The sequence below is a fragment of the Leuciscus leuciscus genome, assembly GCF_965113295.1.
Source record: "Leuciscus leuciscus genome assembly, chromosome: 3".
NCBI classification, from domain to species: domain Eukaryota; kingdom Metazoa; phylum Chordata; class Actinopteri; order Cypriniformes; family Leuciscidae; genus Leuciscus; species Leuciscus leuciscus.
In genome coordinates, this window is record NC_138727.1 from 66,711,278 (window position 1) to 67,271,277 (window position 560,000).

At 41.5% G+C, this 560,000-nt stretch overlaps 8 protein-coding genes, 4 long non-coding RNA genes and 1 pseudogene across 22 annotated transcripts in view; 5 read left to right on the plus strand and 8 right to left on the minus strand.

Moving 5' to 3' along the window:
• gtf3c1 (general transcription factor IIIC subunit 1) overlaps positions 1-33,823 on the plus strand; it is a 54,356-nt gene extending 20,533 nt beyond the window's left edge. Inside the window, exons 17-37 of the mRNA XM_082164329.1 lie at positions 9,834-9,931; positions 10,236-10,332; positions 10,421-10,601; positions 10,980-11,079; positions 11,167-11,302; positions 11,384-11,471; positions 12,884-13,036; positions 13,113-13,258; positions 14,306-14,448; positions 14,574-14,655; positions 15,092-15,204; positions 15,643-15,699; positions 16,000-16,093; positions 16,209-16,381; positions 17,555-17,863; positions 18,345-18,583; positions 30,797-31,077; positions 31,153-31,885; positions 31,966-31,999; positions 32,088-32,277; positions 33,499-33,823. Of these exons, the coding sequence (XP_082020455.1) occupies positions 9,834-9,931; positions 10,236-10,332; positions 10,421-10,601; positions 10,980-11,079; positions 11,167-11,302; positions 11,384-11,471; positions 12,884-13,036; positions 13,113-13,258; positions 14,306-14,448; positions 14,574-14,655; positions 15,092-15,204; positions 15,643-15,699; positions 16,000-16,093; positions 16,209-16,381; positions 17,555-17,863; positions 18,345-18,583; positions 30,797-31,077; positions 31,153-31,885; positions 31,966-31,999; positions 32,088-32,277; positions 33,499-33,729 (3,678 nt within the window). The 3' untranslated portion in view covers positions 33,730-33,823. The remainder of the gene's footprint in view (positions 1-9,833; positions 9,932-10,235; positions 10,333-10,420; positions 10,602-10,979; positions 11,080-11,166; positions 11,303-11,383; positions 11,472-12,883; positions 13,037-13,112; positions 13,259-14,305; positions 14,449-14,573; positions 14,656-15,091; positions 15,205-15,642; positions 15,700-15,999; positions 16,094-16,208; positions 16,382-17,554; positions 17,864-18,344; positions 18,584-30,796; positions 31,078-31,152; positions 31,886-31,965; positions 32,000-32,087; positions 32,278-33,498) is intronic.
• Positions 33,824-42,433: 8,610 nt separating this feature from the next.
• cyp3a65 (cytochrome P450, family 3, subfamily A, polypeptide 65) lies at positions 42,434-63,453 on the minus strand. The gene is made up of 14 exons (XM_082163310.1): positions 62,650-63,453; positions 62,438-62,533; positions 61,598-61,691; positions 60,436-60,488; positions 60,051-60,150; positions 56,172-56,285; positions 55,801-55,889; positions 55,420-55,568; positions 49,783-49,913; positions 49,601-49,682; positions 49,357-49,517; positions 49,055-49,281; positions 42,948-43,110; positions 42,434-42,863 (listed from the first exon to the last, which is right to left on the minus strand). The coding sequence occupies exons 2-14, from the start codon at positions 62,506-62,508 to the stop codon at positions 42,756-42,758; spliced, it is 1,542 nt and encodes a 513-aa protein (XP_082019436.1). The 5' UTR covers positions 62,509-62,533; positions 62,650-63,453; the 3' UTR covers positions 42,434-42,755.
• A 13,811-nt stretch (positions 63,454-77,264) lies between these two features.
• On the minus strand, positions 77,265-129,938 carry LOC309495562 (annotated as a pseudogene). Its single transcript, XR_014211777.1, has 25 exons — positions 129,785-129,938; positions 128,932-129,025; positions 128,660-128,712; positions 128,278-128,377; positions 106,416-106,529; positions 106,102-106,190; positions 105,729-105,877; positions 104,948-105,078; positions 103,948-104,029; positions 103,704-103,864; positions 103,402-103,628; positions 97,974-98,136; positions 97,787-97,890; positions 92,974-93,300; positions 92,304-92,399; positions 91,907-92,006; positions 82,335-82,448; positions 81,312-81,412; positions 79,411-79,559; positions 78,912-79,043; positions 78,759-78,840; positions 78,515-78,675; positions 78,213-78,439; positions 77,504-77,678; positions 77,265-77,432 (listed from the first exon to the last, which is right to left on the minus strand). The product of XR_014211777.1 is annotated as an uncharacterized misc_RNA (transcript).
• A 3,038-nt stretch (positions 129,939-132,976) lies between these two features.
• Positions 132,977-165,629, minus strand: LOC309494099 (cytochrome P450 3A30-like). The gene is made up of 13 exons (XM_082163309.1): positions 165,474-165,629; positions 164,503-164,596; positions 164,274-164,326; positions 163,891-163,990; positions 154,375-154,488; positions 154,008-154,096; positions 137,005-137,153; positions 136,675-136,805; positions 135,062-135,143; positions 134,818-134,978; positions 134,516-134,742; positions 133,493-133,655; positions 132,977-133,409 (listed from the first exon to the last, which is right to left on the minus strand). The coding sequence occupies exons 1-13, from the start codon at positions 165,542-165,544 to the stop codon at positions 133,302-133,304; spliced, it is 1,542 nt and encodes a 513-aa protein (XP_082019435.1). The 5' UTR covers positions 165,545-165,629; the 3' UTR covers positions 132,977-133,301.
• Positions 165,630-167,321: 1,692 nt separating this feature from the next.
• Positions 167,322-176,019, minus strand: LOC309494098 (cytochrome P450 3A30-like). 3 transcript variants are annotated; one of them, XM_082163307.1, is made up of 14 exons: positions 175,802-176,019; positions 175,527-175,622; positions 174,632-174,725; positions 174,329-174,381; positions 173,944-174,043; positions 170,567-170,680; positions 170,200-170,288; positions 169,840-169,988; positions 169,499-169,629; positions 169,348-169,429; positions 169,104-169,264; positions 168,802-169,028; positions 167,822-167,984; positions 167,322-167,738 (listed from the first exon to the last, which is right to left on the minus strand). In XM_082163307.1, exons 2-14 carry the CDS (start codon positions 175,595-175,597, stop codon positions 167,631-167,633), a joined length of 1,542 nt encoding a protein of 513 aa, XP_082019433.1. In that variant the 5' UTR covers positions 175,598-175,622; positions 175,802-176,019; the 3' UTR covers positions 167,322-167,630. The 3 variants fall into 3 exon arrangements, with proteins under 3 accessions (XP_082019433.1, XP_082019432.1, XP_082019434.1); XM_082163306.1 differs by lacking the exon at positions 175,802-176,019 and having other exon boundaries at positions 175,527-175,743; XM_082163308.1 differs by lacking the exons at positions 173,944-174,043; positions 174,329-174,381; positions 174,632-174,725; positions 175,527-175,622; positions 175,802-176,019 and adding an exon at positions 173,115-173,237.
• Positions 176,020-181,528: 5,509 nt separating this feature from the next.
• On the plus strand, positions 181,529-187,389 carry LOC309494174 (uncharacterized protein). The gene is made up of 3 exons (XM_082163424.1): positions 181,529-181,635; positions 182,766-182,832; positions 185,873-187,389. Exon 3 carries the CDS (start codon positions 185,880-185,882, stop codon positions 187,194-187,196), a length of 1,317 nt encoding a protein of 438 aa, XP_082019550.1. The 5' UTR covers positions 181,529-181,635; positions 182,766-182,832; positions 185,873-185,879; the 3' UTR covers positions 187,197-187,389.
• A 151-nt stretch (positions 187,390-187,540) lies between these two features.
• On the plus strand, positions 187,541-194,160 carry LOC309494172 (uncharacterized protein). Its single transcript, XM_082163422.1, has 3 exons — positions 187,541-188,084; positions 188,162-188,489; positions 192,746-194,160. The coding sequence occupies exons 1-3, from the start codon at positions 187,938-187,940 to the stop codon at positions 193,945-193,947; spliced, it is 1,677 nt and encodes a 558-aa protein (XP_082019548.1). The 5' UTR covers positions 187,541-187,937; the 3' UTR covers positions 193,948-194,160.
• Positions 194,161-194,369: 209 nt separating this feature from the next.
• On the plus strand, positions 194,370-461,105 carry LOC309494163 (NACHT, LRR and PYD domains-containing protein 1 homolog). Of its 8 annotated transcripts, XM_082163403.1 has the most exons (20): positions 194,370-194,875; positions 198,025-198,152; positions 198,790-198,912; positions 199,027-199,149; positions 229,092-229,145; positions 254,777-256,753; positions 291,418-291,591; positions 291,682-291,855; positions 291,946-292,119; positions 359,274-359,447; positions 363,178-363,351; positions 442,242-442,415; positions 442,508-442,681; positions 442,774-442,947; positions 443,770-443,934; positions 445,670-445,716; positions 445,797-446,373; positions 454,497-455,407; positions 457,801-458,076; positions 458,243-461,104. In XM_082163403.1, the coding sequence occupies exons 2-20, from the start codon at positions 198,043-198,045 to the stop codon at positions 458,281-458,283; spliced, it is 5,796 nt and encodes a 1,931-aa protein (XP_082019529.1). In that variant the 5' UTR covers positions 194,370-194,875; positions 198,025-198,042; the 3' UTR covers positions 458,284-461,104. The 8 variants fall into 8 exon arrangements, with proteins under 8 accessions (XP_082019529.1, XP_082019527.1, XP_082019528.1 ...); XM_082163401.1 differs by lacking the exons at positions 194,370-194,875; positions 198,025-198,152; positions 198,790-198,912; ... (5 more) ...; positions 442,774-442,947; positions 443,770-443,934 and adding exons at positions 214,663-214,731; positions 292,908-293,072; positions 306,198-306,244; ... (2 more) ...; positions 317,013-317,288; positions 373,218-373,278 and having other exon boundaries at positions 228,949-229,145; positions 254,780-256,753; positions 458,243-461,089; XM_082163402.1 differs by lacking the exons at positions 194,370-194,875; positions 198,025-198,152; positions 198,790-198,912; ... (5 more) ...; positions 442,774-442,947; positions 443,770-443,934 and adding exons at positions 214,663-214,731; positions 292,908-293,072; positions 306,198-306,244; ... (2 more) ...; positions 317,013-317,288; positions 373,218-373,278 and having other exon boundaries at positions 228,949-229,145; positions 254,789-256,753; positions 458,243-461,089.
• Positions 198,816-339,109, minus strand: LOC309494186. Its single transcript, XR_014204251.1, has 3 exons — positions 338,990-339,109; positions 229,073-229,133; positions 198,816-198,869 (listed from the first exon to the last, which is right to left on the minus strand). It is a non-coding gene; the product is annotated as an uncharacterized lncRNA (long non-coding RNA).
• On the minus strand, positions 322,375-324,449 carry LOC309494182. Its single transcript, XR_014204247.1, has 2 exons — positions 324,113-324,449; positions 322,375-323,154 (listed from the first exon to the last, which is right to left on the minus strand). It is a non-coding gene; the product is annotated as an uncharacterized lncRNA (long non-coding RNA).
• LOC309494183 lies at positions 356,359-359,278 on the minus strand. The gene is made up of 2 exons (XR_014204248.1): positions 358,827-359,278; positions 356,359-356,765 (listed from the first exon to the last, which is right to left on the minus strand). It is a non-coding gene; the product is annotated as an uncharacterized lncRNA (long non-coding RNA).
• On the minus strand, positions 387,257-388,402 carry LOC309494181. The gene is made up of 3 exons (XR_014204246.1): positions 388,231-388,402; positions 388,014-388,125; positions 387,257-387,375 (listed from the first exon to the last, which is right to left on the minus strand). It is a non-coding gene; the product is annotated as an uncharacterized lncRNA (long non-coding RNA).
• Positions 461,106-544,412: 83,307 nt separating the features above from the next.
• LOC309495563 (uncharacterized protein) overlaps positions 544,413-560,000 on the plus strand; it is a gene marked incomplete at both ends in the record, with an annotated part of 25,995 nt that continues 10,407 nt past the window's right edge. The window contains 5 exons of the mRNA XM_082165342.1: positions 544,413-544,498; positions 544,697-544,921; positions 546,235-546,747; positions 547,050-547,201; positions 547,570-549,010. Of these exons, the coding sequence (XP_082021468.1) occupies positions 544,413-544,498; positions 544,697-544,921; positions 546,235-546,747; positions 547,050-547,201; positions 547,570-549,010 (2,417 nt within the window). The remainder of the gene's footprint in view (positions 544,499-544,696; positions 544,922-546,234; positions 546,748-547,049; positions 547,202-547,569; positions 549,011-560,000) is intronic.

A 560,000-nucleotide genomic window follows, 5' to 3' on the forward strand; every position in this document is an offset into this window, starting at 1 on the left:
TTCATTTTGGAAAATGGGGGGGAAATCCCCCCTTAGGTGATTCTTATGGGGGGGAATTTTTTATTTGAGGGGAGTTTAGACTTTTTTTTTTAATTACATTTATTTCGCCTAAATGTATGCTCACTCATCGCATTTTTACAATGGGGTAATTTTGTTCTTAAGAATTTACACAACACAAGGAATTCTTGATTTCAATCTTGGAAATAAATTGAAAAAAGTAGCACAAATAAATACAATAGAATAAAGATACCAATAAAGAGAAATAAAGAGAGAAGTTTTTGCTTAGGTCTAACACGAGTATTCAGAAATACAGAGACTGAATAAAGTAATCAAATGTAAAATAACACTGGGTAGTATTTTAGTCCTGACTAAATTAAATACATAGGCTATTAATCCTGATTCCTTAAAATGAAAGCTATGTTTTGTTGTTTTGACAACCAAATTAATGACAGACACATATGGCTGCTGTCCCTTTAAGAGCTAGTGCACGGATTCTGTTCTCTTACGAGAGGTCTCTCACGAGAGGTCTCTCGTACTTGCGTAAGATATCTTACGCTAGGGGAAAACCTCTTTTCCTCGAGATATTGAAGCCAAAAATTATCCTTAATTTTGCAATAATGTAAAACGCATTGCAGCAGCATGCAGACATGGGCGAGACAGCTCGCCCGCCCATTGGCTGCTCTGCGGCAACTGCACCAGCCTATCGATAGAGGCTCCTCATGACGTCAGAACCAATGAGGGCGCTTCGCGCCCATTACGTCATGTCCCGCCGAAATCGGGTGGGGCCAGGGCTATAAATACGGCCCAGAGAGGCTGGTTTGGTCAGTTTTTCATCTCTTCAGCGGGCTCACGCATCGCTGGATCCTGAGAGGAAGCCGCGCCGTCTGATTGCAAGCACCCAGCGGGATTAGTCTGCATCTGAAGCTGCCGGTCGACAACTCGCCGCCTTCAGTCGCCGTTCCTGCTGACGCTTTCCGGCGTACATATCCTTTTCTCTGTTACTGTGTTTTGTGTATGTGTGTGTGTTCGCCGCCGCGACACACACTCTCATTGCACTAAAAGAGCCGGGCGTCTTTTTCAAGACGCCCCTTCCCCCCCAACCCGCAAAGCCCGCCGGTGCGCCCGCTTGCCTTGCCTGCTTGAAGGATGATACCTGCTCTCCCTCTGTTCGAGCCGCGCAAACCGCGCCGTTCACAGGGGATGTCAGGAGCGGACGGTCACGGGGTTAGCTTTCTCTCTCCCTCTGTTCGAGCCGCGCAAAATGCGCCGTTCACAGGGGAGGCTGGAAGCGGACGGTCGGGGTTAGTTTTTCTTTACGTACAAGAAAGCTACCCTGCCTCTGCGCCCCATTCACGCGTCAATCACCAGCGAAAGGAGAAAATAGCGTTTTAGTCCCGCCGAGGCTGGACTGACCTGAATTTTCTCACACATTTCTCAGTTCCCTGATCAGGCGACTGGAAATATAAATATTGCAGCGCCGGCAAGCAAACGCCTGAAGAAATGTTGACGCTCTTATATGCTCGTGCATCTGAAAGCCTTTGTGTTCCCCCCTGTGGCTCAGTGGCGGAATCTTTGGTTTTTCACACGAGAGACCGGTGTTCGAATCTCGGTCTAACGGCAGATTAATTATGCCTCCAATGCTTCGCTCTGTCAGTTCCCTGAAAGGCGACTGCAGATGTGCATTTTGCAGCCAACGAGCGCGTTGTACAACCCGCTCGCCTGCACCCAAACACCGTTTCTATGGTTCCCGTGCGTCACTGGCGAAAGGAGAAAAGAGTGATAATGTCCCGCTGCGGCCGGGCCGAATTCTATTTCTCACACATTTCTCATTCCCCTCTGAAGTTCAGGCGACTGGAAATGTCATACTGCAGTGAGCGAGCCTGTTGTAAGGCACGCACGCCTGCAAACAAACGCCAGCATGTTGACGCTCTCTGTTTCTATGGCAACTTCTCGCTCGTTCAGTTCCAGTAAATGCGACTGTTCCAGTGTATTCTGTAGTAAACAAGTCGGCGACACAGCCCGCTTGCCTGCACACAAACGCCGCTTTACGGCTACCCAGATAAATCCCATAGAGTGTATTTTCTGGTGTTCCGGCCACGGCCGATGGTGTTATGAGTGTAGACAAAATGCCCACTGCCCAGTGCTCATTCCTACACAGAAACACAGCCCGTCGCACAGGGCTCGCGCACATGAAATCGACCCAGATCGATTGCGCATTAAATGTGGTAAATGTGCCCACTGCCCAGTGTCCACAAACACTACGTTCTGCATGTCTCAAGGTTTCTGTAAAACGAAACCAACATGCATTCGCTCTGCTCAGGCAGACAATGCTCTCAGTGTTGTAAATGTGCCCGCTATCCCACACCCACATTCACACATAGACATGACAGGTCTTACGGGACTCGCCCAGCCCTCCCCCTCTCGGTTGACCACCGCAGAGGAGTCGAGCGCGGGCAATCTGCCCGCTGTTATCAGCGCGCCCCCTGCCTCAAATGTCATAAGCGCGACGCTTATGTTGCAGCACACTGAAGCCCCTCTGTCGCTGAGCGACCAGAGCGCGCTTCGCATTCAACCCCTAGCCATTCGTGCAAACGCATGGGCAAGGCTACCCGGGGTTTCGAAGTGGGTGCTAGACATTATAGGAAGAGGCTATTCGCTACAGTTCGGTCGACGCCCGCAACGCAAAGCGGCGCGAATCGATACTACGGTGAAAAAGGAAGTAGCACACCTACTTCGGGCTGAAATAGCGAAGTTACTGAGCAAAGGGGCTATAGAACCCCTATCACAAGCTCAGAGCGAAGGGGGCATGTACAGCAGATATTTTCTGGTACCCAAAAAAGACGGAGGTCTCAGACCCATTTTAGATCTAAGACGACTAAACAAAGCACTTCTGAAACGACGGTTCAGAAGGCTCACGACCAAGAAAATCCTCTCGCAAATTTGCCAAGGGGACTGGTTCATGTCGATAGATCTGAAAGACGCTTATTTTCAAATACAAATAGCGTCACGTCACAGGCGATTTTTGAGATTCGCCTTCGAGGGCCAGGCATATCAGTACACAGTCCTGCCATTTGGCCTATCCCTGGCACCTCGCGTATTCACGATGTGCATGGATGCAGCACTCGCACCCCTCAGGCTCCGAGGCATACGAGTGCTGAATTATTTGGACGATTGGCTGGTTCTAGCTCGATCACAGTCGGAGCTCATAGAACACAGGACCATATTACTCGATCACCTCGAGAATTTAGGTCTCACAGTCAATTGGGCAAAGAGTTCACTGTCTCCCAGTCAGAAAATATCTTTTCTGGGCACAGATCTGGACTCGCTGTCTATGACAGCACAGCTGTCGCCGCAGCGCAGACTAAGTATTCAGCGCATGACAGAGATTTTTCGCCACGGCGCTTTAGTCCCGCTCAAAAAGTTTCAAAGGATGCTGGGTCTCATGGCTTCAGCATCCTCAGTGCTTCAGCTGGGTCTGCTTCGCATGCGCCCGCTGCAGTATTGGTTGAAAGCGCGCGCCGCGCAGAGCTTGGACCTCCGGTCTCGCGCGCCTCAAGGTCGATCAGAAATGCGTCGCAGCTCTGAAACCTTGGACAGTGACCGACTGGTACCGGTCAGGTGTAAGCCTGGGGACTTCCTCGAGTGTGAAGGTGGTGCCTACGGACGCCTCAACCTCGGGATGGGGAGCGCTGCTCGAGGGCAGACCGTTATTCGGCCAGTGGTCGGAACGGGAAAAGCTTCTGCATATAAACTGCCTGGAAATGATGGCAGTCGACAACGCGCTGAGGCGCTTTTGTCCCCAGATAAAAAGACACCACGTCTTGGTCCGTTCGGACAACATGTCAGTGGTGGCTTATATAAATCACCAAGGAGGTATCAGATCCAGAATCCTTCACAGGCTGACGGAACGCCTCCTGGTCTGGGCTCAGCACAATCTGCGCTCGCTCAGGGCAGCGCATGTGCCCGGCCATCTGAATGTGGGATCAGACAGACTGTCCAGAAACAATCTGCCGACAGGAGAATGGTCTTTACATCCACAGACAGTCAAAATGCTATGGAGGACATTTGGCAGAGCGGAAATAGACCTATTTGCGTCTCAAGAGAACGCTCATTGTCAGGAATTCTTCTCCAAGAGCAGGGATGCGCTGGCTCACGTCCCGCTCTATGCGTTTCCCCCTGTCACGCTCCTACCCCAGGTGTTAGAGCGAATCAGGGAGAGCGGATGCCCAGTGCTACTCGTCGCCCCATTTTGGACAAACCAAGTCTGGTTTCCAGTCCTGATGCAGCTGACGAGTACCGCCCCGTGGCCGATACCGGTGAGAAGGGTTCTCCTCTCGCAGGCGAACGGCTCGATCTGGCATCCTCGCCCGGAGCTTTGGTCCCTACATGTGTGGGCCATCAACGGGTACCCGTTAACCTCCCAGCGGGAGTGTTAAACACGATCACGCAGGCTAGAGCTCCATCTAAGAGGCGGCTCTATTCCTCAAAATGGTCTGTGTTCACTAGCTGGTGTACAGCGAGAGGCACTTCACCCTCACGCTGTGGGGTGCCGGAGGTTCTCTCCTTTTTACAAGAGCTTCTGGATAAGGGCAGAACCCCATCCACGCTCAAAGTTTATGTGGCGGCCATAGCAGCGTTCGCTGAACCACCGCTTGGCCAGTCATTAGGAAGGAACGATCTGGTCATTCGCTTCCTTAGAGGAGCTAAGAGGCTGAACCCTCCCAGACCACCCTCATTTCCCGTTTGGGACCTTTCCACGGTTCTGGAAGCCATGAAAGGTGCCCCATTCGAGCCAATACAGTCAATAGACCTGAAACTCTTGTCTTTCAAAACAGTGTTTCTTCTGGCTCTCGCTTCAGTGAAGCGCATAGGGGATTTGCAAGCGCTCTCAGTGAGCGCGACGTGTATGGAGTTTGGGCCGAATGACTCGAGAGTCATACTCAAACCAAAGCACGGATATGTTCCTAAATCCCTCAACACACCGTTTAGGGCACAGGTTATCTCCCTGTCGGCCCTGCCGGTATCTGAGGAGGAAGGGGACGCAGGCTTCCTTTGCCCGGTCAGGGCGTTAAGAGCCTATGTGTCTCGCTCATCTGTTTTCAGACAAACGGAGCAGCTCTTTGTTTTGTTCAGCGGACGTTCTAAGGGACTAGCTGCGTCAAAACAGAGTCTATCCAGATGGATAGTTGATGCTATAGCGCTAGCTTACACATCCAAGGGCCTGCAATGCCCGATAGGTGTCAAAGCGCACTCCACAAGAGGCATGGCCTCGTCGTGGGCTTGGTCCAGTGGGATTGCCTTGCAAGATATCTGTATGGCGGCAGGCTGGGCCTCCCCGTCTACATTTATAAGGTTTTATAACCTCGAGGTTCCCGCTTTACAAGCTAGGTTGCTCTCGGTTTAAATTTTCAGTATTGCCCGCCCGAATCCTATCGGCTCAGGATGCTGAAACCGCTAGAGCGTCGATCACTGATCGTATATATACTTCTGTGGGCAGTGCGTAAGTCCCCCATATCTATCAGTCCAGGCCGTGTTCGCCCTGGCTGTGTGGAACACTTGATATAATATGCTCTTATCAGAGCTCTATATTACAGGAATGATGCTATTCTAGCCCCTCTTCCCGGATTCTCTGTGAGTCCCTTGTGATTAGGCAGTGTATGAGCCCCGGGCACCTGCCCTTGGGACTTTAGTGTTGTGTCTCAAGCACGCACGGCGTTTTACATTGTGTTCCCCTAGCGTAAGATATCTTACGCAAGTACGAGAGACCTCTCGTAAGAGAACGTACTCGGTTACTACCGTAACCTCGGTTCTCTCTAGAAGAGGGAACGAGTACTTGCGTATCTTGCCGTGCATGCGTCATGTTCTGATTCGCTTCAGCGATGAAAAACTGACCAAACCAGCCTCTCTGGGCCGTATTTATAGCCCTGGCCCCACCCGATTTCGGCGGGACATGACGTAATGGGCGCGAAGCGCCCTCATTGGTTCTGACGTCATGAGCCTCTATCGATAGGCTGGTGCAGTTGCCGCAGAGCAGCCAATGGGCGCGCGAGCTGTCTCGCCCATGTCTGCATGCTGCTGCAATGCGTTTTACATTATTGCAAAATTAAGGATAATTTTTGGCTTCAATATCTCGAGGAAAAGAGGTTTTCCCCTAGCGTAAGATATCTTACGCAAGTACTCGTTCCCTCTTCTAGAGAGAACCGAGGTTACGTTAGTAACCGAGTACGTTTTCATTATACGGTCACGTGCGATTTATGCTTAATACATAACGACTGTGTTTAGAGGATACTCACCAAGACCGAAATTGACATAATTTTCGCATGTTTTTGACTGTTAAAGCGATATAATCCACGAAAAATAACTTTGGTTACCCGCGAGCTGTGTGTGAGGCGGCTTTACTCTATGTATGTGTGCAGAGAAACATCTCTCAGACAGCGCGCACGTATCGAAGAGTTTAAAATCACGTGAATGCTTAAACTGGTAATACTTAAAAAGACGTGCAAATGGTAAACTTTAGTTACTCATGATGCAATGCTGGCCCGATTATGCAAGTGACAACTCCGTCCATCCTGACTCCCGAAACGTGGGAGTGTATTATCGCCTGCAGCTCTTAACGAGCTGATAGAAGACGCAGCACCACTGAATCACTCGCGCGGTTTGAGAAATTGCGTCTCGCAGACAGTTTTAAAATGACTGATTTGATTTTATAATCTGTGTGGATTAATTTACTAATACAACCTACAGGCTAAAGTGAATCAATGTTTGCGGGAATTTCCCGCATTATAAGTGGGAGACCTGCGGGAATTATTAAAATTATGCGCAATACCCGCATTCCCGCGCCGAAATTCAAGCCCTGGGCTCAAATATACAGAGTTTCCCGCTGTTTGTGCATAATAACCATTCTCCTACAGTTCTTTATTTGTTTTAAACAGAAGACTTAATATTTATCTATTTCTGGTCATAATTTGGAGATAATGAGCGTATGAGCTGTTGTGCCACTGCTTATCTTGATTTACACACAGTAAAAATGCCCAAAACCAGTCGTGTGTGGATGAGAGTCTGAAGCAAGCACTGGTGGGCCGTTGTGAAGCACACGTACATCCGCAAAGCCCTGACAGGGCAAACAGCGCTCTGAGTGTCAGCAGATAAGGCGGGCAGGGAAACAACCTGTGCTCTGAGCGGTGTATCGAGTGACTTCGGAACGTAGCCTGGTCTCGCCTGGAGAGTGACGCTGCAGTCGCCAGGTCCGAAACAGATGCAATCGTCGTTCACCGAGAACGCGTGTAAGTCTCCAATGCGCTTCGCTGAGAGCAAGAGGTGCTTACCGATCCATTGCCTGTCAACCGGGGAACGAAAAGCAGCAATAGCGGCCACATACATCTTGGCAAACTCCTGCTATCCATTCTGTGCTGTAGAAAGCGTGGAACAGATCCCCATTTTGTAAAAACTCCCCATCTCAGAGCGCAGAGGCGCCTGGTAGAAGGTCAAGTACACCAGAATTACTTGAATCTTTGGCTGTACTGAAAAATACAGTATTGACCCTGGTCTTCCGCCTTGTCCCTTTAGACACGTGCGCGCGGTTTTACCATGTGCAGCCTGGCGGCGGCTCAACTGGAGATACTAGACTTACTTCCTTTTTACCAGAGCCTTTCGCGTCGAGTCCAGCGCGTCCGTGAAAAGGCGACGGCACAGGACTGTGGCCCCAGGCCTCGTCGTCACGGTCGTTCCTGGGTGGGGGAGGGCCCACCAGCGGCTCTCTGGCGGCAGTGGGCCTCGACCCCGTAATAGCAAGAACCCTCTCGAGTGCACACCGGCAGTGGGCCAGGCCCAGGCAGGCGGCGCAGTTTTACTCGTAGGTGTGGGGCGGGTCGATGGAGCCCGCACAAATCCTGCAAAGGTTAAAGGGATAGTTCACTTTGAAATAAATTTTTGGTATGTTTTAGCTTACCTCAAAGGCATCCAAGATGTAGGTGTCTTTTTTTCCGGAGTAGTTTCAATTTTGATATTTTTAGGTCAAACCGTTCTTGTCTGTCAGTCATATAATGCAGGTCTATGGTCACTGTCTCAAAACAGCATGCACAAAGTCCAAATTAAACAATTCCCCATCGTCCAAATTAAACAATTCCCCATCGTAAGTACACATTGATGGCTTAAGACACGAAACGAGCGGTTTGTGTGAGAAAACGAACAGTATTTATATAGTTTTTGTCCTCTTGTAAACACACACACCCAAATGATCAGAGGACGCGGGTGCTTCGGTCTGCGCAAGCGCCGGAAAGCGACGGAAAAGGTCAGAGGGCGCGGGCGCTTCGATCTGCGCAAGCGCCGGAAATAATCTCTCGCGCGTGTACGTCACTCATTGTTTACACAGAACAGAGATTGTAGGTAAGACGGCTAATCGAAATGGTTCTAATTTGCGCTTATCCAGGATGTTTAAACCGACGTAAAAGAAAACAATTTCGTATGCTCGCGCAAACTCATCCGGGAGTGGTGAGTTTTCACGAATTCCCAATTTATAATCCTTCCCTCTTGAAGTTATGGTTGATCGCTCTTCGGCTGGATATCAACACACCCATAAACGTACTAAAGTTGAGGAGGGTCTGCAGCGATCATTTTTCCCCTGATGATTTTATAAACCAAGGAGAGGATCGCATAGTACTGACATCATCAGCTGTGCCTATGGTGTTTTCTCATCCAACGGAGGTATGTGAACAACGTCTTTGTATGTGTCCTTTGTATTTGTAAAGCTGGCATTACATGAAATGAGCAATAAAATGTATTTCTGCACCATATATTTGGTAAGAATGGTTTTACATGAGAGAGTTATAAGATATGTTATAAGAAGAGAAGATATGTGTAGCCTATACTAAGCAGCTGCTAGTCAAACCAATGTGAAACTATGTGTACTACTCATAAGGGTGCAGTCAATGATACTACTACTACTACTAGCCTAATAATAATAATAATAGTAATAGACAGTGTGGATTCACGAGAGATAATTTCCGGCGCTTGCGCAGATCGAAGCGCCCGCGCCCTCTGACCTTTTCCGGCGCTTTCCGGCGCTTGCGCAGACCGAAGCACCCGCGTCCTCTGATCATTTGGGTGTGTGTGTTTACAAGAGGACAAAAACTATATAAATACTGTTCGTTTTCTCACACAAACCGCTCGTTTCGTGTCTTAAGCCATCAATGTGTACTTACGATGGGGAATTGTTTAATTTGGACGATGGGGAATTGTTTAATTTGGACTTTGTGCATGCTGTTTTGAGACAGTGACCATAGACCTGCATTATATGACTGACAGACAAGAACGGTTTGACCTAAAAATATCAAAATTGAAACTACTCCGAAAAAAAAGACACCTACATCTTGGATGCCTTTGAGGTAAGCTAAAACATACCAAAAATTAATTTCAAAGTGAACTATCCCTTTAACTAGTCCTCAGGTGCAGCTTCATCAATGACAGCGTGAAGAAAGAGATTCTGACGTAATTGCCCATGTGTTTTATACTGCCCACGAACCTGTCAGTTTTTGCATGCTTCGCTTCAATTGGCCAGCTGTCCCCAGCTGGTGTTAGCCCACCAGATTTCAGCAAAAGTGGAGAAGGGAGTGGTTCCCGTATACGTCACGCTGACGTTATGTTGAAGTTACCGCCTCGAAAGGGAACCTGCTCTAGTAGAGCCTGAAAACAACATCAAGACTATCAGAAGAAAAGCTTTAGGGCTTCCTGTCATTGTCGTTTTTATTTTACAGTACAATAGTGATATGTGTCTAAAAAATTTTGTTTGATTTTTATCATTTGAATATGATAAATATGATATGATACGTGTTCAGGTTGCAGGTTTGGAGGAGTACCTGAATGATCCAGTGAAGAAACATTATCTGATCAGATTCCTCCCTGCTGATATAAAGAGACAACTGCTGCACAAGAGGCACACACACACACACACACACACACACACACACACACACACACACACACACACACACACACACACACACACACACACACACACAATCACTCTCACACTATCTCTCTCTCTCTCTCTCTCACACACACACACACACACACACACACACACACACACACACAATCACTCTCACACTATCTCTCTCACACTATCTCTCTCTCTCTCTCTCTCTCTCTCTCTCTCTCACACACACACACACACACACACACACACACACTCAGATGCTGATTAAAGTGTTGTGATGATGATGATGTCCCTCACACAGGAAGTACATCTTCAGTTTCCACGAGAGTCTCCAGAGGTTGTGTTTTATGGGTTTGCTGCAGTTCGGGCCCACGGAGAAGTTCATGGATAAAGATCAGGTGAGCAGGAGGCCACAGTCACATGATCACTTCATAGGTAATGTTTATTGTGTGTATTATATCAATAATACATTCATGTTTGTATTAGGTGTTTGTCTTCCTGAAGACCAAGGCTAAAATCGTGGACACGACGGTGTGTGACCCGCACTATAACAGGGCCATCGAGACAATGCGTGCGTTTGAGCGGAGACACTATGTGTTCAGCAGTGCTCAGGACGTGGAGAACTACTGGTTCGACCTGCTGTGTGTGTGTCTCAACACACCTCTAGGTACAGACACACAACGTGCTGTATCATTCATGGGTGTGAAGTCAGAGTTTGGTTGGTTGGTTCATTCAGCTGCTATGAAAGCTGGGAATAGCCTAAATGCAACACAGCCGCAACAGTACCGCAACATTACTGCGCTAAACCCTCAACCTAAATACAACAGTACCGCAACATTACTGCGCCAAACCCTCAACCTAAATACAACAGTACCGCAACATTACTGCGCTAAACCCTCAACCTAAATACAACAGTACCGCAACATTACTGCGCTAAACCCTCAACCTAAAAAACAACACAACTGCAACATTACCGCAACATTACTGTGCCAAACCCTCAGCCTGAATAGAACAACCGTACTGTAACCACAAATGTGTGTTTCAGGTGTAATCCGACCGCGTCCTGGAGACAGTAACGCTGAGGGGGCGGAGTCTGATGTCACCGTGACAATGGAGAACAACACCAGGCTGCTGTACACGCTACAGTGAGTCAGCCGTTCTGATTGGCTCAGGCTGGATAGTCTGTCAGCTGATTGGCTGATGTCATATTCGCTTGTGTTTCCTTTTGCTAGGGGCAGTTGTGTTGTGGTGGATGATGGCGTTACCCCAGGCGACGGGCAGGGTGCTGGCGGACTGGACTCATGCTTTTTCAGCCACCTGAAACGCAACTGGACGTGGACCAGTCACCTGATCAACCAAAACAGACAGGTATACACACACATACACACACACACGTGTGTGATGTCAGCACTGTTGCGCTGTGTGTTAATGAGTTTGTGATGTTGTCAGAGCACTGAAGATTCAGGAACGCATCATACCGTCAGACTGAGGAACCTGCTGTCCAAACACCCTCCGCCCAAACCGGCTACGCTCACCGGTAACACACACACACTCACACACACACACGTTCAGAACTGTTGCCGTGCTGTAAATAGGGGCTTTTGCACCGGAGGAACCTCTTCATAGTTCCTAGAGATTATAGGAACGCCTTTTGGAGGAACTAATTTCGCTCCTGCTTCAGAGTCAGACTAAACCAGCACTATAGGAGCTATCCGTGATGGAACTATGATTGGCCAAACGCACGCAAAACACTGGCACCTGCCATTTTTAAAAAGGCTGTGTAAACACACAGATTATAGCCTACATATTTACTTCGGAAACTAACTCTACGAACATGTAAAACAGTGATAGATGGACCTCTCAACTGTTACACTGAGGAGAAAATCCAACGCACCTTTGAGGAGACCAAGAGAAACATGATTATGTATTTCTGCTCAGCAACACTGGACATCAACCACACGGCATACGCTAATAACTCTTCATCACTGTCTACTTTATATGTATAACAGTTCTATCTAATAACGTATTAGACAGGACTGTCAGACAGATCGTAAACTAATGAACAGAGAATGAGAATGCGAGCACTGTGAGCTCAGTCGTTCTCAGCGCCGTCAAAATAAAAGTCACAGCAACAAGCGTGTCTTACGTCACTTCAGAGTTCCTACTGGCGGTGCGAATGCAACCAGGAAAACGTTCCTATGGGAACCACTAGTTCTCGCGAAACCACCCTGGTGGCGAGTTCCTAGAACAGAGTTCCTAGAACTATCCGGTGCGAAAGCCCCTATTGGTCAATCAAAGCATTAAGACGCCTGAGCTGTGCTGTGTTCGAAAACGCCCCCTATACCCTCATTCACTATTTTCTACATTAGTCCACTAATTTAGTCCACTGAAGGAGTGAATGAAAACGAGTGAGTGAATTCGGACACAGAGTGCGCCGGAAGCCCTGCAGCTTTTCCATAGTTTGTACTGCTTAATAATCATTTAAAATGTAGCAAACTGGCAGATCCAGTAGTAATGCAGAGATTTATCTTGAACTCTGTCATAGAAACTAGCATAAATAAACCGTGATTAAACGATCTAATAATCAATTAAAAAGGAATTTATACCTGTATGATATAATGCTGTAGCCACATTGGACCAGCGGTTTGGAAAATTGATGGATGATTCAGCGCCATCTTCTGGTCAGACGCGGGAATTCATTCAGCGCGCGACTCTCACAGTGCATTATGGGTATTCTCTAGCCATTGAGCATACATCAGAGAGCATACACACTCGTTATTGCGGTGTATTGTGGGATTGAATGAGTGCACTCAGGAATGTCCACTACGGTTTCGGACACCACTACAAATGGCTGTCCCCTCAAAAAGTGGCCTATTTAAGGGTATAGGGGGCGATTTCAGACGCAGCCCTTGTGTTATATCCGAATATGAGTCTCTGTGTGGTGGTCAGGGGTGAAGGTGGCGCCCCCTGCTGTCCTGGAGGAGGAGGTGCGTCTGAGCTCGCAGCCGGCCAGCAGAAACCAGGAGGTGTGTGGAGGACGAAACCTCAAACGCAAGAGACCCAAGACGGACGGCAGCAAACCGGCACGCAAGAAGAAGAAAGGTACTGGCGCTGACAGAACGTTGATGTGTTAAACGGTGGTGATGTCATGTAGCTCATCAGGAAGTGTGTGTGTCAGTGCGAGCGAGCAGGCAGAGTCAGGCCCAGGACGAGACGGACCAGCGTGCTCTTCTACAGATGACCAGGCAGAGAGTGGCGTGGACACACATGGAGGACAGTCTGCTGATGCTGTGTCGCGTCGCCAGCCACTTCCTCAACCGCAAGGTACTTGCGCACTCACACACACAAAACTATGACGAAAAATGTTTGTTGATTACCTGTTTTCTGTGACAACATCATTAAACACTAACTATCTCAATATGAAAGTGGAAACGCGACTGGCCCTGGCACACACTAGCACGCCCTCTTTTGGCCCGACAGTGGAAACCCAGCTATGGATGATGAACCTAAATGAATGGAGAAGTTGTGCCGAAGTGTTAGGTTGATCGAGACCACGAGCAGTTCTGTCTTCACAAGGTTTAGTTGAATGTGATGGTCCTTCACCCAGAAAGAAATGTCTGTCAGGCAGGTCAAGATGCGAGCAGCTCCTGTCAGATCCTCTGGCTGGAATGAGAGGTAGAGTTGTGTGTTGTCAGCATAGCAGTGATGGGAAAAGCCATGTTTCTGAATGACAGATCCTAGTGATGACATGTAGATGGAGAAGAGAAGTGGTCCCAGCACTGAGCCCTGAGGCACTCCAGTAGATAGATGATAACAGTGATAGGATAAACCATGTTTCTGAATGACAGATCCTAGTGATGACATGTAGATGGAGAAGAGAAGCGGCCCCAGCACTGAGCCCTGAGGCACTCCAGTAGCTAGATGATAACAGTGATAGGAAAAACCATGTTTCTGAAGGACAGATTCCAGTGATGACATGTAGATGGAGAAGAGAAGCGGTCCCAGCACTGAGCCCTGAGGCACTCCAGTAGCTAGATGATAACAGTGATAGGATAAACCATGTTTCTGAATGACAGATCCTAGTGATGACATGTAGGTGGAGAAGAGAAGCGGTCCCAGCACTGAGCCCTGAGGCACTCCAGTAGCTAGATGATAACAGTGATAGGAAAAGCCATGTTTCTGAATGACAGATTCCAGTGATTACATGTAGATGGAGAAGAGAAGCGGACCCAGCACTGAGCCCTGAGGCACTCCAGTAGCTAGATGATAAAACCATATTCCTGATAAAATTAACACACACACACACAAGCTGCGTTAATAAACTAGAAGCTCATGGGTGTATTTATATGATGTGTGTGTGTGTGTGTGTAGCTGAAGAGGCCGTTCGTGCCCTGGACAGTGGTTCGTGACGTGCTGCATGCTGAGTTTGAGTTATCGCTGGATAAAACATCTCTGTCTGTCAGCCGACGCTCACGCTACATCATGAAGAACCCGCAGACCTGCCTGAACTACAGGTGTGTGTACAAATACACTCTCTCACACACTCACACTGCTCTTTATAATGACTGCAGACTGACAAATAACGCTGTCTGACTTTAGAGTAATGAAACTCAGTGTAAATCTGATGGCTGTTTTGTAGGATTTGTCTGGCTGAGATGTATCAGGATAAAGAGCTGATGGCCAAATTCCTGAACCGAACTGACGACTACAACGATGTGAAGGTGAGACTCGATTCTTCAATGATTCTGAATCAATTCTGCGTTTACTTTTTTACTATTTTTAATGTTTTTTTCTTCTTGCTGCCAAACAAAACCTTTAAATTGTATTTAAATGTCCACAAAAACTGATACTTGTGAAAAGTGTTTTACCGGTATTAATCTGAATTCGTTTTTCGATTTTTTTGAAAAAATGGGTCTCAGAAATCTTCAGTTTCTACACTGTAAAACTGCAATCGTGGTCAGAAAAATAATCTTGTTTTCCCTTTGAATAAAGAGTATTTTTCTGACTCCTTTGACAGATATTTGTTTTTGTTTTAAGCACAAACTCAGTTCATTTTGACACATTTGTCTGAAAACCTTTAATGTCTTTAATATCAGTCATTTCGCTTAGATTGTGTGGTTTGCTTGTTTATCGTGTGTGTGTGTGTGTGTGTTACAGGTGTGTGCTGAGGAGTATAAGGAGTTTGTACGCTCTCTGAGGTCAAAGTTCAGCTCCAGCTACGGCTCCAGTGATGTCATCATACCAGACACGCGAGATGAACTCTTTCACAAGTACACACACACACACACCCATGTTCTTTTAGTATTACAGTTTTTAGTCATATTCTAAATTAGCTTTTATTTTGTAATTTTGAGTTTTCATTTAAATTTTGTAATTTTGTTAGTGCTTTTATCTTTATTAGGCTCTTTAATGTATGCTTCTATTTAGCTTTATTTTTGTTTGTTTTAGTAGTTTTATTACATAAATCAGTTAGTTGCAATACAACATTTCTAATTTTCATCATGTTTTTTAAAATAATTTTTTTTAATATTTATATATTTTTATTTCCTTTTTTTATAGATAATTTTTATTTCAATTACTTTATTTTTATAGTTTTAGTTAACAATAAGAACACTGAATCTTATTCTCTGCAAATGAGTCTTTCAGTCTTACGTGTGTGTGTGTGTGTGTGTGTGTGTGTGTGTGTGTGTGTGTGTGTGTTTCCTCAGGTTTAAGGTGTACACAATTGACGAATCACTTGAGCGCACTATAGACAGCTTGAAGAGGTATGTGTGTGTAATAACGTCGCACTATTCATTTTAATAAACAAACTGACACAATTTTATGTTTAAATCCTGTTTTTATTTAATTAAGTTTTGCTTATCAAGTGCTTTGAGCTCTGGAAGACACTATTCATTAAACACTATTCTTATTACCCTTATTAATCTTATTAAAAATGCAAAGTAATGCAAGAAAGTTCCAGGAGAGTGAAAACGCATCAGTTTCTGTTTAAACATTGTTTGATGTTTTCGTCAGTGGAGCTTTGAACTGTTTGAATGTTGGACTGTAATGACTGTGTGTTTCAGGAAGGAGGACATTGATGTTCTGGTGCTGTTTAATTTAATTCAGAGCACGCTAGTGCTCACCAACGCTCAGATGAAGAACTACAGACCCTTCCAGGTACACACACACACACACACACACACACACACACACACACGTGCACACAGGTGTTTATACTGTGTTCATGTATGAGTGACGTGTCAGTGATCGTGTGTGTGTGTGTGTGTTCTAGACGTTCTGTCTGTACACGCGCTACAGCGAAGAGGTTTTGTCCCAGGCCTTCCAGACGTGTCGTAACCGGGCGCTAGTGAACCGGCGGCGGCCCATCACCAAAGCCCACCTGAAGAAGTGCCACTCGCTGCCCTTCCTGCCCATGTCCTACCAGTTGTCCCAGCACTACTACAGGTCTCACACACACACACACACACACACACACACACACACACACACACACACACACACACACACACACACACACACACACACACACACACACACACACCTACCTACCCATGTCCTACCAGCTGTCCCAGCACTACTACAGGTCACACACACACACACACACACACACACACACACACACACACACACACACACACACACCTACCCATGTCCTACCAGCTGTCCCAGCACTACTACAGGTCTCACTCTCACACACACACACACACACACACACACACACACACACACACACACACACACACACACACACACACACACACACACACACACACACACACACACACACACACACACACACACACACACACACCTACCCATGTCCTACCAGCTGTCCCAGCACTACTACAGGTCTCACACACACACACACACACACACACACACACACACACACACACACACACACACACACACCTACCCATGTCCTACCAGCTGTCCCAGCACTACTACAGGTCACACACACACACACACACACACACACACACACACACACCTACCCATGGCCTACCAGCTGTCCCAGCACTACTACAGGTCACACACACACACACACACACACACACACACACACACACACACACACACACACACACACACACACACACACCTGCCCATGTCCTACCAGGTGTCCCAGCACTACTACAGGTCACACACACACACACACACACCACACACACACACACACACACACACACACACACACACACACACACACACACACACACACACACACACACACCTGCCCATGTCCTACCAGCTGTCCCAGCACTACTACAGGTCACACACACACACACACACACACACACACACACACACACACACACACACCTGCCCATGTCCTACCAGCTGTCCGAGCACTACTACAGGTCACACACACATAAAAACACACACACCTACCCATGTCCTACCAGCTGTCCCAGCACTACTACAGTGCTGACAAGTGTGTTCAAGTGGTTCAAGTGTGACAAAAGTCATGGGGTCTTGGACCCCTCCGATGAACACTCAATTTAAAATAAATAAATACATTTCTGGGTCAAAATGACTGAGGGAAGGATGAGGGCTGTTATTGTGCTCGTATTCCACACTGATGCTCTCCAGTTACGGTCGGTCCGTGTGCTGCAGGTTCTTCACGTGGCGTTTCCCGAGCCTCACCTTTAACGAGGCGTTCGATCTGATGACGGGTTTATACGAGGGCGACCGCAGTGACAGACCCAACAGCTTCCACTTCCAGAAGGACCCCGAGGGCCCGGGAGCCGAGGAGCACGAGGCCCACACGCAGGGCATGCTGCAGTTCCCCATGGACGCTCCAGGGGGCGCCAGCGCCTGCTGCCTGACCCTCATGACCCTGGGCCTGCTGAGCCTGGACCTCAGTGTCCCGCAGCAGATCGTGGTGGTGGACAGTTCGCTGGTGGACAACGAGGTGGTCAAGAGGTGCTGCGCTCAGATACACTCACAGATACACACACTAATGACCTGTTCAACACAGCACACCATAACTGTAACACAACAGACCATAACTGTAACTATAACTAATCATAGTTATAATGATAACTGTAATGATAATTATAACGATAACTATATTAGCATCCAGACCAGTGCATGAAATTGTTTATTATAAGCGTTTTATCATCTGTATAACTTATAAAACTGTTTACAAGTTTCATCATCTGGATGCAGGAAGCAGGATGATTGGCTGTCAATGTTTTTATCGTTCATCAGCTGGAAAAACATCACTCTGAAAGTGACTCCAGCGATATCGTTAATCTGTCGTTATTGTTATAGTTGAGTCGTGGACTCTGCTATTCTCTTAGAGTTAGAGCGATCATTAAAACTTTAGTGATAGTTATCGTCCCTGGTGTGAACGGGCCTCAGCACTCTCACAGCTGACTGTGTGTGTGTGTGTGTGTTTCAGCCTCACTAAAGCGCTGGAGGAGGAAGAGGAGGAGGACGAGAGGAAGAGGAGGCCGGAGGTCAAGCCCACACAGGCGTCTCACACCAACTACCTGCTGATGAGGGGATATTACGCTCCCGGGATCCTGCGCTCGCAGAACACACACAACTCCAACAGCACCGACAACATCATGGTCAACGCCTGCACCGTCCACCTGCAGCTGAGACGCACACCCCAACACACACTCTTCACTGCAGAGGGTGCGCTTACACACACACACACACACACACACACACACACACACACACACACACACACACACTCACTCTTCACTGCAGACGGTTTTACAGATGCTAGAAACGTGGCTTTCAAAAATGTTAGACAGTATTCTAGCTTACTACGTGCAGAGGTTTTTTTGTCCCATAATTAGAATCTTTTTTAAAATTTTTATTAAGTAGTAGGAAATTACTAATCATCCAAATGTTTATATCAGCTATGCATTCCGTTAATTTCTTGAATTGGCAAGTTTCGTCGGAGCGCGAAGAGATATCATCATGAGGATCATCAGCATAACAGTGAAAACTAATGCCATGCTTCCTAATGATATCTCCCAAGGGTAGCATGTACAGAGTGTGTGTGTGTGTGTGTGTGTGTGTGTGTGTGTGTGTGTGTGTGTGTGTGTGTGTGTGTGTGTGTGTGTGTGTGTGTGTGTGTGTGTGTGTGTGTGTGTGTGTGTGTGTGTGTGTGTGTGTGTGTGTGTGTGTGTGTGTGTGTGTGTGTGTGTGTGTAGCATGTACAGAGTGAACAGCAACGGTCCTAGTACTGAGCCTTGTGGTACGCCATACTGAACTTGTGATCGATGAGACATCTCTTCATTTACTGCTACAAACTGATAACGGTCAGATAAGGATGATTTAAACCATGCTAGTGCAATTCCACTAATGCCAACATAATTTGCGAGTCTATTTAAAAGAATGTTGTGGTCGATGGACTGCTTGCACTGAGCCTCGTGACGCACTTCGGCTTTATAGTAATACATATCACTTATTTCCGGTATGACCGGCGCCATTGTTTCTCAATCCAGACGAGCCGTGTAAAATGTGCGCAAAACAAACCGTTTTTAGATTTCAGAAACAGCAGAAGAAAACCACTGAATTTTGCTGTGTTCCACTATGTACTGCTTGTTCAAAGTTCAACACAACTTTAAGTTTTCACAGCTTACCTGTCGATGTCGACCTTAGAAAACGGTGGCTCGTGAACATGCGCCGAGCGATCAGCTTATTGAACCTCAGACAACAAATGGTAAGAGAAGGTTACCTGGTTAAGAGAAGTACCAAGTGTCACAACAAATGGTTAAGAGAAGCACCTGTCATAGCGTTGAAAACTTTGGAACCTTAGGTTTTTTTCTTACCCTCGTTACCGTATATATACGAGGCGGCATACAATTTAAAACCTTTCTCCAGCTTGCTTGATGGGGCTTTGCTTGTTTTAAAAAAAAACGATGAACATCATTAACGCTGATCTTCGGAAGATCCTGGAGACAGCGAGTGTAATAAGTAGCCATGGTAGCCATATAACCGGAAACGAGTGATATGTAATAAGTAGAACACTGAAGTAGTTGTGCAAGTAGCGCATAGTATCTGTGAGCGCAGCAAGCTGACTCACTAGCTTAGGACTTCAAAGTTCTTTTGTACTCAACACGAAACGTCAAATAAAAGTCTTGAATCCAGAGTTCTTCGTTTGACGGTTTAATTATGAATCTCAAAAACATAAAAAATTAAAACTTAGGATATTTACTTTTCTTACAAATTAAATGTACAATTACGTGTAGGTCAAAAGACTGTGTTGCTCCAAAGTCCAGTGGCTTCTGACTGTTTCGCGGGTACTATTTCTTTCATACTAAATCTAACAGCCAATCAAATTACATTATACTAAATCACTGGTTAACTGTTTACATTCCAATTTCTACGTTTTATTTGCAACACAGGTTTTCTCAGGTTTTACAAAATAAACTAAAATATTTTTACTTCCATAGAAATGGCTTCAACATATCCCGGTCCCTAATTGACTAGGCCTTAACATATCAATTATCAACTTAAACTTAAACTGAAGTCATTTAAACTCTTACATTCAACACTTTCTTTAATTCCTTTTTGCAAGAATCTTCTTTTCTTCATAGGCAAGTATTTAAGGTAAACGTTAACTGGAAAGTATTAACATACTTGACAACTAAATACTTTTCATAGACTATTCAAATGGTAATTTGTACTCTATTCAAGTCTTTCTCTTCTATCTTCAGTCTTCTCCCTGCAACAGACAAAGTTTAGTTATTGGTCTTTGAATGATACTGATCTTCGTCCGAACCTCAGCACTTCTGACAACGCCTTTGGAGTCAGGTATCACTCTTATGACTCTGCCTAACATCCAGGAGTTTCTTGGCAGAAACGAATCTGCGACGAGAACGACATCTCCAACCTTGAAACTTCTACTTAAGCCGAGCCATTTTTGCCGTTCTTGCAGAAGCGGCAAGTATTCGTGAGTCCACCTTCGCCAGAACAGATCCACCATATATTGTATTTGTCTCCAGCGTCGGCGGGCGTAGACATCATCCTTAGTAAACACACCAGGTGGAAAACTAGGCTGTGTTTTCAACGCAAGCAGATGATTGGGCGTCAGCGGCTCAAGGTCGTTTGGGTGATCTGTGTTCGTGGTTAAGGGTCTCCCATTGATGATGCTCTCAACTTCACATAGGAGAGTGTGTAGTCCTTCATCTTCTAAGAGCTGTTGCTTCACAACAGAGCTCAGCACTTTTCTCACGGTGCGAATTTGTCGCTCCCAGATACCGCCGTGGTGAGACGCAGCAGGCGGGTTGAAAATCCATTGCACACCCTTTTTCATCATTACTTCATTGATACGAGACTGATCCAGCTCTGCCAATGCCTCACGCAGCTCTCGTTCAGCGCCGACAAAGTTCGTGCCATTGTCAGAACGAATAATTGACACTTGACCTCTTCTGGCTTGAAAACGCCGTATGGCATTAATACATGAATCGGTGTCAAGAGAATGGGCTACTTCTATATGCACTGCCCTGACAGTTAAACATGTAGAGAGCACTCCATAACGCTTAACCTTTGCACGTCCTCTTCTGACCTCGAAAGGTCCAAAATAATCCACACCCGTGTTGGTGAAGGGTGGTTTGTCAGGGAGCAGACGGTCTTGTGGCAGATCCGCCATTTTCTGCTCTCCTACCTTTGCATGCAGTCTTCTGCAGAGGTTGCACTCTGAAATCACTTTTCTTGCTGCTGCATTGGCTCTTGGTATCCAATACCGTTGTCGCAATATGGCTAAGACATGGTTCCTACCTCCATGTCCACACTCTTGATGGATGTGGTGGAGAATGAGGTGAGCTATTCTGTGCTGTTTATGCAGAATGGCAGGATGCTTGGCCTCCTCAGGCATCGCCGATCTGTTCAAACGTCCTCCTACTCTCAACACATCATCTTGCAAATATGGATCCAGTTTGAAGATAGAACTGTTCTTTTTCACACGGGAACTTGCCGACTGCAAGGCTTGTATCTCCTCTGTGTAAGCTTGTTTCTGACTGTATTTAACCAGTTCAATTTCAGCTCTGGATAGATCTTCCACGGTGAGTTTTCTTTTTTCCAGGTTCTTCTTGCACATCACCATTTGCTGTTCAACTATAGATCTACATTTCTCTGGATCATTCTCATTTTGCTGTATGTTCTGCTCAAACTCTTTTCTTTTCTCGCTCAGGTGTCGTAACATCCTTCTCAAGAGCAAAATCCAGGCTGCCGCCTTTTTCAGCTTATGCCAACTGGAGTAATACTCAACGAGCTGGTTCAGTGGATCTGTGCACTCGTTTGAGTTTGTGCATGACACTGCAGCGGACGTCTTCACCTCAACATCATCTTCAGTCAGGTAAGGACACTGTTCAGGTTGTTCCGGCCATTCAACACCCTTTCGCAGGAAACTAGGCCCCTGAAACCAGCTCTTACTTTCTATGAAGCTCTGGATCTTCAAACCTCTTGAAGCCTGATCTGCTGGATTTTGTGAGGTATTGACATACTTCCACTGAGAAGATGTAGTCGCTTCTCTAATGAAAGAGACACGGTTTGCCACAAACGTCTTGAAACGAAGGGCATCGTTTTCGATGTACTTCAGTACTGTTGTACTATCCGTCCAGAAGACTGACTCCATCAGGGGAAGTTCAAGTTCTTCTTTCAACATCTGATCGATCTTGACTGCAACAGTCGCTGCTGTCAACTCCATTCTCGGGATCGTAATCTGTTTGAGTGGAGTGACTCTGGACTTTCCCATCAAGAATGATACATGTTTCTCACCCCGGTCATTTGTCAACAAGAGATACGACACAACGCCATACCCATCTTGACTAGCGTCTGAGAAATTGTGGATTTGAGCAGTGTTTGTGGGCCCAAATGCAGAGGGTTTGAAACATCTGTTCAGACTGAGTTCTGAAAGCTTGTCTAAGTCTGTCAGCCACTTCATCCATGTCCGGCATGATTTTTCGTTGATCTCTTCATCCCAACCTTTCTTCTCTTGGCAGAGATCTCTTAAAATTAGCTTGATAGGTAGTAGGAGTGGTGCCAAAGAACCCATTGGGTCATACACTGAACTGACTACAGATAAAATGCCCCGTCTGGTGCATGGCTTGTCCGGCAGATATATTTTGAACCTGAAGCTGTCAGAACTTGTGCACCACTGTACGCCTAATGCCCGTTCCACTGGCAACTCATCATACTCCAAATCGAGATCTTTGACTTCAGCCGCTCGTTCGTGGTCAGGAATAGATCCCAACAGGGCTCTGCTGTTGCTGACCCACTTAGTCAAATGGAAACCACCACTGGCACACAACGTCATCAGCTCTCTCGCAAGAGCAACGGCTTTGTCTTCTGTGGCTACTGACTTCAAACAGTCATCCACATAGAAGTTCTTGAGGACTGTCTGGGTGGCTTCAGGGGTACTCTTTGATGCTGCATCTTCTGCTGTTCTTCTTAATGCATATGACGCACAACTAGGGGATGATGTAGCACCGAACAGATGCACACACATTCTGTACTCTTCTGCTTCCACATTCAGATTACCATCTGGCCACCAGAGAAAGCGTAGCATATCTGTGTCCGTGTCTGGAATCCACACCTGGTAAAACATGGACTCGATATCTGCCATCATGGCGACATGCTCCTGTCTGAATCTCAGCAACACTCCGATGAGGGTGTTAGTTAGGTCAGGCCCTTGCAACAACTGGTCATTTAGCGATACACCTTGGTAAGTTGCTGCACAGTCAAAGACGACTCTGAGTTTCTTCTTTTTTGGATGGTACACCCCATGGTGTGGAATGAACCATACTCTTCCATCACTGCGAATCAACTGTTCTTCTGGAATCCTTACTGCATAGCCTTTTTCCAGTATGTTGTCCATAAAAGCCTTGTACTCTTGAAAGAAATCTGCATTCCTATTGAACTTCCTTTTCAAAGAGTTAAGCCTCTGTTCAGCAATACCACGGTTGCACGGCATCTTCACCTTGTCATCCTTCAAAGGCAACTTGATGCGGAAGTGACCATTCACGAGCTGGGCTGATGTTGTCACTGTATGCATGAACTTCTTATCATGTTGCGACTGTTCTCGTCTGTCGTCACATCTTCTTTCTGGAAAATCTGCATTGTAGTGCTTTATCAGCATGTCATCAACGCTAATCAAAGAAATACGGTTGACAAGGAAACTTTGTCTTTTGCCATCATCTGATTCCTTCTCTTGGCATCTGCTGATTGGCCCATTGACAACCCAGCCTAGAGCTGTCTTCACAGCATATGGTCCGTCGTTCTGGCTATTAATGATCTCCCATGGCTCCATGGCTTTGTACGCGTTGACACCGATGAGCAGACCAACTTCTGCTTCAAGTTTTGGGAGATGGACTCGACTCAGGTAAGACCACTTCTCCAAATCTTTCTTCTGTGGGATGTTGGCCTTTTTTGCAGGTATATCTGGCTGAGTATACACATTGGGAAGCTGAATGTAATCTTGCTCCTCTAAGCCACACACCTCCAAATCAGTAAGTTCATAGCTATTCACTTTCTGTTCTTGCGTTATAGTACGAAGCAGGAACTCTGTCTTTCTACCTCGCATATTCAACTTCTTTGCCAATTCTTCAGTGCAGAAAGTCGCTGTACTTCCTTGATCCAGGAAAGCATAGGTCTTGATTATCTTTGTGTCTTTCTTGTGTTTTATCTGCACAGGTACGATGGGAAGAATACACTCACTACTCCCGGCCCCAGTATGGTCACCTCTTCTGCACCCTGCAGACACGAGAGCACTTGTGACTTCACTTGTACTTTGTGAGCTGTCATCTGCACTGTTGTTCTTTGATGAAGCATCTTCTTTAACAATGTGCAAGATAGCTGGGTGCTTGAATGAACAATCTGGACAAGAGGCCCTTTTTTTACAGTCCTTGGACATATGACCTGCCGTCAGACACCCAAAACAAAGACCGTTCGTTTTCAAGAACTGAATTCTTTCTTTCAATGGCTGTTCTCGAATCTTGTTGCACACATTTAGTGCATGGTTCTTCTGGCATTAAAGACAGGGACTTTGAAAGACACTTGCTGACTTGACTGCAAAAGGTTTCTTTTCAGGTTGGCTTTTACTGACATTATTTTCAGTAGCAGACACATTCACAGCAAAGCTGCTTCTTTTAGACTCACTTTTTCTAATGCTTGGTTGCTTTTTTGAGTTGTTCTGATTACTTGAAGTGGAGTCCAGGATGTCTCCAAACAGCGGGTCATTGGCAACCTTTGCTTGACGGTGCACATATTCCACTAAATCAGGAAATCTGGCTCTTTTTCTTGTTCTTTCTTGAATGTCATAAGCGTAACTTCTCCATCTTTCTTTCAGTTTGAATGGAAGTTTGGATAAAATGGACTTCATGTTGGTAGGATTGTTCATTTCGTCCATAGTCCACATCATTCACTGTGTTACAACATCCTACTAAGAACAAAGCAAAAGCATTCAATCCTTTTCTATCTTCTGGCCTTATCTGAGGCCATTCCATAGCCTTCTTGATATAAGCTGTAGCGATGGCCATTTCATCTCCATAGTGACGATCAAGCAGTTCTCTGGCTTCTTTATAAGCTCTGTCAGGTCTCATGTGCTCACAGCTCCGAACGAGGTCAAGTGGCTCTCCACTCGTGAACTGCTCAAGATAGTACAGCCGGTCTTGATGACTGTCTGTTTTACTGTCAATAGCATGCTCGAATGCCCTTATGAAAGATCTGTAAGTCATAGGATCTCCTGTAAATGTGGGTATGTCTCTTTGAGGCAGTTGAGACAAACTCTGTTGTTTAATGAGCATCTTGGTGACTTCATTTTGACGCTGTAGCACTTCGTGCAGGCTATCTGTAGAAGAATCAGTGTGATCATGAGGATTAAGATGTGGCGTGCTGCTGACAACATCAAACCTTGACAACGACTTTCTTCTCTCTGAAGCACCAACTTGAGTGGCTGGCTTTGGATTGAATGTAAGGAATGTCTTATCAGCTGATACACTGTTCTTTTCTTGTCTACGCATGGGTTCAAATCTGGGTCCTAAAGGTGGCTCTAATAAATCATATTTAGATTCCTGAGCATCTTCAAAATCTTCGTACACCTTTAGTTTGGCATCTAAAGCAGCAAGCTCAGTTTCAAGCTCTAATTCCTCTTTTCTAATTCTCAAGCGAATTTCTTCCTGCTCTATTGCTTCTCTCTTTTTTATTGCTGCAGCTCTTGCCAACAGTGCTTCACGTTCAGCTTTAATTCTCAGCATTGCAGAATTAGTACTGGAAGTGTGGCTTACCACGGAGTTAGCTCTAGACACACTATCATGTGGCTTAATAGCATCTTCTTCATCTTTTAAGACATCTGCAATCCATTTGTTTGTGTTTTCTATTAACTGCTGAAATTCCGAATATCTGTTCTTGAAAGCATCTTGATCCGCTTTCTTATCATCTTCATCTATTAACTCACACAATTCTTCATTAATCCGTTCATACTCTCTTACGCATCTTTCAAACCTTAGCAATGTTTCATCTTTAATGAGATTAACATTGTGTTCATTTTCCTTCAATTTGGCTAAATCATTCTTCTGTTTGGTTATTTGTGCCAACTTTCCCTTGCGTTCTCCTTTCAGCCTTTGTAGTTTCTCCTCTACAGCCTTTAATGTGGGCTTTGGCGCCCTCTTTTGATCAACACATGCAGCTGCGCTTTCATCTGCCATGTCATGTCACTTTAAAATCTTCACACAGAAAACTGTCACAATTCCTATTGTACAGCTTCTAATCTTCTTATAAACACTCAGTCACTGATGTGCAAGATTTCTTTATGTAAAGCTCTATGACTTTCAGAACGAAATATCCAGAGAGTACTTACTGTCACTTTTAGACGATGAAGAAAATATCAGACCTGTTCCAGGGAAAGTTTCATTCAGCCGACTCACAATGCAGGTAGGCTACCTCTGACTTTCTTTCTGTCTTTTTTGAGCTGCAATGTAGTTTTCGTCCGTATTGGTCTGTTATCTTTATCATCCGCTAGCGAGTTTCCCTCAGATAAGCCAGAGAATGTCGACCCAGTCGATTAGGTCGCCGTCATCACGCGCGAGCGCATCTTTTTTTTTTTTTTTTTTGCGATCTTCTCACGCGGCTCGTCTTTCGGATTCGTCGAGCAATCTTCTTTCACTCGATATTTTAACTATGTCGAGCAGTCTTTTGACTTGATTGTGAGCGCAGCAAGCTGACTCACTAGCTTAGGACTTCAAAGTTCTTTTGTACTCAACACGAAACGTCAAATAAAAGTCTTGAATCCAGAGTTCTTCGTTTGACGGTTTAATTATGAATCTCAAAAACATAAAAAATTAAAACTTAGGATATTTACTTTTCTTACAAATTAAATGTACAATTACGTGTAGGTCAAAAGACTGTGTTGCTCCAAAGTCCAGTGGCTTCTGACTGTTTCGCGGGTACTATTTCTTTCATACTAAATCTAACAGCCAATCAAATTACATTATACTAAATCACTGGTTAACTGTTTACATTCCAATTTCTACGTTTTATTTGCAACACAGGTTTTCTCAGGTTTTACAAAATAAACTAAAATATTTTTACTTCCATAGAAATGGCTTCAACAGTATCAAATGCAGCACTAAGATCGAGTAACACTAATAGAGAGATACAACCACGATCAGATGATAAGAGAAAATCATTTGTAACTCTAATGAGAGCCGTCTCAGTACTATGGTACGGTCTAAATCCTGACTGGAAATCCTCACAGATATAATTTCTTTCTAAAAAGGAACATAGTTGTGAGGATACTGCCTTTTCTAGTATCTTTGACAGAAAGGGTAGATTCGAGATCGGCCTGTAATTGACTAATTCTGTAGGATCAAGTTGCGTTTTTTTAACAAGTGGTTTAATCATAGCCAGCTTAAAGTTTTCGGTACATATCCTAGAGACAAAGATTAATTAATGATATTAAGAAGAGGATCTATGACCTCTGGAAGTACCTCTTTCAGTAGCTTAGTTGGTATAGGGTCTAACATACATTGATTTAACGAGTTTAGTAAATTCTTCCTCTCCTATTGCAATAAATAAATCACATTTTTCCTCAGGGACACTACAATGCACTCCCTGATGCGATACTGTAGTAGACGATTGCATAGTTATAATTTTCTCCCTAATATTATCAATCTTGTAAGTAAAGGAGTTCATAAAGCCATTACTGCTGTGCTGCTTGGAAACTTCAGAAGTTAAAGCTTTATTTATTGTTAATTTAGCCACTGTATCAAATAAATACCTAGGGTTGTGTTTGTTTTCTTCTAAGAGCAAAGAAAAATAAGCAGATCTAGCAGTTTTTAAGGTCCTTCTGTACGCAATAATGCTCTCTTTCCAAGAAATGCGAAAACCCCCTAGTTTTTTTTTTCTTTGCTCGTTGTACCACGGCGTTGGACTATTTTCTTTAATCTTCTTTAAGCGCAAAGGAGCAACTGTGTCTAAAGTCAAGTCAAGTCAAGTTTATTTGTATAGCGCTTTTCACAATACAGATTGCATCAAAGCAGCTTCACAGTATTAAATTTAAATAATACAACAAAGTTTGTTTCAAGAGGAATTTATTGATTGATAAAATTAAATTAAATATCCCCAAAATATCCCCAACTGAGCAAGCCAAAGGCAACAGTGGCAAGGAACCGAAAAACTCCATCAAGTGACCTAATGGTGTCCTAAAACTCCATCAGGTGCCTTAATGGAGAAAAAAAAAAAAACCTTGGGAGAACCCAGGCTCAGTCGGGGGCCAGTTCTCCTCTGGCATTGGATAGAGGCCGGATTGTAGTTTGAACTGTAGGATTATATGAATGCCTGGCTGAAGAGATGCGACTTTAATCTAGTTTTAAACTGGGAGAGCGAGTCTGAGCAACGAACAGTATCAGGAAGACTATTCCAGAGTTTTGGAGCCAAATGTGAAAATGCTCTCCCTCCTTTGGTGGTTCTGGATATCCTAGGTATGACCAAAAGCCTTGAATTTAGTGATCTCAAAGAGCGCGATGGATTATAGGGCGATAGAAGATCCGTTAAATAGACTGGAGCTAAGCCGTTTAGGGCTTTATAAGTCAGTAGCAATACCTTGTAATTAATACGGAACTTTATAGGTAACCAATGCAGTGATGATAAAATCGGTGTTATATGATCATATTTTCTTGATCTCGTAAGAACTCTAGCGGCGGCATTTTGGACTAACTGTAGCTTGTTTATTGAGGATGCAGGACAACCAGCTAATAAAGCATTACAGTAATCCAGTCTCGAGGTCATGAATGCATGAACTAACTTTTCTGCATCAGATACTGATAGCATATTACGTAGCTTAGCAATGTTTCTAAGGTGGAAAAAGGCTGTTTTTGTAACATAAGAAATATGATTTTCAAAAGACAGGTTGCAATCGAGTATAACACCCAGGTCTTTTACTGTAGAGGATAAAGTAACAGGACATCCTATGATGTTAAAGTTGTATTGTGCGAGGTTTTGTGGGCGGTTTTTTGAACCGATAAGTATTACCTCTGTCTTGTCTGGATTTAATAAAAGAAAATTACGCGTCATCCAATCTTTTATATCTTTAACACACTCTGTCAATTTGGAAAATGTAGCGTTTTCATCCGGCCGTGATGAAATATATATTTGAGTGTCATCAGCATAACAATGGAAACTAATTCCATGTTTCCTTATAATATTTCCAAGTGGCATCATATATATTGAAAATAACAGAGGGCCTAATACAGATCCCTGCGGCACTCCATAGTTTACTGGAGTTATGATCGATTTTTCTCCATTTAAATAGACAAAATGGTAGCGGTCAGATAGGTATGATTTGAACCAGCTTAGTGCTTGTCCTTGAACACCAGTATAATTTTGTAGTCGATCTAAGAGTATTGTGTGATCTATAGTATCGAACGCAGCACTAAGATCAAGTAAAACTAGTATTGAGATACAGCCTTGGTCAGAAGCTAAAAGTAAATCATTTGTGATTTTAACGAGCGCAGTTTCAGTGCTATGATGCGGTCTGAATCCAGACTGAAACTTTTCATAGATATCATTTTGTTGCAAGAAAGAGCCCAGTTGAGCGGACACCACTTTTTCTAATATTTTAGACATAAATGGAAGATTTGAAATGGGTCTATAATTTGCTAGATTATTATGATCTAATTGTGGTTTCTTAATGAGAGGTTTTATAACTGCCAGTTTAAATGTTCTTGGAACATGACCTAAAGATAAAGACGAGTTAATAATATTGAGGAGAGGCTCTTCCACTACAGATAACACTTCTTTCAGTAGTTTAGTTGGTATAGGATCTAATAAACATGTTGTTGTTTTAGATGAAGTGATAAGTTTATTTAACTCTTTTTGTTCTATAGTTGTAAAGCACTGTAATTGTTCTTGCGGGGTGATAATTGAAGCTGAATTGTAAGGCGCGATTGAAGATTGAACGTTTATAATTGTGGTTCTGATGCTTTCTATTTTCTCAGTGAAGAAGTTCATGAAATCATTACTACTGAACTGTAACGGGATATTTTGTTCGGGTGACGTCTGGAAAAGAGAGAGTTAAAAGTTTCTGTCGCAGTATCGAGTTCTTCTAAGCTATCCAGGATGCTGAGATGATGAAACTGATCAGGAAGATTATTGATAAAGAAATCTTTAGTGGCAGAAGTGATAGGTCTAACATATTTCTAACACAGAGTTGGTTAAATGGAGGCTCTTTGCAGCCTTGGTTAAATGGAGTATACACGAGACTAGATAATGATCTGAGATCACACACCCCAACACACTCTTCACTGCAGACGGTTCGCGCACACACTCACACACATACATTATCCATTATTCAAACATTATCGTTTCTCATTCCTCACTCTGTGTCACCTGTAGCTGACGGTGTGTCAGCTCTGTCTCCGTCCACTCCTCCGTCTCTCCCGCTGTCGTTCACGCGTGTGTATCGCTCGGCAGCCGTCGATCCGCACACCTTCCTGGACCGGTGTGTGAGCGAGTCGGGATACGGAGCGCAGGACGTGCAGGCGGTGACGGAGATCAGAGACGGCGTGGGGGAGGGGGCGGAGTTTGGCATTGACAGACAGGACCTCCTTGAGCGCTTTATACACCTGGAGAGACCTGAGAATGGGCGGAGCCGAACTCTCCAGCAGTACATACAGGTGAGAGAGAGAGAAATAATGAGTGAGAGTTCACTGCGTTCACTGCAGGTTCACTTGAGTTGAGTGTGTGTGTAGGATCTGGTGGATGGAGAGCAGCTGGTGGAGGTGGGCGCTCTCTCTCAGAGGCTGGTGTGTGCAGAGGCTTCGTCTCATTGGCTGTTGAAGAGCGTGTGTGATGGTGTGCAGATGCAGCAGCCGTTCCTGAAGAGAGGCCCCGCCCATGACTCCGCCCACACCACACCCCCACCTACCAAGAGGCAGGCCAAGGAATCTGATTTCCAGGAAACTGTTGCCATGGAAGGAGCCTCCACAAGTACAGCTGTCAATCAGCCTGTTGCCATGGATCCCGTCTCCACGAGCACAGCTGTCAATCAGCCTGTTGCCATGGATCCCGTCTCCACAAGCACAGCTGTCAATCAGCCTGTTGCCATGGATCCCGTCTCCACGAGCACAGCTGTCAATCAGCCTGTTGTCATGGATCCCGTCTCCACAAGCACAGCTGTCAATCAGCCTGTTGCCATGGATCCCGTCTCCACAAGCACAGCTTTCAATCAGCCTGTTGCCATGGATCCCGTCTCCACGAGCACAGCTGTCAATCAGCCTGTTGCCATGGATCCTGACTCCACAAGCACAGCTGTCAATCAGACGGTCGCCATGGATCCTGTCTCCACGGATACACCACCAAATCAGTCTGTTACTATGGAGACTGATGCTGAGAAGACGGATGCTGTGGAGGAGGCGAATGTTCGTATGAAAGATGTCGAAGGGGTGGGGCTTAATAAAAACTCCGCCCCCTCTCAGATCAGAGGTGTGTGTGTGGACTGTTCAGAGTTTTGATTTGTTGTCATGTTGTTTGAGTGTTGATCAGTGTGTTGATTGTGGTTTCAGATGGTGCTGAAGGAGCTGCTGATCCGGATGAACAGTGAGTGAATCACGTGACTCTCTGATGTAGTTTAATGCAGTCATGAGTGGAACTGCTATAATGCCTGTTACTTCCCTCTGTCCGTCAGCTGGGAGTCGGTGCGGTTCGTCAGCCGGCCGTGGCGTGTAGTGGACGGCTCGCTGAACCGGCCGGTGTGTAAAGGCATGCTGGAGTCGCTGCTGCTGCACGTGATGTCGAGCCCGGCGCTGCGCGAGTCTGTGCTGCTGCAGCACTACAGTCAGGTGTTACAGCCCGTGGTGATCCTGGACCTGCTGCAGGTGAAGCCCGTACAAACCTCACAGCATGAGGATGACAAACAAGGCATGCACCGGAATTTCGGCTGCTGAAAATTATCGGCCGAAAATGGCGTTTTCGGTTTTTTGTCCGAAAGAGAAAAAAGACAGAAAATGATGCCTTACAATAGGACTACTTTATTTTGATAATCGGTCAAAAAAGAAATCTGTTCAATCTGATCCTGCTGCGTAGAGCTGAATGAAGAATAATATATTGATATTAAAATATTGATATTTAATATTTTAATATAGGCCTATTTTCCGTCCAATTTTTGTGTTACTTGAAATAAAAGTGTGGTTATTTTTATTTTATTGGCTTGATTTATTTATTTTTAATTCAGATTCATTAAATTATTGAATTTAATTAAAAAGTTGAATAATTATACAATTATAAAAAAAATTAAAAAACGAATTTAAAATAAGAGATTAATAACAAAATTAAATAATTAAAGTCATTTTCGGTTTCGGTTTTCGGCCGAGTGCATCCAGAAGTTTCGGTTTCGGCCCAGAATTTTCATTTCGGTGCATTCCAACTAAAAACCCTTTACCTACTGTGGCGTTCCAGGTAAAAAATGACCCGTCTTTTTCAATCGCTTATAAATCTCTCATTATGCTAAATTATAAACACATATTGGATTCAATCTTTTTGTCAACTTGTTTTGTTGTCTACCTAAGTTTTTAAATGAAAAAAGTACACTTACACTTAAACACTGAGGAGCTTGAGTTCAGATCATTCAGTGACAAAAAGAAACACAAACCTGCGCTAACTCAAAGAAAACAAGTTGATAAATAGATTTAATCCAATATTTGTTCATAATATTGCATAACAAGATTATTTATAAAAAAAAAATTCATAGACGGGTCATTTTTTACCCGAAACACCTCAAGTGAAACGAGGTAAAAAAAAAAAAAAGTACCAATATTTTTCCAAAACATGAGTTGTTATACCCTGTTTGAGCACATGACGCAAGTTTTAGTCTAAATGCGATAACATTAACTAGAATTTTTGGGAAAAGAAAATCCCTTCTGGGTCAAGATGACTGGAACATTCAAACTTTACAGGCACAAACGTTGTTACGGTTGAGTTTGATTCATTTCTGTGAGTCTTTTCAAACTCAGTTTAAAGTGAACTGGTTCGGTGATTCACTTGCACCTGTTTTGAACAGTATTGTGTTGATTCTGATAGGCATGTGTTGGTGTTGTCAGGTGCTGATTGATCTCGGCTGCGTGAGGAAGCGCTTCACCGTCCAGCCGCCCAAACCGTCGCTCTTCTCTAAGCCCGGGGTGCCGCAGGTCAAAGGTCAGGCCGAGGTCAGCCTGAAGGATGCTGGGACGGCGTTCTACGAGCCCACGGTGGACTGTATACTGAGGCTGGCACGAGTCTTTCCTCACGAGCTCAACTGGAACAAATGGGTTCAGCTGTGTCTCCGCGCCTGAGTGCATCAGACGGACAGTCAGTGTTCCTGTTTGCTTATTACTTGTTTTAATATGACCTGCTTCTGTTGCACAAAATAAAGAGTTTTTTCCATCACATGGCTTTTCTTTGTCAACTTTTTTTGTCCTGTGCCATATAATGGCAGTGAATCCATCTAAATCATCTGAATCCATCCAATCACAGTTATGATTTTTAAGTCATAATTTTCACTTAGGATAAAAAGTCGAACTTGACATGCCAAGTTATGATATCCAAGTCATAATAATGAGGAAAAGGTCAAAATTGACATACTAAATAAATTATGAGATTAAAAGTCATGATTTCTACTTTTTATGTCATAATGTTGACTTTTCATTTCATAATTATGACAGTCCCCTGGTTTCACAGACCAAGCCTAAGCTAGTCCTGTTTTAACTGTTTTAAGCAAGCTCCCAGCTTACACAGTACGTTGTGACGACGTCGTCAGTTAGTCGTTATTTGGTCAGCGTGACATTACTTTATGACAACGTTGTGAGGATGTCGTGGTAAAGTTCCATTATTTATAATCTTGGCTAACGTTCCAGAAACGTTGGCACGTCCTCAAAAGACGTCGCTAGTTTATCCCATGGAGAACGTTGTAGCGACGTGGTCCACTGGTCACCAGATAACTTTTAAGAAAATTGCATTATCCTAGTGATATATGCCATTTGGATATTATATGGAACATTTACTCAATTCATCAAATATTTTAAGTTATCTGGTGACCACCAGGTCTCTACAACGTTCTCCTTGGGATAAACTAGCGACGTCTTTTGAGGACGTGCCCACGACGTTTCTGGAACGTCAACGTTAGCTAAGATTATAAAAAATGGAACTTTACCACGACATCCTCACAACAAGCCGTGTGTGTGTATATGTATGTGTATATATATATATATATATATATATATAAAATATTATTATTATTATTATTATTAGGTTGAGTGTTCGTAAAAACAAAATTTATTATAAAAGTGCCACTTCACGTGGAGGAGTGGCATTTTGCACATATGAGCGGGTCGAAGAACTTCAAAATGAGTTTTAAATTCATGAGATTTTTATTCATTTAGCCTAATATGTTAATTCTAGATGTTTATTTATGTAAATGTACTTGACTGACTCTATGGGCGTGCGTTGAACATTCGAGTAGCTTTCAAACCCTGGAGCGGCGCAGAGTTGCCATGGAAACGGCGAAGCAAACACAACTGACAAACAGCAAACTCACTCTCTCGCTGTAGTTTTCACTGCTTTCAGGTGAGTTTAGTCTCTAAAATCACACAAATAATACACACAACTGTTCCTGACACTTTTCTTACGTGTTATTGACACACATCTGTTGAATATTTACTTAATAGAAATAGTTTAGTGTCTTCGAAAAAGTCCGTTAGCATCTCACCCATTTTCAGAAGAGGTAACGTTAACTGTTAGGCTAACCTAAACTCTTGTTTATACAAGTTTGGGCTTTTAGTTAATTAAGTCTTTATGTATAGACGAGAATTTTTTTTTTTTGTAAAGGTTTTGCTGTCAGTTGAATGGGTGATTGGAAGTTGGCTAATTTATTTAACAAACTGATATTTAACATAAATGTATGTGCTGTTAATCGTTGACGTCACTTACACGGTTCTATGCGGATTGGTTATGGATCAAGCACATCTTTATTCCCAGGACTAAAGGTGAGAAGTGTATTAAAAATATATGCGGACGTGGTATTTTGGTTGTTAGGATGTACCTACCACGCTCCAGCAACCTACAGTTATAACGCCACAACGAATACAGGAATCACAAAGTTATGTTGCTGTAACGTTATTTGGTACGTCGCTACGACTAATATGGTCCTTTGATGTTACGTCCTCGCAACATGCCAGTTTGGTCATTGGGACGTACTCGTTACGTTCTTGCGACATACCACTATAACGTCGCCACTACGATTATGGGAATCACACAGTTACGTCGCTGGAACGTTATGTGCTACGTCGCTACGACGAATATGGTCCGGTCCGGTTACGTCTTCACAACGTAACTGTGTTAGCTGGGCTGTTTCAACTGAAAGCATATCTTAAAATATTGTCAGTGCCATTGTTTTGTCTCAAGATGAACACCAGTAATGTTTTTTTCTAAGACACATTTATAAAAGATACCCAAATATCCCAATTGAACTGTGAAGCCATTGTCATAATTTTGACTTTGTGATAATGATTTACAAAAGCATTTTTTTTCTTATGTGGCAGACATGGGTTTCCATGATAAGATAAGATAAGATACTTTATTGTCTGTCACACAAGGGTTACAGAAAATTTTCTTTGACAAGGCTTCAGTCACAAAGACATTCACACGGACATATAAAATTAACACAGACATGTTCATTTTGTGCTGTTCAGTATGGCTATTGCAGAGGGGATGAAGGATTGGAAGGAGTGATGGAGGGGGTGAGAGGGGTCCTCTGTGATCAGGTTGGCTTTCCTGATTACTGAGCGGCTGTACAGCTCAGTTAGGGAGGGATGGGGGAGCCAGTTATTTTGGCAGCGTGATTCACAATACGTGAGAGTCTTGTTTTGTGTTTGATGGTGAGTTGGTTGTACCAGGAAGAGATATTGAAAGTGAGAACTGATTCAATGAGGGAGCGGTATACCAAAGTTAACACGTCCTTGCTGATCTGAAAAGTTCTGAGTTTTCTGAGCAGGTGGAGACGTTGTTGTGCTTTTTTGTATTGTATCTGTGTGTTGTCAAGTCAAGTCAAGTCAAGTTTATTTGTATAGCGCTTTTCACAATACAGATTGTATCAAAGCAGCTTCACAGTATTAAATTAAAATAATACAACAAAGTTTGTTTCAAGAGGAATTTATTGATTAATAAAATTAGATTAAATATCCCCAAAATATCCCCAACTGAGCAAGCCAAAGGCAACAGTGGCAAGGAACCGAAAAACTCCATCAAGTGACCTAATGGTGTCCTAAAACTCCATCAGGTGACCTAATGGAGAAAAAAAACCTTGGGAGAACCCAGGCTCAGTCGGGGGCCAGTTCTCCTCTGGCATTTATGAGCTAGAGGCCGGATTGTAGTTTGATCTGTAGGATTATATGAATGCCTGGCTGAAGAGATGCGACTTTAATCTAGTTTTAAACTGGGAGAGCGAGTCTGAGCAACGAACAGTATCAGGAAGACTATTCCAGAGTTTTGGAGCCAAATGTGAAAATGCTCTCCCTCCTTTGGTGGTTCTGGATATCCTAGGTATGACCAAAAGCCTTGAATTTAGTGATCTTAAAGAGCGCGATGGATTATAGGGCGATAGAAGATCCGTTAAATAGACTGGAGCTAAGCCGTTTAGGGCTTTATAAGTCAGTAGCAATACCTTGTAATTAATACGGAACTTTATAGGTAACCAATGCATGATAAAATCGGTGTTATATGATCATATTTTCTTGATCTCGTAAGAACTCTAGCGGCGGCATTTTGGACTAACTGTAGCTTGTTTATTGAGGATGCAGGACAACCAGCTAATAAAGCATTACAGTAATCCAGTCTCGAGGTCATGAATGCATGAACTAACTTTTCTGCATCAGAAACTGATAGCATATTACGTAGCTTAGCAATGTTTCTAAGGTGGAAAAAGGCTGTTTTTGTAACATATGAAATATGATTTTCAAAAGACAGGTTGCAATCGAGTATAACACCCAGGTCTTTTACTGTAGAGGATAAAGTAACAGGACATCCTATGATGTTAAAGTTGTATTGTGCGAGGTTTTGTGGGCGGTTTTTTGAACCGATAAGTATTACCTCTGTCTTGTCTGGATTTAATAAAAGAAAATTACGCGTCATCCAATCTTTTATATCTTTAACACACTCTGTTTCCTTATAATATTTCCAAGTGGCATCATATGAGAATAACAGAGGGCCTAACACAGATCCCTGCGGCACTCCATAGTTTACTGGAGTTATGATCGATTTTTCTCCATTTAAATAGACAAAATGGTAGCGGTCAGATAGGTATGATTTGAACCAGCTTAGTGCTTGTCCTTGAACACCAGTATAATTTTGTAGTCGATCTAAGAGTAATGTATGATCTATAGTATCGAACGCAGCACTAAGATCAAGTAAAACTAGTATTGAGATACAGCCTTGGTCAGAAGCTAAAAGTAAATCATTTGTGATTTTAACGAGCGCAGTTTCAGTGCTATGATGCGGTCTGAATCCAGACTGAAACTTTTCATAGATATCATTTTGTTGCAAGAAAGAGCCCAGTTGAGCAGACACCACTTTTTCTAATATTTTAGACATAGCCTAAATGGAAGATTTGAAATGGGTCTATAATTTGCTAGATTATTATTATCTAATTGTGGTTTCTTAATGAGAGGTTTTATAACTGCCAGTTTAAATGTTCTTGGAACATGACCTAAAGATAAAGACGAGTTAATAATATTGAGGAGAGGCTCTTCCACTACAGGTAACACTTCTTTCAGTAGTTTAGTTGGTATAGGATCTAATAAACATGTTGTTGTTTTAGATGAAGTGATAAGTTTATTTAACTCTTTTTGTTCTATAGTTGTAAAGCACTGTAATTGTTCTTGCGGGGTGATAATTGAAGCTGAATTATAAGGCACGATTGAAGATTGAACGTTTACAATTGTGGTTCTGATGCTTTCTATTTTCTCAGTGAAGAAGTTCATGAAATCATTACTACTGAACTGTAACGGGATATTTTGTTCGGGTGACGTCTGTTTATTTGTTAGTCTAGCCACGGTGTTAAATAAAAACCTTGGATTGTTTTGGTTGTTTTCTATTAGTTTGCGGAGGTGCTCAGCCCTGGCCGCTTTTAGGGCCTTTTTATAACGTGACATACTGTCTTTCCACGCGATTCTAAAGACCTCTAAATTAGTTTGTTTCCATTTACGCTCTAAAATACGGGTTTCTCTCTTTAAAACATGCGTAGTATTGTTATACCATGGTGCTTTATTTTTCTCTCTGACCTTTTTTAATTTAATAGGTGCAACCACATCCAATGTTCTAGAGAGAATGGTGCTCATAGTGCTAGTTAGTTCTTCTAGTTCATCTGTTTGTTTGGGTTCAGGCAGCAGCTGAGACAGATTAGATAAGCAATTTGAGAAATTATCTATGGTGGATGGGAGGATTGTTCTGCCTGGTTGATAACGCGGCGCCGCATGACATATTACAGCAGTACGTAATATGCAAGTTACCATGTAGTGGTCAGTGACATCATCACTTTGTGGAATGATATCTATATCGGTTGGCTCGGTTCCATGTGATATAATTAAATCGAGTGTATGATTAAGACGATGTGTTGGTCCGGTGACGTTTTGCTTGACCCCAAATGAATTTAATAAATCTGTAAACGCAGCTCCTAACGCATCATTTGGATTATCTACGTGTATGTTAAAATCTCCAACAATTAATGCTTTATCGACATTGACTAATAGGTCTGAGAGAAAATCTGCAAACTCTTTTAGGAAATCAGCGTAAGGCCCTGGCGGTCTATAAACGGTAGCCAAGGCTAGAGATAATAGGGATGTTTTTCTAACATCTAAGAGCGTAACATTTAGTACAAGTACTTCAAATGAAATAAACGTATAACCCGTTTTCTGAGTAACATTTAGAATATCTTTATAAATGGTTGCAACACCTCCGCCACGACCAATCAGACGGGGCTCATGCTTATAACAGTATCCAGGAGGAGTAGACTCATTAATACCGAAATAATCATTTGGTTTAAGCCAGGTTTCAGTAAGGCAAAGTACATCGAAGCTATTATCTGTGACTATTTCATTTACAATAACTGCCTTAGGTGTGAGTGATCTAATGTTTAGAAGACCTAGCTTTAGAAATAGTTTTTGTTTACCAATAGCAACATTTTCTGTTTTAATAACAATTAGATTTTTCCTAGATCCTGCAGTAGATTTATTATTTGATCTCACTAAACGAGGAATAGACACGGTTTCTATGCAATGTTCTACACTAGTATTTATATCTGTTAAATTGGTGCAGCAGAGACTTTGATTTGGACTTTTGGTTACTAGTCAAAGGGTGTTGTGAGAAGGATAGGGAAGTGTCTATTTCTGTGCCCAGGTACCTGAATGCCTTCACTTGTTCCACTGGCTGACCCTGGATGCTAAGTGGCTGGAACAGAGGTGATGCCTTGTCTCTGCCCCCACAGCATAGCTCCTTCGTTTTTGTAATGTTGAGCTCCAAGGAGAGCTCAACAAAAGTTTGGGACAGATTATTTACTACCTGCTGGTAGCGAGTTAGGGCATCAATGTTAGACGTGTGCAACCAAAGCAATGTCATCAGCATATTTAAAAAGTGCCATACCTTCACTGTTACACAAGATGTTGTTAGTGTACACAGAGAAGAGGATTGGGGATAAAACACAGCCTTGGGGGAGTCCACACAGTAAATTTGAAATCCGGAAATCAACACCAATAGAGTTAATTTCAACACTTTAAAAGTGTATATGAGAACCACCCACAAAGTGTTAGTTCAACACTTTCAAAAGTGTTGCCTCTCGCAACACTGACACAGTGTTACAATATGAACACTAAGAGAGTAAAATATTAACACCAATGCAGAGATCAACAACACTGTTACAGAGCTGGGTGCAGTTAAAATTCTACACTGTTCTGGTGTTGACCTAACACTTAAAAAAATGGAAATCACAATCTTCTCAACCTTATAGGAGTCAAATATTACACCATCCTGGTGTTGATAAAACACATTTTTACAAATAAAAACACTAAGGGAGTTACCAGTTTTTCTTATTAGTGTTCTGCATCTGCCACTTTAAAGAACTGTAAAATAAACTCACAAATAATTTAATCTGAAAAGAATAAATTCAATTTGAAATAAACAAATTTCAAACAGAGAGAGGTATGTATCAACTCGTCTTAGTTAAGGGAATAACATAGTTTAATATGAAAAAACGGTGGAGTATCCCTTTAAATAACGACTGAAAACAGGATTTTCACCAAACACATTAACAATAGGCCTAAGTGCTTTTGAAGAAAGGGATTGAATATACCCAAGCTTTATCATTTGTTTATCTGTTTTTTATTTGTTAAACATCAATTAAATTTTTACTATTAAAAGGGTTCGAGAGTTTTGTGTATTTCCTAATTCGGGGAACAGACATAGTCTCTGTATGATATCTAGGTGAAAGAGGCTCTATGTGATGGGATTTATCTGACCTCAGTGACGTGAGGCCGCTAGCAGACGGTCGGTTTAGCCAGTCTGTCTGCTTCCTGACCTGAGCCCCAGATTGTCATGTTTGAGCTCTAAGACTATGTGCCATATTACTAGAGAGAAGAGCAGCACCATCCCAGGAGGGATGAATACCATCTCTTTTCAACAGGTCAGGTCTGCCCCAAAAACTTTTCCAATTGTAATTGAATTTTATTTTATTTTGCGGACACCACTTAGACAGCCAGCCATTGAGTGAACACAATCTACTAACTATCTCATCACTCCTGCAAACAGGAAGGGGGCCAGAGCAAATTACAGTGCCTGACATCGTACTTGCGAGTTCACACACCTCTTTAATGTTAATTTTGGTGATCTCCGACTGGCGGAGTCGAACATCATTAGTGCCGACGTGAATAATAATCTTAGAGAATTTACGATTAGCATTAGCCAGCACTTTTAAATTTGCTTTGATGTCAGGCGCTCTTGCTCCCGGCAAACATGTGACTATGGTGGCTGGTGTCTCTATTTTCACATTCCGTGTAATAGAATCGCCAATAACTAGGGCACATTCAACAGGATTCTCAGTGGGTGTTTCAATGAGTGGGGAGAACCTGTTTGATGTTGTAATCAGAACGGAAGAGCGGTGTTTTGTCCCGCGACTACAGCGCCTCACCGTCACCCAGTTGCCCTGCTGCACGGGCTCTACAGCTGGAACCGAACAATGCACAGAGTTCACTAAGCTAGTCGCATCCAAAGCAGTATCTAAAGCCCTTGCACTGTTACTGTCCTCGATTAAAGTTTGGATGCATGTGTGTATTTCTGAAATCTTCTCCGTTAGCCTGACTATCTCCCTGCATTTATCACATGTTATGCCCTCAGCGCTGACAGAGGAGGCTATGCTATACATGTGACAGCTATACATTGCTCCGAGTCTTCAGGAAAAAGTTGATCAATAGGGTTTGGATAGGGAAGGGAAGTAAAAGAGATCAGATTCTTGCGTTTGAGATCACGTACCTGTAGATATCAACAAAAGAAAAAAGAAAAATGGCCTTTATGTATTTTAAATTGAGATTCTAATTGCACAAAAGACTAGAAGCAACCATCAGTAAAAAGATCTTCAAATGTTAAGAGACATTTTTCTTGCCATAGCAAGAATGACAGGTCATTTAAATGCTGAGTGAATCTATGATTTCTGGCAACTGGGGTGCAGATTGAACCCCTCTGCCATCTAAATAATTGTGAATTTGTGAGTTCCATACCATAGGGTGCAACTTGTGAGAGTCTAGACTCAGTGGTAAGGGTGAGAATAGGAGGGCTGAGAGTGAGAAAAGAAGGCAGGCTGAGGATTCTATCTGGACCCAGTCTGGACAGTAATTTATGAAATGTGCACCTTCTTAGTCAGACCTCTTAGGTTACAAGCCCAATAATACAATTGAAAATTTGGGAGAGCCAAAAAATCATCTAAAGTGTTTTTAACAGACATGACATGCACACATCAGATACATTTCTGCAGACTTTATTTCTTTGATAAACTTGATCATTTCCATGTAATTTCTTAACAGTTTAATCTAATTTCTGCCGTTTTCTCAATCATCAAAGTAAAACCCTTAAACACGAGTCTCAGGGAACAACAGAATTAATCTGACATTCACTACTGAAGTAAAGTTACTAAACCTCTCAGTCTAAGTCCGAAAGGCACTGAGAACCTCAGAGTCGAATCCTCCTCTTCACTGAAGACTAGAGACTACGCCTATACTTTTATTTTAAAAGACCCATCAAACCTTCTCGGACTGAAAGAGAAGTGTGCAGCGGACGAGCTGCGTTACGATTTGTTGTTTTTACAAATGTCTGAAGCTGTCCGAGGCTTGAGTTTGAGCTTGATGGGGTCTTTGGGAGCCAGAAAACCGCTTACGCCGAGCTCTAGAGGAACCTATGAAGAGCAAGAGAAGGTCTTGTGTGAGCGAACGAATGAACAAACATCCTGCTGTTAACAGAGACCAACCCGTCTGCTCACCTGTGTCTCCGCACACACTGAGACATCAAACCTCTGCAGGATCTCCACGATCGCCAGCTTCATTGTCACCTGAGCAAATCGCATCCCGATGCAGTTCCTGGGACCGAGGCCGAAGGGCATGTACATGTAGGGGTCAATGGTCTCCTTGTTTCCTTTAGTGAACCTGTTAATAAGGCAGTAAAGAGTCACGTTGGGTTGAAGTATTTATACAGACAATTACTCTAAAGAACCAACCTTGGGTTCCTAGTGCAACAGTGCCGATTACTTTTTCAGCAGCCTTGGTTCCGGAAGTATTTTTTCCATAGTGATTTTACAGATATTTTCTAGAGAGTTATAATCCATGAACCAAGCCAACCAGCTATCAGAGAATGTTCTCAGATGTTCTCTCAAAGTAATGAACAAACGTTCTTCCAGTAACATTAATTAAACATTTTCTGGTCTTTAATAACGCTCTCAAAATGTTAGTACAAAAACATTATTTATACATTGTTCATGAAGCAGTTTTCCTGAAATATTTTAGTTGGATGTTTGTCTAACGTATTTTAAATGTAACTACTTCAAGAACTTTTAAAAGTTAGGAAACTGGACGTTAAAAGAGTTCTCTAAGTGCAGTTTTATTGTTTTGATTCCCTGATTGGTGGAGATACAGTGGGTACGGAAAGTATTCAGACCCCCTTAAAATTTTCACTCTTTGTTATATTGCAGCCATTTGCTAAAATCATTTGTTCATTTCTTTTCCTCATTATTGTACACACATCACCCCATATTGACAGAAAAACACAGAATTGTTGACATTTTTGCACATTTATTAAAAAAGAAAAACTGAAATATCACATGGTCCTAAGTATTCAGACCCTTTGCTGTGACACTCATATATTTAACTCAGGTGCTGTCCATTTCTTCTGATCATCCTTGAGATGGTTCTACACCTTCATTTGAGTCCAGCTGTGTTTACTGATTGGACTTGATTAGGAAAGCCACACACCTGTCTATATAAGACCTTACAGCTCACAGTGCATGTCAGAGCAAATGAGAATCATGAGGTCAAAGGAACTGCCTGAAGAGCTCAGAGACAGAATTGTGGCAAGGCACAGATCTGGCCAAGGTTACAAAAAAAATTATGCTGCACTTAAGGTTCCTAAGAGCACAGTGGCCTCCATAATCCTTAAATGGAAGATGTTTGGGACGACCAGAACCCTTCCTAGAGCTGGCCGTCCGGCCAAACTGAGCTATCGGGGGAGAAGAGCCTTGGTAAGAGAGGTAAAGAAGAACCCAAAGATCACTGTGGCCGAGCTCCAGAGAATAGGGGTGGAACGGTACATGTATTCGTATTGAACCGAATCGGTACGGGCGTCACGGTTCGGTGCATGAATTTACACGGAGAATACACGGTATAAAAATAAATAAAACTCGCATGCAAATTAATTAATGTAACGCGGAAATACTGTTAGATACGCGGGTTCTTTAGGGACACCTAATCTGTAGCCCTGCCTTAAGCTAGGTTTGTTTATACTTTCGCCTGCCTCCGCAGCGCGAGCCTCCGCTGGCCGCGCGCGCGCCTCCCCAAATGGACGAGGCATTTATACTTCGCGCTTGCTGGTGTGACAAACGGGGCACTAATTTTTCTTTTGCTCAATATGTTCAATGTTAATAAAAGGTATCCAAGCAAAAAGTTCTCCACGCATTATCCTGCAGTTAATGAGAAATTGTAATTTATTGGCGCACTATATTGACTGCGTATTGAGACATGTAAAACGGTTGAGCTAGATTTTCAACCAATCAGCATCGAAAATGTAAGTAGGTCACAGCCGAAATCAAGCCAATATCACTACGCACATGTAAACATGGAGGAGGACGTAAGCAGCGCATCTTCATCTGATAGCGGCGATCAAGCTCGATTAACACCCGTAAAGTGTATTCTTCATGTCGGAAAAGATGGTGGGAAAGGTCCGCAGCCCTTTACTGAAGTCCGATGGGAAAAAATCAAGCATAGGAATGGCTCAAAACATCGGACACTACGGAGCTAACGTTAGCTATTGCTAATAAACATGTTGCCCTCCTGGACAAACCGGTCTCTGATGTCCCAACAACTACGGGTTTCACCCGGCCTGCTATCGGCGTTTTATAGACGCTTGACTTGTGTGTATGTGTGTGATGGGTAGGTTTAGGGGTCGGGTTAGTGTGTGTGTGTGTGTGTGTGTGTGTGTGAGAGAGAGAGAGGTGGGTAGGTATTCTAGGTAAATAAATAAATCAAAATTAAATCTTGTTTACAATAATCATTCCTGTGAATATATGTAGTGCAGTTACTGCTCGTGTATGCAAATTAACAATTCACCATTAAATGTGTTATTTTTAAAAGTGTTTTTTTTTTTTGTATACTTTTTGTAATTTTTTTTACAAATTTCACGATTTCAATTCAATTCTTGTGATTTGATTTAATATTGACTCATTTTAATAAATATTAGGTACACAAGATAGGCGTTAATTTTTCTCAAGAGAAAAAAAATAAATATATATAGGCTACATACAGACAGCCCTATCAGCTGGTAGTATTATTTAAGGTAAAAAAGAACTCAGATTAAATATAATGCGTTTTTTATTATAATAACAACTTTATTTAATGATATAAGTACAAATATAATAAATATGTAATATAGTACACATATTTAGCAAAATACTTTTTCTAGCCAACTAACGTGCCTATATTATGGTCATTAAATGGCTTTCCTGAGGTAAATGTTATGTGACATAATTGTTCTCCAGCTGTTTTATTGACCCCTTTGTTTGATTGATTGATCGATATTATGTATGAAGAATATACATTTCGGTAAGCTGTACTGTTTCTTTCAATATTGTTCATTCGTGTTTATTTACTATTAGCTAGTAGAGATGATCGGGTCACGTGCCGCTTGGGATCAATTACAAACACCAAAACGGTATTTATTGTTTGAATTTCGTAATAAAATTGACAGAGTCTGAGAGCTGAGATTCTTTTATATCATAACTAACCTGCTCTGTCTAGTCTGTCGGTCTCCGTGTCCTCTTTGCTTCGCGATTTTTCTGTGCGTGAGAAAATGGGTGTGTGACGTGAGAGCGTGTGAAAAGTGTCAATTGCGTGAGTCTCACGGTGAATGCGTGAGAGTTGGCAGCTCTGTTATTATATTTTGACTTAATTCTATTTGTTATTCAGATTTTACCTCAAATATTACCTTTGAATTGGAACATGAGAAGTAATTGGGATGTTAATGCTACAGTAGAAGTTTTCTTGATAATCTTATCATGTTTACTGTCCCTAGATAGCAACTTCAGGTATCACACATTTCAAACTGGTTTATTTTGTACTTCAAGTGGTAATTCGGCATTTTTGGGTTTATATGATAAACAGGTTTGAAAGTGCAAAATTCCCTATGTTTTCCCTTTTTTTTTTTAAATGGGCACCTTTAGCATAATTTTTATCAAAAACTGCAAGGTTGTGTGTGGAGAACTTTTTCCTAAGGAATCTCTATATATTTCTGATGTTAAAAAAGTAGGTAGTGCCCCACTTGGTGGGACGAAACCCTAGGCCTCTTTTAGGCTACCGACAGCGGTCTCTCTCTCGGCTCTCTCTCTCTCTCTCTCTCTCTCTCTCTCTCTCGGTCTCTCTCTCTCTCTCTCTCTCTCTCTCTCTCTCTCTCTCTCTCTCTCTCACACACTAACCCGACCCCCTAAACCTACCCATCACACACATACACACAAGTCAAGCGTCTATAAAACGCCGATAGCAGGGCGGGTGAAACCCGTAGTTGTTGGGACATCAGAGACCGGTTTGTCCAAGAGGGCAACATGTTTATTAACAATAGCTAACGTTAGCTCCGTAGTGTCCGACGTTTTGAGCCATTCCTATGCTTGATTTTTTCCCATCGGACTTCAGTAAAGGGCTGCGGACCTTTCCCACCATCTTTTCCGACATGAAGAATACACTTTACGGGTGTTAATCGAGCTTGATCGCCGCTATCAGATGAAGATGCGCTGCTTACGTCCTCCTCCATGTTTACATGTGCGTAGTGATATTGGCTTGATTTCGGCTGTGACCTACTTACATTTTCGATGCTGATTGGTTGAAAATCTAGCTCAACCGTTTTACATGTCTCAATACGCAGTCAATATAGTGCGCCAATAAATTACAATTTCTCATTAACTGCAGGATAATGCGTGGAGAACTTTTTGCTTGGATACCTTTTATTAACGTTGAACATATTGAGCAAAAGAAAAATTAGTGCCCCGTTTGTCGGAACGAAACCCTATTTCTAGGCCTCTTTTAGGCGCGCACCCTCGCGCTCGTGCGTCCGCACATAAATAAGAGATGCTTTATTTTCAGTTTTATAGCTGATTGTCTTATTTTGTTTACATCTTACTTTACACACTTCAGGGCAGGCTGTTAGAGATGCGCGGTTGGCGGTTCCGCGGATAAACCATGGATCGGGCGGATGATGTGACGAAAAATAATATTTTAATTAAATTCGGGCGGGTGAACCAAGTCATCAGCAGCACCTTGCATCACCCAATCAGCGGATGGCGGGCGGGTGCGGTTTTGAAAATTGGTCAAAAACGTTGGTGCGGATGGATGGCGGACGGATGATGAGTTTTGTGATGCAGTTGCGGATGAAATAATAGCCCATCCGCGCATCTCTACAGGCTGTTGCAGCTAGATGAGGGGAGAGACTGTATGACACTAGGTGGTACAGCCTGAGACATGCACAATAAAAAAAATTGCCTTCTGCATTTTTGTTTTGCTTTTCCCTCCATTGTACCGAACTCGTACCGAACCGTGATGTCTGAACCGAACCGTGACTTCTGTGTACCATTCCACCCCTACCAGAGATGCAGTCGGGAGATGGGAGAAAGTTGTAGTAAGTCAACCATCACTGCAGCCATCCACCAGTCGGGGCTTTATGGCAGAGTGGCCCGACGGAAGCCTCTCCTCAGTGCAAGACACATGAAAGCACACCTGAAGGACTCCAAGATGGTGATAAATAAGATTCTCTGGTCTGATGAGACCAAGATAGAACTTTTTGCCCTTAATTCTAAGCGGTATGTGTGGAGAAAACCAGGCACTGCTCATCACCTGTCCAATACAGTCTCAACAGTGAAGCATGGTGGTGGCAGCATCATGCTGTGGGGGTGTTTTTCAGCTGCAGGGACAGGACGACTGGTTGCAATCGAGGGAAAGCTGAATGCGGCCAAGTACAGGGATATCCTGGACGAAAACCTTCTCCAGAGTGCTTTGGGCCGAAGGATCACCTTCCAACAAGACAATGACCCTAAGCACACAGCTAAAATAACGAAGGAGTGGCTTCACAACAACTCCGTGACTGTTCTTGAATGGCCCAGCCAGAGCCCTGACTTAAACCCAATTGAGCATCTCTGGAGAGACCTGAAAATGACTGTCCACCAACGTTTACCATCCAACCTGACAGAACTGGAGAGGATCTGCAAGGAGGAATGGCAGAGGATACCCAAATCCAGGTGTGAAAAACTTGTTGCATCTTTCCCAAAAAGACTCATGGCTGTATTAGATCAAAAGGGTGCTTCTACTAAATACTGAGCAAAGGGTCTGAATACTTAGGACCATTTGATATTTCAGTTTTTCTTTTTTAATAAATGTGCAAAAATGTCAACAATTCTGTGTTTTTCTGTCAATATGGGGTGCTGTGTGTACAATAATGAGGAAAAAAAATTAACTTAAATGATTTTAGCAAATGGCTGCAATATAACGAAGAGTGAAAAATTTAAGGGGGTCTGAATACTTTCCGTACCCACTGTATATTTGGGTTTTATGGGTAATGTAGTAGGATTCTCTTAAACAATTGATAAACAATTTTTTGAAAAAGTAATTTAAAATAATGTGTAATGATGGCTTTATCAAAAGCAGAGACCATAGATGAACAACCTTGTAGTAAGGTACGGTAAGTAAGGTCTGTCTTTAATGTTTTATAAGTTATCATTAAAAATCAATTCCCCTATTTGAAAAATGACTGGGATTTTCAATTCCAGACCCGACTGTTGTGCTCTATTGTAGCTGGTGGAGCTTGACTGTATGATGAGAAGCAGGAGAAACTCGTCCTGACCTCTCTGGTTTGAAGGTCTCGGGGTCGCTCCAGTATTCCGGGTCTCTGTGGAGGGCGAAGGTCGGGATCATGACGACCATATCTTTAGGGATGATGACGCCATTGATTTCCACCGTTTTCTTGCAGACCCGTTCGAGTCGAGCTGCAACAGGGAACAGCCGAAGGGACTCGTTCAGCGCGGCGTCCAGATAGTCCATGTTCATGACGGCTTCGTAGTCCACTGGGGCCTTCAACACACAATCAATGGTTAAAGTCTCAAACTCATCACGCCGATCCCAGCAAGTGTTTCAATGGAGTACTACCTTATTTGGGAAGGTCTCGTCGATCTCCTCCTGCAGTTTCTTCATGGCCTCTGGGTTGGTTGCGAGATTGTAGAATAAGAACGACAGAGTGCTGCTGCTGGTCTCGTAACCGGCGAAGATGAAGATCATGGCTTGCGATAAGATCTCGTGGTCGCTCAGACCTGCACAGGACACGGTTTGAGGTATGTGTCTTCATATATGGAAGAAAGATCTTTCTTATGGTTAACCATCTGAGATGCTTCACCTTTCTCTGTGTGTTCCTCGCCATGCTGAGTTTTCCCTGCCGTCTGAGAATCGACCATCAGCTGCAGGAAGTCAACTCTCTTCTGCAGGAATTGAGAAGAGTGGTTTATCATAGAGTGGAGTGGTTTATCAAGAGTGGAGAATCATAACTTTATAGTTGTTCATGTTGAGTATTTGTTGTACCTTCTTGTGGTCTTTGGCCACTCTTTCAGACTTGATCTTCTGTAAGGCAGCGTAGAAGAAATCAGTCACAGATGTTGGAAAAAATGCTAAATCCATTTTTTCCAGGACAGGGATGACGAAAGGAAACAAAGCTACAGAAGAAATTGTAAAATCTCTTAAAAGGGAACAATCTCAGGACTTTGGCTAATGTTCTGGCAAGATTCTCTCAAAGTTATGAACAAATGTTCTTCCATTAACATACATGAAATGTTCGTTCAAAGTTTTCTGGTCTTTAATAATGTTCTCAAATGTTAGCACAAATCATTATTTATACATCATTCATGGAGTGTTTTTTCCTGAAACATTTTTGTTGGACGTTCATCTATCATTTTTTTTTAAATGTTACTACTTGTTTCAGAACATTCAAAATTTACATTCCCACAGTGGCGTAACTTTGTTTTAAAAAGTGGGTGGGACGGGGGGTGGGCGTTGCTAACACAATGCTAAATCATAAATCAGATGTACACTCACGTAAAGGATTATTAGGAACACCATACTAATACTGTGTTTGACCCCCTTTCGCCTTCAGAACTGCCTTAATTCTACGTGGCATTGATTCAACAAGGTGCTGAAAGCATTCTTTAGAAATGTTGGCCCATATTGATAGGATAGCATCTTGCAGTTGATGGAGATTTGTGGGATGCACATCCAGGGCACGAAGCTCCCGTTCCACCACATCCCAAAGATGCTCTATTGGGTTGAGATCTGGTGACTGTGGGGGCCATTTTAGTACAGTGAATTCATTGTCATGTTCAAGAAACCAATTTGAAATGATTCGAGCTTTGTGACATGGTGCATTATCCTGCTGGAAGTAGCCATCAGAGGATGGGTACATGGTGGTCATAAAGGGATGGACATGGTCAGAAACAATGCTCAGGTAGTCTGTGGCATTTAAACGATGCCCAATTGGCACTAAGGGGCCTAAAGTGTGCCAAGAAAACATCCCCCACACCATTACACCACCACCACCAGCCTGCACAGTGGTAACAAGGCATGATGGATCCATGTTCTCATTCTGTTTACGCCAAATTCTGACTCTACCATCTGAATGTCTCAACAGAAATCGAGACTCATCAGACCAGGCAACATTTTTCCAGTCTTCAACTGTCCAATTTTGGTGAGCTTGTTCAAATTGTAGCCTCTTTTTCCTATTTGTAGTGGAGATGAGTGGTACCCGGTGGGGTCTTCTGCTGTTGTAGCCCATCCGCCTCAAGGTTGTGCGTGTTGTGGCTTCACAAATGCTTTGCTGCATACCTTGGTTGTAACGAGTGGTTATTTCAGTCAAAGTTGCTCTTCTATCAGCTTGAATCAGTCGGCCCATTCTCCTCTGACCTCTAGCATCAACAAGGCATTTTCACCCACAGGACTGCCGCATACTGGATGTTTTTCCCTTTTCACACCATTCTTTGTAAACCCTAGAAATGGTTGTGCGTGAAAATCCCAGTAACTGAGCAGATTGTGAAATACTCAGACTGGCCCGACTGGCACCAACAACAATACCACGCTCAAAATTGCTTAAATCACCTTTCTTTCCCATTCTGACATTCAGTTTGGAGTTCAGGAGATTGTCTTGACCAGGACCACACCCCTAAATGCATTGAAGCAACTGCCATGTGATTGGTTGATTAGATAATTGCATTAATGAGAAATTGAACAGGTGTTCCTAATAATCCTTTAGGTGAGTGTATACAATAACATTACGATGTCCAGCAATCGATATAAATAGTACATTGGGATTAATTTGTCGTTTAATGAGGTCTAATATGTGACCCGATCTGGCGAAATGAGTCGGAAGTCGCAACGTTCCATTTTAAGATATGGGCCGTTTATGTGGAAAAACAATTAAATAATAGATTTTTTTTTATTATTATTTTTTGCTAAATTTCAAAGAACAGACATTCAAAAATAATCTCCTAAAGTTTCGTAGTCCAGATAATTGAGTAAAGGTATTTAAATGACTATTAAAGTTTACAAAGTTTTACTAAATTCGCTGGAAATGAATATTGCTTTTCTCAACTCCTCTAGTCACCTCTGAGCATTTCCCGGGAATCCCCTCAAACTCTCTGCTCTCCAAATATGGTGTTACACGTTGTATAGAACCAATCAAAAAGCTTAGAAATGTACACAATTGCTGATCATTTCAATGGGAAGCCCCATTTCGACTGACCGGCACGCGATTGGTCCAGCCATCCTCCTATCAGACTCGTAGCGCTATGTGTAAACAAGCTAGCAGATCTCCTCAGAAAGATTAAATATTATTAATTTGAGAAATGTCGCTGTCAAAAGAGAGCAAAGTCGCCAAAAAGTCGCCAAAACAGTTGAACTCACTGGAGGCTTCTAACCTAAGCTCTGCTGCAGGTCATCAAGAGTGGCTAAGGCTAGTCAGTGATTTTTTTTTGGATCTGGAGATGTGTCATCCTCTGATGACAGTGGCAGCGAAAGTGACAGCCCTGTGGTATTTATCGTGTATGGATGTGAGTGAGTGCAATTATTCTGTGAGTGTATTTATCTTCAAGGAGAATCCATTACAATGTGTTTGATTTATTTTAACCCAATATTTAAACGTACAGTATGGAATTTTTTTTTCTCCACTAGGGGTCGCTAACGTCTTACAATAACAAAGGCGTAATTTGATGACGCAACACATGCTAAAATTATGGATCTTGTCGTCAACGTCAAGCCGACCGATCTAATAATGTTTATGGATGACTGAATACATCGATGCTTTTATCATGACTGTGATATGAAGCAGTTCGGGATTGCTAAGAGACAGCTATCAGCTCCACACGCGACGCGAGTCCCGAGGATATAAAAGGAATATGGACATCTCATTCTACCGAACTACACGAGTGCAGAATTACTACTCACAGGTCAGTTTATTAGACAAATTAAACTTGTGAGGTAATGCAGCGCTGTTTCACTTGTTAATCAGTCGGAAAAGGGTGGTTTGCCCGCCTCAGGTTGGTGGAGAGTTCCTGCCTCAAGTGGAGGAGTTCAAGTATCTTGGGGTCTTGTTCACGAGTGAGGGAAGGATGGAACGGGAGATTGACAGACGGATCGGTGCAGCTTCTGCAGTAATGCGGTCGCTGTACCGGTCTGTCGTGGTGAAGAAGGAGCTGAGCCGTAAGGCGAAGCTCTCGATTTACCGGTCAATCTACGTTCCTACTCTCACCTATGGTCATGAGCTGTGGGTTATGACCGAAAGGACAAGATCCCGGATACAGGCGGCCGAAATGAGCTTTCTCCGCAGGGTGGCTGGGCGATCCCTTAGAGATAGGGTGAGAAGCTCAGTCACTCGGGAGGAGCTCAGAGTAGAGCCGCTGCTCCTCCACATCGAGAGGGGCCAGCTGAGGTGGCTCGGGCATCTTTTCCGGATGCCTCCTGGACGCCTTTCCGGGAAGGTGTTCCGGGCATGTCCCACCGGGAAGAGACCCCGGGGAAGACCTAGGACACGCTGGAGGGACTATGTCTCCCGGCTGGCCTGGGAACGCCTCGGGGTCCCCCCGGAAGAGCTGGAGGAAGTGTCTAGGGAGAGGGAAGTCTGGGCATCCCTGCTTAGACTGCTGCCCCCGCGACCCGGCCCCGGATAAGCGGAAGAAGATGGATGGATGGATGGACACTAAACTGCTTTTCAATGTGTTGAAATGTATGTGTTAGTTTGTTGTTCATCTGTATGAGACTAGCAGTAAGCTAGATCAACATTAGAATAACATACAGATCATATTATAACATTTTATCATTGTTGAACTATATAACATTGATTAGTTTTATGTAAATGTGCTCACCTGTTTAATAAAGTACATGTAGGAGCGGTCGAAGTCTCGGACGTGGAGCTCTCGTTTATATACTGTCTATGGGAGCTCTAGGCATCTCGAAAACACCGCGCTGATATTGATTCTCGTTTTAGTTCTCATTTTTTATCCAAAGTCTGCTTGCCATGGTCCATAATGTTTGAACGAAACAACAACAGCGTGCAAATAGACATTGCGAACTACATTGTCCACGTCTGTCGCCTTGGTTACTATCAGAGGGCTCTGGTTCATAGCTCTGGTTACCATGGCAGTACGAGCGGAAACCAGAGACAACGCGGATATGACGCCATTGACTGCGACAAAGCGGAAATAAAGAAACGTGCCATGTCTAAAAATTTAATACAAATTTCTCCTGGTTTGAAAGTTGTTGGAAACAGTCGGGATAATGTAAGTACACAACTAAAAAAAAATATATATAACATAGATATAGTGATTTTTGCTATTTTTAAAGCAAAAAAAACAAAACATATTGTGCCTTTAACTGTTGGTATCTCCGTTATGAATTTGTTATACTGTTATTGTCAACTAGCCTACACAAAGATATGATTGCATAGGCTAACATTATTTGTTCTCTGTTTCCTTGTCTCTCTGCCTCTCTCACTTTCTCTCTCTCTCTCATACACACACACACAGACACACACACACACACACACACACACACACACACAGAGAGAGAGACACACACACACCCTCTCTCAAGGAAAACTGTAGCACCTCTGTTCAATCTTTCTGATTTTAGTAAATGTTTGTAAAAGTGCCTTTTAAATTATTTATTCAAATAAAAACTTTAAAATAATTTGAGCTTCAGCCTGGTTTAATAGCATATGTTAATGTCTTTGGTCAAATTAAGCTGTACAATAAATAGTTCATCCCTTTAAATGCAATGGATTTTGAAAGATATCAACAAAAAACTGGCAAAAAACTTTAAAAGCGATTTTCTCAGGTTTTCAATTGGAAAAAGAGGACAGACGACCAGAATTCAAATGTGTATATCTTTACAACCATTCAAGGTATGACTTTGACTAGGATATCATTTGAAAGCTTATGGTCTCCTCTTTCCATTAATACCAAAATCTCAATTTTGAAATTTGGGTCACTGTGACTCATTTTGCTGGATCAGGTCACATATATGTTGTTAGTGGTGAGAATTTTCACGTGAATAAATGCATAGATCCGACTATTTAAGCGTGATTTAAATGGTCCAGTGGCAGAACTTTTGCCAAGCGTGTCAGAGGTTCTGGGTTCTAAATCCTCATTCGTATAGGTTTTTTTTTTCTCATCAAAACCGATTATGTTTATTAGGCAGGGACACGTTTGTGTGCATTTTGTTTTGTAATTTCACCGGAACGAATAGAGAGTCTCCACAACGGATTGAAGCGCGCGTCTGAGTGAAGACTGTGCGCGAGCCACAAGAGAACACAGTATCCGCGCCACTGATCGCAGCGGCAACGAGTACTTTGATCACTTGATTTCAAAAACAACACATTTCAGCGCTAGATCGCCTCTTATTTAACAAACAAACTAAATGAATGCTCTGCTAGTTAACTGGAGATGTTTTATTTATTTGTATTAGTACATTCGTGCCGCAAGATATTTCAAAAATTGTGGGGACAATATCGACCTTAGCAAAAAGTGGTGGGGACATGTCCCACCCGTCCCACCCGCAAATTACGCCTATGCATTCCCATAATGTTTGTAAAATGAGAAAATGGAATGTAAACATTTGCATAACCAAGAAAAGAGCTTTTGAAGTGTGTTATCTGACAGGCCTAGTTGAGTTCTTTACCACAAATCAGGAACAGAGGGTTCAGGAAGTCAAACTTCAACATTTTCTTTATGTTGGTCACAAATGGATCTTTGGGGTTGTTGAGGGAGTCGATGTCCACGCTGAACGCTGTGCTGGTCACCACATCCATACTGTACGCGCCGAAGAACCTGAACACATGCAGTCAAGAGAAAGCCATTATTATTCTCACCTGACAAACATACTGCCTATATACTGTACTCTATATGTAGTGAATGTTTCCACTGTCCGGGAGGTTATTAAAGGTGATTGGTGAGGAAATTGAACACCTTTGCTCTGTTAATTATAGTGATATTATTGCAGCTCCGTTCTTATCTCTTCAGATAACTAAAAGTGTTTGTGATATTATGCAATATGTCTCACTCTTTAATATCCACGTTTTCTCCTCGTGTTGCTGATTTCCCCAGATTCTCAACTAGAATTTTAGAGTGTGTCTTCATGATGCCAAACATCTAGAGTGAGAAGCAGAAGTACATCATCATCATAACATCTTCATCACACACAGGTAATGTTTGATATTTATTATGAAGAGAATCAAACACACACACATCCTCCTCAGCATGAATGATGCTGTAGTTCAGTTCAAATTAGTCATTCATCTCAAACTGGATTCTTGTTTGTTTGTATTGTAGCACAATAGTACTGCCTTCACGTAACGCTTCAGATAAGTGATGTAATAAATACTGCTGTAAAACTTGTTTGCGTGAGAACGATCCAGATAAAGACTCACGGACCTCCTTTAACCTCCCGCTGGTGAAAGAAGGCGAGAGGACGCTGCGTATTCTCCTCCAGTCGTCGTCTTCAACGATGGACACGGCGTCGTACAGCGGCCCGTTCAGACGGAAGTTCTACCAGATCAGAGGACAAATGTGGACACAGTGAAGATAAAATTACAACACAAGCACAGTCTCTGGCCTGAAAACATTCTAATGATTGTACCTTTATATTTTATCTTTAGATATAAGATGGGAGTAAAAACGATATTTCTATGAATCTGCGTTCTCTCCGAAATCTTTTGCGTTCCCAGAGAAACTTTGCGTTCTCTCCCAAATCTTTTGCGTTCCCAGAGAAACTGCATTCTCTCACAAATCTTTTACGTTCCTAAGAGAAACTTTGCGTTCTCTCACAAATCTTTTGTGATTTCAAGAGAAACTTTGTGTTCCCTCACAAATCTTTTGCATTCCTAAGAGAAACTTTGTGTTCTCTCACAAATCTTTTGCGTTCCCAAGAGAAACTTTGCGTTCTCTCACAAATCTTTTGTGATTCCAAGAGAAACTTTGCGTTCTCTCACAAATCTTTTGTGTTCCCTGAGAAACTTTGCGTTCTCTCCCAAATCTTTTGCTTTCCTAAGAGAAACTTTGCGTTCTCTCCCAAATCTTTTGCGTTCCCAAGAGAAACTTTGCGTTCTCTCACAAATCTTTTGCTTTCCCAAGAGAAACTTTGCGTTCTCTCACAAATCTTTTGCTTTCCTAAGAGAAACTTTGCGTTCTCACAAATCTTTTGTGTTCCCCGAGAAAAGTTGCGTTTTCTTACAAATCTTTTGTGTTCCCTGAGAAAAGTTGCGTTTTCTTACAAATCTTTTGCATTCCCTGAGAAACTTTGCGTTCTCATGCAAATCTTTTGCGTAAACAAAGAATCTTTGCATTCTCTCACAAATCATGTTCCCAAAAAAACGTTGCGTTTTCTCTGAAATGAGTGTTCCCCGAGAAACTCTGCATTCTCTCACAAATCTTTTGCGTTTCCAAGAGAAACTCTGCATTCTTTCCCAAATTTTTTTGCGTTCCCTGAGAAACTTTGCGTTTTCTCCCAAATCTTTTGCATTCTCAAGAGAAATTTTGCATTCTCTCACAAATTTTTTGCGTTCCCAGAGAAACTTTGCGTTCTCTCACAAATCTTTTGCGTTCCTAAGAGAAACTTTGCGTTCTCTCACAAATCTTTTGCGTTCCTAAGAGAAACTTTGCGTATTCTTGCAAATCTTTTGCGTTCCCAAGAGAAACTTTGCGTTCTCTCCCAAATCTTTTGCGTTCCCAGAGAAACTTTGCATTCTCTCACAAATCTTTTGCGTTCCTAAGAGAAACTTTGCGTTCTCTCACAAATCTTTTGCGTTCCAAAGAGAAATTTTGCATTCTCTCACAAATTTTTTGCGTTCCCAGAGAAACTTTGCGTTCTCTCACAAATCTTTTGCGTTCCTAAGAGAAACTTTGCGTTCTCTCACAAATCTTTTGCGTTCCTAAGAGAAACTTTGCGTATTCTTGCAAATCTTTTGCGTTCCCAAGAGAAACTTTGCGTTCTCTCCCAAATCTTTTGCGTTCCCAGAGAAACTTTGCATTCTCTCACAAATCTTTTGCGTTCCCTGAGAAACTTTGCGTTCTCTCCCAAATCTTTTGCGTTCCCAAGAGAAACTTTGCGTTCTCTTGCAAGTCTTTTGCGTTTCCAAGAGAAACTTTACGTTCCCTCACAAATCTTGTGCTTTTCCAAGAGAAACTTTGCATTCTCTCCCAAAAATTTTGCGTTTCCAAGAGAAACTTTGCGTTCTTTCCCAAATCTTTTGCGTTCCCTGAGAACCTTCGCGTTCTATCCGAAATCTTTTGCGTTCCCAAGAGAAACTTTGCGTTCTCTCACAATTTATTTGCGTTTCTAAGAGAAACTTTGCGTTCTCTCACAAATCTTTTGCGTTCCTAAGAGAAACTTTGCGTTCTCTCACAAATCTTTTGTGTTTCCAAGAGAAACTTTGCGTTCTTTCCCAAATCTTTTGCGTTTCCAAGAGAAACTTTGCGTTCTCTCACAAATCTTTTGCGTTTCCAAGAGAAACTTTGCGTTCTCTCACAAATCTTTTGCGTTCCCTGAGAAACTTTGCGTTCTCTCCCAAATCTTTTGCGTTCCTCAGAGAAACTTTGCGTTCTCTCCCAAATCTTTTGCGTTCCCAAGAGAAACTTTGCGTTCTCTTGCAAATCTTTTGCGTTCCCAAGAGAAACTTTGCGTTCTCTCACAATTTTTTTGCGTTCCTAAGAGAAACTTTGCGTTCTCTCACAAATCTTTTGCGTTCCTAAGAGAAACTTTGCGTTCTCTCACAAATCTTTTGCGTTCCCAAGAGAAACTTTGCGTTCTCTTGCAAATCTTTTGCGTTCCCAAGAGAAACTTTGCATTCTCTCACAAATCTTTTGCGTTCCCTGAGAAACTTTGCGTTCTCTCCCAAATCTTTTGCGTTCCCAAGAGAAACTTTGCGTTCTCTTGCAAATCTTTTGCGTTTTCAAGAGAAACTTTACGTTCCCTCACAAATCTTTTGCTTTTCCAAGAGAAACTTTGCGTTCTTTCCCAAATCTTTTGCGTTCCCTGAGAAACTTTGCGTTCTCTTTGAAATCTTTTGCGTTCCAAAGAGAAACTTTGCGTTCTCTCACAATTTATTTGCGTTTCCAAGAGAAACTTTGCGTTCTCTCACAAATCTTTTGCGTTCCTAAGAGAAACTTTGCGTTCTCTCACAAATCTTTTGCGTTTCCAAGAGAAACTTTGCGTTCTTTCCCAAATCTTTTGCGTTTCCAAGAGAAACTTTCCGTTCTCTCACAAATCTTTTGCGTTCCCTGAGAAACTTTGCGTTCTCTCCCAAATCTTTTGCGTTTCCAAGAGAAACTTTGCGTTCTTTCCCAAATCTTTTGCGTTTCCAAGAGAAACTTTGTGTTCTTTCCCAAATCTTTTGCGTTTCCAAGAGAAACTTTGCGTTCTCTCACAAATCTTTTGTGTTTCCTGAGAAACTTTGCGTTCTCTCACAAATCTTTTGCGTTTCCAAGAGAAACTTTGCATTCTTTCCCAAATCTTTTGTGTTCCCAGAGAAACTTTGCGTTCTCTCACAAATCTTTTGTGTTCCCAGAGAAACTTTGCGTTCTCTCACAAATCTTTTGCGTTTCCAAGAGAAACTTTGCGTTCTTTCCCAAATCTTTTGCGTTTCCAAGAGAAACTTTGCGTTCTTTCCTAAATCTTTTGTGTTCCCAGAGAAACTTTGCCTTCTCTCATAAATCTTTTGTGTTCCCCGAGAAAAGTTGCGTTTTCTTACAAATCTTTTGCATTCCCTGAGAAACTTGCATTCTCTTTCAAATCTTTTGCATTCCCTGAGAAACTTTGCGTTGTCATGCAAATCTTTTGCGTAAACAAAGAATCTTTGCATTCTCTCACAAATCATGTTCCCAAAAAAACGTTGCATTTTCTCTGAAATGAGTGTTCCCCGAGAAACTCTGCATTCTCTCAAATGCTCACAAATCTTTGGTGTTTCCAAGTGAAACTTTGCGTTCTCTCACAAATATTTTGCCTTCCCAAAGAAACTTTGCGTTGTCTTTGAAATATTTTGAGTTCCCTGAGAAACTTTGAGTTCCCAGAGAAACTTTGTGTTCTCACAAATCTTTTGTGTTACCCAGACAAACTTTGTGTTTGCTCACAAATCTTTTGTGACATCTCACAAATGTCTGTTAGCCATCGTGATTGACGATGGTATCGTCTATCGGGGTCCAACCCTACATATATCATTTTACCTCCCATCTCTCTTTTTTATCTTGACTGTGTCCTTCAAGGGCTCTGTAGTATTACAACACTATTTCATTTCAGAATGATGATGGTGATTTTACCCTTCTGTTGGTGAAGAGAGAGTAACATTCTTTAATCAAGATGGTTTTGATGATGGATTGATCCATGATGCACAGAACGGGCTGCCTCGCATCGTAGATACTGTGAGAAACCCAAACAATTCAGAAAAAAACATTACATTCAGAAGAATCATTCAGTTCACTATTATAGTACGATTGATTCACTGTCATTATCATGGTCTCATAATGACCATCTTCCTCGGATCTTCATTACAGATCTTACTGATCTCATAATGTTGAACGTTCAAACATGTTTGTCATTTCATCTTAAACTGAGTCATTTCTGTTTCAGATGTTCTGAAATGATTCTTTCAGATGATTCATTGAGATTGATCAGTGAAGTATCATCCATTATTCTCACACTCACCCCCAGACTCGTCCAAACTTCTTGAAACACTCGAGATCGAAATTATGAAACCCCTGAAAGCACAGCGACAGACGAGTTCACATTCAGACACGTTCAGAAGAGTCATAAGATAAACACTGAGAGAAGACTATAGTATCATCCGTGTGTTTGACACAGACAGGTTCACGTTAGATTCGCATGGATCATTAAAGAACCTGCGATGGACTGACGGAGAACCAGTAGATCATCAAGATCCAGATGTGACCAATGGTCAGTTAAACACAATGGACCCTATTTTAACGATCTAAAACGCAAGTGTCAAGCGCAAGTAACTTTGTGGGCGGGTCTTGGGCGCTGTTGCTATTTTCCCGGTGGGATAAATGACTCTTGCGCCCGGCGCAAATCTAAAAGAGGTTGGTCTGAAGTAGCTTCATTATTCATAGGTGTGGTTTGGGCGTAACATGAAATAAACCAATCAGGGCGTCATCTCACATTCCCTTTAAGAGCAGGTGCGCTTGTTCTAAAGCGGATTCCTATTATAACGGCGGATTTGCCAGACGCACGACAGGAGCGGTTCACAGCCGAGGAGACCGACGTTCTCGTCAGGGCCGTAAAACACAGAGAAGTGACATTGGGGATGGAGAAACACACCCAAATTAACTTCGGTTAAACAGGCGTATGATAATTTGGGTAAATGTGTAAGCTAGATGTATGCTTTTATAATAAATTGTCTATCTATCTATCTATCTATCGTAATAATGTATGATTTGCAAAAATGAAAACTGCTGCTTAGATGAGAGAATCAAAGTGTATGCGCGTTGTGCACACTACATTGATTATGGCCAAGCATGCGCCCTTAAAATAGCATAATGAACAACGCGCAACGCGCCACTGACTTTAGACTAGGTTTTTTTCTGGTCAGTGGCGCAATTGTTTTATGGAACAGCAAAATAGCAAAAGGGATTGTTTGCGCCGGAACACGCCTCCTTTTTTGCACTGAACCGCCCAGGGAGCGCAAGTTCATTCCCTAGTTTAGCGACGTGCTTCTGTGGAGGGAAAAGCGCGCTTTGCGCGGGTGCAAAATAGGAATGATACATGCGTCGGTGTACAAAGTCAATTGCGCTGGGTGCAAGATAGGGCCCAATATCAGACTCATGCTGTATTTGCTTTATAATAAACTCACCTCTCTATATCTCAGCATCGTTCCTAAGAACGGAATGGGTTTGGGACCCGGTATTCCCAACTTCTTGAACTGACTGTGAGGCCAGTATCCATATCTGGAAGTCACATTAAAACCATTTAAATCACAATCCCAGCTGACAAAAATATGTTCTGATAATGTTTTGCTAATGTTTTTATTACGTTCAAAAAATCCTTTTTTTCTTTTTCTTTTCTTGGTTATGCGAACATTAAGGGAACATTCCATTTTATCATTCCACAAACATCATGGGAGTGTTACTTTTGAATGTTCTCTGAATGTTCTGAAACAAGTAGTTAAATATATATTTTTTTTGTTAGATGAATGTCCAAAAGAAAAGAAAAAAAAATTCATGAGTGATGTAAATAATGTTTTTGTGCTAACGACTTGAGAACATATTTTGAGAACATAAATAGTTTGAGTCCATATAACTTTGATTAATGATACTAGAAGAATGTTTGTTCATAACTTTGAGAGAACCTTGACAGAACGTTCGCTGTTAGCTGGGATTTTAGACAGATATTACGACACATACAGCATTAGATTTTTGAAAAGGTTAAAGTCAAGTCACCTTTATTTATACAGCGCTTTTTACAATACAGAGTGTTTCAAACCAGCATTACAGTGATAACAGGAAAATAATGCAACAAACTGTTTAACTGTTAGAATATCAGCTGATACAGTGACTGTAATAATCAGCTCTGTCATAACCATCTCTACATGCACTCAAATTACTTACTTGTTTTAGTAAGATTCTATGAGTCTAAATGAGTCTAGAACTAAAGATTTAAAGATTTTAGACAAGTAGAGTCATGAATCACTCACATAACTAGAAGTGCCACAAACAGCATGAGCAGAGCCCATGTTTCAGCTGAGAAGAACAGACCGTAGCTCATGGTTCCTGATCCCGAGACACTCAGACTAGAAACACACGGCGAGGAGCAGGAGCTTTATTCTGATCTCGGATTACACATTAACCAATGCAGAACACGTAAACAGGAAGAACCTCTGCACACACTAACAAACACACGGCTCACCTCTGACCAGACTATTCATCAAACTACTGCAATAATCACATGTTCTGCTCCAGTTTCACACGCTTGTGTTTGTTTTCTGTTTCTCCTATTGTTTTGTCTCTTTGCCTCGGATATCACAGGCTCTGTTTGTTGAACGTTTCTCAGAGATGAAGTCATAAATCCCAGAGGAAAGAGAAATCACATGATCTCCTTGAATAATGGTTTGCTCTGGGCGGCACTGAGATCGAGTGGAGAGCAAATGCCTCTCAGATGTGTCTCGTCTGTAGTCTTAATGTACTGACTCTTTTCTCTTTAGTTTCAGATAGCTAAATGAAACTATAGCAAAAAGAGCACAATCTGATCAGTAGTATTTTCTATATTGACAGAGCTGAAGTTGACTATCTGATGATTCTTCTGTTTGGTTCTAGATCAAGATATTCTAGAGTCTGTTATGTCAGTGTAAATCTCCAGACGAGGACGTGCTGCTTATTTCATCTCTTTCAGTGCTCGAAGTGGCACCGACAATTATTTTAAGTTGTAGAGTTTAAACCTCATATGAAAATGGTGGCAGGCTTCGGCTCCTCCTCGTCTTTTAGTCAGCATTATTCAGCATATTCTTCAGGGCGCAGCGCCAGAGGCAGAGGCAGAGAAACAAGGTGTGTCACAGTTTGTCATAAATGCCGTTTACATAATGTGATGTAGGAGCGATACGAGAGTTTCCCATCCAGTGTAAAGTATTCGCTGCGTTCACCCATTATCACACTATTGATTTCCTCCAGCGAAAACATAACGTGAAGACACTTCAGAAAATGTTATTTTCATTTGAAAAATAAATTTTCATATTAAAACATATTATATGTCATTAGATTAACTTCATGCACAGAGATTATTAAAAACACAATCACACTGTAAAAAATATTTGTTGGCTTAACTTAAAGTAGCCTAACCTTTTCAACAGAAACTCAAACTATGAAGTCTTCTGAACAACGTTTGTGAACCTAAGCTGATTTGGCAAAAATTTGTGATAAATAATGAAAATATATATATATTTTCAGTGTAGTAACAGACAGCACTCAGTCAATGCACTGATTTGAACTGCTGATAAGAGTGAAATACAGAAACAGAGAAACATCATGTAGTTTTTCGTTCTACAAAATAATGACCCAGCAGCTGATTGTGACATTTATGGCCTTAAAGGCATTTGAGGTCTTTGATGTCACTTTGAATTATAGAAGTGGTACAAACCAAGCTGACAAAAATATGTTCTAAGAACGTTTTGTTAACGTTCCTATTAAGTTATGAAAACATTATTTCTGAATGTTCTCTGATATGGAATGCCAGGCCTGACATATTAATAAATAAATAAATATACAAAGAAATGTAAAAAAATATATATATCTAAAAAATACATAAATAAATATACAAAGAAATGTAAAAAAATATATAAAAAGATACATAAATAAATATACAAAGAAATGTAAAAATAAAAAAAATGAGTATTTATACTTTTATTTCCTTATTTATGTATAATTGTATTTTTTTCCACATTTGTTAGTTTTTTTTTCATTTATTTATTTATGCATTTATTTATTTCCACTTTTATTTATTTTCACATTTATGTATATGTGACCCCGCCTGTGAAACCCCGGCTAAAGTCGCAGAATCGAATTATGAGTTAACGAGCGTCCATGCAGAGGTGCTGACTCCTGCTCCACCCCACACCCGTGGTGTTGGAAGACCAAAAAAGAGCCCACATGGTCTTGCCAAAAAAGTTAAACTGGCTTAGCTTAATTGACTGTAGTCTCTGTTGAGCTGCTTATGTACTTAATATTCATTTTTGACTTTTTAATAACAAAATGAAATACTTTTGTGAATAGAATCCATGATATTATCAAATATTTTGCATCTAGACAATTTTAGAATGTGTACAAAGTTTGAGACTGACCTGTTAAAGGGATAGTTCACCCAAAAATGATATACTCATACTCACCCTCATGTTATTCCAATCCTGTATAAGTTTCTTGCTTCTGTTTAACAAAAAATAAGATATTTTAAAGAATGTTGGTAACCAGACAGTTGGCGTGCGGCACCTATGGAAGTCAATGGGTGCCGTCAACTGTCTGGTTACTAACATTCTTTAAAATATCTTATTTTGTGTTCAGCAGAAGAAAGAAACTCATACAGGTTTGGAACAACATCAGGGTGAGTAAATGATGACAGAATTGTAGTTTTTGGGTGAACTATCCCTTGAAATTGTATTTATTTATTTATTACTCCAGATTTACTCAATGTTACACCGTGGGCCAGTAAGAGAATGATAATTTCAGAGAATGAGAAATGTTATGTTATTTAATTGATATATTATTGACATTTCACTGATATTACATTTTACTAATAAAGTTATACAAATCATTCCACTGAATTGACATGGTAATTGTTGCTGTGATCAAGCTCTTGTGGTTCCCCCATTCGTTTCAATGTGTTTATGCTTTTAGCTTTTTGGACATGCACATCATAATAAATAGACCTGTTTTACAAAACTTTACAAATTTTTCCACTGATGTGTCATATATCACTAAAAAGGGGAGAATCTCAGCTTTAATGTGTTATATGGCACATATGCAGGATAACTATGGATCAAATGTGTTGCAGTTTTAACAAATAACCTATTTTTAAATTGGAATTTCTCAAAAATATGATTTTCTGAGCCCGAATTTTAGCAAATCTTTGACATGGCCTTACTCAGTCAATATTAAAGATAAAGGTTATATTTTCACAGAATGTTCTTTACATTGTGTTGGATGATTTTATGTAGAAAACATTGAATCACAAAAAAATGACTTTAGCTGGGTTTTCACAGGCAGGGTCACATATATGTATTTATGTCTACATTTATGTATTTCCACATTTATTTATTTATACATTTCTTCCTCTGTATGCTAATGAGGGGGGCGTGTTTTACCTCAGACATAGCAATCGAGCTCAGAGTGGCAGTGCTGAAGCTTTGAGGCCACAGTGACACCTTGTGGTGTGATCAAACGAAACGCAAGAGGTTTGTGGACGTGCCTGTACAGGTCATGCAGGGAATTAATGACTTAGAGATGGGCAATATGGCCAAATTCTTATATCACGGTTTATGTCCTTTAATATCACCCTAACTGTATGTATATAGGTTTACCATACATAAGCCTACTACTCTTTATTCTGGACATGGCCGTAAAACATCAGCCGGTTGGGATTTCTACAATGGCTTGGCACACATGAACAGAAGCCGCTGATAACAGACACTTTGACACGGAAGCACGTGAAATTACGCACTTTTAATCACATTTCATGTAAATGTGCTGGATGAGGCTGATAAGAGCTTGTGTTTATTGTCGATGAGACTCACACACCAGCTCAGAACGAGGAGAGAAACCAGCGAACATTTTTACTGAAGTCTACGCAAGCATATTGATCAATGCGTTCGAAACGCGACTGCAAATTCAGTTCACATTCACATTCACGTTTCTTAATTTTGCATTCACAACAAGTGACAATTTAAATGCTTAAAAATGTAACGCATATTCCAAAGATGCTGCTCTTAGATACTGATTAATCACACGATTTAGGTTAAATCATCAACTTGACTTTACTGGACTTTTCATTCCTAACCACATCTCTGCCCTCTCTGTCATTCCTTCTTTACTGTATGTAAAACTGTGGGAACCTTTTCTGCTATCTAGCAAAGAATATGGATGGGTGATATGACCAAAATCTCAATTTTACTTCACAGTAACAATATCATGGTTTCACCATTCTCAATATCAGTTTTGATTCCACAGCATAAACTGAATTTCAAACATTTTTTGCAGTAGTCCAATGCTTTTAAAGTAATTTTATGTTTATTTTATGTAAAGTTTATTTGTTTCTATAAGTTTATTAAAATTAGAAAGTGTATCTAAAATTTGAATTAATTTAGATTCATTTGACACTATTTACCCATTTTTGATTATTATTATGTACAATAAAACTAAAAGCTGAAGATGTTTGTGATGGATCATTCATCAGTGCTTCTTTTTCCACTCCAACGTTCCCGTAATTCCTGCCCACTAAAAGCTGCACGGATATTCACTCACCCCACAAATAGGCCCATCTATGAAAACCATTTAGAAAAAGTTCCATCAATTCAAACTTTATATCATCGCTATGATATGTAGTGTCATATCACCCAGCCCTAACATGCAGTGATGCTTTAAACACATTTGACAAGCTAGTTGATAAAAATCAACAACCGGTCAAGACTGATTGGCTTACGCTATTTTCCCACTTGTCTGTGCTCTTTTATTCTTTCACGTTAACTGAAGTGAATAATGCACTATTTTAACTTTAATCAACAAGTAGAATTGATCATGACATTCTCACCTTATAAAAAAAAATAAGAAAAAATCTCTGATCCAGTGCTGAGCTAGTGAATGTCTGAACTAGTTGATGCACAAAATCAATACCCTGATAAAGAGGTTCACTGGCAAAAAGTATTTTATGTATTTTGAAAAAACGTATTTTAAAGCTGCAGTCCGCAGTTTTTCCTCTTTATCGCCATCTCTGTTCGAAATCTGCAATTGCAGTTATTCGCGGAATTATCAACTTTACGTGCGTTGAGCCTCGGCACAGCACGGATGAATCCAATGTTTTGAGGAGAATGTGCGGCTGCCAGTCACCGCGCCGGTGTGGATCCTGGCATTCGGAATCACAGATTCTACTTTTTGGAAGTATGACCAACATAAGAGTTTTCACCGGAAAATGCCGTCTGAGCAAGTAAGTAACATCCACTTTTGTTCTGACCAACTAATGTTAAGGGGAAAAAAAGCATTGGAGTAAATCTCACGATCGCTTATCATATCACGTCAAACCGTGCAAATTATACTTTGTTCTCAAATTGTTAATGTTAACAACATCAACATTACGTGACTACATGTAATGCCCTCCCGATATTTATCCTTGTTTTCGCATGGGCCGGTGTCAGTCTCTTTATTTCCCCCGAAGTCTTTCCCGTTTTACAACGGGTGAATCTCCAGTTGTCACTGGCGATTGTCGTTTGAACCTTTCTGGATCCGCCATCAAATTGACAAGTTTAATTATATCAAGTGCTGTGAGAAAAGGCTATAAATCTCCACCTCCAACATCCTCACACTCATAGCCGACTAGCTGAGACTTTTCTTTATGTGGACAGATGTGACGTTATGACGTAAAGACATGCTCGAATTTCCCGCGGAAATCCACCAGTACCACTGGAATTAAATACATTATTACAAGCTTACCATTTTGAATCGAGCTCAGGCAAGCAGAGGGTTCTGAACACTGGCTGGTTATGTACTTGCTCAAACATTTATTTTGGATAATTTTTAACCCAAAAAAGCTATGGACTGCAGCTTTAAATACATGTATCTGAAATACTGCCCATCCCTGCGGGCGGAGTGTCTCACATCTCTCGCTGCTGGTAAAGTCGCATCAATAATTGCTGCGTCATAAAAACTGAGTTTAGATTGTTTTCAAGTGCAAGGTTGAACTTTTATATTACACACAAGTTTACTTCATTTGTATTTCAGTTCCTAGTTCTGTCAGTCGAGTCAGTATGTGTTATTGGTGTAATGATAGTTTCAGAATCTGTTAGGTTATATATGGTAATATATAGAGCAACTTATACCTGTTTGTGGTATGCGTAGACAGTGAGTCAAGACGGTGTGTGTTCATGCTGTTACATGTGGCGCAGTTGTAAAATAAAGAACAGAAACGGAGCAACACTTGTATCGCTTCATTTATACATGATCCTAACATTACATGGTGTCAGAAGTCAACGTGATGACATGGCAAAGTTTTCTCCACCCGAAACATGGATGAGATAATCATCTATGGGGAAACGCCAGAGGTTCACGATTGTCGTTTAAGGAGAGCCTTGAAGACACTTTCTGATACGGGATTGAAACTCAATGATGACAAATGTCTGTTGAGGCAAACGCAGATACAGTTTCTGAGTCATATCATTGATGCTCGTGGAGTCAGACCAGATGAGAAAAAGGTTGAGGCCACAATCAATATTCAACCTCCAAAGAACATGACAGAAGTAAAGAGGATTTTGGGAATGGTTCATTATCTAGGTCGATACCTACCTGGATTGGCTGAAATAACCCGCCCACTTAATGATCTCCTTAAAGCTGATACAGTTTGGACTTGGAGTCATGCACAGGAACGTATTTATTTACATATTTATTAATATGTTCAAAACGTTCAAAAAGTCCAGAATTGTATGTTTTAAAAACGTTTTTTTCTGGGAACATTCCACTTTATCATTCTTCAAACATCATGGGCACTTTACTTTTGAATGTTCTCTGAAAAATCTGAAATAAGATGTTAGAGGAATGTCCAACTTTAAAGCCACACCGTGGACTTTGTGACCTAAAGAGTTGACGCATACAAGTTATTTTAAATGATTCCTCAGGCCAATATACAGCGTTTGACACTATTAATGCTCCGAGCGGGGCTGCCCTCTTGAAATACCGCCTATGTAAGTTTGGAGAAGACGGACCGTCGTTGGCCAGGTCATGTGACCTGGAGAACGTATCGCTTTACGGCCATCACGTGACCATAGGCTCTGATATACTCATGGAGCAGACTTTTGCGACAGTGCTGCGGCGCTTGTGGCCTCTAGGGGCGCTAGACGTGAAAGTTACAGGTCTAGCGCCCCTAGCGCCCGCAAAAGTTCCGCGGTGTGGCTTTAAAGGAACCGTATGTAAGATTGTGGCCAAAACTGGTACTGCAATCACTTTCAAATTACTGTAGAGCGGTGTATCCCCTCCCCCTCCCCCCTGACTCGAGGTTGCCAGTTAGGCTGCAGGATCCAGCAGGAACGTAGGCTGCTACAAGGAGCTTCCAATGGCAAGTGACGAGTCCTACACAGTACGTTTTTTTTCTGTTAATTATGTTTATGCTTCATGAGAGATGTTTTGTGAAGTAATTATGTATCGCAAAAATGTACTAATGGCGATTAGCCAAATATAATTGTAAAGATGTACGCTCGTATGTGACAGTACATTGTTATAACAGTAGCTGTTAGTCTAACTTGTAACGGTAGGTATCTGTCATTAACGTAAGTACAAGCACAAGCCTAAGTTCATAACGAGGTCTTTTAGGTTTCGTAACTTTAGACATTTTTTATCCGACACGTTTGTAGCTACAGCTGTGGTAACTAGAGCAGATCTGGCAACCCGGATGCCGAAACACTACTGACTTCGTGATTGGTAGATAGGTGGAGGGTGGAGCATCAGGCCAAAACACAACATGACAACATCAGTTGAGGGCTGCAACTTCACTTTTAAACGACAATATCCTGGCGGGACTACTGTTGTCAGTGATATAAGTATTTGAAATGAACATGATTTCTTAATGTCTAGTGACATACCAGGGCCACTTTATGGGTAATTTAAATACATTTCTTACTTACGGTTCCTTTAACTTGTCGCAAACATTGTTACAGTTGGTGAGTTTGATTCATTTAGAGTCTTTTCAAACTCTATTAAAGGTGAATTGGAATTTTTTTTAATAGACATGACACACACACAAGTCAGATACATTTCTGCAGACTTTATTTCTTTGATAAACTCTCATTTCCATATAATTTCTTAACAAGTTAATCTCATTTCTGGCGTTTTCTCAATCATCAAAGTAAAACCCTTAAACACGAGTCTCAGGGAACAACAGAATTCGTCTGACATTCACTACTGAAGTAAAGTTACTAAACCTCTCAGTCCGAGTCCGAAAGGCCCTGAGAACCTCAGAGTCTAATCCTCCTCTTCACTGAAGACTAGAGACTACATCTATTCATTTATTTTAAAAAGACTATGACAAGCCGTTTTAACATTTAATCCTTAAAACCTACTATCTATTTCCATGCTAGTACTTATTTTTTAGATTCTAGTATCTATTCCATTAAGTACTAGCTCATTCTTTAGGTACTAGTGCCTTTTTAAAAGATACTAGTAGTTATTCATTAGATACTAGTTATTATTGTTTTAGATACTGGTACTCATTCATTAGATACTAGTACCTATTACGTTTAAATTTATTTATTTAGCAGACGCTTTTATCCAAAGCGACTTAGAAATGAGAACTGTAACGACAATGACTATGACATGCGGTCACATGCTGTTCAAATTAGTAAATCCTGATCTCCAAGTCTGCTTGAACGGTCAAAATTGCATCTTTGTGGCTCCCCCGAGGGACATTTGAGTCACATAAGGAAACCCTGTTTTCTTAAGATCCCCTCTAAAACCCCCATTTCAGCTCTGGACTCCCTGTGACTTTTACAACCTCACAGACTCGTGACATTCCAGAACACACACACACGTACACACACACACGTACACACACACACACACACCAACATCCTTTTGTGTTTAACTTAAAATGTGTGTAACTCAGACTGGTATCTGAATTTCCTGTATGTATGTGTGATTAATGTTGTTGTGATCATACAGTTATGATCTTCGAGTGTTTGGGTCTGAAATGTATTTTTGAAGAATGTTCTCCCAGTAGAATCGCATCCCGTAACCCGAGCTCATTGGCAGGTCATAAAATTTGACCACAGAGCTATCCAGCCCTATGCATGAGATAACAGGGCAACATTCCAACACACACACACATACAAACACACTCTGGACTGTGAAACAGAAACCCCCTACAGAAAAGGACTTTTACCCATAAAGTCACTCCTAAAGGTACTTAATATATAAATTTGTGTGTTAAGAGGTGTGTGTAACCCATAGGAAAGCATATGTCCTATTTGTGACCTTAATAGAACTGCTATTGCCTATACAAATGCATAATAATGTATCGTTGCATGGCTACAACGCCTAGATTCTATTTTTGATATCTCTGTAATCCTCTCCAGCTAACGGAGTTGAATTCCAATAACAGAATTCAGTGATGCGCATTGTTTTATAAGTTCATATGTCTGGAGAAAATCCTCTCCAGTTAAAGTCAATCATGACTCATTCGAGTGGGCGTGTCTAACCGGACAAAGGAATCTTCCCGCTCGAAAAATCTCGACAGCTGATTCGTCCTACACGAAGGAGGGGACGGCACCTGGGACACTGATAAAAGTCCAAAACCCTCTCTCATCCCTCTCTCAACTCATCCAACTTCTCTTGATCCTCTCCCCGGCGCAGCGCTTCTCCAAGGAACATCTGAAGGAGGCCCTGGCCTTCTCCATCGAACGAACCCATGTTCGAGTCGTAGCTGCCGGTCTTTGCAACTAAGATTTCCAGCCTCTCCCCTCCCGGGAGACGAATCTGAACTTTTCCGGTAACGTTAAATTCAAGTGAGCCTTTACATCGTTTTTCGAAACGACCCAGAAGAAGAAGCTAGACGCAAACCAGCCGGACACGCGCACGCGCGTCCCCTTTTCAGCATCACACTGAAAGAGTACCACATCTCGCAAGTATATTGATTCCTATAAAAGCTGTTCCAGGTGTCTAGGTCTTAGGTCTGTGATTTAAGTTACCCTCTATCTTCCCTCTATATCTTTCTTTCTTTCATTCCATTTTCATTCTGATCACGCTATGTTTATGTTTTTGTTCGGTTAAATGTTTATTCGTTTGTTTGCATTTTTACGTACGTTTATGTTTGTAGTTTATATAATCTCTAGTGTGTGCCATTTTATTAATAAACCCATTTATACTTTTAACTGGCTCTGTGTTTGAAAACCCACTTTTTATAAAGTCAATGAAACAAAAGATCTATAAAGCTACAGGCTCTATATTATAAAACTACTTTGAATAGTTTTTATTAATAAACCCAAGGAGGTTTTGTCTTCGTGGCCAGAGGACAAAATTTCTTGGAGTTTTGTAAACAGGAATACTTCTTAACTGTAATGATCAGACAGTACAGAACGAGGCATTTCCTATAATTGATAAAGTAAATGCATATGCGATTTATGAATTATGACCATGCGTTATAAATATTAATATTGCCAAAATTCCCTATATTCTTGAGCTAATTCGCATTAACCCAGAGGCATTTACGCTACAGAACAATAGAAGCAGTTAAACTAACAGTAGGATAACAATATGCAAGTGCTATGACCCTTCTCAGTTTAATCTAACACAGTACTTGTTAATAAAAAAAAAATGTAATTTTTTTTTTTATATATAGAACAGAAGAGAAGAGAACAGAAGTGTTAGTATTACTGGATCAAGTGCTGTCGAAAAAGAAGCGTCTTCAGCTGTTTCTTGAACGTGGCTATGGACTCAGCAGCTCTGGAACAGTCATGGTAAAGGTCCGAGAAAGAGATTTTGTGCCTCTTTGAGATGGCACCACAAGACGTTGTTCGCTTGCAGAGCGCAAGTTTCTGGATGGCACATAAGTCCGAAGTAAAGAGTTAAAGTAAAAGGGAGCAGAGCCAGTGGTTGTTCTGTGGGCAAATGTCAGTGACTTGAATTTGATGCGAGCGGCAACTGGCAACCAGAGCATATGAGCGGAGTGGAGCGGTGAGAATCTCCGCTCATCGCTCACGGAACTGTTCACCCCTCCGCTCCCCCGCTCAAAGCTACATCAGGCCGCTCCGCTCATTTTCGCTCAGCGCTCAACGCAGTTTGCTTCGCGCTCCACTCAAATCGCCCCCCGCTCGCTCCAAAAAAGGAAAAAAATCTACATGTATATATCACTTGTAGCGGTCCCCAACCTTTTTTGCGTCACGGACCGGTTTAATATCAGACAATATTTTCACGGACCGGCCAAGGTGTGGCGGATAAATACAACAAAATAAAATGATACGAACGGCATAAAAAATGGGGTATTTTTTTTAAATAGCCTATAATAATAAACGTGAATCCAATATGTGTAGGCCATACTAGCAATTTTATTAGCAGCGTCCTCTAACATCGCGCCTAAAGACAACTGAGAAAGTCTGAACACAAACAAAATGCCCCCAAAAGAAAAAAAATCTCCATGTTTTCGGTGCTGATGCGTTCATGTAACATGTAAGGGTGGCGTTGCCAATAACGCACCTAAAAGCTGTCACAACGAACCGGCAAAATTAATGATTATGTATATGTAAAATATAGCAGGAGATATTTTAATTGTTTACTAATAAACCATTTTTTTTTATGTCTGTGTCGGCTGGAAAGATGCTGACTCGCGATCTTCGCAGTATTGAACGCCCCAGAGAGAAATGCACATTTATACGGATTACATAAGAGAGCAGTCTGTTTTCTTTCGTTTTGAATTGTTCTGTTTAAAAGTAGACATTTCAGGCTTTATATATATGTCTCAGGTCTGTCAGGCAAGTAGGCTATACGCTGAGTTTCGGTTCATTTATGAGACAAACTCCAGGTTCACCCGCCGGCGCCTTCGTGTAGTGATTATCTATTTTCTAATATATTTACTTATTTATTAAATCCAGAAAATTGGTTGATGAAACACTGATCAAAATTAAGATACAATTAATACAAAACGAAATTAAATTTAAAGACAGCCTTTGTGCTTTCTGTTTGAGGTCTCAGTGAAAGTTTTAAAGCAGTCTTTTAGTGCCGCTGTCAGAGCGCTCACGTCCGTAACGGAGAACTGTCCCATCTGTAACATTTTTTTTGTTTTTTTTTTGTGTGAAATACATTTCTAAATAAATGCGACTTATAGTCCAGTGCGACTTAGGCTATGCATGCCTATATATGTTTTTTCTTCTTCATGGCGCATTTTTTGACTGATGCGTGGCGTGAGCGGAGCGGAATTGGAGCGGGAAATAGGGCGACGCTCCGTCCTTTTGAAATTGCCGCTCTGCGCTCTGTCCAAGATCCGCCCGCTCGCTCCCGCTCCACTCCGCTCACATGCTCTGCTGGCAACCAGTGCAATTTTGTGAGGAGAGGAGTGACATGTGCTCTCTTCGGCTCGCTAAAGACCACTCTAGCTGCGGCATTCTGGATCAGTTGCAGAGGTTTGGCCATGCAAGCTGGAAGGCCAGCCAGGAGAGTGTTGCAATAGTCCAATCTGGATAAAACTAGCGCTTGGACAAGGAGTTGTGTAGCATGTTCTGATAAGAAGGGCCTGATCCTCCTAATGTTGTTCAACATTTACATTTACATTTACATTTAGTCATTTAGCAGACGCCCTTATCCAAAGCGACTTACAAAGTAGGACTAAGTTCAGCGAGTCATCATAAAGAGGCAAAAGCAACAACAACGCAGGAAGTGCTCAAAATACGAAGTTCAGGTATTATTCAGAGTAGCATAAGCCTGATAAGTGATGTTTCAAAGGGAAAGGATTTTTTTTTTTTTTTTTTTTTTTTTTTCTATAAGGTTAAGTGCTCGCGGAAGAGATTGGTTTTCAGCTGTTTTTTGAATGTTGTCAGGGATTCTGCATTCCGGATGAGGGTGGGGAGAGCGTTCCACCAGCATGGAACTGTAAATGAGAATGTTCTGGAAAGTGATTTTGTGGCTTTCTGTGATGGAACCACGAGACGTCGCTCGTTGACCGATCGTAGGTGTCTGGTAGGGATGTAGACTCGTAGGAGTGAGTGAAAGTAGGAGGGAGCTGAGCCTGTGATAGTTCTGTAAGCAAGCGTCAGTGCCTTGAACTTGATGCGAGCAGCTAGAGGTAGCCAGTGCAGAGAGATGAACAGAGGAGTGACGTGGGCCCTCTTGGGCTCGTTGAAGACAAGACGAGCTGCAGCATTCTGGATCATCTGTAGGGGTTTGGTCGCACATGCTGGGAGTCCAGCCAGAAGGGCATTGCAGTAGTCGAGCCTAGAGATGACCAGGGCCTGGACGATAAGTTGTGTTGCATGCTCAGTTAGGAAAGGCCTGATCTTCCTGATGTTGTGCAGTGCAAACCTGCATGATCGAGCTGTCTTTGAAATGTGATCTGTGAAGGTCAGCTGGTCATCAAACGTTACTCCAAGATTTCTGACCGATCTTGATGGGGTGATTAATGATGACTCTAGCTGGATGGTGAAGTCGTGCTGTAGAGACGGATTGGCAGGGAGGACGAGAAGCTCAGTCTTTGCCAGGTTGAGCTGCAGGTGGTGTTCCTTCATCCATGTGGAGATGTCCGCCAGACAGCTTGAGACCCGTGCAGCTACTGTGGGATCATCTGGTTGAAAGGAGAGGAAGAGCTGTGTGTCATCAGCATAGCAGTGGTAGGAAAAACCGTGTGCCTGTATGATGTGTCCCAGTGATGTGGTGTAGATGGAGAAGAGGAGGGGACCAAGAACTGAACCCTGGGGAACCCCTGTGGTCAGCTGATGTGCTCTGGATACCTCGCCTCTCCATGCGACCTTGAAGGACCTACCTGTGAGATAGGACTCAAACCAGTGGAGTGAAGTTCCTGTGATGCCCAGTGATGAGAGGGTGGACAGAAGGATCTGATGATTCACTGTGTCGAAGGCAGCAGACAGATCCAGGAGAATGAGGACTGAAGATTTGGAAGCAGCTTTTGCGATCCGTAGGGCTTCTGTGACTGACAGTAATGCAGTCTCAGTTGAATGTCCTTTCTTGAAGCCAGATTGGTTGACATCCAGCTGGTTGTTTAGAGACAAGAAGGATGTTAGTTGGTTTAAGACAGCTCTTTCAAGTGTCTTCACAATGAATGGTAGGAGAGAGGCAAATCTACATGACCAGGCAGTTCTAGCAATGTGATCTGTGAAGTTCAATTGATCATCAATTACCACACCAAGGTTCCTGGCTGACCTTGATGGAGTTATGGATGACGAGCCTAGCTGAATGGTGAAGTTGTGATGAAGTGTTGGGTTGGCCGGGACCACGAGTAGCTCTGTCTTCGCAAGGTTTAGTTGAAGGTGGTGGTCCTTCATCCAGCAGTAAATGTCTGTCAGGCTGAGATACGATCAGCTACCGTCGGATCGTCAGGCTGGAATGAGAGGTAGAGCTGTGTGTCATCAGCGTAGCAGTGATAGGAAAAGCCATGTTTCTGAATCACAGATCCTAGTGATGTCATGTAGATGGAGAAGAGACATGGTCCAAGCACTGAGCCCTGAGGCACTCCAGTAGCTAGATGTTGGGTCTTAGACACCACGCCCCTCCATGACACCCTGAAGGACCTACCTGAGAGGTAAGACTTCAACCATTGGAGTGCGGTTCCCGAGATGCCCTTCGTCTTTAGGATTGACAGGAGGATCTGGTGGTTAACTGTGTCAAAGGCAGCAGACAGATCCAGCAGGATGAGAACTGAAGATTTGGAAGCTGATCTTGCCAGTCTCAGAGCTTCAGTTACTGAGAGCAGGGCAGTCTCAGTTGAGTGTCCGCTTTTGAAACCAGACTGATTGCTGTCCAAGAGGTTCTGTGTAAGGAAGGAAGAGATCTGGTTGAAAACAACTCGTTCAAGTGTTTTCGCAACGAATGGAAGGAGAGATACCGGTCTGTAATTTTCCAGATGTGCTGGATTTAGAGTGGGTTTCTTAAGCAGTGGGGTTACACTAGCCTGCTTAAATGCTGTGGGAAAGGTACCAGTGTGAAGAGAGGTGTTTATGATGTGTGTGAGTGCGGGTACAACTGAGGATGAAATGGCTTGAAGTAGGTTAGTGGGAATAGGATCAAGCATTAAGTAACATACTAGTAGGTTTTAAGGATTAAATGTTAAAACGGTTTGCCATAAAAAGACCCATCAAACCTTCTCCTCGGACTGAAAGAGAAGTGTGCAGCGGACAAGCTGCGTTACTATTTGTTGTTGTTACAAACGTCTGAAGCGGTCCGAGGCTTGAGTTTGAGCTTGATGGGGTCTTTGGGAATCAGTAGACCGTTGAAGCCGAGGTCTAGAGGAACCTGTGAAGAGCAAGAGAAGGTCAGTGTGAGCGAACGAATGAACAAACGTCCTCCTGTTACCAGACACCAACCCGTCTGCTCACCTGTGTCTCCGCACACACTGAGACGTCGAACCTCTGCAGGATCTCCACGATCACCAGCTTCATGGTCACCTGAGCAAATCGCATCCCGATGCAGTTCCTGGGACCGAGGCCGAAGGGCATGTACATGTAGGGGTCAATGGTCTCCTTGTTTCCTTTAGTGAACCTGTTAATAAGGCAGGAAAGAGTCATGTTGGGTTGAAATATTTATACAGACAATTACTCTAAAGAACCAACCTTGGGTTCCTAGTGCAACAGGTAAAAAGTAACATTCACATAATGTTTAAAGAATGGAACGTTCGCATAACCAATAAGAAAAATTTGGTTTTCATTTTTTTTTAACTGGACGTTAAAAAAGTCTAAGTGCAATTTGATTGTTTTGATTCCATGATTGGTGGAGATTTATTTGGCTTTTATGGGTAATGTAGTTTCTCACCAGGATTCCTGCTGATAAACAGTCCTTTGAAAAAGTAATTTAAAATAATGTGGAATGATGGCTTCATCAAAAGCAGAGACCATAGATGAACAACCTTGTAGCTTATAGTAAGGTCTGTCTTTAATTTTTTACAAGTTATCATTAAAAATCAATTCCCTTATTTGAAAATGAATGGGATTTTCACGTCCAGACCCGACTGTTGCACTCTATTGTAGCTGGTGGAGCTTGACTGTATGATGAGAAACAGGAGAAACCTGTCCTGACCTCTCTGGTTTGAAGCTCTCGGGGTCGCTCTAGTAATCCGGGTCTCTGTGGAGGGCGAAGGTCGGGATCATGACGACCATATCTTTAGGGATGATGACGCCGTTGATTTCCACCATTTTCTTGCAGACCCGTTCGAGTCGAGCTATGACAGGGAACAGCCGGAGAGACTCGTTCAGCGCGGCGTCCAGATAGTCCATGTTCATGACGACTTCGTAGTCCACCGGGGCCTTCAACACACAATCAATGGTTAAAGTCTCAAACTCATCACGCCAATCCCAACGAGTGTTTCAATGGAGTACTACCTTATTTGGGAAGGTCTCGTCGATCTCCTCCTGCAGTTTCTTCATGGCCTCTGGGTTGGTTGCGAGATTGTAGAATAAGAACGACAGAGTGCTGCTGCTGGTCTCGTAACCGGCGAAGATGAAGGTCATGGCCTGCGATAAGATCTCGTGGTCGCTCAGACCTGCACAGGACACAGTTTAAGGTATGTGTCTTCACATATGGAAGAAAGATCTTTCTTATGGTTAACCATCTGAGATGCTTCACCTTTCTCTGTGTGTTCCTCGCCATGCTGAGTTTTCCCTGCCGTCTGAGAATCGACCATCAGCTGCAGGAAGTCAACTCTCTTCTGCAGGAATTCAGAAGAGTGGTTTAAAACATCATAACTTTAGAGTTCTTCAGATTAAGTGTTTGTTGTACCGTCTTTTGGTCATAGGATGCTCTTTCAGACTTGATCTTCTGTAAGGCAGCGTAGAAGAAATCGGTCACAGATGTTTGGAAAAATGAAAAATTCATTTTTTTCCAGGATGGGGATGACGAAAGGAAACAAAGCTACAGAAGAAATTGTAAAATCTCTTAACAGGGAACAATCTCAGGACTTTGGCTAATGTTCTGGCAAAATTTTCTCAAAGTTATGAACAAATGTTCTTCCATAAAAATTCATGGAATGTTCATTCAAAGTTTTCTGGTCTTTAATAATTATTTATGCATCGTTCATGGAGTGTTTTTTCCTGAAATATTTTTGTTGTACGTTCGTCTATCATTTTTTTAAATGTTACTACTTGTTTCAGAACATTCAAAAGTTACATTCCCATAATGTTTGCAAAATGAGAAAATGGAATGTTCCTTTAAAATTTGCATAACCAAGAAAAGAGCTTTTGAAGTGTGCTTATCTGACAGGCCTAGTTGAGTTATTTACCGCTGATTAGGAACAGAGGGTTCAGGAAGTTAAACTTCAGCATTTTCTTTATGTTGGTCACAAATGGATCTTTGGGGTTGTTGAGGGAGTCGATGTCCACGCTGAACGCTGTGCTGGTCACCACATCCATACTGTACGCGCCGAAGAACCTGAACACATGCAGTCAAGAGAAAGCCATTATTATTATCTGATAAACATACAGCCTATTTACTGTACTCTATATGTAGTGAATGTTTCCACTGTCCGGGAGGTTATTAAAGGTGATTGGTGAGGTGTAATGTCTAGTTTTGGTTTTTGGTACATGTTTCATGTCACAGTCATGTTTCTTGTCTTGTCACGTGATTCCCTTGCCCTTATGTGATCATGCCATGTGCCTCCTAAAACCAGCTGTTCCGGCCTTCAGAGACTGCATGACGTTCGAAACTTCAAACACCATCAATTACATGGTATTGTCGAATCGATACAGGCATCGGTACAGTGTGTAATACGATAGTGCCTTGAAAACGGAGCTCCGGTATCAACCGTCCCATCACTAGTTTCATGTCATGCCAAGTCAAGTCTTTGTTCTGGATTATCAATAAACTGCTCATGGGTTCTGCAAATTTGCCTCCAGTGGACTGATGTTACAGAATACAAGACCAACCATGAACCCAGCAGATTGTTTGCTTCACCTCCGACAAGGGGATCAATGAATAGATGATTATGTGGATGAATTCTGTGGACTTTGTGACAAGGTTGAATTTAATGATATTGCCTTAAAATAAATTTTTCGTCATGGATTAATTGAACCCATTCGTTCTCGACTGCCTGGGGGGAAAATTCACTTTTCCCTAGCACAATATATGGACTACATCCTTCTGTTGATCGGCTCTTCATTTACTTTGGGTTTTGTGGATGAGGAGCTCTGCAATCCCACAGAACCCTCCAAGCCAGAGACTGTTCACGTCATGCCTGTCAAGCCAGAGACTCTTCACGTCATGCCTGCCAAGCCAGAGACTTTTCACGTCATGCCTGCCAAGCCAGAGTCTCTTCACGTCATGCCTGCCATGCCTGTGCCTCTTCACACCATGCCTGCCAAGGCAGAGCCTCTTCACTTCATGCCTGCCAAGCCAGAGACTCTTCACGTCATGCCTGCCAAGCCCAGAAACTCTTCACGTCATGCCTGCCAAGCCAGAGACTCTTCACGTCATGCCTGCCAAGTCAGAGACACTTCAGGTCATGCCTGCCAAGCCTGAGACTCTTCATGTTATGCCTGCCAAGCCCAGAGACTCTTCACGTCATGCCTGCCAAGCCAGAGACTCTTCACGTCATGCCTGCCAAGCCTGAGTCTCTTCACGTCATGCCTGCAAAGCCAGAGACTCTTCATGTCATGCCTGCCAAGCCTGTCTCTTCACGTCATGCCTGCCAAGACAGAGACTCTTCACGTCATGCCTGCCAAGCCCAGAGACTCTTCACGTCATGCCTGCCAAGCCAGAGACTCTTCACGTCATGCCTGCCAAGCCAGAACTTGTTCATGTCATGACCACCACGCCTGAGCCCCCGGCCAAGGCTGCCGCCACGCCTGAGCCTCCACCCGCTATAGGTCCCTTGTTAAGGCCACGGAGGCCGCGCCTCTCTGGTACTATCTCCTTGGCAACTGCTTGCACTTCCATGGCTTCCTGAACTGCCCCCTCTTAGCCTGCCAGCATCACCCATGCTTCACGGTCCAAGGCCTGTCCCCCATCACGGGCCTGGCCCACCATCCCTCCCCCAAGACTCTCTTATGTCTAGTTTTGGTTTTATGTTGGGCGTCGGGAGACGCCCATAGAGGGGGGGGGGGGGGATCTGTAATTATCTATTAGCTCCGTTCTTATTTCTTCAGATATCGAGAAGCATTTGTGATATTATGCAATATGTCTCACTCTTTAATATCCACGTTTTCTCCTCGTGTTGCTGATTTCCCCAGATTCTCAAGATTGCCTGTCACTAGAATTTTAGAGTGTGTCTTCATGATGCCAAACATCTAGAGTGAGAAGCAGATCGTACATCATCATCATAACATCTTCATCACACACAGGTAATGTTTGATATTTATTATGAAAAGAATCAAACACACACACACATCCTCCTCAGCATGAATGATGCTGTAGTTCAGTTCAAATTAGTCATTCATCTCAAACTGAATTCTTGTTTGTTTTTATTGTAGCGCAATAGTACTGCCTTCAAGTAACGCTTCAGATAAGCGATGTACTGTATTGTTCCAAATATAAGACTGTAAATGCTGGTAAAATGTACCAACAATCACATTTAAAAAGAAACCCTTTATGGCATACCATAAAAATTACCTGAAGTTCTCATTTATTAGATTTCACTATGACTGTTTTCTTAGCTTTTTTATGTACAGTGACAGATGCTGGCATGTCAAAAAACAGGTGTTTGATCTGCATTACCTATCTGATCCAGGGGTTATTATTTTTTTTTTTCTTTAGGTTGATCAATAGCGCATTAAAAGACAGCAGTTTCTCCCTGAAGTCGGAGGGCTCATTTCTTTTTTCGGCTACGTACTGACACACTTGCCTGTCAGTTTCTTTGAAGTGTCCGCTTTTAGGACCGCGGTAAGCTTTTCTTTTTGGGCTCGCCATCTTCTAACATTACACTCTGACACACCGTATTTCTTGACTGCTTAATGAGAGAGTTGTTTGATGACCAGTCCAGCATTTATCAGTCCTGGGGGAAACACTTGTTTTACATGTATTTGGCGATCCCTATTGTTGCGGCTTTATTATTGACATGTAAAAGTTTAGACTCCGAATATAAGATGACCCCATTTTTTTTTTATGTATTTCCAAGAAAAAAAAAACAGTTTTATATTCGGTACAATACAGTAATATCTACTGCTGTAACACTTGTTAGCATGAAAATGATCCAGATAAAGACTCACGGACCTCCTTTACCCTCCCGCTGGTGAAAGAAGGCGAGAGGATGCTGCGGATTCTCCTCCAGTCGTCGTCTTCAACGATGGACACGCCGTCGTACAGCTGCCCATTCAGACGGAAGTTCTGCCAGATCAGAGGACAAATGTGGATAAAATGACAACACAAGCACAATCTCTAACACATATTGTTCCACTGACCTGAAAATATTAAAATGTTTTCATATTTTTTAACTGAAGTCTTTAGCAAAACTTTTCTATTCCCAGAGAAACTTTGCATTCTCTAAAAAATTTTTGCATTCCCAGAGAAACTTTGCCTTCACTCGCAAATCTTTTTTCACGAGTTCACACTTGCATGTAATTAGATAGGGTAAAGGTATTTGGCATGCTGTCCGGGGGAGGGCTCCAAGCTCGGATATTTGGCCCAAACCCAGAGCACTCCCCCCGTTGTGGTTGGAGTTGTTAGAACTAGAAGTGAGGAGATGGGGTGGTGGAGGGATGCTGATAAACTGTCAACAAACAGAGGTAAGTCTGCTGTATATACCTCTTATGTTGTTAATTGAGTTGATTAACTGAATGCGCTCCTCTCGTGTTGATTAGGTTAATTATCTGAACGTGCTCCTCCCAAACTTTGTTAATAAAACATCATGCATTCCCAGAGAAACTTTGCATTCCCTCACAAATCCTTTGTGTTCCCAGAGAAACTTTGCATTCTTTCAAAAATATTTTGCGTTCCCAAAGAAACTGTTCTTTCACAAATCTTTAGCATCCTCTCACAAATATTTTGTGTTCCCAAAAAAACGTTGAATTCTCTCTTAAATATTCTGCGTTCCCAAAAAAACCTTTGCATTTTCTCTTAATTCTCTTGCGTTCCCAGATAAACTTTGCGTTCTGTCACAAATCTTTTGTGTTCCTAGAGAAGCTTTGCATTCTCTCTTAAATCTTCTGCGTTCCCAAAAAAACTTTGCAGAGAAACTTTTTGCGTTTGCTCGCTAAATATTTTGCATTCCCTGAGAAACTGTGTTCTTTCACAAATCTTTTGCATTCTCTCACAAATCTTTTGTTCCCAAAGAAACTTTGCATTCTTTCACAAATCTTTTGCATTCCCTGAGAAACTTTGCGTTCTCACAAATCTTTTGCATTCCCAAAAAAACTTTGCGTTCTTTTACAAATCTTTTGCATTCCCTGAGAAACTTTGCGTTCTCTCACAAATTTTTTGCGTTCTCTCATAAATATTTTGTGTTCCTAGAGTAACTTTGCATCCTTTCACAAATCTTTTGCATTCCCTGAGAAACTTTGAGCTCTCTCACAAATCTTCTGCATTCCCAGGAAAACTTTGCGTTCTCTCACAAATATTTTGCGCTCTCTCACAAATCTTCTGCGTTCCCAGGGAAACTTTACGTTCTCTCACAAATCTTTTGCGTTCTCAGAGTAGCTTTGCCTTCACTCGCAAATCTATTTTCACGAGTTCACACTTGCATGTAATTTGATAGGGTAAAGGTATTTGGCATGCTGTCCAGGGGGAGGGCTCCGAGCTCGGATATTTGGCCCAAACCCAGAGCACTTCCCCCGTTGTGGTAGGAGTTGTTAGAACTAGAAGTGAGGAGATGGGGTGGTGGAGGGATGCTGATAAACTGTCAACAAACAGAGGTAAGTCTGCTGTATATACCTCTTATGTTGTTAATTGAGTTGATTAACTGAATGCGTTCCTCTCGTGTTGATTAGGTTAATTATCTGAACGTGCTCCTCCCGAACTTTGTTTATAAAACATCATGCATTCCCAGAGAAACTTTGCATTCGCTCGCAAATCTTTTGCGTTCCCAGAGAAACTTTGCTTCTTCAACAAAATGTTTGCATTCCAAAGAAACGTTGTGTTCTCTCACAAATCTTTTGCGTTCCCAGAGAAACTTTGCATTCCCTCACAAATCTTCTGCGTTCCCAGAGAAACTTTGCTTCTTCAACAAAATGTTTGCATTCCAAATTAACTTTGCGTTCTCTCACAAATCTTTTACGTTCTCAGAGAAACTTTGCATTCTCTCACAAATCTTTTGCGTTCCCAGAGAAACTATGCGTTCTCACAAATCTTTTGCGTTCCCAGAGTAACTTTGCGTTCTCTCACAAACCTTTTGCATTCCCAGAGAAACTTTGCGTTCCCTCACAAATCTTCTGCGTTCCCAGAGAAACTTTGCTTCTTCAACAAAATGTTTGCATTCCAAAGAAACGTTGCGTTCTCTCACAAATCTTGTGTTCCCAGAGTAACTTTGCGTTCTCTCACAAATCTTTTGCGTTCTCAGAGAAACTTTGCATTCTCTCAAATCTTTTGAGTTCCCAGAGAAACTATGCGTTCTCTCACAAATCTTTTGCGTTCTGTGAGGGACCAAGAAGCCAAGCACAAGGAACACAAGCTTTGCAAAACAAATGGGTCTTTATTTGAACCCAAGAAAAAATAATAACTTTACAAACTCATAAATTTCTTACAACAAAAATAAATAAACAGAAAATGAGATCAAGATAATTAGACAAAAACCAAACAAACAAACTAAAACTACTGACCTCCTCAAATGAACAAAGCAACAGCTTATAAAGGAAAGGATGGGCCCATTACAAATTAAGAGGGGAAACAATTCAACTTTACATTCAACATATAACCATAAGTACATCAAAATCAAATCAAACAAAGATATATGGTAAATAAAGATAAGGAAAGCTAAATGTAATCAAATATCATAAATGTACAACTAAATAAATCAATTAACAACAACATTAACGTTTCTTCCTCCCCTGGGCAATTCCAGCAAATGGTATGTCCGGGCGGAACCAATAATGCATAAATTCTCTGTTCCTGCCCGGACTCCAATCCTTGTTACGCCAGGATGCGGCTGCAGCGGACCATGTCTGAAGTTCATCACGGTAAACTTAAACTCAAAATAGAAACAAATATAAATAACATATACAACGTAACTAATTTGTGTGCACTTCAAATCAGTAACAATGTATATAAAATGTGCTGTAAAAGTAAACATATGAAAACCTAACAATAAAGAAATAATTAATATTGCTTGTTTTGTGTGGTTATTGTGATCCATCATTATACTGAAACAAATGAATATGAATAACAAAATAAGTTTAAATAAAGAGTTCTTAAATGTATATCCTTTGTGTAAATGTATGCATGTTGGTGTGTGTGTGCATGTGTGTGCGCGTGTATGCATCCACATTACCGCTCTTGTGCGGCCACCACTCGGGCCGTCACATTTCCCCCCCCTTCAGAAATCTCGCCAGTAGAGCGGGAGAGATAGTCAGCAGTAGCGTTGACTTTACCAGAAACGTGTTGTATCTTGAATCTGAAGGGCTGCATGGCGAGATACCATCTTGTAATCCTTCCATTAGAATCTTTCATTTTCTCCAACCACTGCAATGCTTTATGATCAGTCTCCAGGGTAAACTCACGGCCTAATAGATAGTATCGTAAGGAATCCAACGCCCACTTTATGGCTAAACACTCCTTTTCCACCGTGGAATAACGTACTTCTCTCGGAAACAGTTTACGACTGATGTAAGCCACTGGCTGTCGGCTCTCTGGTGGTCCTTGCAATAGGACGGCTCCTACTCCCCTCTCAGAGGCATCGGACTGTACAATGAAAGGACGACTAAAATCAGGATTGTGTAGCACAGCACTTGTTGTCAAAGCTCCCTGGATGTCCCGGAAGGCTTTCAATCTCTCCTCAGTCCACTGTAATTGGTTTGGGCAACGTGCCCCCACCATGTCAGTTAATGGAGCAGCCCTGCTGGAAAAGTTAGGGACAAAGCGATGGTAAAATCCAGCCATACCCAAAAATGATCGCAGGTCCTTACGTGTCTGGGGTACTGCACACTTCTCCAAAGCTTGAACTTTCTTCACCTGCGGTCGCACAACACCCCGGCCAATGACATATCCCAGGTATTCAGTCTCCTGTTTAGCTATAGCACACTTGGTGGGGTTGACAGTTAGACCGGCCTTCTGAAGACGCTGCAAGACTTCTCGGAGATGCTGCACATGTTCCTCCCACGTGTTACTGTAAATGACAATATCGTCAAGATATGCAGCAGCAAAAGGTAAGCCACGTAATACTTGGTCAATTAACCTCTGAAACGTTGCCACGGCCCCATGAAGGCCAAAAGGTAACACCTTAAAATGGAAAAGGCCCCTTGGTGTTCTGAATGCAGTCAAGGGCCGCGAGGATGGAGTCAGTGGAATTTGCCAATAGCCTTTGGAAAGGTCCATTGTTGTGAGATATTTGGATTGGCCCAAACGATCAATTAGGTCACTTATGCGAGGAGTAGGGTAGGAATCAAACTGTGATACTGAGTTGAGATATCGGAAATCAATACAGAACCTTATACTCCCGTCTTTTTTCGGCACAAGAACTATGGGGTGACACCACTCACTGTTCGAAGGCTCAATAATACCCAAGCGGAGCATAAGGTCTACCTCTTCCTGCAAGGTCCCCTGCAATCTTTCAGGTGTCCTATAGCTCTGGCGTTTCACGACAGCATCAGGCTTCAGTATTACACCATGTTCGATCAAATTGGTAAACCCAGGATATTCAGAAAATACCTTTGAATTGAAGAGAACTTGTACCTGTGACCGCTGGGAAGCTGTTAGATGATCTAACCCAATGTCCCCAGGAACTGGCTGCGGCAGATATTGCTCATCGGATTCTTCCTCTTCAATACAGCGAATCATCAGTGACTGTGACTTTTCAGGACGAGGAACCCACTCCTTCAACAGGTTGACGTGCAAGACCCGTTTAGATCGATCTTGACCCGGCATACTGATTTCATAAGTCGTAGGACCCAGGCGTTTCTTGATCTCGTAAGGACCCTGCCATTTTGCTAGCAGTTTACTCTCTCGACTAGGCAACATGACAAGTACCTTTTTACCGACCTCCAGATCTCTTTCTCGAGCCAGAGGGTCATACCAGGTCTTCTGCTTTCCGCTGGCTTCCGCCAAGTGATTCTGAGCCAAACCGGTCATCTTCTGCAACCGTTCCCTCATTTGCAGAACATAGGAGACAACACTGGTGGGCTCTTTCTTTTCAGGACTCCCTTCCCACATCTCCTGGAGCAGAGCCAATGGGCCCCTGACATCACGGCCATACAACAGCTCGAAAGGAGAAAAGCCTGTGGAAGCTTGAGGGACTTCCCGATAAGCGAATAGAAGATAGGGCAACCATTGATCCCAGTCTTGACCAGTCTCACTGACAAACTTCCTTAACATCTGCTTCAAAGTCTGGTTAAATCGCTCAGTCAACCCATCCGTTTGGGGATGATAGGGAGTAGTACGCAGACTCTTAATTCCTAAGAGCTGGTAGACCTGCTTCAACAAGGTAGACATGAAATTAGTGCCCTGGTCGGTTAGAATTTCTGCAGGAAATCCGACCCTGGAAAATAACTGGACCAAGGAAGTAGCTACAGGTTTCGCCTTCACAGATCTTAACGGAAATACCTCGGGGTATCTGGTGGAGTAATCCGTTATTACCAGCATGAAACGGTTCCCTGAGCGACTCCTCTCCACTGGACCAACGACATCCACTCCAAGCCTCTCAAAAGGAGTACCAATAATAGGAAGTGGTTGTAGTGGTGCTCTTGACGGACGTCTGAGGGAAACCTTCTGGCAAACAGGACAGCTTTTACAAAATTGGGCCACATCTACTTTCAAACCGGGCCAGAAAAAACACTTTTTGATTCTTGCAGTAGTCTTGTTTTTCCCCAGGTGGCCAGCCCAAGGAATCGAGTGACTTAGATGTAACACCATCTCTCGAACACACTGTGGAACCACAAGTTGTTTCTGGACCCCGATCTCTCGGTAGAGTATTCCCTTCGTTATCACGTATCTGGCTGTACTGTCATCTAGAGGCTTCTCTCCTACCTCTGCAGCTCTAGCAAAGCACTCTGTGAGAGTAGCATCTTCCTGCTGCATCTGAACGATGTTGGTGGGCACCTGGAAGTTCACAGGTAAGTCACAGGCCATATTTTCAGACACTGTATGAGCAGCATATTTTACCTTTTCCTGTCTTTTTTCTCTTCTAGTCTTTCTCCTCTTCGACACCCCGGTCTCAATCTCTGCATTGAAGAAAGGTAAAGTACTTAGTTGGTGCTCAATCCCCTCTGACTGGTTGGCCTTTGCTCTGGTCACCACCACGTTACACTGTCGAGTCGGGTGCAACAACTCCAACAGCACTGGTATATCTCGGCCCAGAATCACAGGAAAAGACAAGTTATCAGCAACCCCCACCTTCACCAGGTAAGTCTGCTCTTCTATTTTGACATAAACATTGGCGGTAGGTAACAGTCTCTCATCTCCATGTACACAGCAAATAGGTAATTTGTTGACTGTGCTGATCAAAGAGGGTGATATGAACTTTCTTCTTACCAGAGTCTGATCACTGCCGGTGTCAATCAAAGCAGTCAATTTCTCACCATTTATCTCCACATTTGTAGTTCTCAAAGAGCTTGGGGATTTGGTCACATCCCTCCTTGGTACAAAACATAGCTGTGTAAGCTGAGCTGAGATCTTTGGACAGTTTGGTTTAGTGTGCCCTTCTTGACCACACAGGTAACATATGGGAGGTCGTTTAGGAGCAAAATTTAATTTGGCTGAAGTAGGATTCCTCACGTAGGGCTTACCAGACCCCTCCGACTTCCTTTGCTGAAAGTGAGGCATGTCGAGAGAACGGCGGTCATTGACAGGTTTCCAAGCCCACGGCTTACTCTTTCCTCTGGCTGCAACAAACACATCCGCCAAAGATGCTGCTTCCGCTGCGGTTCTAGGATCTCTCTCTCGAATCCACACCTGGAGTTCAGGGGACAGCATTCTAAGATATTGCTCCAGAATGATGATTTCACTCACCTCCTCCACTTGTTTCCTCTTAGGCTGGATCCACTTTCCAAAGAGTTCTTTGAGCGGGTTATAAAGCTCTATGGGACTCTCCGATGGATCTACGGATAAGGAACGGAACTTTTGTCGATAAGTTTCAGCATTGACATCATATTTCTTTAATATAGCATCTTTCACTTTATCATAGTCAGTAGACTCGTTCACATCCATATTGACATAAGCTGCTCTTGCTTTACCCGTCAGCAAAGGGATTAAATGCCAAACCCAATCAGTTTTAGTCCACCTACAAGCAACAGCAATCCTTTCAAAAGTCACAAGGAAGTGTTCTACATCATCAGTGTCACTCAGCTTCTCCAATCGAGGGATCTGAGATAATGGTGGGCCTATGTTGTTCCCAACCTGATCAAAACTCTGCTGATGAGCTGAAGCCACAGAGTTTCCATCAGAATCTAAAGGATCCGCATTAGGCCTTTCCCGGGACTCCCGGTCAACATCAGATAAGTGAAGATTCGGAGAGGTGCGTGCTTGGACTTCTATTTGCAAAAGCCCGAACTGGTGCTGGAGAGCCTTAAACCGTCGCTCCTGATCAGCCTGCTCCTGCTGTCTCACAGTCTCCCGGCCTTCCGTCCTGGCCATATGGGCTCGAAGCAGATTTGCCATCTCAGTCACCGAAACTTCTCTGTCTCCCATTGCTTCACCTCCTTCAGCTCCTTCTACCATGTCCTGGTCCTCCTCACCCCTTTCTTCCTCTTGCTGCAAGGGAGGAGCCTTAGGCCCACCTCTCTTTGAGGTACGACTCATATTAACAGGGGGGAAAAAAACAGCCTCGAGGGGCAGAAAAGAACAAAACACAGCTTTGTGTCCTTGACTGACTGAAATATCCCACCGCTGCCACCATATGTGAGGGACCAAGAAGCCAAGCACAAGGAACACAAGCTTTGCAAAACAAATGGGTCTTTATTTGAACCCAAGAAAAAATAATAACTTTACAAACTCATAAATTTCTTACAACAAAAATAAATAAACAGAAAATGAGATCAAGATAATTAGACAAAAACCAAACAAACAAACTAAAACTACTGACCTCCTCAAATGAACAAAGCAACAGCTTATAAAGGAAAGGATGGGCCCATTACAAATTAAGAGGGGAAACAATTCAACTTTACATTCAACATATAACCATAAGTACATCAAAATCAAATCAAACAAAGATATATGGTAAATAAAGATAAGGAAAGCTAAATGTAATCAAATATCATAAATGTACAACTAAATAAATCAATTAACAACAACATTAACGTTTCTTCCTCCCCTGGGCAATTCCAGCAAATGGTATGTCCGGGCGGAACCAATAATGCATAAATTCTCTGTTCCTGCCCGGACTCCAATCCTTGTTACGCCAGGATGCGGCTGCAGCGGACCATGTCTGAAGTTCATCACGGTAAACTTAAACTCAAAATAGAAACAAATATAAATAACATATACAACGTAACTAATTTGTGTGCACTTCAAATCAGTAACAATGTATATAAAATGTGCTGTAAAAGTAAACATATGAAAACCTAACAATAAGGAAATAATTAATATTGCTTGTTTTGTGTGGTTATTGTGATCCATCATTATACTGAAACAAATGAATATGAATAACAAAATAAGTTTAAATAAAGAGTTCTTAAATGTATATCCTTTGTGTAAATGTATGCATGTTGGTGTGTGTGTGCATGTGTGTGCGCGTGTATGCATCCACATTACCGCTCTTGTGCGGCCACCACTCGGGCCGTCACACGTTCCCAGAGTAACTTTGCGTTCTCTCACAAATCTTTTGCGTTCCCAGAGAAACTTTGCGTTCCCTCACAAATCTTCTGCGTTCCCAGAGAAACTTTGCTTCTTCAACAAAATGTTTGCATTCCAAAGAAACGTTGCGTTCTCTCACAAATCTTGTGTTCCCAGAGTAACTTTGCGTTCTCTCACAAATCTTTTGCGTTCCCAGAGTAACTTTGCATTCTCTCACAAATCTTTTGCGTTCCCAGAGAAACTTTGCGTTCCCTCACAAATCTTCTGCGTTCCCAGAGAAACTTTGCTTCTTCAACAAAATGTTTGCATTCCAAAGAAACGTTGCGTTCTCTCACAAATCTTTTGCGTTCCCAGAGAACCTTTGCGTTCTCTCACAAATCTTTTGCGTTCTCAGAGAAACTTTGCATTCTCTCACAAATCTTTTGCGTTCCCTGAAAAACTTTGCGTTCTCTCACAAATCTTCTGCGTTCCCGGGGAAACTTTGCATTCTCTCACAAATCTTTTGCGTTCCCAGAGAAACTTTGCGTTCTCTCACAAATCTTTTGCGTTCTCAGAGAAACTTTGCATTCTCTCACAAATCTTTTGCGTTCCCAGAGAAACTATGCATTCTCTCACAAATCTTTTGCGTTCTCTCACAAATCTTCTGCATTCCCAGGGAAACTTTGCGTTCTCTCACATATCTTCTGCGTTCCCGGGGAAACTTTGCTTCTCCAACTAAATTTTTTCATTCCAAAGAAACGTTGCATTCTCTCACAAATCTTTTGTGTTCCCAGATCAACTTTTTGCGTTTGCTCATTAAATATTTTACGCTCCCTGAGATTCTTTGCGTTCTCTCACAAATATTTTGTGTTCCCAGAGAAACCATGCGTTCTCTCGCAAAACCTGAATGATGACGATGATGGTGATTTTACCCTTCTGTTGGTGAAGAGAGAGTAACATTCTTTAATCAAGATGGTTTTGATGATGGATTGATCCATGATGCACAGAACGGGCTGCCTCGCATCGTAGATACTATGAGAAACTCAAACAATTCAGAAAAACACTACATTCAGAAGAAACATTAAGTTTTACAGTGAAAACCAGCTTTACAGTGATAACAGGAAAATAATGCAACAAACTGTTTAACTGTTAGAATATCAGCTGATACAGTAACTGTAATAATCAGCCCTGTCATAACCATCTCTACATGCACTCAAATTACTTACTTGTTTTTAGTAAGATTCTATGAGTCTAAATGACTCATTTTTATTGAGATTTTATAAATAAAGATTTAAAGATTTTAGACAAGAAGAGTCATGAATCACTCACATAACCAGAAGTGCCACAAACAGCATGAGCAGAGCCCATGTTTCAGCTGAGAAGAACAGACCGTAGCTCATGGTTCCTGATCCCGAGACGCTCAGACTAGAAACACACGGCGAGGAGCAGGAGCTTTATTCTGATCTCGGATTACACATTAACCAATGCAGAACACGCAAACAGGAAGAACCGGAGCAGCAACCTCTGCACACATTGACAAACACACGGCTCACCTCTGACCAGACTATTCATCAAACTACTGCAACAATCACATATTTGTTTTCTATTTCTCTTACTGCTTTGTTTCTCTTTCCCTCGGATATCACAGTCTTAAGTTTGTTTGTTGAAAGGTTGTTGTTTTCGCTTCTGAACGCTTCTCAGAGCTGAAGTCATAAATCCCAGAGGAAAGAGAAAAAAACACATGATCTCCTTGAATAATGGTTTGCTCTGGGCGGCACTGTGGAGAGCATCATTCTTCAAACATCATGGAAACGTTACTTTTGAATGTTCTCTGAACATTCAGAAAAAAGATGTTAGAGGAATGTCCAACTTTAATGTTTCAGAAAAAACAATCCATGAAAGATGTATAAATGTTTTTGTGCTAGTTTTGAGAACATTATCAAAGACCAGATAACTTTGAATAAACGTTCAATTTATGTTACTGGAAGAACGTTTGAACCTTGCTCCCCACTCAGTCAGACCGTCGCCATGGATCCTGTCTCCACAAGCACAGATGTCAATCAGACCGGTGCCATGGATCCTGTCTCCACGAGCACAGATGTCAATCAGACCGTCGCCACGGATCATTCCTCCACAAGCACAGATGTCAATCAGACCAGCGCCATGGATCCTGTCTCCACGAGCACAGCTGTCAATCAGACCGTCGCCATGGATCCTGTCTCCACGAGCACAGATGTCAATCAGACCGTCGCCATGGATCATGCCTCCACAAGCACAGCTGTCAATCAGACTGTTGCCATGGAGACTGATGCTGAGGAGACGGATGCTGTGGAGGAAGCGGTGGTTCGTAAAGTTGACGGGAACTCAGAACAGCGTATGTCAGATGACAAAGGGGTGGGGCTTAATAAAGACTCCACCCCCTCTCAGATCAAAGGTGTGTGTTTTCTGCTGTTGCTACAGTCAGGTGCTGCAGCCCGTCGTGATCCTGGTCTCCAAGTCCTGCTGCAGTTGAAGCGCCATCCGTCCAACATCAGCATGTGTTACAGCACAAATCAGACAACTGGAGGAGGAGTGTTTTAACCCTTGTGTTGTGCAGAAAACCCTTTACCTACTGTGGCATTCCAGGTCAAAAATAACCCATCTTTTTCAATTGCTTATAAATCTCTCATTATGTTAAATTATTTACATATATTGAATTAAATCTTTTTGCCCTACGATCATTCAGTGACAAAAAGAAACACAAAACCTGCGCTAAATCAAAGAAAACAAGTTGATAAATACAGTGGTGTGAAAAAGTGTTTGCCCCCTTCCTGATTTCTTATTTTCTTTCATGTTCGTCACACTTAAATGTTTCAGATCATCAAACAAGTTTACATATTAGTCAAAGATAACACAAGTAAACACAAAATGCAGTTTTTAAATGAAGGCAGGGCCGGCGCGTCCATATAGGCGAACTAGGCAATTGCCTAGAGCGGCACTTTTGTAAGGGCGGCAAAATGTGTGCCAACCGGGATGAACAATTCACAAAATAGGCTATATAATTCGCTGAGCTGCCGCTGCCCCGCCCCGCCCCCTGCTCTCACGAGTCATGACTGAGTGATGGGAAGTTCAGATCATTTTACTGACTCTCTTTTACGATCTCGTTCATCAAAATGAACGAATCTTTATTTGAGTAATTTCGTGGCTTAATTTCGTGGCGTAATTTAAGTGGCTTTAAATGTTACTTTTAACAGCCAAATTCCCCGATCACATATCCACCTACGCAATGTTGATCATATTCTGAATTAAGAAAATCATTATAATGCAATCAAAAATAATTTACAGGGAACATAATAATTACTTAACCTTCCGAGTCTTTCCATTTGTCACCTGACATACGCAATGAACGGATCGTTCATGAATCGAGACTTTTGAAGGAGAAAGCACACCAACAACAGAGGGGTTCGTTGTTAAAATATATTGATCCAGGGAGTATTTAGTATTTGCAAGGATGACACGCCGTCAAGTCCACCAAAGAACCAAGAGGCCGCTAGCACAGCTACTGGAATTTCTATAAAAAACATTTTTTACACTCCTGGCATCCCTCTCGAAACGGTTCTCATTCGCGCTTGAATATGTTCACACTATAATTTTTTTTTTTTTTTTTACAATTATCTTATATAGCCTATAGCCATTTTAATAGGATGGACAGTTGAAGGAACCCAACCTAATATATTTGCTTCCTCTTGGCCTACTAAAGTGTTCATACAACGGGAGTAGGCTATTCTCTGGCTAGAGCAGAACAGCGGAGTGTGTGTGGACAGAAGTGCCTGAGCTTGTGTTTTGGGTTAAGCTGCGTTGCTTTGACATTGTGGAAAATAGAATAACAGAAACAAAATGTATTAGCCTTTTTACCCGTTATTATCAATCTAAATTAATCTCGTTTTTAATTTAACTTAATTTCGTTTTTCTTTATTGAAATTTAGTTTTTTCTTTATTTAAATTTCGTTTTTTCTTTATTTAAATTCGTTTTTTCTTCATTTAAATTTCGTTTTTCAAATTTCGTTTTTTCTTTATTTCAATTTCGTTTTTTCTTTATTTCAATTTTGTTTTTCTTTATTTCAATTTCGTTTTTTCTTTATTTAAATTTAGTTTTTCTTTATTTAAATTTTGTTTTTCTTTATTTAAATCTACCCTTTACTGTGTCAGTAATTTTTTAATCAGAAAAATATTAGACTACCTTAAAAGTAGCCTATTGCTTAAGTTAACAGACCTGTGAGTGTGCGTTTAATAAGCAAATAAGCCCTGCCCGCATGAGGTGCGCCGCTTCCCGCTCGCGCTGTTCTGTATACAAAGTTTATAAATTCTGAACGTGTTGCGTCTCGTGTGTCCATCTATATTGCACCAAATGCGATACTGCACTCCCTTGTGAAGTCGATTGGATGAACGGTTCTCCAAATAATCAAAATGCAAACAGAAAGACAGACATATAGAGATTTCTGCCTTTATTAGAGAGAAGAATATGTTCAGCTCCCTCTGCCCGAAGCTTCAAATATTCGATGTTCATTACTACCGAAGCTTCGAAGCTCAAAAATGGTATTCGGACCAGCCCTAGGGCGGCACAATTGTTTTTCGCCTAGAGCGGCAGAAGTGCACCCGCCGGCCCTGAATGAAGGTTGTTATTATTAAGGGAAAACAAAATCCAAACCTACATGGCCCTGTGTGAAAAAGTGATTGCCCCCTAAACCTAATAACTGGTTGGGCCACCCTTAGCAGCAACAACTGCAATCAAGCGTTTGTGATAACTTGCAATGAGTCTTTTACAGCACCGTGGAGAAATTTTGGCCCACTCATCTCTGCAGAATTGTTGTAATTCAGCCACATTGGAGGGTTTTCAAGCACCTTTTTAAGGTCATGCCACAGCATCTCAATAGGATTCAGGTCAGGTCTTTGACTAGGCCACTCCAAAGTATTCATTTTGTTTTTCTTCAGCCATTCAGAGGTGGACTTGCTGGTGTGTTTTGGATCATTGTCTTGCTGCAGAACCCAAGTTCGCTTCAGCTTGAGGTCACACGAACAGATGGCCGGACATTCTCCTTCAGGATTTTTTTGGTAGACAGCAGAATTCATGGTTCCATTTATCACAGCAAGTCTTCCAGGTCCTGAAGCAGCAAAACAGCCCCAGATCATCACACTACCACCACCATATTTTACTGTTGGTATGATGTTCTTTTTCTGAAATGCGGTGTTACTTTTACGCCAGATGTAATGGGACACGCACCTTCCAGAAAGTTCAACTTTTGTCTCGTCAGTCCACAGAACATTTTCCCAAAAGTCTTGGGGATCATCAAGATGTTTTCTGGCAAAAATGAGACAAGCCTTAATGTTCTTTTTGCTTAGCAGTGGTTTTTGTCTTGGAACTCTGATCATTTTTGCCCAGTCTCTTTCTTATGGTGGAGTCATGAACACTGACCTTAACTGAAGCAAGTGAGGCCTGCAGTTCTTTGGATGTTGTTGTGGGGTCTTTTGTGACCTCTTGGATGAGTCGTCGCTGCGCTCTCGGGGTAATTTTGGTCGGCCGGCCGGCCACTCCTGGGAAGGTTCACTACTGTTCCATGTTTTCGCCATTTGTAGATAATGGCTCTCACTGTGGTTCACTGGAGTCCCAAAGCTTTAGAAATGGCTTTATAACCTTTTCCAGACTGATAGATCTCAATTACTTTCTTTCTCATTTGTTCCTGAATTTCTTTGTATCTCAGCATGATGTCTAGCTTTTGAAGATCTTTTGGTCTACTCCACTTTGTCAGGCAGGTCCTATTTAAGTGATTTCTTGATTGAGAACAGGTGTGGCAGTAATCAGGCCTGGGTGTGGCTAGAGAAATTGAACTCAGGTGTGATAAACCACTGTTAAGTTATGTTTTAACAGCTGGGGCAAACACTTTTTCACACAGGGCCATGTAGGTTGGGATTTTGTTTTCCCTTAATAATAAAAACCTTCATTTAAAAACTGCATTTTGTGTTTACTTGTGTTATCTTTGACTAATATTTAAACTTGTTTGATGATCTGAAACATTTAAGTGTGACAAACATGCAAAAAAAAAAAGAAATCAGGAAGGGGGCAAACACTTTTTCACACCACTGTATATGTAATCTAATATTTGTTGATAATATTGCATAACAAGATATTTATAATAATTTTTTCATAGACGGGTCATTTTTGACCCGAAACAACAAGTGTAACAAGGTGGAAAAACCCCCAGACATGAGTTGTTATACCCTGTGTGAGCACATGAAGTAAGTTTTAGTCCAAATGTGATATCATTAAGAAACATTTTTGGGAAAAAGAGAATCCCCTCCGGATCAAGATGACCGGAACACAACATTCAAACTTTACAGGCACAAACATTGTTACAGTTGGTGAGTTTGATTCATTTCTGTGAGTCTTTTCAAACTCTGTTTAAAGTGAACTGGTTCAGTGATTGTTTTTAATAGACACGACACACACATCAGATACATTTCTGCAGACTTTATTTCTTTGATAAACTCATTTCCATATAATTTCTTAACAGGTTAATCTCATTTCTTGCTTTTTCTCAATCATCAAAGTAAAACCCTTAAACACGAGTCTCAGGGAACAACAGAATTCGTCTGACATTCACTACTGAATTAAAGTTACTAAACCTCTCAGTCCGAGTCCGAAAGGCCCTGAGAACCTAAGAGCTGAATCCTCCTCTTCACTGAAGTCTAGAGACTACGCCTGTTCTTTTATTTTAAAAGACCCATCAAACCTTCTTGGACTGAAAGAGAAGTGTGCAGCGGATGAGCTGCGTTACGATTTGTTGTTGTTACAAATGTCTGAAGCTGTCCGAGGCTTGAGTTTGAGCTTGATGGGGTCTTTGGGAATCAGTAGACCGCTTAGGCCGAGCTCCAGAGGAACCTGTGAAGAGCAAGAGAAGGTCAGTGTGAGCGAATGAATGAACGAGCGTCCTCCTGTTACCAGACACCAACCCGTCTGCTCACCTTTGTCTCCGCACACACAGAGACGTCAAACCTCTGCAGGATCTCCACGATCGCCAGCTTCATGGTCACCTGAGCAAATCGCATCCCGATGCAGTTCCTGGGACCGAGGCCGAAGGGCATGTACATGTAGGGGTCAATGGTCTCCTTGTTTCCTTTAGTGAACCTGTTAATAAGGCAGGAAAGAGACATGTTGGGTTGAAGTATTTATACAGACAATTACTCTTGTAGGATTGAAAATAATCCAAGATATTTTAAACTAACAAAGACATTTGCTTTACTGTTTTACACCCCCTTTTTCTACCACAAGGACCATTTGGAAACCTCAAGTGATAGTAATTTTTTGGAAACCCTTTTAAAGAAAAAAGCTTAACTTAATTACTGTTAGAGCATAAAGCACAAGGAGCATTAGTTTGTGCTCATTCTTTAAATATTGATCAAATGGATGCACCTTCCAAATATTTCTTTAGTCATGAGAAGAAAAATGGGCAAAAACATTTAATCCAGGCTCTAGGTTTGGAGGATGGTACTTTGTTATCTAATCCCAGGCAGATGCGTGAGGTAACAAGGAGGTTTTATCAGTCCCTGTACAAAAGTGAACTTGAACCGGAAAAGGGGGAAAAATCTCCTTTCTTAAAGGGGTCATATAATGGTACATGCACTTTTACAAGTTGGTTGTACTGAAATGTGTGTTGGCAGTGCCTGTACACAACTATCATAAAATGATAATAATCCATCCAGTGTTTTTAAAAAAATCTTCTTATATGTTTTCCCCGTCTCAAATCAAGCCGTTCGACCTTGTGACATCCCACGGTCGGACGCCCCTCCCACGATTGTTAATTGACAGCAGCGTTTCAACAAAGACCCACCCTCGCTCGTGGGCGAGCTGTCATCATAGTTCGCATTGTTGATACGCTGGAGCACTGTCTATGAGCAGAATGGCGTCTAAGTGATTGTGGTGTTCTGTTCTTGGGTGTAATAATGAACACAGCAGTCATTTTGATGTTCCTAAATCCGAACCGCTGAAGACGTGTAGCTGGTTTAAAAAAATTGTAACATGTAATGAAGATTGTTAGTGAACTTCATCAAAACTTAATTATTTTTTTTGTGTGTGTTTTTATTTGTGTGCTGAGTTGTAATCCGGCACAATGTACATAATTCTAGTGGGAACCATTAATGCAGAATATTGTTTTATATGAGGCACATATTGGTGACGCAAATGATACCTCGTGCGATGTGCGAACAGCGCCATCTTTAGAAGCACATTTGCCACTGACAGGGTCGGGTGTGCTCTCTCTCGCTCATCTGACGAGCGTGCTGGTAAGGACATTTTGAAGTGTATTAAACAATGTAATCGATTTATTTCATGAGATAAACGATGGTTAAGTGAAATGAAAAGCTGTGATGTCATGAAATTGAATGCATTTAATTGCTTTTTGAGTGTTTTACTGAGACTGGTTTTGCATACTAGCTTGCTCCGTGCTGTATGAGCAGACTGAAGGGGAGAGACGTGTATCCCAAAAAAATTAATTGTGCTCTGTATTTCTGCAGAATAAAGATCCTGAGACCTCTTTCATCAGCGTCGTCTTCACTTAATAGAGAACAAACACAACCAGAGTAAAACTGTTACAGACGCAGTGGCTGAGTTTTGTTTTCGAAGGGAATATTCCCCACGATCAACGTCAATGCTTTCATGTTTGCGCGAATCATTTCACCAGACTGGTTTATAAAGAGAGAACATTGAAAAAGGTATTAGCTCCTGTCTGAGTATGTGCTGTTTATGTGCCTAATGACTGTCATAGTCTCACAGACTGGTTATTTTTTAAACAGATCAGTAAAATTGTAGTGCTTCAGCCCTGACAGTTGTACCTAACACTGCATAGATAACGTTACGCATTACGGACAAGCCTACATTTACCAAAAAAATAGTTTTTCATGACCATTAGCTGTAACATCAGTCTGTCAATGAACTAACGTATACATCAGTAAACACATAGCGTTCTTATCTCACTACTCTACCCTGCCAGTACACACAAAGATAGATCAAAGATACATTACGTTAACCAACCATTCAGAAACGTCCTGTTTTCCGACTCCGGTTCATACGGTTGCACAGTGTCCTCAGAGACTCCCGGGAAAACTCCTGTTTTCTTACAATACTAATGAGAATTTTTAATTAAAGTATATTACAAACTTTTAATTTAGACCCTAAAGAATCATATTAGCTTGTACAAAAATGGCATTATATGACCCCTTTAAAGGATCTACCCAAGATCTCTGAAGAGTCCAATGAAGAACTGGAATGTGGCCTAACTCTGTGAGAGCTCAATAAAGCACTCCAATATTTGGAGTCTGGGAAAGCTCCGGGTGTGGATGGGCTTCCAGTGTATTTTCTGAAAGCTTTTTGGTCAGAGATGGGAGTTGTCCTGCTGGAGGTGTTCAATGACAGCCTGCCGAAGGGTGGGCTGCCGTTGAGCTGCCGAAGGGCAGTGGTTACTCTTCTTCCGAAAAAAGGAGATCTCACTGAGATTAAGAACTGGAGGCCGGTATCACTTCTGTGCAGTGATTATAAATTACTTTCTAAAACTTTAGCTAATAGATTGACTAAAGTAATAGAACAGGTGATCCATCTAGATCAATCTTATTGTGTACCAAACAGGTCAATTTTGGACAATATTTCTTTAATTCGAGATATTATACAGGTTTCCAAATTATTTAATATCAATTGTGGTTTGCTGTCTTTAGACCGAGAGAAGGCTTTCGATCGGGTTGAGCATGCTTATTTATGGGACGTTTTAGAGGCTTTTGGTTTTAATGAAAAGTTTTCAAACATGATTAAAATTCTTTACAGTGACATTGAGAGTGTTATTAAGTTTAATGGTGGCTTATGTGCTCCATTCGAGGTCAGTAGAGGTATTAGACAAGGTTGTTCATTATCAGGAATGTAATATTCTCTTGTTATTGAACCATTTCTACAAACAATCAGGAAGAATTTAGATGGTTTTAGGGTACCACTTTGTGATGCTAAGTTTTGCATATCAGCTTATGCAGACGACCTTATAATAATGATTAATAAACAAAGTGACTTACATGTTTTATCTAGATTGATAGAGGACTTTGGAAAATGGTCTTCAGCAAAAGTAAATTGGAAAAAAAGTGAGGCGTTTTTATTAGGGGATTGGAAGGAAGGGAAACCAATTCTTCCTGAAGGTCTGTATTGGAATAGGTGGGGTTTGAAATATCTTGGAGTTTTATTAGGAGATGATAATGTCTTACAAAAAAATTGGGATAGTTTATTACAAAAAGTGAAAGGTCGTTTAGACAAATGGAAGTGGATTCTACCCAACCTGTCTTATAGGGGAAGAACACTTATTGTAAATAATTTGGTCGCTTCACTCTTATGGCACAGACTGGTTTGTATTGATCCTCTAGTGAAATTGATGGCCGAGATTCAAGCGGTCTTTGTTTACTTTTTTTTGGGACAAGCTTCATTGAGTTCCTCAGAGTATTTTATTTTTGCCAAAAGAAGAAGGGGGCCAAGGATTGGTTCATCTCCAGAGCAGGATTGCAGCTTTCCAGCTGCATTTTTTACAAAGACTTCTTGATGGACCTATGAATGTCAGTTGGAGGGCGATCAGTTGTGTTTTACTAAGGACTGTTGGAAACCTTGGTATAGATAAATCTCTTTTTTAATGGACCCTAAGTGCTTGGATCTTTAGAAATTGTCGAGTTTGTTTCATATTCAAAGGACTGAAAATTTTCTTTCTATTTTTTTGGTTGCTGAATGAATCCTTGATTTTTAATGCAAGACTGGATCTTTCTGCGTTCATTTTTTATTTATTTTTTACCAGGATTCAATAAGACATTACAAAACTCAGGAATTTTTGTTTTAAAACAATTACTGGGCTTAACTGGACCTCATTTAAAAAATGTAGAGGCTGCTACTGTAAAATTGGGCATCAGATCTGTTCGTTCAGTGACTCGTTCTGTGACTTAGTTAAAAGAAGTTTTTACGGATGAAGAAACAATGATGTTAGAGGACTTCTGTTTAGGGACTAATGTCCCTGACATTGAAGATCCTTTTCCATGTTTGTTGATTCAACCAAATGTTGAAGAGTATTCAGGGTGTTTCTTTCAACAAAATACGTTTTTGTCTGTTGATTTTTTTCATGTGTGGGGAAAGAGTTGTATAAAATGTGCGTGCTCATTCTCAACAAAAAGACACTTGATAAGAGAGTCGATACCACTTGGCATTCTGTTTTAAAAGTAGGTGATGAGGTAAGACCCGTATGGAGAGTTTTGTACAAGCCACAATTATCAAAAAGAACAGGGGACTTGCAGTGGAGAATCCTTCATGGGGCTATTGCGGTGAATTCTTTTGTTTCAATTTTGGATTCTAAGAATAACTCAGGTTGTCCGTTTTGTTCTCAAAAAGAGACTGTGTTTCATGCTTTTATGCAATGCCTCAGACTTAACACTTTGTTTGTAATGGTGAAATAATTGTGTAATAAGTTTAATGAGTGTTTTTGTCCTGAAACTTTTATTTTTGGATTTAAATATGTACAAAAAAAGCGTGTTATGTTTCAATTGTTGAATTTTATTCTTGGGCAGGCAAAAATGGCGATCTACATGAGTAGAAAGAGCAAAATAGAACAAAAAAGCAATGTTGATGTTATTGTTGTTTTTAAGTCTCTACTTAGAGCAAGAATTTTGATTGATTTTAGATTTTTTAAAAGATATGTGTGATCTTGCTACGTTTGAATTGAAATGGTGTAGTCGTGATGTTTTGTGTACAATTGTTGATGATTAATTATTTTTAGTTTTTTACTCCATTTTGTAAGAAAAAAAGAAAAAAAAGAAAAAAAGAATTGATGTAATTTTGTAAAACTTAGACTTTTTCAAAATAAAAATCTCTTTCTCTCTCTCTCTCTCTCTCTCTCTCTCTCTAAAGAACCAACCTTGGGTTCCTAGTGCAACAGTGCTGCTTACTTTTTCAGTGGCCATGGTTCCTGAAGTATTTTTTCCATAGGGATTTTACAAATATTTTCTATAGAGAGTGAACCAAGCCAACCAGCTAACAAGTTGTTCTCTGAAAGTTATGAACAAATGTTCTTCCAGTAACATTAATGGAATGTTCGTTCAAAGTTATCTGGTCTTTAATAATGTTCTCAAAGCGTCAGCACAAAAACATTATTTAGTCATCATTCATGGAGCAGTTTTCCTTAAATATTTTCGTTGGACGTTTGTCTAACGTATTTTAAATGTAACTACTTCTTTCAGATAATTCAAAAGTAACTTTCCCATAATGTTTGAAGAATGGAATATTCGCATAACCAATAAAAAAGTTTTTTAACAAATAATAATAAAAAAAGGATGTTAAAAGAGTTCTCTAAGTGCAGTTTGATTTTTTTCAGGAGAAACCTGTCCTGACCTCTCTGGTTTGAAGCTCTCGGGGTCGCTCCAGTAATCCGGGTCTCTGTGGAGGGCAAAGGTCGGGATCATGACGACTGTATCTTTAGGGATAATGACGCCGTTGATTTCCACCGTTTTCCTGCAGACCCGATCGAATCGAGCTGCGACAGGGAACAGCCGGAGGGACTCGTTCAGCGCGGCGTCCAGATAGTCCATGTTCATGACAGCTTCGTAGTCCACCGGGGCCTTCAACACACAATCAATGGTTAAAGTCTCAAACTCATCACGCCAATCCCAACGAGTGTTTCAATGGAGTACTACCTTATTTGGGAAGGTCTCGTCGATCTCCTCCTGCAGTTTCTTCATGGCCTCTGGGTTGGTTGCGAGATTGTAGAATAAGAACGACAGAGTGCTGCTGCTGGTCTCGTAACCGGCGAAGATGAAGATCATGGCTTGCGATAAGATCTCGTGGTCGCTCAGACCTGCACAGGACACGGTTTAAGGTATGTGTCTTCACATATAGAAGAAAGATCTTTCTTATGGTTAACCATCTGAGATGCTTCACCTTTCTCTGTGAGTTCCTCGCCATGCTGAGTTTTCCCTGCCGTCTGAGAATCGACCATCAGCTGCAGGAAGTCAACTCTCTTCTGCAGGAATTCAGAAGAGTGGTTTAAAACATCATGGGCCCTATCTTGCACCCAGCGTAATTGACTTTGTACACCGACGCATGTATAATTCCTATTTTGCACCCGCGCACAGTGGACTTTTCCCTCCACAGACGCACGTCGGTAAATTAGGGAATGAACTTGCGCTCCCGGGGGCGGTTCAGCGAAAAGAGGAGGCGTGTTCCGGCGCAAACGTTCCCTGGTGCTATTTTGCAGGTTTAGAAAACAATTCTGTCACTGACCAGGAAAAACCTAGTCTAAAGTCAGTGGCGCGTTATTCAGAGGCTATTTTAAGGACGCATGCTTGGCCATAATGTAGCGTGTGCACAACGTGCACAAACTTTGATTCTCTCATCTACACAGAAGCAGCAGTTTTCATTTTTGCTAATCATACATTATTACAAGGAAAAATATTAACACACAAGGGAAATCATTATTGTGTCCATGAAGATGTGAAAAAATAGGCATAAATCTAGCTTACACAGTTACCCAAATTATTATACGCCTGTTTAACCGAAGCTAATTTGGGTGGGTTTCTCCATCCCCATACAATGTCACTTCTCTGTGTTTTACGGCCCTGATGAGAACGTCGGTCTCCTCGGCTGTGAACCGCTCCTGGCGTGCGTCTGGCCAATCCACCGTTATAATAGCATCTGCCATGGAACAAGCGTGCCTGCTCTTAAAGGGAATCTGAGATGTGATTGGTTTATTTCACTTTACGCCCAACCCATTTTAGGTTTGCGTCGGGTGCAAGAGTAATTTATCCCGCCGGTATAATAGCAACAGCACCCGGGATCCATCCACAAAATTACTTGCGTTTCGCGTTTGATACTTGTGTTTCAGATCATTAAAATAGGGCCCCATGACTGTATAGTTGTTCATGTTGAGTATTTGTTTTACCTTCTTGTGGTCGTTGGCCACTCTTTCAGACTTAATCTTCTGTAAGGCAGCGTAGAAGAAATCGGTCACAGATATTGGGAAAAATGCTAAATCCATTTTTTCCAGGATGGGGATGATGAAAGGAAACATAGCTACAGAAGAAATTGTAAAATCTCTTAACAGGGAACATTCTCAGGACTTTGGCTAATGTTCTGGCAAGATTCTCCCAAAGTTATGAACAAATGTTCTTCCATTAACATTCATGGAATGTTCGTTCAAAGTTTTCTGGTCTTTAATGAAGTTCTCAAACGTTAGCACATAAACATTATTTATATCATTCATGGAGTGTTTTTTCCTGAAACATTTTTGTTGTTTTTGTTGCTGAAACATTTTTTAAATGTTACTACCGTACTTGTTTCAGAACAATCGAAAATTACCTTCCCATAATGTTCGTAAAATGAGAAAATGGAATGTTCCTTTAACATTTCGTGAGCTTAGAATTATAAGGTTCTATCTCCACTTTTGGTCGAAATTTTGTTTTTGACATAATCTGATCCATTAGGTGTTTATTAATGCCTGTGTGGTGTTATTTTTGTAAAAAAATATTTTGCTAGTAGTTATTAATAAAATAAAAAGGTTCCATCTCTCCATTGCCAGCTGGGATGTAAAAACTTTGATGCTCAATATCTCAGAACTACCCTAAACGGAGATAGAACCTTATAATTCTAAGCTCACGATTTGCATAACCAAGAAAAGAGCTTTTGAAGTGTGCTTATCTGACAGGCCTAGGTGAGTTCTTTACCGCTAATTAGCAACATAGGGTTTAGGACGTCAAACTTCAGCATTTTCTTTATGTTGGTCACAAATGGATCTGTGGGGTTGTTGAGGGAGTCGATGTCCACGCTGAACGCTGTGCTGCTCACCACATCCATACTGTACGCACCGAAGAACCTGAACACATGCAGTCAAGAGAAAGCCATTATTATTCTCATCTGATAAACATAAAGCCTATATACCCAATATGTAGTGAATGTTTCCTCTGTTCGGGAGGTTATTAAAGGTGATTGGTGAGAAAATTGAACATTGCTCTGTTAATTATAGTGATATTATTGCAGCTCCGTTCTTATCTCTTCAGATAACTAAAAGCGTTTGTGCTATTATGCAATATGTCTCACTCTTTAATATCCACGTTTTCTCCTCGTGTTGCTGATTTCCCCAGATTCTCAACTAGAATTTGAGAGTGTGTCTTCATGATGCCAAACATCTAGAGTGAGAAGCAGAAGTACATCATCATCATAACATCTTCATCACACACAGGTAATGTTTGATATTTATTATGAAAAAAATCAAACACACACACATCCTCCTCAGCATGAGTGATTCTGTAGTTCAGTTCAAATTAGTCATTCATCTCAAACTGAATTCTTGTTTGTTTTTATTGTAGCGCAATAGTACTGCCTGAGAATGATCCAGATAAAACCTCACGGACCTCCTTTAACCTCCCACTGGTGAAAGAAGGCGAGAGGACGCTGCGTATTCTTCTCCAATCGTCGTCTTCAGCGATGGACACGGCGTCGTACAGCGGCCCATTCAGACGGAAGTTCTGCCAGATCAGAGGACAAATGTGGACACAGTGAAGATAAAATGACAACACAGGCACAATCTCTGGCCTGAAAAAATTCTAATGATTAATAAAAAGAATTCATATTTGTTACCTGAAGTACATTTATATTTTACAGAGAAAAAAGTGATATTAAAAATGATATTTCGATGAATCTGCATTCTCTCTTAAATCTTTTGCGTTCCCAAGAGAAACTTTGCGTTCTCTCACAAAACCTTTGCGTTCTCTCAAAAATCGTTCATGTTCCCAGAGAAACTTTACGTTCCCTCACAAATCTTTTCTATTCCCAAAGAAACTTTGCGTTCTCTCACAAATCTTTTCTATTCACAAAGAAACTTTGCGTTCTCTCACAAATCTTTTGCGTTCCCAAAGAAACTTTGCGTTCTCTCACAAATCTTTTCTATTCCCAAAGAAACTTTGCGTTCTCTCAAATATCTTTTGTATTCCCAAAGAAACTTTGCGTTCTCTCAAAAATCTTTTCTATTCCCAAAGAAACTTTGCGTTCTCTCACAAATCTTTGGAGACATGGAAATAAGCGTCTTTTAGATCTATCGTGATAAACCAGTCCTCGGATCTGATTTGATTCACAATGATGGGGATAGTGATCATCTTGAACCTGAACCTCCTCAGAGAACGATTCAAGTGCCTCAGATCTAAAATCGGTCTTAACCCTCCATTCTTTTTTGGAACTATAAAGTAACGGCTGTAAAACCCGGGCTCCCTCCGAGATCCTACCACCCCGGTTAGGACCTCTTTCCCGAAGCCCTTTTCGCCTGAAGGACGTCCCTCAGGTCGCCCTTCTGGTTAGAGGACTTCGAGTGAGAGCATTTCCTCTTTTGCCAAGCTCCCAAGGGAGGGGCTCTAGAGGCAACGCTCTCTTTCTGTTCTTGCCGGTAAGAGGAGCTCGTTGACGGCTGCGGCTGGCCGCTCTGGCCAGCCTTCCTGGATTTGGATTTTGAGCGGCGAGGGAGATATTGCTGAAATGCCGCAGATTGTTTCCTCGCCTCCTGAAACCTGTCGATGACAGTTGTAACTGCGTCACCGAACAGGCCAGAAGGCAAGAGCGGCGCATCCAGGAGAAAGGTCTTATCCTTTTCTTTTATGCCTGACAAATTCAGTGTGCAGTGGCCATAGTGTGCAAACATGAACCAGCCCGACCTGCCGCCATGTAAGCCCTGCCCACCAATGCAGAGGTATCTCTGCATGGTTTGCTGTGCAGCGCCGGGGCTTTTTAGGGATGATGCCGCTTCAGGAGAGAGGTAGCTGGCGAGAGCCTCCTCCATCTGCGGCATCTTCCCATACCCCAACTCTCTCTACCACGTAGCTATAATCCACAGCAGATGGATAGGAGACGCGAGATGAGTGGGGTTTTTCCCATGATTTAGATATTTCGCTATGCAAATCTGGGAAAAATGGTAAGCCCAGGCACTGAGGTTGCAAGCGGTGCTGCAGGAAGCTCTCATCTAGCTTGCTTTTTTTTCGCTTCCTGCTTATCAAGTGGCCAATTGATGTTGAATCTGGCCACTGCACGCGTCACAACCTCTACGAGCTCCTCATAAGCGGGAACGTGAACCGGCGAGTCTAGTTCACGTTCATCCGCCTCGATGCTGAGTACATCCACTTAGAAGCAGACAACTCAAGCATCGGCCCCTCATCACGGGCAGAAGAAGCCGCAGCGCGAGCTAACGCGTGTGTGTGCCGGCGTCATTTTATACTTCCGGGTATGCCGTCACATATTACGTCATGACGCAACACCAATCAGGATTGGAATAGTTTCATTCATACTTCAGAGGCGCGCGCTCAGGGAGCGTCCCCAAAGAGTCATTTTTACGACGCAGTGCGAGTTCCCTCAAAAGGGAACTTTGCTTTCCCTCACAAATCTTTTGTGTTCCCAGAGAAACTTTGCGTTCTCTAACAAATGTTTTGTGTTCCCAAAGAAACTTTGTGTTCTCTAACAAATCTTTTGCGTTCCCAAAGAAACTTTGCATTCTCTCAAAAATCTTTTGTGCTCCCAAAGAAACTTTGCTTTCCCTCCCAAATCTTTTGCGTTCCCAAAGAAACTTTGCATTCTCTCAAAAATCTTTTGTGCTCCCAAAGAAACTTTGCTTTCCCTCCCAAATCTTTTGCGGTCCCAAAGAAACTTTTACGTTCTGTCAAAAATCTTTTGTGTTCCCAGATTGCATTCTCCACAGTAAATATGTTTTTTTTTTAAAGCGCTTGATTTGGGGAAGCGGTTGGGACGGGGTGGGGGTATGTACTTTGTGTTTATGGTTGTTTATCTTTGTTCACCCTTCATTCTATCTGTGCTATTCTATTTATGCTGTTGAATTAGTGCTTACTGTAAAATGTCACCTAGCATGATTTCATCACAGGGAGGCGATATTACACTAGCTAGCTGGAATGTGCGCGGCTTGAACAGTCAGGTGAAGTGAGCTAAAGTGTTTTCGTATTTACGCTCCATTACGGCTGAAATAATTTTCCTACAAGAGACGCACATTAAACATGGTGAACAGAAACGCTTAAAGTGTAATTGGATTTCCTAGGTATTTCAATCCACTTTTTCATGCAGAGCCAGAGGGGTATCAATATTATTTCGTAATTCAGTTTGGTTTAAACATATATCCACATTAACAGACCCTAACAGCCGTTATGTTCTTGTCACTGGCTTAATTGGTCTCAACATTTTACTTTTTAAAATCTCTATGCCCCTAATTATGATGACCCGGCTTTTTTTCGTAAAGTATTTAATTTTCTACCTTCTCAAACCGATACTCACTTTATAGTTGGTGGCGATTTTAACTGTATATTGGACCCTGTTTTGGACAAATTTCCTGTTCGTTCAGATCCTTCTCTCAATTCTACCTCAGTCATTAAACATCTTACTGAGTCACTGGATATTGTTGATATTTGGAGGCTACATCATCCGGCTTATAAGGAGTACTCATTCTTTTCCCATGTTCACAAATCATATTCAAGAATAGATTTTTTTTTTATATAGACTCTAAATTATTATCCAGTGTCTCTACATCCATGTATCATAATATACTGATCTTTGATCATTTTGCTGTTTCGGTATCTTTAGATTTTGGCTGGGCAAAGCCAAGTTATAATTGGAGATTTAATACTTGTCTCCTTTTAGATGAGACATTTTGCCAGCATATTTTGGATTCCTTGACAGAGTTTATAGAGATCAACAATAAAGGAGATGTTCCTGATTTGGTGTTATGGGAAACTTTAAAAGTTGTGATGAGGGGACACATAATTCCCTACGAGTCAGCAGTAAAGAAACTCAGACAGAAACGCTTGGTGGAGATAGATGCTCGTCTTGCCCAATTGGAAAAACTATATAGGGATAGCACAGACTCTTGTGTTCTAAATGGCATTATGTCACTTAAATATGAATATAATAAGATAACGTCAGACCAGGTGAATAAGATGTTATTAAAAATTAAGCAGAAACATTTCGAGATTGGGGAATAAACCAGATAAATTATTAGCTCACCAGTTAAGGGGTTCCTATTTATGGAATTTTATGCAGACTTGTACGAATCCAAGAGGTCTGTATCATCTGAGGTAATTTTAGACTTTCTTCATTCACTTTCCCTCCCAAAATGAAGTGAAGCTGGAAATCTTGAATGCTGATATTACTATTCAAGAGATAATGGACACAATTAATGCCTTTCCTAACGGAAAGACCCCTGGCCCTGATGGCTTTTGTATCAAATTTTATAAGAAATATGCAGATAAAATTGTACCCTTTATGTTACGGATGTTCAATCATTCCTTCAGTAAGCAGAAATTTCCCTCCTCTCTATACTCCACCAATATTTCTTTACTTCTTAAGAAAGGCAAGGATGAGACTGATGTTTCTTCTTTTCGTCCAATTTCTCTTCTCAATACGAATTTAAAAGTGTTCACAAAAAATTTGGCAACAAGATTAAACAAATGTATTTCAACAATTATTCATCCTGACCAAGTTGGCTTTATCCCTAAAAGATTTTCTTTTTTTAATGTTAGACGTTTCCTAAATATAATCTATTCAAAGCTAAGTTCCCACAAATGGGCAATTATCGCATTAAATGCAGAAAAAGCTTTTGATCAAGTTGAATGGAATTACATATTAACCACTATTAAAGAATTTAATTTAGGAGATTTAATTTAGGTTTTCTTCCTGAGTCAGCATGTTGTATCACCATCCCTGCGTGTCAGTGTTAACTAATCTCGATAGATCACCGCAATTTGAGTTGCATAGGGGTACACAACAGGGGTGTCCATTTTCACCCCTGTTGTTTCCCATTGCCATAGAACCTTTGGCAATAGCCATTACGGGGAATTTCCACCAACTGCAGAACGGCCGTGGATCCGCTCCGGAACAGCAGCGGAGTCAATAGGTTTCCATTAAAGTCAATGTGTTTATTTTCACTGACTGCGGAACGGCTGCGTTCCAACACCGTCCCAGCTCCGGCGATCCGCAGCCCTCCGGAGCAGATACGCAGAGCTTCTATTTTTGCTGGATCCTGGAGAGCTCCGCAGCAATTCAGCACAGGGCAGATTGTGCGGGACAGGAAGTTGAGCACAGAATTTAATTTTCTAAGTAAAATACACCATGCTCACGGTGGATCATATTTCCCTGCACTACACCTTGAAAACGTCATAATGGGCGGAGACAGGCCTGATGGACTACTCCTCTGGATGGAAACAAACTGTTGCTGGTTTTGTGGTTCTGTTTATAGTAACTACATCCTGTTATATCGCACAATCATACGTGAATTCCCAAGATCTCGTGGGTCCTCGTGACTTCAGCTGTCAGTCATGGCCGCAGCCGTTCCGCAACAAATCTGGACCTGGTGGGTATTGAAGGATGGCGGAGCACGAAGCCGACACACAGCGGAGCCGATCCACAGCCGTTCCGCAGTTGGTGGAAATCTGGGGTTAGACACCATCCACAGATTCTACCCCTAAGTTTAGGTCAGGTAGATCATATCATATCTCTTTATGCTGATGATGTTCTTTTGTACCTTTCAGATCCTGAGCGCTCTCTTTCCCCTCTGTTGGATTTATTAAACTCATTTAGTAGCTTTTCTGGTTATTCTGTTAACTGGCAAAAAAGTGAACTTGTGCCCGTCAGCGACAATATAGATCCAGTTTTTTTTTTGTTTACTAGACAAACTGAAGCAGGACATAGAAAGATGGAGATCACTCCCTATATCAATGATCGGCCGCATTAATGCAATTAAAATGGTGATCCTTCCTAGAATTTTATATCTCTTTCTAAATTTGCCCTTTTTTTACCCAAATCATTCTTCAGAACTCTTGATTCCATTAATATGCCTTTCATCTGGGGTTTTAAAGTTCGCTCGTATATCCAAAACTCGTGTGTAGAAACCCAAATACTTGGGGGGTTTGGGTTTGCCCAACTTTCGTCATTATTAATGGGCAGCGAACTGCAGAACATTAATGTATTGGCGGGATTCTTTTCTGGGCATTGTTCAAGTAGACACCCCCTCCTGTTCTAGCGATAGAACAAAATACCATCCACTCATCTCTTTCTGCTCTGCTTTTTTCAGCACCTTTGCCTATCAAAGAGGTTCCCAAAAATAATTGAATCCTTAAAAACTCCATCAAAATATGGTACCAGATCAGAAAGGTAATTAAGTTACCAAGTACTTCGCTGTTTACTCCTATCTGTTATAATCATGCGTTCAAACCCTCACTTACAGATAACGTTTTTTAGGGAATGGCAAGGTAAAGGAATTCTCAGTATGAAAGATTTGTATATTAATAATGCATTTCCCTCCTTTTCTCAACTCAACTCAACTCAACTCATAAATATTACACACTTTGAAATTTTGCCTTTAGAATGTAAAATATTTGATTTATTTTCTAACTCTCCTTATGCCAAGGGCCGAACATCCCTATTTGTAAATGCTTTTAAAGATAATACCGACTTTTCTACATTTCATTTGAAAAATGCTTGGGAAGAAGATTTAGGGATTCAGGTTTCTGAGACTGTTTGGGACAAATGCCTTTTATCTGTTTATTCTTGTTCTATAAATTCAAGACACCAACTTATTCAGCACAAGGTATTACATAGACTTCACTATTCTAAAATGTCTCCCCTATATGTGATAAGTGTAAAGCTGCCGAAGGTACCCTAGCACATCTTTTTTGGTTGTGCACACAAATTCAAATTCAGAGTCTATAACTGTGTTCCTGACCCAGTGATAGCAATTCTTGGTTGGTCAGACTCATTATTGTGATTACACTTTGTAGCAGAGGTTGGCTTTGTATATCGCCATCCTTTTTTGTATTATCATCCTTTCACCATTTCAATCCGGTTTTAGATCTAATCATTCGACAACTACTGCTCTTTTAAAACCTACTAATGATTACGGGTGTAAATCGGACAGTTCATCACGATACGATACGATATCGATTCTCTCAGCCAGCGATACGATATTTGCCGATACTTCAAAAAATTCTACGATACGATTCGATTCGATTCAGGGCTATATCGATCGATTAATCGATATTTAGATATTATGTTCACAGAACCAGTTACGTTTTTATTAACTCACAAATGCAACCAAAATATATAACATGAATGTTTAATTAAACTCTTTGAAAATTGCACACCCTCTCCCAATTGGGACATTTACAACAGAAGAGGTCATTTGCAAGTACTCCGTTCTTGTTCATTTTCATAAATCATGTTTTTTATTATTATTATTGTGCATTCCAAGTAATATCAATCAAACTGCAGCTGGGTTGTTTTGATTAATAATAATAATAACTTAAATACAGGTAAATTACAAAATCAAAGTTAATTGAAAGTATGCTTTAATATGTTAAATTTTTTTTAATTTTTTTAATTTTTTTTTGCAGAGCAGATTCACATTTCTCTGAGTCAAACAAAATCAAGTAATTGCTATTATAAATAATACAACACTCGGTTAATCTTCGTAACGTTAATCTCCTCAGCTGACATAGACGCCTGACAAACTTTGTTGTTGTGATAACGTACTCGGTTACTAACGTAACCTCGGTTCTCTCTAGAAGAGGGAACGAGTACTGCGTTTTGTAAAAACGCTACGGGAAAAGTCTCTTTTCACGAAATACTGAAGCAAAAAATTATCCTTAATTTTCATACATGTAAAGCGCGTTGCGGCAGTGCTTAGCTATGGCGAGACGGCTCGCTCGCTCATTGGCTGCTCTGCAGCAACTGCATAAGCCTATCGAGCGAGGCCTGAGGTGACGTCAGGCCAATGAGGACGCTTCGCGCCCTCCTAGCCATTTCCCGCCGAGACGGGCGTGGCTAGCCTCTATATAAGGAGCTCGAGAAGGCTGATTCACTCGATTTTCATCGCCGAAGCGAACCAGAGTGAACCGTACGCACGGCAGAGAACGCAGTACTCGTTCCCTCTTCTAGAGAGAACCGAGGTTACGTTAGTAACCGAGTACGTTCTCTTACGAGAGTCCTCTCGTACTGCGTTTTGCAAAAACGCTACGGGAACCCCTTGTAAAACGCCGTGCGTGCAGGGATAAGGACACCGATCACTGGAGCAAACCAGGTGTACAGTGCATAATCACCAGATAGACTCACAAAGAGCCTGGGATTACATAATTCCCTATATTGTAACGTCCGCGGACGTAAAACATGACCTCACAGAGAGAGTCTAGAGACAAGAGGGGATTCCTCTGTCCTTATAAGGTTGCGTCAGCAGACGCGAATATGACATAGCATAGACAGGGTGGGGAAACCTGTAGCTAATGTGGGAAATGTGGGTCTTACACAGTTCTGCCCATAAGACAGTCGGCAGCGCGTTGCGCATGCGATTTCAGTGTTCTAGTTAGACAGCTGAATCGGCTACACCGATAGTAGCTTAGCCTGCAAGGCGGGAACCTCTAGGTTGTAAAACCTAATGAATGTAGACGGCGAGGCCCAGCCCGCCGCCGTACATATATCCTGTAAGGAAATCCCGCTGGACCAAGCCCACGAGGAGGCAACACCCCTCGTGGAGTGCGCTCTAACTCCCAACGGGCACTGGAGGCCCTTGGCAGTATAAGCCAGCGCTATGGCGTCAACTATCCATCTGGATAAGCTTTGTTTCGAAACGGCCATTCCCTTGGAACGTCCACTGAACGAGACAAAGAGCTGCTCAGTCTGTCTGAAGACAGCAGAGTGGGACACGTAAGCTCTTAAAGCCCTAATGGGGCAAAGAAAACTTGAGTCCCCTTCCTCACTTGATCTCGGCAGGGCAGACAGGGAGATAACCTGAGCCCGAAATGGTGTGTTGAGGGATTTTGGCACATAGCCATGCTTAGGTTTGAGTATGACTTTAGAGTCGTTAGGTCCAAACTCTAAGCACGCTGGGCTCACAGAGAGCGCGTGCAGGTCGCCTATGCGCTTCACTGAAGCGAGAGCCATCAAAAACACTGTTTTGAAAGACAAATGTTTGAGGCTAATAGATTGGATAGGCTCGAAAGGGGCACCTTTCATGGCCGCCAAAACCGTAGAAAGGTCCCACATAGGGACTGAAGGAGGTCTGGGAGGATTCAGCCTCCTAGCTCGCCTGAGGAAGCGGATGACTAAATCGTTCCTTCCTAGAGACTGCCCCAGCGTTGTTCCAGAAAACGCTGTAATAGCCGCCACATAAACTTTGAGCGTGGAAGGGGATCTGCCCTTATCCAACAGCTCCTGTAGGAAGGAGAGAACCTCCGTCACCTCACAATCGAGAGGTGATATGCTCCGAGCTGTACACCAGCCGGAGAAAACCGACCACTTCGAGGCATAAAGCCGCCGTGTTGACGGCGCTCTGGCCTGAGTGATGGTATTTATCACTCCCTCTGCGAGGTTAACGGATAACCGTTGAGCGCCCACACGTGAAGCGACCACAGCTCCGGGTGCGGGTGCCAAATCGAGCCCCCGGCCTGCGAGAGGAGATCTCTCCTCAATGGCACTGGCCATGGAGCGATGTCTGCTAGCTGCATCAGGACTGGGAACCATGCTTGGTTCTTCCAGAACGGTGCTACAAGCAGCATTGAGCATTTCGTTTCCTTGACCCGCTCTAACACCTGAGGCAGGAGGGAGACGGGGGGAAAGGCATAAAGCGGGCAGCGCGGCCACATGTGGGACAGCGCGCTGTCGTTCTTGGAAAAGAATACGGGGCAATGAGCGTTTTCGCGGGACGCGAATAGGTCCACCTCCGCTCTGCCGAATCTCTCCCACAACAGCCGGACTGTTTGTGGGTGTAGAGACCATTCGCCCAGGGGAATGTTGTTCCTGGACAGTCTGTCTGGGCCCACATTCTGGAGCCCAGGCACATGCACTGCTCTCAGCGAGCGCAAATTGTGCTGAGCCCATGTTAGGAGGCGTTTCGCCAGCCTGTACAGGGATGTGGATCTCAGACCGCCCTGGCGATTTATATAGGATACCACGGCCGTGTTGTCCGAACGGACTACGACGTGTTGGTCCTTGATTTGGGGATAAAAGCGCGTTAGCGCATTGTGCACTGCCAGCATTTCCAGGCAGTTGATGTGTTGGAGCTTTTCTCGTTTCGACCACAGGCCGAAGAACGGTCTGCCCTCGAGCAGCGCTCCCCATCCCGAGGTGGATGCGTCGGTCGACACCATCCTCACTCCCGAGGAAGTCCCCAGGCTTACACCTGATCGGTACCAGTCGTCGGCCAACCAGGGTATCAGGGCTGTGACACAGCTCTGATTGACCTTGAGACGTAACCGGCCGGACACCCACGCTCCGCGCGGTACTCGCACTTTCAACCAGAACTGCAGAGGGCGCATGCGGAGCAAGCCCAGCTGGAGAACCGGTGATGCTGAGGCCATGAGACCTAGCATCCTTTGAAACGTGCTGAGCGGGGTAGACGCGCCGCAGCGGAAAGATCTCGCCACGCGCTGAATGTGCAGCACGCGCTGTGGCGACAGCCGCGCTGTCATAGACTGTGAGTCCAGAATGGTACCCAGAAACGAAATCGTTTGACTGGGGTTCAGTGAACTCTTCGTCCAATTGACCGTGATACCAAGATTCTCGAGGTGATCGAGTAAAATGGTTCTGTGCTCCACGAGCTGTGATCGTGATTGAGCTAGGATCAGCCAGTCGTCCAAATAGTTCAGCACTCGCATGCCTCTGAGTCTGAGAGGAGCGAGCGCCGCGTCCATGCATTTCGTAAATGTACGAGGTGCCAGGGACAAGCCGAACGGAAGGACTGTATACTGGTATATCTGACCCTCGAAGGCGAATCTCAAGTATCGCCTGTGGTGTGACGCTATCTGTATTTGAAAATACGCGTCCTTCAGATCTATTGACATGAACCAGTCTCCTCGGCGAACCTGCGCGAGGATTTTCCTGGTCGTGAGCATTTTGAAACTGCGTTTCACTAATGCTTTGTTCAGCCGTCTTAGATCCAGTATGGGTCTGATACCACCGTCCTTTTTGGGGACTAGAAAGTATCTGCTGTATAGCCCCCCTTCGCTTTGAGCTAGGGGTACATGCTCTATCGCCCCTTTGCATATCAGTTTTGATATTTCGGCGCGAAGTAGGTGTGCTACTTCTAAATTCACCGTAGTCTCGACGCGCGCTGTGAAGCGGGGAGGGCGTCGACAAAACTGTAGCGAGAAGCCTCTCTTTATAATGCTTAGCACCCAGTCCGAAACCCCTGGAAGCGCTGCCCATGCTTCTGCATGGCTGGCTAAGGGCTGGATGCGAAGCGCGCTCTGTTCGCCGTGCGACAGAGGTGCTTCGAGGTGCGATAACATAGGCGTTATGCCTGTGGCATTCGAGGCGGGGGGCGCGCTTAATACAGCGGGCAGAGCGCTCGTCCTCAGCCTTACTACAGTGCTTAACTGAGTGAGGGAGGGCTGAGCGAGCCCCGTGGGACTCATGTCTGCGAGTAAATGTGGGCGGGGAGCGGGCACATTCACTGCTTTGGACGCGCTGCCTGCCTGAGCAGAGCGAGCGCGCACAGGTCTCGTTTTTACAGAGAGCCTGTGGTCTGTGAGACATAGTGTATGTGGGCACTGGGAAGTGGGCACTTTCACTATATTGGAAGCGCAATCGACCTGAGTCGATTTTATGTGCGCGAGCCCTAAGTGTAGGGCTGTGCTTGTGTGTAGGGATGGGCACTGAGGAGTGGGCATCGACACTACATTTATAGCACCATCGGCCGTGGCCGGGACACCAGAAAATACACTCTTTTCGGGATATATCTGGGTAGCCGTGAAAACGGCTTTTGTGTGCAGGCGAGCGGGCAACTGTGCAGGCTTGCGTCTTGCAGAAAACGCTGGAACAGTCGCAAGTCTTGGGACTGAAACAGCGGTGCGCTTGGGTGAGAGACCGGGCGCAGCGGGACTCACACACCTGCGCTTCCCTAGGAGTGCTAGGACTTCTTCGGGGGTTCCGGCTTCACCACAATCCTCGGCCGTGACCCGCGCTGAGCGGGGCGTCGGCTGGTAGAGCGAGAGCGGGACCTAGAGCTGTGCTGCTGTCGCTGCTGTCGCTGTTGTGAGGATGTGGCGGAAGGCGGGGGCTGATGCTGAGAGCTCCGCGGAGTCTGTTTTTCGCGACTCGCTGTAGCACTGGAGCGCTTAGGCAGGAAGTGCTTGAAGGCTTGAGACGCTTTCTGGGCCTCGGTAAATCTCTCCACGAACTCGGAGAGAGAAGAACCGAAAAGGCCAGCGGAAGACAGCGGGGCGTCGAGAAACGCGTTGCGCTCGGAATCAGCCATCTCCGTGAGCGTAAGCCATAGATGCCTCTCAGCAACGGTGGCGGAAGCCATACATCTCCCCATGGCCTGTGCAGCAGACTTGGTAGCGCGGAGTGTTAGATCCGAAGCGCTCCTTAGATCCGCGATGCAGATAGCTTCCGGTCCCATCTCGTCCAACTTACGGAGGAGATCACCTTGGAATATCTGCAGCGTAGCCATGGTGTGTAGCGCTGACGCAGCCTGCCCAGCGGCGGAGAAGATTCGCGCGAGCAGCGTCGACGTCATGCGGCAGGCTTTGGAAGGCAACACCGGTTTAGTCCGCCGTCCAGCAGAGGGCGGGCAAAGGTGGGTCGCTATCGCCTGTTCCACCGGCGGAAGTGAAAGGTAGCCTCGGTCTCTCGCATTATCCAGAGAGGAAAATGCTGGCGACACAGACGAGCGCGTTCGCGCAGAGTAGGGCGCATTCCAAGCCTTCGCCACTTCTTCATGAAGCTCAGGAAGAAAGGGGGCGGGCTTAGATTCCGGAGAAGTGCGCTCACCGGGGAGGAAGCTACCATCCAGCCGGGTACGAGAGGGGAGTTCTGGTGCAGACCACTCGAGGCCGAGGCTCGCCGCGGCCAGCGCGAGTACTCGCATGAGCTCCTTCTCAATGTTGGCTCTCGTGGTGGGCTTGCGGGCAGGAGGCGCGAGGTCCTCAGAGCTCGCCCAGTCCTCGCTGCCTGAAGCTAGCAGAGAGCAGGAATCCTTCTCTCCCGACACGGCCTCGGAAACGACTTCCTCTGATGAAGCGGCGGCAGACTGCGGGCGCTGAGCATCAGGAAGTGAAACAGGAGAAGCCGGTGAAGCAGGCGGGCAAACCGGCGAGCTTGGTCGGGCTGGAGCGGGTTCCGGGGCCCGCTGCGAGCGGCGCTTCTTACGGCGCGGCAGCGCAGCGGGGAATGCAGACTCTGAGAAGGATGCCAGGCGAGTCCGCAGAGTCACCATCGGCAAAAGGTCGCAGTGAGGGCAGCCGCCGTCAGCGAGCGCGAGTGCTGCATGGCTCTCACCCAAACAGGAAACGCAGATGACATGTTGGTCTCCCTGGGCGAGTGGGGCTCGGCACGAGCCACATGAAGGCATCTTGAAAAAGACGCAGCTCTTTTAGGGGGTGAGTGTCGCGGAGGCGAACACACACACACACACATACAAGAACAGAGTAGTAAAAGGATATAGCGCCGGAAAGCGCAGCAGGTACGGCTGTAGAAGGCGGCGTTGCCAACAGCTTCGAGTGGCTCGTCCCGCTGAAGTGCTTGCCTCAAACGACGCTTGCTTCCTCGTGATCCAGCGATGCGTGAGCTTCGCTGAAGAGATGAAAATCGAGTGAATCAGCCTTCTCGAGCTCCTTATATAGAGGCTAGCCACGCCCGTCTCGGCGGGAAATGGCTAGGAGGGCGCGAAGCGTCCTCATTGGCCTGACGTCACCTCAGGCCTCGCTCGATAGGCTTATGCAGTTGCTGCAGAGCAGCCAATGAGCGAGCGAGCCGTCTCGCCATAGCTAAGCACTGCCGCAACGCGCTTTACATGTATGAAAATTAAGGATAATTTTTTGCTTCAGTATTTCGTGAAAAGAGACTTTTCCCGTAGCGTTTTTACAAAACGCAGTACGAGAGGACTCTCGTAAGAGAACGTACACGCAGTACAGAGAGCTTTTCTCTCACCACTAAACGAACTGCTTTAGTAAGGTTCTGTGAAAATGTTTCCGGTTTTATTTTCCTTTTACGCCCTGAAGAAGATATCACGAGTTCATTGAAATTATCCACCCTCGATCAGCTTTGACGAAACTCCTCTTAGCCAGCGCGTCTTTTCAAAGTGACATCTGACCTGAATACTGCGCGTTGAGTAGCTAAAACGGACTCGCGTTCACCAACAAGGGTGCGAGTGCTTGTCTCTGCTCTGTAAAACATGAACTCGCGATGCCTTGACAGCGGACAACCGGCTTTTGTGAAAAAACTTAGGGTTTAGTCAGTCTTGTCAGGCGTCTATTTCAGATGAGGAGATTAACGTTATAAAGACACACCGGCAGGCGGTTGGTGAGTAAACGAAAATGTGCGCTTTGGCGGAAGGATGTTACGTGAGAATGTGGAGTGTCAAAATAAAGGTGTAACGTATATCGATATTTTAAGAGTGGAATCGATGCATCGTATCGTTAGACGTTATATCGATGCATCGATCCATATCGATCGTTACACCCCTACTAATGATGTGTTTTCAGCATCTGATACTGGTTATCTTACAGCGGCTATTTTATTGATCTCAAAAAAGCTTTTGATTTGGTGGATCACTATCTACTTTTAGATAAGATGTATGCAAATGGTTTATCTCAAAATGCATTATTATGGTTTAGTTCGTATCTACATAATAGAAAACAATGTGTTGTTCTTAAAGGGAGTAGATCTGATTTATTTGTTCAACAAAGAGGTGTACCCCAAGGTTCGACGCTGGGTCCACTTCTTTTCTCTATTTTTATTAATGATCTGCCTTTAATCTGCTCTAATTCCTATGTTCAACTATATGCAGATGATACTGTCAATTATACGTCTAAACCGCATTTATTTTCACTCTTCCGGTGGCGCTGCTCTGCTGGCGACACGGACTCATGTGCTTTGGCCAGTTGCTGTCTGCGTATTGTTATTAAGTGTTTGTCCCAAGTTAATGTGTCAAGTTTTAGTCTAAGTTATTTAATCAATCAATCATAATGAGGACAATTCTGGCACAGTTCTTGCTGCTAGTATTGATTGGAGGAGAGATTTTCGCTTTGGATCGGGAAACAAACCACCACTGCCGTCCATGATTTTGAGCAACGTGCGGTCTTTAAGGAACAAAATAGAGGAGCTACGCATAAACTCAAGGTTTTGCCATGAATATCGTGACTCTTGTTTGATGGTGTTTACAGAGACCTGGCTCCACCGTCATGTCCCTAGCTCAATGGTTGATCTTGAGGGGTTCTCCCTTGTTCGAGCAGACAGGGATGAAAACTCGGGGAAGACGAGAGGTGGTGGCATTTGTGTCTACATTAGGGATGGGTGGTGCGGCCAGTATACGGTGAGAGAGACATTGTGCAATTCTGATGTGGAAATATTGTGTTTATCACTGAGGCCTTTCTACCTTCCACGAGAATTTGGAAACATTGTTATTTGTGCAGCGTATGTTCCACCGAGCGGGAATGCCGTTAAAGCTGCCAGCTGCATAACGGATTGTGTTAACAAGCAATTAAAGCGCACTCCTGCAGCTCCGATTTTTATTCTTGGTGACTTTAATCACTGCAGATTGGAATTTTCACTTCCGGGATATGAGCAGTATATTAAGTGTGAAACCCGAGGTAATAAGATTTTAGATAAATGTTTTGGAAATGTGAAGGATGCATACGTTGCAAAGTCTAAACCCCCTTTATCAAATTGTGATCATAACACAATTCACTTGATGCCAACTTATAGAACACTTTTAAAAAGGACTAAGCCACAGACAAAGATGGTTTCTGTGTGGTCCGAGGACAGCATTGAGAAATTAAAGGGCTGTTTTGCTTCTACTGATTGGGAACTTTTTCATTCGGAGATGGACATTGAGGTGGCCACAGAGACTATAACTGATTATGTTAACTTTTGTGTGGACACAGTTGTAGAGAAGAAAATTGTAACTGTCTTTCCTAATAACAAAGGTTATATAACAAAAGAAATCAAGGAGTGTTTAAACAAAAAGAAATGGGCTTTTATTAATCAAGACAAAATTGAACAAAAATTAGTCCAAAAGGAATTAAATTTGTTACTGAAGGAGGCAAGGAAAAAACATAGAGATACTATAGAACAAAACTTTAATTCAGGGAACTCCAAAAAATTGTGGGACGCTATGAAAGTCGTAACTAATATGGCACCTCCTCGAAATAGGCTTGTAACTAGCAATGACCAACAAAGAGCAAATGACTTGAATGATTATTTTCTTAGGTTTGAGTCACCGGTGGATCAATTGTGTACTCTGGACCATATTATATGTAATTCAGGTCATAGGCTAGAGATAGCACCAAAAAGAGTAAGCTCGCAATTTAGAGGTATATCTACTAAAAGATCCACGGGTCCTGATGGAATTTCAGGTTTTTTGCTAAAGATCTGCGCAAATGAACTTACTCCAGCATTTTGCCCTATCTTTCAGAAATCTATGGACTCACATATTATCCCATCTTTGTGGAAGAAATCTATAATTATACCTGTTCCTAAGAAAACTTGCCCATTTGGAAATTGTGATTTTAGACCTGTGGCTTTGACCTCAAATGTTATGAAATGCTTTGAGAGACTTGTTGTAACTGTCTTAAAGGATCAGGTTAAATCATCTCTTGATCCATTTCAGTTTGCATATAAGGTCGGACGGGGCACTGATGATGCTATTAACTGCATCACTCATTTGGTGAATAGCCATTTAGAAGATTCTCAAGCATATGCTCGTTTACTTTTTATTGATTTTAGTTCAGCATTTAATACACTTCAACCCAATATACTGCTGAAGAAGTTGGTAGAGCTTGAAGTGAACCCATTCTGCATTAAGTGGTTTTATTCTTTTTTAACTAATCGTACACAACAAGTCAGAGTTAATAATTTCTATTCTGAGATGAAAACTACCAATATAGGGGCCCCGCAGGGTTGTGTTAGCTCTCCCTTTTTATTTTCACTATACACTAATGAGTGTGTCTCGAGTCAGGATGATACATACTTCATCAAATTTTCTGATGATACAGCAATATTGAGCTTACTGAATAAGAAAACAAATCCCTTGCAGTATTTCTCTGATGTTGACAGATTTGTTAGCTGGTGCGACACTAATTCCTTGGTTTTAAATGAAAGGAAGACTGTTGAAATGATTTTTGATCCTAGATCTGTGGGAGACCATAGCCCTGTAAAAATACATGGTAACATCATTGAACAGGTTTTTTCATATAAATATTTGGGAGTTTATATGGACAACTTACTATGCTGGTCTTTGCACATCGATACTCTCTGTTCTAGACTGCAGCAAAGGCTATACTTCCTGCGAAGGTTAAAAATGTTTGGAGTGAACCAGAGGATTTTGTTTTTGTTTTATCAGTCTGTCTTTGAGAGTGTAATTAGATATGGTATCACTGCATGGTATGGAAATCTGACCGTTCGAACAAAATCAAAACTAGCACGATTGGTGCATACAGCTCAAAAAATTATAGGGCGGGAGGAAAAACTAACCATATTACAAGAGCTGTATGAGGTATCCATTTTAAGGCAAGCGAAAAAAATTGTCTCTGATGACACACATGTTTTACATATGTATTTTAATTTGTTACCATCGGGGAGACGATTCAGGGTCTTGATGTGCAAGTTCAATCGTTATAAAAACTCTTTTGTCCCAACTGCGGTTAAAATTTTAAATAGAGATTTTTTTTTTTTTTAATTGATATAGGATGCTGCTAGTTTTTAAATAATCCATCGAAAAGTTGCTATTCTCTTATCATTGTATGTTATTGTATGTACTGTGTTGTGTGTGATCGAAGTTGTGTACTGGCCATGTCATGCTGTCCAAGACAAATTTCCCAGAAATGGGACAATAAAGTATAAAGTAAAAAGTTATTGCAAATTCAGACTGCTCTTCAATTGGATTTTAATACCTTACAGAAATGGCTGTTATCTAATAAACTACTGCTCAATAAAAATAAATCTTACACCATGGTCTTTGGAACAAGACAAACTCTTAAAACAAAATCTAATTATTACTAATTATAATTTTTTATAATTATACAAAATCTAATTATAACGTGCAATGACGGTACTTCTCTGCATGAGCTTGATAAAGTTAAATACTTTACTTTGTCCCCTTTTCAAACCTCACATTGACCACCTTCTTAACAAAATTTATTTTGCAACCTGTGTTTTATTTTGATCCAGAAACTTTTTTACACTTAGTGTCCAAAAAAAAAACTTGCCACACAACTGATATTGCTACGTTTTGACTATGCCGATGTTGTTTATCAAAATGCATCTAAAACTAGCCTTCTACCCCTTAATACAGCATACAGTAATCTCTGTAGATTTTCTCTTGGATATTCCTATAATACTCATCATCACTGTGTAATGTATAATTCACTTAAATGGCCCTCACTCAATATAAGAAGACCCATACATTGGCTGCAACTCATATTTAAATGTGTACATTTTAGCTATCCTCAATATCTACAACAGCTTCTGGTGCCGTATTCTTCAATTCATAACCTTAGGCATTCTACACAATATTTTTTTTTTTTCACTCCTATAGTCAAAAAAGCATGTTTTTATCTATGTTATGTTTTTGTTGTCAAGTATTTGTTCACAGCCTCTGTGTGGCTATCAAGTGGTTGTATTCACCTAAATACTTATCTTTTTGATGTTTTTTTTTTTGTTTTGTTTTTTGTTGTTGTTGTTGTAGTGTGTTGATTGTGGTATCGTTTATGTCTTATTATTCTATTGTAATGTGTTTGATTTGTCCCTTGTTCTGTATTGTATTGTAAATTAGGACCCCCTCAAAAACGAGATGGTTCATCTGAAGGGGTTTATCCTATTCAATATACTTATATATATATATATATATATATACATTCAATTTTTGTTTCATTTGACATATTGCACAGATTTTTGTTATATGAAGGGTCTCTTTGTCTGTTATTGTCTGTTTTTGATGTTTGAAAACCATAATAAAAATAATATACATACAAACTCTCACAAATCTTTAGAATTCCAAGAGAAACTTTTGCGTTCCCTCACAAATCTTTTGTGTTCCCAAAGAAACTTTGCGTTCTAAATACAAATCTTTTGCGTTCCCAGAGAAACTATGCATTTTCTCAAAAATCTTTTGTGTTCCCAGAGAAACTTTGCGTTCCCTCACAAATCTTTTGTTTTCCCAGAGAAACTTTGTGTTCCCTCACAAATCTTTTGTTTTCCCAGATTAACTTTGCGTTCTCTCACAAATCTTTTGCTTTCCCAGAGAAACTTTGTGTTCCTTCACAAATCTTTTGCGTTCCCAGAGAAACTTTGCGTTCCCTCACAAATCTTTTGTTTTCCCAGAGAAACTTTCCGTTCCCTCACAAATCTTTTGTTTTCCCAGAGAAACTTTGCGTTCCCTCACAAATCTTTTGTTTTCCCAGATTAACTTTGCGTTCTCTCAAAAATCTTTTGTGTTACCAGAGAAACTTTGCATTCCTTCACAAATCTTTTGCGTTCCCAGATAAATTTTGCGTTCCCTCACAAATCTTTTGCGTTCCCAGATAAACTTTGCGTTCCCTCACTAATCTTTTGCGTTCCCAGAGAAAGTTGCGTTCTCTTGCAAATCTTTTTCGTTCCCAGAGAAAGTTGTGTTCTCTTGCATATCTTTTGCGTTCCCAAGAGAAACTTTGCGTTCTCTCAAAAATCGTATGTGTTCCGAAAGAAACTTTGCGTTCTCTCAAAAATATCTTGTGTTCCCAGAGAAACTTTGCGTTTCTCCAAAGTCAAAGAGAAACTCAACCGGATGGAGAAGATTGGGGTCATAGCCCGTGTTGAAGAACCGACTGAATGGTATGCGGGTATGGTCCTTATAGTGAAAACGTCAGGGAAAATTCATTTGCGCGGACTTAACCCATCTGAACTAGAGCGTCATCAGAGAGAGACACATCTTACCAGCAGTGGATGAGACACTGGCCAAGCTGGAAGGAACCAGAGTCTTCACAAAGCTCGACGTGATATCAGGCTTCTGGCAGGTACCACTCCACAAAGACTCAATGCTGTTGACCACGTTCATCACACCAGAGGGCCGCTACTACTTCAAAAGGTTCCAGAACACTTCCAAAAGAGGATTTCTCAGCTGATTGATGGCGTTGACGGAGTCCTATGTCACGCTGATGATGTCCTGGTTATAGGAAGAGACCGGGCAGATTATGACGACAGGCTGCACAGGGTGCTACAGAAATTCAGAGAGGCTGGGCTCACTCTGAATGAGAAATGCCAGTTTGCCCTGACAGAGATCTGTTTCCTGGGTCATGTCATAAATTCTCAGGGCATCAGAGCAGACCCGGGTAAAATAAAGGCAGTCCTGGAGATGCCAGAGCCAAAGGATGTGGCGGATGTTCGCTGTTTCATGGGCATGATGAACTTTGTAGGCAAATTTTCGCCATGCCTGCCAGATCTGACAAAACCCCTTCGTGACCTGTTGAAGACAGAGAACAGCTGGACATGGGGAGCACCCAACAGAAAGCGTTCCTGGAGACAAAAAAAGAATTGGGATCAGAGACTGTCTTAGCCCAGAACAGCCCAAATCACGAAAACTATGGTATCAGCGGATGCTTCTTCATAAGGACTCATATGGAAAAACAGAGAGATGGATAGTGGAGACCTGTCGTCTTCATTTCTAGAAGTCTGAACAAAGCCGAATCAAAATATGCCCAGATAGAAAAGGAGGCTTTGGCTGTGACTTGGGCATGTGAGCGCTTGGCGAGAATACTTGAGTGGACTGGACTTTACCATAAGAACTGATCACAAGCCATTCATAACACTCCTGAAGTCTGAATTATCAGATTCAGGCTGCTCAGATTCAACTTCGACATCATCCATGTCCCAGGTAAAAATCTGATAACAGCTGACACCCTGTCCAGAGCGCCTCTTGCACCAGGGACATCAAGGTATTAACAAATGCCTAGCAAGGGCCAGAGAATCAGTCTGGTGGCCAGGCGTCACGTCTTCTGTAAAGCAAATGGTCGAGAGATGTGAGATTTGCGCTCGCGAAGCTCAAACACCAGTCGAGCCTCTGCTCACAACAGAACTCCCAAGCAGACCATGGCAGAGGGTTACAGCTGATCTCTTCCAGTGGCAGAATGGGAACTATTTAGTCATGATAGACTACTTCTCTCGCTATATTGAAGTTTGCTCCCTACCTGGCAGCACATCAGCAAAACAGACTATTGCAAGACTTAAAGCTGTGTTTGCCAGATATGGATGCCCAGAAGTGCTTGTCACGGACAATGGTCCACAATTCTCCTGTCATGAATTCGCTCAGTTTGCACGGGATTATACCTTTGCCGATGTGACAAACAGCCCCCGTTATCCCCGCAGCAATGGGGAGGCTGAACGGGCCGTCAGAACTGTTAAGTCCCTTTTAGTGAAAGAGGGAGATTTCCACAAAGCTCTGCTGGCCTACAGGGCCACTCCATTGGCGCACGGCAGCTCCCCAGCACAACTACTGATGGGGAGGAGAATCAGAACACCGGTCCCCTTGTCACCGGAGCAGTTACAACCACAGTGGCCCGATCTTGAGAGGTTAAGAGAAAAAGACACGGTGTTGAAACTGCAACAGCAACAAACGTTCAACCGGAGACACCGTACTCAAACCTTACCACCTCTCCAGCCTGGACAGCACGTGTGGATCAAACCCACATGCACAAGAGGGACTGTTTTTAGTCCGGCACCTACACCACGCTCATACAAGGTAGAGACCCCAGAGGGAGGACGTCTGCGACGCAACCATTCACACCTCAGGGAAGTTCCAGTGCCTCCAACATCAGGTGACATGACAATGACTAGGTCAGGGAGACTATCTAAGGCTCCTGAGAGACTGGACATTTGAACATGAAACACACACATACATCACAGAGGATTAGAAAAAAAAAGGGTCATAATTTTCTGTTTGAAAGTGAAATGTTTATTAGAAAAGCCAAGTTCTGATTTATTTAATCTTGCAGTTACTTCAAGATAAAGTCTACAAAAGGTCTACCGTGAAGTAAAACGTCTTCTGTTAATTGCTCTGTTTACACTTTTAAGTTTGAAAAGGATTTGAAGAAATTCGTAAAGTTATAAATTAAGTGAGTGAAATAACTAAGTAGCCAGACTGTTGAATGTATTTCATTATTTTAAGGAGGAACAATACAATAGAGGAACAATACAATCATCACCGTGTCCTTCAAGGGTTCTGTAGTATTTCAAAACTATTTCATTTCAGAATGATGATGGTGATTTTACCCTTCTGTTGGTGAAGAGAGAGTAACATTCTTTAATCAAGATGGTTTTGATGATGGATTGATCCATGATGCACAGAACGGGCTGCCTCGCATCGTAGATACTGTGAGAAAAAAACAATTCAGAATGAAACACTACATTCAGAAGAATCATTCAGTTCACTATAATTCTACGATTGATTCACTGTCATTATCATGGTCTCATAATGACCGTCTTCCTCGGCTCTTCATTACAGATCTTACTGATCTCATAATGTTGAACGTTCAAACATGTTTGTCATTTCATCTTAACTGAGTCATTTCTGTTTCAGATGTTCTGAAATAATTCTTTCAGATGATTCATTGAGATTGATCAGTGAAGTGTCATCTGTTATTCTCACACTCACCCCCAGACTCGTCCATACTTCTTGAAACACTCAAGATCGAAATTATAAAACCCCTGAAAGCACAGCGACAGACGAGTTCACATTCAGACACGTTCAGAAGAGTCATAAGATAAACACTGAGAGAAGACTACAGTATCATCCGTGTGATTGACACAGACAGGTTCACGTTAGATTCGACGGAGAACCAGTAGATCATCGAGATCCAGATGTGACCAAAGGTCAGTTAAACACAATATCAGACTCATGCTGTATTTGCTTTATAATAAACTCACCTCTCTATATCTCAGCATCGTTCCGAAGAACGGAATGGGTTTGGGACCCGGTATTCCCAACTTCTTGAACTGACTGTGAGGCCAGTATCCATATCTGGAAGTGACATCAAAACCATTTAAATCACAACAATCCCAGCTGACAAAAATATGTTCTGAGAATGTTTTGCTAATGTTCTTATTACATTATGAAAATGTTGTTTCTGAATGTTCTCACTTTTTTTTTTTTTCTTGTTTATATAAACCTTAAGGAAACATTCCATTTTATCATTTGTCAAACATTATGGAGACTTTTAAAGTTTCTCTGTTCTTTTAAAGAAACATTTAAAGAAATGTTCTCTGAACGTTCTGAAATTGGTTTAAATGATTTAAAAGATTAGTTTAAATATGAACGTCCAAATGAAAAAAAAATGCTCCATGAATGATGTATAAATAATGTTTTTGTGCTTACGTTTTGAGAACATTATTAAAGACCAGATCATTTTGATCTAATGTTCTATTAATGTTACTGGAAGAGTGTTTGTTCATAACTTTGAGAGGACGTTCCCCGTTAGCTGTGATTTTAGACAGATCTTACGACACATACAGCATTAGATTTTTGAAATGGTTAAAGTCAAGTCACCTTTATTTATACAGCGCTTTTTACAATACAGAGTGTTTCAAACCAGCTTTACAGTGATAACAGAAAAATAATGCAACAAACTGTTTAACTGTTAGAATATCAGCTGATACAGTAACTGTAATAATCAGCCCTGCATCTCTACATGAGTCAAATTAGTTACTAATTGACTCATTTTTATTAAGATTCTAGAACTAGAACTAATTATTCAGTTTAGTAGAGTCATGAATCACTCACATAACCAGAAGTGCCACAAACAGCATGAGCAGAGCCCATATTTCAGCTGAGAAGAACAGACCGTAGCTCATGGTTCCTGATCCCGAGACGCTCAGACTAGAAACACACGGCGAGGAGCAGGAGCTTTATTCTGCTCTCGGATTACACATTAACCCTCTGGGGTCGGCAGTCACGCCGGCGTGATCTGCTCGCTTTTTTTCTTATCAGTGCAAAAGAAATACTTGAAATACTCTGTCGATTTTGATCTTACATACAAGTGTTAAACATCATTTGATCCTGTTAAGTGTCTATTTTTTTTTGTGTATACTCACAATAAAAACGAAGTGTTGTGCTTTTTGCCAAATAAAGAAAAATAAACATGATGCGAGTTCTGCCTTCTCTCTGCCAGTGAAGTCCATTCTGAAACGCGCCTGAAAATGAACTGTAACTCAGCGAATACTCAGTCAAACAGGCATACAGACACACAGACATGAAGCTTGAATTATCTTCTTTTAAATGAAGTAATTTATATAAAAAACAAATATTCTCAGTTTATGTAATCTGTATGAAGAGAGAGAGATGTCAGTCGTTCTCATCTCAGCTCATTAAGTTTTAATGTGACCCAGCCCACGGAGAGCGCGCGCTATTCAAACGCAAATGATCTGAGGCAATCCATGCAAACGTGTCAACGCCCACCTCAGCTGGATAAAACACATCAAATTTAATCAGACTCATGCACTTTATGTCGTCTTGCTTCGCTGTGAGGAATAATCCTTAGGAATAATTTCAACACGATCTCATGAAAGTGCGTATCTATAGCACGAATGATATTTCTCGTATAATTTATACGCCAAAAAGAGTTTTTGCGTTCAAATGATACGCACTGTAAACCCCTTGGGTAGGATTAGGGGTGAGGAGTGCGTGCGTATTACACGGCATAAAGTGCGTATCATATGTACGCGAAAACTCTTTTTGCCGTATAAATGATACGAGAAATCTAATTTGTGCTATAGATACACACTTTCATGAGATCAGGCTCATAATTTAGTTTCACATTGAGGAGCAACGGATCCAGCTATTCAGAGGACTGTAGTACGTTTTTTATTCTTAAGTGCTTTGTTCTAATCGCGATATGCAATAGTGTCGGTATATGCAAAAAGACTGTTTGTACAGTATGAGATTTAATTAATTAATTACGTAAACTACATTAACTGTGTAGTTACTAGAAATGTTTACCTTGGATATTATGCAATTTGCATGCATACAAAATCAGTCCTCACATTCTTTACTTGTGGTACTCTCAGTGATACACCTGAATGAAAGGCTCATTATGAAGCTCATTATGCGGGTCATTGTCTTCTCAGGAGTGAATCAGAGCATTATTCATGATCATTCACGCCCCCACGCATATTGCCTTTCCAAACAAAATGTGTCTTACAAAGTTTAAATCAATGTATTGTTTTATGTGAATGATTAGGCAGGATGATTTTCAGATCATTTTGAACAAAAACTCTAGGCAACAACATCCATTATTCAGAAGTCCTGTGGACACATATTTAGTATGTGTTTTGTGGCCTTATTTCAGAAACTTTCATTTTTAGTTTTTTCAATAACCATGCATAAACTTTATTCTCTCAAAAATACAAACATGTATATACATGTTGCTCACATATTATGGTAGCCCTGTTTGTGCTAAATAGAGTGTAATTATACCTTTGCCATTAATATGTTTATAAACAACTGAAAAAAGCACAAATATCAGGGCATGTCAAAACATCTCAAGGACCCCAAAAACACCTTAGACCCCAGAGGGTTAACCAATGCAGAACACGCAAACAGGAAGAACCTCTGCACACACTGACAAACACACGGCTCACCTCTGACCAAACTATTCATCAAACTACTGCAATAATCTCATGTTTCTTTTCTATTTCTCTTATTCTTTTGTGTCTTTTTGCCTCGGATATGTTAATGGTTCTCAGAGCTGAAGTCATAAATCCCAGAGGAAAGAGAAATCACATGATCTCCTTGAATAATGGTTTGCTCTGGGCGGCACTGAGATCGAGTGGAGATCAAATGCCTCTTAGATGTGTCTCGTCTGTTGTCTTACTGTACTGACTCTTTTCTCTTTAGTTTCAGATAGCTAAATGAAACTATAGCAAACCGAGCAAAATCTGATCAATAGTATTTTCTATATTGACAGAGCTGAAGTTGAGTATCTGATGATTCTTCTGTTTTGTTCTAGATCAAGATATTCTAGAGTCTGTTATGTCAGTGTGAATCTCCAGAAGAGGACGTGCTGCTTATTTCATCTCTTTCAGTGCTCGAAGTGGCACCGGCACTTTTATATTTTAAGCTGTAGCGTACCCTCACTTTTTCTTGAGTACCGGCACTTCTCACATGTTGCCGGCTCTTTTTCTACTCAGCACCAAAACCAACCAAAGCCCCACCCCCCACCAAAAGAATTTGTGATCGCCTCAGTCCCCTTTGAACCTCAAATGAAAATGGTGGCAGGCTTCGGCTCCTCCTCGTCTTTTAGTCAGCATTATTCAGCATGTTCTTCAAGGCGTAGCGCCAGAGGCAGAGGGACAAAGTGTGTGTCTATCGATAGACTGTCATGATATCACAGTTTAAAGAGTTTCCCATCCAGTGTAAAGTATTCGCTGCGTTCACCCATCATCACACTATTGATTTCCTCCAGCGAAAACATAACGTGAAGACACTTTAGAAAATGTTATTTTCATTTGAAAATGTTATTTTTATATTAAAACGTATTATTGTGGATATGGCATTAGATTAACATCATGCACAGAAATGATTAAAAACACAATCACACTTTAAAAATTATTTGTTGGTTTAACTTAAAGTAGCATGTAGTTCGGAGTAAAATCAGCCTAGGGTCCTTTGCACCATGACCTCGAGCCAAACCCCCCCCAACCCCCCCAACCTTTTGTGAACCTAAGCTGATTTGGTAAAAGTTTGTGAAAAGTTGTGATATAATGAAAATATTTTTTTACAGTGAAGTGACAGACAGCACTCAGTCAATGCACTGATTTGAACTGCTGATCAGAGTGAAATACAGAAACAAAGAAACATCATGTAGTTTTTCGTTCTACAAAATAATGACCCAGCAGCTGATTGTGACATTTATACTGTCTTTTTAAACTCTGTTTAAAGTGAACTGGTTCAGTGACACGACACACACAAGTCAGATACATTTCTGCAGAGTTTATTTCTTTGATAAACTTGAACATTTTCATGTAATTTCTTAACAGGTTAATCTCATTTCTGCCGTTTTCTCAATCATCAAAGTAAAACCCTTAAACACAAGTCTCAGGGAACAACAGAATTCGTCTGACATTCACTACTGAAGTAAAGTTACTAAACCTCTCAGTCTAAGTCCGAAAGGCACTGAGAACCTCAGAGTCGAATCCTCCTCTTCACTGAAGACTAGAGACTACGTCTATTCTTTTATTTTAAAAGACCCTTCAAACCTTCTCCTCGGACTGAAAGAGAAGTGTGCAGCGGATGAGCTGCGTTACGATTTGTTGTTGTTACAAACATCTGAAGCTGTCCGAGGCTTGAGTTTGAGCTTGATGGGGTCTTTGGGAGCCAGAAGACCATTTAGGCCGAGCTCTAGAGGAACCTATGAAGAGCAAGAGAAGGTCAGTGTGAGCGAACGAATGAACGAACGTCCTCCTGTTACCAGAGACCAACCCGTCTGCTCACCTGTGTCTCCGCACACACTGAGACATCGAACCTCTGCAGGATCTCCACGATCGCCAGCTTCATGGTCACCTGAGCAAATCGCATCCCGATGCAGTTCCTGGGACCGAGGCCGAAGGGCATGTACATGTAGGGGTCAATGGTCTCCTTGTTTCCTTTAATGAACCTGTTAATAAGGCAGGAAAGAGTCACGTTGGGTTGAAGTATTTATACAGACAATTACTCTAAAGAACCAACCTTGGGTTCCTAGTGCAACAGTGCAGCTTACTTTTTCAGCAGCCTTGGTTCTGGAAGTATTTTTTCCATAGTGATTTTACAGATATTTTTTTTATAGAGTTATAATCCATGAACCAAGCCAACCAGCTATCAGAGAATGTTCTCAGATGTTCTCTCAAAGTTATGAAGAAACGTTCTTCCAATAACATTAATGGAACGTTCGTTCAAAGTTATCTGCTCTTTAATAATGTTCTCAAAATGTTAGCACAAAAACAGTATTTATACATCATTCATGAAGCAGTCCGGCTGAAACATTATAGTTGGAAGTTCATCTATAGTTTTTTTAAATGTTACTACTCGTTTGAGAACATTCAAAAGTAACGTTCCCATAATGTTTGAAGAATGGAACGTTCGCATAACCAATACAAATTGGATTAAATAAAAAAACTGGACTTTTAAAACGTTAAAAGAGTTCTCTAAGTGGAGTTTTATAGTTTTGATTCCCTGATATGTAGAGATTTATTTGGGTTTTATGGGTAATGCAGTTTCTCACCAGGATTCCTGCTGATAACACAATTCTTTGAAAAAATAAGTTTAAATAATGTGCAGATACCATAGATGAGCAACCTTGTAGCTCACAATAAGGTCTGTCTTTAAAGTTTTATAAGTTATCATTAAAAATGAATTGTGGATTTGAATGGGATTTTCCACGTCCAGGACAGACTGTTGGGCTTTATTGTATTTGCTAAAGCTTGACTGTAGCTTCACCGGACTCGTATAATGAGTGAAACAGAAGAAACCCGTCCTGACCTCTCTGGTTTGAAGCTCTCGGGGTCGCTCCAGTAATCCGGGTCTCTGTGGAGGGCGAAGGTCGGGATCATGACGACCATATCTTTAGGGATGATGACGCCGTTGATTTCCACCGTTTTCTTGCAGACCCGTTCAAGTCGAGCTACGACAGGGAACAGCCGGAGGGACTCGTTCAGCGCGGCGTCCAGATAGTCCATGTTCATGACGGCTTCGTAGTCCACCGGAGCCTTCAACACACAATCAATGGTTAAAGTCTCAAACTCATCACGCCAATCCCAACGAGTGTTTCAATGGAGTACTACCTTATTTGGGAAGGTCTCGTCGATCTCCTCCTGCAGTTTCTTCATGGCCTCTGGGTTGGTTGCGAGGTTGTAGAAGAAGAACGACAGAGTGCTGCTGCTGGTCTCGTAACCGCCGAAGATGAAGATCATGGCTTGCGATAAGATCTCGTGGTCGCTCAGACCTGCACAGGACACGGTTTAAGGTATGTGTCTTCACATATGGAAGAAAGATCTTTCTCATGGTTAACCATCTGAGATGCTTCACCTTTCTCTGTGTGTTCCTCGCCATGCTGAGTTTTCCCTGCCGTCTGAGAATCGACCATCAGCTGCAGGAAGTCAACTCTCCTCTGCAGGAATTCAGAAGAGGGGTTTAAAACATCATGACTATTTAGTTGTTGTAGCAAATTGGCTCAAAATAAATATTAAATATTAAAAATCAATCATAACTTGTAATAATTATATATGAATATTTGGATCAGTTAATAGAATTAATTTAATGTAGTAAAATTACAATCAATCAACCTGTTTGTCCCGTGAACAATTGTCTGTAGTCACAGTCTAAATCGTAAAGTAAACTTTGTTGCAAGCAGAGAATCAGAACCAAATACGTACTGTGCACAAGTTTTATTAACTAAAATCACAAACATAACTAATCTAAACACACAACATGCAATCACACAAACTTGGGTAAAATGGGAAGTGACAAAATGAAACCGGAAGCAGGAAATGGAACTATGGGAAAGATACATTTAACTATGAAAAGAACCATCATCTTATTATTTTCAGGGCACCTCATTAAATGTATACTTGCATGGCCTTTGCATTGAAAGCATTTCGTGAAGTTTCTGAAAAAGGATTTTGATGGTCCCTTTAGTCTCAATCGATTTCTTCTGCCTTGAATGAAGAAATGGTGATGAACTTGCATGGTTTGTTTGACTCTGTTCTGGTTGAAATTTCTCTCTCTTTCCATGAGCACATGGCTGGAGCGCAGATTGTGCTCCCTGGGCTGGAGAGGCCAGGAGAAGGGAGGAAGTCGGAAGAGTTGATGGTTGGAGTTGCATGGTTGGAGAATGAATCAATTGTGCCAAACTCCTGATGTTGTCCTTGTTCTGTTATGTTCTGTCCTCTCTCTCCTGAATGAGCTCATGGTTTGTTGTGAGTCAAGGCCTGCTAGCTTGGGGCCTGGGGCCTGGTGCGGCCCCGCAGGATAGCAACCCGAATGTACAAGAGAAGGCCAAGAGAGGGAAGGGCTTGTGTAGAGGCCATTTAAAGCCTGAGAATAAGAAAGTAGAAAGGGGGAAATTCCAAGCGGGAAATTCCTCTGTTGGGAGGATTTGTGACTCTGTTTCAAGTGTGGGCCTTGCCATTTGTGTCCATTTATACTCAGATAGATATCACAAACACACACACTGCATTCTATGAGAAGGCGATGTGAGTCATTAAATGAGGATTAATTAGACAGGAGACACGATATAGGTGGGGTTACATTAACTAGAAGTTCTCTCATAAAGCATGCATGAAATAAATAGAAATGCAAGAGACAGTATACAAGACATAACATTATCACACACAATGTCCTGGGATGCTTGTTCATTTATAGATCAGTTTGTCTATAATTTAATGCAGGAAAGTCTGTTTTAAGGGCTGTAGGTCTTTCCTATGGCCTCTGTCTTATCACGACCACATTTTTCAGAACAATAAAACCATCTTATCTGATGGTCCCCCTGCTGACTGAGGCCTTTTCTGCTCTCTTGCCTCTTTTGGGGAGATATTTCATTCCTAAAAGTGGGTTTTAAAGCTTATTTGTTAAATGTAACAAATAGTTATGTGTCTGATTGTCTCAGTCGTTACATTGTTCATGTTAAGTGTTTGTTGTACCTTCTTGTGGTCGTTGGCCACTCTTTCAGACTTGATCTTCTGTAAGGCAGCGTAGAAGAAATCAGTCACAGATGACGGGAAAAAGCTGAAATCCATTTTTTCCAGGATGGGTGTGATGAAAGGAAACAAAGCTACAGAAGAAATTAGAAAAGGTCTTAACAGGGGATGTTCTGGCAAAGTTCTCTCAAAGTTATGAACAAACCTTCTTCCAGTAACATTAATAGAATGTTCGTTCAAAGTTATTTGGAGTTCTGTAAAGACTTTGTTCACAGAGTTTCCTACATTAGCTTTTGAAGTGTGCTTATCTGACAGGCCTAGTTGATTCTTTACCGCTGATCAGGAACACAGGGTTTAGTAAGTCAAACTTCAGCATTTTCTTTATGTTGGTCACAAATGGATCTTTGGGGTTGTTAAGGGAGTCGATGTCCACGCTGAACGCTGTGCTGGTCACCACATCCATACTGTACGCACCGAAGAACCTGAACACATGCAGTCAAGAGAAAGCCATTATTATTCTCATCTGACAAATATACAGCCTATATACTGTATATGTAGTGAATGTTTCCACTGTCCAGGAGGTTATTAAAGGTGATTGGTGAGGAAATTGAACACCTATTATATTTATAGTGATATTATCACTATAATCCTGTCTGCCTGCTGCTGCTTGAGTTGGTTTGCGTCTGAAAGCTTCGTATATCTTTCTGTCTTGAATCATTATTTACTATCATTCCCTGTTGTTTATATGCTGCTAAATATAACTTACTCAACATCAAATATTAACCTAACATCGCTAGCTTCAATCTAAATCGTTGCAACACGCTAGTAATTCACTAGCCTGTTAGCGTGCCATTCGTGCACTCTTTATTTATTTCTTTATTTCACTCGCGCCTTTTCCAAATCCATCAAACAACTGTGGTGAGTATCAGTCAGTCAACAAACACGGTGAGTTATGTAATTTTCTCCTCTTATTGTCACTTGCACTTCATGCAACATGTTTAGCATATCCTTCTCTGTCAGCACAGGATTTACATGTGATAAATGCAGGGAGATAGTCAGGATGACAGAGAAGATTTCAGAACTAGAGACATGCATCCAAACTTTAATTGAGGTTAATTGTAAGAGTGCAAAGGCTTTAGATACTGATTTGAGTGTGACTAGCTTAGTGAACTCTGTACAATGTACGGTTCCAGCTGAAGTAGAGCCCATGCAGCAGAGCAACTGGGTGACGGTGAGACGCTGTAGTCGTGGGACAAAACACCGCTCTTCCGTTCCGATTACAATAACAAATAGATTCTCCACACTCAGTGAAACACCCACTGTGAATCCTGTTGAATGTTCCCTAGTTATTGGTGATTCTATTACACGGAACTTGAAAATAGAGACACCAGCCACCATAGTCACATGTTTGCCGGGAGTCAGAGCGCCTGACATCAAAGCAAATTTAAAAGTGCTGGCTAATGCTAATCGTAAATTCTCTAAGATTATTATTCACTCTGGCCCCCTTCCTGTTTGCAGGAGTGATGAGATACTTAGTAGATTGTCCTCACTAAATGGCTGGTTGTCTAAGTGGTGTCCACAAAATAATATAGAATTCATAGACAATTGGCAGACCTGACCTGTTGAAAAGGGATGGTATTCATCCCTCCAGGGATGGTGCTGCTCTTCTCTCTAGTAATATGGCACATAGTCTTAGAGCTCAAACATGACAATCTAAGGCTCGGGTCAGGAAGCAGACAGACTGGCTAAACCGACCGTCTGCTAGCTGTCTCACGTCGCCAAGGTCAGATAAATCCCATCATATAGAGCCTCTTTCACTTAGATATCATCATATAGAGACTATGTCTGTTCCCTGAATTAGGAAATACAAAAAAACGTTTCAACCCATCTAAGGGTAAAAGTTTTATTGATGTTCAACAAATAAAAAACAGATATAATACAGATGAGCAAATGATAAAGCTTGGGTTGCTGAATATTCAATCACTTACTTCAAAAGCTCTTATTGTTAATGATATGATTACAGACCTAGATGTGCTGTGTTTGACAGAAACCTGACTAAAACCAAACGATTACATTACTTTAAATGAGTCCACCCCGCAAGATTACTGTTATAAACATGAACCTCGTCAGAAAGGGAAAGGGGGAGGTGTTGCTGTAATTTATAGTAATATTTTCAGAATTACTAAGAAGTCTAGATAAAATAAAGATAAAATCATAATTGTTGGTAATTTTAATTTTCATGTAGATAACGCAAAAGATGCATTGGAATTGACATTTAAAGACATTCTGAACTCTATTGGAGTTAGACAACACGTGTCAGGACCTACTCATTGTCGTAATCATACTCTAGGTCTAATATTATCACATGGAATAAATGTTGATGCCGTTGAAATTCTGCAGCAGAGTGCAGATCATTATCTAGTTTCGTGTAAACTTAATTTAGCCAAGGCTGCAAAGCAGACTCCGTGTTACAAATATGTTAGACCTATCACTTCTGCCACTAAAGATTGCTTTATTAATAATCTTCCTAATCAGTTTCATCATCTCAGCATCCCAGATAGCTTATAGTTGGGGGCCTTAAGCACATTTTCGCGCAAATTCATCTAAAAGCGCCAAATTTGGCACAGATGTAGCTCAGGTCATACCGAAATGATTTAGCTAGGGCGCCGGAGCCAGCGACCCTCAGGGGCCAAGATGGCGGCCAAATCCAATATGGCCGCTGCCCGAAAAGGGTTCCTGTCACGGTTCATAGATCCAATGTCTCTCTCTCGTCTCGTGCTTTGTTTGTTTACATGTGTGTGAGCGCGTGAGTGGGTGTGTCCGGCTTGTTATCACTGATCAGCGATCCAGCTGCAATCACTCATCATCAGCTGCAGCCCATCTCATCACAATAAATAAACTCACCACTTTCTCATCTCCCCTGTCAGATCGTTGTATGAAGTCCTTGTGTTGTGTCTGATCCCGTTCCCGTTCTGTTCATCATCTCCGTCCTGAGTTCCTGTGTTCCGGTCTCCGTCTTGTGGATTCGTTTGATGTCAGGATTTTGTCGGCACTTCAGAGCACCCTGCACTTCTGTCTTCACCGCGTCTGGCCATCGAAGTCCCTGCGCCACAGCCTGCATCATCTTGGACTTTCATCATCATCATCATCATCACTACTTCATTCTAAATAAAAGAGCTTTTACTTGCACATTGTTTCCTCGTTTCTGTCGTAACAGTTCCGGCTTTAACTTTTGAACCACATGAGTTACAAATACAAACTTGATATGTTTTTCAGCTTAATTGATCATGAGAAACACATAGAAATGTTTATATTTATGACCCAGTATATCTGGACCCCTTGATCCTCCAATTCCAATATGGCCACTGTCCAAAAAAGCAGTTTGGGCTGTAGTATGGGGCCTTACACCCCATTGTTCGCGCAAATTCATCTACAAGCACCAAATTTGGCACAGATGTAACTGAGGGGATACTGAAATGATTTAGCCAGGACGCCCAAGCCAATGGTCCCTGAGACCAAGATGGTGGCCAAATCCAATATGGCCGCCGCCTGAAAGGGATTCGGCTATAGCTTTTGAGCCAGATGAGATACAAATACAAACTTGATGTCTATTTTAACTTCTTTGACCATGGGAAACCCATAGGAATACTTACATTTATGATTGGGTATATCAGGACCACCCAAATTCCCTAAATTCAATATGGCCGCTGTCCGAAAAATGGTTAACGGGTTTGTGAGGTCACACATGAGCTATGAATCTGTCACGCGATTGGATATTGCGTTTGATACATATCCAGAGGAGAACCTCAAAACACAAACTCACCAATGCAGAGGAACCGGATCAAGAACTAAAGTAGATGGGAGAACTCCAATTCCAAAACGTAACTGGAACAGTGACTTCCTGAAAAATGAGGACAACAAGGATGAACTATTTGGATATATCAGTGAAGAGATAACCAAGCATGGCATGTCAGGTAAACTCCTCCTTTCCACCAAGAAAGATGCTGTACTCTCCAACAGACCAGGGTATGACATGTCTGCCCTTCAGCCTTGTAATCATCCAGAAGCAGATACAATAATAATCCTGCATCTTGCACATGCTGGGGCCAATGGCCATAAAAAGGCATTTGTCCGGACTGTCGACAGCGATGTTGTCATCCTTGCCATCCGCTTCTTCAACTCACTCGGCCTCACAGAGCTCTGGATCGGCTTTGCAGGTGGAAAAAACTATAGGGACATTCCTGCTCATGAAATCAGCAAGGATCTTGGTCCCCAGAAGTCACTAGCCTTACCACTCTTCCACGCTTTAACAGGCTGTGACACAACCTCAGCCTTCCTGGGCCATGGGAAAAAGAGTGCATGGGCAGCTTGGGAGGCAACACCAGATCTCACAGAATCCCTGGTTACCCTCACCTTGGAGCCTGAACAGATCAACAATGACGTCCATGTCCAAAGACTGGAGCGTATGGTCGTCATCATGTACATCAAGAGCTGTGGTTCCAGCCGTGTAGATGAAGCTAGACATCACCTTTTCTTGAATGGTACCAAGTCTCTCGAGAACCTGCCACCCACCCAAGCTGCGCTGATTCAGCACATCAAAAGAGCACTGCTGCAGGCCAGCTTCTACTGGAATCAGGCAACCGCTGTCCAGCAAGATATCCCAGAGTTCAATGCATGGGGATGGTATCGGGACTCTACGAGCAAGACTTGGGAACCTTACTGGACTAATCTCGGAGACGCCAGTAAAGCCTGCACCATTCTCCTCCACTGTGGCTGCAAGACAGCATTTAGAGGGCACTGTAAGTGCTGTAAAGCCGGAGTTCGTTGCACTTCTACAGTGGGGAGAACAAGTATTTGATACACTGCCGATTTTGCAGGTTTTCCCACTTACAAAGCATGTAGAAGTCTGTAATTTTTATCATAGGTACTCTTCAACTGTGAATAACGGAATCTAAAACAAAAATCCAGAAAATCACATTGTATGATTTTTAAGTAATTAATTTGCATTTTATTGCATGACATAAGTATTTGATACATCAGAAAAGCGGCTTCACCTGGCTAAGTGTTTCGGGTCGTTGTCATGCTGGAAGACCCAGCCACCACCCATCTTCAATGCTCTTACTGAGGGAAGGAGGTTGTTGGCCAAGATCTCGTGATACATGGCCCCATCCATCCTCACCTTAATATGGTGCAGTAGTCCTGTCCCCTTTGCAGAAAAGCATCCCAAAGAATGATGTTTCCACCTCCATGCTTCACGGTTGGGATGGTGTTCTTGGGGTTGTACTCATCCTTCTTCTTCCTCCAAACACGGCAAGTGGAGTTTAGACCAAAAAGCTCTATTTTTGTCTCATCAGACCACATGACCTTCTCCCATTCCTCCTCTGCATCATCCAGTTGGTCATTAGCAAACTTCAGACGGGCCTGGACATGCACTGGCTTGAGCAGGGGGACCTTGTGTGCGCTGCAGGATTTTAATCTATGACGGCATAGTGTGTTACTAATGGTTTTCTTTGAGACTGTGGTCCCAGCTCTCTTCAGGTCATTGACCAGGTCCTGCCGTGTAGTTCTGGGCTGATCCCTCACCTTCCTCATGATCATTGATGCCCCATGAGGTGAGATCTTGCATGGTGCCCCAGACCGAGGGAGATTGACCGTCATCTTGAACTTCTTCCGTTTTCTAATAATTGCGTCAACAGTTGTTGCCTTCTCACCAAGCTGCTTGCCTATTGTCCTGTAGCCCATCCCAGCCTTGGGCAGGTCTACAATTTTATCCCTGATGTCCTTACACAGCTCTCTGGTCTTGGCCATTGTGGAGAGGTTGGAGTCTGTTTGATTGAGTGTGTGGACAGGTGTCTTTTATACAGGTAACGAGTTGAGAATAGGAGGGCTTTTAAAAAAAAATTAACAGGTCTGTGAGAGCCGTAATTCTTACTGGTTGGTAGGTGATCAAATACTTATGTCATGCAATAAAATGCTAATTAACTAGATGTACCGCATCGCGGTACAAAATATGACCGCCGCTCAGGCCTGCACTGGCTTTCCACAAAAATAAATGACGTGGAGTAATTTGGCTGTATTGCGTGTTTATGTATATACCTAAAAAAAGTAATAGTATGTGCATGTCTGTCTGTGTGTGTGTGTGTGTGTGTGTGTGTGTGTATGTGTGTGTGTTTGTGTATGTGTGTGTCTGTGTGTGTGTGTGTGTGTGTGTCTGTGCGTGTATGTATGTGTGCGTACATGTGTGCGCGTGTGTGTTTGTGTGTATGTGTCTGTGCATGTGGATTTGTATGTGTGTGTATGGGTGTGTGTCTGTGCGTGTGGATGTCAGTGTGTGTGCATGCTTGCGTTTGTTTGTATTCCTGCATGTGTGTGTGTGGCAGTATCATCCTAAACCAGCAACCCTTCGCTCAACAGCACCATCTACAGGCCGATGAGTGTACAGTCACTAAATGTGCACATAAATGAATTTATTTTATACCCCCCCATGGATGAAATTCTACAAAACTTAGCAGAGGATACCCCCAGAGGTTGTCAAGTTAATCATACACATGAAATATGGTGCAGTTCTGAACATCTCCACTGAAGATAGGGGCGATTAAAGCAGAATAATATTGCATTTTCATTTTTTATGGGAGGGGCGCAAATCACAAATGAGTGATTATGGGCTAGGTTGATGTGGGCCCTTAAGAGCAACATACCATAAAAATTTCTTCATCCTAGGTGCCACGGTTCAGGTACTTATTTAGGAAAAACTGCATTTTTTTGGGTTTGGGGGGGCCCAGCGCGGGGGAGGGGGGGGGGGTGGCCCCCGGGGACCAAACGAAATTTTTCCGTAGAAGTCTAGTGGGGCTACATGCCCACCAAATTTCATGTTCCCCGGTGTTTCGGTGTCCCTGGTATCGTTGACGAAAAATTTACGGGGGCCCCAGCGCAGGGGGGGGAAGTGGCCCCCGGGGACCAAACGAAATTTTTCCGTAAAAGTCTAGTAGACCAACATACCATAAAAATTTCTTCATCCTCGGTGCCACGGTTCAGGTAGTTATTTAGGAAAAACTGAATTTTTTGGGTTTGGGGGGGCCCAGCGCGGGGGGGGAGTGGCCCCCGGGGACCAAACGAAATTTTTCCGTAGAAGTGTAGTGGGGCTACATGCCCACCAAATTTCATGTTCCCCGGTGCTTCGGTGTCCCTGGTATCGTTGAGGAAAAATTTACGGGGGCCCCAGCGCGGGGGGGAAGTGGCCCCCGGGGACCAAACGAAATTTTTCCGTAAAAGTCTAGTAGACCAACATACCATAAAAATTTCTTCATCCTCGGTGCCACGGTTCAGGTAGTTATTTAGGAAAAACTGCATTTTTTTGGTTTTGGGGGGGCCCAGCGCGGGGGGGGGAGTGGCCCCCGGGGACCAAACGAAATTTTTCCGTAGAAGTCTAGTGGGGCTACATGCCCACCAAATTTCATGTTCCCCGGTGCTTCGGTGTCCCTGGTATCGTTGACGGAAAATTTACGGGGGCCCCAGCGCGGGGGGGGAAGTGGCCCCCGGGGACCAAACGAAATTTTTCCGTAAAAGTCTAGTAGACCAACATACCATAAAAATTTCTTCATCCTCGGTGCCACGGTTCAGGTAGTTATTTAGGAAAAACGGCATTTTTTTGGGTTTGGGGGGGCCCAGCGCGGGGGGGGAGTGGCCCCCGGGGACCAAACGAAATTTTTCCTTAGAAGTCTAGTGGGGCTACATGCCCACCAAATTTCATGTTCCCCGGTGTTTCGGTGTCCCTGGTATGGTTGACGAAAAATTTACGGGGGCCCCAGCGCGGGGGGGGGAAGTGGCCCCCGGGGACCAAATTAAATTTTTCCGTAAAAGTCTAGTAGACCAACATACCACAAAAATGTCTTCATCCTCGGTGCCACGGTTCAGGTAGTTATTTAGGAAAAACTGCATTTTTTGGGGTTTGGGGGGGCCCAGCGCGGGGGGGAGTGGCCCCCGAGGACCAAACGAAATTTTTCCTTAGAAGTCTAGTGGGGCTACATGCCCACCAAATTTCATGTTCCCCGGTGTTTCGGTGTCCCTGGTATCGTTGACGAAAAATTTACGGGGGCCCCAGCGCGGGGGGGGAAGTGGCCCCCGGGGACCAAACGAAATTTTTCCGTAAAAGTCTAGTAGACCAACATACCATAAAAATGTCTTCATCCTCGGTGCCACGGTTCAGGTAGTTATTTAGGAAAAACGGCATTTTTTGGGGTTTGGGGGGCCCAGCGCGGGGGGGGAGTGGCCCCCGGGGACCAAACGAAATTTTTCCTTAGAAGTCTAGTGGGGCTACATGCCCACCAAATTTCATGTTCCCCGGTGTTTCGGTGTCCCTGGTATCGTTGACGAAAAATTTACGGGGGCCCCAGCGCGGGGGGGGAAGTGGCCCCCGCGGACCAAACGAAATTTTTCCGTAAAAGTCTAGTAGACGAACATACCATAAAAATTTCTTCATCCTCGGTGCCACGGTTCAGGTAGTTATTTAGGAAAAACTGCATTTTTTTGGGTTTGGGGGGGCCCAGCACGGGGGGGGAGTGGCCCCCGGGGACCAAACGAAATTTTTCCTTAGAAGTCTAGTGGGGCTACATGCCCACCAAATTTCATGTTCCCCGGTGTTTCGGTGTCCCTGGTATCGTTGACGAAAAATTTAAGGGGGCCCCAGCGCGGGGGGGGAAGTGGCCCCCGGGGACCAAACGAAATTTTTCCGTAAAAGTCTAGTAGACCAACATACGATAAAAATTTCTTCATCCTCGGTGCCACGGTTCAGGTAGTTATTTAGGAAAAACTGCATTTTTGGGGGTTTGGGGGGGACCAGCGCGGGGGGGGAGTGGCCCCCGGGGACCAAACGAAATTTTTCCGTAGAAGTCTAGTGGGGCTACATGCCCACCAAATTTCATGTTCCCCGGTGCTTCGGTGTCCCTGGTATCGTTGACGGAAAATTTACGGGGGCCCCAGCGCGGGGGGGGAAGTGGCCCCCGGGGACCAAACGAAATTTTTCCGTAAAAGTCTAGTAGACCAACATACCATAAAAATTTCTTCATCCTCGGTGCCACGGTTCAGGTACTTATTTAGGAAAAACGGCATTTTTTTGGGTTTGGGGGGGCCCAGCGCGGGGGGGGAGTGGCCCCCGGGGACCAAACGAAATGTTTCCTTAGAAGTCTAGTGGGGCTACATGCCCACCAAATTTCATGTTCCCCGGTGTTTCGGTGTCCCTGGTATGGTTGACGAAATATTTACGGGGGCCCCAGCGCGGGGGGGGGGACGTGGCCCCCGGGGACCAAACGAAATTTTTCCGTAAAAGTCTAGTAGACCAACATACCATAAAAATTTCTTCATCCTCGGTGCCACGGTTCAGGTAGTTATTTAGGAAAAACTGAATTTTTTTGGGTTTGGGGGGCCCAGCGCGGGGGGGGAGTGGCCCCCGGGGACCAAACGAAATGTTTCCTTAGAAGTCTAGTGGGGCTACATGCCCACCAAATTTCATGTTCCCCGGTGTTTCGGTGTCCCTGGTATCGTTGACGAAAAATTTACGGGGGCCCCAGCGCGGGGGGGGAAGTGGCCCCCGCGGACCAAACGAAATTTTTCCGTAAAAGTCTAGTAGACCAACATACCATAAAAATTTCTTCATCCTCGGTGCCACGGTTCAGGTAGTTATTTAGGAAAAACTGCATTTTTTTGGGTTTGGGGGGGCCCAGCGCGGGGGGGGGGAGTGGCCCCCGGGGACCAAACGAAATTTTTCCTTAGAAGTCTAGTGGGGCTACATGCCCACCAAATTTCATGTTCCCCGGTGTTTCGGTGTCCCTGGTATGGTTGACGAAAAATTTACGGGGGCCCCAGCGCGGGGGGGGGGGAAGTGGCCCCCGGGGACCAAATGAAATTTTTCCGTAAAAGTCTAGTAGACCAACATACCACAAAAATTTCTTCATCCTCGGTGCCACGGTTCAGGTAGTTATTTAGGAAAAACTGCATTTTTTTGGGTTTGGGGGGGCCCAGCGCGGGGGGGGAGTGGCCCCCGGGGACCAAACGAAATTTTTCCTTAGAAGTCTAGTGGGGCTACATGCCCACCAAATTTCATGTTCCCCGGTGTTTCGGTGTCCCTGGTATCGTTGACGAAAAATTTACGGGGGCCCCAGCGCGGGGGGGGAAGTGGCCCCCGCGGACCAAACGAAATTTTTCCGTAAAAGTCTAGTAGACCAACATACCACAAAAATTTCTTCATCCTCGGTGCCACGGTTCAGGTAGTTATTTAGAAAAAACTGCATTTTTTGGGGTTTGGGGGGGCCCAGCGCGGGGGGGGAGTGGCCCCCGGGGACCAAACGAAATTTTTCCTTAGAAGTCTAGTGGGGCTACATGCCCACCAAATTTCATGTTCCCCGGTGTTTCGGTGTCCCTGGTATCGTTGACGAAAAATTTAAGGGGGCCCCAGCGCGGGGGGGGAAGTGGCCCCCGGGGACCAAACGAAATTTTTCCGTAAAAGTCTAGTAGACCAACATACCATAAAAATTTCTTCATCCTCGGTGCCACGGTTCAGGTAGTTATTTAGGAAAAACGGCATTTTTTGGGGTTTGGGGGGCCCAGCGCGGGGGGGGAGTGGCCCCCGGGGACCAAACGAAATTTTTCCTTAGAAGTCTAGTGGGGCTACATGCCCACCAAATTTCATGTTCCCCGGTGTTTCGGTGTCCCTGGTATCGTTGACGAAAAATTTACGGGGGCCCCAGCGCGGGGGGGGGAAGTGGCCCCCGGGGACCAAACGAAATTTTTCCGTAAAAGTCTAGTAGACCAACATACCATAAAAATTTCTTCATCCTCGGTGCCACGGTTCAGGTAGTTATTTAGGAAAAACGGCATTTTTGGGGGTTTGGGGGGCCCAGCGCGGGGGGGGAGTGGCCCCCGGGGACCAAACGAAATTTTTCCTTAGAAGTCTAGTGGGGCTACATGCCCACCAAATTTCATGTTCCCCGGTGTTTCGGTGTCCCTGGTATCGTTGACGAAAAATTTACGGGGGCCCCAGCGCGGGGGGGGAAGTGGCCCCCGCGGACCAAACGAAATTTTTCCGTAAAAGTCTAGTAGACGAACATACCATAAAAATTTCTTCATCCTCGGTGCCACGGTTCAGGTAGTTATTTAGGAAAAACTGCATTTTTTTGGGTTTGGGGGGGCCCAGCGCGGGGGGGGAGTGGCCCCCGGGGACCAAACGAAATTTTTCCTTAGAAGTCTAGTGGGGCTACATGCCCACCAAATTTCATGTTCCCCGGTGTTTCGGTGTCCCTGGTATCGTTGACGAAAAATTTAAGGGGGCCCCAGCGCGGGGGGGGAAGTGGCCCCCGGGGACCAAACGAAATTTTTCCGTAAAAGTCTAGTAGACCAACATACGATAAAAATTTCTTCATCCTCGGTGCCACGGTTCAGGTAGTTATTTAGGAAAAACTGCATTTTTGGGGGTTTGGGGGGGCCCAGCGCGGGGGGGGAGTGGCCCCCGGGGACCAAACGAAATTTTTCCTTAGAAGTCTAGTGGGGCTACATGCCCACCAAATTTCATGTTCCCCCGTGCTTCGGTGTCCCTGGTATCGTTGACGAAAAATTCAGTAAGGTGACGAAAAAAAAACAAAAAAAAAACCTTTGACAATCCCTATATGACCGGCTAGCTACGCTAGCGGCGGTCATAATTATTCAAAAATCATACAATGTGATTGTCTGGATTTTTGTTTTAGATTCCGTCTCTCACAGTTGAAGTGTACCTATGATAAAAAATTAAGGACCTCTACATGCTTTGTAAGTAGGGAAACCTGCAAAATCGGCAGTGTATGAAATACTTGTTCTCCCCACTGTATATGTGCATGTGAGGGTGCTTGTACAAACAATGATGGTGGAGACAATGAGAGATCCGGTGATTGTGAGTGATAATGATAATTCATGTGAGAGATGAGAATTCACTGTTGTTTTTTTTTGCTGTTTTTTTGTTATGCTAAGCAAACCTTTAAGAGTTTTGGAAAAATTTACTATATTATTATTTTAACAATTTGACATAAATATTGCCTTGCAATAATAATTGTCTTATTCTTTCTTATATGATTACACTTTGAAATGTATTCACCTGTGGTACACTGAAAACCATTTCACTTTTATAAGGAAATGAATCAACACTGAGAATAACCTAAAAGTTGTGGTAAAAAAAAAAGTATTTTCAACCACAGTCTTGAAAAGAATACAGGTTCCAGACTTACACAAGCATAAATATAAATATGCCAATGGACTTCCTGTAGTCAATAAACATAAAATAGACACCACATCCTCATTTGTAGCGCATTTGGTTCAACATTTTTTGCCAAAACTGTTTTTTGGACAGCGGCCATATTGAATTTAGGGAATTTGGGTGGTCCTGATATACCCAATCATAAATGTAACTATTCCTATGGGTTTCCCATGGTCAAAGAAGGTAAAATAGACATCAAGTTTGTATTTGTATCTCATCTGGCTCAAAAGCTATAGCCGAATCCCTTTCAGGTGGCGGCCATATTGGATTTGGCCGCCATCTTGGTCTCAGGGACCATTGGCTCGGGCGTCCTGGCTAAATCATTTCAGTATCCCCTCAGTTACATCTGTGCCAAATTTGGTGCTTGTAGATGAATTTGCGCGAACAATGGGGTGTAAGGCCCCATACCACAGCCCAAACTGCTTTTTTGGACAGCGGCCATATTGGAATTGGAGGATCAAGGGGTCCAGATATACTGGGTCATAAATATAAACATTCCTATGTGTTTCTCATGATCAATTAAGCTGAAAAACATATCAAGTTTGTATTTGTAACTCATGTGGTTCAAAAGTTAAAGCCGGAAACCTTTTCGGGCAGCGGCCATATTGGATTTGGCCGCCATCTTGGCCCTGAGGGTCGCTGGCTCCGGTGCCCTAGCTAAATCATTTCGGTATGACCTGAGCTACATCTGTGCCAAATTTGGCGATTTTAGATGAATTTGCGCGAAATTACCTATTTATGTGCTTAAGGCCCCCAACTATTAGAAGAACTCGATATTGCGACAGAAACTTTTAACTCTCTCTTTTCCAGCACTTTAGACACAGTTGCTCCTTTGCGCTTAAAGAAGATTAAAGAAAATAGTCCAACGCCGTGGTACAACGAGCACACTCGGGTCCTTAAAGGGATACTTCACCTCTGGAAAGATGAATGTGTATTTAAAATAGGTCATTTATGTAGAAGAAATGTGAAGACATTTTTTAATTTGGAGCTTTCTAGACTGAGAAAAGCCAGAAAATGTATTTTTGGCTTATGTGGATGAAAGACAACAACTCCCAGAATGCACTTGCTTCGCTGCCCTAGGAGGCCACGCCTACCGGTAAGAGAGCGCAATTGAAAACAACAAGAAGGTTAGGCTACCAGTGAGTCTCCGTGACGAGTCTGCCTGGGATTTCGGGATCGCCCAAAATGTCTGGGATTCGGCTTTTGCGTTCTACAGTCGCCATTCATGATGTTTACTGTGGCGAGCAGGACGAGGCTGAGGGGCGCGGGAGAACGGCGTGAGGCCGGTGGCGTCATTACTGAGACGCGCCGGTCTCGCATCTCTCACGGAGGTGCGGGAATTTTCTTAGCAATGTTAAAACGCACATCAACCGATCACTTGTTTAGCGTTCATGTAAACACTACATTCAGATTCCCCGATCGGAATGAATTCAGTTAGATTGAAACAAGAGGTGTGCATGTAAACAATGAATGGCGACTGCAGAAAGCAAAACCTGAATCCCGGACATTTTGAACGATCTCGCCCGCCAGACAAGTCCGGGAAAAGGAGGATGGTAACCCCTACTACTCAGCTTTCTCCTACTATTCAGCTTTCTCCACAGAACAAGAGCCTGTTAGCTTAGCTTCCAAAGAAAGACGGCTGACTGTGTGTACATTCTGTGAGTGAGATCCCACCCTCTATGGGCAGGTTGAAAACATGCGGAACAGCCCCTCCTACTGGCTGTAGTCTTTAGCCTCTGGCCAGAAAATACTACAGGTTTTCTACTAATACAAAGCTTAATGCTAAATCCTGAAGTATCCCTTTAAGAGAGCAGCCAGAAAAATGGAGCGCAACTGGAAGATAACAAAACTAGAGGTATTTCGAATTTAATGGAAAGAGAGCACGATTGCATACAGAGAGGCCTTAAAAGCTGCTAGATCTGCTTATATTTTTCAAACCTATTAGAAGAAAATAAACAAAACCCTAGGTATTTATTTGAAACAGTGGCTAAACTAACGAAAAATAAAGCTTCAAGCCCAGATGTTTCCAAGCAGCACAGCAGTAATGACTTTATGAACTTCTTCACTTATAAGATTGATAATATCAGGGAGAAAACTATGCAACCATCTACTACAGTATCGCATCAGACAGTGCATTGTAGTCTCCCTAAGGAAAAATTCAATTCATTCATTGCTATAGGAGAGGATGAATTTACTAAACTCGTTAAATCACCTAAATCGACAACATGTATGTTAGACCCTATACCAACTAAGCTACTGAAAGAGATGCTTCCAGAGGTCATAGATCCTCTTCTTACTATCATCAATTAATCTTTGTCTCTAGGATACGTACCAAAAACTTTTAAGCTGGCTATGATTCTTGATCTATGAACTTGATCCTACAAAATTAGTCAATTACAGGCCGATCTTGAATCTACCTTTTCTGTCAAAGATACTCGAAAAGGCATATACAAATATGTTCCTTTTTAGAAAGAAATTATATCTGTGAGGATTTTCAGTCAGGATTTAGACCGTACCATAGTACTGAGACAGCTCTCATTAGAGTCACAAATTATTTGCTCTTATCATCCGATCGTGGTTGTATCTCTCTATTAGTGTTACTCTATCTTAGTGCCACATTTGACACTATCGACCACAACATTCTTTTAAATAGACTCGAAAATTATGTTGGCATTAGTGGAATTGCATTAGCATGGTTTAAATCACACTTATCTGACCATTATCAGTTTGTAGAAGTAAATGAAGACATTTACATTTAAATTTATGCATTTGGCAGACGCTTTTATCCAAAACGATTTACATTGCATTTCAAGGTACACATTTACATTCTTATCAGTTCTTGCTTTCCCTGGGAATTGAACCCATGACCTTGGCGTTGCAAGAGCCAACTCTCTACTGTTTGAGCTACAGGAGCTTGTTGTTCACTGTGTACATGCTACCCTTGGGAGATATCATTAGGAAGCATGGCATTATTTTCACTGTTATGCTGACGATACTCAGCTCTATATTTCTTCACACCCTAACGAAACTTACCAATCCACAAAATTAACACAATGCATAGCTGATATAAAAAACTGGATGACTAGCAATTTCCTACTACTTAATTCTGAAAAAACAGAGTTTCTAATTATTGGACAAAAAACTTCCTCACATAATAACCTAAAATACTCTCTAACACTTGATGGCTGCTCTGTCAAGTCTTCGTCATCGGTTAGGAACCTGGGTGTGCTCTTTGATACCAATCTTTCATTTTAAAGTCACGTGTCCAGTATCTGTAAAACCAAATTTTTTCATCTTAAAAACACATCTAAATTACGTCATATGCTCTCAATTAAAAATGCAGAACAATTAGTTCATGTATTCATGACCTCAAGGCTAGATTATTGTAATGCTTTACTGGGTGGTTGCCCTGCACGCTTAATAAATAAACTACAGCTGGTCCAAAATGCAGCCGCTAGAGTTCTTACCAGAACAAGGAAGTATGACCATATTAGCCCCATTTTGTCAACACTGCATTGGCTCCCTATTAAACATCGTATATATTTAAAAATACTACTGATTACTTACAAAGCACTAAATGGTTTAGCTCCCCAATACTTGAGCGAGGTCTTAACGCATTATAGTCCTCCACGTCTATTGCGTTTTCAAAATTCCGGCCAGTTGATAATACCTAGAATATCAAAATTGACTGCTGGCGGTAGATCCTTTTCCTATTTAGCACCAAAAATTTGGAACAATCTTCCTAACATTGTCCGGGAAGCAGAAACACTCTGTCAGTTCAAAGCCGGATTAAAGACACATCTCTTTGACCTAGCATTCACATAATACATTATAGACTTCTATAATTCAATGTTAGGCTGCATAGTTTAGATCAGCCGGAACCGGGAACACTTCCCATAAATCCTTATGTACTCGTTACATCATATGAAGAATGGCGTCTATGCTAATATTAGGCTCTCTGTTTATCCCGAGGTTTTCGCTGGATCCAGGCCGTATCCAGATCTGATGAAGGACCTGCTCCTGGGTGCGACGACAACGTAGTCCTGAAGTGTCAACTAGTCTCTCCCCTGTGAAAGCCTCCCTCCCTTCCCTTTATCTCAGTACAGATAAAACGTTCTTGGGATAAATCCGGTTCGCGTGGCTATGCAGACACGACAAATTTCTGTATTATACATTTTTAAGGCCATACAAGTAGTTTGTTGAGGGTTGATTTGTGAAGGACTACACGCCTGCGCACATATATATTCAAACACGCATACCTATGGACTGAACACGTGATACGCATGTGCCGGCTGTCACTGTTTTGTGCGGATGAGCGGCCGGAGCGCGTTAAGAGTTTTTCTGTTAGAACGATGTCGTGTAAGCGGCCACTAAGTTAATAACTAATGATCTTCGCACCGGAAGTGAATAAATCAAAACTAAATTTAGCTGGATAAAAACTTTATCCTAATGCTGTTGTACAGCCTAAACAATCTGTTACGGTAATTTCTATTATAACTGTAAAACTGCTTTGAAACAATCCATACTGTTAAAAGCGCTTTATAAATGAAGGTGACTTGACTTGACTTGACTATTGCGGCTCCATTCTTATCTCTTCAGATATCGAGAAGCATTTGTGATTGTGGAAAGGGGGCCGTGGTTCCGCGAGGTCTGTACAGGAGAGAGAGAAAGGAGACAAGTGGTGCGTAAGTAGGTCAAGTGCAAATGACGAACACCTGTGTCTTGTTGCAGTAATTGGCATGGAGAGACCGGATATAAGCCGCTGTGGAGTGAGAGACGAGAGAGAAGGACTAAGGACTCGTACGCCGCCAGCCAGTGGAAAGGCTGATCAAGAAAGTGGAAAGAGTCAGAGCTGATATAGCGGAAAGATTTAGTGTTAATGTGAAATTGTTTTGTGTTGTAGCGTTGACTACGGTGAATGCGCAGTGTGCGCGCCTTTTGTTTTGATTGTTTTCCTCTTTTTTTGTCAATAAACATTCGAGTCCAAGTCACGCCGACCCTGTCTTCTTCCTTCCAAACCCTGAACCTCATCACAGTGATATTATGCAATATGTCTCACTCTTTAATATCCACGTTTTCTCCTCGTGTTGCTGATTTCCCCAGATTCTGAACTAGAATTTGAGAGTGTGTCTTCATGATGCCAAACATCTAGAGTGAGAAGCAGAAGTACATCATCATCATAACATCTTCATCACACACAGGTAATGTTTGATATTTATTAGGAAGAGAATCAAACACACACACATCCTCCTCAGCATGAATGATGATGTAGTTCAGTTCAAATTAGTCATTCATCTCAAACTGAATTCTTGTTTGTATTGTAGCACAATAGTACTGCCTTCAAGTAACGCTTCAGATAAGCGATGTAGTAAATACTGCTATAAAACTTGTTTGCGTGAGAATGATCCAGATAAAGACTCACGGACCTCCTTTAACCTCCCGCTGGTGAAAGAAGGCGAGAGGACGCTGCGTATTCTCCTCCAGTCATCGTCTTCAACGATGGACACGGCGTCGTACAGCTGACCGTTCAGACGGAAGTTCTGCCAGATCAGAGGAAAAATGTGTATTCAGTGAAGATAAAATGACAACACAAGCACAATCTCTGGCCTGAAAAAATTCTAATGATTAATAAAAATAGTTCATATTTATTACCTGAAGTACCTTTATATTTTACAGTGATAAAAGATGGGAGGAAAAACTATATTTCAATGAATCTGTATTCTCTCGTAAAACTTTTGCATCCACAGAGAAACTCAAATCTTTTGTTCCCAAAGAAACTTTGCGTTCTCTCACAACATGATACTGCATGGGTTGGCTGACCGTATTCAGAAGGAGATCTTTACGCTGGAACTTCCTAAGGATCTAAATGGACTTATCGATCTGGCATTACGAGTGGACGCACAGTTACAGCGACTGGCGAGGCGAACTCACCAGGCGATGGTTTCCGAGAACCCGGAGTATTCCAGAGCCAGCGATAAGAATACGGTCAGCCCGGCTTTAGATCATGAACCCATGCAGGTGGGTAGAGCTCGGCTTTCCCGGGAGGAGAGAGAAGGATGAGGGGCCTCTGCATGTACTGCGGGGAGGTCGGGCACTTTTTAAGAGACTGTCCAGTAAAAGATCTAGTCCGGCAGTGGGGTTGAGGTTGCTGTCGGGTGGACTCTCCGTGGAGAAATCCTCATCAACACTCCTCCCGGTAAGACTGCAATGGGCAACCAAGTTTCACCAATGCCAGGCCTTATTGGACTCGGGAGCTGAAGGTAATTTTCTGGATAGAACTTTGGCACTTAACCTTCAGCTTCCTATCATTCTCCTCACTCACAAGATTTCCGTCAGTACACTTAATGGACAGAAACTTCCAGACATCTCATCCACCACCGACATCATCACTCTCATCACGTCAGGGAACCATACGGAGAGGATAACCTTTATGATCAAGGACTCTCCGCTGGTTCCCGTAGTCCTTTGTCATCCCTGGTTGGTGCGACACAACCCCAGGGTTGACTGGAGTCACAGCTCCATCTCTGAGTGGAGTAATCAGTGCTATGCCTCTTGTCTTGTGTCTGCCTGTTCGTCTGTCTCTAGTTCTGTGTTGCAGGATGAGCCAGTGAATTTGTCAAACGTGCCCCAGGAGTACCTTGACCTGAAGGAAGTGTTCAGTTAGTCCCGGGCTGCTTCTCTACCACCGCATCGTTCCTATGACTGTGCTATAGAGTTACTGCCAGGTACGCCTCCGCCTAAGTGCAAGTTATACTTGGAGAAATAAATGTATGATTCTCTAGCAACCGGGTTCATCTGCCATTCTTCTTCTCCAGCGGGGGCGGGGTTCTTTTTTGTGGGTAAGAAGGATGGTTCTCTGCGACCTTGTATTGATTACCGAGGGTTGAACAACATCACGGTAAAGAATACTTATCCTTTGCCATTGATGTCTTCAGCCTTCAGAGGTTGCAGGGTGCATCCGTCTTCACAAAATTGGATTTACGTAATGCTTATCATTTGGTTCGCATAAGAGAGGGGGATGAGTGGAAGACGGCGATTAACAGCCCCAGGGGGCATTTTGAATATTTGGTCATACCTTTTGGGCTTCCTTTTCCAACTCCCCTGCGGTCTTCCAAGCACTCGTCAACGACGTGTTGAGAGACATGGTAGATCAGTTCATTTATGTCTACCTGGACGACATACTGATATTTTCTTCGTCTCTCCAGGAGCATGTTCAGCACGTCAGACGAGTGCTCCTAAGGTTGTTAGAGAATGGGCTTTTTGTCAAGGCAGAGAAATGTGAATTTCATGCACAGTCTGTTCCTTTCCTAGGGTATATCATCTCATCCAAGGGAATGCACATGGATCCTGACAAGGTTAAGGCTGTAGTGGATTGGCCAAGTCCAGATTCCTGTAAGGCCCTACAGAGGTTTCTGGGGTTCGCCAATTTTTACCGACGTTTCATTCGTAACTTCAGCCAACTAGCTGCTCCTCTGACAGCCTTGACCTCCCTGTAACGACGATCAGGTGGTCTGGTGTAGCCGAAGCTGCATTTTTCAAACTCAAGAGCCGCTTTGTTTCGGCTCCCATTCTGATTACCCCTGATCCTTCACGTCAGTTTGTGGTGGAGGTCGATGCGTCAGAGGTGGGGGTAGGTGCGGTTCTCTCCCAGTGCTCTTCTTCGGATGACAAGATGCATCCTTGCACGTTTTTCTCCCATCACTTATCTAATAGAAAACAACCAAAACAATCCAAGATTTTTATTTAACACCGTGGCTTGACTAACAAATAAACAGACGTCACCCGAACAAAATATCCCGTTACAGTTCAGTAGTAATGATTTCATGAACTTCTTCACTGAGAAAATAGAAAGCATCAGAACCACAATTGTAAACGTTCAATCTTCAATCGCGCCTTATAATTCAGCTTCAATTATCACCCCGCAAGAACAATTACAGTGCTTTACAACTATAGAACAAAAAGAGTTAAATAAACTTATCACTTCATCTAAAACAACAACATGTTTATTAGATCCTATACCAACTAAACTACTGAAAGAAGTGTTACCTGTAGTGGAAGAGCCTCTCCTCAATATTATTAACTCGTCTTTATCTTTAGGTCATGTTCCAAGAACATTTAAACTGGCAGTTATAAAACCTCTCATTAAGAAACCACAATTAGATCATAATAACCTAGCAAATTATAGACCCATTTCAAATCTTCCATTTATGTCTAAAATATTAGAAAAAGTGGTGTCCGCTCAACTAGGCTCTTTCTTGCAACAAAATGATATCTATGAAAAGTTTCAGTCTGGATTCAGACCGCATCATAGCACTGAAACTGCGCTCGTTAAAATCACAAATGATTTACTTTTAGCTTCTGACCAAGGCTGTATCTCAATACTAGTTTTACTTGATCTTAGTGCTGCGTTCGATACTATAGATCATACATTACTCTTAGATCGACTACAAAATTATACTGGTGTTCAAGGACAAGCACTAAGCTGGTTCAAATCATACCTATCTGATCGCTACCATTTTGTCTATTTAAATGGAGAAAAATCGATCATAACTCCAGTAAACTATGGAGTGCCGCAGGGATCTGTATTAGGCCACTTGGAAATATTATAAGGAAACATGGAATTAGTTTCCATTGTTATGCTGATGACACTCAATTATATATTTCATCACGGCCGGATGAAAACGCTAAATTTTCCAAATTGACAGAGTGTGTTAAAGATATAAAAGATTGGATGACGCTTAATTTTCTTTTATTAAATCCAGACAAGACAGAGGTAATACTTATCGGTTCAAAAAACCGCCCACAAAACCTCGCACAATACAACTTTAACATCATAGGATGTCCTGTTACTTTATCCTCTACAGTAAAAGACCTGGGTGTTATACTCGATTGCAACCTGTCTTTTGAAAATCATATTTCATATGTTACAAAAACAGCCTTTTTCCACCTTAGAAACATTGCTAAGCTACGTAATATGCTATCAGTTTCTGATGCAGAAAAGTTAGTTCATGCATTCATGACCTCGAGACTGGATTACTGTAATGCTTTATTAGCTGGTTGTCCTGCATCCTCAATAAACAAGCTACAGTTAGTCCAAAATGCCGCCGCTAGAGTTCTTACGAGATCAAGAAAATATGATCATATAACACCGATTTTATCATCACTGCATTGGTTACCTATAAAGCTCCGTATTAATTATAAGATATTGCTACTGACTTATAAAGCCCTAAACGGCTTAGCTCCAGTCTATTTAACGGATCTTCTATCACCCTATAATCCATCGCGCTCTTTAAGATCACTAAATTCAAGGCTTTTGGTCATACCTAGGATATCCAGAACCACCAAAGGAGGGAGAGCATTTTCACATTTGGCTCCAAAACTCTGGAATAGTCTTCCTGATACTGTTCGTTGCTCAGACTCGCTCTCCCAGTTTAAAACTAGATTAAAGTCGCATCTCTTCAGCCAGGCATTCATATAATCCTACAGTTCAAACTACAATCCGGCCTCTAGCTCATAAATGCCAGAGGAGAACTGAGCCTGGGTTCTCCCAAGGTTTTTTTCTCTCCATTAGGTCACCTGATGGAGTTTTAGGACACCATTAGGTCACTTGATGGAGTTTTTCGGTTCCTTGCCACTGTTGCCTTTGGCTTGCTCAGTTGGGGATATTTAATTTAATTTAATTTAATCAATCAATAAATTCCTCTTGAAACAAACTTTGTTGTATTATTTTAATTTAATACTGTGAAGCTGCTTTGATACAATCTGTATTGTGAAAAGCGCTATACAAATAAACTTGACTTGACTTGACTTGACTTGACTTATCGCCAGCTGAACGTAACTACGACATTGGTAACAGAGAATTGGTGGTGGTCAAGTTAGCATTGGAAGAGTGGCGTCATTGGTTAGAAGGGTCGGGGGTACCTTTTATCGTCTGGACCGATCATAAGAATTTGGAATATATCAGATCCGCCAAAAGACTCAACTCCAGGCAAGCTCGTGGGCTCTTTTTTTTTCGGTTGTTTTGATTTTTCTCTTTCGTACCGCCCGGGTTCTAAAAACATCAAACCCGATGCTTTGTCTCGTGTTTTTGACCGATCTGAACGCCCATCCACTCCTGAGTGCATTTTACCTGAGAGACTCATTGTCTCCACACTCACATGGGAGATCGAGTCGAAGGTCAAGTCGGCCTTAGAAGGGGTAACGCCTCCGCCTGGTGGCCCACCAAGTCGGTTATTCGTGCCGGAGGGATTACGGTCCAACGTAATTCAATGGGGTCATTGTTCCAATGTAGCATGTCATCCAGGAGTTAATCGTACCAGTTTTTTGGTTAAGCAACGATTCTGGTGGCTGGGGATGGCTCGTGACATTGAGAGTTTTGTTTTGGCCTGTTCGGTTTGTGCTTGTGGTAAGACTTCCAATCGAGCTCCAGATGGGTAACTGCAACCGCTGTCTGTCCCTTCGAGACCCTGGTCCCACATTGCGCTCGATTTTGTCACCGCCCTCTCAGGGCAAGACGGTTGTTTTGACCGTAGTGGACCGGTTCTCGAAGGCGCCTCATTTTATTCCCTTGCTCAAATGACCCTCTGCCAAGGAGACAGCGGTGGCTGTTATAGATCACGTCTTTCATATACATGGCCTCCCGATGGACGTGGTCTCTGACACTGGGCCCCAATTTATGTCCAAATTTTGGAGGGAGTTTTGTAGATTACTGGGGGCGAATGTAAGTCTGTCTTCGGGTTTTCATCCCCAGAGCAATGGCCAAACCGAGCGGGCCAACCAAGACTTAGAGAGAGTGTTGCGATGTTTGGTTTCCAAGAATCCTTCCTCCTGGAGCCAGCAACTTTCATGGGTTGAGTATGCACATAAATCGTTACCAGTGTCGTCTACGGGTCTCTCTCCGTTTGAATGAAGCTTAGGTTACCAGCCACCAATTTTAACTAGTCTGGAATCCGAAGTCGCGGTCCCCTCTGCTCACGCCTTCGTCCAGAGGTGCTGCCACACTTGGAGTAGAGCCTGTGAGACTCTCCTCCAGGTGGGAGCGCGCACCAAGGCTCAGGCTGATCGCCACCGGTCGAAGCCTCCCGTCTACGTCGTTGGTCAAAAAGTGTGGCTTTCTTCCAAGAACATTCCAATCCATTCCGTTTATAACAAGCTCGCTCCCAAATTCATTGGCCCGTTCCCTGTCACCAAGATCCTTAGTCCGGTGGCAGTCCACCTCAAACTGCCTCATGCGTACAGGAGGATTCATCCCGTTTTTCATGTGTCCAAATTGAAACCCGTATTTCGTTCACATATTAATCGGCCTGCCCCGGTTCCCCCACCACCGCGACTCGTAGATGGGGAACCAACTTATACGGTCAATCGTATTCTGGACACGAGACGGAGGGGACACGGATTTCAGTACTTGGTGGACTGGGAGGGTTACGGTCCGGAGGAGAGAAGTTGGGTTCATGCGAGGGACATTCTGGATAACTCCCTTATCGATGATTACAATCAACGGGTAAGTTCTCCTGGGAGCGCCTGGAGGCGCTCCTAAGGGGAGGGGTGCTGTCACGGTTCATGAATTCACTGTCTCATTCTCTCTCTCTCTGTGTGTGTGTGTGTGTGTGTGTGTGTGTGTGTGTGTTGTAGGCGTGGCCACTGATTGCTGCTGATCCGATGATCAGCGCCAGCTGCTGCTGATTTGATTGTCTATTTAATGCCATGCCATCCACCTTGTGTTTGTCAGATCATTTTGGAGTTTCCTGTGTTCATGTCCTGGTCCTGGTTGTCTCAGTGTTCCTTCGTCTTGTATCTGGATCCAGTGTTTGTTTTCCTGATCGTCTGGTTCCTCGTGTTCCCTGGAAGGCTGGTTGCCCATTTGCGTCCCTGCGCTGCCAAGGAGGGACTTCCGTGCACCTTGTTTCATCCGACCCACTGCTACTACTCTTGTTGGACGTTTTCTAATAAATATACTGTTTATTCACATTTGCAACTGAATCCTGCTTTATGAAACCTGACAACTTTGCGTTCTCTCACAAATCTTTTGCATTCCCCGAGCAACTTTACGTTCTCTCACAAATATTTTGTGTTCCCCAGAGAAACTTTGCGTTCTCCCACAAATCTTTTACGTAAAAGGCTCTTTACGTTCTCTCGCAAATCTTTTGTGTTCCCAAGAGAAACTTTGTGTTCCCCCGCAAATCTTTTGCGTTCCTAAGAGAAACTTTGTCATCCCTCATGATTGTTTTGCATTCGAAGAGAAACTTTGCATTCACTCACAAATCTTTTGCGTTCCCAGAGAAACTTTCATTCTGTCACAAATCTTTTGCATTCCCAGAGAAACTTTGCGTTCTCTTGCAAATCTTTTGCATTCCCAGAGAAAATGTATGTTCTCTCGCAAATATTTTGCGTCCCCAGATAAACTTTGTGGTCCCTCAAAAATCTTTTGCATTCCCTGAGAAACTTTGCTTTCACTTACAAATCTTTTGCGTTACCAAAGAAACTTTGCGTTCTCTTACAAATCTTTTGTGTTCCCAAAGAAACTGCGTTTTCTAACAAATATTTTGTGTTCCCAGAGAAACTTTGCATTCTCTCACAAATCTTTTGCGTTCCCAAATAAACTGCGTTTTCGAACAAATTTTTTGTGTTCCCAGAGAAACTTTGCGTTCTCTCACAAATCTTTTCCGTTCCCAAACAATTTTTTTGTGTTCCCCAAAGAAACTTTGAATTCACTCACAAATCTTTTGCGTTCCCAAAGAAACTTTGCGTTCCCTCACAAACTTTGGCATTCCCAGAGAGACTTTACGTTCTCTCACGAAACTTTGGGTTCCCTCAAAAATCATTTGCGTTCTCAGATAAATTTGCCTTCTCTCACAAATCTTTTGCGTTCCCAGAGAAACTTTGCGTTCCCTCACAAATCTTTTGCGTTCCCAGAGAAACTTTGCGTTCCCTCACAAATCTTTTGCGTTCCCTCACAAATCTTTTGCGTTCTCAGATAAATTTGCCTTCTCTCACAATCTTTTGTATTCCCAGAGAGGCTTTACGTTCTCTCACGAAACTTTACGTTCCCTCACAAATCTTTTGCATTCCCAGGGAAACTTTGCATTCCCTCACAAATCTTTTGCGTTCTCAGATAAATGTGCCTTCTCTCACAAATCTTTTGCGTTCCCAGAGAAACTTTGCGTTCCCTCACAAATCTTTTGCGTTCCCAGAGAAACTTTGCGTTCCCTCACAAATCTTTTGCGTTCCCAGAGAAACTTTGCGTTCCCTCACAAATCTTTTGCGCTCTCAGAGAAACTTTGCGTTCCCTGACAAATATTTTCCGTTCCCTGACAAACTTTACATTCCCTCACAAAACTTTTGCATTTCCAAAAGAAACTTTGCGTTCCCTCACAAATCTTTTGCATTTCCAAGAGAAACTTTGCGTTCCCTCATAAATGTTTTGCGTTCCCTGACAAACTTTGCATTCCCTCACAAATCTTTTGCATTTCCAAGAGAAACTTTGTGTTCCCTCATAAATATTTTGCGTTCCCTGACACACTTTACGTTCCCTCACAAAACTCACAACACGTTCCCAGAGAAACTTTGCGTTCTTTCACAAAAATTGTATTTGCGTTCCCATGAGAAACTTTGTGTCCTCTCGCAATAGCATTGAAATATAATTTTTCCTCCCATCTCTCTTTTTTTTATTATCACCATGTCCTATAATGCCGGGGACAGACTTAACGGATAGCTGTAACATTCTAATACTGAACTGAACACACTTACAGACTCTTTCCAATGACTGGAGCAGATTTTACACACCGACTGAACGCAACTGTCTCTGACTCGGCACATTTGGGCATGATGAGTCTTAAAGGGTTGGTTGATTACGATTTCACTTTTCTAACTTTAGTTAGCGTGTGATGTTGCTGTTTGAGCATAAACAACATCTGCAAAGTTCCAACGCTCAAAGTTCAAAGCAAAGAAAGATATTTGCTTTTAAAGAAACTGTTTTTTAAGGACAACAACAAACGGCTGGTAGGGACTACATGAGCTTCCTCCCGGGTTAGTGACATCACTAGCCCTAACATTTACATAAACCCCGCCCCCGGGAACGCGATTTATAGATTATCATGACAGAATATGCTAATAAATGACTAGAAGATAACTACACATCAGCTGCATACATTCATCAACTAACCGTTCAGAAATGTCCTGTTGCTTCTACATGTTGTCACTTCTTGAATCTCTCCATTATTGTCTGACTCCGGTTTGAACATAAAAGGCTAAAAGTTTAGAAATTTTCAGTGCATGTCTGTGTGAGGTTAAAGGACACAAGCTCTTGAAGCTTCGCCTTCTGTGACGGAAGCACAAGCTCATTTGCATTTAAAGGGACAGACACAAAAATGGTGCGTTTTTGCTCACCCTCAAAAAGTGAAAATTTTAAAGGTGCTCTAAGTGATGCTAGCTAGACCCTCCCTCCTCTTCATCAAGCACTAACACCCCAAACCCCACCCCAAATCCTTCTTGTCAGTTATTGGCTGGAACAGTTTGTTATGTTTCGTGGTCCAGGCTGGGCCAGTTTGTTTTTCTTGCCGTTTGAGGAGCCTGGGCTGTCTGCAGAGACCGTGTTTTTTTTACAGTGTGTTCAGGGGACAGGCAGCTAGCGGATTGTGAGGAGATGTTTGCTGTATGTGACAAAAAAATGTTTTGGCCTAAAAAACGCGTGACATCGCTTAGAGCACCTTTAACTTGATATAAAAAATATCTGTGGGGTTTTTTGAGCTAAAACTTCACATACACACTCTAGGGACATCAAAGACTTATTTTACATCTTGTGAAAAGGGCAAGATGTAAAACCACCCCTTTAAGAATCAAATTATATTCATAATCAGCCTTACAGTCGTTAAGTTTGTCCCCGGCTTTAGGGCTCTGTAGTATTTCAAAACTATTACATTTCAGAATGATGATGGTGATTTTACCCTTCTGTTGGTGAAGAGAGAGTAACATTCTTTAATCAGGATGGTTTTGATGATGGATTGATCCATGATGCACAAAACGGGCTGCCTTGCATCGTAGATACTGTGAGAAACACAAACTATTCAGAAAAACACTACATTCAGAAGATTCATTCAGTTCATTATAACTGTACGATTGATTCTCTGTGATTATCATGGTCTCATTATGATCGTCATCCTCGGCTCTTCATTACAGATCTTACTGATCTCATAATGTTGAACATTCAAACATGTTTGTCATTTCATCTTAAACTGAGTCATTTCTGTTTCAGGTGTTCTGAAATGATTCTTTCAGATGATTCATTGAGATTGATCAGTGAAGTGTCATCCATTAGTCTCATACTCACCCCCAGACTCGTCCATAGTTCTTGAAACACTCGAGGTCGAATTTATGAAACCCCTGAAAGCACAGCGACAGACGAGTTCACATTCAGACACGTTCAGAAGAGTCATAAGATAAACACTGAGAGAAGACTATAGTATCATCCGTGTGATTGACACAGACAGGTTCATGTTAGATTCGCATGGATCATTAAAGAACCTGCGATGGACCGACATGCTTTATTATAAACTCACCTCTCTATATCTCAGTATCGTTCCGAAGAACGGAATGGGTTTGGGACCCGGTATTCCCAACTTCTTGAACTGACTGTGAGGCCAGTATCCATATCTGGAAGTGACATCAAAACCATTTAAAGGAATCGACTCGAGTTGAAGTGCTCCCAAGTGCTATTCCGCCATACATTATAGTTATCCTTTTTACCCACTTAGAAAAGCGCCACATTTTATTTTTTGTCACCATACTTGGTCGTGTAACTACACGTGTAACTGTATTTTAAATAGGGAAAACGTGGAGGTGTTTGGTCGCTTCTAACTTCATCTCTGTTTGGTCCCTAATGAATGAACTGGGCTAAGCTAAGTGCTATCAAAGTGTCGCTGCGCGCCAGAGCGATTGAGTGCACGCACTGAGGAGAGAGGGGTATGTATTAACTCGTCTTAGTTAAGGGAATAACATAGTTTAATATGAAAAAACGGTGGAGTGTTCCTTTAAATCAAAACAATCCCAGCTGACAAAAATATGTTCTGAGAACATTTTGCTAATGTTCTTATTACGTTATGAATTTTTTTTTTCTGAATTGTGTCTGAACGTTCAAAACGGTTTTTTTCTTGGTTATATGAACCTTAAGGAAGCATTCAATTTTTAGCATTTGTCAGACATTATGACAAATGTTTATTATTACATTAAAACATTATTACATTAAAATGTTACTTTTAAATGTTTGTTCATAACTTTGAGGGAACCTTGACAGAACGTTTCCTGTAAGCTGTGATTTTAGACAGATCTTATGACACATACAGCATTAGATTTTTGAAATGGAAAAACTGTTAGACCTTCAGACAGAAGAATATCACCTGATACAGTGACTGTAATCGGCCCTGCATCTACATATGAGTCAAATGAGGTACTTATTGGCTCATTTTTATTAAGATTCTAGAACTAGAATTATAACTAATTATTCAGTTTAGTTGAGTCATGAATCACTCACATAACCAGAAGTGCCACAAACAGCATGAGCAGAGCCCATGTTTCAGCTGAGAAGAACAGACCGTAGCTCATGGTTCCTGATCCCGAGACGCTCAGACTAGAAACACACAGCGAGGAGCAGGAGCTTTATTCTGATCTCGGATTACACATTAACCAATGCAGAACACGTAAACACGAAGAACCTCTGCACACACTGACAAACAAACGGCTCACCTCTGACCAGACTATTCATCAAACTACTGCAATAATCACGTTTGTTTTCTATTTCTCTTACTGTTTTGTGTCTCTTTCCCTCGGATATCACAGGCTCTGTTTGTTGTTTTCGCTTCTGAACGCTTCTCAGAGCTGAAGTCATAAATCCCAGAGGAAAGAAAAATCACATAATCTCCCTGAATAATGGTTCGCTCTGGGTGGCACTGAGATCGAATGGAGAGCATCATTCTTCAAACATCATTCTTCAAACATCATGGAAATGTTACTTTTGAATGTTCTCTGAACGTTCAGAAAAAAGATGTTACAGGAATGTCCAACTTTAATGTTTCAGAAAAAACAGTCCATGAAAGATGTTTTTGTGCTAACGTTTTGAGAACATTATCAAAGACCAGATTACTTTGAATACGTTTTGAACCTTGCCCCCCACTCAGTCAGATGACTGGATCATGCCTCCACAAGCACAGATGTCAATCAGACCGGCGCCATGGATCCTGTCTCCACAAGCACAGCTGTCAATCAGACCGTCACCATGGATCCTGTCTCCACGAGCACAGATGCCAATCAGACCGTCGCCATGGATCATGCCTCCACAAGCACAGCTGTCAATCAGACTGTTGCCATGGAGACTGATGCTGAGGAGACGGATGCTGTGGAGGAAGCGGTGGTTCGTAAAGTTGACGGGAACTCAGAACAGCGTATGTCAGATGACAAAGGGGTGGGGCTTAATAAAGACTCCACCCCCTCTCAGATCAAGGGTGTGTGTTTGCTGCTGTTGCTACAGTCAGGTGCTGCAGCCCGTCGTGATCCTGGTCTCCTAGTCCTGCTGCAGTTGAAGCGCCATCCGTCCAACATCAGCATGTGTTACAGCACAAATCAGACAACTGGAGGAGGAGTGTTTTAACCCTTGTGTTGTGCAGAAAACCCTTTACCTACTGTGGCGTTCCAGTTCAAAAATGACCCGACTTTTTCAATCGCTTATAAATCTCTCATTATGCTAAATTATTAACATATATTGGATTAAAACTTGATTTGTTTCAATTAGCACAGGCTTTGTATTTCTTTGATTGATCGTAGGTCTCATTGATCTGAACTGATGCACCTCAGTTTTTAAATGAAAAAAGTACAGTTGAACCTCAAAAACACTGAGGAGCTTGAGTTCAGATCAATGAGCCCTACGATCATTCAGAGACAAAAAGAAACACAAAACCTGCGCTATTTCAAAGAAAACAAGTTGATAAAAATATGTAATCAAATATTTGGTGATAATATTGCATAACGAGATATTTATAATATTTTTTTCATAGGCGGGTCATTTTTGACCCGAAACACCACAAGTGTAACAAGGTGGAAAAAACCCCCAGAAAAATTACTAATATTTTTTCAAAACAAAAGTTGTTATACCCTGTTTTAACACATGAAGTAAGTTTTAGTCCAAATGTGATATCATTAACAAAAATTTTGGGGGAAAAGAGAATCCCCTCCGGGTCAAGATGACCGGAACACAACATTCAAACTTTACAGGCACAAACATTGTTACAGTTGGTGAGTTTGATTAATTTCTGTGAGTCTTTTCAAACTCTGTTTAAAGTGAATTGGTTCAGTGATTGTTTTTAATAGACACGACACACACATCAAATACATTTCTGCAGACTTTATTTCTTTGATAAACTCTCATATCCATATAATTTCTTAACAAGTTAATCTAATTTCTGGCGTTTTCTCAATCATCAAAGTAAAACCCTTAAACACGAGTCTCAGGGAACAACAGGATCGGTCTGACATTCACTACTGAAGTAAAGTTACTAAACCTCTCAGTCTAAGTCCGAAAGGCACTGAGAACCTCCTCTTCACTGAAGACTAGAGACTACGTCTATTCTTTTATTTTAAAAGACCCATCAAACCTTCTCCTCGGACTGAAAGAGAAGTGTGCAGCGGATGAGCTGCGTTACAATTTGTTGTTGTTACAAACATCTGAAGCTGTCCGAGGCTTGAGTTTGAGCTTGATGGGGTCTTTGGGAGCCAGTAGACCGCTTACGCCGAGCTCTAGAGGAACCTGTGAAGAGCAAGAGAAGGTCAGTGTGAGCGAACGAAGGAACGAACTTCCTCCTGTTACCAGACACCAATCTGTCTGCTCACCTGTGTCTCCGCACACACAGAGACATCAAATCTCTGCAGGATCTCCACGATCGCCAGCTTCATGGTCACCTGAGCAAATCGCATCCCGATGCAGTTCCTGGGACCGAGGCCGAAGGGCATGTACATGTAGGGGTCAATGGTCTCCTTGTTTCCTTTAGTGAACCTGTTAATAAGGCAGGGAAGAGTCACGTTGGGTTGAAGTATTTATACAGACAATTACTCTAAAGAACCAACCTTGGGTTCCTAGTGCAAGTATTTTTTCCTTAGTGATTTTACAGATATTTTCTAAAGAAAGTTATAATCCATGAACCAAGCTAACCAGCTAACAGAGAATGTTCTGAACAATGTTTATGAACAAATGTTCTTCAGTAACATTAATGGAACGTTCGTTCAAAGTTATCTGGTCTTTAATAACGTTCTCAAAATGTTAGTACAAAAACATTATTTATACATCATTCATGAAGCAGTTTGGCTGAAATATTTTAGTTGGATGTTCGTGTGACGTTTTTTTAAAATGTTACTAAATTAAGAACATTCAAAAGTAACGTTCCCATAATGTTTGAAGAATGGAACATTCGCATAACCAATAAAAGTTTAACTCATTTTTTTTAAAACTGGACGTTAAAAGAATTCTCTAAGTGCAGTTTGATTGTTTCGATTCCCTGATTCATGGAGATTTATTTGGGTTTTATGGGTAATGTAGTTTCTCACCAGGATTCCTGCTGATAAAAACAATTCTTTGAAAAAGTAATTTAAAATAATGTGGAATGATGGCTTTATCAAAAGCAGAGACCATAGATGAACAACCTTGTAGCTCACAGTAAGGTCTTTCTTTAACATTTTATAAGTTATCATTAAAAATCAATTCCCCTATGTGGAAAATGAATGGGATTTTCAATTCCAGACCCGACTGTTGCGCTCTATTGTAGCTGGTGGAGCTTGACTGCATGATGAGTGAAACAGGAGAAACCTGTCCTGACCTCTCTGGTTTGAAGCTCTCGGGGTCGCTCCAGTAATCCGGGTCTCTGTGGAGGGCGAAGGTCGGGATCATGACGACCGTATCTTTAGGGATGATGACACCGTTGATTTCCACCGTTTTCTTGCAGACCCGTTCGAGTCGAGCTGCGACAGGGAACAGCCGAAGGGACTCGTTCAGTGCGGCGTCCAGATAGTCCATGTTCATGACGGCTTCGTAGTCCACCGGGGCCTTCAACACACAATCAATGGTTAAAGTCTCAAACTCATCACACCGATCCCAACGAGTGTTTCAATGGAGTACTACCTTATTTGGGAAGGTCTCGTCGATCTCCTCCTGCAGTTTCTTCATGGCCTCTGGGTTGGTTGCGAGATTGTAGAATAAGAACGACAGAGTGCTGCTGCTGGTCTCGTAACCGGCGAAGATGAAGATCATGGCTTGCGATAAGATCTCGTGGTCGCTCAGACCTGCACAGGACACGGTTTAAGGTATGTGTCTTCATATATAGAAGAAAGATCTTTCTCATGGTTAACCATCTGAGATGCTTCACCTTTCTCTGTGTGTTCCTCGCCATGCTGAGTTTTCCCTGCCGTCTGAGAATCGACCATCAGCTGCAGGAAGTCAACTCTCTTCTGCAGGAATTCAGAAGAGTGGTTTAAAACATCATGACTTTAGTTATTCCTGTTGAGGATTTGTTGTACCTTCTTGTGGTCATTGGCCACTCTTTCAGACTTGATCTTCTGTAAGGCAGCGTAGAAGAAATCAGTCACAGATATTGGGAAAAAGCCAAAATCCATTTTGTCCAGAAGGGTGGTGGTGAAAGGAAATAAAGCTACAGAAGAAATTATAAAAGGTTTTAACAGTGAATATTCTCAGAACGTTCTGGCAAGGTTCTCTCAAAGTAATGAACAAACGTTCTTCCAGTAACATTAATAGAATGTTCGGTCAAAATGATCTGTAGTTCTGTAAAAACTTTGTTCACAGAGTTTCCTACGTTAGCTTTTGAAGTGTGTTATCTGACAGGCCTAGTTGAGTTCTTTACCGCTGATTAGGAACACAGGGTTCAGGAAGTCAAACTTCAGCATTTTCTTTATGTTGGTCACAAATGGATCTTTAGGGTTGTTAAGGGAGTCGATGTCCACGCTGAACGCCGTACTGGTCACAACATCCATACTGTACGGACCGAAGAACCTGAACACATGCAGTCAAGAGAAAGCCATTATTCTCATCTGATTAACATAAAGCCTATATACTGTACTCTATATGTAGTGAATGTTTCCACTGTCCGGGAGGTTATTAAAGGTGATTGGTGAGGAAATCGAACACCTTTGCTCTGTTGATATTATTGCGGTGAGATATTATTGATAATGAGAAGCATTTGTAATATAATGCAATGTCTCACTCTTTAATATCCACGTTTTCTCCTCGTGTTGCTGATTTCCCCAGATTCTCAACTAGAATTTGAGAGTGTGTCTTCATGATGCCAAACATCTAAAGTGAGAAACAGAAGTAAATCATCATCATAACATCTTCATCACACACAGTTAATGTTTGATATTATGAAGAGAATCAAACACACACACATCCTCCTCAGCATGAATGATTCTGTAGTTCAGTTCAAATGAGACATTTATCTCAAACTGGATTCTTGTTTGTTTGTATTGTAGCACAATAGTACTGCCTTCACATAACGCTTCAGATAAGCAATGCAATAAATACTGCTGTAACACTTGTTTGCATGAGAATGATCCAGATAAAGACTCACAGACCTCCTTTAACTTCCCGCTGGTGAAAGAAGGCGAGAGGACGCTGCGTATTCTTCTCCAATCGTCGTCTTCAACGATGGACACGGCGTCGTACAGCGGCCCATTCAGACGGAAGTTCTGCCAGATCAGAGGACAAATGTGGATGCAGTGAAGATAAAATGACAACACAAGCACAATCTCTGGCCTGAAAACATTCAAATGATTAATAAAAAAAAATCATATTTGTTATCTGAAGTACCTTTATATTTTACAGAGATAAAAGATGGGAGGAAAAATTATATTTCAATGAATCTGCATTCTCTCGTAAATCTTTTGCGTTCCCAAGAGAAATTTTAAGTTCTCTCACAAATCTTTTGCGTTCTTAAAGACACTTTGCGTTCTCTCACAAGTCTTTTGAGTTTCCAGGGAAACTTTGTGTTCTTTCACAAATCTGTTGCGTTCCCAGAGAAACTTTGCATTCTCTCACAAATCTTTTGCGTTCCCAGATAAACTTTGCCTTCTTTCACAAATCTTTTGCGTTCCCAGAGAAACTTTGCATTCTCTCACAAATCTTTTGCGTTCCCAGATAAACTTTGCCTTCTTTCACAAATCTTTTGCGTTCCCAGAGAAACTTTGCGTTCTCTCACAAATCTTTTGCGTTTCCAGAGAAAGTTGTGTTCTCTTGCAAATCTTTCGCGTTCCCAAAGCAACTATAAGTTCTCTTGCAAATCTTTTGCGTTGCCAGAGAAACTTTGCATTCTCTCACAAATCTTTTGCGTTCCCAGATAAACTTTACCTTCTTTCACAAATCTTTTATATTCCCAAAGAAACTTTGTGTTCTCTCACAAATCTTTTGCGTTCCCAAGAGAAACTTTGTGTTCTTTCACAAATCTTTTATATTCCCAAAGAAACTTTGCGTTCTCTCACAAATCTTTTGCGTTCCCAGAGAAACTTTGCGTTCTCTCACAAATCTTTTGCATTACCAAGAGAAACTTTGCATTCTCTGATTTCTCTCACAAATCTTTTGCATTCCCAGAGAAACTTTGCGTTCTCTCAAAAATCTTTTGCGTTCCCAGAGAAACTTGGTTTTCTCTTGCAAATCTTTTGCGTTCCCACAGAAACTTTGCGTTCTCTAACAAATATTTTGCGTTACCAAGAGAAACTTTGCATTCTCTTACAAATCTTTTGCGTTCCCAGAGAAACTTTGCGTTCTCTAACAAATCTTTTGCGTTCCCAGAGAAACTTTGTTTTCTCTTGCAAATCTTTTGCGTTCCCACAGAAACTTTGCGTTCTCTTACAAATCTTTTGTGTGTTCTCCCAGATAAACTTTGTTTTCTCTTGCAAATCATTTGCATTCCCAAAGAAACTTTGCATTCCCTCACTCATCATTAATCATGCCACGAGCCTCGCGCCGCTCTCTCACGGCCCTCGGCCTTATCCTGCTTGCCACAGCGTTCTCTAACAAACCTTTTAATTTCCCAGAGAACCTTTTGCGTTCTCACATAAATCTTTTGCGTTCCCAGAGAAACTTTGCATTCCCTCACAAATCTTTTGTGTTCCCAGAGAAATGTTGTGTTCCCTCACAAATCTTTTGCATTCCCAAAGAAACTTTGCATTCTCTAGCAAATCTTTTGCGTTCCCAGAGAAACTTTGCATTCCCTCACAAATATTTTGTGTTCCCAGAGAAATTTTGTGTTCCCTCACAAATATTTTGCATTCCCAAAGAAACTTTGCGTTCTCTAGCAAATCTTTTGCGTTCCCAGAGAAACTTTGCATTCTCAATACAAATCTTTTGCGTTCCCTGACAAAACTTTGCGTTCTCTTGCAAATCTTTTACGTTCCCAGAGAAACTTTGTGTTCTCTAGCAAATCTTTTGTGTTCCCAGAGAAACTTTGCATTCCCTCACAAATATTTTGTGTTCCCAGAGAAATTGTGTGTTCCCTCACAAATCTTTTGCATTCCCAAAGAAACTTTGCGTTCTCTAGCAAATCTTTTGCGTTCCCAGAGAAACTTTGCATTCTCAATACAAATCTTTTGCGTTCCCTGAGAAACTTTGCGTTCTCTCACAAATCTTTTGTGTTCCCAGAGAAACTTTGCGTTCTCTCACAAACTTTTGCGTTCCCAGAGAAACTTTGCATTCTCTCACAAATCTTTTGTGTTCCCAGAGAAACTTTGCATTCTCTCACAAATCTTTTGTGTTCCCAGAGAAACTTTGCATTTCCTCACAAATCTTGTTTGTTCCCAGAGAAACTTTGCATTCTCTCACAAATCTTTTGTGTTCCCAGAGAAACTTTGCATTCCCTCACAAATCTTGTTTGTTCCCAGAGAAACTTTGCATTCTCTCACAAATTTTTTGCGTTCCCAGAGAAACTTTGCATTCCCTCACAAAATTTTTCTGTTCCCTGAGAAACGTTGTGTTTGCTCGCAAATCTTTTGCCTTTTTTTTCCTCTAAAAAAAAACATTGAAATATAATTTTTCCTCCCATCTCTCTTTTTTATCATCATCGTGTCCTACAAGGGTTCTGTATTATTACAACACTATTTCATTTCAGAATGATGATGGTGATTTTACCCTTCTGTTGGTGAAGAGAGAGTAACATTCTTTAATCAAGATGGTTTTGATGATGGATTGATCCATGATGCACTTTTGCGTTTCCAGAGAAAGTTGCTTTCTCTTGCAAATCTTTTGCGTTCCCCCACAAATCTTTTGCGTTCCCAGAGAAACTTTGCATTCTCTCACAAATCTTTTGCGTTCCCAGAGAAACTTTGCGTTCTCTTACAAATCTTTTGCGTTCCCAAGAGAAACTTTGCGTTCCCTCACAAATCTTTTGCGTTCCCAGAGAAAATTGCGTTCTCAAGCAAATCTTTTGCGTTCCCACAGAAACTTTGCATTCCCTCACTCATCATTAATCACGCCACGGGCCTCACGCCGCTCTCTCACAGCCCTCTGCCTTATCCTGCTTGCCACTTATCCTTTTCTAGCAAATCTTTTGCGTTCCCAGAGAAACTTTGTGTTCTCTTGCAAATCTTTTGAATTCCTTGAGGAACTTTGCGTTCTCTCACAAATCTTTTATGATCCCAGAGAAACTTTGCGTTCTCTTGCAAATCTTTTGTTTTCCCAGAGAAACTTTGCATTGCCTCACAAATCTTTTGCGTTCCCAGAGAAACTTTGCGTTCCCTCACAAATCTTTGTTGTTCCCAGAAAAACTTTGCGTTCTCTCACAAATCTTTTTTGTTCCCAGAGGAACTTTGGGTTCTCAAAACAAAACAAATTCCCTCTAAATATAATTTTTCCTCCCATCTCTCTCTTTTTTATCATCACCATGTCCTACAAGGGTTCTGTAATATTACAACACTATTTCATTTCAGAATGATGATGAAGATGATGATGGTGATTTTACCCTTCTGTTGGTGAAGAGAGAGTAACATTCTTTAATCAAGATGGTTTTGATGATGGATTGATCCATGATACACAGAACGGGCTGCCTTGCATCGTAGATACTGTGAGAAACACAAACAAAACAAAGAAACACTACATTCAGAAGAATCATTCAGTTCACTATAATTGTATACGATTGATTCTCTGTGATTATCATGGTCTCATAATGACCGTCTTCCTCGGCTCTTCATTACAGATCTTACTGATCTCATAATGTTGAATGTTCAAACATGTTTGTCATTTCATCTTAAACTGAGTCATTTCTGTTTCAGGTGTTCTGAAATAATTCTTTCAGATGATTCATTGAGATTGATCAGTGAAGTGTCATCCATTATTCTCACACTCACCCCCAGACTCGTCCATACTTCTTGAAACACTCGAGGTCGAAATTATAAAACCCCTGAAAGCACAGCGACAGACGAGTTCACATTCAGTCACGTTCAGAAGAGTCATAAGATAAACACTGAGAGAAGACTCTAGTATCATCCGTGTGATTGACACAGATAGGTTCACGTTAGATTTGAATGGATCATTAAAGAACCTGCGATGGACTGACGGAGAACCAGTAGATCATCGAGATCCAGATGTGACCAATGATCAGTTAAACACAATATCAGACTCATGCTGTATTTGCTTTATAATAAACTCACCTCTCTATATCTCAGCATCGTTCCGAAGAACGGAATGGGTTTGGGACCCGGTATTCCCAACTTCTTGAACTGACTGTGAGGCCAGTATCCATATCTGGAAGTGACATCAAAACCATTTAAATCACAACAATCCCAGCTGACAAAAATATGTTCTGAGAATGTTTTGCTAATGTTCTTATTACATTATGAAAAAAAACATTTCTGAATGTTCTCACATTTTTTTTCTTGGTTATATGAACCTTAAGGAAACATTCCATTTTTATCATTTGTCAGACATTATGGAAACTTTTAAAGTTTCTCTGTTCTTTTAAAGAAATATTTAAAGAAATGTTCCCTGAACGTTCTGGAACTGGTTTAAATTGTTTAAAAGATTCGTTTAAAAGATGAACGTCCAAATAAAAAAAATAAAAAAACGCTCCATGAACGATGTATAAATAATGTTTTTGTGCTAAAGTTTTGAGAACATTATTAAAGACCAGATCATTTTGATCTAACGTTCTATGAATGTTACTGGAAGAACGTTTGTTCATAACTTTGAGAGGACGTTCCCCGTTAGCTGTGATTTTAGACAGATATTACGACACATACAGCACTAGATTTTTGAAATGGTAAAGTCAAGTCACCTTTATTTATACAGCGCTTTTTACAATACAGAGTGTTTCAAATCAGCTTTACAGTGATAACAGGAAAATAATGCAACAAACTGTTTAACTGTTAGAATATCAGCTGATACAGTAACTGTAATAATCAGCCCTGCATCTCTACATGAGTCAAATGAGTTACTAATTGACAAATTTTTATTAAGATTCTAGAACTAGAACTAATTATTCAGTTTAGTAGAGTCATGAACTAAAGATTTAAATATTTTAGACAAGAAGAGTCTTGAATCACTCACATAACCAGAAGTGCCACAAACAGCATGAGCAGAGCCCATGTTTCAGCTGAGAAGAACAGACCGTAGCTCATGGTTCCTGATCCCGAGACGCTCAGACTAGAAACACACGGCGAGGAGCAGGAGCTTTATTCTGCTCTCGGATTACACATTAACCAATGCAGAACACACAAACAGGAAGAACCTCTGCACACACTAACAAACACACGGCTCACCTCTGACCAGACTATTCATCAAACTACTGCAATAATCACATGTTTGTTTTCTATTTCTCTTACTGCTTTGTGTCTCTTTGTTCCTCGGATCGAGTATTTGATGATTCTTCTGTTTGGTTCTAGATCCAGATCTTCTAGAGTCTGTTATCTCCGTGTGAATCTCCAGATGAAGACGTACTGCTAGGATGAAATGTTAATGTCATCTCTTTAACCTGAAGTTTGCCATGTGCATGAACCAGAATGTGGCGTATTCAGCGTGTTTTCAGCGTGCAACTCTTTGGCTCAAAGTAGTGTGTGTTTAATACTGGTGATCGCCTCTTATTTTATGGTTCGTCTTTCCTAGAAAATCATGTTTTCATCTTCCACCAGTCAGTCACTGAAGTTCACATGACATCATCGGGTTGTAATTACTGTATAGGTGGAGTAGCTCGATTAGATCAGCATGTGTACATTAATTACTGCCGCTTCATGGCTCATTTGATTTGGCAGTATGGAAACATGACATCTGCCAGTCCCTGGACTGGGAATGAGATGGTCAAACTCTGGTAGTGTAGTGATTTCACCAAAATACAGGTGTTTTTTTCACCCAGAACTGCATATGATTGTGCAACAGGTACTGTGACACCAGCCCACATTTCTTGTGTTTCCCACTTAATCCGGGAACAAAGGAGGAGGAGGAGGAGGATTGTGTTTCACAGCTGATTGTGATTCACTGAGGCAGGTCTGGGCATGTTCTCCTGGGATTGTGGGAAACCGGTCACACATATGAAACCTGTCAGACGGTACGGGTGAAGTTACTCCTGCACCAGCTGCGGTTTGAGCGAAATAAAAAAGAAGTTTTCAAACAATAAAGGTACAATAATCAGACAGAAATACCTGATTTTAGGGTACTTATTAGTCTAAATATACAGTAGTCAGCATTTGAAGTGGATCAAAACCTTTCATCAAATTTATACATGCATTTTGAATAATACCTGTTCTTGTCTTAGGACAAACTTTGATCCACTTCAAATGTTGACTACTGTATTTACATAACAGTTTTTGCACATAATGATCAGTGAATCTGTGGAAAATAAAAACAAAAAACACTACTGTTTTATTATTAATGAACAACATTGAAATCATTTGAAATCATATTATATATTTGTTGTATAAAGTGAAAGGTATCAAAGTATTATGTTGTTGTTTTTTGTAATTATAATGGAGAGGGGTGTAACTATGCGCTCATCTCACAATACAATATTAAGACATATGGTACAAGGTTAACAAATGAACAGGCTTGGACTTGGTGCTGGAAACCCAAAGCACAGGACAATAGAGACACCAGAATAACAATATTCATGATTCTGAAGCTGAAAACAGAATTATTTTAGACGAATATGCTTGATCTTGAGAGGAAAATGGCCGCTGGTGGGGCAGGCATGGTAACAGCCCTCCTACTATGCACTTTCATTGTGGGTTTCATACCATCTAAAGTTGATTTAGACCTCAAACATGCTGACAACAAGCAACAATGTACAGAATGTAAACAGAAAACGGCTAAATCCAGGGATTGCAAAGAACAGGAAGTTTTGTCATTAGAAACCTTACCAAAAAATGTTTCCATCCTTGCACTAGAGATAAAAAAGAAACTATTACAATCCCTAAAAGTAAATATCAAAACTTTGTAGCTGCAGTTAACCAAATTCAGTGGGATGACATTTTACCTTAGTTGACTATGAAAAAGATTATTTCCAAATATTTCTAAAAACACTTGAGAGAACTATCAAAGAATTCACACAAATATATCAAGCACAAACAACACAAAAACACTGTACCCTGGATAAATCCAGACATCATAAAAATCATGAAAGAACGAGATCAAGCCCTAAAACTAATCAAACTAAATCAACTCATGACAGAGGACGTTTCACCATCTGGAGAAATATAGTTATAAGATCACTAAGAAAAGCAAAGGCAGATTTCTTTCTCACTATAATTGAAAAATCAAATGGAAATTCTAAAATAATATGGAACCAGCTGAGAAAAATGACAGGTGATCGCCCCAAAGAACAAAACACTCCAGAAATGAAAATAAATGAACAACTGAACAATCTTCCAGTTGTAGCAGAGGCATTCAATCACTATTTTATTGATTCTGTGGCTATCAAGCTGTTTCACACCTGAGAACGTATACACTCCGTCAATAGACACAAATCAATCAGTTTTCAGTTTAATTACCATCACAGAATCAGAGGTATCACAGACCATTAAATCACTCAGACCATCCAGATGTAAAGATATTTATGATATGGATATGGTGATGCTCAAGGCGCTAAGTACATCAATCTTTCATTGTCCAATATTACACAAATATAGATTACTCAGCTGGGAAACCATGGTCAAATATTCACATCTATGTATTCTGTATAAAATGATTCATGGTTTATCATCCCCTCCTCTAACATCCGAACAGCTGATCACATCAGACCCAGAGGTGCGGCGAGGGGAGATCGTATCATTCCCTTTAGGAAAAGTGTATTTGGCCAAACTGAGTGGAACCATCACCCCCATAACCATCAGAAATCTAAACACATATAGTGCATTTAAGATCCAGTTAAAGAAATGGTTATTATCAGAGCTGTCAACATTAACTTACCTAGAGACCTGCTCTCGCTGCCCACTGCTGGCTTCTTGCCACGTGTGTGTGTGTGTGTGTGTGTGTGTGTGTGTGTGTGTGTGTGTGTGTGTGTGTGTGTGTGTGTGTGTGTGTGTGTGTGTGTGTGTGTCGTGTTTTTGTCTGATGTTCGTTTGATTGTTGGTTTGCTGTGTTTCGATTGTATATTTTAACATAATAGTAATTCTTACTAAATGTATTGTAATTTTTATATTGTTAAGTAAATATGTAATTTGACTCCCTTTTAGGGTGACTTTTGTGACCATCTGTCTAGGGGCTGCAGATGAAAAATAGCCTTTTGGCTAATTCTGGCATATTGACAGAAACGTTTATTAATATGCATTGTCCCTGTAATAAAAATAAATAAATAAAATAAAATAAATCTCTGTAACTGAGATATATTTACAATAATGTAGGCCACTTTTTACTGGTAACATCAGACATTTGGCATTATCAGGACCCACAAATATTCCCCTATTGCATTATTATACATGATATTCAACATTATATATTGTAGTTTAATGTAATTTTAACACTAAACTCTGTATACTTAAAAACAGTCATTTTAATTTTGGGTGAATAATACACAATAAATATTGCCATTATCCATGATACATATTGCTGCATTTTTGTATTGCGATATATTATGACAAGATCTATTGTTGCACCCCTAATAATGGGATATTCCATCAACGGTGGGAATGTTTATGGTGAGCTATGGAGGGAGCGACACTAATGATCTCTGATAAGAGGCCGATTGCTTGACTTTTGCACACACGCACAGCACTGGAATGCAGATGCATGAGATATGACAACACATATTTCACAAGTCAGCACGTCAGCTTATTTTAATATAAGATACTTCCATAGCTGCCAACTTTTGAGTTTTGCTTGGAGTGAGATTTAGGAGGGGGAGGGAGGGGGAGGGGGATGTAAAAAAAATATCTTGCATCACAATAAGTGTATTGTGATTGTCAAAATATTTTAGTAACTAAACTGAATTGTATTAGGTTTAGTGACATGTTACAATGTTTACATGGTACAATTTCTTTTTTTATTATTGACACAAATTTCACGATTTCAGTTCAATTCAATTCTTGTGATTTGATTTAATATTGACTCATTTGGATAAATATTAGGTAGGCCTACACAAGATAGGCGTTCATTTTTCTCAAATAAATTAAAATAAATCTCACCTAGTGCTGTAAACATACAGAGAGCCCTGTCAGCTGGTAGTGTTATTTAAGGTTAAAAATAACTCAAATTAAATATATATATTTTTAAATTATTATAATAACAACTTTATTTAATGATATAAGTAAAAATATAATAAATAAATACTCTCAATAGCTCTTTTTTTTCTAGTCAACTAATGCTCATTAAATGGCTTTCCTGAGGTAGGCTAAATGTTATGTGACATAATTGTTCTCCAGCAGTTTTACCTCTTTCCGCGGATGAAAAACACTGATTGATCGATATTCGGTAAGTTTTACTGTATCTTTCAACATTGTTCGAGTTTATTTACTATTAACGTCAGCTAGTAGAGATGATCGGGTCACGCACATTTAGCGCCAAAACGGTATTTATTGTTTGAATTTCGTAATAAAATGGACAGAATCTGAGAGCTGATTTTTTTAATCATAAGTTCTGCTCCCTCTGTAGTCTGTCGGTCCATGTCCTCTTTGCTGCGATTCTTCTGTGCGTGAGGAAGTGGATGTGTGTCGTGAGAGTGTGTGGAAATCGCGTGAGTCTCAGGGAGAACGCGGGAGAGTTGGCAGAGCTGTACTTTTATTATTATTCCCATTTTAACTGATATCGCCGGTGGGAGATAAACAATAAGAGGGAGAGCCGAAAGCATCGCAGTAAACCCGTGAGAGGGAATGTGAGTTCACTGCAGTGAAGAGCAACATGTTGATCACAGAAATCTGCGTCACGTGTTGTGTTTATGATCGTCATCATAATCATGTTCATAGGGCAGCAGCCTCAGTGATTCCAGAGTGCGCTGTTCTCGTCCATGAAGTTGACTTGGACATTCGATATTCGCATTAGGATCTATTTTTCCCCAGAGTATTTATTGTCTTGTATATTTACTGTCATGAGGTTATTATTTTTTTTTAAAACAACAACAACAAAAAAAACCCATTTATTGTGTATCTGCACTTATGAAGTCTTGCGTAATGTTCCGTGTTGCACCAGTCCTGACTCCTGACTCCTGAAGAAACGCCATCTCGTCCCGATGTTATACAGAGGAATAAGTGCACTTGACTTCTCACGCGTTTCTAACTTCAACAGCATTTGAAGAGAATGAATTACAGTCACAAACCCACTGTTGTGTTCAGGTGTCACGATGCACACCGTTAAGATTTTTTTTTATATTTAACCCTAAATGCATGAACCAAAATATAAAAAAATTGGTTTTCTTCACACACAAAAAATAGATGTCCTATTAATGAAACAATTAAAGGAACTGATGATACACAAATGTTTTAATATATGAAACACGTTTATCTGTTTTCTGCATCTTATTTCTGTCAGAGAACTATGGGAAAATGGAAGCTTGTTCTGTCACAGAATAAAAAAAAATGAAAAAGATCATTTAAAATTATCTCACAATCCTGACAATACTTTATATCACAAAAAAGGTCAGAATTGTGAGATCTCAATTATCTGTTTTTTTTTTATTCCATGGTCGAAACAAGTATGAGGTGCCTTGTTGACTTTTTTGGAGATTTAGTGTGTGTTTTTTTTTGTTTTTTTGCCTAAATTGCTGTCAGTGTCAATGTTTACATATGATTTGACAGTTTATTTTAATAAATATTTTTAAAAAATCAGTGCATCGTACCTGGCACCTACATGAACACTTTTCAGTTGGTTTTATGAATATAAGTCATTCTCTTCAAATGCTATTGAGCTTTATATTTTGCATGAGTGAAAATAAGTCTTTAAATGCTCAAGTTAGAAACGTTACTTTAAAACAATGTCGAATGCAACTTTAGAGACGCTCCCTAAATGAGCATACAGCGGTCTCCCTCCACAGCCATTGTTTTGGCAAAAACTCCCATTGTCCCATTGCAGATGCAGACTTCGGAAGTCTTGAAGGGATTAGAGACTGGGTGAGATCAGGGAATCAGGGAATAATGGGAATGAGCGGTGAGTTTCGGTTCCTCCAGGGCAGCAGAGGGCGCTGTGACCTCATGACCCCCGCGGAAGACCGAGTCCTCGCGGCTGCAACGCTCCGCTGGTGCGTGTTTACTCTATTTATCTGTTTATTATCTCCTAATATGATTGATGTTTTTACCACTTTAGTGCTTTAATGACCGCAAACGAAGCGCTTCATGCACGCTTCTCGCTGTTATTGTACCGGACTGTTTCATTCACAGTTTCAGGAGAAGTCTGGGAGTATCACGTTTAATTTCTCACACATATTAACTTATTAAATCCAGCGACTGAACATAAATGTGTTAAATGAACGAGGCGGTACTGTAGAAGAGACCGGGGCTAGTTGTCACGGACAGATATGAGGATTAAGTCAAAATTAACTTTAGTCCGAATGAATGCGCTTTTGTATTTGTGTGTGCAGTGAATGAGTCTGTTGATGTTTGCACAGTTGCATGTGTTGGGTAATAAGTGAACTTATAACACACTGACATACATTTAGACCAGACTCATTTATGTAACGAAGGTAAATTTTTTACAGAAAGTTTGAACTTTGTTTCTTATGGTAACGTTAAGGGTATTTCCCCCCTAAAAAGTCACGTGACAACCCCAGCTAACAGGGAACGTTTCTAACTACGTTCTGTAAATGCTATGTTAAGATGAAATGTTCTAAAAAATAACATTCTTACAACATTACTGATGTTCTTGTGATTAAGAGAAACCATTCTCAGAACAAAGTATGATGTTTTTACTTGAAAACGTTCTCATAACGTTGAGAGAACTCTTATGTTCTTTGTGGTTGATGAACGTTCTCATAATTTAGACAAAGTTGTTGTTATTGATATTTGCTGTTAACGTTAATTTGCTTAGAATATTACAAATACATGTTCAAAGAATGTTATGTGGGTAAAAAATAAGGGAATGAGGATGTTGTTAACATTATAAACGTAACCTTTTTAAAGAATATTCTAACAGTTTGGAAACATTGCACATCAATGTTGCCACAATTATTTTTTATTTTAGCTGGGATTTAACTTGTAAGTTAATATTCACTAATATTTGACATCTCTTTTTGCAGATGTAATCATGTAAATGTACTTGGCATTATGGTACTTGTCTTTACCCCTGCTGTGGACTAGCATAGCTAGCGCTAGTTAGTGGCAGGTTAAGTCCTCTGCGGACTGGGTTGAACTGGTTTTCGTTGTGTCTGTTAAGTGGCGGCAGGACCGGGGTCACGTGACGACGCTGAAGACTGACGGACACAGAAGCTGCTCACCCGAAGGTCAGACATCTGCACTATTATTATTGTTATTGCACAGAAGAAACAGCACTGCTATCGAAGTCTGCACAAATCATAACCACGATTATTACTGGTCATTATTGTAATTACGATTATTCAACGCGCTTATTGGTGGGTGATATGATATCTAGAGGTCGACCGATATGGGTTTTTTTCAGGCCGATGCCGATGCCGATCTTTTGAAATCCGGGTCGGCCGATGGCCGATTAATGCTGCCGATTTATTTTGGCCGATATTTGGCCGATTATGTGCTTGTTTTTAACCTCTATTTGAAAGATAAAATGTAACACAAATAATTACTTAAGATAGACAAGATTTCTCAACAAAAACATTTAGTGAACACTTGACCAATCTGCACTTGTTGTGACCTTGAGATATGTTTGGTGATTGTACCTGAATGAATTGAAAATTAATTTGCTACATTTCAGATTAATATATTTGTTTTCCTTAATTTTAATTAACAGTAACTTAAACACTTTGCAGTTTGAATGATGTCTTGTATAAAAAAAATGACGGAGTATGTTTTTATGTTTCCACTGTTCGATCGCATCTGCGCCTCACACACACACACACACACACACACACACACATATATAAGTAAACACTTTGCGACTTTAAACACAAGCGACTTTTCGATCGCGCCCACGCCCCTCTCTCCCTCTCCCGAGTCTCCCTCTCCCTCTCTCTCACACACACCATATTCCAGCATTGCAATCTTTACATCGCAGCCTGCTTCAGAGCTAAGGCGGGGCTACAGATTAGGTGTCCCCAAAGAACCCGCGTATCTAACAGGAGTTTCGCATTACATTCATTAATTTGCACGCGAGTTTTATTTATTTTTATACCATGTATTCTCCGTGTAAATTTATACACCGAACCGTGACGCCGTACCGTTTCGGTTCAATACGAATACATGTACCGTTCCCCTAGTCTACAGTGAAATTCAGTCACACATTACACTGTTTGGCCAGCATTTTAAACGCTAAAGTTAACTGCTGACTAGCGTCACGTTTCTAACGTCCGTTTTCAGAGCATCCAAGAGAAGCACAGGCATAACAGTAGCACCGAAATGAAGCACAGAAATCCGCATTGATATTCGGTCCGGTAAATAACGGTCGTTAAGGCACCAGTGCCGTATTAGCACCGGGTCTGTCTGTAGCTACCCAACCCTAGCGACAACGCTAGCAAAGCCAGTCCTTCACTAACCTATGGCCACTTTTTTATTACTTATTTCTCTGCATTGAGTGACAACCCTTTCAAATATAAGACACTCAAACAGAACAAATAAAAGTATCAGATTCTCTGTCTGTAATTGCAAAATTCTTGCTTACTTATTGTGACATGATAGCAACCCTTCTGCTGTGCTAATGCAACCTCAACTACGCTATCAATATCCAAAGTAGCCGAACGTCATGTCGCCTATTCATATTTTCCTCGAAGTTGGCAGTAACATATCAAAAGGTTTTAATTAAATATAAAGGAGTTTTCTCCAAGGAACTTAGCTCCTTCCTTAGGCACTGGATGAGGTCTGCTCACTCTGCTGGAGAATGACTCTAGGCGCAGCGTGCGTCGAACACGTGTTCCACAACAACAACAACACTAGGCTGCCCACAGATGCGCCCGCCTAATAATCGGCTTGATATACTGGATATTGGCTGATGCCGATTGTGTTAAAAAATGCAAAAGAACAGGCGATTAATCATCCGACCGATTAATCGGTCGACCCCTAATGAAATCATATATGATAAGTCTTATTTCATGATAAAAAGGTTAACTAATGTAAGAAAAGGTCCTTAAAATGCAATAAGACAAGTAAACTTTCAGCAATACAATAAGAACAAAGCAACTAATTACAAATCAATACAACGAAATGAAAATATAAATATAGGGTTTTAAGTTTTTCAGGAGATGTGCTAACAGTGGTATTCAGATACAACAAAAACTTTAATCACATGTAAAACAACACTGCATAGTCTTACTGTACACATTACATATATATTAATATTATTATTAATATATTAAAATTAAGTGAGTGATGTTCATTCGTCATGTGTTGTTTAGTTATGATTAATGACGGACGGCAGCAGGTTTATTAGGCTGCTGTCCCTTTAAGAGCTAATGCACAGATCCAATATACTGACACACCAGACATAACTGACTGTTTACTCGAATACTCTCCAAAAATACATTTTGTGTGTACGTGTTTAATGGCGCTTTTCCACTACACAGTACCAGCTCGCCTCGCCTCGCCTCGACTCGGCTCTGTTTGGTTTTCCACTGTGTAAAAATTGTACCTGTACCTGCTTCCAGGTACTTTTTTTCGTACCACCTCCGGCGAGGTTCTGAGCGAGCTGAGGTGATACTAAAATGTGACGTGAAAACACGGCAGACTGCTGATTGGTCAGAGAGAATCGTCACTATTCACTGCGTCATCATTGCACGCGCCAGACGGAGTATCCTGAATAAAAAACAGCAAAAACAAAAACATCCAAAAACAGCATACACTCGATTTCCTCCATTGTCCTGTGTGTGTGGGTAGCGGGTGTGTCTCGCGCGTCTCGCGTAAAAGATTAAGTCACGGCAGTTTCCATAGCGTCGCTATGACGACCAGGTACTATTGTGGAGGTACTATCTGCAATGGAAAATGGAGCGAAAAGCGAGCCGAGCCGAGTAGAGCTGGTACTGGTAATGGAAAAGCGCCATAAGTCAGGTCACCTTTATAAAGCCGCCTGGGGAACAACGTCTCTTTTGCGGCTAAATGCGCTTTTAATAATGCTGTGAAGGAAAAGTGGCACAATAATCACTTTATCTCGATTATCTTGTTTTCATAATCGTCGGAAGCCGAAATCGAAAATCATATACGATTAATCGCACAGCCCTATGTCTTACTCGGATAAAGTCACTATGTAAGGAATTATGAAGTAGTTTTTAAACTTTTTTTTTTTTTAAAGTCGAGTATATTTAATTTGTAATTTGTTATTAATTAATCCCCAAAATGTATTTGTGTTTGTTCCTTTTCCAGCACTATCATGGTGAGAACGTATAAAAGGAAGACGACCCGAGCGAGTACGGCGCCGGAGACCATGCTGAAGGCCGTCCGGCAGGTGCTGGTGTTCAAGAAGACCATCCGAGGAGCCGCGGAGGAGTTCGGGATCAACTACCGCACGCTTGCCCGCTACTGCACCAAGATCCCGCGCGAGGAGGTGGAGGGAAGCGCGGAGCATCCCAGCTGCCCCGTGGGCTTCATCGGCGCCAGACAGGTCTTCAGCGCGGAGCTGGAGGCGGAGCTGGTCTCCTACGTGCTAATGGCGTCCGACGTTTATCACTCGCTCCCGCCGAAGGCCATCCGGAAGCTCGCGTACCAGCTCGCTAAAGGCCAGCAGCTGCAAACGCCCCCGTCGTGGCGGGAGAACAAACAGGCCAGCGCTGACTGGTTCGCCGCGTTTATAAAGCGGCACCCGCTGCTGTCCATCAGGACGCCGGAGCCGGCGAGTCTAGCGGGCGTCTTTAACAAAGAGATGTTTTACGTGAAGCTGAAGGTGCTGATGGAGCGCCACTGCTTCAAGCCCGAGGACATCTGGGTGATGGAGGAAACGGGGATCACGACGGCTCCGAGGCCGGATCGAGTGGTGTCCCGGAGGCAGACGGGATCATCCGTGACGTGTCCCGACCGCGGGCCCCTCGTGAGCGTGGCCGGCACCGTCTCTGCCAGCGGCGCCGTGATCCCGCCCTACTTCGTCTTCCCCCGGGTGCAGTTTCGGGAGCACTTCCTCACAGGCTCGCCCTCGGGGAGCTCCGGCGGCGCGCACATCAGCGGGTGGATGCGGGAGGAGCAGTTCCTACACTTCTTGCAGCATTTGGTGCGGCAGACCGGATGCTCCCCGGATAAACCCTGCCTCCTGCTCATGGACGTCCACGTGTCGCACCTGTCCATCGACGCCCTCAACTTCGCTAAAGCTAACGGCGTGGTCGCGCTGTCCTTCCCGCCGCACCTCGAACGCTCGGTTTGCGGCCCGTTCCAGAAGTGCATCAACGCGGCCATCGACAGCTGGATGCTGGGAAGCCCGGGCAGGAGCGTCACGATCCATCACATCCCGGGGATCGTGGCGACGGCGCTGCCACAGGCCGCCACTGCGGACAACATCACGGCGGGGTTCAAAGCCTGTGGGATTTTCCCGCTCAACTCGAACGCTTCCGGACAGCAGGACTTCGTTACGGACTGTCCGGCCGCTCCGGCGTCCAATGGCTCGGATTCGACCCGGGATCCTCCCGATCCCTCGTGTCCGTCAGCTAAACCCGCACTGGAGACGGACGGCTGTCGACTCGACTGGCTTGCCTGCGATTAGTCCTCGGATTAAAGACAGAAGCGGGACCTTGATCTCGAACATTAACTCCACTTCTCACACACTCTGCCGTCTTTTTATACCGTTTCCTTCAATCCTTTTTGTTACTTTTCCTGTTTCATGAACTGCTCTTGATTCTCTGCTGTATTACGGTGTAAATTATTGCTGATAGGAATTAAATGACAGATTTTACATGCATACATTGTGGAAGATTACTTTCTTGTTACTCTAGATAGTGTTCTTCTCTAGTTAGCTGCGGTTGTGACAACATGCCCCACTGTAGGTCAGACGTTTGGAATGATTAAGATTTGTTAATGTTTCTGAGAGAGTCTCTTCTGCTCATTTATTTGATCAGAAATACAGTAAAACAGTGTAATATTATTCTGTGATATTTTCTATGTGAATATATAGTGAAGTGTAATTTATTCCTGTGATCAAAGCTGAATGTTCAGCATCATTACTCCAGTCTTCAGTGTCACATGATCCTTCACAAATCATTCTAATATGATGAGTTGATGCTCAAGAAGCATTTATAGAATTTTTATTATCAGTGTTGAAAACAGTTCATATTTTTGTGGAAACGGTGATGCATTTTATTTTTCACGATTCTTCATAGAATAGAAAGTTCAAAAGTACAGCATTTATTTGAAATATAAAGTCATTTTATTTATTATCAGATCATTTCTGCTCTCATTTTGAGTTTGTGTGTTGTAATGATGATGATGTTTGTCTTCAGATGTGCAGATGGATGTGATCTGCTGTAAATCAGTAGGGACGGATCTGTCCATGCTGGACATTGAGGACCTCATCACTGAGATCTGTCAGCTGAAGAAAGAGGTGTCGTCACTGGAGGCGAAGCTGAGAGACAGAGGAGAACACCCCAGCGGAGAGGTTTGAGCAGCTCAGTCTTAACCCTTAATATCAGCAGGTCGTTGTTTATCTGTGTTGATCTATGATGTGTTTGTCAGCATCTGGAGGAGGTTTCAGTGTGTGTGACTGATGGGACAGAAGCTCAGGATTCAGTCTGGAGATCCAGAGACACACAGGACTCAGAGCTCAGCCTCACTTTACTGTGTTACACTGATGCTCAGGATCATGGGTCCGCTGATCAAACCTCTGACTGTAACGCTGGAGAACAGCAGATGAAGATGTGCTCCGTCAAACTGGAGGACTGCAGGAACATGATCCAGAGACGAGGAGGAGAAGCCACAGCAGAGGAACAACAGCAGAGCCAGGAGGAGGAGGAGGAGGAGGAGGATGAGGATGAGGAGGATGATGATGAGTTTCCTCCTGCTGGTGTGTTTCTTCCTTTCTTTCTACCTTTTGTTGCTTTTCCTGACACTTGAATGCCCTTCGTTGGACGTGGAGCTGAACCTCTGTTAGTGATGGGATTAGTGAATAATTTTGAACAAATCTTTAATTTGACTCATACAGTGCTTAGCATAAGTGAACACACCCATGCTAAAGGGCAACTGGAAATTGACCTAAATGCCATAATCCGTAATGAATAATGTTTCGTAAATAAATAAATGTTCTTCCTTAACATACAAGGGTGCATTAGTCAGGACACCCCTATGTTGAGACAGGCAGATTTTTATTTTTAAAGGCCAGTTATTTCATGGATCCAGGATACTATGCATCCGGATAAAGTTCTTTTGGCCTTTGGAATTAAAATATCCCCACATCATCACATTCAGGGGTTTTCCTGGCTCAAAACCAGGCGGAGGTGGTAAAAGCCCCATCAAATTAGTATTTTTCGTAGACCATCATATAGCCGACTGTGTTTCCCACAGTATTTTAGTGGGTGGACCTCGGTACCTTTCGGGGGGTCGGGGGTCATGCACCCCCGGAAGGACATTTAGTACATTTTAAAGATATATTCATTAATCTGGTGCACTTTGAGTCTGGTTACTAACCTGACTTAAATAATGAAAACATTAAGAAAACTTTTCAAAACTTCACAGCTAACTAAGAAAATGACCTTTCATGTAGTGTGCCTTTTTATATATATAATGACCACTAGAAGGAGCTCTAGGCATGTTTTCCTTGATTGCTTTTCCCTGAAGAGAAATGCGTTGTTGAAAACGACAGTAAGAATGGCGCTCGCTCGTTGAGTTTCACTGTGAAACGAGAGTTCAGTATCAACTACACAGTGCACAACCAGAAGCAGAACATCTCAGCCTCCGGTTTCTCATCTTATAAAACCTCTTCATGCATTCTCTGTAGTCCGAGGCCTCCTGATCTGGTCCATCGATGGCAACTGTGCAACACACATCCCAGTGCCTCTTCTTTAGTCTGTTGTGTCTTTTAACCTTAAAAAAAAAAAAAACCCATTAGAACATTAAGAAACTTAGTGTTTATCTTGACAAATCAACACATGATTTGTCATACATGGGATTTTGTGAGACTGTGTTTGGTGGACGTTATCAAATACATCTTAAGATAAATGTATTAATCTGGTGCGTTGTGAGAGTTGAACACTAAGATCTCCATCTCATGTTCAGTGTGCAAATTAAACACAGAAAAGTGCACTGACTTTACCTGAACTCTAGAGGAAACTAAACCCTCTCTTTAGTTATGATTTAGTGTTTTAGTCTACATTACATTCACACTGGTGTTTTAGGAAGTAGAAAATAATAATAATAATTTAATATTATTATTCCTATGTCAATAATAGCCATATATTGTAAAACAAATGCACTGTAAAATAAATGAAAATTACTTTTTCATAGGTATATTATCTAATGCTACAGTAGGGAAATTACAATACTTTTGCCCTACTGTGAACCCCTGCAAGAGATAAACCCTTGAGCTTTTGACGGAAACCAGTTGAGTGTTTTATTTTGGGGGAAAATGTCCATTTCTGTGAATAGCTCTAATAATAAAAGTCCTGGAGCCGCGTTCCGACTCCAGTTTTTCTCCCTAAAGGAATTAAAAATGATCACTTTAACAATCTCATCAAATACCTAAACTAAAGGTAAAAGCAAAAGAGGCAACTCACCAATCATCACTGCGGCTCCGTCACTGGAGTACGAGGCTAGCTCGTTGGCCCCAAAAAACTATATGAAAACTATATTTTCAGTCCAAGTAATTTTAATTAGAATATTCACATCAATTTTATTTAATTGTATGAAGTAATCATGTTATTCATAACATCAGTAACGTGAATTATTACTTTGTAACTGCTTGTAATCCTCAGCTTGTGTCTGCACCTGCACTCATTCTTATCCTCCTCGCTTAAAGTAATCGCTGATTCTACCAGAAGCCATATCTGCAAAGCTGAAAACATCAAACTAATGGGTTGTAACATTAATTTAGGGAACCTTTTTAAGAAATTAAACATACTTGGATGGAAAATAAACAGTTTACCTGAAAGTTCCCCAATTCACAAAAAGACAATGTCCTTTAGCATTCACTATTGTTTTGGTAATCTGTCTCTGCTATCAGTAACTGTAATGTGATTACTGATGAAATTATACTATAATTTTTACATTTTCATTGATGAAATAAAGCAAAAATAGTCTAAATTGACTATTGTGCCTAAATATTCCACACAAGTGGGTCTCGGAGTGTGCAGTCAAAGAAACAACAACAAATTCTGTTTTTCTGATGCAAGACTTTTATTTTGAAGGATGTGCGTAAAAGCGGTTGAGTTTTCTGTCAGAGGCCACTCTTTAGGAGCCGACCCCTCATCACTCTGAGAGTCTTACTGTCTGCTGTCAGATGAGATGCTGTCAGGCTACGTCAGTGTCATTATGCTAACGTTATTCAACTTTCCTGTCCTGTCAGACGTCACTGTGCTCGTAGACACACCCTGTTTATCACTTGAATGTAAATAAAGCGCAAAAGAAACTACGATCACGCAGCGTACATTAGTAAGCCATGAAGTTACAAAACAGTACTAGTAAATTACGTGACTGCTACTTGTGATAGCATTATTCATTCACAAAGAAAACTGGTGTCCTTAAAGGTTGGAGTTTTCCTCATTTTTTTAATTAAGGCATTAAGATCAATTTCCAAAAGATGATTGTTTTATTCCTCTTTTTAGTCCACTTTAGCATGGGTGTGTTCTCTTATGCTAAGCACTGTAGGTTCAGTACCGGAGAGAGAAATCATAAGCTCATCGAGTCTTCGGGTCTGAGTCTTTTGTCATGTGACGTGATGTGACAGCGCTGGAGTCTGGACACATAAATGAGTTAATAATTCCCAAACGTTCTCATAAACAAGTGCGTAGTCAGTTATTTTAACAGTTGCATGCTGCGTTTTTGGTCTCAAATTATAGCTTTTTTATTTCTCTCAATTTATAATTTTTTGAATTTCTGTCATGATGGTTGTTTTCCATATGAATGTATGAATGTGATACTGTATGAGTTGGTAATGCTTTAAACTTTATCTATGATCACTTTGATAAGGATACCTATATATAGCCTAATAACAACATGCAGTTACGTGACATAAAACCGAGCGACTCGAACCCGAAGACCCTGGAGATGAACTAATCACGTCTGTATCCGGCACTACAGACTGCAGTTCATGAGGATCACGGGATGAACGAACGACTCCGATCGGGAGGCGAGACCCAGAGAAATGAATTAGTCGTTTCTGTTTCTCATAATTTGGCCCTTTTCCTTGCATTGCAATATTTTGTTATTCTAAATGCGATCCACATTTGATGTGTTTGGGGAATTTGGCTGTTTTAAATACATTCTGCTAAAATGAACGAAATGACCCGGAAAAAGATTCGTTCATTTTGATGAACGAGATTCAAAGATCCGAGTCAGTAAAATGATCCGAACTTCCCATCAGCATAACCCGATCTTTAAGAGCTCCAGGTTTGCTGTCCCTGTTTGTAGGACTGCATGATTTGGCCAAAAATAGATTATTAATAATAAAATAGATTATTTTCATATATTATGGTAATGAATATTGGTAACACTTTAAAACAAGAACTCGTTTGTTAAGGAATAAACATGAACTAACAAGAAGCAATATATTTTTACAACATTTATTAACCTTTTGTTAATGTAAAAATTTTAATAAATAAAAAAAATGTATCTTTAAATTAGCATAAATAAAAGCTGTATAAATTATAGTTCATGTTAACTATTGTAGTTAACTAATGTTAACAAATGCAACCGAATTGGAAAGTGCTACTGTATTATTAAGTCATGACATATTTAGCGGTTGTAATAATGCTATAAAAGTACATTATAAATGTGGTGAAATAGGTGGCATGTGCCGGCATGAGTCCGTTTAATTAACTTACAGGCTTTACAATTAATAATATCACGATCGATACCCACAGATTAAGAGTTCATACCCTTGTTTTAGTAAATCATGGCCATTTTGTAATCATGTTTCCATTGTTTTTTAGACAGTGTGTCCACAGTTTACCAAAACAAGGGAACAAATTACGTCATGGGAATGAATTCTTAATTCATGGCCACAATATATAGTTTTTTAGCCTAAAATATACAGAATTTATATGTGATTCCTGGCGGATACATTATATTTTAAAGTTTGAAATTGTATTGCCATGTTATTCCCTTCAGATGAGAATGGAGGTTCATCTTCTGAATCGAGAGATCAGCCGACGGACAAGAGTTTCTCCTGCGGGAAAACCATGAGCTCACGGGGACATCTAGCGAGACAGGAGAGAAGACACGCCGAACTGAAGGACTGTACGAGACGCAGCTGTCCCTCCTCAGAGGAGCGGAGGCTCCGTGTTAAACAGCACCAGGAGTTTCGCTGCCAGCCGTGTGGGAAGCTGTTTCCCGTCCCTTCAGGTCTGAAAGTTCACATGAAGACGCACACCGGAGAGAGGCCGTTCCACTGCGGCGAGTGCGACAAGTGTTTCAGATCCAAAGGGAATCTTGATGCTCACAGGCGAATCCACACGGGGGAAAAGCCATATCAGTGCCCTCACTGCGAGAAGAGCTTCCGTCACAAACCCCATCTGATGAAGCATGTGCGCGTGCACACCGGGGAGAGGCCGTTCCAGTGCAGCGAGTGTGGGAAAACCTTCACCAACTCCAGCTGTCTGCAGACACACCACAGAACACACACCGAGGAGAGGCCGTTCCACTGCGGCGAGTGCGACAAGTGTTTCAGATCCAAAGGGAATCTTGATGCTCACAAGCGAATCCACACGGGGGAAAAGCCGTATCAGTGCCCTCACTGCGGGAAGAGCTTCCGTCACAAGCCCCATCTGATGAAGCATGTGCGCACACACACCGGGGAGAGGCCGTTCCAGTGCAGCGAGTGTGGGAAAACCTTCACCAACTCCAGCTGTCTGCAGACACACCACAGAACACACACCGAGGAGAGGCCGTTCCAGTGCACACACTGCGAGAAGAGCTTCCGACAGCGCTCTCATCTGACGTGCCATGAGCGGATTCACACCGGAGAGAGGCCGTACCTGTGCTCCTCCTGCGGGAAGAGCTTCTCCGACCCGCGCCATTACCGGATCCACCAGCAGCTGCACACGGGGGAAAAGCCTCACGACTGCTGCGTCTGCGGGAAGAGCTTCAGCCAGAGCTCACACTTACTGAAGCACCAGAGGATCCACACGGGAGAGAGACCGTACAAGTGCTGTCTCTGCGAGAAGAGCTTCGCTCGATCCGATGTGCTGAAGGTCCACAAGCGAGTCCACACGGGAGAGAGACCCTACCAGTGCTCCGTCTGCGGAGAGAGCTTCGCTTATTTAGGGGTTTTCCAGAGCCATCAGAAGAAACACGCTGAAGAGCTTCCCTGAAATCAGCTTCTACAAACTCACTGTTTATCCGGCTATCAACATCCGGCATGCTGGGAATCAGGCTCGTTCAGCCCTGAGGATTTGAAGTTGATGTTTTAATGACTAACATTGTTGTTTTAGTTTTCTGAATGTAACTTTACTAAGCAACATGGAAACACACAGTTAATTAAAATATACTATCATACACTAAAAAAAGCAAGACTTTGAAATGAATATACTTCTGTCAGCCCAGTTATTCCTTTAAAAACACCTTGTAAATGTTTATTGTTGGTAGATCCTCATGTTAAGGAAAATGTTAAAATGTTATTTTTTTCTCAGTTTTCTCCCAGGGATGACGAATAATAAAATATTATGTTTGATTTGTTTTAATGCACTCGCTAACATTAAAAACACAAGTTTTTAATATAAGTTTTTATAAGTTTAACTATTTTATAATGTAATCATTTCACAGTTAATCTCCAAATTAATGTAGAAATAACTTAAAGACGGTATATTTTAAATACTTGGATGAAGGCCAGGATCACTGATACTAATAGAGCTACTGTCTTGATTAATCCCCCCTCCCATTTTAAACATTATAGTCATTCAGTATTACAGTGTAATTGAAAGCTATCAGGTTTTTTGACATTTATTATGCTTCAACAATATAACAACTTTTAATTTAAGTGAACTTAAAACAATCCTCACATAAACCCAAAATAAATGTCATATAACTTAAAATTAATTTGCATAGTTACAAAATTAATTGATTGGGATTTATTGAGTCATTTGCATAGAATTAAGGCGACAAATCTAGTGAATGTGTGTTTTCTAATCGGGCACTGAATAGAGTCCCTCATTAAAGGTCCTTCAGCGGCTCTGCAGCTCAGAGTTCAACTTCTAGGTGTGTTCTGATAAGACGTTAAAGAAGAGAGGATAATATATCACGGTAAGTTCAGTCAGTCGTTTAATATCGTGTCATGTTGTTATATGTGTTTATAAGATCATATGAAACGCTACTATCAATCTGAAATGAACAAAAACGTTAACCCCCATAAAAAGAATTGGATAGTGAAAGTCAAAAGTGAAAATAAAAGGATCAATTTGATATCCGTCTCTGTTGATCTATGAACATCTGAAAAAAGTCATTAAAGAGACGTTATAAAGTGATATTCCATCTCTCTGAAACATGATTTGACATCAGAATGTCAGGGATTTTCTAATCGAAATTATGTAGCCTAAAAGTTACAAAACCGTTATGTAGCCTATTTCCAGTGGGGATTTCTTTAAGACTGCAAGGGAAGCTCGGCTTCCCGTATAATGTCAAAAAATTAATGGTCAAATATGTAGCCTACTTTTGTATTAACATTTTATTGACTGAAAATGCTTTAAGAAAAACGTTCATCTCAAAGACGAGTTCGTTCAGAATCAGTTACATAAAGCAGGTCGGCTGACTCGATCTCCTTCTCATTGACGCAGCGTCAGTTCATTTCCCTGTTGAAGCCTAGCGTCAGTGACTTCAGTGGAGCTGCTCTGAACAGTTTCTTTCTGTGCTTCGAAACTCATTAGTCATTAATGCAAAATGACCTGTCAGTCCGCATCTGTAGCAGGATTTGTTTGAATCAGCACTACCTTTTACTACATTGCATTCGTTTTCTCTGATCTCTCACTCCTTTTCTGGACAGTGGACACCAGACTCACGGTCTCTTTCACTTCCGTCTCTGGAGAAATGTGCAACAGTTCAACACGTTCGCACTGCGCTGCGATTTCTAGAGTGCGAGCAAGTGTCAAAGCCGTTCCTTCCTCCAGCAATTTTCTACGCACATACTCAGAACAGCATCCCTTATTTGATTGTCTTTATCAGCTCCAAAATCACTATCTTTTGCCGCTTGCCTTTAAACACGTGGTAAACTGTTGCACGGTCTCCCGGTTTCTGCTTTAGCTGATAAAACGTCTGTCTTGCAAACGCCATTTTTACCTGAGGCACAAAGTATGCGTTCAGTGTTGGCCCTCCTCTGTCACCGAGTGAATGTTGTTACTAGTAGAAATCTAATTCCTGATATCAATAACTACCATTTTAACTAGTGAAAATTGAATTGTTGATATCAAGGATTCATATCCTGGAAATGAATAAAAGTCAGTCAGGATCAAACCCTTTCCATCGGCAAAAAGTTCAAATGCATTTAACCGTCTTGTCCACCGCGGACCCAACGTGGCTGGATCACTGTAGCAGTCGAACTTGGCAACAGTACCGTCCATCTTTAACGCGCGCCGCCTATCTCCACTTTTCAGTTAACTGAGATAAAATAGTCTTGTGACGCACATCTAACTCTCTTTCAGATTTAACTAACGAGTGAGTCCTTGTTCCAACATCCTCGTCGCCAATGTTGTAACCTTTCTAGATATTTCGGATCGAACCACACAGACACCAGATTTAACTTCATCCGTCCTTTATCTCCACTTTGTACGTAATGACGTTGATGACGTCACCTCAATACACAACAACACCCATTCCTGTGTGCACACTTGCCACAATAGCAGGGATCTGGCAAACCTTCAGATTTTGAGATTACAATCTCAGGGACTAATAAACTGTCCTTTCTTACAAAACCATCAGCATCTACATTTAAGATGGAGGTGGCGTCTGTAAATGGTGCTTGGACCCAGAGCTTCTGTTGATAATAGGCTCTTTATATATGTTTTCTTGCATTAGTTGAGGTGCAAGCGGTCTTCTCAAAGTCCATCTTAAGGGCATTACTATCGAACGCAGCAATGCGCAGGTCGTCAAATGTCTCCATGTCCGTTGATGGTTTGAGACATTTGACCAAGAATGTTTCCGCCATTTGTATTGCACAACTAAAAGTTGCAAACAAAAGTTGCCTTAAGGATGGCATGTCACTTTTCAATTTTTTTAACCCCCATAATCCACAGATAAATTGAAATTAATTAATTAAAGCTTATCTCACCATGTTTCCCGCTGTAGCCCAGTCCAATGAAGTAATATCTATGTGACACTGGATGGATAAGTTGTTCTCTCACTCTCTCCCGATCTTTTGAAATTTTGTAAGATAAGGTTTCAAATATGAGTAATTGGTACCAACTTATCTGTTCTTTGTGAGGTATAACTTCATGACATGAAGACACTGTAACTTCATCAACTTGTCTGAGACTATGTGATCTACATAGTTGTGATGTACTGGTGATGACATTTTCCCCATTAAAAAAAAAAAAAAAAAACCAAAACATTAGCAGCTAGCTAGCTAACAAACTGTAGTTAGATAGATACAATACACACCAAATTAAATATTAAACCGATACAAATGACCTGCATACAAATCTTACCCAGGACCTCTACTACATTGGATAAATGCTGCGATTATGTCCCGCCCGCGGATGCTCGGCGTCTCTGGAGTGAATGAGGAGTGGGCTGGCCTGGACTCCGGCTTCTGCGTGATGATTGGAGGATCTGTCGAAAGGCTGCGTCTCCTTTTGATTGACAGCGATTTCATACAATAAAAAGTCGCTGCCGCGGAATCTGTTCGAGCTCAGTCCCATCGCGGATATTGAAAGTATAGTCGAAAGACAAACTGCTGCAACCTATTTCTTGGTATTTGCTTGTCGAAATTGCTAGCCAATTTTCATAATACATTTCACACAATTATACATTTATACCTTTATTATATTAGTACATTTATACAATTATACCTAGCTCTGCTGGCCATTGAGAGGACACTGGTCAAGTCACTGGAAAAGACGCCTAGTTGTACAACAGGGTCACAGAGCATTTTCTTGAAAAGGAACGTAGAATTTACGTATAAATAAATGGAAAATTTTTGTGATGTAGGCCGAAAATGAGCTTGCCCTCTTTGAAAGACCAGCAGCCGCCACTGATTTCCACTAAGGCTATGTTTAGGTGAACTAACTAGTCTGTTAAATTAGAAGATAAATATAATTGAGTCCATTTATGATTTAAATGATCAATTCGTTGTGTTATTTATGTTAGCAGGGAACATGTGCTGAAATGAACAGCTTGAATCCACTGTAAATCACTTCAAATTAAAGCATCTGCTAAATGTAATATTAATGTAATTCTCTCAGTGTTTCCATAAAGGGAAGATGTCAGTCAGATCTTCATCTCCAGAACCCAGCTGTGTGTCTATGAAGAGCAATCAATCCATGGATCCTCCTCTTAAATTCAGCGATGAACCAGTGACCTCTGACCCCAGGTGAGACACCGTCTAGTACTGGAAACAATACACAGACTTATACAACATCACAGATCATCTGAAATAATTATTTACTTATGGCGCTTTTCCACTGCATGGTACGATACGGTACGGCTCGCTTTAAATGGTACCTGGTCTGTTGAGGTTCCAAACGTACCGTACCGATACTAAAATGTGATGTGAAAACACTGCAGATCATTGATTGGTCAGACAGAATCGTCACTACCAGCGTCATTGTATTTACGACACGAGACACTAAACCCGCTAGATTTAAATAGCCACATTTAAAAACATCCACATGCCGAGAATCAGGAACACCATCCACTCGATAGGCTCCATTGTTCCTGTGTTGTGCGTTTGAAATGTGGCACGTTTATGATGATGTCTTGGCAGTAGAGGCGGCGCAACTATAACGATCAGTCCCACACACTTTGAAGCGGTACTAACTGCAGTGGAAAAGCAAACGAGCTAAAGCGAACCGAACCGAACCGTGCCGTACCAATTCGAGTCGTACCACGCAGTGGAAAAGCGAAGCGAGCCAAACCATTCCGCGCCGAGTCGAACCGTACCGAGCCGTACCATGCAGTGGAAAAGCGCCATTACAGTGTAAAGATGTATACAAATTATTATATCTTAGTAACTCCAGCAGAGGGAGTCAGAGATCTTCATCTCCAGAACCCAGCTGTGTGTCTATGAAGAGCAATCAATCCATGGATCCTCCTCTTAAATTCAGTGATGAACCAGTGACCTCTGACCCCAGGTGAGACACCGTCCAGTACTGGAAACAATACACAGACTTATACAACATCACAGATCATCTGAAATAATGATCTTACTTACAGTGTAAAGATGTATACAAATTATTATATCTTAGTATCTCCAGCAGAGGGAGTCAGAGATCTTCATCTCCAGAACCCAGCTGTGTGTCGATGAAGAGCAATCAATCCATGGATCCTCCTCTTAAATTCAGCGATGAACCAGTGACCTCTGACCCCAGGTGAGGATAAATGTGGGTGATTAAACTGCTCTATGAGAGTAAAAAAAAACCCCACTGAATGCAGACAGATAGTAATCATTTTATTACTCCAGGGCCCAGTTTTTCAAAAGTAATCCAGTGGGATTTCGGATCACGGATTGGATCAAATCTTGGAAATGGGTTTTACAAAAACAAAAGAGGGATTCTGAACTAAGATCAGAGCATGTAATCCGATCTTACATTTGATCTGGATCAAACCTGCCCTTTGGGTTTTTCAAAACTTTGAACTCTGTTTGGGATCTATTTGATCTAAAAAAAAAACAGGATTATCCTGATCCCATCAGAAGGGTGGAATCAGTTGTGGTTTTTCGAACCAAATAAATCAGAGAGTTTTTTTTTTAAGTGATTGATCACAAAATTAATGTTTACTGATGATAAATACATTTCTTCATATTTGAAGCATATATGAAGCATGTCACATCTAATGAGATATGGTAAACAAAACAAACAAAAAAAAATCATCCGATTTATCCTTATCATATGATCGTGGTTGTATCTCTCTATTAGTGTTACTCGATCTTAGTGCTGCATTTGATACTATTGACCACAACATTCTTTTAAATAGACTCGAAAATTATGTTGACATTAGTGGAACTGCATTAGCATGGTTTAAATCATACTTATCTCTGACCATTATCAGTTTGTAGCAGTAAATGAAGAGATTCATTGCTTTCAATGAAAAATGCGCAACAGTTAGTTAATGCATTCATGACCTCAAGGCTAGATTATTGTAATGCTATCATGGGTGGTTGCCCTGCACGCTTAATAAACAAACTACAGCTGGTCCAAAACGCAGCAGCTCGACTTCGTACCAGAACCAGGTAGTATGACCATATTAGCCTCGTTCTGTCAACACTGCATTGGCTCTAGGGCTGTCACTTTTTATTCGATATTCGAATATGCCTTCGAACATGACGTGAAATATCCGAAATCAAATTATAAATAAACTATCCGGTTTTTAAAGTGCCATGTTTTGCGCATTTTTTACAGTCTATGATTAGATCGTTTGTTTTTTATTTTATTGTTTGACATCTCATCCATTAGCAGGCGCTCTAAACGTATTGTAGCGTAGGCCCATGACCAAATCAAGCGAATAATAGCCAAATAAAATATGCGAATAAAAGCGAATAGATGCGTGTCAGGATGGAGTTCTCTTTCGGGCTTGAACAAACCATAACATAAATTATGCCAAATGTCCGTTTTGTCGAGTGTCCTCATAAGAGCAGTCTTAAATTATTTAAATAAAGTCTTAAATGAATGTAGAGATTTGTGAGATAATGGGACGTGTGTCAGATCGCGTCTCTGTCCGTAGCGGCTAGTAGGGCTGGGCTGGGCGATATGGCCTAAAAAAAAAATCCCCGATTTTTTCACAAAAAATTCGATTTACGATTTAAATCGATTTATTTTTCTTCCCTTAGCCTACTTAAAATCAATCTGCAGATGACAAAGAAATTGTTCAAAACAAGTTTTAACTTTATTTTGTTTTGATTTTCCCTTCTGGGATTTGATCTGGATTTCCCCCTTGGGGTTAAAGTTCAATCAGAAACAACAAGCCAAAAAGACATGATGGCAGGCCCTGCCTTTGTAAACAGTGAAAATGTAACATAACATAACGTAACATAACATGAAATGGGTGGATTGGGATTGGGGTGGAACGTAAAAAAAAAAAAAAGTACATCACAATAAAGTGTATTGTGATTGTCAAAACATTTGGTAACTAAACAGAATTTTTAGTGTTTAGTGACAACACAATGTTTACATGGTACAATGACTGGTATGCTACTGTTTTTATTATTGCTTTCACAATTTTAATTAAATTCTTGTGATTTGATTCTGATCTTGATTCAATATTGATTCCTTTGGATAAATACTAGGTACAGTAGATACACGTTAATTTAAAGCCCTGTCAGATGGTATTATTATTAAAGGTTAAAAATAACATCTCAAATAAAAAATAATGCGTTTTTTTATAACAGCATTATAATATTTTAATGATATAGGTAAAAATATAATAAATATGTAATATAGGCTAGTTATCATATTTGGCGAAAAACTCCTCTCTACAGCAATTATTTTAAATGTCCAACTAACGTGCTATGGTCATTAAATGGCTTTCCAGAGGTAAATGTAGGCTAATGTTACGTGACATATTGTTCTCCAGCTGTTATTATAGACCTCTTTCCGCCGTTGAAAAACACTGATCGATCGATCGATTTTATTTCATTTCGGTAATTTGAACTGTAACGTTATCTTTCAAATTACCTACTGATCATTCGTGTTTATTTAGCCTATAATTAACTAGTAAGTTAGTAAAGAGTAACAGATGATCGGTTCACGTGTTTGAACTCTGTCAGCGATCTGTCAAGCGCCAAAACGGTGTTTATTGTTTGAATTTCGTAATTAAATCGACAGAATCTGAGAGCTGAGAATTTGTTTCATTGCAATAGTAACCTACTTCTCGGTCTTGTCTGTCGGGGTCAGTGTCCTCTTTGCTTCGCGATTTTTCTCTGCGTGAGAAAATGGATGTGTGAAGTAGTGAGAGAGCGTGTAAAAAGTGACGATTGCGTGAGTCTCACGGTGAATTCGGAGAGTTTTTTGGCGGGTGTGCTTGTGCTGCCGCGGTCTAGTTCATTTGCCATATTGTTTGTATCTCTATGGCAAACGCGCGGGGGGAGGAATGAGCCCGTTCGGAGCTGCGGGAGCCCAGAGGGGAGCGTCGGCAAATGTTAAAGAGAAAACCGATTTTCATTAAAAAAAAATCGACGTAAGCTACACATTCGAATTAATCGATAAAATCGATTTATCGCCCAGCCCTAGCGGCTAGTCTTAAAGGTCCCATTCCATGGATAATTTTATTATTTTATAATGTTTCCTGGGGTGCCCTTATAATGTTAGTATGTTTTTTAGATCAATTTTTTTTTATAATTTAGAAATAAAAGGCATTTTTCCTAGCCTGATTTCATCACCTGATTTGAACACTCTGTTTGAAGGGGCGTGTCTGCTGTGAGACTTCAATGTAAACGCCCTCTGCTGTGATTGGCTGACATGCTTGCATATGAAATGTCTGGCATTACATGTGGAACTATCTGGAAAGCTTTTACTATTACAGCTATTATACGTTTTTACTATTACAGCTATCTGGATTAACGAATCGTGAGAAGTTTTTTAAGCATTTAGATCTATTCCCATCACATAAAAGGTTGCAGTGATGAGCATTGAGCAGATGACAGTCTGTTGATCGCGTGAAAAAAGATCTTATCATTGCAACGCAGTTTCTGCACTCACTAATGATTTCACCAATGCAAACATGAGGTATATAAATACAGTAACTGTGCGTTCACACCGCCGCCGACTTGAGCTTCCAAAGTTACCGGAAGTCATTCATTTTCAATGGAAGCTGGCTTCTCTCAGCTGCAAGGAGCGTCAAATCCATCGGCGTCGCGTTTTGGGCGTTTTGAGCGTTTTGAGCGTCAACCAGAAAGTTGAAAGTATCTCAACTTTATGGTAATGAGCTATGACGCGTTTCAGCGGCAAGCAGCGGCAAACGCCAGCAACCAATCGGAATATAGACGTCCTTCGCGCTGGCTGATTCCGGAGAAACATACGATGTAAACTTTCGTTCCTACCAAAACATTAGTTCCGAGAAAATGGAGGAGAAACTGATAATCGTTGTTGCTGGGTTTCCTATCATTTATGATATGACGTTATTTTCATATAGGGACCAGTTACAAAACAGAGAGAGCCCCGGCCGCGCGCGCGCACTCACCTTCACCGTCTTCAAACAATACGTCTTGCTCTCTCTCCCTCGCGCATATTAATCAAAATATTTTTTTTCCCGACCAAATCGGTTATAAAAATGCTGTCATTATAAAAGGTTCCTAGTATCAATGTATTGCTTGTTTTTTTTTCTTTTTACATTTCATGGTGTGACACAGACTTCAGAGCGGCCAAAGCGTCAACAAGCTTCCCCGTACTTTTTTGACAAGCGTCCTTGACTGGGCGGCCAGAGCTTCTTTGCAGCTCAAGTCGGCGGCGGTGTGAACGTACAGTAAGAGATTCGTTGTGCAGTGTAACAGCGTCATTGATTTCATAACGAGTTTTGGCAAGTGTCCAGATAAACTCGCGCTGTGTGATTGACAGCTTGGGCGATTGGAAAGGGATTGTTCTTTGATCGCTATCTGTATATTAATCACAGTTTAAGTAAGATTATTTTCATCCTACTAAGAGAAACGATGTGAAGTTGATCGCTACTTCCATAGTAAATCACTACTTACCGCTTGCTGGAATATAGCTGAAATTGCCCCCTTCGTCAGTATGAAACGCTGAGAGAAGTCTGCTTGATATTATCCCAGGTTAGAAAAACAGTCCGTGGTGAAATGGACAGAGCAAACTAACAACTTCGAATTAAACTTTTGCGGTATCCGATTATAGATAAACATCAACCACGTCTGTCGTTCGCCATCAATACGCCTGTATTCCTGTGGGCGGAGGTTAGTCAAAAAACGGTTCTAGTGATGTCATTAAAGAAGGAAGTAGAGGGGTGTAGTCCAATCCAGCCGTTTTTTGTAGGCGACTTCTGTTAAATAAAATATCTCGCTTGGCATTGAACTTTGAGCTTTATAATTTTACAGATACTGTATTATTTATACTCTAACAACAACTTTACACACTAACTAAAGTTTGAAACATGGGATCACGAAGAATGGGACCTTTAAAGTGTCATTAATGTTAATCAAAGAACAAAGGTAAGAGAGTAAATTACTAACTTAGACCTGGCGCCAAGAGGATTATTATACCGGTAGCCTAATCATGAATGCACTCCGCTATCTTTTAACACATCTCTGGCGAACGGCTTTTTCAGCCGATCAGATGGTGGACCTGCACCTAGACACGACCACAACTCATGATGTAGTCATCCGGGCCGTATCCAGATCAGATCGAGGACCTGCGCCTAGACACGACCACAGCGCATGATGTAGTCAGCCAGATCCGGACCGTATCCAGATCAGATGGTGGACCTGCGCCTTGACACGACCACAACACATGATGTAGTCAGCCGTATCCGGGCCGTATCCAGATCAGATGGAGGACCTGCGCCTAGACACGACCACAACACATGATGTAGTCAGCCGGATCCGGGCCGTATCCAGATCAGATGGTGGACCTGCACCTAGACACGACCACAACTCATGATGTAGTCAGCCGGATCCGGGCCGTATCCAGATCAGAGGGTGGACCTGCACCTTGACACAACCACAACTCATGATGTAGTCAGCCGGATCCGGGCCGTATCCAGATCAGAGGGTGGACCTACGCCTTGACACAACCACAACACATGATGTAGTCAGCCGGATCCGGGCCGTATCCAGATCAGATGGTGGACCTGAACCTAGACACGACCACAACTCATGATGTAGTCAGCCGGATCCGGGCCGTATCCAGATCAGATGGAGGACCTGCGCCTAAACACGACCACAACACATGATGTAGTCAGCCGGATCCAGGCCGTATCCAGATCAGATGGAGGACCTGCTCCTAGACACGACCACAACGCATTATGTAGTCAGCCGGATCCGGGCCGGATCCAGATTAGATGGTGGACCTGCACCTAGACACGACCACAACTCATGATGTAGTCAGCCAGATCCGGGCCGTATCCAGATCAGAGGGTGGACCTGCGCCTAGACACAACCACAACACATCATTGAAGTAACAGCAGAGATTGTGCCAACTAGACTCTCCCCTGTGAAGGCCTCATCAACACGACAGCCAGTGGCACTGATCCTCAACAAACCAGTCTCCATACCGGCATGATGACTCCGATCTTCAACCAGATGGAACTAGATAAAATATTTTGAATATTCCGATCCCAATCTGACTTCTGACCTGTGATGCTTCCTGAATCATAATCATACAGTGTTTGTTTGTTTGGCCTGAGGAGAACTGACCCCCCTACTGAGCCTGGTTTCTCCCAAGGTTTTTTTTCTCTATTCTGTCACCGATGGAGTTTTGGTTCCTTGCCACTGTCACCTCTGACTTGCTTAGTTGGGGACATTTAATATTCAACAATATTATTTATCTGACTGCATTGACACCATTGTATGAGTACTGAACTGAGCTGGACAATGACATTACTGTTTTCTCACAGCTGCTATAAAGCTACCAGCTGCCATATTACTCTGTAGCCCAAGACTGGTTGCCCACTGAAGTACCTGGATTGGGAGACCTGGGAAAACCAGGTTGCTGCTGGAAGATTTGTTAGTGAGGTCAGTAGGGGGTGCTCACCCTGTGGTCCGTGTGGGTCCTAACTCCCCTGTAAAGTGATGGGGACACTATGCTGTCAAAGAGCACCGTCCTTTGGATGAGACGTTAAACCAAGGTCCTGACTCTTGTGGTCATTAAAACAATCCCAGGATGTCCTCCGGAAAAAGGGAAAAATCCTGACCAAATTTGCCCAGTGGCCTCTGTCCATCATGGGCTCCTAATCATCCCCATATACTGATTGGCTTCATCACTCTGTCTCCTCTCCACCAATAAGCTGGTGTGTGGTGGGCGTTTTGGCGCAATATGGCTGCCGTCGTATCATCCAGGTGGATGCTGCACATTGGTGGTGGTTGAGGAGATTCCCCCTTCCATATGTAAAGTGCTTTAAGTACCTAGAAAAGCGCTATATAAATGTAACGTATTATTATTATTATTAGATAAATGAACTATTATTTTTCATTTTATTGCCATTACTCTCCTGTATGACTGTAAAGTTGTGTTAAAACTATCTGTATTCTAAAAAGCGCTATATAACTAAAGGTGACTTGACTTGACTTTGTGAACAACTCTAGACGAGCTTGATCGATGTTGAGTTGGCTGCTGGTGCGATCGTAGAGGAGAACTCTGAAGGGCTCCTCTATACAAAATGACCTCCTTTGGAATGCTTAGTACTTAGCAACAGCAGCTTTTTAAATCCTTTTCTTGCAGCATCTGTGCAACTTGAACTTGTTTTTTCCATCCACTCCAGAGTTTGTTCCTCTTCAGAGCGGCTGTGATGGGTTTTGTTCCCTGTGTCCTCTCTGCAACAAAGAGTTTGTACCGCTTTTGGCCCATCCTCTCTGCAACCTAAATAGCATCCACAATAGCTTGGTCTGCTAATTCTCTTGAGTCCAGCTTCTGAAGGTTGTTGCTGTCCTCTGTGAAGGGGTTTTCCATTTCCTCAATCACTTCAACCAATGCACTCACAACCAATGCACTCACATGTCTTAAGAATTTCAGCTAGTCACTTTTGGCCTGTTAATGATGTCTGTTTTCAGAGACACCTTTACTGCTGAACTCCATGGCATTCTCAAACTAATGAATTAGATGAGACGCTTCTGGTCCAGTGACAGTGAGGGAATCCTGGTTTTGTATCAGACCAACTGTTCCTCCATCTCCCTTCACATGAACATTGTTTTGCTGATGCTCTTGATCTATAGCCATTGTTGAAAACCCTTTTTTTCTTTTTTCCTTTGCCACACCTGGGTTGGTTTTAGATAGACCCACCATGTCTTTAACATGAACAGGCAACCAGCGTGCATAATTTGTGTGGTCAAGGCTGAAGCACCATGGGACAAGCTTTGTCATGCTATCAACAGAGAGACTGAAGTTAGCCTCACGCAGGGATCTTACAAATGACTAGACAATGATCTCCATCTACAGGGCACTGTGCCAAAACAGAAACTGAGGACTTTCTTGCTGTCTCGTGGTACACCAGTTGTCAATGGTGACAAGCAGACCAGCAGATAGTCTTGATTCAGTGTACTGGTTGTAGGATTTTGACATCAGGATGTGGAGATTACTGGCAGTTGCTTGATGTGCACACATTGTCCGTGTGACATGGGATGCTTTCCGGAAGGACTCTGCAACTCCATGGGTAGCTATATTGGCTTGACCAAAGGCTTCCACCCAACCACTACCTTCTAGCCAGTCTCCTAGTATCTTGAGACCCGCCACCTCAAAATGCAGTCTTCCTAAGACACTGACAAAATTATCTTCTCCATGTGTAAAGGGCCAACTCAACTGTATTTGTTTGGCTATGCTGTACCGAGGCTGGTTCACAGGGACAATGGTTAGCCTACTTGTTCTGTATTTACCCTCTGTACTGCTTGATTGATGACATTCATTGCATGATGATTCATGGCCACTGATTTGGAGTTATCAGAATATTGGGGAAGTTGAGCTAAGATTGCAGGAGGGAGCTCCTTTCGTTGCAGCCGATTGGCATGAAAGGCTGGCCAGGAAATGTGTTCTACTGGTCAATCTTACAGGACACAGTTAGATACTGCGATTTCATTGTAATCCTTCTCCTTTCATTGTAATCCTTACCCTCCTTCTCTCTACTTTCAGAGGCAGAAGTCTCCAATCTCCTCCTTTCCAAACGCCCTACCACCTGTCCGCTTGATCCTATTCCCAACTAACCTGCTTCAAGCTATTTCATCCTTGGTTGTACCCACACTCACACACATCATAAACACCTCTATTCACACTGGTACCTTTCCCACAGCATTTAAGCAAGCTCGTATAACCCCACTGCTTAAGAAACCCACTCTAAATCCAGCACATCTGGAGAATTACAGACCGGTATCTCTCCTTCCATTCGTCGCGAAAACATTTGAACGAGTTGTTTTCAACCAGATCTCTTCCTTCCTTACACAGAACAACCTCTTGGACAACAATCAGTCTGGTTTTAAAAGCGGACACTCAACTGAGACTGCCCTGCTCTCAGTAATTGGAGTTCTGAGACTGGCAAGAGCAGCTTCCAAATCCTCAGTTCTCATCCTGCTGGATCTGTCTGCTGCCTTTGACACAGTTAACCACCAGATCCTCCTGTCAACCCTAAAGATGAAGGGCATCTCGGGAACCGCACTCCAATGGTTCAAGTCTTACCTCTCAGGTGGGTCCTTTAGGGTATCGTGGAGGGGCGTGGTGTCTGAGACCCAACATCTAGCTACTGGAGTGCCTCAGGGCTCAGTGCTTGGACCACTTCTCTTCTCCATCTACATGACATCACTCGGATCTGTGATTCAGACACATGGCTTTTCCTATCACTGCTACGCTGATGACACACAACTCTACCTCTCATTCCAGCCCGACGATCTGACGGTAGCCGATCGTATCTCAGCCTGCCTGACAGACATTTCTGGCTGGAAGAAGGACCATCACCTTCAACTAAACCTTGCGAAGACAGAGCTACTCGTGGTCCCGGCCAACCCAACACTTCACCACAACTTCACCATTCAGCTAGACTCTATACATCTATAACTCCATCTAGGTCAGCCAGGAACCTTGGTGTGGTAATTGATGATCAATTGAACTTCACAGACCACATTGCTAGAACTGCCCGGTCATGTAGATTTGCCTTGTACAACATTAGGAGGATCAGGCCGCTTCCTATCAGAACATGCTACTCAACTCCTTGTCCAAGCGTTAGTTTTATCCAGACTTGACTATTGTAACGCTCTCCTGGCTGGTCTTCCAGCATGCAGGGTCAAACCTCTGCAACTGATCCAGAACGCCGCAGCTAGAGTGGTCTTTAACGAGCCGAAAAGGGCACATGTCACTCCTCTCCTCAAAAAATTGCACTGGTTGCCAGTTGCCGCTTGCATCAAATTCAAGTCACTGACGTTTGCCTACAGAACAACCACTGGTTCTGCTCCCTTTTACTTTAACTCTTTACTTCAGACTTATGTGCCATCCAGGAACTTGCGCTCTGCAAGTGAACGACGTCTTGTGGTGCCATCTCAAAGAGGCACAAAATCACATTATCTGACCTTCACCTGGACTGTTCCCTGCTGGAGGATTGATCTGCCTAACTCAACCAGAGCTGCTGAGTCCATAGCCACTTTCAAGAAATGGCTGAAGACACTTCTTTTTCGACAGCACTTGATCCAGTAATGCTAACATTATTAAAGAACCGCTATAAAGCCAAAACAATCTCTGTTACCTTAAATTATACGTTTATCTCTGTGAAGCTGCTTTGAAACAATCTACATTGTTAAAAGCGCTATATAAATGAAGATGACTTGACTTGACTAACACTTTCTCTACTACTCTATTCTATTCTGGTCTATAACATACATTTAAAAAAAAAAAAATCTGCGTTAGATTATTCTGAGAAGGGTCATAGCACTTGCATATTGTTGTGCTATTGTTGTACTGTTAGTTTAACTGCTTCTATTGTTCTCATTTGTAAGTCGCTTTGGATAAAAGCGTCTGCTAAATGAATAAATGTAAATGTCTCACAACGCCACTGAATTAAAAATTAACTGTTCACCTGAACAGTTTATGATGTTTTATATGTAATTATCATTGTAATCCTTGACCATCAAATAATAGGGGCAGACATTTTCCATGTTATCATGTTTGGTTCAGGAGATATAATACATCAAAATACATAATTTGGTTATGGCATAAAGCAAAATGGCCACCATTTCCGCCACAAGGGTTTTTTTGTGATGGCTCCATTTCTGAAAATGGTCAGGGCCCCAAACTGTTTACCAGTTTACCAAGTTTCATGCTTTAATAATAAAGTGCCGATTTTCACATATTACCTGGACTGTGTAATTTTTGATTTCAACTTAAATCTATGGACCAACTGAAATGTAAGACAATTATTCAGAAAATACAAGCTTGACATCTGTTTGATTTACTATATTATTTACATTTTGATTTAATTCATACATTAAATCCTTCATTTTTTTTTTATTGTTTCAGCAGTGTGTATAGAGATGATCAGACTGGAGACCAGGATTTTCCTCAACCAGTGAAGGATGAACTACAGAGAGTCAAACACAGACACAAAGCCAGCATGAAGAACAAGTATGAGAGATTATTTGAGGGACTGAAACTCCAAGGGAATGAAACCCTCCTGAACAGGATCTACACACAGCTCTACATCACAGAGGGAGAGAGAGAAGGAGTGAATGAAGCACATGAGGTTTTACAGATGGAGACAAAAGACAGATTGCAACTCTCACAAGCCCCTCCAATCTACTGCAATGACATCTTTAAAGCCTCTCCTGAACCAGGACGCGAGGAGAAAGAGCAGATCAAGACTGTTCTCACTAAAGGCATCGCTGGAATCGGGAAAACCGTCTCTGTGCAGAAGTTCATTCTGGACTGGGCCGAGGGAAAAGACAATCAGGATGTAGATTTCATGTTTGTGCTTCCATTTCGAGAGCTGAACTTGATCCGAGATCATCAGTACAGTCTTCACAGACTTCTGCTGGACTTTCATCCTGAACTTCAAGATCTGGACTCAAAGATTTATGAGGAGTGTAAAGTTGTGTTCATCTTTGATGGTCTGGATGAAAGCAGAATCACACTGATGTTTTCAGACGCTCAGGAAGTTTCTGATGTGACTGAGACTTCATCAGTGGGTGTGTTGATGTCAAAGCTCATGAAAGGAGATCTGCTTCCCTCGGCTCTCATCTGGATCACCTCCAGACCAGCAGCAGCCAATCAGATCCCCTCCGAATACATCCACCGTCTGACAGAGATTCAGGGATTCAATGAGCCTCAGAAGGAGGAATATTTCAGGAAGAGAATCAGTGACGAGCATCAAGCCAGCAGAATCATCTCACACATCAGAAGAACAGAAAGCCTCCACATCATGTGCCGCGTACCCGCCTTCTGCTGGATCTCCTCCACTGTGCTTCAGAAGCTCCTGGAAGAAGATCTGAGTGCAGAAATCCCTCAAACTCTGACTGAAATGTACATCCACTTCCTGCTGATTCAGATCAACATGAGGAATCAGAAGTATGAAGAGAGAGATCCAGAGAAACTCCTGCAGTCCAACAGAGAAATGATTGTGAAACTTGCTGAAGTGGCTTTCCATCAGCTGATGAAGGGCAATGTGATGTTCAATGAGGAGGACCTGATTGAGAGCGGCATAGACGTCACTGACGCCTCAGTGCATTCTGGGATTTGCACTGAGATCTTTAAGGAGGAATCTGTGATTCATCAGAGGAAAGTCTACAGCTTCATTCATCTGAGCGTTCAGGAGTTTCTCGCTGCTTTCTATGTGTTTTACTGCTATTTAATGAAGAACAAGGAACCACTGCGGCTTCTGGGTGAATTCAGGTCTGATGAAGTCTCTCTGTATGATCTACTAACATCAGCAGTAGATAAAGCCCGCTGGACTAAGAATGGACAGCTGGGTCTGTTCCTGCGGTTCCTGCTGGGCGTCTCACTGGAGTCCAATCAGAGACTCTTACAGTATCTACTGACACACACAGAGAACAGCTCAGAGAGCATCAGAGAAACCACACAGTACATTAAACAGAAGATCAAAGATCCAGATGGTTATAATAATATGTTTCATCTCTTCCATCAATCCATCAGTCTGTTCCTCTGTCTGCTGGAAGTGAAAGATCAGACTCTGGGCAGAGACACTGATGAGTTTATAAAATCAGACAAACACTGCTCAAAAGTCATGCGCAACATTGTCAGTACAGCAGTCTTTTGGAGTATAAAAAAGGAGTTTGATAGGTTGCGTTGCACCAAGAAGGATTCATCTTAAATCTAGATTAAATCAATGATTATGTAATAATTCTGTTGCACCAAACTTTAAACCTTGTTTAAAAATAAGCAAGTTTATATTTAGGATGGATTAACTTTAGTCCTGTTGCTCCATAACTTTAAATTTATATATAAATATTAATTTGGGATTAATTTTAAATTTACAGGGAATAAAATGTAAATAAAATAAAGTGCACCTACGATAAAATATGTGGCTGATTGAACAAAGACAGAAACAATAAGTGTGTTGTCAGGTATCAGGTGTTTATTACAGATAAAAATGAAAAATAAAGTGCATTGATCCGGCTTGTGTGAGGGCCTGCTATCAAGTCCGGGACGAGGATCCGTCACTCATCTCACCTCGATGTTAGACAAAGAAAAGAAGAGAGGAATACATTTATTATTTAATGGCAGTGGTGATGAGGTGAGCGTCCGTTATCCCTGTCTCTTGATAATTTTTCCAGCCCTGCTCCACATACTGGGTGGCACTCAAACGGACAGGGCGGCGCTGTCAAGAGAGGAGATAATTGATTAATTTATACTATTCATACCTTTAAATTAAACTTAAAATATATTTCCAGGCTTATGAAATATGCACATGCTGCCGCAATGTTTGCTTGATCAGTAATGGTCTCTCTATGTAGCAGTTTATAACGACAGCTGATATTTTACGTCATTTTACATTTAAGTTTATTTCCTTTATCGGCAAGAGCTACTTATGTCAGAGAGAGAGTTTCTGGTGGACAATAAAGAAGGAATTTAAAGCTGTTTAATTAAAATGGCGAATCCATCGTGGCAGAGAAAATTCAGCATTCATTTGATTTGTGGATTAATTTCAAGTTTAACCGCCATAGACTGAAAGTTTTTAATTTGCACATGTTTTGTCTTGCTAGTTTACACATTCAATCAGTTTTAAACCATTCCAGCGCTAGAAGAGGCAAAAGAGAATTAAATTCGGTACTCGCACACTGTTTTCAGAAGGGTAGCAGAGCAGTCATTTGGGAATCTGTATCCAGAAAAGCCCAACACAGTGCTGTCTTGAGTTTCTGCACTCAGAAAACTTACACCCCTGTGTGTCTCTGGCATTTCTTACTCTTACTCTTACTCTTACTCGACGTGTGTAATTGGCATGATACATTTTTACCTAACAAATAAAATGTTATATTTGATATCTGTCTATCATTGACTTGGCAGGTTGTATGGAAGTGGCTTAGTAAACTACACTTTTTTTGTACAAATGAGCAGTAGGCAACTGTCTAAAGAGGTATTAGCTAACTCTACACCCTCTGACCAAAATCAGACTGGCACGATTGTGTCTGTGAGATCCACGTAACCCGGGGCGTGTGACTCTGTGCGGCATTGGGTGCCGAATGAACGGATAATTGAAAGTATGGGATACCCAGAATAATTAAATATCTAAATTAATCAATAACCAATATATATTATTAGTTCCTAATTAGAAACACGATCCAAATTTGATAATTATATAAAATTGGAGTCAGATTAAGTGCGGAGCTTAAGTACTATTGAAACTAAATTCTAATACATTAAGTGAACTTCACTGAAGCGCTGAAAAGACATACACGCACTATCCCTTCGCCCACACCGTTGGATCCGCAGTTGGGCTGACGGGTGGTCCTGACATCACTCGCCTGTCTCATCTGAGAGAGAGCAAACCCCTGATGCTGAACACCCACATGCCTCCAGTGGCTCCCATTCCTGATACTCAGACTGTGCTCCGATAGAAGAAGAAATCAGGGCAGATTAATCCAGCAATGCATGCTTAGAAGTAGCACCCCCTCCTCACAGTCTTGCTCATCATCCCCTTGCCCTGATAACCTTGACCGTCAACCAGGAGTATCAGCACAAGTCCGTCAGACTACAGGTGACCATCGGCCCCCTCCTCTTCCCCCTTAGCAGCAGCTATTTAAAAAGTGCGACCCCCCCCTCCCTCCTCTTCCCCCTTAGCAGCAGCTATTTAAAAAGTTTTTAACATTATAGCCATTCAGCATTACACTGTAATTGAAAGCTATCAATCTTTTAACATTTATTATGCTTCAACAATATAACTTTTAATTTAAGTGAACTTAAAACAATCCTCACATAAACCCAAAATAAATGTAATATAACTTAAAATTAATTTGCATAGTTAAAACATATTAATTGATTGAGATTTATTGAGTCATTTGCATAAAATTAAGGCGACAAATGTAGTGAATGTGTGTGTTTTCTCATCGGGCACTGAACAGAGTCCCTCATTAAGAGGCTAAAAGCAGGTTTAAAACTTGCCCCATTGAAGTCAACAGGGTGCAAATTTTAAAAAGAGGATAACTCGGTCTAGGCAACACCGATTTTTGTCGTTGTTCTCTATATTGACAGCACTCCAAATTTACAAAAAAATGAGCTCAATGTTAAAATTGACCGGAGTTCTCCTTTAAGTCCGAATCTCGCGATAATTAGTACGTCACCCAGGTAATTCTCGCCTACTCTTTTGGATTCGTAGGTGTTGTGTTTGTCTAACACAAATTAGAGTCGAGACAACGATGGGTAATTCTTCTTTTCTTTACTGTGCAATATCAGAATGAACAACTTTTGTGAACACATGTGTTTCTTCTTTCTTTAGACAATTCACTGGCCAACCAGAATCTAACCCTGAGTAAATCTAGATTGGCCAAGCAGTGCTTATTCCTGAGTTTACTCTTGGTGCATTCTACTCAATACACTACAGTAGGCTACATACTTTTTCGCTCGCCTACTCTTTTTCCCATACTAAATAGTAGGTAAGTATGCGGTTTCGAACGTAGCCGTGTAGAAACTCTTCAATTCGCCTCAGGGTTTTCATGTTTCAGGTCAGGTGAGCTCTGATGCACAGGAGCAGGTGGAACAGGTGTGACGACTCTCTCCTTCAGGAAACAGATCGTCAAAAACAAGTTAAAACACTTGATGGATGAGGAGAAGACGCCATTTCGGAGACTCTCACAAATGTCACACTTTACGGTCAGTTATTTGCTTCTGATTTGATGTGTAGGCCTACATATTATCAGAGATGGGGGACTCGAGTCACATGACTTGACTCGAGTCAGACTCGAGTCGCAAAATTAAGGACTTGAGACTTGCTTGACTAAATAAAGAAAATGACTCGACTTGACTTTGACTTGAGATCCAATGACTCGAGACTTGACTTGACTTGAACTGTATGACTCGAGAATGACTTGATATACATTTTTATATAAATCATCACAACATCAATTGATGAACAAAATGAAAGCAACGGAACCATTGACGCCAGTCATCAGATTCTGCGCGATTGCGTGACGCTGCACAAGCCCTGAAAAAACAAACATCGCGGTGAGCGCGGCAGCGCGCTAAATACAAAAACATCTCCCAGCATCGTTTCTTGTTGGATATAAAGACTAAAATTTACCATATTCATACAAGAAGATTTGCTGTACGCATAATAACTGGCAAGGGATATCGGACGACCATCACAAGCTCGAACAGTCGAACTTCATTCACCACGTCTAAAAGTAAGCTATGGCTTGTTTAACCTGTTTGTTAATTTGACTTTCTTTAAAACTAAATCTTTAAAACTAGAGAGAATATTGGTCAAAACAGCATGCCTCTTTATACACAATTATGTTTTCAAATGTAGCTTAATGTTGTCAATATTCAAATGATAATTAATGATGGCATATGTTTTGTATAACATTTGCCACATTTCTTTAGAATCATGCTTTAAAGCCAAATATATTGTTCTTTCCAATGACAAAAAACAACATAGAAAACATAGTCGTGTTTTATGTTTCTCTTAAAGCAGGGTTAGATGTTATCAGGGGGTTGGGGGCAAAATGCCAGCAGAATAAATATGCACCCAAAATTCAAAATGTGGTGGAAAAATTGCCCTAGTATGAGTTATTTTTATAATTAGCCTAGGCGGATTTAACTTCATATTTAAAAATATATAACTTATATAAAGGGGATGCCAGTTTGAAGAATGCCATTTGGTGGCATAGGAACCATTATACTTTTTGTGAATTGTTTAAATACCTTTTAATGGTCTTCTGCAATGTTTGAGGCATATTTTTTTTTTCATGATTTAATGTTGGCCTAATTTCAGTTACATTTACATTTTAGGCTATGTAGTTTGAAATTTTTTTTTATTTTTATTTTTTTTATTTTTATTGTAGTAATCACTCAGCTGTATGTGGAAATGCATATTTTAAAAAAAAATGTTGCAAATAAAACCATAGTCCACAACTTCTGTAGTTTTAACTTATTTTAATATATAAATTCAGTGAAATCATCAAACGTGTGTATGACTTGCCAGTGACTTGTGACCCAAGCTATGACTTGACTTGACTTGCTTGACATAAAGCAGTGACTTGACTTGACTTGACTTGCTTTTCGCAAAATTGACTTGGACTTGCTTGATACTTGAAGGTTAAAGACTTGAGACTTGCTTGTGACTTGCACATGTGTGACTTACTCCCACCTCTGCATATTATTATCACACGTGCGTCGTTAGATCTGTGTGTCTGTAACTCGTTTGTTGGCTCAGTTTATGCAGAACAGAATAGCCTCTAAACCGCCTTTCTTTTTTCTGTTTCATGTCAGAAATAAAGCTTGATTTCTTATTCTCCCATTCATGTATACGAAATGAGTTCATGATGTTTAAGTTTATTTGTCATGTGCATAAAGTTAGTGAGAGATTGTACATTGAAACGCTTGTATTCTACAACAGTACAATTATACCTGCCGTGATTATTGATTAATCGTCTGCTCGCTGTTATTCTATATAATCTCAGTTATTTGAGAGAACCACAATAAGTTTTCAGTTTACATTTGAGTCGCCTTTTGCCAAAGAATTAAAAACCAGCTTTCTGAAGTACACAAAGATTGTCAGAAAGACCCTTAATATGAAATGAAGGGTTGTGGGTTTGATCAAACTGCATTAATTTATTATAATTTTCGCAGCGTCTAAGTACATAATATGGGCTTTTTTTATTATAATTTTATTATGATTCCAAGTTAAAAAAATTAAGTTTTTCAGTTGTATTGGTGTTTATTCTGTTTAGCATATGAAGTATTTCACTGATCATTCTGATTCAATTTCAGTGAGTGAGGAACAAAATTATACTCGCATGCATATTAGGTGTATTGGGTGTAGCTGCTCAGTTCATTGACTTTTGAAAATCAAGTTATTTTTTACCAGGAAAGTGGTTTGATGTACAACTTTGTTTTTATTGTTTCTTATAACAAAAACCTTTTTTTTTTTTAAACCCTTGAAAATGCAGGTCCTGTTGTAAATAATAGAGAGAAATCACTTTTTAAAACTGTTGTTGCATTATTAACCCTTAGCAGATTTCGACTCATATATCAAATAGTCAGTATATATTAGTTTGTATAGTATTGTATGTGTGTGAAGTGACATAGATGTTCTGACTGTAAACATTGCTATTGCTGTAAACGTCACAGAGGAATATGTGCACAACACTGTAAAACATAATGAATTCAGCATAATTATTTATTATAGTTGGTCAGGCCTGACAAGCCCATATCTAGTGAAACTTCATCTTCTCGTCTTCATTCTCGTCTTCATAGTCTTTAACACGTCCAGTGTTGTGAGAAGAACAACAGCACATGAGCTTCTAAACAGAAATGTGTCTTGATGGGCAGTTTAAGGTGTAAAAGACCAAAGAGATGTTTCCCTTCACATCCTGAAGTTATCAAGCCTATCAAGTTGTTTTTTGCTGTATTAACTATTTATAAACTGCTTATTAATGTCTCAAGTCTTAACCTTCAAGTCTCAAGCAAGTCCAAGTCAATTTTGTGAAAAGCAAGTCAAGTCAAGTCAAGTCAAGTCAAGTCACTGTTTTATGTCAAGCAAGTCAAGTCAAGTCAAGTCGTAGCTTGGGTCACAAGTCATTGGCAAGTCATACAAACGTTTGATGATTTCAATGAATTTATATATTAAAATAAGTTAAAACTACAGAAGTTGTGGACTATGGTTTTATTTGCAACATTTTTTTTTAAATATGCATTTCCACATACAGCTCAGTGGTTACTACAATAAAAATCTATAAAATAAATAAAATTTCAAACTACATAGCCTAAAATGTAAATGTAACTGAAATTAGGCCAACATTAAAGCATGAAAAATAAATATGCCTCAAACATTGCAGAAGACCATTAAAAGGTATTAAACAATTCACAATTCATGTATAATGGTTCCTATGACACCAAATGGCATTCTTCAAACTGGCATCCCCTTTATATAAGTTATATATTTTTAATTATGAAGTTAAAATCGCCAATAGGTGGCGCCAAATCACCGTCTTAATGTACGAGTCATAGAAGCATTCATTCAACTGATTTGTTCAAAACGGCAGATTCGTTCTGGAACTAAGCAACTAGGCCACTGAATCACAAATACGCATAACTCTTTCTGTGGCTTGTTTGGAACTATTGTCATTGGAGAAATAGAGCAAAAACAGATAATATTTGGAATATTATGTCTAAAATGTCACATCACAATATTCACTCTTTGTTTACTAAACTGTTTTTATAAAACCATTATCACATTTGCAATCGCGCCAATATTCTGAAAATATTTTTTAATATCATATGTTGTAGGCTAATTATAAAAATAACTCATACTAGGGCAATTTTTCCACCACATTTTGAATTTTGGGTGCATATTAATTCTGCTGGCATTTTGCCCTCAACCCCCTGATAACATCTAACCCTGCTTTAAGAGAAACATAAAACACGACAAAACATTAACAGTCTTCTATGTTGTTTTTTGTCATTGGAAAGAACGACATATTTGGCTTTAAAGCATAATTTGAAAGAAATGTGGCAAATGTTGTATGTATGTTTTATGTATGATGTATGTTTTTTCTGGGCTTGTGCAGCGTCACGCAAACGCGCAGAATCTGATGACTGGCGTCAATGGTTCCGTTGCTTTCATTTTGTTCATCAATTGATGTTGCGATGATTTATATAAAAATGTATATCAAGTCATTCTCAAGTCATACAGTTCAAGTCAAGTCAAGTCTCGAGTCATTGGATCTCAAGTCAAAGTCAAGTCGAGTCATTTTCTTTATTTAGTCAAGCAAGTCTCAAGTCCTTAAATTTGCGACTCGAGTCTGACTCGAGTCAAGTTGTAATTGTCGCAACATTATAATAATGTATACTTTGTTTTCAACCAATGTCATAATTTAGAATTATAAATCGCATTTAGTATTATTTAGTGATTTTATTTGGTAAAAGTAAAGTGCTTTTATTTTGAAGTTTCCGCGCAAGGTCTTTTGGGACGCTCGTGAGTGAGAGAGTCGACAAGCTAACAGCAAGTGAAGCACGGACAATTTAATGCTCTGATAAAAGTGTTAAGGTTGTTATAGTGGATGTCAGCGATCAGAAACCTTTATTCCCTTGTGTACAGCATGCAGCCAACGAGGTATGCTGTTTTGTGTCTGTATTTTACTTTGGTGAACGTTATTTTACATGCTGCGCATGTCATTGTATGTTCATATTAAGCTAATGCGGTCTTTATTTTCTCGTTATACTGTATGTTTAGTTTTCACGGTGGACATGGAGAATAAGCTTCAAATAAACCTGTATCAAGAAAACCACTTGTGTCTGCCAGTGCTTCGAGGGAATTACAGTCAAAACTCGGACTGTTCATCAACGCGAGTGGACATTAATCGACGGCGCGCAAGTTCAAAGGATCAGCATCAGTCGGTAGCGCGCAGAGCTGTCATCAAACGACTGAAGCCGAAAACATTCACGCACGCAGACAGAAGTAAGAGGACGCACAGATCTTCAAAGCCATAAAGAACTTGAACACTAATAAGTCAAGAGTGATCTAAGAAGAGGACTTCTGTTAAGGTTTGCCAAAAAGATTTTTGCGTCAATATAGCATCTGTAGTGTGTGTAGTAAATGTTTTGACTTATGTGACCATGTAATATATATTGAAGCTTGCCATTTGTAGACACACAGTGCCAGAGTTAAAAGGAAATTATATTCAAGTTTAAATAGTGTGTTAGGAAATAAGTGAAGGTTATTGGCCATTTCATATTTAAGTGTCTAAGTTTATAAACTCTGCAGAGTTCATGCATAATGAGCACATTTTGAAAGGTAATATCCAAAGTTGAGTTTAGCTGGGGGTTTTTTTGTTGCACATTTTCAATTTTCTAAGCACATTTGAACCTCATTGAAAACTTGTATTTGAAAACCCTTAAGTCATTTAAGCTTACAAGTAACAATATGTAAGTGACATTTACATTTGAGTAAGTGTTAAAGGCAAACATAACAATTTAATACACCCTTTATTTAGAAAAGTGGGTCAATTTAAAGGATTAGACAATGTCAGAGTCAAGTGAGCCTACAACCCAGGTTAGGGAAAGCATAGAAGATCAAGTTGGTGTTGCTGAAGTCCAGCAAGAGGAAGCGCAGTGGCCAAGACGAAGTCAAAGAGTCAGAACTCTAACCGATAAAGGTAAAGAATTGCAAGATGAAAAAATTAAAGCGCTTCAGCAAAGGTTCAATTACATTTACGACAAATAGAGAACCCAAGTTAAATCTTCAAAGAAGTCATTATCACAGTCAACAGAGCCCTTACCTGATGATCTGCTTAATGACATCATCGGTTGCGTCACGGGTCTTTCTGCAGACGTTCAGCGTGTTTATGATGAACTACTTGACGTCTCAATTCCAGAGCAAGACACACGTCGAAGTCAGTGTGTAGAGATTTCCAAATTCATTGTATCCAGAGCCTTAAGTCGACTGGATGGAAAGATTCCAGAAGGAGAAAGGCAAGATTGGCCTGAAGCAGGCTCTCTCTTCAACTCAAGTACATACAAATCGGGTTCTGTCACTTCTCTCTTGAAAAGCAACTCAGTGCATTCAAGTAGGTCTTCTGTTAAACGACAAGAAGCTGCCGCTGAAGCTGCTGCAAGCCAAGCTGTTCTGAAAGTGTTACAAGAACAAGAGAGAGAACAATTGGAAATACAGCGCCTAGAAGCAGAAGCTAAAAGGAAGATAGCTGATCAAGAAGCAGCAGCAGTAAGGCGTCGTTTAGAACAAGAAGCAGAGGAAGTGAAACGAAGACTACAGAGAGAGGAAGACGAATCTAAAATTAAGGCTCAACTGGAAGAAGTTTGGAGCTCTACAGAAGACTCTGGAAGAAAAACGGAGGAAGATACAGCATTTGGAGGCAGTAAAAGGTCTTAATGCAGCACGAGCGAGAATGCAGGTATATGATCATAGAAGAAGAAGAACGGGAAGACATACTAGAGCATGAGCTGGTAGTAGATAACAAAGTCCCGGCTCCTTCAAGTCCTCAGTCTCTACGTATGACCTCCATCCCACAAGCTATGACCACCTCAAATGAAAGTACATCAGAGCTCATTAAGGTGCTTGTAGGCGCTTTAAGTGCCAACAGAATTCCAGTTCCTGAACCTTCAGTTTTCAGTGGGGATCCATTGCAATACCACGATTGGAAACTCTCCTTTGAAACACTGATCGACCAGAAGAACCTTCAAGACAAAGAAAAGATATACTACCTTCGAAGATATGTGAGTGGACAAGCTTAGAAAGCCCTAGATGGTTATTTTCTTCTCGGAACTGAGTCTGCCTATGTTGCTGCATGGGAGATTTTGGAAGAGAGATACGGAAACCCATTCATAATTGCAAAAGCATACAGAGACAAGCTCCAAGCATGGCCCAAGATGGGATCTAAGGACAGCCTTGAGCTCAGGGAGTTCAGTGATTTTCTCCGTAGTTGTGAGGCTGCCATGGTTTACATCAAGGCATTGGAAATCTTAAATGACTGTAATGAAAACAGGAAAATTCTCTCCAAGTTACCTGATTGGCTAACGGCAAGATGGAAACGGAAGGTTATCAAAGTAGAAGAAGAGAGAAACCAATTTCCCTCCTTTAGCCAATTTGTCAAATTTCTGGCAAGGGAGGCCAAAATTGCCTGCAATTCTGTCACATCATTGCAGTCACTAAAACAAGGTGAAGCTGAAAACCCAAAAGTCCAAAAACATCAAAGCTTCAGAGCAAAGACACTGACCACAAGTTCCAGCGAACAGACTTTTACTACATGCACTTTCTGTAAGAAAACTGGGCATACTTTGCACAAATGCAGGAAGTTCATGGAGAAAGCAGTTTCAGACAGAATCAAATTCATTCGAGTTGAAAGTCTATGCTTTGGGTGTCTCAGATCTGGTCACCAGTCAAAGAGCTGCAACAGTAGGAGTGTCTGTGACATTTGCAACAAGCGGCATCCTACCTGTCTGCATGAGGAGCGAGACAAAAAAGAACAAAGACCGCCACAAGCCAAGCAAAATCCAAGTCAAGAAAGATACAGAGAAATACCTCAATCATCCCAACATGAAAAAACCACAGCCGCTACTTCCAATAGAGTGATACTTGGTGAAGCTAATGCACAAACAGCTGCAGTAATTCCTGTCTGGCTTTCATCCTTAACTCAACCAGAACAAGAAGTCCTTGTATATGCTCCAGAGGTGGGAGTAAGTCACACATGTGCAAGTCACAAGCAAGTCTCAAGTCTTCAACCTTCAAGTCTCAAGCAAGTCCAAGTCAATTTTGAGAAAAGCAAGTCAAGTCAAGTCAAGTCACTGCTTTATGTCAAGCAAGTCAAGTCAAGTCGTAGCTTGGGTCACAAGTCACTGGCAAGTGTAATGGAAATTTTTATTCTAGCCAGCTAATACCATACATGGTGTTAAAGAAACTGCAAGTTGCATATCATCTTCCTTACTGCTGAAGAACAAGGTCAAAATGATATTTACAGAAAGGACAGTTTGTTCTTTCTAAATACAGATAAGCTCGCTTGCACTAAGAGCAAAGGTGTTGCATTGGAAAAGATATACTCAATTGTTTTTAATGACATATGTGTGTAAGTGTGTGCGCATAAAGGGGTGTTAGAATAAGTGTGATAGGTTTTCTGTATATAAGCTGGGCAAAAAGGAGAAGTCGGCGCGCTTCTCTTATCAGACTCTGACTGATGGGTGAACAGCCTTTCTTGCAAGAAATAAAAGATCTTTTATAACTTTTGAAATTTCCAGCTGTCTTCCAATTATTATTTAAAGTCGTGAAAGTAATTTCCACGACAAACTGGCGACGAGGACGGGGATCGCAAAACTGATGACCTCCGTGGACGAAGCAATTGACTGATCATCCCAAAGACAAGAAGTCTCTGGCTCCGATACCCCAACGCTAAACTGCAAGGGACGGGAGAATTGTGGACGTCACGGCAGGCCTAGGTGGACGCGATCCTGATTAAAAGAAACCAAGCTGCAAAAGCACGGTGAGAAACATTTTTGCACTAATAAAATATCCCAAAAGGGTCAGTGAGAAGAAGATTTCCCAAAAGGGTCAGTGAGACGAGTTCTCAAAGGTAAAGACCAGTAGTGACGATTGCTGGCAGGGTGCGGTGACTGCACGGGAAAATTCTCAAAGGTAAAGACCAGTAGTGACGGATTACTGGCAGGGTGCGGTGACCGCACGGGGATTTTCAGACGGTAATCTGAAAAAAGGTAATTAGTGCAAAAATGGGTAATGTTAATAAAAAAGAGTTGGAGACAGTGGATTTCTCAAAAGGGAATTATTGTTCCATGACCAAGAAAAATGGAACGGGGTGGCATCATAGGATACCACAGTTAATTAAATTGTACGGATTTAATGTGTGTTTAATGTCTGAGTGTAAGCCATCTGCAAAAGACAAAGGAAAATTGGACAAAAAACAAGTCCAAAAAGAAAAGAACCATATAAAGATAATTATGACTTTGATGGTCGAATTATAGATGTATGGTTAAATGAGGCAATTACCAGACAAAGAAAACAGATAAATGCAGCATTAGCAACCATTAGAGAGTGCAAATAGTAGAGAGACAAAGGCAGAGGAAGCCAGAAAAAAAACTTTACTAAACTCTGTTTCTAATTCTTCCGAGGAAATGAGATGCATGAAAACCCGCCTGGCTGAGGACGACCGCTGTCCGGCTCCCTACTCCCCCTACCAACCACCACCAGCAGTGGCCCTACACGAACCACAAAGACAACCAGGAGCGACGGGAGGTCAAGATCCTGAGGAAGACAAAGAAGAAGAGGGAACGAGTCTGCAAGCAAGACCACCAAGACACCCTGAACATCGAAGCTTGCTAGGTTTGACTACCCTGCCCTCTGCTCCTCCAGACTACACTCCTCCATCTCCAAAATTCGTAAATGTTCACCAACCCAAAGAGAAGCACAGGCCAGACAATCAAAGATAAGTACGTATGAAGAATATCTGAAAACTGTTTTTTCTGGACGGTCTGGACCCTGAAATAGGGAAAAAGGTCAAAACAGCTTGTGTGGGGTACCACCAAGCACGTATGAAGAAACCCGGCGACACGCAACGCATCAACAACAGCTGCTGAGAGACCAAGCCAAGAACAAACAGAAAAAGACTGACAAAGACACTCAACTGGCTCTGCTGAAGATGGGCTCAAGAAGAAGAGGAGGAGGAAGAGGTGGCAGAAGAGGACGAGGCAGAGGAGGAAGAGGACATGGAATGGGTGACCGACCCGCAATGGACCCTGAAGTTTGTTATAATTGTGGGCGAAAAGGACACTGGAGAAATGACTGTCCGGATCCTCCAAAGAAGAGAGGATTCCAACAGCCACCAGAGCCACAAGGAGATTGAAAGAAGGAGGGGGAGGGGAGCGACGGTGAAGGGTCTGACTCCCAGGTGGTAAATATGTCTAATCTTATCTCTTTTTCTGCTCCTTGCAATGAAGAAAATATGCTTGCTGTTTCTTGCAATGAAGAAAATTCGCTTGCCGACACTGAACTTTTGGTATAAAGCATTTGCAAAATTACCAATGATTGACATTAGTGTCGAGGGAAAGAAAATTAAGTTCTAAATTGACGGAGGAGTGAAGAACTCAGTAATTAAAAATGAACAATTGCCTGATTTAATTGTATTATCTGGAAAATGGACAACCTCCAGAAGTGCCACAGGGCATCTGGTAAAGGAACCATATACAGCAGATTTGTCTTGTCAGATTGGTGATCACTCATTTTCTCATGCTTTTCTTGTGACTAATACCTGTCCTTGTAATCTTCTGGGAAGATATTTGATGTGTAAACTGAAGCTGAACTTGTATTGTGATGACAGTGGCCTCACTGCTGATATGAATATGGTGCGAATGCCAACTGAAACATTATATGTTTTTGAATGGAGCACTCCTCAGTGTGGTCTGCAAAACAAAGCCACAGATAGGATGCCTCCTGACCATGATTTCATGGAAGAAAGTGATTTGCATTGCACATGTCATGTTAGCAGTGAGCCAGATGAAATTTTTGCTGAAAAATGGTCTGAACTAGAGATTGAGGAACTGAAAACCTCAGAGTTAGTTTGGTCAGATAAATGGTGTGCTGTGAAGGTTGAATTGACTGATAGCCAAGCATCACTGTATGATGTTGAGGGGGCCGTCCCTCACATCTCTTTAGCTAAACCACAGACTGCAGAGTGGAGAGAATTGGGGCTTTTTGTGAAACAATGTGACTCACTAAAAGATTGGTGGCTGACAAAATGTGTGGCCATCTGAGAGCACAGGGTTTTACAAACAGTCACTACTATAAGAGAAAATATTAAGGGAATCAGAAGTGATGAATAAATAGTACTATATGAATTGCACGTGTTTAAATATTATACTTTTTATATGAAGGCGTCTAGAATTTGTATCCCGTTATCCCTGGGAGACAGTGTGGAAAAATGGTTTTGATCTATGAGATTCTAAGAGTCAATGGCTTACTGTATGTTTAACTAAGATAATTTTTGTGCATTGTGCATATGGGAATGAGATTGGGTGACCAACTTTAAATATAAATTGTGATTTGACAAAAATATTGGTCACTCCATTTCATTTAAAAGGTAATTTTCTACATTCAATAGAAACAATGTTTTCTAATTATAACCATTTGAAATCACATGCTGTCATCATCAGCGAGATAGAAATGTTTTTTATTTTTGTCCATGGATCAAAGATTGTGTGAAGATTTCTAAATCTTCTTTTAAAATAGCTTATGAGCAACAACAAAAAGTTGGAAAATTGAAATTGTGCAAAGAATGACAAATTGCATTTGAGAAATTAAAACGGATTCTCTCAACTGCAATTGTAGGTCTATACGATTTCCAACAGTGAGAAAGTGATGGCAACCATCCCAGAAGAAGAACGTGCCACAATCAAAGATCTAGACATGGCCTTGAGTTCACCGCACATGGATAGAGCTCTAGGAGTAGAGTGGTGCATCACATCAGACTCATTCAAATTCAGAGTTCAAGTAAAACCTAATCCGCTAACAAGAAGAGGTGTGCTCTCTACTGTAGCCTCTGTGTATGATCCCCTGGGGTTCATGGCACCCTTTGTCCTTTTGGGGAAACAAATACTCCAGCAAATGTGCAGAGAGAAGATTGGCTGGGATGAGGAACTGCCAGAAAACCTAAGACCCAAGTGGGAGTCCTGGATCAAAGACCTACCCAATCTGGCTGAAATGCAAATCAAAAGATGTTTTTTACCTTCAAATTTCGGCAACGTGAAAGGATATGAACTTCACCACTTTGCGGATGCAAGCGTCTCCGGCTACGGTGAATGTACCTACCTGCGAGCCATGTCCGACGAAGTTCATTGCTGTCTGGTAATGGGCAAGTCAAGAGTGTCACCAACCAAGGTCACAACTATTCTGAGACTTGAGCTCTCTGCGGCAGTTGTTGCAGTTCGAACTAGTGACATGCTTCAAAGGGAATTAGAAATCCAAGATCTGCAAGAGTTCTTTTGGACGCCTAAGTCAAGCCACGTTACACCCACACGTTAAGCATCCTGCAATACTCCCAAAGAACAGCCACATGTCAGCTTTACTTATTAAGCATTTTCACGAAAAGGTACATCATCAAGGCCGTGGAATGACAATAAACGAACTGAGAGCTAATGGATGGTGGATCCTGGGGTGCAGCAGTGTAGTCTCATCACACATCTTCAAATGTGTCAAATGCAGAAAGTATAGAAGACCTGCAGAAGAACAAAAAATGGGTGATTTACCGCAAGATAGAATGGAATCATCTCCACCATTCACTTACGTCGGTATTGACTGTTTTGGTCCAATATATGTCAAAGAAGGAAGGAAGGAACTCAAGAGATATGGTCTTTTACTCACTTGTCTATGTTCAAGGGCAATACACATAGAGATGATTGATGACATGACAACTGACTCATTTATTAACGCTTTAAGAGCATTCATTGCCATAAGAGGAAATGTGCGTCTACTGAGATGTGACCAAGGAACCAATTTTGTTGGAGCAAGGAGAGAGTTTGCAGAACTCATGAAAGGAATGGATCAAGAAAGAGTGAAGGTTCTCGGATGTGAATTTCTTATGAACCCTCCAGCAGCAAGTCATATGGGTGGTGTCTGGGAGAGACAAATAAGAACCATACGAAGTGTTCTTACCGCTATTCTTGACAAGTCAGCACAAAGGCTTGACAGTTCCTCCTTAAGGACATTCCTGTACGAGGTTATGGCCATCGTTAACAGCAGACCACTCACCACTGAACATTTGAATGACCCATCCGGACCTGAACCTTTAACTCCGAACCATATCCTAACAATGAAGTCCACAATCATTCTGCCCCCACCTCGACAATTTACAAGAGAAGATCTGTATCTTCGAAAGAGGTGGTGCAGAGTACAGTTTTTGGCTAATGAATTCTGGACTCGATGGAAGAAAGAATATCTTTTGAACTTACAGCCAAGACAAAAGTGGCACAAGAACAGAAGAAACGTAAAGATCAATGATATTGTCCTCTTACAAGATGATCTGGCATCACGGAATAAATGGAAGCTGGCCAGAATCACAGAAGTCTACCCAGGGTCAGATGGTAGGGTGAGAAAATTAAGATTGCTAGTAGGTGACACCACATTTGATAAAAAAGGGAAACCCACAACTAAAACTGTGTTCCTTGAAAGGCCTGTACAGAAGGTTGTTACTTTGCGTGAGACAGATTAAGGAGTATAATGTTTTCTTGAACTTAAAATAACTCATTGAAAAGTTGAAGTGGATACCAGTAACACCCATTATGTGTAGAGAAATCCACATTAATGTTTGTGTGATTTGGTGGGAGTGTAATTGTCGCAACATTATAATAATGTATACTTTGTTTTCAACCAATGTCATAATTTAGAATTATAAATCGCATTTAGTATTATTTAGTGATTTTATTTGGATTTTTATTGGCTTTTATTTTGAAGTTTCCGCACAAGGTCTTTTGGGACGATCGTGAGTGAGAGAGTCGACAAGCTAACAGCAAGTGAAGCACGGACAATTTAATGCTCTGATAAAAGTGTTAAGGTTGTTATAGTGGATGTCAGCGATCGGAAACCTTTATTCCCTTGTGTACAGCATGCAGCCAACGAGGTATGCTGTTTTGTGTCTGTATTTTACTTTGGTGAACGTTATTTTACATGCTGCGCATGTCATTGTATGTTCATATTAAGCTAATGCGGTCTTTATTTTCTCGTTATACTGTATGTTTAGTATTCACGGTGGACATGGAGAATAAGCTTCAAATAAACCTGTATCAAGAAAACCACTTGTGTCTGCCAGTGCTTCGAGGGAATTACACAAGTCATGTGACTCGAGTCCCCCATCTCTGGTGTTTATGCAAGAATTGTTTTCAGATTTAGATTCTGCCCTCATGAGAAACAATCAATGGTGAAACATTTATCTCACGCACAATAAACTTATGAATGTTTGTTTCTTTTCTATGTAAATGTGGACTGTCATATATGTGTATGTATTGTGTGGCCATTGGGCATCCGCTGTAGTCACGTGCAACGAGAGTGAGGAGGACAATACAAAGTGACTGGCATCTGAGCAACAGTTCCGAGTCCTCTCATCAATATAAAACTAGGCATGGACGAGGTGAAGAACACAAGCTACTGCAGTCTGACTCTCTTTAAACTCATCTATTTTCTTTTTCTCTCTTAGAGTTTTACTAGTAAAGCCTTGACTAAAACATATGAACTTTTCACATGGTGGTTGAAGAGAAAGGGTAATTTATTATTATTTTAATTGGTTCAATTATCTTTTGCACATTTATAAAGAAGAAATTATGGATATATTGTCTTGTTTTCTGTGTTTCTATATCCAGGACAGGTGTCAGTTCCTCATTATGGAGAAAAGAGAGAGAGTTTCATCTGAAATGATGCAGGAGACACAGAGATCTTCATCTCCAGATCCCAGCTGTGTGTCTCTGAAGAGCAATGAATCCTTACATCATCCTCCTTACCTCAGTGATAAACCAGTGACCTCTGACCTCAGTGATGAACCAGTGACCTCTGACCCAATGTGAGTGTGAACCACTGATCTATATAGAATGATTGGATAGCTCATGACGTCATAAACAGTGAAGCCACCGCGCCGCCATATTGGTATTCCCTAGTGATCTCATGTAGTTCTATTGAATCAATTGGAAATTTTATGATTTGAATGAGAAAACACTGCCTAACGAGACACCGTTTTAAATCTAAAGTCTCCCTGTACATTCTTACAACGCAAATATCCTAAGCATTTAAATGAGTATTTGTTTAAAGTCTGAAATTGTTCCTGTTTAATAAAACGGCAATGTCTTCACTGAAGAGCTATCTTCACAGGTAAGAAAAACAGTTTGATACTATTGATTAAGTAGTGAATGCTAAAGACCTATATTTTTTGTGAATTGATGAATATTCAGGTGAATATTGTTTCGTGGCCACAAATGAATAATACCTCAGCACGTTTTACTAATTTGTTCCCTCATTTTACTATATTGTGGTCACATTGTAATTCGTTAAATCAAAGTGAGGGAGGGAATTGGTTAAAATTGTCCATGATTTATTAAAACGAGGGAACAAATAAGTCGTCGTAACGCCGAATTATTTAGATTATTTAGATCAGATTATTTAGACAGGGCGCATATAAGAACGAGTAGAGAGAAAGAGAGAGAGAGCACTCTCATCCTCACCGTCTTCAGACAACATGAGCGCTGTATCTCTCTCCCGGCCGGCCTCGCGCATATCAACATCAATTGACATGATAGTAAAGGGTCGTAAGACCGATTGTGTTTTATAGATTGGTAGTTTGTTCAAATAAAGTGTTTGATTAGTTAGCAAGTACATGATCAGGAAATGCATAATACTAATTATATGGGGTAACGGTAAACGCACTCTACACAAAGCTCTTTTGAAGCTGTCAAATGGTGTCTCTATTGGACACTTAATTGACCTATGGCTAAGCCACGCCCCCTCCACTCACTCGGACAAACAGTCAACATTCGTTAACAGGCGCTATGGCAGCTGTCACAATAGGAGACATTTCACAGGAGGAAATTGATGATTTTTGGAGACAGAAAGATTATATATAATCTCAAAGTCACCAAAAGGGCCTTAACTATGCATTGGAGGGTTATATTAATCATTTTATTTTGAGAAGGTCGATGAAAAGCTTCAGCTCCAGATAGGGCTGCACGATTAATCGCAATAAAATCGCACACGATTTGGCAAAGGCTGTGATTATTTTGTGCGCAGCTTATCAGTGGAGTGCGGCTGATCGGTAGTAGATACTGCTCCATCTGAACGCCAGAGGGCGCTCTCACGCAAACACGCTAAATATGCCGGCGCCCTGAACGCAACTAAACGCAACTAAAACAAAAGTAAACCGATCTGCTTCCCAGTTATCTACTATTACAACTTACATCAACTTAAACACCAGAACTGGATCAAGAGACAACGTGGAAACCTTGGAAAAGTTTATAGATCATTACTTCAACAATTTGACCATCATGCCACAACCACAAAAGAAACAGCCGCGACGGGAATACTCAGCAGAGTCCCAGGATGAATCCACTACAACAATAGAGGTGGGTCTTCTAGAATCCATAAACAATAAACTGGCAATTCTTGAACTACTCCATCAAGATATCAAGGATCTTAAAACCAGCCTCGAATTCAGTCAATCCCAGATAGAGTCGTTGCAAAAAGCCAACAACGAAATGCAAACAAAAATATCAGAAATCACAACAACAATAGAATGTCTCTCAAACGAAAATAAACTATTGAAAGAATCCTTATTAGACATCCAATGCCGCAACATGCGAGACAACCTGATCTTTTCGGGTATACCAGAACAAATCCAAGATAACCCGGAACAAGCGATCAAAGATTTCATGCATTCTTCTCTCAAACTCCCAAAAGAGACTGTCAACAATATTACCTTCCACCGCGTACACCGCCTCGGATCTAACAACAAAAACGCCGACACTAAACGTCCCCGTCCCATCATTGCAAAATTTGAGCATTATAAACAGAAAGAACTGGTCAAGAGCAAGGGCAAAGAACTGCGTGGAACTACCTTTGGACTTAACGATCAATTCCCACGGGAGATTCAGGACAGACGGAGAATATTGGTTCCATTCATGAAATAAATTTCGCCAAAAATGGAAGGAAAGCCGTTCTCACGGTAGACAGACTATGTTGATGGCCATCTTTACAGGAACGACACTGTGTACTGGTTATAATCCACCGCGAAAGGAAGATCGGAGAAAAAAAAAAAAAAAAAAAACATGTCGCCAATGAACGCAATATAAGATCAGTTATAATCACCTACTTCATGTATTTAAAATGTTAACTGTATATTCATTGGAAAAAAAGTGTTCTCATTGTTGCATTATGTTTTCTTTTCTCATTATTTTTTTGTCTGTCATTGATTATGTATTGCATGTATGTTTTATATTCACATCATATAATAGGGTACAGATACTAAATATCGAACAAAACTATATAGTAGTATCATAAAACAGAATGTCACACCTAAAACTAGTAAGCTGGAATGTACGAGGCATTAACTCAGCAGTTAAATTTTAAACCACATTAAAAAACTCAAGGCAGATATATGTTTATTGCAAGAAACACATCTTTCAGAATCAGAACACAAGAAATTAACAAATACACAACTAACACAAATATACTTGGCATCCTACAACTCAAAGAAAAGAGTTGTAGCTATATTAATCAATAAAAACATAACAGTTATCAATCAATCAACTATATGTGATCCAGAAGGACGATATGTTATTATCAATATAACCTTTAACAATAAAATACTGACCATTGCTAATATTTACGGACCAAACATAGATGACCCCCAATTTTTCCATAATTTTTTTTTCTTCAATAGCCAACGTTCCCCAATCAGCCATCATAATCGGAGGAGATTTTAATACAGTTATTGATCCAACTCAAGACAAATCGAATACACCATCACACTTTAAACCATGGCAATCTACAGAAACCATTAAACAATACATGACTGACCTTGGTCTTGGCGATAGCTGGAGACTTACAAACCCAAACTCAAGAGAATACAGTTATTTTTCAGCAGTTCATAAATCATATTCACGTATTGATTATTTTCTAACAAGCAATTCCCTCATCCCTGACATTTTAAATACAACAATACACCCTATTATTATTTCTGACCATGCACCAATTACTATAACTATTAACAACAGGAATGATACTAAAAAGTCATTTAGATGGAGGATGAATACTTCATTACTTCAAGATAATGAGTTTAATGAATACTTTAAAAAAGAATGGGCATTCTTCATGGAAACAAACGACACACCAGACATATCTGCTGCAACTCTCTGGGAAACCGCTAAAGTTGTACTAAGAGGAAAGATCATATCATACTCTACATATAAATACAAAAAGGAACAAAGTCGAGAAAAAGAATTAGAAAATAAAATACATTCATGTAGCGAATATGCATCTGGGTAAATATGAATTAGCTCAAGAATATGGGGAATCTTGGGATATTAATATCTATGACTCATGGTCATAATTCATAAGTCGCATGTACATTTATTTATTTTTTTATTATAGGAAATGCCTCGTTCTGTAACTGGTCTGACCAACCTTTAACTCGGCCAGCGAGTAGATGTAAGGTCAGTACAGTTAAAAAAAGGGGTATTCACAAACTCCACTAAAGTTTAGGTTCTGGCCAAGAACATTAAACTTTATTGAGTTTATTAATTAAAACTACTGAATGTAGTCTAATATTATAGAGCCTGTAGCTTTATAGATCTTTTGTTTCATTGACTTTATAAAAAGTGGGTTTTCAAACACAGAGACAGTTAAAAGTATAAATGGGTTTATTAATAAAATGGCACACGCTAGAGATTATAAGCTACAAATATAAACGTACGTAAAAATGCAAACAAACACATAAACATTTAAACAAACATGACGTGATCGGAATGAAAATGGAATGAAAGAAAGAAAGATATTGAGGGAAGATAGAGGGTAACTTAAATCACAGACCTAAGACCTAGACACCTGGAACAGCTTTTATAGGAATCAATATACTTGCGAGATGTGGTACTCTTTCAGTGTGATGCTGAAAAGGGGACGCGCGTGCGCGTGCGCGTGTCCGGCTGGTTTGCGTCTAGCTTCTTCTTCTGGGTCGTTTCGAAAAACGATGTAAAGGCTCACTTGAATTTAACGTTACCGGAAAAGTTCAGATTCGTCTCCCGGGATGGGAGAGGCTGGAAATCTTAGTTGCAACGAACGGCAGCTACGACTCGAACATGTGTTGGTCCGAGGAGAAGGCCAGGGCCTCCTTCAGATGTTCCTTGGAGAAACGCTGCGCCGAGGAAGAGGGTCCAGAGAAGTTGGATGAGTTGAGTTGGAAGAGAGGAGAGAGAAGAGAGCGAGATGAGGGGGCTTCTGACGTTTTATCAGACCTCTGTTTACGCCCCCTCTTGGAACGACAGCGAATCAGATTGTCTTTTCTGAAGCGGGAAAATTCTCTTTGTGTGAAGAAGAAAACGCCTACTTTCACCATATGTCTTATGAGAGAAAGAATTCATATTTCTTCTTAAGATTGTACACCTGGAACAATACATCTTACTGTAATACTATGTGCGGGACTGGCTGAATTAAAACAGGACGGTCAGACAGATACCAAGAATTACAGGTAGATATTGGACACACATAACATTACGTTCATATGCCTCATTACACACAAATAAAGCTTGATTAAACACATAATAAAATTGTCAGTGTTTCCGTTATGGCAAATGACGACACTTTGAGAAACATAGGAATACATATCAAACATTTAGTGGCTTGTTATGTGGAAGAATATCTGTTTCCAAAGTTCCAGAGTGTGTGTGTGTGTGTGTGTGTGTGTGTGTGTGTGTGTGTGTGTGTGTGTGTGTGTTCTGGAATGCCTTTGAGGCTTGGGTCGTAAAGTTTTATGGTCTGAGTTAGGGTTACAACAAGACACGACTGAGGAATTCCCTTCAATGAACATTTAGAATTCAAAACTATACTCTAGCAAACCAAACCTCTATCACACGTGCATATAGGAAGGTACACACATTATAAAGGAAAATAACAGATATTTCTCTTATTCTCAGTTATACACAAAAGGGTGTTTGTGTGTGTGTGCGGAATGCCATGAGGCCGTAAAGTTGGGGGATACGAGTCACATGGGCGCTGGTAAATGGGTCCTCGTGGGGCAATTATTAACCAGCAAGGACACAAGACGATGTGTCTTCCCATATGATCACTTAACGCGAGAAGCAGATGTCGTTGTGGCTACATTCATTACACAATATTTACTCTCATACTCCCAATGAACAGATCCTAAAGGAAATAAATAAAACAAAAGATGAACATAAAGACATAATACATAAAAAGATAGAATTCCAAAAACAATGCCTAAGACATACACACTTTGAACATAATGACAAATCAGGTAAATATCTTGCTAATCTACTCAAACGTAATAGAGAAAAGACACTTATCCCGGTGATCAATAATCCAGAAGGAAAGACACTTCATACCTTACAAGACATCAATGATACTTTTCGTACATTTTATAAACATCTATACAGTAATGCAAAAGAACCAAAAATTAATGACACTAAATAATTTCTTAACAATGTATTTTTACCCAGTCTAACCACAGCACAAAGAGAATCATTAGAAGAATCTATATCAGCAACTGAATATAAACAAGCTCTTGAATCTCTATCAAACAATAAAGCCCCAGGTTTAGATGGATACCCACCAGAATATTACAAACATTTCTGGTCAACTATATCACCATTATTCTTGCGAATGACGGCAGAAATTAAAAACACTTCTTTTATTCCACCTCACATGAACACAGCACTAATTTCAGTCTTACTTAAACCAAACAAAGATCCAACTTTATGCTCTAGTTATCGCCCATTATCTCTTTTAAATACTGACTTAAAAAGTATTAGTAGAGCTTTGGCTACACGACTCGAATCAGTCATATCATCCCTCATCCATCCAGACCAAACGGGTTTTATCAAAGGACGCCAGTCATCAAATAATACCAGACGATTATTCAACATTATGAACCTATGTAATCAAAACCAAAAAAAAACCATAATCGTATCATTAGACGCAGAAAAAGCTTTTGATAAAGTTAGTTGGCACTTTACATGACACTTAAAAAATGTGGGTTTGGAGACTGCTTTATTCACTGGATTAAAACGCTATATAATACCCCACTAGCATCTGTTATAACGAATGGCATAATATCATCACCATTCCAACTTCAACGAGGTACTCGCCAAGGATGCCCCTTATCAGCACTACTTTTCGCCTTATTTTTAGAACCTCTTGCTGCTGCAATAAGACAGAATGATAAAATCATCGGAGTTCTATCAATTAACACTAATCATAAAATTTCATTATACGCAGACGACATACTACTATTTTCAGAGGTGGACGAAGTACACAACTTCCTTACTTGAGTGAAAGTACAGATACTACTGGTCAAATATTACTCCGTTACAAGTAAAAGTTGTAAAGACCTATTTTTACTTAAGTAAAAGTACAGAAGTACTCGTTTTTAAAAATACTTAAGTATCAAAAGTAAAAAGTAAATGTCAATGCATTGTTTTATTATTGTTGCATTGTTGTATGTAATACTTAAAGTACCGTATGCCTCTGAATCTTTGCCTGCCTTCCCTCATATCAATATCACATTTATTTCTAGAACACAGTTCCAGTAATGGGATTGAATGTGAGATTGAATAAGTGCACTCAATAACGTCCACAATGGTTTTGGACACCCAAATGGCTGTTCCCTCAAATATTGCCCTATTTAAAGTTTTTTGGCTTTTAGTATGAATATGTTCGCCTTACTGTTATCTATAAGCTAGTGTGCAAAAAAGTGACAAAATTCGCATTTAGAAAATCAAACCCAACGTTGAAAATGAAAATCAGGTTTATGTCAGAATCCAATGTCAGATTGATGTTGATCTCCAACGTTGGACAGACATTGTATTGTGGTTGAAAATGAAATGTATAACGTCAGAAACCAACATCAGTCGGGTTCTGACGTCAACCCTACTTTTATTTTCAATCAATATCCAACGTCAATCTGTCGTCGGGTTCTGATGTCAATCAGATGCAGGGTTCTGACGTAAACCCGACTTTCATTTCCAACCAAAATGCAACCCCTGCAACCAAAGTCATCCACTGACTGATGTTACTTTCTACTCAAGGACCTTGACAGAATTGTAGTGGAGTAAAAAGTACGATATTTGTCTTTCAAATGTAGTGAAGTTAAAGTAAAAAGTTTCCAGAAAAAATAATACTCAAGTAAAGTACAGATACTCAAAAAGTGTACTTAAGTACAGTACTCAAGTAAATGTACTTTGTTACTGTCCACCTCTGACTATTTTTACAAAATCCTAAAACATCACTTACAGAAATAATTAAACTCATCAATGAATATTCTATCATATCAGACTACTCCATAAATTGGACGAAATCAACAATTTTACCCCTGAACATGAAATCGCATGACAGGAGCATACAAGACACACCGTTTAAAATTAATAATATTACATACTTAGGAATAAACATATCCCAGAACCTCTCGGAATTGTTTAGCCTCAATTTCAATCCACTGTTGAAAACGATAGAAGATGATTTAACTCGATGGATGAACCTACCGCTTTCCATTATAGGTCGTATTGCAACAGTAAAAATGTGTATTCTACCAAAACTTCTTTATCTATTCACCATGACTCCGGTACAACCAACTAAGAAATGGTTTACATCATTAAATCAAATAATCAACAAATTCTACTGGAAAAAAAAGAATCCTAAAATTAGTTTACAAACACTTCAAAAAAATAAAGCTCAAGGTGGTCTAGCAGCACCAAATTTTCAGCACTATTATTTAGCATCCCAACTACAATACTTTTGCAAATGGATCAAAGGGGACAATCCCCAAAACCCATGGCTAGAGTTAGAACAAACAGAATGCAAAGAAATAACCATATCTGACCTCCCATCCGTCACAAAAAAAATCAAACAGAACAATCTTTGTAAGAACGTAATGATTAAAACAACTCTCACTGCTTGGTGGCAAATTAATACACTGACAAAACATGAACTGATACCACACATCAACTCACCTATATGGCATAATCCTGATTTTACTATCAACAAAATTCCGCTTAACAATATTAAATGGAAAGAGAAAGGTATCACACATCTACATCACCTGTTTACTGGCAACACCTTCGCTACATTTGTAGAACTAACACAGAAATTTAACTTAGGAAAAGAACAGTATTACTATTACTTACAAATCAGGAATTCTATTAAAACCACAATTGGAAACAAAGACATTGCACAACCTCCCCCAATTCTAAAACATATCACCACAATTAGTAATTCATCAAAAACACTTAGTAAATTATACACCCTAATATCATCTATAGACTCTAAAACAATAGTAGCACCAGTTAAACAATGGGAAAAAGATCTCAATATCAACACAAATGACGAATTCTGGAAAACAATTTGCAGAAACACTTTTATCATAAGTACAAACATAAACATCCAGTTAATTCAGTATAAAATTATACACAGAACACACATAACACAGCATAAGATGTTTAAAATGGGACTAGTAACTTCCGATAGATGTACTAACTGCAGTGTAAATACACCAGACACTTTCCTTCATGCATTCTGGCTATGCCCACCAGTTCATCAGTTCTGGATAGATGTCGCTAATAAATTATCGAATTTCTTTAAAATTACAATTACTGCACTCCCATTATTATGTCTTTTAGGTGACACATCTCAAATTAACCCTCCCTTTGAACATTCAAAACCTCTGCTCATATCTCTAGCTATCGCCAAAAAAACAATACTACTCAATTGGAAAAATAAATACCAAATATCAACGACACAATGGCTACATCTATTAAGGGACCATATTATTAAAGAGAAACAAACGTTAGCAAATAAAAATTATCTAGACAAATTTTATAACATTTTCAGTCCACTCCTTTCATCCTTAAATATTGATTACAACTAGCTAGGTAGTCGATGCCTCAACTCAAATCTTTGGTATACTAAATGGATTAATAATAAGGAATCGCAATATGCATAATTACAAATTATTTCTATACTAAATAATCTCTGAGTATTATTAAATACATCAGTCGTGTATACATATATATGTGTGGGTTTATATTGTGTTCTATAAGCTATACTTTTCGTTTTACATGTAAAAGCTGCATATTTTTATTATTTATTTATTGTTGTTGGTAGGGGTGGTAGTAGGGATGGTGGTATTGGTATTGATATTATAAAACCATTTGTATTCTTTTTTTAATCTGGGTCGGGCGACTATTCTGGGTGCTGTCGGTGGGTATGACTAGCACAACCTGTCGGCATATTCATTAGTAACTCAGTTCATGGATTTACTGGCCTCTCATTTTTACCGCCTTTGCCCCAATTCCAGGCTTCTGATATGCAAAATAAATGTGTTGGACGGATATCTGGGCTGGATGTGGTGTCTCTGGCTAGGGAGCTAACCAGTACACGCTAGGGTCCAAGCCATAGATCACCAAAAAAATGTAAAAAAATAAAAAAATAAAAAAATAATTGGGACTTTGGTCCTGTCAGGTCACAGCCAGACTAGGTGAGCCGGGTCTGGAGGTGCCTGTAATGGTGCCATAGCATATTCTGCAGAGGAAGACTCAGCGAAACATAGAAGCTTAACTGCTGGGGTTGGGTGTCACTAGCCGCGTTTCCACTGTCGGGCCAGGGCTTTAAACGGGCCGTGCCGGGCTGATAGCCTCGGGCTAATAGCACCAGGCCTGCGTTTCCACTGTCGTGCCAGAAGCTCCACAGCGCTTCACTAAAACACGCCCGTAACACGCCTCTCTGGAACAACGTCACACTAACCCATTCACCAACAAATGGAAGTTTTATCAGAAAACTAATCAGAAATCACTGGAAACAGCGTTGGAAACAAACATGATAAAAGCGGCCGTTTGCTGGCATTTTTGTTGTTTACTTGAATATTTAAAACCCAAGCATCGATGTTTTACCACAGGTTTACAATAAAAAGTGATACATTGATCATAATGAATTAATTTATGTCAAAACTGCACATTAGTCACTCAGAAATAAATTACCGTTAGGTCTATTTCACAAAAGAAAGAGGACACACTTACTTCTTCAGTCGCGTCTGTTACTGTTTATCTGGTAGTTACAGGACATATTTACATCACATTTAGAAAGAATGATCATTTCTACAAATAGCCTATATGCCACCAAAAATACGACCTGAGGAGCTTTAGCACTCTCTCGACTCCCATACAGATATTTTCCGTCAGAGAAACAGAGGAAGCTCCCGAAAAAAAAGTTGCTTTATTTTATGATAGTCCGGTATAATGAGACGAGACGTAGGCTACTGGCAGATAAAATAAAAACATGATTGTGATAGCCTTTATGATTGGTCTGATTTCTTCAAGCGTATGTTTTTTTTTTACTATGCGTATCTTCAAGCGTTTACTATGTTTACTATGGTAATGGTTAGCGCGCATAGTCTTTTGCATCACAAACACAAGGCATTCAAACATGAACGCGAGTTAAATTATTTTAAAAGTCTTTAATGCTGACAGAATCATCCGGCGCTGCCGTCTCCTGACTCAGGTGAACTCTGCCTCTGTTCGTAACCACTCCTCTAGCCCGCTCTGGCCCGCTCTGGCCCAAGGTATTCGACGGGCCAGAAATCCTGGCCGCTGGCCCCGAGTAAGCCCCGATCAAGCCCCGGAAGTGACAGTGGAAACGCGACTGGCCCTGGCACGCACTAGCACGGCCCGGCCCTGGCCCGACAGTGGAAACGCGGCTACTGATGGTGGTGGTGGGAGGGGCCAGGTGGATCGGTGAATCTGAGGGAGGTGTCTTTGTTGGGGGGGTCTGTTGTTCGTGCTCACTGGCAGTAGTAGAGTGGCCCCCAGGCCTAGAGAATAATGTGTATCTATAATGATTGTATTGAATGGCCTAAAATATGGTATTAGTATTATTATTGTAATTACAGTACTGACACTACTACTACCCCTACTATTATTATCATGAATATGAGTGTTACCATTACTACCACTACTATTGCTACTACTATTATTATTTTTGTTCTAATTATTATTATTATTATTATTATTATTAATAGTAGTATGAATACTACTATTAATACTACTATTAATAGTAGTATGAATACTATTTTACTACAAACTCTGTCACAATTATTATGATCTCTTAAAATTGCCTCTATCTATATCACTAAAATATCTCATTGCTTAAACTTACCAATGTACCTGCATACTTCACTATATTGATATTTATATTTAGTTGTTTTCTTTTCTTTTCTTTCTCTCTTTTTTTTTGGGGGTGTTATGTATGTTCCTCTCTCTTCTGTATGTGTATATATGACATTGATCTTTTACCTTGTATAAGCTACAATGTTTTAACTTGCAATAAAAAAAAAATTTAAAAAATTAAAAAAAATTAAAAAAATAAATAAATGGGACATACCTTTATCTGCACGGAGGGAGGGTGTTCCCGAAATTTAAAAAAAAAAAAAAAAAAAAAAAAAATATGCCCCGCCGCAGAAGTACAGTAATGCGCATCATTCCAGGAAACCCCTATCGCTGTGGCTGAATAAACAGAAGATTGAAACGCTTTGATTAAACATGACTTGTAAACACACGACTGCCTTATTCTGTGTAAGAAGCACATCATCTCACAGAAGGAGGAGCTCAGCTGTCGTTATGAAGTGAGTTTGGAGTAAATGCATGTTACTAAATGTTGCATGTTATTAAAACAGGGTTCCCACGGGTCCTTGAAATCCTTGAAAGTTTGTGAATCTGAAAAAATGTTTTCAAGGCCCTGGAAAGTTTTTGAAAATAAACATACATAGAGACAGGTCCTTGAAAGTGCTTGAATTTATTTTGTGCAATACGTTTTCTGGAAAAAATTCCATATTCCAGGCATGAAAACTCCTCACCTTTCGGCGAAATTTGCCGTTTTAAAACCAAAATGGGTCACCTACGTGATTTGTGCAGATCCGATGAGAAAATATTTATGGGGTGGGAGGGGGGGTCGTGGTCGTGGCCAGCATTTACCCGCTATATCTCTATAGTTACCATAAACTTAGCAGCTTTAAAAAACCAATCATCATTCCTAATGCCGAAACCTGACAGCCAATCCGAGTCAGAGTAGGGCAGAATTGTTTTCAAAGTCTTTAACACCGCGAGTCTGATGACACACTGCCGAACAAAGAACCGCACGTCGGAAAGCAAGCCTGAGGTAAGTTAGCTTACAATGTTAACTGTCCTGTCAGATACAGACAGCGACGTTGCCAATTTCATTATTTTTAATTTTGACATAGAAGAGGGCGGGATAATATCGCGAGCGGGCGCGGGCGCCGTGAGCGCTGAGCGAGCAGGAACGAGTAACGTTAGTGAGTTGTCGTCGAAAAAGATGGATAACGCAAAAAAGCTGTCGGGGGCTAAACATAGAAAAAGAAAGAGAGGAAAGGAGATGGCATGTCAACTGATGCGACATCAGCTAAATAAGTGGATGGTGAAAGGCTACAGGTAGGATTTTGTTTTGTGTGACGTCCAGGCATGTAGGCTAATGCCATCGGGACTACCGGGAGATTCCCGGTTAGCCGACGAGCTTTTTGGGCCGATACATCTCATACTTTTTTGTTTCGTTTTTTGTCTTAACGGCCCATAAAACTCGTACATCGGCGGCCCATTCGTTTTGTTTTGCTTAATTGGCGGCGCTGGGTTAGTGCGTAATTAGTGTGTAATGCATTGGTCAATAAAAAGTCAGCGTTAGTTTTTTTTTTTTCTGACACCCCATGTAACACGTAGATCAGCGGCCCATTTGTTCTTTTCTTGATTGACACTGGGCTAGCCCAATCACACCTTTAATGTGAAGTATAGAAATATACTCTTTCAAGTATAGAAATTAGTACAAAACTAATTATGAAAGTTTTCAGTGCATTTGTTTTACAATATATGGCTATTACTATCATGGGATTAATATTATAACTATTATTATGTAGGCCTAGTAGTAATGTAGACAGACACTGTAACTAAAATAATTTTTCTTTGTTTAATTTTCACCAGATTGATGAATTTAACATTAAAAAGCACTATATATATATATATATATATATATATATATATATATATATATATATATATAAGTTGATTGGATTGGATTTTTTGCTGCCGCATCCTTCTCACCTTTTTTACCCCTGACCTGTTTTCATGCCTGATATTCACTCCGGTCCCCTAATGTGTTATTTCGCCAACACTCCATGGCCTATGCATACTAGCTTGCTTGATTTACACTAGTGAAGCGCATTTACGCGTTACGTTATCAGGGTTTTTCCTGCATAGAGAATTATGAGGCGGCCGCCTCCGTCAAATTTCGTGCCGCCTCCGGCTCTCGACAATCAAAAATAACTAGAGAATCACCGAAAACGTGAGGATGATTCTGTTTTATTTCATTTAATGTAAGTGGTGATTGATAGCCTATAGTTGATAATAATATAGGCCTACCTAATGTAGGGGAGCGCGGGGCACAACGTAACACGGGGCTAGTTGTAACACGCTTGTTTTAAATACTTCCGCACATGCTTGGATGATGAAACTTTGTGTATTTACTAGTTGCCATATCAACACTATATAGAAAAAAAAATTCCGCCAAATTTTAATTTTTTTGGGAAGATATCCATAGACATTTATTAAACCATAGCAAAAGTAAATTTCTTAAGTTAATTTTTCATCTCTATTTTTTGTGTTTATTTAAAATAAGACAAATCTGATATTATTTTAATCTCCAAGATGTTATTTAACAGTTGAGATAGTTATTTAATGCTTCGCTAACTAGCAGAAGACACTAGCAGGGTTTAAATCCCAGTTGTGCAGGCGAGGAATGTTGTAACACTGCGTTACAATGTGCCCCTATTAGAAATATGCTATTATATTCTATACTTTTATTAATTTTATTGAGAAAACGTGAGAAAAAGGTGAATAAAGACTGAGAGTCAATGTTCAGAAATGACTAATTATTTATTTGTTTTTGAACTATGTTGTATAGCTGTGTTTTCATGTGTTCGTAGTCAAAACTCAAAAATGAGTTTATATTTAATTATTAAAAACTGCCATTATTTTATATGAAAAAGTTTTTTTTATTGTATTTTATTTAGAAAATATTTCTTATAAAAAAATGTTATGTTACAATGTGCCCCTCACATGTTACAATGTACCCCACCTATGGGGTATGTTGTCACATTTCACTTCCATTCTTTCGGGGTATGTCAAGAAAAAAGTATATACTGTATTAATAAAACAAAAACACATAATTGTACTAGACATGTGGGAAAAAAAAAATACTCTGAACCATAAGTAGATTTACACAAACTGAGAAAGTCAAAAAGCGTTACTTTGTGCCCCGCTCTCCCCTACTGACGGTAACAATGTTGCGCTGTTGAGGCTTGCGCAGTTATTTATAACATAAAATAGTTAAGAAACAATATATAGCCTTGGCTACACACGACCAGAGAGCTGTTTTCCTGAATGGCATCAAGATTGAAACCGAGACTGATTTCATAACAGTTCAATAAACAAATAGTTAAAATTAAGTAACTTACATTTTAGACTGTTTTTGTTCTGTTTCAGCAGCGAAAATAGTTCCAAACAAAGATCACAGCAGAACCATAGCGCATCTCACAGCAACACTTGCTGCATTACTGAATGATTCAGCGTTTTGAACGAATCGGTTGAGTCAAAGATTCAATTACCCATTCTTAAAGTGCCTCATTCTGAATAAATCAGCCGTTTGAATGAATCGTTTGAATGAATGACTCAATGACTCGCTCATTAAGACGGTCACCCGCCGCCTCCTACTGGGGGATAGTTATTTATTTATTTATTTAAAATTATTTATTTTTAACAGTGGATTCGGGTGACTCAAAGTGCACCAGATGAATGAATTTATCTTTAAAATGTACAACATTTTCTTACGGGGGGGCATGCCCCCGGACCCCCCTAGAGGTACCAAGCTCCACCCACAAAAACAATGTGGGAAACACATAAGGCTATATGATGATCTACAAAAAATACAAATTGAATTATCTTAATATTAAAATACATTATTAGGATTTTACCACATCCGCCTCATTTTGAGCCAGGAAAAACCCTGGTTACGTTAAGTGTTTCCCGCATGAGGTACTTTGTGTTGTACGTTGCCATGACGTTCACGTGCGCATGAAACTACCATTGTACCTCATCGTTTGTTGTTGGCCACAACAAATGTGTCCCCACATTAAGTCCTTGAATTTGAGGGTATTGGACCTGGAAAGTCCTTGAAAGGTCCTTGAATTTGAAGTTAACCAAGGTGTGGGAACCCTGTTAAAAAGAGGTTCATAAAAGCTTCTCATGTTTTGGAAAGATGTTTGACACGTGTTGTTTTTTTCAAATGCACGTTATAAGCGACTCAAACTCACAGTGCTTTCAGATAGAGCAGCGTTTACTGAGCCGATCATCACTGACACACTGCGCATAAAAAATAATCGCAGCCTTTGCGATTTTAAAATCGCGATAAGCGATCTCGATTTAAGTGCGATTACATGTAAATTGCGATTAATCGTGCAGCCCTAGCTCCAGACAAAGATTTAACGTTACAGGTCAGTGTGTAAACGTTATATTTTGGTGCTATTTCGCTTTAAACGCTCGCTTTATATGCGCGTCCTATTCGCTTTGGAGGCGCGAATGGATTCAAAATGTTCAAGGGTCGAAGTAGACGTGATACGTGCGAATTTGACGCTCTATTCGCGTTTGGTGTGAACGCAGCATAATGAACAGGCTGCGATGTCAAGATTGCAATGCTGGAATGTGTGTGTCAGAGAGAGAGAGGCACGGGCGCGATCGAACAGTGGAAACATAAAAACATAAGTACTCCATTTTGTTCATACAGGACATCATTAAAACTGCAAAGTGTTTAGCCATATTTGTGTAAAACACAACATTGTGCTTTTGTCAAACTGTACTCTTGTCAAACTGCAACACAGCTAGAAGCTAGGCTAACGTTAGGCTAACGTTACATGAGAGATGTTAAAGATAACGTTCAAATACATTGTTGACTTACCTTAAAACAGATGTAGACATCCTTGTTTAAAGGCCATGTTGCAGGTTAACCACCACTGTTGATCAATGGGTACATTAATCACTCAAGATATGTATACCATTTTTAAAATGTCTCAAAAATGGTCTTAAAGACCAGTTTTTTACGTTTTTGGTATGAACGTTTTTTTTTACGCAATTCGGTGATGACGTCACGTTGGGGAGAAGCGGAGGAAAGCTAGCCTCAGCCAATACAGTTTGTATTAGAACTATGGCGACTGACTGGGAAAAATGAGTGAAAAATCAACGTTTTCTTTATATCTAGTGGCAGTGATCATGACATTAGTTCAGATAAGTACCGGTAAACTTTGTCTTCATCTAGAAATAGAAGGCATCATGCTAGCTATGGGCTAATTTGCCAGTCCCACCTGTTATCCACCCCCTCCAGATAATCCCTAATTAAGTCTTTCCCCCAACGAGGTAAACACATTAATGATTAGTTATCCCACGTTTTGATGGTAGCCTACTAGCTCCAGTAAAAGCATCATTGCCAAGTGTTTCTAAGCGTTTACCTCTTCCTCCGGTGAAAATGTTGCAAACGCAGCCGCCGCGTGTCTGTCGCTGTTTGGCAGGTGCTTGTGTAGGCGCCGGCGGTGCCGTCCCATGGAAACTGCGTTGGAAAGCTTGTGCTGTAAGTGAGTGCGTTTTGGTCGCTGGTCGAGGAGCTCACCCCGCGACCAGATGTGACGTGCCTCACTCAGCATCCAGGATTTGCATGCTGCCTGAAGGCCTCATTATACTTCTGCGTCGGACCTACGCCGGAGCCTCTACGCCGTAGGCAACGTGTTGGTTTTAATTTATACTTCTGTGTCGTTGTCCGCGTTGACGCGTACCTAGGGAGCGTGTGAAACCCCGAGGGAGGGGTTCTGGCAGACCAATCACAGCGCTTGTGTCCGCGTAGAATTGACGCGTTGTTACATTTTTGGAGAGGTGCACGTCAGGGTACGCCGTAGGGTACGCGCGCTACACACAGCCTACGACGTAGCTACGGCGGCAGTTCGACGCAGAAGCATAAAACAGGCTTGAATCCGTTTGTGCTGAAGATAGCATAAACCCATTTCACGCAGGATCATGGTCCCCTTCAAGCCGGCACGCACGAGTATGTTAATTGTTTGTTTACTTTACCATTCTTTTTACACAAAGTCTTATGAACCAGCTTAAACAGTTATAGGTGACTAGCAGTGGCGGCTGGTGCTAAAAAAATTTGGCGGGGCGCAACAAACTGAATTATTAATCCAGGACTGAATGTAGGCTAATTGTTAAATAACAATTTAACAGTGATAATGTAGCTATCATTAGCCTAAAGTTTAGCTAAAACTTCAGCCGGTAGGGTTGGGAAATAGCCAATTGCCAAATAAATCTGAATTTTTGGGCTAAATGGCGATGTATGGTATAATCTGAGTATTTAATTATTATTTTTCTATTTGAATAAAAAAAAAAAAAAACTGTATTTAATTTTTTTTTTTTTATATTTAATATCCTGATCAATATTGTCCTACAAACAATGTTCATATTGAAGGTTATAAAAACAAACATAGTGAAACCTTGCTGTCTATCTGCAGTCTATCCAAAAAAGGGGTCAAATCACATTACATTCTAACATTGCAACATTACTCAAAAAAAAAAAAACCTGCAACATGGCCTTTAATTTATCCACGTTTAGTTGGTGTTGTGGTCTAAATTACCGCATAAATTAATCCAGAGCAGACACTTATCTCGGTTGAGATGTGGCTTGGGAAAGGGTAAAAAATACAACTTAGGTAAAGTTGGTTTTATATTCGCATATTCGCACATTCGCGGACTTCCGCGTTCAATAACTAACTAACTAAACGTTGTTGCTACAGAAAACACCTATCACATATAACTACAGATTAAACACCAGAAGCTATAACATAATTTTCCTCAAAACGATCTTTCCTTCGCACTGGACAAAATACATTGATCTCTATGCGCAGGCTGCTAAGAAGGGACCATCTGCAAAGTGCAAACCCGAAGGAAAGCTCGTTTTAAGAAGAAGATTTAAATATTAAAACAATGTTATTTGTGTAGTAACAATATTCAGCTCACGAGATATTGAACGCGGAACTCCGCGAATATGCGAATATAAAATCAACTTTACCCAAGTTGCAGACTTGATCATTTAGGACCTTCAGGACCACATACGTGGACAGCACCATGAACATAATCAAGTAAAAAAAAATAAAAAATAAAGTTGCCAACCAGGGTAGAAATAGTTTCAGGTTTGATATTTGCTGCATATTCACCTAGACTGTTTTAGTGTACTTTTGTGTAGGCTACTGTACAGTACGCAAATATGTTTTATGTAAAAGTTACAGTAATTCACCAAAGGGATTTTTTTCATGTTCCAAAGGTTGTAGTATGGTCCTACTGACCAGACTGACTTACTACATGTGAAATCTTGACAATACCTCCCTTACTGTATGTTCAGTATACAAATATTAATTTAAAAAAAATTACAGCAATTCACCTAAAGTATTTTTTCCTGTTCCAAAGGCTGTAGTGCTTTCCTAGTGACCACACTGACTTACTACAGGTGGAATTTTGACAATATCTCCTTTACTGTACATACAATAAACAAATAAGTTTAAGAAAAAATTACAGTAATTCCCCTAAAGTATTTTTTCATGTTCCAAAGGCTGTAGTGCTTTCCTAGTGACCAGACTGACTTACTCCAGGTGGAATTTTGACAATACCTCCTTTACTGTACGTACAATAAACAAATACGTTTATGAAAAAATTACAGTAATTCCCCTAAAGTATTTTTTTCATGTCCCAAAGGCTGTAGTGCTTTCCTAGTGACCACACTGACTTACTCCAGGTGGAATTTTGACAATACCTCCTTTACTGTACGTACAATAAACAAATAAGTTTAAGAAAAAAATACAGTAATTCACCTAAAGTATTTTTTCCTGTTCCAAAGGCTGTAGTGCTTTCCTAGTGACCACACTGACTTACTACAGGTGGAATTTTGACAATACCTCCCTTACTGTACGTTCAGTATACAAATATTAATTAAAAATAAATTACAGTAATTCACCTATAGTGTTTTTTAGATATTCCAAAGGTTGTAGTGCTTTCATAGTGATCAGACTGACTTACTACATGTTAAATACTGCCAATACCTTACTGTAAGTATAGTACAAACATATTATTATTAAAAAGTTACTGTAATTTCTCCTTTTTTCATGTTCCAAAGGTTATAGTATGTTCCCAGTGATCGCTCTACTCAATTAACTTTGATAAATGTATTAGGTAAAAGTATGTATTAGAACTGCTAGTTCCTTGTACAACACAATTCTTTCATTGATTAAAAATAGCAGATATTTTAGGTTAGTAATATTTTCAATGTTATAAATAAGCAACACTCTTATTGTAATTATTCAAGTTAAGTTTTTGTTATGAAATCCTGAAGAAGTGGATTCTGGAACACGCTGCTGCTTCAATGTATATCTAATGAGTGATTATAATCAAGGTATTAATCAATAGTTGTCCTTCTATATATCAAATGAGTTGAATGACTTCTCTAGGCTTATGAGATTTTACTTTGTTATAGAAATTATCAGTGTGATTATCGAAAATGTTATTTCATGTATCCTTTAAATGTCTGTATTTGATATCTGAGGTGTAACGTAAGGGTCTGGCCCATGCCAGGAATGCAGTAACAGTGCTTGCTCATTTAGCCTGGCTTCCAGAGATGAAATATGGACTTCTTTAACAGGTGTCACTACATCCATCTGCTTTTCTAGGCTACCCTGATAGCAATGGTCTCAGGAGTCATTGAAACCTATAGTTGAGAGACCATTTCTTAGTTAAAGTCTTTACTTTACAGTTAGATTTAAAGTATCCTCTCCTTGAGATAAATAACATGTTATATTAATGTTTTGAGAAGACTCTCCTTCTCACCAAATCCAATCTTGAAGAAACTGTGTCTGTGTGTGTTAGTATTTTGGTTACATGTTAAGGAACAAGTGGAAATATAGCTGCAAGCAGCGATACGGGGCCAAGCCCCTGAAGCAGCAGCAAGAGCAGGAATAGTAAAAACAGCAGAAATTGAAGAAAAAAGAGCTGGTTTAGAAGTATAGGTGAAAATGAACTCAAAATGAACAGAAGTTCAGATGAGAATGAACATATAATGAACAAGATATACATTAATCCAAGAGGAAGAAAGATTAGTACAACGTTGAATAATAAAGGAATCGACATGACACACAATTTCTTTTAAATCATCCCACGCGGGGCTCGAACCCATTATCTCTGGGTCAGATACCTGTCACTCATATCATTGCGCCACTGGGAAGTTGCGTTTTTGGCAAGATGAAGAAGGTCCAGTAGTTCAAGTGAGAAGCAATTCAAAATGAATAATTTTTGTATAAATTCGCTGCATGTTGTATTTATTGAGTTCGCTCACATATAGACACCATGTCTGGAACAGAAGCAACTTTTACACCACTTAAGGCCACAATACCTCTTGCGGTCTGGGAATGTGCCACACAGGATTCAAACCCACAACCGGAATGGTTCAGGGCTCGTGGCATGTGGTTTAGCAGCTTGCGCCACTCAGTTGACGCTGTCTTACCAAGCTGCCGAGGAGAGGCTTAAGTGTAAGAACGAACACACAAAGGCATGTTAACCAGATTAGTTAAGTTAGCAAGTTAAGTTAGCTTAATGCTAATGTAGTTTATGGTTAGCCTGATAGCTGAAGAGCCACATTAGAAAGAATGGCATCAGGTTAGCATGCTAACCAATTAGCATGCTAAGCTAACTACCATAAGGCAACAAATACAGGTCAAATTTGGAGAAAAGTATATCAGGAACGATAGCAAAAATAAAAAATCTGTTCAGTCACTTCTGTGTGGCTTGGTCCAAAGATCATCTGAGCCAATTTTTGTAAAAATTGAACAAAATTTGAACGAGGAGTAGCATAAAAAATTGAACACTGTACTTTTCAAAATGGCCACTACTGTAATGGGCAGAGTCTTAATGTAAGATATTGATTGTGATCACCATAATGAGTGGAATCAGGTGTACTAAGTTTCATTTTACATCTATTTACATTCACATCCAGATCAAAGGGTTCAAAAGCTATAATCCTTTTAATGTTGAATTTTTGAACTGGTGGTGGCGCTATAGAGTTGGTCCTAGACTGGAGACTCAAAAATTGGTCCAATTACTATTCATTACAATCACTACAAGTGTGGAAGGTCACGAAGTGCCTAAATTCAGGGTCCGAATGTCAGCCGCATAATTGATGGAGATATGCTTCAGTCTATCTATGTGTAGAAAATGTGTGATTATTTATTACCCAATCAGAATCATTCAACCTGAAGCAATGACAAAGCTTAGGGGAAGCGGCCTACTTTTGATCACTGGTTCTGATTCTTGACTTCTGCCTGATGAAACTGCAAACATTCTTCAGTAAAATTTCCTTTAATTTATTATAATTCTGACTCTTGTCTTAAACACTTCTAACTCCTGGTCTTAATAAATCATATCTGGTCCTTGGGTCTTTAACTGTAAGTCCCAAAATACAGATATACAATGGTAATCCATATTGCAACAAGGACAATAAAGCAGAAGTTTCAGCAGATATTCTTTAATGATGTTCCACTGTTTAAGGTACACAGTGAGCACAACCATTGGGCATTTTTTTCAGGTAGCTTGTCTGGTGATAGTCCAATGCAGCATACATTGGGTACCATCTTTGGCACTGTTCACGTTGGTAAACATGACAAGGATTAATTATGTAACAAACCACTAACAGTTAAAATTATGTGTGTTAACCAATTACATAATGCAATGAATAAATATTAAATAACATGTTCAATTGCTTAAATATTTTTGTTTACCCAAAGTAGCCCTGACTGGAAACATTTGAAAAAATTTTATTCAAACACACACATTTGTTTTACTTAAACTTTAACGTCACTTCACTAAAAGAAAATATAGTAAAGTAAAAAGTACTTGACAAAACAATCAGTTAAAGGGTTTATGATAATATAAGAACAACTTAAACCAAGAGAGGATCAACAACAGCAAAATTTTAAAGAGGTGATATTGAAATTTTACTCTAACCACAAGGAATTAATTACAACTTTTATGTATAATCTCAGTGGAACAATTAGAAAGATAATAGAAATAAAACAGTGCACTGTACAGTATCTTGAATGCCTCCATGATCTTGCTGTTCATTATCTGTCAGATTTGCTGCACCAATGCGTACAGGTTCAGTCACTACTGTTAATAATAATGTAGCCCCTATTAGTGAATTATAGTTATTATATATATTATTATGTAAAACAGTATTATTAGGTATTGTCAAAATTTCACCTGGAGTAAGTCAGTGTGGTCACTAGGAAAGCACTACAATCTTTGGAATATATATATAAAAAACACTATAGGTGAATTACAGTTTATTACATAAACATATGTAATAAACACATGTAATAATGTTTATTACATAAAAATATTTGATAATTGTACAGTAAAGGAGGTATTGTAAAAATTTCACCTGTAGTAAGTCAGTCAGGTCACTAGGAAAGTACTACAGCCTTTGGAACGCGGAAAAATAGTTACGGTCAATTACAGTAAATTTTTCATAAACATATTTGATAATAGTATATACAGTAAGGGAGTTATTGTCAAAATTTCACCTGTAGTAAGTCAGTCAGGTCACTAGGAAAGTACTACACCCTTTGGAACGCGGAGAAATAGTTACGGTCAATTAGTTAATTTTTCATAAACATATTTGATATATTGTAAGGGAGTTATTGTCAAAATTTCACCTGTAGTAAGTCAGTCAGGTCACCAGGAAAGTACTACACCCTTTGGAACATGAAAAGAATACTTTAGGGGAATTACAGTAATTTTTTCATAAACATAATTGACAATAGTACGTACAGTAAGGGAGATATTGTCAAAATTTCACCTGGAGTAAGTCACACTGGTCATTAGGAAAGCACTACGCCCTTTGGAACACGAAAAAATACTTTAGGTGAATTACAGTAATTTTTTCATAAACATAATTGACAATAATACGTACAGTAAGGGAGATATTGTCAAAATTTCACCTGTAGTACTTCAGTCAGGTCACTAGGAAAGTACTACACCCTTTGAAACATGAAAATAATACTTTAGGGGAATTACAGTAATTTTTTTCATAAACATAATTGACAATAGTACATACAGTAAGGGAGATATTGTCAAAATTTCACCTGTAGTAAGTCAGTGTGGTCACTAGGAAAGCACTACAGCCTTTGGAACAGGAAAAAATACTTTAGGGGAATAACAGTCATTTTTTCATAAACATATTTGATTATTGTACACAGTAAAGGAGGTATTGTCAAAAATTCACGTGTAGTAACTCAGTCTGGTCTCTAGGAAAGCACTACAGCCTTTGGAACATGAAAAAATACTTTAGGTGAATTACAGTAATTTTTTATAAACATATTTGATTATTGTATGTACAGTAAAGGAGGTATTGTCAAAATTTCACCTGTAGTAAGTCAGTCTGGTCATTAGGAAAGCACTACAGCCTTTGGAACATGAACAAATACTTTAGGTGAATTACAGTCATTTTTTCATAAACTTATTTGATAATTGTACGTACAGTAAGGGAGTTATAGTCAAAATTTCACCTGTAGTCAGTCAGTCTGGTCTGTAGGAAAGTACTACAACCTTTGGGATATATATAAAAAACACTATAGGTGATTTACAGTTTATTTCATAAACATGTAATAAACATATGTAATAATATGCTCATTACATAAACATATTTGATAATTGTACACTATTGTCAAAATTTCACCTGTAGTAAGTCGGTGTGGTCACTAGGAAAGCACTACACCCTTTGGAACACGAAAAAATACTTAGGGTGAATTACAGTAATTTAAAACAAAAACATATTTGTCAACTGTACGTACAGTAAGGGACTTTTTGTCCAAATTTCACCTGTAGTAAGTCAGTCTGGTCTGTAGGAAAACACTACAGCCTTTGGAACACGAAAAAATACTTAGGGTGAATCACAGTAATTTTTTTTAAAAAACATATTTGTCAACTCTATGTACAGTAAGGGACTTTTTGTCAAAATTTCACCTGTAGTAAGTCAGTGTGGTCACTAGGAATATGCTACAACCTTCGGATAGTAAAAAATCCCTTTGGTGAATTAATGTAATTTTATTCTAAAAATATTTATGTACATTATGTAAAGTGAGGCAGGTTTCCTAAATACAATCATAATAATGCAATTTTTGTTGTTGCTAAAGTACAATCAATAGCATTAGAACACATAATGTGAGAGAGATTTGCTGGTACATCTGTACTTTGCAAAAATGTAGTTGTCTGTTTGCACACAATGGAAAAAAAATAGACATTTTTAGACGGTCCCTAATCTTCTTTACCACACACATTGAATGTTCAGTGAACAGTCGCAACTTTGTATGCCATTAAAACAATATTTGCCCATTTTGATCGATTGTGGAGAGTGTTGTAGTTCACCATCTTTGTCCTAAAGATCATGTAGCTGCTTTTATTTTGCAAAAATGTGCTTTATTGCGCTTGTTATTGAGACAGTTTTTAAGCAAAAAAGTGCGAATGTGCGAATATAAAACCAACTTTACCTAAGTCCGTCGCCCAGCCTCTCAGGATACATAGTGTTGGAGTTGAATGTACCCCATGCACACCGTTTGACCATTTTAAACTTAAAATGACAAGAAAAAACAGATAAAAACGAATGAAAACTGACTAACTGCAATGCATTTCAATGGATGTGGAAGCAGAGAATGTCCGAGTGTATTGGGTTAGCTATGCGCACTGTGATTGGCTCATCGCGTTTGGGGGCGTGGCTTAGCCATAGGTCAATTGTGATTATTGCTGCTCTGAGGTTTCTCGGAGGAATAGCGACAATTGTGCATATAAATTACTACTTACAGGGCTTGAATTACAACCTGTGGGCAGTTTTTCTACATCCTTTTGTGAATGTCGTTTTACACTTGTATGCTGCACAGCGGGTCATCTTAAAAGTGTCGTCGGAGCTTCCAATCTCTGGAATCGTAAGATGGCCGCTCGAACACTTCGGTGGCTTCACTGCCTGCTGCCAGTTTAGAACGTCATGAGATATCCAGTCATTATATAGATCAGTGGTGTGAACATGTTGCTAGTTGGTGATTTAACTATAACTAGTGAGTGAAACTAGGAGATGACAGTTCATGTGAGAGCAAAAACAGTGGATGCACGCTGTGAGATGAGTTTTTATTTTTCACTTTACTTCAAATCAATGGGCAAAATTTCAGTGATGAAAAACTTTGCCATCTGTACTTATTTCCTTTATTTTATCATATTTTTTCATCTGTTTTCTTCTCAGCAGTGTGTATAGAGATGATCAGACTGGAGACCAGGATTCTCCTCAGCCAGTGAATGATGAACTACAGAGAGTCAAACACAGACACAAAGCCAGCATGAAGAACAAGTATGAGAGATTATTTGAGGGACTGAAACTCCAAGAGAATGAAACCCTCCTGAACAGGATCTACACACAGCTCTACATCATAGAGGGAGAGAGTGAAGGAGTGAATAAACAACATGAGGTTTTACAGATGGAGAAAACAGCCAGAACACAACACTCACAAGACACTCCAATCTACTGCAATGACATCTTTAAAGCCTCTCCTGAACCAGGACGCCAGGAGAAAGAGCAGATCAAGACTGTTCTCACTAAAGGCATCGCTGGAATCGGGAAAACCGTCTCTGTGCAGAAGTTCATTCTGGACTGGGCAGAGGGAAAAGACAATCAGGATGTAGATTTCATGTTTGTGCTTCCATTTCGAGAGCTGAACTTGATCCGAGATCATCAGTACAGTCTTCACAGACTTCTGCTGGACTTTCATCCTGAACTTCAAGATCTGGACTCAAAGATTTATGAGGAGAGTAAAGTTGTGTTCATCTTTGATGGTCTGGATGAAAGCAGAATCACACTGAGGTTTTCAGACGCTCAGGAAGTTTCTGATGTGACTGAGACTTCATCAGTGGGTGTGTTGATGTCAAAGCTCATGAAAGGAGATCTGCTTCCCTCGGCTCTCATCTGGATCACCTCCAGACCAGCAGCAGCCAATCAGATCCCCTCCAAATACATCCACCGTCTGACAGAGATTCAGGGATTCAATGATCCTCAGAAGGAGGAATATTTCAGGAAGAGAATCAGTGACGAGCATCAAGCCAGCAGAATCATCTCACACATCAGAAGAGCAAGAAGCCTCCACATCATGTGCCACATACCCGTCTTCTGCTGGATCTCCTCCACTGTGCTTCAGAAGCTCCTGGAAGAAGATCTGAGTGCAGAAATCCCTCAAACTCTGACTGAAATGTACATCCACTTCCTGCTGATTCAGATCAACATGAGGAATCAGAAGTATGAAGAGAGAGATCCAGAGAAACTCCTGCAGTCCAACAGAGAAGTGATTATGAAACTTGCTGAAGTGGCTTTCCATCAGCTGATGAAGGGCAATGTGATGTTCTATGAGGAGGACCTGATTGAGAGCGGCATAGACGTCACTGACGCCTCAGTGCATTCTGGGATTTGCACTGAGATCTTTAAGCAGGAATCTGTGATTCATCAGAGGAAAGTCTACAGCTTCATTCATCTGAGCGTTCAGGAGTTTCTCGCTGCTTTCTATGTGTTTTACTGCTATTTAATGAAGAACAAGAAACCACTGCAGCTTCTGGATGTATTCAGGTCTGATGAAGTCTCTCTGCAGCTTCTGGGTGAATTCAGGTCTGATGAAGTCTCTCTGCAGCTTCTGGATGAATTCAGGTCTGATGAAGACTCTCTGCAGCTTCTGGATGAATTCAGGTCTGATGAACTCTCTCTGTATGATCTACTAATATCAGCAGTAAATAAAGCCCTCAGGAGTGAGAATGGACGGCTGGATCTGTTCCTGCGGTTCCTGCTGGGCGTCTCACTGGAGTCCAATCAGAGACTCTTACAGGATCTACTGACACACACAGAGAACAGCTCAGAGAGCATCAGAGAAAACACACAGTACATTAAAGACAAGATCAAAGATACAGATGATTTTAATCCTCTCTCAGCTGATCAATCCATCAATCTGTTCCTCTGTCTGCTGGAAGTGAAAGATCAGACTCTGTCCAGAGAGATTCAGGAGTTTGTGAAATCAGACAAACACTCAGAGGAGAAACTCTCTCCGTCTCACTGCTCAACAATCTCCTACATGCTTCAGATCTCAGAGGAGGCGCTGGATGAGCTGAACCCCATGAAATACAACACATCAGCTGAGGGGAGAAGACGACTGGTACCAGCTGTGGTCAACTGCAGAAAAGCTCTGTGAGTGTTTAATCATTAATAGCTAAAGAATCCTTTTAATAACACATCTTTCATCTTTACAGGGGTCATGACATGGAGTTTTTACATTGTTTTATTATATTTGCTGAGGTTCACTTATACTAGGGGAGCCAAACTCAGTTCCCTAGAGCACAGGTTTCCAAACTCTGGGTCGCCAGGATGATTTAAGGAGAATGGAGTTACATTTAAAATAAAATACAAATAATAATTTGTTTTCATAAAGTCATAGTCTATAGGCCTGTATAAAAGGAATAAATATGCTAAGTATATTAAACTTAAATAATTAACAGATTAACAAAAGAAAAGAAAAAGCTGTGTGACAGTATTCTGCTGAGTTTATTTCTGTGAAGCGCTCCACAAACTAGTTGACGGGAAGGAAACCGAGACGACAGAAAACACATCCTGTTTGTTTTATTTATTTTACAAAGCCACAGTGTTCTGGTTTATTGTGAGTGTACACAAATAAAATGAAATACTTAGCAGTTTCGAATAGAGATGCGCCGATCCGATACTCACTATCGGCTCCAATACTGCCTTTCTTTGCCGGATCGGGAATCGGTCAGACGAGATCCAAATCTGATATTGTGCGTATACTATTGTGTGTTATTGTTAAGCCTCACAAAAGCCAAAAAAAACATTATAAAGAACCGTCAACTTTTCGTGCCCTATATTATAAGTGTTCTAAAGCCACTCCACAGTTTAATGTGATAAAGTGATTTAATGATTAATATTGAAGTCGTTAAACTCAAGTAAGTGCTTCCCTCTGCTGCGGCTGTCAGTCATTCTCCATCCAGCACTCAAACAGCGCGCCGCGTTCGGCTACGGCAGTCAACATGATGAAACTCTCTCCAAGATGAGTCAATGTTACTATTGTTATACTTGATCTGTAGAGAAAGGTCTATGGTTTCGCATTAAAGGGATAGTTCACCCAAAAATGAAAATTCTGTCATCATTTACTCTCCCTCAAGTTGTTCCAAACCTGTATGATTTCCTTTCTTCTGCTGAACACAAAAGAAGATATTTTAAAGAAGGTTGGTAATTAAACAGTTGCTGGTCCCCATTGACATCCATAGTATTTTTTTTTCCTACTATGGAAGTCAATGGGGTCCATTAGTCGTTTGGTTACCGACTTTCTTTAAAATATCTTCTTTTGTGTTCAGCAGAAGAAAGAAAGTCATACAGGTTTGGATCAACTTGACGGAGAGTAAATGATGACAGAATTTTTGGGTGAACTATCCATTTAATATGTTTATAAGCAACTGGAAAAAGCACAAATGTCAGGGCATGTCAGAACATCTCAAGGACCCCAAAAACACCTCAGACCCCAGAGGGTTAAAACAAGAATGTTTCCAATAGCAACCAGATAGCCTTAAGAACAAGTGTTTCAATAACAAGATAGCCTTAGAGCAAGCAAATTTCCAACCAGTGTTAAAGTCCGCGTGAACCGGAAGTTGCAAACGACTTTTCTCCAGTGCTGTGACGTATTTCCCAGTGAAAAGGAATATTGAACAGAGGGCAGGGTTTTCCTCTAGCGCTCCTCCTCTCCATCTCTCGCTCATTACAGACTAACGATTTGAGGGGAGTGGTTAAGCGTTTCCCAAACCAAGCCGTCAAACCTACGTCATCAGAGAAGGTCCTCCAAGGCAGAGGGGAGGGGCATTTTCAGATTTTGATTAAAGATTACGAAGCCAAATTTTTTTTTTCTGTGTATTAACTTGCACGGATTAATTGTTCACCACAAGACTAGTAATATGCGCTAACAAAGTAAATAGGGTCCATTTTGATTTCATGCCGACTTTAATGTCGTTAACCAAAACTATGACGAAAAATGTTCGTTGACGACCTTTTTTTCCCTGACTAAGACAAGACGATGAGAGGCGACACCCTATGGAAGGCATTTTCTGCCAAATTTAAATAAATAAATTAAATGATTAAAATGAAAATTAAAACCAGATTAACGATTTCATTACAGAAATCTGTACGCAAAATATGTGACAAAATTGAGAATTAAAATTAAATTATTTCATTTTCACGGTGACAGTGCATCATCCCTGTCAAATTGAAAAATAAAATGCAATTGGTGATTTCACATTTCACTTTCACTGCAGTCTCGAGGCAAGACTGCCAATATTAAAATGAAAAGCCAAACGTGAAAAAGAAACTACAAATACAGTTTTTACAAAGCTCTTTATTAATGCTCACACAATAATAGTGGCACAATTCAAATTCAAATGTAAATTTTCGTTTTCATTTTAATTCCTCTTTTATTTCAGTTTTCATTTTCGTTTTCATTTTCAAAGCCAAACTGCATGCAAATTCAATGTTAATGAGTGGGTGTGGCTTGTAACGGCGCTAGAGGCACGCCTTCTGTAAAGCGAAGTCGCCGACGTCCCTGTTGCTGCATGAGTTGAATGTGTGAAACGAAATTATTTAAATGTGATTATATTGTAATCGAGACGACGAGATATGGCTAAATCTGTTAGTGAGCTTTTGCAGGAAGCTGCCGTAGCATTAGTGGAAACAACCAGCCGGACCAGCATACTTCAAACCCTCGGTCCACTGCAGTTCGCACTGAGTCGCGGGCATCTTCAGATGCCAGAGAAACTGTTAGTCAATTTTATTTTATTTTTCAATTTGACAGGGATGATGCACTGTCACCGTGAAAATGAAATCATTTAATTTTAATTCTCAATTTTGTCACATATTTTGCATACAGATTTCTGTAATGAAATCGTTAATCTGGTTTTTATTTTCATTTTAATCATTTAATTTATTTATTTAAATTTGGCAGAAAATGCCTTCCATAACACCCACGTCATTAAACGATAACTATGACTTTATCAACACATGCATAATCGTTGACGAAAAAAGACAAGACTGAAATGTTTAATTTTTTTTTTAACTTGAGCAAAACCACTTGTTTGTTTCAAATAAAGGACGACAATACATCGACTGTTTTTACGAGCGTTCAGGCTTACGGTTGCCAGATTTCAATAATTTAACCCCCCAGTCAGAGCTTTTCTGTTAAAAGAACACGTTTTCTACCCGGTCTTTTAGTATCTGGCAACCATGCGCGCGCGCTCTCTACACTGCTGAAGAAACCCGAGCGATCTTCATTTGAGAGTTTCTATCAAAATTAAAGTGTCATTCTGTCGGTCTGTGTTCTGTCACGAGCCGCGCTGTTTGTACGACTAAATCTGCGATCAAAATGCAGGCTGATATCCAGCAGTGTTTTTAATGTTGATCATATTATACGAGCAAGAATGCAATGTTTCCCGAATATCTACACGATTTCAAATGTGACATTGATTTTATACAACAGTTCAACAAACAGAAGGGTAACATTAAGAGATGTACTACATTTAAAACAGTATTGTCATTAGGGTTATTGCTCTATTTTGCAACGAAAGCCATAGCAGAACTGCTGCACACAGCGGTGAATCATGAACGAATCTGTGACTTTGAACGAATCGTGAGATTCAATGACCCGTTCATAAATATAGCAACTTGCTTCGTTACTGAATGAATGAATGACTCCATAAAAGTATCACTTTGTTTTTACCATCATTGCATATTTATTGGTTTATTGTACCATATATTTATTTATTGTTCAATTTAAAGCATTATTTATTTTATAAAGGTACTTATAAAGGTAAAAAAAAATGAACTGGAAGAATCGATTAAAGGAGGCAAATATTGTCCCTTAATGGAAAAGGTGTGACTGCAGTCTAGGTGGAAGAGAGGGGGTACCAGGGGGGTACATCACTCTAAAAAACGTCTCAGGTTACGTATGTAACCCTGGTTCCCTGAGAGGGAACGAGACGGTGCGTCGAGACACGGTGGGAACGCCCTGCGTGATTGCGTCGTGAAGCACGTGTATAATCAGTCCAATGGAAAGACGAGACGTCATAGGCGGGTGACGTCATCGACCAGTAAGCTATAAACCAGCGCTGAAAACAGACCGCGACAGCTTCTGAAAAGCCGAAGCAAGTCGATCACAGGCATGCAGGGAGTATGGCAGGGCGACGCAGCGTCTCGTTCCCTCTCAGGGAACCAGGGTTACATACGTAACCTGAGACGATCCCTTTCAAGGGAACTCGAGCTGCGTCGAGACACGGTGGGAACCCTATACCCACGACGCCATATGACAAATGCCTGTTCTGTATGAAGACCATGCGCACACTAGGAACAAGCACTCTAGACCCTGGAGTGGAGCCTAGGACCAAGTCATAAAATCTAACAAATGTATGCGGTGAGGACCAGCCTGCCGCATTACAGATGTCATAGAGTGAAACTCCTGATAATAAAGCCTTAGAGGCAGCCATACTCCTGGTAGAATGGGCCGGGACAGCCAAAGGTGAAGGCTGTCCGGCCACTTCTAAAGCAAGTGAGATAGCCTCAACTACTCACTTGCTCATTATCTGTTTAGATGCAGGGCAACCTATCTTACATGTAGGTAACCCGAAGCAGACGAATAATTGCTTTTATATATACGCCACAGGGCAGCTGTGTGGACATAAGCATCCAAAGCCCGGACAGGGCATAACAGATTAAGTTCTTCCTGATCTGGGGTATAAAGGTGGAGGACAGAAGGCCTGCAGCACAAATGACCCGCAAATTTAGTAGGGACCTAGGAATACAACCCGGCAAGGGGTGAAGAAAGACTATCACCATACCAGGTGCAAATCCAAGTACGTGCAGGCCTTAGCCTCTATGTACCACGGAGAAGACGAAATAAGGATCTCTCCTCAGAGATAACCCAGCAAAGAAACATTCATTGCAGAAATCAAGTACTGTACCATAGGGCAGATAACAAGATTTAGAAGGCGTTCTCCGCACCAGGCCGAGAAAAGTTTCCATTTCAGTTCATATTCAGTCTTCTCGTGAAGGGAGCTCTAGACTGGAGTATGGTCTCCACGACCTCAGTCGAGAGACCTGAATCTATGAGCTGGGCCCCCTCAGAGGCCGAGCCCACAATATCCATAACTTCGGATGAGAGTAACTCCCAGGAGCAAAGATATCGAGAAATGCGTACAGGTGTAGCCTCAACCACACCTCATACGTTGCATCCAGTTCAAGCAGAGCTGGATGCGTCAGGGAGAAATCACATAGGGCAATGTGTTGTATAAACGATGCGAAAGATAGACTTGAGTCTTGACCGAAGTTCTCCCAAAGGAGCTCCACCACCTCGGGGTGAAATCTCCATTCCCCAGGCCTCAGCCCCTGCCTCAACAGGATATCTGATCTGATATACGAGACCATCAGTGTGTTGTCCGGAAGGACAAGCACATGGTGACCTCTCAGGTCTGGAAGGAAGTATTTGAGAGCTCGAAATACCGCCATAATTTCTAGCCGATTTATATGCCAGAACGTTAATGGTCCTGCCAAAGACCTTTCGCCGAGCGGCCATTCATGACCGCCCGCCATCCCGTGAGGGAAGCATCCGTTGAAAGCGTTACGCGTCGACAAGAAGCCCCCAGCACTGGGCCCTGGGTGAGGAACCAAGGTTTCTTCCACATGACCAAGGCACGAAGGCATCGCCGCCTGACCTTGATCGTGCAAAATGGATTTCCCCTCGGAGAAAACCCCTTGGTCCTGAGCCACCACTGCAGAGGTCTCATGTACAGAAGGCCAAAAGTAATTGCGTTGGACGCAGCTGCCATGAGCCCCAACAGTCTGAAACTGTTCCACAGTGAGTGACTGGCCTAGTTTTACCCCAGTTACGGCAAAGCCGCAACCCCAACATCTTTAAATGAGACAGAACGACATCTCGATGCCGAACTGCCATCTGCTCAGATTGAGCTAGGATCAACCAATCATCGATAAAGTATAATACGCGAATACCCTGGAGTCTCAGAGGAGCCAGAGCTGCATTCACGCATATTGTAAAGGTGCGGTGTGATAAAAAGGCCGAATGGAAGAACCCGATACTGGTATGCTTTGCCCCCGAAAGCAAACCTCAGGAACCTCCTGTGATGAGGATGGATAGATAAGTAAGCGTCCTTCAAGTCTATTGTGACAAACCAGTCCTCGGACTGAATCTGTGACACAATCATATTAGCTTAACCCTCTGGGGTCTGAGCTGTTTTCTGGGCCCTGGAGGTGTTCTGACATGCTCTGACATTTGTGCTTATTTCTGTTACTTGTGACATTTTCGTGGCTAAAGTCTAATTAGACTGTATTCAGCACAAACTCTGCTACAATAATATATCAGCAGCATGTATGTAAAAGTTTGTAGTTTTGAGATAATGACATTTATGCGTGGTTTGTGAAAATACAAAAAAAAATTCTTACTGAAATAAGGTCATGAAACCCATACTGATTATTTCTTCACAAGACTTTTGAAAATTGTATGACGTAGCCTAGAATATTTGCTCTAAAACGATGTGAAAATCACCCTGACTGCTCATTCAGATAAGACAATATATTGATTTAAAATTTTTACGACGTGTTTTGTGCCACAAAGCTTTATGCGGGAGCTCATTAATATGTAAGCTTTTCTCACCTGAGTAAGACAAAGACCCTCCCCTAACGGCCCTATTAGGAGCTATCAGGCCCCTATCATTCTGAGCAACCTTGCACAAAGAATGAGGAGATTTAAAAAAGAATGGCTTTTAGATTGTTTGATTTATGTACAACACAACATAATCCAAAGATAACCAATGATCCAAAGACAGAGGCCTTTGTGCCATTACTAAAAACTTTGTACAAACCTTTCATTTCCAAGGTGTTTGATTTTCACTTTACCATGTTCATGTACAGAGACTCTGTGAAAGTTGAAGTCAGCAGGACTCAGTGGCATCTGGGCCCTGAAAAAAAAGAAAAAAAAGTGAACATACTGATATCAAGAGAAAGGCCTGCACGATTTGGGGAATACATTTTAGATTTTTCTGGTTAAAATTGCTTTTTAAAATTCACAGAATACACACACAAGTCAAGTCAAGTCAAGTCATTTTCATTTATATAGCGCTTTTAACAATGTAGATTGTCTCAAAGCAGCTTTACAGAGATAAATGTATAATTTAACGTAAGATTGTTTTGGCTTTATAGCGGTTCTTTAATAAAGTTATTTTCCAGCTAAAGTTAGTTTTGATTGATTCGCTTCCGTCGCAACGATCATTTGTTTTTAAATTAGGGCCGCCAAGACGACACCATTCTCTCTACACAGACTTTAAACGCGAACCTGTGAGAAACGCTGATGGCGTTCAGATGCGCATTAAGAACGGGTTCTATAGTTATGTGCGTTTGAATATATGTGTGCAGGTTTGGAATTCCCTGCAAACCAAGCCTAAACAAATTACTGGTGTTTCCTTATAGTTTTGATTCAGAATTTTATTTTATTTTATCAATTCGGGGTAGATACGCAAATTGAGTTTTCCCGACGACGCGTTATCTGTAGAGTGGGAAAGGGATCCTCCATAGGGAGAGACTAGTTGGCACTTCAGCACTGCGTTGACATCGGGTCCAGGCGAAGGTCCTTCATCAGATCTGGAAACGGCCTGGATCCGGCAGGCTGCGGGAAAACCTTGGGATAAACAAAGACACTAAAATTAGCGTAGATGCCATTCTTCTCATGATGTAACAAGTACATCAGGATTTATGGGAAGTGTTCCCGGTTCCAGCTGACCTAATCTATGCAGCCTAATATTGAATTATAGAAGTCTATAATGTATTATGTGAACGCTATGTCAAAGAGATGTGTCTTCAATCTAGATTTGAACTGACAGAGTGTGTCTGCTTCCCGGACAATGGTAGGAAGGCTGTTCCAAAGTTTTGGTGCTAAATAGGAAAAGGATCTACCGCCAGCAGTCGATTTAGATATTCTAGGTATTATCAACTGGCCGGAATTTTGAGATCGCAATAGACGTGAAGGAGTATAATGCGTTAAGAGCTCGCTCAAGTACTGCGGAGCTAAACCATTTAGTGCTTTGTAAGTAATCAGCAATATTTTAAAATTGATGCGATGTTTAATAGGGAGCCAGTGCAGTTTTGACAGAACCGGGCTAATATGGTCATACTTCCTGGTTCTGGTAAGAACTCGAGCTGCTGCGTTTTGAACTAGCTGTAGTTTGTTTATTAAGCCTGCAGGGCAACCACCCAGTAGAGCATTACAATAATCTAGCCTTGAGGTCATGAACGCATGGACTAATTGTTCCGCATTTGTCAATGAGAGCATATGACGTAATTTAGATATATTTTTAAGATGGAAAAATGCGGTTTTACAGATACTAGACACGTGACTTTCAAATGAAAGATTGGAATCAAAGAGCACACCCAGGTTCCTAACCGACGACGAAGACTTAACAGAGCAGCCATCAAGTGTTAGACAGTATTCTAGGTTATTACGTGAGGAAGTTTTTTGTCCAATAATTAGAATCTCTGTTTTTTCAGAATTTAGAAGTAGGAAATTACGAGTTAATTTAGTGAATTGGTAAGTTTCGTTTTGAAGAAATATAGAGCTGAGTATCGTCGGCATAACAGTGGAAGCTAATTCCATGTTTCCTAATGATATCTCCTAATGGTAGCATGTACAGAGTGAACAGCAGCGGTCCTAGTACTGAGCCCTGTGGTACGCCATACTGAACTTGTGATTGACAAGACATCTCTTCATTTACTGCTACAAACTGATAACGGTCAGATAAGTATGATTTAAACCATGCTAGTGCAATTCCACTAATGCCAACATAGTTTTCTAGTCTATTTAAAAGAATGTTGTGGTCAATGGTGTCAAACGCAGCACTAAGATCGAGTAACACTAATAGAGAGACACAACCACGATCGGATGATAAGAGCAAATCATTTGTTACTCTAACGAGAGCAGTCTCAGTACTATGGTATGGTCTAAATCCGGACTGAAAATCCTCGCAGATATCATTTCTTTCTAGAAAGGAACATAGTTGTGAAGATACTGCCTTTTCTAGTATCTTTGACAGAAAAGGTAGATTCGAGATCGGCCTGTAATTGACTAATTCTGAAGGATCAAGTTGCATTTTTTTAACAAGCGGTTTAATCATAGCCAGCTTAAAATTTTTTGGTACGTATCCTAGAGACAAAGATGAATTAATGATATTAAGAAGAGGATCTATGACCTCTGGAAGCATCTCTTTCATTAGCTTAGTCGGTATAGGGTCTAACATACATGTTGTAGATTTAGATGATTTAACGAGTTTAGTAAATTCTTCCTCTCCTATAGCAATGAATGAATCAAATTTTTCCTCAGGGAGACTACAATGCACTGCCTGATGCGATACTGTAGTAGACAGTTGCATAGTTATAATTTTATCCCTGATATTATCAATCTTATAAGTGAAGAAGTTCATAAAGTCATTACTGCTGTGCTGCTTGGAACCTTCTGTGTTTGAAGCTTTCTTTTTCGTTAGTTTAGCCACTGTTTCAAATAAATACCTAGGATTATGTTTATTTTCTTCTAATAGGTTTGAAAAATAAGCAGATCTAGCAGCTTTTAAAGCCTCTCTGTAAGCAATCGAGCTCTCTTTCCATGAAATGCGAAATACCTCTAATTTTGTTTTCTTCCAGTTGCGCTCCATTTTTCTGGCTGCTCTCTTAAGGGCCTGAGTGTGTTCGTTGTACCACGGCGTTGGATTATTTTCTTTAATCTTCTTTAAGCGCAAAGGAGCAACTGTGTCTAAAGTGCTGGAAAAGAGAGAGTTAAAAGTTTCTGTTGCAATATCAAGTTTTTCTAAGTTATCCGGGATGCTAAAATGATGAAACTGATCAGGAAGATTATTAATAAAGCAATCTTTAGTAGCAGAAGTGATAGGTCTAACATATTTGTAACACGGAGTCGGCTTTGCAGCCTTGGCTAAATGTAATTTACACGAGACTAGATAATGATCTGAGATGTCATCGCTCTGCTGCAGAATTTCAACGGCATCAACATCTATTCCATGTGATAATATTAGATCTAGAGTATGATTACGACGATGAGTAGGTCCTGACACGTGTTGTCTAACTCCAATTGAGTTTACAATGTCTTTAAATGCCAAACCCAATGCATCTTTTTCATTATCGATGTGTATATTAAAATCACCAACAATTAGTACTTTATCTGCAGCCAATACTAACTCTGATAGAAAGTCCGCAAATTCTTTGATAAAGTCTGTATGGTGCCCTGGTGGCCTGTATACAGTAGCCAGCACAAATCTCAAACGTGATTTATCATTTATACTATATATTTTTACATTAAGCACTAACACTTCAAAAGAATTATATTCGAAACTTGATTTCTTAGTGGTTTTGAAAATATTACTATAAATTACAGCAACACCACCCCCTTTGCGTTTAAGACGAGGTTCATGTTTATAACAGTAGTCTTGCGGGGTGGACTCATTTAAAGTAATGTAATCGCTTGGTTTTAGCCAGGTTTCTGTCAAACACAGCACATCTAGGTTATTATCTGAAATCATATCATTAACAATGAGTGCTTTTGAAGTAAGCGATCGAATATTCAGCAACCCAAGCTTTAGCATTTGCTCATCTGTATTATAGCTGTTTTTTATTTGTTGAACATCAATTAAATTTTTAACCTTAGATAGGTTTAAACATTTTTTGGATTTCCAAAATCGGGGAACAGACACAGTCTCTATATGATGATAGCTAGGTGAAAGAGGCTCTATGTGATGGGATTTATCTGACCTGGGTGACGCGAGGCCGCTAGCAGACGGTTGGTTTAGCCAGTCTGTCTGCTTCCTGACCTGGTGCCCAATTTGTCATGTTTGAGCTCTAAGACTATGAGCCATATTACTAGATAGAAGAGCAGCACCATCCCAGGAGGGATGAATACCATCTCTTTTCAACAGGTCAGGTTTGCCCCAAAAACTTTTCCAATTGTCTATGAATTCTATATTATTACACGGACACCACTCAGACAGCCAGCGATTCAGTGAACACAATCTACTAACTATCTCATCACTCCTGCGAACAGGAAGGGGGCCAGAGCAAATTACAGTGCCTGACATCGTACTTGCAAGTTCACACACCTCTTTAATATTAATTTTGGTGATCTCCGACTGGCGGAGTCGAACATCATTAGTGCCGACATGAATAATGATCTTAGAGAATTTACGATTAGCATTAGCCAGCACTTTTAAATTTGCTTTGATGTCAGGCGCTCTGGCTCCCGGCAAACATGTGACTATGTTCGCTGGTGTCTCTATTTTCACGTTCCGTGTGATCGAATCACCAATTACTAGGGCACAATCAACAGAATTCTCAGTGGGTGTTTCACTGAGCGGGGCAAATCGATTTGTTGTGGTAATCGGAACGGAAGAGTGGTTTTTTGATCCGCGACTAGAGCGATTCCTCACTGTCACCCATTTGCCCGGCTGCACAGGCTCTACTTCAGCTGGAACCGAATCATGTAAAGAGTTCACTTTGCTATGCGCATCCAAAATAGTATCTAAAGCTCTAGCACTCTTACTATCCTCAATTAAAGTTTGGATGCGTGTCTCTAATTCTGAAATCTTCTCTGTCAGCCTAACTGTCTCCTTACATTTATCACATATAAATCCTACATTGCCAACAGAGAAGTCTATGCTAAACATGTGACATGAAGTGCAGGTGACAATAACAGGACAAGACATTACTCACCGTGTTTGTTGAGTGATTCTTACTCACCTGAGCTTTTATGAACTCAAAGGCGCGAGCGCGCGAGAGAAAAATAAATAAATAAAACAGCTGAGCGCACGGGTGGCGCGTTAACAGGCTAGCAGTAGCGAATTAGCGTGTTGTGCTAGTAGTAATGGAAGCTAGCGATGTCAATCTGAGATGTTGGGTAAGCTGTATTTAGTATAAACAACTACAAATTGTAGTAAATGATGGTTCAAAACAAAGAAATACGAGGCTAAGACGGAGCTTACAGCACCGAAGCAAACACACTCACAGCAGGCAGCGAGGCAGACAGGAGCAATCGATCAGCGATCCAACCCAGTACACACACACACACAAATGTTTCCAACAATAATATAATGAACACCAGGTTTGTTGTGCCTTGTAAGCATAGGCTATGTGCAGTGCTGCATAAAATAATAATAACAATAACCATAGCAGCCTATAAATCTTCCAAAATATTTCAGTAACAACTAAGCTAGAGAAAAATATATTGATTATCATGTTACTTCAAATGTTTCCATTCGTTATGATGATATGAAATGAGATAATAGTAAAAACATGAAGCCGTTTGGTGCGTTTTGCTTTTCGAATGTATCAAATAGGATACATTCAAACGCGATCGCGCTCAAATATAAAACATTATGGTTACCATATACATATCTACGTTTGAGCAGATATCCACAAACACAGTAACAGTAAACACGGGTCTAAATATTACAATATTCACCATATATCTAGCAACAGTTCAACTGCAATGTGAAATTTATGCAACAATAACAAACTAATATGTAAGAATTTCTTACCTTACACCTTTCTTGTCTTCAAATCGCGTTCTTCTTCTTCTGAGGTAGCCTAAATCCAATGTAAGCTCCAAACGTGCGCCTTTCAAACTCGACGAAAAGCAGAGACTTGTGAGGTGCTTTGGTGTTTTGTTGTTGAGGTAATGAGCGCGTTCGCGTTCCATGTGGAGATTTGCATGTGAATGTCTTTTGCGCGAGTGGGCGTGTTCAAATTAAAAGTAATTAGGAAGCGTTTGAGAAGATGGACATCTTGTTGGTTTTATACAAATTACTTAAACAGAGAATATTTGTTTTCAGTTTGAATCCGATCATTTAAAAGTACACATTTAAATGTTTATAAAGGTATATGGCTCATAAATGTGTGACAAGTATTCGCTGAGTTTTGTTTCAGTTTATAGACGTGCTCAAGAAAAAAAAGTTCACCGCGACGGAGAGGCAGAACGCACACCCTGTTTATTTTCTTTATTTTACAAAAGCACAATGTTTTGATTTGATTGTAAGTGGACACATACAAAAGTAGAAATATCACAGATTCTTTTTTTATATTTCTTTTTTCTGTATGACCATAAATGACGCGGGCGCGTTTGCCGACCTCAGAGGGTTAAGCATACTTTGAACTTGAGATTCTGAAACCTGCTGTTTAATTGACGCAGGTCTAGAATAGGACGCAACCCCTCATCCCCTTTCGGAACAATGAAGTAACGGCTGTAAAACCCTGACTGTCTGCTGGGAGGAGGAACCCCTTCTATAGCTCCTTTTGCAGAAGTGTCAGTACTTCCTGCTCCATAAGCAGAGCCTGCTCAGGGTCCACCACTGTAGGGAGGACCCCTAGAAATCTGGGCGGACGAGAACCGAACTGAATTCTGAAACCCTTTTCTATAGTGTGCAGGACCCACTGAGAAATATGTGGCAGTAGTTTCCACGCTGCCAGAAATTCTACTAAGGGAACCAGTCTCTCGAGACTGGCCTCTGGATTTGGTTGAACAGTCACTTAGGTGCCCTGAAACGGCGAACCGGCAGGGAACAACCGAACTGACCGTTCTATGCCCCTCCTCGGAGGATCGTATGGGGACGCTGACACCTCGGTGCCCTGAACGGAGAACCGGCAGGGAACAACCGAACTGGCAGCGCTGCGACCCTCCTCAGAGAGTCGCACCCCAGAAGGTGCCGAGGAGAAACGATTTCTCAAAACCGTCCCTGCCCCGGAGGAACCTTCAGAAGCCTGATAGCCCCAGTGTCAGGACTTCTTATTTAAGTTTTATTAGAGATAACGACAGTCCTCAGATCTTGCCTACCTCTAACTAGCTTTGTTCCTACGACCCTCCTCAGAGGATCGTTAGAAAAAGCAGGCACCTCAGCGCCCTGAAACGGCGAACCGGCAGGGAAACCGAACTGACTGCTCTACGACCCTCCTCGGAGGATCGTTTGGGGATGCTGACACCTCGGTGTCCTGAAACGGCGAACCGGCAGGAAAACCGAACTGGCAGCATTGCGACCCTCCTCAGAGAGTCACACCCCAGAGGGGCTCAAAACCATCCCTACCCCGGAGGGGACCACCCTCAGAAGCCTGCAGCCTCAGCGTCAGGGCTTCTTACAATTTTGCTATTTTAGAGATAAAACAGTCCTCAGATCTTGAATATCCCTAACTGGCTAGACTGCGACCGCCACCCAGGTCCGATTGTGGATGAGCCTGAATGGCGAATCTCTGTTTTGCCGCACTCTATGCTGCGAGGAGCTTAGTAGGCTGAGACTGCTCCCGCCCAGCAGTCTCAGGAACATTAGATCGGTGAGGGAGAAACCTCTGGAACGCCCCTGAAGAGTTTATTTCTTCGTCTCTTGAAAGCAGAGCGTCCAGAAGAACAGACATATTTTATTATCTTTATTTTTCTTTACATCAGAAAAACTATATATATACATATATATAAATATATATCACTCCGTGGCCACCAGCAGGAAACAACCGAACTGGCAGCGCTGCGACCCTCCTCAGAGAGTCGCCCCCCAGAGGACGCCGAGGAGAAACGATTTCTCGAAACTGTCCCTCCCCGGTATAGTTTATCTGTTGCGCAACGCAATTCTTGAATAGCGTCAGTGCTGATATCCTCACATTCATCCATGTTCTTATATACTTTACCCACCAGTGCTGCCTAATAATATTTATCTATTATTTTATGATGGCTGGTGGGTAACGTCGGGGTTATGATGACTCCTACCCGGGAGAGATAGCTCGCAAGCGTCTCTTTAACCCGAGGCACTGTCATACCAAGATACTGAATACCCATAGCATTACAATAGTAAAAGTTTAGGGATTAAACACATAAATAGAAACCGGTTCATTCCACGATCTCGACACCTCAGTGTGGAGATAGGGAAAAACGGCACTCCCCGACGAGGAGGCTTGAAATATAGGCAAGGCAAGGCAAGTTTATTTATATAGCACATTTCATACACAATGGCAATTCAAAGTGCTTTACATAGAAGAAATTAAAATAATTAAATAAATAATTAAAACAGTTTAGAAAAATAAAATACAGTACAGTACAAACAGTCGGAGTAGAGTATATAAAACTATAGAGTTTTCCTTATATTTTCACTCTCATATATGTTCGGCTGGCCAGTAATATTTTACTTGGCAACAGCACTAGATAAAACCTCCTTTTATAAGCTCCTCTTTATTCAACAGAGTTATGAGCTGACTTTATTTATTTATTGAAAACTCATAAACATCTGCTTTATTTTTCTTTTATTTATTTTTTTATTTTTTAAACAAAAACACTAACGATACCAATTCCTCGGAACTGGAAATCGCAGGATGAATGCCTCATCCCGGGGAGGAGAAACCGCAGAGCGTGCTTCTCCCCGAGATAAAGCACTGGATCCAACAGGTGTTTGTTAGAACCATTTGCGATCCCCAAGATGCGCGTCGACGCCGTGCCTCGGCAGCAGCGGGACCCGCGCCTCGGGGGGCGCGCACCGAACCGTCCTCCTCGAAGAACGGCCGGCGGGAGCGGAGCGTCCTCACGGACAGCTTCTCGCAATGCTCACAGTCAATCCCCTCGAGAACTGACTGTTGGCATGCTCCACTCCCAAACAAGCAACACAAAGCTTTTTACTCTGGAGTGTGTGTCCCCACCCGTGATATAACGTGGGCAGGGAACAACACAACGCTTGCTTGCTCTCCTTTTTTGCCATAATATATATATATTTTGCAACTTGACAGACAACAATAAATATGACAAGGACAGAATACACAGATCGCTTGCTGAAGGCACAGAAGCTGTCGCGGTCTGTTTTCAGCGCTGGTTTATAGCTTCCTGGTCGATGACGTCACCCGCCTATGACGTCTCGTCTTTCCATTGGACTGATTATACACGTGCTTCACGACGCAATCACGCAGGGCGTTCCCACCGCGTCTCGACGCAGCTCAAGTTCCCTTGATAGGGAACACTGAACCGCTGAACTAAGGAAAAGGGGTATGTGGAAGTGCTGCTGCTAAAGAGTGCAACGTCAATACAGCCTGTTAAATTTCTCATAAGCTTAATTGAATTTGCCTAGAGAGAAAAAATTTTAATGACATTTTTTGTCTGAAGACTACATATAAATAGCTACCAAAATTAATGTTGGTAACTGCAGTTTGACTAAAAGTTGACAAAAAATGCAATGACTTTTCGTCAACTAAAACTAGACTAAAACTATGAAAGACAAAATGACTAAAATGTGACTAAGACTAATAAGTATTTTTGTCTGAAAATGAAGACTAAAATGGCTGCCAAAATTAACACTGTTTCCAACACACTGTAGCTTTAAGAACGGCATGTTTCCAAGAACTAGAAACACCAAGCGTGTCCGATACCCGACAGAATAATTTATAATCAAATTTTTTTCAAAAATCTTGATATCCTTCTTCATGTGGTGAGTGCAGATCTAATCTGAACTTGTTCTTGAGTCAGTATAACTTCAGTGAGTCCTGTGTCAATAATGCAGCAATGCGAGAAGCAATGCAAACTGAGGTCACTTCCAAATCAGGCAGCTTAAGATCAATGCGGCGAATTCGCGTTTTCAACTTTCATGAACTTGAATGAATCTGAGGTGAAATTCCTCTCGCTAAATTCCCGATTCCTTGTGAGATGATGCAGTTTGCCTGCCGAATTTCGCCATTTAGTGCTGATAATACTGAAGGAGCTTATACTGTATATGTATACAGTGATAGGCGTCGTATTCCTATAGGTAGATGTGGATCAGCTGAGAGTCACTGATGCGAGCTTGACTAACGTTACCTGCCAGAACTGAAGCTACGTTTGATTTTTGTAGTGCAATGATGTAAAACTATTTGTTGATGTCTTGCTCTAGAGGCAGTCATATGCAAATGTGTTTTAATATGTAGACAGAACTGATGCTACACTTGATTTTTGATGCTGGAGCCTTTCTGGAGTCTTTACAGAGACACAAACGAGCTGTTTAAACAGGACGCGTCAAAGTGACTGATCGCCAGTGGGCCTATAGTGCAATGATGTAAAACTATTTGTTGATGTGTTGCTCTAGAGGCAGTCATATGCAAATGTGTTTGCCCATGTGATGTCACACCTAACGAGGATACATTTTCTTTTTTTGTTCTTTTTTTCTTTTTTTGTTCTGAGGACATTTTAAGCTGTGAAACTTGCAGGATGTTTCAATGGTACAAAGACCTCTTATATGTCAAAAGAATTAGGAAAACTTGATGTCTCATGTCATGACCTCTTAAAAATGATTTCTTTATGAGAGAGAAAAGATTTAGCCTACTTCTAAACTATGAGATAGATTATAAAGAACTTCCTCTGATAACGTCTCGGTTACATATGGTAACCCTCGTTCCCTGAGGGAGGGAACGGAGACGTACATCGTGGTGAACGACGAATAGGAATCTCGCTAGAGAGGCCAATCTACTTCGAGTGAAACTAAACGGGCCAATGCATATTGGCGTGCAATCATTTGCATCAGCTGTGCAGCCTCGCAGCGCGGGTATTTAACGAGCAGCTGGTGCGATTGCACTTCAGTTTTTTGCTGAGGAGCCGAGCCAGTGAGCTGGCTGCCCCGGCGGGTCGCAGCAGATGTGGCGACGGGACGTACGTCTCCGTTCCCTCCCTCAGGGAACGAGGGTTACCATATGTAACCGAGACGTTCCCTATCGTTCGGTCACTACGACGTACGTCGTGGTGAACGACGAATAGGAATCCCTACCAAAGTGCCACAGCTGCTGCACCCCATCCAGCGCCCTGAGCAAGCCTCTACACCTTCTTGCCTGGAAGGACGATAGGAGAGGGCTTACACCGAGAGTATCCGTCACTGTTGTTCCGTGATAACCCATACAGTGAGATTATTGGATAACACTGGGAAAGCGTGCCCGATCAGAGGGAGGGGAACGCTGTGGGAGCCACATTCTTAAGAAGAGTTATGTGGGAATAAACATATGGACTAACCCAAGGGTTGTACTGCATATGAATAGTGGGTGACTTAGCCCAAGGGAAGACACGGGCTTCTGTTTAGGAGCAGCCGTGGAAGATATACACATATGGGATCCCCGTAGGGTCACACATATGGGACCCAGCCTAGACCCGGTTCTCAAGGATTCAGCGGGTAAAGGCCTGGCACTGGACGCTCCGCCACGTCCGGGCCGAGGGTGTTTGGAGGACTCGACAGGTTTTGACTCTGGAGCAATAAGGGTGCACAGTAGGATGCAGCAAGCCGACAGAGCCGGTACTCACAGTGCTTCTACCCGTTTAGGGTGAGAACACAGGAGGACACCGGCTCTACACGTAGGCTATAGTATCTAGCGAATGTGTTAGGTGTCGCCCAGCCCGCAGCTCTACAGATATCTGTTAGCGAGGAGCCACGTGCCAGCGCCCAGGAGGATGCAACGCCTCTCGTGGAGTGTGCATGCAACCTGAGCGGGCAGGGCACGCCTTGAGCTTGGTAAGCCAAGGCCATGGCATCCACTATCCAGTGGGCCATCCTCTGCTTGGAGACAGCCTTTCCCTTCTGCTGGCCTCCGTAACAGACAAAGAGCTGGTCTGGGGTCCTGACGCTTTGAGTTCTGTCCACGTACATACGCAGAGCGCGAACAGGACAGAGCAAAGCCAGGGCTGGGTCTGCCGCCTCCAGGGGCAGCGCTTGCAGGTTCACTACCTGATCTCTAAAGGGAGTGGTAGGAACCTTGGGCACATAGCCAGGCCGGGGTCTCAGTACAACATGGTTGTCACCCGGCCCAAACTCTAGGCACGATTCGTCGACCGAAAATGCTTGCAGGTCCCCTACCCTCTTGATCGAGGTCAGTGCAATCAGCAGCAAAGTCTTCAAGGAGAGAAGCTTTAAGTCTGCTGACTGCAAAGGCTCAAAGGGAGCATCCTGAAGTGCTCGGATCACCAGGGAAAGGTCCCAAGAGGGTATAGAGGGGGGACGAGGAGGATTTAATCGTCTCGCCCCCCTAAGGAACCTGATGACCAGGACGTGCTTTCCAACTGTTTTGCCATCTATGTGGTCATGATAAGCTGAAATAGCAGCAGCGTGTACTTTGAGGGTGGAGGGAGACAGCCTTTGCTCCAACCCTTGCTGCAATAAGGAAAGCACTGACCCTATCGAACATCTTCGGGGGTCCTCTCTGCGAGAGGAACACCACTCGACGAACAGGTTCCACTTCAAGGCGTACACACGTCTTGTAGACGGCGCTCGCGCGGAAGTGATGGTGTTAAGTACCTCTGAGGGTAAGTCACCTAGAACCTCCGCGTCCCACCAGGGACCAGACATGGAGTTTCCAGAGGTCCGGACGCGGGTGCCATAGGGTGCCCCGTCTCTGAGTCAGAAGATCCTTCCTCAGAGGAATGGGCCAGGGAGGGACTGTTATGAGGAGCATGAGTTCTGAGGAGCATGAGTTCTGGGAACCAAGTCCGGGTGGGCCAATAGGGAGCCACCAGAAGGACCTGCTCCTCGTCCTCCCTGACTTTGCACGGAGTCTGTGCAAGTAGGCTCACTGGAAAAAACGCATTTTTGCGAAGGCCCCGGGGCCAGCTGAGAGCCAGTGCGTCCGTGCCGAGTGTTCCCTCGGTCAGGGAGTAAAACAGCTGGCAGTGGGAGGTCTCTGAGGAGGCAAACAGGTCTACCTGAGCCTCCCCGAACTCTCTCCAAATCAGCTGAACCACCTGGGGGTGGAGTCGCCATTCTCCCGGGGGCACAGCTTGTGATAGCTCGTCGGCCACACGGTTGAGCACCCCGGGGACATACATGGCTCGAAGCGACCTCAGATGCTTCTGACTCCAAAGGAGGAGATGGCGGGCGAGTTGCGACATGCGACGGGAGTGTAGACCACCTTGACGGTTGATGTACGCAACGGTCGCAGTGTTGTCCGTACGGACCAGCACGTCTCTGCCCTGTAGCGGCCTTTTCAGGTGGCTCAGAGCGAGACGTACTGCTAGCAACTCGAGGCAGTTGATGTGCCACTGCAGTTGGGGGCCCGTCTACACCTCTGACACTGCATGCCCGTTGTACGTGGCACCCCAGCCGGTGGCAGAGGCATCTGTGAAAACCACAGCATGCCTGGAACCCTGTTCCAAGGGGACTCCTGCCCGGAGGAATGAAGGGTCTGACCACGGACTGAAGGTCTGGCGGCACTCCGGTGTGATTGCCACCCGGTGAGTGCCGTGATGCCACGCCCATCTCGGGACTCGGCCGTGAAGCCAGTGCTGAAGCGGTCTCATATGGAGCAGGCCGAGCGGAGTTACCGCTGCTGCTGCTGCCATATGCCCCAGGAGCCTCTGAAAGAATTTCAGTGGGACCGCTGTCCTGCTTTTGAACGTGTTCAAGCACCGACTGAGCGCGCTGCTCTGTGAGGCGCGCTGTCTGAACGACCGAATCCAACTCCATACCGAGAAAAGAGATCCTCTGCACGGGGGCGAGTTTGCTCTTTTCCCAGTTGACCTGAAGGCCCAGCTGGCTGAGGTGCCTGAGCACGAGGTCCCTGTGTTCGCATAACTAATCTCGAGAGTGTGCCAATATGAGCCAGTCGTCGAGATAGTTGAGGGAGCGAACGCCCTGTTCTCTCATGGGAACAAGGGCCCCCTCTGTGACTTTCGTGAAGACACGGGTAGACAGGGACAGGCCGAAGGGCAGGACCTTGTACTGAATGCTCGACCCTCGAACGCAAAGTGCAGAAACGGCCTGTGTCGAGGAAGAATCGAGACATGAAAGTACGAGTCCATCAGGTCGATTGCTGCAAACCAATCTCGGGGACGGCTGCATTCGAAAATGCGTTTCTGCTTGAGCATTTTGAACGGTAGCTTGTGAAGGCTCCAATTCAAAACTCACTGGTCCAAGATCGGTCGTAACCCACCACCTTTCTTGGGTACAATGAAGTAGGGACTGTAGTGCCCTGACCTCATATCGGCTGGAGGGACCGGCTCTATCGCGTCCTTCGCCAGTAGGACTGCGATCTCCGCGCACAAGACATGGGCATCGGCTGCTCTCACTGTAGTGGAGTGGATGGCCCGAAACTTGGGGGGACGCCGGGCGAACTGAATCGCATAGCCGAGCCTGATGGTCCGAATGAGCCAGCGAGACGGACTGGGGAGCGCTAGCCAGGCTCGCAGAGACCGTACAAGCAGGACCAAAGGGACCGTAGGCGTACCCGGAGTGGGGCAGCGAGGTGGAACACAGGGGCTCGGCTTGGAAGGCTCTCTCTGGGAGGTGGCCCATAGCGGAGTCTGAGTGTGCTGTGCAACACTTACCTGGTTCCACGAGGCAGGAGGTGCAGGAGGTGGCTTGGTTGCGTTCTCGAACCGCACACTGTTGCCTGCTGGCGATAGAAGAGGCGGATGAGAGTGGTGAGGATTCTCTCCTCCCACTGCTCTCCTGGCCCTCTTCAGACCCAGGGATAGAAGAACTGCTCTTTTTTTTTTTTTTTTTTTTTTTTTTTTGGGTACCTCTGTGACTCCAGTGGTGGAACACTCAAAAGATTCATTCCCCGGCCCTCCACCGGAAGAGAGCAGCTCCACCCATCTCCGGGTCACCCATCTCAGGGGTGATTGTTTCACCGACCACTTAAACAGTGGCTGAGACGGGCGGTGTCATCCTCCTGCAGCGGACACAGTAGAGCAGGCTGTGTCGGAGTGTTTTTTTTGTTTTTTTTTTGCAGGGGATGACACCCTTGGCGACGAGTAGACTGAGGGGCAGCCCACGAGGCACTCTGGTGGTACGTCGGGGAAGCGCTTCAGTCTGCTGCTGACTGCGGAGAACTGCTGGGCCAATTCTCAACAGTGTCGCCGAAAAGGCCACCTTGTGAGATGGGAGCATCGAGAAAGCGTACTTTGACGACGTCTCGCACCTCTGCAAGGACAGCCAGGGGTGCTTCTGGACCAGCAAGGTGGACATCGTCTGGCCGAGGGCCTGCGCTGTGACTTGAACACGGTCAGTCAAGAAGTGCTGCTCAACTCCGGCTCAGAACTACCCTCGTGCAATAAGAGTGCCTTGGCCTCGCATGCAGGGCAGAGGTGGCTCGCCAGAGGCACAGCCACCCCACCATCGAGGGTAGCGAGAGAGGTGAAAACTTAACAGAATTTGGCACTTTTGGCGTTCCATATTTTGGCACCAACATAGCCCCATACTCCTAAGTTTTCAATGCACATCCGAGAAAGACCCGAGAAAGCATGGCTGTCAGTTCTGAATCTGATTCAGCATAAGCACACACACTATTACAGTGGGAACTCAGCCTACCCTCATTTCCAGAACAAACAGGCCCTCTCTCCGATGCAGCAATCGACATCTGCTCTCAGCTGGAGCCCTGAATGAAACGCTAGGTTCCTCCAATTTTGAAGGACCAGCAATCCCATCCAGAAGCTATGCGTTATGGAAGCGTTATGAAAGCGGCACTAAAAGACTGCTTTAACCCTGTAAGACCCAAATATAGAAAGAAATGAGCAACATTTTTTTGGACCTCCCAGATATTGTTTTAGGAGGCCTATGATGTAGAAATGAAAGAGTTTTCAGATTTTTTACGTTTTAGTAAGTTTTTAGGAAAATGTTGTAAATTTGCAACATTGGGCATTGTTGGGAGCAGAACTTCTGTGTTTGTACTCACTTTGTCTGAACAGATATACAGAACATTTAAGCATTCATTTGCAGAGTTGATTGCTTACTTAGCCCCATAACAGTATATATCATGAGTAATAACCACACAACAATCATAGTTTTATGAATAAGCATTTATTAATAAAAAATATTGGAAAAAAATATTTACGGTATTGGGACTGATAAAATCCTTTTTCAGCCAGCGAAACCTGTCCCGGGGCACAGTGTGTTTAATTGGTTGGGGCTTGATTTCCACATCATCATTGGCTGGGCAGTCAATGGGTTGGTGTTTTCTTTGTCCATTTCACCTGCATCTTCATTCTCGGAGTCACTTGCATCAGTGTCGTCTGAGTCCATTTCAAAATCGCTCTCTCCATTTTGGACTGAAGCAATCACATCCTGCACACTGAATAAAATACCTTTCTGTGCTGGTGGCATTCTGAAATGGAAAAAGTAAAAAATAATGAAGTTAAATATGTGAATAATACATATGGGTCTTACATTGTAGTAGATAAACTGAAATAATAGACAGGGTGGTAGACCATGTGGGTAGAAATCTAAGTATTCCCATTAGCATGCCCATAAGTATTATAATTTCAGTGAAGTGATAATCAACATTTCACTACATTCAAACAATACTGTCTATTGCAGCCTATTATGCTCTCTACTTATCATACTAAAGGAACACATGCATCCCCCCAGGAAGAGTGGTAATCACTCTTTATATAATTATAATTTCAATGAAGTGATAATCAACATTTCACTACATTCAAACAATACTGTCTATTGCAGCCTATTATGCTCTCTACTTATCATACTAAAGGAACACATGCATCCCCCAGGAAGAGTGGTAATCACTCTTTTATATAATTATAATTTCAATGAAGTGATAATCAACATTTCACTACATTCAAACAATACTGTCTATTGCAGCCTATTATGCTCTCTACTTATCATACTAAAAGAACACATGCATCCCCCCAGAGCACTTACAGGTTCACATTCAAGACCATTTGCACCTGTCCCTGGACAATGCAACAGGCATCCCAAGAATACCAGAACATTCAGAATCTGTTTTTCTATCTCCTAATGCTACTAACTGCTGCTTGGGCTACACTGAGAAAAAATGGCTCAGGATCATTTAGAAGTTAAAAAACAAACAAAAAAACTACAAAGATACAGGGAGTTTCAAATACTGCTATAGATGCTGAAGTTTCAAATATCCCATACAATTTATTCATGTGTTTAATAATGGTCTAAGCTAAACTAAGTAAAAAATTAACAGAAAAACACATTTAGAGCTTAGTTACAATGAATCATGTAACACTACATTTCTACTACATTTTTTTTTTTCAATTTGTGATCATTTGAAAAGTGCAGTGTCCTTATGTAATGTGTAAGGTGCACAGGCTATTTTGACTACCACTCTGGACCAACGTTGTAGAATTACAACATAGACATAACAAGCTCTAAATCAAATTTGATGAAAGTTTTCCAAAATAACTAAATATGTACATGTTCTAGACATTGTAATAAACACCCCCAAAAATATTTAAGCAATTTTACTTACTTTAATCCTGACAAATCCAGTCATGCAAAAAAAGGAGATGAGCTCAGCGGGAGTTTGCAGGTAGAGTGAGTTCATAGCCAGATGACCGGACCTATAAACACTTCTTCTATCCAATAGCATTGTGAGGACAAACAATAGGACCCAATGACTATGTAAATGTGGTAAAAAAAATAAATAAAAAAAACAGATTGTTTTTAAGGATGGTTAAATGTAACGTTGTAATTTTACAACAAGGGGTGTTACAGGGTTAAAGGTCCCGTTGCATGCGATTCCATGTTTCAAAGTTTAGTTAGTGTGTAATGTTGTTGTTAGAGTATAAATAATATCTGTCAAATTATAACGCTCAAAGTTCAATGCCAAGCGAGATATTTTATTTAACAGAAGTTGACTACAAAAAACGGCTGGATTGGACTACACCCCTCTACTTCCTTCATTAGTGACATCACCAGAACCGTGTTTAGACTAAACTCCGCCCACAGGAACACAGGCGTATTGATGGCGAAATGTCAACAGACGGTTGATGTTTATCTATAATCGGATACCGCAAAAGTTTAATTCGAAGTTGTTAGTTTGCTCTGTCCATTTCACCACGGACTGTTTTTCTAACCTGGGATAATATCAAGCAGGCTTCTCTCAGCGTTTCATACTGACGAAGGGGGCAATTTCAACTATATTCCAGCAGGCGGTAAGTACAAGTAGTGATTTAATATGGAAGTAGCGATCAACTTCACATCGTTTCTCTTAGTAGGATGAAAATAATCTTACTTAAACTGTGATTAATATACAGAAAGCGATCACAGAACAATCCCTTTCCAAACGGCCAAGCTGTGACACACAGCGCGAGTTTATATGGACACTTGCCAAAACTCGTTATGAAATCAATGACGCTGTTACACTGCACAACGAAGCTCTTACTGTATTTATATGCCTCATGTTTGCATTGGTGAAATCATTAGTGAGTGCAGAAACTGCGTTGCAATGATAAGATCTTTCACGCGATCAACAGGCTGTCATCTGCTCAATGCTCATCATCACTGCAATTTTCTATGTGATTGAAATAGATCTAAATACTTAAAAAACTTCTCATGATTCGTTAATCCCGATAGCTGTAATAGTAAAAACGTATAATAGCTGTAATAGTAAAAGTTTTCCAGATAGTTCCACATGTAATGCCAGATATTTCATATGCAAGCATGTCAGCCAATCACAGCAGAGGGCGTTTACACTGAAGTCTCACAGCAGACACGCCCCTTCAAACAGATACCCACTGTATTAATTGTATCTTAATTTTAATCAGTATTTCATTATCCAATTTCCTGGATTTAATAAATAGCCTAAAAATTAAATATAGCAGCCAGCGCCTGAACTAGAGATTAAGCTATCATCCATGAACCGAAACTCAGCATAAAAGGTAGCCTACTCGCCTCACACACCGAAAAATAACAATAATAATAAAAAAAAAATAGAAATATAACTATTATCTACAGAAGAACCATTAAAAAAATAAAAAATTAATCTGTATGAAAAGTGCATTTCTCCCGATCACTGCTGCGAAGATCGCGAGTCAGTAGGCTATTGTCAACTTCATCTTTACAGAAAACACTTGTTTATTAATAAACAATTAAAATGTTTCATTATAATATTTTACATACTATTAATCATTACTTTTGCTGGTTCTAGGTGCCGTTTACATGAACGCGTCACTGAATCAGCATAGAAAACATAATTTTTCGGGTCCTAGAACCTGAAGAACGTTAGGTCCTGTGTAGAACGTTCACCGAATTCTGAGAGAAATATGTTTCTGGAATAAAATATTAAGTGGCCTTTTTGTCACTTGTAATGAAGCTTGCTTATTAGTGAAATTATTAATAACATGGAATGGTAATTATTGACTTTAGCCTGGATTGATGGCTCGCAATATCGCGATATATATCGTTGGGAAAAAAAATATCGCAATGTAATTTTTTTTCCAATATCGTGCAGCCCTAGTATTTATAACAAAAAAGTAAATATATATATATATATATATATATATATATATATATATATATATATATATATATATATATATATATATATATATATATACACAGGTCCTTCTCAATAAATTAGCATATTGTGATAAAGTTCATTATTTTCCCTAATGTAATGATAAAAATTAAACTTTCATATATTTTAGATTCATTGCACACCAACTGAAATATTTCAGGTCTTTTATTGTTTTAATACTGATGATTTTGGCATACAGCTCATGAAAACCCAAAATGCCTGTCTCAATAAATTAGCATATTTCATCCGACCAATAAAAGAAAAGTGTTTTTAATACAAAAAAAGTCAACCTTCAAATAATTATGTTCAGTTATGCACTCAATACTTGGTCGGGAATCCTTTTTGCAGAAATGACTGCTTCAATGCGGCGTGGCATGGCCGTAATCAGCCTGTGGCACTGCTGAGGTGTTATGGAGGCCCAGGATGCTTCGATAGCGGCCTTAAGCTCATCCAGAGTGTTGGGTCTTGCGTCTCTCAACTTTCTCTTCACAATATCCCACAGATTCTCTATGGGGTTCAGGTCAGAAGAGTTGGCAGGCCAATTGAGCACAGTAATACCATGGTCAGTAAACCATTTACCAGTGGTTTTGGCACTGTGAGCAGGTGCCAGGTCATGCTGAAGAATGAAATCTTCATCTCCATAAAGCTTTTCAGCAGATGGAAGCATGGAGTGCTCCAAAATCTCCTGATAGCTAGCTGCATTGACCCTGCCCTTGATAAAACACAGTGGACCAACACCAGCAGCTGACATGGCACCCCAGACCATCACTGACTGTGGGTACTTGACACTGGACTTCAGGCATTTTGGCATTTCCTTCTCCCCAGTCTTCCTCCAGACTCTGGCACCTTGATTTCCGAATGACATGCAAAATTTGAGCAACCACTGAGCAACAGTCCAGTGCTGCTTCTCTGTAGCCCAGGTCAGGCGCTTCTGCCACTGTTTCTGGTTCAAAAGTGGCTTGACCTTGGGAATGCGGCACCTGTAGCCCATTTCCTGCACACGCCTGTGCACGGTGGCTCTGGATGTTTCTACTCCAGACTCAGTCCACTGCTTCCGCAGGTCCCCCAAGGTCTGGAATCGGTCCTTCTCCACAATCTTCCTCAGGGTCAGGTCACCTCTTCTCGTTGTGCAGCGTTTTTTGCCACACTTTTTCCTTCCCACAGACTTCCCACTGAGGTGCCTTGATACAGCACTCTGGGAACAGCCTATTCGTTCAGAAATTTCTTTCTGTGTCTTACCCTCTTGCTTGAGGGTGTCAATGATGGCATTCTGGTCAGCAGTCTTACCCATGATTGCGGTTTTGAGATATGAACCAGGCTGGGAGTTTTTAAAAGCCTCAGGAATCTTTTGCAGGTGTTTAGAGGTAATTAGTTGTTTCAGATGATTAGGTTAATAGCTCGTTTAGTGAACCTTTTCATGATATGCTAATTTTTTGAGACAGGAATTTTGGGTTTTCATGAGCTGTATGCCAAAATCATCAGTATTAAAACAATAAAAGACCTGAAATATTTCAGTTGGTGTGCAATGAATCTAAAATATATGAAAGTTTAATTTTTATCATTACATTATGGAAAATAATGAACTTTATCACAATATGCTAATTTATTGAGAAGGACCTGTATATATAAAACTAAATTTCAAGTAGATTAAGGATTGCCAAGATATAATGTAGAATTAATCTGTTTCACATGGAGTTGGGCCGTGAGGTCAAAGACTGTCACTTTCGGCTCTGGCCACATCCCCAGGTGAAGTCACAGGTCCATCATCCCCAGAGGCCTCCAACTTCAACCCCTAGATGGGGTCAACTCAGAGTAACATTATATGAGAGACTGAATTATAACATTCATAAAGTAATCCTATTTTAGTCAGAATACACTACAGTATTGTCCTACAGTGGTCAAATAGAAAAAGCCACAATTTAAAAATAACATTTATATTTCAAAACGATCTCAGTCCACACTTGCGGTTTCCAAAAATTGTCTGTCTACACTAAATCATCTAAAATGCTTAAACCTTTTACAGCACCAGCATAAAACAACATAAAAGCTCAATAATATGGTGCCAGATCAAAATGCAAATTATTACCATATTTCCTGCCCTACAAGATATTTTTCAACATGGAAGAGCATGGAAGAGCAACACTTGGAAGAGCATCTTCAAAAAGCTGTTTTTCCTGAACAAAAACACAGTCTCAGTGTGGAGTAGAAACATTTGTTTTGAAATGTATACAGATTAATACGGTCGCAGCCTAAAACTGAGTAAACAAGTCATCCACTCTTCGAGGCGTGGGTTTGTCTACAAAAACAAAGCTGTAAAAGGAGTGATCAATTCCTTGCCTCCAGATATGATTTATTTTGTTGTGCCAGCAGCTGTGGCGAAAAATGGTACCGGAAACAGGCACACAGTTGTCATGGCAACAACTACAGTTCAGTGCAATATGAAAACTGCCACAAAACAGTTTGTGCACACTAAATGCAATCTAGTTCCTTTTGCTGAAATGCAAGTTTAAAACAGAGGTTAACTTGCATTGCAATGAACTCTGATCTGGAAATGAACCACATTGAAGATCGCCCCCTACTGCGGTTCCTTTGGCGTGATCTGAAAGTGGATGAGCCTCCTAAAGTCTTTGAATGGCAGGTGTTACCCTTCGGCACTACATGCAGTCCATGCTGTGCCACTTATGCTCTGCAGCACCATGTGATCGAGCACAGTATTGCCGATGAGTCCCTCAGGTTCTCAGTGGAGAAATGTTTTTATGTGGACAACTGCCTTCAGAGTCTATCTACCCCTGAGGCTGCCAGGCACTTGGTCGACAGACTGAGGGAGATGCTTTCCAAAGCTGAATTTGAGATACGCCAATGGGCCAGCAATGTTCCCAGTGTTCTGAGTCACTTACCCCCAGAAGCTCGAGCTGAGAGCTTGGAACTTTGGTTGGCTCAAGACAAGGCTGACATACTAGAGTCAACCTTAGGCCTAAGCTGGAACTGGCAGACTGATACCCTGGCATACAAGCACCGACCTGTTGTTTATGAGACTCCTACCCTCAGGAATATTTACAAGGTCCTAGCCACTCAGTACGACCCTTTGGGACTTCTTTTGCCCTACACCACTCGAGCAAAGATCATTATTAGGCAGCTATGGAGCAAACAGCGGGGTTGGGACGACCCGAACCTACCACCTGAGCTACTGCAGTCATGGCGTGTCTGGGAGAATGAACTTCAGTACCTACCAAACATCATTCTCCCTAGGACTTATGTCCCTCCTGAGGTCAAGGATGGTACCACACATGAAGTCCACATATTTTCAGATGCTTCAGAGCAGGCATATGGAGCTGTGGCATACTTAAGGACCACTGACGAGAGAGGCCAAGTGTACCTGTCTTTTGTGGTGGCTCGATCTCGAGTGGCCCCCAAACGTTCTCTTTCAATTCCTCGATTGGAGCTTTGTGGAGCCCTGGTGGCTTCTCAGTTAGCTAGATTGCTCAAGAAGGAACTGACCTTGCGAATAAAGACCACAGTGTTGTGGACGGACTCCTCTACAGTTCTTACCTGGCTGAACTCTGATTCCTGCCACTACAAAGTCTTTGTTGGCAACAGAGTCGCCGAAATCCAAGAGCTAACAGAGAAGTGTTCCTGGCGTTATGTGGATTCAGCCAGCAATCCTGCAGACGACCTCACTAGAGGCAAACCTTTGAATGTCCTTACAGAGATGAACAGATGGTTCTCCCTTCTTACTCCAGGTCCTCCCTTCTTACTCCAAGATCCAGTTACCTGGCCAGAATTGCCTAGAACAGACCTGAAAGATGATCACACAGAGCTACGGAAGTCTGTCTTCTGCGGACACACTGCAGTGCTACCCCAATCAGTCATCCCCAATGTCTGGAACCACAATACTTGGCAGGAACTCATGGATGCCACTGTAAAGGAAACTCCGGTAAACCCTACTCCTGAATTCTTTCCCGATGCAGAAGACTATCGTCAGGCTGAGAACCTTATTCTTAAGCGGGTTCAGCAGGAGTCCTTTCCCAATGACTATCAGCGTTTGGTTACTGGGAAATCAGTGTCCTCAGACAGTCGCCTTCTTACCTTAGCTCCTGAATTGGACGGATTCAGTGGTTTAATCCGAGTGGGAGGTCGATTGAGGAGAGCGGAGTCCATGGAAGAATCTACCTTACACCCCATTGTGTTGGACGCTCATCACCCAGTCACCCGACTACTGATTAAACATTATGATTGCAAGCTGCATCATCCAGGGCCTGAGCGAGTCTTTGCCGAAATCCGGCGTTATTATTGGATCATCCGTGGACGTGAAGCCATTCGTCGGCATCAGCATGGGTGTCTAGACTGTCAGCGTTGGAGGGCAACGCCAACTGTTCCGAAGATGGCAGACTTGCCTTCTGCCCGTCTCCGTCTCCACAAACCTGCTTTTTACTCATGTGGAGTAGACTGCTTTGGACCCATGCTTATTAAGATTGGGAGACGCACAGAAAAACGCTGGGGTATAATCTTCAAGTGTCTAACAACTAGAGCGGTGCACTTGGACCTCCTCAGTACCATGACTTCTGATTCCTTCTTGATGGCCCTTAGGCGGTTTGTTGCACGGCGGGGAACACCTGCGGAGCTGTGGTCAGACCAGGGAACGAACTTCAAAGGGGGGGAAAGAGAGCTTAGAGAAGCCTTTGCTGAAATGGCTCCTGACTTACAGAAACAGCTTGCTCGTCAAAAGATCCAATTTCACTTCAATCCCCCAGCAGCCCCACATTTCGGAGGGGTGTGGGAGAGAGAAGTACGATCGGTAAAGTCAGCCCTTTATACCACAGTGGGAGCTCAATCAGTTCCTGAAGAAGTCCTGCTCACAGTCCTTCTAGAGGTGGAAGCTATTCTTAACTCAAAGCCTTTAGGGTATGTGTCCTCTGATGTTGCAGACATTGACCCAGTGACACCGAACGGTTTGCTAATGGGGCGGCCAGATGGTTCCTTGCCTCAGGTAATCTACCCTGCATCTGAGTTGTTGAGTCGCAGACACTGGAGGCACTCACAGGTCCTATCAGATAACTTCTGGACAAGATTCATCCGAAACTACCTCCCAGGCCTCCAGACCCGGCAAAAGTGGCAGTCCTCTCCCCCAGACCTAACTGAGAAAATGGTTGTCATGGTTGTAGATCCACAGATGCCTAGGGCCCTCTGGCCTGTTGGACATGTCATCAAGACACATCGCAGTCCGGATGGACATGTCAGGACTGCTGATGTAGAAATAAAGGGGCAGGTATACACTCGACCAGTAGCACGCCTGGTGATCCTACCAGCTTTGCCAGATGACGGAAACAGTTCTGCAAACTCGTCTTAATTCAAGTCGCCTTTTAGTAGGAGCAAAGTTGCCTAGCATCTTTGGGGGCGGCTGTATAAAAGGCTCCTGGAGAAAGAAACCTTCTATTGTGGGACTTTTATTTTGATAGTTATTTTTTGAGTGCGATTCCCGATGCTTCCAGTAGGAGGCATTATTGTTATTGTTTGCTGCCTGCTGCGTCAATATAGATTCCTGAGAGAACGGCTGCTGCTCACCTAGAAGTTATTCCTGCCTGTTGTTTGGATGTTTGTTGGCGTTTTGGTGTTAAAAGTATTAGTACATGACCATAAAGTAAGTTTTCTCTGTTTTCTCTATGTTTTAATTGTGTTTCAGTGGATATTGAGCTTTGTGCATTTCAATGTGCATGCCCGGACATGTACCGATTCATGTGCGATCGTCTGACAGAAAACTAATATGTGATTTCTCCTAAATATAGTCAAATGGGACAGTTTAAGTTATATGTCTGTAATCTGTTAACTAATTATTCTGCAGAAGAATGATCCAGTATTATTTCCTTTTGATTATACTAATTTTGGAAATTAGATTGTTTGGTGATGCAACTGGATTCATTAATATGTTAATGACAAAGCTATTTTGTTACCAGACCAATAGTTTTATTGTCTTCAATTGCTCATCCTATGCATATTGTGAGATTTAACTGTGATTTAGAGGTAATACTGAATATGTTAGTATTCTTAATTAAGAAGTGACTGATTCATCTGTGAAATGTACACATTTATACTTTTACTAATGTAATATGTTTTTTGTGTTATTTTAGACTAATATTCAATACACTTTGAAAAGAAGCACCAGTCTCCTCATTCTTTGTGTCCTGACCGACACCCAGGGGTGTATACTGCTAACAAGTAGAACTAGAGCCTAGCAGTATCCTTTCCTCTTCAACAGGTATTTAACGAGCAGCTGGTGCGATTGCACTTCAGCTTTTTGCTTCGGAGCCGAGCATTTCGATGCTGTTTAATCTACTGAGTGATCAAACAACGAGCAAGCTCTTCAAGATGATCTCTCGTGTCTGGTGCGGGCGATACAGCGCAGCAGCGGGGTCGACTTTCTTTTTCTCTCTCTTTTGTTTTTGTGTTACTAACTGTGTTACTAAAAAAGCTGTTTTCACAGCTGGTAACGGTGCGCCAAGGGCACTGAATAACTGTTCTTATGGCTGGTAAGACCGCCGTGAAGAGAGACCGCGCACGACAGGTTGCATATTCTGTCTGTGTCCGCTGCGACCGTTCCCCTGCGTGCTTCAGTACCAAGGAGAGTATTTCCCTGAAAGAGCTTACATGGGTGTGAGTTGCGTCTTTCTAAAGATGACATTCCACCCGTGTGTTTCTGGTTGCGGTCGTTTCCTGTCCTCACTGACGGCCACGATTAGGGCTGCACGATATTGGAAAAAAAATTACATTGCGATATTTTTTTCCCAACGATATATATCGCGATATTGCGAGCCATCAATCCAGGCTAAAGTCAATAATTACCATTCCATGTTATTAATAATTTCACTAATAAGCAAGCTTCATTACAAGTGACAAAAAGGCCACTTAATATTTTATTCCAGAAACATATTTCTCTCAGAATTCGGTGAACGTTCTACACAGGACCTAACGTTCTTCAGGTTCTAGGACCCGAAAAATTATGTTTTCTATGCTGATTCAGTGACGCGTTCATGTAAACGGCACCTAGAACCAGCAAAAGTAATGATTAATAGTATGTAAAATATTATAATGAAACATTTTAATTGTTTATTAATAAACAAGTGTTTTACATTTACATTTTACATTTAGCTGACGCTTTTATCCAAAGCGACTTACAATTGCTATATATGTCAGAGGTCACACGCCTCTGGAGCAACTAGGGGTTAAGTGTCTTGCTCAGGGACACATTGGTGTCTCACAGTGGATTCGAACCCGGGTCTCTCACACCAAAGGCATGTGTCTTATCCATTGCGCCACACCACCCCCTATATAAAGTTTTCTATAAAGATGAAGTTGACAATAGCCTACTGACTCGCGATCTTCGCAGCAGTGATCGGGAGAAATGCACTTTTCATACAGATTAATTTTTAATTTTTTTAATGGTTCTTCTGTAGATAATAGTTATATTTCTATTTTTTTATTATTATTATTGTTATTTTTCGGTGTGTGAGGCAAGTAGGCTACCTTTTATGCTGAGTTTCGGTTCATGGATGATAGCTTAATCTCTAGTTCAGGCGCTGGCTGCTATATTTAATTTTTAGGCTATTTATTAAATCCAGGAAATTGGATAATGAAATACTGATTAAAATTAAGATACAATTAATACAAAACGAAATTCGTTTTAAAGAAAGGCTTTGTGCTTTCTGTTTGAGGTCTCTGTGAAAGTTTTAAAGCAGTCTTTTAGTGCCGCTTTCATAACGGCCGCGTGACGAGTCCGTAATGTCACGTAACATTGTTTTTTTCCTCATAAATGCAAACACGAAACAACTTTTTTTTAAAAGACAACCATCCACAACTTTATAACACTCCAGCAAAGTAGCCTACCTCTTTTTGGTCAACATCCTCCTTTTTGTAGACGAAATAGGCTAGTCCCAAATAGCTGATTTTGACTTTTTTGCGGCGGATCCTCTTCGTCGCGCATTTTTAGCTATAGGATTGCCAGTGAATGTTGGCTGTGAGCGCGTTCCTGTCAGATCCTCACTGTGCAGGCACGCGGAACGCGTATGTCACCCCAGCAAAAAGCCATACAACAAACTTGTGTTTACTGTGTGCTACCCTGGTGCTACCGTTCTCTTAAACTATGGGTGCTACTAACGTAATGTTACCCTTCACATCGCATGTTCCGGCGATGTGACTATCGCTCATTCGCACATCGCGATGTCGATGTTAAAACAGAATATCGTTCAGCCCTAATAAATACTACTTCAGTTTGGAATAACTAGGCTTTGCTATGGACAAGGGAACCCTATGGTCAGTGTCAAGCTGTTCATCCACCAATGTGGACTACTTCTCCACAACGACCACATATTTCACAATATTTGACTTTATTTTATCTTTGTATTGGCAATTATTTATCTAGTTTTTTTCTAGTTTTTAAGCTGCTACTGCTGCCCGTTTAAAGAAAAGCACCCTGAACCCCAACTTATTGTGCTGTATTTACTCTTTTCTAGTTTTGTTGGCTGTAATCTCACTGGTCAGGATTGTGAAATTGTGTCATCAGCTCTACAATCCTCAAACTGTGTCCTGAGAGAGCTGGGTCTGAGTAACAATGCCCTGCAGGATTCAGGAGTGAAGATTAATTCTGATGGACTGAAAAGCCCACACTGTCAGCTGCAGATACTGAGGTATTTATGAACAAATAAGAGATAATTTACAGTCTGCCGGTCATAATGTTGATGTGTGTTTGTAGATGGTCTGACTGTGTGTGTCTGTAGGTTGTCTGGCTGTATGGTGACAGAGGAAGGCTGTGGTTATGTGTCTTCAGCTCTGAGTTCAAACCCCTCACACCTGAGAGAGCTGGACCTGAGTAGCAATGACCTGCAGGATTCAGGAGTGAAGATTATTTCTGATGGACTGAAAAGCCCACACTGTCAGCTGCAGATTCTGAGGTATTTAAGAATATATAAGATATAATTTACAGTCTGCCGGTCATAATGTTGATGTGTGTTTGTAGATGGTCTGACTGTGTATGTCTGTAGGTTGTCTGGCTGTATGGTGACAGAGGAAGGCTGTGGTTATGTGTCTTCAGCTCTGAGTTCAAACCCCTCACACCTGAGAGAGCTGGATCTGAGTAACAATGACCTGCAGGATTCAGGAGTGAAGATTATTTCTGAAGGACTGAAGAGGCCAAATTGTAAGCTGCGGATTCTGAGGTATTTAAGAATTTATAAGAGATTTACCACATCAACACAGAAAAGATACAAAGGGACAAGTGCTAGCTGTTGGAGATTATGTGGGAAAAGGGAATCTAACCATTATCATATTTTGGTGAGTGCCAGAATTGAACCCAGTTTTGGCAAGGGATTGAAGGAAATTTGGAAGCTGTTTTTGAGGTGATGATTCCTTTCAAGTGTGAATGTTTATATCTGGCTAATATTTCTTTTGATGGGTGGAATAACATTGATAAGAAACTGATGTTAATTCTTCTGGCAGCCAGTAAAAAAGTAATTACAAAGAAATGGCTAAAACCAGAGCCACTTACAGTTGATGATTGGATTGACATATTACACTATGTAATGGAAAAGCTAACCCAGATAGAATAAATTTGTTAAATATCAAAAAAAATTACTGATTATATAAAACCAATGCGCCAATTTTCTTGAAGCATAAATGGTCTGTAAGGTAATGTTTTTTTTTAAGAATTATAAGTAATAGCTCCCCTTGTTCTTGTACATAGTTGCTGTCAAAATGAGGAAAACACAAACCATCTGTATAAGCTTGAGTTTTGAATTTCCATGACCATTGGCAGACATGATGGGTTATAATGCTGTCTCTGTATTGATGTATATGTTTTTGTTTTATTGTAAAGAAGAATTTCTGCCTTGATAAATGTATATATTTGTCCGCTGAAATTGAAATAAGCACATATAAGAGATTATTTACAGTCTGCCGGTCATACTGTTGATGTGTGTTTGTAGATGATCTGACTGTGTGTCTGTAGGTTGTCTGGCTGTATGGTGACAGAGGAAGGCTGTGGTTATTTGTCTTCAGCTCTGAGTTCAAACCCATCACACCTGAGAGAGCTGGACCTGAGCTACAATCACCCAGGAGTCAAGCTGCTCTCTGGCAAACTGAAGGATCCAAACTGCTCATTGCAGATACTCAAGTATGTGGGACAAGCAAGCCTAGTTTACACTGCAGGTCTTGATGCCCAATTCTGATTTGTTGCCTATATCCTATTTTTTTTTTTTACCGTCCGTTTACACGTTCTTTCAATTGTGACCCATATCCGATTCATGTGTTTACATGTCAAGTCAAGTCATATTCATTTATATAGCGCTTTTAACAATGTAGATTGTTTCAAAGCAGCTTTACAGAGATAAACGTATAATTTATGGTAACAGAGATTGTTTTGGCTTTATAGCGGTTCTTTAGTAAAGTTATTTTCCAGCTAAGGTTAGTTATGATTGATTCGCTTCCATCGCAACAATCATTTGTTATTAAATTAGGGGCCACTAAGACGACACAATTCTCTCTACACAAACTTTAAACGCGAACCTGTGAGAAACGCTGATGGCGTTCACATGCGCATTAAGAATTGGTTCTATAGTTATGTGCATTTGAATATATGTACGCAGGTTTGTAATTCCCTACAAACCAAGCCTAAACAAAGTACTGGTGTTTCCTTATAATTTTTGATACAGAATTTTATTTTATTTTATCAATTCGGGGTAGATGCGCGAATTGAGTTTCCCGACAACGCTTTATCTGTAGAGTGGTAAAGGGATCCTCCATAGGGAGAGACTAGTTGGCACTTCAGCACTGCGTTGTCATCGGGTCCAGGCGAAGGGCCTTCATCAGATCTGGATACGGCCTGGATCCGGCAGGCTGCGGGAAAACCTCGGGATAAACAAAGACACTAAAATTAGCGTAGATGCCATTCTTCTTATGATGTAACGAGTACATCAGGATTTATGGGAAGTGTTCCCGGTTCCAGCTGACCTTATCTATGCAGCCTAACATTGAATTATAGAAGTCTATAATGTATTATGTGAACGCTAGGTCAAAGAGATGTGTTTTTAGTCTAGCTTTGAACTGACAGAGTGTGTCTGCTTCCCGGACAATGGTAGGAAGGCTGTTCCAAAGTTTTGGTGCTAAATAGGAGAAGGATCTACCGCCAGCAGTCGATTTTGATATTCTAGGTATTATCAACTGGCCGGAATTTTGAGATCACAATAGACGTGAAGGACTATAATGCGTTAAGAGCTCGCTCAAGTACTGCAGAGCTATCCCATTTAGTGCTTTGTAAGTAATCAGCAATATTTTAAAATTGATGCGATGTTTAATAGGGAGCCAGTGCAGTTTTGACAGAACCGGGCTAATATGGTCATACTTCCTGGTTCTGGTAAGAACTCGAGCTGCTGCGTTTTGAACCAGCTGTAGTTTGTTTATTAAGCATGCAGGGCAACCACCCAGTAGAGCATTACAATAATCTAGCCTTGAGGTCATGAACGCATGAACTAATTGTTCCGCATTTGTCAATGAGAGCATATGACGTAATTTAGATATATTTTTAAGATGGAAAAATGCAGTTTTACAGATACTGGACACGTGACTTTCAAATGAAAGATTGATATCAAAGAGTACACCCACACACACACACACACACACCCAGGTTCCTAACCGACGACGAAGACTAAACAGAGCAGCCATCAAGTGTTAGACAGTATTCTAGGTTATTACGTGAGGAAGTTTTTTGTCCAATAATTAGAAACTCTGTTTTTTCAGAATTTAGAAGTAGGAAATTACGAGTCATCCAATTTTTTTATATCCGCTATGCATTCCGTTAATTTTGTGAATTGGTAAGTTTCGTTAGGTTTTGAAGAAATATAGAGCTGAGTATCGTCGGCATAACAGTGAAAGCTAATGCCATGTTTCCTAATGATATCTCCTAATGATAGCATGTACAGTGAACAGCAGCGGTCCTAGTACTGAGCCTTGTGGTACGCCATACTGAACTTGTGATCGATGAGACATCTCTTCATTTACTGCTACAAACTGATAACGGTCAGATAAGTATGATTTAAACCATGCTAGTGCAATTCCACTAATGCCAACATAATTTTCGAGTCTATTTTAAAGAACGTTGTGGTCGATAGTGTCAAATGCAGCACTAAGATCGAGTAACACTAATAGAGAGACACAACCACGATCGGATGATAAGAGCAAATCATTTGTGACTCTAACGAGAGCAGTCTCAGTACTATGGTACGGTCTAAATCCTGACTGAAAATCCTCACAGATATCATTTCTTTCAAGAAAGGAACACAGTTGTGAAGATACTGCTTTTTCTAATATCTTTGACAGAAAAGGTAGATTCGAGATCGGCCTACATGTGACATACTATCTGAAACGTTGCGCATGTTTAAAGGGGGTTCTTGCACAGATGGACAAACGTGAAATATGCTTGATGCTAGCTTTGCGATATACCGTATTTGGGATGAGGGACAATAAGAGGCCTGGTTTACACCTGGTATTAGATCTGCCTCAGGTGATCTGACCACAAGTCGTTTACTCTCATTCTGATGTAGAGCAATTCCAGCGTTATGGACGTGATATTTACAGTCAAAACTTGAAATATAAACTCACATAGAATGTATTTATTACCAATATATTGAATAGGGCTGTAAAGCAGTTTTTAATCAAATAAATTACATGATGTGGCGACAAACAAACAAACAAAAACAAAGACATTACATGGTTTTCTTCCATATCTAAACAGTGAGATTACTAGATTAAAAGTAACAAACTTTGATAAACACATTATTTGTCCCCTTTGTTCTGTCCCCTACCTGGTGTCCCATAATCATGTAGATAAAGCCCAACTGCTGCCAGAGGAAGTCAGTGATGACACTGCATCCAAGGTTCGGGTTTTGCGTTCTGCATCAGATGGCCCAAGCCTCCCAAAAAGAGCTTCCCATCTCCTACCAGTTGGATACCTCATATGCAGAAAGAATCAATACATAACTGACACTAAAAACACAAGACACAAAAAGCTGATCCTACCATACTAAGTTACTTCAGGTGCTAACACTAGCCAACTTGTCGTATACTACATTTAAAACGACAAATAGCTTAACATTACCCACATGTGTAGCATTCGGTACTTTGCTTACATTAGTTGTACAAATACTGATAGCGGTAGCTATTTGACGGCGTACATATGCAAAGACCCATACATTCAGACTTTACAATGTTTCGGATAATGCTAGTGCTAATCAGTTACCTACTGTGCAGCCATACACTGTAGCCAAAAAACTGAGAAGTTACGTCCAACGGAGAACTGGCCACTGACCGGCCGCGGTGCCCGTGACTTCAGTTCACATCCGGGTCTTCGGGCACCGGATCAAATAATGACGTGATTGGCCAACTCAAGTTGACAAGGTAACAACACGAGCTTTGATTGGTTCTTACTCTGGCTAACATTTTGTGGTTAGCTTGCGAGATTATATCTACGTTATATTTTTAATGTGCAACAATTGACGTTGGAAACAAGCAGTAATGTGCTCAACAACAATTTATATAGCCAATTATAAAAAATGAACCAGTTCCCTGGAGGAGATCTATCAAATCGAAAACTAAAGGAGAAAAACAGACTTGGCCCACGGCCTACACCAACAATTAGGACTTTATCTGCAGCCAGTACTAACTCTGATAGAAAGTCAGCAAATTATTTAATTAAGTCTGTGTGGTGCCCTGATGGCATGTATACAGTAGCCAGCACAAATATCAAACGTATCATTTACACTAGATAGTGTTACATTTAAGCACAAACACATAAGAATTATATTTAAAACAAGACTTCTCTGTAATTCTGAAGATATTACTATAGATTACAGCAATACTTCCCCTGTAGTTCATCTGTATTATATCTATTTTTTAATTGTTGAACATAAATAAAAATTTTACCCTTAAATGGGTTTGGGAATGTTTTGTATTTACTAATTCGGGGAACAGACACAGTCTCTATGTGATGATATCTAGGTGAAAGAGGCTCTATGTGATGGGAATTATCTGACCTCAGTGACGTGAGACAGCTAGCAGATGGTCGGTTTAGCCAGTCTGTCTGCTTTCTGACCTGAGCCCCAGATTGTCATGTTTGAGCTCTAAGACTATGTGCCATATTACTAGAGAGAAGAGCAGCACCATCCCAGGAGGGATAATAGAATCGCCAATAACTAGGGCCCATTCAACAGGATTCTCAGTGGGTGTTTCACTGAGTAGGGAGAATCGATTTGTTATTGTAATCTGAACAGAAGAGAGGTGTTTTGTCCCGCGGCTACATTGTCTCACGGTCACCCAGTTGCCCTGCTGCACGGGCTCTACTTCAGCTGGAACCGAACAATGTACAGAGTTCACTGAGCTAGTCACATCCAAAGCAGTATCTAAAGCCCTTGCACTCTTACTATCCTCGATTAAAGTTTGGATGAGTGACTCTAGTTCTGAAATCTTCTCCATCAGCCTGACTATCTCCCTGCATTTATCACATGTTATGCCCTCAGTGCTGACAGAGAATGCTATACTATATGTAACGCTTCTCATCCGACAGCACTCAAATCACAGACGGACACGGAGAACTGCATTTCATGCGTTGTTTACTGTAACACAAGGACAAACATATATCCTCTGGCGACAGTGGGCATTTACACATACATGCATCACATCTTCTGCATCGGATAAACTTCTCTGCTGTTGCTTTAACCCTCTGGGGACCAAAAACGCGCCCGCGCGTTTTGCTGTTTTTTTTTTTTTTAGCAATGAAAATAAACACTAAATGCTTTGTTAATTTTGATCTTTCATTTTCGTGTAATACATCAATCGATCCTGTTCAGTTTCTATTTTTTTTCTGTATACTCACAATAAAAATAAAGTGTTTTGCTTTTTGACAAATAAAGAAAAATTAACATGATGCGATTTCTGCCTTCTCTCTGTCAGTAAACTCCCATTTGAAACGCGTTCGAAAATGATCTATAACTCCGCGAAAATTCAGTCAAACAGGCAAACAGACCCACGGGCATAAAGCTTGAGATCGCATCTTTTAAATGAAGAAATTTATATAAAAAACAAATATTCTCAGCTTCTGTAATCTGTATAAAAAGAGAGCGACTCCAGTCGAGCTCATTACGAGCTAATTCACAAGTAATGTGACCACTCCCCGGGGAGCGCGTGCTATTCAAATGCAAATTCTGTGAACGCCCACATCAGCTGTAAACAAAGCGCGTCGCAATCGAGTGAGGCATAATTTAGCCTACCTTATGGAGAAAAGATTCCTCAGAACAGTGCTGATATGAGGAGCAATATCTCCTGATATGAGGAGCAGATCCCGCTGAGGAGTGAGGTAGGCTGTTTTCTTTTCTCAAGTGTGGAATAACGTTATGGAATAACGTTAGTGTAGTCCTATGCAAACCACAAAAAGATGAATCGCATTTCTATAATATGACTCGCCTTTCTGTGAGATGAATGAAGGGTACATATTTGTAAAGACTGTTTAGCCTAAATATGAATCGCGCGTCTGTGTGTGAAAGAAAAAACTGCTTTGCTATAGCCTACTGAGATGAGTAAAAATCGACTGGAATATGTTGAAATAAAATGTATTTGTATAAGCAACGTATTAAACTGCAAATTAGCATTTATATGCCCTAATATTTCATAAAAACAACGTTACAGTCAGTCACTTGTTGACTAGATTTGGGTACAGTTTTTAGGCTACTGTAGAATATACTGCCACATCAAATAAGCTTTTGTTTAGCAATTTCTGCTCATATCTAACGTTATATATATATATATATATATAAAATACTATTTTTGTCAAAAATAAAGTCATAGACTAAGATGTTAGATGTTCCAATGTTGGCTATATTCAAACTAATGAATACATATGATAAAATGTAGGCCTATAATCTTTTTTCTTTTTTACAAAGAAAGAGTACACTTGAAATATTGTTGAAATTGTAATTATTGTTGTAATTGTAAATGGTCAATATAAGTCTTCTTCTAAATACATCTTTTGTCCTTGCATTGTGGCTCAGTCAGTGTCACACCTGAATGAATGGCTAATTATGCAGAGTCATTACGCATAATGGGTGGGACATTGTAATCTAAGGTGTAAACTACTCCTCCCCCTCGCATATTGGCTTTCCAAGCAAAACCTGTTTTACACCATTTAAATCAATGTATTTTTTTTGTGGTCTTAATTCAGCAACTTTCATTTAAATTTTTTCCAATAACCACGCATAAACATTATTCTCTTAAAAATACAAACATCTACATACACGTTGCTCGCATATTATGGTAGCCCTGTTTGTGCTATATAGAGTGAATTTACACCTTTGCCATTAACATGTTTATAAATAACTGAAAAAAGCACAAATGTCAAGGCATGTCAGAACATCTCAAGGACCCCAAAAACAGCTTGGTCCCCAGAGGGTTAAACACCAGAATGTGATGCAGCGCAAATTTGTCTTAATAGAACAGTTTTAACAGTCAAGAATCAAACATAAAAGCATACCTGTAACACAAGAAAAAACATATATCCTCTGGCGACAGTGGGCATTTACACATACATGCATCTACAAAAGCAAACAGAAATGAGAGATTCATCTGCGTTTGATTCGAACAGATAGCGTCAGCCATGCAACGCACATGTTGAGAAAATTGCATCTAAACTTCACAAAGTTCGTCACATACAATCAACATCAATTTACATATTTTTACATCCACAAACTCTAATCTTAATATTATTCGTGAAATTAATTCATTTTTGGTGAAAGACATAACATTTATAGTAAAACATTTTTCTTAACCCTGTTACATATATATGTGACACGAAGTGCAAGTGACAATAAAAGGAGAAGACATCACTCACCGTGTTTGTTGACTGATCCTACTTACCACAGTAGTTTGATAGACTCGTAAAAGGCGCGAGCATGCACAAGAAAAAAGACGGCAAGCACGGATGGCAGGTTAACAGGCTAGCGAGATACTAGCATGTTGTGCTAGCGATAACGATTTAGATAAAAGCTAGCAATGTCAGATTAATGTGATAGGCAATATTAGACCATATTTAATACATGTTGATGAGTAAGTTATATTTAACAATATAAACAACAAGGATTGATAGTAAATAGAGATTCAAAACAGAAAGCTATACAGAGCTTACAGACGCAAACCAGCAGCAAGGCAGACAGGTAAATGTCTTAATGATTAATTCATTGAATTTGTCACGTTTCCTAAGCGTGGTGCTGGCAGAAGGCAAGAGGAAGATAATCAATTCAAACAGACTTTACCAATACAAGGAAAACCTAAACCAAACTCAGACCAAACCTTAACGAGAACCGAACAACAGAAGACTGAAACACAGGCAGATTTATACTGGGAGAAAACAAAGAGAACTAATTAGGTTATTTAATTAACAGCTGAAAACAATGACTACTTAAATTAGAAACCATGTGACAAATAAACAAGCTAACTGAGGTGGGGTTATCATTCATTCATTCATTCATTCGTTTCGTTCAAACGGCTGATTCATTCAGGAATGAACCATCTTTATGAATGGTCCATTGAATCATTGGTTCACCCGATTCGTCCAAAGCGCAGATTCAGAAATGAAACGCCACTGTCACAGTGTTGTAGGACACTCACGAACACGATGATGAAGGCAAAGGTAATCTTTAATAAATCTACAGGCAAATGAATCCAAACAGAGAGAACGGCTTTCAACACATGTAACACAGACGAGACCCGACAGCAATCAGCAATGGTGTCCTACTGTTAGTTTCACTACTTCTGTTGCTCTCATTTGTAAGTCTTTTTGGATAAAAGCGTCTGCTAAATGAATACATGTAAATGTAAATGATGGAAACAATGAAATGATACGTTTAAATATTAAACTGAAACAGCAATTCACTGTTTTAAAGGGGTGGTAAAACACCTTTTTTCGAAGGCTTGATTGTGTTTGTGGGGTTCACTGTAACATGTGTTCATGCTTCGTTTTTAAAAATTCGCATTATTTGTCACATATTTAAACATTATTCTACACTGCTCTGTCCCTCCTTGTAAAAACGGTCGGATGATTTCCGATTTCTATGAAGCCCCGCCCTCAAAAATACGTAATGTTCACGTTGTTCTGAAACGCCTCTTACCCTTACCGGTAGTTTGTGCTTCAGTAAACAACGGCGTCAATATTGCCATATGTTACCAGTTTGAGCCCGAATCAGACCCAGAGAATGTTAGTGGAGAGGATTGAGCAGAACCTGTTCAAGAACGGCTGTTAAAGGAAGTTTCAGAAAGGTATGTTTTTTTTAAGACTGCAGATCTATTGTGATCGATCGCTATATGACACTGTTACTTTTGTATATTTAAAACGATTGTAGCTAAATATCTGTCGCCAGAACTATTAACCCAATACGAACACTAAACATTGGCTTTACAACAGTAGCCAAATCAAACACAAACCATGTTTAGCATGCCTGCAGATAAACAATACACAAAAGCTATAATCAAAGAATAATTTACAGTGATCGCATAAACGACAACAACCTCAAACATTCCAAGTTCGCTGCGCTGGTGATATTAAACAGAAGTTTGTATGTGTTTGTGGGTTAAGTATGAATTAGCATTGTCCTTCGTTTACTTCCTCGCTACAGCGTACAATTAACAATAGAAACTATTACAGGAAAACACATCAATGAAAAAATCATACATACAGGTTGTTGGTCGTAAACAACAGCTTCTGTTTTTAAAGTTGGAACTGCTCAGGACAAGCCGTTGTGCGAATCCTACATTGTAACTTGTGTAGATTGAGGAAGCTTTCCTCCAGAAAATGTGCAGCACAGAGAGCAACATTTGGATTATAATTATGAGGGACCGAGTTAAAAATAAATTGTAACTGTCCTTAGGAAGACTGAACAAAGTGGACCTGCAATCTGGGTGAAAATAACAGCGTTTCGAAGGCATAGCGCCAACAACACTCTACTACCACAACAACTCTTCTCCAAAGCAACATAAAATGGCCTCGCCCCCTTTATGTATTGTGTTCCCAGAGGAGGGGTTTATGTAAATGTTGGGCTTAGTGATGTCAGCAAGCCCGCAGGAATGTCGTGTAGTCCCTATCGGCTGTTTTCTGTAGTTCTTAGAAATTGATTTCTTTAAAAGCAAATATCTCCCTTTGCTTTAAACTTTGAACGTTGCAACTTTGCAGATGTTGTTTATGCTCAAACAGCAACATTACACACTAACTAAAGTTAGAAAAGTGAAATCGTGTTTTACCACCCCTTTAAGAAAATGTGGAATTAAGAAATGATTATATTAACATATTGCCTCATATTGTGCGCAATGGTGCCTATACAGGAAGCAATCGAGTGAAAAGCAGAACACATTTTACATTATTTTACATTTAATTTTACGTTTAGAACTCTCCAGGATATGTTGGTGCTTTAAGCCAGTGTTTCCCAGCCTGGGGGTCGCTAAAGATTTACGAGGAGTCGCCAAACTGTGTTTATAAGCTCAGCGCTGCTTTGGCTACTGGGGGAACTGCTGTATTTCTGCTGGTCATTAGCGCCACCTTCTGACAAACACTGGATCTACACTTTCATTCAGTCTGTCTGCGTTTTGTGTATGTGAAAACCACATTTTTATGCGCTTTTGTAAATTTCAACCAGTTAATGAAAAATAAGCTAATGTGCAATCTAAAAATCTAAACAACTCAGATAATAAGATATCTAGAATTATTCATTGATCTGATTAAATCATTTTGACTCATCCGGTTTCTTAAGAAATGGTTCAAAGGCTCAGTTCTTTGTTGCATATGTTCTCCATGCATCACAACACTGTTTACACATTGACTTCATAGCACCATAACAATTGCATTACAGCATGGTGGCACCGTAAAACTACAAAGAAAACATAAAAAAAACAGTACATAAATATCAAAGCAAAATAAACTCAAGCAACATTCACAATATAAACAAACATTCACTACACATTTAACATTGTTCAAATTAAAGGTGCTATAAGCGATCTCGGTTGGCGTAACCTCTTGTTGATGTTTGAATTATTATCAAGCAAAACGGAGGCTAGCTCGACCCTCCCTCCTCCTCATCCGCACACTAACCCCCGAACCCCATGCTGGTATCTTAACAAGCACACTTTTTGTTGCACTGAAAATATTTCCTACAATGTTGTCCAGTTGCTTACCAAGATCATGTACCTTTCTCAGCCCAAACACACACTGTGTGGAGTGCATTTAACCGTTTCATTATCTGAAATACACTTAGTTTTATTTGGCATGGATAACCAAACTTCCCCAGGAAAAGTTCACCACAAATTCACATGACAGACCATTAATCTATAACAACAAAATAAGATTTAATTTATAATAATGATAATATTTTTTTAAAAGTGTTTTTGTTTCATGTTGTGAAACTTAACATTTGTAGGATTACTAACATACACTAACATACACTCACATACACACACACACACACACAGTCGGTGTCCCCGACTATGGATTTTCATAGTCGAATCAGAATCGTCCTATAGTCTAACTTCTAAATTTGCGTTCAAAGGGAGGATGAGTAACACACACACACACACACACACACACTCTTGCGTTCAAAGGGAGGATGATGCACACACACACACACACACACACACACACACACACACACACACACACACACACGCACTCACATACACACACTCTTGTGTTCAAAGGGAGGATGATGCACACACACACACACACACACACACACACACACACACACACACTCACATTCAAAGGGAGGATGATGCACACACACACACTCTCTCTCTCACACACACACACACACTCTTGCATTTAAAGGGAGGATGAAGCGCACATACACACACACACACACACTCTTGCATTCAAAGGGAGGATGATGCACACACACTCTCACACACACACACTCTTGCGTTCAAAGGGAGGATGATGCGCACGCACACACACACACACACACACACACACACACTCTTGCGTTAAAGGGCGGATGATGCGCACACACACTCACACACACACACACACACACACACACACACACACACACACACACACACACTCTTGCGTTCAAAGTGAGGATGAGTAACACACACACACTCTTGCGTTAAAAGGGAGGATGATGCGCACACACACACACACACACATACACACACACTCTTGCGTTCAAAGGGAGGATGATGCACACACACACACACACACACACTTGCGTTCAAAGGGAGGATGAGTAACACACACACACACACACACACACACACACACTCTTGCATTCAAAGGGAGGATGATACACACACACTCTCTCTCACACACACACACACACACACACACACTTGCATTCAAAAGGAGGATGATGCACACACACACACACACTCTTGCATTCAGAAGGAGGATGATGCACACACACACACACACACACACACACACACACACACATACACACACTCTTGCGTTCAAAGGGAGGATGATGCACACACACACACACACACACACACACACACACACACTTGCGTTCAAAGGGAGGATGAGTAACACTCACACACACACACACACACTTGCATTCAAAAGGAGGATGATGCACACACACACACACACACTCTTGCATTCAGAAGGAGGATGATGCACACACACACACACACACACACACACACCCACCCACACACACTCTTGCATTCAAAAGGAGGATGATACACACACACACACACACACACACACACACTCTTGCATTCAAAAGGAGGATGAATGAAAATTGCTGATGTTATTATCGGAATTTCAGGTGATATTCTCAATTCATTCAGCTAACGGACACTCTGAGGTAAAGTGTTCAGATCGCAGACTCAGCAACGATTGTATTTAATTGTACAGTATAATCATAACATAGTACAGACATTATCTTAATTTCATAATGTCCTTAAACATAACTATATTGCTAACCATAAACTGACAAAGTGCACGTCCGGTGTGCGATACCTCGAGTTGTCATAGACGCGACACGGCGCTAACTCTCTGCCTGCCTTGCTTGCGCTAACAGCTCCCGCCCAGATGCGCAGGGCTCTCTTGCGTGCGCAATCTGCACCATAGACAGACGATCTGACGGGTTTTAGAAGATTAAATACAACCTGAAACTAAAATCCGACCTGGCCTCTATTTGAGACCGGCCTTTATTTACCCAAACCTGTAGCCACACCAGGCTTGTAAAAGAGACAGGCGTCTATTTGGGACTTGGCTATTATTTGAAGTTTTACAGTAGTCCACATGCTCAAATGTGTGCCTTCAGTAGTCTTGTGCTTTGGGCTTCTGTACATGTGATGGAGGCATGCACAGTGCCAGTAGGGGCTGTGGTCTCAATAGCCATGCAGTAAGCAGTGTGCTATGTGCATGTGATTGAGGAATGGCATGGATATTCAAGTGTATTTGAATGGCATCTGTTTGTTTTAGTCAAGATTATGCTAAAATATACTTTCCTCAACTATATTTAAGTTCCCTATGAAGAGCCAACCCTCGACTTTGAAAATTCCCAGTTTATTCCCATTTATTCCCATAAATTCCTGTTAATTCCCTTAAATTCCCATTAATTCCCATGGAAAGTTTCTGTAACATTCTTAGTGTTGCAGCCAATCGCTGACGCGCTCAAACATAATTCCTCGAGTCCGTTCCATTCCATTGAAATTTTTTATTGCATGTCGTGTAAATAATTGTACCTGAGTTTCCAGTGGTTTTATTGTCCTACCGTACAGCAGGGAGGGTGATGGAGCTTTCAGTGAATAATCCAAAGCTTGTTACGGGATAAATGAGCGGTCAAAGAAAATATACGGCTGCACCTTGCTAGCCACGACAAATCACTTTCCAAACAAACCTAAGCTCCGTGTTAGATTGAACCCATAAAACAGGTGCTGCAGTCACCTGTTTGCTGGTGGGCGGGTTCAGTAACGCACGCCTCCATGTTGCACTCATAGAAAAGCAAAACCAAAACAATATTAAAGCAAAAAAATCTGAATATAAACAAATGTAACATAACCACACCAAACTATTGTTAACAAAACACATTATTATCATAATTCGACTCAAACCATAATAAAGAAAGCAAGTCTGGCTCCAACAGTTTCCATCTTTGAAAATTCCCAGAATTGTGCAACCCTACACACACACACACACACACACACACACTTTCTTGTGTTTCCTTCAGAAATGAATGTGAATCATGTGTGTGTTTTATAGTGTGGATCATTGTGGAGAGTTCAGCATGACAGCAGGATTACACAAATGTAGGTCTACACACACACACACACACACACACACACACACACAATCATTTAGTGATTTATTGTTGATTTGTGTCATTTAGTGAAATGTTTCTCTTCTTGTGTTCAGATGCCTGTGATCTCACACTGGATCCAAACACAGCACACACTCGACTCATTCTGTCTGATGAGAACAGGACAGTGACGCGTGTGTCTGAGCGTCAGCCGTATCCTGATCATCCAGAGAGATTTAAGTATGTTCTTCAGGTTCTGTGTGGAGAGAGTCTGACTGGACGCTGTTACTGGGAGGCTGAATGGAGCGGAAGAGCTGATATATCAGTGTCATATAAAGGAATCAGCAGGAAAGGAGGGAGTAACTGTGAGTTTGGAAATAATGACAAATCCTGGAGTCTGTGGTTCTCTAATAACAGATTCAATGTCCGTCACAATAATAACTACACTGATATTCCTGTCGTCTCTTCATCCTCTAAGAGAGCAGGAGTGTATGTGGACGTGTCGGCCGGCACTCTGTCCTTCTACAGCGTCTCTGACACACACACACTCACACACTTACACACACTCAACACCACATTCACTGAACCCCTCTATGCTGGATTTGTGGTTGATTATTATAACTCCTCAGTGTCTCTGTGTGACATTAAACAGCGTCCTGAGAGAAACAACAGTGATACACACACAACCGGGTGAGTGAAATATACTGTGTCTTAGTGAAGGATTTCTCCAGACTGAATAATAGTTCAATCCTCTGTTCTTCATTCATCACTAAACACTAGTGATGCACCATATTGGGTTTGTGCTGATACTCCATATGCTGATATTGCACAACATGTTTTGACCAGTACCAATAAATACATATTTTCCTTTGTTTTGAAACAACACAGAGTCTCTCCTGTGCAGAGACTATAAACACATTATTCTTCATTTTAGTTAGTTTAGAGCTAAATCTATTTCTCCTTCAGTGTCAGAGTTGTGAGGTCTCTGTGAATAGGGCTTAAGACTGATTTACTGGTATTTCTCTAAAGCTCCTGATCACACACGATCTCTAAACTGTAATTTGCTGTTAATTTTCTGTAATTTTCTAGCTGTAGTGTGATCTTCTTTTCTATTAATATTCCTGCAGACGAGGAATAAGACAGAAATAGTCAAATTCACTCAGTATTACTTGATCTATTCCAGCACTCCCTCAATTACAATCAAGCACAATTAACTGTAGACAGTTGTGTTGTAAGCAGTAAAACAGTCCAGTTCTTTATAGTCAAACTCATTTATTATGTTTGATAATGAACATTTCTGTCCACCCCAGACTGCTGATGGTCTTTATCTGTCCACCTCTGTGAAAATATCCACAGTTAAAAACACTGATTTATAGAAGACTTGACACATTATTCAGCTTGAGCTTATTGATGGAGAATATAGAGTTCATGTTGGCTAGTTAAACATAAACATAACTGGACAATTATGTGTGAATTTAACTCTCATTATAGTATATATGTGTTTGTTATATTAGATTGTTTGTTATTAGTGAGTGACATCACAGGTGTCAGTCGCAGCATTATATACTAGCTTTATATTTTCTCTCTGTCAAATAGTTTTTATAGTAAACTGTTTGTATGTTGTTGGTTTTGAATTGTTGGTAATACTTTACAATAAGGCCCCATTAGTTAACATTCATTAATGCATTAACTGTATTTGTTAACGTTAGTTAGTCAACTGTTCATTGTTAGTTCATGTTAGTTCAGGTCCAGTAAATAATATTGACAGATACAACTTTTGATTTTAATAATGTATTAATAAACATTGAAAATAACATTAACTGAGATGAATAAAAGCAGCTGACTCTTTGCTTCTGCCTTCTTCTGGTTCTTCACAGGTTCTCTCAGCCCAAACCTTCTGGGCTCGATATTCACCCGCTGCTGAACTGTCAGTCTTGTGTCCATATAGCTGATTCTGATCAGTGGCTTCAGATTGAGCCGTCGGCCTGTACAGATGAAGGAGGGTCAAAGTTCAGGGTCAGCACTGACCCAGGCCGTTACGAGTGTGTCAGGACCAGAATGCGATGGGTCTGTGACTGTGTCGTCACCCTTCAGTACCGTACCGTAGACGGACTCTTCCTCAACGCAGAGCTGGAGAGGCTGCAGTGCAACCGGATCGGTCCAGTGATTGACGTGACGGTGATCTCAGGGAAACTGGAGGAAGTTCATCTGCCCCATTACGCCTGTTTAGGAGAGTCTGACCCCTCTCTCAAAGATGCTGTGAAAGTCCTCACCGTAAAAGACGAGGGAATAACCACAGAACCTGTGCAGTTGACCCGATTCCATGCTAAGATTGTCCAACCATCCTTCTCTATTACAACATTAATTATAAGTTGGATAATGGGATGGTACGAACACTGTGATCTTCTACTCTACATGCATTCTAAAGATCCTCTCATTCTACACGTCTACTTGTTTCCAGTTGATGATCATGCAAAAGAAAAAGTTAAGAAAGAAAAGAGAAATGACCCAATAGAGCATCCCAGACCTGGCAGGCCATTTCGGATGAACACGCCACACATTCTTGACGTTCCTGGTGCCTCTACTATCCATCCCAAAGAAGGGATCACATTCACAAGAGAAACTCCACCAAACTACTTCAAGGTCAAGACTCGTCTGGAGAATGACCTTCAAATGACTCTTATCAGAGAAGAGGATCAGGAGAAGGTCTGGGATGCAACAATTGACAAAGATGATCTGATTCGTCCTAAGAGAGACGAGCCACATCTGAATAGTGAGGAAGGTAAAGCACAATTTTTTTTTGATAACCATTGGCCAGAACTCATTCAGGGTATTAAAATTATTTAGACAATTGCAGATAAACTCTGTCAGCAAGACCTGGTGATTTCAGTGAGGAACAATATTCAGAAATCACACATGACAGTTTAACCAGTCAGGAGAGCTTGAGAAAGATATGTGATATTATACATATGTACAGTGACACTGTGAAAGCTGAATTAATTTCAATTCTTCAGAAAGAGGAGCTTTACAATTTAGAACATCTTTACAATTCTAAACTATGAGTTTAGAGGCAATATATATAAGCTGCTCTAAAACAGATAAGATTACAGACATGTCTTTCAAGATATTAATTGCTAATAATATCGCAAAGAAATCTCATAAATATTTCATATATCAGTCCCTCCAGAAAAACGCGGAGTTTTTTTGTGATTGTTGCGGGCAAAAATCCTTGATTATGCGGCACGTTTTCTTAAAAAATGCGATGGAATATGCGGGATATTTATGCAATTTTATGCGATGAAATTGCGGGAACTTGCAAAAATTGCGGAAACTAGCAAAAATTGCGGGAACTTGCAAAAACTGCGGTTTGATGAAAAAGAAAAAAAAAGTGATTCCCCCAACACCCTATTCACTAGACTACTACTTTAATGTAAAGAGTCATTTCTTATTACTTCCTATGATAAGCAAGCATACTACATCACATAAAGTGCTGGGAATATTTAAGTTCTCATCTTGTTTTGTTTCAGACCTTAATAAACACATGGCTCAAACTTACAAAACATTGACGAGTCGAACAAGTTCTGTAGCTTTACAAAATGAATATGCTACAACTTCTGTAAAAATGAATAAATAAAATATAAAAAAATAAAATGTGTGCTTCCTATTTTACAGAGGTAGCTATACAAAACAGACATCGCATCGGCATTGCGGGGTTTGCAGCTTGTCAATGACGTCGCGTAATTACGTCACTTCATAATGTTCCCATGGCAACAGGGGAAATGGCTGCGCTTGTGTGAAGTAAACGCAACATTTTTCAACTTTCTTCTAAGATATATGTGACTTTTTGCAACGAAAATGCGGGGATTATATAATCATGCAAGCCCGCATATTTTGCGCGCGGAAATCTGCAATTTATGTGGCGAAAGTGCGGCGTATTTGAAAAAATGCGTCCCCCGCATAAATATGCGGACTTTGGCTGATTATGCATTGAATCATGCGATCGCATAATCGCGTTTTTCTGGAGGGACTGATATATTTAATTCATTTTATTTATTTATTTTGCAATACAAAGTAAACTTTCTCCAGGTAAAGTGATTTTGTATCCAGGTCTAATTATGTTTTTCTTACTTATTGGTGAATTGCCATTGTAAAATCCAACAGTTGCTCCAACACTTTTTAGTTAACTTTACTTAACATAATTGTAAAAATGTAGTAATCTGTACTATTTACATACTATGGCTTGATTACTCAGAAAACCCAAAGTAAGATTAATTGTTCAGGTTGAGTGACATTTCGTCAAGCAAAAAGAGTTTTTGAGGCAGGTCGATTATTAATAGTCTTTTCACTCATTTCCTCCACTTCTGCCGTTATCTTTCTCTGTTTGCATTCACTCATTTCCCAAAGTCATCTTGAATTTTGAATTGTCAATACAACTGACATTTTTTTTTAAATAACTTCACATAAGCTGACTTCATAAATTGAAATTGATTTTTGGTTGTGCACTTGGAACTTTATTTATATTATTGTAATTCTGCTTAGTTTTTTTTTTTAAAGCAATCGGTTTGGCTGATTTTTTAATTAATTGTATTTAATTAGATTCTACAGTGTACACAAACCTTTTGTTGGTGATCTAGCTGTTGGGGTTTTAGATCTCAGGATGTGTATTTTATTAAGTTTTCTCTTCTCTAGTACATTGGAGGAGTAATCTTTATAAGAGTTTATTACACAGCTCTGTGGAATACTTGATTCTGATTGGTCAATCGCGTTATCCAGTTGTACGATATTCCCAGATAAGAACTGCTGAGAACAGAAACACAGGCTCATCCGGGTCACTGAAGTCAGCAGCGCTACACACTCGCTAGGAATGGGTTTTCTTTGTGGAAGTTTTGCATTTGGTTAGCTCAAATCAAATCAAATCACTTTTTTGTCACAACCATCTAAACAAGTGCAACAGTGGGAAATTTTTTTTTTAGGTGCAGTTCTGAGCAACATAGCAGTCATGACACGATGGGACGTATTTACAATTTACAGCAAACATCAGATTTACACAATTTACACAGATTTACACATCTAATGTGCATACAATTACTCACAGCACCATATACACTAAACAATATACAATATACAATAAATAATGTACAATATACAATATAGACATTTACGGCCCTATCTTGCACCAAGCACAATTGACTTTGTACAGCGACGCATGTTTCATTCCTATTTTGCACCAGCGCAAAGCACTTTTCCCTCCACAGAAGCACGTCGCTAAACTAGGGAATGAACTTGCGCTCCCTGGGCGGTTCAGCGCAAAAGAGGAGGCGTGTTCCGGCGCAAACGTTCCCTGGTGCAATTTTACTGTTCCATAAAACAATTGCGCCACAGACCAGAAAAAACCTAGTCTAAAGTCAGTTGCGCGTTGTTCATTATGCTATTTTAATGGCGCATGCTTGACCATAATGTATAGCGTGCACAACGCGCATACACTTTGATTCTCTCATCTACACAGAAGCAGCAGTTTTCATTTTTGCAAATCATATTATTACAAACGATAGATAGATAGATAGATAGATAGATAGATAGATAGATAGATAGATAGATAGATAGATAGATAGATAGATAGATAGATAGATAGATAGACAATTTATTATAAAAGCATACATCTAGCTTACACATTTACCCACATTATTATATGCCTGTTTAACCCTCTGAGGTCGGCAATCACGCCGGCGTGATCTGCTTGCTTTTTTCCTTATCAGTTGAATTGAGACCCGAAATACTCTTTTGACTTTGATTTTACAAACAAGTCTCATACATCAATAGATTCTGATAAATGTGTATTATTTTTGTGTATTTTATCTCTACTCACAATAAAAACAAAGTGTTGTGCTTTTTGCCAAATAAAGAAAAATAAACACGAAGCGAGTTCTGCCTTCTCTCTGTCAGTGTAGTCCATTCTGAAACGCGTCCGAAAATGAACAACTCAGCGAATACTTAGTCAATCAGGCATACAGACACACAGGCATGAAGCTTGAATTCTCTTCTTTTAAATGAAGTAATTTATATAAAAAACAAATATTCTCAGTTCATGTAATCTGTAAGAAAAGAGCGAGATGTCAGTCGTTCTCATCTCATCTAATTATTTGTAATGTGACTCCGCCCACGGAGAGCGCACGCTATTCAAACGCAAATGGCTGAGGCAATCCGCGCAATCCTGTGAACGCCCCCATATCAGCTCGAGAAAACACAAGTTTAATCAGATCATTGTAGCCTACGTGTTTACACCGTCTCGCAGCGCTGTGAGGAATAATAATAATGGAAAATGTACCTCAGAAGTGCGGGTATTTCGAGGAGCAAGGATCCGACTGAGCTGAGGAATACTGTAGTAAGTTTTTTTCCCTTCTCAAGTGATTTGTGTTTCTGTGAATGAATGAACGGTAGCCGCAGAGATGCGCGCTGTTTACCACAGCTCGCACACTCGCATTTCTGTGTGAATGAATGATGTTTTAGCAAACTGTATTGCTATACTGAGATGAGTAAAAATCGACTGAAATATGTTGAAATAAAATGTAGGCTATTTGTATAAGCAACGTATTAAACTGCAAATTAACATTTATGCCCTAATATTTCATAAAAACAACGTTACAGTCAGTTGTACAACGTTACAACATTTTGTTGACTAGATTTGGGTACAGTTTTTACTGTAGAATATACTGCCACATCAAATAAGCTTTTGTTTAGCAATTTCTGCTCATATGTTAGTGGCAATGGACTAACGAAATCCTTTTTTTATTTTTATTTTACCATACCAATGTTTTGTTTTTTTACCTTTAAACTTGACATTTTATTATTTTTATTATTATTATTATTATTATTATTAGAACGTGCACATATTATTTCTGTTGAATTAATTTCACAACGCTCTTTCTCATGGCCATGTAAATTATGCTTTAAAGCAAGTATTTGGGCTTCGTACTAGAGGTAATGGTTTAACAATATTAATTATTCTAAACCGCTTTTACTGTACCAGGCTTTAAAATGACACTTAAAATAAATTTTTTTTTTTTTTTTTAAAGGGTTCTACAGTGCAATATCCAAAATTTGGATTTCATTAGACCATCATTACCTCTGGTATTTATTCCGTAACTTTAACGCACTCTCTATAGTGGCCAAGAAGGGGAGCACTTCCATTTTGTTGTGGCTTGTTTCCATTGTTCCATTCCATTGTTGATTAAATTTTAGTTGTGTGTCTAGTATGGCTGTGTAACGATGACCGACTGAGTTGGTTGTTCGAATCCATGTACAGAGCTTTATTAAACACAGCAGTACAAACAAAGTTTGATTCAGAGCAAGTAACGTGGTTGACAAACAGACACAGGGTTGATAACAGTAGTGGCAGTCCTGATAGCAAACTAGTCCAAATCCGTAATCCATGAGTCGTGGTCATAAGCAGGCATAGAAACTTAAACAAACAAACCGCTTTTGGCACATTTTTCCATACAAATTTATTAAATTTTTTTCACAATTTATGTAATCGATTACATCGACACATCATTCTTTTGAGTAGTTCTATGCAACTTAATTTACTAATTTCATTCTGTAAAACTTCGGCTTGCGTACTGTTGTAAAATGGATATTACAAATAATGTGCTATGGAGGAGGAGGAGCAGCTACGTGACGTGTCACCAAGATGGCGCCAGTGTACCCGGCTTGCCGTCTTTCTCGTCGGTCTCACCTTGTTGTACCTGTGGTACCTGTTGTACCTGTTCGTCTGGCATCAGTACTGTTTGTTTTATGCATGGTGTTGCACTGGGACCATGTAGTCTCAGTGCTGACCTACGATCGTCAAGCCTTGCTCAACATCCAAAGCCGTATGGGAGTTTACCGCGGTTTTTGTTCTGCTCTGCATCCTCGCTGCAGTTCCACGTTCAGTCAACCTGTGGTGGAGTGCGCTCGCTGGCTTCCTTGCTGCGTTCCTGCTCTAAGGAAGCGTCGTAGGAAGAGAGGCAGCCGTGGTGGGGTTCGAGTGAGAATCAGACGGGCAATCAAATCTTCGATGGAGTTTCCCTTGGATACCATGAACCTGGATGGTCTTCATCTGATGCTGCGCTCATGGGAATATAGATATGCTTTTCATCTTCCTGTTTTTCCGGACTCTTCTCACTCATCTATTTGTTCTCCTTCTCCGCAACCACAAGTAACGTTAAAGTTACGGATTCGCCGGAGAGGAGTAAACTGTCAAAATCTGCGTCAACTGGATTTTGTTCATCTGGATTTGCCTCAGTCATCGCAGCCTCCTTTGAATATGGCCCTAGTTAATGCTAGATCCATATGCAACAAAACTTTTATCCTAAATGACTTTCTAACCAGACATGACCTGGATATTTTATTTCTGACGTAGACCTGGGCCAGCGCCGGTGAGTTGTCTGTCTTCGAGGAACTTTGTCCGCCGAACTGTTGTTTCATTAGTACCCCAAGGTCTGCTGGTAGCGGTGGTGGCGTTGCTATGGTTTTTAAACAATCACTTAAAATTCATACAGTCTCTGTTCAGAGCTACTCGTCATTTGAAGTACAGTGCGTAGCATTACAGTCTTCTTCCTCTGCTCTGCTCTGCGCTCTCATCTATAGGCCACCTAACTCTGACAGTGCTTTTATAAGTGACTTTTTAGAATTTTTAACTTCTGTTGATCTGTTGTATGATCGTATGTTATTATTAAGTGATTTTAATATTCATGTTTGCTGCCCCGGTCGTTCCTTGGTTTCTGAGTTCTGTAATGTTTTGGACTCATTGGATTTACGCAATACATGAATCAACCAACACATGTCCGCGGTCATACACTTGACCTTATTATGTCATATGGGATCCCTGTAGATATTGTATTTATTGAAGATGCTTCCTTCTCTGATCATTAGCCCATTATTTTTACGATTCCTGTTGTGAGTTCAGCCTTGGTTAAGAAGCCTGCAGGCTCTTTTTCTCGCTTTATAAACCCTCGTACCGCCTCTGTTTAGTGAGAAATATCTAGCTAATACTATTGAGTCGTCGATCTTGAATGCTGAGTCTTTCTATGGCCCTGACGATATACTTTCTCTGTTTAACGCAGCTTGTTCTGATATTTTAGATTCGATTGCCCCTTTGAAGATGAAACAACCAAAGCAAAAACTTTATTATTGGCTGGATGCCAATGCTCGTTCGCTCAGACAGGCTTGTCGTAAAGCGGAGAGGAGGTGGAAGCGCGATCGGTTAACAGTGTCATTTGAGATCTTTAAAGAGTGTCTGATTATGTTCCAGAATGCTGCTAAGTTAGCTAGATCAAAATATTTTTCAGAATTAATTGCTAAACACTTCCATAAACCTAAGATTTTATTCTCCACAATAAATTCAGTATTTAATCCAAGTTGCCAATTTCACCGGGAAGCCTCGGCAGAACTCTGTGAGAAATGTTTTAAGTTTTTTGCTGATAAAGTGGCATTTATTCGTTCATCCTTCACTTTACATCTTCACTTCACATCTTTAGCAAGGCATCGGAGTCTGCCTTGCTAAAAGTGCTCAATGACATTTTAATTGCAGTTGATGCTGGAAAAAATGCTGTATTGATCCTACTTGATCTTACAGCTGCCTTTGATACTGTTGACCATAATATTCTTATTAGGCGTCTAGAGCATTCATTTGGTATTAAGAGTATAGCCTTGAAGTGGTTTAGTTCTTATCTTGGAGACAGGTCCTTTTCTGTGGAGATAGGCAAGTTCTCTTCATCTTCTACCCCTATTTTTAGTGGAGTACCTCAGGGCTCCATCCTGGGTCCGCTTCTTTTTAACTTGTATATGCGTCCACTGGGGGATATTGTTAGGAAGCATAATATTAATTTCCATTTTTATGCTGATGATACACAGCTGTATCTCCCGTTGAAAGCCGGCGAGTCCATTCAGACCTTGATGGATTGTATTCGGGACATTAAGGAATGGTTATCGATTAACTTTCTCCAACTTAATGAGGACAAAACAGAAGTTATTGTCTTTGGCCTACCAAAAATGAGAATTAATCTCACTAAGGAACTGGTTAACCATTTTCCCTCAGTTTCCTCTCAAGTCAGGCACCTTGGTGTCATTATTGACTCTGAATTATGTTTAACAAAACAAATTAATTTGGTTGTAAAAAAATGTTTTTAGCAGTTGCGGTTAATTTCCAAACTAAAATCATTTTTGTCATTCTACAATTTGGAAAAGGTTATTCATGCTTTTATTACTTCTCGCCTGGATTAATGTAATTCCTTGTACTTGGGTCTTCCTCAGTCATCACTTGCTCGGCTCCAGATGGTCCAAAATGCAGCTGCAAGGCTGTTGACCGGGACTAAGAAATACGATCATATTACCCCAATTTTAGCCTCGCTTCATTGACTCCCGATCCATTTTAGAATTCAGTTTAAAATTCTGTTGTTTGTCTTTAAAGCTCTTAATGATCATGCTCCCTTATATATTAGAGATCTTCTTGCTTTTGCACACACCAGATCTTTAAGATCTTCAGACAGGGCTCTTTTATTTATCCCTCGCTCCCGTTTATCTCAATGTTTTTGTACCTCTGACTACTAATTGTACTATACTCTTAAAAATCTTGTTTCCTGCTTTGTGTGTGATTCGCTGAAAAATCACTGACTGTTCGACAAGAGTTTGGATGAGATGCCTCTAAGAGACGAGACCTGATCTAACCCTAACATTTGAATACTTCAAATCATCTGTTTAGAGTGAAAAATACTGAAGATCTTTTTCTTTTTGTCCTGCAGAAGTGAATCAGCGAAGGAATATGGCGTCTGTTAAAGAGCTGCTTGAGCAGACATTGAGGGATCTAGGAAAAGATGACCTGAAGCGCTTTCAATGGTACTTGAGGAATCATGAGCGTATTTCAACTTCTGAAATGGAGAACGCAGATGTCTTAAAAACAGTGGACACGATGGTGGAACGTTTAGGACCAGAAGAAGCTGTGAAGATCACAGTGAACATCCTGAGGAAGATGAACCAGAATAATCTGGCTAAAGAGTTGGAGAACAAACACAAGGAAGGTAATGTTTAAACATTACATTTAAATGTTTTCTTTCATTGTAAGGAGTGATTGTTTAGTACTGTGAGGGATTCAAAGTGATAAATGAAGTCATTGTTAAACTCAAATGTTTGTCTTTGCTCAGCTGATGTGTTTGTGTAATCTGATGTTTCATCTTTCTCTCACAGCTCGGACTGAGGGCAACATGAAGGCTTCTTCCACTTGCTGATTCAAAACAGATCAAGGGTAAATAATGATCGGTCTGGACCTGGAAATACATATTTATCACATAATCATATTCAAGTATTGAACTTAAAGGGATGTTTCGGAGTAAAATCAACCTAGGGTCCTTTGCATGACCTTGAGCCGAACACCCCCCAGAAGCCTTTTCTACCTTGGTTGAACATTATTAAAGTTAGAGCTTATTTAGAGATATCAGCCGGATGGTTTAGTGCAGGCGCTAATGGATCCTATGATGTATCTGGTAAATTACCCCACTAATAATGCACAGAATGGTACCAAACTTCTACAGTAGTACAAATAGGTTCTGTACTCATAAAACAAGGCATTGGAAAGTTTGTAAGTACATCAGGAGTTTATTTAAATAGCACTTGCCTGACGGCTAATGCTACCGCTAACCCGGACGTCGACGTCACTTCAGTCACAGAAGTGGAAATATTCTGAATGATAGAGAGACACTCTGAATAATGTGCTGTAAAGTAAGACTGTCGTGAGTTAATGGACCGTTTCCCCACTTTTTTATTTTGAACTCAAATACAGGGAAGGTAAAACAAGTTTAATGTTAAAGTAAATGTATAGCAAGATTTATATTTGTCTAACTGTATTTTATACTTGGTGAATTGTTTATGTACATTTTTATAAAATGTTTTTCATAAACAATGAAATGTTGAATTTTGCAAATATAATCCAGCTCTTCTTTTCCTGTGATTATATTCTTCTGCAAACACACAAAGTTTGGTGAACTGCAATGAGGAACATTTAATATTCTCTTTATCTAATAAAAGCTATTTTTTTCTAAGTTTATTTTGTTGTGTCATAATTTAACATTTGGATATTTTGGATATTGCACTGCATGGAAATATTCTTAATGAATAGACATTCTGAATAATGTGCTGTAAAGTAAGACTGTCATGGGATAATGTACAAAACTAATATTTAATTTATTTATTTTGAACTCAAATTCCCCAGTGACAACATACTATACCCCTAATGGTGGGTAAGTTGAGCCACTTCTGTGTCACTAACTCTATTTCTGTGTCCTTATGACCCTTTCCTTTATTTGTCCTGATAGAAGACAGCTGAAATATAATGTGTTGTATAATAATGCTGAAGCACAGATATTTGGCAGTGAAGAATATGTTCTCTGAGCTTCATGTCCTCTACAACAGTCTCAGCCTTCCTCCAACGTCAGGACACCTGAACGAAGCTCCATAAAATCTGTCCGATTAAACATTATTCAGCTGGAGTGTCTAAATCACTTCAACAAAGAGCAGAAAAGAAGTGTCCAGTGATGCTCTTCCCATGAAAGCAGCTGAGCGTTCTGATGCTGTAGAAGCAGAATGTGAGATTCGTCACGTAGAGCTGGAATATTTCTTCTCATGTTGCTCCATCAAGTCATGGTTTAGTCTGTAGTTGCAGCACAGTTTGTGTCTCCAGGAGCTTTTGTTCTGCTTTTGCACACGTTTCTCCTCCAGCGGCTCCTGGAAAACATCCACAGCACTGCAAGTGTTTGTCAGCGCAGGTTTTTATCTATTTATTAAAATGATCATCTGTAAAGATGCCTAACTTTAAAGTCTGGACTACAACAAAGCTTGTGCTCTTATTGCTTTGGAGAAAAGATGCTGTTCATTTCACACATTTGACCGCTGTGTTGTGATGAACACAATGATCTGTCATGAACTTCAGCATCAACTCTAGAGACATGTGTCCAGTAGAGGAACATCTGTGACTGTTGTAGTTGAGAGAGTGTGTGGCATCATTGAGACGACTAGAGTTATTGAGGAAATGTTTAGCACTTTATAGCAGGTTTTTGCAGGTCTTTTGTGTGTCCTCTATTGAAGCGTAATAAACCAACAGTTGGAGAGTCTTTGCTGTTTCCATGCTGTTCTTTTCAACTTTCTAATCAAAGAATCCTGAAATAAACATGTAAATAACTGTTTTCAACACTGATAATAATCATAAATGTTTCTCGAGCATCAAATCATCATATTAGAGTGATTTCTGAAGGATCATGTGACACTGAAGACTGGAGTAATGATGCTGAACATTCAGCTTTGATCACAGGAATAAATTACACTTTACTATATATTCACATAGAGAACAGCTGATTTACACTGGAATAATATTACACAATATTACAGTTTTTTTAATCAAAATAGAGGGGTTCGCTTATTCAGGGGTTTTCCAGAGCCATCAGAAGAAACACGCTGAAGAGCTTCCCTGAAATCAGCTTCTGCAAACTCACTGTTTATCCGGCGATCAACATCCGGCCTGCTGGAGATCCAGCTCGTTCAGCCCTGAGGATTTGAACTTGTTTGATGTTTTAATGACTAGCATTGTTGCTTTAGTTTTCTGGATGTAACTTTACTAAGCAACATGTAAACACACAGAACGGACACTGGTGTGTGAAATTAAACTGCACCATCACAGACTGGAAAAGCAAGACTTACATCCAGCAACCACTTTCAGAGACTCATGGACAGCCAATTCAAGGCGATGGGCCAAGCAATGCATGGCCTGGATGTTTGTAAAGTCCCGCTTAAGCCTTGCAGTGACTCCAGTGGATTTGCCAGTGAGAACTGAAGCCCCGTCTGTGGCGATGCTGATGAGGCGTTTCCCCAAACACTCATCCTCTAATCCCGCTGTACGAAGGCACTCTCTTAACCTGTTGTACATGGACTCTGCATGTGTGCCCTGCGTCAGCTCTGCAATGTCTAAAACATACTCTCTATCTCTCCTTTGCCACGCACATCACATCTCTCGTATACGACGAGATAGGCACGCACATGGACTGTGGAGGATCACATTACACAAATTTTTGCAAACCGCACGTCACAATAACCCAGTGTTGGTATTTTTTGAGAGCCCCCAACATTTCACATATCAGGTTTTCAGGGGAGCCCATGTGTTATTAAGGGGAGCCCATGTGTTATTAAGGGGAGCCCATGTGTTATTAAGGGGAGCCCATGTGTTATTAATGCCCATGCCCCCCCCGCAGTTCACACCCGATGACAACATGCCCCGCCTGAGCAACTGGGGTTTACACCCGGCCAGTGTTTCTGCTGCTAAGAGCTGTCAAATAACAGATATAAGATTCAAAAAATTAATTAATATAAAATATATAATATTAAAATAATATCAGATTTGTCTTATTTCACATAAACACATACACACAAAAGCAGATGTAAAATTAACTTCAGTAATAAATGTACTTTTGTTATGGTTTAATGTTCAGTGATTTCGTCCAAAAATTCCAGATTTTTGGCGCAGTTTTCTTCTCTATCTAGTGTTGATATGGCAACTAGTAAATACTCTTAGTTTCGTCTTGCTGGCATGTGTGGAAGTATTTAAATCAAGTGTGTGACAGCCCGCGTTAGTGTGTATCCCGCTCACTCCTACTAAACACTCAGTCCAGTTATTACTGTAACAAACACTGTTTTAAAGTGTTTAATGTTGGTAGAGACACTTGCATTAAGGAAAATTATAAAATGGTATTTTTCCCCCTCAGTTTTCTCTCAGGGATGACTAATAATAAAGTATTATGTTTGAATACTGTTTTAACGCAACATTAATACATATGCAAAGTCAAACAGGTGTATATAGTTACTCAAAATAATCTGCATAGTTAAGGCGACAGAAAATGCGCATGTTTTCTGATCAGGCACTGAATAGAGTGACCCATCAGAGGTCCTTCAGCGCATTGGCCGGGAGGTGTCTGGCTAGAGGAACCATAGATATCATATAAAGGCTAGGGCTGCGTTCCAAACCGCATACTCAATGAGTAGGTACTCAATTTCAATAAGTACTTAACGAACGCTAAAAGAGTAGGTACTTTATAGCCAGATCTCGTTGAGTATGAATGCGAACCGGACATCTGCCATGTTGACGTTATCATGTGACATACGCCGCGTTATCACAAGCGCAACAACTTAAAAGATTTGAACGACACGTTTAATTCATCTATCTGTAAATATCTTGATATTGATTAAACTTGCTCATTTTGTGGTCTTTTTGAAGAAACTGCTGCCCATTTATTTTGTGAATACATTTAGGGTTGATTTAAGTTCTTATATTTAACCCTACTAATGTGACCCACCGTTTTATCCTTAACGATATTTATTTTTATAACGAAATCCCAAAATTGTCATCTCTTGACTATGTTGTTGATTTCTTTATTTTATATCCAAACATTTTCATCCATAAGCAAAAGTGGCTTACTACTTTGTTTTCCTTTTTTTTCCTGTTAAATTTAACTCTTGTTTCATCCCTCAGGCTTATAAATAACAAAAAATGCATTTTTTAAATGTATTATATCATTAATTAAGAAAATATATATTAAGATATTCAACCTTATAGGTTACTTTTTCTTGTGTATAAAATCTCATATTATGTTTGCAAACCCATGATATATATATATATATATATATATATATATATATATATATATATATATATATATATATATACATGCATATATATATACCTCATAACATCAGTAACTTGACAGCCCTACCTAGGACGGTTTTCCTCAGCGTTTGTAATGTCTGCACAAAGGAGACGTCGGGCAGCTGTGTGAAGATTCGCCTTTGGAGAAAACTGTTGATTTTATACTCGAAAAATTTAGACTAAGTATCATTATTAAAAATTAATTTTACCCCAGAATGAATTGCATTGCTATCCCAGCCCAAAACATACAATAACAACTTGTGCTGACCAATTAATTATATTACTTTTTACTGAAAATGATATAATTCAATAAAACAAACTAAATGTAATGTATGTCATTTGAAATAGCTATGTATGAATACACTCTAGATGTGTATGTGAACATATCTACATTTTCATTCAAACAATAAATAAAGCATTAATTAAATAATTATATTTTATTTACTGACAACAATGAGAAATATTACCGTAATAAATTAGTCAAAGAATGAATCACATAATAAACAAATGCATATACAAGTCAACACATGAAACAAAGCTTTATTCAAACTACAATCATGTATGTATATAGGCTACAGGCGCTGAACCCCACATCCTTCTGCCATCTCAACACAGCGGTTCCCATTCTGCGGCTCCGATGAATCAGCTGACCGCCAGAGGTGAGCCGTGCCTTCGTGTCGGAGGTTGTTGCGTGATGTGTTGTGCTTCACGATCTGAGGCAATAAAGGCCGGTGGAGTGATGGAGGGACTCGTAAGGGCAGGTGGAGTGATGGAGGCTCTCGTCCATGGCACCATCTCCAGGATTCATCTCTGTGCTCTTCATCCTCAGTGCTCACACCAGCCTGCTGACATTTCAGATCCTACAAAAATGCACAAACATAACACAAAAGCAGTCATTTAACCGCACAATGTCATTTGATTTCAGTATTATTTAGAAGACAAAAACGCTTTTTTCCACAAATGCCGCCATCATCTCTCCTTGCAGGTCCTGCTCCACCACAAAAGATCTGCAGCAAATGCACAGAAATCAAGAATCAGAAAAGTGCTGTAATAGGTCTGTTTGAAATTACAATAATTAAAATAAACTACAACTTAAGATTTAAATATTTATTAATTTCTGTAATGTCACAAAGCCTTTGATGGCAGCATTCAGCTTCATGAGCCACTCTCCACCGGATAAACACACATCTGTTCATCTGTCCCTGTAATATCCAGACAAGATTCACATTACCTCTGTGATTTATGAGCTCAACACTACATTTACATGTTGAGGTTGTTTTAACTTTTTATCCAACATAAATGTTCCTCAATTTATCAACAGTAATGGACAAATAAAATAGATAACTTATGTTTAGTTATAGATTTGTTCTACATAATAGCAGACATATATCACTCAGATGCCTATTTCATATCTATTAGACGTAGTAATCTGCAATTCTTATAGAATATTTTCTTGCCAGATATTAAATAGACATTTAGTAATTGTATTTAAGATGTATACGGTTTAAAATGTATGCAAATCCACTTTGGTGACGTATGTGTCCTTGCTGGAGCTCCTCTGTTAGCTACATAATAAAATGTGATTTACAGCAAAATCACAAATATAGCGTCTTTACACCTTCAACAATTCAACAGTTTACTGTACAGTAGTTCAACACATGCGATCATTTGTTTTAAAGGTGAACTAAGTAACTTTTTTACCTTAACTGAACAGCTTCGGAGTCATTGGAATGGTAATAATACTTATTTCGGGTTGAATGGTGGTCGTTTCGCACCCCCCTGGTGCCCCTGAGCGGAAAATACGCACTTGCAATTTGAGCCGGCGGGCCGCCGCGTCAGGAAATATCGCGTGATATCAGGTCTCGCGATGTAAACAATTGCTTTACGGCCAAAAGAAATCTGCTAAAATGCCGTCATTATTGCGCTCCCTCACGCTGTTCGAACCCGAATGAAGAAGACGTTTTAAAGAATGTCCCATCTGCTTTGATGTCGTTGATCTATAGCCTCTGGTGTCTGAGAATCACCAACGAGTTTTTACAACAGTGTTGTCAAATATCTATTCCGAAGCTGTGGGGGGAGCTCTAGAGAGAAACCTGCGAGCAAAAAGCGAGAATACAGCGAAGAAATCCCGAAGCTACTGAGTGCTGCTTTAATACTCACATTTGAAAACAGTCTCGTCCGTCATCCTTTCCGTCACGTTCGAGTATGACCTATCCTTCTTCTTCTTTTTTATGACGTATCCTCTCGCGTGGCCTCCTGGGATAGAAGAGTATCCATCGGTTGAGCACTCAAAAATCTGTCCGGAAGCAGTAAGCCATCCGGGAACTTCTCGCCTACTCTTTTATGAATACTGATGTTTCGAACGTACTGCTTCCTTCACGTACTGTTTTCGCCTACTATATAGTAGGAAAGTAGGCATATTCGAACGCACTTAAGTCCGAATCTCGCGATAATTAGTACGTCACCCAGGTAATTCTCGCCTACTATTTTGGATTCATACATACTTTTTCGCTCGCCTACTCTTTTTCCCATACTAAGAATGCGGTTTGGAACGCAGAAGAATAAGTAGGGAAGAATGCGGTTTGGAACGCAGCCTAGATGTCTCGTCCACGCTGCTGGCCAATGGAGGTCGACGTCCGCACATGGCGGCCATCTTACCACAGGGTGCTCGCTCACTCGTAACATGGTGCATGTACTTTTAAATAACCATAACTTGCTCAATTTTCTACCGATTTTCAAACGGTTTGGTTTGTTATAAACGTCAGAGATGTAGCTATGAAACTGCATACATATGAATAATTATACAAATGGACTTCAATATGAAAGAATTATAGCCACGTTAATGACGTTTGTAAGAAACCAAACCGTTTGTAAATCCGTCAAGATTTCAGCGAGATAAGAGGATTTGTGTGCGTGCTGATCACTCACCTTAATTCACAGAGCCCTGTGGTAAGATGGCCGCCGGTGATGCCGGAAGTGACTCCGCCTTAAGACATCTAGCCTTTATATGATATCTATGAGAGGAACTGGTTGGCTGTGGTTGGCAACAGCTAGACTGTGAATGGGCAGGAGATGGCGGAAGGAAGTGAGGAGACAGGAAGTGAGATGGGATTTGAAGAAGAAGGCGGGAGAGATAGGAGTGTTTGGAATGTAATGCGGTCAAGAAAACGGAAAAAAAGGAGAAAGTAATATCTAATATAGATGAAACAGATAGTGAACAAAGTACGACAATAGTAAGTAAACAACAGCAAGAAGAAGAATATAAAGTGATCATATCTCAGGAGGGGTCGTCATTTGGTGAGTGGAATCCGATTCAACTAACAAAGTCCATAAACAAATTGCTAGGCGAGGTCAAAAATGCAAAAGTATTAAGTGGAGCGCTGCTGATTTTCTGTAGGAATAAAACGCAACAAGAGAAAGCCATAGAACTGAATAGAATAGATGCCAAGAGAATTAAGTGTGTCTTGACTGAAAGCAAGGCGTTGGTTCGAGGAGTTATTACAGGAATACCAGTAAATGTTACTGAAGATCAAATCAGAGATAATATAACAGGGGCAAAAGTGTTAGAGGTAAAACGCCTTAAAACAACCAGAAATGGGGAGAAATGCGATAGCCTGTCTGTTATGATTAAAGTTGATGAAGCAAGACTTCCAAGTAAGATATACATAGGTTACATGAGCTACGAGATCAGGCCATACATCCCTCCCCCATTGAGGTGTTTTAAGTGCCATGTAGCAGCAGTGTGTAAGGGTAAACAAAGATGTGGTAGATGTTCAGGCGAGCATGAGTATGGGAAATGTGGAGAAGGAGTAAAGCTGAAATGCTGTAACTGTGGAGGGGAGCACAGTGCAGCCTATCGTGGATGTGAAGTTAGCAAGAGAGCAATGGAGGTGCAGCGAGTGAGATCGATGCAAGGAATAACATATGCAGAAGCTGTAAAGAAAGTGTCAAAGGAAAAGGAAACCTATAAACCAGAAATCAAAGAAAATAAAAGTAGGTCTTGTGAGAAATGTGAAAAAATTGAGGCAAAAAAGGATCTGTTAGTTATGGGCAAAAATGAATTTGTGATGTTTATGGTTGAGGTGATAAATTGCTCGGCACAGACAGACAGAAAGACCGAAAAGATCAAAATAATAGTTAAATCAGCGGAAAAGTATCTAGGAATAAAAGGGCTTAGCTGTGAGGTAGTGGGAGAAATGATAGTGGCAGGAAGCACAAGCTCGCAGACATGGGCTGGTGGCTCTTTATGATATTAGCTATATTGCAATGGAACTCCAGAAGCCTTATAGCAAATGGACAGGAATTCAAGAGTTTGGTCTCAGATTTAACAGATAGACCTCATGTAATATGTGTGCAAGAAACATGGTTAAAACCACAGTTGGACTTTGTATTGTATGGATATACTTCAATTAGGAGAGATAGGGAAGCAGGAAAAGGTGGAGGGGTAGCAACTTTTGTTAAAAGTGGGGTAAGATATAAACGTATTAGTAAAGGGAAAGAACATGAATCTGTTGTAATTGAAGTATGGTCAGGGGAAAATAGTATAAAAATAGATCATTTTTACAACCCTTGCAATAAATGAAGTACTGATATGTTGGAAGTAGTTTGGGGAGCAATACAAGGCTGCAATACATTATGGAGAAGTAAAAACACAGATATAAATGGATTAGTAATAGAGAAATGTATAGATGATAAGGAGCTGGTGTGTATTAATGATGGAAAGGGCACACAGTATAATAGTTCAAGTAATACAGAAAGTGCTATTGATCTAACACTAGTGTCAATGGGAATTGCAGGAGTTAGTGCAGATCGACAGAGGGTAGTGATCACTATCCGATAATAACTAGGATTGGAATAGAGGTGCAACAGAATGAGGAAGTGGAAATACCCAGGTGGGAATTAGATAAAGCTGATTGGCAGTCATTTCAAGAAATTAATGAGACTAAGTGTGTAGAAATACTGAGTAGAGATATAACAGATGTGGAGGAAATGAATAGTGCAGTAGTTGCAGCCATTATACAAGCAGCAGAAGAAACAATTCCTAAAAGTACAGGAAATAAACGGGGAAAAAATGTGCCATGGTGGGATGAGAGCTGTAGAATAGCAGTTAAAAGAAGAAATAAAGCATTTAGACAGATTAAAGCTCATCACACACTAGAAACGTTAATTAGCTACAAAAGAGCACAAGCAGTAGTTAGGAAAACGATTAGATCAGCCAAACGCATGTATTGGAGACAGTATTGCAATAAAATTGGAAGTGAAACTCAGTTGTCAGATATATGGAGAACAACTAGATGTACCGCATCGCGGTACAAAATATGACCGCCGCTCAGGCCTGCACTGGCTTTCCACAAAAATAATTGACGTGGAGTAATTTGGCTGTATTGCGTGTTTATGTATATACCTAAAAAAAGTAATAGTATGTGCATGTCTGTCTGTGTGTGTGTGTGTGTGTGTGTGTGTGTGTGTGTGTGTGTGTGTGTGTGTGTGTGTGTGTGTGTGTGTGTGTGTGTGTGTGTGTGTGTTTGTGTATGTGTATGTGTGTGTCTGTGTGTGTGTGTGTGTGTGTCTGTGCGTGTATGTATGTGTGCATACATGTGTGCGCGTGTGTGTTTGTGTGTGTGTGTCTGTGCATGTGGATTTGTATGTGTGTGTATGGGTGTGTGTCTGTGCGTGTGGATGTCAGTGTGTGTGCATGCTTGCGTTTGTTTGTATTCCTGCATGTGTGTGTGTGACAGTATCATCCTAAACCAGCAACCCTTCGCTCAACAGCACCATCTACAGGCCGATGAGTGTACAGTCACTAAATGTGCACATAAATGAATTTATTTTATACCCCCCCATGGATGAAATTCTACAAAACTTAGCAGAGGATACCCCCAGAGGATGTCAAGTTAATCATACACATGAAATATGGTGCAGTTCTGAACATCTCCACTGAAGATAGGGGCGATTAAAGCAGAATAATATTGCATTTTCATTTTTTATGGGAGGGGCGCAAATCACAAATGAGTGATTATGGGCTAGGTTGATGTGGGCCCTTAAGAGCAACATACCATAAAAATTTCTTCATCCTCGGTGCCACGGTTCAGGTAGTTATTTAGGAAAAACTGCATTTTTTGGGGTTTGGGGGGGCCCAGCGCGGGGGGGGAGTGGCCCCCGGGGACCAAACGAAATTTTTCCGTAGAAGTGTAGTGGGGCTACATGCCCACCAAATTTCATGTTCCCCGGTGCTTCGGTGTCCCTGGTATCGTTGACGAAAAATTTACGGGGGCCCCAGCGCGGGGGGGGAAGTGGCCCCCGGGGACCAAACGAAATTTTTCCGTAAAAGTCTAGTAGACCAACATACCATAAAAATTTCTTCATCCTCGGTGCCACGGTTCAGGTAGTTATTTAGGAAAAACTGCATTTTTTTGGGTTAAGGGGGGCCCAGCGCGGGGGGGGGGAGTGGCCCCCGGGGACCAAACGAAATTTTTCCGTAGAAGTCTAGTGGGGCTACATGCCCACCAAATTTCATGTTCCCCGGTGTTTCGGTGTCCCTGGTATCGTTGACGAAAAATTTACGGGGGCCCCAGCGCGGGGGGGGAAGTGGCCTCCGGGGACCAAACAAAATTTTTCCGTAGAAGTCTAGTGGGGCTACATGCCCACCAAATTTCATGTTCCCCGGTGCTTCGGTGTCCCTGGTATCGTTGACGAAAAATTTACGGGGGCCCCAGCGCGGGGGGGGGAAGTGGCCCCCGCGGACCAAATGAAATTTTTCCGTAAAAGTCTAGTAGACCAACATACCATAAAAATTTCTTCATCCTCGGTGCCACGGTTCAGGTAGTTATTTAGGAAAAACTGCATTTTTTTGGGTTTGGGGGGGCCCAGCGCGGGGGGGGAGTGGCCCCCGGGGACCAAACGAAATTTTTCCTTAGAAGTCTAGTGGGGCTACATGCCCACCAAATTTCATGTTCCCCGGTGTTTCGGTGTCCCTGGTATCGTTGACGAAAAATTTAAGGGGGCCCCAGCGCGGGGGGGGGAAGTGGCCCCCGGGGACCAAACGAAATTTTTCCGTAAAAGTCTAGTAGACCAACATACCATAAAAATTTCTTCATCCTCGGTGCCACGGTTCAGGTAGTTATTTAGGAAAAACTGCATTTTTGGGGGTTTGGGGGGGCCCAGCGCGGGGGGGGAGTGGCCCCCGGGGACCAAATGAAATTTTTCCTTAGAAGTCTAGTGGGGCTACATGCCCACCAAATTTCATGTTCCCCGGTGCTTCGGTGTCCCTGGTATCGTTGACGAAAAATTCAGTAAGGTGACGGGAAAAAAAAGAAAAAAAAACTTTGACAATCCCTATATGACCGCTTTCGCTAGCTACGCTAGCGGCGGTCATAATTAGAAGAATGAGTGGATTAGGTAGAAAGGTGGAAATGCCAGTGTTATGCAGCAGTGATAAGAATGCAGTTAGTAATGTAGAAAAAGCAGAGCTTTTGGTAGAAACTCCACAGTTCTGGAAATTTATCCACAGTAGATCAACAGCATAGGAACCAGATACTGTTGGAAAACTCTGGAATAAAAGAAAGTAGGACTGCATCAGGAGGAGATATGGACCTGCCTTTTACTATGTTTGAATTAAAAAGGGCTATCTTAAATGCACGACAAACAACACCAGGGAAAGATGCTGTATGTTATAGCATGCTAGGGCATATGAAAGATGTGTCACTGGAGGCAGTATTAAGGCTGATCAATATGATATGGATTCCGCTTGAATGGAAACAGGCAGTGATAGTCCCAATACTCAAACCCGGTAAAAATGCAGTAGACCCGTCAAGTTATAGACCTATTGCGTTAACATCACAATTAGGGAAAAGTATGGAAAGGATGGTAACAGATAGGTTAAGTTATTATATGGAAAGTAAGGGTCTTTTTTCAGCGTATCAGTCTGGATTTCGTAAGGGTAGGGGGACAATGGACTCTATTTTGTGCTTAGAAGCAGAAGTTAGGAAAGCACAAACTAATAAGGAAAGTGTAATTGCCGTGTTCTTTGACGTCGAAAAAGCGTATGATATGCTGTGGAAGGATGGACTACTTATAAAACTTGACAGATTAGGAATAAAAGGTCAATTATTCGGGTGGGTATTAGACTTCCTAGACAGAAGAACAATAGAAGTTAAGGTTGGTACAGAGTATTCAAGTAGGCATGTTGTGGAAAATGGTACCCGACAAGGTAGTGTTTGCAGCCATATACTGTTTAATATTATGATAAATGACATTTTTGATCAGGTAAGCGGAAGTGTAGGTAAGTCACTTTATGCAGACGATGGAGAACTCTGGGTTAGGGGTCGAAATGTAGAATATCTACGGAAAAAAATGCAAAATGCATGACTTATAAATGGGGATTTAAACTCTCAATCTTAAAAACTCAAGTTATATGTTTCTCTAAGCGCCATAAAGTAGTGCCACTGAAATTGCATGGACGAGATTTGTAACAGGTTAAGGTGGTGAGGTTTTTAGGAGTTCTCTTTGATGAGAGGATGACTTGGTGTCAACATATTGATGAGGTCAGAAATAAGATCAATAACGTGTTGAGATGTCTATCAGGGCGTGACTGGGGAGCGACGTATTGCCGCTACGTATTAGGAGGGTCAAGATCATGTTGGCGTATTGGACTAATTTACAAGGACATAGTATGGTGCACCCCACAAAAACTGTCTTGCAGGAATGCGCAGAGCATAGTGAAAGCCATTTGTACAGTTTCGGGTGGGTGGGGAATGCTAAGGCTCAAAATGTAGGTCTCAGTCAGTTGCAAATAGGACCCACTGTGGCAATATCAACGATACCACCCTGGACATTTATAACACCATCTGTGAATATAAGCTTACAACAAATACTAAAAGAAAACTCAAAAATAATGCCAGAGTGGATAATAGTTCAAAACTATGTAAAACAGTATCAAGAGGAATTATTTATATTTACGGATGGATCAAAGCAGCCAGAAACAGGCCGTACTGGTGCAGCCTTTTTTATTCCTCGGTATGAAGTAGCAGTCAGAAAGAGGACACCAGATTACCTGTCAGTTTACACGGTGGAGTTAGTAGCAGTTTTACTGGCGTTAGGGTGGGTGGAAGAAAATAGTCAGGACCAAGGTGTCGTTATAGCCTCAGACAGTTTATCAGCATTATTAAGCATTCAATCTGGGAGAGCATCATGTAGACAAGACCTCATTCATCAAATACTTCACTTGCTTCTTACACTTCATAATAAAAGAATAGCTGTCTCCTTCCTTTGGGTTCCTGCTCATGTAGGGGTGGAAGGAAATGAAGCTGTAGATATGCTAGTGTCACAGGTCGGGGTGGAGCGCCAGCGGGCCGCCCACCCCTTCGCTTACGTGCTGCCCCTGAGGAGCCGGCCGTGGACACAAAGGAAATGGCGGACACAGCATTCAAAATAAATATACTCTTTATTAAATAATAAAAACAATGTTAAAAGTCTCTTCAGTTCAGGTTCTCTTCATGTATCTCTTCACATTTCTCAGCACCTTCGGACAGAGAGAGGAATGGACATAATCCACAGCTTCCGCATTCTCTTCAGCGTTCTCTTCGCGTTTCTCAGCACCTTCGGACAGAGAGAGGACTGGACATAATCCACAGCTTCCGCATTCTCTTCAGCGTTCTCTTCGCGTTTCTCAGCACCTTCGGACAGAGAGAGGACTGGACATAATCCACAGCTTCCGCATTCTCTTCAGCGTTCTCTTCGCATTTCTCAGCACCTTCGGACGGAGAGGGGAATGGACATAATCCACAGCTTCCGCATTCTCTTCAGCGTTCTCTTCGCGTTTCTCAGCACCTTCGGACAGAGAGAGGACTGGACATAATCCACAGCTTCCGCATTCTCTTCAGCGTTCTCTTCGCGTTTCTCAGCACCTTCGGACAGAGAGGGGAATGGACATAATCCACAGCTTCCGCATTCTCTTCAGCGTTCTCTTCGCGTTTCTCAGCACCTTCGGACAGAGAGAGGACTGGACATAATCCACAGCTTCCGCATTCTCTTCAGCGTTCTCTTCGCGTTTCTCAGCACCTTCGGATAGAGAGAGGAATGGACATAATCCACAGCTTCCGCATTCTCTTCAGCGTTCTCTTCGCGTTTCTCGGCACAGCATTAGCAGACTCTTCAAGCATTAGCAGGCTCTTCACTGGACTCAGACAGAGGGAGGAATAGACACATGTAACTCACAGCATTAGCAGGCTCTTCCAGCATTAGCAGGCTCTTCAAGCATTAGCCGGCTCTTCAAGCATTAGCAGGCTCTTCACTGGACTCAGACAGAGGGAGGAACAGACAGCTGTGATTGCGAGTGAACAGCAAAAACAATTCCCACACTCACATTTCCACCACACACTGTAAGGTTTCACTCGTGCTCATTTCCACAATAAAACTGCAACTCAACAGACCCACAGTGTACCAAGGCCTCCGCCCGCATTCCAGCCGAAGTTCTCTCTGGCTCTCTCATCTATCTCTCTCCTCTGTCTCTCTCGTCTGTCTCTCTCTCGTCCTCTCTCTCCCGCGGCCTCCCGCCGCGACCGCGGCCACGGCCGCTCACGTGCTGCGCGCCTCACCTCTCATCCTCGTGTGTTTTATCCTCTCAAAAAGCGGGAGTGGCCTCAATCAGACGCTCAGAGTGAAGTCCCTACACCTGTCGCCAATCTGCCGTTTAGTTGTCATGACGACAAACACTCATACAGATCTGGAGCTGTTTGTCACCCCGTGACATACCCCCCCACCAGAAAAGGAAAAAAAAAAGGAGAGGAAAACAAAAAAAAGAAACAAAGCAAAAAAAAACAAAAAAAGGGAAAAAAAACTGGTCGCCATACCTTCGGCCCACGGTTGCTCAACTCAGGGCGGCACCCTGCCGACTACGCCATTTTATGTCACAGGTCAGGGTGGAGCGCCAGCGGGCCGCCCACCCCTTCGCTTGCGTGCCGCCCCTGAGGAGCCGGCCGTGGACACGAAGGAAATGGCGGACACAGCATTCAAAATAAATATACTCTTTATTAAATAATAAAAACAATGTTAAAAGTCTCTTCAGTTCAGGTTCTCTTCATGTATCTCTTCACATTTCTCAGCACCTTCGGACAGAGAGAGGAATGGACATAATCCACAGCTTCCGCATTCTCTTCAGCGTTCTCTTCGCGTTTCTCAGCACCTTCGGACGGAGAGGGGAATGGACATAATCCACAGCTTCCGCATTCTCTTCAGCGTTCTCTTCGCGTTTCTCAGCACCTTCGGACAGAGAGAGGACTGGACATAATCCACAGCTTCCGCATTCTCTTCAGCGTTCTCTTCGCGTTTCTCAGCACCTTCGGACAGAGAGGGGAATGGACATAATCCACAGCTTCCGCATTCTCTTCAGCGTTCTCTTCGCGTTTCTCAGCACCTTCGGACAGAGAGAGGACTGGACATAATCCACAGCTTCCGCATTCTCTTCAGCGTTCTCTTCGCGTTTCTCAGCACCTTCGGACAGAGAGAGGAATGGACATAATCCACAGCTTCCGCATTCTCTTCAGCGTTCTCTTCGCGTTTCTCGGCACAGCATTAGCAGACTCTTCAAGCATTAGCAGGCTCTTCACTGGACTCAGACAGAGGGAGGAATAGACACATGTAACTCACAGCATTAGCAGGCTCTTCCAGCATTAGCAGGCTCTTCAAGCATTAGCCGGCTCTTCAAGCATTAGCAGGCTCTTCACTGGACTCAGACAGAGGGAGGAACAGACAGCTGTGATTGCGAGTGAACAGCAAAAACAATTCCCACACTCACATTTCCACCACACACTGTAAGGTTTCACTCGTGCTCATTTCCACAATAAAACTGCAACTCAACAGACCCACAGTGTACCAAGGCCTCCGCCCGCATTCTAGCCGAAGTTCTCTCTGGCTCTCTCATCTATCTCTCTCCTCTGTCTCTCTCTCGTCCTCTCTCTCCCGCGGCCTCCCGCCGCGACCGCGGCCACGGCCGCTCACGTGCTGCGCGCCTCACCTCTCATCCTCGTGTGTTTTATCCTCTCAAAAAGCGGGAGTGGCCTCAATCAGACGCTCAGAGTGAAGTCCCTACACCTGTCGCCAATCTGCCGTTTAGTTGTCATGACGACAAACACTCATACAGATCTGGAGCTGTTTGTCACCCCGTGACACTAGCAAAAAACTCTATAAAGCATGAAACAGTAGATGTGCGCATACCAATATGTAGAGTAGAGGTTAAAACCATCATAAAGCAACATTCACTTCAACATTCACAAAATGGCAGGAATATTGGAGCACAGCGGATACAGGACGTCATTTATACAGTATTCAAACTCAAGTAGTCACAAGCATGAGGAAGGGCAGAAGCCCAAGGGAAGAGATGTTAGTTTCACGTCTTAGAATGGGTCACACTGGTGTAAATACAACATTGTATAGAATAGGAAAACACCCCACTGGACTATGCTCTTATTGTAATGTACAAGAGACAGTGAAGCATATATTGTTAGACTGCAAAAAATATGAAAAAGATAGGGTAGAATTAAAGACACAAATGGATGAACAAAGCATTACACTTGAACATTTATTAGGGAAAACATCTGGGAAAATACACAAATTATTCATTTTGTTTTTGAAAAACACTGGGTTAAGCGAAAGAATTCAATAGTTTTTTTTTTTTTGTCATTATAATGCCACTCCAGTCTAGTAGGTGGCGGTAATGCACCTTTGAGATGAGTTGCCAACCGCCATTAAAACCTGAAAGAAGAAGAAGGTCCTTCAGCGGCTGTCCCCATAGACAGTAAAAGAAATGGACACAGCGACCCCATTGGAACTCAATTGAGACAAGTGAAGCCCAATTTTAGCGATTTCTTCGCACTTCCTTTCCAGACGCGCAGACTCAAACCGAGCAAAGCTTTACACGGACCACGTGAGCAACCCGTCTGTCTTCTAGTAGATGTGCCAAGAGAAATCTGAATCATTCCCTTCCGAATCTTGCAGAGACGGAGAGTGTGAGTAGGAGCTGTCCATAAGCTTGGAGCAGGAGCAACTTTTGTTAGGTATTCTGATTAATTATTTTGTCATTTTTCCTCCACGTCCCCCCGATTGCTCACGAGCTTCTCCTCCTGTCCATACGGTAATCTCTCTACTGTGCGACAGAGAGACGCGTGGTTATGACGCAATCGTTAGCCTACTTTTACAAAAACTGCTTCTACGGGGCCTTAACATAAGCTACAAGGTAATGGAGCATTTTATACATTGTCGTGTTTCTTTAGAAATAAATAATGGACAAATGGAGTCTTTAAACGCCTCAGATGTAAAATTATTCGCTGTCAAAGTGACGCCAAAAATGAATGGGAGTCAATGGGATGCTAACTGCAGGTGAAGTTCTGCTACAAGATGGCGGAACGCGGCCGACTTCAACTTCCGGTCGACTTCCTTCCCCCCTGGCTGTCCCGCGCTCGAGCGCCTGATGATGACGTTCTGCTAGTTCAAGCTCTTCCGTCAGAACCGAGAAGCGGGACGTTAAAAACCCTCACAAACGATCATATGTCACGGTAAGTTCAGCCAGTCTTTATTTAATATCGTGTCATGTTATTATATCTGTGTTTATAAGACCATATGAAACATTTCTATTGAACTTAACAAAAACTGGGCTATAAAAAAGATTGGATATCGAAAGTGAAAGTGTAAAGTAAATATACCGGATGATCTTGATATCAGTCTGTGTTGATTTATTGAAAACTGAAACAGTCCTTAAAGCGACGTTATAAGCCGAGTTTCCTCACACATATTCCGCCGTTTTGTTATCGACAGAGTAACGTTACGGAGCCCCTGAGGGGACCTTTGCAAAAAACTAAATATATATATATACGGACTTCCGCGTTCTCACGCGTTACAATCTCCGGTTAGCGTTACAGTGTCATTACTACAGATGTGGGAATAGGGATGAGATGAGAGAGTGCCTGGAGCATTCCTCCACAGATGTGGGAATAGGGATGAGATGAGAGAGTGCCTGGAGCATTCCTCCACAGATGTGTCTTATAGGGAGATGAGAGTCTCTTACCGTCGGAGAAAGCGTTGAACATGGATCACACGAGGCTCCTCGTTTTATGACAGTCAGTCTCTTGTGGAATATTAGCGCGTTGTGAATAAAGTTGGTGTTATACTGTAAAGGTACAGCAGGACTGCACTGTTTGTGGACTGTGCTTTACTGTAGGGAGAAAAGCATGAATATCTCTATTAGCTGCAAAGCACTAGTCATTGCAGGCCGCAAAAAAACTACATTTAAGATTACACTAAAAACTGAATTGTAATTTAATAATAATTAATTCATTTAATACATATTTAATTCATTAAAAAAATTTTATACCATCATTCATGAAGAAGCGTTATACCATCATCATTAAGCACACAGTTGACACAACATTTAATGTTTTATTTTAATTAAACAACATACAAATATTTATAATTAAATTCATGTTGTCTTTATTCATTAAAATGCTTAATATCAGTGTCATATGCATATACATCAGTTACAATTCAAGTCTCATCATAACTGGTAAAACCTGAAAGTCAAAGAAAGAAAACATCTGTATTTTATACTTTCTTTAGACCATAAACAATATCACTCAATATTACTATTAAATACTATGGTAATGTCTCAGATGGATCCTATACCTGAGGCCACATTCCCGTCTGTGCTTTCTCTCATAAAATAACCTTTTATCATAGTAAAATCTACATAGCCTATCATTCCCAACTAAAGTATTGTTCAGCGGCAAACGTGTTGAAGATTAGTGGACTGTCGCTTCATTAAATGAGTTATTTCCTCAGTGAAGCCTCTTCTCCATCTCCACTGATCTCCATCAGACTCTGGTCTCCTTCCCTCTTTCGGCTGAAGGCTGCAGGCTTGTCTTCTAGTGGCTTTTATGCATCAGCTGTATCCATTCACTCTCATCTCATCCCTTTCCCACATCTGTAGTAATGACACTATAACGCAAACTAGAAACTGTAACACGTGAGCACGCGAAAGTCTGTATATATTTGTTTTTTGTTGCAAAGGTCCCCTCAGGCGCTCCGTAACAAAATGAATATCCGAGAGAGAAAAAGATTGGGAAATGTCCTCAGCGTGTCTTCTGCAGGTCGTGCTCCAGGTGTTCATCAAAGCCCAGATGTGTCCAGATGTCGGCTTTAAAGTAGCTGGAGCATTTTTAGTTTTCTCTCACTCGCGTCTCTCCTCCCTCTGCCATTGGATGCTACCGCCACACATGACTTCAGAAAAGCGTCAGTACATTATAATGGGTTATGGTCTATTACTGAACCGATACCGAACCGTCCTCGTCTGCATCGTATGAACCGATTAGTTTCGACACCCCTGATATCATCCTCAGATTTGGAATATACTTGATTTTTATACGTTCTTTTTCAGAGCACTTACATTTTAATTATGTATTGGTATATAAAGACAGTTTAAACAAATTTGAAAAAAAGTTTTTTTTAGAAAATCCTACCTACCCTACCTTTAAAGTAACACTAAGTAACTTTTCAACCTTCATAATATATTTCCAAAATCCTTGTGATGGTACATCGACTTAAAATAGGTTTAATGACACGTCTGCCATAGCCTGACGGGGTTTGTATAGTTTTTAATCGTACTTTTAAACTTCGGGGTTCGGGTAGTAACCCCCGCGCACAAAAAGAACTACAAAATTCGACTGCTTTACGGCATAGGCTACCTCACTTCCCCCAACACGTCCTCATATGCTGTTGGACTTGTAAGTATATTGCTTATATTGCATATCACTCGGACAAGCACCTGGCGTTCTTGTTGATGGATTAGTAAACATCTTCGGAGGCTAGCTGTGCTTGTTCGATGTCCGACGATTTGTAACGCGTTGTGTTTATTCCCCAATCGAACTCGTGTAACTGTCTGTCACATGTTCTACCGTCCACAGCATTACTTGATAGACAAAAATAGGACAAGAATGAGCGTCAAACAGAAACAACCCGCTTACGGGGTGTTCGAGGCGCACATACAATACATACTGCCGAAAGTTAAACAGGGCGTGCGCAGCTCTTAAAGGGGCCACACCTTATTTCCACTCGTTACAGCTTCTATCCGACTGAACGGGGACCGGTATACAGGGGGGAGGGAATCAGGCCGTGAGTGAAGAGACTGCTCTGCCTGAGTGGTATTTACGACAGTAACGTTAAATACAAGTAGTCCACAGCGACTCTAGGGGTCGTTGTTTGACCAAAACGGAAATCCTACATAGTGGGGCTTTAACCCTCTGGGGTCTGAGCTTCAATGTTTCATTACAGTGTTTTGACACGGACATGTTTGTCCTCTATGTATCTGTGTAACTTTATAATTGATGCACAAGGGTTAAATCTGTCCATCTAAACCATAACTCCTGCTGAATGTGGCGTGACTGGAGAAAATAGTGTTTCAAAATCAGTTTGTTGAAATATTGACCTAGAATTTATGCGCTAAAATTAAAACAGAAAAGATCGGCCAAATTGGCTACAAATGATCAGATATATCGCTAAACATTTTTTCTCAAAATGTTTTTTAAATGTAAAAGCTTAAATGTAAACCTGACAATATGAAGCGATATTCCGTCGCTCTGACACTCCCTCAGGATTCCACATCAGAATGTCTGGGATTTTCTAATCTTTAAATTATCATGTAAAGCAAAAGCGTAAGTCTAAGCTGTGTTTAGGTGAATTAACTAGCCGTCTGTTAAACTATAAGAGGAAATATATGTTTTAGTCCATCTCATTTATGACTGAATGATGCCTTTGTTGTGTTCATTGATGTTCGCAGGAACATGTGCTGAAAATAATCTTGAACACACTGTAAACCTCTGTGAATTAAAGCTGCTGAATGTGATATAAATGTAATGCTCTCAGTGTCTCCATATAAAGGGAAGATGCGAGTCTCTGAGAACGAGTGCAGCGTCTCCAGAACCCAGCAGTGAGTCTCTGAAGAGTCACAGATCTATGAATAATCCCACAAATCCTGGAGATGGACTCAGTGACCTCTGACCCCAGGTGAGACACAATCCAGTGCTGGACACAATAGACCGACTCACACAACATCACAGATCATCTGAACTAATCATTTAGATTCAATCCATTGTAAAGATGTGTATAAATTATCATATCTTTTCTTCGTATCTCCAGGAAGAGGAAGAGATCTTCATCTCCAGAACCCAGCTGTGTGTCTCTGAAGAGTGACGGATCATTTCCTCTTCTTCCTCCTGACCTCAGTGATGAACCAGCGACCTCTGACCTCAGCGATGAACCAGCGACCTCTGACCTCAGGTGAGGATAAACGTGACCTAGACCTAAGACCAAAATTTGTAGTTGTTTTTGCAGAAAACACTGTAATGGCTTTCCTGACATTACATTGAAGAATTTGAAATGAAAGATGGAGCATACATTTAATAAAATTAGGGAAAAATGCCCTTTATAAAGGTAAAAAAAATATTTCCATAAGATTGCTTTCCAACAGTGATTTAATGAAACATTGACAATTTAAGTTTGAAGGGAGTAAAGCCTCTGTTTAATTTTACATCAGCCTACTTCAGTGTGATATATTACCATATCATCATGCTTAACTCTGAGAATCTGAATAATTGTAATGTGATGATCAGATGCAGATTAGGGCTGGGCGATATGGCTGAAAACTGTATCACGATATAAGTGTTTCATATCGGTCGATATCGATAATTATTGATATTTTTTATGACATATTTAAAATAAGGACCAGTCCAGAAGACAAATATATTACATTTAAAGATTTTTTATTTTAAACTTAACCTACCTCTGATTATAATCCCATCAGTAAAGGCAGAAATGTCAACACGACCATGGAAAACTCAAAATCACAATTCTTTTTTATGTTGGTTTTACTATTTTGTGACTGAGCATTACAGCCAAACTAATGTCCATATTTTAAAAACAAAGCCTTAGGTAACAAAATATAAAATAAAAAAGAATGGCAGACAGGGGCGAAGATAAAAAATTTTCTCATTATTTTCTTTGTTATTAAATATTAAGATCAAAGATACACATTACACGTACACAACTTAATATACAAATTAAAAAAACAGTGCTTTATGTTTTCAGCTACAGTATGTGTTTAACAGTAGCATTGCAGAAAGTAATTAAATGAACAAATATGAAAATAAAACAAAACAGACTTCACTGTATAAATTATACATTGATACTTATTAAAGGTATTAATAAAGTTATCAGTCAAGAGCAGTGAGTGATTTTCTCTTTACATTTTGTTGTTTTATTAACATTAAAGGGATAGTTCTCCTAAAAAATCTAATTTTCATAATTTACTCTCTCACATTGTTTTAAACGCGAATAAGTTTCTTTCTTCTGTTGAAAATTAAAGTTATTTGGAATAATGACCAACAGTTGATGTACCCCAGTGACTTCCATAGTATATTTTTCTCCTATGGAAGTCAATGGGGACCAGCTACTGTTTGGATAGCCACATTCTTCAAAATATTAATATTAGAAAATATTAGAAGGAAATTAATACAGGTTTGGAACAACATTAGAGTGCGTAAATAATGAGATAATTTTTATTTTTGGGTGAACTATCCCTTTAAGGACAAGCGGCAGCGTCTCAGCTGCGCGCGACGCGTCTATTTGACAAGCAGATTTTCTCTCAATTTTCTCAAGTTTGCTTTCACTTTAGACATATCCGACTAGTTTATGTAAACCTTGTGTGTATATAACAGTATTAGCACAATAAGACTCGAAAGATAACTTAGTCCAGTATTCAGGCGCTGGTAGACAGGCTTTTAGTGCATGTGAGCTTCACATGTATGCGCTGAGAAACGCACACGCTAGAACAGCGCATCAGCACGCGAATAACAGAGAAACTGACGACGGTCTTGCATAATCTGCAGACGACATTGGTCTGACTACGGTCAGACTTGAAGTCAGGCGAGCTGACTTTTCCTGTTTTATCAACAATCGCTGCGGCACTCATTTTATACTTTACTCATCTTCTACTTTCACTCTACGCCGGTTCTGTTACTGAAGAATCCAACACGAGACAACAATATTGCGCAACCATACTGACTGGCTGTTAGCGTGTCACTTCCTACGTTGCTAGGTTACTAGAGAGTGAGTGCCTTTGTTCATGCAATCAAACTTGCTTTGCTGGTTTCTTCCGACGAAAAAAAAAAAAAAAAAATTATCGAACGTTTTATCGAACGCATTTTTTATTGATATTGGTTACGTGTCTATCACGATACATATCGTTATCGTTTTATCGCCCAGCCCTAATGCAGATATCTATCGGTTGGCACTCCACAAGTAGTCCATTCATTTGTCACGATGGAACTTCCTTCAAAAGCAGAGCTCCACCAAAGAGCCTGCACTCGTTGCGGACGGTTATCTAAAGTGTGCTGAGAATTTTGGACGTGCGGGGCGAACTATTTCTTTTCTTAGCTGAAGCCGACAACGGGACAAAATAAATGTAAAAAGAGACATACACATTTTCGTTTTAACAAGTGTAATAAAGTCAGTAGTCTACCCCTTACATGACCTGGCAAGTGACATTATTCTAAAACCCATACGCATAAAACTCCCCCGACATGGTTAGAAAATACTGCCTCTAGAGCAGCGGCACAACGAGAAAATCAGAATAGCCTACAGAAGCCCTGAACCGCAACGAAGAAAAGAAAGAAAGAAATCTAGCATTTTGAGAATAAAGTCGAAACATTACGAGAATACAGTCTGCTGTAGAAGTTGCGTTATTCTGAATGTCCGTTATTTCACATCGCTGCACAGGCATTCATAACGGTGCGCGTCCACTGCCGCAGATCGAGTGTCTCCAATTCATTGTGCACGCGTGTGTGTGCGTGTAAAGAAATGCTCTTGTTAAGTCGAACTGAAATGTACAAAATGTTCTTCCGGGGGGGCATGACCCCTGACCCCCCTAGAGGTACCGACCTCCACCCACTAAATACTGTGGGAAACACAGTCGGCTATATGATGGTCTACGGAAAATACTAATTGAATTATCTTAATATTAAAATACATGATCAGGATTTTACCACCTCGTTTTGAGCCAGGAGAAACCCTGAGTGTTGTATATAAGGAGAATCTGTTAAACTGACAATGTTCATTAATGTGTTGCTGTTCCTTGCGTGTTTTATTCACAAACAGTGTTTTATGTGTGTATTTTGTCACCATTCAGAGATGATCAGACTGGAGACCAGGATTCTCCTCAACCAGTGAATGATGAACTACAGAGAGTCAAACACAGACACAAAGCCAGCATGAAGAACAAGTATGAGAGATTATTTGAGGGACTGAAACTCCAAGGGAATGAAACCCTCCTGAACAGGATCTACACACAGCTCTACATCATAGAGGGAGAGAGAGGAGGAGTGAATGAAGAACATGAGGTTTTACAGATGGAGAAAACAGCCAGAACACAACACTCACAAGACACTCCAATCTACTGCAATGACATCTTTAAAGCCTCTCCTGAACCAGGACGCCAGGAGAAAGAGCAGATCAAGACTGTTCTCACTAAAGGCATCGCTGGAATCGGGAAAACCGTCTCTGTGCAGAAGTTCATTCTGGACTGGGCCGAGGGAAAAGACAATCAGGATGTAGATTTCATGTTTGTGCTTCCATTTCGAGAGCTGAACTTGATCCGAGATCATCAGTACAGTCTTCACAGACTTCTGCTGGACTTTCATCCTGAACTTCAAGATCTGGACTCAAAGATTTATGAGGAGTGTAAAGTTGTGTTCATCTTTGATGGTCTGGATGAAAGCAGAATCACACTGATGTTTTCAGACGCTCAGGAAGTTTCTGATGTGACTGAGACTTCATCAGTGGGTGTGTTGATGTCAAAGCTCATGAAAGGAGATCTGCTTCCCTCGGCTCTCATCTGGATCACCTCCAGACCAGCAGCAGCCAATCAGATCCCCTCCGAATACATCCACCGTCTGACAGAGATTCAGGGATTCAATGAGCCTCAGAAGGAGGAATATTTCAGGAAGAGAATCAGTGACGAGCATCAAGCCAGCAGAATCATCTCACACATCAGAAGAGCAAGAAGCCTCCACATCATGTGCCACATACCCGTCTTCTGCTGGATCTCCTCCACTGTGCTTCAGAAGCTCCTGGAAGAAGATCTGAGTGCAGAAATCCCTAAAACTCTGACTGAAATGTACATCCACTTCCTGCTGATTCAGATCAACATGAGGAATCAGAAGTATGAAGAGAGAGATCCAGAGAAACTCCTGCAGTCCAACAGAGAAGTGATTGTGAAACTTGCTGAAGTGGCTTTCCATCAGCTGATGAAGGGCAATGTGATGTTCTATGAGGAGGACCTGATTGAGAGCGGCATAGACGTCACTGACGCCTCAGTGCATTCTGGGATTTGCACTGAGATCTTTAAGCAGGAATCTGTGATTCATCAGAGGAAAGTCTACAGCTTCATTCATCTGAGCATTCAGGAGTTTCTCGCTGCTTTCTATGTGTTTTACTGCTATTTAATGAAGAACAAGGAACCACTGCAGCTTCTGGATGTATTCATGTCTGATGAAGTCTCTCTGTATGATCTACTAAGATCAGCAGTAAATAAAGCCCTTGAGAGTGAGAATGGACGGCTGGATCTGTTCCTGCGGTTCCTGCTGGGCGTCTCACTGGAGTCCAATCAGAGACTCTTACAGGATCTACTGACACACACAGAGAACAGCTCAGAGAGCATCAGGAGAATCACACAGGACATTAAAGACAAGATCAAAGATACAGATGATGATCTCTCAGCTGATCAATCCATCAATCTGTTCCTCTGTCTGCTGGAAGTGAAAGATCAGACTCTGTCCAGAGAGATTCAGGAGTTTGTGAAATCAGACAAACACTCAGAGGAGAAACTCTCTCCGTCTCACTGTTCAACAATCTCCTACATGCTTCAGATCTCAGAGGAGGCGCTGGATGAGCTGAACCCCATGAAATACAACACATCAGATGAGGGGAGAAGAAGACTGGTACCAGCTGTGGTCAACTGCAGAAAAGCTCTGTGAGTGTTTAATCATTAATAGCTAAAGAATCATTTTAATAATGCATCTTACATCTTTACAGGGGTCATGACATGGAGTTCCCCTTCGAGGGAACTCGCACTGCGTCGTCGTCGTGACGACACTTTGGGGAACGCCCTCAGCGTAACGCATCTGAAGTATGAATGAAATCTGTCCAATCCTGATTGGTGCTGCGTCATGACGTAGTAGATGACGGCATACCCGGAAGATACAAAGGGACGCCGGCACACACACACATCAGCTTTTTGCTCTTCAGCTTGAAGCGCTCTGTGTTTTGTCAGTCCTATTTATTGTTGTCTGTCCTATTCTAGCCACAAGCATCAATATGAGCGAGCAGTTTAAGAAGTGTGTGCATCCGTGCCCACGTTATATTTCGGGCTCGGACACACACCAGCTGTGTGTGCTTTGTCTCGGCGTGCAGCACGCTAGGGCGGCTCTCGAGGGAGCCGCTTGTAGCGAGTGCGATAAGCTGCCGCTGAGAACATTGCGCTCACGGCTCGCTGTGTTTGACCAGCATGGCCAGGCTCGCGAGCCTCGCGGTTCTGGGCCCGCTATTGCCGAGGCAGAGCGGCGTCGCAGATCGTGGGGCTCACAAATGGATCTGTCAGCGGGACATGGGACTGCTACGGCATCTTCCCAGTCCTCGTCTGAAGATTCAGACGTTCTCCCGCCCCGTGTGGAAGCTCGCGAGGCGGCTTCTTCCCGCGAGGCGGAGGACCAGATGTTGCAATTGTCTGGCTCTGAGGAGTCAGATGATTTAAACATCGAGGCGGGTGATGCGACGTTAGAAATTCAAACGCCAGCGCATCCACCCGCCCAAGAGGAGCTTGTGGAGGTTCTGACACGCGCTGTGGCCAAACTTAATATCGACTGGCCACAGGAGGAACCTCAAATCCAGCCGCCCAGTAAGCTGGATGAGAGGTTTTTCAGGCGCAGATCTCAACCTCCACGCCGGGATGGGAGATTACCTCGGGTTGAGGAGGCTCTCGCGAGCTATCTCTCCCCCGAGGCCGCATCGTCCCTTAAGGCCCCGGTACTGCCCACTAAGCCGTGCCGAGATACATCAGCGCTGGTGGGCAGGGCATATATGGCGGCTGGGCGAGCTGGTGGCTGTTTGCACACGATGGCAGTGTTGCAAGCCTACCAGGCCGACCTCCTTAAGGAGCTGGATGAAGGCCAAGGGCCATCTCCAGAGGATATTTTGGAGCTCAGAAAGGCCACTGATTTGTCTCTCCGCATCACAAAGGAGACGGCCCGTGCCATCGGCCGCTCCATGGCTGGTTTGGTGTGCGTTGAGAGACACCTATGGTTAAATCTATCAGGGATGAAGGAGAAGGAAAAACATTTTCTCCTGGATTCCCCGATCTCGCCTTTTGGCCTTTTTGGTGGCGCGGTCGATACCGTTGTTGGAAGGTTTCAGGAGGTGAAAAAGCAGTCAGCAGCCTTCCAGCAATACCTCCCCCGTCGCTCCAGCTCCTCTAGGAAGGCTGCCTCTAAGGGGCAGCCTCAGCCGTCTGCCAGCTCCTCGCACCGTCGGGTGCAAAAGGAGAGTGTTGCCTCCCGCGCCCCTCCCGAGGGAGCCTGGCAAAGGAGGCGACGCTCTCGAGGTAAGCCTTCGGAGCCGAAGGTCGATCTAAGGACCGTCCTTCAGGCGAAGAAGGCTTCCTCTAAGCGGTCCTAGTTGCGACCGGACCGCTGAGAGCTGTCCCCCCCGGGATGGAGCGATCGAGGTCGCTTCCTTCCCGGAGCTCTCGGGGAATCAGTGCTGTGCTCCCGCCGTCCAGTACGTTTCGGGCCACACTGATTTCCCGCGTACGCACGCCGCTCCAGCCACCTCTAAAAAGACCTGTGGCTGGGCAGCGAACGCGTATGCACACCGAAAATCATTCTCGACTACTCCCTGCCGGTCAGCCGCTTCAGGGGGTCGGGAACGAGTCTCGGTTAATACCCGAGGCCAGCCTCGAGAGGCTGGTTCCCTTAGTAGATTATCTCGGCGCATGGTCATGCCTTCCGAATATATCTGCGTGGGCCCTGCGTACTGTAGAGCTGGGTTACAGGCTGCAGTTCAGCTCCCCTCCACCGAAGTTCAACGGGGTGGTCTGGACTGTGGTCGGCCCAGAGCAGGTTCGGGTTATGGAACAGGAAGTTCAGTCCCTGTTGGTAAAAGAGGCCATAGAACGTGTTCCTCTGCCACACAGGGAGTCCGGGTTCTACAGCCGGTACTTCATAGTTCCCAAGAAGGATGGGGGGTTGCGTCCAATAATAGATCTCAGGCACTTGAATCGTTCTCTGAGGAGATTCAGGTTCAAGATGCTCACAATTCCAGCCATCGTGAGTCAGATCCAGTTCGAGGACTGGTTCGTCACGATAGATCTGAAGGACGCATACTTCCATATCTCCATCCTTCCGTGTCACAGGAAGTTCCTGAGGTTCGCTTTCGGGGGCGAAGCGTACCAATATCGGGTTCTTCCCTTTGGCCTAGCTCTTTCCCCTCGCACCTTCACCAAGTGCATGGATGCAGCGCTGGCTCCGCTGAGACTCCAGGGCATTCGTGTACTCAATTACATCGACGACTGGCTAATATTAGCCAAGTCGTACGATATGGCAGTTCGACATCGAGATGTCGTTCTCGCTCATATCAGGTGCTTGGGGCTGAGACTCAACACGAAGAAAAGCGTGTTGACGCCCTCCCAGAGGACTACGTTCCTGGGAGTGGTATGGGACTCCACGACGATGCGGGCACAAATGTCTCCTGCTCGGGTGGGTTCCATACAGGCGTTGGTCTCCAGAGTGAAGCTAGGCCACAACCTCACTGTGAAGCAGTTTCAAATACTGCTGGGGCACATGGCAGCAGCGTCCAACATCATACCTTTTGGCCTGCTACACATGAGACCCCTACAGTGGTGGTTGAGAGCCAAGGGGTTTTCCCCGAGGGGAAATCCGTTCCGTATGATCAGAGTAACGCGCAGATGCCTTCGTTCTCTCGTCATATGGAGGAAACCTTGGTTCCTGTCCCAGGGACCAGTGCTGGGAGCATCTTGTTGCCGGAAAACCGTTTCAACAGATGCCTCCCTCACTGGTTGGGGCGCGGTCATGGACGGCCGCTTTGCGAGAGGTCTGTGGGAGACCCGGCATTCTTCCTGGCACATCAACTGCCTGGAAATGCTGGCGGTCTACAAAGCTCTGAGGAGCTTTTTCCCAGACCTCCGCGGCCACCATGTCCTGATACGCTCGGACAACACTTCTGTAGTCGCGTATCTGAATCATCAGGGGGGTCTGAGGTCGCGCCCTCTATGCAGACTGGCACACCAGATCCTTCTGTGGTCCCAGGGGAAACTGTCGTCTCTCAGAGCGATGTACGTCCCCGGGGACCAAAATCAGGGAGCAGACGTCCTGTCGAGGCGGGGGCTGAGGCCCGGGGAGTGGCGACTCCACCCAGAGGTGGTGGAAGCCATGTGCGTGAGATTCGGCCCAGTGGAAGTGGATCTGTTCGCGTCTCAAGAGACGTCCCACTGTCCACTGTGGTTCTCTCTCAGGCATCCAGCTCCGCTGGGGCTGGACGCCATGATGCAGACGTGGCCAAGGCTGCGTCTGTACGCATTTCCCCCGATCGTTCTGCTCCCGGGAGTCTTGGAGCGAGTCCGCCGGGAGGGGATCAGCCTACTTTTAGTAGCACCCCGCTGGCCGACCCGAGTATGGTTCTCGGACATTGTAGCACTGCTGGACGGCCTTCCGTGGCAGGTTCCTCTGAGGAGGGATCTGCTGTCGCAGGCAGGGGGCACAATATTTCACCCCCGGCCAGAGCTGTGGAACCTCTGGGTCTGGCCCCTGAGGGGGCTCGGTACCTAGAGGCTGGCCTGTCAGCAGATGTTGTCGAGACCCTACTCAGCTCCAGGGCTCCTTCTACCAGGAGACTGTACAGCCTGAAGTGGAATGTGTTTTCCACTTGGTGTAGAGAGCGTGAGGTGGACCCAGTTAACTGCCCAGTGGCTTCAGTGCTGGAGTTCCTCCAAGATCGTTTCTCCGCCGGTCTTACCCCGTCCACACTTAAGGTGTATGTGGCTGCCATTGCGGCTTTCCACTCGCCTATAGGTGATGGGCCTTTGGGGAAGCACCATCTGGTTGTACGTTTCCTCCGTGGGGCTCGGAGGATGAGGCCTGCGGCTCGCTCCAGAGTCCCAACCTGGGACCTGGCGGTGGTACTTGAAGGGTTGGCTGAGGCCCCCTTCGAGCCACTGGAGTCGGCTGAGGCAAAGAACCTGACCCTTAAGGTGGCCTTTCTCCTAGCTATCACTTCTCTGAGGAGAGTGGGGGATCTCCAGGCCTTGGCTATAACGCCAACTTGCCTGGAGTTTGCTCCTGGCGGAGTTAAGGCCATCTTACATCCTAGACCGGGCTATGTGCCCAAGGTGCCATCTAATGTGGCACGGTCAGTGGTTCTTCAGGCCTTCCATCCTCCACCTCACGTGACGGCGGAAGAGGGGAGACTTCACCTGCTCTGCCCAGTCAGAGCCCTGAGAGTGTACCTTGAGAGGTCTTCTCAGTGGAGGAAGTCAGACCAGTTGTTGGTGTGCTTTGGTTCACCCAAGAAAGGGCTGCCTGCATCCAAGCAGACAATCAGTAATTGGATTGTCCAGGCTATAGCCACGGCTTATCAGGTGCGCAATCTGCCTTCACCTATGGCCGTGAGGGCTCATTCTACCAGGAGCATGGCCTCCTCGGTAGCCCTCCTTTCTGGAGTCTCGCTTCAGGATATTTGCGAAGCGGCTGGGTGGGCCACTCCGCACACCTTCATACGGTTCTACAGTCTGCAACTCCCTGTGACGCCTGGCGCCAGAGTGCTCGCGTCCTAAGTGTGCCTGTTTTACAGCTTCATACTAGGGCGGGTGTGATTACGGTGTGGCATAGTGGGTATTACGTTCCCCAAAGTGTCGTCACGACGACGACGCAGTGCGAGTTCCCTCGAAGGGGAACGTCTCGGGTTACGACTGTAACCCTTGTTCCCCGAGAAGGGAACGAGACACTGCGTCTCGTCGCCACACCTATCACGGGCAGAGCGCGTGCTTCATCGCAAATAGCTAATGTGTGTGTGTGCCGGCGTCCCTTTGTATCTTCCGGGTATGCCGTCATCTACTACGTCATGACGCAGCACCAATCAGGATTGGACAGATTTCATTCATACTTCAGATGCGTTACGCTGAGGGCGTTCCCCAAAGTGTCGTCACGACGACGACGCAGTGTCTCGTTCCCTTCTCGGGGAACAAGGGTTACAGTCGTAACCCGAGACGTTTTTACTAGTGGTGGGCCGTTATCGGCGTTAACATGTAAGGAATAATTGATGACAGGCCGTTGAATTATTAGAAAAATAATGCACACCCGAGGTGGTAATGCGGTCACGACGCGAAGCGGAGTACTACAGCTCAGGGCTCGCAAAATCGCCTGCCCGACGTCCCGGGGCTATTGTGTTTTCTAGTCGGGCTACCAAAATGCATAACCGGCCTGCCCGACGGGCTATCTGAAATAGTGTTCGTTTCAGTCTTGTTATAATCAGATCCAGCACGCTCTTCAACTTCAATCCGCAGCGGCGCCGAGCAGAGCGCACGTCAGAAACAGAGGACGGTGTGTGTGTGTGTGTGTGTTCATCTGAGTCTCATTGGTCTGTCACTCATTGGTCTGTGGTGCTCGTCAATGTCAGAATATTTGAGATGACCAATCAAATCAAAGTAGGCGGGCTTTATGTTCACGAGCGACTCGACGCTTCAGTTCACGGTCAAGTGTGAGATAAGATGTAAGTAGCTAAACTAAACATTTCATATTTGACAGTTTTTTTAGGTTATGAATGTGAAACGAATGACAAAAATAATCAGGCAAATGAATATACTTTTGTCGAATTTCGCCATTTTGAACTGAAAATAGGCCTATGTAATGTGACTAATTAGTTTACTATCATTGTGAGGGGACATTAGCATTAACAAAGCCGTTTTCATCATAGGCACAAGATTAATAATGAATGTGTACAGAATTAATATACAATTTGTAGGTTTCAGTAAATGAAAACATTTCAGCTTTAGGTGGGGAAGAGACAGGGCAAGATGAGGAGACTGAGAGAAAGAAAGAGTGATGGATAAGAAGTGAGAGCAGGTATCATCTACTGCCTGCTGACATGGTTTTAAAGCTATTTCTTATCCTTTTTTGGCCTTCAAACGTCTTGAAATGGACATATCCGAGAAATAAAACATTTGAACCCCCTAATAACCTTAAATGTAGGACCTCTTTGATTATAAAGCCCTGTCTACGGCCCTGTATTAGGAATAAGATCAATAATGAATGTGTACATATTGTAAATGAATATAATAAAGGTAGTTAGGCTACCTAGCTTTCCTAGTAGCTTTCAGTAAATTAATACATCTGAGAAAATGATTCATAAATCAGCCTATCAGTTGACCCTGTTTACTTTCTTCACTGACAGACAAAAATGTAAAACCTCTATCAGTCAAAGCTCAGCTTTAGGAGGGGAAGAGACAGAGCAAGAGAAAAACTAAGAGAATAGGAGTGTGATGCTGATGAGGAGAGAAAAATAATCAGCTGCCCACTGACATGGTTTTAAAGCTATTGTTATCCAATTTTTTTGTTTTCAAAACATCTTAAAATGCACATATGTAGATCAGAGAAATAAGAATTTTCTCAGGGGTGCCCCCGAACCCCCCTAACTAGCATATCTCACACTCGGGACCTCAGTGATGAAAAAACCCTGCCATCTGCATGTTAATGAAACAAGTTAATAGTGAGTATTAGACCCTAAACTAAAACTAAAGAGTTAATTTATTTTTTATTTTTTATCATCGCCACAGACACAGACTGATTCATGATCCACACTGGTCACACACATTTCAGTTCAGTTAGAACCAGATGCATATTTGTTGATATTTGTGTTTTGAAAAAGTTTTTGATTCATTGTTTTGACTCCTAACCAATATTCTACATAAAAAATTGTAGTCTTTTTATATGGGCTAGTCAAATTAATTTCGGGCTACCAAAATCTGAAGAGTGCCTGCCCGAAGGGCTACCAGCGATTTAGAAATTTTGCGAGCCCTGCAGCTACCACACCTCGAAACATTGTTCAGATTCTGTATTTCAAGACGTTTGTAAAGTTTTTGTGATTAAAATGCTCTTGAATCTGTAGGACTACTTTCTTACGCATCTAATCCCATGCCTCCGTTGCTAATTCCAAAACGTCACTTTAGAGTTATTAACGGAGGTTTGAGCCACTGATAGCAGACTAATGCTGGCACACACGACTCTGGCACATTCTCTGACTGTTTTCATCGACTGCAGCAGATTATAAACACAGACTTTGAACACAGACTGAACGCGCTGAACACACGTTTGGACATGATCAGTCATCAGATTACATTGATAACCGGCCTTAAAGTGTGTCCTCGGCTTTATGCAGTTATTAGAGAGAGATGTTGCAATAATGAGACAGAAAAGCATGTGCGTCAATATTATTATGTATTTATTTATTCAATTCGTTTTAATTAATTTGTTCATTCTTTTTTTCCTATTATTGACAGATGACAGTAGACTAGCCAATTAAATGAAACAAAAAGCCTTTTAACAAGTAAGGCCTATCAATAATAATTTATTTGTTATATTATCTGCAATAAAAATCTGTGCTGCAGGACTATCCATTTATTTAGCCTATATTCAGTTTAATTTTCTATTGATTATAGATAGGAATATACTTTATTTATTAAAATGAAACTGCATGTTTCCATTGCTTGTGAAGCTAGACATTGAAAATTGCAGATCAAGCGCATGGGGCTAAATGCTTTTTCTTGTTATGAATTGTATCCTATTTTCCGTTATTACAGTTAACTAGGCGAAGTGATATGGAGCTGTAATGCGGTCGAGACCTGCCTGGAACTACTTTAGCCGTGCGTTTCCCTGAAAATAATGCACACCTTAGAACGTTCGTCAACCAATCAGATACAAGCATTCAACGGCCCTGTAGTATAAGCTGCGTTAGGCCATCCTTAAAAATATTCTTGTTTGCCGTAACCCGACCGACCCTGTCAATTTAGTACCGACCCAATTATTTATTTTTTTTCCCTTTCAGTCCGACCGACTTGCCGGTTGTAAACTTGCGTTAAGACCGACAGATTTTTTTTAACTCTTCAAACAACTAATACAAATGCAATAAAATAATATTAGTTATTAAGTATTGTGAATATAAATTGCCTAGACCTACATACAAACATAAGCTAAGTTCTTTCTTTTAAATAAAAACCCGTGGCGCGTCATCTATGATTATGTTTACACCATTGGTTAACCGTTAACGCATGTCACACTACTGCCTGCAAGCTAAGTTTGCTTCGTTTCATTCACTGTCAATGGTTCGCGCTTGGTAATGATGGCTGCGGCTTTACTCTAAAGATTATTTCATTTTTATATGTTGTTGAATATGGTTTATTAAAAAATAAACATGCGAGAGCGTGTTCTAGGCTATATGTCATGTTTTAGTCAGATATGACGACGCTACTGCAACACACTCGCCGCAGATGAGAAGCTGAGCATCAACGTGCAAACTATCGCAAATCAAAGTGAAAGTAAGTCGCTGACGCTTAACACACAATCATCATCATTAAATGTAAAGAAACGAAATGATCTTACCAGGGCTGTTTCCGCTTTCTCTTATTGCGGGCTTTGATTCAGAAATTTTAGCTGATGATAAATAAAATAATGTAGTCATAACTGTTGCTTTCGGTGACGTGCACTCCATTAAATCTACATATAGCGGTAATTGAAGATCGGATTTATATCCGCAAAAAAACCCCCACACATTTAGCCTATGTAACCAGGTGTAAATGGAATCGTTTTGATAAATCAGATTGCAATCCGATCTGAGAAAACGCATGAAGTGGCCTGGTGTAAACAGCCCTTAGACATAGGTGAAAAATGTCACCTAATGTCACCCGACCCTGATTTTTTTTTAAAAATGAAAAAATATATACTTTTTTATATCATTTTTTTGATATATATAAAAATATAGACCGACCTACTTTTTTTCTTTTTTTTTGCTGTTACTGCAAACCAAAATATTTTTAAGGATGGCCTTAACGTGAGACTCTTATCGGGCGGTAAAAAAAATATCGCCGTTAATCTATTCTCAAAGTTGTGTTGGGAGCTGGGTCTATACTACGCAAGCTATGATGACTTTCACCTTGATATTTTAGCGCGGATGTATAGCTGAATTGCACTGTAGGGGGCTTCGAACCTGTGTGTATGCCTACTGTGAAATGACCACATCAAACGTGACGTGCTAACATGGATGCAGCTATGAAGCCGCCGGGTTTGCTTCAGGGAAAATTTATTTCTCAGATTCTCAGATCGCTATTAAATTCCCGCTATATGCAGATTTAATGCACGTTACCGAAAGCAACAGATATGAGCTGCATTTTATTGATCATCAGCTAAAATTTCAAAATCAAAGACCGCAATAAGAGAGAGCGGCAACAGCCCTGGAAGATCATTTCGTTTCTCTACTTTTAATGATGATGATTGTGTGTTAAGCGTCTGTGACTTACTTTCACTTTGATTTGCGATAGTTTGCACGTTGGCTTGATGAATAGATACTCAGCTGCTCATCTGCAGTGATGCGTGTTCAGTAGCGTCGTCATATCTGGCTATAACATTACATATAGCCTATAACACGCTCTCACACGTTTTTTTTTTTTTTTAGCATTTTTGGGAGAAGTACAATTTACATATGTGGTTTCAACAACCAGATGCATTTACACTTGTCCAGATGGTCTGGAGTGCGGCCCAGACCTCCTCCTGAAGTGGTGTGAGCGATCGGATTCAAATCTGTCTCGAATGCGTTTCGGAGGGCATTTACACCTGGTCTCTTCACGATCTGAGAAAACGCATGAAGTGGCCCGGTGTAAACAGCCTTTTAGTCGTTATTTGGGTAGCACATATTCTTAATGCCTTCGGCAGAATTCAAATGAGGCATTTTAATCAAGATTAATCTAGATTAATTCCAAGATTACAGTGAGATTAATCTAGATTAAAAAAATGAATCTATGCCCACTACTAGTTTTTACATTATTATTATATTCCCTGAGGTTCACTTATACTAGGGGAGCCAAACTCAGTTCCCTAGAGCACAGGTTTCTAAACTCTGGGTCGCCAGGATGATTTGAGGAGAATGCAGTTACATTTAAAATTAAAATAATAATTTGTTTTCATAAAGTCATAGTCTATAGGGCTGTATAAAAGGAATAAATATGCTAAATATATTTGACTTAAATAATTAACAGATTAACAAAAGAAAAGGAAAGCTGTGTGACAGTATTCTGCTGAGTTTGGTTTATTTCTGTGAAGCGCTCCACAAACTAGTTGACGGAAAGGAAACCGAGACGACAGAAAACACATCCTGTTTGTTTATTTTACAAAGCCACAGTGTTCTGGTTTATTGTGAGTGTACACAAATTAATTTAAATACTTAATAGCAGTTTTGAATAGAGATGCGCTGATCCGATACTCACTATCAGTATCCAAATCTGATATTGTGCGTATACTATTCTGTGTTATTGTTAAGCCTCACAAAAGCCACAAAAACATTGTAAAGAACCGTCAACTTTTCGTGCACTATATTATAAGTGTTCTAAAGCCACTCCACAGTTTAATGTGATAAAGTGATTTAATGATTAATATTGAAGTCGTTAAACTCAAGTAAGTGCTTCCCTCCGCTGCGGCTGTCAGTCATTCTCCATCCAGCACTCAAACAGCGCGCCGCGTTCGGCTACGGCAGTCAACATGATGAAACTCTCTCCAAGATGATCAATGTCACTATTGTTACACGGGATACGCATAAGCGCTTTTTGCCGCTCTGTATTGGAGCCTTTCATATTATAATACTTTTGTGCAATGAAAGATTATTAATAGATTTTACTTTTATTAGACTTGTAAAATGAGTTTAACAGACTGGTAATGTCAACAAATTCAACATATTGTTAAGCAATTTTTGCAAAAAAAAAAAAATAATTTTTCTGAAGGAAAATAAAAATTTCTGCATGATTCTCTAGAATAATTTGGGACCTCTCCTAGCATATTGTGTCTCCAGCAGTGGAGAATACCCTCTCAGAAGGGGAAGAATATGCTTGAATGTAAGATGTGTGTAGAACAGATTATTTTTAAAATCGTTTTGAATGATTGATTCATAAAGACTTTACTTGTTTCATTACTGGATGAATTAGCGCTCTAGCAGTTAATAAACAGAACTGCATGCGTCTTGCGGAAGAACATTGTAGCCGGAGCTACTTCTCTCTATTTATGTCTATGACGAGTCACGCAGGTACTGGGCTACTCCGCAGCGGCTGCGATCCGCCAGTCTAAAGTACAGTCCTAGTAAAAACGCTTATTGCAGGCTTAACGTAGTAATTCTGGATAAGACAAAAACACGGTTTGAAAAAAAGGCTTTCATGATGCACTCGCTCATTGTATACATTTTGTAAATTCTGAACACAAAAAAGTTACGGACTGTGTCTTTATGAATGTTTTGAAGCATCAGATGTAATCGATACACTCGTTATTTGAAGGCAGCGACTTTCAAAAGGTGATTTACTCTATTTTGGTTACTACCGTAGACATCAGTTTATACTCGAATTATAAACTTTTAGTACTTCTGTGATCATTTGAATATTTGTAACAGAAATATCAATAGGCTACTGTGTGATTGTAAAGCTGTTTCATATTGACAACTGCTCTCTCTGGGTCAACAACAGCGCAAACAGATTTGAATGTTCAGGGAGGTTTTTGTAATTTAGGAATAAGATCGCGTGGGTGTTTGAATCGAGATCTTTTAAAGATTAACTTAATCGTGCAGCTCTACGCTCGCTCTCTCTCTCTGCGTTGATACCTGACGCAAAACGTATTTGAGTAGCGCGAGGGCTTTTCAGTGCATTCATTACTATTTTAATATGAGGTGAGACGTCGCTATTAAAGGATAAGCTCCCAGCACTTCGCCCACACAGCGCACCAGAACCGGTTTCGGAACCGAAACTTAGGAATTTCGCACGGTTCCAGTATTTTTTCAAAAACACTACCGGTTCTGGATAAGAACCGGTTCTCGGTTCCCAACCCTAATCTTTGCACAAGTTTCTTTGCAAACTCTCTCTGAAAAACTCAAAAACTATTTGTTGATGTGAATGTATTTGCCCATGTGACGTCACAAAACCAACAATATTCTAACAAGCCATTTTTGGAGCTTGGTTGAACACATTTTTTTTTTTGTCTTTTTTTTTTTTTTTTAGGACGTTTTAAGCTGTGAAACTTGCCGGATGTTTTAATGGTACAAAGACCTCTTATGTCAAAAGAATTTAGTAATTTGAATACAAAATTAAATGTTAAAAAAGAGCAAGCGCTTGTGGAAAGGAGATAGCGGTGTGAACTGCGCTCTCCATGATGACGAGGAAGTATCAGCAAAGAATTAATTGATTTCTAGCCCTTGCATTAGCTTTACTACTAGATAGATATATTTATGGAGATGAGAAATAAAAAGCCGTCATTATGTCATTAATATCAGTCCGTCAGTAAAGCAGTTCTAGGCTTATTCTTGGCTGGATAACTCCTAAGGGTTTAAAAAGCCCTCTTAAAATTAAATATGAACGCAGTTTTGGATTAAATAAAAGTACAGTCAAGTCAAATAAAACACGTTTTATCTCCTGTATAGTTTGGTAACACTAGTCAAGTCAAGTCAAGTCTATTTGTATAGCGCTTTTCACAATACAGATTGTATCAAAGCAGCTTCACAGTATTAAATTAAAATATTTTTTTTATTTTATATATAAGTTTGTTTCTAGTGGAATTTATTGATTGATAAAATCAAATTAAATATCCCCAGAATATCCCCAACTGAGCAAGCCAAGGGCAACAGTGGCAAGGAACCGAAAAACTCCATCAAGTGACCTAATGGTGTCCTAAAACTCCAGGTTTGGGGGGGGGGGTGTCTGGGGGTGCAAGATTTTTATTTATTTTTTATAACCCCTTAAACCATGACTTCTGGCAAGTTTTGTGGATAGAAATGGACATTTTGAGACCTACAAATTTGACATACCATGACTGGTCACAAACAGGATTAGGACAGGATTATTCATGTTTTTCTTTTGTGTTAATTTTCAGATGTAAGGTAGAAATTTATAGTGGAAAAATGAAACTCTTTCCTCCCTCATCTGCACTACTGATCTTTTTTTTTGTAACACACTTTCGCACTTAGATACATCATCATGTAACCAGTACTTTCATTTATTTTATCCTGTAGATATTTTGAACATTAAAATCCAAATGAAACTTTTCATTAGTTTAAAAGGTGACTAGCTTAGCCTATTTTACTTCACTAACCTCCAGGGACGTGCAAAGAGTTAATCAGGGGCAGGGGCTCAAATGTAAGAAAGACAATTTGCTGTGATTAATCTTGTAATCATCAATATTTAAATATAGAATCACTAATTAAATTAAACAACACACAAAAAAGGGGGAAAAAAGAAAAATGTCCACACAAATTGGACAGAAAATAGCCCTATATTAAAATATAAAACATCAATATATTATTCTTCATTCAGTTCTATGCAACATACTCAGATTTAATTTAACAGATTTATTTTTTGATTAATTGTCAAAATAAAGTATAGTCATACAAAGCTCTTATTACCAGAGCATGTGATCAGAGCAGGTCATTTTACCATTGTTGCCCCCATTGCTATACCAGCTCAGCAAACAGAAGTCTACTGAGATATTTCACGTTATTTGAGCGGACTTTGCTTTTCCAGTGCGTGATCGGTAGCCAACATGATTGGAGCGTTTGGGCCGTTAAGGAGCAGAACGTTCTGCGCAGCGCAAACACAGAGCGGAGAGCGCAGTGAGCCGACACACACTCACACACACACACACACACACACACACACACAGAACGGAGAGCGCGGCGCAAACACGGAGCGGAAAAGAGCCGCACGTGAAGTTACGAAACAAGCTGCGTGAGAATGAAACCTGATCGCCGAACACGGAAGGGCGGGACGGCATATTTTCCATAGACAGTAAAAAAATGGACACAGCGACCCCATAGACTTAAACGGAGAAAAGTTTGTACCGCTTCTCCTTTCCACAAACGCTTGCTCACTCTCCAGTGGCGTCTGTCGTGGTGTCGTTGTGTCTGTCGCCGCGTCGCTTTTATTATGAGTGCGCTTTCCGCGCGCCCACATTTGAAATATTTGCATGTGAACGGCCCCTTATGACAACGTGTGTAAGTGAATGTCGTGATATTACTGATCATGTGAAGATTTTGCAGCGGCGCTGTTTAATACATTGTAGGGGAAACACTGATGATAAAATCGGTGTTATATGATCATATTTTCTTGATCTAGTAAGAACTCTAGCGGCTACAATACACTACAATAAGATACCATTCATTAACATTACTTAATGCGTTATCTAACATCAACACATTGAGTGAACAATATATTTTTTCAACATTAATTAATGTTTGTGAATGTTATTTAATACAAACACTTGATTGGTCATGTTTGTTCACTTCATTCATTGTGCATTAAATAATCTTAACTTTTGATTTTAAAAATGTATTTTTAAATTAACCCCAAGGAGAATAATTGCGACAGTAGATAACTTGTTTATTGTTAAGTCATTTTATCTAATGTTATCTAACAAATATAATCTTATTGTAAAGTGTTTTTAATACTACAGTTTCCATATTTGTAACCGTGATATACACTTTAATATATGTAAATTTAATCTAAATTAAGCTTTGGTACCGAAATTGGTACAGAGAACCGTGGATTTTCACTGGTATTGGTACCGAATACTGAAATGTTGGTACCGTGACAACACTAGTCCCCAATTAAGCAAGCCAAACGCCAATGGCAACAAAGGTGAAAAAAGGCGACAGTGGCAAGAAACCAAAACTCCATCAGGGCCGAATGGAGAAGAAAACCTTGAGAGAAACCAGGCTCAGTCGGGGGGGCAGTTCTCCTCCAGCCAGCGAACGAACAGTGTATGATTATGATTCAGGCAGCATTATAGGTCAGAAGTCAGATGGATCTGGATATTATTCTGATTGTTCCAATCTAATCTGAGATAAGATTATCTATGAGAGATAATTTACAGTCTGCCGTTCATAATGTCGATGTGTGTGTGTGTGTGTGTGTGTGTGTATGTAGGTTGTCTGGCTGTATGGTGACAGAGGAAGGCTGTGGTTATGTGTGTTCAGCTCTGAGCTCAAACCCCTCACACCTGAGAGAGCTGGACCTGAGTAACAATGTCCTGCAGGATTCAGGAGTGAAGATTATTTCTGAAGGACTGAAGAGGCCACACTGTCAGCTGCAGATTCTGAGGTATTTAAGAATATATAAGAGATTTACCACACCAACACAGAAAAGAATACAAAGGGAAAAGGGAATCTAACCATTATAATATTTTTGTGGAGTGTCAGAAATTAACCCAGTTTTGGCAAGGGATTGAAGGAAATTTGAAAGCTGTTTTTGAGGTGACGATTCCTTGTAATTGTGAATGTTTACATCTGGCTAATATTTCTTTTGATGGGTGGAATAACATCGATAAGAAACTGATGTTAATTCTTCTGGCAGCCAGTAAAAAAGTAATTACAAAGAAATGGCTAAAACCAGAGCCACTTACAGTTGATGATTGGATTGACATATTACACTATATATATATATTAGGGCTGTCAGTTAAACGCGTTATTAACGGCGTTAACGCAAACCCATTTTAACGGCGTCAATTTTTTTATCGCGCGATTAACGCCTAACAAACTTTGTAGTTTTTTTTCACATGCTTTTGCAACAACTAGTAACGTTAGTAAAACTACAACACCACCGGATCTAGCTAGACCGAAAACAAAACAACAGGCACGCCGCACACACTTGTTTGGGCTTGCGAGCCGGCCGGACGAGAAGCCGCGTCTAGGACAACTTGTATCGCACATCGGACGCGCACTTTCTCAGTTTATGGCCAGCAATAAAAACGCCGAATGGCACCGCCGGTGTGGTGTACACTCATAGAGAATAATGTGTTCGAATTTTAAATACGACGCGCTGCGCTTCGCTTCTCGTCCATTGTGCGCCTTTAACATTACGTTTTGAGTGGATGAATGATGAGCGCGAGACGCCGAAATGGATGCCAATAAGATTCTGAATGGAAAGTTTGATTTTAAAAAAGTGGCCAAATGGTTCAATTGACAAGACCAAAGTGATCTGTGTGTTTTGTCGTTGTGAACTGAGCTATCATCGCAGGCTTCGCAGCACGTCCAGTCTGAAATACCATTTGTTGGCCAAGCATACACAGCTGATGCGAATTCTCCGCCCCTCGTCAATATTAGGACCTCGTCAGTATTTCTTTCACCATTTTATTGATGGACAGTGTTACATTGTGTGAGAGATTATTTGCTCCAAGTGAGAATGTTAGTGTCAAATTGAACACTACAGTATATGCCAATGTTGTTTTCAATAAAAAAACATTTGCACAAAGCAAGCCGATCTACTTTTCCATGTTGATAAGAGCATTAAAATGAGAAAAAAATAATGGGACAAAAAGAAATCAAGAGACATTTAGAATAGATAAAAATGTGCGATTAATCGCGAGTTAACTATGACATTAATGCGATTAATCGCGATTAAATATTTTAATCGTTTGACAGCACTAATATATATATATATATATATACATATATGTGACCCGTCACGGAAACCAGAGACACAAGTCGGCAGCACAACTTTCGAGCAAAATGAGAAAGAAGCGTTTTTTTTTTTCAAAATTGGTGATTTTCGTTTTTTTGCAGAATCTGTTAGTTGAGATCACGAAGAAGCTTCTCCATGTTTGAGATAGCAGTATTGGTATATTTAAAAGCGTACATTTTGAGTTTGAAATCGGCTTGTTTTTCGGAGATTCTAGCACGCAGTAGGGGCGTGTCATTGTCGGTGTGTATTTCCATACTGAATAAGCCGGCGTGGCTACTTATTATGCAGCGCTCTGGTCGGCTCTATCTGATTTCAAAATTCAATGAAGATGGACGCCAATAACATTACGATGTCCAGCAATCGATTTAAATAGTAGGTTACATGGGGTTTAATTTGTCGTGTAATGAGATGTAGCCTAATACAATGTTGTCAGTGCCAATACATAGATCCGCCGATGGAACTAACGTGTATTGTAATGGTACAGTGGTAGAGCTTTGGCCAGCCGTTTCAGAGGTTATGAGTTCGATTCCGCCCTCGTGTAGGTTTTTTTTTTTCTCGTATAGTTTTTTTCTCTCATCAAAACGATTATGTTCATCAGTGGTTGTATATCAAGCAGGGAGACGCAAACGTTTGAATTATTTTGTGATTTCAACAGAACGAATAGAGAGTTTCCACAACGGATTGAAGCGCGCGTCGGGTGAAGACAGTGCGGTGTGTGCGTGAGCCACACGAGAAAACACTGTATCTGATTCTGCGCCACTGATCACAGCGGCAACGAGCACTTTGATCACTTGATTTAAAAAAACACATTTCAGCGCTTTTTGTTTCATGTTGCACGAGTAGGCTACACCGAAGAAAATTCCTAGTCTGTGAAACCTTTCATTGACAATGGCAATAAAATCTATTCTGATTCTGATTCATAGCCTACTCATACCATATACATATATATATATGTCACATAGCACATCCTGTTTTTGATTTGAACATTGTCTAGAGTTTATCTTATTTTTTATTCAGTGTACACAAAAGTTGCCTATACAGTTTTATCGGTAGATGCTAAGAGACATTTATTTATATATTACCTGTTTGCAACCTTTTTTTTTTCTTTGATGGCACATTTTCCTGACCTTTCTGCTCCCCCCTGTACTTTACAGCTTTACAGGGGGGAGCTTTACAGGAGGTATGGCTTATCTAAATGAGATGTAAATGAGCCTCTATTGTCACTCCCAGCAGGAGAGAGAGGTGAGAACTGCACAATCTTCAGAGGCTGTTTTCTCCCCTTTGAGCTTTTTTGAGTGTCTACCTTCAAATGGCCACAACTTCTCCAAATATTATCAGATTTCCATGTGTTACACATCGTTGGAAAGCTTGGAGACTACACTTTCAAAATGCCCCAGAACCGACTTGTGTCCCTACTTTCCGTGATCGGTCACATATATATGCGTGTGATGGAAAAGATTTCCTTTTCCTTGAGAGCCCAGATAGAATACATTTGTTCAATATGGTAAAAAATTACATTTTTTGTCTGTAAGGTAATGTTTTTTTTATAATTATAAGTAATAGCTCCCCTTGTTCTTGTGTAAAACACAAAACATCTGTATAAGCTTGAGTATTTCATTTCCATGACCATTGGTAGACATGAAGGGTTATAATGCTGTCTCTGTATTGACGTATATGTTTTTGTTTTATTGTAAAGAAGCATTTCTGCTTTGATAAATGTATATATTTGTCCGCTGAAATTGAAAAAAGAACATATAAGAGATTATTTACAATGTGGGATTACAAATTTAAGAATATGTTTAAGATCTGCTGATCCTACTTCCTTACATAACATCACATGAAAAACTAAGGTGAACTACACTGTATTGGGCATTCAAGGTGAACATGATGGCATCAATTTACTGATTAGAAGTCAGCTGTCTAAACATTGTAATAGTCAGGGGTTTTGTTAGTCTTTGATCTTCCAACTAAGAGTTGAACTGTGTGTGAATGTTTACCTAGTCTTAGTTCCCGTGACCATTTGTGTTTATACCATTTGGGGAAGTCAGTTGGGGGTAATTGCCTCTATTGTCTTTAGATGATTAGATTTAGTGATCATCTCTAAGGCTGTGTGTAAGGTCAGCACCTTTAAGGACAGCCCACTGAAATGCCTATAAGACAATATGTAAAGTTACATTAGTCAGACTAGTTGGAAGACCTGCAGCACGCTCAATAAAGAATAACTTCTACTTGAACGAGATCCCAAACGTCTCCTGGTTTTGCTTCGATGAAGGAATAAAAGTTTTCAACAACAGTCTGCCAGTCATGTGAGTTTTTTGTTGATGATCTGACTGTGTGTGTCTGAAGATGGTCTGACTGTGTGTGTGTGTAGGTTGTCTTGCTGTATGGTGACAGAGGAAGGCTGTGGTTATGTGTCTTCAGCTCTGAGTTCAAACCCCTCACACCTGAGAGAGCTGGACCTGACGAACAATGACCTGCAGGATTCAGGAGTGAAGATTATTTCTGAAGGACTGAAGAGCCCACACTGTAAGCTGCAGATTCTGAGGTATTTAATAATATATAAGAGATTATTTACAGTCTGCTGGTCATAATGTTGATGTGTGTCTGAAGATGGTCTGACTGTGTGTCTGTAGGTTGTCTGGCTGTATGGTGACAGAGGAAGGCTGTGGTTATGTGTGTTCAGCTCTGAGTTTAAACCCATCACACCTGAGAGAGCTGGACCTGAGCTACAATCACCCAGGAGTCAAGCTGCTCTCTGGCAAACTGAACGATCCAAACTGCTCATTGCAGATACTCAAGTATGTGGGACAAGCAAGCCTCATTTACACTGCAGGTCCTGATGCCCAAATCTGATTTGTTGCCTATATGACCGTCCGTTTACACGTTCTTGCCCCATATCCGATTCATGTGTTTACATTTGACATACTATCTGAAACGTTGCGCATGCTTAAAGGGGGTTCTTGCACAGATGGACAAACATGAAATGTGCTTGATGCTAGCTTTGCAATATACCGTATTTTCCGGACTATAAGTCGCACTTTTTTTAATAGTTTGGCTGGTCCTGTGACTTATAGTCAGGTGCGACTTGTATATCAAAATTAAGTCATACTGACTGACATGAACCAAGAGAAAACATTACCGTCTACAGCCGCGAGAGTACAGATGCTGCTTCTGTAGCCTAGCCCTGACAAAATTACTGAAAACAACTGAAAAACTGTTAACTGAAACATTAACCTAAAGACAACTGAGAAAGACTGAACACAAACAAAATGCCCCCAAAAAGAAAAAAATCTCCATGTTTTCGGTGCTGATGCGATGGTGACGCTTTCATGTAACATGTAAGGGTGGCTCTGCCAATAAAGCTCCTAAAAGCTGTCACAAAGAACCGGCAAAAGTAATGATTATGAATATGTCAAATATAGCAAGGAGACATTTTAATTGTTTATTAATAAACAAGTGTTTTCTGTGTCAGTGTCGGCTGCAAAGATGAAGTTGACGATGCTGACTCGTGATCTTCGCAGTAGTGAAGGCGCCAGAGAGAAATACACATTTCATACAGATTACATAAGCAGAGAGCAGAGCAGTCTTATTTCTTTTTTTTTTAATTGTTCTGTTTAAAAGTAGACATTTCAAGCTTTCTATATATGTCTCAGGTCTGTGAGGCAAGTAGGCCACCGTATATGCTGAGTTTCGGTTCATTTATGAGATGAGCTCCAGTTCACGTGCCAGCGCCTCCGTGTCGGGATTATCTATTGTCTACTATATTTACTATATTTATTAAATCCAGGCAATTGGTTGATGAAACAGATCAAAATTAAGATACAATTAATACAAAACGAAATTTAATTCAGCATACCATTGGCTAACATGTAATTTTGCTGTATTCATCACAGACTCTGCTACAATAATATGTGAGCAAAATGGATGTACATGTTTGCATTTTATAGAAAAAAATATTATGCCTGGTTAGTACGTTTTGGGAAAAGCATTGTTACCGCAATAAGGCCATTTAACACACACTGAATAGCTGTCCACGAGACTTTTGAATGACTATTCTTGTAGGCTAGAATTTTTTCTACAAAATGATGTGGAAATCATTCTGATCACTCTTTCACAAACAGCAATATAATGATTTTAATTTTGCATGTCAGTTTTTGTGTCAGCACTGCTGTATGCGTGGGCCATGAATATTAATGTGATTCACACCAGGGGTGTGACTAAAGACACTCCCCCAATGGCTAATGGCCCATCAAGGTGCTGTGAGGCAGCCTGAACAAAGAATGAGGAACTGATGAATGATTCACTGATGAATAATTACAAAAAGAACAGCATTTATTCAAAATAGAAATCTTTCCCAACAATGGAGAAGAAAGAAAGAAAAAGAGACCAAACTTTTTTTTTTGTATAAAAAATAAATAAAAATTATTCAAAGAATCCTGAAAAAAACTATGACAGGTTATAAAAAAATATATTAAACAGCACAACGGTTTCCAACATTGATTTAAAAAAATAAAATACCTGTGTGTGCTTTGCATGCCACCATTCTTTCATCCACAGCTAAGTTTCTTTTAGGATGATAGATGGCTTTACAAGCATGACGAATAGTGTCCATGAGAGGTTTGACCCTGAAAAGACGGTCATGTTCAGCTGTGCCCCTCTTTCTGTCATTATCCATCTGGGTGACTTGTGCACATTCCATGAAATGGTGCGGTATCTGTCCCGGGACATAACTGTAGCTGGAAACGGTACGGAGAAAAAAAATTTTTGAATAGACTCATGGGCGAATGTGAGTCACAGAGCTCAGTTGTGGTCCAGTTTCCCGTGCAGGACGGAGTCGCACAGTCTGTGGAACCATGTCAACATCAGTCTCTGTTTTCCATGCCAGAGTGGACTGCCTGTTGCTTGCCTGCTGGTTAGCCTTCGCTCTCTTCAGGACAGGTGCTTGGACATGTTCATTGTCACATCTGTAAAAAAAAAACACACAAAAAAAAAACATGTGAGCACGCAGATAACACAATTAAAGAAATCACTAATGGCCATGGATAAAAAAAGACAACGGTTTGTGTCATTTCACACAAGAATAGGCAGGCTACTTTTATATTATGATGATGTAAACACAATTAGGCTACATTTCATCTGTAAAATATTACGTCTATGCACTTACTCAGTATGATTCTCCATCGCACTGAGAACTGAAGAACACCTGCGTGCCCCTCAGCGGTGCTGGAGAAGGAGAGCTTGATGCAGACACATTCCTAAACAACAACAACAAAATACAACTGTTAGCATACATTATTCAAAGTAAACTGATGAGCAATTGATGTTTATGGACGCACAATGTTGATTGATGATGGGCCATAGGACGGAGAAATATCTATTGATGGGCCATAGACCGCGTCACCGCGAGTGTCTGTTGATGGGCCATAAAGACCGCACGCATTTAGTGACGCACGCAATGAACAGATCGTTCGCGAACGACACATCACTACATTTCAAACATTTACATTTACATTTACATTTACATTTAGTCATTTAGCAGACGCTTTTATCCAAAGCGACTTACAAATCAGGACTAAATTAAGCGAGTCATCATGAAGAGGCAAAAGACAACAACAACGCAAGAAGTGTTCAGAATACGAAGTTCAGGCATTATTCAGAGTAGCATAAGCATGATAAGTGGGATTTTAAGGGAAAGGTTTTTATTTATTTTTAAAAAAAAAATTTTTTTATGAGTTTAGGTGCTCATGGAAGAGATGGGTTTTTTGAATGTTGTCAGGGATTCAGCATTCCGGATGAGGGTGGGGAGAGTGTTCCACCAGCATGGAACTGTGAATGAGAATGATCTGGAAAGTGATTTTGTGGCTTTCTGTGATGGAACCACGAGACGTCGCTCGTTGATTGATCGTAGGCGTCTGGTGGGGATGTAGGCTCGTAGGAGTGAGTGAAGGTAGGAGGGAGCTGAGCGTGTGATAGATCTGTAAGCAAGCGTCAATGCCTTGAACTTGATGCGAGCAGCGAGAGGTAGCCAGTGCAGAGAGATTAACAGAGGAGTGACGTGGGCCCTCTTGGGCTCGTTGAAGACAAGACGAGCTGCAGCATTCTGGATCATCTGAAGAGGTTTGGTAGCACATGCTGGAAGTCCGGCCAGAAGAGCATTGCAGTAGTCAAGCCTAGAAATGACCAGGGCCTGGACGAGGAGTTGTGTTGCATGCTCAGTTAGGAAAGGCCTGATCTTCCTGATGTTGTGCAGCGCAAACCTGCATGATCGAGCTGTCTTTGAAATGTGATCTGTGAAGGTCAGCTGGTCATCAAACGTTACTCCCAGATTTCTGACCGACCTTGATGGGGTGATTGATGATGAATCAAGCTGGATGGTGAAGTCGTGCTGTAGAGACGGATTGGCAGGGAGGACGAGCAGCTCAGTCTTTGCCAGGTTGAGCTGCAGGTGATGTTCCTTCATCCATGTGGAGATGTCTGCCAGACAGCTCGAGACCCGTGCAGCTACTGTGGGATCATCTGGTCGAAATGAGAGGAAGAGTTGTGTGTCATCAGCATAGCAGTGGTAGGAAAAACCGTGTGCCTGTATGATGTGTCCCAGTGATGTAGTGTAGATGGAGAAGAGGAGGGGACCAAGAACTGAACCCTGGGGAACCCCTGTGGTCAGTTGATGTGCTCTGGATACCTCGCCTCTCCATGCGACTTTGAAGGACCTACCTGTGAGATAGGATTCAAACCAGTCGAGTGAAGTTCCTGTGATGCCCAGTGATGAGAGGCTGGACATAAGGATCTGATGGTTCACGGTGTCGAAGGCAGCAGACAGATCAAGGAGAATGAGGAGTGAAGATTTGGAAGCAGCTTTTGCAATCCGTAGGGCTTCTGTGACCGACAGTAATGCAGTCTCAGTTGAATGCCCTTTCTTGAAGCCAGATTGGTTGACATCCAGCTGGTTGTTTAGAGACAAGAAGGATGTTACTTGGTTGAAAACAGCTCTTTCAAGTGTTTTTGCAATGAATGGTAGGAGAGAGATGGGTCTGTAATTCTCTACAAAAGATGTGTTTAGCGTTGGTTTTTTAAGCAGTGGAGTGACCCGAGCCTGCTTGAATGCTGTAGGGAAGGTGCCAGTATGGAGGGATGAGTTGATGATGTGTGTGAGTGCTGGTAGAAGTGTGGGAGAGATGGCTTGTAGAAGGTGTGAGGGGATGGGGTCTAGAGGGCAGGTGGTAGGGTGACTGGAGAGGAGAAGTGTAGATACTTCTTCCTCTGTTAGCGGCGAAAAGGAGGACAGAGGGGTATTGGCTGTGGAAGGGGTCGGTCTGGGTTCCTGTGTGTGTGGAGCTGAGAATTGACTGCTGATAGTTGTTGTTTTGTTGGTGAAGAAGTTTGCAAAATCATCGGCAGTTAAGGAGGAGGAGGGTGGTGGTGGAGGTGGACAGAGGAGTGAGTTGAATGTCTTGAAGAGTAGTCGTGCGTTGGAGGAGCTGTTGATCTTGTTGTGGAAATATGAAGATTTTGCAGCATGAACATCAGCAGAAAAGGACGAGAGGAGAGATTTATACATACTCAGGTCAGATGAGTCTTTTGATTTGCGCCATTTCCTCTCTGCTGCCCTGAGTTCGGTCCGGTGTTCACGAAGAACCTCAGATAGCCAGGGGTTAGAAGGAGTAGCGCGTGCTGGCCTGGAGGAGAGAGGGCAGATTTTGTCTAGAGTAGAGGTTAGTGTGGAGCATAGGGTATCCGTTGCAGAATTCACATCCAGAGATGAGAATTGTGAGGGTGGGGGAAGAGAAGATGACACGGCAGAGGAGAGATGGGAGGGGGAAAGTGAGCGTAGGTTTCGCCTGAGGGTGACTGGTGGTGGGGTTGGTGGCGCAGGGGTAGCGAGTTGAAGACTGAAGGTGATGAGGAAATGATCTGAAACATGGAGAGGCCTCACCAAAATGTTGTCTGTGATGCAGTTGCGTGTGTAAACCAGGTCCAGTTGGTTGCCTGATTTGTGAGTACCTGTGGTGATGTGTCGTTTGAGATCGAAGGAGGCTAGTAGAGAGGTGAAGTCTGTTGCATGTGGTTTTTCGAGATGAATGTTGAAGTCACCGAAGACTAGAAGTGGGGTGCCGTCCTCAGGGAAAGAGGACAGCAGCACATCCAGCTCCTCTACGAAGTTACCCAGCTGACCTGGGGGGCGATAAATTACTACAATATGGATCTTACTGGGAGTTGTAAGTGTGATAGCATGATATTCAAATGAATTGTTGTTGCATAGAGAAGAGAGCGCTGAGTATTTCCAATTGTTGGAAACGAGAAGCCCTGTCCCGCCACCCCTCCCAGACTGGCGAGGGGAGTGAGAAAAGGAGAAATTGCTAGAGAGAGCAGCGGGGGTTGCTGAGTCTTCAGGACGAATCCAGGTCTCAGTCAAGCCCAGGATACTGAGAGTAGAATGAGATGCAAAGGCTGGAATGAAGTCAGCTTTGTTGACTGCTGACTGACAATTCCATAGACCCACGGAAAGAGAGAGAGGAGTGTGTGAGGATGAGAGAATGGGACGCAGATTAGCAGTATCGCGCTGCCTTGTGCGCGTGATGAAAGGGCGTTGTCGAACGATAACAGGAATGTGTTGAAAACACAGGCTGATTCGGGAGAAAGATAAGATAAGAAGTGGAAAGGGAAAAGGCGAATTTTAAGTGCCTTTCTGGTGTCCCTGCTCGGTGGAGTCGCGCAGGTAGAGTCGATGGTCTTTACCCGAGTCGGTCTTCACACGAGGAGGCTGAACACGAGAGCTGAACGCTTCCGCTGACGCTTCCGCGACAGCGCGCAAAATACACAGATATACAGAAAAATGCTTTCACCGCTTGAGTGAGTACAGCTGTTTCGGTCTTGCAATTAAGTGGATAACGCGATAATGGGCCAACTTTCGCTTTGAAAGTGCTAGGAGCAGAGGCTTAAAGTGCAAATTAGACATTAACAATAATAATTTTCACTCGCGGCTGCTTGTTTAATGTGGCAACGCGTCAAACTAAAATACACAATTATGTGAAGTTAAAAATATAAGGGAAGCTGAGAATCGAAGATGGGCTTACCTTGACTACAAAGCAACGCTGACAATAACAAGAGAGCAGAGTATTCCAGAAAACACACAGTTGCGCGTTCCAGTCGAGCCTCTTGTTGCTCGCTTGTCCTACGGGAGTGAACTGAATCTCGTCTATTTAAAGGTATTCTAACAGATGCTGTTTCGGTCTTGCAATTAAGTGGATAACGCGATAATGGGCCAACTTTCGCTTTGAAAGTGCTAGGAGCAGAGGCTTAAAGTGCAAATTAGACTTTAACAATAATAATTTTCACTCGCGGCTGCTTGTTTAATGTGGCAACGCGTCAAACTAAAATACACAATTATGTGAAGTTAAAAATATAAGGGAAGCTGAGAATCGAAGATGGGCTTACCTTGACTACAAAGCAACGCTGACAATAACAAGAGAGCAGAGTATTCCAGAAAACACACAGTTGCGCGTTCCAGTCGAGCCTCTTGTTGCTCGCTTGTCCTGTACACCTGTATTCACAAACATCTGTGCATAAGGCAGTGTTGAAGCATGATAAACAGTGTCATAGGCTGACCAAAACCGAACATTTATATAAAAATATCATGTATTTAGACAGTATCACATATTTTACCAGAGGCTGAAATATATTTGCACTAAATCACATTATATAACCTAGTCACTAGGCCTATTTTCAGTTCAAACTGGCGAAATTAGACAAAAGTTTATTAGTTTACCTGATTATTTGTGTCATTCGTTTAACATTTATGACCTAAAAAACTGTCAAGAATAACATCGTGCACACCTGTCAGTTTTCAGAGAAGTGTCAGTTTACACGAACCCGTGTCTATGCCGTCAAGAGCAGTGTAACGAGAAGCTCACGCTCACCTTAGCCAATCAGAATCCCCAAAATAGTCACAAACTGTGACGTCGGCTCCCTAAGACTCAGTTTTTCTCAGTTTACATGCAAACAAAGTTTTCCAAAATCTCCACACACTCTAAAACTGGCGCTCAGCAGCTTCTGTGAACATAAAGCCCGCCTACTGTGATCTGATTGGTCATCTCAAATATTCTGACATTGACGAGCGGTGACAGACCAATCAGAGCTCAGATGAACGAACAAACACACACACACACTCTCACACACACACACTTGCTTTCAAAGAGAGGATGATGCACACACACACATTCTCACACACACACACACACACTTGCGTTAAAAGGGACGATGATGCACACACACACTCACTCACACACACACACACTTGCGTTAAAAGGGACGATGATGCGCACACACACACACACACACACTCACACACACACACACACTCTTGCGTTCATAGGGAGGATGATGCACACACACACACATACACACACACACTCTTGCATTCATAAGGAGGATGATAGACAGACACACACACACACACACACACACACACACACACACACACACACTCTTGCGTTCAAAGGGAGGATGATAGACACACACACACACACACACACTCTAGCGTTCATAAGCAGGATGATAGACACACACACTCACACACACTCTTGCGTTCATAAGGAGGATGATAGACACACACACTCACACACACACACACACACACACACACTCTTGCGTTCATAAGGAGGATGATAGACACACACACTCACACACACTCTTGCGTTCATAAGGAGGATGATAGACACACACACTCACACACACACACACACACACACACACACACTCTTGCGTTCATAAGGAGGATGATAGACACACACACTCACACACACACACACACACACACACACACACACACACACTCTCGTTCATAAGGAGGATGATAGACACACACACACACTCTTGCGTTCATAAGGAGGATGATAGACACACACACACACACTCACACTCTTGCGTTCATAAGGAGGATGATAGACACACACTCACACTCTTGCGTTCATAAGGAGGATGATAGACACACACACTCACACACACTCTTGCGTTCATAAGGAGGATGATAGACACACACACTCACACACACACACACACACACACACACTCTTGCGTTCATAAGGAGGATGATAGACACACACACACACACACTCGCGTTCATAAAGAGGATGATAGACACACACACACACTCTTGCGTTCATAAGGAGGATGATAGACACACACACACACACTCACACTCTTGCGTTCATAAGGAGGATGATAGACACACACTCACACACACACACACACACACACTCTTGCGTTCATAAGGAGGATGATAGACACACACACACACTCGCGTTCATAAGGAGGATGATAGACACACACACACACACTCTTGCGTTCATAAGGAGGATGATAGACACACACACTCACACTCTTGCGTTCATAAGGAGGATGATAGACACACACACTCACACACATACACACACACACTCTTGCGTTCATAAGCAGGATGATAGACACACACACTCACACACACACACACACACACACACACACACACACACACTCTTGCGTTCATAAGGAGGATGATAGACACACACACTCACACACACACACACACATACACTCTTGCGTTCATAAGCAGGATGATAGACACACACACTCACACACACACTCTTGCGTTCATAAGGAGGATGATAGACACACACACACACACACACACACACACACACACACACTCACACACACTTTCTTATGTTTCCTCTAGAAATGAATGTGAATCATGTGTGTGTTTTATAGTGTGGATCATTGTGGAGAGTTCAGAATGACTGCAGGATTACACAAATGTAGGTCTACACACACACACACACACACACACACACACACACACACACACAATCATTTAGTGATTTATTGTTGATTTGTGTCATTTAGTGAAATGTTTCTCTTCTTGTGTTCAGATGCCTGTGATCTCACACTGGATCCAAACACAGCACACACTCGACTCATTCTGTCTGATGAGAACAGGACAGTGACGAGTGTGTCTGAGTATCAGCCGTATCCTGATCATCCAGAGAGATTTGATGATGTTGATCAGGTTCTGTGTGGAGAGAGTCTGACTGGACGCTGTTACTGGGAGGCTGAATGGAGCGGAGATGCTGATATATCAGTGTCATATAAAGGAATCAGCAGGAAAGGAGAGAGAGACTGTGTGTTTGGATTCAATGACAAATCCTGGAGGCTGCTCTGCTATGATGACGAATTCACTTTCCGTCACAATAATGAAGACACTAGTATTTCTGTCGCTTCTTCCTCTAAGAGAGCAGGAGTGTATGTGGACGTGTCGGCCGGCACTCTGTCCTTCTACAGCGTCTCTGACACACACACACACACACTTACACACACTCAACACCACATTCACTGAACCCCTCTATGCTGGATTTAGGGTTGATTCTAACTCCTCAGTGTCTCTGTGTGACATTAAACAGCGTCCTGAGAGAAACAACAGTGATACACACACAACCGGGTGAGTGAAATATACTGTGTCTTAGTGAAGGATTTCTCCAGACTGAATAATAGTTCAATCCTCTGTTCTTCAGACATCACTAAATACTAGAGATGCACCATATTGGGTTTGTGCTGATACTCCATATGCTGATATTTCACAACATGTTTTGGCCAGTACCAATAAATACATATTTTCGGTCCGCCGGGAAACAAAGCGCAGACGTGTGATTGCGGAAGAAAAGCTGTTGTGTTTACATGAGTGACAATGAGCATTTATCAAGATCAGCTAAACGTAGGATTCAAAAGTATGCGAGGTTCACGGCATAGACTCTTTAAGAGATGTCCAGGAGTTTTGTTTGAGGCACTTAGTGGAGACAAAAAGACGCCATTGTTGTTATACGTGCACGAACAGATCAATGACTTACTGCTTGTTTTCTTCTCCTTCTTTGATTTTCTATGCTGACTGACTTGTTGCACGCCGTTCTGTTGTTGTGGGGACATTTCCACGCCCCGAAACGTGACGCTGAACGAAACGAACTGTAATTGGTTGTTTGACATGTCAGTCAAACGGCCTTATGGGCGGGCCTTGGCCAAAGAAAGCTGCTATGAATTCCAGACCTTCAGCCGTCAGTCTGAAGGTCTGGCTACGCGAGACTACCCCATAGGTGGAGTGCACTGCAACATGATCATATGACAGATTAAAATATTATCTGATATAATTTAAAAAAATACAAGACAAACTAAAATATTGTGTCGATAAAATACAATTAACTTTTTCATATACAATAATGGCATTTTTTAATAACTAAAAATAAAGTAATTTGAGTTTGACAATGAACACACCGTGAAACACAGCTATACAGCACAGCTCAACACATAATAATGATGAATATTTCTGAACATTGTCTCTTAGTCTTTATTCACCTTTTTCTCGTGGTTTCTCTATAGAATTCATAAAAGTATAGAATATATCATAGTTCTAATAGTTGTGAGGCAGTGTGACAACATGCCCATGATTTACATAAACACACACACACACAAAAAGATGTTAAATTAACATCAATAATAAATGTACTTTTGTTAGGGTTAAATGTTCAGTGATTTCGTCCAAAAATTCCAGAATTTTTGCACAATTGTTTTCCTCTATATCAGGGGTTCTCAATCCTGGTCCTCGAGGGCCACTTTCCTGCAGAGTTTAGCTCCAACCTTGATCAAACTCACCTGCCTTTAGCTCTCTAGCAGAGCCCGTCTACGGAGAGCCTGCCCACTCCCTATTAAGCTCTATTGTACCGAATTTTGGTTGTAGTACCACCAGAGTTCCACTGGGGGCGATCGCCATGAGTGCAAAATGAATGGGAGTCAATGGGGCTAGACGGCTAAATTTGTCTCTTTCACCCGATTGCCGATGAGAAATCTCAGATCTGGTTGTAGATTTTGCAAGTTCAACATGGGTTTTAGGTCGAAAGTTGAATGAACGAGTACTTATGTCCTTTCGATTTCTTACAGGTTGAGTTGTTGTTGCCCATAACACGCTAGCATTCTGCTAATGAACGCTGATTGGTCAGTGAAGGACTGATTACGACCAGAGATACCGATTGATGGCATCGTGTCATCCGCAGCGGGACCAGAAACAAACAAAACAAAAACTCTTCAAGCACGTGTGTTTACCTGTGTCAGCTGTGTGTGTTTACCTGTGTCAGCTGTGTTGTGTGTTTACCTGTGTCAGCTGTGTGTGTTTACCTGTGACAGCTGTGTTGTGTGTTTACCTGTGTCAGCTGTGTTGTGTGTTTACCTGTGTCAGCTGTGTTGTGTGTTTACCTGTGACAGCTGTGTTGTGTGTTTACCTGTGACAGCTGTGTTGTGTGGTTACCTGTGTCAGCTGTGTTGTGTGGTTACCTGTGTCAGCTGTGTTGTGTGTTTACCTGTGACAGCTGTGTTGTGTGTTTACCTGTGTCAGCTGTGTTGTGTGTTTACCTGTGTCAGCTGTGTTGTGTGGTTACCTGTGTCAGCTGTGTTGTGTGTTTACCTGTGTCAGCTGTGTTGTGTGTTTACCTGTGACAGCTGTGTTGTGTGTTTACCTGTGTCAGCTGTGTTGTGTGTTTACCTGTGTCAGCTGTGTTGTGTGTTTACCTGTGTCAGCTGTGTTGTGTAGTTGCCTGTGTCAGCTGTGTTGTGTGTTTCCCTGTGTCAGCTGTGTTGTGTGTTTACCTGTGTCAGCTGTGTTGTGTAGTTGCCTGTGTCAGCTGTGTTGTGTGTTTACCTGTGTCAGCTGTGTTGTGTGTTTACCTGTGTCAGCTGTGTTGTGTGGTTACCTGTGTCAGCTGTGTTGTGTGTTTACCTGTGTCAGCTGTGTTGTGTGTTTACCTGTGACAGCTGTGTTGTGTGTTTACCTGTGACAGCTGTGTTGTGTGTTTCCCTGTGTCAGCTGTGTTGTGTGTTTACCTGTGTCAGCTGTGTTGTGTGTTTACCTGTGTCAGCTGTGTTGTGTGTTTACCTGTGTCAGCTGTGTTGTGTGGTTACCTGTGTCAGCTGTGTTGTGTGTTTACCTGTGTCAGCTGTGTTGTGTGTTTACCTGTGACAGCTGTGTTGTGTGTTTACCTGTGTCAGCTGTGTTGTGTGTTTACCTGTGACAGCTGTGTTGTGTGTTTACCTGTGTCAGCTGTGTTGTGTGTTTACCTGTGACAGCTGTGTTGTGTGTTTACCTGTGTCAGCTGTGTTGTGTGTTTACCTGTGACAGCTGTGTTGTGTGTTTACCTGTGTCAGCTGTGTTGTGTGTTTACCTGTGTCAGCTGTGTTGTGTGTTTACCTGTGTCAGCTGTGTTGTCGATGCCTCGAGAGAAAAGAAAGTGCAGAGGGCGAACGCACCAGAGCGACTGAAGGATTGCCGTTAAGCAGTATCTCTGGTCGTACATGTGTATGACGTCATTGACACTTTAAAAGACTTTTTAAAGCAAATAAGTGACTCAAAAAAATCTAACACCCAGCAATGTGTAATTTCTTTGCATCTCCTTTCGAATACAACATTCAAATTACTAGACAAAAAATTGTATCCTGAGAAAAGTGGATTTTTATTGGTATAGCGCCATAGACCTCCATTCATTCTGCACTCGTCCTGTGAGCGCCCTCATATGGAATCAGAGAGGAACTGCAACCAGTTCAGAAGCCGGAAGTGTACTGAGAGTGAAACTTCTCGCCATATTAGACATTCTCTAGCCGTTTCTCAATATGCGTTCTTGTCTGTACTTGTGTTCTTGTGGACTTGTGAAACGTCATCAGTCGCTGCCCAAGTACTGTTCCAATTCAAAGTTCACATCTAGCCATGTCCAGTTCAAATCCCCGGATGTGTTCTTGATCCGCCCCTTTTACCGAGGATGCATCGAGAGGTGACTTGTGCGGACTTGAGACAGCCAGGTATCCCAGAATGCATTTCACACCAACCAGCAAGCGTCACAGAGAAACCCCGCGTAATTTAAAAATACTGCTGTTATTGTGTCACGAAATGTAGTTTTAAGATTATTTCAGGCGAGAATGTAGTTGTTTAAAGCTCAAATCTTTGGTTTATTTATAAAGATAGCGCCTATTTGAAAATTTGATCTGACGGTTTCGGAGTTGTGAGATCCAGGCAATCGGACGCTCGGCGCTCATGTACCCCGCCGAGAACAGCCTTTCCTCGGCTAGAGCAGCTGACGTTTTGCCGCTGGCTCGGATGTCTCTTGTCTAGTGGTTTAACATGAGATATAAATCGTCTTGTGTATATCTAACGGATGATTTATTTATGTATTTATTTTATTTGTCTCATTAATCTATAATTTGTTCCCTGGCAAAACGTTTTGGTTGAGGGCAAAGTGAAGTTTCATAGCTTTATATATTTAGTCTATTTAACTTTTAGAGAGCTGACTTATCGTTTGCTAGCTTCTTATACCTTTTAGGCTACTTATACTTTTATAATGGCTATTATTGATCATTAAAACTGTCATTTAACAAAAAAGGTTATGTCATTGTATATATATATATAAAACATAAAATATTTTATTATACATGTTGCCTACATTCTCTTCACTGTATGTATATATAATAAAATAAAATGACACAACCTTGTCTCTTTTTGCTAAATGTCAGTTTTAATGATCAATATTATAATGTTTTTTTATGTATCATATTTTTAAAATAAAAACAAAAAGAGTCAGGGTTGTGTCTTATATTTCGTGTTGTTATACATGTATGCAGTGAAGATAGGTGTCACCGGGTGAAAACCTGGCAAATCCAAAAAGATTCCTCATTGGTTCTAAATCTGGCTCTGTTGAGTGTTGGCCATAACGAGCGCCAGCTGAAGCAAATCAGCTGCGCTTCATTGAAGCATGTGCTCAGGAAAAGGAGCATAAAAAGGGAGTGTTTGAGCAGTGTGGAGGGACGGGCAGGCAGCAGTGTGTGTTCTGACAGCGGTGGTGAAATAAGAAGGCTGAAGGTTTAATGCCGGATCGGAGTTCTACTGTGAGATTCCCCGAGGCATGCTCATTTAGTGAGTTTTCTGAAGAAACCACAGACAGCAACGCAATGAAGTAAGTGAGAGAGAAAACCACTGCAGGATGTTGAGTGACTCACCGAGGAAAAGTTAAGTGCACCCTTCCATTTATTACCCGTTGAGAAAACCACATTTGAAGATTGACCATCACCAGTGTGCAACTAACCTTTGTTTGCGGGCAGTGTGTGTGATCTTGTTGACAGAACGAAGCGTAGTAACTGAAACAGCTGGGAGGATCGTTGATGTGTTCATGCTGATCTTCTGAAAACATTATTCCTCGAGTCATCCACCCTACAGAGAGAAGAGAAACGAGTCGATTAATCACTGTGGAGATGAAGTGAGTTTGCAGTGTCTGAAAGAGTGAAGCGCACACGTGTGAAGATTTATAAGAGTGATTTATGCACAAGTGTGGTGAGATCAAACGACTGCGTTTCCTCTGAAACTTTGATGGATGAATATTGACTTATGACTGTGAAGATTCTTTCAAATTGATCTGCCTAAAGCTGTGTCCAGGTTCCCACTTGAGTGTATGGTGGGAGGAAAGAGCTCAACGCACCCCGAGTACCACACTCCACGAGCACTGTCTCTCACGTCCACGAAAGTCCAGTCTCACGAACTCTCCCAACGACGCCGCTCTGCTACGCACGGAACGAGAGTAAAGGCGGGTAAATTACCACAGTCCTGTCTCACTTGTTATTGCCTGATCCACCGTCACTGTCTGTCCCTCAGAAGAGGTGAGGAAGCTGCTGTCATTCGATCGGCTGTTCCATGAACACGTCCCCAAGCCGAGTCTGAGCACCGTCACTGTCTGTCCCTCCGAAGAGGTGAGGAAGCTGCTGTCATTCGATCGGCTGTTCCATGAACACGTCCCCAAGCCGAGTCTGAGCACCGTCACTGTCTGTCCCTCCGAAGAGGTGAGGAAGCTGCTGTCATTCGATCGGCTGTTCCATGAACACGTCCCCAAGCCGAGTCTGAGCACCGTCACTGTCTGTCCATCCGAAGAGGTGAGGAAGCTGCTGTCATTCGATCAGCTGTTCCATGAACACGTCCCCAACCTGAGTCTGAGCACCGTCACTGTCTGTCCCTCCGAAGAGGTGAGGAAGCTGCTGTTATTCGATCGGCTGTCCTAAGAACATCTTCACGAGCCGAATACTTACCTGCTCTGTCCGTGGGGAAAGCTGAAGGCGAGAAGCCTCGGTCCGTCCTACAGGTACATTTCGACGAGTCCAGGAAACGAGAAGAAATTTCTGTCTGTCCCATAAGCACCTTTCTGACGAGTCGAAAAGACGAGAAGAAGCCATTGTCCCACCCACGAGCCAGTAGAGAAGAGGAATATCCCCCCCCCCAGTTCCTCTTCCCCAACCGGGTTCCAGCCACGAATATTCTCAGCACTGTTTTTATTCTTTTAAATTAATAAAAGACCTACCTTTAAAAGTCATCCTGTTGTCTGCCTCTGGTGTCTGCTCCTCCGGAGTGTGGTAATTGTCCCTCGGCCCTAACATCGGTTACATAACTTTTGGCGTAAGTCGGCAGGGTTACCACTCGGAGTTGAGCGGCCAGAGGACCCAGGATGGCGGACGAAGATTTGCCAGCTGCCCGACAACCAATGGCGTCTATGTTTATGGGAGTCCCGTGGGCCCAGAAGTATGGTGGGTCTGGCTCAGAGTTAAGTTTAACGGACTGGAGAGCGCAAGTAGAATACTTGGCCGGACTGCAAGGGCTCCGCGAAGCCCAGAAGATACAATTCATATTGAATTCGCTTGAGGGGGAGGCGAAGAGGGAAGTCCGAGCAGCACCTGAAGCCGTCCGAGCCACCACACAGGCCATATTTTAATTCTTGTCTGGGCAGTATGGTGATTCCACTCCAGTGGCAGTGCTACGAACACAGTTCTTTAACTGTAAGCAGGGACCTGGACAGACTCTACGAGCATTCGCTCTGCGATTACGAGAACAGTTCTCTAGACTGAAGAGTCGAGAGCATCATGGACTGAGTGAGGAAGAGACACTACTCAGAGATCAGTTCCTCTTGGGGTTACGAGAAGGTCCAATACGACAGAGTCTGAGACTGCAGCTTCGAAGGGATGCCGCCTTGACATTCGAAGATTTACGTAAGGAGGCCTTAGCCCTGGAACAGGATCACCACCAGACCGTAGAGACACCGGTGTGTATGGCTGCAAGTGGAACGAGTGCCCCAACACAGCCCGAACTGACAGACTGGAAGCAAGCACTACGTGCAGAGTTGATGAAAGACGTCCGGGAAGAGATGGCCGAACTCTCAAAATCCATTCTTGGGGAACTCCGCCGCGGGCGGCCAGAGCCCTTGCCTCTACCTCGGGAACGGTCGTATTCTGACGGAGGGAGGGACCCGGGAAGACGCACCAGCCGCCCGTCCAGTTCCAGGTTCCAGTGGGATGAACAGGGGCGTCCGATCTGTAACACCTGCGGAGAGTCAGGACATTATAGCCGCCAATGCGGCTCCCGACGGAACTCGCAGGGGGTTTTTTTAGAACGACCGGCCACTGTGGGTCAAGTGGTCGGGACCCCCCGGATGGACCCTCCCGTTAATCCAGCTCCACGAGATGGCTTGGTGGGACGTTGCCCCCTCGTGGAGATCAAAATCAATGGTGTTACTGTTCGGTGCCTGGTAGACACAGGATCCCAGGTTACCATGCTTGCTGAGAGTCTGTCCAAAGATCTGTTCGATGCTCATCACTTACCTGAAGCTGAAGTCCCCTGGCTCACCCTGCGAGGAGCAAATGGCCTGAACATCCCCTACATCGGATATCAGGTTACCAACTTCGAGATCCATGGCAGCACGATCCCACAAAAGGGAGTCGTGATTGTGCGAGACTCCTGTCTGGGGGAACATCGAGCCCTGTTGGGGATGAATGTGATTATGGACTGTTGGGAAGAGCTGTTTCGGGCTGGTCCTCTCCGTTACACCTCCGCAGCCGAGAAGAATGAGTGGGAGCGTGTTGTGACCGACTGTCGGCGAGTGCAGGTCGCAAGCTCCCAACGAGATTGGGAAGACGTTGGTCGGGTGGCCTGTCGCTATGCTGTCTCTGTCCCTGCCCAGAGCGAGGCTATGGTCTGGGTTCGGCTTCCAGGGCGGGCCTATGGCCCCGAAGATTGCATCCTTGTTGAGCCCCACTGGGAGTGCCAGACTATTGAAGTCGCTCGGGGGTTAACAGTAGCCCGTCGGGGCCGAATTGTAGTCAAAGTGAGGAACACGAATACTTACCCTGTTCATCTCTACCGGCACCAACGACTGACCCGTATCACGCCAGTAAGTCCCCATCAGGTGAGGGAGGAGGAGGAGGTCCACTTCTGCCAGGTGAGCGCAACAGTGGTCGAAGTCGGTTTGGCAAGGGAAGAGTCTTGCCCTGGTCCCGCTACACGAGGCATGCCGATCCACCTACTGAGCGAGTCCCTGCAGGGGGAGGGCCTATTGGAGGAACAAACCCGCCGACTTCAGAGTTTACTGGCCAAGTGGCAACACGTCTTTTCCACCCATGATGAGGACTATGGGTGCACCGATATAGTCAAACACGCTATACCTACCGGAGACGCTCCACCCAGTCGAGAGCGGTACCGTCCGGTACCCCCGACTTTATATACAGAAGTCCGTGCCTTATTAAAAGGAATGTTAGGACGTGGAGTCATTCGAGAGAGCAGCAGTCCATGGGCCGCCCCAATTGTCCTAGTCCGTAAGAAGACGGGCTCTTGGAGATTTTGCGTAGACTATCGCAAACTGAACTTGGTGACGAAGAAGGATGCCTTCCCCCTGCCCCGGATCGAGGATTCCCTTACGGGGCTGACCAACGCCAGCTGGTATTCCACCTTGGACTTGGCGAGTGGCTACTGGCAGGTGAGAGTGGAGGAACAAGACCGCGAGAAGACTGCCTTTACCACCCCCTTCGGCCTGTTTGAATGGGACCGTATGCCCTTCGGCCTCTGCAACGCCCCTGCGACCTTCCAGAGGCTTATGCAGCGATGCCTGGGAGGGCAGCTGATGGAGTCCACCCTGGTCTATTTAGATGATGTGATCGTCTATTCCCCCGACTTCAATTCCCACTTGTTACATCTGGAGCAAGTCTTCCGGGCAATGGAGCGGTACGGGCTGAAGCTCCAACCAGGGAAATGCCAGCTCCTCAAAAAGGAGGTTCAGTTCCTGGGGCACCGAGTGAGCGCTGCAGGGGTGGCCGTCGATCCAGAGAAGGTGTCCGCGGTGCAAGGTTGGGTCCCACCGAAAACCGTGAGGCAGGTGCGATCCTTTCTGGGATTCGTCGGCTATTACAGGCGTTTCATAAAAGACTTCTCAAAAATTGCAAAACCCCTGAATCAGCTGTTGGCCGGGGCTGGTGCGTCACGGAGCCGGAGTTCCCCCACCATCACCTGGAGTCCGGAGTGCGAGACCGCCTTCCACCGACTTAAGCAGGAGTTGTTACAGGCCCCCATTCTGGCTTATGCCGATTTTACCCAACCTTTCATCCTCTACACCGACGCTAGCAACAGCGGATTGGGAGCCGTACTAGCCCAACGACAAGATGGAGCGGAAAGGGTCATTGCTTACGCCAGCCGGAGCCTCCACCCTGCTGAACGGAACGATGCTAATTACAGCTCTTTCAAAATCGAGCTGTTGGCCCTGAAGTGGGCTTTATGTGAGAAGTTTAAGGATTACCTGTGGGGAGCCGAAGTACTGGCGGTAACCGATAACAGTCCACTGGTGCATCTCCAAACCGCGAAGCTAGGGGCGGTGGAGCAGCGGTGGGTGGCCCAGCTCGCCAACTTCAACTATCGGCTACAATATCGACCAGGCCGAGAGCACATAAATGCCGATGTCCTGTCCCGATTACCACCAGCTAGAGAAGGGGGAATGCCAGGGCCAGAACCAGAAGAAGGGCTGATGGTGGGAGTAGTGGAAGCACCTGGAGCACGAGCGGAGGGAGTACCAGTAAGTTGGGGATGGGACCCCCGTCGATGGAGGGAACGGCAAGAACAGGATGCAGGGTTGGCTACCCTACGTACCTACCTGGAGCGGAACGAACTCCCTGGGGCGGAAGAACGACGGGAACATCCGGGGAGAGTAAGGAAGCTTCTGGGGCAGTGGAAAAGATTGAAGTTGCGAGATGGTGTGATCTGCAGGTCCGTTCTGGACTCCAGGACCCACGAGCTGGTATCCCAAGTGGTGGTGCCCGAAACCCAAATCCAGCCGTTGCTCCAGGCCTATCATGACCAGCTAGGACATCAGGGCCAAGAACGGACGGTGTCACTACTGCGCCGGCACTTCTTTTGGAGTGGGATAGAAGAGTCGGTGGGGAGGTATGTACAAGGATGCCCCCGTTGTACGCTGTTCAAGTCCCGGCGAGCCGTGAGGGCCCCCATGGTCTCAGTGAGACCTAGAGCCCCGTTACATATGGTGGCTATGGATTTTTTGACCTTAAGTCGCCCTACCGATCGCTACCAGAACATCTTGGTAGTCACTGATTTATTCACCAAATATGCCTGGGCCATACCAACCTTAGATCAGACCGCCACCACCACTGCCAGTGCTCTATGGAGACACGTCTTCCAGCCCTTTGGATGCCCTGAGACGCTCCATTCCGACCAAGGGCCGAACTTTGAGTCCCGTGTCGTCCAGGAGCTATGCAATCTGTACGGATGCCGGAAGACCCGCACCACGCCTTATCACCCACAGGGGAACGGGGGGTGTGAACGTTTTAATCAGACGCTCCTGAGTCTGTTAGGGACATTGGATGCGGACCACCAAGGGTACTGGACGGACAGTCTACCGGCCCTGGTACAGGCCTACAATAACAGTATCCACAGCACAACGGGGTATGCCCCTACTTACCTGATGTTTGGGAGACATGTACGTCTGCCCACGGATCTGCTGTTGGGGACGGCTCCAGCTGAGGCCCCCGCCACCACTACCGAATGGGTACATCGACACCACCGCCAACTCCACTCTGCCTATGACAAGGTATCCAAACATCTCGATGTAGCAGCCAAGAAAAACAAGCGCTTGTACGACCGCACTGCCCGAGAGGCCCCTTTGTTGCCCGGAGAACGGGTGCTGGTGCGGGATAACCGGCGCCAAGGGAAGGGGAAACTTAGCGACCGGTGGGAGACCACCCCCTACGTAGTGGAGCGACAGCAGAGACCTGACCAGCCCGTGTACACCATCCGTCCCGAGGGTAAGCCCGGCCCCGTGAGAGTCCTGCACCGAAACTTGCTGCGCCCCTGCCCCAATTACCCGAGACAAGAGCCAGAGGCACCAGCGCCTGTGGCCCCTGCACCCCCTTGGGTGGGCTGGGCTATGATCCGTAGAGCCCCCACTCCGGAGCCAAGAGAGGAAGAACCCGCTGCCCCAGCTCGACGCTCCCAACGGGAGACCCGAGGAGTACCCCCTGCAAGATACGGAGAGTGGGAGTCTGAGACCCGTTCTCGGGACTAGAACGGATCCGGTGGGGGAGGGTGTCACCGGGTGAAAACCTGGCAAATCCAAAAAGATTCCTCATTGGTTCTAAATCTGGCTCTGTTGAGTGTTGGCCATAACGAGCGCCAGCTGAAGCAAATCAGCTGCGCTTCATTGAAGCATGTGCTCAGGAAAAGGAGCATAAAAAGGGAGTGTTTGAGCAGTGTGGAGGGACGGGCAGGCAGCAGTGTGTGTTCTGACAGCGGTGGTGAAATAAGAAGGCTGAAGGTTTAATGCCGGATCGGAGTTCTACTGTGAGATTCCCCGAGGCATGCTCATTTAGTGAGTTTTCTGAAGAAACCACAGACAGCAACGCAATGAAGTAAGTGAGAGAGAAAACCACTGCAGGATGTTGAGTGACTCACCGAGGAAAAGTTAAGTGCACCCTTCCATTTATTACCCGTTGAGAAAACCACATTTGAAGATTGACCATCACCAGTGTGCAACTAACCTTTGTTTGCGGGCAGTGTGTGTGATCTTGTTGACAGAACGAAGCGTAGTAACTGAAACAGCTGGGAGGATCGTTGATGTGTTCATGCTGATCTTCTGAAAACATTATTCCTCGAGTCATCCACCCTACAGAGAGAAGAGAAACGAGTCGATTAATCACTGTGGAGATGAAGTGAGTTTGCAGTGTCTGAAAGAGTGAAGCGCACACGTGTGAAGATTTATAAGAGTGATTTATGCACAAGTGTGGTGAGATCAAACGACTGCGTTTCCTCTGAAACTTTGATGGATGAATATTGACTTATGACTGTGAAGATTCTTTCAAATTGATCTGCCTAAAGCTGTGTCCAGGTTCCCACTTGAGTGTATGGTGGGAGGAAAGAGCTCAACGCACCCCGAGTACCACACTCCACGAGCACTGTCTCTCACGTCCACGAAAGTCCAGTCTCACGAACTCTCCCAACGACGCCGCTCTGCTACGCACGGAACGAGAGTAAAGGCGGGTAAATTACCACAGTCCTGTCTCACTTGTTATTGCCTGATCCACCGTCACTGTCTGTCCCTCAGAAGAGGTGAGGAAGCTGCTGTCATTCGATCGGCTGTTCCATGAACACGTCCCCAAGCCGAGTCTGAGCACCGTCACTGTCTGTCCCTCCGAAGAGGTGAGGAAGCTGCTGTCATTCGATCGGCTGTTCCATGAACACGTCCCCAAGCCGAGTCTGAGCACCGTCACTGTCTGTCCCTCCGAAGAGGTGAGGAAGCTGCTGTCATTCGATCGGCTGTTCCATGAACACGTCCCCAAGCCGAGTCTGAGCACCGTCACTGTCTGTCCCTCCGAAGAGGTGAGGAAGCTGCTGTTATTCGATCGGCTGTCCTAAGAACATCTTCACGAGCCGAATACTTACCTGCTCTGTCCGTGGGGAAAGCTGAAGGCGAGAAGCCTCGGTCCGTCCTACAGGTACATTTCGACGAGTCCAGGAAACGAGAAGAAATTTCTGTCTGTCCCATAAGCACCTTTCTGACGAGTCGAAAAGACGAGAAGAAGCCATTGTCCCACCCACGAGCCAGTAGAGAAGAGGAATATCCCCCCCCCCAGTTCCTCTTCCCCAACCGGGTTCCAGCCACGAATATTCTCAGCACTGTTTTTATTCTTTTAAATTAATAAAAGACCTACCTTTAAAAGTCATCCTGTTGTCTGCCTCTGGTGTCTGCTCCTCCGGAGTGTGGTAATTGTCCCTCGGCCCTAACATCGGTTACATAATCAATTGCGTTGCCTGAACCACATTTGTGTGACCATTAATAGATTTTTTTAAATGAAAATGAAAAGAGGCAGAGTAGTGGTTTATAACATATTTTGTTTTATTGTAGCCTAAATATATATAAAGAGATAACCGGATTAGCCAGAGTGAGCTGAGTGACGCTATCAAGTACGCCGCTGTTCCATTTGCAGAATAACCGGACTTGCGTCCTCCCGTCCTCGGGAGTTCGTTCTCCTGTGTCGAACTTGGCAAGTCCAAACTACCAAGGACGCAAGTCCGAAGTTTGCATACTTGGTATTGAGAAACGGCTTCTGTCTCTAGTAAACCTGAAGAGCTTAATTAGCTGGTTCAGGTGTGTTTGATTAGTGTTGGAGCTAAACTCTGCAGGAAAGTGGCCCTGGAGGACCAGGATTGAGAACCCCTGCCCCAGCTAGCAAAAATTGTGCGGGCCGAAAGCGGCTCGATTAAGGCTAAAACAATCGGCCGATCCTCGGCATGAATCTAGGTCCGATTGCTCTGCGAGCGCTCGGTTTTAACGCGGCCCGATTAAGGCTAAAGACACTCGGCCAAGCGCTCGGTTTTAGCGCGGCCCGATTGCGGAACCCCGAGTGAGAGGACATATAAGCTCGCCTCCAATCCCGTTCCTTATTTGGGCTTATTTTAACTTTGATTTCCATGATTCATATCAGGTTAATACTAAAATTGCTTAGCAGCCGTTATTTATGCAAGATAAACAGAAAGTAAAACAGCACAAGGAAGACAGGTTTCATGTTTAATGCATTTTTTATTAGACCACACTACAAAAATAGGATAAACACACTTTTTAATAACAGATTTGAATAGAATAGAAATAATATCACAGCATTAATGTAGAATCAAGGAGTTCAAATACAACTTTCCATTATCAACATTTTTTACTTTGAAACATTTAATTCTGGCCCACTGCGTTTAGTTGTCTATGCACACACACTTTTTAATAACAGATTTGATTTGAATTGAAAAGAATAGAATATAAATAATATCACAGCATTAATGTAGAATCAAGGAGTTCAAATACCATTTTCCAATATCAACATTTTTAACTTTGAAACATTTAATTCTGTCCCACTGTGTTTGAGTTGTCTACGCACACACTTTTTAATAACAGATTTGAATTGAAACGAATAGAATAGAATAGAAATATCACAGCATTAATGTAGAATCAAGGAGTTCAAATACCATTTTCTAATATCAAAATTTTTAACTTTGAAACATTTAATTCTGGCCCACCGCGTTTTTGAGTTGTCTGCCTGTTCGCCCTCTGGCTTCGGCCACCATCCCTATCAGAGGCTAACCACAGACACCTGGTGATGAGCAGCTCTGTTTCCTCTTCTGTAGAATCTTTGGTCAGGGCATTGCGGCGGACTGCATCTGAGAAAAACACAAGATAGAAGAGGGCAGCATGACCACGTGATGTTACTCAGCAACCACCAAAACTTCATTTGGATGCAGGGCTCTACACTTACATTTCTTTTTAATTTAAAAAGTTTAGGAGCACAGTCAAAAATTTAGGAGCACCTTCTGATCAATGACAAATTAACCTACCCATTAAAAGGCGATATTTAATCAAATTACTTGCAGGGTTTTTTTTTTTTTTTTTAAGCGCATATTCTTAACTAAATCACAGCCTTTGTGATTTCATGATAGCACTATGCTATATTATGATTGTAAATGGTTTTAAATAGATCGCGTAGCCTTAGAAAACGGTGTAATAATGTTATTCATGGATTCTCGTCTGTGGAATGCGCCACTTCCGGTATTTTGCCGGTTACTCAACACGGGTAAATTGCTATTGAGGATTTTTTTAAATCAAGTACTCGACTTTAATCGAGGAATCGTTGCAGCTCTAGTTTCAATGGAGGGTGCACCCATAGAACCTGATCAGGTCAGTCGCACTGGTGCTCCTAAATACTTTGTCACTGTCACACCCAGTAAAAAAAAAAAAAAAAAGTCGCACTGTAGAGCCCTGGGATGTCACCACAGTGCAGTTATCCAGCACTGACACTCACCCAGAACCACACTTTTAATGAGTCTCGCCAGCGAAGTGTTCATTGCTCTTTTCAGGACCTTCCCCACAGTGTCTTTAAGAGTCATGCCTCCGACCATTCCAAGGAGAACAGTCTGAAACAAAGACATGTAACTCGTTAGTTATTTAAGGAATATAGCATGAGTGAGAGTGGGCACTGTCTTTTAGGAATGATCTGATTAATGCATAATTTAACTCACCAAATTCTTCTTCTCCTCTGGATTCTTTAACGTCTCCTCCAAACATTGTAGCTCCTCAATAGTTGAAAGTGGGAGGCCAAAATGTGTTGGGTCTGGCGTGAAGTCTGGAACTGCTGGAGATTTGTAGGAGCTGCATCAGGATGAGCAACTGCTGCTCTCTGATAGAATCAAGCTGGATAAGGATCTCCTTAGCAATTGCTGTAAGACACAAGAAAAAGCAGGCATAACAGATTAGTAGCAAAACATTGTATGTAGATATGTCAGAGTAAACCGAGAGAGATCACTTTGTAGAATTCCTACCTGTAGGCACAGCCTCCTGAGAAGACTTGGTGTTGAGACTCCATGGTCTTCCATGGTGTTGTTTTCCATGGTTGTGTTGACATTTCTGCCTTTATAACTGAGGGGATTATAATCAGAGGAAGGTTAAGTTTAAAATAAAAATGTTGAATGTAATATATTTTTCTCCTGGTCCTTATTTTAAATAGGTCAGAAAAAATATCAATATTATCGATATGACCGATATGAAACGCTTACATCATGATACAGTTTTCAGCCATATTGCCCAGCCCTAGGGTAGCTAATAAACTTTTCAAACCTGTCTGTACAGACCGCATTTAGCCAAAGGTAATGTTGATGTTAGCTATAAAGTGCGATTTCAGTTTGCGCCATAAAAGTACAACTAGAGGCCAATTCACACCGCAGACAAACGCCAGCAAACACCAACAAAAAAAGTCACCAACAAAAGTTGGCCGTTGTATTCAGAATGTTATGAAAAATAAGTGTCATGTTCACACTGCCCCAACAGAAACCGACAAACTCAAGCACCCACGGAAAAACACGAGATATTCATTCATTTTAACCAATACAAGTAAAAGATTGCAGCTTTCAGACACAACTTTCTTCTCGTTTTATATTGTTAAATGTCGAGAGTGCATCTGTTACAGGCCCCTGTGCAAAAGGCCATTAAATGCACTTCACGACGTCATGTCACAGCATTCACAAAATGGCGGACGGTCTGCACATAGATCTTCACAACCCAGAACATTAATACACAAAATATTTGCAGCATGAACGAATGACAGGACTCGTGTGCATATTAAGTTGTTGTATCATACCTGTAAAAACAGGAGCGAACGTGTCAGCGTAATCATAATCCCCAGCAACTGTGAGGTCGCCGGCGCAGCTGCTCCTCTAACGTTATAAGAGTCCTCAGTTCATTTTCATAATTAGAGTCCCGATCTCACTCAGCAACAGACATGACCCAGCTTTCAGCAGACCAAAGTCCCACATCATTCCTCTATTTACATAAGTAAAATAAATATTTTCTTACAGGATCAAAATGTGCACATACTTTAGGACAAAACGTGTTTGTTGGCGTTTGTCTGTGCGGTATGAATTGGCCTTAAGCCAGCTAACATTTGTTCCACTTTATTTTCTTCCACAGATCAAAGACTGTGCTCGTAAATATCATTCACGTAAATTGCATTCAATAAAAATGGTGTCTAGCCTAGCAACTAATTCTTTGCCAACTAGCAGAACGAAAATATGATCTGCTAGCGCAAAAACAGCGCAGCTAACGTTAGTCAACATTAGCTTCGTTCGCGCCATAAAAGTAGCATATTACCCCAATTTGCACTACTTTACTCAGACAAAAATTTGATATTGTTGTCCTAATCTTTCTTTTCGTTTCATCTAGGGAAGCACTGTCAAATGAACATGAACAAAGTTTAAACGGATCGATAATAATCAACATTTAATCAGCAACAGTTCGAAATATGTAGGTCGACGTAACTCGATTGAAACTATGCTCGGCATGAAATGTTGATGCTTTTTAAGGAAATTGAACACAAGACTTACCTCAAGTTCACTGTAATGACGCAGGATCGAAAAGGGATGATTTTAAGTCAGGCGTTGAGTTTTATCTCACCGAAAGTGAGACACGTCTTGCGTGCTGACGCTCGCTGCAGCAACTGTTGAAATCGGCTTCATACCGGTAAACGCATCTGAGCCGAGCGCCCAGAGTTTAACCGTCACTGCTGGTAAACATTTGAAATAGCAAGTAAAATGAATTTGAGACTCAGTGTTGCTAACAAGACGTTGTGCATGTAGGCTACCCATCCCATCAACCCAAGTAAACACAGGATAGCTAACGTTACATCTTAAAAATTATGTTGGCCGGTAGAAACATATTTTGGCCGGCATTTTGTTTCTGTTACCCACCATTGGTAAACGAGCCAAAAGTTAACAAAGTTGTATGTATAGATGCCTGCCTGCAGGTGGCAAAGTGACTTGGCCTTTTTGCGGTTGCCACTACTCAGCCGATGCGCGACTGACTGCAATCACCGTGACTGTGCGAGTGATGTCAAGCGCCCATGCATGTTTAAAATACACGTAAAGAATCTTCATGACAACTAAATATTTTTGCTATGGTTATAAATATTAAAGAATGCTCTGTGCAAAATGACACTCGACGAGTATAACAAATACAGTCAGGAGTTTACGTCAATTTTAAAATAATTTTTATGTTAATTATTGCTACATTAAAACCATCCTTTATTTAACCTAAGCCGAGACATTTCCAGAAGTGGTCCAGATCATACAGAAGCTAGAGCCGAGTTACCAGTTACGGTGAACATGAATCGGCCCAGTGCTTTACAGCCGTAACAAAAATGCATGTGCCAGAGCGAGCTGCGGGCCACAATCGGCCCGGTTAACACACGCCGATGCCGAGTCTAAGCCGCAGGCGTATGGGGTGAGATTTCGGTCACAATTCTGCGCGCGCAAGATCACATTTTGAGCGTGCAAAAGGCCATTTCGCACGCGCGTGAACTGAGTTTTGCGGAGAAATGTTCGTCTCGCAGATAAGAAAACATTGCGAGCGAACGAAAATCAATTTTGCATTTAAAATAAGTATTTGGATGTGCGCGGACGTTCTCTTTCGCGTGTGCAAAGTTTCACTTTCTTGCTCCTTTCATACCAGCCGTGAGCGCTCTCTAAGCGCAGACGGCTCGCTTGCTCAACACAACCCAGCGTTAACAAAATGCCATAATTCCAGCCAATCAGAGACGAGACTGCTAAATTCTGATTGGCTGGCTTGAAAACCAATCACAAGACTCCCTGCATCACCGACTGCGGAAGATAACTAGTGCAGTTGAGTAAAGTTGGCAGTAAATTCACAGATTCGAATTTCCCGGGTCAATAACTCGTGAGCTAAACGTTGTTACTGCACAAATAACACCTCTTTTTAATCGTAGTAATGTAGACAAGCAGCTACAACCTAATTGTCCTCCAAACGAGCTTTCCCTCGCAGTGGACAAAATACATTGATCTCTATGCGCAGGCGGCAGCGAGACAGATCCGAAGGGACCGTCTGAAAAGTGCAAAACCCGAAAAGCGTTACTACGAAAACAGTCAATAACTTCACTGTCACACACTATAGTGTCATCAAATTCAGTTCACACATCACTGATGTCCTGATGGTACTACAACACTTATTTTGTATAAATATCGTTTTGCATATTTTTTTATGATTATTACTTACTGTAATTTCACTGTAATTCACTGTATTGTTGGCAAATTCAGTTCACACATCACTGCTGTCCTGATGGTGGTTATACTACAAGACTTATTTTGGGAAAAATACAGATTTTAAATTGTATATTGTAAATGTAGAAGTTTTATGATTTTTATGAAAAATATTCAATAACTTCACTGTAATTTACTGTATTGTTGCCAAATTCAGTTCACACATCACTGCTGTCCTGAAGGTTATACAACAACACTTATTTTGGTAAAATATATATTTTAAATTGTATATACTATTGTAAATATATAATTTTTATGATTTTTATGATAAATATTCAATAACTTTACTGTAATTCACTGTATTGTTGCCAAATTCAGTTCACACATCACTGATGTCCTGATGGTTATACTACAACACTTATTTTGAAAAAAAATAAAAAAAAATAAAGTTGTATACAATTGTAAATTTATGATTTTTTTAATGATTTTTATGAAAATATTCAATAACTTCACTGTAATTCACTGTATTGTTGCCTAATTAGTTCACACATCACTGCTGTCCTGAAGGTTATAGCCTACTACAACACTTATTTTGGAAAAATATATATTTTAAATTTTATACAGTTGTAAATGTATAAATGTTATGATTTTTATGAAAACTATTCAATAACTTTACTGTAATTCACTATATTGTTGCCAAATTCAGTTCACACATCACTGCTGTCCTGAAGGTTATACTACAACACTTATTTTGGGGAAAATATATTTTAAGTTGTATATACAATTGTAAATGTATAATTTTTATGAAAAATATTTAATAACTTAACTAATTCACTGTATTGTTGCCAAATTTAGTTCACCCATCACTGCTGTCCTGATGGTTATTCAACAATCGAATCTGTGAATTTACTGCCAACTTTACTCAACTGCACTAGTTCTCTTCTGCAGTCGGTGATGCACGGAGTCTTGTGATTGGTTTTCAAGCCAGCCAATTAGAATTTAGCAGTCTCGTCTCTGATTGGCTGGAATTATGGCATATTGTAACGCTGGGTTGTGTTGAGCAAGCGAGCCGTCTGTGCTTAGAGAGCGCTCACGGCTGGTATGAAAGGAGCAAGAAAGTGAAACTTTGCACACGCGAAAGAGAACGTCCGCGCACATCCAAATACTTATTTTAAATGCAAAATTGATTTTCGTTCGCTCGCAATATTTTCTTATCTGCGAGACGAACATTTCTCCGCAAAACTCAGTTCACGCGCGTGCGAAATGCCCTTTTGCACCCTCAAAATGTGATCTTGCGCGCGCAGAATTGTGACCGAAATCTCACCCCATACAGGCGCCGCGGGGCAGCCGAGCTCGGGCCGATTATACATGCTATCTGGGGCATAGTGTTGATATGGCAACTAGTAAATACTCTTAGTTTCGTCTTGCTGGTGTAACGAGTTATAATAAGTACAATCCAAGCTTAATATATTGTTGTTTTTTCCCTAAAATCCTTATTATTTTATTACTGATTTATTTCTGTTTTTCTTTGAGCAATATATGTTGATTCTGTGATTCACTCTCTAGAGACTTTTATTTTGACATATTTTTCTGCCGCTGTCCTGGGCCCGGTTTTTCAAAAGTAATCCACTAGGATTTTGGATAACGGATTGGATCAAATCTTGAAAATGGGTTTTTCAAAAGAAAAAACGGATTACATAATCGGATTAGATCATGTAATCCAATCTTGGTTTTGATACGGATCAAACCTTTAGTTTGGGTTTTTCAGAACTTTTTTGTAGGATTTGGATCACTTTGATCCAAAAAATCTGGATTAAACTGATCCCATCAGAAGGGTGGATTCAGCGTGGGTTTCATGCCCAAAATGTAATGAAAACTTAAAAAATGTATCAAATAATACTATATTTGGATCATGCAGTATCTTACAAGATATCCTATTTATTCATAAGGTTTTAATTTTATTTGTTCATCCGTCAGGCTACAGTGATTAGGCAGGCTTTAACGTATTCAGCCTTTCAGTATAGGCCTACAGCAAAGTAGAAAGAGTTTGGCCTCATAAAATAATCCCCCAAACAGCTGTCAAAATTGACCAAAAACAATACATTTTATTCTGTCACTAATTGATATATATTCATCACAATCGAAAATATTTTTGTTTTTAGAATATTTATTAGTGATGTATGCAATGATTACAGAATAACCAAAAAAATGCAAAGAATGGCAATCACTGATTTTTGAAATCCAAAACAAATCCAAATCAGAAATAGTGTCTAACTATTGCGTCCCTTGTTGCACGTCCTGTTTGCTCGTTCTGGCAGAATGCAGGAGGTTGGTTAGGGTCTCCAAGGGGCTCAGGTGCATCATTGTCAGCACAGAGAGGGACATTGCACTTAGTAGCGATGTTGTGCAGGACAATACAGGCAAGGGTTATGTTGCATGCTTTCTGTGGTTCCGCTCTCAGGTAGTTAAGGCATGCAAAGCGCCTCTTAAGAACTCCATTTAAACGCTCAATTGCACATCTTACTTTTTTTTAAATGTGTGTGTTTTCATTTCAAATAAAAATAAACTTATATTGACCCCACACTGGCTATTCTACTTGTTGCTCTTTACATATCTATAGTTGTGATTTCCTATCCTGTTTGAGCACTGGTTATCCAGATTTGGTGATCCTGAAAAGTTCCTATCTGGATCAGATTGATCCAATCCGATGTTGCTTTGAAAAACTGGCTCAAAAGTAAGCTGGATTACGTGATCACGGATCGCAAAAAAAAGGATTACTAAATCCGGATCAATTTAATCCGGATTAAACCTTTTGAAAAACCGGGCCCAGGTGCCATTTTGAGTGTGCGCGCGCGCCTCTCTCCAGTTCGCATTGCACATGCTGGGGAGAGGTAACTGTACGTTCACACCGCCGCCGACTTGAGCTGCAAAGAAGCTCTGGCCGCCCAGTCAAGGACGCTTGTCAAAAAAGTACGGGGAAGCTTGTTGACGCTTTGGCCGCTCTGAAGTCTGTGTCACACCATGAAATGTAAACAGAAAAAAAAACAAGCAATACATTGATACTAGGAACCTTTTATAATGACAGCATTTTTATAACCGATTTGGTCGGGAAAAAAAATATTTTGATTAATATGCGCGAGGGAGAGAGAGCAAGACGTATTGTTTGAAGACGGTGAAGGTGAGTGCGCGCGCGCGGCCGGGGCTCTCTCTGTTTTGTAACTGGTCCCTATATGAAAATAACGTCATATCATAAATGATAGGAAACCCAGCAACAACGATTATCAGTTTCTCCTCCATTTTCTCGGAACTAATGTTTTGGTAGGAACGAAAGTTTACATCGTATGTTTCTCCGGAATCAGCCAGCGCGAAGGACGTCTATATTCCGATTGGTTGCTGGCGTTTGCCGCTGCCAGAGCCATAGAGAGAGAGAGTTGCGACACTCCCATAGACCTCCGTTGTAAATAATGGCGGCGCTTTTAACCGCCTACTTCCGGGATATGAAGATCGGAATAGTTCCAAACACTGTCATTTGGGCGTTGGACACCATTCACTTACATTGCTGCGCGTCGAGTTGTTCCAGAGTTAAGTTGCCGAAATATCGACCTCTTTTGAATTGTCAACTGTCTATATTGTATCAGAGGCCCTTTGCGATGCTTATACTGGTCTTCATTTGTACATGCACAGCGTAATTATTTATATTTTATGTTGGTTGTTTCAACCAATTTTCAAGCACTGCCTGCTAGCTAACGTTAGTTAGCTAGCGCGACTTCGTCAGCTAAGAGTTCGGTAATGAATCGCTACCACCTTTATAGCAACTTTTATTTAATTACATTTTTTGGGATATACTAACTTTTCATTATGTTATTATTGTCTTGAGTGAAGCGGCTTGTGAGAACAATGCTGGACCTTTAGGATTGTTATGGCCATCACCAGTCCTGTCTGTTTCATGGATCACCTGCCCCTGGTTTTTGTTTTTCTTGTTCACACACACAACAAGCACACATTTTTGTTGTCTGTCATTGTTTAATAAAAAATATTTTATTTGAATACCTTCATTTGTATCAGCCATGCTTAAATTCGTTTTTAATCTGTTATAGTTTTGATAATGTGTATGGCCTTAATCTTAAAATAATATTCTTAGTCTTAACATGATCATGTTTCACGTTGTGGTCCTGGGGGTGGCCACTTTCATCAGAAGAAGTGAGCTAGCTTCTAAGCGAATTCTGAACGGACCGCCACGGCAGACCTCTTGCGTGATCACGAAGGTAGGCTAATGGCTGAATCAAAATTTATAAGCAAAATCACGGGAATCAATAGCCTAATACAGCCCAGTTGTGCTAAAATAAATATCATGAGACGTCCATCATCAGATGAATGATATGGAAAAGTTAAGTTAGAGCCGCTAAAGCCAGTGCTACTACCCATGCGAACATGAACACTAAGCTTTTCCCTCCAAAAATATAGCTTAAAACTTATCTCCAAATGCAAAACTGACATTAACAAAATGCAATAATGCAATAACAGCTGAAAAAGTACTTGGGTGTGTGTTTTATTTTATATTTACCGTTCAATAATGCAATCGCTGCTGTCTGTCCCATAGAAGAACATGACAGCCAGCGTACGTTTTGGAACTATTGGGGCTTACATGAACCACGTGACAGCCATAGCGGCGACATCAAAGAGTGTCGCAACTCTCTCTCTCTATGGCTCTGGCCGCTGCTTGCCGCTGAAACGCGTCATAGCTCATTACCATAAAGTTGAGATACTTTCAACTTTCTGGTTGACGCTCAAAACGCTCAAAACGCGACGCCGATGGATTTGACGCTCCTTGCAGCTGAGAGAAGCCAGCTTCCATTGAAAATGAATGACTTCCGGTAACTTTGGAAGCTCAAGTCGGCGGCGGTGTGAACGCACAGTAAGCGTTTTTCAGAGCTCTTCAATTTATGAGCAAATTAAGTTTGCAAAGTGTGTAAATTTATTTAATAACCTCTTGTAAACAGTATGGAGACTGTATAGTGTTGTTTTGTTGTTTGTTATATGCGCGAGTGGATCAATAATTTGGAGATATATCGTGTGAGCTGTATGATCTGTATTAGCAAGGTTTTGAGTCATTAATCAACTAACTAGTGTTGTATCATACAGGTGATGCAATAATGAGATGCTCACGTCATTTATCAACTTTATTGGTGTTGATCCACAGATGGTGAGAAGTCCATGTTGGGCGTGACTGTTAATAAACATCCCCATTTTGATGAACTGCAGTAACGGTGTCCTGGTCCTTCTTATACACAACGCAGAGAGAGAGTATCGTAACAGCGGTCAGCTGCAGACCGGTTACACTGGCATGTGTGGAAGTATTTAAACCAACCCAGCTAACATGAGTCCAGCGGGCCAGTGGCGGACCACCGGTGGCAAAGTTGGCGGCCCACTGGCGGGATCACTGGCGTTTTGCTCCTCGTTATTCCAGCGGACCACCAGCGCTGCCGCCGCTTTCCCGACGGTGGTCCGCTATCCGCTGGTTTATAATGATTGTTTTCTGGCGGACCACGGTCGGTCCACGGGGCATATTATGATTTTTTTTTTTTCATTACTGGATAATTATAATACTTATAATTAGATCCAATGTAGGCTAATATTAATCTTTTACGAATTAAGTAATCAAAATCAAAAAGTACACAACTGCAAATCATTTAAAATATATAAATTTTATTGGTAAGAAGACACATAACATACTCAAAATAAACACATGTAAATAAACATAAAATAACTATATAACCATTATGATAAATATTCAAAATATATTAAACATATGTAGGCTACTTTTGTTAATATATCAGAATATCTTATTATTTTATTATTATTATAAATAATATTGTTTAACATTTTACTATATACCATACATATATATAAATAATATTATTTGACTTATTAACAGGATATATAAGATCATAAGATTATATTATAGTACATATTATTATTATTATTATATTGTTTATAACATTGTACTATACTATAAAGAAACATATATATTTATAAATAACATAAATAAATAAATATATTTATATATATAAAAAAAAAAAAAAATATATATATATATATATATATATATATATATATATATATATATATATATATATATATACACTGCTCAAAAAAATAAAGGGAACACTTTTTAATCAGAGAATAGCATCAAGTCAGTTAAACTCCTGGGATATTGATCTGGTCAGTTAAGTAACAGAGGGGGTTGGTAATCAGTTTCAGCTGCTTTAGTGTTAATGAAATTAACAGCAGGTGCACTAGATGGGCAACAGTGAGACAACCCCCAAAACAGGAATGGTTTTACAGGTGGAGGCCACTGACATTTTTTCCCTACTCATCTTTTTGGACTGTTTTTCACCAGTTTTGCATTTGGCTAGGGTCAGTGTCACTACTGGTAGCATGAGGCGATACCTGGACCCTACAGAGGTTGCGCAGGCAGTCCAGCTCCTTCAGGATGGCTCATCAATACGTGCCATTGCCAGAAGGTTTGCTGTGTCTCCCAGCACAGTCTCAAGAGCATGGAGGAGATTCCAGGAAGACAGACAGCTACTCTAGGAGAGCTGGACAGGGCCGTAGAAGGTCCTTAACCCATCAGCAGGACCGGTATCTGCTCCTTTGTGCGAGGAGGAACATGATGAGCACTGCCAGAGCCCTACAAAATGACCTCCAGCAGGCCACTGGTGTGAATGTCTCTGACCAAACAATCAGAAACAGACTTCATGAGGGTGGCCTGAGGGCCCGACGGCCTCTAGTGGGCCCTGTGCTCACTGCCCAGCACCAGGGAGCTCGATTGGCATTTCCCATTGAACACCAGAAGTGGCAGGTCCGCCACTGGTGCCCTGTGGTTTTCACAAATGAGAGCAGGTTCACCCTGAGCACGTGACAGACAGGAAAGGGTCTGGAGAAGCCGTGGAGAATGTTATGCTGCCAGTAACATCGTTCAGCATGACCGGTTTGGTGGTGGGTCAGTGATGGTCTGGGGAGGCATATCCATGGAGAGACGCACAGACCTCTGCAGGCTAGACAATGGCACCCTGACTGCCATTAGGTATCGGGATGAAATCCTTGGATCCATTGTCAGACCCTATGCTGGTGCAGTGGGTCCTGGGTTCCTCCTGGTGCACAACAATGCCCGGCCTCATGTGGTGAGAACATGCAGGCAGTTCCTGGAGGATGAAGGAATGATACCATTGAAGGGCCACCACGCTCACCTGACCTACATCCAATAGAACACCTCTGGGACATTGTGTTTCGGTCCATCTGACATCACCTGGTTGCACCTCAGACTGTCCAGGAGCTCAGTGATGCGCTGGTCCAGATCTGGGAGGAAATACCCCAGGACACCATCCGTCATCTCAGTAGGAGCATGTCCCGACGTTGTCAGGCATGCATACAAGCATGTGGGGGCCATACAAACTACTGAGTACCATTTTGAGTTGCTGCAATGAAATTTCAGCAAAACTGACAAGCCTGCTACATAATTTTTTCACTTAGATTTCCGGGGTGTCTTTGAATTCAATCCTCTGTAGGTTGATCATTTTCATTTCCATCAAACGATGTGGCATCCTTTCGTTCATAACACATTACCCAGTCCATATTAGTATAGATATCCAGCATGATATTTTTCCCCATTGAGATCTGATGTGTTTTCAAAGTGTTCCTTTAATTTTTTTTGAGCAGTGTATATATATGAGCCCCTTCAGTCTTCCTGCCGTTGTTTCCTGCCCCCTTCTCTGTCAGCAGATCCTTCAAAAATGTTGAACCCACTTCTTGGAGGCTGCCTTCTGTTGTCTCTCTTGTAGCGGTTCTTTCTTATCGCTCCTGAAATCACAGAAAACTTGTCATTAGTTTTTTAGTTCATCATTTGCCTTTCTTCATATATATATATATATATATAGGCCTACACTGTTAGAAAAATCTGTAGAAATTACAGTATTACTGGCAGCTACTTGCCAATAACTTACTGTAGATTTAAATTGATGTTATTTACTGGCAACAATTTGTTCAAAATTAAATGAACATTAAACATTAACAAGTCTTTGTCTTTACAGAATAAAACTAAAATAACAGCCTCATGCAAAGCATTCTGGGAACCAAATTCTGAAGGAAATAAACCAGGAAAAGGTTGATGAAGATTTCTGGTTCCCAGAATGCTTTACATCAGGTTGTTATTTTATAGTTTTATTCTGTAAAGACAAAGATTTGTTAATGTTTAATGTTCATTTAACTTTGAACAAACTGTTGCCAGTAAATAGCATACATTTAAATCTACAGTAAGTTACTGGCAAACAGCTGCATAACTACAGCACATTGTTTACAGTGTACAGTATAGGCTACCTGTCAAAAGAAACATGAAAAAATAAAGGTGCCCTGTTTCAAAGTCCAAATTGTCTCAAGAGGTAAAATGTGTGTTCCAGAAATGTATTTAATTATAATAACTTAATGGCTAATAATAATAACTTACTGTGAACAATGTGTTTCAGTGCTAGCTGGCTGAAAGAGATCTTCTGTCCCGAGCCTGTCCGGTTACACAGCCTGGACAGGTCATTGGAAAACATGCAGGCAAGCATCCTTCCTATGGAGTCCTTTATTGTTTTCCCCCCTTTTGGAGCCAAAAACCTCACCTGTAACATAAACTGACATAGTTATTGATCTTTGACTTCATAAGCATGAACAATATAATAGGGCCTATACACATGTACAGAATCTCCATTTTGATTCATCCCAGACAAAGCTCTTAATATTTTAATGAAGTCGTCTAATATCTCTATAGCTTCATGTATAAACATTGTGTACACAGAAGTAGGCCAACACAAAAGACAAAACGTACTAATGCAGCATAGTTCTCAAGGTCTTTCAATCAGTAACTAATGAGATTCATGTAAAGAAATGATGTTCTTGCCAAATGAGCATTTTCTCCTGAAGCTCAACACTATTAGTGAGCCGATGCTCAAGCTCCTCTAGCATCAGCCTGTTCTTCAGAGGCAGCACAGTGTCTTCTGGCAGAGCCATGTCCTCTTGCCAGCCTCTGGTCAGCTGCATCAGAAGGCTGTGGTTTACTGTGCTCTGGTACTGCAGCTCTCTGACATCCTCTGTCAGTTTCTGAAGAAGTGCTGAACAATCAGTCTATGAAAAGCTTAAAACATCACATTGGACTTTGGAGTGAATAACAAGATAAAAACAGAATTCAAGACACCATATATCTGTTAGAATCGCAGTTACCTTCAGACTGACGACCAGCAGGGCCCAGGGAAGATTGAGCTGTTTGGGATGAAATATACAACATTTTGTTAAAATTGGCATTTTAAAATTACATTCAGTGTAAATGCATTTATGCCACTTAAGAGAGGCTTTAAACAGACGCTAAAGCTAAGTGCTATTCATATTTTATTCAGACTTGTTTTAGCTTTAGCTGGGTAATAAAAAATAATAACATTAAATAAAAACACTACAGGAAATACAACATTAATCCCAGCAGTTCCTGACCTGGGGCCTCATGTACAAAGACTTGCGTTGAATTCATACTAAAACATTGCGTACGGACAAAGCTGTAAATGTGCGTACGCACAAAAAAAAACAGATGTATGAATCTCTGCGTACGAAGGATCCCACGCATACTCTCTTTGTACATCCCAGTTAACGTAAAATTGAGCGCACATGCACGAGCACAACGCCCAACCCAGTCTCCTCCCTTAATTAAATTAATTTAAATATGGTAATGAGTCCACTTTGGCAAAAGAAAGCAGTAAGAAAATGGCGGCAAGAAACGAAACTTTACAGAGAGTGAATTGGAGGTGCTACTATCGGAGGTAGAAACGAAAAAAAAAAATTATTTGGAACTTTGTCCTCCGGAATTAATAACAAAAGGAAAAAATATGAGTGGGAGAGTTTGGCTGATGCCGTCAATGCGGTGGGATCTGAAAGTCGCACTGTAGAGTAGACTGAGTACAGTTGAGACACTTTTTGCGTTTTGATTTTTCACACAAAAATAGACACTGAAAAGAAGTGAATTTCCACATGACACGCCACATGACATTTCATTACCTTGTAGACTAAGATATTATCAATCAATAATACCCACAAGTAGTTTATATTTTCCACAATTAGCTCATAAAAATAAGGTGCTTTTTGTCACAGCTTTGTCTCAACTGTAACGTTACCCATATCATGTGGTACAGTTGAGACACCCCATTTTTAATGATGTGAAGGTAACTAACCATTCATTGTAAATAAAAAAATAAAAAAAAGACAAATAAAGAAAATAACAATTGTGCAACATTTTTGTTTATTCATCCATTTATATTCATTCATTTTATTTAAATTAGCACTGGTTAAAATGTATAAAGCAGGAACAAGATATGTAACAATATTTATTAATAATACACAGTTTAAATATCACAAATATCACATTTTATTTTCATTTGCATCCTATGCTGGCTAATTACGGCGTTTAAACTGTTATCATAACACTGAACAACTAAACAATGTGTTTCCTAATAGAACTCTATCGGGGGTACAGTAGATATGTGTCTCAACTATCCCCCGCTGGCCACATTTCTCTAGATTTTGCAATTACCTTGCATGACACAATACCATGAAATACAGAATAACGTTTGTGGTGATACCAGTTACGTTTAACAGTCACATAAGGATAATAAGCTATTCATTGTGGAGAGTGCATGGTGAAGTGAACGTCATATCTTAGAAAAAAAAAAACTTTCCCCGATATCTTCGGATCGGAGATGCGTCCGTTGTTCAAATTTCCCACGATCAAAGAGGACACTAATACGCACGTGCACAGCAAAAATCACAACTTGTGCTTGCTGCGAACGCAAGTTATTTAAGGTGTCTCAACTGTACACATGTCTCAACTGTACACAGTCTACCCTAAATGACCTTAAAAAGAAATGGTCTGATATAAAGGTGGACATTACACTAAAGCTGCCATTGCCATAGACTAAGGGTTGTATCAATTTGCATATGCTTTTATATGTTCTTACTTAATTGCAAAATTGATAGAATATTCCCATAAGGCTCGACAATATATGTCAATTATTTTATAAATTGCAAATTAATAGCAATGCTTCCCACAGGTGGTGGTGCGATAGACTTGTAGAACAATTCGTTGTGTAATGTTTGCAACTTCACTTCATTGCCTGTAAGAGTCGCCAACGTACAAAAACAATGAGAAATGTACGTACGCCAGACATGAAATTGGCGTGGAGGAACGCACATTCTCGCGATAATTTCACTGTTAGTACATCCGACCGTAAGCGTGAAAGCTGGCGTACGCAACGTTTTTGTGCGTACGCAAGATTGATACATGAGGCCCCAGGGCTTGACATTAACCCTTGTCATGTGTGCTTGTCCTTAATTTGAACAAGTAAAAGCGATCATTCTTGTCAGAGTAACATATGTTTTGTGTTGTAACTATTTAAGTATTTATGTTTGATATTTACCCGGCCCAAGGGCATTTTTTCTTACCCTTATATAGGCCGTTTTTTCCTTGCTCTTATTAAATGTATGCTTCATCTGTCATTGTAAATTATTTTAAATGTGATCAATAAATTCAATTACATTAATAAGACACAAGGCTGTTACCAATCAAATTAAATCATTTACACTGAAAATTACAACTGCATTATAATATGTTATATATTATTTATATGTTATGACTATGAGAATGATTTGAATAATTTTTTAATATACATAATGAATGTTGGAAAGAATGATATAAACCGCCAATAGGGGTAGCTTTCCCTCTTAATGAGCGAGTCATTGAGTCATTTGTTCAAATGGCTGATTTGTTCAGGAATGAGGCACGTCTATGAATGGGTCATTAATGAATCTTTAACTCAACCGATTCGTTCAAAATGCTGAATCATTCAGTAATGAAAACACGTGTTCCTGTGAGATGCGTCATGGTTCTGCTCTGTGATCTTTGTTTGGAAGGATTGTCGCTGCTGAAACAGAACAAAAAGTCAATATTGCGTCTAAAATGTAAGTGACTTAATATTAATTACTTGTTTATTGAACTGTTGTATGAAATAAATGCCATATTTTGACCTCAGTATGTTAACTTCAAAGTTATGCCTCTTCAAAAAAATGCTAACTAACGTTATCATAAAAGCGAAACAACTTGTAAGAAACTCTCCTTTTCACCATTAGGCCTATTATTTTACTAGAAGACCACAGATAAACATTCAGTTTTCAGTTTTCTACATAACTTGCTCCATTGAGATTCATTTAGTGTTTCAGTGTCAGCTTTTACTTGTAACGGACGCCAACGGTTGACTTGAATCTTCTACTGAAAAAAGAAAAACACCAACATTGATTGCCTGTGGGTGAGTAAATTAACAGCAATTTAAACATTTTGGGTCAACTATTCATTTATTTTGCTATTTTCATGTGAATGTTTATATTATAATAACATTGCGGTTCAAATATCAATATGACATCATAATAATAATAATGCAATATTATTATTATTATTAGGTCACATTGTGCAGTATGAGTCATGATTTTCGATTAGTTTATTTTATTATAGAATATTGAATAGGTAGGCTAAGGCTACATATATTATTATTATATGCCTATACGCAGAGTTTCGGTTAATTTTGGTGCAATGGTGATCGTCAGCGCCTCAAGTCCTGATTATTGTCTGCTATATTTGCTTATTTATTAAATGCAGGCAATTGATTGATGAAACATTGATTCAAATTAAGATAAAATGTATACAAAACGAAAACAGACATCAATAATCAGCATATGAATATGTTTCAAATGTGCTAAATAAATAGTTAAAGCACACAGAGAAAAACTAATTTTAAAGAATCAAGAGCCCAAATAAAGCTGACTCTAATCACGAAGTCAAATGAAACATTCAATGAATCAACACCAAAACAACAACATTTATTTATTTTAATGTACTTGCAAAGTATTAAAAAAGTATTAAAAGGTGATAAATCAATTTTGGGAAAATTAAGACCCTTAAAAAGTATTAAAAAGTCTTATCACGGCTTTATAAAGTCTTACATTTTGAAAGTATTTTTTCTGAATTAGCTGTCCAACAGTTTGAGTCCCCAAAACATCGTAAAAGTGTGTGAATTTAGTCATTTTGTTTAAAAAACGAACAGGTACATCATAAACGAGGCTATTGTGGGTGCGTTGGTAAATTGCCTCTGAGAGCACCAGAGCGGGCAGGCGGGCGGAAGTTCAAAAGCACAATCATGTACGCTCTGGCGGTCCCAGTGCGTATTATGTTAAAAGTATCACTGATGTAAATGGTTACAGCTTGAAGTGGCGGTGAGGTATTAAAAAATATTGAGAAGGTCTTGAAAAGGTATTAAAATTAACTTCAAGATTCCTGCATATACCCTGGTATTATTTTATTTATTTTTATGGGATACCATAAAATATACTTATAATTTTTTCATAAACACAGAATGCCCACCCAGTGCTATTCAGTCCAGAGTTACATTTTAACAGACAGTGTGTGTTAAAAATCTATACGTGTCACAATACCATCAACACATGCCAGTGGCGGTGGTTCTAGACTCATTTTACTAGGGGGGCCGAGGAGGGGCCAGTACGGTGACCAAATGCGCTTCAGGTGTCTTTCACTTTTAACGTACCAATGTCTTTGCCAGAGACCGAAATATATATTTATTTGGCATTCCTAATTCAAAGTAAAATGTTGTTTCATCCGTGATCTCTATCTCCGACTGCTGTGGGCTATCGTACAGTATGACCGGTACGGTTCCCTAAACTCGTGGCCACGAGAAATAGATGTCGTTCTCTCAAAATATGAAGTCGTGGCCACGAGAAAAATATATCGTTCCCTCAACATATGATCTCAAGGCCACGACATAATGATGTCGTTACCTCAACAAAATGATCTCGTGGCCACACGATATTATCACGTTCCCACGAGTATATATGTTGTGGCCACGACCAAACCAAGTGAACCGCACATGTCCCCTCCCGGTCACCGTACTGGCCCCTCCTTGGCCTCCCTAGTCAAATTAGGATTTTCAGCCCCCAATGAGGGTATGATTTAAAAAAAAAGTTAGACTTTAGTTTAGGGTCTAATGCTCACTATTAAGTTTCATTAACATGCATATGGCAGGGTTTTATAATCACTGAGGTCCTGAATGTGAGGTAGGCTATTTCAGCTCAGCTCAGCTACCGGTCGGACGCTCTTGCTTACTGCTCCGCGCTTTGCTCTATCGCTTTCATATTTTATCTTCTATATTTTTATATTTTAGCTCCTTTTATCACCTAATTTTAACTTCAGCAAATCAGCACAGTGCTCAAACGACAAAGTTTGGATTACCACAAAAACGCAGAATTCTTCTACCCGACCAGCTTACATTCCGGGGAAAGGAAAACACAACTGCCTACAAGGATAAGAGAGAAAATGCCTCTTCTGGAATCTACTTGCTGCACTAACTGCCACAGACTTTTACAAAGGATTGCAGTTCTTGAAACAAAGTTATTTACGGGACCACCAAACCAGACGGAACACACAACAGAGCTTCGTCATGGACACCCTCAGCATATAGCCGGTGAGTCCCATGAAACTAGTGCTCCTCGACAGGTAGAGAAACAAGCCGATCGACTTACAAATCGATGGCACAAACAGGGAGCGAGACCCAAAGGCACTCGAGACATCAGATTGTCACGAGCCCCACATATTGCCGCAGTAGCATCCTCTACCCCAGATACAGCTCTGACAAGGATGGCAAACACTGGTCTCCCACCAACACCTATACATCTTGAGAACAGATTTGAAGTACTAATGAATGTAAATGAGGAATCCCCAAACGTGATGAATGTGATCGAACACAGACTGTATCAGCCAGTAGCTAACACTGATGCTAACTGGCGCTCAAGGTCGAGCAGACAGCGGCACTCAGCTCAGAGCGCAGCCGAGCCCAGGACTCTGATAGTGGGGGACTCCATAATCAGAAACATTAGCAGCAGGGATACAACTACATGCTGCCTTCCAAAAGCAACAACTTCTGATATAAACAGGGAACTTCAGAACATTCTGATGAAACATAAGACTGCAAATCGACTCATAATTCATGTGGGGAAGAATGATATTCATAAAGAGCAGTCAGAACTCCTTAAGAAGGATTTCAATGAACTTTTTGAAACACTTAAAAGACTGAAAGTTCAAACATTCATCAGTGGACCACTCCCAGCAAGAGGAACAAACAGGTTTTCTCGGCTGCTTGGGATTAATACATGGCTGCAAAAAACCTGCAATATAAAAGGAGTAAACTTCATTGACAACTTCAATCTTTTCTGGAGTCAGAGACAACTATTTCATCGGGATGGCCATCACCCAAACAAACTTGGTTCAAGAGTGTTAAAGGACAATATCGACTTCTCCCTCAATCATCCTTCTGCAGTGTGTGTCAATCTGAACGACACACACACACCTGGAAACAGTATGAATGAACACGGGACTTCACTTCAGCAACAAGATGGACATGCGGTTGACATATCACACAAGGACAATGATAACACCACTGAGCCACAACAACCTCTGCTCACGGATACAATCTCAGCTGAGCCATGCCCACAGAGCTCACCACAGACAGACATATTAGAACTGCTCCAAGATTCAGCACCCAAGGACGACTTCCTGGAAAACAGCCAGGGAAGCCAGGACAGCATATCACAGCCTCCTATAACACCTGAGCAACAGCCCCTTTCACCAGATACTTTCTCACTCTCGCCAGCGACTCCACTCCTGTGCTTCTCACAGAAAATGGAAGAATTAGTGCATGCTGGAACCAGACTATCCCACTCTTTTGCTGCAAGCCCCCAGATACCAACCAAAAATCGTCAGGCACCTCAAACACCGAAGCCTGCGCGCCGAGCTCGCCCGCCCCCTCCTCCTGTGAGAGCTCTTCGGCCTCTTCGGCCAAAACGCCAGGGCCCACACCCTCCTCCATCTGCTCGAGGTGAACCAAAAACAACTGATACCAGCTCTCAGTGATGTGTTTTGGGTTCCTGTTATGATAACAGTAACTTTCTCAAATGTTTACAGAACAAGCGGGAACCCAGTGTGCCTGTATCTGTAACTTTCTCTATTTCTGTTCTATTACAAGATAGAAAGTCTAAGGCCTTCAATAGCCGTACAGCAAACCCAACTAATCTGGTGCCTATTACATGTCAAACTAAGATTGCTGTGGGGACAAAAAGTAAGACTGTTAAGTTAGCACTTTTAAACATTCGCTCACTTAAAAATAAATCACTTCTAGTCAACGACTTAATAACCACAAACAACCTGGACTTTATGTTTCTAAATGAAACCTGGCTAGAACACAGCTGCAGTGCAACAATCCTCAATGAAACAGCCCCTCCTAACTTTACTTTTATGAGTGTCTGCAGAGCTGTTAAGAGAGGTGGGGGTCTAGCTGCTCTTTTTAAAGATATCTATCAATGTAAGCAAATATCATTTGGGAATTACCCGTCTTTCGAATATCTGGGTACTGTGTTAAAAGGTGCTCCTCGCATTTTACTTATCATTATTTACAGGCCTCCAAAATACTCTCCAGCCTTTGCTGAGGACTTTACAGAACTGTTATCAACAATTACCTCAGAGTTTGACTGTTTTGCCATTGCTGGAGATTTTAACATTCACATAGATAATGCAGAAAACAATATGGCAAAAGAAATCAAAACTGTTTTAAAAACTTTTGATCTGACTCAGCATGTACATGGACCCACACACAATCATGGACACACTCTAGATTTACTTATCAGTAAGGGTCTAAACATTTCATCGATTTTTATTAAGGATGTAGCACTGTCTGATCATTTCTGTATTTTCTTTGATATATTGATCTCTCCTGCCACTGAAGCTAGATCTGTGTCTGTCAAGAAGAGATGCTTAAATGAGAACACTAGTGTACTATTTATGAAGGCCATATCCTTAACACCAAGCATATCTGCTGACTCTGTTGATTTTCTCCTTGATTCTTTTAACTCAAAAGTTAAAAATATAATTGATGATATTGCTCCTGTTAAAGTCAGGAAGAAGAGTGGCAGACAAAAAGCACCTTGGAGAAACTCAACAGCAGTGCAACATATGAAAAGACAATGCAGAAAAGCAGAGCGCATGTGGCGGAAGACAAAACTTGTAGTCCATTATAACATCTACAAAGACAGCCTGCATGCTTTCAATATGGAACTAGGCAAAGCTAGACAGACTTTCTTCTCAAATATTATAAACAGCAATTTAAACAACACACGCACTCTTTTTGCTACTGTAGAGAGACTGACAAACCCCCCAAGCCAGATTCCTAGTGAAATGCTCTCAAACAGCAAGTGCAGTGAGTTTGCTTCTTTCTTCTCTGAGAAAATCAATAATATCAGAAAGGTGATCAGCACATCCTTGAGTTGCACTGGGGTCAGACAGATCAGACCACCTGAGAAAGTAGTTACTATGTCTGACTTCAAAGAAATTGATGGCAAAATTTTGGAAGAAACCGTACAACACCTTAAAACATCAACATGCGCCCTTGACACACTTCCCACATCTTTCTTCAAAATTGTGCTAAACAGTTTAGAAGCAGATCTTCTAGAAGTGGTAAATGCCTCACTTCTCTCTGGGAGTTTTCCAAACTCCCTGAAAACTGCAGTTGTCAAGCCCCTCCTGAAAAAGAGCAATCTGGATAAGACCATATTAAGCAACTATAGACCGATCTCAAATCTTCCTTTCATAGGCAAGATCATTGAAAAAGTTGTCTTCAATCAGCTGAACAAATTCTTATGCTCGAATGGATACTTTGACAATTTTCAATCTGGTTTCCGACCGCACCACAGCACAGAGACAGCGCTCATAAAGATAATAAACGATATTCGCTTAAATACTGATTCAGGCAAATTATCAGTGCTGGTACTACTCGACCTCAGTGCTGCATTTGACACTGTCGATCATAACATACTTCTTGACAGGCTGGAAAACTGGGTGGGGCTTTCTGGGATAGTCCTAAAATGGTTCAGGTCATACTTAGATGGGAGAGGTTATTATGTGAGTATAGGAGACCATAAGTCTGAGTGGACATCAGGCAAATTCAGGCAAATTATCAGTGCTGGTACTACTCGACCTCAGTGCTGCATTTGACACTGTCGATCATAACATACTTCTTGACAGGCTGGAAAACTGGGTGGGGCTTTCTGGGATAGTCCTAAAATGGTTCAGGTCATACTTAGATGGGAGAGGTTATTATGTGAGTATAGGAGACCATAAGTCTGAGTGGACATCCATGACATGCGGAGTCCCTCAAGGCTCAATTCTTGCGCCACTCCTGTTCAACCTGTATATGCTCCCAATGAGCCAAATAATGAGAAATAACCAAATTGCTTACCACAGCTATGCAGACGACACACAGCTGTACTTAGCCCTATCGCCTAACGATTACAGCCCCATTGACTCCCTGTGCCGATGCATTGACGAAGTCAACAGTTGGATGTGTCAAAACTTTCTTCAATTAAACAAAGACAAAACTGAAGTTATTGCGTTTGGAAACAAAGATGAAGTTCTCAAAGTGAACGCATACCTTCACTCTAGGGGTCAAACAACTAAACATCAAGTCAGGAATCTTGGTGTGACACTAGAGTCAGACCTTAGTTTCAGTAGTCATGTCAAAGCAATAACTAAATCAGCATACTATCATCTGAAAAATATTGCAAGAATTAGATGCTTTGTTTCCAGACAAGACTTAGAGAAACTTGTGCATGCTTTCATCACCAGCAGGGTGGATTATTGTAATGGACTCCTCACTGGCCTTCCCAAAAAGACCATAAGACAGTTGCAGCTCATACAGAACGCTGCCGCCAGGATTCTGAGCAGAACCAGAAAATATGAACATATCACACCAGTCCTCAGGTCTTTACACTGGCTCCCAGTTAGATTTAGGATTGATTTTAAAGTATTATTACTGGTATATAAATCATTCAATGGCCTAGGACCTCAATACATTGCAGATATGCTCACTGAATATAAACCCAACAGATCACTCAGATCATTAGGATCATATCAGCTAGAAATACCAAGGGTTCATTCTAAACATGGTGAGTCTGCTTTTAGCTATTATGCCAGCCACAGCTGGAACCAGCTTCCAGAAGAGATCAGATGTGCTCCTACAGTGGTCACATTCAAATCCAGACTCAAAACACTTCTGTTTAGCTGTGCATTTACTGAATGAGCACTGTGCCACTGTTCGTCCGACTGTTTGTACTGTACTGTATTTTACTCTATTTTTCTAAACTGTTTTAATTATTCTTATTTCTTTTAATTATTTTAATTTCTCCTATGTCAGCAGGGCATTTAGCCCGAAACTGTAAATGCCCACTCAGAAGGTGATAATGTGAAAGTGATTAATGTGGGTTTGAAAGTAGAACAGTATTTAAATGACGATATTAAAGTTTTCGTCTGAGAAAGAATGTGAACGCAGTGCTAAAGTGCTAAAGAAAGTGAAAAGAACGTGTGAGTAAATGAGGGAGAAAAGAAAGTTAAAGGAAAGTTGATAGATGGAAGTCGTAAGAAGATTGAAGGTTAAAAGAAGGTTGAAAGATTTAAGTCTTAAGGGAATCCTTTGAAAGAAAGATCCATAATAAATATTCTTTTTTATTTTTTAAAAGTACTGTATTTTATTTTATTTTTCTAAACTGTTTTAATTATTCTTATTTCTTTTCATTATTTTAATTTCTTCTATGTAAAGCACTTTGAATTGCCATTGTGTATGAAATGTGCTATATAAATAAACTTGCCTTGCCTTGCCTTGCCTAGGCTAGCTCGGGGTCTCTTCTCTGATCTACATATGTGCATTTTAAGGTGTTTTGAAGGCCACACACAAAAAAGGATAACAACAGCTTTAAAACCATGTCAATGGGTAGTCTGTCAGTGTAAACAACTGAAAGGTTGATTTATGAATCATTTTCTTAATTTACTGAAAGCTACTAACTTTATTAAATTCATTTACAATATGTAGGCTACACATTCATCATTGATCTTATGCCTAATACAGGGCTTTATCATTAAAGACGTCCTAAATTTTAGGTTGTTAGGGGGTTCCCCTTTTTTTTTTCTCTGATATGTGCATTTTAAGACGTTTGAAGGCCTAAAAAAGGATAATTAATAGCTTTAAAACTATGTCAGCGGGCAGTAGATTATTTTTCACTACCTGCTCTCTCCTCATCTTCATCACCCTTTCTTTTTCTCTCAGTCTCCTCATCTTGCCCTGTCTCTTCCCCTCCTAAACCTGAGCTTTTTTAATTTACTGAAGGCTTCAAATTGTATAGGGATAATACTCAATATGTACACATTGATTATAAATATTGTGCCTAACATAATGAAAACAGCTAATGTGTCTTGTTGTCTCCTCACAATGACAGTAAACTAACTATTACATTCTATGAGTCACGTTACATTTTCAGTTCCCCTTTTGGTGCTCAAAATATAAAAAAATCATAATAAATGAATTTCTTGACATTGACATGTCTACAGGGGCACGGGCCTCCCTAGGCCCCTATGTAGAGCCGCCACTGACACATGCTGGTTTTAACATCTCTCTTTAGAGTGAGTGGTCAAAATCATGTCTGACCAAAATCCAAATGTCCCCCGATCTTAAAGGGATAGTTCACTTTGAAATAAATTTTTGATATGTTTTAGCTTACCTCAAGGGCATCCAAGATGTAGGTGTCTTTGTTTCCGCAGTAGTTTCAATTTTGATATTTTTAGGTCAAACCGTTCTTGTCTGTCAGTCATAATGCAGGTCTATGGTCACTGGCTCAAAACACAAGCACAGAGTCCAAATTAAAACAATTCCCCATCGTCCAAATGAAACAATTCCCCATCATAAGTACACATTGATGGCCTAAGACACGAAACGAGCGGTTTGTGTGAGAAAACGAACAGTATTTATATCGTTGTTATCTCTTGAAAACAGCTGCGTCCAAATGATCTGACGGCGCGGGCGGGTATAGATATATACATAGATGTTGCCTTGGCTACTGCAGTTCATTGGAACGAAACCGTAGCCAAGCGACATCTAGTGTATTTAAGTCAACTTAAATCAAGGGGCACTTACCCCGAGCAGAGAGTGATAAAGAGGGATGGGAGGATGCTATTGCAAATTGAGCAAATAACAATTAACAAAATGTAAATGTGTACTGTTCGTGAAAATTAAAATGAATATTTGCACATACTTTTTTTAGCTTTACAAAAATCCTTTTTTGAGGCAAATTTGTGGGGCTTTGGTGGTTGAGGGAACTGATTATTGTCAGCATCATCAGACTCCTCAAAATCTATTTCATTAAATTTAGGATTTCGTCTGGGAATAAAAGCAAGCATGAAGTAATTAGAGGCTAAATTGTAGTGTTGCGGTTCCATATATCTCAAACAATAAATCTTACTTTCTCTTTCTTTGATTTGTTTCAATGCCAGAACCCTTTTCAGCCCGAATCAGGCATTCATGGGCCTTCTCATATGTATCTGAAATTATTTTATTTTTATGAATTGCTTTACATTTGCAATAGGGCTGCACGATATTGGAAAAAAAATTACATTGCGATATTTTTCCCCCAACGATATATATCGCGATATTGCGAGCCATCAATCCAGGCTAAAGTCAATAATTACCATTCCATGTTATTAATAATTTCACTAATAAGCAAGCTTCATTACAAGTAACAAAAAGGCCACTTAATATTTTATTCCAGAAACATATTTCTCTCAGAATTCGGTGAACGTTCTACACAGGACCTAACGTTCTTCGGGTTCTAGGACCTGAAAAATTATGTTTTCTATGCTGATTCAGTGACGCGTTCATGTAAACGGCACCTAGACCTAGACCCAGCAAAAGTAATGATTCATAATATGTAAAATATTACAATGAGACATTTTAATTGTTTATTAATAAACAAGTGTTTTCTGTAAAGATGAAGTTGACAATATACTGACTCGCGATCTTCGCAGCAGTGATCGGGAGAAATGCACTTTTCATACAGATTAAATATAGCTATATATTTTTTTTAATGGTTCTGTTTAAAAGTAGAGATTTCTGTAGATAATAGATATATTTCTTTTTTTTTTATTCTTTTTTTTTAGGTGTGTGAGGCGAGTAGGCTACCTTTTACGCTGAGTTTCGGTTCATGGATGATAGCTTAATCTCCGGTTCAGGCGCTGGCTGCTATATTTAATTATTATTAATCATTATTAAATCCAGGAAATTGGATAATGAAATACTGATTAAAATGAAGATACAATTAATACAAAACGAAATTCGTTTTAAAGAAAGGCTTTGTGCTTTCTGTTTGAGGTCTCTGTGAAAGTTTTAAAGCAGTCTTTTAGTGCCGCTTTCATAACGGTCGCGTCCGTAATGTCACGTAACATTGTTTTTTCCTCATAAATGCGAACACGAAAAATAAACGAATGTTTAAAAAAGACAACCATCCACAACTTTATAACACTCCAGCAAAGTAGCCTACCTCTTTTTGGTCAACATCCTCCTTTTTGTAGACGAAATAGGCTAGTCCCAAATAGCTGATTTTGACTTTTTTTGCGGCGGATCCTCTTCGTCGCGCATTTTTGAATGTTGGCTGTGAGCGCGGTGAGCTGCGGCACAGCGAACCAATCACTGTGCAGGCACGCAGAACGCGTATGTCACCCCAGCAAAAAGCCATACAACAAACTCGTGTTTACTGTGTGCTACCGTTCTCTTATGGGTACTACTAACGTTACCCTTCACATCGCATGTTCCGGCGATGTGACTATCGCTCATTCGCACATCGCGATGTCGATGTTAAAACAGAATATCATTCAGCCCTAATTTGCAAAGTATACATTTATTATTTGAAATAAATTTAAAACACTCACTTTTCTTTTTTAGTAGATCAAATGGGTGTATCGGCCATGTGTCAGTGTTTGGCTTTTCATGAAACATCACTGCCTTCTTTAACCTCTCTTGGCTCTTGTATGGAGGCCAATAACATCCCTCCTTGGTGCACCAGTTTTCTGGGATGACAGCTAAACTGTCCTCTTCATTAGGAAAATTGACTACAGCATACATTGAACTGTGATTAAAAAAAGTGCAATGGGTCAATCAATTTCACAAAATATTTCACCAACTCAATTTCAACATATATTATAATAGGGCTGGGCGATATGGCTGAAAACTGTATCACGATATAAGTGTTTCATATCGGTCAATATTGATATTTTTTATGACCTGTTTAAAATAAGGACCAGGAGAAAAATATATTACATTTAAACATTTTTATTTTAAACTAAAACGATTAGGTCACCTCAAAACGAAAATGTCCTAATCATTTATTCACCCCAATGCCAAGATATCCATGTCTTTCTTTCTTCAGTTGAAAAGAAATGAAGTTTTTTGAGGAAACAATAGCAATAGCAAATTAGTTGAAGTCCATTATGTGGAGAAAAAATACTTCATATTGACAAAAAAGCAGGAAAATATAAGGCGCACATATCATGACGCGGCAACAGCACGTGTGATTACCCCTGTAACGGTACTTAGGACATCATTTAGATATAAAATGTATGACAAATAAGGGCGTGGTTAACTTTGATTGACAGCTTGATTGACAGCTGATAACGAGCATATGTTGTGCCGAGTGGAATTCCTGAAATTTGACGTCTCAGCCATGATCTGACACAACACATCATACCACCTCTGTATCATTTCTGAACATTGAAATTCAACATTGAACCATACCCCCCAAAACCGTTCTTCAGAAACGATACAACGATATGCGCAACCAAACTGTTACATGATTGGCTGGTAGCGTGTCACTCCCTACGTTGCTAGGTTACCAGAGAGTGAGTGCCTTTGTTCATGCAACCAAAACTTGCTTCGCAACCTCTGGTTTCTTCCGACGAAGAAAAAAAAAAAATTAACGTTTTATCGAACGCATTTTTTATTGATATTTATTACATGTCTATCGCGATACATATTGTTATCATTTTATCGCTCAGCTCTATCTTAAAAAATACAAACCTTTTTACAGATAATTGTAGGAGTTATACTTTATTTGTAGTAGGTAAACTTTTTACAGAGCTTTTTTTTTTTTTTTTACAGGTGCCACATCCTACAAATGGAGTAATGGCAGACCAGCAAAGTCCTCTTTGCATGGAAGAAGCACAAACTTGCGTAGCACATTTGTGGCTTGGGTGAAAAGGAGTTCATCCTTCAGTCCAGAGAGAAGGAAAATGTCTAGCTGTGATGATGGCAGGGGATAGACAAAAAGATCGGTGTTGTTCCTGAATGTGGTGTACACAATGAAAGTTTCTCCATGTTCCTCGACCACCAGGTTTTGCACTACGACAACATCCTTGTTTGTCAGCTGGACACAGTTATTCCCAGTGCACGTCTGCACAGAGAAGTGACTGAACTGCATTTTTGCATATTGTGCTTTCACATTTAGACCATTTGGGACTGGGCCTTTGTCATGTGGTTTTTGCAGAGTTTTCTCTTAAAACATTATGTTGGATCAACTTAATTACTTGCATTCATGTTGAAAATTATTAAGTTCATGTTACTTAGAAATGCGTTTTATTGTGGCCCCAAAAAAGTAATTCACCATACTCAAAACATCGCTTTGAATTAATGTAATTCTGCCAGTAGTCTTAACATAAAAATTCTAGTGGAAAACGTTAACATATTTTTTTTTTTGTTGACCCAATGTTTTATTTTTTAGAGTGCATGGTTTCAAAGGGGATATTTTGGAAGTTGTGCCCTCTAGTGACGGAAGATGGATAACAATAATAGTTAAGCAGGACAATACAGTTTTCATAGTTTGCAATGTATATGGATTTAATTCACACTTTGACAACAAAAACGTATTCAATACCATTACTGGCAAGCTAAGGGATTTGAGGGGAAAATACGTAAATGCCTTTATAATTCTTTCTGGGGATTTCAATGAATGTCCTGACGAAATAGAGGATAGATACCCACCTAGAGCGGCTCGCTCCTCCCAAGGAAGCGGTTTAATCTCTTCTCTGTGCTCAGACCTATCCTTGACTGATGCTTGGCGTTTTTTTAACCCAGACATCCAAGATTTCACCTGGAGTAATAGAAGTCAGACTTTGAAGTCGAGAATTGATTTATTTTTAGTTTCTTCTTCTTCTTCTCTTCAATTTGTTAATGAGGTTAAACATGTTTATGCACCCCTTTCGGACCACAACTTAATTATTTTGAAACTAGGCTCCATTGACCCGCAATCGGGCATGAGAGGTTATTGGAAGTTTAACAATACTCTTTTGAGTGACGACTCCTTTAATGAGTCTGTTAATTAACTATATATGTATATATGTATATAAGTGTTTATATCTATGGTGTGTTAGCTGTCTCTGTTTCTATGGTTATTTCAAACAAGAATATAGCCTAACTTCAAGCCAAAAAAAACTCCCGTCTCTCGCTGTTGGTTTCAGGTGAGTTTAGTCAACAAAATCTCACAAATAATACACACAAACGTCCCTGACAGTTTTTTTAATAGTTTTGCTGGTAATTTGTCAATGGGTGATTGGAAGTAAGCTAATTTATTTAACCTAAAAGAATGCACTGTATTGTTAACTTAATCAGTGACGTCACTTACCAATATTGCTAAAATGTGATTTCAGAATAGCGAGAGAGAAAAAAAATCCTCTACAACAAGGGGTGAGTTATTGTTTAATCATGATAATAATTCCATATGCATTTATTTGACAATATAGGTCTATTATCTTAAGATTTGTATATATTTATCTTTTCTGCATTTCACCTCTGTTCTAGCTTGGCTCCTTGTATTAAACCAATCCCATGTAATATTGTTGGCTCTGTGACAAATAGCTTGTTATGTTCCTAGATCATCATGCTGTGATGGCCTGCTGCACCCCCTGTCCAAGACAATCTCCATGGCTATGAACCATATGACTAGTAAGCAAAACCACCTCAAACATACAGTGCACTACTGTTCAAAGGGTTGGGGTCTGTAAGAATATAAAGACGGTTTAAACAAATTTGGAATGTTTTGTTTTTTTAGAAAAATCCTACCTACCCTGCCTTTAACTGAAAAACATAATGCACTGCTTATTTCAACTGTATTTTTCTTCTATTGTATTTATCTATGCTTGTTATCTATTGTAATTTTCTATGCAGGTTCACTCCTCTACAAAATCCCCCCAATAGGGGTTATGCGGAGCGCCCAGCGGTCGAACCGGAAAGAGGTCTAAGCATTTCTGCTTTTCACTTCTGTACACATCTGCAGCGGTAGGTGATCTCGGTTTACTGTTCATTTTCGCTTATTACACTAAAATTCTTTTTTCTGTTTTAATTAAAATGTCACGAATGCTAAAATATCAGAAAAGGGAACATCCGAACAGCAGTTTTTGTTGTGTGCCGATCTGCTCTATGTCGGGGAAAATGAGTAACTTTAGTACAGAAGTACAAACAGGTTCTGTACTCATAAAGTGACGTCAACATCAGCAGTAGCATTCGCCATCAGGCAAGTGTTATTTAAATAAACTCCTGATGTACTTACAAACTTTCCAATGCCTGGTTTAATGAGTACAGAACCTATTTGTACTACTGTAGAAGTTTGGTGCCATTCTGGGCATTATTAGTGGGGTAATTTACCAGATACAAACCTGGAGCCGCGCATGCACTAAACCATACGGCTGATATCTCTAAATAAACTCTAAATTTTTCAATATCGTGCAGCACTAATATTGAGCATATCTTAAAGTGAACCTGGAATGATAATTTGTGATACCAGATGAGATGTATGTATGATAGATTTTGAACAGTACTATTTTTTTTATTTCAGGTTTTCTGGGATCCCAGCGGAAGGCATCAAGGCATCAGATGTTGGCCTGGACAGATGTTCCTGTAAACTACACCGACCTTTGCTTTTGCATGGATGGCTGATTATTACCATGTTCTGTGATGGTTTCATTATAGCAGAACTGAGCACCTGTGACAGTGGAATTTGTAGGTGTAAAGTCACAGAGATAAAAAAAATTGATAGCAGTTTCAAACTTTTTTTCTCTTTCTGTCTCATAAACAACACAGCAGTTACAGGTTTTCAAATTCTTCATTGGAGGTGAGACTTATACGTTATATGTAGAGCGAATTCGCAGGTCAGAGTTCACTAGACTTGAATATTATTTTCTCTGTTTTTTATTTGACTTCAGAGTTGAAAGTGGGCTTAAAGGGTACATAGGCTTAATGGGTATCCTTACCCCTATATAAAACATTACTTTTTTATTTGTAGTCTGAAATAATAAATAGTGCAATATAAATAAATGCAATGTAGTGTTTTCAAATATATAAATTTTTCTATACACATTGATGCTGAAATATCTGAATAAATACACGATACCAGCAGCGCTCGTGCTCTCATATCTCCTACAGCTTGTGACACACAATCCCACCTCACTCTTTTCATTTGCTCCGGATGAATATTAATGCCATTACAGGGCTTGAATTTTGGCATGGGATTGTGTGTCCATGTAACGCGTTGTCTTTTTATTTTCTTGTTAAATTTGCAGATGGTTTTGGGAGTTTAAATGTTTTGAGCGGAGTGAAGATTGGCACATTCATGTATATTGTATATAAATTAATACTTTTTCAATTTTGTTGTAAGTTATAGGCTACAGTTTGCAAAAAGATTGTTTTAATTAAAATGTTTGTGCAGTTTTATTTATTGAAATATTTTCATGGTTCATGTCCGAGAACCTTTCGGCAACGTTCCGGGAACTTTCCCCTAACCTATAGGAACGTTCTATTAACGTAAAGAAAACTTTACTGGCTAACCAATAGGGAACGTTCTTGGGAACATTCTGGGAACCAAAAACTAACGTTCCCAGAACGTTAAATTTTTAGCTGGGTTCATACTGGAAGTGAAATATCCGTCTTATATCTCATAATACTATTAAGATTAAAATTAAATATTTTGTTAACCATTATTGTAAAAAGCTGTAATGAACGCTGTTTTAGTAATAATTGGGAGTTAGTTAAATATGATATTGGTAAATGAATGAGAAACTAAGTGAGTAAAACTGAGGAAAAGGCAGTAATTAATGAAACTTCTGCTCTTATAATCACAGACCCCTGGAAATCTCTCAGATGATCAAACTGTTCATAAATGACAAAACCAGCTTGATGATATTTACAGATGTAAAGAGAAGTCTAACGCCATTATTACAGCATTTCTGAGCTTAGAGATTGAGGAAGTCATGATGTCACACACTCCAGTATACAGTAGGAGACGCTAAACATCCTTCACGACAGAACTAAACCCGCCAGAACACTGAATGAAGAAGAAGAGAGATGGGCGGGGTTTATCGTTGATATCTGAGCCCTCTGCGCATGCGCATTCAGAAACCGAAAGTAAAGAAGATCCTGAGGAAAAGTAAATTCACCTTCAGAAGTCTTGAAACATATATATTTATCAAGGACAGAAAGTGAGGCTTCGTTTGTCATCGATCACGCGACTCTAGTAAACCAATACACGCCTCGATACGGGGCTTCACTACAAATTGTGTCGCTTATGTGATACGCGCATCGAAGCTTCAGTGTCACACGTAACATCACTACATCACGGTAAGTTCATTCATCTGTTTCAGATACCATGCCATATTATTGTATATGTTTTCGCGCCGCTATCATATTAAACTCGATCATCGCATTTTAACGGTCATGTTATGGACTTGTGACGCATGTAAAAGTGAACAAGTTCATCTTCAGGATTATCATGATATCGAGCTCTAGGGATTCTGCTTTTAGTTGAGATTCTTTTACAGATTCTCCACAATCTGAAATATACAGAGGTGGAAAGTAAACATGTAAACCTGAACACTTCCGGTCTCCTGAAGGCCAGGCGTCGACTCACAGACGATCAGCAGTGATATTTAAAGGAAGAAGCCACATTAAATAATATGATAAATTATGCCCGATTTATTGTTTCTATTTCACCTATGTGAAAATTCTCATCATTATTATTATTATTATTATTAATAAAGTATAAGCAACAATTTGCATTTAGGAAAAAATACAATGGATTTCATTGGACCTTAATAGACCTTTTAAGTAATTTTAACATGTGTGAGTGTTGGAAACATGATGGCTGAAATCTGAGTTATTGTGACTCATAGTTGGGTGATTCTTACACTATGGCAGAGGTGGGACAAAGTCATTGTTATGCAAGTCACAAGTAAGTCTCAAGTCTTTGCCCTCGAGTCCCGAGTCAAGTCGAGTCAAAGATGAGGCAAGTCCCGAGTCGAGTCAAAAGTCAAAGCCAACAAGTCTCAAGTCGAGTCCAAAGTTCTACCATTTTAGTTTCGAGTCATTTCAAGTCCTCTTACCACAGAAATAAAATTTATACAAATCATGTACGTCTGTAAGATTTGTATTTATTTAAAGCTCTTTTTATACTTTGATTTATAATCAAATACAGTAAAAAACAGAAAATTTAATTTTCACAAAAAATGCTTGTATTTCAACAGCATATTGCACTAGAACAATGCACAGCAGCTTCAGTCCTGTATTGTATTAACCTCATATTGCAAAACAGTTTAACTTTCAAATAGACATGGGTCGTTTTAGCCTAAACCTTTTTAAACATGTCATCAATAAAATCCTCACTCCTCAAAATGATCACTTCTGAAAAACTGGACCAACCTGATAATATAATTGGAATGCGTGTTGCAGTGTGTATGCGGTGCAAGACCAGCACGCGCAATAGTGCTTTCACATATGCTGCGTTTGCAGTGCGTGATCCGCGGCTGTACCACAAATACATACTCACTATTTGTATTTCAAATCCAGAAGTTATTAGCATCTTTTATTTAAAAAAAAAATTTCATACTCTTTCTTTTGCATAATTTAAATCTTTTATACAATAAATCTCGCATGTCACAAATAACTTGTTTTTCCACCTCCACGAATGAGACGAGTGTTATGTTGCCTTGTTGAAATATGTATTTTCCCTTGATTTAGGCTACCCCGGTCTTAACGTCTCAGCATTGCGATTCTCTTTGTACACATACACTCTTTAATAGACGTATGCTCGTTTAAACACAATTTAAACAACGTAGGCCTATTATTCAATGCATTACTTCTACTTATATTAAGTTCCTAAAGCAATTGGTCAAATATTTAACCATGTAGGCTACTTATATAAAAAAACAGCCGACTCTCATGCCTTTTATTTTATATTTAAATTAATACAATAAATCTTGCATGTCACAAGGAACATGTTTTTCCACCTCCACGAATGAGACAAGATTTGTTCATTATGTCGCCTTGTTGAGGTAAATTGTAGTTTTCCTTGCTTTACCCTGGTCTTAAAGTGAAAATAGTATTTAATTAAATACATTTATGGTGAGATTACTACATTTTATTTAATTAATCGCATTTATGGTGAAATTACTACATTTTTAGGTCAATCTGTGTTCATTTTGACCACGAAACATGCGCTGTCACTTTAATTCAGCGCGTGCAGCACATGTGCAGCACAGCAGAAATAGACTCGTGCGGAAACGATCGCGGCACTGCTGTGTATGCACCGCACCTGGAACGGATCGACGGACTGCAACCGCGTGCAGTGTGAAAGCTCTAACCTGTTAACATGGGTACGGAAAAAAATACGCACCGCTGGCGCATACGCACTGCAAACGGAGTATGTGTGAATGTGAAACGGGCGTTAGATGCTGTCGAATCAAAACAACGTGGGACTACAGTGATTGGATGTCGTGCAGGCAGCGCGCGCGCTCTCTGCATGCATACAGGTGGTGCACATTTTTTCACAGATGCAGATAAACTGAGAGCGGCGTGGCCATGTGGACATTTTTTCCCCCAGTTTTCATGGGAAGTAGCAAGTCTTCTCGAGTCAAAAGGCGCAAGTCCAAGTGAAGTCACGAGTCATTGATGTTAAAGTCCAAGTCGAGTTGCAAGGCTTTGTACATTTTGTCGAGTCGAGTCTGAAGTCATCAAATTCATGACTCGAGTCTGACTCGAGTCCAAGTCACATGACTCGAGTCCACACCTCTGCACTATGGGCACTTGTAATGTTCTTTGGTCATTTAAAAAAAATACTTATAATTTTGGACAAATTCATCTTTCTTTGTCAAACTAACAGCAAAACCACTTTACATTTGTTTACTACTTTTTTACATTTTCTGATTTTTTACTACCTTTCTATTATGATTTTTTTTTTATAATAGGTGTTATAAAACCTCTTTATAGGTGTAGAAATCACTGTTTTCTACTTGTTACACAACCAGACTTTTTAACTTCAACAATGATAATACAGTTTAAAAATATGACTGGTAACTATTAATTTACCTGAATTAACCCTCTGGGGACCAAAAACGCGCCCGCGCATTTTGCTCGTTTTTTTTTTTTAGCAATGAAAAATAAACACAAAATGCTCTGTTAATTTTGATCTTTCATTTTCGTGTAATACATCAATCGATCCTGTTCAGTTTCTATTTTTTTTCTGTATACTCACAATAAAAATAAAGTGTTTTGCTTTTTGACAAATAAAGAAAAACTAACATGATGCTATTTCTGCCTTCTCTCTGTCAGTAAACTCCCATTTGAAACGCGTTCGAAAATGATCTATAACTCCGCGAAAATTCAGTCAAACAGGGAAACAGACCCACGGGCATAAAGCTTGAGATCGCAGCTTTTAAATGAAGTAATTTATATAAAAAACAAATATTATCAGCTTCTGTAATCTGTATAAAAAGAGAGCGACTCCAGTCGAGCTCATTACGAGATGATTCACAGTAATTTGACCACGCCCCGGAGAGCGCGTGCTATTCAAACGCAAATTCTGAGAACCATTTCAGTCTGTGAAACGCCCCCACATCAGCTGTAAACAAAGAGGCATAATATAGCCTACCTTATGGAGAAAATTTTCCGTGCTGATATGAGGAGCAGATCCCGCTGAGGAGTGAGGTAGACTAAGTTATCCTTTCTCAAGTGTTAATGTGGAATAACGTTATGGAATAACGTTAGTGTAGGCTTATGTAAACAAAAAGATGAATCGCGTTTCTATAATATGAATCGCGTTTCTGTGAGATGAATGAAGGGTACATATTTGTAAAGACTGTTTAGCCTAAATATGAATCGCGTTTCTGTGAGATGAATGAAGGGTACATATTTGTAAAGACTGTTTAGCCTAAATATGAATCGCGTTTCTGTGAGATGAATGAAGGGTACATATTTGTAAAGACTGTTTAGCCTAAATATGAATCGCGTTTCTGTGAGATGAATGAAGGGTACATATTTGTAAAGACTGTTTAGCCTAAATATGAATCGCGTTTCTGTGAGACGAATGAAGGGTACATATTTGTAAAGACTGTTAATACCCTAAATATGAATCGCGTTTCTGTGAGATGAATGAAGGGTACATATTTGTAAAGACTGTTTAGCCTAAATATGAATCGCGCGTCTGTGTGTGAAAGAATAAACTGCTTTGCTATAGCCTACTGAGATGAGTAAAAATCGACTGAAATATGTTGAAATAAAATGTATTTGTATAAGCAACGTATTAAACTGCAAATTAACATTTATAGGCTATGCCCTAATATTTCATAAAAACAACGTTACAGTCAGGCGAAGTATGAAAGACAATATTTTGTTGACTAGATTTGGGTACAGTTTTTACTGTAGAATATACTGTCACATCAAATAAGCTTTTCTGCTCATATATATAAAATACTATTTTGTCAAAAATAAAGTCATAGACTAAGATGTTCCAATGTTGGCTATATTCAAACTAATGAATACATATGATAAAATGTAGGCCTATAATCTTTTTTTTTTTTTTTACAAAGAAAGAGTACTTTTTTTGCAGAAATATTGCTGAAATTGTAATTATTGTTGTAATTGTAACCTTTTTAATAAAATAGCAAAACATATTTACAAGATAGATGTAAGCAAAATCTTAAATGGTCAATATAAGTCTTCTTCTAAATATATAGGCTATTTTGTCCTTGCATTGTGGCTCAGTCAGTGTCACACCTGAATGAATGGCTAATTATGCAGAGTCATTATGCAGAGTGGGTGGGACTGGGTAATCTAAGGTGTAAACTACTCCTCCCCCTCGCATATTGGCTTTCCAAGCAAAACCTGTTTTACACCATTTAAATCAATGTATTTTTTTTTTGTGAACGATAAAGCAAGACTATTTTCACATAATTTTGAAGCTAGAACTCGAAGAGGAAACATCCATTAGTCAAAAGTCTTGTGGGCACATATTTTTGTTTTGTGGTCTTATTTCAGCAACTTTCATTTTTATTTTTTTAAATAACCACGCATAAACATTATTCTCTTAAAAATACAAACATCTACATACACGTTGCTCGCATATTATGGTAGCCCTGTTTGTGCTATATAGAGTGAATTTACACCTTTGCCATTAACATGTTTATAAACAACTGAAAAAAGCACAAATGTCAGAGCATGTCAGAACATCTCAAGGGCCCCAAAAACAGCTTGGTCCCCAGAGGGTTAAGCACTAGTAAAATAATACAAATACATTATAGTATTTAATGTGAGACCACTATCAATATACATTTTTCTAGAAAATATAGCTGTCACACAGTATTGGTGTCAGTACTAGACATGTTAAGTTAAATAAGAGTATTTTGCATACATGAAATGTTAAGTATTAATTCAGAGCTAATCAGTGAAGCTATCTTCCTTTTTGCACAAACAAATACAGAAATGTCATTTCTACCACAGTCATTTATGGTCACAAAGTGCAATTGATATGGATTGTGAGAGTAGATATGTGTAATACTTTTTATGTTATAATATAATTTTATATTTATATTATGATATATTTTTATTTCTAAATTATACTTTTATATTAATTTATTTAATTTTGATATATTTTTAAGATGCCAGACAACAATTTATATGAGAATAATGACAATAGTAATGGGCTAAGACAACAAAAGGTCACAGGCCTACTGGGACCATAGACTGTAAACTAATATGGAGGACGCCCCCCCGCTCTCTTCCATTGGTGAGAAGTGAAGCCGCCAGAGGGAGATGAGAGTCTCTTACCGTCGGAGAAAATAAAAATAACAATAAAAATGAGATGGGAGTGTGCCTGGAGCATTCCTCCACAGATGTGGGAATAGGGATGAGATGAGAGAGTGCCTGGAGCATTCCTCCAGAGATGTGTCTTATAGGGAGATGAGAGTCTCTTACCGTCGGAGAAAGCGTTGAACATGGATCACACGAGGCTCCTCGTTTTATGACAGTCAGTCTCTTGTGGAATATTAGCGCGTTGTGAATAAAGTTGGTGTTATACTGTAAAGGTACAGCAGGACTGCACTGTTTGTGGACTGTGCTTTACTGTAGGGAGAAAAGCAGGAATATCTCTATTAGCTGCAGAACACTAGTCATTGCAGGCCGCAGAAAACTACACTCAAGATTACACTAAAAACTGAATTGTAATTTAATAATAATTAATTAATTTAATACATATTTAACTCATTAAAAATATTTGTATACCATCATTCATGACGAAGCGTTATATCATCATCATTAAGCACACAGTGAACACAACACTTAATGTTTTATTTTAATTAAACAACATACAAATATTTATAATTAAATTCATGTTGTCTTTATTCATTAAAATGCATAATATCAGTGTCATATGCATATACATCAGTTACAATTCAAGTCTCATCATAACTGGTGAAACCTGAAAGTCAAAGAAAGAAAACATCTGTATTTTATACTTTCTTTAGACCATAAACAATATCACTCAATATTAATATTAAATACTATGGTAATGTCTCAAATGGATCCTATACCTGAGGCGACATTCCCTTCTTTGCTTTCTCTCATAAAATAACCTTTTATCATAGTAAAATCTACACAGCCTATCATTCCCAACTAAAGTATTGTTCAGCGCCAGTCGTGTTGAAGATTAGTGGACAGGCAGTCGCTTCATTAAATGAGTTATTTCCTCAGTGAAGCCTCTTCTCCATCTCCACTGATCTCCATCAGACTCTGGTCTCCTTCCCTCTTTCGGCTGAAGGCTGCAGGCTTGTCTTCTAGTGGCTTTTATGCATCAGCTGTATCCCATTCACTCTCATCTCATCCCTTTCCCACATCTGTAGTAATGACACTATAACGCAAACTAGAAACTGTAACGTGTGAGCACGCGAAAGTCTGTATATATATTTTTTTCGTTTTGTTTGTTTTTTTTGTTGCAAAGGTCCCCTCAGGCGCTCCGTAACAAAGTGAATATCCGAGAGATAAAAAGATTGTGAAATGTCCTCAGCGTGTCTTCTGCAGGTCGTGCTCCAGGTGTTCATCAAAGCCCAGATGTGCCCAGATGTTGGCTTTAAAGTAGCTGGAGCATGTTTAGTTTTCTCGTCTCTCCTCCCTCTGCTATTGGATGCTACCGCCACACATGACGTCAGAAGAGCGTCAGTACATTATAATGGGTTATGGTCTATTACTGAACCGACACCGAATCGTCCTCGTCTGCATCGTAGAAGCGATTAATTTCCACACCCCTAATATCATCCTCAGATTTGGAATATACTCGATTTTTATACTCTCTTTTTCAGAGCACTTACATTTTAATTATGTATTGGTATATAAAGACAGTTTAAACAAATTTGAAAAAAGTTTTTTAGAAAATCCTACCTACCTTACCTTTAAATATGTGCTCCCAAGCTTCAATATTTCATTACAGTGTTTTGACTCTGACATGTTTGTCCTCTATGTCGCTGTGTAACTTTATTTAACTGATGCACAAGGGTTAAATCTGCCCATCTAAACCATAACTCCTGCTGAATGTGGCGTGACTGGAGAAAATAGTGTTTCAAAATCAGTTTGTTGAAATATTGACCTAGAATTTATGCGCTAAAATTAAAACGGAAAAGATTGGCAAAATTTGCTTCAAATGATCAGATATATCACTAAACATTTTGATGGGCTAAACCTTTTTTCGCAAATTGGTTTTTAAATGTAAAAGCTTAAATGTAAACCTGACAATATGAAGCGATATTCCCTCGCTCTGACACTCCCTCAGGATTCGGCATCAGAATGTCTGGGATTTTCTAATCTTTACCGAAATTATCATGTAAAGCAAAAGCGTAAGTCTAAGCTGTGTTTAGGTGAATTAACTAGCCGTCTGTTAAACTATAAGAAAAAATATATGTTTTAGTCCATTTCATTTATGATTGATTGATGCCTTTGTTGTGTTCATTGATGTTCACAGCGAACATGTGCTGAAAATAATCTTGAACACACTGTAAATCTCTGTGAATTAAAGCTGCTGAATGTGATATAAATGTAATGCTCTCAGTGTCTCCATATAAAGGGAAGATGCGAGTCTCTGAGAACGAGTGCAGCGTCTCCAGAACCCAGCAGTGAGTCTCTGAAGAGTCACAGATCTATGAATAATCCCACAAATCCTGGAGATGGATTCAGTGACCTCTGACCCCAGGTGAGACACAATACAGTACTGGACACAATAGACCGACTCACACAACATCACAGATCATCTGAACTAATCATTTAGATTTAATCCAGTGTAAAGATGTGTATAAATTATCATATCTTTTCTTAGTATCTCCAGGAAGAGGAAGAGATCTTCATCTCCAGAACCCAGCTGTGTGTCTCTGAAGAGTGACGGATCCATTCATCTTCCTCCTGACCTCAGTGATAAACCAGTGACCTCTGACCTCAGGTGAGGATAAACGTGACCTAGACCTAAGACCAAAATTTGTAGTTGTTTTTGCAGAAAACACTGTAATGGCTTTCCTGACATTACATTGAAGAATTTGAAATGAAAGATGGAGCACACATTTAATAAAATTAGGAAATAAATGCCCTTTATAAAGGTAAAAAAATTATTTCCATAAGATTGCTTTCCAACAGTGATTTAATGAAACACTGACAATTTAAGTTTGAAGGAAGTAAAGCCTCTGTTTAATTTTACATCAGCCTACAGATGTGGCCTTTAAAAATGCGCGTCTCAGAGAGAAGAATGCCACGAGAACTTCCAAAATTCTGCGGGATTCTGCAGAAGGGGGATTAGGTGTTGGACGCAGGAAATACTAAAACCTGTAGATGGCAGTCGTGTTTCATGTGGCCATACTTACTGTATGTGTGCTCAACATCATGCTGAGCATACTGTATGATATTGAAGTAACATGACAGGGATTCTCGGTGCTTTGGCAGTACTTTGATGTCATACACATGCACGCTTTTTGGCAAGCGTTTGGTTGGCAAAGTTTTCTTTTGCCAGTTACATAAACAGTCACATATTCTTCATAAAAATCCGACTCATAAAAATCCGACTCAAACGCGCATCATTTTTTTTTTCTATGTACTTACAGTAGAAGAGACGTGATGTATGATAACTGAGTCTTAACACAATAATTCGCGAAGACCTTTGAAGAGACCGAGAGCATTTGCGCAATATCATTAACTAGTTTATCTAATTTTACATTTAGTTCCTTTTTTGCATCAGAACGTTTTAAATAGCTTTAACATGGTTGTAATGCGCTTTTCTGCATTAGCACTTTTTATATTATCATGTTTCCCTTTATCGATTTCAGTGGGGACGACTCGTCATGGGTCATTGTGTACCCACCACTTTTAACTTCTGTCCATAATAATTTGACTTTTGGTTCGATTTTTTTAAACCGTTTTCAGTGGTTGTGAGGAACAATATGAGAGAGAAATTTGGTAATCATTGTCTGATCCAACAAAAAAACATTATAATATTCATTTTATTTTATTTTTCGTGTTCGCATTTATGAGGGAAAAAACAACGTGTCAGTTCTCGGGTTACGGACGAGCACTCTGAAAAGACTGCTTTAAAACTTTCACAGAGACCTCAAACAGAACAGCTGCCTTTCTTTAAATTGAATTTCGTTTTGTATTCATTATATCTTAATTTTAATCAATGTTTCATGAACCAATTGCCTGGATTTATAAGAAGTAAATATAGCAGACAATCACGACATTGGAGGCGCCGGCGAGTGAACTGGAGTTCGTCTCATAAATGAACCGAAACTCAGCGTATAATGCACATTCACATTCACAGCGTATTTAGACACATTTAGACGCATTCATAATCATTACTTTTACCGGTTCTTTGTGGCAAGCTTTATGCGTGCGGTCATGCGCTTGAGTGCGGCTATATTACGTAAACGCTCATTATCCTGTAGGCTAAAGTAGTAATTAAATTAATATAAAGGGGAGATTTGTCCACGAATGACTTAAATGAACAACTAAAACTTTTAGTTGGAAGCAGCCCTTACTCCACATATTTTCGAACCAGGCAACAGGACATCTGGGTTGAGCAAGCGACCCTGCAGAATATTCAGAAATGCGCTCTCCACTCACGAGCTCTGATCGGAACAAACCCGAACCACACTGTCTGCTGAACTTGCGCAGAAACATCAAAATATAATATTTTCGAAAGTAGAATTTAAAAACTTTATTGGTGGTAGTTGAGAAGAATTCCTCTTTCCATGTCTAAATCAGTTTGAGCGCAATATAAATTTAGGCTATCATAATGTTATTCTTATTATATAAGAATACGTATTTTTTTTACAACATTTTTAACATATAGAGAATATAAGTTTAGCGTTTTGTGTGTATTTCCTAATTATAAGCTTTTGGCGAAATTGCAACAAAACTAAAAGTGCATAAAACATAAAAAACATCATTACTTTTTTAATTCTTATTCACTCTTTGTTTAAGCGATGTTTATAAATATACTATATTTTTGCATTTTGTTGACAAACTGTCCTACACTGAAAAGAAACCAATGTAATCTTCCTGATTTAATCACGTAAAACACAAGCACCACTCTTCTGAATGATGGTAACAAACCTCCAAGAGTTTGTAAACCATTTATTTGTAAAACATATTTAATGCTAACTTTACTTACAAATAAAAAATAAAAAAACTTTCTTTTTTTTTTACAGTGTATAAATAAAACGACATGAAGGAAGTTAGTTCCAAAATGTAATTAATTGCAGTCTTTGTTTTAGCTGCTTGTTTTAGCTGCTACCAATTGACACAGAGTCAAAAAATTACAAACCACCCACCCCCCAGGTCTGCTAATTCTTTGCCAACCCCCAATGCTAATCTATCTCCTCTCAGGGAATCAAAAGAAAACCGTTTTTTCCAGTTTTCACCAGCGTGTGGGCGGGGTTTTAATCCCTTGCAGTTCCTTTGTTTAAATGCTTTTTAAGCCAATCTACTATACACGCTTTAAGTTATTTTAAATTAATGTTTATAACTTATAAGTTGATATCGTGTAACTTAATTTGACATATGTTGATATTACCAACTGACATTGTAGGCTAGTAGACTAGATTGCATGCAGGAAAAGGCTTATGCTTTGTATTAAGTAATGAGCGTTTAGGCTACTATATAGCCGCACTCAAGCGCACGACCGCACGCATAAAGCTTGCCACAAAGAACCAGTAAATGTAATGCATGCGTCTAAATGTGTCTAAATATGCTGTGAATGTGCATTATACGCTGAGTTTCGGTTCATTTATGAGACGAACTCCAGTTCACTCGCCGGCGCCTCCAATGTCGTGATTGTCTGCTATATTTACTTCTTATAAATCCAGGCAATTGGTTCATGAAACATTGATTAAAATTAAGATATAATGAATACAAAACGAAATTCAATTTAAAGAAAGGCAGCTGTTCTGTTTGAGGTCTCTGTGATAGTTTTAAAGCAGTCTTTTCAGAGCGCTCGTCCGTAACCCGAGAACTGACAAGTTGTTTTTTCCCTCATAAATGCGAACACGAAAAATAAAATAAAATGAATATTATAATGGGTCAGACAATGATTACCAAATTTCTGTCTCATATTGCTCCTCATAACCACTGAAAACGGTCAAAAAATCGAAACAAAAGTCAAATTATTATGGACTTTAAGTTAAAAGTGGAGGGTACAAAATGACTCATGACGAAATCTGGTGGGTACACCGCACCGTCCCCACCGAAATCGACGCTTATGCTAGTACAATATCTTTGCTTCTGACAAGTTTCTTTAATAAATCCGTAAATCAATCACAAAACGTGTTGATGTGTTGGCGAATACAATTTTAAATGGTCAATTTAAAAAAAAGCAGAAACGTGTATAAAACCCGCTTCAATAGTTAACAATATCTGAACTGTGCTCTTTTGCATACTTCTAATTTTCTCATGCACTTTGTCTTGTATTTCTGCAATAGATTAATTGATCTGGCCATAATTGTGACCAGACTAATGTAATTTCTCTGTCATTTCTCTGTCTTTTTATCTCTTTAAAATATTGCTACTTTTAGAAAAAAATTACATAATTATGAATCAAATTATTATGAACAAACAATGAAACTGTGTCAAAATTCGACAACACAAAGAATTATCAAAAGGCGATATAACGCACATTTCAGGTTAAATTAATTATATAAAAAACGGGGAACATTTTGTAAAAACAAAACTGAACAAAATGCGTAATTAAAATAATTGTAGACCTATTATGTTTTACCAAATATTTAATACCACTTCCCCATAATGATGTAATTAATTTTTAAAACATCTGTCAAACTGTCAATCAGATACCTCTTATCTGGCCATTTTTATTTTATTTTAGAAGTCATGACTGTTGATCACCCTTTATATGGATTTTGTGAATATGAATATTTAAAAGATTTACAAACTGTCGGCAAGACCTCAAGCCAACCCTGGACATTCTGCGACTAAAGTGGAAAAATAGACAGATCAAATTAAAATATTTATTAATAATGTAATTGTAATGGCAATCAGATGCGCCCAAAATAAATGCAACGCGTTGTGCTGCAACATTATCTCACAAGAACAATCACACAATAAATATCTGCAGGAATTAAGAATCTGGGTAAGTCGCATTATTTAAGCCTTTCATTATGTTAGGATGATTTTGTGTATAAAATAAAAAAAAAATACTGCTGGGTTTTTACAGGCAGAGTCACGTATATTACGCTCACACTAAATTCTCTGTTGCACTTAAATGCGCATTGCACGCACAATCATCTTAATAGTTGTACAAAAAAAGTTATGCGCTGGCAAGAACGTCACTTTTCTGTTTTAATAAAAGCAATGTTAAATATTCTGCATGCACTTATCTCCTGGAAACCACAGCAATGACAAAGCATATATAAAAATTCGTAAATGTTGTCCAATACCCCTTCTCGTCTTAAGAACCCTTTGATGAACCTTTTGGATTTACAAATATTTTCAAATGTCTGTATAATACAGTACTGTAAATATTTGTGTCTATTATTATTTATAATTTATATTTTATTGTGGATGTTTTCTCACAATCATGACATAATGTGAAGTAAAATGAAAAATCTAATGTAAAGTTGTTTTTTATGCGCCACCTGGTGGATATTCTGTGAAGCGAAACACATTGAGGGAATTTGTAAGTAGCGCCCCCCCGAAAGCACTTGCAGAATTCTGCGAGACTGTGCGAGACGAATTGCCGAATGCCGCGGGAGAAAACGTGCGTTTTTAAAGGCCACATCTGTACTTCAGTGTGATATATTACCATATCATCATGCTTAACACTGAGAATCTGAATAATTGTAATGTGATGATCAGATGCAGATATCTATCGGCTGGCACTCCACAAGTAGTCCATTCATTTGTCACGATGGAACTTCCTTCAAAAGCAGAGCTCCACCAAAGAGCCTGCACTCGTTGCGGACGGTTATCTAAAGTGTGCTGAGAATTTTGGACGTGCGGGGCGAACTATTTCTTTTCTTAGCTGAAGCCGACAACGGGACAAAATAAATGTAAAAAGAGACATTGTGGAGTTTCCTATTTTCGTTTTAACAAGTGTAATAAAGTCTGTAGTCTACCCCTTACATGACCTGGCAAGTGACATTATTCTAAAACCCATACGCATAAAACTCCCCCGACATGGTTAGAAAATACTGCCTCTAGAGCAGCGGCACAACGAGAAAATCAGAATAGCCTACAGAAGCCCTGAACCGCAACGAAGAAAAGAAAGAAAGAAATCTAGCATTTTGAGATTAAAGTCGAAACATTTCGAGAATAAAGTCGAAACAGTACGAGAATACAGTCTGCCGTAGAAGTTGTGTTATTCTGAATGTCCGTTATTTCACATCGCTGCACAGGCATTCATAACGGTGCGCGTCCACTGCCGCAGATCGAGTGTCTCCAATTCATTGTGCACGCGTGTGTGTAAAGAAATGTGCTTGTTAAGTCGAACTGAAATGTATAAAATGTTCTTCCGGGGGGGCATGACCCCCGACCCCCCGAGAGGTACCGACCTCCACCCACTAAAATACTGTGGGAAACACAGTCGGCTATATGATGGTCTACGGAAAATACTAATTTAATTATCTTACTATTAAAATACATGATCAGGATTTTACCTCCTCATTTTGAGCCAGGAAAAACCCTGAATATTGTATATAAGGAGAATCTGTTAAACTGACAATGTTCATTAATGTGTTGCTGTTCCTTGCATGTTTTATTCACAAACATGTTTTATGTGTGTATTTTGTCACCATTCAGAGATGATCAGACTGGAGACCAGGATTCTCCTCAACCAGTGAATAATGAACTACAGAGAGTCAAACACAGACACAAAGCCAGCATGAAGAACAAGTATGAGAGATTATTTGAGGGACTGAAACTCCAAGAGAATGAAACCCTCCTGAACAGGATCTACACACAGCTCTACATCATAGAGGGAGAGAGAGAAGGAGTGAATGAAGAACATGAGGTTTTACAGATGGAGAAAACAGCCAGAACACAACACTCACAAGACACTCCAATCTACTGCAATGACATCTTTAAAGCCTCTCCTGAACCAGGACGTGAGGAGAAAGAGCAGATCAAGACTGTTCTCACTAAAGGCATCGCTGGAATCGGGAAAACCGTCTCTGTGCAGAAGTTCATTCTGGACTGGGCCGAGGGAAAAGCCAATCAGGATGTAAATTTCATGTTTGTGCTTCCATTTCGAGAGCTGAACTTGATCCGAGATCATCAGTACAGTCTTCACAGACTTCTGCTGGACTTTCATCCTGAACTTCAAGATCTGGACTCAAAGATTTATGAGGAGTGTAAAGTTGTGTTCATCTTTGATGGTCTGGATGAAAGCAGAATCACACTGATGTTTTCAGACGCTCAGGAAGTTTCTGATGTGACTGAGACTTCATCAGTGGGTGTGTTGATGTCAGAGCTCATGAAAGGAGATCTGCTTCCCTCAGCTCTCATCTGGATCACCTCCAGACCAGCAGCAGCCAATCAGATCCCCTCCAAATACATCCACCGTCTGACAGAGATTCAGGGATTCAATGAGCCTCAAAAGGAGGAATATTTCAGGAAGAGAATCAGTGACGAGCATCAAGCCAGCAGAATCCTCTCACACATCAGAAGAGCAAGAAGCCTCCACATCATGTGCCACATACCCGTCTTCTGCTGGATCTCCTCCACTGTGCTTCAGAAGCTCCTGGAAGAAGATCTGAGTGCAGAAATCCCTCAAACTCTGACTGAGATGTACATCCACTTCCTGCTGATTCAGATCAACATGAGGAATCAGAAGTATGAAGAGAGAGATCCAGAGAAACTCCTGCAGTCCAACAGAAAAGTGATTGTGAAACTTGCTGAAATGGCTTTCCATCAGCTGATGAAGGGCAATGTGATGTTCTATGAGGAGGACCTGATTGAGAGCGGCATAGACGTCACTGACGCCTCAGTGCATTCTGGGATTTGCACTGAGATCTTTAAGGAGGAATCTGTGATTCATCAGAGGAAAGTCTACAGCTTCATTCATCTGAGCGTTCAGGAGTTTCTCGCTGCTTTCTATGTGTTTTACTGCTATTTAATGAAGAACAAGGAACCACTGCAGCTTCTGGGTGTATTCAGATCTGATGAAGTCTCTCTGTATGATCTACTAACATCAGCAGTAGATAAAGCCCTTGAGAGTGAGAATGGACGGCTGGATCTGTTCCTGCGGTTCCTGCTGGGCGTCTCACTGGAGTCCAATCAGAGACTCTTACAGGATCTACTGACACACACAGAGAACAGCTCAGAGACCATTAGGAGAATCACACAGTACATTAAAGACAAGATCAAAGATGCATATTCTGATCTCTCAGCGGATCAATCCATCAATCTGTTCCTCTGTCTGCTGGAAGTGAAAGATCAGACTCTGTCCAGAGAGATTCAGGAGTTTGTGAAATCAGACAAACACTCAGAGGAGTTTCTCTCTCCGTCTCACTGCTCAACAATCTCCTACATGCTTCAGATCTCAGAGGAGGTGCTGGATGAGCTGAACCCCATGAAATACAACACATCAGCTGAGGGGAGAAGAAGACTGGTACCAGCTGTGGTCAACTGCAGAAAAGCTCTGTGAGTGTTTAATCATTAATAGCTAAATAATCCTTTTTAATAATGCATCTTACATAGAGTTTTTACATTATTTTAATATATTCCCTGAGGTTCACTTATACTAGGGGAGCCAAACTCTGTTCCCTAGAGCACAGGTTTCCAAACCCTGGGTCGCCAGGATGATTTAAGGAGAATGGAGTTACATTTAAAATAAAATAAAAATAATATTTTGTTTTCATAAAGTCATAGTCTATTGGCCTGTATAAAAAGAATAAATATGCTAAATATATTTGACTTAAATAATTAACAGATTAACAAAAGAAAAGAAAAGCTGTGTGACAGTATTCTGCTGAGTTTGGTTTATTTCTGTGAAGCGCTCCACAAACTAGTTGACGGGAAGGAAACCGAGACGACAGAAAACACATCCTGTTTGTTTATTTGACAAAGCCACAGTGTTCTGGTTTATTGTGAGTGTACACAAATTAATTTAAATACTTACACCCTGCTGGTGATGAAAGCATGCACAAGTTTCTCTAAGTCTTGTCTGGAAACAAAGCATCTAATTCTTGCAATATTTTTCAGATGATAGTATGCTGATTTAGTTATTGCTTTGACATGACTACTGAAACTAAGGTCTGACTCTAGTGTCACACCAAGACTCCTGACTTGATGCTTAGTTGTTTGACCCCTAGAGTGAAGATATGCGTTCACCTTGAGAACTTCATCTTTGTTTCCAAATGCAATGACTTCAGTTTTGTCTTTGTTTAATTGAAGAAAGTTTTGACACATCCAACTGTTGACTTCATCAATGCATTGGCACAGGGAGTCAATGGGGCTGTAATCGTTGGGCGATAGGGCTAAGTAGATCTGTGTGTCGTCTGCATAGCTGTGGTAAGAGATTTGGTTCTTTCTCATTATTTGGCTCATTGGGAGCATATACAGGTTGAACAGGAGTGGCGCAAGAATTGAGCCTTGAGGGACTCCGCATGTCATGGATGTCCACTTAGACTTATGGTCTCCTATACTCACATAATAACCTCTCCCATTTAAGTATGACCTGAACCATTTTAGGACTATCCCAGAAAGCCCCACCCAGTTTTCCAGCCTGTCAAGAAGTATGTTATGATCGACAGTGTCAAATGCAGCACTGAGGTCGAGTAGTACCAGCACTGATCATTCGCCTGAATTAGTATTTAAGCGAATATCGTTTATTATCTTTATGAGCGCTGTCTCTGTGCTGTGGTGCGGTCGGAAACCAGATTAAAAATGATCAAAGTATCCATTCAAGCTTAAGAATTTGTTCAGCTGATTGAAGACAACTTTTTCGATGATCTTGCCTATGAAAGGAAGATTTGAGATCGGTCTATAGTTGCTTAATATGGTCTTATCCAGATTGTTATTTTTTCAGGAGGGGCTTGACAACTGCAGTTTTCAGGGAGTTTGGAAAACTCCCAGAGAGAAGTGAGGCATTTACCACTTCTAGAATATCTGCTTCTAAACTGTTTAACACACTTTTGAAAAAAGATGTAGGAAGTGTGTCAAGAGCGCAGGTTGATGTTTTAAGGTGCTGTACGGTTTCTTCCAAAATTTTGCCATCAATTTCTTTGAAGTCAGACATAGTAACTACTTTCTCAGGTGGTTTGATCTGTCTGACCCCAGTGCAACTCAAGGATGTGCTGATCACCTTTCTGATATTATTGATTTTCTCAGAGAAGAAAGAAGCAAACTCACTGCACTTGCTGTCTGAGAGCATTTCACTGGGAATCTGGCTTGGGGGGTTTGTCAGTCTCTCTACAGTAGCAAAAAGAGTGTGTGTGTGTGTTGTTTAAATTACTGTTTATAATGGAAAAAGTATCAATGCCCCCCTGTGTTTTTGAAAACACCCATATAAAACTGTCATTTATAGACAAAGAATTATTAATTAATTAATTAAAAATGATGAATTATTATTATTATTAGAACCTGCTTACGTTTTTTTAATCAAAATACTTTAACTTTGAGATCAAGCTGCTGTCAGATCCAATACAGTTGCTGCTTTATCTTTGCACAAGTTCTCTGAAATTTTTTTTCTTTTTTTTCTTTCAATAAACGGGCAGACTGGGACAATGCTACGATCAAAGATGCTCATGTTTGTAGTGTTATTTTTGTTATTGACAGTTATTTTGACAACAATGGTAGAGTTAAGCCCTGGTAAGTAAACAATTGTTTTCTGTAAACTGTATACTGGTTTAATAGTTAAGTGAAGTTCGATATCTGGCATTATTGTGACCTGTGACATGCTAGCCTACTTAGCAGATAGCAGTATCTATCTGAACCATAGACTGTAACAAAATAGATCTGAACAGATGTCGTCTTTTTTTTTTTTTTAACGGATGAGATCCTGAAAACTTGACTCCACAACGGGTGTGATTTTCAGTCCACGACGCAACAAGTAGGCTTTTTTTTCTTGACGAGAAATTCTCTGGCTAACACACAATTCAATGGGATGGAATGAACTTTCTGACCCCGACATGCGCACTGCAAACTTCGAATTTTCCTGTGACGTCAACCGTGAAGGGGTCTATAGTGTTGTCAAAGACCCGGTACTTCTGTACCAAGTCGGTACTAAATTGTTTTTTAAACGGTACAGAACCAGGTTTTCTCAAACCCAGTACTTGATGCGCGTGCCCGAGCCCCGAAGCGCTGCAGTTGCGCGTCCTCTTTATTAAAGCGCTGAGACATGGCGGCCGGCGGTGATGTGGCTGTAAATCCACTTGTTGATAAGAAAGGAGGAAAGAGCCACATATGGAAATATTTTGGATTAGGCTAATGTCACGTTGCCATAAGGGGCAACACCATCACCTAGTGCAGATTCGTTATTTCAAATGTTGGTGCGTGGTGAGCGCGCTCATAATAGAAGTGACGCGGCGCGCTGGTTTTTCCAGGCGCACCTATGTTCATGGTTGCATAGCAACGACAGACGCCACGAGCAGTGGTGTAGTCTACTTGATACGCAGGTATACGCCGTATACCCACTAGAAAAGGCCATTTCCGTATATACCCACTTAAAAAATCATGAGGATACGTAACAACTTCATTTTGTGTCAGAACTTTCAATTTCATTCATAAATTCACCCCGTCAGTGTTTGCGAAGCGACACCGAATCGCGGAATCCAGATGGAGCTTGCTAAGCAGAACATCATCACGGAATTTGGCTATTTTTGAATGAATAAATCAAAAGTAGGGCTGTACAATGAATCAGATCTCGATATGGACTAGTGTCTGCAGGGGCGGATCTACTGGGGTGGCAGCTGCCTCCCCTAGTAAAGGTTTTGCCACCCCATTGATGTCACCCAGGCCGGCTGAAAATAAGACGACATTTATGGTAAAAACCTTTGTTTCCTAGGCGCCTCTAAACGCATCATGACTCGAGTAGAAAATACTTAGCTACGTCCCTGATTCAAACGTGCAGAGCGGCGTTGGCTCAGTCTGGCTCACACACAGCGAGTCTGCTGCGGTGCGGTGGACCTGCAACCCGACTGGAGAGACTGAGCTGCCCCAGAGCCTCTGAAGGTGAAGTGAGTTCCCCCAGGTGTAGTTTAAACACACGTTTAACTTAGTTACATTTGTAATGAATGCATTGTATGCTAAAGACGATTCAGCATCAGCAAAAACAGCGAGTCTATTACTTTAGCCAAAATCAGCGGTCAAATCGCTCCCTCGTGATTTATAAGAGCACTCTTCCCTTTGATTAGCCTAATTTTGATTTTAGTAAAGACAAGAACAGCTTAATAAAAAAATATAAAATATTGTTTGCATCCATAATGTTTACTGATGGTCGCCGTTACGCCGACGTTACCTTACAACACACAATAGCCTACAGTGCCAGTTAGGAGATCGATCATTTGATTAGCTAAGCAGTCCTATTAAATCCAGTTCCTCTCAGATATCACAGCAATGAAACCAGGTTACAACTGGGGAAATTATTATAAAAAGGAATATATTTGAGGTATAACCATTAAAATCTAAAGCCGCATTCTGTAGTGCAACTTTCCTTCACAGCGCTGTCATGTCTTTCTAAAACCCAAACGTAACGTCAGAATCTGCACAATCGGTGATTGTTGTAAAATGTAGTCTATACTGTTGCTAAACTGCGGGAAGCGTTTGATAATAAAAGACTTATTAAAAGTACCAAGATTGATGCAAATAGACGCTGTTCCAAATGCGGCGCGCGCTCCGAAACACACCTCAACGAGACAAGCAACGTATATTTTGGGCTTCGTGTGCGCATCTCAACGATCAAATATGTCAAAATGGCTGTCTTGGAGATTCACTTAAACAGTTTATTCTCTTAAATACAGTTTATGTCTTAAATGGGCATTAATATTTGGGAGAAAATATGATGCATAATGATAAGCTCTGCATTTGGTCTTAAAGAGGCAGGAGTCTAATAAACCTGCTGACGATTGCTCCATTAATGTGAATTAATTCTGTAGGCTATATAAAACACAAAAGCCTGCACCCTTCTGCATAACATGTATGTTTTATTTGGTTTGTTAAAGCATTGCTTTTTATTTTACATTTCAAAATATAAAGCAATATTAATTGTGTTTAAATAATTGTTTCCCCTTTTTTTTAAACACTGAAGCACACGTGACTCACGCTCGTGTTTTCAGCGTTTCACTGTATTGAGACATGATGTAGGATTGGATACACTTGCACTTTCATCGCAGAGCTGCTATGAGAGTCATTTCATGCGAATTTCACCATTTCATTTGATAAAACTATCGTCATTCATTCGTTTCATATAGCCTACGCTACACACAGAAACTAATGTCTTCACGACAACCTGTCAAAATAAAAGTTGACAAATTACAGTATACTCACTACAAAAAACTAGACTACACCACTGGCCATGGAGAGCAAGCGCTTGTGGAAAGGAGAAAGCGGTGTGAACTGCGCTCTCCATGATGACGAGTAAGTATCGGCAAAGAATTAATTGATTTCTAGCCCCTGCATTAGCTTTACTACTAGATAGATATATTTATGGAGATGAGAAATAAAAAGCCGTCATTATGTCATTAATATCAGTCCGTCAGAAAAGCAGTTCTAGGCTTATTCTTGGCTGGATAACTCTTAGCAGGTTTAAAAAAGCCCTCTTAAAATTAAATATGAATGCAGTTTTGGATTAAATAAAAGTACAGTCAAGTCAAATAAAACACGTTTTATCTCCTGTATAGTTTGGTAACACTACAATAAGATACCATTCATTAACATAACTTAATGCATTATCTAACATCAACACATTGAGTGAACAATATATTTTTACAACATTAATTAATGTTTGTGAATGTTATTTAATAAAAACACTTGATTGGTCATGTTTGTTCACTTCATTCATTGTGCATTAAAAAATGTTAACAGAAATAATGTTAACTTTTGATTTTAAAAATGTATTTTTAAATTAACCCCAAGGAGAATAATTGCGACAGTATATAACTTGTTTATTGTTAGGTCATTTTATCTAATGTTATCTAACAAATATAATCTTATTGTAAAGTGTTTTTAATACTACAGTTTCCATCTTTGTAACCGTGATATACACTTTAATATATGTACATTTAATCTAAATTAAGCTTTGGTACTGAAATTGGTATCGAGAACCGTGGATTTTCACTGGTATTGGTACCGAATACTGAAATTTTGGTACCGTGACAACACTAGTCCCCAATTAAGCAAGCCAAAAGCCAATGGCAACAAAGGTGAAAAAAGGCGACAGTGGCAAGAAACCAAAACTCCATCAGGGCCGAACCTTGGGAGAAACCAGGCTCAGTCGGGGGGCCCGTTCTCCTCTGGCCAGCGAATGAACAGTGTATGATTATGATCCAGGCAGCATTATAGGTCAGAAGTCAGATGGAACAGGATATTATTCTGATTGTTCCAGTCTAATCTGAGATAAGATTATCAATGAGAGATAATTTACAGTCTGCCGTTCATAATGTCGATGTGTGTGTGTGTGTGTGTCTGTAGGTTGTCTGGCTGTATGGTGACAGAGGAAGGCTGTGGTTATGTGTCTTCAGCTCTGAGTTCAAACCCCTCACACCTGAGAGAGCTGGACCTGACAAACAATGACCTGCAGGATTCAGGAGTGAAGATTATTTCTGAAGGACTGAAGAGCCCAAACTGTCAGCTGCAGATTCTGAGGTATTTAAGAACATATAAGAGATTATTTACAGTCTGCCGGTCATAATGTTGATGTGTGTGTTTGTAGATGGTCTGACTGTGTGTGTCTGTAGGTTGTCTGGCTGTATGGTGACAGAGGAAGGCTGTGGTTATGTGTCTTCAGCTCTGAGTTCAAACCCCTCACACCTGAGAGAGCTGGACCTGACGAACAATGACCTGCAGGATTCAGGAGTGAAGATTATTTCTGAAGGACTGAAGAGCCCACACTGTCAGCTGCAGATACTGAGGTATTTAAGAACATATAAGAGATTATTTACAGTCTGCCGGTCATAATGTTGATGTGTGTGTTTGTATATGGTCTGACTGTGTGTGTCTGTAGGTTGTCTGGCTGTATGGTGACAGAGGAAGGCTGTGGTTATTTGTCTTCAGCTTTGAGTTCAAACCCCTCATGCCTGAGAGAGCTGGACCTGACGAACAATGACCTGCAGGATTCAGGAGTGAAGATTATTTCTGAAGGTCTGAAGAGCCCAAACTGTAAGCTGCAGATACTGAGGTATTTAAGAACATATAAGAGATTTACCACACCAACACAGAAAAGATACAAAGGGACAGGTGCTAGCTGTTGGAGATTATATGGGAAAAGGGAATCTAACCATTATCATATTTTTGGGGGAGTGTCAGAAATTAACCCAGTTTTGGCAAGGGATTGAAGGAAATTTGAAAGCTGTTTTTGAGGTGACGATTCCCTGTAATTGTGAATGTTTACATCTGGCTAATATTTCTTTTGATGGGTGGAATAACATTGATAAGAAACTGATGTTAATTCTTCTGGCAGCCAGTAAAAAAGAAATTAAAAAAGAAATGGCTAAAACCAGAACCACTTACAGTTGATGATTGGATTGACATATTACACTATATATATATATATATATATATATATATATATATATATACAGTATATATGTGTGTGATGGAAAACATTTCCTTTCCTTAAGAGCCCAGATAGAATACATTTGTTCAATATGGAAAAAAATTATTGATTATATAAAACCAACTGAAATTTTATGAAGCATAAATGGTCTGTAAGGTAATGTTTTTTAATAATTATAAGCAATAGCTCCCCTTGTTCTTGTGTAAAACACAAAACATCTGTATAAGCTTGAGTATTTAATTTCCATGACCATTGGTAGACATGATGAGTTATAATGCTGTCTCTGTACTGACGTATATGTTTTGTTTTATTGTAAAGAAGCATTTCTGCCTTGATAAATGTATATATTTGTCCGCTGAAATTGAAAAAAGAACATATAAGAGATTATTTTACAGTCTGCCAGTCATGTGTGTTTTTGTAGGTGATCTGACTGTGTGTCTGTAGGTTGTCTGGCTGTATGGTGACAGAGGAAGGCTGTGGTTATGTGTCTTCAGCTCTGAGTTTAAACCCATCACACCTGAGAGAGCTGGACCTGAGCTACAATCACCCAGGAGTCAAGCTGCTCTCCGGAAAACTGAAGGATCCAAACTGCTCATTGCAGATACTCAAGTATGTGGGACAAGCAAGCCTCGTTTACACTGCAGGTCTTGATGCCTAATTCTGATTTGTTGCCTATATGACCGTCCGTTTACACGTTCTTGCCCCATGTCCGATTCATGTGTTTACATTTGACATACTATCTGAAACGTTGTTGCATGCTTAAGAGGGTTCTTGCACAGATGGACAAACATGAAATGTGCTTGATGCTAATTATATTAATTCTCAACATGTACACACTCATTATTAATCTTGTACCTAACATGATGAAAACGGCTTTGTTAATTTTTCTTATCACCTCATGATGACAGTAAACCCATTATTACATGCGTCACTAGGCCTGTTTTCAGTTCAAACTGGCGAAATTAGACAAAAGTTTATTAGTTTGCCTGATTATTTGTCATTAGTTTAACATTTATGACCTAAAAAACTGTCAAGTATGAAATGTTTAGTTCAGCTACTTACATCTTACCTCTCACTTGACTATAAACTGAAGTGTCGAGTCGCTCTAGGCTACGTTTACACGTGGCCGGCTATTTTCATAAACGGACATTTCACCCCTCTCCGTTTTCAAGAATAACATCGTGCACTCCTGTCAGTTTTCAGAGAAGTGTTAGTTTACACGAACCCGTGTCTATGCCGTCAAGAGCAGTGTAACGAGAAGCTCACGCTCACCTTAGCCAATCAGAATCCCCAATATAGTCACATACTGTGATATCGGCTCCCTAAGACTCAGTTTTTCTCAGTTTACATGCAAACAAAGTTTTCCAAAATCTCCACTCACACACACACACACACACACACACACACACACACTCACACACACTCTTGCGTTCATAGGGAGGATGATATACACACACACTCACACTCTCTCTCACACACACACACACTCTTGCGTTCAAAGGGAGGATGATGCACACACACACTCACACTCTTGCGTTCATAGGGACGATGACGCACACACACACACACACACACACACATACTCACACTCTTGCGTTCATAGGGAGGATGATACACACACACTCACACTCTCTCACACACACGCACTCACACACACATTGTCTTGCGTTCATAAGGAGGATGATAGACACACAAACACACACACACATACACGCACTCACACACACACACACGCACTCACACACACACTGTATTGCGTTCATAAGGAGGATGATAGACACACAAACACACTCACACACACACACACACACACACGCTCACACACACACACACACACACACACACACACTCTTGCGTTCATAAGGAGGATGATAGACACACACTCACACACACTCTTGCGTTCATAAGGAGGATGATAGACACACACTCACACAATCTTGCGTTCATAAGTAGGATGATAGACACACACACTCACACACACTCTTGCGTTCATAAGGAGGATGATAGACACACACACACACACTCACACACACACACACTCTTGCGTTCATAAAGAGGATGATAGACACACACACACACACACTCTTGCGTTCATAAGGAGGATGATAGACACACACACTCACACACTCACACACACTTTTGCGTTCATAAAGAGGATGATAGACACACACACACACACTCTTGCGTTCATAAGGAGGATGATAGACACACACACACATACACACACACACACACTCTTGCATTCATAAGGAGGATGATAGACACACACACTCACACATACACACACACACACACTCTTGTGTTTCCTCTAGAAATGAATGTGAATCATGTTTGTGTTTTATAGTGTGGATCATTGTGGAGAGTTCAGATTTACAGCAGGATTACACAAATGTAGGTCTACACACACAATCATTTAGTGATTTATTGTTGATTTGTGTCATTTAGTGAAATGTTTCTCTTCTTGTGTTCAGATGCCTGTGATCTCACACTGGATCCAAACACAGCACACACTCTTCTCATTCTGTCTGATGAGAACAGGACAGTGACGTGTGTGTCTAAGCGTCAGCCGTATCCTGATCATCCAGAGAGATTTGATGATGTTCATCAGGTTCTGTGTGGAGAGAGTCTGACTGGACGCTGTTACTGGGAGGCTGAATGGAGTGGATATGAAGCTGGAATATCAGTGACATATAAAGGAATCAGCAGGAAAGGACGGAGTGACTGTGTGTTTGGATATAATGACAAATCCTGGAGTCTGCTCTGCTCTGATTACGGATTCTCTGTCCATCACAATAATAAAGACACTGTTATTCCTGTCGTCTCTTCATCCTCTAAGAGAGCAGGAGTGTATGTGGACGTGTCGGCCGGCACTCTGTCCTTCTACAGCATCTCTGACACACACACACTCACACACTTACACACACTCAACACCACATTCACTGAACCCCTCTATGCTGGATTTGGAGTTTATGATTATAACTCCTCAGTGTCTCTGTGTGACATTAAACAGCGTCCTGAGAGAAACAACAGTGATACACACACAACCGGGTGAGTGAAATATACTGTGTCTTAGTGAAGGATTTCTCCAGACTGAATAATAGTTTAATCCTCTGTTCTTCATACATCACTAAACACTAGAGATGCGCCATATTGGGTTTTTGCTGATACTCCATATGCTGATATTGCACAACATGTTTTGGCCAGTACCAATAAATACATATTTTCCTTAGTTTTGAAACAACACAGAGTCTCTCCTGTGCAGAGACTATAAACACATTATTCTTCATTTTAGTTAGTTTAGAGCTAAATCTATTTCTCCTTCAGTTTCAGAGTTGTGAGGTCTCTGTGAATAGGGCTTAAGACTGATTTACTGGTATTTCTCTAAAGCTCCTGATCACACACGATCTCTAAACTGGAATTTGCTATTAATTGTCTGTAATTTTCTAGCTGTAGTGTGATCTTCTTTTCTATTAATATTCCTGCAGACGAGGAATAAGACAGAAATAGTCAAATTCACTCAGTATTACTTGATCTATTCCAGCACTCCCTCAATTACAATCAAGCACAATTAACTGTAGACAGTTGTGTTGTAAGCAGTAAAACAGTCCAGTTCTCTTACGAGAGTCCTCTCGTACTGCGTTTTTGACAAAAAACGCTACGGGAAAACCTCTTTTTCACGAAATACTGAAGCAAAAAATTATCCTTAATTTTCATACATGTAAAACGCGTTGCAGCAGTAGACAGCCATGGCGAGACGGAATCAGAATCAGAATCGGAATCAGAATCAGGCCAATGAGGGCGCTTCGCGCCCTCCCTGCCATTTCCCGCCGAGGCGGGCGTGGCTAACCTCTATAAAAGGCGCTCGAAAAGGCTGATTCACTTGATTTTCATCTCTTCAGCGAAGCTCACGCATCGCTGTTCACGAAGAAGCAAGCATATCAGCGGGACGAGCCCTCGAAGTCGCTGGCCTACGCCGCCTTCTACAGCCGTACCTACTGCGCTTTCCGACGCTGTATCCTTTCCTCTGCTGTGTGTGTGTGTGTGTTCGCTGAAACACTCACCCCCTAAAAGAGCTGCGTCTTTTTAAAGATGCCTTCGTGCAGCTCGTGTCGAGCCCCACTCACCGAGGGAGACCAGCACGTCATCTGCGTTTCCTGTTTGGGTGAGGACCATGCAGCGCTCGCTCTCGCTGACGGCGGCTGCCCTCACTGCGAGCTTTTGCTACTGGTGACTCTGAGGACTCGCCTGGCATCCTTCTCAGAGCCTGCATCCTCCGCCGCGCTGCCGCGCCGTAAAAAGCGCCGCTCGCAGCGGGCCCCGGAACCCGCTCCAGCCCGACTAAGCTCGCCGGTTCGCCCGCCTGCTTCTCCGGCTTCGACTGAATCACTTCCTGATGCTCAGCGCCCGCAGTCTGCCGCCGCTTCATTAGAGGAAGTTGTTTCCGAGGCCGCGTCGGGGGAAAAGGATTCCTGCTCTCTGCTAGCTTCAGGCAGCGAGGATTGGGCGAGCTCTGAGGATCTCGCGCCTCCTGCCCGTCGTTCCACAACGAGAGCTAGCATCGAGAAGGAGCTCATGCGAGTACTCGCGTTGGCCGCGGCGAGCCTCGGCCTCGAGTGGTCTGCACCGGAGCTCCCTTCCCGCACCCGGCTGGACGGTAGCTTCCTTCCCGGTGAGCGCACTTCTCCAGAGTCAAAGCCCGCTCCCTTTCTTCCTGAGCTTCACAAAGAAGTAGCGAAGGCCTGGAACGCTCCCTTCTCTGCACGGACGCGTTCGTCTGTGTCGCCAGCATTCTCAACGCTGGATAATGCGAAGGACCGAGGCAACCTTTCGCTTCCGCCGGTGGAACAGGCGATAGCGACCCACCTTTGCCCGCCCTCTGCTGGACGGCGGGCTAAACCGGTGTTGCCTTCCAAAGCCTGCCGCACGACGTCGACGCTGCTCGCGCGAATCTTCTCCGCCGCTGGGCAGGCCGCGTCAGCGCTACACACCATGGCTACACTACAGATATACCAGGGCGATCTCCTCCGCAAATTGGACGAGATGGGCCCTGACGCTATCTGTGTCGCGGATCTGAGAAGCGCGTCAGACCTTATACTCCGCGCTACCAAGTCTGCCGCACAAGCCATGGGACGATGTATGGCTTCCGCCACCGTTGCTGAGAGGCACTTATGGCTGACGCTCACGGAGATGGCCGATTCCGAGCGCACCGCGTTTCTCGACGCCCCGCTGTCTTCCACTGGCCTTTTTGGTTCTTCTCTCTCCGAGTTCGTGGAGAGATTTACCGAAGCCCAGAAAGCGTCTCAAGCCTTCAAGCACTTCCTTCCGAAGCGCTCCGGTTCTGCAGCGGGTCGTGACAAACAGACCCCGCGGAGCTCTCAGCCTCAGCCGCCTTCGACTTCCTCTTCACAGCAGCGACAGCAGCGCAGCTCTCGGCCCCGCTCTCGCTCTACCAGCCGCCGCCCCACTACACGCGGGCCGCGGCCGAGGATTGTGGTGAAGCCGGAAGTCCCGAAGAAGTCCTAGCAGTGCTAGGAAAGCGCAGGTGTGTAAGTCCCGTTGCGACCGGCCTCTCACCCAAGCGCGCCGCTGTTTCAGTCCCAAGATTTGCGACTGTTCCAGCGTTCTCTGCAAAGCGCAAGCCCGCTCAGTTGCCCGCTTGCCTGCACACAAAAGCCGTTCTCACGGCTACCCAGATATATCCCGAAAAGAGTGTATTTTCTGGTGTCCCGGCCACGGCCGATGGTGCTATAAATGTAGTGTCGATGCCCACTCCTCAGTGCCCATCCCCACGCATAAGCACAGCCCTGCACTCAGGGTTCGCGCACATAAAATCGACTCAGGTCGATTGCGCTTCCAACATAGTAAAAGTGCCCACTTCCCAGTGCCCACGAACACTATGTCTTACAGATCGCAGGCTCTCTGTAAAAACGAGACCTGTGCGCGCTCGCTCTGCTCACACAGACAGCGCGTCCAAAGCAGTGAATGTGCCCGTTACCCGCCCACATTTACTCGCAGACATAAGTCCCACGAGACTTTCTCAGCCCTCCCTCAATCAGTTAAGCACTGTAATAAGGTCGAGGATGAGCGTTCAGCCCGCTGTATCATGCGCGCTCCCCGCCTCGAATGCCACAGGCGAGACGCCTATGTTTTTGCATCCCGAAGCGCCTCTGTCGCACGGCGAACAGAGCGCGCTTCGCATCCAGCCCTTAGCCAGCCATGCAGAGGCATGGGCTGCGCTTCCAGGGGTTTCAGATTGGGTGCTAGGCATTATAAAGAGAGGCTTCTCGCTACAGTTTTGTCGACGCCCTCCCCGCTTTACAGCGCGCGTCGAAACTACGGTGACGTTAGAAGTAGCACACCTACTTCGCGCCGAAATTTCAAAACTGTTGAGCAAAGGAGCGATAGAGCATGTACCCCAAGCTCAGAGCGAAGGGGGGCTATACAGCAGATACTTTTTAGTCCCCAAAAAGGACGGTGGTATCAGACCCATTCTGGATCTAAGACGACTAAACAGAGTGTTAGTGAAACGCAGTTTCAAAATGCTCACGACCAGAAAAATCCTCGCGCATGTTCGCCGAGGAGACTGGCTTATGTCGATAGATCTGAAGGACGCATATTTTCAAATACAGATAGCGTCACATCTAGAGTGCGGATCGGGCCGAATTTTTCTGTCCGAGCCCGGCCCGCGTCCGACAGAGCAGTAACCGAACCCGACCCGAGCCCGACAGGCATAAAGATATTTATGTCCGAGCCCGACCCGAGACCGACAGTTAAAATCCAATTTTTTTCTCATACTAATGACACATGTACGTTTGTTTGTGTGGAAAGCCCGCTTTTATTAAGCAACTGTAGGAAGGCATTCGGAAATATCAACAGGATGAGTGCATCAGCGCGCACGGAGAAACAAGCGCACTTAACACAGACGCGCATGCACGTGTTTGGTTGTCACGGCTACATAAACAAATTTGAAATTTGCGCACACAGGAAGACAGATGTTATGGTAAAATTTTACATGCATTTTAATCACAAAAACGAACGTTTGCATCAAATGAAAGCATCAGGCACATTGGCTAACGTTACCTACATAATAAGCTGTTTTAAATTTAAAATGTTCAATGCCTTATCGCGCTGATGTGACCGAGCCCGACCCGAACCCGAACATAATTTCTAAATATCTGTCCGAACCCGGCCCGGCCCGGCCCGTCGGGTACCGACGGGTCCCGTCGGGCTCGGGTCGGGTATCCATCCTCTAGTCACATCACAGGCGATACTTGAGATTCGCCTTCGAGGATCAGACGTACCAGTATACAGTCCTGCCGTTCGGCTTGTCCCTGGCACCTCGTACGTTTACGAAATGCATGGACGCAGCGCTCGCCCTTCTCAGACTCAGAGGCATGCGAGTGCTGAATTATTTGGACGACTGGCTGATCCTAGCTCAATCACGATCACAGCTCGTGGAGCACAGGACCGTTTTACTCGATCACCTCGAGAATCTTGGTATCACGGTCAATTGGACAAAGAGTTCATTGAACCCCAGTCAAACGATTTCGTTTCTGGGTATCATTCTGGACTCACAGTCTATGACGGCGCGGCTGTCGCCACAGCGCGTGCTGCACATCCAGCGCGCGGCGAGATCTTTCCGCCGCGGCGCGTTTACCCCGCTCAGAACGTTTCAAAGGATGCTGGGTCTCATGGCCTCAGCATCATCAGTTCTTCAGTTGGGCTTACTCCGCATGCGCCCTCTGCAGTTCTGGTTGAAAGCGCGAGTACCGCGCGGAGCGTGGGCGTCCGGCCGGTTATGTCTCAAGGTCAGTCAGAGCTGTGTGACAGCTCTGATACCTTGGTTGGCGGACGACTGGTACCAATCAGGTGTAAGCCTGGGGACTTCCTCGAGTGTGAGGATGGTGTCGACAGACGCATCCACCTCGGGATGGGGAGCGCTGTTCGAGGGCAGACCGTTCTTCGGCCTATGGTCAGAACGGGAAAAGCTCCAACACATCAACTGCCTAGAAATGCTGGCAGTGCACAACGCGCTGACGCGCTTTTGTCCCCAAATCAAGGACCAACACGTCGTAGTCCGTTCGGACAACACGGCAGTGGTGTCCTACATAAATCGCCAGGGCGGTCTGAGATCCATATCCCTGTACAGGCTGGCAGAACGCCTCCTAATATGGGCTCAGCACAATTTGCTCTCGCTGAGAGCAGTGCATGTGCCTGGGCTTCAGAATGTGGGCCCAGACAGGCTGTCCAGAAACAACATTCCCTTGGGCGAATGGTCTCTACGCCCACAAACAGTCCGGCTGTTGTGGCAGAGATTCGGCAGAGCGGAGGTGGACTTATTCGCGTCCCATGAAAACGCTCATTGCCCCGTATTCTTTTCCAAAGACGACAGCGCGCTGTCCCGGATGTGGCCGCGCTGCCCGTTATACGCCTTTCCCCCCGTCCCACTCCTGCCACAGGTGTTAGAGCGGGTCAAGGAAACAAGGTGCCCAGTACTGCTTGTAGCACCGCTCTGGAAGAACCAAGCATGGTTCCCAGTCCTGATGCAGTTAGCAGATACCGCTCCATGGCCGGTGCCATTGAGGAGAGATCTCCTCTCGCAGGCCGGGGGCTCGATTTGGCACCCACACCCAGAGCTGTGGTCCCTTCATGCGTGGGTACTCAACGGGTATCCGTTGACCTCGCAGAGGGAGTGCTGAATACCATCACTCAGGCCAGAGCACCGTCAACGAGACGGCTTTATGCCTCTAAGTGGTCAGTTTTCTCCAGCTGGTGTACAGCTCGGGGTCTATCACCCCTCGATTGTGAGGTGACGGAGGTCCTCTCCTTCCTACAGGAGCTGTTGGATAAGGGCAGATCCCCTTCCACGCTCAAAGTTTATGTGGCGGCTATTGCAGCGTTCTCTAAAGCAACGCTAGGTCAGTCACTGGGAAGGAACGATTTAGTCATCCGCTTCCTCAGGGGAGCCAGGAGGCTGAATCCTCCCAGACCTCCTTCAGTCCCTATGTGGGACCTTTCTACGGTTCTGGCGGCCATGAAAGGTGCCCCTTTCGAGCCTATCCAATCTATTAGCCTCAAACATTTGTCTTTCAAAACAGTGTTTTTGATGGCTCTCGCTTCGGTGAAGCGCATAGGCGACCTGCACGCGCTCTCCGTGAGCCCAGCGTGCTTAGAGTTTGGACCTAATGACTCTAAAGTCATACTCAAACCTAAGCATGGCTACGTGCCAAAATCCCTCAACACGCCGTTTCGGGCTCAGGTTATCTCCCTGTCTGCCCTGCCGGGATCTAGTGAGGAAGGGACTCAAGTTTTCTTTGCCCTGTTAGGGCTTTAAGAGCTTATATGTCCCGCTCCGCTGTCTTTCGACAGACTGAGCAGCTCTTTGCCTCGTTCAGTGGACGTTCCAAAGGAATGGCTGTTTCGAAACAGAGCTTATCCAGATGGATAGTTGACGCCATAGCGCTAGCTTATACTGTCAAGGGCCTCCAGTGCCCGTTGGGAGTTAGAGCGCACTCCACGAGAGGCGTTGCCTCTTCGTGGGCTTGGACCAGCGGGATTTCCTTACAGGATATATGTACGGCGGCAGGTTGGGCCTCGCCGTCTACATTTATCAGGTTTTACAACCTAGAGGTTCCCGCCTTGCAGGCTAAGCTACTATCGGTATAATCGATTCAGTTGTCTAAACCAGAGCACTGTAATCGTATGCGCGACGCGCTACCGACTGTTTTATGGGCGGAATTGTGTAAGACCCACATTTCCCATATTAGTTCAGGTCTCCACCCTGTCTATATGGTGTCTGACTCGCGTCTGTAGACGCGGCCTTATATGGGACGGAGGAAACCCCCTCTTGTCTCTAGACTCTCTCTGTGAGGTCATGTTTTCACGTCTGTGGACGTTGCGCTATAGGGAATAGAGGATACCCCTCCCTATTTCCCAGACTCTCTGTGAGTCTATCTGGTGGTTATGCACTGTATGCCTGGCTTTGCTCCAGTGATCGGTGTTTTTCACCACAGCACGCACGGCGTTTTACAAGGGGTTCCCGTAGCGTTTTTTGTCAAAAACGCAGTACGAGAGGACTCTCGTAAGAGAACGTACTCGGTTACTTATGTAACCTCGGTTCTCTCTAGAAGAGGGAACGAGTACTGCGTTCTCTGCCGTGCGTACGGTTCACTCTGGTTCGCTTCGGCGATGAAAATCAAGTGAATCAGCCTTTTCGAGCGCCTTTTATAGAGGTTAGCCACGCCTGCCTCGGCGGGAAATGGCAGGGAGGGCGCGAAGCGCCCTCATTGGCCTGATTCTGTCAGGCCTCGCTCGATAGGCTTATGCAGTTGCCGCAGAGCAGCCAATGAGCGAGCGAGCCGTCTCGCCATAGCTGTCTACTGCTGCAACGCGTTTTACATGTATGAAAATTAAGGATAATTTTTTGCTTCAGTATTTCGTGAAAAAGAGGTTTTCCCGTAGCGTTTTTTGTCAAAAACGCAGTACTCGTTCCCTCTTCTAGAGAGAACCGAGGTTACATAAGTAACCGAGTACGTTCTTTATAGTCAAACTCATTTATTATGTTTGATAATGAACATTTCTGTCCACCCCAGACTGCTGATGGTCTTTATCTGTTCACCTCTGTGAAAATATCCACAGTTAAAAACACTGATTTATAGAAGACTTGACACATTATTCAGCTTGAGCTTATTGATGGAGAATATAGAGTTCATGTTGGCTAGTTAAACATAAACATAACTGGACAATTATGTGTGAATTAAACTCTCATTATAGTATATATGTGTTTGTTATATTAGATTGTTTGTTATTAGTGAGTGACATCACAGGTGTCAGTCGCAGCATTATATACTAGCTTTATATTTTCTCTCTGTCAAACTGCCTGTCAAATAGTTTTTATAGTAAACTGTTTGTATGTTGTTGGTTTTGAATTGTTGGTAATACTTTACAATAAGGTCCCATTAGTTAACATTCGTTAATGCATTAACTGTATTTGTTAACGTTAGTTAGTCAACTGTTCATTGTTAGTTCATGTTAGTTCAGGTCCATTAAATAATATCGACAGATACAACTTTTGATGTTAATAATGTATTAATAAACGTTGAAAATAACATCAACTGAGATTAATAAAAGCAGCTGACTCTTTGCTTCTGCCTTCTTCTGGTTCTTCACAGGTTCTCTCAGCCCAAACCTTCTGGGCTCGATATTCACCCGCTGCTGAACTGTCAGTCTTGTGTCCATATAGCTTATTCTGATCAGTGGCTTCAGATTGAGCCGTCGGCCTGTACAGATGAAGGAGGGTCAAAGTTCAGGGTCAGCACTGATCCAGGCCGTTACGAGTGTGTCAGGACCAGAATGCGATGGGTCTGTGACTGTGTCGTCACCCTTCAGTACCGTACCGTAGACGGACTCTTCCTCAACGCAGAGCTGGAGAGGCTGCAGTGCAACCGGATCGGTCCAGTGATTGACGTGACGGTGATCTCAGGGAAACTGGAGGAAGTTCATCTGCCCCATTACGCCTGTTTAGGAGAGTCTGACCCCTCTCTCAAAGATGCTGTGAAAGTCCTCACCGTAAAAGACGAGGGAATAACCACAGAACCTGTGCAGTTGACCCGATTCCATGCTAAGATTGTCCAACCATCCTTCTCTCTGAAAACATTAATCATAAGTTGGATAATGGGATGGTACGAACACTGCGATCTTCTTCTCTACATGCATTCTAAAGATCCTCTCATTCTACATCTCTACTTATTTCCAGTTGATGATCATGCAAAAGAAAAAGTTAAGAAAGAAAAGAGAAATGACCCAATAGAGCATCCCAGACCTGGCAGGCCATTTCGGATGAAAACGCCACACAATCTTGATGTTCCTGGTGCCTCCACTATCACTCCCAAAGAAGGGATCACATTCACAAGAGAAACTCCCCCAAACTTCTTCAAGGTCAACACCCGTCTGGAGAATGATCTTCAAATGACTCTTATCAGAGAAGAGGATAAGGAGGAGGTCTGGACTACAACAATTGAGAAAGATGAACTTGATCAGATTCGTCCTAAGAGAGACGAGCCGCGTCTGAATAGTGTGGAAGGTAAATCACAGTTTTTTGATAAGCATTAGCCAGATCTCATTCAGGGGGTTACAAATGTCCAGATCATTGCAGATAAACTGTGTCAGCAAGAACTAATTCATGAGGAACAATAATCAGAAATCACACAGAATCCAGATCCACATGCAGCATACTTTATTAAATAAACTCAAAACTGCACAGATGCAGACATAGACTCAGGACCAAGACTCGGGAACAGAACAACATACAAAGTCAAGAACCCACAAACACTGACACAAGACACAGGGTTTAAGTACAGAGGCAAACAAGATAACAAGATACCAAGGGGCTGTGGTTAACCATAGACACCTGGGGAGACTAATAGGCATTAAACATAATGGGGAACTGCTAAACATGGGACAAGACAATTAATTGCTAATGACATTGCAAAGAAATCTCGTAAATATTTTATGTATTTAATTAGTTTTTTTCCAATGCAAAGTAAACTCAGGCTTGGTTACTCAGAAAACCAATTGTTCGGTTTGAGTGACATTTCGTCAAGCAAAAAGAGTTTCTGAGGCAGGTCGATTCTTAATAGACTTTTCACTCATTTCCTCCACTTCTGCAGTTTTCTTTCTCTGGTTGCATTCACTCGCTTCCCAAAGTAATTTTGATATTGAATTGTCAATACAATATTAATAGAGAACTTCACATAAGCTGACTTCATAAATTGATTTTCCTAGAATGTTTTTGTCTGAACTCACCATTATGATTATCAGTGTTATATTCGGTTGGGCACTTGGAACTTCATTTATATTATTGTAATTATATTCTAAAAGGTGTCATAACTTCTAACTAAATAATTTACTAGTCTATTTTTCACGTTGAATAATGGTCTTTTAAAATTGTATTGCTAACACCTGAGTCATTAACACCTTGTGAAACTTTTAATTGGGTTGATATAATCCCACTATATTTGTGACAATATCTTGTAATTGCCCATGCTTGATTCACAGACTTCACCATTAAGCATGTGAAACACAACAGTGGTAACTATACTAAGTCAAGAGTAAATCTAAAGTAAATTATCAAGTTCTCTCTAAATGTCTTTTTTAGTTACTAAAACTCTTGTGTAAGTGAACTATACTAACTAAGCATTTGCCAGTACAGCATACTATTTCTTTTTCACTTTACTTAGTTTTTTTTAAGGCAATCGGTTTGCATGTTTTGTTTTTTTTTAATTAGGAGTATCTAATTAGATTATACAGTGTATACAGACCTTCAGTTCGTAATCTAGCGGTGGGGGTTTTACGCCTCAGGATGTATATTTTATTAAGTGTACTCTTCTCTAGTTCATTGGAGGAGTAATCTTTATAAGAGTTTATTACACGGCTCTGTGGAATACTTGATTCTGATTGGTCAATCATGCCATCCAGCGGTAAGATATTCCCAGATAACAACCGCTGAAAACAGAAACAGAGACTCATCCGGGTCACTGAAGTCAGCAGCGCTATACACTCGCTAGGAACGGGTTTTACTTTGTGGAAGTTTTGCATTTGGTGAGCTGATCAAATATTTAAACTCAGTCAAATCAATATTTTGTGTACAGTTAATTATGCCATCCAGTATCATGGATTTGCTCTCTGTGTTGTTTCATACAAATGCAGCTGTTGCCATCATGACTATTGTTTTGTACACTGTTGGATTATTAGATACAAACAGGTAGGATTTTAAAACAGTTTAATCTGAAATCAATATCTCTGTAACACTTTAGAATACTGTTTCTTACTTACTGCAGAACTAATAAGAATTACTGAAGAACTAATAGTTAATTAGCATCTGCTCTGGTGAGTCTTGTTTTGTGTGAAACATGACGGGATTAGGGATGAATGTAAACAGTATGCCGCTTTGGCGCATTCCACACAAATGTACGTTTTTTTCATAATTAATGTAATCGATTAAGTCAACACATCGTTCTTCTGAGTAGTTATATGCAACTTAATTTACTAATTTGATTCATTTTTGTAGGGAGGTGGTAAAACTTTGGCTTGCGTACTGTTGTAAAATGGATATTACATTTAATGTGCTATGGCAAGTTCATAGGAGGAGCTAAAATATATCTACATTATACACACACAATAATTTTACAACATTATTTAGCTCAAATAATTGAGTCTTGTTATTCAGTCCTTCCATGGCAACATAAAGTGTTTTTGCACCTCTGACTACTAATTGCACTACTCGTAAAAACCTTTTTATTTAAATCTTGTTTCCTGCTTTGTGTGTGACTCGCTGACAAATCACTGACTGTTCCAGAAGAGTTTGGATGAGATGCCTCTAAGAGACGAGACCTGCTCTAACCCTAACATATGAATACTTCGAATCATGTGTTTAGAGTGAAAAATACTGAAGATCTTTTTCTTTTTGTCCTGCAGAAGTGAATCAGCGAAGGAATATGGCGTCTGTTAAAGAGCAGCTCGAGAAGTCTCTGAGGGATCTAGGAAAAGATGACCTGAAGTGCTTTCTGTGGTACTTGAAGAATCATGAATGTATTTCAACTTCTGAAATGCAGAACGCAGATGTCTTTGACACAGTGGACACGATGGTGGCACGTTTAGGACCAGAAGAAGCTGTGAAGATCACAGTGAACATCCTGAGGAAGATGAACCAGAATAATCTGGCTAAAGAGTTGGAGAACAAACACAATGAAGGTAATGTTTAAACGGTACATTTAAATGTTTTCTTTGATTGTAAGGAGTGACTGTTTAGTGCTGTGAGGGATTAAATGTGAAAAATGAAGTCATTGTTAAACTCAGATGTTTCTCTTTGCTCAGCTGATGTGTTTGTGTAATCTGATGTTTCATCTTTCTCTCACAGCTCGGACTGAGGGCAACATGAAGGCTTCTTCCACTTGCTGATTCAAAACAGATCAAGGTTAAATAATGATCAGTCTGTAGCTGGAAATACATATTTATCACATAATCATATTCAAGTATTGAACTTAAAGGGATGGTTCGGAGTAAAATCAACCTAGGGTCCTTTGCACCATGACCTCGAGCCAAACCCGAATGTTGGTCGAACATTATTAAAGTTAGAGCTTATTTAGAGATATCAGCCGGATGGCTTAGTGCAGGCGCTAATGGATCCTATGATGTATCTGGTAAATTAACCCACTAATAATGCCCAGAATGGCACCAAACTTCTACAGTAGTACAAATAGGTTCTGTACTCACAAACTTTCCAATGCCTCGTTTTTTAAGTACATCAGGAGTAGGGCTGTCACTTTTGTGAAAAAATCCTGTTCGATTTTTGAGACATAAGTGTTCATTGAATCGATTGTAAAATCGAAAATTGAAAAATAAAACGCCAAATATGGGCACATCCACGGACAACTAACAGGCATTAGGACGAACGTAAAGAGGGCGTGCCGCGCCTGACGCTCACAAGTCAGCAATATTTCTGATGATTTATTGGCTATGTGCTATTTATGTGGCTATGACTAGTGCAACATTCTCGAAAAGCAATAAGCAGAGTGGACTGCCATAGCAGAATATATGAAAAACATTACCTCAGTCTTCAACATGGCTGTGTTTACGAATCTGTATCTGAATGCATGAGACTGTCTGAATACCGGGAAAATTCACAGTTTTGTAGTAAAAAGAGACACATTATGCAGAAGGATCATTTGCTGTTATGCATGTTTGTCAGAGCCTGCAGTTGCAAATGACGCGCGTTCGCTGCAGGCATAACATGACGAGCTGGACGCGCTCCGAGAAAAGACCGTTAAAATCGATTCCCTATTTTCATTTTCGAAACTTGCGTTGGTTGGTCCGATCGATTGTGCAATCGATTTTCGAACGTAAAGTGACAGCCCTAATCAGGAGTTTATTTAAATAACACTTGCCTGACGACTCATGCTACCGCTAACCCGGACGTCGATGTCACTTCAGTCACAGAAGTGGAAATATTCTGAATGATAGACTCTGAATAATGTGCTGTAAAGTAAGACTGTCATGAGTTAATGGACCATTTCCCCACTTTTTTATTTTAAACTCAAATACAGGGAAGGTAAAACAAGTTTAAAGGACAAGTTCGGTATTTTACACTTAAAGCCCTGTTTACAGATCGTTTCTGATCAAATAGAACGGTTAAGATTAAAATTTGGACACATGCTGCTGTCCCGAGAATTTTAGGTTTCTTTCGCTTCTCCCCCCCACACCAATGGCAGCCTATGAGCACTGGAACAATCCTTCCAAAAAACGCATTAAACTTTCGTTTACAAAGACGTGAAACTCACTGAGTGGTCAGGGGTGTTCACTGATAACAAAAATCGCTGGTTTAATCGTAGTTTTAGTCCAAGTTTTTTTTTGTGTGTTTGACAAAAACTACGATAAAACCTGTTGGAAAGCATCATGCAGCGATTTTTGTGTGAGTATATCAGTGAATACCCCTGACCACTCGGTGAGTGATAAGCTAAAGTCCCAAAAAGTCGAAGTGTTCCTTTAAAGTAAATGTGTAGCAAGATTTATTTTTGTCTAACTTTATTTCATACTTGTTGGTGAATTGCTTATGTACATTTTTATAAATGTTATAATTTTTGGATATTTTGGATATTTCACTGCATGGAAATATTCTTAATGAATCGACATTCTGAATAATGTGCTGTAAAGTAAGAGTGTCATGGGAAAATGCACAAATACTAATATTTCATTTATTTATTATGAACTCAAATTCTCCAGTGACAACATACTATACCCCTAATGGTGGGTAAGCTGAGCCACTTCTGTGTCACTAGCTCTATTTCTGTGTCCTTATGATGCTTTCCTTTATTTGTCCTGATAGAAGACAGCTGAAATATGATTTGTTGTATAATAATGCTGAAGCACAGATATTTGGCAGTGAAGAATATGTTCTCTGAGCTTCATGTCCTCTACAACAGTCTCAGCCTTCCTCCAACGTCAGGACACCTGAACGAAGCTCCACAAAATCTGTCCGATTAAACATTATTCAGCTGGAGTGTCTAAATCATTTCAACAAAGAGCAGAAAAGAAGTGTCCAGTGATGCTCTTCCCATGAAAGCAGCTGAGCGTTCTGATGCTGTAGAAGCAGAATGTGAGATTCGTCACGTAGAGCTGGAATATTTCTTCTCATGTTGCTCCATCAAGTCATGGTTTAGTCTGTAGTTGCAGCACAGTTTGTGTCTCCAGGAGCTTTTGTTCTGCTTTTGCACACGTTTCTCCTCCAGCAGCTCCTGGAAAACATCCACAGCACTGCAAGTGTTTGTCAGCGCAGGTTTTTATCTATTTATTAAAATGATCATCTGTAAAGATGCCTAACTTTAAAGTCTGGACTACAACAAAGCTTGTGCTCTTATTGCTTTGGAGAAAAGATGCTGTTCATTTCACACATTTGACCGCTGTGTTGTGATGAACACAATGATCTGTGATGAACTTCAGCATCAACTCTAGAGAAATGTGTCCAGTAGAGGAACATCTGTGACTGTTGTAGTTGAGAGAGTTTCTGGCATCATTGAGCTGATAGGAAAGAAACACACAGGACACATGAACTCTAGAGAGAGCGTAAGTCAGACGGGCCGCAGATGAAAGATCGATCAGACCGTTGAATCTCCAGACGGGCTCTTTTAAAATCAGTATTTGACATTGACAGCACATTCACAATGCCACACTGAGAGCTCAAGCCCGTCGCAGTGAGAATAGTGTGTGTGTTTATTCTGATCATTACACTAATCTGAAGACAGAGCAGAAAGACGGCTTTCTGAATGTTAATAAATGCAATGATCTCCTTCATTTGTGTAACTATGGCGACTGACAGTATGGTTTATATAATTACACACTGTGTAGAGCTCTTATTATAGCATTGATCTTTACATTAGTTTCTATTTTTACATTATTTTCAGCTGAATTTCAGTGTTTGGAGATTAACTCTAGACAACTAGAGTTATTGAGGAAATGTTTAGCACTTTATAGCAGGTTTTTGCAGGTCTTTTATGTGTCCTCTATTGAAGCGTAATAAACCAACAGTTGGAGAGTCTTTGTCCTATCCGACGTGTGCGGATCCTTTTCCTACTTTAGGACTTTTTTGGGCTGGATTTACGCACCCAGTGAAGGTTTGTGACGTTGGACTGTAAATACATTTGGCTCTACACCAGTTTCTTCATCATTGTATTTAAGTGAACATTTATTTGGAGTAAGGAGAATGATTGATGTGAACTGATGACAGTATGAATGATCATGAATGTGACGAGAGATCAGCAGAATGAAACACACAGACGATCTCCTGATAGTGTGCTTTATTTCTCCACACACTGTCTGACACTAAATGAATTGTGCAGATCAGCGACGGTACACACACTCACAGTATCGCTGTTAAACACAGATGATCACGGTGTAATTCCAGTCTTTCAGGAGCTTCAGAGCTCAATCTGCTGCCTTCATCACCACAACATCTTCTTCTGAAATGATGGTGTTTTATCCTTTATTAGATCTCCACGAGCACAACACACACACACACACACACACACACACACACACACACACACACACACACACACCAGCCTCTGTGCCTCAGCTCACACTGAAATATCTCTATCATGAACATGACAAAGTCAAGATCATATTTGTGTGTGTTTATAATCAAAGACACACAGAAGGTGTTCAGGGTCAATATGACAGACTGAAGTGTGTGAAATATTTCTGATGGTAACGAATCCTCCTCAGATTAGACAGAATCATCTGGAAGGAAGATATCAGCGAGTGTTTGTTTCAATCTCAACAAGCTTTGATTCTCAGTAGAGACTGTAGTTTCAGACTCGGCCTTATTTAGTCTTTCTTGGATTATGAGGCATTAGTGTTTTTCATTCTCTCAGTTATTAATGGTGTCTGTGCTGCTCTTTATTTCAGTGAATGGAGACAAAACCGTTAAACGTCGATCACTCAGCGCTCGCAAAGGGAGTCTGACAGGAGCTTTTCTGAGGGAAACTTTATCACTAACTCTGTGCTTTTACTTCACCACAACTGACTTTCATGACGTTATGGACATATGTGAGAGTAATGCCATCATTTTTAGGTGTATAAGCGGATAATAATAAGAGTAAAGCTCTGGTAATGTGCGATTACTGAGATTTAGGGTGCTTTCACACTAGCACTTTTGGTGCGCACCCGGGTTCGAATGACGTCAGAGTTCGGTTCGTTTGGATGATGTGAACGCTGTCTTCCGAACTCGGGTGCGCACCCGCGAACCCTACTGGAGTCCGATTAAAGAGGTGGTCTGGGGTACGGTTCATGTGGCACAGAACCTTTCAGGAGATTCTCACCTTTCAGGAGAATCTGACCCAGCCAACTCTACCCAAGCGGAGAACATGCGGCCCAGAGCAGTCAGCAAGAAGAGAAAGGCAAAGGTTGACCTAACAAGCATGTTGGAGTCATATGTTGAACTACAGAAGAAACAATATGAGGATTTCATGCCGGCTGAGCAAGTTCGTCAGCATCAGGAGAGAGAGTCTCTGGACAGCTGGATGTGGAGGAGCGCCGCTACCGAGCTCAAAGAGAGGAACGTCAGGAATATAATAGGATGTTCATGACAGTGCTTAACAGAGTGTTGGACACTTCTGCACCCCCACAGTTACAGCCAGATCCTTTACCTCATGTTTACTCAGCTCAGGACAACACAACACACACACACCTGCATCGTCATACTCCACATTCACTCTTGTTCAGAAGTGCCCTACTACACACACACCAGAGACAGCACATCTCCATCCTATCAGGAGTTAGAGGTTTCAGAATAGGCTAGAAAGCAGTTTAGTTCAGGTCTTCAGAAGAGAATACTTTAGTCTGATGTTGTCTGTGTTTAAGGTGCTTTCACATGAGCAGAGTATGCCCAACAATACATAGGCTATGCTTTCTTCTGTAATTGTTTAATGGTGTTCATGTTTTTTCATCAAAAGTTAGAATCTGGAGCACTTTTTGTTGACCTTACATTGTTGTTCAAATATTACTATAACTTATTTACACTTTTACTCTTCATATGGAGCAGTGCTTTTATCAGAACATGTCTAGAAGTGTTTAATAATCGGCTCACCGACTGTGCCTTTATTCTGAGTTCAGATTTATTCTCGAGCTGCTTATTGTACTTTCAATAAAAGTTATTGACATGTTTCTTGTCTCTCTTCTTTTTTATTGACAGATTAACTTATAATGTGAACAAGTTGTTGTCATATAAAACAGCAACATGAGTTGTCAAATACACAAACACTTATATTGATATGTTAAAGCAATAGTACATTTCTCTAGTCTAGCTCACATATAGAGTATCCAGTAGTGATTGTACAGATCTTCCAGCTCTGTTTAAAACATATTTCATACAATAACCTTAATTAAATCAATGGAATATACAATTAAATTAATAGAATGAATGACATAGAAATGAATAGAAAACGAAACGCAGCCAAACAATGTTTAAATTATAAACTAAATGATGACAGTTAAAGGAAAGTTCATGCTTAATTCACTAAACCATGTTTTTTTGTTTTAATAATTTTTGAGTTGTTTCTTGTTTCAGTGTTCAGTTATCTTATCAAAAGATGGAAAGCACAATTGAACACTTGAGAAATAAGAGCATAGGACATCTCTAATGGAGTTGGCAGTGTTGTTTGACTGAAGGTCATTGAATCATTGGACTTGTTTACTCCATCATTGTCTTCATCATTGTCTTCATCATAGTCTTCATCATAGTCCTCATTGTGAATGTCACAGAAAGTGTGAAGCACACAACACGCAGTGATGGTAGTGTTGATATGTTTGATGTCACAGTCGTCCCTTTTCATCTCCCCTTGAGACGGCCCAAAGCTCTCTCGATGGTCATGCGTGCCTTGCTTAGCCTGTGGCTGAAGACAGCCTGTGCCGGTGTTGTTCCTGTGTTCTGCGTATGGTTTCATTACCCTACGCAGCATCCCCTAATAACACTATAGGCACATCAACATCATTAATTCTTTCCAGAACTCGGGTTCGGAACAGGCAATCGAGCCAAGTGTGAAAGCACCCTTATATATTCTACATGAGCGCACACTGGACTGTCCTGTTTAACACACGAGGGCTGTATAATTGACTATGAACAAAACGATTTAATGTAAAACACTTTTCAAAGGATCATTTTTTTCCATTCCTGGAGAGACTTGATGTGACTGATGTCTGGAGGACCAAATTCACTGATACTAAAGCTTTTACCTGGAGAAACAAGACCGCTTCTCATTCCTCTCATATAGACTTTTAGCTGATCTCTGAATCTATTGATCTTCACAATATTTTAGTTGATATTCTTCACTTCTCCTAACTGACTGTAAGGCTATCTATATAAAGACTAAGCTCTCTGTAAGCACTTATTAAATCATCATACTGACGTTAAATATATGTCTTATATAATACCATAAGCTTAAAGTTACATATTTTCTTAACCATTATTGTAAAAAAATCTGTAATGAACGCTCTTTTGGTAATAATTGGGAGTTAGCAAAATGTGATATTGGTAAATTAATGAGAAACTAAGTGAGTAAAACTGAGGAAAAGGCAGTAATTAATGAAACTTCTGTTTTCGAATGCGCATGCGTCGCGTCTGAACGCGTTGTTGTCTTTGGAGCTCCATCGATTTGATTTATAATTCTTGATTTTACTCTTTAAACTTACTTACAACAAACATTTTCTACTTTTCCTCACTGAGAAGCACTACTGCTCAACCCTCATAGTTACAACGCGGACTGTTGAGCAGACGCGTCTCAAGCCTATTAGTGATCCAACGCTGGATACTCCTATAGGTTACGTCCGTGGATCACGGCTGAACGCGTCTTCTCAACACTCACTTACAAACATTTTTCGCCTATCGTGCGTCTACTCTACAACCGTACCACTAAAAAGACGGATTATATCTAAGACTTCAATCATAAATTAGTATTAATATTGATAGCATCACTAGTAGCGTCGTTGCTAACTTACTGTCCATCTGTTAAAATGGCGAATATATCAGATGTAAGTAGTCTACCGCTTGGTGCAGGTGAGGACACATTTGAGCTGCACGCACTGCAGTCTGAGCTGGAAGCTGTTGAGAAACAGATCCACGACCTTTTAGTGAGACAAGCCGAGCTGATAGACCGGCGGTTAGCTCTTGAAACATCACGCGCCGATGCACACAAATCAGTGTTTAACGTTACTAACCCGCTGACTCCGACCGCGTCTACTCCGTGCGTTTCTCAGCATCGGTCCCGAGCGCCGAGTTCGCGATCAGCCATGGTCTCGTTCACTCCGGCTCCAACACGCCACTACGAAGCCTGGATATTTCCGCAGCGGAAGACGCGAGTCAGGTCTAGACCAAGACCCTCTCCGACCCTCCCGGTTTTCGAGTTATCCACACAAAACCGCTTCTCCCCTCTTCGCGAAACAGAACGCGATGCTATGATCATCGGCGATTCCATCGTTCGGCACGTACACGCTACGTTAGGTAAAAGTAAGGTGCAAAGTCACTGCTTCCCTGGTGCTCGTGTTTCTGAAATCGCTGCTCGCGTTCCCGAGATTCTGAACGAGCGCGTCGGAACTGTTGTCCTGCACGCGGGAGTGAAGTTCTGAAGAAAGACTTCAGGAATCTGATCGATACGGTATGCAGCACATCGCCTGAAACAACGATCATTGTGTCAGGACCGCTTCCCACGTACCGTCTAGGACATGACAAGTTTAGTAGATTATTCGCGCTAAATGAATGGTTAACGTCATGGTGCAATGAGCAGAAACTGCTCTTTGTAAATAATTGGAATCTGTTTTGGGAGCGTCCTAGGCTTTTCCGTGCTGATGGCTTACACCCAAGCAGATTCGGAGCGGATCTTCTGTCAGATAACATCTCCAAAATGTTAAATAGCTTTTGACTAGTAACCAAAAGTCCAAATCAGTCTCTGCTGCACCAAATTGATATAAATACTAGTGTAGAACATTGCATACAAATTGTGTCTATTCCTCGTTTAGTGAGATCAAATAATAAATCTACTGCAGGATCTAGGAAAAATCTAATTGTTATTAAAACAGAAAATGTTGCTATTAGTAAACAAAAAAATTTCTAAAGCTAGGTCTTTTAAACATTAGATCACTCACACCTAAGGCAGTTATTGTAAATGAAATAGTCACAGATAATAGCTTCGATGTACTTTGCCTTACTGAAACCTGGCTTAAACCAAATGATTATTTCGGTCTAAATGAGTCTACTCCTCCTGGATACTGTTATAAGCATGAGCCCCGTCTGATTGGTCGTGGCGGAGGTGTTGCAACAATCTATAGAGATTTTCTTAGTGTTACTCACAAAACGGGTTATAAGTTTATTTCATTTGAAGTACTTGTACTAAATGTTACGCTCTTAGATGTTAGAAAAACATCCCTATTATCTTTAGCCCTGGCAACCGTATATAGACCGCCAGGGCCTTACGCTGATTTCCTAAAAGAGTTTGCAGATTTTCTCTCAGACCTATTGGTCAATGTCGATAAAGCATTAATTGTTGGAGATTTTAACATACACGTAGATAATCAAAATGATGCGTTAGGAGCTGCGTTTATAGATTTATTAAACTCCTTTGGGGTTAAGCAAAACGTTACCGGACCAACTCATCGTTTTAATCATACACTCGATTTAATTATATCACATGGAACCGATCCAACCGATATAGATATCATTCCACAAAGTGATGATGTAACTGACCATTATATGGTAACTTGCATATTACGTACCCCTGTAATATATCATGCTGCGCCGCGTTATCGATTAGGCAGAACAATCCTTCCATCCACCATAGATAATTTTTCAAATTGCTTATCGGATCTGTCTCAGCTGCTCAGTGAACCCAAACGAACAGATAAACTAGAGGAACTAACCAGCACTATGAGCACCATTTTCTCTGGAAAATTGGATATTGTTGCACCTATTAGACTAAAAAAGGTCAGAGAGAAAATTAAAGCACCATGGTACAACAATACTACGCGTGTTCTAAAGAGAGAAACCCGTAATTTAGAGCGTAAATGGAAACAAACTAATTTAGAGGTTTTTAGAATCGCGTGGAAAGACAGTATGTCACGTTATAAAAAGGCCCTTAAAGTAGCCAGGGCTGAGCACCTCCGCAAACTAATAGAAAATAACCAAAACAATCCTAGGTTTTTATTTAACACCGTGGCTAGACTAACAAATAAACAAGCGTCACCTGAACAAAATATCCCGTTACAGTTCAGTAGTAATGATTTCATGAAGTTTTTCACTGAGAAAATAGAAAACATCAGAACCACAATTGTAAACGTTCAATCCTCAATCGCGCCTTATAACTCAGCCTCGATTATCACCCCGCAAAAACAATTACAGTGCTTTACAACTATAGAACAAATAGAGTTAAATAAACTTATCACTTCCTCTAAAACAACAACATATTTATTAGATCCCATACCAACTAAACTACTGAAAGATGTTTTACCTATGATGGAAGAGCCTCTCCTCAATATTATTAACTCATCTTTATCTTTAGGTCATGTTCTAAGAACATTTAAACTGGCAGTTATAAAACCTCTCATTAAGAAACCACAATTAGACCCAAATAACCTAGTAAATTATAGACCCATTTCAAATCTTCCTTTTATGTCTAAAATACTAGAAAAAGTTGTGTCTGCCCAACTAGGCTCTTTCTTACAAGAAAATGACATCTATGAAAAGTTTCAGTCTGGTTTCAGGCCGCACCATAGCACTGAAACTGCGCTTGTTAAAATCACAAATGATCCAAGGCTGTATCTCAATACTAGTTTTACTTGATCTTAGTGCTGCGTTCGATACTATAGATCACACAATACTCTTAGATCGACTACAAAATTATACTGGTGTTCAAGGACAAGCACTAAGCTGGTTCAGATCATACCTATCTGACCGATACCATTTTGTCTATTTAAATGGAGAAAAATCGATCATAACTCCAGTAAACTATGGAGTGCCGCAAGGATCTGTGTTAGGCCCTCTGTTATTCTCAATATATATGCTGCCACTTGGAAATATTATAAGGAAACATGTAATTAGTTTCCATTATTATGCTGATGACACTCAAATATATATTTCATCACGGCCGGATGAAAACGCTAAATTATCCAAATTGACTGAGTGTGTTAAAGATATAAAAGATTGGATGATGCGCAATTTTCTTTTATTAAATCCAGACAAGACAGAGGTAATACTTATTGGTTCAAAAAACCGCCCACAAAACCTCTCACAATACAACTTTAACATAGTAGAATGTCCTGTTACTTTATCCTCTACAGTAAAAGACCTGGGTGTTATACTTGACTGCAACCTGTCTTTTGAAAATCATATTTCATATGTTACAAAAACAGCCTTTTTCCACCTTAGAAACATTGCTAAGCTACGTAATATGCTATCAGTTTCTGATGCAGAAAAGTTAGTTCATGCATTCATGACCTCGAGACTGGATTACTGTAATGCTTTATTAGCTGGTTGTCCTGCATCCTCAATAAACAAGCTACAGTTAGTCCAAAATGCCGCCGCTAGAGTTCTTACTAGATCAAGAACATTTGACCATATAACACCGATTCTAACATCACTGCATTGGTTACCTTTAAAGTTCCGTATTAATTACAAGGTATTGCTACTGACTTATAAAGCCCTAAACGGCTTAGCTCCAGTTTATTTAACGGATCTTCTATCGCCCTATAATCCATCGCGCTCTTTAAGATCACTAAATTCAAGGCTTTTGGTCATACCTAGGATATCCAGATCCACCAAAGGAGGGAGATCATTTTCACATTTAGCTCCAAAACTCTGGAATAGCCTTCCGGATACTGTTCGTTGCTCAGACTCGCTCTCCCAGTTTAAAACTAAATTAAAGACGCATCTCTTCAGCCAGGCATTTATATAATATTTTTAATCTTACAGTTAAATCCGGTCTCTAGTTCATAAACGCCAGAGGAGAACTGGCCCCCGACTGAGCCTGGGTTCTCCCAAGGTTTGTTTTTTTCTCCATTGGGTGACGTGATGGAGTTTTTTGGTTTCTTGCCACTGTTGCCTTTGGCTTGCTCAGTTGGGGATACTTAAAGGGACAGTTCACCCAAAAATGAAAATTCTGTCAGTAATTACTCACCCTCATGTTGTTCCAACCGCGTAAGACCTTCGTTCATCTTCGGAACACAAATTAAGATATTTTTGATGAAATCTGAGTGCTGGGTCACTCTCCATAGGCTGCTAGGTGGCCCAAACTTGCTGTCCCAGAAAAGTTATTAAAGAGATCGTTAATATAGTCCAAGTGACTACAGTGGCTCAATCTTAAGTATATCAAGCGACGAGAATACTTTTTGTGCGCAAAAACACACAAAAATAACGACTTTATTCCACTATTCATTTCCTTCTCTCTCGACCTCTAGTTGGTTTGCGTACTGTTTTTGCGCAGCGCGTCTGTGTTACACGTCATCACGTAGGCTCACTATTGGCCGACGCTGGTCATGTGTGTGATGCGTGATTACATATAACACAGACGCGCAGCGCAAAAACACTACGAGGCCCAAAGAGAAGGAAATTAATAGTGGAATAAAGTCGTTATTTTTGTTTGTTTTGCGCACAAAAAGTATTCTCGTCGCTTGATATACTTAAGATTGAGCCACTGTAGTCACTTGGACTATATTAACGATCTCTTTAATAACTTTTCTGGGCCAGCAAGTTTGGGCCACCTAGCAGCCTACGGAGGAGTGAGACAAGGGCTCAGATTTAATCAAAAATATCTTAATTTGTGTTCCGAAGATGAACGAAGGTCTTACGCGGTTGGAACAACATGAGGGTGAGTAATTACTGACAGAATTTTCATTTTTGGGTGAACGATCCCTTTAATTGAATTAATCAATCAACAATACTATTGATCAGCATTACCAAACGTGGACGTTTTACACTAGAAACTAACACTGATGTACTATTTTATTTAATACTTTGAAGCTGCTTTGATACAATCTGTATTGTGAAAAGCGCTATATAAATAAAGTTGACTTGACTTGACTTCTGCTCTTATAATCACAGACCCCAGGAAATCTCTCAGATGATCAAACTGTTTGCTTCATAAATGACAAAACCAGCTTGATGATATTTACAGATGTATAGAGAAGTCTAACGCCATTATTACAGCATTTCTGAGCTTAGAGATTGAAGAAGTCATGATGTCACACACTCCAGTAAACAGTAGGAGGCGCTAAACATCCTTCACGACAGAACTAAACCCGCCAGAACACTGAATGAAGAAGAAGAGAGATGGTTGGGGTTTATCGTTGATATCTGAGCCCTCTGCGCATGCGCATTCAGAAACCGAAAGTAACGAAGATCCTTAGGAAATGATTTACCTTCAGAAGTCTTGAAACATAGTTATCACATCACGGTAAGTTCATTTATCTGTTTCAGACACCATGCCATATTATTGTAAAATGTTTTCGAGTCGCTATCATATTAAACTCGATCATCAAATTTTAACGGTCATTTTATGGACTTTTGACGCATGTAGTGAACAAATTCATCTTCAGGATTATCATGATATCGAGCTCTAGGGATTCTGCTTTTAGTTGAGATTCTTTTACAGATTCTTTACGATCTGCACATTTTGTTTGGAAGGAAGAAAATAACTACGTTTTCATCAGTTATTTTATCAACAAGTCACTACATTTCTTACAGATTTCTGCTCATTCGAAATCAAATACAGACAGACAATGTAAGATTACATTTGTTTGAATGCTGCAATAGTGAGAGAGCGATTGCGTGTGTGAATAAGTGTTAGGCTACCTGATTAAAATGTAGGCTACTTTCACCCGATCATATTATAGGCTTGAGAACTATAACCGCAGCCATTTCAGCCCACTTTCAACTATGAAGTCAAATTTAATAAAAAAGAGAAAACCATATTTTATACTGCTCATTATTTTAAGTCAAGTCAAGTCAAGTCATCATTTATATAGCGCTTTTAACAATGTAGATTGTTTCAAAGCAGCTTTACAGAGATAAACATACAATTTAAGGTAACAGAGATTGGTTTGGCTTTATAGCGGTTCTTTAATAAAGTTATTTTCCAGCTAAAGTTAGTTTTGATTGATTCGCTTCCGTCGCAACGATCATTTGTTATTAAATTAGGGGCCGCTAAGACGACACCATTCTCTCTACATAGACTTTAAACGCGAACCTGTGAGAAACGCTGATGGTGCTCACATGCGCATTAAGAATTGGTTCTATAGTTATGTGCGTTTGAATATATTTTTTATCAGGTTTGTAATTCCCTACAAACTAAGCCTAAACAAAGTACTGGTCTTTCCTTATAAATTTTGATACAAAATTTAATTTAATTTTATCACTTGGGGGTAGGTACGCGAATCGAATTTCCCGACAACGCTTTATCTGTAGAGTGGTAAATGGATCCTCCATAGGGAGAGACTGGCACTTCATCACTGCGTTGACATCGGGTCCAGGCGAAGGTCCTTCATCAGATCTGGAAAAAACCTCGGGATAAACAAAGACACTAAAATTAACGTAGACGCCATTCTTCTCATGATGTAACGAGTACATCAGGATTTATGGGAAGTGTTCCCGGTTCCAGCTGACCTAATCTATGCAGCCTAACACTGAATTATAGAAGTCTATAATGTATTATGTGAATGCTAGGTCAAAGAGATGTGTCTTTAATCTAGCTTTGAACTAACTTTCGAGTGTGTCTGCTTCCCGGACAATGGTAGGAAGACTGTTCCAGAGTTTTGGTGCTAAATAGGAGAAGGATCTACCGCCCGCAGTCGATTTAGATATTCTAGGTATTATCAACTGGCCAGAATTTTGAGATCGCAATAGACGTGAAGGACTATAATGTGTTAAGAGCTCGCTCAAGTACTGCAGAGCTAAACCATTTAGTGCTTTGGAAGTAATCAGCAATATTTTAAAATGTATGCGATGTTTAATAGGCAGCCAATGCAGTGTTGACAGAACCGGGCTAATATGGTCATACTTCCTGGTTCTGGTAAGAACTCGAGCTGCTGCGTTTTGAACTAGCTGTAGTTTGTTTATTAAGCATGCAGGGCAACCACCCAGTAGAGCATTACAATAGTCTAGCCTTGAGGTCATGAACGCATGAACTAATTGTTCCGCATTTGTCAATGAGAGCATATGGTGTAATTTAGATATATTTTGAAGATGGAAAAATGCGGTTTTACAGATACTAGACACGTGACTTTCAAATGAAAGATTGGTATCAAAGAGCACACCCAGGTTCCTAACCGACGACGAAGACTTAACAGAGCAGCCATCAAGTGTTAGACAGTATTCTAGATTATTACGTGAGGACGTTTTTTGTCCAATAATTAGAATCTCTGTTTTTTCAGAGTTAAGTAGTAGGAAATTACGAGTCATCCAATTTTTTATATCAGCTATGCATTCTGTTAATTTTGTGAATTGGTAAGTTTCGTTAGGTTTTGAAGAAATATACAGCTGAGTATTGTTGGCATAACAGTGGAAGCTAATTCCATGTTTCCTAATGATCTCCTAATGGTAGCATGTACAGAGTGAACAGCAACGGTCCTAGTACTGAGCCTTGTGGTACGCCATACTGAACTTGTGATCAATGAGACATCTCATCATTTACTGCTACAAACTGATAACGGCAGATAAGTATGATTTAAGCCATGCTAGTGCAATTCCACTAATGCCAACATAGTTTTCTAGTCTATTTAAAAGAATGTTGTGGTCAATGGTATCAAATGCAGCACTAAGATCGAGTAACACTAATAGAGAGACACAACCATGATCGGATGATAAGAGCAAATCATTTGTAACTCTAATGAGAGCTGTGTCAGTACTATGGTACGGTCTAAATCCTGACTGAAAATCCTCACAGATATCATTTCTTTCTAGAAAGGAACACAGTTGTGAGGATACAGTTTTTTTCTAATATCTTTGACAGAAAAGGTAGATTCGAGATTGGCCTGTAATTGACTAATTCTGTAGGATCAAGTTGCAGTTTTTTAACAAGCGGTTTAATCATAGCCAGCTTAAAGGTTTTTGGCACATATCCTAGAGACAAAGATGAATTAATCTATGATTAAGAAGAGGATCTATGACCTCTGGAAGCATCTCTTTCAGTAGCTTAGTCGGTATAGGGTCTAACATACATGTTGTCGATTTAGATGAATTAACGAGTTTGCAAAATTCTTTCTCTCCTATAGCAATGAATGAATCAAATTTTTCCTCAGGGAGACTACAATGCACTGCCTGATGCGATACTGTAGTAGACGGTTTCATAGTTATAATTTCCTCCCTGATATTATCAATCTTATAAGTGAAGAAGTTCATAAAGTCATTATTGCTGTGTTGCTTGGAAACTTCTGTGCTTGAAGCTTTCTTTTTTGTTAGCTTAGCCACCGTTTCAAATAAATACCTAGGGTTATGTTTATTTTCTTCTAATAGGGTTGAAAAAGAATCAGATCTAGCAGCTTTTAACCAATCCAGTGATTTATTATTTCACTGGCATTTTTTTTATTGCATACCAATCACATTTGGCAATGTTGAGTTAGCCCCACCCATGTGCATGCTGTCTCAGGGGACCTCACAGTCACCCCAAAAACTTTGGCGTTTCGGGACCCTTCAGAAATCAACATATTTCTGCCATTTCTTTGATAACTAGGTTACAGTTTGACAAGAGTTTACAGTTTGACAAGAGTTTACAGTTTGACAAAAGCACAATGTTGTGTTTTACACAAATATAAGTAGGCTAAACACTTTGCAGTTTTAATGATGTCCTGTATGAACAAAATGACAGAGTATGTTTTTATGTTTCCACTGTTCGATCACGCCTGTGCCTCTCTCTCTCTCTCTCTCTCTCTCTCACACACACACACACACACACACACACACGCGCGCACACACACACGCGCGCACACACACACACACACACACACGCGCGCGCGCGCACACACACACACACACACACACACACACACACACACACACACACACACACACACACACACACACACACACACACACACACACACACATATTCCAGCATTGCAATCTTGACATCGCAGCCTGATCATTATGCTGCGTTCACACCAAACGCGAATAGAGCCCCAAATTCGCGTCTATCGCCTCTAGTTCGACGCTTGAACATTTTGAATCCAATCGCACGTCCAAAGTGAATAGGACGCGCGTATAAAGCGAGCGTTTGAAGCGAAATAGATGCGTGTTCAGAGCTAAGGCGGGGCTACAGATTAGGTGTCCCTAAAGAACCCGCATATGTCTATGCGCGCAGGGCTGGACTGGGACAAAAAATCGGCCCTGGCATTTTGGCCCATACTGGCCCACTACATATGATCATAAACAGCAACAATCTTTGCACGCCATTGAATGAATACCAACTCCTTTTCAACTCCCATGAGTGAGTAGGAATAAGCGAGAGTTAACAGATGAAAAAAAAAAAAAGTCATTTATTAAAACAATTTACTATAAAAAGTAGTGATGAATCCTAAAACAAGCTATAAGCTGCACTGGCATAGCAATACCTGTGTTTCTTACAGGATTTTTAGTAAAACTGTGGTGGGTGGACCTTGGGTCCTCTAGGGAAGAAAATTTTGTGCATTTTAATGTTAAATTCATCAATCTGGTGCACTTTGAGAGTTCAAAATTAAAAGCTCCAACCCATATTCAGTATGCAAATTGAACAAAGAAAAACTCAATCCTCTTTTAGTTAGTGTCTGTCTACATTACACTAATAATAGTTATAATATTAATCACATGGCAGTAATAGCCATATATTTTAAAACAAATGCACTGAGAAATAAAGGAAACTTTCATAATTAGTGTTGTTCTAATTTCTATACTTGAAAGTGATAAGCACATGATTTTTTATTTTGATGGAAACTGCATCGAGCTTTTATTTAGGCGGAACAAAATCTAAATTGATTTTGGTTTACAAACGCGTCTCATTACAATTCTAGTAAAATTCGGTAATCGTTTAGGCGGCAGGTAAGGCTGCTGCGGCGCTGCCTGTCACTTTAAGGGATTTTTTTTTCTCGATTGATTACATTCACTTGTTCTCACCAAGAAAGTTATTTTGACAATTGTGTGTGAATTTATCTATTCGGGCGCAAAGAAGATGCAAAAGAGAACTCACGCACTGTTTCATGCGCACGAAAACTAATCAAGTTATTTTTAATAGCAGTGAGATTACAAAGTGGCAGCACTGATCTGATGTATATAAATGTCATATAGATCAGTGAGTGGTGGCCTATTACAGCTGCAATTTCTTAACTTTGAAACAAAATAATGCAGTGCGTGTATCATTAAATGTCCGTCTCACATCTTCACTGAAGACTATTGCCGGCCTTCCAGCAAATAATTAATTTATGTTCACACATTTGGAGGCCTCTGCCTCAAGTGCTTGTATTTATTTGTATTATTTTTTTTTATTTTTTTTTTTTACTTCTCGGCCCCCCCTTTACGTTTAGAGATTTTGTTGACTATCGTTGCACATCATCACATCAGTAGGCTATTCGCTGCAGTTGTAAAGCGGCCGCTTTAACAAGTCTAAAACTTGATTCTGATTGGCCAATGCTCAGTTAACATGTCACATGTGCTCATCACACGTTTACCTACCTGTCAGTCTTGCAGCTCGCACCAGCTTCATGCGGCCAATGAGAGAGACACATAAGCCCGGAATTGGACTATACAACAATATACTTATGAATATATTGACGATTAATAATGATTTAAAAACAAAATACATCACCCACCGGCCCATACAGACCGCGGCCCACACAGACCGCGGCCCACCGGGAATCTCCTGGTAGTCCCGATGGCCAGTACATGCCTGTATGCGCGCACCTAAAAGTAGTTCCGCATTACATTAATTAATGTGCACGCTAGTTTTATAAATTTTTATAGCGTGTATTCTCCGTGTAAATCCATGCACTAAACCGTGACGCATGTACCGTTTCGGTTCAACACGAATACATGTACCTTTCCACCCCTAATAGGTATCGGATCATATTTTTTTCTCCCCTCCGGAGAAAGGAGATCTAGCGTTCTAGCGTTCTGGGCCAGTATCGGCACAATACCGATGAAATGGATACGGCACATCCATATAATTCCCTATAATTAATTCTACATTTACAATAAACTGCCAGGTGTCAGCTTTCAAATGAGATCATATTTGTGCTTTTAGTACAAAGGGTTCATGAACTGTATCTGTTTCAGTTTGGGTATGCCATTTGTGGGGAATTTTCAAAAGTGGGGTTGCAGCCTAACAGGTTAAAATCCCCAACCACTAATAGCTTTTAAAATTTAATAACAGATGACATAAAGTCAGTGAACTCAGAAAAAAAATTGTCCAGGGGGGCGATAAATGAGGATGCAAAAGAATGGCATTATCCGACCAACTCTAATGATTTGCAGTTCAAAAGAGGAAAAAGTTTCCACGCTCACCAGCTGACAGGGGTATCAATTTCTCCATACTATGGCAAGTCCTCCACCGTGGCCAGACAGATGCGGGGATCCAATAAACGAGCAGTCAACAGGACACAGCTCATTTAGATGAATAAACTCCTAATTACGTTGCCAGGTTTCTGTCAGTAATAGAAAGTTCAAGTTTTGCCTTACGAACAGGTCATTCAAAACATGCACCTTGCTTGCCACAGAATGGGCATTTAACAAGCACATATTCACAGATGCGATAACTGAGTCTTCAGAGGTAGAGGAAGATGTGCACTAGATAATCCTGAGCATAGGCAGGCCACGACGATCCCGGCCAAGGTGGAAGGGAGGTAGATCCCTATTCAGCAATCCACCCGGCGCATCCGGAAAAACTGCCCGCAGGTAGGATGATCTGGCGGGGCTCCAGGACCAGGCAAACTAACAGTAGGACATTTTATTTTATTTTATTTATTTATTTATTTATTTATTTTTAATAAAAAATAGAATAGAAAGAGAAAGTGTTAGTATTACTGTATCAAGTGCTGTCGAAAAAGAAGTGTCTTCAGCTGTTTCTTGAAAGTGGCTATGGACTCAGCAGCTCTGGAACAGTCATTGTAAAGGTCTGAGAAAGAGATTTTGTGCCTCTTTGAGATGGCACCACAATACGTTGTTCGCTTGCAGAGCGCAAGTTTCCGGATGGCACATAAGTCTGAAGTAAAGAGTTTAAGTAAAAGGGAGTAGTGCCAGTGGTTGTTCTGTAGGCAAACGTCAGTGACTTGAATTTGATGTGAGCGGCAACTGGCAACCAGAGCAATTTAGTGAGGAGAGGATTGACGTGTGCTCTCTTCGGCTTGTTAAAGACCACTCTGGCTGCGGCATTCTGGATCAGTTGCAGAGATTTGACCGTGCAAGCTGGAAGACCAGCCAGGAGAGCATTACAATAGTCTGGATAGAACAAGCATTTGGACAAGGAGTTGAGTAGCATGTTCTGATAGGAAGGGCCTGATCCTGATAATGTTGTGCAGGGCAAATCTACATGACCGAGCAGTTCTAGCAGTGTGGTCTGTGAAGTTCAATTGATCATCAATTACCACACCAAGGTTCCTGGCTGACCTTGATGGAGTTATGGATGACGAGTCTAGCTGAATGGTGAAGTTGTGGTGAAGTGTTGGGTTGGCCGGGACCACGAGTAGCTCTGTCTTCACAAGGTTTATTTGGAAGTGGGTGTCCTTCATCTAGCCAGAAATGTCTGTCAGGCAGGCCGATATGCGAGCAGAAACCGTCAGATCGTCAGGCTGGAATGAGAGGTAGAGTTGTGTGTCATCAGTGCAGGAGTGATAGGAAAAACCATGTTTCTGAATCACAGATCCTAGTGATGTCATGTAGATGGAGAAGATAAGTGGTCCAAGAACTGGGCCCTGAGGCACTCCAGTAGCTAGATGTTGGGTCTTAGACACCCTAAAGGACCTTCCTGAGAGGTAAGACTTGAACCATTGGAGTGCGGTTCCCGAGATGCCCCTTATCTTTAGGATTGACAGGAGGAACTGGTGGTTAACTGTGTCAAAGGCAGCAGACAAATCCATCAGGATGAGAACTGAGGATTTGGAAGCTGCTCTTGCCAGTCTCAGGTTGTTCTGTGTAAGAAAGGTAGAGATCTGGTTGAAAACAACTCGTTCAAGTGTTTTCGCGACGAATGGAAGGAGAGATACCGGTCTGTAATTTTCCAGATGTGCTGGATTTAGAGTGGGTTTCTTAAGCAGTGGGGTTACACGAGCCTGCTTAAATACTGTGGGACCCAGCGTGAGTGCGGGTACAACTGAGGAAGAAATGGCTTGAAGTAGGTTAGTGGGAAAAGGATCAAGCGGACAGGTGGTAGGGCGACTGGAAAGGATGAGTTTGGAGACTTCTGTCTCTGAAAGTATCTGAGTCATAGAGACAGAAAGGGCAGAAAGGAGAAGGGCAGCGGCAACGCCAAACACAGGCGCCATCTTGCTCCTTACTCTATAAGCTAACAACAAATTCAAACCCTTGGTTGTTGGTCATCAGAAGCCTTCAAAGCCTTCAAAGAGGGAAGAAAAGATCAGTTCATGTGTGCGCTTGATCCACTTGATCCACCGTTTACACTGAGGCGCTACAGAAATCTCTCACGCCATATTAAAGAGCTACAGGGCTATTTTCTGTTCCTTTTTTTTCCTGTGTTGTTTAATTTAATTAGGTTATTCTAAGTTTAAATATTGATGATTACATGCTTGGGGGAAATGCAATTAATTGCAATTAATTACAGCAAATTGTGCAATTAATTAGTTAATTTTTTTTATCGATTCCCAGCCCTAGTTCAAACACCATGTAAAAGTGAATTTTGCATAAAAGGCTTTAATATTATTATGGTTGTTCAGAGTAGTGAGATGAAATGTGATAACACTTTACTTGAAGGGGTGTGCATAAGACTGACATGACACCTTCATTCATGACATAACACACATGTCATGAATATGAAGGAGGTTGTATGCATGTTTATGACAACTGTCATTAAAGGTGAACTAAGTAACTTTTTTTACCTTAACTGAACAGCTTCGGAGTCATTGGAATGGTTATATTACTTATTTCGGGTTGAATGGTGGTCGTTTCGCACCCCCCTGGTGCCCGTGAGCGGAAAATACGCACTTGCAACTTTGAGCCGGTGGGCCGCCGGCCGCTGCGTCAGGAAGTCTCGCGTGATATCAGGTTTCGCGATGTAAACAATTGCTTTACGGCCAAAAGAAATCTGCTAAAATGCTGTCATTATTGCGCTCCCTCACGCTGTCCGAACCCGAATGAAGAAGACGTTTTAAAGAACGTCCCATCTGCTTTGATGTCGTTGATCTATAGCCTCTGGTGTCTGAGAATCACCAACGAGTTTTTACAACAGTGTTGTCAAATATCTATTCCGAAGCTGTGGGGGGAGCTCTAGAGAGAAACCTGCGAGCAAAAAGCGAGAATACAGCGAAGAAGTCCCGAAGCTACTGAGTGCTGCTTTAAGTGTCCTTCGTTCATGTAATGATATAAGAAGATCCCCAGGACACAAGAGGGCGCTGTTGTATAATGAATGTTCACAGACTAGTAGCTGCTGTATGCAAGGTTATTGTTATTGATTAAAGCATTACAGTCTAGCGCTCAATGGAGTAAGTCTCAGTCTCATTACATGGTGTCAGAACAGACAAATCTTCGCCAAAATGGAAGCACTAAAAGCACCAGACCCTCTGAGATTGGAAGGAAATATCGCAGACAATTGGAAGAAATGGAAACAAAAATTCGAACTTTACATGACTGCTACAGGCATTGAAGGAAAAGCTCAAAAAGTGCAAAGCAGCACGTTACTGCACGTCATCGGGGATGATGCTCTTGAAATTTACAACACTTTTGAATTCACACAGCAGGAGGACAAAATAAAGCTGAAGGTACTACTGGAGAAATTCGAGGAACATTTTACCCCCCACAGGAATGTAACATTTGAGAGACATGTGTTCAACACTCGTGTTCAGGCCCCCGGTGAGAACATAGACCAGTTCGTTACTGATTTAAGAGCAAAGGCAAGGTCATGTGAGTACGGACATTTATATGACAGTCTAATAAAAGACCGAATAGTCATGGGAATAAGGGATGACCAACTAAGAGCCAAGTTGTTGAGAACAATGGATTTAGATCTTCCCAAGGCTGTGTCTATATGTCGCGCTGCAGAGGCGAGCCGCATGCAAATGGACAAATTGCAAACTGCACAAGCCGAGTGCGTTGTCAATGAAGTCAAAAGGGAGCGCGCAAAAAAATCTCAAACGTCATTTGTCACGTCACGCAGGCAAAACATGATACAAGACTGTAAATACTGTGGCAGAGACCACCAGAGGGGGAAATGTCCCGCCTATGGAGAAAAATGCAAAAAATGCGGAAAGATTAATCACTTTTCAAACAAGTGCATGTCCAAAGCGTTGTCATATGCAACAAAAAAGCCAGTACACATGATAGAAGAACAGTCTGACTCAGATTCAGAAGAAATGTTTATAGACATGGTAAAATCAAATAATGGTGAAGACTGGGAAGTAGACCTTATAATAAATGACAGGAAAATAAGATTTAAAATAGACACAGGAGCCCAATGCAATATCATACCAGAATCAATCCACAGACAGACTTGTGCACAACTTGTCAAGTCTAAAGCAAAGTTAGTGACTTATGGAGGGCAATGCTTAAAGCCAATAGGAAAATGCCTGTTGCTGACAGAATACAAAAAAAGATTACATCACGTCGAATTCCAAGTTTTAAAACAGAGTGCAACACCACTACTAGGACTAACAACCTGCGTACGCCTTGGCCTCATAAAACGCATCAGTGAGGTAAAGACATGGCCAAGTCAAGATATACAGGAGAAGTATGCAGACGTGTTTGATGGACTGGGCTGTTTTGAAGGAGAACAGCACATCAAGATCAGAGCGGACGCACAACCCATCATCCATGCTCCAAGGAAGGTCCCCGTGGCCTTGAGAGACAAAAGCCGCGTTTCCACCGACATTACCCGGAACAATTTGTCCCAGGAACTTTTTTCCCAGGAACTTTTTTTGCCCCAGACCAGTTGCTTTCTGCGTTTACACCGCGGTCTAAAGTACCGGGAAGGTAAACTGCGCGCAACTGCTCCTCCCAGTTTTCAGTTCCAATCAGTTTTGAGCGCCACATTTAAGTATGGAGGAGATTCAAACTGTGCTGCAGTTATGTATTGGTTTACTAACGAGGTAATTAACAAAAAATAGACGAGCACTGATACTAAAGCGTGTTCAGAAAGCTCGTATGCATATAAAATTAGACAACGTATCAGTTATAGCGAGATGCCTGGGACGAACGCTCAAAAATTTCCTCTTTCGCAAATACGCTTAAAAAAAAGACTGAACCCCGTCTATCAATCATAAATAGTGACAGTCTTGTAAATAGTTGTTTGTTACTAACCTCAAAGCGCTATTTCAATCCTGTTATAGTAAATTTGTAACATGGTTTGGAGTGCCTTGCAATAGATGACAATGTGTAAACATAATGACTTAATAAAAGCTGTGGCAGAAAAGAGACGAGCACTGATAAAGCGTGTTCAGTAAGCTCGTAATGCTAACGTTAGATATAACATTTGTATGTTATCAGCTATTGCGGACATTGACCGTGAGATGGCTGGGACGAACGCGCAGAAAGTTTCCTCTTCCACAAATACCCTTAATAAAGCCTGAAACTCGTCGCTAGTCCACCAGTTTTTTTTTTATTAAATTCCATATTTGCAGACAGACAACTCTTACTGCATGAAGCCACGACACGAACCGCAATAGATTTTTTAAAAAGGGAGGTTAAAAATAAATAAATGCTGCGTGGAGTCATCCAACCAAAATGCGGCGTGAACACAACCAATCAGCTTGTGCAGCGCACAAGTCCCACCCCTGAAAGTTCCTGAACTTTGAAAAAGTACTACCTCATGAGCAGGGACTATCGGAGGGGGAAATATTTACCCGGAACTTCATTTAGACCCTGGTTCCTGCGGTGTAAACACATCGAGTACCAGCCCAAAGTTCCTAGTTCCTGGGGAAAGTTCCTGCGGTGGAAACGCGGCTAAAGTAAAGGCAGAACTGAGAAGAATGGAAAACCTGGATGTCACTGAAAAAGTAACAGAACCCAGGCAGTGGGTAAGCAGCATGGTCACGGTATGGAAACCAGAAAAACAGAAGATCCGGATATGCATGGACCCCAAGGACTTGAATGCCGCTATTGAAAGGGAACACTACCCCATGAGGACGATCGAAGAAGTGATGGCTCGGATGGCAGGAGCTAAAGTGTTCAGCACATTAGATGCTCAATGTGGATACTGGCAGGTCAAGTTGGATAAAGAAAGTTCAGCACTGTGCACTTTTAACACCCCCTTCGGTCGCTACGCATACAAAAGGCTACCCTTTGGAATAAATACAGCTGGAGAAATATTTCAAAGACTCATGACTGAAATGTTCGAGGACATGGAGGGAGTAGAGGTAATCGTTGATGACATCCTCGTATGGGGGGAAAACGAAGAACAGCACAATCAGAGGCTGAAAAGGGTGTTGGAGCGAGTGAGAGAAAAGAACATAAAACTCAACTCAGAAAAATGCACATTTACTGCACAAGAAGTCAAATACATGGGGCACATCCTAACAGCTGAAGGACTCAAGCCAGACCCCAAGAAAGTAGAGGCAGTCAGGAAAATGCAAAAACCCACTAACAAGACTGAGTTACAGATATATTTAGGGATGGTAACATATTTAGGGAAGTTCATACCGCAGCTATCCACCGTAACTGCCCCACTCCGGATCCTGTTAGAGAAGACCACAGAATGGAGCTGGATGGATGAACAAGACAAGAGCTTTGAGAAGCTGCAAGAAATGGTCACAGAAGCTCCAGTACTAAAATACTATGACGCATCAAAACCAGTCAAACTGAGCGTGGACGCCTCTAGTTGTGGAATAGGAGCTGTGCTTTTTCAAAATGAGTGTCCCATAGCTTACGCATCAAAAGCCTTTACCGACACACAAAAAAGATATGCACAAATAGAAAAGGAGTTGGCCGCCATCATGTTTGGATGCAACAAGTTCTACCAGTATCTGTTCGGACGCGCGTTCGAAGTTGAAACAGACCACAAACCTTTGGAAACCATAATGAAAAAACCCTTGGCCGAGACACCACTAAGACTTCAGAAAATGCTCCTCAGGCTCCAGAAATACAACATGACTGTGAAATACAAAAAAGGAAAGGAACTTTACGTGGCTGATGCACTGAGCAGGAACTTTTTAAAGACACAGACGAAAATGAAAACAAGGATGACGTACAAGTGTGTGCAGTGATGTGCTTACCCATAGCACCCGCCAGACTCCAGGAAATACTCACAGAAACTGAGAAGGATCCAACCCTCACAGCAGTAAAAAAGTTCATCCTCCAGGGCTGGCCAGATAAAAGATCAGAAACACCGGACGAGGCCAAAGTGTACTGGGACTACAAGAGTGAAATGACAGTAGAAGATGGACTGATATTCAAAGGCAACAAACTAGTGATACCAAACACCCTGAGAAGGATGATGCTGAAAAAAGTACACTCCAGCCACCAAGGGATCGAAAAAACGAGGAGGCTAGCAAGAGATGTCATATTCTGGCCGGGAATGCTAGCGCAGATAGCTGACACAGTCTCAAGATGTGCCATATGCAACACCTACAGAAGGCAGAATAGAAAGGAGCCCATGATTGGGCATGACATACCGGAAAGGCCATGGCAAAAAGTAGCTACTGATATTTTCGAACTCGATGGAGAACACTACCTCGTCCTGGTTGACTACTATTCGAACTTCATCGAAGTAAGCAAGCTAAACACCATAACAAGCCAGGCAGTCATCAACATCTGCAAACAGCAGTTCTGCCGACATGGCATACCCGATGAAGTCTGCTCTGACAATGGCACACAGTATTCCTCCGCCGAATTCAGGATGTTCAGTGAGGAGTACGGATTCAAACATGCCACATCATCTCCCACATACCCCCAATCCAACGGAAAAGCTGAAAAGGGAGTACAGATAGCAAAAAGCCTTCTCAAGAAAGCCAAAGCTGACAAACGAGACCCTCACCTCGCCCTCCTGGACTATCGAAATACACCCCTAGATGGACTACCCTCACCTGCACAGCTGCTTATGGGCCCCAGAACAAAGACAAGACTGCCCACAACACAAAAACTGCTCCAACCAGAAACAATGGAAGGGGTGCAGGATAGAATGAGGGTCAACCAAGAAAGAGAGAAACACTACTATGACAGAGGATCACACGTGCTGCCAGCCCTCAGCCCAGGAGACACAGTGAGGTTAAGGGAGGGCAAGCAGTGGAGACCAGCTAAAGTAGTAAAACCAACACCCGAGCCACGGTCATACCTAGTTGAAGCAGACGGAGAGCAGTACAGGTGAAATAGAAGGGAGCTCATCAAAACAGAGGAAGACACCCCTGCATGTACAGAGGGGAAAGGAGAGAACACTGAGAGAAATGAAAGACGATACACAGTCAGAAAACCCAAACCCAAAGAAAGACTGAACTTGTAACAGAGAGAATAAAATTAACTGAATTACAGATACCCAAGAACAGTTCTAACCCCTAACGTTTGTTACCCCCTTACAGATTACCTGTGAACGTTCTTACTTAATGCATTCCTGAATGTTACATTTTATAAACGTTATTCCTTTACAGGAGGAAGTTACAGAGAGCATCCTGACTTTAAATGCTTCTATTTTAAGTTAAACTCTATTCAGTACTGTTGCCCTATATTTCTTTTAAATCACTTTAGAAAAGGGGAGATGTAATGATATAAGAAGATCCCCAGGACACAAGAGGGCGCTGTTGTATAATGAATGTTCACAGACTAGTAGCTGCTGTACGCAAGGTTATTGTTATTGATTAAAGCATTACAGTCTAGCGCTCAATGGAGTAAGTCTCAATCTCATTACAGTTCAGTTATGACATTTTTTATGTAAATATAGCATTGTTTGAGATGTCATTGTCATGGCAACTTAACATAAACCAATACATCATAACCTGTCATAAATATAATAAACATGATAGCAGATTATTCATCAAACTTAAGAAACTACTTAGCTTTATGGGTTAACACATTACATCAAACTGTCATGTGGTTGGTGGTGTCATGAATATATTTCTGACCACTTTTTTTCCAGTATTCCAGTATTAGTTATAAAATAATTTGACAGTATTAACACTTAATGATATTTTAATGTAAAATTCAATTTGTACCACTGGGGGAAAAAAGGGCCAGAAATATAATATAATGTTAACCCATAAAGCTAAGTGGTATCTTAAGTTTGATGATTAATCTGCTATGTCATGTTTATGACATATTTATGACAGGTTATGTTGTCTTGGCAATGTCAAATTGTCACGACAAAGACATCTCAAAACAATGTCATATTTGCATTAAAAATGACATAATTGAGCGAATGACACTTAATAACAATTGTCATAAACATACGACAAACAATTGTCATAAACATAAACAACATAAAAATTGTCATAAACATGTACTAACATGTGGTTGCAGCAACTCTTGCAGAATAAGTATACAATTTTTCTTTCACTAGGGTCATTTGTGTTTTTTGTTTCCATATACAGGTTTTGTATTAGTCTCTCATTATGCAGTGCAGAGAGAGCAGTCAGAGATCTTCATCTTCAGCTTCCTGCAGTGTTTCTCAGAGGAGTTACACATCCTTGCCTCAGCATTTTAGATTCAGTGAGGAAGCAGTGACCTCTGACCCCAGGTGAGATATTATCCAGTATTGAAAACTACAGACTGACTCATAATAAATGAAACGCTATGTAGAACTAAAGGAAGAGTTATGTATATGATAGTTAGATAGTTAGGGCTATCTGTGTCAGGTAATTGCATACTCAGATGTGTCATTTTAAAAATAAAGTGAAACATGCAGATGTAAAAATATTAACCATTTAATCAATAGTCAAGTACAAAATGCATGTGCACACAAAGTACAAGAAAATGTTTCAAGCTTGCTCAATGACTGGGCATACTCACTATACTGTATGTATATCAATTATTCACACTTCAACCATTAATTGAAAATGCTGCTTTTGAGAAAAGTTCATAAAGAGGTAACAGTTAATCAAGTTTGCACTTTGAATTAAATTAAATGTAACAACTGACAAAATATTGTATATAAATCACTTTTATTTAGACTTGCCTGTTTGTTTGAGAACATAGCAAACACTACATACAATGCATATTGATGGTGAGTGTCGGCGCACTCTTATAAAATGATGTGTTAAAAACAACACAACCTGTAAAAAGAGATGTTAAAAATGACACATGTTGTGTAGAATTTAACACATGTAGTGTGTGCTCAGAGACAACACGTTGTATCAAATTTAACACACAGCCTGTGTCGTTTCTTAACACATCTCTATAAGGACTACAGTCACATGTATTTACATGTGTTACATGTGACTGAAGTAGGTGTATATTTGCCAGAGTTACTTTCTGTGTTTTTACAACTGAGGATGGTGTTTGGATGAACACTGAAATGTATAGTTAACTTGTTTTTATGTAGTACAGTGACAATTAGTACAGAGTTTGTTAGAACATTTTATCACATGGATGTTTTAGACATCATGAATGTACATGGACAACGTCTTATTGAGAATCAACAGGGGTTTAGATGTTGATGTTTCATTGAATGTTTCATTTGAAGTCACCAGAATCGTGATTAGTGTCACCTTTATTTGGGCTCTTCATCCTTTACTTTTCTTTTAATGTTTCCTATGCTGCTGTAACTGTATTTTTGTTGCTGTAAGTACATTTGTTATGACAAGAGAAAATATAATCAGATGTTTATTGATGATGACAAAATCAAGTACTGATCTGATCAAGTTTCTGACTTTATGGATAATGTGCATATATTTTTTTGCTATTATAACAGTTTTGTGAAACTACATGTTATTCAGCAGTGCAGAATGATTTCTTAAAAAAAAGAAAGTGTTTTCAGAAAGTTCATAGCGTCAGCAGAAACTAGTCAAACACAGACTTCAAGAATCAGCGTATAAATCTCAACAACGGTGACCGTCAACAAAATATTCATATAAACAGATCAACTCTGAACATCACAGAAAGCAACTAAAGTCACATCAAAGACAACAGCAAAAAACATATTAAATATTCATCTGCATAATTTATTCTTGCCTCAATGCAGGGAGCAATGGTTTTTTTAAAAAACAAATGTGCAGATAATGGCAACATTGCTAATCTCTTGCTGTAGAACCACAGTAATAACCTTTTTAAAAGTCGAAAATTAAACACAAGTTTGCTGAGCTTCACAAAACTATGTGATGATAATATTATCATCTGATCATATTTTTTTCATGGTTATTCTTTCTCCTTCAAATGTACAAAATAAACACACAGTAACACCAACCAGAGAAAAACTAATTTTAAAGGGTCAAACTAAATAACTTCAAAATAAATAATCATTGAAACATCAACACCAAAACCTGTTTATTCTCAATAAGAACTTCTGTAGACATATGACAGAAATAAAGTCAATCTGGTTAGTAATAACAAGTAAAAATCAGCATTTGAAAAAGACAAGAGGCATGACGTGATTGACTGCCAAAAAACAGCTGTTAATCTTTAAGGTTTTATACATTTAGATTTTATTTATTTTAATGTATTGTTTTATTTATTTTAGAGCTTTTTATGGGATACCATATAAAATATACCTATTATTCTTTTCATACACACAAACTGCCCTCCACCCAGTGTTATTCTACCCAGAGTTACATTTTAACACACATTGTGTGTTAAAAATCTACACAACATGTGTAAAAATACCATCAACACACTGTGTGTTGTTTTTAACACATCTCTTTAAATATGTGAATATGAACATCATAGGGGGGAGCCAACCATTAACGTGCACCTTAATATGTGCAATAACTTCCAGGTATGGAGAAGGATGCTTGTGGACTGCAATAGACTTTTAGGGTGCTTCATGAGTGACATTGATTCAGGTGGGCCACCTGAGGTGGAATCCTGGGAGGTTTAATGAGTTCCGGGGGAATAGTTAGTATGAACCTTTGGAATGGTGGCAAGTGATCAAGGAATAACTCATGAAGATATGGGAGCAAGAGTAGGGTTGGGTATTGGTTGGGTTTTATCCGATACCAGTACCTACTCGGTATTTTTCAAACGGTTCCGGTGCTTAAACGGTTCTTAAACCGGTACTTAAGAAAACGAAACTGCACACACTTTATCAAAAAAATTATATCTGTGTGTGTTTTCTGAAAAAGATTTTCTGATTTCTGATTAAATTAAAAATTGTGCTGATGTAGCCGAAAACACTTAAGTTAAGATCAAAATGTTGTCTTCTAATATTATTTATATATATAATATATATATTATATATCAATTATATTACATATTATATATTATAGACTTTTACAAAACAGAGAAATATCTGACACTGAGCAGAAATATTTAACACACAAAGTATAGCCTCATATAAATATACTTGATATAGGCTACTTCATACTTGATATGCAAGATTTGCAGTTGGTATTAAAATACTAGACTTACCCGAAGAGGAACACTGCAGCTGAACTTGAACTTTAGTCAAGAATGTCAGAGGTTTTGGGTTCTAATCCGCATGCGTAGTTTTTTTAAACCGATAATGCTCATCAGTGGTTGTATATCAAGCAGGGACACTTTGTGTGCATTATATGTTGTGATTTCACCAGAACGAATAGATATGAGGCGCCGTATAGGGCCTAAATCGAACTTCATTCACGCACACACAAAACGCTTGCATACACATATATTAAGTAGTCACACATACATGTATACTGCTGAATGCTCCAACTATATGAAATGCACAACGTCACATCTAAAGTCGCTCACGCACACACACACACAAACCGCGCACATACTCATCTGAGACGCGAGCACACACACACACACACACACACACACACACACACACACACACACACACATAAACTCGCGCACATACTCATCTGAGACGCGAACACACACACACACACACACACACACAAACTCGCGCACATGCTCATCTGAGACGCGAGCACACACACACACACACACACACACAAACAAACTCGCGCACATACTCATCTGAGACGCGAGCACGCACACACACACACACACACACACACACAAACAAACTCGCGCACATGCTCATCTGAGACGCGAGCACACACACACACACACACACACACAAACAAACTCGCGCACATGCTCATCTGAGACGCGAGCACACACACACACACACACACACACACACACAAACAAACTCGCGCACATACTCATCTGAGACGCGAGCACACACACACACACACACACACACACAAACTCGCGCACATACTCATCTGAGACGCGAGCACGCACACTCAAACTCTCCAAGCACATAACGTTACTCATATAGACGGCGCCTCATAAATAGATCGATCTCTGCAACGTATTGAAGCGCGCGTCCGAGACGAGTGCGGTGTGCGCGAGCCACAAGAGAAAATAATTTTCAGCGCTAGATCGTCTCTTATTTAACAAACGAACGAAATGAATGCTCTGCTGGTTAACTGGAGATGTTTTGTTATTGGATCATTCGTGCCGCGAGATGTTTTATAGGGGCGGTGAAAAAAGTCAGGCACCGAAATCAGGCACCGAAAGTTGCGTTCTTATTCGGTCTGGTTACTACCGTTTACGTCGGAACCGGTTCCCTATTGGAACCGGGTTTCGGTACCCAACCCTAAGCAAGAGGCACATGTGTAACCCCCTCAGGTCCTATTCGCCCCACTCTGTGCGGGCCTCGAACCGGGATCTCCGCTGTGGGAGGCGGGCGGGCGCTCTAGACTGCAGGAGTGAGGTTTACCTGCACAGCTCTTTCTAACTGGCCTCCATTACACATGTACATCAAAGATAGGGTATAATACCCTTGCTTAAATGAGTTTGTTCCGAGTCTTAAACAGATGTGATTATGACATGAGTTGTGCTTGTATTTTGGTCTGGTTTCCCTGTAACAAACAAAGAGCAGCACTCTAATAACAGCAATCACTATTTCACATCACTACGTTAGCACTCATACATGACACATTATCACAGCGTTGACATAAAAACTATTGACTCCCCTCACACATAAACATAATAATGCATGAGCACATGATATAATGCCATATTGACCAGCACATTAACATCTTCCCTAATTTTTATCATCATTATCAACATGATTTATAATAACATTATAAAAAATAAAAAAATCATGTTTTTGCTGTTTTAACTGAAAGCAAATCTTAAAATATGTTAGTGCCATTGTTTTGTCTCAAGATGCACATCAGTAATGTTTTTTTAAGGCATGCTTATAAAAGCTACTTAAATATCCTAATTGAACTAAGGCCTAATCCTGGCTTAATCTAAACCCTGTCTGTGAAACTGAGCCTATATCTCTGTCAAGTCAAGTCAAGTCAAGTCAAACACTTTTGTTTTTGCCCCCATGTTTGTTTTCAGGTGACATGAGTTGAAACGTACTCTGTTACTAACGTAACCTCGGTTCCCTGAGAGTAGGGAACGAGTATTGCGTAGCTAATACGTAGTGGGGAAACTCCTTTCCTCGAGAAATATTGAAGCCTATATTTAAAATGCAGTGCAGCTGCACAGTGAGCATGGCGGAGCGTTTAGCTCGCCCATTGGCTGTGCTGCGGCAACTGCACACCCTATGACGAAGTGCCTCTAACAGAGCCCGCCAGAATGGGCGGAGCCTATGTCAATAAATATGCTCCGATTTCGCCAAATAGCAGGTTTCAACTGTCAATCGACTGAAGCAACACACTCTGACAGTTTGTAATAGTGCGGCAGGCTACGTAATACTCGTTCCCTACTAGGGGTGGAACGGTACACAGAAGTCATGGTTCGGTTCATACCTCGGTTCAGACATCACGGTTCGGTACAAGTTCGGTACAATGGAGGGAAAAGCAAAACAAAAATGCAGAAGGAATTTTTTATTTTTATTGTGCATGTCTCAGGCTGTACCACCAAAGGAAAATAAATGTCTTAAGCCTTGTATTTTTTAAATAGGTTTTATTAATAAAGTAAAGGCATAGATTTGCTGTTTATTTGTAGTGCATTGACAACTGTTTTATATAATTAGTTTATTAATTCAATTAATAAAAAGACCAAAAGACCTTGAGATATGTTTGGTAATTGTACCTGAATGAATTTAAAATTCATTTGCTATATTTCAGATCAATATAATTGTTTTCCTTAAAATTTTAATTAACACTAACTTTATTCTCATTTTAATTATAAAGAATTTATTTCTGTATAATGTAACGACTATGGCTCGATGGGTAAAAATTGACTTTTAATTTATATACTAATTAAAAGTGAAAACACTTTCTAAGTCCCACAGACTTGGCAAACTCTGTAACTGAACCCCCGTTTACGACTCGCTTCCCCCCTCTCGACAGTGTGAGCTTCAAAGACATTACTGACATTCCGATCTCAACAGAAAACCCGCTCTGAACACACACACACGTACACACACACACACACACACACACGAAAGCCACTAAAGTGCAACGTCATGTAGAAATATGGCTCTTGAATGTATACCTTCCGATATGTATGTGTGTGATTAGCTTTGCCTTATAATAGAGGTGTGTTTTGCTAGAGTAAAATCTTTAATTCTGAAGATTCATTGAAAGAATATTCACTCCATAGTGTTGTAACCCTAACTCAGACCATAAAACTTTACGACCCAAGCCTCAAAGGCATTCCAGAACACACACACACACACACACACACACACACACACACACACACACAAACACACACACACACACACACACACACACACACACACACACACTCTGGAACTTTGGAAACAGATATTCTTCCACATAACAAGCCACTGAATGTTGATATGTATTCCTATGTTTCTCAAAGTGTCGTCACTTGCCATAACGGAAACACTGACAACTTTATTGTGTGTTTAATCAAACTTTATTTGTGTGTAATTATGCATATAAGTGTAACGTTATGTTTCCCCAATCTTTACCTGTCATAATTGATATCTCTGTAATCCTCCCCATCTCACGGAGACGAATCTTGACTGCAAGGTACAATAATATGCATTTGATTCCAGGAAATATCATATTTCTAAGTATGAATCCTTTCCCTCATAAGACATATGGTAAAAGGGGGCGTGTTTTTCTTCACACAAAGAAGACTTCTTCCCGCTACAAATCAGAAGTTTTGATTCGCTCTGTCCCCAAAACAGGGCGTAAACAGATGTCTGTTAAAAGGAAGATTCTCTCTTCTCTTCCTCTCTCTCATCCTTCCGCTTCCAACTCATCCAACTTCTCTGGACCCTCCTCCCCGGCGCAGCGCTTCTCCAAGGAACATCTGAAGGAGGCCCTGGCCTTCTCCATCGAACGAACCCATGTTCGAGTCGTAACAGCCGGTCTTTGCAACTAAGATTTCCAGCCTCTCCCATCCCGGGAGACGAATCTGAACTTTCTCGGTAACGTTAAATTCAAGTGAGCCTTTACATGGAGTTTTCCACTGAAAATTCAGTTTCAGTTGAATGTGTATTATTGGTATTAATAATTGTAGGCTATACGCGCGTTTTGAATTGTGAGATAAGTCGCTAAGGCGAACTCACCCAGCTGATCGCGGGCACAAAGCCAGCTCAGCTCTGCTAAAACTGCAGTTCATGACATTACATCTGTCTCTGTAAAGACGAAGCAAAACTCTTTGCAGTTGATACATGTAACATGATTTAAACCGACTAAATGAAGACGAAGGATCTCTTTTAGGACGAAGACGTAAATCTGATAGTTTTTCAGTCGTAATAGGCCTTATACAATACGTTAACGATAAGCTCCTGGTCAGAAATTGGCCTCGCGATCCAATTTCGTAAACCTACGCAAAAATCATAAAAGTGCTATTTTGATTAATGCTTATGGGAGATGAGCAGATGATAAGTCCTGCTCACAGCTGTTCTGATGCCTGTTGTGCTCACAGCTTAAGTAAATAGATGTTCAATGCCTGTTTGCTCACAGTTTCTAGTGATTAAAACACGAAGTTTTAATACCTGTTTTTATGTAAACCGTTTTATATGTAATGAGTAATTGGAGACCAGTTTTATGAATTAAGAAAAGATGATAATCCCTGTTCTTATTCTAAAACCGTCTCAATGTGTAATGTATAATGTGTAATTCCTGTTAGTCACATGTTGTGAAACTCGCGTCAGTTTTCCGCATGCAACAGAGCGCAAAAAAAAAAAAAAACTCGTGATTCCACAGATAAAAAAATCTGCTGTCTTAACCTGTTAAGCTGCAACGCCACTTTTGAAAAATCCCCAGAAATGACATACCCAAACTGAAACAGATACAGTTCATGAACCCTTTGCACTAAAAGCACAAGTATGATCTCATTTGAAAGCTGACACCTGGTAGTTTATTGTAAATGTAGAATTAATTATTGTCATAATGAAAAAAACATTTTTTAAATAGCTTCAAAGTTTTGTAAAGTTATTAGAAATTTATTTTTATTAAACATATTCATGAAAATAAAATTGAAGTGGGCCCTGGAGCAATCTAGAAATGCACTGCAGCTAAAGCCATATGTGTGACCATGTTATATTTAAAATCTGAAAATGATAAGTCTAAAACTCTGTATTTGGTTAAATGTTTTTCAAGATCATGTCAAATTACTTTATTTTGATTAGACTCTAAAAATGCTACTGATGTTTAGTCATCATCTAAGTCATTTATTCAGTCTATTGTCTCTATTGTTTTGTGGTGCAAACGAGCCCCATTCAGTCTCAGTCTCCCCAGTACACATTCACACACCTCTCCAGCCTGGTTATGGATCTAAATATGCATATCTTTTGTCTGCATTATAGTTACTAACGACTGGCTATTCACAGGCTATTCATAGGGTTTCAATCCCTAATTTATTTTATCAAAGTTCTCACTTACATTTGAAACTGTATCAAATGCACTAAAACATTTCAGAAAAGCATTACTATTTAGAAAAAAAACCCATAAAAGAATAACTTCTAGGTGACAGGTGCACCTGAGCTAGCTAGCATGTTAGCTTAGCACACCATCAATACACGACCATTTATGAGATTAAAACTATGTTTGTGCTTCAAACTTATTTTATAACGCAAGTCGATTGTTTTAAATAATCTTCTGTGATCTAATTTGGCTTCAGATAAAAAAAAAATCAGAAAGAAAATATATTATTTATAGTATGCACGATGATAAAGTCTATATCGATTAGCATTACATTATAAATATAATCTATTATTATAAAAATACCTGGCATTGCTTGAAGAACACTCAAATATCAAATATCATTTGCAATCATGTTTATTGTCTTCAAAACGTCTGTATCTGCATATTACAGCGATCTCTGTGTTAGCTTTGTGTGTAGCTGCTATCAGTGACGTCCTTGAAGGTCACATGATTATGGCTCTTCTTCATGTTCCATATATGGAGTATTTTTGTGCATATAGCGCCCTCAGGCTATTGGTATGAATTGAAAACACAGCACATCTCAGTAAGAAGCGCTCATAATGATTACATCGACGCATTTGGGTATAAATTCAATAAATATTATTCCTGTCTATAGAAATATGATGTGAATCTATGAGAATATATCAATATTTCTCCAAGTCTGCACATTTTTGAGCTAAAAGCCCTGAGGGACGTTGTTTTGTGAATCGCTGTCATGACGACAGCACGGAGTTTTTTTTTCTGAATGGACCAGCTGACGGTCATAAATCATATTAAAGGTATCAACGCATTTTTCCATTTCATAACTCCTGACACAAATTAAGACATAACTGTCACTATAAGTTTCTCAGAATACAATAGTTGTCAAATACTGAAACTTGAGTCTTATATCTTTTTAATGATGTATAGTTTGTCAAGGTAAAACATTTAATCTGATAGTAACTTTGAACTAAATAAATAAAAAAACGCTTCAGTGCGCCGACGCACTGGTGAGGGTTAACAGGTTAACTGCTGAATCACGTCACCGACACTAGAGGGCAACCTCTAGAGGTGTGGCAGGGCTCAAATTACGCGCCCCCCACCGACGTCATCCTGCGTGAGCGTCGCCTCCCACTGACGTCAGCCTGCGCGAGCGCAACTACGCCATCTCGTGGCGTTCTAAGATAATACCTGCTTTCAATTTCTTTTTCTCTCTGCATTCATTTTCTCTCTCAAATACTTAACTGCATTCAAGCTTAGCTTATGCTGATATTATTTGGAGTTAGACAATTCCTTTTTCTGTTTTTGACTGTCACACTTTAAGTTAAGTTCGAAAAAAAAAAGGGAAAACTTTTCGAATTAAAAACTTAGATTTGATTCACTCAGTTCATTGATAAGGTCCACCTAGGAAGAAGCACGCCACCGTGTGGCGATCTTGGGTCGACTTATCAATATCTGTTTAACCCCCAGCCTGCAATTGAAGTGTCTCATTGCCACCCTTTTCGTTTGATTATTCGCATTAACCCAGAGGCATTTACGCTACAATAATATAATACTTACATTAAAAACATCCATCCATCCATCTATCTTCTCCCGCTTATCCAGGGCCGGGTCGCGGGGGCAGCAGTCTAAGCAGAGATGCCCAGACTTCCCTCTCCCTAGACACTTCCTCCAGCTCTTCCGGGGGGACACTGAGGCGTTCCCAGGCCAGCCGGGAGACATAGTCTCTCCACCGTGTCCTAGGTCTTCCCCGGGGTCTCCTCCCAGTGGGACGCGCCCGGAACACCTTCCCGGGAAGGCGTCCAGGAGGCATCCAGAACAGATGCCCGAGCCACCTCAGCTGACCCCTCTCGATGTGGAGGAGCAGCGGCTCTACTCTGAGCTCCTCCCGAGTGACCGAGCTTCTCACCCTATCTCTAAGGGATCGCCAGCCACCCTGCGGAGAAAGCTCATTTTGGCCACCTGTATCCGGGATCTTGTCCTTTCGGTCATGACCCAAAGCTCATGACCATAGGTGAGAGTAGGAACGTAGATTGACCGGTAAATCGAGAGCTTCGCCTTGCGGCTCAGCTCTTTCTTCACCACGACAGACCGGTACATCGACCGCATTACTGCAGAAGCTGCACCGATCCGTCTGTCAATCTCCCGTTCCATCCTTCCCTCACTCGTGAACAAAACCCCAAGATACTTAAACTCCTCCACTCGAGGCAGGAACTATCCACCAACCTGAAGTGGGCAAGCCACCCTTCTTCGACTGAGGACCATGGCCTCGGATTTGGAGGTGCTGATTCTCATCCCAGCCGCTTCACACTCGGCTGCAAACCGTTCCCAGTGCATGCTGAAGGTCCTGGTTTGATGAGGCCAACACGACAACATCATCCACAAAGAGCAGAGACGAAATCGTGTTGTCACCAAACCTGACACCCTCTGGCCCCTGGCTGCGCCTAGAAATTCTGTCCATAAAAATTATGAACAGAACCGGCGACAAAGGGCAGCCCTGCCGGAGTCCAACATGCACCGGGAACAAGTCTGACTTACTGCCGGCAATGCGAACCAAGCTCCTGCTTCAGTCGTACAGGGACCGGACAGCCCTTAGTAAAGGACCCCGGACCCCATACTCCCGGAGCACCCTCCACAGGCCGCCGTGAGGGACTCAGTCGAATACCTTCTCCAAATCCACAAAGCACATGTGGATTGGTTGGGCAAACTCCCATGAATCCTCCAGCACCCTGTAGAGGGTATAGAGCTGGTCCAGTGTTCCACGGCCTGGACGAAAACCACACTGTTCCTCCTGAATCCGAGGTTCTACTATCGACCGTATTCTCCTCTCCAGTACCCTGGCATAGACTTTCCCAGGAGGGCTGAGAAGTGTGATCCCCCTGTAGTTGGAACACACCCTCCGGTCCCCCTTCTTAAAAAGAGGGACCACCACCCCGGTCTGCCATCCCAGAGGCACTGTCCCCGACCGCCACGCGATGCTGCAGAGGCGTGTCAGCCAAGACAGCATCCAGAGACTTGAGGTACTCAGGGCGGATCTCATCCACCCTCGGTGCCTTGCCAGTTTCTTGACTACCTCGGTGACTTCAGCTTGGGTGATGGACGAGTCCACCTCTGAGCCCTCAGCCTCTGCTTCCTCAATGGAAGACGTGACGGCGGGATGGAGGAGATCCTCGAAGTATTCCTCCCACCGTCCAACGACATCCCCAGTTGAGGTCAACAGCTCCCCACCTCCACTGTAGACAACATTGGTAGGGCACTGCTTCCCTCTCCTGAGGCGCAGGACGGTTTGCCAGAATCTCTTTGAGGCCAGCCGATAGTCCTTCTCCATGGCCTCATCGAACTCCTCCCAGGCCCGAGTTTTTGCCTCCACAACCACCCGGGCTGCAGTTCGCTTGGCCTGCCGGTACCTGTTAGCTGCCTCAGGAGTCCCACAAGCCAACCAGGCCCAATAGGACTAATTCTTCAGCTTGACGGCATCCTTTACTTCCGGTGTCCACCACCGGGTTTGGGGATTGCCGCCTCGACAGGCACCGGAGACCTTACGGCCACAGCTCCGAGCGGCCACTACGACAATGGAGGTGGAGAACATGGTCCACTCGGACTCAACATATCCAGCCTCCCTCGGGATCCGGTCGAAGCTCCGCCGGAGAAGGGAGTTGAAGATCTCTCTGTCAGAAGACTCTGCCAAACGTTCCCAGCAGACCCTCACAGTATGTTTGGGTCTGCCGAGTCTGTCCAGCTTCCTCCCCCGCCATCGGATCCAACTCACCACCAGGTGGTGATCAGTTGACAGCTCCACCCCTCTCTTTACCCGAGTGTCCAAGACATACGGCCGCAGGTCAGATGAAACGACCACAAAGTCGATCATCGACCTACGGCCTAAGGTGTCCTGATGCCACGTGCACTGATGGACACCCTTATGCTTGAACATGGTGTTCGTTATGGACAAACTGTAACTAGCACAGAAGTCCAATAACTGAACACCGCTTGGGTTCAGATCAGGGGGGCCGTTCCTCCCAATCACGCCCCTCCAGGTGTCACTGTCGCTGCCCACGTGGGCATTGAAGTCCCCCAGTAGAACGACGGAGTCCCCAGTCGGAGCACTTTCCAGCACCCCTCCCAGAGACTCCAAGAAGGGCGGGTACTCTGCACTGCCGTTTGGCCCGTAGGCACACATGACAGTGAGAGACCTATCCCCGACCCGTAGGCGCAGGGAAACGACCCTCTCGTTCACCGGGGTAAACTCCAACACATGGCGGCTGAGCTGGGGGGCTATAAGCAAACCCACATCAGCCCGCCGCCTCTCACCATGGGCAACTCCAGAGTGGTGAAGAGTCCATCCTCTCTCAAGGATTCTGGTTCCAGAGCCCAAGCCGTGCGTAGAGGTGATCCCGACTATCTCTAGTCGGAACCTCTCAACCTCACGCACAATCTCAGGCTCCTTCCCTGCCAGCGCTAGTTTCCGTGTCCAGGGATCGGGTCGTCGAGGCCTCTGCCTTCAACTGCCGCCCGATCCTCTCAGCACCGGCCCCCTACGGTCCCTCCTTCGGGCTGAGCCCGGCCGGACCCCGTGGGGAAAGGCACGGCCACCAGGCGCTCACATACGAGCCCCAACCATGGCTCCAGGGTGGGGCCCCGGCTGCGCCATACCGGGCGACGTCACGGTCCTCGATTTAACCCTCTGAGGTCTGGGGTGTTTTTGGGGTCCTTGAGATGTTCTGACATGCCCTGACATTTGTGCTTTCAGTTGCTTATAAACATATCAATGGCAAAAAAAAAATTACACTCTATTTAGCACAAACAGGACTACCATGATATGTGAGCCACATGTATGTACATGTTTTCATTTTTGAGAGAATAATGTTTATGCATGGTTATTGAAAAAACTAAAAATGAAAGTTTCTGAAATAAGGCCACAAAACACATACTAAATATATGTCAATAAGACTTTTGACTAATGGATGTCGTCGCCTAGAGTTTTTTCTTCAAAATGATGTGAAAATCATCCTGCCTAATCATTCACATAAAAAGATACATTGATTTAAGTTTTGTGAAACACTTTTAGTTTGGAAAGGCAATATGCGGATGGGGCGTAAACGATCATGCATATTTAGTAGTTCACACCTGATGAGACAATACCCCTGCATACTTAATGAGCCATTCATTCAGGTGTGTCACCTATAGCTAACTTAAATATACAAGCTTCATAAAAATGATCATTCTAGAAGAAAATTTCAGATGGCATTTAGAGGCTTTTGCATCTGAACTCTTCATATATACACACACACACGCACACACACATATATATATATATATATATATATGCATACACACATATATATATATATATATATATATATACATATATATATATATATATATATATATGTGTATATATTTATACACAAATATAAATTTTATTTATAATTTTTTATATACATTTTTTTTATTTTATTTTTATACAAATTGTGCTTGCAAATTGTATAATATCCAAGGTAAACATGTCTAGTAATTGTGCAGTTAATTCTCATACTGTATTTTCAGTTTTGGAATATTTATCCTCTCCCCAAATTTGTTACTAATAAAACAAAAAGAAAGAAAAAAAGAAAAAAAAGAAAAAAATTATATTTACCTTTTAATTTTTACTCATCTCAGTATAGCAATACAGTTTGCTAAAACATCATCATTCATTCACAAACGCGATTTTAAATTTAAACTGTCTTTTTGCGAGCTGTGGTAAACAGCGCGCATCTCTGCCGTTCATTCATTCATAAACAGAAACCCGATTCACGTGAGAAGGAAAAAAAAACATACTACTGTATTCCTCAGCTCAGTCTGATCCTTGCTCCTCGAAATACTCGCACTTCTGAGGGACATTTTCCATTATTATTATTCCTCACAGCGCTGCGAGACGGTGTAAACAAGTAATGATCTGAATAAACTTGTGTTTTCTCGAGCGTTCACAGGTTTGCGCCGTGGATTGCCTCAGTCAGACGCGGATACTGTGTTTGTTTTAGGCTCGCGCAGTCTTCACTCGGACGCGCGCTTCAATCCGTTGTGGAGACTCTCTATTCGTTCCAGTGAAATTACAAAACAAAATATACACAAACATGTCTCTGCCTGATATACAACCACTGATAAACATAATCTGATTTGATAAATAAAAAAAAATAAAAAATAAACTATATGAGTGCGGATTCGAACTCAGAACCTCTGACACGCTTGGCAAATGTTCTACCACTAGACCACTTGAGTACACGTATTTACTCACGTGAAAACTCTGTGTTTACTCTGCGTGATCAATTCGCTCTTGAAAATGCTGCCGTTCGTCGTCTGAGTTACAATCTTCCTCTGAGGAAAAGGTTAGTTCTTCCTCGCTGTCCAGAATCATCTGAAGGGCGTCTTTACCGGAGAAACGAGCCATCCTCTCTAAACGCGATAAACTATCAGTGAATCTGATCTGATGAAACTTCGTGTTTTCAAGGCATTGATCGGGGGGCGGGTGCGAAGCATAGATTACTATTTACCATGTGAATAGCGCCGGGGGCGGGGCGGCCTCAGCTCATTATAGAGATAATGAGGCAGAAGGAAAAAACGGTACCTCTCCTTGCTTTCAAACGGATTACATGAGTTGAAAACATTTGTTTTTTATATTAATTACTTCACTTAAAAGAAGATAATTCAAGCTTCATAAAGACATATCTCACGTGTCTGTGTGAGAAGTATTCGGTGAGTTATTGTTCATTTTCGGACGCGTTTCAGAATGGACTACACTGACAGAGAGAAGGCAGAACTCGCATCATGTTTATTTTTCTTAATTTGGCGAAAAGCACAACACTTTGTTTTTATTATGAGTATACACAAAAAAAATCCACACTTAACAGGATCGATTGATGTATAACACAAGCATATAAAATAAAAATTAATATTAGTATTTAGATTTTTTTGGCACTGATAAGGAAAAAAACGAGCATATCGCGCCGGCGCGATTGCCGACCTCAGGGGGTTAATGTCACTCATAGGGCTGTCAACGAATATTCTAAATTCGAATATATATTCGAATAGTTTTAAAAAACAGAAATTCGAACGTGAAAATTAATATTCGAATGTGAATTTCGAATATGGAAAAACACGCCCGCGGAAGCAGAGGGCGGCTGTGGGCGCGCGCGCTGTTTGAGGGACAGGTCACACGAGTCGCACAGCGTCACTGCTGAAAGTTGACAGTGCACTAAAAGACAATGGAATAAATTGCAGTCAGTTTTTCCTTTTTTTAATACAAGCACCAATAATGTAAGTAGCCTTTTTCTTTTTTAATAGCACTTTATTTTTTATGAACCTCAGGGTAAAAGTTCTTTGTTGTCACATTTCTCGGAATTGTGTGCCTCATTTTATTTAACGTTAAACAGAAAAGTTCCATGTTTACCACAGCACAGCTCGCTCGGAGCGTTCAATGTCGGTTCTATACTGTAAAACTTCAATTAATGTTAATAAATTTGTTTCAATCACTGAATGAAGCCTGCTATATTTGGGGCAAGAGTCGCGACCTTAAATTTCTTGCACAAAACTCTTGATCAGCACTCAACATGTGCTTATTGTTGTTCATTTAAACCGTTATGCGCAGAGAGAGCGTGAGCGCGAGAGAGAGAGAGAGATTGCCTGCGAGTGAGCAAGACTGAGGTCTGCGGTCTTGGCCATTAGTTTATTTACTTGGTTTTGTGTTGGTAATACATTGTCAAATATGTTTAAACTTAAATTAACTACCTATACAAGTTATGTATGTCTCTTTGTATTCATTTGTCCTGTTATTGACGTAATGCGCGTCATTGAAAAAATGCGCAACCAGATGTTCGAATAGTTCGAATATTCGTGTGTTTTTTAGAGGGAATATTCGAACGTCATTTTTGAGCAATTTTGACAGCCCTAGTCACTCATAAGGTTTTTTTGAACCACTCTTAGTCTGACCCGTCGCCTAGGACCTGTTTGCCTTGGGAGACCCTACCAGGGGCATATAGCCCCGGACAACATAGCTCCTAGGGTCATTCGGGTACTCAAACCCCTCCACCACGTTAACCCTCTGAGGTCGAGAAACGCGCCGACGCGTTTTGCTGGATTTTTTTCACATAGCAGCAACATAAACGTACATTTTTTTACATTTTATTCATTTAGCTGACGCTTTTTATCCAAAGCGACTTACAATTGCTATATATGTCAGAGGTCGCACGCCTCTGGAGCAACTAGGGGTTAAGTGTCTTGCTCAGGGACACATTGGTGTCTCACAGTGGATTCGAACCCGGGTCTCTCACACCAAAGGCATGTGTCTTATCCATTGCGCCACACCACCCCTATATATAAACTTAAATTACTCCGTCATTTATGGTTATACAGAAAAAAGAAATATAAAAAAAGAATCTGTGATATTTCTACTTTTGTATGTGTCCACTTACAATCAAATCAAAACATTGTGCTTTTGTAAAATAAAGAAAATAAACAGGGTGTGCGTTCTGCCTCTCCGTCGCGGTGAACTTTTTTTTCTTGAGCACGTCTATAAACTGAAACAAAACTCAGCGAATACTTCTCACACATTTATGAGCCATATACCTTTATACACATTTAAGTGTGTACTTTTAAATGATCGGATTCAAACTGCAAACAAATATTCTCTGTTTAAGTAATTTGTATAAAACCAACAGGATGTCCAGTATCTCAAACGCTTGCTAATTACTTTTTAATTCGACACGCCCACTCGCGCAAAAGAGATTCACATGCAAATCTCCACATGGAACGCGAACGCCCTCCTTACCTCAAACACAAAACACCAAAACACTTCACAAGTCTCTGCTTTTCGTCGAGTTTGGAAGACACGTCTGAGCTTACATTGGATTTACCTCAGAAGAAGAAGAACGCGATTTGAAGACAAGAAAGATGTAAGGTAAGAAATTCTTACTTATTAGTTTATGGTATTGTTGCATAAACTTCACATTGCAGTTGAACTGTTGCTAGATATATGGTGAATATTATACTATTTAGACCCGTGTTTCCTGTTAAATACTGTTTGTGGATATCTGCTCAAACATAGATATGTATAACCATAATGTTTAATATTTTGGAGCGCGATGGCGTTTGAATGTATCATATTTTGGAGCGCGCTGTGGGTTTGAGTATCATATTTTGGAGCGCACTGTGGGTTTGAATGTATCATATTTTGGAGCGCGCTGTGGGTTTGAGTATCATATTTTGGAGCGCGCTGTGGGTTTGAATGTATCATATTTTGGAGCGCGCTGTGGGTTTTAATGTATCATATTTTGGAGCGCGCTGTGGGTTTGAATGTACAGTATCATATTTTGGAGCGCGATTGCGTTTGAAAGGAAAAATGCACCAAACATTAGGCTTTATGTTTTTACTATTATCTCATTTCATATCATCATAACGAATGGAAACATTTGAAGTAACATATGATAATCAATATATTTTTCTCTAGCGTAGTTGTTCTTGAAATCTTTTGGAAGATTTAATTTATTGTTATTATTATTTTATGCAGCACTGCGTAGCCTATGCCTACAAGGCACAACAAACCTGGTGTTCATTATATATTGTTGGAAACGTGTGTGTGTGTGTATTCTGTGAATTTTAAAAAGAAATTTTAACCAGAAAAATCTAAAATCTATTCCCAAAATCGTGCAGCCCTATAGTTTCTCTTGATATCATTATGTTCACAGTTGTTTCTTTTTTTTTTCTTTCAGGGACCAGATGCAACTGAGTCCTGCTGACTTCAACATTCACATGAGTCTCTGTACATGAACATGGTAAAGTGAAAATCAAACACCTTGGAAATGAAAGGTATGTACAATGTTTTTAGGAATGGCACAGAGGTCTCTGTCTTTGGATCATTGTTTTCAATGTGCTCTTTTGTCATTTGTATTTTTGGATTGTGTTGTGTTGTAAATAAATCCAAACAATCTAAAAGCCTTTCTTTTTTAAATCTCCTCATTCTTTGTGCAAGGTTGCTCTGAATGACAGGGCCTGATCGCTCCTAATAGGGCAGTTAGGGGAGTGTCTTTGTCTTTCTCAGGTGTTAAAAGCTTACATATTAATGAGATGATCACGCCTCTTCGCATATGGCTTTGTCACACAAAACACGTCTTAGAAATTTTAAATCAATATATTGTCTTATCTGAATGAGCAGTCAGGGTGATTTTCACATAGTTTTGGAGCAAATATTCTAGGCTATGTCATACAATTTTCAAAAGTCTTGTGAAGAAATAATCAGTATGGGTTTCATGGCCTTATTTCAGTGAGAATTTTTTTTTGTATTTTCACAAACCACGCATAAATGTCATTATCTCAAAACTACAAACTTTTACATACATGCTGCTGATATATTATTGTAGCAGAGTTTGTGCTGAATACAGTGTAATCAGACTTTAGCCATGAAAATGTCACTAGTAACAGAAAAAAACACAAATGTCAGAGCATGTCAGAACACCTCCAGGGCCCAGAAAACAGCTCAGACCTCAGAGGGTTAAGGTGGCAGTTCAAGGAGGGGTCATTAAAAACACATTTTATTTTATTTTTTTAATCAATGTAGAATGTGTTACTTAAAGAAACAGATTAGTGCTCTGTTTGAGGACAAGAAATGAAAACCAATGCAATGTGATGAATGTCCAAAAGATGGCACCCGCAGACTGTTTTTAAATGGGGCTGGATAAATATTTTTTGCTGTGTGTGTGTGTGTGTGTGTGTGTGTGTGTGTGTGTGTGTGTGTGTGTGTGTGTGTGTGAGAGAGAGAGATTTTGGTTGGGTGACAGTTGTAGGTTACAGTTTGACAAAAGCACAATGTTGTGATTTATTGCGAGTGTACACAAATATAAGTAAACACTTTGCAGTTTGAATGATGTCCTGTATGAACAAAATGACGGAGTTATGTTTTCACTGTTCTATCACGCCCACGCCTCTCTCTCACACACATACATACACGCATGCACGCGCACGTGCACACACACACACACACACACACACACACACACACACACACACACACACACACACATACACACACACACACACACACACACACACACACACACAAACAACAATATTCCAGCATTGCAAACTTGACATAGCAGCCTGTTCATTATTGCCACAGAGCTTCAGAGCTAAGGCAGGGCTACAGATTAGGTGTCCCTAAATAACCCGCGTATCTAACAGTAGTTCCGTATTACAGTAATTAATTTGCTCACGAGTTTTTTTTTTTTTATACCGTGTATTCTCCGTGTATATTCATGCACCGAACCTTGACGCCCGTACCGTTTCGGTTCAATACGAATACATGTACCGTTCCACCCCTATTCCCTACTCTCAGGGAACTGAGGTTACGTTAGTAACCGAGTACGTTCCCTTTCGAGAACGGTCACTTCGTATGGCGTAGCTACTATGCAGTGGGGACACAATGTAACACGCCGCACTATAAGCAACTGGCTGCATACCACTGGAGCCTAGGGAAGCACTCCGAGTCTCACAGAAACTAAACATAATAAACCCCAACATAAGTGACAGTAACCGGACCTGAGTCGGGTTTCATGAATAAGGGGCTGGAGCATAAGAGCCAAGCTCGCTCCAAACATAAGTCCCAGGACAATTGTGCTTATGGACAGTAATAAGATAGACTGATAAGACCAGACAACGGGTCTAATTATCATTCTGAGAGGACCCGAGCCTGCAGGCAAGGAACCTCCATGTTATAAAATCTCACAAATGTGGATGGCGAGGACCAGCCGGCCGCCACACATATGTCTTGAATTGGTACACCACTAGACCAGGCCCACGAAGAGGCCATGCATCTCGTAGAATGGGCTCTAGCGCCTATGGGGCAAACCTGACCCATGGCAGAATATGCTAGAGAGATGGCATCCACTATCCATCTAGATAGTCTCTGCTTTGTGACCGGAGCCCCTTTGGTGCGGCCACCAAAGCAAACAAAGAGCTGTTCTGATTGCCTGAACGGCGCAGAGCGCTCCAGGTAAATTTTCAGATCTCTGACAGGACAGAGCAAATTAGCATCCCCATCGTTCTCCGAGGGCGGAAGAGCTGATAATGTAATGACCTTTGCTCTGAATGGAGTTGAGAGCACATTGGGTACATATCCATGCCTTGGCTTGAGTGTGACTCTGGAGTCACCCACTCTAAATTCCAAGCAGGAAGGGCTCACTGAGAGCGCCTGCAGATCTCCCACTCGCTTGACTGATGCCAGAGCCAGCAGCAGAGCAGTTTTCAGCGAAAGTGGCTTAAATAGCGGCTCAAATGGGGGACCCTTCAGGGCCCCAAGGACCATGGAGAGATCCCAAGCCGGTATAGAATGGGGCCTGGGGGGGGGGGGGGGGGGGTTCAACCTCCTGGCTCCTTTGAGAAAACGAACGACGAGGTTGTTTCTTCCCAGTGATTGGCCAGCCACAGGAGCACGGTAGGCTGCTATGGCTGCCACATATACTTTGAGCGTGGATGGGGAGCGACCCGCATCCAACAGCTCTTGCAAGAAGGAGAGTACCATTGGTACCTCGCATGACTGGAGTTCAAAGTCCCTGGTTGTGCACCAGACTGTGAACACTGACCTCTTTAGTACATAAAGGCATCTGGTAGACGGTGCTCTAGCCTCAGTGATAGTATTCAAGACTCTCTACGGGAGGTCCCTGGATATCCGTTGAGGGGCCATACATGGAGGGCCCAAAAGTCGGGGCGAGGGTGCCATATCGTCCCGTTTGCCTGTGTGAGGAAGATCCTTCCTCACTAGCACAGACCAGGCAGTTGATATGTAAGCTCTTCTCCGGGCTCGACCAGAGGCTGTAGACAGGCTTGGCTTCGTGCAGCGCTCCCCAACCTAGGTTGGAGGCGTCTGTGAAAATCACCTTCCTCCTTGAGGCCACACCCATGGTCACGCCCGACTGGTACCAGTCTCGGGCTTTCCAGGGAACCAGGGCACGTAAAAAGCCGTGGTTCACCATAATGTGCAGGCGACCTGATCGTTACGGATGGGCTGGCACACGGCGCTTAAGCAAGTGCTGAAGAGGGCGCATATGCAGTAATCCTAGGCAGAGTACTGACGATGCTGTGGCAATGAGACCGAGAAGCCTCTGAAACTTCCTGAGGGGCATGCGCGCCCTGAAGGAGGCTATCAGCTGTTGGATAGAGAGAGTGCGCTCTGATGTGAGCCTTACTCTCATTAGTGTAGAGTCGATAACTGTGCCCAAAAGGTTAAATTCTGGATGGGTAACAGTTTGCTCTTAGGAAAATTGATTCTGAGCCCTAGACATTCCAAATGGTTGAGGAGCAAGGATCTGTGTGCCAATAATTCGGTCTTCGACTGGGCCATGATGAGCCAATCGTTGAGATAGTTCAGCATGCTGTTGCCTCAGGGGAGAGAGCGCTGTGTCCATGCACTTCGTAAATGTATGGGGTGCCAGGGACAGGACAAATGGTAGGACCGTGTATTGATAAGCCTGCCCCTCAAAGGCGAATCTCAAGAATGGCCTGTGATGGGGCGTTATCTGAATATAAAAGTAGGCATCTTTCAGATCCACCAAAAAAAAAAAAAAACAATCCCCCGGGCGAACCTGCGCAAGGATTTGTTTGGTAGGTAGCATTCTGAATAGCCATCTCATGAGGGCCTTGTTCAGATGTCTCCGATCTAAAATGGGCCTGATTCCCACGTCTTTTTTTGGTAAAGAAGTAGCGGCTGTAAAACCCTGACTGACTCAGCGCAGGGGGGACTAATTCTATCGCCCCTTTTGCCAGTAGGTTTTGTATTTTGTATTGTTTGTTTGTTTGTAGGGGCGCGTGCAGTGCAACAGGCTCATTGACTACAATAGAGAAATCTCCAGCTGCCTGATCTAAACAAGGAGCTGGGAGATTTAGATGAGCTTTTTTCAAGGGCGGTCCGGCTAGAGTGAGACACGAACCCTGCTCATAAATGCCAGAGGAGAACTGGCCCCCGACTGAGCCTGGGTTCTCCCAAGGTTTTTTTTTTTTCTCCATTAGGTCACCTGATGGAGTTTTAGGACACTATTAGCTCACTTGATGGAGTTTTTCGGTTCCTTGCCACTGTTGCCTTTGGCTTGCTCAGTTGGGGATATTTTTGGGATATTTAATTTAATTTTATCAATCAATAAATTCCTCTTGAAACAAACTTTGTTGTATTATTTTAATTTAATACTGTGAAGCTGCTTTGATACAATCTGTATTGTGAAAAGCGCTATACAAATAAACTTGACTTGACTTGACTTGACTCTCTCCTCCCACTGCTAGGAGGTCTTCGGAGGCTCAGGGTCCAACACAATTCTGGGTCAGGGGCCCTGGCGCCGCGGCAGCGGGTAGTGTTTAGCTGATCGCGAGCGACGATGGGTATCAACCGCAGGGCGGGGCTGAGAAAGTAGTGCTAAGTCTGTGGCGCTGTGCAGGTCACGGAAAGCATTAGGGTCCAGGCCAGACTCGTCCATGGAATGGAGAAGCTTTGCTTGGAAAACCTGTAACACCGCCATGGTGTGCAGGGCCGATGCCGCCTGGCCGGAAGCAGAAAATGCGTGTCCAGTGAGGGCTGAAGTGTATCGGCAGGGCTTTGATTTTGTTGGAGATTTTAATATACACGTAGATAATCAAAATGATGTGTTAGGGGCTGCGTTTACAGATTTATTAAACTCCTTTGGGGTCAAGCAAAACGTTTCCGGACCAACTCATCGTTTTAATCATACACTCGATTTAATTATATCACATGGAACCGATCCAACCGATATAGATAGATTAGATTAGATTAGATTAGATTAGATTAGCCTTTATTGTCTCCTGACGGAGAAATTCATCTTGGGCATTCGAGATAACAGATGCAACACAATATACATAACACATAACATGATTTACCTACACATAATTTACCATAATTTACCTACACACCACATTCCCCCCCACCCCCACCACATCCCACCCCACCCCCACCACATCCCACATTCCTAGCATTTTCTATTAACACATGCTGTAGTCAGTAGCCTCTTATCTCATTGCAGCTAACCCACACACCCTATTTGTTGTTATTCAATATTTTTATAGAGAGTGGTACAAATGAAAACTTAAACCTATTCAGTCTGCAGTTTGGTAACCTGTACCTTCTGCCCGAGGGCATCATCTCATACTCACTGTAAAGGACATGATTCGGATCGCTAGTAATTTTTATACTCTGTTTCCTCACCGCCTCCTCAAAAAGCTCATTAAGAGTAGTCGGTGGTACTTGTTCAATTATTTTTCCCGCCCTTTTAATCAGCATTTGGAGCTGTGTTTTTAGTTTAACTGACAGGTTACCAAACCAAGCTACAATACCATATCGGACAATAGACTCAATAGCTGCCTTATAAAACAATAGCATAATATCTTTGTCAACACCATGAACTCTTAGTCTTCTCAAAAAATATAGACGCTGACATATTTTTGAGGAAACATACTCTACTTGATGTGACCACTTTAAGTGTTTATCTAATTGAATTCCTTGTTGTTACTTGTTCAATTGGTACTCCTTCAATTAGAATAGGGCTTTGATCGCCTATAGACCTAGGGTCAAAAATCATTTATTTGGTTTTATTAACATTAAGGAGCAAGTTATGCTTATTGCACCACTTCACCATCTCCTCTATCTCCTGTGTGTAAATACCAATGTCTAAATTGTTGTAGAGTAAACTAAGTATGGCCGTATCATCTGAAAATTTAATAATAAAATTATTCCTATTGATATTTCTGCATTCATTTGTATATAATATAAAAAGTAAGGGCGAGCTTACACAGCCCTGAGGGGCACCTGTACTTATGTTAATCACATCAGAAAGAGTGGAGTTAACTCTAACCTGCTGCTTCCTTTCTGTCAGGAATGAGCCATACCATTTAATAATGAAGGGGTTCACTTCCATCTGATGTAATTTACTTAACATTGTCTGCGGAAGAATACAATTAAATGCAGAACTAAAATCCATAAATAATAAACGAACATAACCTGATGGTTTCTCCAAGTGCTTTAAAATTGAGTGTACAGTTGTAATTAAAGCATCATCAGTACCCCTGCCATTATTATAGGCAAATTGGTACGGATCCAAGAGATGCTGTACCTCACTCCTTAATTTGCCAACCAATATACGTTCTAATGACTTCATCACTATAGAAGTCAGCGCCACTGGTCTATAGTCATCATTTTGCTGTGGGCACGGTTTTTTGGGAAACGGAATGACAACTGATGTCTTCCAGATGGTGGGAATGGTACATGTATCCACAGACAATTGAAATATGGGGCACCAAGCCGGAGTTAGCTCATCCGAGAATGTTTTCAAAATAAAAGATGAAATACCATCAGGTCCACTAGACTTATTCCTATTCAGCTTTTTAAAAACTGCAGTGACATCTTTCGAGTTAATTGTTATTCTATCCTGTATTGGGTCACATGGTATGGACATAGACAACTCTCTGCAGCAGGTCACATTTGTTTCACAATTCAAATCAAAACGTTTATAAAAGATGTTAAGATCATTAGCCTTATCCAAATCATTCTCCACATTTAATTTCTTCTGGCTAGAGTTCATATTAGTCATTTCTTTCACCGTGTCCCACAGTTTTTTTGGGTTATTCGTTGAAAAAGCTTCCCGAACTCGCGTACTGTGTTCCTCTCGCGCCTTCTTCAGTTTCCCCCTCAGGTCTTTTTTTATTGATCTCAGTTCCATCAAATCATTATTCCGGAATGCTTGCTTTTTCCTCCTAATCAGATGTTTAATTTCAGGTGTTATATAGTCTTTGTTGTTAGGATATATAGTGATCGTCTTTTTTGGCACAACAGTATCAACACAAAAATGGATATACCCCGTTATTGTTTCCGCAATATTGTCAATATCGTTGTCCTGATAAAAGACATCCCAGTCTGTGGCCAGAAAACATCCACTCCGTCTCCTTGCTCTCCTCTTGCCACACACTGACAGTTTTTAAGACGGGTTTGCTTTTTTTAATGGCACACTTAAAGGTAGGGATCAGATGGATGATGTTATGATCCGAGTTTGAGAGGGGGGGTTTAATTCTGGCAGCATATGCATCTTTAATCTTGCCATAACATTTATCTAGCGTCCTATTCTTACGTGTGCTGTTTTTAACATATTGCTGGAAACCAGGAAGAGATAACTCCAATTTACAATGGTTGAAGTCTCCGAGAACAAATATAGGGGAATCTGGTTTATCCTTTAGCTGCTGGTGGACACAGTCCGCTACATGTGAAGCTGCTTTAGGTGCGTTCCCACTGGGCGGGATATATACAGAGCATAAAAAGATGTTCCCATAGTCTCTAGGTAAATAAAAAGGTCTCAAACTAATGCAAATAAGTTGAAGATTTGGAGTACACACCCTGTATTTAATCGTATAATTATTGCACCAAGAGTCATTAATATAAACACAAATCCCACCCCCCCTCATCTTCCCCGAGTCATTGTTTCTGTCCATACGCACACATGAGAAGCCTCGTACCTGCACCAATGAGTCTGGAAAATCCTCTTGTAACCAGGTCTCTGTGTAAATCATTAGGCATGATTCGCGATATTCATTACAGGCATTTGTATTAAGCCTCAACTCCTCCATCTTATTCCTTAGATAGATTCCTAGATATCATTCCACAAAGTGATGATGTCACTGACCATTACATGGTAACTTGCATATTACGTACTCCGGTAATATATCATGCTGCGCCGCGTTATCGACTAGGCAGAACAATCCTTCCAACCACTATAGGTCATTTTTCAAATAGCTTATCTGATCTGTCTCAGCTGCTCAGTGAACCCAAACAAGCAGATGAACTAGAGGAATTAACTAGCACTATGAGCACCATTCTCTCTGGAAAATTGGATATTGTCGCACCCATTAGATTAAAAAAGGTCAGAGAGAAAAGTAAAGCACCATGGTACAATAATACTACGCATGTTTTAAAGAGAGAAACCCGTCATTTAGAGCGTAAATGGAAACAAACTAATTTAGAGGTCTTTAGAATCGCGTGGAAAGACAGTATGTCACGTTATAAAAAGGCCCTAAAAGCGGCCAGGGCTGAGCACCTCCGCAAACTAATAGAAAACAACCAAAACAATCCTAGGTTTTTATTTAACACCGTGGCTAGACTAACAAATAAACAGATGTCACCTGAACAAAATATTCCGTTACAGTTTAGTAGTAATGATTTCATGAAGTTTTTCACTGAGAAAATAGAAAACATCAGAACCACAATTGTAAACGTTCAATCTTCGATCGCGCCTTATAATTCAGCTTCAATTATCACCCCGCAAGAACAATTACAGTGCTTTACTACTATAGAACAAATAGAGTTAAATAAATGTTTCACTTCATCTAAAACAACAACATGTTTATTAGATCCTATACCTACTAAACTATTGAAAGAAGTGCTACCGATAGTGGAAGAGCCTCTTCTCAATATTATTAACTCATCCTTATCTTTAGGTCATGTTCCAAGAACATTTAAACTAGCAATTATAAAACCTCTCATTAAGAAACCACAATTAGACCCACATAATCTAGCAAATTATAGATCCATTTCAAATCTTGCTTTTATGTCTAAAATACTAGAAAAAGTTGTGTCCGCTCAACTGGGCTCTTTCTTGCAAGAAAATGACATCTATGAAAGTTTCAGTCTGGATTCAGGCCACATCATAGCACTGAAACTGCACTCGTTAAAATCACAAATGATTTACTCTTAGCTTCTGACCAAGGCTGTATCTCAATACTAGTTTTACTTGATCTTAGTGCTGCGTTCGATACTATAGATCACACAATACTCTTAGATCGACTACAAAATTATACTGGTGTTCAAGGACAAGCATTAAGCTGGTTCAGATCATACTTATTTGACCGCTACCATTTTGTCTATTTAAATGGAGAAAAATCGATCATAACTCCAGTAAACTATGGAGTGCCGCAGGGATCTGTGTTAGGCCCTCTATTATTCTCAATATATATGCTGCCACTTGGAAATATTATAAGGAAACATGGAATTAGTTTCCATTGTTATGCTGATGACACTCATATATATATTTATTCACGGCCAGATGAAAACGCTAAATTATCCGAATTGACAGAGTGCATTAAAGATATAAAAGATTGGATGACGCGCAATTTTCTTTTATTAAATCCAGACAAGACAGAGGTAATACTTATCGGTTCAAAAAACCGCCTACAAAACCTCGCTCACTACAACTTTAATATAGTAGGATGTCCTGTTACTTTCTCCTCTACAGTAAAAGACCTGGTTGTTATATTAGACTGCAACTTGTCTTTTGAAAATCATATTTCATATGTTACAAAAACAGCCTTTTTCCACCTTAGAAACATTGCTAAGCTACGTAATATGCTATCAGTTTCTGATGCAGAAAAGTTAGTTCATGCATTCATGACCTCGAGACTGGATTACTGTAATGCTTTATTAGCTGGTTGTCCTGCATCCTCAATAAACAAACTACAGTTAGTCCAAAATGCCGCCGCTAGAGTTCTGAAAATATGATCATATAACACCGATTCTAACATCGCTACATTGGTTACCTATAAAGTCCCGTATTAATTACAAGGTATTGCTAATGACTTATAAAGCCCTAAACGGCTTAGCTCCAGTCTATTTAACGGATCTTCTATCGCACTATAATCCATCGCGCTCTTTAACCCTCTGGGGTCTGAGGTGTTTTTGGGGTCCTTGAGATGTTCTGACATGCCCTGACATTTGTGCTTTTTTCAGTTGCTTATAAACATATTAATGGCAAAAAAAAATTACACACTATTTAGCACAAACAGGGCTACCATAATATGTGAGCAACAAGAATGTACATGTCTGCATTTTTGAGAGAATAATGTTTATGCATGGTTATTGAAAAAACTAAAAACTAAAGTTTCTGAAATAAGGCCATAAAACACAAACTAAATATGTGCCAATAAGACTTTTGTCTAATAGATGTCATTGCCTAGTGTTTTTTCTTCCAAATGATGTGAAAATCACCCTGCCTAATCATTCACATAACACAATACATTGATTTGAATTTTGCAAAGCACTTTCTGTTTGGAAAGGCAATATGCGGAGTGGGCGTCAACGATCATGCATATTTAGTGGTTCACACCTTAGGAGACAATGGGGCCCGCATACTTAATTAGCCATTCATTCAGGTGAGTCACTGAGCCACAAGAATGCAAGAGCAACAGTTGGAAGCATCTCAATTCTTTTTTATTTTTCCACATATTGTGCTTGCAATTTGGCCTATAATATCCAAGGAAAACATGTCTAGTAATTGTGCAGTTAATTCTCATACTGTATTTTCAGTTTTGGAATATTTATCCTCTCCCCAAATTTGTCACTAATAAAACACAATAAAAATTATTTAAAGAAAAGGCTTATATTTACCTTTTAAAAGTTTGTTTACATCTACCTTGTAAATATATTTTTTTATTAAAAAGGTTACAATTACAACAACAATTCAAGTGTAATCTTTCTTTGTAAAAACTAAAGTATACATTTTATCATACATATTTCAAAGTTAAGGATTTGATTGATTATTTGATTACTTTATTTTTGACAAAACATGCTATATTTAACATGAGCAAATATTGGCAAACAAAAGCTTATTTGAGTTGGCAGATATTTTATGTCTTATATGTCTGTAACATAGGTCTTTCATTTTTATTATAAGAAATATAAATGTTAATTTGCAGTTTAATACGTTGCTTATACAAATACATTTTATTTCAACATATTTCAGTCGATTTTTACTCAGTATAGCAATACAGTTTGCTAAAACCGAAACATTCATTCACAAACAGAAACGCCTGACTGTAACGTTGTTTTTATGAAATATTAGGGCATATAAATGTTAATTTTCAGTTTAATACGTTGCTTATACAAATAGCCTACATTTTATTTCAACATATTTCTGTCGATTTTTACTCAGCTCAGTATAGCAATACAGTTTGCTAAAACATCATTCATTCACACAGAGACGCAATTTAAATTTAAACTGTCTTTTTGCGAGCTGTGATAAACAGCGCGCATCTCTGCGGCTGCCGTTCATTCATTCACAGAAACGCGATTAACTTGAGAAGGAAAAAAAACGTACTACATATTCGGATCCTCTCTCCTGCAATACCCGCACTCTGAGGTAGATTTTCCGTTATTATTATTCCTCACAGCGCTGCCAGATGGTGTAAACACGTAGGCTACAATGATCTGAATAAACTTGTGTTTTCTCGAGCTGATGGGGGCGTTCACAGGTTTGCCTCAGTAATTTGCGTTTGAATAGCGCGCGCTCTCGGTGGGCGGAGTCACATTACATTTGAATTAGCTCTAATTAGCTCGACTGGAATCGCTCTCTTTTAATACAGATTTCACAAGATGAGAATATTTGTTTTTTATATAAATTACCTCATTTTAAAGAAGAGAATTCAAGCTTCATGCCTGTATGTCTGTATGCCTGTTTGACTCAGTATTCGCTGAGTTATTGTTCATTTTCGGACGCGTTTCAGAATGGACTTCACTGACAGAGAGAAGGCAGAACTAGCATCACGTTTATTTTTCTTTATTTGGCAAAAAGCACAACACTTTGTTTTTATTGTGAGTATACACAAAAATAATACACATTTAACAGAATCGATTGATGTATGAAACTTGCTTGTAATATCAAAAATTAACACATGGAACATGAATCAACACATGAAATCAAAATTAATTTCTTTTGAACTGAACTGAAAAAAATCCAGCAAAACGCGTGGGCGCGTTTGCCGACCTCAGAGGGTTAAGATCACTAAATTCGAGGTTTCTGGTCATACCTAGGATATCCAGATCCACCAAAGGAGGGAGAGCGTTTTCATATTTAGCTCCACAACTCTGGAATAGCCTTCCTGATACTGTTCGTTGCTCAGACTCGCTCTCCCAGTTTAAAACTAGATTAAAGACGCATCTCTTCAGTCAGGCATTTATATAATATTTTTAATCTTACAGTTAAATCCGGTCTCTAGTTCATAAACGCCAGAGGAGAACTGGCCCCCGACTGAGCCTGGGTTCTCCCAAGGTTTTTTTTTTTCTCCATTGGGTGACGTGATGGAGTTCTAGGTCACCGTCAGGTCACTTGATGGAGTTTTTCGGTTCCTTGCCACTGTTGCCTTTGGCTTGCTCAGTTGGGGATATTTTGGGAATATTAATTTATTTTTATCAATCAATAAATTCCACTAGAAACAAACCTTGTTGTATTATTTTAATTTAATACTGTGAAGCTGCTTTGATACAATTTGTATTGTGAAAAGCGCTATACAAATATACTTGACTTGACTTGACTTGACTTGACTTGATGGATGTGCCGCTCTAGATCTCCAGTCAGCAGCAGTGAGCGGGCAGAGGAGAGCGGCAACTGCTTCCTCGAGAGAGGGCATACTCTCGTATCCCTTTTCCGTGGCACCGTCCACAGAGGAGAGCGTAGCGGAAGTGGAAACGCTCCAACCGGCTCCTAGCAGACTCTTTGTGCGATGTCCAATCGAGCCCGAGGTCTGAAACAGCCGCGGTGAGGATGCGCAGCAACTCAACATCTGAATTGGTCGCTGTAGCAGTAGCGCTAGCACCAGACTGAGAGAGAGGGGCGGGGTCAACTGAGCCAAGGGTGTGTCATCTGATTGGGCCGCGCTTCGCCATAGGGTCTGCAGTTGCCGCAGCACAGCCAATGGGCGAGCTAGACGCTCTGCCATGTTTGCTGTGCAGCTGCACTGCGTTTTAACCCTCTGGAGTCTGAGCGGTTTTCTGGGCCCTTGAGATGTTCTGACATGCCCTGACATTTGTGCTTTTTTCAGTTGCTTATAAACATATTAATGGCAAAGGTGTAAATTCACTCTATAAAGCACAAACAGGGCTACCATAATATGTGAGCCATATGTATGTACATGTTTTCATTTTTGAGAGAATAATGTTTATGCGTGGATATTGAAAAAACTGAAAACTAAAATTTCTGAAATAAGGCCACAAAACACATACTAAATATGTGTCAATAAGACTTTTGACTAATGGATGTCGTCGCCTATAGTTTTTTCTTCAAAATTATGTGAAAATAGTCTTGCTTTATCGTTCAAATAAAACCATACATTGATTTAAATTGATGTAAAACAGGTTCCCTTTCAAGGGAACTCCCGTTGCGTCGAAAGCTGACGCTATGGGAACGCTTTGCGTGATGACGTCTTGAAGCACATGTAAAATCAGTCCAATGGTGTGGCGGAACGTCAGAGGCGGGTGACGTCACGTACCAGGAAGCTATAAAAGCCGGCCCGAAACAGAAAACGAAAGCTTTCTGAGTCTTCAGTTGCGCTCTGTGTTGAATCTGTCCTTGTTATTTGGTGTTGTCTGTCTATATTATATATATATATTCAGTATGGCGAGCAAGCAGCAGTTTAGAGTGTGTGTCCATCCCTGCCCGCGTTATTTAACGGGAGGTGATACTCACACTCTTTGTGTTGTTTGTTTGGGTGAGGAGCATGCCCAGTCAGCACTCGAGGGTGGTGACTGTGTGCATTGCGACGCGCTTCCATTGCGTTCGCTCCGATCCCGCTTGGCTCGGTTCACGATCGCGATCCCGCGATCGTGATCCGATCCCGATCGCGTTCCCCAGGGCTCTGGTCCCGCCGCTGCCGAGGCACGGCGGCAATCACAGACCTGGGGTTCGCAAATGGATTTATCAGTGGATGTTGAGACGGGCTCTGCCTTATCTCAACATCCTTCTGATAGATCCAGTGCCTCTCATCAGGGTGTGGAAGCACGCGCTGCGGTTTCTTCCCCCCCGATGGAGGCACCAATACTGCAATTGTCCAGCTCTGAGGAGTTGGACGTTGTTAGTATTGAAGCTGAGTCTGAGGATTCGCCACCTCAGTCTCATGCGTTTGAGGAACTGCTCGATGTTATTACTAGAGCAGTTGACAGACTATCTATTGAGTGGCCAGAGGATAGGCAGGACGTTCGTTTGAAAAGTAAGCTCGACGAACGCTTCCTGCCATCTCGTACACAGCCTCAGCGAAGAAGCCTTCCGTTTTTCCCCGATCTCCACACCGAGGTGTCGAAATCGTGGGGAAAACCGGTTTCATACAGAGTGTATGCACCACAAACATCCCACTATTCTTCCATTCACAAATATAAAGAATATGGTTATGGGGAGATGCCGAAGGTGGAGGAGACGCTTGCGAGCTATCTCTCTCCAGCAACGGCATCTTCCCTGAAAGCTCCTTCACTTCCCTCTAAGCCAGTAAAATTCACATCATCTCTGGTTCTTAAATCGTATGCAGCCGCTGGTCAAGCTGCAGCGTGTCTGCATACGATGTCTATTATGCAAGCCTATCAGGCAGAATTATTGGGGGATTTAGAGGAGGGCGGGGGAATTGGTCCTGACACAGTGGCTGAACTACGCAGAGCCACAGATCTGTCTCTCAGGGCCACCAAGGAGACCGCTAAATCAATCGGGCGGTCTATGGCAGCCCTGGTGGCCACTGAGAGGCATCTGTGGCTCAATTTGAGCGATATAAAAGAGAAAGAAAAGCACGTTCTCTTAGATGCTCCGGTTTCCACTGTTGGTTTATTTGGTGATGCAGTAAACAGTGCGGTAGCTAAATCTCAGGAAGCTGCTAAACAGGCAGCTGCATTACAAAAACTTCTCCCCCGCCGTTCTTTCATTGAGGCTGCTGAGCGGGAGCAGCCTCACTCCTCTAAAAAGAGCGCTGAACATCGTGCCACTCAAAAACAGAGTGTGTCCTCTCGTGCTCCCCCACAAAAATCTCGGGGACACGGAGGGCGCTCTCAAACCCAGCAGTCTTCGAGGGGTAAAACGGATCTGCGGACCGTTATTACCGCCAAGAAGGCTGCTGGGAAAAAGTCCTGATGTCTGAGGGCTCAGGACAAATGAGGGTAGTCCCCCCGAAGCAGAGCGGTTAACACCTCTTTTCACGGTGCCCGTCTCTCTTCGGTGCCCTCAGGGGACCGTTCTGCCAACCCTGCCACCTCTGGTGTTACAGGGCGCAGCGGTCTCCGGCGAGCACATATCTCAAGGTCCACCCGGAAACGTAGTGGCCTCGGGATGCCCGCCCCCTCTGAGGAGGGTGCTAGAGCAGTCTGTTTGGTCGTTCCCTGCCGGTGCGCCGTTACAGGGCGACGAACCGACTACTCAACAGCAGGAGAAAAATACGGTGCCGTCTCTCTTCGGTGCCCTCAGGGGACCGTTCTGCCAACCCTGCCGCCTCCGGTGTTACAGGGCGCAGCGGTCTCCGGCGAGCACATATCTCAAGGTCCACCCGGAAACGTAGTGGCCTCGGGATGCCCGCCCCCTCTGAGGAGGGTGCTGGAGCAGTCTGTTTGGTCGTTCCCTGCCGGTGCGCCGTTACAGGGCGACGAACCGACTACTCAACAGCAACAAAATCCAGAAACCAGTCTCGAGAGACTGGTACCTCTAGTAGAATCTTTGACAGCGTGGAAGCTACTGTCAAATGTTTCTCGTTGGGTCCTGCAGACCGTGGAAAAAGGGTATTAGATACAATTCTATTAACGCCCACCGCGGTTTATGGGGGTCCTGCCCACAGTGGTGGGCCCCGAGCAGGTTCTGGTTATGGAACAGGAAGTAAACACTCTGTTAGAGAAAGGGGCCATAGAATATGTACCCCCCTCCAACAGGGAAACCGGGTTTTACAACCGGTACTTCATAGTTCCAAAAAAGGACGGGGGATTGCGTCCCATTTTAGATCTTCGAGTTCTGTACGAGTACATGCAGCTCAAGTTCAAAATGTTAACCTTGAGACAAATCGTGCCACAGATCAGGTCCGAGGACTGGTTTGTCACGATAGACCTCAAGGACGCATATTTCCATCCGTCCGTGTCATTGGAAGTTCCTGAGGTTTGCTTTCGGGGGCAAAGCATACCAATATCGAGTTCTTCCATTCGGCCTGGCTTTATCACCCCGCACTTTCACCAAATGCGTGGATGCAGCTCTGGCGCCTCTGCGCCTCCGGGGTATTCGCATCACGAACTACATCGACGATTGGTTGATTTTAGCTCAGTCGCATTAGATGGCGGTTCAACATCGAGATGTTGTTCTCGCCCATATGAAAGAGTTGGGGTTACGGCTGAACGCCAAGAAGAGTGTGCTTTCTCCATTTTAGAGGACCACTTTTTTAGGCGTGGTTTGGGATTCAGTGTCGATGCAGGCGCGCCTGTCATCGCCACGCTTCGATTCCATCCTGGCAGCTGTGAGAAGTGTAAAGCTAGGCCAGCTACTCACTGTCAAACAGTTCCAGAGACTGTTGGGTCTCATGGCAGCAGCTTCCAACGGGATACCTTTTGGACTGCTGCACATGAGGCCCCTGCAGTGGTGGCTCAGGACCAGAGGGTTTTTCCCCGAGGGGCAACCCATTTCGCACAATCAAGGTCACGCGGTGATGCCTACGTGCCTTGGTTATGTGGAAGAAACCTTGGTTCCTGTCCCAGGGCCCAGTGCTGGGAGCTCCTTGTCGTCGCAAACTGCTAACGACGGATGCTTCCCTCACGGGTTGGGGAGCGATCCTGAGGGTCGCTCATCTCAAGGTCTGTGGGAAGACCATCATCGTTCCTGGCATTCTATAGCCTAGAGATGTTAGCTGTCTTCCGGGCTCTGAGGAGCTTTATCACAGGTCTCAGGGGACACCATGTGTAGTACATACGGACAACATGTCGGTAGTCGCCTATATCAAGGGGGTTTGCGCTGGCATGCCATATCCTCTTGTGGTCCCAGGGGAAGTTGCTGTCACTCAAGGCAGCCTACATCCCCGGGGTCCAGAATATAGGAGCAGACACTCTGTCGAGACAGGGGCCGAGGCCCGGGGAATGGTGGCTCCACCCCCGAGGTGGTGGAGCTGATATGGAAATTATAAGTGGATCTGTTTGCGTCTCGAGAGACGTCTCACTGTCCACTTTGGTTCTCCTTCACGCATCCAGCTCCTCTGGGACTGGATGCTATGGTACAGACGTGGCCGAGGCTACGTCTGTACGCCTTTCCCCCAGTTGCTCTGCTCCCGGGAGTTCTGGAAAGAGTTCGCAGGGACCGGGTCCATCTACTTCTTATAGCCCCGCGCTGGCCGGGCAGAGTATGGTTTCCCGATATTGTGTCCCTCCTCGACGGGCATCCTCTGGAGTTACCCGTCAGGAGGGACCTTCTGTCCCAGGCAGAGGGCTCGATATTTCACCCTCGGCCAGAACTGTGGAACCTGTGGGCTTGGCCTCTGAGGGGGCCCAGCTCATAGAGTCAGGTCTCTCAACCGAGGTTGTTGAGACCGTTCTACAGTCCAGAGCTCCCTCCACGAGGAAACTTTATGCCCTGAAGTGGAGAGTATTCACTTCTTGGTGTAGTGACCGTCGGTTGGACCCAGTCCACTGCCCAATTGGTACAGTGCTGGAGTTCCTGCAGGAACGGTTCACTGCAGGTCTGACCCCGTCCACTTTAAAGGTCTATGTGGCGGCCATAGGTGCTTACCACAGTCCTTTGGGTGGAATGTCTGTGGGGAAAGACCCCTTGGTATCTCGTTTCCTTCGTGGCACTTGGAGGTCCTCCTCCCTTTCGAAATCGGACCAGGAGGCGAATAATTTGCTTTGCCCTGTTCGGGCGTTAGACGCGTATGTCCACAGAGCTGCCCTGTGGCGTAAAAGTGACTTTTGCTCCCCTAACAAGGGAGGTCCAGTGTCTAAGCAAAGGATGAGCAAGTGGGTGGTTGAGACTATCTCACTGGCTTATGAGGCGGCTGGACAGCCTTCTCCTTTGGCTGTCCGGTCGCTCTCTACTAGGAGTATGGCGGCCTCTAAGGCCCTTATGTCAGGAGTATCGTTACAGGACGTCTGTGATGCGGCAGGCTGGTCCTCACCGCACACCTTCGTCAGGTTCTACTCTCTGGATTTAGACTCTACTCCAGGGTCTCATGTTTTGTCTTCTTAGTGCTGCTCACATGATTACACACAGGACAGACATTTGTAGCTATGGAGGCGTTGGTATAGACGTTCCCATAGCGTCAGCTTTCGACGCAACGGGAGTTCCCTTGAAAGGGAACGCCTCGGTTACGACTGTAACCTCGGTTCCCTGAAGAGGGAACGAGCGTTGCGTCGCCTTGCCATATCTCCTACATGCCTGTCAGCGCGACTTCAGACTTTACGAAGCTTTCGTTTTCTGTTTCGGGCCGGCTTTTATAGCTTCCTGGTACGTGACGTCACCCGCCTCTGACGTTCCGCCACACCATTGGACTGATTTTACATGTGCTTCAAGACGTCATCACGCAAAGCGTTCCCATAGCGTCAGCTTTCGACGCAACGCTCGTTCCCTCTTCAGGGAACCGAGGTTACAGTCGTAACCGAGGCGTTTTGCTTGGAAAGCCAATATGCGAGGGGGCGTGAACGAGGAGTGGTTTACACCTGAATTACCACCCACTCTGCATAATGATGAGCCATTCACTCAGGTGTGACACTGACTGAGCCACAATGCAAGGACAAAAGATATATTTAGAAGAAGACTTATATTGACCATTTAAGATTTTGCTTACATCTATCTTGTAAATATGTTTTGCTATTTTATTAAAAAGGTTACAATTACAACAATAATTACAATTTCAACAATATTTCAAGTGTACTCTTTCTTTGTAAAAAAAAAAGATTATAGGCCTACATTTTATCTATGTATTCATTAGTTTGAATATAGTCAACATTGGAACAGCTAACATCTTAATTGATGACTTTATTTTTGACAAAAATAGATATAGAAATTGCTAAACAAAAGCTTATTTGACGTGGCAGTATATTCTACAGTAAAAACTGTACCCAAATCTAGTCAACAAGATGTTGTCTTTCATTTTTCGCCTGACTGTAACGTTGTTTTCATGAAATATTAGGGCATATTGTTAATTTGCAGTTTAATACGTTGCTTATACAAATAGCCTACATTTTATTTCAACATATTTCAGTCGAATTTTCCTTTCCTCAGTATAGCAATACAGTTTGCTAAAACATCATCATTCATTCACACACGCAATTTAAATTTAACTTCTGGCAAAGATGAAGTTGACGATAGGCTATTGACTCGCGATCTTCGCAGTAGGCTAGTGAACGCACCGGAGAAATGCACATTTATTAGGCTACATAGTTTTTTTGTTTTGGATGGTTTTGTTTAGAACCAGCTTTCTGTAAATATATTTCAAATTTTTTAGACATGTGAGGCGAGTAGGCTACGGTCTGGTTAATGATGATCTCCAGTTCAAGCACCTTATGTTGTGATTGCTATAGCCTATATTTACTTTAAATCCAGGAAATTTGTTAATGAAAAAATTATTAAAATTAAGATACAATTGATACAAAACGAAATTCGTTTTAAAGAAAGGATTTGTAGTTTCTGTTTTGAGGTCTCTGTGAAAGTTTGAAAGTCTTTTAGTGGCTTTCAGAGCGCTCGCGTCCATATGGAGAACTGTCACGTAATATTGTTTTTTCCTCATAAATGCGAACACGAAAAATAAAAGACAAAAGACTTTTAAGTAAAACTTACTCCGAAATTGTGTCCTCGGCGGAATTCGCTCTTCAAAATGATGCCGTTTGTAGTCTGAGTTACAATCTTCCTCTGAGGAAACAACTTCCTCGCTGTCCAGAATCATCTGAAGGGCGTCTTTACTGGAGAAGCGTGCCATACTCAAAACGCGATGAACTATCAGTAAGTCTGATGAAGAAACTGTGTTTTTATGGCATTGATCGGGGGGGCGTATGCGATGCATACTAGATCACCTAAACTATTTACCATTTGGATAGCACCGGGGGCGGGGCGGCCTCAACTCATTATAGAGATAATGAGGCAGAAGGAAAAACGGTACCTCTCCTTGCTTTCAAACGGATTACATGAGTTGAAAACATTTGTTTTTTATATAAATTACTTCATTTAAAAGAAGAGATTTCAAGCTTCATAAAGACATATCTCACGTGTCTGTGTGAGAAGTATTCGGTGAGTTATTGTTCATTTTCGGACGCGTTTCAGAATGGACTACACTGACAGAGAGAAGGCAGAACTCGCTTCGTGTTTATTTTTCTTTATTTGGCGAAAAGCTCAACACTTTGTTTTTATTGTGAGTATACACAAAAATAATACACATTTAACAGAATCGATTGATGTACGAAACTCCTATGAAAAATCAAAGTCAACAGAGTATTTATGAGTTTATTTTACACTGATAAAAAAAAAGCGAGCTGGTATCGCCGGCGATACCGTAGACCTCAGGGGGTTAAATATAGGCGTCTTCAATATGTCTCGAGGAAAGGAGTTTCCCCACTGCGTATTAGCTACGCAATATGAAGTGACTATTTTTGAAAGGGAATCAAAGATCTAAGACTTTTTCTATATACACAAAAGGCCTATTTCTCTCAAATATTGTTCACAAATCTGTCTAAATCTGTGTTAGTGAGCATTTCTCCTTTGCCGAGATAATCCATCCACCTCACAGGTGTGGCATATCAAGATGCTGATTAGACAGCATGATTATTGCACAGGTGTTCAATAAAAGGCCACTCTAAAATATGCAGTTTTACTGTATTGGGGGTGGGCCGAAAACCAGTCACTATCTGGTGTGACCCCCATTTGCCTCACGCAGTGCAACACATCTCCTTTGTATAGAGTTGATCAGGTTGTTGATTGTGCCCTGGGGATTGTTGGTCCACTCCACTTCAATGGCTGTGCGAAGTTGCTGGATATTGGCAGGACCTGGAACAGGCTGTCGTATACGCCGATACAGAGCATCCCAAACATGCTCAATGGGTGACTTGTCCGGTGAGTATGCTGGCCATGCAAGAACTGGGATGTTTCAGCTTCCAGGAATTGTGAACAGATCCTTGCAACATGGGGCCAATGCATTATCATGCTACAACATGAGGTGATAGTCGTGGATGAATGGCACAACAATGGGCCTCAGGATCTCATCATGGTATCTCTGTGCATTCAAAATACCTTCAATAAAATGCACATGTGTGCCCATACCATAACCCCAACGCCACCATGGGCCACACGATCCACACGATCCACAACATTGACATCAGCAAACCGCTTACCCAAACGACACCATACACGCTGTCTGCCGTCTGCCACACCGGGATTCATCCGTGAAGAGAACACCTCTCCAAAGTGCCAGACGCCATCAAATGTGAGCATTTGCCCGCTCAAGTCGGTTACAACGACAAATTGCAGTCAGGTCGAGACCCCGATGAGGACGACAAGCATGCAGATGAGCTTCCCTGAGACGGTTTCTGACAGTTTGTGCAGGAATTCTTTTGTCATGCAAACTGATTGTTGCAGCAGCTGTCCGGGTGGCTGGTCTCAGACGATCTTTGAGGTGAAGATGCTGGATCTGGAGGTCCTGGGCTGGTGTGGTTACACATGGTCTGTGGTTGTGAGGCCGGTTGGATGTACTGACAAATTCTCTGAAACGCCTTTGGAGACGGCTTATGGTAAGGAAATTAATATTCAATTCACGGGCAACAGCTCTGGTGGACAATCCTGCAGTCAGCATGCCAATTACACAATCCCTCAAAACTTGTGACATCTGTGGCATTGTGCTGTGTGATAAAACTGCACATTTTAGAGAGGCCTTTTATTGTGACCTGTGCAATAATCATGCTGTCTAATCAGCATCTTGATATGCCACACCTGTGAGGTGGATGGATTATCTCGGGAAAGGAGAAGTGCTCACTAACACGGATTTAGACAGATTTGTGAACAATATTTGAGAGAAATAGGCCTTTTGTGTACATAGATAAAGTCTTAGATCTTTGAGTCCATCTCATGAAAAATGGGGGCAAAAACAAAAGTGTTGCGTTTATAATTTTGTTCAGTGTATAAATTATGAGATATAGCACGGATGAATTGGCATCGTCACATAACATTACACGCCAGATAACTGCGGCATAACAGATAACAACATAGTAGTATTAACCGTACCCACTCTTATAAGAAGCATAGGAGCAATATATACACTCGATCTGAGACTGATAACCAGGGCTCTAAATTAACACCCGCCAAATGCGGGTTAAAATTCATCTTGGAATTTTAAATATTGAAGATATTTTAAGTTTAAATATTAATCGCGTGTCTGCATGTGAATGAATGAAAGCACAGATGTGCGATGTTGTTTACTACAGCTCGCAAAAAGACTGTTTAAATGTGAATCGCGTGTCTGCGTGTGAATGAATGAAAGCACAGATGTGCAATGTTTACTACAGCTCGCAAAAAGACTGTTTAAATATGAATCGCGTGTCTGTGTATGAATGATTGAACGGCACAGATGTTTACTACAGCTGTAAACAGCGCGCATCTGTGCCGTTCATTCACACTTGCACTTACATTAGTAAATATGTTATTTTTATGTGAACACATGTACTAGTTTAACTTTTACCAAACCATATTGCTATACTGAGATGAGTAAAACAGACGAAATATGAATTTTTAGACAAAATTTCATTGATTAGTTATGTATATTAGTTATACATTTTTTACTGTAAAGAAGACTACTGTCACATCAAATAAGCTTTTGTTCGCCAATGTCTGCTCATGTGTTAAATATATAGTGATGTTTTGTCAAAAATATTGAATTATCAACTAATATGTTATTATAGTGTTTGTTCCTATATTCAAACTAATGAATCCTTATAACTTTGAAATACGTATGATAAAATGCATACTTTTTAAAAAGAAAGATTACACTTGAAATACTGTTAAACTTGTAATTGTTGTTGATTTATATGGGAAAACTGTTTAATAAAATAGCAAAACATATATTTACAAAGTAGATGTAAACAACATCTTAATAGGTCAATATAAACCTTCTCATTAAATTATTTATTATTGTTTTTTATTAATGACACATTTGGGGAGAGGATATATTCCAAATCTTTCTGAAAATACAGTATGAGAATTAACTGCATATATTTACTAGAAATGTTTAGCTTACCTTGGATATTATACAATTTGCATGCATTCAAAATAAGTCCTCACATTCTTTACTTGTGGTACTCTCAGTGACACACCTGAATGAAAGGCTCATTATGCGGGTCATTGTCTTCTCAGGTGTGAACCACATCATTATTCATGATCATTCACGCCCACTCGCATATTGCCTTTCCAAACAAAATATGTCTTACAAAGTTTAAATCAATGTATTGTTTTATGTGAATGATTAGGCAGGATGATTTTCAGATCATTTTGAAGCAAAAACTCTAGGCAACAACATCCATTAGTCAAAAGTCTTATTGGCACATATTTAGTATGTGTTTTGTGGCCCAATTTCAGAAACTTTAATTTTTAGTTTTTCAATAACCATGCATAAACATTATTCTCTCAAAAATACAAACATGTACATACTTGTTGCTCACATATTATGGTAACCCTGATTGTGCTAAATAGAGTGTAATTACACCTTGTTTATATGTTTATAAGCAACTGAAAAAAGCACAAATGTCAGGGCATGTCAGAACATCTCAAGAACCCCAAAAACACCTTAGACCCCAGAGGGTTAGTAAAAACTTGATAGCCAGTTTACTAGCCCTGGCAGTACTTCCTACATTTCCCATGAACACTGAGCCATTATGCTATGTGATGACGTTTCATATGCCCATTGGCTGCGCGCAGTTTGCAATGAAACCAGCATGAGAAACCATGGAAACGAACAGAGCATCCACCAGAAAACACAAGGAAGAAAAAGGACGACCAGAGCCAGAGCAGGGAGCATAGACTGAAAGAGGAGGGAGTTAGCTAGTAAAGTAAGGTAAAAAGTTAAGATTAAACTAAATGAGGCGGTGGTTGGGACAGACTTCTTGGGGCGAGAAGAGGAACAAGGCAGGGGATGAAGATATCAACAGAGAAACGAAGAAAAGAAAATGTAATGCCAAATGGCTGACAGGTCGTGAATGGCTTGTGTTTGATCACGAAAATGTCGTCATGTTTTGTCAGGATTGCCGCATGTACGCGAAAGAAAAAAACAAAACGAACAATTTTGTGGTGGGAACTAATAATTTTAATAGATTTTAATAGATAGATAGATAGATAGATAGATACCAAACTTGAGATGAAATGTTGGCACTTTCTGTGTATATTTTGTTGTATTTATTGTACTGATCAAAAAAGTTAATTTAGAACCCTGCTGATAACCAGTGTTATTTGTCTTCCCTAGCACCCCCTGAATGTAAGAAACTGATATGTGCCATTTGCTTTATGCTGAATTGCTTCACTTCCCAGTTCATGTGTGCACAATACTTTCATAATAAAAGCCATTGAATAACGGTTAGGTGCTACCGCTCCTGGTGTGCGCTCCTAATCCTCTCACTTGCCTTTTGCACAAATTATTTCTGTTTATCAGGAACTTTTGGAGGAGCCCTCCAGAACCCAGCAGTGTCTCTCTGAAGAGTAACATATCTTTGAGTCATCCTTCTGGCTTCAGTGCTGGACCAGTGACCTCTGACCCCAGGTGAGATATAATCCAGTACTAGAGACAACAGACTGACTCACAGAGGTGGGTAGAGTATCCAAAAACTGTACGGATGTAAAAGCACAAGTACTGATAGAAATATTATTTACTCAAGTAAAAGTAATAATCTTAATAGCTATTTGAGTATGAGTAAAAAAAGTATCCAAAATTTCAAATCTGATTATATATATATAAATGTAAATCCCGACTATATAGTTATAACTCTTAATATACATGCAAATCTGAATATATAGTTATGACTGTATATATAAATGTAAATCTGAATATACAGTATAGTTATAACTCTAAATATACACTGAATATATAGTTATCAGTCAGAAATTATATTTATTATTCCTTAATGTATAAAAAATAAATCATGGTTCTTGTAATTTTCATTAAAAAATAAATAAGGTGATATTTAAAAATAGCCTGTATATATTATTAAGATAATATATAGTTCAGTGTTTTATAGAAAACATTGAGAACATTTCACTAATAACACCAAGAGATACATTTTCCTATTTTTTTCTTTAAGGAAAAGGGGTGGTTGATTATGATTTCAACTTTTCTAACTTAGTGTGTAATGTTGCTGTTTGAGCATAAACAACATCTCCAAAGTTGCAACGCTCAAAGTTCAAAGCAGAGGGAGATCACAGAAATCACAACAAATGACTACAAAAAGACTACAACAAATGACTGATAAGGACTACATGAGCTTCTTCACGGGTTAGTGACATCACAAACCCTAAAATGTACTTAAACCCCGCCCCCGGGAACACGCAACGCCATAAGAAGAGGAAAAGTTGTTGTAGTCGAGCACATTTGTGAGTCTGCTCAAGCTGTCGCGTACATCTTTTCACATTTATTGCAATACAGTACATAACACAAATGCAATAGCATGTCACTCTGTAGGCATCTTACAACAGTTCCCACACAAGCGATTTATAGATTATCATGACAGAATATGCTAATCAATGACTAGAAGATAGTTAACTCCACATCAGCTACATCAATTCATCAACTAATCATTCAGAAACGTCCTGTTGCTCTACATGTTCTCACTTCTTCTTGTGTCTCTCCATCTCTGGCTGCGTCTCCACCAAAATTAACCCGGAAAAATTTGTCCCAGGAACTTTTTTCCCCCTCAGACCTGTTGCTGTCTGCGTTTCCACTGCGGTCTAAAGTACCGTGAAGATTAGGCAAATTAGTCTGGTGACGTAGGACTGAGCGCTATACAGTTCCTGCTTGATTTCATCCTCCTCATATAAGCTTAACCCTCTGGAGTCTGAGCGTTTTTTTGGGCCCTGGGGGTGTTCTGACATGCCCTGACATTTGTGCTTTTTTCAGTTGCTTATAAACATATTAATGGCAAAGGTGTAAATTCACTCTATATAGCACAAACAGGACTACAATAATATGTGAGCCACATGTATGTACATGTTTTCATTTTTGAGAGAATAATGTTTATGCGTGGTTATCGAAAAAACTAAAAATTAAAATTTTTGAAATAAGACCACAAAACACATACTAAATATGTGGCAATAAGACTTTTGACTTATGGATGTCGTCGCCTATAGTTTTTTCTTCAAAATTATGTGAAAATAGTCTTGCTTTATCGTTCACATAAAACCATACATTGATTTAAATTGATGTAAAACAGGTTTTGCTTGGAAAGCCAATATGCGAGGGGGCGTGAACGAGGAGTGGTTTACACCTTAGAATACACCCACTCTGCATAATGATGAGCCATTCACTCAGGTGTGACACTGACTGAGCCACAATGAAAGGACAAAAGATATATTTAGAAGAAGACTTATATTGACCATTTAAGATTTTGCTTACATCTATCTTGTAAATATGTTTTGCTATTTTATTAAAATGGTTACAATTACAACAATAATTACAATTTCAACAATATTTCAAGTGTACTCTTTCTTTGTAAAAAAAAATGATTATAGGCCCTACATTTTATCTATGTATTCATTAGTTTGAATATAACCAACATTGGAACAGCTAACATCTTAGTTGATGACTTTATTTTTGACAAAAATCGTATTTTATATATAGAAATGGCTAAACAAAAGCTTATTTGATGTGGCAGTATATTCTACAGTAAAAACTGTACCCAAATCTACTAAACAAAATGTTGTCTTTCATATTTCGTCTGACTGTAACGTTGTTTTCATGAAATATTAGGGCATATTGTTAATTTGCAGTTTAATACGTTGCTTATACAAATAGCCTACATTTTATTTCAACATTCAGTCGATGTTTACTTATCTCAGTATAGCAATACAGTTTGCTAAAACATCATCATTCATTCACACACGCGATTTAAATTTAAACTGTCTTTGCCAGCTGTGGTAAACAGCGCGCATTCATGCCGTTTATTCATTCATAAACAGAAACCCACGTGAAGAAATTCACGTGAGAAGGAAAAAACTTACTTGTATTCCTCAGCTCGCTCCTCGATATACCCGCACTTCTGAGGGACATTTTCGATTAGTATTATTCCTCACAGCGCTGCAAGACGGTGTAAACAATGATCTAAATAAACGTGTGTGTTTTCTCGAGCTGATGTGGGCGTTCACAGGATTGCCTCAGCCATTTGCGTTTGAATAGCGCGCGCTCTCCGTGGGCGGGGCCGATTATAACGTAATGAGATGAGATGAGCTCGACTGGAATCGCTCTCTTTTAATACAGATTTCACAAGATGAGAATAATTGTTTTTTTATATAAATGACTTCATTTAAAAGAAGAGAATTCAAGCTTCATGCCTGTCTGTCTGTATGTCTGTTTGACTGAGTATTCGCTGAGTTATTGTTAATTTTCGGACGCGTTTCAGAATGGACTTCACTGGCAGAGAGAAGGCAGAACTCGCTTCGTGTTTATTTTTCTTTATTTGGCAAAAAGCACAACACTTTGTTTTTATTGTGAGTATACACAAAAATAATACACATTTAACAGAATCGATTGATGTATGAAACTCCTATGGAAAATCAAAGTCAACAGAGTATTTATGAGTTTCTTTTACACTAATAAAAAAAAAGCGAGCTGGTATCGCCGGCGATACCGTAGACCTCAGGGGGTTAATCAAGCCTGAACCTCGAAAAAGTACTACCTCGCAAGCAGGGACTTTTGGAGCGGGAAATATTTTACCTGCATTTTTTTTTTAGACTTTGGTTCCTGTAGTGGAAACACACTGAGTACCACCACAAAGTCCCTAGTTCCTGGGGAAAGTTCATGTGGTGGTTCATGTGGCTTTTGTCCGAATCTGGTTTGAACATAAAAGGCTAAACGTTTTTTAAATGTTCAGTGCGTGTCTGTGTGAGGTAATCGGAGCTGCTAACACACAAGCTCTTTAAGCTCTGTCCTCTTTGCTGGGAGCAGCAGCCTATTTGCATTTAAAGGGACACACACAAAACACATTTTTGCTCACCCTCAAATTTTTGAAAACTGAATTTTTTCCAGTCTTGTCAGCTCTTCAAGTCCTTCCAGCAACCATAGCGCCTAGGAAGCAAATTAAGAAAAGAACCGAGAGACAAAGACAGGAAATTAGAACAAATCCAATGACACTAGACTATATGAATACGAGATAAGGCATCAGCAGTTATGTTCTCTGAGCCTTTAATGTGGCGAATATCTAACAGGTATCCCTGTAAAAATAAACACCACTTCATTAACCTCTGTTTTGGGTTCTGCAATGAGTGAAGAAAAACTAAAGGGTTGTGATGAGTAAAAACCACCAGAGATCCCTCAGACGAACCCACATTCACTTCAAAGTGTTGCAAAGCCCAAATCAGATCATGTGCCTCCTTTTCAATCACAGAATAATAAAGTTGATAAGAATTAAACTTTTTAGAAAAGAATCCAACTGGATGATCAATTCCATCTTCATTGCTGGCATGCACTTGCAACCGAAACGTTTGGTCAATTTTCGGAGCTTTCAAAACAGGATCCTCTGTAAGAAGCATGTTTACCTTTTCAAAGGCTTGCTGACAACCCGACGTCCAACAAAAGTCTACTCTACCCTGCAATAAATTTGTCAGGGGGGCCACCACTGTAGAAAAATTCCTACTGAAACAACGATAAAACCCTACCATTCCAAGAAATCGCATAAGTTCTTTCTTTGTGGTAGGCGTAGGATAGTTATCAATCATTTCTACGTTTGCACAGACAGGGCGCACTTGGCCTTGCCCAACCACTTTCCCCAAGTAAACTACTGTGGCCACATTTTAACAAATTAACGGTCAAATTTGCCTCCACAAATCGATCAAATAGTGCTCTAATTTGAATAACATGCTCTTCCCAAGTTTGTTGCAACAAACCGATTGTTGCAGCAGCTGTCCAGGTGGCTGGTCTCAGACGATCTTGGAGGTGAAGATGCTGGATGTGGAGGTCCTGGTGTGGTTACATGTGGTCTGTGGTTTTAAGGCCGCTTGGATGTACTGACAAATTCTCTGAAACGCCTTTGGAGACGGCTTATGGTAGAGAAATGAACATTCAATTCACAGGCAACAGCTCTGGTGGACAATCCTGCAGTCAGCAGCAATCCTGCAAACTGTGAACACCCACATCAGCTCGAGAAAACACATCATTGTACTTGTTTACACAGTCTCTCCGCGCTGGGAGGAATAATACTATAATGGAAAATTTACCTCAGAAGTACGAGGAGCAACAGATCCGAGGCTATGGAATAATGTAGTAATTTTTCTTTTTCATTCTCAAGTGCGTCGCGTTTATGTGCATGAATGAACGGCAGAGATGCGCGCTGTTTACCACAACTGGCAAAAGACGGTTTAAATTTGAATCGTTTCTGTCTGTGAATGTTTCGCTTTTAGCAAACTGTATTGCTATAGGCTACTGAGTAAAAATCGAGTGAAATATGTTGAAATAAAATGTCTATTTGTATAAGCAACGTATTAAACTGCAAATTAGCATTTATATTTCTTATAATAAAAACAAAAGTTACTATGTTACAGACATAGGAAAGACAACATTTCATTGATTAGTTTTGGATAGATTATACATGTTTACTGTAAAATATCTGCCACCTCAAATAAGCTTTTGTTTGCCAATTTTTGCTCATATGTTAAATATAGTATGTTTTGTCAAAAATAAAGTCATCAAATAATATGTTATAGTGTTTATTCCAATGTAGCCTAGGCTATATTCAAGAAATTAATCCTTAACTTTGAAATATGTATGATAAATGTATACTTTAGTTTTTACAAAGAAAGATTTAATAAAAAAAATACAAGGTAGATGTAAACAAACTAATAAAAGGTAAATATAAGCTTTTTCTTTAAAATAATTTTTTATTGTGTTTTATTAGTGACAAATTTGGGGAGAGGATAAATATTCCAAAACTGAAAATACAGTATGAGAATTAACTGCACAATTACTAGACATGTTTTCCTTTTCATATTATAGGCCAATTTGCAAGCACAATTTGTAAAAAAAAAAAAAAAAATGTAGATGCTTCCAACTGTTGCTCTTGCATTCTTTCTTGTGACACACCTGAATGAATGCCTCATTAAGTATGCGGGCCCCATATTCTCCAGGTGCGAACCACTAAATATGCATGATCGTTGACGCCCACTCCGCATATTGCCTTTCCAGACAGAAAGTGTTTTGTAAAATTTAAATCAATGTATGTGAATTATGTGAATGATTAGGCAGGATCATTTTCACATCATTTTGAAGAAAAAACTCTTGGCAACGACATCCATTAGTCAGAAGTCTTATTGACACATATTTAGTATGTGTTTTGTGGCCTTATTTCAGAAACTTTAGTTTTTAGTTTTTTCAATAACCATGCATAAACATTATTCTCTCAAAAATACAAACATGTACATGCATGTTGCTCACATATTATGGTAGCCCTGTTTGTGCTAAATAGAGTGAATTTACACCTTTGCCATTAATATGTTTATAAGTAACTGAAAAAAAGCAAAAATGTCAGGGCATGTCAGAACATCTCAAGGACCCCAAAAACATCTTAGACCCCAGAGGGTTAACCGTACCCACTCTTATAATGCTGCGTTCACACCAAATGTGAATAGAGCGTCTGGAGCGAGTGTGTGATGAGGTTCAGTTTGTATGTAAGCAGGGAAGGAAGAAGACAGGGGTTGGCTTAACTGGGACTCTCGTTTATTCACGTACTTTCAAATAAAAACAAAAAGATGCGCACACAGCGCGTTCACCGTGCAAACGCACAGCACAAACACAATCAATAATTCAGAATATAAATCGGTGATCTCTCTCAGCGGGGTAGTAGCACACGAGGTCCCAGTCCGTGTCCGTCTCTCTCTCTCTTCTCTCTCTTCTCTCTCTCTCTCTCTCTCTCTCTCTCTCACTCCGGTTTATATCCGGTCTCTCCACGCCAATTACTGAAATTAGACACAGGTGTTCATCATCTGCACTTGACCTACTTACTCACCGCTCGGCTCCCTCCTCTCTCTCCCGCTACAGACTCGGCAAAACCACGCCCCCCCTCGCCACAGAGTGATTTCCATGTTAAGTCAATGTGTCTTGCGGCTCGATTGATGCGTTTAGCACGGCGCGATGGATGAGATTTTTGCCTCATTCGCATGTCTAGTTCGTGTGGGTGAGGCGAATTGAGCTCTGGCGCGATATGCGCGAGTGATTTATATTTGGTGCTTTTTGTGCATTCACGCGTTTGAAGCGAATTAGCGTCTGACACCCGAGTTGAAAAATCTGAACTTTGGCGTCTGTTCGCGCCGCGTTAACCAAGCAGGAGCCTGTTTGCTGCTGTCACGTGGTGAAGTGACGTGAAAAACAGGGGGAGGCCCAACCCGGAGTCACTCATTCAATAATAACTCAATAACTTGTTTTATATGTTTGGCCTCAATAAATTATTTTGTAATATGACTAAATGCCTGGTGTGGTTCTAATGCACAACAAATCAAATCTTTTATCACATAAAAACTTGCTTTCAATATATGAGACATATTCATTTTGTATTGAATGCTGTTTATTCCATATCTAAATCTAGATTATATGAAACATTTTTATTCTAATGTAAAGACAACCAACATACTTTAGTGTATAAAAACATAGTTCATGTCTGGTCAGTGTTGTGTGAGAAAAAATAAAATAAATCACAGGACAGGTTACTTTTGGAGGATGGCTCCATTTATCATCAAAACACAAATAAATTACAGATTAGGTGGCTGAGGGCGCGGGTGATCCTCGCTCGGATGCGGGACAACAGTTCCTCAAACTGGGCGCGGGACAGGCGGAAGTACCGCTGAAAGCAGCCGTCATCCAGGCGCAGCTTCTGGAGCAACTGGTGAAACTCGCCAAACTGGGTACGCCTCCGGAGGGTCTGGTGGACCCAAGTATGTCGGCGATGGCCCCTACGCTGCTGTTCTGCTCTCCAGAGCAAATACAAGTGGTGACTCTCTCGATGAATGCCTGATCAACATCAGCCATCTAGCAAACAGACAACCACCTAGCACTTGTCCCTTCCACAAGAAGAATTTCACTTGGAACGCGCGTCTGTTTCGCTTCAAACACTCGCTTTATACGTGTGTCCAATTCGCTTTGGATGCACGAATGGATTCAAAATGTTCAAGCGTCCAACTAGACGCGATAGACGTGAATTTGACACTCTATTCGCGTTTGGTGTGAATGCAGCATGAGAAGCATAAAGCACTATATACACTTGATCTGAGACTGATAACCAGTGTAATTTGTCTTCCCCCAGCACCCATGAATGTAAGAAACTGATGTATGGCGTTTGCTTTATGCTGAATTGCTTTACTTCCCAGTTCATGTGTGCACAATACTTTCATAATAAAAGCCATTGAATACGGTTAGGTGCTACCGCGGCGCATGCTCCTAATCCTCTCACTTGCCTTTTTTCACAAATTATTTCTGTGTTTATCAGGAACTTAAGGAGGAGCTATTCAGAACTCAGCGGTGTGTCTCTGAGGAGTAACATATCTTTGAGTCATCCTCCTGTCTTCAGTGCTGGACCAGTGACCCCTGACCCCAGGTGAGATATAATCCAGTACAGAGACAACAGACTGAATCACAGAGGTGGGTAGAGTAAAAACTGTTTGACTATACATGACAACGTTATCGAAGTACAGCTCATCTCCTCAAACCAGAAATAACTTGATTTATTATACACTGGAAAGTTGCGGGAGCGGTTTCAAACCGCTGTTTCAAAACTTGACCAAACAATTTGGAAGTAAAATTACTCACCTGATCAGACTGAATATGAATAATTTGTGGTATTCCGAACATTGATATAAACTGAGTCAGTGCTTTTACAACTAACTTTGCGGTTAGATAACATAACGGGTACACAGCTGAATATCAGTCACTTGCACATAACAGTAAGCAAATATTCATTCCCCACCTTTGACTGAGGTATTGGCCCAACACAGTCCACAATAAGATGTTCAAAGGGTTGACTAACAGCAGGAATTAGATACAGAGGGGCAGGTTTCATAGACTGGTTTGGTTTTCCAGTAAGATGACATGTTTGACACAAATTTAATATACTTGGATATATCACACTTCAATTTTGGCCAAAAGAAATGTTTCAAAAGCAACTTTTTCTTTTTCACTCCCAAATGTCCAGATGTGTCATGTGTTGTTTTTAAAACAAGTTGACGGAGAGGCTGATGAACTACAATTTGTAAAACAGGATCACCAATTACAAATTCTCCATGCGGCACCCACTTTCGGACCAACACATCTTCCTCTAGATAATATCCAGAAGGAAGATTTACGATTGTGTCTTAAGGGACAACTCGATCAAACAATTCAATAAGCGTAACGTCAGCCTTTTGTTCTTTAATCAAGTTGTGGCGAGCAGGACAAGGCCGAGGGCCATGAGAGGGCGGCACAAGGCCGGTGGTGTGATTACCGAAGAGTGACACCTGCGCGACGCACCGGTCTCGTATTTCTCACAGAGAAGCGGAAGCATAAAGGAGGAGCGACGACAGTGAAGAGCAAGAGAGGAACAGGCCTGAGTTTTATTTGATGTTTTGTTCCTGTTTCGTGTGGCCAGCAGTCGTCCGTGAGGGTTTTTCATTTTCATTTTTAAGAGAGACTTTCATTTTTGCATTGGTTTATTTATTTATTAAAATATTTGAATGTTCGCCGGTTCCCGCCTCCTTCTCCCATAACATCTGAACTGCGTTACACTGGTGCCGAAATCCAGGAAGGAGGATCGCGCTGTCAAAGAGCCCTCACCGCTGTGGGGAATCCGCGGTGCCATTGAGCATGGCGGGCAGTTTCCGTCGCCATGGACACTCGAGGCGTTGCGCTGGAGTGAGTTGCCGGGGGGACGGTCGAGCTCGCTGCTGGCCGCCTGGGTGCTGGAGGGGCGGCTGCCGTCCGTTAGGGAGCAGAGGAGTCGCCGCCGTTTGCTGTGGGCCGGAGCCTGCTGCCATCCGCCATGACAGGGAGGAGCAGGGAACGGGGGACTCCTGCCGACTGCCCGAACACGGAGGAGCCATCACCGTCCACCAGGTGGCGGAGGAGTGTCGAGCCGTCAGCAAGGGCTATCCAGCGCCACCGCCAGGCACCGCGGAGAAGATCGCCCAGCTGGTGGATGGCCAGATGGCAGCGCGTTATGGAAACCGGACCAAGATTTTTATTTATTTTTTCTCTCTCCCCTCTCTCCCCTCTGTCGCTCCTCATGCTTCCGTCTCCTTTTCTCTCGCCTCGTCTGTCCATACCCCCAGGTACCGCAGCTGCGGTGTCCGGCCTCCCCGGAGGGGGGGGGGGGGGGGGAGTCGAGCGCACTTTCGTGGGCACCCCCCGGCCTGCGAGGGGAGATGGGGGTGTGATGGGATTTATCTGACCTTGGTGACGTGAGACAGCTAGCAGACGGTCGGTTTAGCCAGTCTGTCTGCTCCCTGACCTGAGCCCCAGATTGTCATGTTTGAGCTCTAAGACTATGTGCCATATTACTAGAGAGAAGAGCATCACCATCCCAGGAGGGATGAATACCATCTCTTTTCAACAGGTCAGGTCTGCCCCAAAAACTTTTCCAGTTGTCTATGAATTTTATATTATTTTGCGGACACCACTTAGACAGCCAGCCATTGAGTGTGGACAGTCTACTAACAAAATTTTGGTGATCTCCAACTGGCGGAGCCAAACATCATTTGTGCCAACGTGAATAATAATCTTAGATAATTTACGATTAGCATTAGCCAGCACTTTTAAATTTGCTTTGATGTCAGGCGCTCTGGCTCCCGGCAAACATGTGACTATGGTGGCTGGTGTCTCTATTTTCACATTCCGTGTAATAGAATCGGCAATAACTAGGGCACATTCAACAGGATTCTCATTGGGTGTTTCACTGAGTGGGGAGAATCTTTTTGAAGTTGTAATCAGAACGGAAGAGCGGTGTTTTGTCCCGCGACTACAGCGCCTCACCGTCACCTAGTTGCCCTGCTGCACGGGCTCTACTTAGATGTAACCGAACAATGTAAAATCGTTAACAGGCTAGCGAATTACTAGCGTGTTGTGCTAGCAATAACGATTTAGATTGAAGCTAGCGATGTCAGGTTAATGTGTGATTTTGAGTAAGTTATATTTAGCAGTATAAACAACAAGGAATGATAGTAAATAATGATTCAAAACAGAAAGATATACGAAGCTTACAGACATAAACCAACTCAACAGCAGCAGAAGCAATGAGGCAGACAGGAGCAATCGCTCAGGGAGCCTTCTGATCATTTAGAAACTTAAGCCTTGTTTATACATTCGCCTTTCTGCTGACTGCGCGCGCACATCTCCAAACGGATGAGGCATTTATACTTGACGCGCTCGCCGGTGTACTATTCTTTGAAACGACAGGGGGCGACTCGAGTAATTGTCCTCTAAACCATCAGGAATCAGCGGTGAGAAGAAGAAAACTACACACGTGACAATGTTTATTTTAGTACACCACCACCAATACCACACTACAAAAAGAATCGTGTAAAACTTTCATTTATTCATTCAAAATACTTTTTATGCTATTGTATGCTCATTTTTAAAATGTAAGCAACTAATTTAGATGTGCAAACTGGGTGCCGGTGTAGTGAGAAATTCGAGCTCGGCCAGATTCGGCTCAAAGTTGTACATCTTTGGATGCGGATCTGCGCGTGCTGTTATAAAAAAAGTAACAGCTTAAATACATATTTTATGTATATATATATTAGTGGTGGGCCATTATCGGCGTTAATGTGCTGCGTTAACGTGAGACTCTTATCGGTCGATAAAAAAAGTATCGCCGTTAATCTATTCTCAAAGTTGGGTTGGGAGCTGGATCTATACTATGCAAGTATTGATGACTTTCACCTTGATATTTTAGCGCGGATGTATACCTAGCCGAATTGCACTGGAGGGGGCGAGAACGAGTCTTCGAATCTGTGTGTATGCCTACTGTGAAATTACCACATCAAATGTGACGTGCTAACATGGATGCAGCTATGAAGCCGCCGGGTTAGAATCAAGGAAAATGTATTTTTAAGAAGCTTCCCAATGGAAACCTCGACAAGACTAAGGTTATTTGCACCTTGTGCAATGCGGAATTAGTTTACTGTAGGAGTTCTTCCAGTCTCAAGTACCACCTAAACGCAAAGCATCCCTTTGCTAATGCGGAAGATGCCGGGCCAAGCACTGATGTAGCGCAGGGAAAGAGTCGTCGTCAAACTACTATGTTTGAGTGTAACCGAAGCAAGCCCGTCAGCACAGCTCTATCAGCCAAGCTAACTAATCTCCTCGCTCAGTGGATTGCCACCAGCTGCCGGCCCATAAGCGTGGTTGAAACAGTTAGTAAACACAAGTACATCTTATAGAACATGATTTATTTTCATCACCATTTATCATAGTAGAACAGCTTTCTCAAGCAGTTTGTGATGCATTTTGGAAACAGGAGATGAGCCCCTGGTCTAATGCGCCACCTGGCTTGAGAAACCCGTTCTCAAAGACTTACTTTTAGTCATTATCTGGGTAGCACACATATTCTGAATGCCTTCGGCGGAATTCAAATGAGCCATTTTAATCTAGATTAATCTAGATTAATTCCAAGATTACAGTGAGATTAATCTAGATCAAAAAAAGTAATCTATACCCACCACTAATATATATATATATATATATATATATATATATATATATACTGTATATATACATATATATATATATATATATATATATATTCACACATACATATATATATATATATATATATATACAGTATATATATGTGTGAATATATATATATATATATATATATATATATATATATATATGTGTACACACACACACACACACTCATATAGTATACTGCTTTAAACTCTGGCTGCACGTGTCTATGTTTTACGGTTGTTGTTCAAATTTCCTGAAAAAGGACAATAAAGTATACTAACTAACTAACTACTTTAGGCTACTGTACTCTATATGTTTGATTTATGTTGAAGTGATTGGGACATGGGCTCAATTTTGTAATCAGGCTCTCAAAAATATACAAATTTGGATTTAGATTTCCCTGCCAATATATTGGTTATCAGCTTTCAAATAAAAATAGTTATCGGTTATCTGTATCAGCCAAAATGTTCATATCAGTGCATCCCTAATATAAATTATATTTAAAAAAAAATACAGAATGATATCTGTATTGATTTTATATTTTAATTTATATTTTAAATCTAAAATCTAATTTATATTTTCTTTTCTTTTTGTTAATCTGTTCTTTTGTTATTTCAGAAGAGTAGATCGAGACCGAAGCATCTCTCTGAATATACCTGTTCAACATAAGAATGATGAACTACAGAGAGACAAAGAAGGACATAAAACCACCATGAAGAGCAAGTATGAGAGATTATTTGAGGGGAAGGAGGTCAAAAAGAATGAAACCCTCCTGAACAGGATCTACACACAGCTCTGCATCATAGAGGGAGAGAGAGAAGGAGTGAATGAAGAACATGAGGTTTTACAGATGGAGAAAACAGCCAGAACACAACATTCACAAGACACTCCAATCTACTGCAATGACATCTTTAAAGCCTCTCCTGAACCAGGACACAAGGAGAAAGAGCAGATCAAGACTGTTCTCACTAAAGGCATCGCTGGAATCGGGAAAACCGTCTCTGTGCAGAAGTTCATTCTGGACTGGGCCGAGGGAAAAGACAATCAGGATGTAGTTCCCTTTCGAGGGAACTCGCGCTGCGTCGAAAATCGACACATTGGGGAACGCCTTCAGCGTGACGCGTCTGAAGCCTGTATGGAACTAGTCCAATCTTGATTGGTGTTGCGTGATGACGTCACCTGTGACGTCGCATGTGACGGTGAAGCGGAAGCTATAAAAAGGGCACCGGAACAGGGCAGCGCTAGCTTTCTGTTCTTCAGCAAGCGTTATATGTGACTGTGTGTCTTATTTGGTGTTGTATTGTTCGGTAAGGTAATAGTGATGGAGAAAGAGAAACGATTCAGACAGTGTGCGTCCCCTTGCCCGCGCTATTTAAGCGAGGGTGACACACACGTGCTCTGTGTTGTTTGTCTGGGAGTGGAGCATGCACGGGCAGCGCTCGAGGGCGCTGTCTGTGCAAACTGTGATCTCATGCCCCTGAGAATGCTCCGCTCCCGCCTCGGTCTGTTCGATGAATCAGGCCAGGCACGCGCTCCCCATGGATCGGGTCCCGCGTCTGTCGAGGCAGCGCGGCGCCTGCATTCATGGGGATCGCAAAGGGATCTGGCTGATAATGTTGAGACGGCTGCGGCCCTTTCCCAACATTCATCGGCCAGTTCCCACGGTCCTGCTCGCGAGGCGGAAGCCCGCCCAGCGGCTTCTTCCGCCCGCGAGGAGGACCCGATGTTAGAATTGTCTGGCTCTGAGGGGTCAGATAATTTGAACATCGAGGCAGGAGAAAGTGAAGCTCCATCATCACATTCTCCTGCCTTTGAGGAGTTGCTGGAGGTTGTGACCCGGGCTGTGGGTAAATTAAATATCGAATGGCCCCCAGATAAGCAGGAAGCGACGAAAAAAAGTATGCTCGATGAGCGCTTCCTGCAAGCCCGGCCACAACCTTCACGCCGGTCTCTCCCGTTTTTTCCCGATCTCCACACCGAGGTGTCGAGATCGTGGAATAAGCCCTTCTCTTCTCGTCTCTCCAGCCCCAATGTGCATATATATTCTAGTATTGTGGGGTCGAAAGAGAAGGGCTACGGGACGATGCCTCGGGTTGAAGAGAATTTTGCATCTCATCTCTCGCCCGATGCTGCATCGTCCCTGAGAGCTCCGGCGCTTCCCTCCAAGCCCTGCCGTACCACTTCGGCGCTTGTTGGGAAGGCATATATGGCGGCAGGTCGGGCTGGTGCGTGCCTGCACACTATGGGGCTTTTGCAGGCGTACCAGGCCGACCTCCTAAAAGAGGTGGACGACAGCGGGGAGGTTTCATTTGACGATATTCGTGAAATGCGTCGAGCGGTCGATTTGTCTCTCCGTGCTACCAAAGAGACGGCCCGCGCCATTGGCCGCTCTATGGCAGCACTGGTAGCCACGGAGAGACATCTATGGCTAAATCTGTCGGGCATCGGGGAGAGGGAAAAAACGTTCCTCCTCGACGCCCCGATTTCGTCTTCTGGCCTTTTCGGCGACGCAGTCAACACTGTCGTCGATCGGTTTCAGGAGACGAAACGACAATCGGCCGCTCTGAAACACCTCATTCCCCGCCGTCGTTCCAAGTCTCATGGGTCTGCTGCCAGGGGGCAGTCCCAGGAGGCAGCCGCCAGCTCCTCACACATGCAGCAGCAGAAGGAGAGTGTTGCTTCTCGTGCCCCCCCGAGGAAGGTCTGGGTTCAAGGGCAACGCTCTCAGCCGAAGTCCTCTGGGCCTAGGACAGATCTGAGGACTGTCATTCAGGCGAGGAAGGCTTCGGCGAAGAGGTCCTGACGTGTTGCGCAGGCCTCTGAGGGTGGTCCCCCCCGTGATAGAGCAACAACATCAAGCTCCTTCACGGAGCCCTCAGGAAATCGATTTGTGCTCCCCGCCGCTACGTGCGCTTCGGGACACATCGGTTTTCAGCGAACGCAAATCGCAGTGTCCGCCCGAAAACGATGCGGCTCTGTCGATTGCGTTCCCTCTCACGAGGCCTGCAATAAAGTTATGTCGGTTAGTTCCTGCCAAACAATTGCTTCAGGTCACCGATATTTCAATTACAACACCCGAGGTCAGTCCCGAGAGACTGATCCCCCTAGTAGATTATCTAGACACCTGGAAGGGTCTTCGAAATATATCTCAGTGGGTCCTGCGCACAGTGGAAAAGGGATACAGAATTCAGTTTGAGTATCGTCCACCAAGGTTCAGTGGGGTGGTTCACACACTGGTCAGCCCAGAGCAGGGTCAGGTTATGGAGCAAGAGGTTCAGTCCCTCTTAGCAAAGGAGGCCATAGAGCAGGTTCCTCTTCAGGAAAGGGAAGCCGGGTTCTACAGCCGGTATTTTATAGTTCCCAAAAAGGATGGGGGGTTACGACCTATAATAGATCTAAGGGTATTGAACCGGTCTCTGAGGAGATACAGGTTCAAAATGTTGACTATACCTCTTATCGTGAGTCAGATCAGGTCCGAGGACTGGTTTGTCACGATAGATCTGAAAGATGCTTACTTCCATATTTCCATCCTTCCCCAACACAGGAAGTTCCTAAGATTCGCTTTCGGGGGAAAGGCGTATCAGTACAGGGTTCTTCCATTCGGCCTAGCACTGTCTCCTCGCACCTTCACGAAATGCATGGATGCGGCCCTTGCTCCTCTGAGACTTCAAGGCATTCGCATCCTCAATTATATCGACGACTGGCTCATTTTGGCACAATCGGTAGAGATGGCGGTTCAACATCGAGATGTTGTTCTGAACCATCTAAGGTGCTTAGGTTTAAGACTCAATGCCAAGAAGAGTTCCTTAATTCCTCTACAGAGAACCACTTTCCTGGGGGTAGTGTGGGATTCTATCACGATGCGGGCACAGTTGTCTCCTGCTCGGATAGATACAATCTTGAACACAGTAACGAGTCTCAAGCTAGGCCAGGCCATCACTGTCAAACACTTTCAGAGGGTGTTGGGCCTTATGGCAGCAGCGTCCAACGTGATTCCTTTTGGCCTGCTGTACATGAGGGCCCTGCAGTGGTGGCTCAGAACCAGAGGGTTTTCCCCGAGGGGCAACCCTTTTCGCACGATCAAAGTAACGCGCAGATGCCTTCGTTCTTTGGTTATGTGGAAGAAACCAGGGTTCCTGTCCCTAGGTCCTGTGTTGGGGGCAGCGTGTCAGAGAAAGATTCTAACCACGGATGCCTCCCTCACAGGCTGGGGAGCGGTTATGGAAGGCCGCTACACCAGGGGTACTTGGAAGGACCATCATCTTTCTTGGCACATCAATTGCCTGGAGATGATGGCAGTGTGTCTGGCCCTCAGACATTTTCTTCCGGATCTCAGAGGCCATCATGTTCTAGTGCGAACAGACAATATGTCGGTGGTGTCTTATATAAATCGACAGGGGGGCCTGAGGTCGCGCCCTCTGTGCAGACTGGCGCATCAGGTTCTTCTATGGGCCCAGGGGAAACTTCTTTCACTCAGGGCAATGTTTATCCCTGGGGACAGCAATGTGGGAGCAGACATCCTGTCGAGGCAGGGGCTGAGGCCCGGGGAATGGAGACTCCACCCCGAGGTGGTGGAGTTGATATGGAGGGAATTTGGTCAGGCGGAAGTGGACCTGTTCGCCTCTCAAGAGAACACCCACTGTCCTCTCTGGTACTCCCTCACGCTTCCAGCTCCTCTCGGACTGGATGCCATGGTGCAGACGTGGCCGAGGCTTCGTCTGTACGCATTTCCCCCTGTTGCTCTGCTCCCAGGGGTTCTAGAGAGGGTCAGGCGGTACGGGATCAGTCTGCTCCTAGTAGCCCCGTACTGGCCGGCCCGAGTGTGGTTTTCGGACATTATGGTTCTCCTAGCAGGTCCTCCGTGGCAAATTCCGATCAGGAGAGACCTTCTGTCTCAGGCCGAGGGCACAATTTTCCACCCTCAACCAGAGTTATGGAAGCTGTGGGTTTGGCCCCTGAGGGGGACCAACTCTTAAATGCCGGTCTCTCAACCGAGGTTGTCGAGACCATTTTAAATTCTAGAGCCCCCTCCACTAGGAAACTGTATGCGTTAAAATGGAATGTATTCACTTTATGGTGCAGAGAACATCAAGTGGACCCAGTTAACTGCCCGGTGGCTTCAGTGCTGGAGTTCCTTCAGAGTCGTTTCTCGGACGGGCTCTCCCCGTCCACGCTTAAGGTATATGTGGCGGCCTTAGCTGCCTTCCACACGCCTTTAGGGGTGGGCACTTTGGGGAGGCACCCACTTATAATACGTTTCCTTCGTGGAGTTAGGAGGATGAGGCCTGTCATCCAGTCTAGGGTCCCCGCGTGGGACCTGACAGTGGTTCTTGAGGGTTTGTCTGTGGCACCCTTTGAACCTTTGGATGAGGTGGCTGAGAAATTTATGTCTGCTAAAGTAGCGTTCCTGCTTGCCATCACGTCCCTAAAAAGAGTAGGGGACCTGCAGGCTCTATCTGTCGCTCCTTCCTGCCTCGAGTTCGCTCCCGGTAGAGTAAAGGCTATTCTCCACCCTAGACCTGGCTACGTGCCTAAGGTGCCGTCTAATGTGGCACGGTCCATAATTCTCCAGGCCTTTCATCCTCCACCGCATGTGTCGGATGAGCAAGCTAATTTACATCTATTATGCCCGATCCGGGCCCTGGAAATCTATGTGCAAAGGACTTCGCGCTGGAGGAAATCGGATCAACTGCTTGTGTGCTTTGGGTCCCCTAGGAAGGGGTCACCTGCTTCAAAACAGACTATTAGCAGATGGATAGTGGAAACAATTTCTTCAGCTTACGAGGTGCGCGGTTTGCCTTCACCTCTAGCGTTAAGAGCCCACTCCACTAGAGGGGTGGCTTCTTCTAAGGCTCTGCTAGCAGGAGTTTCCCTCCAAGAGGTCTGTGATGCTGCAGGCTGGGCTTCCCCTCACACTTTTATAAAACACTACAGTTTGGATCTGCCCTCTACACCGGGTTCACGGGTTCTCTCGTCTTGAGTATGCCAGATTGCTTCATACCAGGGCGTATTCTCTCAGTGTGGCGCAGTGGGCATTTCGTTCCCCAATGTGTCGATTTTCGACGCAGCGCGAGTTCCCTCGAAAGGGAACGTCTCGGGTTACGACTGTAACCCTCGTTCCCTGAGAAGGGAACGAGACGCTGCGTCACTCGGCCACACTTTTCGCGCTCCTGAGAACGACTTGCTTCGAACTAATTGAAAGCTAGCGCTGCCCTGTTCCGGTGCCCTTTTTATAGCTTCCGCTTCACCGTCACATGCGACGTCACAGGTGACGTCATCACGCAACACCAATCAAGATTGGACTAGTTCCATACAGGCTTCAGACGCGTCACGCTGAAGGCGTTCCCCAATGTGTCGATTTTCGACGCAGCGTCTCGTTCCCTTCTCAGGGAACGAGGGTTACAGTCGTAACCCGAGACGATTTCATGTTTGTGCTTCCATTTCGAGAGCTGAACTTAATCCGAGATCATCAGTACAGTCTTCACAGGCTTCTGCTGGACTTTCATCCTGAACTTCAAGATCTGGACTCAAAGATTTATGAGGAGTGTAAAGTTGTGTTCATCTTTGATGGTCTGGATGAAAGCAGAATCACACTGATGTTTTCAGACACTCAGGAAGTTTCTGATGTGACTGAGAAATCATCAGTGGATGTGTTGATGTCAAACCTCATTAAAGGAGATCTGCTTCCCTCAGCTCTCATCTGGATCACCTCCAGACCAGCAGCAGCCAATCAGATCCCCTCAAAATACATCCACCGTCTGACAGAGATTCAGGGATTCAATGATCCTCAGAAGGAGGAATATTTCAGGAAGAGAATCAATGACGAGCATCAAGCCAGCAGAATCATCACACACATCAGAAGAGCAAGAAGCCTCCACATCATGTGCCACATACCCGTCTTCTGCTGGATCTCCTCCACTGAGCTTCAGAAACAACTGAAAAAAGATCTGAGTGCAGAAATCCCTCAAACTCTGACTGAAATGTACATACACTTCCTGCTGATTCAGATCAACATGAGGAATCAGAAGTATGAAGAGAGAGATCCAGAGAAACTCCTGCAGTCCAACACAGAAGTGATTGTGAAACTTGCTGAATTGGCTTTCCATCAGCTGATGAAGGGCAATGTGATGTTCTATGAGGAGGACCTGATTGAGAGCGGCATAGACGTCATTGACGCCTCAGTGTATTCTGGGATTTTCACTGAGATCTTTAAGGAGGAATCTGTGATTCATCAGAGGAAAGTCTACAGCTTCATTCATCTGAGCGTTCAGGAGTTTCTTGCTGCTTTCTATGTGTTTTACTGCTATTTAATGAAGAACAAGGAACCACTGCAGCTTCTGGGTGAATTCAGGTCTGATGAAGTCTCTCTGTATGATCTACTAAGATCAGCAGTAGATAAAGCCCTCAGGAGTGAGAATGGACATCTGGATCTGTTCCTGCGGTTCCTGCTGGGCGTCTCACTGGAGTCCAATCAGAGACTCTTACAGGATCTACTGACACACACAGAGAACAGCTCAGAGAGCATCAGGAGAACCACACAGTACATTAAAGACCAGATCAAAGGTTGTGATGATGATGATGATTTTGAGGAAGGGTATCTCTCTGCTGTTCAATCCATCAATCTGTTCCTCTGTCTGCTGGAAGTGAAAGATCAGACTCTGTCCAGAGAGATTCAGGAGTTTGTGAAATCAGACAAACACTCAGAGGAGAAACTCTCTCCGTCTCACTGCTCAACAATCGCCTACATGCTTCAGATCTCAGAGGAGGCGCTGGATGAGCTGGACACCATGAAATACAACACATCAGATGAGGGTAGAAGAAGACTGGTACCAGCTGTGGTCAACTGTAGAAAAGCTCTGTGAGTGTTTAATCATTAATAGCTAAAGAATCTTTTTTAATAATGCATCTTACATCTTTACAGGGGTCATGACATGGAGTTTTTACATTATTTATTATATTCCCTGAGGTTCACTTATACTAGGGGAGCCAAACTCAGTTCGCTAGAGCACAGGTTTTCAAACCCTGGGTCGCCAGGATGATTTAACCCTCTGGGGTCTGAGCTGTTTTCTGGGCCCTGGAGGTGTTCTGACATGCTCTGACATATGTGCTTATTTCTGTTACTTGTGATATTTTCATGGCTAAAGTCTGATTACACTGTATTCAGCACAAACTCTGCTACAATAATATATCAGCAGCATGTATGTAAAAGTTTGAAGTTTTGAGATAATGACATTTATGCGTGGTTTGTGAAAGTACAAAAAAAAATTCTCACTGAAATAAGGTCATGAAACCCATACTGATTATTTCTTCACAAGACTTTTGAAAATTGTATGACGTAGCCTAGAATATTTGCTCTAAAACTATGTGAAAATCACCCTGACTGCTCATTCAGATAAGACAATATATTGATTTAAAAATTTTACGACGTGTTTTGTGTGAAAAAGCTTTATGCGGAGGTCATTAATATGTAAGGTTTTAACACCTGAGAACGACAAAGACCCTCCCCTAACGGCCCTATTAGGAGTGATCAGGCCCTGTCATTCTGAGCAACCTTGCACAAAGAATGAGGAGATTTAAAAAAGAATGGCTTTTAGATTTTTGGGATTTATTTACAACACAACATAATCCAAAGATACACAACAAATGAAAAAAAAGCACTCATTGAAAACAATGATCCAAAGACAGAGACCTTTGTGCCATTCCTAAAAACATTGTACATACCTTTCATTTCCAAGGTGTTTGATTTTCACTTTACCATGTTCATGTACAGAGACTCATGTGAATGTTGAAGTCAGCAGTACTCAGTGGCATCTGGGCCCTGAAAGGAAAAAAAAAGTGAACATACTGATGTCAAGAGAAAGGCCTGCACGATTTTGGGAATAAATTTGAGATTTTCTGGTTAAAATTGCTTTTTAAAATCCACAGAATACACACACACACACACACACACACACACACACACACACATAAATGTTTCCAACAATATATAATATAATGAACACCAGGTTTGTTGTGCCTTGTAGGCATAGGCTATGCGCAGTGCTGCATAAAATAATAATTACAATAACCTATAGCAGCCTATAAATCTTCCAAAAGATTTCAGTAACAACTAAGCTAGAGAAAAATATATTGATTATCATGTTACTTCAAATGTTTCCATTCGTTATGATGATATGAAATGAGATAATAGTAAAAATATGAAGCCGTTTGGTGCTTTTCAAACACGATCACGATCCAAAAAATATGATACATTCAAACGCAATCGCGCTCAAATATAAAACATTATGGTTACCATATACATATCTACATTTGAGCAGATATCCACAAACACAGTAACAGTAAACACGGGTCTAAATATTATAATATTCACCATATATCTAGCAACAGTTCAACTGCAATGTGAAGTTTATGCAACAATACCATAAACTAATAAGTAAGAATTTCTTACCTTACATCTTTCTTGTCTTCAAATCGCGTTCTTCTTCTTCTGATGTAAATCCAATGTAAGCTCACAGCGCGTCTTCCAAACTCGACGAAAAGCAGAGACTTGTGAATTGTTTTGGTGTTTTGTGTTTGAGGTAACGAGGGCGTTCGCGTTCCATGTGGAGATTTGCATGTGAATCTCTTTTGCGCGAGTGGGCGTGGTCAAATAAAAAGTAATTAGCAAGCGTTTGAGATACTGGACATCCTGTTGGTTTTATACAAATTACTTAAACAGAGAATATTTGTTTTCAGTTTGAATCCGATCATTTAAAAGTACACACTTAAATGTGTATAAAGGTATATGGCTCATAAATGTGTGACAAGTATTCGCTGAGTTTTGTTTCAGTTTATAGACGTGCTCAAGAAAAAAAAGTTCACCGCGACGGAGAGGCAGAACGCACACCCTGTTTATTTTCTTTATTTTACAAAAGCACAATGTTTTGATTTGATTGTAAGTGGACACATAAAAAAGTAAAAATATCACAGATTCTTTTTTTATATTTCTTTTTTCTGTATGACCATAAATGACGGAGTAATTTAAGTTTATGTTGCTGCTATGTGGAAAAAAATCCAGCAAAACGCGCCGGCGCGTTTGCCGACCTCAGAGGGTTAAAATTACTTTATCTTTCTGGAGTTTATTGCTGTTCATGTAACTTTCTCCCGGGTGTCTTTTAGATCACCACACTGGAGTAGAGAGCGCTATACTTGTTCTTCACGCGCAGAGCCGATCCTGACCTCCCTGGGGCCCTAAGCAAAATTCTGTTAAAGGGATAGTTCACTTTGAAATTAAATGTTGGTATGTTTTAGCTTACCTCAAGGGCATCCAAGATGTAGGTGTCTTTTTTTCCGCAGTAGTTTCAATTTTGATATTTTTAGGTCAAACCGTTCTTGTCTGTCAGTCATATAATGCAGGTCTATGGTCACTGTCTCAAAACACAAGCACAGAGTCCAAATTAAAACAATTCCCCATCGTCCAAATTAAACAATTCCCCATCGTAAGTACACATTGATGGCCTAAGACACGAAACGAGTGGTTTGTGTGAGAAAACGAACAGTATTTATATCGTTATAACTGCCGTAGCCAAGGCGACATCTAGTGTATATATCTATGCACCAGTCTGTGCACACGTCACACAGCAGGAAGCGCGCACGCCCTCAGATCACTTGGACGTGGCTGCAGTTTATAAACAAACACTGATGCCCTTTGCCGTTTATCAAACGTAATAAATAGTTGTATTTCACTCTCACTTTATTTGTCAGGCACAAAGTCACAGAACACAGCCCTGGAAGTGGCCGGTGTTGTAAGCAAGACAGAAAAACAGAAAGACCAAAAGATGCACTGCCAAGCTGGGTTTTTCTCATCGATGTTGTAAACTTTAGTTGATGCGCTTTGACACATATAGGGCTGATCGGCTCTGTTCACGCGCACAGTTACTGAAAATTTTAAACTGTTAAAAAGAAAAGGCTCAATAAACTATTGCATTCATATAATACAGGAACTACGCATCAAATCTCTTCCCTTTTTGCTTTGAGGTTTTCAGTGCGAAGCGCTGTGACTCCATGTTGCTTCATTACCATTACCATTACCAAAATGTGATTGCAGAATATATTTAAATTATCCATCAAATTGTCATTTTGTCCTTACTGTCTTGCGAGTTAACCCCCTGAGGTCGGCGGTATCGCCGGCGATACCAGCTCGCTTTTTTTTTATCAGTGTAAAAGAAACTCATAAATACTCTGTTGACTTTGATTTTCCATAGGAGTTTCATACATCAATCGATTCTGTTAAATGTGTATTATTTTTGTGTATACTCACAATAAAATCAAAGTGTTGTGCTTTTTGCCAAATAAAGAAAAATAAACACGAAGCGAGTTCTGCCTTCTCTCTGCCAGTGTAGTCCATTCTGAAACGCGTCCGAAAATGAACAATAACTCAGCAAATACTCAGTCAAACAGGCATACAGACACACAGGCATGAAGCTTGAATTCTCTTCTTTTAAATGAAGTAATTTATATAAAAAACAAAATAATATCATCTTGTGAAATCTGTATTAAAAGAGAGCGATTCCAGTCGAGCTCATTACAGCTAATTCAAATGTAATGTGACACGCCCACGGAGAGCGCGCGCTATTCAAACGCAAATGGCTGAGGCAATCCTCTGTGAACGCCCCCATATCAGCTCGAGAAAACACAAGTTTATTCAGATCATTGAATAAATACACTTGATCATTACTTCAAGCGCATCATTCTGCACACGGGATACGCATAGGCGCTTTGTGCCGCTCTGTATTGGAGCCTTTCATATTATAATACTTTTGTGCAATGAAAGATTATTAATAGCCTTTCTTGTTCTGTCCTATCTATAATATGTTGCTGCCTCATTAAACAGCTGCGCTTAACATTTAAAAGAAATGTCTTTTAATTTTATAGTGTATATATCATAAATATATTTACTTGTTTCTCATGAATGTATTTTACAAAAATACAGAGAGCAACAATGAGGAACATTTGAACAGATTTAGTGCTACACTTATTCACTTTTATTTGTTCTCCATCTCCACTAAATAATGTTTTTTCACTAAATGTTTAGATTTTATTCAATTATTGTGCTCTCATGATTTTTCTAGAGTAACTTTTGCTGCTGAATTTTCAACTAATCTAGTTTATAATAGTATTTTGTCATAGATTATGATCATATAATTTTTTCATTTGTTGTTTTTCTTTATAATGATGTTTAACACACAAGAGTAAGTTTTAGTTCAACAAACAGAGGTATAGAAATTCTACACTGATTAAAAAGAAAACTGTGCTGATATCGGATCGGTATCGGCCGATACTCCGAATTTTTGAGATCGGATCGGTTCTGGAAAAATGGTATCGGTGCTTCCCTAGTTTCGAACAATCCTGCTCTTATCTGTATGACCAAAATGACGGAGTATGTTTTTATGTTTCCTCTGTTCGATCGCGTCTGCGCCTCACGCGTGACCGGTCTTCATTTAGCTTTGCATTGTGTGGGTAGATGAACGAGACTGGGCAACAGAAATTACTCAGGCCAGATTTTATTCTGCATGAATAAAAAGACAAATTAATCAAAACATGCTCGAATCTGTGGCCTTCTCTCGCAATTGTAACATCAGCCTCTCTTCAGTCGTGCTTACCGCAACTACAACACATTTTACAGCTTTCATGTTTCTCATATAAATCAAAATCAATAGTGTTCAACATTTAAAAAAACAAAAAAAAAAACATTTTACATAAATTTAAAAAAAAAATTAACAGAAGCATAAATGGGAACATATTCCTGCATGAATAAAAAGACAAATGAATCAAAACAAGCTGGAATCTGTGGCCATCTCTTGCCATTGTAACATCAGCCTGTCAGTGATTATTTTAGTAAGGCATTATTTTAGCCAGAGCTTGCACACTCATGCTTAATGATCTCTCTTCAAAAATACATGCTTCACATCCTTCACACAAACTTCATACAAGTATGAATGAGATTAAAGTGTATTAAAGAACAAAATTACATGTTTTAGTACAATAAACAAAACTCATATCAACTTTTTAGACAGAGCTTCAGCACAACTCGCCTCTCTTCAGTCGCGCTTATCTAAACCGAAGGAGAGCAACCAGAACCGGAACATAAGTGTTATAATGAGAGATAGAGGACCAAAAAGCGAGATTCACAATAATTCAGTCTTTAATGAGAAGCGAATCACTGAATCAAACATAAATCTTCTCAGGAAAAAACAGAAAACTTCGCTTTGTAGAAATCAACATAAACTGCAGGCAGCAGATAATACTGGAACTCAGGATGCGCAGCAGGGCGTCAGGCGAAGTTGAACTCCGAGTGGAGACTGTAGTGAGAGGCGAAGTCCGCCGAGAGAGAAGGTACCGTAGGCTGGATACCGCGTCTGATCAGGAACTCAGCGTCTGAATTGGCAGGGCTGAGTTCAGTGAGCCAGCAAGAGAATGGATGAGTATACTGACTCGAGGAGAGGCTTCCACACGAACCACACAGGACACGACACGACACGACACGACACGACACGACACGACACGACACGACACGACAGGACACGACAGGACACGACAGGACAGGACTCGATTCGTTTTGACAAGAGAGGTAAGAGAAGTGACTTCAGCATTAGATTGCTTGGAATAAACTGACAAAGAGGCAGAGAAAGAGAGGGTTAGAAATAGCAGGAAACATCAGGAGGGAAGGAGAAACAGGTGAGATGATAGAGTGGAGATTAAGGGTAAATGGGAACAGCTGGGACTGATGAGAACGGGGTGATGGTGTAGTGAATGAGTGTGAGATGTGGCCACAAGAGGGAGACAGAGAAGGAAGGAACCTGGATCATGACAATAAGTATTAAAGGAGCCACGCGCCAAAATACCAAAATAAAATGGTCAACCTTACATATAAGATATTACACTGCTCATTTTAAATAGTCAGTAACACCACTCTTGCCATTCAGAGCAGTGGTTCTCAACCTTTTTTGGGCCAGCGCCCCCTATGCAATATCCAGGTCCCTGAACGAAAATGTTGTGCATTTTAATGTTAAAGTCATCAATCTGGTGCACTTTGAGAGTTCAAAATTAAAAGCTCCAACCCATATTCAGTGTGCAAATTATATGAAAAATTCAACCTCTTTTAGTTGTGTCTGTTAGCTTGGCTAACGTCAGACCTCGTCTCATTGAGATGTGAGCTGTGTCCCAATGTGAAGGCTGCATCCTCCAAAGGCCGCATTTGAAGGCCGATTGCGTCACCGCGGCGCGACGAAGGACGTCCCAATTCAAAGGCTGCATCCTTGGAAGGTCGCATTTGAAGGCCGATTGTGTCACCGCGGCGCGATGAAGGCTGTCCCAATTCAGTTCTGCATCCTCCGAAGTCCGTATTTGAAGACCGGTTGCGTCATCGTGACGCGACGAAGGCTACCCTGATTCAAAAGCGACGCCAAATGCGTCCTTCGTTTCCCTGTGAAAGGAAGGATACATAAATGAACACTTAGCGGCCTATCCTACCCTATTCTACCCCATAAGTCATTGCGCGCCGTTGACGACAGCATTTATTTATTTATTTTTAAAGGCGGCCGAGACTAGAGATCGGTGGTGGACAGCAAATTCACATTTAAATGTAAGTATTATGTTTTCATTTATTTAAATGGCTAGCAAAACCGAGTTAAAGTTTATTATAAACTTCATCTTAACTCCTTCGTCACCATTGCGTGGCTTCATTTGTCAGGTAGTTTGAGGCAAAACTTGTGCTAATATTAGTTTAACGACCTATTTTTAATATTTGCACTAGTCTATCTCACTTGTGTATTAGGCTAAAAGAAATATGCTAAAGAAGTAAGCCCACAACAATAAGAAAAGCAGTTGATAAGGCAATGGGGTTTTACTTCTATGTGTTTTTGTAGTGCTGTCATGAAAGCTATGTGGTTTTAACCAAATTTGAGTATATAGAAATATGATTTCTTAAGTATTTTGTATGCATGTCTTGATGTGTCATATTTTGCAGTGTTAACAATGCACTTAAGATTGCACCCCTGTGTTAAGCTTTTTTAGAGCAATTCAGGAGAAAAAAAACACGTCTTTGCTGAAATGTATTGTGCTGTTGTTGTTAACAAGCCATGGTTCATTTGCTCTGCCCTTAGGATTGCAAGTGTCCTGGGACAGGTGAGGGTGTGAGTGGGAAACCCACTGCTGAAACTCGGCCCTGGTTTGTCCTCAGGGCCCAGTTCAGCTGTGGGTGCCCACGGTGAGGAGGAGCCAGCACCAGCACCAGCACCAAGGCAGAGGCGAGGAGAGCACAGGAGAGGAGGGAGAGGATGGACAGGCTGTTTCCTCTTCTTGAGAAAATGATGGAAAAATATATATTTATTTAACTTTTTTTCATTATTTTTTAAAAGGAAAGAAAATCTGTACATTATTTTTATGCAACTTTAAATGTGTCAATAAAAGAGAATGAATTGTTCTGGACATTGTTTATTTTTTTGACAGTCATAATTTCTACTTGAAAGAAACTCTTGTATACCTTTTTTTTTTTCAGATAAAATTGGTAAATGAAAATCATTTGTTCCATGGGCTACATTAAAGTACTTTTTCCAACTATTAACAACATACGGTAAACATATCAAAATCAACAAACATTTACAGTACATAAAATAAGAAAAAAATGATGTAGACTTTTATTCGAATTTATTAGAATAATAATTAGAATTTCAAAAAGAGTAATTTCTGAAAAAAGTACTTTTAATAACAAGTTTTTAGTATCAAGAGTAAAACTAGAGGTATGTATTCTGCAGGGGAAAAAACTCCTTGTCAGGGTTTTTATTATAGTTTGTATTTATATTATGCTACTCCTGCATTTTACTTCTGAATATTTTCAAGGTTGTTATATTATATACTTTTGTGTAGTTTAATGTAAAATCATATGTGAGGGGGAAAAAGGTACTTCAGTAGGTTACTTCACATTTGTACGTGAATATTTAATGAAATATGCAGTTCCGAAAATTAAAGTCTCATATAAGTTTGATATGTCTCATATCAAAGGGCGCATCTGAAGCGCTCGGACCGGTCTAGCCTACAAGGACTGTTCTTGTCGCCTGGCAACCGTGACAGCTGCCGATGACGAGCGCGAGAAATACTGGACTTTTTTATATTCAATTGGGTTTTATATTCAAACAGGGCTAAACCAAAAATACATGACCTGGCAGTGCCGGGGCTGAAACATCCTCACCATGTCCTCCAGTAAAATATAAAACATAAAAATGACAATAGCCAATTCTGGCTCCATAGCTGTTTACTCAATTAGGCTATATCAAATGAATGATCAGGATGGCAGCTGTCCTCTCGCACCGTTGAGGAGCGGTGATCAGAAACACCTGGTTGCGCAATTAGGAAATCCTATGAAGGCTACATGGTGCGTCCTTCGGAGGATGCATAGGCTGCATCCTTGAAGTCTTCAGTCCTTCGAAGGATGCAGCCTTCACATTGGGACACAGCTGTGGTCTGGGAACCACATGTTAATTTTCTCGTATTTGAGGCGTGGTTTACAAGTGCCCAGAGCCGTTTATTGGGCGCTACGAATGTCTATCAAATGTGCCTGTACGTAGCTCATAGCCAATCGTTTCAATTATACCTGATGACGTATGTAGAGCGACAGAAATCCGACAAGGAAGAAGACGAAATAAACTTGCGTTCTAAACTACTTAGAACACTATCTAAGGCTGCATCGAAAGGCAACTTCGCGTCTGATGCCATGTTGGATCCATAGATATAAACAAACTGCTTCGGTGTGTCGCATAGATGTCGTCATCGTCTTGCTGCTCCCTCCCCGTTCTGTGATTGGTTCCCTTTTTGAGGGGAAAATCTGGTCCATGGTATCCAGGCTGCCTAGCAGCATGAATAAAATCGCGCTGCGCACAAGGCAGCATGGGGAAACCCAGGCTATGTGTCTGTCTACATTACACTACTACATAATAATAGTTATAACATTAATCCCATGACAGTAGGGGTGGAACGGTACACAGAAGTCATGGTTCGGTTCATACCTCGGTTCAGACATTACGGTTGGGTACGAGTTCGGTACAATGGAGGGAAAAGCAAAACAAAAATGCAGAAGGAATTTTTTTTTCTTACTGTGCATGTCTCAGGCTGTACCACCAAAGGAAAATAAATGTCTTAAGCCTTGTATTTTTTAAATAGGTTTTATTAATAAAGTAAAGGCATAGATTTGCTGTTTATTTGTAGTGCATTGACAATTGTTTTATATAAGTAGTTTATTCATTAAATTAATAAAAATACAAAAAGACCTTGAGATATGTTTGGTAATTGTACCTTAATTTGCTATATTTCAGATCAATATAATTGTTTTCCTTAAAATTTGTATTAACACTAACTTTATTCTCATCTTAATTATAAATAATTTATTTCTGTATAAAATAATACTACCATTAAAAACACAATTGATTTTCTTTTTTAATCAATGTAGAATGTGTAACTTAAAAATAAACAGATTTGTGCTCTGTTTGAGAACAAGAAATGAAAACCAATGCAATATGATGAATGTCCAAAAGATGGCACCCACAGACTGTTTTTAAATGGGATTGGATAAATATTTTTTGCTTTTAAACCGTGTGTGTGTGTGTGTGAGAGAGAGAGAGAGAGAGAGAGAGAGAGAGATTTTGGTTGGGTGACAGTTGTAGGTTACAGTTTGACAAGAGTTCACAGTTTGACAAAAGCACAATATTGTGTTTTATTGCGAGTGTACACAAATATAAGTAAACACTTTGCAGTTTGAATGATGTCCTGTATGAACAAAATGACGGAGTATGTTTTTATGTTTCCACTGTTCGATCGCGCCCGCACCTCTCTCTCTCTCACACACACACGCACAAGCACACACACACACAACATATTCCAGCATTGCAATCTTGACATAGCAGTCTGTTCATTATAGCCACAGAGCTTCAGAGCTAAGGCGGTGCTACAGATTAAGTGTCCCTAAAGAACCCGTGTATCTAACAGTAGTTCCGTACTACATTAAAGGAGAACTTGGTAACTTTTTTAACTTAATAAAACTGTCTAGAAATCATTTGGATGGTTAAACAACCTGTTCTGGTGATATTGGTGACTTTCCCCGCTCCCCCCAGAGTTCCCAGGCGGAAAACCAACCTTGCAACTTTGGGACTACCGTCCCGGCAAGAAATTGGAAGTCTCGTGAGAAGCTAGAACGAGAACGAGCGCGAAACACGAATTGCTTTACGGCAATTCGACATAAACACACACGCATGTATGATGTATTACCAGATTACCCACCTCGGTAGACATAGCTCCACACGATACAGTTGGCTTGCTCCGATCATAACAAACGCACATGAGCAGCGGTAGAGAGGGGGAGGAGGCCGCCGCAAGTGAGTTTTTTACGACCGTGTTGTGACATATACGCCCCCCCACAGCTGTAGGGGGAGCTCGTGGGGAAAACATGCGACAACAAAAGGGAAAATCAGCGAAGAAGTGACTAGAGTTCGCTAGAGTTGCCGAGATCTGCTTTAAGTAATTTGCACGCGAGTTTTATTTATTTTTATACCGTGTATTCTCCGTGTAAATTCATGCACCGAACCGTGACGCCCGTACCTTTTCGATTCAATACGAATACATGTACCGTTCCACCCCTACATGACAGTAATAGCCATATATTGTAAAACTAATGTACTGAAAAATAAAGGACGGTCATTAAAGTGGTAATGTTTGCACTTAGGTTTTATTACACATTTAGGAGAGTATTGCAAGAAGTTGCTTACATTAACATAAATAAATACAATCATGATTTTTCATGAAAAATTATGTTAGAATTG

Excerpts from the sequence above, each read along its gene's own strand:
- LOC309494163 (XM_082163401.1), top strand. The coding sequence starts at position 214,678 with ATGGATGAGGAGAAGACGCCATTTCGGAGACTCTCACAAATGTCACAC. Across the intron at positions 293,073-306,197 it reads TGCTCATTGCAGATACTCAA|TGTGGATCATTGTGGAGAGT; the intron begins GTATGTGGGACA and ends TGTGTTTTATAG. Across the intron at positions 455,408-457,800 it reads GCGTCTGAATAGTGTGGAAG|AAGTGAATCAGCGAAGGAAT; the intron begins GTAAATCACAGT and ends TTTGTCCTGCAG.
- LOC309494099 (XM_082163309.1), bottom strand. The coding sequence starts at position 165,544 with ATGAGCTACGGTCTGTTCTTCTCAGCTGAAACATGGGCTCTGCTCATG. Across the intron at positions 137,154-154,007 it reads GAAAACGTGGATATTAAAGA|GTTCTTCGGTGCGTACAGTA; the intron begins GTGAGACATATT and ends GCATGTGTTCAG. Across the intron at positions 133,656-134,515 it reads GAGAGCTTCAAACCAGAGAG|GTTCATTAAAGGAAACAAGG; the intron begins GTCAGGACGGGT and ends CCTTATTAACAG.
- cyp3a65 (XM_082163310.1), bottom strand. The coding sequence starts at position 62,508 with ATGAGCTACGGTCTGTTCTTCTCAGCTGAAACATGGGCTCTGCTCATG. Across the intron at positions 60,151-60,435 it reads AAGTTTGGACGAGTCTGGGG|TATCTACGATGCGAGGCAGC; the intron begins GTGAGTGTGAGA and ends GGTTTCTCACAG. Across the intron at positions 42,864-42,947 it reads CAGTGTGTGCGGAGACACAG|GTTCCTCTAGAGCTCGGCGT; the intron begins GTGAGCAGACGG and ends TGCTCTTCATAG.
- LOC309494172 (XM_082163422.1), top strand. The coding sequence starts at position 187,938 with ATGGATGTGATCTGCTGTAAATCAGTAGGGACGGATCTGTCCATGCTG. Across the intron at positions 188,085-188,161 it reads GAGAACACCCCAGCGGAGAG|CATCTGGAGGAGGTTTCAGT; the intron begins GTTTGAGCAGCT and ends TGTGTTTGTCAG. Across the intron at positions 188,490-192,745 it reads TGATGAGTTTCCTCCTGCTG|ATGAGAATGGAGGTTCATCT; the intron begins GTGTGTTTCTTC and ends TATTCCCTTCAG.
- LOC309494174 (XM_082163424.1), top strand. The coding sequence starts at position 185,880 with ATGGTGAGAACGTATAAAAGGAAGACGACCCGAGCGAGTACGGCGCCG.
- LOC309494098 (XM_082163307.1), bottom strand. The coding sequence starts at position 175,597 with ATGAGCTACGGTCTGTTCTTCTCAGCTGAAACATGGGCTCTGCTCATG. Across the intron at positions 170,681-173,943 it reads CTCTCTTCACCAACAGAAGG|AACTTCCGTCTGAATGGGCC; the intron begins GTAAAATCACCA and ends CTGATCTGGCAG. Across the intron at positions 170,289-170,566 it reads CCAGCGGGAAGTTAAAGGAG|ATGTTTGGCATCATGAAGAC; the intron begins GTCTGTGAGTCT and ends TTCTCACTTTAG.